Here is a 565,848-nt window from a genome sequence, read left to right as displayed (position 1 = left end):
TACTCCGACGCTTTCTCTTAGGGGGGTGGGGGCATCCGTTTTCCCAGCCACAGAATCTTCCAGTCGAATCGGACCTCAAAAACCCTCTGGTCCAGACTCCCATACCACGCCTGAATCCCAATGATGACTGAAAGTACCGGCTTTGGAGTTTGTCAGAAAGGGTTGGAACCCCAGTTCCACAACTTGCCAACTGTGTCACTTTGGGCGATACATCTAACTTCATCATACCTAGTTCCCTCATCTTCAATATAGGGGTGGATAACAACAGTACCTACCTCATGGGGTGGTGACAGGATGAAATAAGATAACAGAGGTAAGATCCTCGGCACAGTCCTGGCACATGGCACTCAAGAAATGTTCATTATTATATCAACTCCCACCCACCCACCACCAACTCGCATCTGAAAGAAGACTCCTCAGTGACAGAAGGCCACTATTTCCAGAGCAATGCATTCCTTAGTCTCGGCAGTTCTGACCAGCCAGAAGGTGTTTCTTAAGCGTCCACTCTCTGGCCCAAGTCCTATCCTTTGGAGCCTCAGAGAACAAACAGGTCTAATCTCTCTCCCACCTTCCACTTTTCATATACTTGAAGACTTCTGCCCAAGGTCTTCTCTTCCAGACCAGTATCTCCCATTCCTTCCATTGTTTCTCCTTTGTCCTCGTTTTGAGGGTCTTTGTCCTCATTCTTCTCACGCACCTACTCAGTTTGATTGTGGCTACTCTAGAGTATGTTGCCCAAGACTGAACCAAATGTTTGTGGTACCATCAGAGCAGAGCAGGACTGTAGCTTCCTCCTTATACTGCCTTGCATTCAAGCAATAAAGTTCTTGGTGCCTGCACTACTGACTCATTGAACTTATAGTCAGCTAAAACCTCCAAGACTTTTTAATAAGTGCTCTGCTGGAGCATTTCTACCCTCTCGTGTTTTTGAGCCAACTTCAGGTCGGCTGAGGACAGGGCTTGGGGCTCTAACCTACTAGATTTTTCAGGATATGTGGGGAGAAGAAATAGGAGTTGGAAGGTAGTCTGACACTACCTTTAAACCAAGGGCACATGGAAAAAGGCCAGAGTTTGTGTCTAAAGACCATGGCACTAAGCAAATAGAAAAAATATATATATGCAATGTGATCTCATCTGAGCAAAAAATGTGCATGCACACACACACACAAGAGTAGAAAGAAATATGTAAGTATGTTCATAGTGGTTTTCTTTCAGTGATAAGACTTGGGGTGGTTTCTTTTATTCTTTATACTTTTTCATAAATTTCCCAGATTTTCTACATTGTTTATATTACTTTTATAATCAAGAAATTTGTTTCCAAAAGGAAAAAACCAGAAAAAAAATTTTTTTAATCAGAGAGATGAAATAACTTGAAAAAAATGGGAAACAAAGTTAAGAGATAACAGGCTAGGAGAAAACATTTGTAATATATAAAACAAAGGATATGTATGTGGAACATATAAAGGACTCAACAAATCAATAGAGAAAAAATTCACTAGAAAAATGGGCAAATGTAAATAGGCAGTTCACAGAAAAAAAAATATAAATTGCCAATAAGAATACAAAAAGATGCCCAACCTCAGTAGTAACCAGGGAAATGGAAATTAAAACAGAAATTGGCAACAATTTTTAAGCTTCATGATATCAAAAGAATGTAAATTGTCACAGCCATTTAAAGGGCAATTGGACAACATCTATTAAATCCGCGTCTCAGCAATGCCACTTCTAGTTATCTACCATAACTCCATGTTATGGAGGTATGTACAAGGATAATTACTATGATACTGCTAATAAAGAAAATTAGGAATCAGCCATAATGCCCAGCAATAGGGGAATGGCTAAATAAAATGTAGAGTACTCATATAATGGAATTCTGTAGAGAATTTTAAATAAATGACCTTGATCTATATATGTTAATATAGATCTATCTCAAAAGCATATTGTTGAATGAAAACAGCAAATTGCAGCATGAGATTGATTGACTGATTTGATATTTTTTAAAAACTCTCCCCAAAATGCATAACTTTAGTTTAATCATGAAAAATCATCAGACAAGCCCAAATTGAGGGATATTCTACAAAATACCTGACCTGGACTCTTCAAAAGTGTTAAGGTCATGAAAGCCAAGAAAAGACTGAGTATTATTACAGATTGAAGGAGACTAAGGAGACAAGACAACTAAACACAATGTGGGATCCCGGATTGGATCTTGGAAAAGAAAAGGAACATTAGTGGGAAAACTGGTGAAGTTCTAATAAAGTCTATAGTTTAGTTAATAGTATTGTTCCAATGTTAACTTCTTCGTTTTGATGACTGGAGTTATGTAAGCTGGTAGCACTAGGACAGGCTGAGTGAAAGGTACACTGAAACTTTCTGTACTATCTTTGTAACTCTTCTGTAAATCTTAAATTATTTCAAAATAAAAAGTTAATATAAAACACAGAAATACCATTATTTCTTATCCTCCCTGCTATAGACAATATTTGTGTCCCCTCTAATTTCATATGCTGAAACCTCATCCCCAGTGTGATGGTATCTGAAGGTGGGCCTTTGGGAGGTAATTAGGTCGTGAGGGCAGGGCTCTCATAAACGGAATTAGTGTCCTTATAAAAGAGATCCCAGAGAGCTGCCCACTCCCTTCTGCCCTGTGAGGACACAGCAAGAAGACAGCTGTCTCTGAACCAGGAAGTGGGCTTTCACCAAACACCGAATCTGCTAATACCTTGCTTTTGGGCTTCCCAGACTCTAGAACTGTGAGAAATAAATTTCTATTATTTATAGACCACCCAGTCTCTGGTATCCTGTTATAGCAGCCTGAACTAAGACAATTACATATTAAGTTTGTAAAAGATTTTCAAAACAGATTGTAAGGCTACCTGCCAAACTCTTTTATCAGAGGTTACCTTTAAGACAAGGATAAAGGACCAAGATTGTGGATAATGTTCAAAGGGGGTATTAGCTTTAGTTTTAATGTTTTAGAAGATAAATGTACTCATGCATTCCATTTTTTTAAAAAAATAAATTTATTTATTTATTTTGGTGGCATTGGGTCTTTGTTGCTGCACGCGGGCTTTCTCTAGTTGCGGCAGGCAGGGGCTACTCTTCGTTGAGGTACGCGGGCTTCTCATTGCGGTGGCTTCTCTTGTTGCGAAGCACGGGCTCTAGGCGCACGGGCTTCAGTAGTTGTGGCGTGCGGGCTCAGTGGTTGTAGCGCACAGGCTTAGTTGCTCCACGGCATGTGGGATCTTCCCGGACCAGGGCTCAAACCCGTGTACCCTGCACTGGCAGGCAGATTCTTAACCACTGCACCACCAGGGAAGTCCCATGCATTGTTTTTTTAATCAAAAATTAATTTTACAAAGGCAAAAGGACAAGATACCTGGTCTCATGACTTTCAGGAGTAAGACAAGCCATGCCAACTACGAAACAACCTTCTAACAGAGGGTTGGGGAGCCTGAGGAAGCAATGAAGAGCCTTAAGTGGCTTGCTTGGTGTCTCTGACTTGACATTGGCGGAAGGGCCCAGGCAGTACTTGGCAAGAAAGGCCATCCCACTGTGGCCTTGGATGGCTTCTCACCAAACTCCCTGCCCAAGCACCCACATGGCTACCCTACCCCTCTGATTAACACAATTTCCCCCTAGAATACCATAAACTCTGAGTCACCCAGAATGTGAGCTGCGTTTACAGGTCACTCATCAGTTTTCTGCTTCTTGGCAGAATCCCTCAGAGAAACGCAAGCATTGCTCGCATTGCTCAATACCCTGGCCTACGGCCTAGAAACAGCCTGCCCCCAGATCTTTCTCCCAGGAAGTATTCAGTCATAGATCTCCAATCAGCCACCTTGGAAGTCTCCTCTCTTTTTCATCCATCTTTCTCTAACAGCACAGGGTCAGCACTTACTGTGATAATGCATTATTCGAGGAGACAATCAGAAAACATTTAGTCCAGCTAGAAACATCTAGTCCAAGTTGAGAGACAGGACATCCATGTAAGACTTAGGAGCACCTACATGTCTTCAAAAATATGCACTAAACTCCTTCCATATGCCTAACACTGATCAATAAAGACATGAGTTTCTGCCCTCATGTAGGTTTCTGACTGCCTGGAAAGATGGACTTTAAACAAACAAAAAATTATTTTACTACAATTAGTAAGTGCTATGCAGGAAAAGTAAAAGATGCTTTGAGGGAGAACAAAATAGGGGCTCGGCTTTGGGGTAGGGAGAGGGTCAGGAACATCTCAGCTGAGCCCTGAAGGATGAATAGGACTTTTTTAAGTAAAAAAAGTGAGAGAGAGGCTTACTTGGAAGAGTAGAGAATCCCTGAAAAAGGGACCAGTTGGCACAAAGGCCCTGAAGTAGGGATGAGCCTTGTATTATCTGCAGAATGATCAGCAGCCTAGAGGGAAAGGGGGAAAGTGGCAAAAAATGGTCCGTAAGGAGGCAGAACCAGACCTCACAGGGCACTATAGACCATATAAATCATCTGCAGCCTTATCTTAAGTGCAATGGAGAGTACTTGACGGCATAAAGCAGAGGAGTGGCAGAGATCAGGTATGCAGTTCAAATGAATGGAATGTAACCAACCGATCAATTGCCTCATATACTCATGAAAATTAATTCATTTGAATCAAGCAAAGATCTCTGAGGTGCCTGTTGGAAACTTCCACTGGGTGTTTACAACATGAGAGAGATAAGATCTGCAACCTCTATCACAATTGTTCTATTTATCAAACATCTACCAGGTAGTAAATACTGGAAATCTAAATTGATCCCCCGGGACTTCCCTGGTGGCACAGTGGTTAAGAATCCGCCTGCCAATGCAGGGAACACGGGTTCGAGCCCTGGTCCGGGAAGATCCCACATGCCGCAGAGCAAATAAGCCTGTGCGCCACAACTACTGAGCCTGTGCTCTAGAGCCCGTGAGCCACAACTACTGAGCCCATGTGCCACAACTACTGAAGCCCGTGCACCTAGAGCCCGTGCTCTGCAGCAAGAGAAGCCACCACAATGAGAAGCCTGCGCACTGTAATGAAGAGTAGCCCCCGCTCGCCGCAACTACAGAAAGCCTGCGTGCAGCAACGAAGACCCAACGCAGCCAAAAATAAATAAATAAATTGATTCCCAACCCACACTTTACCCCAGAGTTGCTGAATATCTATTTAGGAAATTAGACACTTAGGTAAAAGATGAAGGCAGGTCATTATAAGCCCCATGCCAGATCAGTGGTCCCGAAAAACTTCAGAGTTTCAGGATAGATGGATTCCTGAGGAGACAGAAGAGTCAGAATCGAATACACAGAGATACTACTTCATACCTACATTAAGGAAAAAAAAAAAGGAGGTAAGTGTTGGCAAGGATGTAGAGAAACTGGAACCCTCCTGCACTGCTGGTAGGAAAGCAAAATGGTGCAGCCTCTGTGGTGGTTCCTCAAAAAGCTAAACATAGAATTACCATATGACCCAGCAATTCTACTTCTGGGTATATTCCCCAAAGAACTGAAAACAGGGATTCAAATGGACATTCATATGCCAATGTTCACAGTAGCATCATTCATAGTAGCCAAAAGGTGGAATCAACCCAAATGGCCATCAACACATGAATGGATAAACAAAGTATGGTACATCCATACAATGGACTATTACTCAGCCATACAAATAAATGAAGTTCTGGTACTGCTACAACATGGATAAACCTTGAAAACATTATGCCAAGTGAAATAAGCCAGACACAGAAGGACAAATATTATATGATACTACTTTTGTGAAGTATCTAAAATAGGCAAACTCATAGAGACAGAAAGTAGATTAGAGGTTACCAGAGACTGGGGCAGTGGGGAGGAATGGGAAGTTATTGCTTAATGGGTCCAGAATTTCTGTTTGTGATGATGAAAAAAGTGTTGAAACAGGCAGTGGTGATGGTTGCACAACACTGTGAATGTACTCATGCCACTAAGTTGTACACTTAAAAATGGCTAAAATGGCAAATTTTGTGTTATATATATTCTACCACAGTAAAAAAAATTCAAGGGAGGGTGGGCTGGAAGTCTGGGGTTAGCAGATGCAAACAATTACATATAGAATGGATAAACAACAAGGTCCTACTATATAGCACAGGGAACTATATTCAATATCCTAAGATAAACCATAATGGAAAAGAAAAAAAATAAGTGTTCATTACACAGATACAAATTTTTTTTAAATAAAATGGAAAAAAATTCAAAAACACTTAAAAAAAAGAAATCAAATACATAAATAGGACCATTTCCTCCATGTTCACTGAGCTCCTTCCAAATTGCCACTTTTCAGTTGCTGGTCCCCACGTCCCTCCATAAAAGCTCTTTTTACGTTTTGAACTCTATTCATCCTTTCGGCCTTAGCTCAAATGTAACTCAGAGAGGGCTTCCCAATCTCCCTACCCCAGTATTCTTTCATGTTGCCCGTACCTTCCCTTCCCTTCCCTTCCCATCCCACAATTGCAATTAAATAAATATTTGTGTGATTATGTCTTTAATATCTGCCCTTTTCATTAGGCTGTAAGCTCCAGAGGAGCAGAGACAGTCTTGTCCACTGTGTCTGTCTCATCCCGTGAGAGAGGATACAGCACCTAGCCCAGGGTTTGGCACATTGGGGATTCCATCCATATATATTTTTACATAAATTAATTAATAACTAAATGAATGTGTGGTAGGATTGTGAGTGGATTTTATTTTAATGCCTTTTACAATGCTTTGAGTTTGATTAAATTATTTTAAAACCAAAAAAAAGCACATCAGGGCTTATATCCCTGCATTCTACTTTGTGAAGTCGTCAGCAGTCTCTTGGAGCAGGAACGTGAGTGAGACCACAGTACAATTTGTTTCCAGGTAGATCTGCTACAACACCAACCATTCCAATCTTGGTCTCTAAGTGGTAAATTGTTGGGCTTAACGATGGAACCCCTCTTCACTGTGGGACCAGACCTGCCAGCCCCCTATAGAGCATTTCACGTGTTCAGGTTAAGCAGCATCTATATTAGGACCAAAAAGTAAGGCATACTAATGTCAGAATGAGAAAGAGCATTCACTCGTCTATTGGGAAAGCCACTTCTTTGATAAGCTTAGGTAAGTTTAGGCTTTATGCCATTACTCAATGAAGGCACTTCCTAACTGAATGTCCCCATCTTAGCACTCTGCATCAACCTCAGTAAACAATATTCTGTGCTAAAAGGAAGCTAGACACATATAATTAATTCTGAGACAAGAAATACAAAAAGAAACTGATTTAATGAATTTGTCTTCTGGATGTGGACACTTGTGGGAACTGAAAGGCGTGATAATACAGGAAGAAGCACACAACTCACAACAGCTTTTATATAAACAAATTTTGTCCCACCGATCATTATTCTCTCAGCCCACAATCTAATCTTCTTTCTTTTTTTTTACGTGTTACATATAAAATGCATAAACCAGAGAGTACAAAGCAAACGAGCAACTGTAGACATTAGGAGATTTTTTGACCATAAGTAACAGAAAACCCAGTTAAAACAGGCTTAAACAATAAGAAAATCCAGAGGTATTGTGGACTCCAGGGTACACGATTCAGTCACTGACATTGCCACAAGGAACAGGTTTCATTTCTCTGTCCTGCAACATTCAGGGTTGCCTTCATCCTAAAACATGTTCCCCTCATTGCTTGTAAGATGGCTACAAGTATCCTTGTTTGTGTCAACAAAAGATTCTAAGTCCTTCCCTTCAACCTCACTGGGATGAATTAGGACACATGCAGACCCCCAGGACCAATACTCATTGCCGAGGAAGGATCATACACTGGTTAATCAGATTTGTCCCTGGGTTTTGGGGATGGAGAGGATATCTGAGCAAAACTGGGATTTTTGACAGGGAGAAGGGGTGGGGAGTGGATGCTAGGTAGGCAGTCAAGAGTGTTCACTACAACTAGCAAATCAGAATTTGCCCACACCTTGAGTTACAAGTATTGCAGTAGTATTAGAGAAATATAAAACACTTTGAATTTCACACATCCACTAATCCACTTGTTCTTAACTCATGTAAGGGATAAGAACACATTCTCATCAGCAACAGTGGCTCATGACAGCAGTGATTCTTAGAAAAATCAGGAAGCCTGTGTGGTGTTCTTTATGTATACGCTATAGTCCCACCTTCCTAGAGGAAGAATGGTATCTCTCCATCATATCAGAGGCTCAGTCCTGCATCTTAGCCATCCTCTCCAGTCCTGGGTTCATATCGAAACCTGCTTGGGTCCCACCCTAGTCCTTCCCAGTGATATTGAACAGCATTTCACCCATTTGGGAAATTTATTTTGGGAGTCCCAAAGTATATTTTGACATGACTAGTTCTGTGAGATGTTACTAGATGTTCCTTGGGGAAAAAAAAAACTTCCATTCTTGCAGAAATCATGAAAGGACTATTTAAACTCTTAGCACTTGTAAAACTTGGGCATTTGTCATTATCAATTCCTGGGACAGCACATCTACTTTGTCTTTTGAGGACTGGGCCTTCGTAAGCAAGAAAGTGGCTCTGGTTTTCACAGCAAAGAGGTGAGGCCTCATCCAAGGATATACAACAAGGGTTTGTATACGGACTTGTAACAGGGATGCATTATTTTCTTCAATCAGTGGTTCTTAAACTACAATCAAGAATAAGGGCTGGGCTTCCCTGGTGGCACAGTGGTTAAGAATTCGCCTGCCAATGCAGGGGACACGGGTTCGAGCCCTGGTCTGGGAAGATCCCACATGCCGTGGAGCAACTAAGCCTGTGCGCCACAACTACTGAGCTTGTGCTCTAGAGCCCATGAGCCACAACTACTGAGACCGTACACCATAACTACTGAGACCACGCACCACATCTACTGAAGCCTGCACACCTAGAGCCCGTGCTCTGCAGCAAGAGAAGCCACCGCAATGAGAAGCCCGTGCACCGCAACGAAGAGTAGCCCCTACTCGACGCAACTAGAGAAAGCCCGTGCACAGCAACAAAGACCCCAACACAGCCAAAAATAAAATAAATAAAAACAAATAAATTGAAAGAAAAAAAAGAATAAGGGTTGCCTTTCAAAAAGGCAGATTCCAGATCTCATCCCAATCTCTGGCTGTGCAGCCTGGGAATTCATATTTAAACTAACTCTCCAGGTAATTCTGTTGCAGGTGGTCCATGTGTTCTCTGAAAATTGCTGTCTACCTACCACATGCCTGCCTGTGACAGTAATCAATGTTGCCATGGCAGCAGCCAGTCTGAGCCACCTCCTGCTGCCTGCTGCCTGGGCAACAACTGACTTTCTGGGTCTCTTCCTTCTTTGCTAGTCCAAGGAGCCACTGTGAACAGCAGTTTTTCAATACTGTGGAAACTATTCAATTGACCCAAACAAAGAAACTGACTCATAATTGTATGATCAGGGATTACAAACTATGTCACCTCACCTTCAGAGCACCAGTCTTTTAATCCCCTTTCTTGGCTCCACTTCAGATGTCAGATACTAGCCCTCAATGATTACATTTCATTGGCAGGAAGAGGGTGCAGTCCCTGAGACCCACACAGTTTTCCAAGCCTGCCACAAACTGGGGTCCTCCCTTACCTGGCATCTATAGCACTCTTGTAACAAGTGTCCTATTGGGTTAAAAGTAAATAAATCTCTCATTTGAGTGATGGATAGTTGAGTTCATTACTTTTACTTTCAGCAAACCCAAAACAATTATTTTCAACTAATTTTTTGGTCAGATGCTAACTATCTGAAAGAAAACCCATGGTAATAGAAGAGAGAATAGGTTAAGTACTAGGATCTGTATCTAATCCCTTAGCAGGTGTGGTAAACAGAATAATGGCCTAATCCCCAGAACCTGTGACTGTGTCGCAATTATAGAGCAAAGGAGAATTAAGGTAGCAGATGGAATTAAGTTTGCTAATCAGCTGACCTTAAACAGGGAGTACATGCCGCAGGGCAACTAAGCCCACGCACCACAACTACTGAGCTCGCGGGCCTCAACTAGAAAGCCCATGTGCCGCAAATTACAGAGCCCACATGCCACAAATACAGAGTCCACGCACCCTGGAGCCTGCGTGCCACAACTAGAGAAGAGAAAACCAGTATTCCACAACTAGAGAGAAGCCCACGCACCACAACGAAAGATCCAGCATCCCTCAACAAAGACCCCGCGTGTGCAACTAAGACCCGACGCAGCCAAAAATAAATAAGATAAATAAATAATAAATAAATCTTAAAAAAATAATAAATGTAGAAGAGGGAAGGACAAGAGTCAGCGTCAGTGATGTGATGTGAGAAAGAGTTAGCTGGCCATTGCTAGCTATGAAGACGGAAGCGGACCATGAGCCAAGGAATACCTGCAGCCTCTAAAAGCTGAAGAAGGCAAGGAGACTGATTTTCGCCAAGAGCCTCCAGAAGGAACGTAGGAACATAGCTGGATAAGACCTTGATTTTAATCCGCTGAAACCCGTTTCAGACTTCTGATCTCCAGAATTAAGATAATACTTTTGTGTTGCTTTAAGCCACGAAATTTGTGATAATTAGTTACATCAGCAATAGGAAACTAATACACAGGGAATTGGGAATGAAGACCAGAAACAGATACAGACTAGAGAGTCAAATAAATGTGGGCCTCCTTGCTCAGTGCATACTATAATACCTTTTCTCTAGTGGTGGTCCAGGGGAAACCCTTCATCCTATGAGTTTTCCAGGAGGCCTGCCTTTGAACCAGATAACCTGATTCAGAAAAACTGCAGTATTAAAAAATATATATATATATTTTTTTAATGAGCTAAATTCATGTACATTTCTTTTTGGGTCCCTTCTATGTTGGTATTCTGTTTGCTTTTCCCTTTTTTTCCTGAAGCATAACATAAACATATATATATGCAGAAAAATGCACAAATCATTTTCACGAAGTAAACACACTTATGTAACCACCACCCAAATCAAGATATAAAATATAACCAGAAGCTTCAAAACTCATCTCATGCCCCCTTCCATGCACTATGTCACCTCCCACCTCATAGAGTAGACATGCCTTTGTGTCTGGCTTCTTTCACTTATTAGTATAGTAGTAAGATGCATCCATATGTAGCAATTGTTCATCTATTTTCATTGCTCTATAGTATTGCACTGTGTAAATATAAAACGATTCACCCTTTTTTCAATTCATCCATTTTTTTAAGAGGAAAATTGTGGATTAAAAGTGGTTTCACCCCCTTCCAGACTTCTCAGACTCTTTACCCGCTAATAAGTAACTGTAAATCACAAAGCAAGGATGAAACAACCTGAGTTTCCCAAATGTATTTGACCACGAAACTTTTTTTTCCTACAAAGCATCTTACAAGACTAATATTTTGTAGGACATACTCCAGGAAACCATGGTCTGGAGCAATGGTTTTTAAACTGTGCTCCTCAAAGCTCTAAGTTCCCAGATAGTGACTCAATACTGCATAAGGGATCAGAGTAAGATCAACTGGATCCCCACTTCTGCTTCAACACACCCTCCACTTGTATCTGCTTTAAGAAGGGATTTCACATAGATGGGGTGTATGTGTGTATGTATTAACTGCCCATGTGTCTATGATTGAAAAAAGCGTTTGGTTGCTTTAAAAAATGTGCTTGAAAACCACATGTCTAAGCTCTAGGGGACCTCTCAGAAGGCCTTTGCACAGACCCAGGTTCCAAGCTACAAGGACTTGCTGACCTTATCCAAAGTTCACTGCTTTCACCGTTGCTTACTTGCCAGGCTCTGTCCAAGAGCCATCTGCCCACTGATTCTCCCAGTGGTGTTGTGAAAGGGCTCAAAAGAGATCACTGACAGCTGCTCAATACAGATCAGGCAGCTTAGTCCACAGGCAGCTTCTGTCTATGGAGTCAGAGGCTGAAAATAGATCATTACATGCCACAAAAGTCTGAAATTGCTTCTAACCAGGCAGCATGGTTTAGGGATTAAGAGCATGGACTCCAGAGCCAAACTCCCTGGCTTTGACTTCTGGCTCTGCTGCTAACTAGCTGTGACCTTGGGCAAGTTTCTCAATGCCCTCACATCTTAGTTTCCTCATCCTTAAAATGGAAGTGAAGATAATAATAGCATGTACCTCAAAGGCTTGATGAGGATGAAATGAGATCACGTCTGTGCAGCAGTTGAGACTGGGCTGGGCATTTAGGAAGCACGACATAAATGTCTGTTAAATAAAACCAAAGTGGTTCTGCGAACTTATAGGTGGCAAAGTCCAACTCCAGGCATTATAGTTATTTTACTGTTCAATTTTTACCACTGCCCTCGAGGTGAGGCTCTCTCTGTGGCCTCCCACGCCCCTGAAGAGTTGAGATCACATGGCCCTCCAAAATGGTGAGTGTTACCAACCTCAGGATTCCTTGGATCAATAACATTTCAAAAGCAATTTTAGGAATTCACATAGGGTGGCTATTTTAACTATGCCATTCAGGACATTAAAATAAACTGCCATCTACCATTACCACTATTTTATGAAAGGCAATTTTAAGACCAAAAAAAGTAGGAAAGACATAATCTCAGAATAAAAGACAGGGCTTTAAATTAAATTGAGCTTAGTTAAAAAAAAAAAAAATCACTACCCTGTTCTGGTTTTTCCATTTCATCTTGAGCCAGTGGCCAAGGGCCAACCCCTGTCTGTGACCCAGCATTTGCATTTGACTAACAGTGCTCTACAGGCCCTTGTGAGTGTCCCTGGACACATGGGCCATTACAACTAAACACCTCCCTGAGTGTCCAAGCCTCAAAGCTAGTACTGAACACCCCAAACTGCAGAACTGAAGGCATTTGCTAATGATCCCATTTAGCACTGCTATGCTCAGAGGCGAGGGATCACAGGGGAATTGGGCAGAGTTATTTCAGTTGTTCGCGGTAGCATTTGATGGGGCCTTTTAGAACCACAGCTCCAACTCCAAGGAGCCAAGAAAGACTGAGCTACCTGGGTGTTTTAGATAAAACCTCAGTCTTTCCACCCGTGTTTTTCATTGCTCTCACACCACTACCGCACTCACAACACTTCTGACACCAGAGGTGTGGGGTTTTCCCCCACGCCAACCAATTCTCTGTGACACAGCAGGGTGTTCTACAATTTAACTCAATCCTGACACCAGCTACTAGAGACAGCGTCAGATCCCACAGGTTAAGGGCTCAGTCCCACGAGACTGCCCCCATCCCCCCCCATCCCCACAACCAAGATTCAGATGCCAATCACAAGTAGTAGGCCACCAGGATACCCACATCTTCTGTCTGACTTGGCTACAAATTGGAGGTTCCCATGACGTCTTCCTCCTTGGATTCAATTATTTGCTAGGGTAGCTCACAGAACTCAGAGACACATTTACTTACATTTACCAATTTATTAAAGGATACAGATGAACAGCCAGATGAAGAGATATATAAGGTGAGGTCTGGGAGGGTCCGAGCACAGAAGCTTCTGTCCCAGTGAATGCAGGGTGTATCACCCTCCTAGTACTTGCATGTGTTCACCAACCTGGAAACTCCCTGAGCTCCATACCTTTGGGATTTTTATGGAGGCTTCATCACGTAGGCATAGCTGATCATTAACTCCACTACCAGCTTGGGGAGTCAGGACACAGGGGCTGTCATGCTGGTCCTGCTGCTAACCCAACCGTGTAATTTTTTGTGAAGTCCTCAACCATTCAGAGACTTGTTTTTCTCTTCTACAAAATGGGGGCAGTAATGCCTGCTTTGTATTTCTCAAGGTTGTTCTGGGAATCATATAAGTAATGGCTGTGAATATGGTGTTAAAGCACCCTAAAGGAATGCATATTTGTGACTCTCAGCCTCCATCCCCTTCTAGTCAGGGCCCCAAGTTTCCCCACTAAGTTTATACCAAGGACCTTTCCCTCCACCCTCTCCTGCAGCCTGACTAGGACTCCACAGTACAACACTCCAAGGTAGACTCCAGGGCCTTGGTTTAGAGCAGTGGGGTAAGGAGAAGCCAATTTTTTTCTTTCTCAGAGTTCTGGTCCCCCAGGTCACTCCAGGATGGAGGGAGCTGCTAAGTATAAACACTCAGGAATCCACAAATACTCTTGGAATTCCAGCTTAGTGAGCCTGTTCAATAATGCTTCCTGCTAAACTAACAAAGAGTGATAGCAGAAAAACGCTGATAGACATTCCATCCACCCCCCACCCCCACCTCCAAAGAATCCTGGCAGCTCAACTTGTTATATCAACGTGTTATATCTGGAAGAAACTTTAGATCAGTGGTTCTTAATTCTGGCTAAACATTAGAATCACCAGGGGAGCTTTTTAAAAATACCCTTGCCCGGCTGTACCTCACACCAATTAAATCAGAATATTTGGGAGAGGGACCTAGACATCAGTATTTTTAAAGCTCCCCAGATGATTGCAATGTGCAGCCTAGTTTGAGAACCACTGCTATAGAGGATCCAGGTCAAACACTTCACTTTACAGAAGAAAAAACTGAGGCCCTGAGAGTTTAAGAATTTTGTCCGAAGTCATACAACTGACTAGAGCTTGAGATATCAATTCAACAAGTTGATGATAATAACAGCTCATTTTTTTGTTGAGCTTTTACTCTGGCCCAGAGTAAGCACCAAGCACCTTCCAAATATAATCTCAATAAATCCTAACGATTTTATGAGAAAATTGAGACCCGGGGAGTTTAACTAGTTTTCTCAAGGTCAAAACAACTGAACAGTGGCAGAGATTCCAGTTCAATTGTTCAACTAAGTTTGAGCAGCATGCAGATGACAAGACAGGGATAGGGCCCTGCCCTTAAGGAATTTACAGTCTACCTGGAGGGACAGGACACAGGTGAGCCGACATTTAAAACACATTCTGATAAGTGTTACAGTAAAAGTCAACAATGGAAAGACAAGGAAGGCACCTAACTCTGGGAAAATTCAAAGAAGTCTTCTTAGAGGAGGAGGTATTGAAGAAGTCTTAAAAGGTGAATGAAAGGTAGTTTAGTGAAAAACGAAGAGAGAGAGAAAGTGGAACCAGCCAGTGTAAAGAATGGTGAATGCTCAGAGCTATGCAGTAATTCATAGTGACTTGATAAGTATATTTGGGTGGAGCTATCGCCAAGAGGTGAGACTGAAGAAGGACAGAGACTAGATCATTAAGGAGTTTAAAAGAGGGAACCATAGCAGGATTATAAACGGACAGTGGAAGGATATAAATGTATGTATTTAAAAGGTTATTGGAGGATATGATACCAAAAGCACAGGCAACAAAAGCAAAAACAGATAAAGTGGACTACATCAAAATTGAAAACTTCTGTGCATCAAAGTACACTCTTAACAGAGAAAAAGGGCAACTCATGCAATGGGACAACAAAAAACAATCTGATTCAAAAATGGGCAAAGGACTTGAATCAATCTCTCTCCAAAGAAGATATACAAATGGCCAATAGGCACATGAAAAGATGGTCAACATCACTAATCATTAGGGAAATTCAAACCAAAACCACAATAAGGTATCACCTCATAGCCAGTAGGATGGCTATAATCAAAAAAATAGAAAATAATAAGTGTTGGTGAGAACGTGGAAAAATTGGAACACTTGTGTATTGCTGGTGGGAGTGCAAAATGGTGCAGCTGCCATGGAAGACAGCAGGGCAGTTCCTCAAAAAAGTAAAAATAGAATTACCATATGGTCCAGCAATTCCACTTCTGGGTATGTACCCAAAGGAATTAAAAGCAGGGTCTCAGATATTTGTCTACTCATGTTTATAGCAACATTATTCATAATAGCTGAAAGGTAAAAGCAACCCAAGTGACGAATGAATAAATAATCAAAATGTGGTGTACATATATACAACGGAACGTTATTCAGCCTTAAAAAGGAAGAAAATTCTGTTACATGTTACAACGTGGAACCTTATCGTGCTAAGTGAAATAAACCACCCACAAAAGGACAAATACTGTATGAAGTACCTAGAGTAGTCAAATTTACAGAGACAGAAAGTAGAATGATGGTTACCAGGAAGGAGCCAGGGATATGGGTAATGGAGAATTACTGATTAATGGGTACAGAGTTTCAGTTTGGGAAGATGAAAAAGTTTTAGAGATGGATGGTGGTAGTGATTTCATAATAACGTGAATATACTTGATGCCACTTAACTGTATGGGTTAAAATGGTAAATTTTATGTTATGTGGATTTTACCACAAAAAAATTATGGCAATAGCATTAAAAGATTAGCGGGTGATAGCATAGGGAGATCAGCTCTGTGCTTTGTGACCACCTAGAGGGGTGCGATAGGGAGGGTGGGAGGGAGGGAGATGCAAGAGGGAAGAGATATGGGAACATATGTATATGTATAACTGATTCACTTTGTTATAAAGCAGAAACTAACACACCATTGTAAAGCAATTATACTCCAATAAAGATGTTAAAAAAAAAAAAAAGATTAGCGGGTGAAAACTCAATGAGGAGACCAGTTAAAAAGCTAATGCCCAGGGGCAAAGAACCCAATAAGAGCCTGATAATGTAAGACAGTGGCAGGGGAGACGTAGGGGACAGACACTAGAGATCTCTAGGAGGTGAGTGGCTAGATGGGGCGTCAGGAAGAATGAGGAGCCAAAAGGCTACTCCCAAAGTCCTGACCTGAGGGAGTGATGAACAGTGGTGTCCGTCACCAAGACAGGGCCCACAGAGTTGGTGGGGGAGGAACAGGTTTCTGAGAAGGTGGTGAGTTCAGCTTTGAACAAGCTGAGTTTGAAGTACCTGGAGAATATCCAGGTGGCAATATCTTAAAGGAATCAGATACACTACAAATTGATCTCAGAAGGTTGGATATTTTTTTAAGTATGATAATAGTATTATGGTTATTTTTTAAAGTTTGTATCTTTTGTAGAAAATATGGGTGAATGGGGCAGGGCTGGCCATGGGGCAATGGTTGTTAGGGCTGAGGCATGGTACACAGAGATCCTTTATGCAATTCTGTCTACTCTGGAGACCGGTCAAAAATCACCATAATAAAAAGTTTAAAAAACAATAATAGCCCTGCTCGCCATTCCTGTAATGGCTGCTTCCTTGAAGGTGCTGTCACGTGGAAGCTCTTAGCCTCAGCATCCTGAACTGATAGAATTAAACAAATACCGCTTTCTTTGAAACCTTCTGCCTTTAAGAACTGGTCACCTCAAGATCTCAACATCAAGATCTCAGTTTCAACACAATTGTTCCTAGTTCTCTTTTCATTGCTTTTGGTGCTGCCTGTTGTTGAAGCAGTAGAAGCCGGAGATGCAATCGCTCTCTTGCTCGGTGTGGTTCTCAGCATTACAGGCATTTGTGCTTGTTTGGGGGTGTATGCACGAAAGAGAAATGGACAGATGTGACTCTGAATCAAACCTTGCCCTGAAAACCTTTGTGCTATTGAGGTTCAGAACTGAGTTTTGGTGACTGAAAGTTCCCAAGAAACAGTAAATAGGGTAGTTCATAGTCTTGGTTATTTCCCTATAAATAGGAACAAATTGATATACTATGTTAAATGGAAAACAAAACGTTTTCTTCACCGCAAAGAACGCACTGAAAAATGCCGTCGGTAATTTGCGTTTGCTAGTTAGAAAGAAGGTCAAAGAAGTGAGATGGCTGAACTTTGCATAAGTAGTATTTCATAGTTTCAGAATTCTCAACAGGAAGAAGAAAACTCTTGCCCAGAATCCTGGGAAATTGCCACTGTTTAAGTTATAATCACTGCCTCCTGCATCATTGAGGAGTCTTTTCTCCATATTTTTAATGGAGTTTTGTTTTGTTATCTCCCAAGTTAATACTGTACCTAGATATTAAATACAGTTGGTCAAAAATTAAAACTTATCTCTTTGTTGGGGAAAACGTTTAGAAAATGTATTCGATGTATCTAACGTTGAAATGGAGAAAAGATTTAATGTAAAAAAAATACTTTATATTGACATTGAAATGGAGAAGAGATTTAATGTTTAACAAAAACAAAAAAAATCTTTAGGGTCTCCCTGGTGGCGCAGTGGTTAAGAATCCGCCTGCCAATGCAGGGGACACGGGTTCAAGCCCTGGTCCGGGAAGATCCCACATGCCGCGGAGCAACTAAGCCCATGCGCCACAACTCCTGAGACTGTGCTCTAGAGCCCACGAGCCACAACTACTGAGCCCGCATGCCACAACTACTGAAGCTCGTGTGCCTAGAGCCCGTGCTCCACAACGAGAGAAGCCACCGCAATGAGAAGCCCGCGCACCGCAACGAAGAGTAGCCCCCTCTCACCACAACTAGAAAAAGCCCGTGCGCAGCAACAGAGACCCAATACAGCCAAAAATATATAAATAAAATAAATAAATTTATTAAAAAAAATCTTTATATTAACTGGTAACATCTCCATGGTGAGAAGTACTATATCAAATATAAACCCATTAGGTAAGTTAAAAAAATAATAATAATAAAGAGAGATGTAAACCTATAGGGCAGAGATAAAGACATTATTTTATTATTAACAATAATAATACAAAGTACTACCATTTAGGGAGTCTCTACTCTGTGGCAGGCACTTTGCTGAGCCCTTTGCAAGCCTATGTTGTACTTTTCATGACAACCCTCATTTTACTAAAGTTCAGATGTCTTGCATACCAAGTGGCAAGCTTCAGATTATATGAGGTATATCAGAGGGAACGAATAAAACAAGAAGCTAGAAGGGCTAAACAAGGAAAGGTATGGACTGCTGACGTCTGAGAATAGGAAAAGGACCCCATAAAGATGGTGGTAGGTAGAGTGCTTTGCAAACCAAGGAAGAACAGAGATTCAAGAAGAAAGGAGTGGCTCCTCGTGTCAAATACCACACAAAGTGCAGGCAAAATAGCAACTAAAAACTGCTCAGTGAATTTTACAGTTAGGAGGCTGGGAGTACCTGGGGTCTTGGAAAGAACCACTGGAATGGTGGGGACAGAAACTGGGCTGGGAATGAGTGGGTAGCAAATTAGGCCTACTCTTGATAAGCTATGCTGTGAAGGGAACTTGAAAGATTGGTGTGATATTGTGATTTATAATAAGAAATATATATTTGGTCTTCATATGTTTCTGGCAGAGCGTCTAAAGCCCTTGGAAATTCCTAAGTGATGAAAGTGATAAAGATGTCTTCTGTTAATGAGGTCTCTTGGACCACACCTAAGGATGGGGCTGGCTGCCAGGAAAATCAACCATGTTTCTAGAGGGGTGGAACCTTTCCACGCCCCTGAGCTCTGGGGATGGGAGAGGGGCTGGAGGTTGAATCAATCACCAATGGCCAATGATTTAATCAATCATGCCTATACAATGAAGCCTCCATAAAAACCCAAAAGGATGGGGTTTAGAGCACTTCCAGGTTGGTGAACATCTCTTTCTATCTGGCTATCCATGAGTTATATCCTTTTAAAATAAACCGGGGATCTAATAAGTAAAATGTGTCTCTGAGTTCTGTGAGCCACTCTAGCAAATTAATCAAACCCAAGGAAGGAGGGGGTCGTGGGAACCTCTGACTTACAGCCAGTTGAACAGAAGCACAGGTCACAACCTGGGCTTTCAATTGGCATCTGAAGGTGGGTGGGCAGTCTCGTGGGACTGAGCCCTTAACCTGTGGGATCTGATGCTATCTCTGGGTAGATAGTGTCAGAACTGAGTTGAATTGTAGGACACCCAGCTGGTATCCAAGAATCGCTTGGTGGTGTGGGGAAACCTCCACACAATCAGAATTGGTCCCAGACCTTAACTGGCTAATAGCTAGAGGAAGGTAGCCAAAAAGGTGAGAGGAGCTTGACTGCGTTGATGTGTGGTAGGAAAACAGCAGGGGAGAGACTGAAGATGGAGGAAAGGGAGGTGACGACATGACGCAGTGCTGAGGGATCGGGAGGGATGGAGTCCAGCGCCCAGGCGAGGGATTGCCTGGGATGGGAGGAGGGGCACCTCCCTGTGGAAGGGGAAGAAGAAAGGAGGCTACTTGTGGGTTGGGGCTTAGGAAAGAGATCAGGGAGTCATGATGTCAGAGAGCAGGTGAACTGGGAGTGGAGGAAGTGAGTAAGCTGAAGGCCAGGAAGTTCTGGCCAGAGACTGGCATGTTGGCATTTCTGAGCTGAAGCAGTCATGACAAGGTCCAGGGTGTGCCTGGCTGAGGTGGCAGGTATGGCACTAGAGTTAAAAGGTCAAGAATTATGAGATGGATGATCCTGAGGAACAGATCTGAGGTGGAGAAAAAGTCTGGTGAGTTCTATCCTCAAAGCAATCAGGAGAGAGCAGTTCCTTGGCTTAAGACAGAATCACATTTTGAGATTTTAAAAAATAGTAATTCTAAGTCCTAACTCATGGCTAATCTAAATAGCTCTTGCCAAAACATAAATCTGTAGCTTCCTCAAGAGTAGACTAAATATTTAGACCAAGTAACAGACTGAAATTGTGAAGCAGGAAACCTGCACGATTAATCCTGACTCTTTTTGTCAGTTACAAAATGGGTTAAATCTACCTTTCTGACTTAGACTGGTCTCCATTCATTCACTCATTCATTCATTCAGCAAACATGCTTTCTGTCTGCCAGGTACTTTGCTAGGTCTCTGGAATTTAAAAACGAATTATCTATGGTCTTTATGGAGTTCACAAACAAGCAGAGGAACCAACCCTGACAATATGAAAATTCTAGGGCAGAGGTAGGTAGAAAGTGCAGTGGGGTTGTGTGAACACAAAGAAAGGAACCTAGATTTGGGGTGAAGGAGCACAAAAGAGCTAACATGAGATAAACCTTAAAGAAGGAGCAGAGTGCACCAGCCTGGGAAGGATAGGAAGGGTATTCTAGGAAGAGGAACAGCATGAGAAAGTGCACCGAGGGCCCAGATAGTCATGAAATAACAATCTGGTTTGGCAGAGCAGTAGTTTTTAAATGGCAGTCTGCACAAGAATCAGCCTCAGTATCATTAAAAAGCAGGTTCCCAGGCCCCGGGAGCAATGGATCTGGTAGGCCTAGGAATCTGCATTTTTAAAAACAAGTGTCCCCGATGCTTCTGAGGACAGTTCATGCTGCAAAACCCTGAGCTATAGTACAGGGTACCTGGTGGGAGGAAGGAGTGGGGGTTGTGATGAGGCAGAAATTTTGGTCAGGACCACATTGTGCTAAGGATGACAGCTCAATTTACAAGCAGTGAGGCATCTTTTGGGAGTGCCCTGATGACATCTGTTCTAGAAATCCCAGTCTGGAGATGGCACTGACAAGAGCCTGCAGAGAAGGAGGGCTGCTGTATCCAGACAAAACATGAAGGGCTTCTTCAAGGGAAAGTACATTATTTAGAGATGAAACCACAACGAGGACCCTGGTCCTACCACCCACTTTTTAGCTGGGGGGTGGCCAGGACATCCTCGGGCTCCTAGGAGACAAAACCTCCCCTCAGGAGACCTACAGTAACAGCCACGGTGGCCCACATAGTGCGCACAGGCCTACGCAGAATCCAGACTGCAGGACACTCCCTGTGGTTCTGAGGTCTGTGCTGAGTCACCTCTCACTGGAACAAGCTTCTCAGAGCCCCTGGGATCTTGCTTCACATGGTGCTGCTTGAATTCCCCTTAGTTTCCAGACCAAGGAAGGAGAAAGAATAAATATTAACCAAAGGTGTTGCTAGGGCTAGGTGCCCAGAGCCCCTCCCCTTGCCTCTCTCCCCTCACTCCCCACCCTAGAAGCTAGGATAAACAGCTGATTTCCCAGTTTCATGATCCTCTTGGCTGCTCCTGCAGAAAAAGGGCAGAGGTGAGCACCTCTCAGAACAAACCCAAGGCTGGAAGGGACTTGATGACAACCTGTTTTCTGGGAGAGGCCCCAGGCTGGCTAATGTGAAGCTCACATCACCACCCAGGCCTGGCTCCAGGGGCGGGGCTTTCACCACCCCAGACTCCTTCTCAGGGTAACTTCCTGGCTGACTGACACAAAGGGTGACCTCGCACAAAACTACTCCCTTTCCTGGGCTTTGGCTTCCTCTGTAAAATGATGGAGTTGGACTCAAAGAAGCTTATCCAGTCCTGTCATTCCTGGACTGATTGGGCTAAACTGATTGGGACTGAATATCCTCCCTCTAACGTGCCCAGGAGGGCCAGGAGCTATTTCAGGTACTCTCAAGACACATCGATCCATTTACTTATTATTTTCTGAACACTCTACTATGTGCAAATAATAAGAACGGCCATCGTTTTCAAGTGCTTACTATGTATCGGCATTATGCTAAGCATTTTACACTTATTTGCCCATTGGGTACTATTATTATCTTTATTGCATAAATGAAAAAATTGAAGCTCAGAGAGATTAAGTATCTTGCCCAAGAACATTCAGCTGGTAAAGCAGCAGAGCCCATATCTGCTCCAGGTCGGTCAGTTTCAAAGACCATGGTCTTTCCACTCCATCACACTTTAAAATGCTGGTCAAACAAGGATTAGTTAGATGCAGATCATAGCCTATACTGGAGTTGTTGTGGAGGAGGGAGGGAGGAAGGACAGACCAAGTGATTAAATTATTTTATTTTATTTTATTGTTTGGCCGCACCGCACAGCTTGTGGGATCCTAGTTCCCCCAACCAGGGATGGAACCCATGAAAGCGCAGAGTCCTAACCACTGGACCGTCAGGGAGTTCCCGAAATTCTTTGTTAAATGGGAATAAGAACAGTACCTACCTCAACTGGTGGTTGTGAAAATTAAATGATTAACACCTTCATAAGTGCTTTAAAAAGACAGCTACTAATATATAACATTAACTACTGTTATTAATGAATGTTTTAAAATTCTGGTAACATATACGTAACATAAAATTTACCATTTTAACCATTTTTAAGTGAACAGTTCAGTGGCATTAAGCACATACATACTGTTGTGCAACCATCACCACTATCCATCTCCAGAACTTCATCTTCTCCAACTGAAATTCTGCCATTGGTTTTTAATAATTATTAATACAACTCATTATTATGCTAAATACCTATATGCTCCTATCCCCTTGACAAAAGGCTGCAGGTTGTAGCGGAGGGCACGGGTTGGAGATCGTAGCCCTGGGTTCAAATTCAGATTCCCTCACAGTCGGTTTGAATTTAAACCCCTCAACATCAGTTCCTCCATGGGGATGAGACAAATACACGGAAAACACACAGGATTGTGATTAGTATTAGATGAGATCACCGAGGAAAAGGTACATTGCAACCTCCATGCAAAGAGCTCCACAAACGTTAGACCCTTAGATTGTTGGATAGATACTTTTAAGCTCCCAGCTCAGCTCCTGGCACAAAATAGGAACTCAGAAAAAGTTCTAAATGAACCGGAGAAGCTCTAACTTGTTGGGCCATACTGCCCCCTGGTGGTAGCCCAAAACTGTGCAGCGTCTCTGGCCTCCCCGGTGCTCTTTGGGGCTAATTGGGTAAGACCACGGGGCCGGCTGGGAACGCGAGGGAAACCAAAGGTTACTGCCTGGAGGGGCTTTTCCTGAAGACTCTCGTTATCCCAAGACATTCTCCAGGCTCAACTCTATGTTCCAAATGGGCTGGTCTCCTTTTTGTACTGCTGACTTTCTCTTACCGCTTTTGCTCATGTTGCACCATCTTCCACCGGTGGCTCTTTCAAACCCTAAATCTCCCTCAGACCCGCTCAAATCTCACCTCCTCCAGAAGGCGGCCCTGTAGCACTCCAGCCAGTCTCTCCTTCACTCCTTTTTTTAACCTCTGCAGAACTCACAGCCTGTACTTAATTATGTGCTGTGTGTATTTCTCTCCAAATTTTGGTTCCTTGATATAATTTCCTTGTTTTCTAATGTTTCCCAGGTCTACAGAGCAAGAACTGAAGTGATGGATAGAGCTCCTTAAAAGCTATATATTTTTTTGGAGATACAGTTGATTTACAATATTAGTTTCAGGTATGCAACATAGTGATTCAAAATTTTTATAGATTATACTCCATTTAAAGTTATTATAAAATATCAGCTATATTCCCTGTGCTGTACAATATATACCCTTGTAGCTTATTTATTTATACATGGTAGTTTGTACCTCTTAAGCCCTTGCCCCTATCTTGACCCCCGCCTTCCCTCTCCCCACTGGTAATCACTAGTTTGTTCTCTATATCTGTGAGTCTGTTTCTGTTTTGCTATATTCATTCACTTGTTTTATCTTTTTAGAGTCCACATAGAAGTGATAACATACACTTTTTCTCTGTCTGACTTATTTCATAATACCCTCCAGGTCCATCCATCCATGTTGTTGCAAATGGCAAAATTTCATTCTTTTTTTATGGCTGAGTAGTATTCCAGCGTGTGTGTGCGTGTGTGTGTGTGTGTGTGTATCACATCTTCTTCATCCATTCATCTGTTGATGGACACTCAGGTTGCTTCCATATCTTGGCTATTGTAAATGATGCTGCTATGAATATTGGGGTGCACATAGCTTTTCAAATCAGTGTTTTTGGTTTTTTTCAGATATATACCCAGGAGTGGAATTGCTGGATCACTGGGAGTTCTATTTTTAGTTTTTTGAGGAATCTCCACACTGTTTTCCATAGTGGCTGCACCAACTTACATTCCTACCAAGAGTGCATAAGGATTCCCTTTTCTCCACATCCTCACCAACATTTGTTATTTATTGTTTTTTTGATGATAGCCTTCCTGACAGATATGAGGTCATATCTCATTGTGGTTTTGATTTATCAATACATTTTTCTTATGATTAGCAATGTTGAGCATCAAAAGCTATACATTTTTGAGTTCAAAATACAGACCAGGTACAGCACTGGGTACTTGGTACTTTTACAAACATAACAATCCCATGATAATTCTAATGCAACTCTAGTGCAAATTACATAGTATTTCAATTTATAGATAACAAAACTGAGCCTCAGAAAAGTTAAGTGACTTGCCCAAAGTCATACAGCTAGTAAGTGGTAGAGTATGGGTTTGAACCCATGTGTGCCTGCTTACAAATCCACAGAATACGTTTTATCTCCCCTGTTGACTCCTCTCAGTTGTTGGCACATGCCTGGAACAGTGACTTGGGAAAGAATTCAAAACACCCAGGCTTGGAGGGTTACATGGTGGGTTTGATTAGCAATGTCTGCCATGAGTGACGAACGATGAGTGGTGATGTGTGCACCTTGTACTTGCCATCCGTTCATTACCCCATGCTGGATGGGTCTAAGTGAGGATACTCCACCTTATTCTGAACATGGTTTTAAGAAGGCATAATATGTTGAATAAACATGAGCTTTTTAAAGTAAGACTGACCTGTATTAAAATTAAGCCCCATCAGTTTCTGGAACTTTGAAACGTTAGTTGGTCCTTTCTTTATGCCTTAGATTCCATATGTGTGAAATGTTTATAATAACCCCTGAGTTGTTATGAGGGTTTAATGGGATTAATTCTGTAAACACCCTTGGCATGGTGTCTGGAATAGAGTAAGTGCTCAACTGGTGTTACTTCCCTCTCCCTTCCTATTAGAAATAGAGAGCCTTATTCCTCTTAGGCAGTAGTTTGGAGGGCACTGTCCTTCCTAGGAAATAATAATTGTATGTCAAAACTGTCACAGAATAAAAGTTTTAACATGATGAGACCATCTGATATCACTAGCCTCCAAATGTGATGCACTAGGAAGGACACAACATTGTCTAGGTAGTACTCCTGCCAAAAGTGTCTAACTTGAATCTAAACACAAGGAAAGAATCAGACAAAGACAAAACAACTGGCCTAGATGCTTCAACAAGATCAATGTAAGAAAAAAAAAAAACATTCTAGATTAAAGAAAATATAAGAGATATATCAACCAAATGCAATGTATGATCCAAAACCAAAACAAAACAAAACAAACCAGCTATAAAAGACAATCAGGGGAATTAGAATATGGATATATCTTAAATATAGCCTTGCATCAATGTTAAATTTCCCAAGGGTGATAATTATGTTGCAGCTATGTAGGAGAACGTCCATGTTCTTAGGAGATACTTGCTAAAGTATTTGGAGTGAAGTGTCATGATGCCTACAACTAACTCAGTGGTTTAGGGAAAGCTGTATGTATGTATATGTGTCTGTATAAAGAGTTAAAGCAAATATGGCAAAATGTTAACAATTTAATCTAAGGAAAGGGCATCCAGTGTTCATTGTATTACTCATAACTTTTCAGAAGATTTGAAATATTTCAAAATAAAGTCAAGAATAAAATATATATTCTAGTTAGCAAAGTTTTAAAATTATAATGCTTCATGTTGGTCAGGGTATGGTAAAATAAACACACTAATAAATTCCAGATGATACACTGGCACAACCATTATAGAAAACAATTTTGCAACAAATGTCTGCGCACTTTAACACAGTGATTCTGCTTCTGGGAGTCTGCCTTAAGTAAGTAATTGAAAAGAAAAAAAAAAATGGGGAGAAGTATTCACTGCAGTGTTTTTTACAATGGTAAAAACTGAAGAACAAAAAAACCTAAATGTCTAGCTATTGAGGAATGACTAAGTAAACTATACCAATCTGATGGGCTCTAATGCAGCTATTAAAAGTGAAAATTATGAATAATAATTCTTAAAATATTTGAAGACTGTACAGCAACATGAGAAATAGTAAGTACAAGTTAAATTTTTAAAAAGCAGAAGAGAGAATTAGAACAAAGAAATGGGAGGAAAAAATAAACTTTTGTTCTTTTCACAAGGCTGGGTGGAAGCTCAGTTTGAGACTTATTTCTCTAATTATCACAAGAGCCCTGGGAGTCCCCCGTGGTCTAATGGTTAGCATTCCGGGCTTTCACTGCCGTGGCCCCGGTTCAATCCCTGGTCAGGAAACTGAGATACCGCAAGCTGCACGGTGCAGCCAAAAGAGAAAAAAAAAAAAAAAATAGAGCCCTAATTCTGAGAGAATCTTTGAAGGAGTAGCTACAAGCTACTTATGACTTTGAACCTATTTTTATGAGAGAGAGAGAGGGAATACATTGTTTTAAATGAAGAAACAGAGGGGAAAAAAGCTTTTGAATTAGGGCCTGACACTGCCTGCATGTCCAGGACTTTAAATGCACCAAGTCATTAATCATGAGCTCCTAGAGCAGGAATAATCCATCCTAATTAATTTCTTAAAAAATGAATTTATTTGAGCAATAGAAATGATGGATCACTAAACATTCATTACAGACCACTAAGCATGTGTCCACCTATGGGGACTAAGAAGAAGCAATGAGGATGAAAAGGCTGGGAAGCAAACTGTCTCAAATGATGAGAAAATCACACATCCGTGGTGAGTGGGAAGGGGGCGCGGTCACATTTTACCGGATACTAAGATACATGGGGGCATTCCTCTCTGAAGGATAAGGGCCCTTCTATTCACTTTAGAAATCTGGTTTTCCACTATCCTAGCCCTGTTCTCCAAAGAAACAAGGAAAGAAATAATGACAAAAGATACGAAGCAATTGTGTCTCAGAAGCCCAGCTTGAATTTATGTAACCAGCATAACCTGAAACATCCAGAATCATCAGCCTGGAAGACACACAAGGTCACATGTTTTCTACTTTTCAAAAGAAAACCAGCTTGATCACCCACATGCCAGACAAACAGGAAGTCTAATATCCCTTTCTCCCCTTGAGTTGTCCTGCATCCCCGGTCCTACACAAACCAAAGAGGCCAGTGTTGCTAAGGACAGAGAATGGAAGGCACATTTCCATTCACCAGAGAGCCTGTTTGGGGGAGCAGCTGCCTCTGTCACTGCTACACGTGTGGCTGATGAAAACCCTCCATGCACAGCCTGACACATGCCTGCCTCTTCCTGCTGCAGGGAGCTTGCTGCTCCGGATCTCTGCGGTGTTCCGTGCCGGGCTCCCAAGGTCACCCTCACATACTGAAGTGTGCACCCCCTCCCCACAATTCATGTGTTGAAGTCCTAACCCCCAGTACTTCAGAATGTGCCTGTATTTGGAGATAGGATCTTTAAAGAGGTAATTAAGGTTAAATGACATCATTGTTGTGGGCCCTAATCCAATATGACCGGTCTCCTTATAAGAAGAGGAGATAATGAAACAGGGACGCATAGAGGGAAAATGGAGGGAGAAGATGGCCATCTACAAGCCAAGGAGAGAAGAAATCCACTCTGCCAACATCTTGATCTTAGACTTCTAGCCTCCAGAACTGTGAGAAAATACATTTCTGTTGTGTGAAGCCATCCAGCCTGTAGTATTTGTTATAGCAACCCTAGCAAACTAATACAGGTCAGCTTCGTTCTTTTGTATGCATCCATATAGTAGACCCAAAATCACTTGTTGAAAAGACTATTCTTTCCCCATTGAATGGTCTTGTCAAAATCAAGTGACCTGAGATGTATGCGATTATTTCTGGACACTTAATTCTAGTCCACTGATTTATAAGTCTATCTTATGCCAGTACCACACTGTTCTAGTTACTATAGTTTTGTAGTAAGTTTTGAAATCAGGAACCATGAGTCCTCCAACTTGGTTCTTCTTTTTCAGAATTGGTTTGGTTATTCAGGGTTCCTTGTAATTCCATATGAATTTTAGAATCAGTTTGTCCGTGTACAGCTGCAAAAAAGGCAGCTGACATTTTGATAAGGATTGCATTAAACCTGTAGATCAGTTCAGGGAGTATTGCCATAGTAACAATGTTAAGTCCTCCCATACATGAACATGGGATATCTTTTCATTTATTTAGATCTTTAATTTCCTCCCATGATGTTTTGTAGTTTTCAGTGTCCTGAATTTCGTTTGTTAAATTTATCTCTAGGTACAGTTGACCCTTGAACATGGGTTTGAGCTACATGGATCCACTTACATATGGATTTTTTTCAATAAGTACTACAGTACTATACAATCCACAGTTGATTGAATTCGTGGATGTGGAACCCCGCAGGGCCAACTATAAAATTATACATGGATTTCCAACTGCATGCTTGGGGCAGGGGTTGGCACCCCTAACCCCCATGTTGTTCAAGGGTAAACTGTATTTATTCTTTTTAATGCTATTATAAGTGAAATTTTTAAAATTTAATTTTTAGATTGTTCATTGCTAGTTTATAGAAGTACAAATGATTTTTGTACATTGATCTTATATCCTGCAACCTTGCCAAACTTGTTTAGTAACTCTAATAGGTATTTTGTAGATTCTTTCAGATTTTTCATATATGAGATTATGTCATCAGTGAATAGGAATAGCTTTACTTCTTCCTTTCTAATCTGAAGGCTTTTAAATTTCTTTTTTCTTGCCTAATTCCTTGGCTGGAACTTCCAGTACATGTTGGACAGACATGGCAAGAGTGGATATCCTTGTCTTGTACCTGATCTTTGGTGGAAAGCTTTCAGGCTTTCACCATTGTGATGTTAGCTATGAGTTTTTGTAGATGGTTTTAATAGGCTGAGAAAGTTCCTTTCTATTTCTAGTTTGTTGAGTGTTTTTATCATGAAACAGTGTTAGATTTTGACAAATACTTTTTCTGCATTTACTGAAATGATCACATGCAGTTTTTGTCCTTTATTCCATTAATGTGGTGTATTACGTTGACTGATTTTCATATGTTGAGCCACCACTGCATTGCTGGGATAAATCTCACTTGGTCTTGAGGAGTAATCTTAATGTACTGCTTGAATCAGTTTGCTAGTATTCTGTAGAGGGTTTTTGCATGCGTATTCATATGGGATATTGGTCTGTAGTTTTCTTTTTATGTGTTATCTCTGGCATGGTATCAGGACAATACTGGCCTCATATAATGAGTTAGGAAGTGTTCTCTCCTTTTCTATTTTTTGCAAGAGTTTGAGAAGAATTAGTGCTGATTCTTCCTTAGATATTTGATAGGACTCACCAGTGAAGCCATTTGGTCCTGGGATTTTGTTGTTGTTAAGAGTTTTTTGGATTACTGATTCAATCTCATTATTTATAGGTCTATTCAGATTTTCTATTTCTTCTAAACTTCCTTCAGCTATTGATTCTAGCTTAATTCCATTATGGTTGGAAAAGATACTTTATATGATTTCAATTTTTAAAAAATTTACTGAGATTTGTTTTCTGGCCTAACATTTGGTCTATCCTGGAGAATACTCCATGTGCACCTGTCTAGTTGTTCTATTGATTATTGAAAATGGGGATAATAAAGCATCCAACTATTATTATTGAACTATTTTTCCTTCCAATATGGTCAATATTTGCTTCATTTATTTTGAGGCTCTGTTGTTAAGTGCATATATTTTTATAAGTGTTATATCTTTATATCATTATATAATGTTCTTCTTTGTCTCTTGTAACAATTTTTATCTTAAAGTCTATTTTGTATGATGTTAGAATAGCCATTCCAGCTCTCTTTTAGTTACTATTTGCATGGAATATCTTTCCCATTCTTTTAGTTTCTACCTATTCCTGTCTTTGAATCTAAAGTGAGTCTCTTGTAGAAAGCATATAGTTGGATCACTTTTTAAAAATCCACTATAGCACTCTCTGCCCTTTCATTGGAGTTACATTTAATGTAATTGGTCATAAGGTAGGAATTTTATCTGTTATTTTTCTATTTGTTTTTTATATGTTGTATATCTTTTCTGTTTCTCTTATTTTTCCATTACTATCTTCTTTCTTGTTGATTAGCTATGTTCTAGTGTACCATTTTAATTCCCTTGTTTACTATATTTTTGAGTTAATTTCTTAGTCATTGTCATTGGACCATGGACAATGTATAATTGGACAGTTATAATTGGAATTACAATGAACATCTTAACTAATAACAATCTGGTTCTGATTAATGCCAACCAATTTCACTATTATACAAAAATTTTGCCCCCATATACCTCTGTTCCCTCTCCCCTTCTTTGTACTATTATTGTCATACAGACTACATCTCTTAATATGTTGTGTGCCCATCAATGCAAATTTATTATTATTGCTTTATGTAGTTATCTTTTAAATAAGATAGTAGAAAATAAAGAGTTACAAAAAATACATTTGTACTGTCTTGTATTTACCTATGGAGTTACCTTTAATGGCATTTAATTTTTCATGTGGTTTCAAAATAAGGTAAGTCCTTTGAGCCAATTCTTGAGGGAGCCACCAGATAGGTCAAAACAAACAACCACAATTTCTTGTGAATGAGATCCATTCTGTTCCTTCTGTTCCCAATACCTGTATGGGGAATGAAGCTATTTTCTTCAAGGCCACTTCGAACCCTGGATGGGACCAGGATAAGTTAAAACACCACAAAGGGGCTTCCCTGGTGGTGCAGTGGTTGAGAACCCGCCTGCCAATGCAGGGGACACGGGTTCGAGCCCTGGCCTGGGAAGACCCCACATGCCGCAGAGCAACTAAGCCCATGCACAACTACTGAGCCTGTGCTCTAGAGCCTGCGAGCCACAACTACTGAAGCCCGTGCGCCTAGAGCCCGAGATCCACAACAAGAGAAACCACCGCAATGAGAAGCCTGTGCACCACAGCAAAGAGTAGCCTCTGCTCGCCGCAAGTAAAGAAAGCCCAAGCGCAGCAATGAAGACCCAACGCAGCCATAAATAAATAAATAAATTTAAAAAGAAAAAAACCCCACAAAGCTTGCTATTCTTACTGAAATTCAGCTGGTTTTTCTTGAAAACGTTCCCGATTGTTGGAGGCTTTTAGTTAGTGTCCAGTGTTCTGAAAAAGTTGATCCTGACAGTTTTTGCTGCATTTTTTGTTACTATTATGAAAGGATCAACTTTTGGTGTTCTTCCTTTGCTGCTCTGCTGATACCACTTCAATATGACTTATTACTGGCAATGTTAACCTTGATTACTTGGTTAAGGTGGGGACTGCCAGGTTTCTCCACTGCAAAGTTACTATTTTTTCCTTTCCATGCACTATTCCAGAGGTCAGTAAACTATGGCTGGAAGGCCAAATCAAGCCCACTGACTGTTTTTGTAAATAAAGTTTTGTTAGTACACAGCTGCACTCAGTTTTTTAAAACATATTTTCTGTGGCTGCTTTCATGCTACAACACCAGAGGTGAGTTGCTGTGCAAAAGGCTGTATGGCTCACGGAGACTAATACAGTTCCTCTTTGGTTCTTCACTGGCTCTTGCTCTATTTGTTAGAAACATATCACTAAACCTAGCCCACATCCAAGGGGAGAGGAATTAAGCTTTACCTTATGGAGGGAGGAGTATCCAAGCATTTTTGGACATATGTTAAAATCAAGATAATTAAATATTTGGGAGTCTATACTTTGAGGCCATGCAAATATTATGTTTCTCCTTAAACTTTTGTTCACTAGTATTACCTTCATCAGTAGGTCTTGCCTACAGCAATTATTACTGTGGTGCTCTAATCATGATTTGCTGTTTCTCTCATTCCTTTTACATGTCTTAATTTGAATTCTTCTGTAAGGGAGATTTGTTCCTTCTTCCCCACTTATTTATTTACTCAATCTTTTAATTACATCAGTATGGGCTCACAGATACTTATTTTATTCTTTGGGTCATAACCATTACTATCATGATTTACTTCATGGCACAGGAGTTGAGGTACTTTCTCTTGTTGGAGGTTTTATGTTAGAAGCCTGAATGTGATTTTAGGCAAGTCCCTTGACCTCTCCTTCTTTTTATCACCATCAGAATAAAAATATTAATAGCCACCTCACAGCGTTCTTGTGAAAATGCTGTTTGAACTAGGAGGTAGGATATAAATGTTAGATTCTTTGGTAATGTACTTCCTTTACTCCCATTTCTTTCTTCACTTTCCTTCTCTCCCTCTTTCCTTCCCCTTTTCTCATTCCTCCTTTTTCCTCCTCAGCCTGTGTGTTGCACCCACCAGGGGTCCCCTGTGGCACTAGGGCTGAAGCCAGTGGAGTCTGAGTCACAGCACTTCTTTGAAGGAGGGCTGTACCAAGGTCAGCCCAAATAACCAGTTTCCCTTTGCTGTGTCCCCAGGAAGCCACTTCAAGGACTCCTTTGCTGTTCTAAGCAGACCTCTTCCTGCACACATGGCCCCTACACCCTTCATCTGCTGGAGGGCAGGGACCTTGCCTTACATCTTTCATAACTTCCTTACATCCCTTACTGCACAATGCCTTTCAGATAGTCTTTCATCAACCTTGAATGCAGATCTGAACACAGAGTCTGCATGTTTCCACCATGCAGAACATGGGCGTGCTAACTGCCGAGCATCATCACTGAAATTTACTGGGCGGTTTCTATCACTTTCTCAGGGCTTCATTCCTAGTTTGGAGATATTTGATGTTCTATGTTAATAGTCATTAACTGTGTGGGAGGCTATAAAGTGAGTCAGACATGCATGGTTCTGAAACTCAAGGAGCCCACAGTACAGTTGGGGGGAGAGAGCTCTGCACAAATAACCAACCACAGATTATCAAGGACTTCAAATGTCAGACATCACATGGATTTTGTTCAGTAGGCAGTGGGCAGCTAGTGAAAGCTTTTGAGGAAGAAGATGACATAATCGGGCTTCCCTGGTGGCGCAGTGGTTGAGAGTCTGCCTGCCAATGCAGGGGACGCGGGTTTGCGCCCTGGTCTGGGAGGATCCCATATGCCGCGGAGCAACTGGGCCCGTGAGCCACAACTACTGAGCCTGCGCGACTGGAGCCTGTGCTCCGCAACAAGAGAGGCCGCGATAGTGAGAGGCCCGCGCACCGCGATGAAGAGTGGCCCCGCTTGCCACAACTAGAGAAAGCCCTCGCACAGAAACGAAGACCCAACACAGCCAAAAATAAATAAATAAATAAAATGCTGGCTTAACTCCTAGAGAGTTTCATTATAAAAAATAAAGTAAAATTTAAAAAAATAATAAAAATAAAATATAGTTCTTAGAATTCTTAAAAAAAAAAAAAGATGACATAATCTATATTGAAAAACTAGGAAGGCTGAAAGGCATGAGCCTGGAGACATGGGTGGGGAGGGGGCAATTAGAAGGCTTTTGGAATGACCTGAGTGAGAAATAATATACCTCAATGGCAGTAAGAATGGAAAGAAATGGACAGAAACCTCTCCCAGGAAAAGTCAACAGGACATGGTCAGCTAGCAATCAGAGAATCTTAGAAGGTGACCTTTGAGACTATCCGGGGCAAGCTGAAGGTTTGTGGCAACCCTGCATCAAGCCAGCCTACCGGTGCCATTTTTCCAACAGCATTTGCTCACTTCATGTCTCTGTGTCACATATTGGTGATTCTCACAATATTTAAAACCTCCCATCAGCAAAAAGACTGTGATTCACTGAAGCCTCAGATGATGGTTAGCATTTTTTAGCAATATTTTTTTTAATACTTTATTTTTTTAAAATATTTATTCATTTATTTGGTTGCACCAGGTCTTAGTTGCAGCAGGAGGGCTCCTTAGTTGTGGCATGCAAACTCTTAGTTGCGGCACGCATGTGGAATCTAGTCCCCTGACCAGGGATCGAACCCGGACCCCCTGCATGAGGAGCACAGAGTCTTAGCCACTGCACCACCAGGGAAGTCCCTAGCAATATTTTTAATTAAGGTATGTACATTGTTTTTTTTAGACAAAATGCTATTGCACATTTAATAGACTACAGTATAGTGTAAATGTAACTTTTATATGCACAGGAAAACCAAAAAATTCGTGTGACTTGCTTTATTGTGATATTAGTTTTAGATAGTCACTCTATTACAGTGTTCTGGAACTGAACCCCCAATATCTCTGAGCTATGCCTGTATAATCTAAAAATATGTGTAGAAATATCTGCATAGTACACATTACCCCAGACATTTACACCTCTGCTCCATGACTTGAGAAGTCACAGAAGTAGATGCAGGCCATAGGGTTAAAGTACAACAGACAGCTCCACAGCAGAGTGTGGGAGAGCTGATGTAGAAGAATTAAGTCAATGATTCTCTGGGCGCCTGCCTGCATTGCTCTCAACCTCCTCCTGAGAGAGGCAGGGGTTTACCATTAAGAACCATATTTAATAGCACGTGACTTATCACAGTGGCCACAAGTGATCAGAGCAGGGGAAGATGCTTGACTCAAGGGCAGCTAATTTCTGGGCAGGCAGGTGGCTCATGAGATATGAGATGATTGGAGACTGACCAGGCCATCAGAAAAGAGAATCATATTTTTGGAGAAAGCTTGTCAGTTGACAGTGGGCACAGGAGATGAAGGGCACAGAGGGATAAAAGATAGCAAATCACTGAAGTGGTAGAAATCTGGAGTCAGCAAAAGCCTGAGCATTGCTTTTCAGAGAGTAAGAAGTTGGTGGTTGGTAGTGCCAGACCATACAGGAGCTGTGGAAGCAGATTGCTAAGATGGCAAAATGGCCAAGTATCAGAAAACAGCAAACTCCTGCCACTATCGGGGCAATGAGATATTTTGGTCCTTAGAGCTGTGCTGATCAGATTCTAAATTGTATTTAAGTCCGAAGTAAGCCCAGCCGTATGGCTGTTCCTGAACGTCTAGCCTTGCAGCTGAGATTTCTGTCTTCCTTAATTCTATAAGGTTGCTTACAATAACCTCTCATTACTTCTGGTGGCCTGCGTCAATCTGTCCTTTGCAACCACAAGACCCTATTAGGCCATAAAAAGAAATGGAACTCTGGTGCCTGCTACAACACTGATGAACCTTGAAAACGTTACGCTAAATAAAATAAGCCAGGTACGAAAGGACAATCCTTTATCATTCCACTTATATAAGGTACTTAGAATAGTCAAAATCAAAGAGACAAAACATAGAAGTTACCAGAGGCTGGAGTCTGGGAGGTGGCAGGGGGAGTTATTACTTAATGGTTACAGAGTTTCTGTTTAGAGTGATGAAAAAGTTTTAGAAATAGATAGTTGTGATAATTACACAACATTGTGAATGTAATTAATGCCACTGAATTGTACACTTTAAAATGGCTAAAACAGTAGAATTCATGTAAAACAGTAAAATTCATGTTATATATATTTTACCACATGCACACAAAGACCCTGTTAGAGATGCAGTGTGATGGAAAGAACACCAGCTTGGAGTCAGAGAAACTGAGTTCAAGACCCAGCTCTGCATTTTCCAGCTGTGTCACTTTGGGCAAGTTACCCAACCTCTCAGGGTCTCAGTTTATTCATTTGAAAAATGCAAATAATAAAACCCTTTCTAGGGTTTCCCTGGTGGCAGAGTAGATAAGAATCTGCCCGCCAATGCAGGGGACACAGGTTCGATCCCTAGTCCAGGAAGATCCCACATGCCGCGGAGCAACTAAGTCCGTGTGCCACAACTACTGAGCCTGTGCTCTTGAGGCCACGAGCCACAACTACTGAAGCCCGTGTGCCTAGAGCCCGTGCTCCGCAACAAGAGAAGCCACCGCAATATAAAGCCCACACACCACACCGAGGAGTAGCCCTGGTCGCCGCAACTAGGGAAAGCCCGCATGCAGCAACGAAGACCCAACACAGCCAAAAATAAATAAATACAAAATTTTAAAAACCCAAAACAAACCCTTTCTAAGTTTATTGTGAGGAACAATGAAGACAAAAATGCATTAAATCATTACATAAATATCTTTTGAAAAGGAGTCTGGTGACTTTTGCTATGTGTATTTGGAAGAGGAGACAACAGCTCTCTGTATTCTTCTTAAGAAAGGGTGAGGCTTCTCCTTGGACTGTGTGTTCAGGGTACACTTGGGGCCAACAGTGTGAAGCTCACCACATCTGCCCAGACTTCTCTGAATGCCCCTCTTCTTTACTTCCTCCTGCCATTTCCTCTCCAGCCCCTTTTGGGCTCCCAATGCTCTGTGCTCTCTCTTCCTTTAGTACCCTTCGAGACAAGCCCTCAGGAGGGATTATTTTCTCATTCAAACTGGAGTCCCTTTGTTCCCCTTCCCACAGCATATCTGTATTTAGGCCATACCTCTTTCCAGGGAGGAAAAAGCTTGATCCACATAAGTTTGCTGAGTTGAACTGAAGGATTTTTTTAGGCATCAGCAGACATGTAGGTACAGGAAATGCCAGGGGTGTGGGAGCCCTCCAAGCCCTTTGTATCTCCCACAGCCAGGAAGTTAATAATCCTGAAACATTTGCTGAGTGGGATCCTTTCTCTAGCATCATCAAAAGGCGGGGGCGGGGGGGGTGGTGGACCAAATGGCTTCTCCAACTTGATTCCATCCTGACGTTCTGTGAGGTCTAAAAAAGTAGGCGCCCACACCAGGAAGGCTGAAGAGCTGTCCTAGGTCCTGAAGTGCAACTGAGCGGGCAAGCCTCCCTGTTTCTCCTAACCCTGGGGCTCTGGCAACTCTGGTTCAGCCTGAACTCGGATTTAGAAGAGGTAAACAAAGAGCTAATTCTGGGAAGGGGGAAAGGAAGAGAGAGAGAAGTACTCAAACACACAGAGCCTTCTGGATCAGCTTAAGCATGGAGAGACTGCTAAGGCCAAAACATAGAAACTTTTGTTTTTATTTTATTTTTAAATTAGAATGGTCACCAAGAAACCTCTAAGAAAAAATCTGGAACAAGTGCAAGGGGACAAAAGGCTGTGCATCAAACAACGCAAAGCAAAACTGTGTAAACACCAATTTGTAAGCAAAACTACAACCACATAGATTGATATGTCACCATCAACTGAGCCATACTAAAGAACTCAGAGCTCTTTTGCCTTTTCTTGTAGATAGAAACAGTTTAATTTTTATGGACAGAGGACAAATAAGTGTATGACTTAGTTTGATGTCATTCATGCTCTTTCACGTGTCTTTGTTAAAAAAAATTTCCCGCTTCTCCAGAAAGTTTGGGGCATAATCCTCCCCACCTGCCTTAATGACATGCTCACGCAAGCATCTTTTCATGGGGCTGAAGAAACTCGGCTGAACAAATATTACTAGTATAAAACCAGACACAGAAAAGGGGTGGGCTTCCCTCTAAGTACTTAACACACATGGTCTGCAGTCAAATACGTCCTCCCTTATTGTAGTCCGTAAGTTAGGACCTCAAATTAGCCACAACTCTTCAACTTCACTCCTTAGAGGTAGTGACCACATCGCATGTCTTCTCCTACACAAACAGACACAAGCAGCAAAAACATTTAACTGGACACACAGTAGGTTTTCAATAAATGTTGGTTGGTTGACTGTTTAAGGCAAAGGAGACACGGAGGCTGGATTTCACTCAGGTAATATATTTTCTTTTTCTTTCAGGTCATGTATTTTTCTTTCTTTTAAAAAAATTATGGTGTTTTTAATAGTGGAAAAATTAAAAACAATATTAGGAGTCCAACACGAGATTGATTAAACAACTTATGGCACATCCATATAACTGCACACCACACTGAATTGTAAAATGAAGTAAATAGATCTACATAACTGATGTGGGTAAATGGCTACAATTTATGAAGTAAGAAATGAAAGTTGTAGAACATATATAAAATGTGTATGATTCTATATTTACTAAAAAAAATTAATCTGAGAAAAGGACACTTTTTATCACTTCTAGCTATATTCATTGCTATAATTCCAGCAGCTGGCACATAGCTAGGGTTCAGTAAATATTTGTTAATTGGCTATGGTAACACCAAGGATTCAGTATAGCACTTAAAATACTCCCAAAGGTCAGTGTAAATTCTGACCTTTTTGTTGTTGTTGTTACTCCAGAACAAGCAGGATTTTCCTATTGTTGGGCAGGAGGGGATTGGGGAGAGCACTCTGTAATTAGACAAAGCTGGTACAGCATTAGATTGAAGGTTCTGGATAATACATTCTTTTTTGCTTACTTTATCTTTCTACCTATCTACCTATATATTAATCAATTTTCATAACTTTTTATTTTGAAATTTCCAAACCTATAGAAAAGTTGCAAGACTAATACAATAAACATCTGCATTCACCAACTGTTAACTTTTTGCCACTTCTGCTTTATCTCCCCTGCATCTGTGTGTGTGTACTATTTTTGCCAAACCATCTGAGAGTATGTTATATAAATCATGACATTGCAAACCTAAATACTTCAGCATATACCTCCAAAGAACATTTGCCTATTTTTGATATGTATATAATTTTCAAAGAACTATTTCTTACTTTGAAATAGTTTAAGACCTACAAGAAGTTGCAAAAATAGTACAGAAAGTTCCCAGGTACCATGCATCCAGCTCACGCTTCATGATAATATCTTACATAACCTTAGTACATTATCAAAACCAAGAAAATGACACTGACACAACAAATTAATTCAACTACAGACTTTATTTGGATTTCACTAGGTTCCTCCCTCTCTCTCTCCTCTTTCATTCTATGAATTTTTATCACGTGTATAAACTTGAGTAACAGAACTCAAAGTTACAGAATAAAACAACCTTCACGTTACCCCTTTATAGTCGTATCTTCCCCGCAACCCTAATCCATCAACCATTGATCTGTTTTCAATCACTACAGTTTTTCCATTTCAAGAATGTTACATAAATGGAGTCACATAATATGGAGCACTTTTTCACTCAGCATAATGCCCTTGTGATTCATCCAAGTTGTTGAGAATTATTCATCAATAGTTGCTTCTTTTTAATACAGATTAGCATTCCTTTGGACGGACGTATCACAGTTTGTTTATCCATTCACCTGTTGAAGGACACTTAGGTTGTTTTCTGTTTTTGTCTATTATAAAGAAAGCTAATGTGAACATTAGTATACAAATTTTTCTGTGAACATAGGTTTTCATTTTTCTAGGCTAAATACTCAGGATTGAGATTGCTGAGTCATACAGTAAATGTATTTTTAACTTTATAAGAAACTGCCGAAGTGTTTTCCAGAGTGGCTGTACTATTTTACAGTCCCACCAGCAGTGGATAAGAGATCCAGATGCTCTGAATCCTTGTAGGCACTCGACAGTGTCAGTATTTTGTCTCTGCCACTCTAATAAGTATATATCATTGTGGTTTTAATTTGCATTTCCCCAAAGGCTAGTGATGTTGAACATATTTTTCATATGCTTATTTGCCATCTGTATATTCCCTTTGGTAAAATGTCTGCTCAAGTCATTTGTCCATTTTCTTTTTTTTTTTTTTTTTTTTCACACACACACACACTGTATTTTATTTTTACAAGAGATAAATCGACTGACACCAAGCATTGTACATGGATGACCACAACAAAAGCAACAATGATTGCAATTACCAAACATGAAACACACTCATACTATGTCATAGTATTGACATTCAGTCCAGTAATCCTCCACTGTAACAGCTCCTTTACTTTGCAGTGAAAATTGATTTGTATATTCTTTGCCTCTGAGTCCTTGTGGAATTTTTTTTTTTTTTTTAAATTCAGACAGAAAGTCACAAAAATTATACTCATCCTCATCAGTTCACTCAGTCCCATGTAATTAATTTTTTTTTTTCATCTTGATCTTTTGTTAGCACTTTTATGAGTTCATCAGTTTTTCATTAGAGTTCTGAACATTTGTCCATTTTCTAATTGGAATGTTCATTTTCTTACTGCTATGTTTAGAGTTCTTTATATACTATGGATACACATCCTTTGTTGGATATGTGATTTGCAAATACTTCCTTCCAGTCTGTGGTTTGTCTTTTCATCTTCTTAAATGGGTCTTTTACAGAGCAAAAGATTTTTTAATTTTTATGAAGTCGAGTTTCTTGATTTCTTTTATGGATCGCACCCTTGTCACGCCAAAGAGTTTTCCCAAGTGGTTGTACAGGAAAAAATTCAACCATCTTTTTCTCCTCACATGTGTTTAATACTGTGACAGATGCTGAGAGAGATACATAGATGTAGAAGTTGTGCTCAAGGAGCTTCCAGTTCAGTTTAGACAAACACACAAATAATTACAGCAGAAGATGGGAGGCAATTATGTCATGTGAGTACTACAAAGGCTGTGGGGAGGAGGAGGAGAGTTCATGAGAGGGAAGGATCACTTTACATTGGAAATATCAGGGAAGGCTTCATGGAGGAGGCAGCATTTGAGCCTTAAGGATTTCAATAGCTGAAGTGGGGGCACAGGAAAAAATTCCAAGGAATTTTAAAGGAATTTCTTGAGCATGCACATGGCAGGCACTGTGATACCCACTTTGTATACATAATCTCATTTAAACCTCACAGTAGTCTCATGAGAGAGAGGTCAAGGGTTCTCAAACCTAAATTCAATGGGTCTGGGGTAATGCCTGGGAATCTGAATTTAAGTTCCCAGGTACTTCTAATGAGCAGTCAGGTTTGGAGACCCCTCAGGTGGATGGTTTTATTGAAATTTTACAGATGAAGAGACTAAGATTCAGCAAATAATAGCAACTTGTTCAAAGTCCCATGGCTAGGAAGAACCGTGATGCAAAACTAGAGCTCTTATGGAGAGAACTTTATCACAAGGCTCCCTGCCTCTGGGAGGCATCATACCTAAAAAAGAATTTATGAGGGAAGAGCAGAGGCCAAAGACTAAGTCCTTGAAACCCAGGAGAGTAGTGAGCACTGCCAAATGCAGAGGCCACAGAGGATGTGGCATGAGGGAGAACCTGGGGATAACTGAACAGTGTGTCTGCCTGAGTCTGACATTACAGGAAGATGAATACACACCCCTTGCATAGGGCAGGGCACTCCCTCAGGAGACCCGGCCAGCTGGAAGGAGTTGTGGTTTGAGATTCAGCCAAGATCACTCCTTGGTAGTACAGCTTTGTGCTAAAATGATTAAAGCCAAACATCTGGGCCTACGGAGTGGTATGCCAAGAAAGGGGAGGCAGGGAGACACAAGTCTCACTGGGGAATCTCAGTATGCAATCTCAGGTAAGCTATTCAGAAATTGCAAAATGAGCCCACTTTAGATTTTCCAGGGCCACCCCCCCTTTGATGGATTATTCAGGCCTTTTGCCTCACCTTCTGCTCTATGTGTGTTTTGCCTTTGGATTACTGCTTCTATTGGAGGATGGAAAGAAAAAGAAAGGTGAAACTCCAACTAGGACATTTTGCTGATTTTTGGTAGTCCTGATAATATGGTTAAAATGAGATCGGAACAACAGCCCAGATGTAAGATCTTCTAATTATTTGTGGTTGTTTCCACTTAGCCACACTCACATCGGTCCCTGGTAGCACAGTCAAGTGGGCTGTATTCTCACTACCAAGGGGAAGCCTGGAGGCCTGTGCAAGGATACTGTGGACAATTCCATCACAAAACCCAACTCATTTGCTGTTGATGGTAGATGCAAAGCAATGTCTGCTATTTGAAAGAGGACAATGATGACAATAACCCCTTATACCTGCACAAAGCACCTTCACATGCATCAACTCAGTTTTTTATGACCTTGGCGAGGTAGGCGTTGTTATCCCCTCATGCTTAGGAAGTGGCAGGAGCCACAATTCAAACCCATCACCTCTGATTCTTTGAATTACAAACCAGCCTGCTACTTTGTTATTGGCCAAAACTTTTCTGAAGCCTACTTAGCCTTACTCTGGCTGCATGGAAATTAATAAGACTTCAAGAGTCTCACTTTTCTAAGAAGTAGAACTATGCAGTGAGGAAAGAATGTATGTTTGCTTGCTAGTGACCTTATGCAGAGTGCTGCAGCTAAGCCTTGGTTTCTTATCTGTAAGATGGGGGTAAGGGCTACCTTGAAAAGTGGCCAGAAGGAGGTAAACCTGTACAAAATTCCTGGCACAAAGGCTGGCAGAGAACATTCATTCTGTGATGTTAGCACTCTTCCATCCTTCACATCACCAGGAATTTCTGAGCCCACTGAACTCAGCATTGAGTCCCTCCAGCTCAGGTCTTGGTCTCTGATGAGGAACCACAGAGACAGGCTGTGGCAGGGCCTGACCATCTTACGTGACATAAAGCACAAAGCCAAGAATATGCTCCGAAGTCCCATAGGCCTCTATTCTCCCCTTCCTTTAGTGGCCTGTCTCAGGTAATATTTCCTCCATGAAAGTAAAACTTATTCTAGAACTACATCCTTGAGATTCCAAGATCAAGAAAGGCCTTCAGTTTGGAAATCTGGAATCTACTAAAAAGTTCTTCATCCTCCCTCTTCAAAGCCATAGCCACATCCTGAGAGATTATAAGTTTGAAGACCCCACCCGACCTCCTCCCAGCCTTCATCTTTACAGATCCCATTCTTGGAAATCCACCACTGTGTACTGAAGGAGGCCAGCTCAGTCATCAGCACTCTTCCCCACTTTTGGAGTTTAATCTGTTTGCAGGGACCTCTTTTGTCCAAAGACAGATCTCCACAAGAAGGGGTCCTCCCTAAACCAGATGAACATTTACACAGACTGAAATCTCAAATGCCTACAGGGCCAGACAGGTAAAGTAGATGAATTAAGAAGGTGGACGTTATTCAACGGAGAGTGGTGGGGGACTGTGGTGAACAGGAGAGCACGTTTAAACAATTGGCAGGCGCACCTCAGCTCTGTCGATCGTGGCCATCCCAGCTCTTTCCTCCGCTTCTCTCCACTCTCTGCAACTCAGGCCCACTCTCTTTACCTTCCTCCCCTCTCTTCCTGGGCGTCGCAGGCTTTCAGCACAGCCACCCAACCCCGGGTGCTCCGGAGAGCTGCAGAGGAACAGCTGATGAGATGCTCTCTGACGTAGACCCACTTCTCCCCTGGGAACCCCAAGCGGGCACTGGGAGGGGCCAAAGCCGCGCCCTGAGGGTCCACACTCTGTCTGGAAAAACAGGGCCTCACGCTCGGGAGCTCCAGGGTGGCGATGAGCGTACAGCATACCTCCCAGAAAACACTAACCTCCCAGTGGATTAAAGGGGGCAAGGAGGACAGGGGCAAGGGACGCGATGGAGCCGTGTGGTTTCCGGATGGGAAACCCCCATCGTTTAGGCACCCTTCCGCACAAGTCACTTCCAAACCAGGCAACTCTCGGGGACGGACGCCTCAGAAAGGCGGTGGCTCCTACGCAAATGGCTCTGTCCCCGCGCCCTCGGTCCATGGCGCGCGCAGCTGCGGTAGTCACTGCGCTTCCCCGCCCCCGCTCCTGGATGCCCCCCTTCCCTCTCTCCACCAGACCCGGAGCAGGAGCTCCGCCCCCAACGCGCCGCCCCAGGCCTCCACCCTCCACCCCACGCCTTAAAATACGCTGCACACCGCTCCACCGCATCCCGTCCGGCTCACCTCTCTTCTCCTCGTCAGCTCCAGTCGCAGCCGCTCTCCCGGTCCTGGTCCCGGCACCATGAGCTTCGGCTCGGAGCACTACCTGGGCGCCGCCTCCTACCGCAAGGTGTTCGGAGACGGCGCGCGCCTGTCCTCGCGCCTCTCCGGGGCCGGCGGCGCGGGTAGCTTCCGCTCGCAGTCGCTGTCCCGCTGCAATGTGGCCTCCTCGGCTGCCTGCTCCTCGGCTTCGTCGCTCGGCCTGGGCCTGGCCTACCGCCGGTCTCCGGCGTCCGACGGGCTGGACCTGAGTCAGGCGGCGGCGCGCACCAACGAGTACAAGATCATCCGCACTAACGAGAAGGAGCAGCTTCAGGGCCTCAACGACCGCTTTGCCATGTTCATCGAGAAGGTGCACCAGCTGGAGACGCAGAACCGCGCGCTCGAGGCCGAGCTGGCCGCGCTGCGGCAGCGCCACGCCGAGCCGTCGCGCCTCGGCGAGCTCTTCCAGCGCGAGCTGCGCGAGCTGCGCGCGCAGCTGGAGGAGGCGAGCTCGGCGCGCTCGCAGGCCCTGCTGGAGCGCGACGGGCTGGCTGAGGAGGTGCAGCGGCTACGGGCGCGCTGCGAGGAGGAGAGCCGGGGCCGCGAAGGGGCCGAGCGCGCCCTGAAGGCGCAGCAGCGCGACGTGGACGGCGCCACGCTGGCCCGCCTGGATCTGGAGAAGAAGGTGGAGTCGCTGCTGGATGAGCTGGCCTTCGTGCGCCAGGTGCACGACGAGGAGGTGGCCGAGCTACTGGCCACGCTGCAGGCGTCGTCGCAGGCCGCGGCCGAGGTGGACGTGGCTGTGGCTAAACCAGACCTGAGTTCGGCGCTGAGGGAAATCCGCGCCCAGTATGAGTCCCTGGCCGCCAAGAACCTGCAGTCAGCTGAGGAGTGGTACAAGTCCAAGTTTGCCAACCTGAATGAGCAGGCGGCGCGCAGCACCGAGGCCATTCGGGCCAGCCGCGAGGAGATTCACGAGTACCGGCGCCAGCTGCAGGCACGCACCATCGAGATCGAGGGGCTGCGCGGGGCCAACGAGTCCTTGGAGAGGCAGATCCTGGAGCTGGAGGAGCGGCACAGTGCCGAGGTGGCCAGCTACCAGGTAAAGGTTGGAACGCTGCGTAGGGAGGGAAGTCCTGTTCTCTCCCGCGCATACTTCCCGCACAGTTGGGGCCCTAGAAACCAAGGGGAGGATAAGGGTGGGGACAGAAAGAGCCCCGCCTGGAGGCATTAGCAAACAAAAAGCCCTGGAGCCTCTCTCGCTAATTTTAGGGGCCTGGACGCCGTCTTTCCCTGCCCCTCACTTAACGTCCCTGCCCAAGCCCTTCTAACAAAGAAGCCCTCAAGCTTCTGTTCTTCGGAGTCTTAATATCTACCTCATGCCTCCCTGTCAGCAAGTGGGCATAAACACGCTGGCGACCTGAAGAACAGCACCCACCCAAAGTAGGAGTGAGCCCAGCGGGGGTGGGTCACAGCCTCTCCATGGCTGGTGGTGCTGTTTCCGCTGTCTGGCTTGTTTGATTGACTTTGAAAGGCTTTCTGTGCGCCCTGGAAATAGTTCTGCCCTTGGGTTGGGGGAAAAATGAGGTACTAAACTGGGAAGGGTTCTATCCCATTGTCTTGACTTTTGCCCTCAAAGGAGTAGAGATTGGGAGCCAACAAGATGAGTGATTGGGCTGGTAATAACCGCTCTGCTCTGTCCTCCCCCAACACACATACACGGTTCCCTCCTCGACCGAGTAATGTTACTTCTTCCTAAAGAAAGCTTTGCAGCCGTTAGCAAATGAGAGCGGTCGGTCGCTGTCCTCGGTGCTGATCTCTAGTTCTTTCCATCTCAGAATTTCCCTCCTGTCTCATGTCCCAGTTATGAGTCTCTAGGCAATTAACTGCTTTGATTTTTTTTTTTCTCTTCTGCAACACCAACACATCAGTCTTGGCTACCTGCAATCAAAAAGGTCACCTCGTGGACAGCATCAATTTTCACTTTCATGGATGGCTTAGCACTTAACAAAAACCACTTAATCTGCTCAGAAACAGTGAAGTCCCACTCGAAAATGCCCATTTCCTTAACATTTTTCCATCCTAAGTGCATGTGATAAATCACAGAGATGGGTTCATCTTTGTTATAGATCACTTATTTTTTTTCCGTCTTTGCCTGTCCTCTAAGCCCCTGTGAAGGTATCGATTGGCTCTTTCCTCCTTTTCTCTCCAAACAAAGGCCACTGCATCTTCAGTTTTACCACATAGAACATTCTGGGCTTATGACCACAAAGGACACAGAGGCAGGAGAAAAGTGTAGAAAAGAATCTAAATAGTGTGGTTCAGTTTCAAGGTGCAATAAAAATTCCATGGGATAGAATGCTAATAATTTGGAAACTTGCAATAATTCATTCTAGCCAAGATCAAAGTTTACATTTGATAAAATTAATGGGGTTTGGGGACATTAATAAAATACAATCAAAAAAGGGGTGAAACCTCAAAATGCTAGTTGAGTCTGGAGCTATTGATGTGCAGTATTTGCTGTTCATTATAAATTACTCCCTTTGATAAAGGAAGGAAGCTTGCTTAGACCATTTGTTTTGGTGTTTGGAATTACAGTAATATTCAAATACTTCTGTTCCACTTCAATATCTGTAACTTGAACTTTTCACTATATGGCGTAGGTCCCAGATGGCCTGAACTAATCACATTTAGTTAATTGAGACTTCATGTTTTCTTCTAGAAGCTTCAAAGGATGAGTTAGGTGGTCTGGAGGGCTAGCCCAGTATTTCTCTAAAAAGGATAACTTACGCACAACCGCCATCTGAATTGGGCTTTGCCATGTCCTCTGTTTGCTCATTATAGCCCCTGTATTCTGAGAGGTAGTGACAGTATTGTCTGGCTTGTTTTGTTTGCTTTAAAAGGCTTTCAGTGTTAGACAATAGTAGGGTCATGGAGATGTAGTCTGCAGAAAACAAAAAACAACAGAAACTGCAGCTTCTGCAGCTCTGCAGTGCTGCCTCCATCAGCTTTAGCCTCAGAGCCTCAGTGGACCTGCTTTGAATGGAAGAGAAGATCAGACAACATATATACATATATATATGTATATATGTATATATATGTGTGTATATATATATGTGTATATATATGTGTGTGTGTGTGTATATATATATCCTACCTACCTTTTAGGACCTAAGGCTGAGGTGGGACTCACATCTTCACCTGGGGATCCTGAAGTCCTGAAGCCACAAGGGAGTCCTCGGGCTATTCTCTGTAACAGTCTTAGCAGTGCTGACTGAGATGAAAAGCCTCCTCCACAGTGAGATTCAGCCATTGTTTCCTTGCCCTCTAACCCCATCCCCCTCCCCTTTCACTGCAGTAATGGAGGCTGTTCTTTCTTCTGCTTCAGAGATTAGTGCTAGGCTCATCTTCCTTTGCAAGTTTGCCACCCTCTTAGTGGCAGAGGAGGGCCCCATTAAAGTCACGTTTTCCCTGCTCCTGAGAGCTAACAGCCTATTTGAGGAAAGAAAGCTTATCACACTTTTGAAAGGGTGACGAATGATTCAAGGTGACATCGTAAGTATACAGTGGTGTATGAGAGAGCCTGAATCAGGTAACAGGAAAAATTATGAGGAGTTGGGGCTGTTGTCCTCAGAAGCCAAACAGAGCCACCCTCTTTAGCTGAAGGCTTTCCATTTCTGACACAGGGTGATTCTGGTTCCTGCATAGCTGCTTCACCACCATTAGAGTCCTTGCTCTGCCAAAGATGTCTAAGGACATTTTTGCAGGGTACTGGGGGCCCTGGCCCTATACTATGGTCAGTCTTGGAAAGCTGAAGCTTTCCTTGAAAGACCTTGCTGAACAATCAAGATCACACCATTAGTTAATGCTCTCCAGGGAGATGAGCCAAGTCTGCCCTCCTCTCTCCAGTATGAGATTGGAATGCAGCCTAATTAAATAGGAGGAAGGGGCTGGCCCCTTGGAGATTAGGGGTGGCAGTGGCTGAGTAAAAATCTATAGCTTGATAGATCCATTTCTGAAATTAGAATTCAAGAAAAAAGCTTCATTTGGTCCCTCTCTTTTTTTTTTTTTCAACTCTTCCATGTGCTTTTTGCTTTCTTTTGTTCTGTTTTTGCCCCCTCTACCTCACTGTATTATTGTCACCTGGGCCATCCTTATAGAGCCTTTACAGAAAAAAAACCTAGTGTTTCCTAAACCCATTGACCCACCAAGGTTACTTGGGCGCTTAACAGAAAGATTCTCAGGCCCACTCCCAAAGATATGGATTCATCAGTTTGCAGGTGGGGCCCAGGAATATGCAATTTCAATTAAAGCACCGTCATTCCTCAGACTGATTTGGGTGTGCATTGACTTAAACCACATTTCCCAGTGTAAACCAGCCTACAGAAATACATATAATGCAACATTTTAAAGTATGGTAGGAAAAAAAAAATATGGGATGAAGCAAAGACAGGAGTGAGAAAAGGCAGCACAGTGACCTGTGAGTGTACCATATATAGAAATCCTCTCTCCCCACCTTCATTTATCAGGCAGAGCAGTAATTCTGAACAGCCTCTTTCAATCAGTGAGTGCCGCACTCACTACTGCTCACCTGGCTGAGGGCCCCTCAAAGTGATGAAACCCACGGCACTGTCTGTTGTTCCTGTGCTCCACTGCAGATGCTAGCGTGGCCAGTTCTCTCTCTTACTCCCAGCCGGCATCCTTCCTTCCGGCCCTGAGGAAGATGCTCAGCACTTGGTTTAGCCATTCCAGGAGAGACCCCCGCAGGAGCTGGGAGTGCCTCTCTCCCACTCCCTCAGGCTAATCCAGCAGTAGCTGCGTGGTTGGGGGAGGGAGCAGACTGCAGCGCTCTGCTCACATTTCCAGCCGGAGGCCATCTTTGGCAGGGCTTTTGAAGGGCAATGCAAGACAGCCTGGTGTGGAGAAGAGAGCGCAAACAAGGAGACTGGACATGGAGGAGCAGTGGTCAGCAGTCAGCACAGTTCCTTCTAACAGGAGCAGAGTCGTGCTTTTTGTCTACACTGGTCCATAAAATAGACATGTGAAATGTGTAACAGAAAAGTTTAAGGAAATTTCATCTATCTGGAACTCAGGTCCCCAACAACCTCTTATTCAGAAAACACAGCTGTGAAACAAAAATAATTTTTTTAAAAGGACCTAATTAACCTGCTGATGTGACAAAACGTCTATCTCTAAATCACATATTGGGAAGTTGGCCCTTCTGCTGCCCCCAGCCTGTTTATTGTAAACTTTACATGATTCTAAAGTACTTTGCTATTTTGGATTTCAAGCCTGCAGCAAGATACAGAAGAAGAACCACTGGAGTCAGGCATTGCCAAGAATGAGTAGAAACAGATCAGTTAAACTTTCAGGACAAAGAAAACCAATATGTAGCAAACACTAACTCAAACACTGCTCTATGAATTGGGAGATTGGGATTGACATATATACACTAATATGTATAAAATAGATAACTAATAAGAACCTGCTATATAAAAAATAATAAAATTTTTAAAAATTTTTTAAAAATTAAAAATTAAAAAAAAATACTGCTCTAAGGGGCCATTTAGGGTAGAAATAAACAGTCTGATGTATCTTAGTTGACCTAAAAGATAAATCACATCACAGAATTATAGAAAAATAATTGATCATTATCTTAATCCTTAGTTGCTGAGAAAGGTTGCATTATGTTTAGTGTCCTAGGTAAGAGTGCTACAAACCACTTTAGAAAGGTTTTTATTTAAAATTGTGATTTTTAAAAAATCTGTTACAGAGATGTACATCTTCGTGAAAAACAAACAAAAAATAATAATCTGGTGCTTTAAGGGGTTTGCCTCCAACTCTCCAATATTAAAATTTTATTTTACGTTGCCTTCCTTAGTTATCTAAAGGGTTGTAGGGAGGGCTCGTGATTAATTTGTCCATATCGTTAAAAAGGTAGAGAGTCACATGGTATGATATTAACAATAATAAAAATCACTAACATTTATTGTGCATTCCTAGGTGCCGAATGCTGTTCTAATGCCTGTTATCTAATTTAACAGATAATGGATTCATCACATAATAATGTGAGGTGCATTAAATTGGCATCCTAACTTGAGGATCTCAGAACACCTCAGAAAATAATAAACACTGTAATTTCCCATATACAGACATGGAAGTTTCAAAGAAACTAAAATATAGAAAACTGACTGAGGTATGTTAGATGTTTGTGGCAGGGCAAGAAATGCAACCCAAAGATACTGATGAAATCCTCTTTTTTTCCTCATATAACATTTCTCTTGCTCCTTTGCATAATGAGTATGCTCCCTCCCCTTTCTCCTTTTTCCTTCACCCTAGACTCTTTTCCCCCTTACCACAATAATATTGATTTTCTTACCTCTAATGAGTCACTAGCAGACTTGCTTGTAGGCTAGTTTAACCTCAAATATAGCAACCATCCAGTAAAATTTCTTGGTAAAACTCCTTTTAAACTCTCATGATCTCTTAACACACTTTGGAATATTTTCATCACTGTCCAGTGTATTATGTGTTTTCCCCACTGCTTATCATCCCTTGCTCTGTACCCATCAGTTAATTGAGTTTCTTCTTTGTGGTATTCCTGTCACTATTTATAGAACAGGTAGGTGGTATGAATTTTTGTTCTTTCTGCAGATTCTCTTGATTTGGAAGTTTGCACCCCCAGTGTATCAGCCCTGCCTTTCACCATCGCTTCAACATCCCCACAAGGGAAGTTCAAAGGGTTCCTCAGCACTTACTTTCCTGAGGTTTCTGATATGTTTATCTGCAACACTATTTCATAAAAATAACTCTCAGTCACTGTGCTCTTCATGTTGACAGAGTTGCAACTGAATTATATAAATTATTTGCTCAGAATAAGAAAACAAATGCTTATGTAGCATCATTCATTCATTCAACAGTCATTCACTGAGCATCTACAGTGTGCATTGTGCTAGGCTGTGGGCTTCCAGGGGTGAACTAGACAGAAGGGGTCCAGGTTTCCATGTAAATTACATCCTGGTGTAATAGTTCTCTAATAGTGACTCACCCTCCAGGGAACGTTTAGCAGTGTCTGGAGACATTGTTGGTTATCACAACTGGGAGGGAGAGCACATGCTACTGGCATCTAGTGGATAGAGGTCAGGGATGCTGCTAAAAATCCTACGTTCATAGGACAGCTCCCCACAACAAGGAATTACGTAGATAATGATAAGAGCTAAAAAGCAGAGTGGGGACTTCCCTGGTGGCGCAGTGGTTAAGAATCCGCCTGCCAATGCAGGGGACACGGGTTAGATCCCTGGTCCGGGAAGATCCCACATGCCGCGGAACAACTAAGCCCGTGCGCCAGAACTACTGAGCCTGCGCTCTAGAGCCCGCGAGCCACAACTACTGAGCCCGCGTGGTGCAACTACTGAAGCCCACGCGCCTAGAGCCGGCGCTCCACAACAAGAGAAGCCACCGCAATGAGAAGCCCGCGCACCGCAACGAAGAGCAGCCCCCGCTTGCCACAACTAGAGAAAGCCCGTGCACAGCAATGAAGACCCAATGCAGCCAAAAATAAATAAATAAATCTATTTTTTAAATATAATAAATAAATAAATAAAAAGCAGAGTGGCCAGTTTCAAGTGGGGGCTTTTTTCTAATTTGTCTTCCCACTGGAGGTGCCTTTTTCTAATTTACACAAAGTTCCTTCATGGGCTAGCAGCTGCCCTGGTTTAAGGTAAAATCACGTGCTAGATCAGTGTGGAAAGGGTACTTAAACTGGATGCTGAGGAAGACCTGTCTTAGTAAAGGGCATTTGAACTGAATCTAGTATGACATGAAGTCAGTCATGTGAAGACCCACCACAGAGCATTCCACACAGAGGAAATAGCTAGCCTAAAGGGCCTGGGATAGCAATGAACTTGGTAAGTTTAAGGAGCAAAAGAGAAGGCCAAGGTAGCTGAAACACATTGAGCAAGGGGAAAAGTATAGGCCATGCTGAGGAGTTTGGACTTAATTCCAAAGCTGTTGGAGGGTTTTAAGAAGATGAGCAATAGGATCTACTGTGTTTTTAAAAGATCCTCTGGTTTCTCAAGAATCACAGATTTAAAGCTATTTTTCTTCTGTGCCTGGGTTTGCACCTGGAGGAACTTAAAGCAAAAGTATTATATGAACTTAGTTTCTTTTTTAAAAAATATTATAGGGACTTCCCTGGTGGCACAGTGGTTAAGAATCCGCCTGCTAATGCAGGGAACACGGGTTCGAGCCCTGGTCCAGGAAGATCTCACATGCTGCGGAGCAACTAAGCCCATGTGCTACAACTACAGAGCCTGCGCTCTAGAGCCCGCAAGCCACAACTACTGAGCCATGTGCCACAACTACTGAGCCCACAAGCCTAGAGTCTGTGCACCACAATGAAGTGTAGCCCCCACTCACTGCAACTAGAGAAAGCTCGTGCGCAGCAACGAAGACCCAATGCAGCCAAAAATAAATAAATACATAAATTTTAAAAAAAATTATAATTTCCATCTGCCATTTGGATTAAAAAAAAAATCCCTTGGAGTGTTTATGCTTCCTCCCTATCTGTCATGTAAAATGCTTTCAGTAAAGTGATTGAGTAGCAGACTTTCAGGAAACCATCAAAACAAATGGAGGCAGAGAAGACTTGCCATCCCCTCTGTGCTCTCCACAGTTGGAATTTTCTGAATCTAAGCTCCTAACCTGAGCCTTTGGTTTTGGAAAGTACATGTAACTGAGTGATTCAGCAGTAATACAACAAGCAAGGGAGGGACGGTAAGTAAGTAAAAAATAAATATTTCCCCGGTATTCAGTTTAGAACCGTGTGCTCCGTGGTAGAAATGTATCCAAATCTCTTGGGGACCTTTATGAAAAAATGCAGATGTTGGGACCCCACCCTAGAACAAATGAATCAGAATCTGGGCTGGGGGACAGGTCTGGATTCTTAATGTGTAGGCAGGGTTGAGAATCCTTGCTTTCTCAATCTCAGTCTCAGTCTCCATGAATGTCAGCTGGTTTGGCCTAAATATGTTGGACATGCGTTGCTTTTCAGGATAATATTGGGCAGCTGGAGAATGATCTGAGGAACACCAAGAGTGAGATGGCCCGCCACCTTCGGGAATACCAGGACTTGCTCAATGTCAAAATGGCTCTTGACATTGAGATAGCAGCTTACAGGTATGTCACAGGGCATGCTCACCCAAGCAGATCCCATCACCTGGGGCATCTCTACCCAAATAAGTGGTTTTAGTCTCTCTGATTTCTGATAGGTGAGGGGGGGTTAAGGAAAGGCATCACAGGCTCCTTCCAGGTGAGCTGACCCTTATGTCCCTCGACTTGGTTATATCCCAGCTCCACCTTACTAGGCCTGGAGTAGTCTACCTACCTCTGCAAGGATTTAAGGGGATAAAGTGAGTGCACAGAGGTTGAAATAAAATCTATCAGACTCTAACTTTAAAAATGGGGTTCATATAACATAGAAAGTCCCAATAGGTGAGGTATCCCCCTGGATTCCTACTCAAGCAATATGTAAGTGAACATTTACCTCTAAAAAAAATAAATACGGGGTGGGGGTGGTGGTGGTGTGATGAACTGGGAGATTGGGATTGACATGTATACACTAATATGTATAAAATAGATAACTAATAAGAACCTGCTGTATAAAAAAATAAATAAAATAAAATTCAAAATAAATAAATAAATAACAGCAGCTACTATTTTTTGAATGACTGCTGTGTGCCAGGTACTATATTAGATACTGCATATAAATTATCTAGGTATCAAGTCATATTATTCCCATTGTGCAGATGAGAAAACTTGAACCACAGACTGTGCAACATGCTCAAAGTCACAGTGCTGGTAATGGAAGAGCTCAAACTCAACCCCAGATCTGTCTGAGAACTTTTTCTATTTTTCCTTATGCTATGTATACTACTTCAAAACAAAGCTCCAAGAGGAGTTGATAGTGTTTTGAGTTTGATTTTTAAAAAAATGATAAAAATTATTAGAGTTATGAGAAAAAAGGTATTGGGGCCATGCTTTTATGATGCTGTTTAAGCCAGGCTGGGAAAAAGCTTGGTATCTGAAACAGTTTAATTCACTGGTTTCTGTTATTGCTGATTCCATTTCCTTTGTACCCCTACACGTTGAAAAAATACAAATCTCAAGTTCAGGCTGAATTAGGCAATTCCTTTGTGGACTTCTTACCTTCTTATCCCTGTTGCACTTAAGGTGTTAATTAGTAAAATTCTCCTTAGAGCTTTGTAGACTCTAAGTGCCAAAAATGGGTGTGATGAGACCAAGGGGAGTTGTAGGCTTTTTTTAAATGTATTTGCGAATAGGATAGGTTTCCCCTTGACAGTGCTTTAAACGCAGCTTGTGCTAAAGATTTGTGAGTGTGTGTCTGTGTGTGTGTGAGTGTGTGTTTGAGTGTGTGTGTGCACGTGCCGGATAAAGTCCGGGTCTTTGAGCCTTGAAATTCACTATTTATTGGCCTCAATCTCATGAAGAAACTGCGAAATCTTTCTAATCTTTCTAAAATGAATAGAGGCTGGAGGGTTAAATTCTTTAAAAAAAAAAAAGTTTCAAGTTGACTTCCTGAGAGTTTTTCTCTGTTGGATTTACAGGAAACTGCTGGAAGGCGAAGAGACACGTTTTAGCACCAGTGGATTAAGCATTTCAGGCCTGAATCCACTTCCCAATCCAAGTTATCTGCTCCCTCCTAGAATCCTCAGTTCTACCACCTCCAAAGTCTCATCCACTGGGCTGTCTCTTAAGAAAGAGGAGGAGGAAGAGGAGGCTTCTAAGGTAGCCGTGAAGAAAACCTCCCAGTTAGGGGAAAGTTTTGAAGAAATATTGGAGGAGACAGTGATATCTGCTAAGAAAACCGAGAAATCAAATATAGAAGAAAACACCATTTCAAGCCAAAAAATATAATTCTGTTGCTTAAAAAAAGTTAATGCTTAAGAGGGGATAATATGCATTTGACTTGTTAAACAGCCTATTCCTGATCCAAAACACCTGTCGCCACTATACAATGTCTTCAAGGCTTCAGTCTCATATTTAGCATTGAATACTTACTTTCTCTAATAAGAAAACCACACCTTAGATTGGAGCAAACAGCAGTCCTAGAGCAATCACAGAGGAGTTATCTAAGAATGCAGCTTTCTCACCTAAACCTTAGGCTTCACAGCAATAGATGATTCAGGTACAGAGGAAGTACAAACTAAGGTACTAAATCTGTGATCATCATTGCTGTGAATTGAAATTAAAACCTATATTCACTCACCATACCCAGCCATTACCCAGCTATTTAATCTCACTCTAGATACCTGAAACATAAGGTCACTGCCAAAGATAAACCCACGGTCCACACCTGACACCACTCTGATAGAACTGTTTCACAAATGATAGGTGTTTGTTTAATGGACTCTTTCCCTCCCATCCCCCCTCAATTCCATATATCCTTTTCTTCCATTCAGAAAAAAAAAGGCTAGTGTAGTATTTATCCCTTTGAAATACATTTCGGTTCTTCTCCAAAGAACTTACCCCCTTTAGCTCTCTCTGCTCAATAGGTAGAATTAGATGCATGCTGACCATTTCTGTGATTTGTGTAGTGACTTCTTCCTGTCCATTTCATGTCCTTCTATTGCTATAGTTTAAAAGAAATGGCAGTGATAAGTTTTATGGGTTGCCCCCAACAAATAAAATATTGAAAAAAGTCTCTAGATTTTGGCTTTTAGCTTATTCAAATCCATTTAATTAGGAAAAAGGAATACTTTATTGAGTGTAGCTTTTCACCTTAACTTTAGAAGCACAGTCCTAGTTAATCCCAAACTGTGATTAAGCTGACCTTAGATTTAGTAGTATAAGCTAGAAGAGGTGAGTATTTGTATGAAGGGGAAAAGCCAAGGTCTCATTTATCCGTGGCAGTTCATTTGTGGTGATAGAGAATTAGCTGTTTCATGCCTTTACCCTTAGACAGAATCCACATATTCCCCTTCCCACTAGTCTAGGTCCTAAGGAGGCCTTGTTTTCACTCTTATGCCTTTTAAGAGCGCTAAGTATAGATTATGTTATCACCAGGACACAATGCTCCTGCCCAAAAGTAAAAGAAGTCACTTCTGGTCAATCAACACCACCAGCAAATATAAAAAAGAAATATTTCTCTTTTCTGAAAGAATCTTGCCCAAACAGTTTTCCCACTGCTGCATGGTTAGTGGGGTCTCCCTTCCCTGCTGGAGACAAAGATACTCAGGCCAGAGAAGGGGCACACATGCTCCTACTCACATGCTAGGAAGTAGATTCTGGGGAGGCCAGTTTTCATCTGCCCAGCTGTGTAGCAGCTGCATTGCCCAGTCTTCCATGTGTGCCAAGTTTGATGCAGAATTAATTCTCTGTTGGAGTCACTTCCACCAGATCTAAAGATTTGCTATATCTCTGTCACACATCTCCATTAGGAACTCTGTGGTGAAAAGGACATGATGCTTTTACTGAACTTTCTTATCCTAGCACATGCTTCAGTCATTCAAGGAACTTGAAAGAATACTTTTCTCTTCTTCCTTTCCCTTACTCCACCCCATCTTTACTCCCCACACTTACTGTAAAATGTTAGTAAAATGAGAATTAAAAGTCACATGAATCCCACCAACATGACTTGTGTTTCGTGGTTTCTGCTGCTTTAACTGAGAGAAGCACTGTTTTGTTTCAGTGAGACAGGTGTACCCCCAAGTCATTCAGAAATCATATGTTGTCTGTTTCCTGCATCCACGTTTAGTTTCGTTTAATGTTCTTTTGTTCGTTTTTTGTTTTTTCCCTGCCAAGGCCTTGGGGCAGTCTGCAGACTGTCTGGTCTGAAACACATAATGCACTAAGTGGACAGTTCCTGGCAGGAAGTGGGGAAATCAATCAAATGATGAAAGACAGTGTATTCTGTACCTGGATAATAATTTTTTTTGAATTTTATATTTTTTTAAACAGCAGGTTCTTATTAGTTATCTGTTTTATACATATTAGTGTATATATGTCAATCCCAATCTCCCAGTTCATCCCACCACCACCACCACCACCCCCCGCTTTCCCCCCTTGGTGTCCATACATTTGTTCTCTACATCTCTGTCTCTATTTCTGCCTTGCAAACTGGTTCATCTGTAGCATTTTTCTAGATTCCTCATATATGCGTTAATATACAATATTTGTTTTTCTCTTTCTGACTTACTTCACTCTGTATGACAGTCTTTAAGTCCACCCACATCTCTACAAATGACCTAATTTCATTCCTTTTTATGGCTGAGTAATATTCCACTGTATATATGTACCACATCTTCTTTATACATTTGTCTGTTGATGGGCATTTAGGTTGCTTCCATGACCTGACTATTGTAAATAGTGCTGCAATGAACATTGGGGTGCATGTGTCTTTTTGAATTATGGTTTTCTCTGGGTATATGCCCAGTAGTGGGATTGCTGGGTCATATGGTAATTCTATTTTTAGTTTTTTAAGCAACTTCCATACTGTTCTCCATAGTGGCTGTATCAATTTACATTCCCACCAACAGTGCAAGAGGGTTCCCTTTTCTCCACACCCTCTCCAGCATTTGTTGTTTGTAGATTTGCTGATGATGCCATTCTAACTGGTGTGAGGTGATACCTCATTGTAGTTTTCATTTGCGTTTCTACAATAATTAGTGATGTTGAGCAGCTTTTCATGTGCTTCTTTGCCATCTGTATGTCTTCTTTGGAGAAATGTCTATTTACGTTTTCTGCCCATTTTCTGACTGGGTTGTTTGTTTTTTTAATATTGAGCTGCATGACCTGTTTATGTATTTTGGAGATTAATCCTTTGTCTGTTGATTCATTTGCAAATATTTTCTCCCATTCTGAGGGTTGTCTTTTCAGCTTGTTTATAGTTTCCTTTGCTGTGCAAAAGCTTTTAAGTTTCATTAGGTCCCATTTATTTATTTTTGTTTTTATTTCCATTACTCTAGGAGGTGTGTCCAAAAAATATCTTGCTGTGATTTATGTCAAAGAGTGTTCTTCCTATGTTTTCCTCTAAGAGTTTTATAGTGTCTGGTCTTACATTTAGGTTTCTAATCCATTTTGAGTTTATTTTTGTGTATGGTGTTAGGGAGTGTTCTAATTTCATTCTTTTACATGTAGCTGTCCAGTTTTCCCAGCACCACTTATTGAAGAGACTGTCTTCTCCATTGTACATCCTTGCCTCCTTTGTCATAGATTAGTTGACCATAGGTGCGTGGATTTATCTCTGGGCTTTCTATCCTGTTCCACTGATCTATATTTCTGTTTTTGTGCCAGTACCATATTGTCTTGATTACTGTGGCTTTGTAGTATAGTCTGAAGTCAGGAAGTCTGATTCCTCCAGCTCTGTTTTTTCCCCTCAAGATTGCTTTAGCTATTTGGGGTCTTTTGTGTCTCCATACAAATTTTAAGATTTTTTGTTCTAGTTTTGTAAAAAATGCCATTGGTAATTTGATAGGGATTGCATTGAATTGGTAGATTGCTTTGGGTAGTATAGTCATTTTCACAATATTGATTCTTCCAATCCAAGAACATGGTATATCTCTCCATCTGTTTCTGTCATTTTGATTTCTTTCATCAGTGTCTTGTAGTTTTCTGAGTACAGGTCTTTGACCTCCTTAGGTAGGTTTCTTCCTAGGTATTTTATTCTTTTTGTTGCAATGGTGAATGGGGTTGTTTCCCTAATTTCTCTTTCTGATCTTTCGTTGTTAGTGTATAGGAATGCAAGAGATTTCTGTGCATTAATTTTGTATCCTGCAACTTTACCAAATTCATTGATTAGCTCTACTAGTTTTCTGGTTGCATCTTAAGGATTATCTATGTATAGTATCATATCATCTGCAAACAGTGACAGTTTTACTTCTTCTTTTCCAGTTTGTATTTCTTTTATTTCTTTTTCTTCTCTGATTGCCATGGCTAGGACTTCCAAAACTATGTTGAATAAGAGTGGCGAGAGTGGACATCCTTGTCTTGTTCCTGATCTTAGAGGAAATGCTTTCAGTTTTTCACCATTGAGAAGGATGTTTGCTGTGGGTTTGTTGTATATGGCCTTTATTATGTTGAGGTAGGTTCCCTCTATGCCCACTTTCTGGAGAGTTTTTAATCACAGATGGGTGTTGAATTTTGTCAAAAGCTTTTTCTGCATCTATTGAGATGATCATAGGGTTTTTATTCTTCAGTTTGTTAATATGGTGTATCACGTTGATTGATTTGCATGTATTGAAGAATCCTTGCATCCCTGGGATAAATCCCACTTGATCATGGTATATGATCCTTTTAATGTGTTGTTGGATTTTGTTTGCTAGTATTTTGTTGAGGATTTTTGCATCTATATTCATCAGTGGTATTGGTGTGTAATTTTCTTTTTTTTTGTAGTATCTTTGTCTCGTTTTGGTATCAGGGTGATGGTGGCCTCGTAGAATGAGTTTGGGAGTGTTCCTTCCTCTGCAATTTTTTGGAAGAGTTTGAGAAGGATGGGTGTTAGCTCTTCTCTAAATGTTTGACAGAATTCACCTGTAAAGCTATCTGGACCTGGACTCTTGTTTGTTGGAAGATTTTTAATCACAGTTTCAATTTCATTACTTGTGATTGGTCTGTTCATATTTTCTATTTCTTCCTGGTTCAGTCTTGGAACGTTATACCTTTCTAAGAATTTGTCCATTTCTTCCAGGTTGTCCATTTTATTGGCATAGACTTGCTTGTAGTAATCTCTTATAATGCTTTGTATTTCTGCAGTGTCCACTGTAAGTTCTTCTTTTTCTTTTCTAATTTTATTGATTTGAGTCTTCTCTCTCTTTTTCTTGATAAGTCTGGCTAAACGTTTATCAATTTTGTTTATCTTCTCAAAGAACCAGCTTTTAGTTTTATTGATCTTTGCTATTGTTTTCTTTGTTTCTATTTCATTTATTTCTGCTCTGACCGTTATGATTTCTTTCCTTCTACTAACTTTGGGTTTTGTTTGTTCTTCTTTCTCTAGTTCCTTTAGGTGTAAGGTTAGATTGTTTATCTGAGAGTTTTCTTGTTTCTTGAGGTAGGATTGTATTGCTATAAACTTCCCTCTTAGAACTGCTTTTGCTGCATCCCATAGGTTTTGGATCGTCGTGTTTTCATTGTCATTTGTCTCTAGGTATTTTTTTATTTCCTCTTTGATTTCTTCAGTGATCTCATGGTTATTTAGTAACGTATTGTTTAGCCTCCATGTGTTTGTGTTTTTTAAGGGTTTTTTCCCCGTAATTTATTTCTAATCTCATAGCGTTATGGTCAGAAAAGATGCTTGATATGATTTCCATTTTCTTAAATTTACCGAGGCTTGATTTGTGACCCAAGATGTGATCTATCTGGGAGAATGTTCCATGTGCACTTGAGAAGAAAGTGTAATCTGCTGTTTTTGGATGTAATGTCCTATAAATATCAATTAAATCTATCTGGTCTATTGTGTCATTTAAAGATTGTGTTTCCTTACTAATTTTCTGTCTGGATGATCTGTCCATTAAGTGAGGTGATAAAGTCCCCCAGTATTATTTTGTTACTGTCGGTTTCCTCTTTTATAATTGTTATATCTTCTTCTTGGATTGATCCCTTGATCATTATGTAGTGACCTTCCTTGTCTCTTGTAACAGTCTTTATTTTAAAGTCTATTTTATCTGATATGAGTATTGCTACTCCAGCTTTCTTTTGATTTCCATTTGCATGGAATATCTTTTTCCATCCCCTCACTTTCAGTCTGTATGTGTCCCTAGGTCTGAAGTGGGTCTCTTGTAGACAGCATATATATGGGTCTTGTTTTTGTATCCATTCAGCAAGCCTCTGTCTTTTGGTTGGAGCATTTAATCCATTCACATTTAAGGTAATTATCAATATGCCTGTTCCTATTACCATTTTCTTAATTGTTTTGGGTTTGTTTTTGTAGGTCCTTTTCTTCTCTTGTGTTTTGCACTTAGAGAAGTTCCTTTAGCATTTGTTGTAGAGCTGGTTTGGTGGTGCTGAATTCTCTTAGCTTTTTCTTGTCTGTAAAGCTTTTGATTTCTCCATCGAATCTGAATGAGTTTTTTGCTGGGTAGAGTCATCTTGGTTGTAGGTTCTTCCCTTTCATCACTTGAAATATATCATGCCACTCCCTTCTGGCTTGTAGAGTTTCTGCTGAGAAATCAGCTGTTAACCTTATGGGAGTTCCCTTGTATGTTATTTGTGGGTTTTCCCTTGTTGCTTTTAATACTTTTTCTTTGTCTTTGATTTTTGTCAATTTGATTTCTGTGTGTCTCGGTGTATTTCTCCTTGGGTTTATCCTGCCTGGGACTCTGTGCTTCCTGGACTTGGGTGGCTATTTCCTTTCCCATGTTAGGGAAGTTTTCAACTATAATCTCTTCAAATATTTTCTCCGGTCCTTTCTCTCTCTCTTCTCCTTCTGGGACCCCTATAATGTGAATGTTGTTGCATTTAATGTTGTCCCAGAGGTCTCTTAGGCTGTCTTCATTTCTTTTCATTCTTTTTTCTTTATTCTGTTCCGCAGCAGTGAATTCCACCATTCTGTCTTCCAGGTCACTTATCCATTCTTCTGCCTCAATTATTCTGCTATAGATTCCTTCTAGTGTATTTTTCATTTCAGTTATTGTATTGTTCATCTCTGTTTGTTCTTTAATTCTTCTAGGTCTTTGTTAAACATTTCTTGCATCTTCTCGATCTTTGCCTCCATTCTTTTTCCAAGGTCCTGGATCACCTTCACTATCATTATTCTGAATTCTTTTTCTGGAAGATTGCCTATCTCCACTTCATTTAATTGTTTTTTTGGGGTTTTATCTTGTTCCTTCATCTGGTACATCATCCTCTGCCTTTTCATTTTGTCTATCTTTCTGTGAATGTGGTTTTCATTCCACAGGCTGCAGGATTGTAGTTCTTCTTGCTTCTGCTGTTTGCCCTCTGGTGGATGCAGCTATCTAAGAGGCTTGTGCAAGCTTCCTGATGGGAGGGACTGGTGCTGGGTAGAGCTGGGTGTTGCTCTGGTGGGCAGAGCTCAGTAAAACTTTAATCCACTTGTCTGCTGATGGGTGGGGCTGAGTTCCCTCCCTGTTGGTTGTTTGGCCTGAGGTGACCCAGCACTGGAGGCTACAGGTGCTTTGGTGGGGCTAATGGCGGACTCTGGTAGGGCTCATGCCAAGGGGCACCTCCCAGAACTTCTGCCACCAGTGTCCCTCTCCCCACAGTGAGCCACAGCTGCACCCTGCCTCTGCAGGAAACCCTGCAACACTAGCAGGTAGGTCTGGCTCCATCTCCTATGGGGTCACAGCTCCTCCCTGGCTCCTCATGCACACACCACTCTGTGCTTGCCCTCCAAGAGTGGAGTCTCTGTTTCCCCCAGTCCCGTTGAAGTCCTGCAATCAAACCCTGCCAGCCTTCAAAGTCTGATTCTCTGAGAATTCCTCCTCCTGTTGCTGGATCCCCAGGTTGGGAAGCCTGACGTGGGGCTCAGAACCTTCACTCCAGTGGGTGGACTTCTGTGGTATAAGTGTTCTGCAGTTTGTGAGTCACCCACCCAGCAGTCATGGGATTTGATTTTATTGTGATTGCGCCCCTCCTACCGTCTCATTGCAGCCTCTCCTTTGTCTTTCGATGTGGGGTATCTTTCTTGGTGAGTTCCAGTGTCTTCCTGTCGATGATTGCCCAGCAGTTAGTTGTGATTCCGTTGCTCTCACAAGAGGAAGTGAGCACATGTCCTTCTACTCTGCCACCTTGAACAAATCGCGTTCTGGATAATAATTTAACTAGCTTAACTTGGTGAAGATTTCTGAGAATGAACTGGCAGAAGGCACATGATAAAAAGTTCTTCAAAATAATAAGAATGTTTTCCTTCCTTGAAAATGAGGCTATACTTTTGCAGAACCCAGATGTCTAGGTAGAACATGGGCAGCAGTAATAGAATTTTCCTCTACTGTAATGATTCTTAACCTTTTTGGGATTAAACACCCCTTGGAGAAAGCTATGGATCATCTTCCCAAAAAAGAATACACACACAAAACTGTAAAGATCAAGGGGCTTGTGACTCCTTTAGGACTATCTACTTGGGGTATCCAGGAGTCCATGGATGCCAAGTTGAGATTCCCTAATGCCATGCCAGGTTCCAGGATGGAGACTGCAAATGAGGGGATATATGGATGCAATTCACAGCTGGTGCTAGTGGTTGAAGCTGGAGCTTGCTGAATCCTGAACAATACTGTCATTCTTAGTCCATCTGGCTAAGGGCAGTTTCATGCCACTTGAAGATACATTAGTGGTACTGCTAGTGAAAAAAGATGTTAGTTGCACACTAACAATGAGAGTTTTGTAGTAATCAAAACATCTTTCAGGGCCTATTAAGGAACAACAGTCTCAACAATACACGGGTTTGTAATGTAGATGTTGGTTGCCACTTCTAAGAATAGTACTAGATGGTTAATGGATCCTTCTCTATGCAAGACCAGAGTCCTTTCATTAACTTATATAATTTCTGGCTCTGACTCATTTGTATCTCCTGTTTTCAATGAGTCGCCACTAATTGCCATGAGCTCGTTTATAAAAGAAAGACATTAAAAGAATATTATAGGGGACTTCCCTGGTGGCGCAGTGGTTAAGAATCCACCTGCCAACGTAGGGGACATAGGTTCAAGCCCTGGTCCAGCAAGATCCCACATGCCGCAGAGCAACTAAGCCTGTGTGCCACAACTACTGAGCCTGCACTCTAGAGGCCACGAGCCACAACTACTGAGCCCTCGTGCCACAACTACTGAAGCCCGCGCACCTAGAGCCTGTGCCCCGCAACAAGGGAAGCCACCACAATGAGAAGCCCACGCACCGCAACAAAGAGTAGCCCCTGCTCGCCGCAACTAGAGAAAGCCCGCCCATAGCAACAAAGACCCAACGCATCCAAAAAAAAAGTGTATTTGTAAAAAAAGAAAGAATGGCAGAAGTAACACTGTGATTTAAAAAAAAAACAAAGCATATTATGGAGTTGATAAATTATTAAATCAGAACAATTATAGTAACAGGGAAACATGGTGTTCAGACTCATAAGTCAGGGAGGAGAAGGAAAGGGAAGCAGCAACATCAACTATTATGATGGAACAGGTCAACAAAGTGAGTCTGTGAGATTGTGGAGAAGTCTGTCCACAAAGCACATTAATGATATCCAGTATGACTTTCAGAGTCACTAGGCAATGTGATCCTCTGCATCCTGAGATGTATTAATAACAGCTATTATTTATTCAGTACCTACTTACTATGTGCCAGCCACGGTACTAGGCAGTAAACATAGAATGATCTCATTTAAGCCTCACAACCCTCGTTAGGTGTAGTATTTGTATACCCATTTGACAAATGAAGGAATAGATCCTTGGAACGACAAGGTTAAAACCCTTGTCTGATGCCACATAGTGAGTAACAGAGCTGGGAGTTGAACCCTGGTCTTCTGACTCTACAATGCTTGCTTTTCTTTCCTTCGTTGCCTTTCTATGTAAAAGAAAGTCCACTCACTTGAGGGAATAAAAATCTTTCTTTTTATCTTCTTTTTCACTCCTTCCTCACCAGGTTTCACTTAAGGTTTCTCTGCCCCAGAAATCCTTGGCAACACCAAGTCCCAAAGGCAAACTGCTACACTTTGCAGACTTCCTGAGCCTACTGCGTTCCTGTATTGCAGTAAGGTGGTGGCAGACCAAAACTGGGCTCTGGGTCCATCCAATCATGAGTCTCCTCTTGCTCCTGCTAAAAGTTATATAGAATTGGGGGCTATTTACCTATTTTTTAAAAAGGAGTTTTAAAAGATAATTTAAAGGACTTCTGTAGCTCAGTATCAAAGAGTCTGGAAATAAGGGAATATTAACAGAAGGCACCACTCCTCAAGAGGTAATAAATCCAGGATACTTATAATTCATTTTACTGGACTGGCTAAAGAGGGGGGCAAGATTTGAACAATAGTCTGGAAGCTAGAGTCCAAATTTTACCTCCAGAGATAATGCAAATTAGACAAAGTCCTGGGGATGAACTTCTAGAACTTACCTGTGAACATAAGCAGGGAGCCCAGAACCACCATTCATGGATCTAAAGGCAAACATGAGACAGTTTTTGAAATGTATTTAAAATCCATCAGAACTGGAAGCACATTGGTAGTTGCTAGGGCTGGAAAAAGGGGGTATAGGGATGGGGTTTTACTGTGGAATGATGGAAATGTTTTGGAACTAGATAGAGGTGGTAGCTACACAACATTGCGAATGTACTAAATGCCACTGAATTATTCACTTTAAAATGATTAATTTTATGTCATGTAAATTCACCTCAATTTTAAAAATCCATTGATAGACGATTTATGAAACTATCAGAAAAATATAATTATGAAGTCTGCCATACCTTCTGCTCCAGCTGAGACCATTATGTACAGCCACCTGGGTCAACCCAGTTAGAAGCAATTCCATTAGGACAACATAAGCCAGATCTAATAAGAGTAGTATTGATTTCAAAACAGAGCCTGGAGAAAAAGCCAGAAATCTCCCTGGATGTAAACGAAAGAAGCTAGAAATGTTGCTTGCTTATGAGTGGTGATCACTGATTTCCAACTAGTTTTATTTTTATTATTATATCGTCAGAAATCTCTAAGTTGCTTTTAAGCAACATCTAAATCATGAGAATACATTTTGTTTCTTAGAACCAAATAAATTGGTATACCTGAAAGCACAGTACTAATTTAAAATGGAAATAACTGAGGGGAGCTTTGCAGGATTTTAAAACAGAGCTCCTATGTGAAATTTTATTTTTCTTTATAGACAACACATTACTGGCTTTGCTGCATATTCAGATTTAATGTACAGGTTAGATTGATGTCACCCATGCCTTTTGCTATTTTCAAATATCTCACATGGCTATGCCATTTGCAAATGGGGTGAGTGCTCCTGAATCCAGCCAAACAAAGGACTGTTTTTATTACATTTCCAACCCCTGCCACATACACTTAAAGGGAGAAAGGAATGGTTACTATGTAGATCAAAAGGCTTCTCTACTCCTCTGTCCATCTCCTAGAAGATGACTTGGTTGCCCTCATGTTTTATGCTATTTCACAAGCTTACTAGGTGGGGGTGGGGACGAGCTAAAATTCATAAATTCTTTGTTTCAATCCCTTGAAATATACACACACATCCACACACACCAGGATTGTCATAAAACAGTGAGTCACACCACAGATATTTGAAGAATTATGTTTCTACAGTGCTTCAGTGATTCTGAATAAAACAAAATAGAGAAAGCTCAGGCTACAAAGAAAAATGAAGATTGATCTTGGAAGGGTCTCCAGGCTCCCTTCCTCATTGATTAATTACTGTAGATCACCACATGGCTACTCTCTCCCCTGATGAGACAAGTGGTCTCTGTTCCGAGACATTTCATTCCAGTTTTATCACGTTCTCCTAGGGGTTAGAGAATGCTCAGCAGAGTGTAACCAAAATCATTAATATGAGGGCTGGAATTTTGGAATACAATCAGTAGCAGGTCTAGTTAATTGCTGATTATTACGCAGGGCAAAAAAAGCATTTTTCCTTAGAAGGGCTTATGAAAACAAATTTAACTCAGATTTATCTGCTATGCCGTAAGTATGAATAAATGAAAGGGGTAACTTCCATCTCCCATGATTTCCTGGCATAAGGATTCATACATGACATACAGAATTCTTGATGTCCTTTAGGGCTAGACAATCTTTTATCTTTATCTTAAGCCAGATGTAAGCTCAGCAAAAGGAACTCCTTTCTGGCAACTGAAATTGTCCATGGACTGACCTAGTCTGTGAAGTAGAAATAGCAGAGGTAAGATTAGAATTAAGGTGAAAGCAGAATTCAAGTCCAACTTCAGAGCCTGTATCCCCACCCCTCGTCCAGTAATTAATAGAAGGAAGTGAATAGAGAAAATATGTAAGAAAGAAAAAAGGGGGAAAAAGATGGTTTAACATCAATCTTTTAATAATAATGGACCTACTTATTCATTAGAAGCTAACTCAGCAAAGTAATCTAAGAAGTGACTATATAGGGACCATATTTGAATTTGAAAATAGACTATATGCCAGCCACTGTTCTGAGTGCCTTAATTCTCATAAGTCTTTGAGTTAGGTACCATGTCCCAGGTTACAGATATGGAAAACTAAAGCTCAGAGAAGTTATATAACATGTTCAAGATCACACAGCTTGAAAATAGCAAAGCTGGAAGTCAAAGCTGTGAGTCTGGCTTCACAATTCATGTCCTTAACCAGTGTGCAATACTGCCTCTGTGTCTTTTGGGGGGTAAAATCTGTTCCTGGCAAACACTGTCTTCTTCATCTTCTGATTTAAAATGTTTCAACCAGCTTTTCTTTTGGGAGAACACTTTCTTAGAAACAGAGGAAAAAAACTTTTCTCTCTTAAATGAAAATAGTATCACAATTATAACCTCTGTAAAACCATAGACACCAACAAACTGAAATCAAAATTCAGTAAAGATCAAACCATAATATCCATTCTATGTAAGTAAATACTTGGCAAGCTTTCAGAAGATCAATATGGCATTTCATTTATGCATGGACTATTAATGTCAATAGATAATAAAATTTAGATTTCATCAGTCCAGTTTTGAAGAGAGGCCAAAAATAAAACTCATGTACACAGCAACATATTGAAAAAGGTTAAAAATGAGGACCTACCCTTTGGTCATGATCTGCTGAAGACAGCAAAAATAAACATTCAGAACCAGCATCTGCTTGAATCTTCTCTACTGCTAGGGCTTTCCAAGATAACAAAATACACCACAGAGGTTGCATCTATTAGAACTTGAAAGGGAAAAAAAATTTTAATTAGTCACACATATATCTAATAAGCAATTATGACCTGGTCATCCTACAAGAATATTCATCTAGGATTGAATCACTGAGATTATACTTTGGGTAGACTGAATAGGACAAGTAAACTGGTCAATGGCATTACTTTCAAGAATTCAAAGCCAAAGTTGCTGTAGGAGAGTCACTATGTGAGTGTGTGCAAGGTCTGTGTCAACTTTGAGTCCAGAGGGGAGACTGTCAGAAACTAGATAAGAATGTATTTCACTCAATCAGGAAGGAAGGGCAATGCAGTGGAAACAGAGGGGAAGCTCAGTGAAGCCCAAGGTCAGAGGAAATGACGATACCAGAGAGAAAAGATTGGGATGGCATTTAGGGAGGAACTGAGAAACCTGCCAAGCGCACATTCTGCCGAACTACTATTACCACAGCCCAGCCCTCTGGGCATCTTTGCTCAGAGAGGGCTTAAACAAAAACAGAGGGACCTGCAAGATGTACCAACCAAACAAATCTTTCTCTAGCCATTGAAGTTAGGCTCTGGAGTCTGCACTTCATATAGTCTCATTTGTGCAGATTTGCGTATTTAGTTCTGTTTCTGCTTATGTTCCTAGCAAAAATCCCTCTTGAAAAAAATTTGATCTTATCTCAACTAAAGTAAATGCATGCTGCTGGTGACGGCAGTAAGGCTAACTCAAGGCAACAAGACAGGGCATTTGTCTGTTCTTGCTTGTGCTTTTTCCCTCATCTAAGTCTTTGACTCTCTGGTTATTTGAAGACAGCTATCATGTATTGCCTCTCACAGCTAAGTTTTTTGCTCTCCAACATAGAAGCAATTGCTCAATGCTTGCTCTTTTTTTGTTTCTGAGTTTCTCCCTCTGACTGTTCCCTATCCCACTGCCTTCCCATCTGTCAGTATCCTTGAGGTATGCTACCCAGAACTGGATACAAGGTGCATTGGAGATTAAAAGTATCAACTCCCTTGATCTGAAACTGTATTTCTGTTGATGTAGCCAAGGTCACATTGGCTTTGGAAGTACAGATTTTCAAACCAGTCAATCAGCATTCTTACTTAGTTTACTGTCTGGTAGTAACAAGTCAAATAAAAATAACCAGATATAAATTCATTCTTTGGGATTCTTGGAGGTCAAGTCCAGGAGGGAGGAAAAAAAGAAAGTGTGGAGCTTCGTGACTCTTACAGTATTTACCAGTATCTGCCCTTTAAAATTCTGAGATGTGTATAACCCACAGGCTGCAAGTTCCTTGAAGGTAGACCACCTCCCTTTAGTGTTGTCCATACAAGTGATATTCTTTTGACTTCTTTATTGCAGAAATGTTTATCAAATAATTACATTTAGTATTCTACTTTAAAAAAATGTTTCCCCATGTTACTATAAATCCTAACTTCTGAGCCCTCAGAATATCCTATCTTTGTATGCCTGAGACCGTGGGCTGCACCAGATAGTTTATGCTGACAATGTGATTTATGGTGAATGCCTATTTTTGTACACCTGGGGCTCTGGGACATGCCATATCAGTTTGACTACTGGGAGGGTGCTGGGGTATCAATGCTGCATGCCTATGTGACTGACTCCAATAAAAACTCTGGACTCTAGGGCTCAGGTGAGCTTCCCTGGTTGGCAACACTTCACACATGTCACACATCATTGTTGGGAGAATTAAACACTCTCCCTGCATCTCTACCGGGAGAGGACAAATAGCAGCTTGTGCCTGGTTTCTCCTGGACTCTACCCTATACATCTTTTCCCATTGCTGATTTTAATCTGTATTCTTTCACAGTAATAAACTATAACCAAGAGTATAATGGCTTTCTGGGTCCCATGAGTCCTTCTTGTGCACCATTAAACCTGAGAGTGGTGCTGGGGATCCCCAACACAGATGTTAACATGGGACAAGAATAAAAATAGTAAGCAATTTGTGCAAGAAACATTTAAGAGGCAATGAGTTCCACAGTTGCTATTCTGTCCATTGTCAAATACAGGCATCTAGTATAACCAGTGAAGGTAAAGATGTTTATAAAATATCTATTTGATAGCACAGTTTAACTTTGATTTGGCTATGTCATCTCTTAAAGAGTTTTGGTTATTTTTTTAAATTCCACAATAAACACAAACATTTCAAAATAGGTTAAAATAAATTTTTATTAAAAAAATTGTATTAAATGTTAGAAGAGATTTATACACAATTCACAAATTCTTTATAAAACATTGCCAATCTTTCTCCAATTGTAATTGTTTTTATGCAGACTTGGAAATTTTGCAGTGAAATAAGGTCTACAAAATATTTCTTTTAGAAAGCATCACAATGATAATTTTAGGCAAAATAGTCTTTAAAACTGAAATCTTTGCATGTAAGTGAGTGAGCTCTCAAACACCCGTATTCTTTATCCCAGTGACAAAGTAATGAGAAAATGAACATTAAACTGACTTACTGAGGAAACAATGAACAAGTTTCTGTAAACTTCTCAAATTCACTCAAATTTTTAAATTACTTTCAAAAGCAGTGCCATTACAAGGTATTGACAATCACATTACGTACTCAAAATGAATGTTAATCAAACTAACATTCAAAAAATAAAAATACTGTTGCAAAGAGGCGCCCCTTGTTGTAAGGTATGTTAAAGGAGTCTTTATTACACTGAAGGCTTATGGTACGGGCCGTAAACCCTACAGGAGACAGTCTCTTCACACAGAAAAATTATAATCCATCCCTTTTAGAAGTGAATAATATCTCTTTAGTAGTGTTGCTGGTTGAAAAAAAAACAGCTACAAGTTCGAAATAAGATGGCAACATACAAAAGTGGCCCATAGTTTTGGTCTTTGTATAAGAGGTACATTCTGTAACTTAACAAAGACTGGCTTTAAATCTTCAGTTCAAAAGCACACTTCTTTTCCAAAAGGATGACTGCCCAACTGATGCCATTTCAGAGAGCAGAATCCTAACCACCAACTTGAAAGGGGTATGGCTCAGTGAAGACAAAAACAAAAACAGTAACTGATTTACCTCAAAGATTAGGAAACAAAATCAATGTCAAAGTATTTGAAATCATAAAAATTCACTGCTTTAAAAATTTCCCCCTGAGCTGTGGATGCTTTTTATATATAGTCTCTAGTAAAACAGATGCATTCTATAATACCAAGTTGTAATTATAAATCCTATGATTCTTGGTGCTGAAAATAGATAAGTTATGTCTCGAACAGCACAAAGTGATAGCAATTACACATTTCGTGGAAATCTTTGGTGAGATGCAATCCTGCAGAAGTCTCCTTATTTTGTTTCCCTCCTCATAATACCCTTAGAATCTTCAAGTAATTTTCAAAGGAGAAACCACAAGTCCATAATGAAGGACCAGCAGGCCATCCTGAAAAGAAAAAAAGTGTTCTGCAGTTATTTAAAAATCAGTTACGTAAATGATCAAATCAAAGATAGTTTATTTTTCATAACCCAACACTAATGTGAAATTCTTTGATTTAAAGAGAATAAAGGGTCCAAGATATATAAACTTGCTTGTTCACTCACCTCATTACCAAACACTCCCTGTTAATGTGCCTTTTTAATGACTCTCAGAAGAAAATTCTGAAACTACCAGGTATCCACAGTTAGTCAAGGTTGTTTATGACAAAACAGTTCTTCAAAAAGAACTAAAAGATACACATTTCATTCTGCACGGATTACTTAATATATCACCCAAGCACTGGACTTCTCTAAAAAAGACTCAATTATCATAAAGTATCATGGATCTGCTAAGAAAATAAAACATTTATTTCCCACATAAATGCAGCTTACAACTAAAACAAGTGAGAAAATTTTGGAACTCTTACCCATGTAATGTATCATACATTTTACTTCCTCCTTGAAGTCTGTTCAATACAATTTACCCTTTCTTTGATATCCAGAGTCATCCTTATGAACAGTAAATACACTGTGCTGTAACACAGTGATGTCCTCTGGGGTCATGGGAAACATAACCTGACAGTAAATGACTCCAGATACTTTGTTTCTGAGTCTTTTTGTGTCTCCTCTCTTGATATCAGGTCTTAATTCCTTGTGCTCTCACCAAGGCTGCTTAAAAGTGTGCTTTTTAAGGTGTTATTTCTAATCTACTATGAACTGGAAAACTAGCTTAAAAGGAAGCCTCACTGGGGAAGTATGCCATGGGCAATGGACCTACTTTGAGCAACATATAGAGGGAGTGGTGGCATGCACGCCTTGCATTTCCAACCCTTTGCTAGCTATCGCTCGCTCTTTCTTCTTTATTAAGCTTTTTCATGGCTCCACTTCCTCATTTCTCATTCACTATTCAACTCATTGCAATCTGGCTTCTGTTACTGGCAACTTCAGTGAAAACTCACCAAAATTCTAGAAAGGGGTTCACCAATTCAAATGCCCACAAAGGCCAGAAAAGTAACATAAATGAATATGTGAGTCAGGTATGTAGTCAAATAGGGTATGTTGAGACCAGTGGTAAACCAGAGAGCAGACGCTTAGCTAAAGGAATTTAAACTCAAAAATATTTAAAACATAGAATAAGCCAAATAAAGTATAGTCCCATACCATGTTTGGCCCACGGACCATCAGACCTGTTCTAGACTAACTAGTCTAATCAAAGTAAATGAATTTGTATTCTAACACACACAGAAGGATCCTATTAACATTTTTACATGAATACAAATTACATTTTACATAATGTCAATTTTTTTGCATATAGTTATGTTTCACAATTACAAGCTGTTTCAAAATCTCAAAACTTCAATACATGTATAAAATCGCATTTTATGAAATGAGATAATTCCTTATAATTCAAATTTAAATCTATGTCTATTATGTTTATATTCCATATAAATATATAGGAATATATAAATATTATTTATATTTTATCTTTAGATGTCTCCATTCATGGTCTTCTTAAACTATCCAACCAGAGTGAATCTTCTAAAAGGTAAGTTCAGATTATGTCTCTTCTGTCCGTGGCTCAAATCTCTCCAATCAGTAGTCTCCCACTTCACTCAATTAAAATCCAAAGTTCATACTACGGCCTATAAAGTCCTGCATGGTTTTATTCCAACTGCTCAGATCTCAGCTCCTACCATTCTCTCCCTCACTTGCTACCTCCTAGCTTTCCCACTGCAGAGATATGTTATTCATTTAGCTAAGAGGTCCTGAGATTACATGACACATTGTTATCAATGAGGACTTTAATTTAAAATATTTCAGGTTATTTAAGTTCTGGGACTTGCTCATCTCTGAATCTCCCCATGTCTAGAATAGTGCTCCGTAAATATTTTTTGAATTGAAGTCATATTTTCTACCCACTCCACTGACTTTGCGATTTTACTCCTAGATTCTTACATTTCTAATCAAGCTTAACTCTTAAAAAGACAATCGGGACTTCCCTGGTGGCGCAGTGGTTAAGAATCCGCCTGCCAATGCAGGGGATGCGGGTTTGAGCCCTGGTCCGGGAAGATCCCACATGCTGCGGAGCAACTGAGCCCGTGCACCACAACTACTGAGCCTGTGCTCTAGAGCCCATAAGCCACAACTACTGAGCCCACGTGCCACAACTACTGAAGCCTGAGCGCCTAGAGCCCATGCTCCGCAACAAGAGAAGCCCGCGCACAGTAACGAAGAGTAGCCCCCGCTCGCTGCAACTAGAGAAAGCCCGTGTGCAGTTACAAAGACCCAACGCAGCCAAAAAAAAAAAAAAAAAAAAAAGACAGTCATTTTCTAAGATTTCTGAAGTTTGACCTTATAAAAATTTTAAGAAATGTTTTGTTTATATCTTTAAGTATGCTTTACTTAGCCAAGAAACAATTTTGCTTTTGTATTTTATGAAGAATCTTTTGAATTATTTGTTGCCAAAATGTAGACAATTGGTATGGTGCTATATTTCTAAAAACATGTAAGAATAATCAAATAATCACCCAAATAAGTATTCAGCTACTCTTTTGTTAAGATTCTAAGCTTTAAGTTCAACGTTTTTAAGAGGTGAACCTTGATTCTACCACTAACTAGCCAAGTGACCTTGGGCAAGTTACTTAATCTCTCTACACCAGTTTCCTCATCTATATGATCCACCAACGGATTTTAGAATTAGAGGGTAAAATTCCAGGAGAAACTTTCTCTTCATTAAAATTGTAAGTCTTATCTTGCTTTTCATGTATCCAGACCAGATTTCATATTATATTCCCACTCACATTATAGGCTAATTAAAACATCGTAACAGTTACCATGGCTTCTTACCAATTGAGCAAGGAATGGTATGTGAATCTCTATAGCCTAATGAGTATCTACAAATTTTTCTTAAAGAAATGTCCTTGCAGATACGTTTGCCCAGTAGTCTTCAAAGCTCTACTGCAATACCGGACAGAGAAAAAAAAAAGGCCTCTAGAATCAAACTGCCTGGGGTTTGAGTCCTGGCTCACTCACTCACTCACTGTGGGTAAGTTACATGTCCTCTCTGTACCTTGGTTTCCTTATCTTTAAAATTGGGAATAAAAGAATACCTACCTCATAAAACTATAAGGCATAAGACAGCTAATCGATACAAATCATTTAGAAGAATGCCTGACACACAATAAGCATTCAATAAACATTAGCTTTATTATTTACAGTCCAGATAATTTTAAGAAAATTATAGAATATTTATTAAAACTTTATTGATAACATGGAACATTTTTCTTTCATTAAATAACTTGTCCATTAGGCATAAATATGGTAAAGTCAAAGACCTACCTGCATTGCTGCATCACCTATTGCACGTCGAATTTCCCTTAGAGTTTGATACCGCTCTAACAAGTGATCACCACAGATGATATCTACCTACAGGCAAATAAGAATGTAAGTTTGCTTTCCTGCTTCAAAAAACCATATGACAAAATGAGGAAGATCAACATAATTATTTTTAGACTAGACTTTGCTATTTTAGACTGATTAAACACTCTCAAGAAAGATTTTAGAAACTTTTTACAAATAAAGTAAAATGGAAGGAGCATTAGAGGACATAGCAGGACAAAGAACACTACAACAGACATTCAAAATGATTTCCTTGAATCTCTGAGAACAAGTTAAATCATATTTGATATGTTCAGCACAAGGCACAGAAAAGTCTATTATTTAAAAAAGTTTCATGACACAATGATTAAAAGGGCTTATAATGCTTAAAAAGGCAATCTTTAGTTATTTGAATAATTTTCTTAACGAGGAATATCTCATTTTCCAACAGTGGAAAGTCTACTACTGACATAAAGTACACAATAAGGGAACTGTTTTACAGATGGAACAATCTTAACAAGGTCTTTTCAGCCCTTTTAGTAATGTCAAAGCTCTAAGATAAATCTACTTTTATATAGAATGCTCTAGAAAGAACGATATGGTTGTACAGTTATATACTATATTGTAATATGATTCCAGTATACTCACTTGCTAGAAACAGAAATGCAAATCCTTATATTCTCTTTCACTGAGTACTCCTTTCCCATTGCCTTAAAATGGGAACAGGTCCTCAACATCTTAATACATATCACTTAACAGGCTCCCTCTCCTAATGTCCCTATTTAGCTTATGGCATGAAATTTCTCCTTGCTCCAAACCAAAATATCAGCTCTAACTCCTATTTCTCCTTTTCCTTGTCACATGCAGTTACCAAGTCCTGTTGCTTCCTTCTTCACCATACCTTTTCAGTTCATATCATTCTTTCAACTGCTGCTCTTAGGCTTAAACCACTGAAACCGTCTCCTAACCAGATTTCCAACCTTCAAATTCCGTTTACTCTAAAAATCCTATGCACTGCCAACATGTTAGTCTCCCTAAAACCTTCAGCATGGTTGGGTAAGAATAGTAAAAGCAGTTGCATTTAACTGAGCAGCCTCTATGCACAGCATTTGTTACACTATATATTTGACATATGTTATCTCATCTCATTTTCACATTCCTGTGAGCTAGGTATTATAATTCCCATTTTACAGATAGGACGCTAAGAAGTAAAGACATTAAACTTTCCTAAGGTCACAAAGCTAGTTAAGTAGCAAAGTTCAGATCGGAACCCAGGTCTGTCCCCAGGTCTATCTTTCTCCAAAGATAAGTGCATGTCAGGGGTTGGCAAACTTTCTACAAAGAGCTAGATAATAAACATTTTAGGCTTGTGGGAATCAGGATCACTGTCACATGTGCTCAATTCTGTCACTGTAGCATGAAAGCAGCCATAGTATGGCTGTTCCAATAAAACATAATTCATAAAAAAGATGGCAGGTTAGATTTGGCCCATAGGTCAGTTAGTCAAGCCCTGTGGTATCTCACAATGAATAAACTCCGATTAGTAACAACTTTTGTTTTACGCTTACCAGTTTTAAAGTCAGCAAAGCAATACTTGTTTGCAAAAGGACTTGAAAGCAATAATAGCAGATCTTGTGCACAGAACTTAGGTCCATGAAAAATTAAAGAACTTGGAAACTAACATTATATTTTTATTAAGTATCCAGCAATCCAGAGACCACCACTCTTAGTGGGCTTCACCACATGGTATACATTTATGAGTTGGTTACTACAATTTTCTTTTCAACTTAATCTTAACCCCCAGAGGTTAGCCATTTACTAACAGTTTGATGCATATGGTCCTAGATGCAATGTGTGCATGTGGGGATTTTGGTTTTGTTTTTCTAGAAATGGGATCATGTCACATATTTTGTTCTACATATTCTTTTTTTTTTTTTTTTTGTTCTACATATTCTTAAAACACACACAGACACACACATACACACAAACAACAAAAACTTAATATACTATGGAATCTTTTGGAATGCATAGTTAGCTCTCTGTGTTTAATAGCTGCATAGTGTTCCATTTTATGAATATATCATAAACTATATATCCATCCTCCTGATAAACATTTAAACTGCTTCTCATTTTACATGATGATTTTTAAGTTACTTGACTGTAAATACTTCATAAATTAGTTCATTCAAACAGAATCACATCTCTGAGGGTGCCACAAACATGACCCACATATTTGATAATTTGCTAGAAGGACTCACAGGACTCAGCATGATTACAGCTATGAGTAATTACAGCAACACAGCAAGGATACACAGTCAGATCATCAGTAAGGCAAAAAGATGTAGGTAGAGTCTGGAGAAATCCATGCACAGGCTTCCTATGCTCTTCCCTCCCAGTCCAAGAGGAGATAACACCCACACACTCTTTTCTCTAGCAGTGGAAATACAGCCAATTTGTGCAGTGTTTCTGCCCAGGGAAGCCCATTTGAGGCTCAGAGTTTAGGGTTTTTATTGAGGGATGGTCATGTTGGCATTCTCTGCCTAGCAACTACCAAATTCCAGACACCCAGAAGCAAAGCAGGTATTCATCATAGATCCATTGTTTGTACAGTCTAGGTACAGGGAAACACCCTCAATAGTTAGGTAACTTTTCATATTAGTACAGGGAACTTTTTACAAGCCAACTTCCTATATGCTAGGCAAGGGCCAACCTTGGAAGCCAGCCCTTCTAAAGGCAGCAGCCTCAGGTCTGCTTTGTTAACTCTTTTCTGCATAATCTTTCTACCCTTTGGAGTATTAAGTCTTAGTTAGGAAGAATAACTACGATATTTCTGAATCTCAGAGCAGAAATCGTAATGTGAAGATAGTCTTAAGGGAAGAAAAACCCTTATCTTTTTAAAAGCAAGATCACACTAAAGCTTTCAAGACAGGATTTTTCACTGATTGAGCCAGTGCCACACTCATTCCTCTTTGTTCATACATACTTTTCTTTGATAGAAAGTTCTTTTTTTCTTTGTCTGTCTGGCAAAAAAAAAAAAAAAAAAATCCATTCTTCAAATCCTTTCTTTGACCCCTCCAGAGTTAAATCATTCACTCTGTGCTCTTGTGGCACTCATCATATCCTATTGTCATTCAGTTGTTTACTTTTATATCTTTCCCACACAACTCGGAGTCGCCTGGTGGCATTTTCTGTCTCATCTTTGTACTGGAGGCCAAGCACATAGATGCTCAATTTAGTACCAATAGATAGTAAATGAATGGTAGGGATACACCATATGACATGTTAGAGTCTCTGAAAAATGATTTGGAAACAATTCAATGATAGGGTTAAGGTCATATACTAAATAAATAATAATAAAAAGGAACCTGGGCTTCCCTGGTGGCGCAGCAGTTAAGAATCCGCCTGCCAATGCAGGGGACACGGGTTCAAGCCTTGCTCTGGGAAGATCCCACAAGCCGCGGAGCAACCAAGCTCGTGCGCCACAACTACTGAGCCTGTGCCCTAGAGCCCGTGAGCCTCAACTACTGAGGCCAGCACGCCTAGAGCCTGTGCTCCGCAACAAGAGAAGCCACCGCAATGAGAAAGCCAGCGCACAGCAACAAAGAGCAGCCCCTGCTCGTCTCAACTAGAGAAAGCCCGCGCAGCAACGAAGACCCAACTCAGCCAAATAAATAAATAAATTTATTAAAAAAAAAAAAAAAAAAGGAACCTATCTTTTAAGATGGAATTAATTATGGTAGGATTAACAACAAAATCTACTACCACATCTTTTATATAGAGAATATTTAGTGATCAATGTGGTAATCATTTCAAAAAAGCAAAATAAGGTCGGAAGATCAAATAATGTACAAAGGAACACAAGAGTTATTAAAAAACAAGATACAATAAGACAGCAATAAATTCAAAACACCACTAAATCAACCATGGTGATCCAGAGGCACTGGGCTCTCTTATGTGAAAGAAATCTACTCAGATAATTACTGATTTCTGATTTGAATTAACTTAAATCTCTTAAGAACACATGTCTACATTTTTTTTATCTTTCAGAACTGTCTTCCTTTTTTATTTTTATCTGCCACAAATAAATAATACTTTTAAAGGTATTTTATCATTTAACAGTCCCCTAGTAATCATTCATTCCTGCTAGTAAATAACCATTTATGAAGGTCACATATCTGTAAACAAAGAATACATTTTCTATTTGGGACTAAATGGTTTTAAGGAAGGTCAGCACAGAAGGCTCAAGTGACTGGGTTGACCAAGAATTTTATTTTGTTTAATGGTTAACTAGCTCAATGTTTTCTTCATATTAGAAGTAACTCTTGTTTATGTTCTCTTGGATATAGAAGGCTTAAACAATTTTAGTCACAAATGGGTCTGCATATTTGATAATTCTCTGTTCCACTATTTTAACATTTTAGTGAAACAGTAATTTATGAATGTTACCAGCTATATAGTACCTGAATTAGAAAAAAATATTTACCTAAAGAGCGAAGAGCTGAGAGACAAACTTAAAGACTGAAACAAGTTTTACATCATTTTGTTTCAAAATGTTAAAAGCCTTGAATTTTGGGATATGAGGAAAAAATAAACCCACATTTTTACACAATAAAACCAATTTAGAGCTTTGGCAACCAAATTTCTTAAAACACCAGTGTGAAACTTATAAATGGCTCTGATCAATATCTAGCCACAGAGGAAGTAATCTATATCCTAAAGAAAGCCCTCTTGGGTGCCACTTCTTATTCTATATAATCAGGTGCAAGTCTTCTGATTTCTGCTTTTAGAAATAATAGACTATTATGAGATTACTCACAATTCTTCGTTCAGGAGTCCCTAAACAGCTGTCTATTTCTAACCAAAAGGCTAAGAATAACCTCAAGTATGCTTTGGCTACAAGGTGATAGATAGGTCATTTCCAATTTTCAGTTGCCATGAGATACAGCTAGCATTATGTCAAAGTCAGTAAGAGAAATAACATTTAATTGAATTTAATATATATTTAGTACCGGCAGATATTGATACTAAAAACATTAGCAAAATTTCAGATCTACAGCAAATAGACATTTTAGATAAAAATTATTCTATAAAATTTTACACATGATGGAGAATAACAAAAATTCCTTTTAAATTTGACTAATGAAAAAGCAGAGCTATATAAACGTGCATTTTCACTGGCCCACATTATTAAACTACGAGTTTATTTAAACTTTATATACAACGATACATGAGGTTTGAGATTTCCATCTTACAACAAGAAAGTTATTATATAGCTAGAATGAGATATCTTTTTCAATCCTTAGGAAACTAACAGAGTCTATATTAGACAGCTGTTTCACTTTTCTAGGTGTCTTGAGCTAAACATGGATAAATCCAAGGATGTCCTCTGAAGAGAAGTGAATGGATGGAAAAGTAAACTTTTGCTCTACTATCAAAAAGAAAAGAGCTGGAGCTGAAGCTCCAGAAGCTCTTTAATCGTTCTCACACCCTCAGCTTTTCTCTGCCACCCATAGATGGTGATCAATGGCAGCAAGTCAAATGTGATTAAATTTGGGGGTGGGGATCACTGTGTACCAATATTCAATTAACATTTACAATATCTACAATGTCATAAAACAAAAGCCACTGCATGAAATCCTAGAGACGGTTCTTTCTTCAATATGTTAAAGGTAATCTCACAACTTCCTGTCTTTTTACACACATATACTCTACCTGACAAGCTGGATCAAGACCCATTTTTCTTCTGAGGAATTTTTCTACATGTCCAATAGTTGCTTCTCCTGAAACTCGGACAAACTTCTTTTCCAATGGCTAAAAAAGTAAACAAACAAACCAATTTCAGATTAAATATACATAAAATGTATAAACCTTAAAGCACATTTTATAGCAAAGATAATTCAATAGATTTATGAAAGAAAAATTACTATGAAATTTGAGTTAATTTATCTATCAAACAAGAAAAAAAAGAATTTCTGCTTAGCTTCACCTCTCTAAAAAGTATGTCAACAATTTTTTTTAATAGAAAGGCTTACTGATTTGTTTTACTACCTCATCAAGAATAAAACTTAGAGTAAAATTTATTGACAGCAAATACCCAAGATTCAATGTCTAAAACAACCTGGTTTCTTCAACGAAAAAACTTCAGGGAAAAAAAAAAAAAAAACCAACCAAGGCTGAGGAGGAACCGCTAGACTAAAAAAGATACAAGGCCTATAAATAAGAGATATATCAACCAAATACAATATATGGATCTTATTCGGATCCTGATTTTTAAAAATCTTTAAAACAATTTTCATAAGACAATCTAGGAAATTTAAATAGCATGTGGATATTTAAGGAATTACTGTAAATTTTAAAAATGATAGTATCGGGACTACCCTGGTGGTCCAGTGGGTAAGACTCTGCACTCCCAATGCAGGGGGCCTGGGTTCGATCCCTGGTCGGGGAACTAGATCCCACATGCATTCCACTACTAAGAGTTTACATGATGCAACTAAAGATCCCATGTGGGACCTCCCTGGTGGCACAGTGGATAAGACTCCATGTTCTCAATGCAGGGGGCCCAGGTTCAGTCCCTGGTCAGGGAACTAGATCCCATATGCATGCTGCAACTAAGAGTTCTCATGCCACAACTAAGGAGCCCACGTGCTGCAACTAAGACCCGGTGCAACCAAATAAATAAATAAATATTAAAAAAAAAAAAAAAAAGATCCCGCATGCCACAACGAAGATCCCACATGCTGCAACTAAGACCCAGCGCAGCCAAAATAAATAATAAATAAATAAATAAATATTTGAAAAGCTGCTTTACACATTCAGATACAAGTTTTAAAAATAAATAAATAGGGCTTCCCTGATGGCGCAGTGGTTGAGAATCTGCCTGCCAATGCAGGGGACACGGGTTCGAGCCCTGGTCAGGGAAGATCCCACATGCCACGGAGCAACTGGGCCAACTGGGCCCGTGAGCCACAACTACTGAGCCTGCGTGTCTGGAGCCTGTGCTCCACAACAAGAGAGGCCGCGACAGTGAGAGGCCCGCACACCGCGATGAAGAGTGACCCCCGTTCGCCACAACTAGAAAAAGCCCTCGGGAGATTAACCAAGATGGCGGAGTAGAAGGACGTGCTGTCACTCCCTCTTGCGAGAGCACCAGAATCACAACTGACTGCTGGACCATCATTGACAGGAAGACCCTGGACTTCACCAAGGAGGATACCCCACGTCCAAGGACAGAGGAGAAGCCACAGTGAGACGGTAGGAGGGGCGCAAGCAGAGTAAAATCAAACCCCGTAACTGCTGGGTGGGTGACTCACAGACTGGCGAACACTTATACCACAGAAGTCCACCCACTGGAGTAAAGGTTCTGAGCCCCACGTCAGGCTTCCCAACCTGGGGGTCAGGCAACGGGAGGAGGAATTCCTAGAGAATCAGACTTTGAAGCCTAGTGGGAATTGGATTGCAGGACTTTGACGGGACTGGGGGAAACAGAGACCCCACTCTTGGAGGGCACACACAAAGTAATGTGTGCATCAGGACCCAGGGGAAGGAGCAGTGAGCCTGGGGGAGACTGAACCAGACCTACCTGCTGGTGTTGGGGGGTCTCCTGCAGAGGCGAGTGGTGGCTCTGTTTCACCGTGGGGATAAGGACACTGGCAGCAGAGGTTCTGGGAAGTTCTCCTTGGCGTGAGCCCTCCCAGAGTCTGCCATTAACCCCACCAAAGAGCACGAGTAGGCTCCAGTGTTGGGTTGCCTCAGGCAAAACAGCCAACAGGGAGGGAACCCAGCCCCACCCATCAACAGTCAAGTGGATTAAGGTTTTACTGAGCTCTGACCGCCACAGCAACAGGGAGGGAACCCAGCCCCACCCATCAACAGTCAAGTGGATTAAGGTTTTACTGAGCTCTGACCGCCACAGCAACAGTCAGCTCTACCCACCACCAGAGCCTCCCATCAAGCCTCTTAGATAGCCTCAACCACCAGAGGGCAGACAACAGAAGCAAGAAAAACTATAATCCTGCAGCCTGTGGACCAAAAACCACAGTTACAGAAAGATAGAGAAGATGAAAAGGCAGAGGGCTATGTACCAGATGAAGGAACAAGAAAAAACCCCAGAAAAACAACTAAATGAAGTGGAGATAGGCAACCTTCCAGAAAAAGAATTCAGAATAATGATAGTGAAGATGATCCAGGACCTTGGAATAAGAATGGAGGCAAAGATTGAGAAGATGCAAGAAATGATTAACAAAGACCTAGAAGAATTAAAGAACAAACAAACAGAGATGACCAATACAATAACTGAAATGAAAACTACACTAGAAGGAATCAATAGCAGAATAACTGAGGCAGAAGAACGGATAAGTGACCTGGAAGACAGAATGATGGAATTCACTGCTGCGGAACAGACTAAAGAAAAAAGAATGAAAAGAAATGAAGACAGCCTAAGAGACCTCTGGGATAACATTAAACGCAACAACATTCGCATTATAGGGGTCCCAGAAGGAGAAGAGAGAGAGAAAGGACCAGAGAAAATATTTGAAGAGATTATAGTCGAAAACTTCCCTAACATGGGAAAGGAAATAGCCACCCAAGTCCAGGAAGCGCAGAGAGTCCCATACAGGATAAACCCAAGGAGAAACACGCCGAGACACATAGTAATCAAAGTGGCAAAAATTAAAGACAAACAAAAATTATTGAAAGCAGCAAGGGAAAAACGACAAATAACATACAAGGGAACTCCCATAAGGTTAACAGCTGATTTCTCAGCAGAAACTCTGCAAGCCAGAAGGGAGTGGCATGATATACTTAAAGTGATGAAAGGGAAGAACCTACAACCAAGATTACTCTACCCGGCAAGGATCTCATTTAGATTTGATGGAGAAATCAAAAGCTTTACAGACAAGCAAAAGCTAAGAGAATTCAGCACCACCAAACCAGCTCTACAACAAATGCTAAAGGAACTTCTCTAAGTGGGAAACACAAGAGAAGAAAAGGACCTACAAAAACAAACACAAAACAATTAAGAAAATGGTCATAGGAACATACATATCGATAATTACCTTAAACGTGAATGGATTAAATGCCCCAACCAAAAGACATAGACTGGCTGAATGGATACAAAAACAAGACCCATATATATGCTGTCTACAAGAGACCCACTTTAGACCTAGGGACACATACAGACTGAAAGTGATGGGATGGAAAAAGATATTCCATGCAAATGGAAATCAAAAGAAAGCTGGAGTAGCTATACTCATATCAGATAAAATAGACTTTAAATTAAAGAATGTTACAAGAGACAAGGAAGGACACTACATAATGATCCAGGGATCAATCCAAGAAGAAGATATAACAATTATAAATATATATGCACCCAACATAGGAGCACCTCAATACATAAGGCAACTGCTAACAGCTATAAAAGAGGAAATCGACAGTAACACAATAATAGTGGGGGACTTTAACACCTCACTTACACCAATGGACAGATCATCCAAAATGAAAATAAATAAGGAAACAGAAGCTTTAAATGACACAATAGACCAGATAGATTTAATTGATATTTATAGGACATTCCATCCAAAAACAGCAGATTACACGTTCTTCTCAAGTGCGCACGGAACATTCTCCAAGATAGATCACATCTTGGGTCACAAATCAAGCCTCAGTAAATTTAAGAAAATTGAAATCATATCAAGCATCTTTTCTGACCACAACGCTATGAGATTAGAAATGAATTACAGGGAAAAAAACGTAAAAAGGACAAACACATGGAGGCTAAACAATACGTTACTAAATAACCAAGAGATCACTGAAGAAATCAAAGAGGAAATCAAAAAATACCTAGAGACAAATGACAATGAAAACACGACGACCCAAAACCTATGGGATGCAGCAAAAGCAGTTCTAAGAGGGAAGTTTATAGCTATACAAGCCTACCTAAAGAAACAAGAAAAAGCTCAAGTAAACAATCTAACCTTACACTTAAAGAAACTAGAGAAAGAAGAACAAACAAAACCCAAAGTTAGCAGAAGGAAAGAAATCATAAAGATCAGAGCAGAAATAAATGAAATAGAAACAAAGAAAACAATAGCAAAGATCAATAAAACTAAAAGTTGGTTCTTTGAGAAGATAAACAAAATTGATAAACCATTAGCCAGACTCATCAAGAAAAAGAGGGAGAGGACTCAAATCAATAAAATCAGAAATGAAAAAGGAGAAGTTACAACAGACACTGCAGAAATACAAAGCATCCTAAGAGACTACTACAAGCAACTTTATGCCAATAAAATGGACAACCTGGAAGAAATGGACAAATTCTTAGAAAGGTATAACCTTCCAAGACTGAACCAGGAAGAAATAGAAAATATGAACAGACCAATCACAAGTAATGAAATTGAAACTGTGATTAAAAATCTTCCAACAAACAAAAGTCCAGGACCAGATGGCTTCACAGGTGAATTCTATCAAACATTTAGAGAAGAGCTAACACCCATCCTTCTCAAACTCTTCCAAAAAATTGCAGAGGAAGGAACACTCCCAAACTCATTCTATGAGGCCACCATCACCCTGATACCAAAACCAGACAAAGACACTACAAAAAAAGAAAATTACAGACCAATATCACTGATGAATATAGATGCAAAAATCCTCAACAAAATACTAGCAAACAGAATCCAACAACACATTAAAAGGATCATACACCACGATCAAGTGGGATTTATCCCAGGGATGCAAGGATTCTTCAATATACGCAAATCAATCAATGTGATACACCATATTAACAAATTGAAGAATAAAAACCATATGATCATCTCAATAGATGCAGAAAAAGCTTTTGACAAAATTCAACACCCATTTCTGATAAAAACTCTCCAGAAAGTGGGCATAGAGGGAACCTACCTCAACATAATAAAGGCCATATATGACAAACCCACAGCAAACATCATTCTCAATGGTGAAAAACTGAAAGCATTTCCTCTAAGATCAGGAACGAGACAAGGATGTCCACTCTCACCACTATTATTCAACATAGTTTTGGAAGTCCTAGCCACGGCAATCAGAGAAGAAAAAGAAATAAAAGGAATACAAATTGGAAAAGAAGAAGTAAAACTGTCACTGTTTGCGGATGACATGATACTATACATAGAGAATCCTAAAACTGCCACCAGAAAACTGCTAGAGCTAATTAATGAATATGGTAAAGTTGCAGGATACAAAATTAATGCACAGAAATCTCTTGCATTCTTATACACTAATGATGAAAAATCTGAAAGAGAAATTATGGAAACACTCCCATTTACCATTGCAACAAAAAGAATAAAATACCTAGGAATAAACCTACCTAGGGAGACAAAAGACCTGTATGCAGAAAACTATAAGACACTGATGAAAGAAATTAAAGATGATACCAACAGATGGAGAGATATACCATGTTCTTGGATTGGAAGAATCAACATTGTGAAAATGAGTATACTACCCAAAGCAATCTACAGATTCAATGCAATCCCTATCAAATTACCAATGGCATTTTTTACGGAGCTAGAACAAATCATCTTAAAATTTGTATGGTGACACAAAAGACCCCGAATAGGCAAAGCAGTCTTGAGGCAAAAAAATGGAGCTGGAGGAATCAGACTCCCTGACTTCAGACTATACTACAAAGCTACAGTAATCAAGACAATATGGTACTGGCACAAAAACAGAAACATAGATCAATGGAACAAGATAGAAAGCCCAGAGATTAACCCACGCACCTATGGTCAACTAATCTATGACAAAGGAGGCAAAGATATACAATGGAGAAAAGACAGTCTCTTCAATAAGTGGTGCTGGGAAAACTGGACAGCTACATGTAAAAGAATGAAATTAGAATACTCCCTAACACCATACACAAAAATAAACTCAAAATGGATTAGAGACCTAAATATAAGACTGGACACTATAAAACTCTTAGAGGAAAACATAGGAAGAACACTCTTTGACATAAATCACAGCAAGATCTTTTTTGATCCACCTCCTAGAGTAATGGAAATAAAAACAAAAATAAACAAATGGGACCTAATGAAACTTCAAAGCTTTTGCACAGCAAAGGAAACCATAAACAAGACGAAAAGACAACCCTCAGAATGGGAGAAAATATTTGCAAATGAATCAACGGACAAAGGATTAATCTCCAAAATATATAAACAGCTCATTCAGCTCAATATCAAAGAAACAAACACCCCAATCCAAAAATGGGCAGAAGACCTAAATAGACATTTCTCCAAAGAAGACATACAGATGGCCACGAAGCACATGAAAAGATGCTCAACATCACTAATTATTAGAGAAATGCAAATCAAAACTGCAATGAGGTATCACCTCACTCCTGTTAGAATGGGCATCATCAGAAAATCTACAAACAACAAATGCTGGAGAGGGTGTGGTGAAAAGGGAACCCTCTTGCACTGTTGGTGGGAATGTAAATTGATACAGCCACTATGGAGAACAATATGGAGGTTCCTTAAAAAACTAAAAATAGAATTACCATATGACCCAGCAATCCCACTACTGGGCATATACCCAGAGAAAACCGTAATTCAAAAAGACACATGCACCCGAATGTTCATTGCAGCACTATTTACAATAGCCAGGTCATGGAAGCAACCTAAATGCCCATCAACAGACGAATGGATAAAGAAGATGTGGTACATATATACAATGGAATATTACTCAGCCATAAAAAGGAACGAAATTGAGTCATTTGTTGAGACGTGGATGGATCTAGAGACTGTCATACAGAGTGAAGTAAGTCAGAAAGAGAAAAACAAATATCGTATATTAATGCATGTATGCGGAACCTAGAAAAATGGTACAGATGAGCCAGTTTGCAGGGCAGAAGTTGAGACACAGATGTAGAGAATGGACATATGGACACCAAAGGGGGAAAACTGCGGTGGGGTGGGGATGGTGGTGTGCTGAATTGGGCGATTGGGATTGACATGTATACACTGATGTGTATAAAACTGATGCCTAATAAGAACCTGCAGTATAAAAAAACAAACAAAACAACTAATACTAAACTTTCATTGGGTTATTTGTATGGAAACATGTTAATATAAATGTTTCAGACATTACATGAAATTTCTAAAAATCTTATATTTGTATTTGTATGGAAATATGTATGGAAATATGTTGATATAAATGTTTCAGACATTACATGAAATTTCTAAAAATCATATTTGTATTTGTATGGAAATATGTATGGAAATATGTTAATATAAATGTTTCAGACATTACATGAAATTTCTAAAAATCTTATATTTGTACTTGTATGGAAATATGTATGGAAATATGTTAATATAAATGTTTCAGACATTAAAAAAAAAAAAAAAAAAAAGAAAAAGAAAAAGCCCTCGCACAGAAACGAAGACCCAACACAGCCAAAATATTAATTAATTAATTAATTTAAAAATAAAATAAAATAAAATAAAAAAATAAAAGTAGAAAATAAAAAGATTAACATCTAGACGTATATGGCTGGAATCTGATCCAACGGTCTAAGGTGATAGGTACAGAGACCATAGGGTTTCAAAGTAGAAACTAATGCTTACCTAGCCACTCTCTCTCTGAGGCAATTTTAAGGATACTACTATTAATAAAAATGAAAAGCTGGGGTAATAAGAACTAAAAGGGTACCTTTTAGGAAAACGTGAACAATGTTTTTCTAGCACTAGCAGAGAGGGAGCCCCGAATTGCTACCAAGAGGACCCAGGCAGGTTAGGCACACATTTCTTCCATGTAACAGCACTCAGCTCTCTTATCTGTAATTTGGTTTCTTAAGAACTTTCCTAACAATAGATCTATCCCTTATTACCACAGTGCAGCAGATAGCATGTTAAGTGCAGATATTCCAGAGACAGACTGCCTGGGTTTAAACCCTGGTTCTGCCATTTTCTAGCTGCAAGTCTTTGGACAAGTTGCTAAACGCTTCTGTGTCTCCATTTCCCCATTTGTATTGTTAAAATAGAGATACTAATAGCACCTACCTCATAGAATTATCATAAGGAAAGTGTGTTCATATATGTAAATAACTATTAATAATTCCTGGCACATAGTAAGTACTTAGTTATTACTAGTGTATTGATTTATTCTGTTCTTTATGTAAAGGAATCTAATTAGAGGACCTAGTTGTCATCATGGATACTGATATAATCTAGACAAAAATGGCAAAGGTTCGTGTTCTTTTAACGCAGGTTTAAGAATCATCTTGAAAATCTAAGGCAGTCTTTCTCACTAAGGAGTAGATACAGCAGTGCTCCTCCAGGTGAAGTCTTGATGAAGGTACCGCATTGTAGGTGGCACTGCCTGATTACCATGAGAATCCCATCACGTGCCTTGAGAAGCTGCTATTCTGGGTAATCTAGCTAGATGCCTGGGTAATCTAGCTAGATGCTAAATGCCTGGCAACCAGTGCATTTCTGAAGGTCAATTTCTGGGGCTTACCATCTCAATAGTAGGCTTCAGGTATACCAACAGAGGACAATTCAATATTCATCATTTCTAGTTCTTGGTGAGCACTTCACCCCAAGTGTTTATTAAGATTAATCCAACTTAGCTAAAGTTATCAATACTGTACTTTTTAGACCACCCAGAACAGAATTATGAGATCTGCCAGTATCTGAAAGAAAAACATTGGTCTTGGCTTTCAAAGTTGGGTTCTCACGTGGTTAACCTTAGTCTTCATACCCCAGGCTCACAAGTTAACAGAATTTTTTTCTGATATAATTCAGATCCAGCTTTTTTAACAATTTGTTTTTTTTGTTTTTTGCCTTTTTTTTTTTTTCTTAAGGCTACAAAGCAGGTTCTCACCTAAATGGTCAACTCATTTTTTTTTTCCTGCTGCATCTAATAGCCTCCTACCATCTGCATATAAACAGGAAAGAAAAATTCCACAGAAGAATTTTACTTCTTTGAAATTAAGCACAGCAATCTTCCCCACCATCTATAACACAAAAGGTCAATTTGAGAAGAAAGTTGAAACAATAAGGTAGAATCTATAGGGAGATTTAAGAGACATTGTTATTTTCTGACTATAGAAAATGCATACCACTAAAAATATTGGGTCAGCCAAGAAGTTTGGTCGTGTTTTTCCAAGTGAACTTTTTGGCCAACCCAATATCTTTTAAAAAGATGGTATCAACTCATTTTACCTTGAAAAAATTCCTACCTCTGTCAACTGAAAATAGTTACCAACCCAGTCGCAAGGTAAATCCCTAGCAACCAGATGGTGAATTTGAAATACCACCAAAAGACACCTTGGAGAAATAACAGATTCTGTGTCTGGGGCAAGAGATGTACGAGTTGAGCATGGAACATCTTGTCATATCAGATAGCAAGGAAGCTATTATAGACCATGATTATCTATGATAAGACAATTTGAACATCAATAAAGATAATAATTAAAATGGGTTTAAACCACAAATATATTTAAATGCATGAGTTCATATTAAAGTAAAAACAAAAACAAAAATACCTAATTGATTATGACCGGAGCATGTTAATGAACCAACTCATTATTTTGAACCTTGTAAGTCAAGGGAAAGAATCAGCATTTACTCTTTCTTTCCTATATGAATGGTACCACTGGCTAATCAAATAGAAGTTTCTCATTATTGAAGTATTTTAATAAAAGTCGGAATGACAGCATCATTTTCCAAACCCTATTAAGTTAATGGGCTTAGACATCGAGTACCAATTGTTGCTAATAATACAAAGACACAAACAACCAGACATTAATGTGCCTCCAGATGGACAAAAACACCACCACCTATGAAGTATTCTTGGTCCCCTCAAATCAAACCTGTCTGATTAACACTCAGACTTAACTACTAGTTTATGGGAAAGACAGAGGACAGAAGAACATGTTAAATCATAGCACAGAGATGCAACATCAAAACCCAATCTGTAGGAAACTATAGTACAAATGACCCAGCTTTGTCAACAATGAATTGCAAGAAAAAAGAAACAGAAAACTTACAGACTTAAAAACCTATCAACCAATCACAATGTATGAACATTATCTGGCTCCTGATTTACGATGTTAAAAAAACAAAACACCCACTACGATTGAGATAAAAACTTGTACACTGACTAGATATTTGGTAAGAAACTTATTTTCTTTTTATTCGCCACCTTCAACCTTTTGAAAAATCACAAACTTACAAAGAAGTTACAAGACTAGTAAATGAAGATCCAGATAGCCTTCACCTACTTTACAAATGATTAACATATTGCTATATTTGCTTCATCTCTTCCAATGTAATATGTGTGTATATACGTGTACATTTATTATTTAAGTTACTTGCAGACATTGAGATATTTAACCCCTAAATATACCAGCAGTTATCATCTCAGAATAAAGGGACTCTCCTCTATAACTACAATATAATTATCAGGAAATTTATAACATTAATACAATGCAATTATCTAAATGGGCCCAAATTCAAATTTCTCCAGTTGTCCTAATAACGTCCTTTACAAGTTGTTCTTATTTCAATCCAGAATCTAATGAAGGATTACACACTGCATTTTGTTGTCATGTTTCTGTAATCTCCTTTAATGTAGAATAGGTCTGTCACTTTATTTTTATCTTTCTCAACACTGACATTTTGTAACTTTTTTTGGTATGCTACGTGGTCATTAAAAAAAGAGACTCATCTTTTAAGAGTACTGAAACACTTTACAGATGAAATGGCAAAATGCCAGGGATTTCTTTCAGAATAATATTAGAAAGAAGGGACTTCCCTGGTGGCACAGTGGTTAAGAATCCGCCTGCCAATGCAGGGGACACGGGTTCGAGCCCTGGCCCGGGAAGATCCCACATGCCGCAGAGCAACTAAGCCTGTGCGCCACAACTACTGAGCCTGCGCTCTAGAGCTCGCGTGTCACAACTGCTGAGCCTGTGAGCCACAGCTACTGAAGCCCGCGCCCCTAGAGCCCATGCTCCGCAACAAGAGAAGACACTGCAATGAGAAGCCCGCGCAACGCAACAAAGAGTAGCCTCTGCTCGCCACAACCAGAGAAAGCCCACGCACAGCAACAAAGATCCAACGCAGCCAAAAATAAAAATAAAAAATAAATAAATTAAAAAAAAAAAAAAAAGAATCCGCCTGCCAATGCAGGGGACACGGGTTCGACCCCTGGTCCGGGAAGATCCCACACGCCAGGAAGCAAATAAGCCCATGCACCACAACTACTGAGCCTGCACTCTAGAGCCCGTGACCCACAACTACTGAAGCCCATGCACCTAGAGCCCATGCTCTGCAACAAGAGAAGCAACTGCAATGAGAAGCACGTGCACCGCAACGAAGAGTAGCCCCCACTCGCCACAACTAGAGAAAGCCCACATGCAGCAAAGAAGACCCACCACAGCCAAAAATAAATAAAAATAAATTTAAAAAAAAGAAAGAAAGAAAGAAAGAAAGAAAGAAAGGAAGTGTGGGAATTCCCTGGTGGCCTAGTAGTTAGGATTTGGCGCTTTCACTGCTGTGGCCCGGGTTCAATCGCTGGCGGGGAAGTGAGATCCCATAAGCCGTGTGGCAAGGCCAAAAAAAAAAGAAAGAAGGGAAGTGGATGGAGGTATAAAAGAAATTAAATTGGTCATTAGTTAATTGGCAAAGCTGTGTGATGGATGCATGGAGGTTCTGTTCTGTCTACTCTTCAGTACGTTTAAACACTTTCATAATTAAAAGTTAAAGAAAAAATTTTCTCAACTACATTACTGCTTAGTGAAACACTTTTAAATTAAATGTAGCAAACAGACTTTATGATTTTCATGCCATAAGTGTACATGGTGAATAGTTTAACTAGGCATCATCCTAGTCAGACATATTTATTTGAACAATAAATAAAAGACAAGGTATAAAAACAGCTTTTTAAGTAGTAGAGAATACTGAGCTATAATATCAAAAGCTATAACTAGAACTCCCTTATAAATACAGAATTAAAAGAAAAATGTTAAGATTGCCAATGTGTTAGCTAAGAAAATATTAAAAAAAGACTGTTTTAGCAAAGTAAAAATAGTCAAAATATGCAGAAAGAGGATCATTTGTTTCTAAAACAATATATTCATTACCTCTTATAGACATAAGCCTGCAAAGTAACATCAGTATCATTAGTTAACACTGAAAACTTAATGCCTCAAAACTATAAGAACAGTATAATACACTTCTATAAACCTAGCTTTATCAACTCAAAGCCAATCTTGTTTTAAATATACCCCACCCATTTCCTACCCCAAATGCTTCCTGGCCCCCATTCCCCAGTTTTGTTTTGAAGCAAACCCCAGACACATCATTTCATTTGTAAATACTTCAGTATGTATCTCTAAAAAATAAGAACTCTTTTTAAAAACATAATACCACTATCATACTTTAAAATTCCTTGATATCAGAAAATAGACAGTAAATGTACAAATTTCACCATCTCAATTTTCTTACCTAGTAGAAAATGATTTTATTATTTTTAGGGTTGTCATTACAGAGAGAATAAAAATAAAACAAAGATTTCACACACAAAATATAATAACCAGTGATGGACTCAAGCTAAAATTCTAATTTATGCATATATTATTTTTATCAGATATATTTTTGTATTCTCAAATGTATACACTAAATATACTACAAACAATGCTTCTATTTGAAATTTCTATTGGATTTTGGCTTGTTTTTTAAAATTTAACAGCTTTATTGAGATATAATTCACATATCATTAAATTCACCATTTTAAAGTATACAATTCAATGGTTTTTAGTACATCTATAAAGTTGTGCAACTATCACCATTATCTAATTTCAGAACATTTTCATCACCCAAAAAGAAATCCATACCAATTAGTAATCACTCCCAATTTCCCCTCTCCCCCAAGCCTCTGGCAACCACTAATCTACTTCCTTTCTCTATGCTTTTGCCTATATTGGACATTTCATATAAATGACATCATATAACATGGTCTTTGGGTGTCTGGATTCTTTCACTTAACATGTCTTCAAGGTTCATCCAGGTTGTAGCATGTATCAATATTTCATTCCTTTTTAATGCCAAATACTATTCCATTGTATGGATATATCATATTTGGTGTACCCATTCATCAGTTGATGGATATTTGGGTTACTTACAGTTTGGGGCTATCACCTCATAAATTTTTTAGTTTATTTTCAAATCCAATCCAAATAAACGCCATACACTGATGTCCCTTGAGTCTCTTTTAATCAGTATGTTCTATCTACATGTTCCCTCTTTACGTCTTTCCCTCTTATTTGCTGAAGAAACAGAACTGTTTGTCCTGCAGTTTTCCACTGTCTAGATTTGGCTTATTATATATTCTTTTTTTTTTTTTTTTAAATATTTTATTTATTTATTTATTTTTGGTTGCGTTGGTTCATCGTTGCTGCGCGCGGACTTTCTCTAGTTGCTGCGAGAGGGGGCTACTCTTCAGTGCAGTGCACGGGCTTCTCATGGCGGTGGCTTCTCTTGTTGCAGAGCACAGGCTCTAGGTGCGCGGGCTTCAGTAGTTGTGGCATACGGGTTCAGTAGTTGTGGCTCGCGGGCTCTATAGCACAGGCTCAACAGTTGTGGCACACGGGCTTAGCTGCTCCGCGGCATGTGGGATCTTCCCGGACCAGGGCTCGAACCCATGTCCTCTGCATTGGCAGGCGGATTCTTAACCACTGTGCCACCAGGGAAGTCCTATTATATATTCTTACAGAGAAATTTAATAAGTTCCTGTGTCCACTGGATTTCCTGTAAATTAGTAATCTAGGGGTATGATCAGCTTCACATTTCTTTTGGCAAGAACACTTCATAGGTGGTAGTGTCATATTTTTTTGATGTATGAGGATCAGAACTACATAAATATTCTAAGCGCATATGTGCTTTCGCGGAAGCAACAGGCTAATATTTTAATTTAATTTTTAGTTCTTTCTTCACGAGATTTTTATACTCTGTTGGCTCGTCTGGCTACTACAGGTCACTGGACAGGTGTCTTCAGTGAACTCTAGGAGCATATGACTCTATACTTGTCCCATATAGAAACTTATATGCTACTTTCCCACCCAGCACGCTATGAAAGGACTTCCTAAAGTTAATCACCATAAGTTTGGTATTTTACAACTTAGAAGAGGTAAAAAGTTACCAAACCTAACACTGCATTCCCTCCATCACAATGATCTCTGGGAAAAACCTATAATATACTTCATCCAGAAAAGTACTCATTTATTCCTATGCTTCAACTCATGTTCCCTAAGCCATTATAGTCACAAAACAAAACACTATGCCCAACCAGGTATAATTCACCCATATTTTAGTATAGACTTTGACAGTCACTGAAAATCTAAGCAGATGATCAAAGTCAGCTATTTCCTTATATATTTATAATCCCAAGTAACTATAGGCCTGATTTACCCCTTTTAAAAAAGTCGCCTTTTCCTGAACGACTCATACTATAGGAGCAACACTGTGTAAAATGGCACCTGTGATACTGAAGCCTTTAAGACAACTCTGAACTTATGTTACAAAAGAGTTCATTCTTACCTTTAAAGTTTCAGTAAATGATTGAAGTAACAAGTTGGGGCAGGCTAACTTCAACCAAAGATGTTACATGCAAATGAAATTTTAAGCTCATATTTAACTCTAAATGCCAAATATGCAAAAAATGCTTTGAAACATTTTTTTAATCACCTAATTAACACAGCATTTGGTTTCAGTTCTAAAAATTACTCACTTATTTTTCCTTAGACCACTGTTCTGAATAACAAATCCCTACTTAATAACTCTTTTCTCATAAACCTATTATAAGAGAGCATTACTGAATGTACTTCATATTTCAACAAGTTTTATTTATAGAACAAATTTTATAGACTGTAATCGAAGACAGTCTCCATATGACTGCTAATGTTAAATCTGTGTGCTACAGGGTCCTCTTGTAAAGTAAATGAAAAATAAAAGTAAAATACCTTAAAATGTCCTGTGCCTTCATTAGCACTGAAAAACGAAAGCAAAATTAATCAATTTTTGAACTATATGTTTAATTATATAACACAGAAAAATAATATAAATACACATATTTGAGGAACATCAATTTTAAAACACGGTCACCTAACCCTTTATGAAATAAACAAATGTAGTTAATTGTCATATCTGCCACCTAGTGGTAAGGCAAAGGCAGTTTTATACAGTATTTTACATTGCTTTGTACATTTACTTCCAGGAGTTAAAAGTATACTATTAATATTTATATTTCCCCCACATGTAGCATCCTAACATTTTCTAGCTTAAAGTAAAACTTCTTTTTTTTCTGTCATAATTAATGTGTTTTTTTCTTGATAGCAACGTTTACAAGACAGAGTCCTTACAAGAAAGCTGCTACATTTCCTGTTGTTTTACTTGTAACATAATCACCTGGGCATGATTTACTCAGTTTGCTTTTCCCCTAAAAGTACAAAGAGATTTCTTGGTTAAATCAATTACTTTTATATCATGAGGAGACAAGGAACAAACTTTTTTTGACCATCTACTATGCACCAGGCATTATATTAGGTCTTCATATATTATGCATGTTTTTCATTCAGTTCTCACAGTAGCCCTTTAAGTCAGGCATTAGAATCACCATTCTACAGATAAGGAAAATTAAGCTCAGAGAGGCTGAATAACTTGCTTAAGGTCACACAGCTAGTAAGTAATAAAGCTGGGTTTCAAACACGGGTATACATATCAAAGTCCATTCTTTGTTTTTTTCGGCGATGCTGCACTGGATCTTAGTTCCCCTGACCAGAGATTGAACCTGGGCCAGGGCAGTGAAAGCGTCGAGTCCTAACCACTGGACCGCCAGGGAATTCCCAAAGCTCACATTCTTTCTTCCCTATCATGTTGTGAAGAACAGGTAAGATCACGATTGCATCATCTAGAGTATTCTTATAATACAAATATAGAGAAATATATTAATATACAATATAGATAGTATACATATCTATTTATAGAATATGTTATATTGACAAGCATAAAACATAATTTATGTATACACATTATATATAGATGTAAATCTAGGATTATAATATCTTAAGAGTTACAAAATAAAATATCCTCGTGAATTCCCTGGTGGTTCAGTGGTTAGGACTCCGTGCTTTCACTGCCAAGGACGCAAGTCGATCCCTGGTTGGGGAACTAAGATCCTGCAAGCTGCGCAGCCAAAATAAATAAATAAATAAAATATCTTTTTCATTATAAGAATTATCTCTATAGAATCCATGATATATGGGTATCTGGCTTCTGCTTGAATATCTAAAGAGATAGCTTCTTAACTTACAAGTCGGTTCATTCCATTTGTGGGAAACGTTGTTAGATATTGCTTGCTTGCACTGAATCAAATATGTTTCTCCCTGTAACTTACACCTATTGGTCCTAGTTTTGCCTTTTGGTACTCTTGTGAATTAGATTCAATCTTTCTGCTACTACACATGACATGGTTTTCACACCTTTTACTATTCTGATTACACCTCAATTTACTAACATCTCTCTTAAAATGTAGTGCCTAGAGCTGAACATCAGACCCCAGTTGGATAACATAGCATACAGTGGGATAGCACCTCCCTGGTTTACTAAACACCACTGAGTTTAAGATTGCATTAAGTTTTTGCCATATCTTCTCTCATACACTTATTTCATGTGAGTCCATTTTCTTTACTAGGCAGATGTTGTACACATTACAGCACCACAGACTACTTTAACCTTTATTTCTGAATGACCCTGCACTATTTCAATATTCATATACTGATAATAGTTTAGACATGTTAGGAATACCATATGTTGATTCTTGTAACAATCCTGTGAGTTGGTATTATAATCCCCAATTTAGAAATATGGAATTTGATGATCAGAGAAGTTAAGCTACATCCTAGGGGTTACATACCTTGAGTTACACTCTTCAAAGTCTATGCTCTTTCTATATACACTATACTGCCTAAAGTTATTTCTTTTTATAATCTTCTACTTTACACGTAGAAACTGAAGAGCAAAAAGGAGAAGTACTATACAGGACTATCTTAAGATCACAAAACATGCATACCAAATTTAGGGGGGCGGGGAATCTCATATTCATTCCAGTGGTTGAAAAATCACTTCCACAGTCTGAACCTACCTCAGGATTTTTGCTAATCCAATTCAAGCAGGGTCACCAGCTGGACCAAATTTGCCCTTGTACTTGCATCAGGTTAAAACTCACCTGCCATTTGTCCTGCCATGAAAGAGCTTCCTATGGGTTACCCTCAGTAGCCTGACTTCAGTGGTAACACCAAGCTTTTCAATGTAGTAAACATGTGGGAATTTAACTCTGAGAACTGGCGACTTCTTCAAAAGGACTCTTTGCCACAGTGGAAGCTTTCTTCCCCATAACCATTTGAAAACAGATAAAAGACTATTTTATGACGTAGACAGACTACTCATCATAATCATCAACATATAAGGTTCAATTCTCTTGTTTTACAGATAGGGAAGCTGAAGCTCTGAGATGTTAAAAATACAAGTTCCATGAGGGCAAGGGCCATGGCTGACTTATTCCAATTACATTCCCAGCAGCTAGCAGAGGGCTGTGCTGGTACACAGCAGGATCTTAATAAACATCTTATGAATAAACAGAAAGCGATTAGCTCAATTTTACAAAGCTATATAACAAAGGAGCTAGGACTTAAATAGAGATGTTCTTATTCCAAGTGAGGGCTCTTTTTTTCTACAGCAGGGAATGTGTTAACAATGTAACAACTCCAGTAAGTGGTAATGACTGCTTTGACCACAGTACTCAAGTCTCACTCATTAGGAAAGCCTGCCATGATTAAGTATTGATTTCTCCTTTGGACAGACAGAGGTAATGTAGCACACTTGTCACATATTTGCCATCTTTGCATTACTGCCACTTTTCAAAAAAGGTATAAAAAAAACTGTCAGTTCCAACTGTGCGTTAGTGGAAAAGGTTACATTTCCCGAAAATATTTTTTTTAGAAATATAAATTCCTTTCAATTTTCAAATTTTAATTAACTAGACTTACTAAAAATCAAGTTACATGGTAAAAAGTCAAATACAATGAAAAGTAAGACTTTTTCCAATCCTATACTCATACACTCCAGTGCCCTTTTCTAGAAGCAACTGCTATCAACATTTTCTTATATGTCCTTTCAGGAATGGTCTGTGCCTGTGGGGAAAAAAAATATATATATGTATATATGCCCACCACCCACTTTTAAAAAAAAACATAAAGAGCACATGCTATATACTCTCTTCCGCATCTTGCTTTTTTCACTTGAGAAAGTGAATTTTGGCAATTGTTCCATATTAGCACATATGTTCATGTTCTAGCACATGTTCATTGCTATATACCATTATTTTACCAGTTCCCTTTTGGACATTTAGGTTGGAACACATTCTTTAATAACAGAAATTGCTGGTTTAAAGTCTGGTATTACATGATTTCTTCTCATTGTTCTAAAGAGATCTTTATTTCATTATCATCAACCACTACTACGTAGGCTCTGTGGAGGTATAAGAAAGGTTTCTCGCCTCTCAGGGATCCTTAATATCAGTTGAGAACACAGGATGAATACATAAAGAGATAAATACAACATAGTACAAGCTAGATACTAAATAAATAATACAGGCAAGCTAGAGTTATAAGGAGGAAGTGATTGAGAAGTCAAATAGTCATCAGTGACATAAAATGGAAGATCTAGATCTTCCAAGAAAGGCATTTTAGTTTATCCTGCAAACTATGGAATTATTTTGAAAACTACAGTTTGATACAGGCCAACTCTATGATGACAGTCGGCCTAACAATGTTGCAGGATAATGGAGTACACCATATGCTACAGTGTTTGAAAGAAGCAATTTTTATTAATTAGGGAGATATCCAACTGCTTTGGAAAATAATTTGGCAAAACCAAGTAAAGCTGAAGACGAACATATCCCAAGACACAGCAAATCTACACTCTTAGAGAAATATCTCATATATACATAAGGAGATACGTAAAAAATGCTTAAAGCAACAGTGTTTATAATAGCAAAAAAAACTGGAAACAAAGTGTTCCACAGTACAAGAAAAGATAAATTATGGTATATTTATTTTAAGGGAATACCAGGCAATGGTGAAAATGAGTGAACTAGTTATACATTTTAGCATGGATGAATCACACAATGCTGAGTGAGAAAAGCAAGTTAGAAAACATGGTATGACACCATTTAAAGTTTTTAAGTGGCCAAAACCAATTCTACTATTGTTTAGAAATAGATACACATGTGGCAAACACATAAAAAAATGCATGGGAATGACAATCATTACTTTTAGGAGAGTAGTTATTAACCTCTAAGGGAAGGGGGGAATGGACAGGAAGAGGCAGCCAAGTGCCTTCTGCCATATTAGCATGATTTATTTCAAAAGCCAGATGATGGAGATACAAGTGGTTATTTTACTACTCTTTAGTACCTTTTTCTAAGTCTTAAATATTTCAGAATTATTTTTTAAAAGGATATCAGAAAAACTCGATATGACCTTAGTTCAGGATGATATTGTAACTGTTGGGACTTAAAAAATTCTCTATTTTAAAGTTTAGAGGTAGAGGTTTAGGGTACTCACCCAATAAACTCTAGTAATAAAGACATGTCAAGTTCAGGTGGAATACGAAACACTGATTCTAAGACTTTCTTAGATCTTCCTTTGCTCGAAGGGACTGGCTGTGGAACAGCTATTTAATAGCCAAACAAAAAAGTTGAGTTAGAATATAAATATCATAAACTGAGATCTTTGGAAAATAATTACAGAAATTTAACTATGTTGACTATTTAAAATATCACAAAGCACTCACTCTCCCTTTTTTAAATAATATCAGTTAATCTGTCAAAGCCAGGGAAATTAGTGACAAGCCTGGGGAGCACTCCACAGTGGAAGGCAGACATGTATGGCTGGTTTATCAGGGCCACAGAGAGAGCTCAGCATAACAGCAACAATAGCTGTAGGTAGCCCTTAATAAGCACTACTATGTGCCAGGGCTCAGGGCTCATGCTTAGCACTTTACATGCACCATCTCATTTAGCCCTTATTAAAATTGCATGACATAGGTACTAATGCTTTTTTTTTTTTAATTTTATTGGAGTATAGTTGATTTACAATTTTGTGTACTTTAACTGTAAAGAAAATGAGATTACAGTTTAATGAGACTAGGCAATTTGCCTAAAGTCACCCACATAGTAAGTGGAAGAATGAAGATTTAAACCCAAATCTAACTTCCATACTGTGACATTACCATCATCATAAAAACTAATGAGCAGTTACTATGTTCCAGGCACTGTTTTAAGTGCTTTGTATTACTCAATGTATCCTTACAACAATTTTATAAAGTGTTATGATTATCCCTGCTTTATAGAAGAGGAAACTGAGACATTGAAGTAATTTGCCAAAGTCATACACCTAGTAAGGTGGCAGATCTAGGATCACACTCAATATAGCTCCAGAGCCTGTACTCTTTAATCCTTATAAATAATTAAATTGGATTACAGTAAATCATTATCTTCAAAATCTTTCTCTCTCTTTGATCATAAAATAACCAGCTATCACCAAAAAGAACCTCAAAGGGAGTAAATTTTATTAAGTTAGTATTCTTTAATCTATAAATACATTATGGTATACACCCAAACTTACCAGGTTTAGGTACTTCTAGACCTCTTTCTTTATAGAAATCATGCATTTGCTTTTTTTCTCCTAAAAAATGATAAAACACAGACTAAATTACACTTAAAATGTAACTAGCAGAGTCAGAAGAGATTCTGGGATTCACAACTATGTAATAAAATAAACTTACTTTCCTCTAGATTGATCACTAATTTGTACACTATGTCTTGTAACTGTCGGTCCAACCTAATAAAAGGAAAGGATGGAGAACACCTCAGAATTCAGAAAAATGCATTTGGTACAGAGTGAACGATGCTCTTTGTAAGTAACTGTTTTCTCTTAGGGGTGACTATCTCCTTTCTCAGAGCTGAGTTACTTTTAGGAAGCACTCATGGTTCTCATCTGAGAGAACCTCAAGTAATTGTATGCGGTCATAATTACAAGTAATTATAGACTCCTGAACTATTTGCTAAATTGTTCCATGTGAACTGGTCTTATTCCCTTAATAAGAATGTGAGCTTGAGGGCAGAGACTGTATTTTGAAATTCTGTGTATCATCTGCAAAACACTCTTCTATGAAGGTAGTAAAAACATAATAGTGTTTGCTAAACAAATGAAAGCAGGTCACCTTTACTGTTTTTCTTTCCTTAGGAAACTGAGCATGAACTGAAAATTTAATAAGCCACAATGACCTATGACAGACAGGCTTTTCTAAAGAGGCCAGTTATTTCAGGTATTAGTTTTAAAAATAGAATTCTAGATACACAGAAAAGGATAAGCCTAAACTAGCCTCATCAACTTGACTGATGAAATTAAAATCTTCAAGAAAAGACATCTGTGCCTTTTTTTTTTTTAAAGTTCCCAGCGGATATCACAGTGCCTGGTACACAGTAAGTGCTCTATATGTATTTCTATGTATTTCTTTAAAGAATATGTATTTCTCTTTCTCGTCATTTTGAGATAGGCCAAGAATTTATTACCAACTACACAATTTCAAGCTTTCAGGAAAAGTATACCTAAAATATAAATTTTACTTATATATTCTTCTTACCTTATGTTGTAAAGAGGTTGTGTCTGATGTACTACTATGTTGCATTTTGGACACCTGTTGCTATAGTAAAAGTGTCTTACAATGCAGCTTTTACAAACTGTTGAAAAAAAATGTTTAAATTAGGATACTTTCAAGACATTTCAAAAATTGAACATATTATTTGGAAATATGATGAACTATATGCTTACATGTATGAAGACATTCTGTAATGGTAGTTGCATCTATTAAGTAACCTTTGCAAATGGAACACAAGATGTATGGGGTCAGCTCAGAGAGATTTATCAGGCGCTGCAAATGCAATGGAAATAGTTTTAAAATACAAGTCCTTGCCTTTTCAAATTCTTAAGCGATAATCCCCAAATTTTATTATCAACAACGTGTAGCTTACTTTGCAACATGGAAACATGTCACAGTACCTCCAACCCTTCAAACACTCTCATCAAAGTTACAATAACACAATATAAACCAATGTTCCGAAAAGATCTCATTCTTTTGGAGATACTGTATATTGCCAGATAAGGGGCATCTTACTACATGAATTATCACGAAATGGACAAACTTTCCAGATACTGGTGTTTAATATTAATTCTGACTGGCTAGGTATATTGTCTAACTTTATGAAGTATGCGCTGCCCCATTAAAAAAAAAAAAAAAAATCTCCCAATTAGAGACTGACTAGGTGAGGAAGGGTTTCCCATCCTCTCAACACCCTGTAGAAATGTACTGTTTCCCCGGCCCACTGTAAGCTCCTGGAGGGCAGCAGGCCGGTACCCTTGGCGCCTACATCCCTGGCACGCAGTAGCTTCGATAATCAGTGAGTCGGACCCAGAGAGCTTAAGGGAGTGCAGTAACGTTACAGTATGAGTCGGCAGGGAACCGGGCCGGGACAGAAGGCCGGTCCGCGCCACAAGCAGGCAGCGCAAGGAGAGGTGAGGGTCCGTACAAGTGCCAAAGGCTTCAGCGGCGAGCGGGGAACCCGGCCCTAACTGAGAAGGCCCGGCGTGGTCAAACAGGGACTATCAATACCTCCTCCTCGTCCTCGGAGTCCGGCCGGCCCCCCTCCAGCCTCAGCGAGAAGTGGCTCATCTCTTCCTCCTCTTCCTCCTCTTCTTCCTCCTCCAGGTCCTCATCCTCTTCCAACTCCTCGTCCTCGTCCTCGAAGCGGCCCCTCAAGCGGCCCAGGCTGCGCTCCGGCTCCAGCTCAGGGGGCCGGGAGCCCGAGCAGCCGGGAGCCCCCGCCTCGGGCAGTGGCGGCTGGCCCTCCTCACCCGCTGCGGGCGCCGGGGTAAGAGCAGGCGGGGAGACGGGAGGCGGGGGCGGCATGGCTGCGGCTCCCTCGGCCTTAGCAGCGCCCGCGGTGCCTGCCGTTATCACAGGGACCCCCTCCATGCCGGGGGTAAAGACCAGGCGAGGCGAGACCGAGACCAGGTGGCTGGATAGCGCGGGAGTTCCGCCCGCCTGCCTGAGTTGACAGTGCGCAGGCGTGGAAGGCCTGCAAGGCTCGCTGGGAAATGTGGTTCACCACCCCGCACCTAAGCCGGGGCGTAGGCGGAGCCGGTCAGGTATATGGGGTGGGGCTTGCAGGCCGCATCTTAGAGGAACCTCACCCATTTTTTTACTTTGAAAGGCTGTCGCTCTCTGCACTGCCTTCTGAAAACGACGGAATTGGTACCTTTCAGACAACAATATTCTGTTTGCACTAACTGATGCACAGAGCACTGAAATAGGTGCTATAACTATGTTGCATTACGAATAACAATGATTTCAATTTAAGTACCAATTATGCGTTTCTTCCATGCAAGATTATTTCCGTTAGGAAGTATGAAGTTTCTATTTTGAAATATGCAAGTTTATTTATTTGGAGGAATTAACGCTTGTATTGCCACAGGGTGGAAATTTAATCACAATTTGAAGGCCATCTATAATTCCCCATCACATAAAGGAAAGTCAATTATATTTAATTCAACAAACACTTATTAAGAGTCTGCTGTAGGGACTTCCCTGGTGGCACAGTGGTTAAGAATCCGCCTGCCAATGCAGGGGACACGGGTTCCAGCCCTGGTCCGGGAAGATCCCATATGCCGCAGAGCAACTAAGCCCATGCACCACAACTACTGAGCCTGCGCTCTAGAGCTCGAGAGCCACAACTCCTGAGCCCACGTGCCACAACTACTGAAGCTCGCGCGCCTAGAGCCCGTGCTCTGCAACAAGAGAAGCCACTGCAATGCGAAGCCCCTGCACCGCCTCGAAGACTAGCCCCCGCTCGCCGCAACTAAAGCCCACGAGCAGCAATGAAGACCCAATGCAGTCAAAAATAAAATAAATTAAAAAAAAAAAGAGTCTGCTGTAGCAGGAACTGAGACCTACACATGGACCCCAAACCCCCAATTTTATTAAGAGAGAGATTTGGAGTTGATATACTGTATTCTTGGTAAGATAGTGCCAACTAATGTCGTGAAGTTTGGAAGCCAGATTCAGGGAGGAGACAAATGCTACTTAATTAAATAATGCTGGGGGGAAATCATGTTTGTGAGAGAATGTGTTGTCACTGAGTAAAATTAATGATAATTTGGGAATGGTGTACATACCTCTTAGGAAACTGGATATCAAGATATCAAGTCACTATGCTCATTTGGGGAAAACTGAACCAGATTTGGTGCTGAAACCATACAACTCAGATTGGGACTCGAACCTATGGACTGGGTCTCTAACCCAGACAAAACCCAGGTTGGGACTTGAACTCACAGTCTTTTAATTGAGATCACACACCTGGTCTCAGGGCTTAATGAAGCTCAGGTTCTTTATGTCTCATCGCAGAAAGAATTCAGTGAGAGACAAAGTGATAGGTAAGAAGTAGATTTATTTAGAGAGAAACACACTCTGCAGAGTGTGGGCCATCTCAGAAGGCAAAAGGCCTCAAAATATGGGGTGGTTAGTTTTTATGGGCTGGGTAATTTCATAGGCTGAGTGGGAGGATTATTCCAACTATTTTGGAGAAGGGGTGGAGATTTCCAGGAATTGGGCCACTGCCCACTTTTTGGCCTTTTATGGTCAGCCTCAGAACTGTCATGGCACCTGTGGGTGTGTCATTTAGCATGCTAATGTATTACAATGAGCATATAATGAGACTCAAGGCCTACTGGAAGTCTAATGGACGTAGTTGGTTCTAACCAGTTTTTGTCACATCTTCAAGGGCTATGTCATTCTTTTAGAGGTTGTGCCCTGCCCCCTTCCCTCCTGTTTCAGTACCCACCCATTGCTCCTGGACTAGGCCTCACCTCTCTGAAGTCCCCAAAGTCTGGTCAAGCCTGAGATACTGAAGTTTGCAAAATCCAAGAAGAAATGGAAGGAAGGAAGGAAATGTCTCCTTCTATATGGAGGAGTGTAGATCCTCAAGGGAGGGGGATGGAAACTGGGCGAGGATATTGAAAGAGGATGATTGAAGACACTAAAAGAGACAGACCTAGACACCTGAGATGCTCTCCTTCAAAGGCCTAAAACTGCAAGAGGCGCCACATAATTACATTAAAGTCATAGCTTTAACCTTGATCAATATTGTAAGAGCTATCTGACAAAAGAATTGCTTGTATTGTGCATTTCAATGATATAATTTTGAATTAGTATGATATGAAAATGTTAACAACATTAATAAAGTTTTATTTTATGTAAAGAATATGAAATATTGAAACCCTAAAATTTTTAAAAATGCAATCAAGAATTGCAGTATTTTCAAAGCTAGTAAGCTTAGTGAATTATGAACTTGCATTACTACCACAGGGGGGTGTCAGTTTAGTTGGTAAACTGAAATATCTGCAGCCTTTGTCAGTCCTATGGTGTGATGACTAGTTTTATGTGTCAACTTGGCTAGGCTATAGTATAGTTATTCAATCAAACACTTATCTAGGTGTTGCTATGAAGGTATTTTGTACATGTGATTAACATTACAATCAGTTCACTTTAAGTAAAAGATACTATCCTTTATAATTTGAATAGACCTCATCCAATCAGTTAAAGAGCCTTAGAAGCAAAACCGAGGTTCCCCTGAGGAAGAAATGCTTCCTCTTTACTGCAGCATCAGCTCCTGCACAGGAGTTTCCATTCTGTTGGCCTGTCCCACAAATTTCAGACCTGCTTAGCAAGGCCTCACAGTCGTGTAAGGAAATTCCTGATAATAAATCTCTTAATAAACATTGGGTGGGCCAAAAAGTGCCTTCAATTTTTAAGTAAAAATAAAAGACATTTTTCATTTTCACCAAGAACTTTATTGAACTACGTAGTCACCCTTTTTTCCACTACCTTCTGCCATTTTTCAGGCAACTTCATTATTCCATCTTCCCAAAACTTCTTACCTTTTTGAGCAAAGAACTGTGCCAGGTGCCTTTTACAGTCTTCCAGGGAATTGAAATTTTTCCCATTAAGAGAATTTTGTAACGACCGAAATAAACGGAAATCTGAAGGTCTGGTGAATACAGCAGATGAATCAGAACTTCCCAGCCAAGTTTTTGTTTTTATTTTTTTTCAAATTTATTTTATTTATTTATTTTTGGCTGCGTTGGGTCTTTGTTGCTGTGCGCTGACTGGGCTTTCTCTAGTTGCGGCGAGCGGGGGCTACTCTTCGTGCGGTGCGCGGGCTTCTCATTGTGGTGGCTTCTCTTGTTGCAGAGCACGGGATCTAGGCGCACAGGCTTCAGTAGTTGTGGCACACAGGCTCAGTAGTTCTGGCTCGCAGACTCTAGAGTGCAGGCTCAGTAGTTGTGGTGCACGGGCGGGCTTAGTTGCTCTGCGACATGTGGGATCTTCCTGGACCAGGGCTCGAATCCATGTCCTCTGCATTGGCAGGCGGATTCTCAACCACTGCACCACCAGGGAAGCCCCAAACCACTTTTGACACGTTCAGTCAGTCACAGCACCTTCTCCACATACTGCACAATTCTTTTTTTGTGTTTCAGTTGTGTTTTTACCTTTCTTGAAATAATAATGCTTAATATGCTGAAAATTTTGCTGTTTTTCTTCCATCTTCGATATTAAAATGGCTACACAGGGACTTCCCTGGTTGCGCAGTGGTTAAGAATACGCCTGCCGCAGTGGTTGAGAATCTGCCTGCCAATGCAGGGGACACGGGTTCGAGCCCTGGTCTGGGAAGATCCCACATGCCGCAGAGCAGCTGGGCCCGTGAGCCACAACTACTGAGCCTGCGCGTCTGGAGCCTGTGCTCCACAACAAGAGAGGCCGCGATAGTGAGAGGCCCGCACACCGCAATGAAGAGTGGCCCCGCTTGCCACAGCTAGAGAAAGCCCTTGCACAGAAACGAAGACCCAACACAGCCATAAAAATAAATAAATAAATAAAAAAAAAAAGAAAAAAGAATACGCCTGCCAATGCAGAGGACATAGATTCGAGCCCTGGTCAGGGAAGATCCCACATGTTGCGGAGCAACTAAGCCCGTGTACCACAACTACTGAAGCCTGTGTGCCTAGAGCCCGTGCTCCGCAACAAGAGAAGCCACGGCAATGAGAAGCACGTGCGCTGCAATGAAAAGTAGCCCCCGCTCGCCACAACTAGAGAAAGCTCGCGTGCAGCAACGAAGACCCAACGTAGCCAAAAAGAAAAAAAAAGCTACACAAAAATTCACCAAAGTCTGTTTTTTAAATACATGCTGATATGACAGCTGTCACATACAATCTAACAAAATTGTTTTGAATGAAGTTAAAGACAACTAAGTGCTACTAGAACCATCTTATGGAAAAAAACGAACGCAAATTTTGGCCCACCCAATATATATATCCTACTGATTATGTATTTCTGGTAGAACTCTGAATGATACATATGGCAAGTGGCTTAATTATGTGATATTTATAATATGCAGGCCTTCCAGAATGTATCTCTTTTGTCAAATGAGAATTTCTTTTTAAAAATATTAATTAATTAATTAATTTGTTTGCGCCGGGTCTTAGTTGCAGCAGGCGGGCTCCTTAGTTGTGGCTTGCATGTGGGACCTAGTTTCCTGAGCCGGGATGGGACCCAGGCCCCCTGCATTGGGAGCATGGAGTCTTAACCACTGTGCCACCAGGGAAGTCCCTCAAATGAGAATTTCTTGTATCTCCATTGTGATCATGTGTGTTACCACATCCAAGTTATATTTTGGGTGCTTATCTGGGATCTTTATGTTTTGACAAGGCACCAGAACTGAGTCATGCCCTAGATTGAGCCAGAACTTCACTCTCACCCTGGATGCTAACTTGTTAGAATGGTGTAAATGTAAAATAGCAAAAGTGGATCTAGCACAACCAGTAATTGTACTCCATATATCATGATTAGTCTGAGAGAGATGTTGTAGAAAAGGTAAAATATCAGTATTAGAAGGTCGTTTTTGTTTGTTTGTTTGTTTTGTGGGGGGAGAGGGGTTTGCTTTGATATTTCAAACTGAAAGGCGTATCTAAAAATTGTTGGGAATTTCCCGGTAGTCAGGTGGTTAGGACTCCAGGCTTTCACTACTGAGGGCCCAGGTTCAATCCCTGGGTCGGGGAACTAAGATCCCGCAATCCATGAGGCGCGGCCAAAAAATAAAAATAAAAATTGTTATGTGAGGTTCATACACTAATTCTCTATCTCCTTTAAGAGACAGCAGAGGCTGGTTGACTGTAAAGAACAGTGGGTCTCTGGAAACCAATTTTTTTCTTCTTGTGAATTTGTTTTTATGGGGATATAGGGGATGGGTTGGGAAATATCTCCGTGGGTTATGCCCCATCAGGGACATGTCCATTCTAATCTTCCTGGTATAGCTTTTGGAACTCTCTTTTTCTTGGAGCTGCTGTTCTTGCTGCCAGCACCCTCTTCAGGTCCACTCCTTCTGAGTACCAAAATTTTAAAGCAGATCCATGACCAGCATGGTAGGCTGGGTGGGGAGTCAAGAAATCCATAAATGCTCCTTGGGACTTGGAGTGATTTCCCAGTACTCTTTGTTTGTAAATAAATAATTCACCAAAGACTTTAATCAGTCTGACAGTTCTCAAAAGGTTAAACTAAGAGTTATCGGGCTTCCCTGGTGGCTCAGTGGTTAAGCATCCGCCTGCCAATGCAGGGGACACGGGTTCGATCCCTGGTCCGGGAAGATCCCACGTGCCACGGAGCAACAAAGCCCATGCGCCACAACTACTGAGCCTGCGCTCTAGAGCCCGCGAGCCACAAGTACTGAGCCCACGTGCCACAACTACTGAAGCCTGCGCGCCTAGAGCCCGTGCTCTGCAACAAGAGAAGCCACCACAATGAGAAGCCTGCGCACCACAATGAAGGGTAACCCTGGCTTGCCGCAACTAGAGAAAGCCCGCGCACAGCAACGAAGACCCAACACAGCCAAAACTAAATTAAAAAAAATAATAAATTAATTAAAAAACAAAAAAAACTAAGAATTACCTTATAGGGAATTCCCTGGCCGTTCAGTGGTTAGGATTCCACGCTTCCACTGCAGGGGGCACAGGTTCAATCCCTGGTTGGGGAACTAAGATCCCGCATGCATGCCAAAAAATAAAGTTACCGTATAACCTAGCAATTCCACTCTTAGATATATACTCAAGAGAAATGAAAATATATGTCCCCACAACACCTCTTACATGAATGTTCATAGCAGCATAATTTACAGTAGCAAAAAACATTCCTATATCCATCAAGATAATGGATAAATAAAATGTTGCATATCCGTTCAGTGGGATATTATTTAGCCACAAAATGAAATAAAGTACTGATACATGCTTCAGCACGGATGAACTTTTAAAACGTTATGCTAAGTGAAAGGAGTCAGTCATAAAGGACCACATATTGTATGGCGTTGTTTATATGAAATGTCCAGAAGAGGCAAATCTATAGAGACAGAAAATAGAGTAGTGATTGCCTATGGCTGACGTGATGGGGGTAAATGGGGTGTGTATGTTTAATGAGTACAGGGTTTCTTCTGGGGGTGATGAAAAGCATGAAAATTTAATGTGATGATGGCTCCAAAAAAACATTGGATTGTACACTATAAATGTGTGAATTGTATGGTATGTGAATTATACTCAATAAAGATAGTTAAAAGTGAGAGTAAAATGGCAAATATGAAAATAGTACATTATGATTACATTAAACTTTTTCTTCAAAATTATGTTCAAAGACTTTGAAGACAAAAAAGAAGTCATAAAAATTGTGTAATAGAAATAATTCCCGAATTTAAAAAAAGTCTTCACATAAGATGACACTGGACCAAAGAAACAGAGACTAAATAAGACTAAGCACGGTTTTTCTAACATGCTTTCGTGAACCCACAGATATATGTCTGGTACACATCATCATGTGTTCAGGAATGTTAGATAGCCCCTTCCTGTTCTTAAAAAATAAATAAAATAGTTAAAGGGGGTTTTGTGTGTGTGTGTGCTAATGAAATGTCTCCAACTGATAGTTCTGAGATCCAAATATTTTAAAGTGTATAAGGAAGAGTCTCGTCATTTGGGGTGGGTGTGTGGATACATTGGTAGACACAATGTTGGTTTAGCTTAATTTAGATGCTCTGCAAGATACTTAAATACTCCGCAAGATAAAGCAACCCATGGCTTCTTGGTTGAGACTACTATCAGAAGGGCCCACTGAGGAAAGAAAAGGAGCCAGTTTGTGGCAAACCACTGCAAGATAGTTAAGTAAAGCAACAATCTCCTTAAGATCACTTTGGGTCCACATAGGTAGAGAACACTTTAACCAACAGCTGAAAGTGAATACTTTTGCATATCCTGCATAAGTCATCCAAGGAGCAGTTTCTCAGGTTTGGGAGTTTGTTTTCACTTCATTTTCCCCTTGTAAGAACATATGCTGTTGTTCCACTGGAAAATATTGGAATTCTGAAGAAAAACCTCTACCAGGTGGGAGTCAGAAAAGACTTGAAGAGCTGATAGCCTCCTTTCAGACATGGCTTTGGCCAAATCCTATAAATGCTTGTAAATGGCAGAAGAGCTTGCACTTTGGAGCATAGTGGTCCATGCCCTGCAGGATATTCAGGCAGGAGGGGACAAAGCATCAGTCAGCCACACACCCCAGTAAGGACGGGCTCCCACAGAAGAGCCAGGTCAGGGCTCCAGCGTTGTAGGAGAAGTGGGTCACGCTTATCTCGCTCCATGAAGAACAGTGTATCTGGACAGAGAGAGAGACAGTTTGATGCAAGTACCGAGTCTGCAGGGCAGCAACATTGGCTTTGGATATAGGCACCTGCTGGGCATAGTAAACAGGGCATGCTCTTTCATAAGTCAGGGCCTGTCACAGACCCAGGCACAGGAGCTGGAGAAGTGGGGAAATGGTCACTCCTTTATAAGATAAAAAAGTGCTAGTCATTTAAATTCCCTCATGATGGGCGAGATCACCCCTTGTCTTTATTATGAAGGGCTGTGTTGGCATGGATGAAGATCACTGGCTGCCTGATGTCTGCTGCCTGTTCCACAAGTCACACCATGTCCTATTAATAGACCAAGCAACACAATCTACAATAAACACAAGTTATCGAAAACTTAAGAGTATTTACTAGAGGAGGCAGCAATAGCACCTGGAAAGACGCTGAGGAAACCAAATAGTGGACCTGAGAGCACTAAATAGGAAACCAATACCCTAGAACAGAGATGGGCAAATTTTTTTTCTGGAAAGGTCCATATGTAGTAAATATGTTTGGCTTTGTGGGCCATACAGTCTCTGTTGCAACCCCTCGACTCTGCTACTGTAGCACAGAAGCAGCCATAGATAATACATAAACAAAGAATTCAGTGTGCCAATAAAACTTGATTTATAAAAACAGGCAGGTTTGGGAATTCCCTGGTAGTCCACTGGTTAGGACTCCATGCCCTCACCCCGGGGGGTGTGGGTTCAATCCCTGATCAGGGAACTAAGGTCCCACAAGCCGCGTGGCACGGCCAAAAAAAAAAAAAGGCACGTTTGCTGACTCCTGCTGTAGAACAACTAACATCCTAGAATTAGGTGTGGACTCCCACACCAGCTGATAGGCTAACCTACGGAGAGAGAAGATATAATAGGAGTAAACCGTATGAAAATGGAGGTTGGGGGAAGTGCTGCCTAGGTAAAGTGGGTAGCAGATGAATGGGAGATGAGATTGGAGAGAGAGGCTTCAGATTAGGCAGGAGCCTGGGTACTAAGGGAAAGAATTTGTATATTATTATAACTGGGGTGAGAAGGCACTGAAGGGTTATAGGCATGTAAAATTTTAAATAAAATTACATTTCAAAAAATCACTCTAGCTACTGGGTGAAAAAGAGGGGATGTGGTAGGCTGAAACAAGGCCCCCAGGAGGATATCCACATTGAATCCCTGGAACCTGTGAATGTTACCTTATTTGGAAAAAGGATCTTTGCAGATGTAATTAAAATCTTGAGATGAGGGCTTCCCTGGTGGCGCAGTGGTTGAGAATCTGCCTGCCAATGCAGGGGACACGGGTTCGAGCCCTAGTCTGGGAGAATCCCACGTGCCGTGGAGCAACTAGGCCCGTGAGCCACAATTACTGAGCCTGCGCATCTGGAGCCTGTGCTCCGCAACAAGAGAGGCCACGATAGTGAGAGGCCCGCGCACCGCGATGAAGAGTGGCCCCGCTTGCCACAACTAGAGAAAGCCCTCGCACAGAAACGAAGACCCAGCACAGCCATAAATAAATAAATAAAAATAAATAAATAATTAAAAAAAAAATCTTGAGATGAGGATCTAACCCTGGGTTATCCAGGTGGGCCCTAAATACAATGACATGTGTTCTCATAAGGAAAGGCAGAGGGAGATTTGAGACAGACAGAAGAGGAAAAGAAACAGACACACAGAGAAGGTGATGTGAAGACAGAGGTAGAGATTGGAGTAGTGTGGTCACACGTCAAGGAACACCAAGGAATGCTAGCAAATACCAGAAGCTAGACAAATCAGGTTTCAATTCACACCCCCACCCCCACACAGAACTTCCAGAGGGAACGCGGCCTTGAAAACACCTTGATTTCAGATTTCTGGCATCCAGAACCGTGAGAGAATAAATTTCTGTTGCTTAAAGCCACCAAGTTTGAGATAATTTGGGTTTTACTGGCCATGCCGCACAGCTTGTGGGATCTTAGTTCTCTGACCAGGGATCAAACATGGGGCCACGGCAGTGAGAGAGCCAGGTCCTAACCACTGGACCACCAGGGAATTCCCCTGTGATAATTTGTTATAGCAGCCTCAGGATACTAATACAGAGAGTAAGAAAAGAAGTAAAGAGATCCTTTAGGAGCCTCCTGCAATAACCTAGATGACAGTTGCTAATTAATGGTCTGGTCTAGGATGATGGCAGTGAAGAGGGAAATATGTTGCCAAAATAGAGATCTATTTCAAACTAGGACTTGGAGAAGATTGGATATGGGTTAATGAGTACTGGCTTGAGAAACCTGGATGATGGCAATGCCGATTACTGAGACAGGAAGGGAGCAAGTGTGGAGTTCAGTTTTGGATACACTGGGTTTAAAATGCTGGATAATCATCAAGAGGAAATATAGAACAAAGTATTAGAGATACAGGAGAGAGGTATGGGCTAGAGATAAAAATTGGATAGTCCTTGGTACTTAAATCCCATGGAAATCAGTGAGATAACGTAAGGGGAAAAACACACAGAGTGAACAGGGTCCTGGATCTAGCCCTGAAGAACATCAATGTTTAAAAGCCAGCTAGATCCAGCAATTACACTTGGGGGTATATACCCAAAATAACTGAAAGTAGGATCTCGAAGAGACTTTTGTACACCCATATTCGTAGCAGCGTTATTCACCAAAACCAAAAGGTGGGAGCAACCTAAGTGTCCTTTGATGGATGATGGATAAAGAAAATGTAGTATATATATATATATATATATATATATATATATATATATATATATATATATATACAATGGAGCATTATGCAGCCTCAAAAAGGAAGGAATGCTTTTTAAACATTGCTTCAATATGCTTCATGCTACAACACGGATAAACCCTGAGAACATTATGCTAAGTGAAATAGCTAGATGCAAAAGGACAAATATTATATGATTCCACTAATATGAGGTATCTAGAGTAGTCAAATTCCTAGACACAGGAAGTAGAAGGGTGGCTTCCAGGGGCTGGGGAGGAGGGACTAATGGGGAACTATCATTTAATTGTTACGGAGTTTCATTTTGGGAAGATGAAAAAAGTCATGGAGATGGTTGCGCAACAATGTGAATGAACTAAATGCCACTGTACTGTACACTTAAAAATAGTTAAAATGGTAGATTTCATGTTATGCATATTACCACAATTTTTAAAAAAGTAATACATTCTCAATACTGTGAAGAATTAAAATAACACAGAAGTGTATAAAGTAAAATACAGAAGTCTTTCCTCATGATCATCCTCTACATGGACTTTAACACACTTATGTTTATAGGGTACCTGGTATCACACTGTCATATTCTTCAGTGGACATCCTTGTATGTGCATATCAGATAATTATTTCCCTAATTCTAGAGGTGGAATTGGTGGGTCAGAAGGTCGAAACATTTACATTTTGGTCACACATTGAAATGGACAAGTTTTTATTTTATTTTAAGCCAGGGTATACAATGAAAGGTAAGAATGTAGTGAAAATAGGCCCTTTTATTGCTGGTGGCAGTTTAATTAGTACAACCTTAAAGAAAGCAATTTATTAACATTTATCAGGAGACTTGAAAATGCTCACACCTTTTACCTTATAGCAATTCCACTCGGGCGTCTCTACCCCAAGGAAATAAATAAATGAATACGTAATATTTAGCATTGTTTATAATAGCCAAAATTTGGGCATAACAAATATTCTTCACAAGGGAATGATTAAATATGTCATGAAAAAAATTATGACTATCTCCTTGTTCAAATACTCCTCAGTCATTAAAAATGATGTTTATGAAGACTCTAATAACATGATTAAAATATGTATAATTACAGTTGGGTAAGAAGAAATAGTAACAAAATGATATCAATGGTTATGTTAGAGTATTGGGATTAATGTGGTTTTTCTTTGTAATTCTTGCTGTCATTCTTGCTTTCTATTCTTGTAGAAAAAAATGATATTTGTTTAAAGATTAGAAAATAGATAGAAATTATCAAAGGAAAAGAAGCCCTAGGTAGAAACAAGTTTCTTCATGGAAATAGATATGTTGATGCTAAACTTCAAATGGAAAAACAAACATGCAAGAATAACCAGAAAAACACTAGGAATGGACAATCTCTACAAATATTAAACACATTATAAAACCTTTCTAATGAAAACATTGTGGGGAATTCCCTGGTGGTCCATTGGTTAGGACTCTTTGCTTTCACTGCTAAGGGTTCGGGTTCAATCCCTGATCTGGGAACTAAGATCCTACATGCAGCATGGTATGGCCAAAAAAAAAAAAAAAAAAAAGTCATAGGATACCAGGTCAGCATGCCAAAATCACTATTATTCCTATATACTAGCAATGAACATATAGCTATATGTTAGTAATTTGGTATTTTGTTATGCCACCCCTGGGAAACCAATACACAAGGGTAAAAAAGATAAACTGTGGTACATCCATACAATGGAATGTTATTTAACAATAAAAAGAGATGAAACATTGAAACATGAAATAACATGCATGAATCTCAAAGGCAAAGTGAAAGAAGCTGGTATCAAGAAGCTACAGGGACTTCCCTGGTGGTCCAGTGGATAAAACTCCACGCTCCCAATGCAGGGGGCCCGGTTCGATCCCTGGTCGGGGAACTAAGATCCCATATACCACAACTAAGCCCACGCACCGGAACTAGAGAAGCCCTCATGCCACAACGAAGACCCAGAGCAGCCAAAATAAATAATGAAAAAAAAGAAAAAGAAGCTACATACTGCATGATTCCACTTATATGATATTCTGGAAAGGGTAAAACTATAGGGACAGAGAAGAGATCAGTGGTTGTCTGGGGTTAGAGGTGGGGGAAGGATTTGACTCCAAACAGCCAGCATGAGAGAGTTTTTTAGAGTGATGGAATTGTTCTTTATCCTGAGTGTGGTGGTAGTTACACAAATCTAGAAGATGTGTGGAAATTCACAGAACTGCATGCCAAAAAAACAGTTCAATTTCAGTCTTCTAGGAATTTATTCTGAATATATAATCCAACAATATAAAAATACATATACAAAAGGTTATCCACTGTAGCTTTGTTTGTAATTACACAATATTGGAAACCAGCTAATGCCCCATACAAAAGAGTTGCTGAATAAGCAATTGAACACCCTTGAGGTGGAGTACTATACAGCTCTTAAAAAAAAAAAGAATGAGGAAGTTCTCTAAAAACTGTTGTGGAGTGATTTCCAGGAAACACTGTTAAATGAAAAAAGCAAAATACCAAAGAGTATGTATAGCATACCACCTTTTGTTCAAGAAAAGAGAGAGAAGGAAATACACATCTATCTGCATATTTGAGCAACAATTAACATAAGAAAGATAAGCCAGTTACGATTTAAGATTTGCGTAACTGAGACTTCCCTGGTGGTCTAGTGGTATAGAATCCTCCTTCCAATGCAGGAGACGTGGGTTTGATCCCTGGTTGTGGGAACTAAGATCCCACATGCCTCGGGGCAACTAAGCCCGTGAGCCTCAACTAGAGAAGAGAAAACCTGTAAGCCACAACTAGAGAGAAGCCCAGTGCCTCAATGAAAGATCCCACATGCTGCAACAAAGACCCAACACAGCCAAATAAATAAATAAATATTAAAAAAAAAAGATTTGCAAAACCACCCTCACACTCAGGCTATGGTTGGAACCTCTGGGTTTGGTAAGAGTCGGGTGGAAAAGATAGAGGGAGTGGACATAACACTTCTCTCTATATACCTTTTCACATAGTCCTGCCTTTCACATCAAAAAAGGAAAGGAAAGGAAAGGAAAGGAAAGGAAAAAGAAAGAAAGAAAGAAAGAAAGAAAGAAAGGAAGGAAGGAAGGAAGGAAGGAAGGAAGGAAGGAAGAAAGAAAGAAAGGAAGGAAGGAAGGAAGGAAGGAAGGAAGGAAGGAAGGAAGAAAGAAAGAAAGAAAGAAAGAAAGAAAGAAAGAAAGAAAGAAAGAAAGAAAGGGCTTCCTTGGTGGCGCAGTGGTTGAGAATCTGCCTGCCAATGCAGGGGACACTGGTTCGAGCCCTGGTCTGGGAAGATCCCACATGCCGCGGAGCAACTAGGCCCGTGAGCCACAATTACTGAGCCTGCGCATCTGGAGCCTGCGCATCTGGAGCCTGTGCTCCGCAACAAGAGAGGCCGCGATAGTGACAGGCCCGCGCACCGCGATGAAGAGTGGCCCCCGCTTGCCGCAACTGGAGAAAGTCCTCGCACAGAAACGAAGACCCAACACAGCCATAAATAAATAAATAAAATTAAAAAAAAAAAAAGAAAGAAATCAACAAGGATGGGGGAAACTTTTAAAACTGAATACAAAGAGAAATAAATGAACCAAAGCATATTTCAAATGAAAAAGATAACCACTGTGAATGGTTATCAAATTACTTTTGAGTACAGGATTTGGACTATATGCCTTCAGGCTAAAGACAAAAAAGCACAGAAAGTCCTCACATTTGCTCCGTTCTGATATCCATGAATTTCAATTACCATATTTTAGTCAAATAACACCAGTACCCCAATAACAAGGTTCAAATTTCAAGTTATCATAGTATAAGAACCATGAGTAATTGTATAAGCTTTGCTATACAATCCTTCAGTCCACAAATTTCTAAGTAAACAACAGAGGCACACTGTGATCAGTGACCATCACCTCACTACTTTTAAAGTCGGCTGGTCGGTCATTGGTCACTGCACTTTTGTTATCAGCTGTAGGTGTCTTGTCTCCTTGTCTGCCAGTGATAAACTAACTTGACAGTTTACAAAACTGGATAATTGAAAGAAGGAATTGGCCAACAAAGATGAAAGTACAGCAAAAAAGGAAAAGTGATAAAGCTAGAAGGGAAACTCCCATAAATGGAGTTAGTGAATGCAAACTTATAGACAGAAATGAGGAATATAGTTGCGATGAAAAGGGTGATATCCCAGAGGAAGTGACACCAGGATAAAATTTTACACTAAAGGAACTCTCAGAGATATTTCACATCGAAAGATAAAATGTTGGAAGCTGACCTGTGAGTCTTTCAAGCCCAACTTAGGCCGCCAGCTTCTTGCGGTCGGGCTTGCTGATGTACTTCTGCTTCTGGAACATCTTCTCCAGCACCTTGCGCTGCACGTCGGAGAACACGGCTAGACGCAGCAGGCCCTGACGAGGCTTGCCGCGGGCAGCCAGTGGCCAGGAGAAGGTCCCCGGGATGGGCACGACGCTGGAGGACACTGCGGAGGCCAGGGGTGCGAGGACTGCTCTTGCTAGGATCTACCTTTGGCAGATCTTTTGTGTGTTTTGACCAACCATCCATCCATGTCAGGTTCCTCGCTCTCTATCACCCGGCATCCTCCTAGCCTCAGGGTACCTATGGTCCCAAGCAGACACCGCAGCCCCAGGTCTGCCTCAAGACCTTTCTGCTCAGCTCTAGCAGCTACTGTCTTGTTCTTGTTCTGAAAAGAAGAATCTGGATTGGCACAGCTCAGTTTTGCTAACAAGTTTTTTAAGCACAAGTCACAGCTTACCAGACAGGATGCTCTCCAAGGCCACCTCAGTTCACCTCAGCTGAGGCATAGAGCAGTGTGAGAAACACGTGGTGCAGAACACAGCTCTTTAGAGCAGTGAGGACTGTAGCTCTTGCTGGGCTCGTCTACACTCGGTTCTAACCTAGGTTATGTCTAGGACTGCTCCACGTTCATTGTCTTCTTAGCCAACAAGAATAAATGCTAGGGGACTTCCCTGGTGGCGCAGTGGTTAAGAATCTGTCTGCCAATGCAGGGGATATGGGTTTGAGCCCTCGTCCAGGAAGATCCCACATGCCGCGGAGCAACTAAGCCCGTGTGCCACAACTACTGAGCCTGTGCTCTAGAGCCCGTGAGCCACAACTACTGAGCCCATACGCTGCAACTACGGAAGCCCGCGCGCCTAGAGCCCATGCTCCGCAACAAGAGAAGCCATGACAATGAGAAGCCCGCGCACCACAACGAAGAGTAGCCCCCACTCTCTGCAACTAGAGAAAGCCTGCACGCAGCAACGAAGACCCAACGCAACCAAATAAATAAATTGATTAATAATTAATTTAAAAAAAAAGAATAAATGCTAGCCTCCTTAGCCACACATTCAAGGCTGCACCCTCTTAAATGTGCCCACTTTGCTGATCATGCCTCCCACTCTCACCCTCTTTGCCAGACTCACTGTTTACTGCAAAACCCACCATAGATATTTCCGCCTCCAGGCCTTGGTCATGCTGTGCCTACCTTCCCTCCCCGACCTCTGCCATCCTTCAAAGGCCAGCTGAAGTTATTCTTCCTTTATACCGATAACCGCTACCCTGTTGAACATCTGCCATGAACCAGGTATTCTCCCAGATACTTTACATACATAACGTCATTTAATCCTTTCTATTTACCTTTCAAAGTAGGTATCATTATTCCCATTCTACAGGTAGGCAAAAGGAGGCTTGGAGAAGTTAAAGTACTTAGCCAAATTCATGCAGGGAGTAAATGTCAAAGTTGGAATTCTGGCCCCAGAGTCTGATGCAGAGTCTATACTTTTTCTTAAACCATGCTTAGTCGTGAAGGATTTCCTGATGAGTTGAAACCCCTTTTTTGAATAGTACTTGATGTCTATTCTGCATGAATGATTTGACATTTAATAAATGACTACTTATGATAAAAAAAAAAAGTTGGAAGCTGATCCAAACTTCGAAAGGAGAATGACAATTTGCCAAGGCATAGAAAAGATACCCTGTATTGTAAGTAATATGAGAGAAGGCAAACACTATTCAAACTAAAGTTTTTTTTAAGAATATTTATTTATTTATTTATTTATTTATTTTTTGCCGTGGCTTGAGGGATGATAGTTCCCAGACCAGGGATTGAACCTGTGCCCTCGGCAGTGAAAGCATGAAGTCCTAACCACTGGATTGCCAGGGAATTTCCTCATACTAAAGTTTATTTGTTTTGTTTTGTTTTTAAACAAAGAAATAAAGCACTTTAATTTTCAATATTTCTAAAGTTTTAAGTGACAGTGTACCAAATAACTAATAGTTTTATCTGGTTTTCCATTTCTCCATACACTTATAGCCAACAGTAAGAGTGTTTAATATTTCAATGAAATTTTTAAGGGTAATGGAACAATTGTAATGTTTCCCATGGATTATTAAGATCAATTTGCATGGTTTCAACATGCATACTTATTTTTGTGTTCCCACACTACTGTGCAAAGCGGGAATTGCCAGTATTCTAAAAATTATTGAACTTTAATTAGTAGACTTCTTTTTGGTAGAGCCATGGGTTAGCAGTTCTGAAGCTGCTTTCTAAATATTCTAGGACTGAGCAAATAAGCAAATATATTGTGAAGGCTGAAAGCCAGATTTCTCACTATTGGAAAAGAGTGTTAAAAATAAGGAAAAGTGAACATAAATAGAATAAACCTTACTTTGTTGTATTGGAATTGGAGATATTCCAGGTGAACTCAGGGATATATAGATATAAATGAATATAGATATGTGTATAGGTATATGTACATGCATACGTGTATTTCTCAGCTTTGTCAACTGAGAGGGCCTAGAAGCAGTGACATACCTAGCACCCTGTTCGTGGTTTCTAATACCACTAAAAGGAACCAAGTTTCCTTGGAGAAATGGCTGATTCCAGCTCTGGAGCAGGGAAAATACAAAGGGAACCTAGAACCTCTTATTGTGCTCAAGAGTAAGATGGGCTATGTCAAAAGAACAAAGGAGCCAGTTTGAAGGAGTTTTTAATGGTTAAATCTTGAATAAATTGAACACCAAAACAAAAATGATGATAGTAATAGATGATAATGTATTGAATATACTAAGAATCTATCAGTCCACATTGATATAACTAACTAAATAAATGGGAGAAGGGAAAGCTCTTTCTTATATTAGAAAGCCAACTGATAAATGTAAAAGGAGGGATTTCCCTGGCAGTCCAGTGGTTAAGACTCCGAGCTTCCAATGCAGGGGGTGTGGGTTCCATCCCTGGTCAGAGAACTAAGATCCCATATGCCGAGTAGCACAGCGCCGCCAAAAAAAAAAAAAAAAAGTAAAAGGAATGATGGAACTAGAAAATCACCATTTGGTAACATCATATTAATAATTTATGTAGGCGAGAATCATCAATGGATGCTGAAACTAGTGAGTGAAACTTTGAGAGATAACAGGATATTTACATAGTTTCAAAATATCTCTCTATAACATGCTCACAGTGGAGAAACCTGGCAGTCACCACTTTAACCAAATTATTAAAGTTAACATTGACAGTAATGGCAGTAATCCACAGCACGTGCTTCCTGATGTGATGCACTAGAACTCAGCATGACTTCTGTAATATTCCTGCCAAAGATGCATAACCTGAATCTATCCATAAGGAAACATAAGACAAACTCTAACTGAAGATCAATCTACAAATTAACTGGCCCATAGTCTTAAAAAATGTCAAACTTTTGAAATATAACCAAAGATTCAAATTAAAGGAGGCTATAGAGATATGACAACTGCATGTAACCAATTATCTTGGATTTTCTTTTGTTATAAAGGATGTTATTTGGACAACTGGAAAAATCAAAATAAGGTGTGTAGACAATTATTGAGACAGTAGTGTTGCATCATGTTTATTTATTAACTTTGGTAATTGTCCTGTGGTCATGTAAGAGAATGCCTTGTTTTGAGCAAATACACACTGAAGTATTGATATTTAAAGGGCAAAGGGACATCATGTCTACAACTTTTTGTGTATATATATATATATTTTTTTTTTCTGAACTATGAAGAGTAAGTTGAACCGAACCGAACCACTGAGAGTAAGTCTGAACTCTATATCTATATAGAGAGAGACCTATCCATCTGTCTATCTTATCTATCAAAGGATAAAGTATATGTAGGAAATGTTAACATTTGGGGAATGTGGGTGAAGGGTAATTGGGAATTCTTTGTACTACTTTTGCAACTTTCCTATAAATCTGAAATTGTTAATTTTAAAAGTTTTAAAAATAAATTAAATCTGGAAAAAAAATTAAAGTGAGGTAGAAGAGAAGGCAGTGGCAAGGGAAAAGTCAAGGAGTGGTCAGAAGAAGGAGGAAAACATGGAAAGGTTTGGGTTCCAAAATCCAAGACAAAAGATAGTTTCAAGAATGTGTGAGTGAGTGGTCCCTGGATTTGTCTTTAAGTATGGATGTTCCTCAGAATTCTATTCTAGATCTTCATTTCTTGCCCTATACACTATCTGGGATAATCTTATTCACTCATATGACTTCAATTACCACCTATATGCTAATTTCCAAAGCTCTCTCTCTTGTCCAGACGTTTTTTCCTTACCCCTAAACCATATGTGTTTCTGTCTACTGGCTAGCTCCCTTGTACACTTCCAGGGGTCTCAAACTCAACAAGTCAAAAATTGAATTTATAATCTTCCTCCCCATCTGGGTTCAATTCTCAGGGAATTATATTTCCATCCTCTCAGACACCCAAGCCAGATGCCTGGATGTCTGCCAAATCCAAACTTTGCCCTCATCTCCCAAATCCAGCTATGAAGTCCTGTGTTTCCAAAACCGATATATTTTATGAATTTATTCACATCTCCTCCAATATTAATACTGCTAATAATAATTAGTCTAGTCTGGGGTTTTCAAACTGCAGATCAATTTAAAATTAATTAAACTAAAATAAATTTAATGAGTCATACTGAACATTTTATTTAAAGAATATCAAATATCAGAGTGTATTTCATGTAATAATTATACATATTATTGTTACAACTTCTGCCTCACTTATAATAAATATCCACATACATATGTGAGTCCTGGGTTCTGATGTTAAATATATTTCTTACTGTGAATCATGGCCAAAAATGCTTGAAAGCTACTGGTCTAGATCAGTGCTGTCCAACAGAAATATAAGGTGAGCCACATATGTAAAGAAAAATTTCCATAAGTCACATGAAAAAAGCAAAAAGAAATAGGAAATTAATTTTAATAAAATATTTAACTCATATCAAAAATAATATCCTTTTAACATGTTATCAATATAAAAATTATTGAGCCATTTTACATTCTTTTTATACTAAGTCTTTGAAATCCAGGACGTATTTCACACTTACAGAACATCTCAGCTCAGACTAGCCACATTCAGTGGCAGTGGTCAAGAGCCACACTGGTGGCTCCTGTAGTAGGTAGTGCAGGTCAGGTTTTGCAACTACCTACCTTAGGCGGCAAACTCTAAATCCACTCTTAGCAGTGTGAATTTAAACTTAGGAACTAAACAAGATTGTAAACTCACACCAGTGGCTGGATCCCCCATCACATCCAACCCTAGAGATGGCACAGAAATTGATAGATCTGTAAAAACTGTGAAAACCCTCAGGATATGTGTGTGTGCACATGTGTGCATGTATGTTGACAAACAGGAAGTGATGGGGCCAATGACATCACAGGTTTTCTTGTTTTTGGTTCATCCTTCACCTTTTCCCAATGCTGGGCTTCAGCCTCTCCCTATGGGTATACATATCAGTCAAGGTAGCTGATACCTTCTGGGAAATACAACTTCATGTAGAAAAGTAATGAGATGTAGAAGGAGGTGCACCTCTTAGGAAAGCAAGAAACTGAACAACCTAGAATAGATGAAACAGATTAAATGCGTCATATGGCAAGATAATTTAAATAACATAGTAAATATCCTCAAAGTGAAAAGAGTTCATATTGGTTACATCAGGGTTTCTCAACCTTGGCACCCTTGACATTTTGGGCTAGATAATTCTTTGTTGTGGTGGGGTGGGGCTGTCCTGTACATTATGGGATGTTTAGTAGCAGCTCTGGCTTCTACCCACTAGATGCCAGTAGCACTACCCCAAGTTGTGACAACCAAAAGTGTCCAGACATGGCTGAATGTTCCGGCGGTGGGGGGAACAAAGTCACCCAACTGGATTACATGAAGCAGGAACAATAAATCATGAAGAACCAATTCAAAATACTGTGAAAAATATAATGGTTGAAGTAAATAACTCAACAAATGGGTTATGTAGCAATATGGATCTAGGCCAAGAATGAATTATCGCATTGAAAAATCAAGTATAGGAAGTCTTCTAGAAGGTATCAGGAAGGGGTAAACATGAAAATATGAAAGTTAACAAACCTGGAGGATAGAAGTATCAATATCTACATCATAAAGAGTATAAGAAGGGGAAAAATAGAGGGGAGGAAATATTTGTAGATACAATGTTTGCTAAATTCCCAGAACTAAAAAAAAAAATCCTCAGATTGAATGGGTACATAAAGGGCCAATCAGGAGAGACAGGAAAAATCTAATCCTAGATACATTAGAGTGAAATGAAAGAACATCAAAGAGAAAGAGCAACATCCAGAGAGAAAGAGCAGCTTTCCTATGAAGGAACAAGATAGAGATTGACACTAGACTTCTTAAAGCATTCTAAGGAGAGTAGGAGAAAGGAAGTAGGGATCAGGAAGGAAGGGGAAAAGAGAAACAAAAATTAAAAGTGGGCTTCGCAATCATTCAATAAACTTATCTCTATTGCGGTGTAACAGAAAAACCACTCCGCTTGCTGTAAGAAACCTCGGCTGAAGTCCCAACCCAGACTCTTTGGCACTTAAGACACAAAGCCAAGTAAAAAGTTAGATTCCACGGAAGGAAACGGGGTGGCTGTACTTTTGTAGTCCCAGTATTTGGGCTTCAGCTGTACAGATGGATCCAGTTCCTAGGACCTGATTCACGAGACTGATGTATGCATCAAGATGTTAATTTACTATTCATAATGGGTAAAACATCTTTCCAGGGAATTATAAATACACCTGGGCTTGTTATTCATGGCATTTCTCATCTAAGTTCTCAATTAATTACTAATTAATTACATATCAATTAGTGAATGCCGAATCAGAGAAATTAGTTGAATGATCGTGAGGAAAAGGATTAATTTCCCCATCTCTTTAGTGTTACCATCCGATTTCAGTTTTTCTCTTGTCCACTGATGATTAAATGCTAACCAATTCTTGCTCATCTCCCCGCCACTCTCCACGCCCTGCCCCTCCCCATGTTTCATAATCTTACATTATGTCAAATTAGATTAGTTTTATATTTCAGTCTTGAGATAACCATGAACATCATGATTGGACTTTCTTATCAAACATTTGTAGGACACCTCTTTAGGTTAAGTAAAAATAACCAATAGTTATTATGTGTTAGGTATCATATATACATTATCTCATTTAATCCTCACACAACTCTATGAGGTAGGTACTATTATTGTCCCTATTTTAGAAGTTGGGCAACTGGGGTAGTGTAAGTTAAGTAACGTGCTCCAGGTCATTCAGCTAGTAAGCAGGGTCAAAGGAAGCCAGTAAGACCTCAAAACCAACAATCTGAATAACTGCTAGATTTTCCCCGTGCCCTAGGCTCACTTTTCTTGTCTGCACCTAACTCACAGCGTTGTGAGATTCAAACGAGATAAAATATGCAGCAGGTTTTTAAATCTATGAAGCATATTGCAAAATGGCACATACTATTTTAAAATATATAATTAAAATGCAGTCTATTTGTAATAATGGGTAACATAGCACGAATACAGAACATACACATTTCACAATTACAAAATTCAGGTCCTTAAAAACTTTTTATTGAAATATAACATATATGCTGTGAAGTTCACAAAACGTAAGCGTGCAGCTCAATTAATTTTTACAAAGCATAAATTGAAAAAAAACAAGTAACCGCCACCCAGATCAAAACATAAAACTTTACCAGTATTTCAGAAGCCTCCCTCTGGTAAATAGTATATGCTTTTAAGTTAAAGACCTGGATTCGAATCTTGATCTGACATTTTTGAATTGTCTTTAGGTCTTGGTTGAGTCATCTGTAACGTGAAGATAACAGTACCTTAAAAAACTGTTGAATTAAAGGTCACATAATGTAAAATGTCTATCGCAGTGCCTGAATATATCTGGTCTGTAATAAACGTAATTATTATCGGGCAAAAGCACGAGGCGGTCCCCAACTCCCACTTCCTGTCTTTTTGTCACTCACTTTTGAAAGTTGCTCTTGCTCCTATTCCTTTTTCTCCTCCTTTCTCGCCCCTCCTACTGCCGTAAATTGCCCTCCAGAGCTGTCGTAAAATGCTCCTCCCCGCCCTCCATGTGGCGAAAACGCAATCACGCTTGACGGCGCAAGGTGGCTCAGCCGCAAGATGGCGGCGCTGGCGGAGGAGCAGACGGAGGTGGCGGTCAAGTTAGAGCCTGAGGGACCGCCGACGCTGCTATCTCCGCAGGCGGGGGACGGCACTGGCGAGGGTGGCGGCGGCACAACCAACAACGGCCCCAACGGCGGCGGTGGGAACGTTGCGGCGGCGTCGTCGGCCGGCGGGGATGGTGGGACCCCCAAACCCTCGGTGGCTGTCTCCGCCGTTGCCCCGGCGGGGGCGGCCCCGGTGCCCGCCGCTGCTCCAGAGGCCGGCGCTCCCCACGACCGACAGACTCTGCTGGCCGTGCTGCAGTTTCTACGGCAGAACAACCTCCGCGAGGCCGAAGAGGCGCTGCGCCGTGAGGCCCGGCTGCTGGAGGAGGCAGTGGCGGGCTCCGGAGCCCCGGGAGAGGCGGACGGCGCCGGCGCTGAGACGGCTAGCGCGCTTCTTAGTCGGGTCACCGCCTCGGCCCCCGGCCCTGCGGCCCCCGACCCTCCGGTCAGCGGTGCTTCGGGGTCCGCCGCCGTCTCGGGCTTAGCGACAGGTCCTGCGGCTCCGGGGAAAGGTGAGCCGCGGGGTCCCGGGGAGGCAGGGCTGGCACGAAGGGGAGCGAGCCGGGAAGGCAGAGGCTGGCAGGCCTGCACCTCTGCGGGCTTGTTTTGAATTTCCTGGGCCCGCCTCTAGGGCCACATGCCCGCCCCTTTCCCTGGTGCGCCGGCTGCGCAGTCAAACCCTCTTCCAGCTGTCAGTTCCAGCGAGAGGCTGTGGAGAGCTGTTGAGCTGAGGGATGTATGGGGACGGTGGGCGCGGAGAGGCGGGGACTTTCAGGCTTTTGGTCCCTTTCCTCTCATTTGGGCTCTTGAGCCTTGGGCAGGGATACATTAACACTAGCAATATTTGTACAGTTTTGTACTAGCGTACTTTTACTATAAATACTTTGTTATGTATCTTAATTTTCTCAGTTCCACTGTGAGGTAGACAGTACCGCTATTTTAGAGATGAGAAAACAGACTGAGAAAGGCCAAGGGACTTGCTTTGAACCACACAGCCAGGGAATGATGAATATAGAGTAGCCAGTCTTTCTCAAAATATAGGCTAACATTGGTGTTAAATCTTTTAGAGGAATGCAGATTCTTGGGCGTCACTTCAGACTTAGTGAATCAGACCCTGTGCAGGTGGAGTCTGGGAATCTGCATTTTAAAACAAATGCTTCCAAGGGGCACTGATGTAGGGCAAAGTTTGAGAATCATTCACTTAGGAACAGGCGTTGGGCAGACCTGAGTTCAGTTTCTGTCTCTGTTGCTTTTACTTGTGTGATGCTGATTGTTATTCTTCCTAAGCTTGAGAGTTTTTTTTCCCCCCCTCTATTAAATGGGTTATTGTGAGATTTAGATATAATATATGTAAAATGTCTGGCACTGATAAGTTTATGCCTAGGTATCCATCCCTGACACCTGAGGCTTCCCCCCCCTTTTGTATTTATGAGACCTAATCTCTGCAGCATTGCCAGAAGTGAAGTATGAATATGTAGCATTGTAACCCATAAGTAGAAATGTATGCAAATGTGATGGAGAGGAATCTTTTTTGAATGCTGAATTTTGTGAATGAACTATAAGATGGATGAATTATGTTGTTGGTTATTTTGCTGTATTCTCTCATCTCTTCAGAAACTTGACCTATTTTTTAGATTGTAACTCAGAAACCAGTAGGGATGAAAAGAGGCCATCAGAGTAAACTTCTAGAGAACTTCTAAAATTTGTGCAGTAAAGAGCATAACAGTACTATAATTGCAACTTAAAAATTTCCAACAAACTCTGATTCGATTGACAGATGTATCATTGTTTGGTATTGAAATATTACAAATAAATGCGTATGCTTTTTGCCTTGAAATGCTGGTTATGGAAATTGTTTTAAGCATATAAAATAGATTTGTCTTTTGGAAATATAAATAAGGCAAGTCCTTCCCACTGTTAACATGCTTATATTTTATAGGGAGTGATAGATGTGCATATATGAAGGTAACAGGATAGGATGTGTTGCTGGACAGTTACAAAATATTTAGGTAGCTCAGAGAGCTGGAAATGTTACTCCAGGGCATAGCTTGGTGGTGGTGGGTGCCATTTGCACTGAGCCTTGAGAGAAGATTAAGATAGTTGGTTGATTTGCACATACCATGCTTTATAAAATTTGTCTTTAAAATAAGTTACCTCTAGGAAAAATATTGAATCTTTTTGTTATTGATTTGAAAATTTTATTTTAAGATATGGACAAACCGAAGGAATTTTGGATGGGTGACTGAAACAAAGTGAATCCCATTAAAAGATTATGTGATTGAGTTGGGGAAGAGCGTTTGAGAGGAGAAGGACAAACATCTGAGAAACAATTCACCTCTGGACCTTAGCAAAACAGCCTTAGTCTCTTTGTGCATGTCAGGTCACTTTCCTGAAAGTTATTTTTCGTTTTTTAAACAGTTGGAAGTGTAGCTGTGGAAGACCAGCCGGATGTCAGTGCCGTGCTATCAGCCTACAACCAACAAGGAGACCCCACAATGTATGAAGAATACTATAGTGGACTGAAACACTTCATTGAATGTTCCTTGGACTGCCATCGGGCAGAGTTATCCCAACTCTTTTATCCCCTATTTGTACACATGTATTTGGAACTAGTCTACAATCAACATGAGAATGAAGCAAAATCATTCTTTGAGAAGTATGTGAATTTATGTATATATATAATATGTATATATAGCTATATATATATAATGAATACACGCATCTGTAACTACACAAATATAAGATTGCAACTCAAAAAGTACTTTATGAAGGAGAGGTACCTGGTGCTATGAGAACCTAAAATGAGGGATTTGATCTAGTTGGAGAAGTCAGGGAAGGCTCCCAGAGGAAGTGATGCTTGAGGTAGGATCTGAAGATTGAACAGGAGTTAACCAGGGGAAGAGAAGAGGGAGAAGCATGTGTGACAGCTCTGTGGCAGGAAGGATCACGGTAGGTACAGAGATGAAAGGCAAGTGTGGCTGGAGCAGAGTGTGAGGGTGGGGTGTGGTACAACAGGAAGCTGGCTGGTTGATTAGGGGCTGGAGCAGGCAGTTCTTGGGCCATACTGAGGGTCTTTGTTTATCCTCAGAGCAGTAGGAGGTTGTATTGGATGGGATTAGATTTGGCTGAGATTCACCGAAAAGTCAAAACAATAGTGGCATAAATAAAAGTTTATTTTTACTTTTATCCTAAGAGCAATATGAAGCTGTGTTAGGATTAGATTAGACTGAGAGTGACTGGACCCCAAAGAGTAGAGGCTTGAATACGATAAAAGTTTATTTCTCTCTCTCATGAATGTAGGCAGTCTAGGACTGGTATGGAATCCTTGATTATCAAGGACCCAGGCTCTGTTGATTTTATAGCTCTGACATCCTTGTCATGCATTTTCCACCTGTGATACAAGGTGATTCTCTGGCTCTAAGAAATCATATCAGTGTTACAGTCAGCAGGGAGGGCACACATCCTTCCTGGAAGTGACATATATTTCTCCCTTTTTTATGTCATTAGTCAATGGCCAAGGGAGGTAGGAAATATGGTCTTTACCTAGGTGTCTATGTGACAGCTAGTATTCAGGTGTTTTATTATGGAGGAAGAAAGAAAAAAATGGATATTTGGGGACAGTGAGACATCTTTGCCAGAGAAGTCATTGAAGGACCATGTTATTATTAGATTTACATTTTGAAAGGACCTTTATGCAGTGGGGAAAACAGATGGTGGGGGACAGAGTGATTATAGATGGACCATTTTGGAGGTTATTGTATTGGTTCTCAACTGAAGGTAATATTATGCCTCCTTCCTCTGGGCTATTTGAAACTGGAGGTGTTTTTGGTTGTCATAATGACTAGGCTGGAGGATCAGGTGTCTTAGGGATTCCAAAAGTTCCAATACGTGCAGGTAGTCCCACTTAGCAATGAATTGTTTTGCCCCAAATACTAGTTGCAACCCTGTTGAGAAACACTGGACTAGGGTGTGATAGTGTTGGTGAAGGGAAGTAGACATATTCATGAGGCACTTGGTGAGTGATTGGATATGGAGGTGTAAGGGAGATGAAAGTATAATTGATAATCCCTAGGTTTCTGGCTCCCCTAGCTGGATAGGGGTGCTCTTCACTGAGGTAGAAAACCCTAGAAGAGGACCGGTTTTGTCAGGTTGTAGAATAATCTTGAGTTCAGATTTGTTTATGCCTTTGACTTATTTAAGAGATGTCAAGTTGATAGATGGAGGATATATAAGGCTCTGAGCTTAGAGGAGAGGTAGGGACTGGAGCCATAAATTGGAGTGTGTGCAATATTGATGGATAGGGATGAGACTGTCTAGGAAGGAGTATGAAATAAGTCAATGGGAGGGCTAGGCCTGGGCCTCAAGGAACTCCAACATTTGGAGTAGAAGAGAAATAAAAGGAGTAGAAGAGATGACCAAGTAGAAGAGATATAAAAGGAGACGCCAGAGAAGCAGGAAGAAAACCAGGAGAGTGTTGAGTTATAGAAGCCAAAGAAAAGGAGTGTTTAAGAAGGAGGCAGTGCTTAACAGTTTAAATGAGAGCTCTTTAGTACAAGCAATAGACCCAGAAGCTAGAACTTGTCAGGTAACACAGGTAGTGGTAATAGAGGAACAGTAGAACTCAGGACTCCTGGCTTCTGTGTCATTATGTTCATTCATTATTCTGCAGTACCTAATAGAAGGTATATAAGGCAAATGTTCTGTAGCTCAGTGTTTCTGAAAGAAAAGATTAAGGCTGATGGTGACAGAATTTCTAAGCTAATTTTTCTTACAGTACTGTCATCAAAAAACCTCCTCTTCCAGTCTCATGGTGTAGCCATCTCCTCACATAGGAAGCTGGACTATCGTAGGGGACTGACTTTCTGTGTCCTTGTCATGGACAGTCTCAGCCCTTGCCAGGACCCCATGCTCAGATGAGCTTATCGGCGGCGACTAATACAACACCAAGAGGCTGAGATTTCTAATTTCATTCAAATCTTAGGCGGAAACTCTTAATTCATGTCTTGATGAGTCATAATAGGGTAGCACAGGTAACAGTTTAGGAATCTATTGGCTATGTGTCAGAGCTAGGGTCCTAATATCTTATGTTTAACCATTTGTTTTCTAAATGTTTTTGCATTGTTTGCTGCTCTTTGTGAGTGTCAATATATGATCTTTACATTTTATTTTATTAGGATAATTAAGATTTGTAGAAACAAAAGTACATTTAAATTTAGTAATTGTCACCAAGGCTGAAAGCTTTATTTAATTGCCTTTGGTAATGGTGAGTAAATGGGAGTGCTCACTGTTTGATATCAACACGTTTGTTCTTTAGTCATGTTATTAAAGTATGGATGTTTAATCTTTATATCTGGTATTAAGAATATGCGAAATCACTAAAAATGATGGGTTTTGTGAGAATGTCATGTGTTGATTATTGTTGAGAGGCTGGGTGATAGGTACACTGAATTCATTATAATAGTTTCTACTTTTGTATGTGTTTGAAATTTCCCATAATAAAAAGTTTTAAAAAGTGAGTTTTGAGAGAACATAAAATTTAGTAGAGCTAAGTTTCTAACATTTTCAGATGTCTACCAATGGTGGCATTCAAATGAGACTGTCTGCCAATGGTGGATAGCTTATCTTTCATTCATTTATGGTATTTATTTCAAATTCTCTTAAAATGTTTATGATGCATTTATTTCATTAGAGAATTAAATTGGTCATTTTTAGGATGAATTCAGAACTGAATTGTAATCATTTTGAAATGCGTTACTTCTTATCCTACAGCTTAGTCCACGGTTATTCAGACTACTACGTTGAAAATATTCTGGGATGTTTATAAATATATGGGGGAGAGGCAGATCCCTTAACGATTACATTGAAAAATGACTTTTTAAAATCACTGAAACAGGTTCCATGGAGATCAGGAATGTTATTACCAGGATGACCTACGAGTATTATCTAGTCTTACCAAAAAGGAACACATGAAAGGGAATGAGACCATGTTGGATTTTCGAACAAGTAAATTTGTTCTGCGTATTTCCCGAGACTCGTACCAACTCTTGAAGAGGCATCTTCAGGAGAAACAGAACAATCAGATATGGAACATAGTTCAGGAGCACCTCTACATTGACATCTTTGATGGGATGCCGCGTAGTAAGCAACAGATAGATGCGATGGTGGGAAGTTTGGCAGGAGAGGCTAAACGAGAGGCAAACAAATCAAAGGTATGGGAATAAACCTAAGAACTATATAATGCAGATTATGAAAAATTGTAGCATTTCCATCTACATAATTTACACATTTTTCTTATAGCTAGTTTGGGAATAATTTTACACTGTATACTAAGTTTCATGTTCTAAGGATGATGTATATATTAGTGAGAATTTGGGAATGGATGCATTTAACAGAACCCTGACTACATTGGCAGAAACAAGTAAGGGGTTTTTCTCACATAAAATGAATTAAAGCAGAAGGCCCTCCTAGGTTGGTGTGAGGGCTCCACAATGCCATCAAGGACCCTGGCTCCTTCTACTTTCTGCTCTGCCATCTTCAGAATGTGGCTTTCTTCATTGTGCTCACAGGTGGCTATTGCAGCACCAGCTTTGCATCTGTATTCCAGGAAGGCAGAAGGGGGAGGATGAAAGACATACCTGCTGAATCTCTCCGTTTTTATCAGGAAAACTACTTTTTTCTAAAACACTACCCAGTATATTTGTGTGTATATCTATTGGCCAGAATGATATTATATGGCCATTGTATGGCTTCAAGGGAGCCCGGGAACAGAAATGATTTTAACTGAGCATACTGCTGCTCCAACAAAATCAGGGTTCTGTTAGTAAGGAAGAAGGGGAGATTGGCTATTGGGTAGACAAGTACAGAATCTGCTTCAGGATATCCATGACCCTATTGTAATTGTGATTCCTCCTATCAAGATATGAAAAGGATGTATTAATGAACAAAAAAGTAATTTAAAAAATTGGCTCCTTTGACTTGTAGGTATTTTTTGGTTTATTAAAAGAGCCAGAAATTGAGGTGCCTTTGGATGATGAGGATGAAGAAGGAGAAAATGAAGAAGGAAAACCTAAGAAGAAGAAGCCTAAAAAAGATAGTATCGGATCCAAAAGCAAAAAACAAGATCCCAATGCTCCACCTCAAAACAGGTGAGGAAAAAAACCTCAGGAACATGTGTGGAAGTTTAAGACAATGTTATAGATGGTTCAAGTTATTTAATATTCAGAGTAATTTCCAGTCTGTTTTTCTTTCACAGAATCCCTCTTCCTGAGTTGAAAGATTCAGATAAATTGGATAAGATAATGAATATGAAAGAAACCACCAAACGAGTACGCCTTGGGCCAGATTGTTTACCCTCAATTTGTTTCTATACATTCCTCAATGCTTACCAGGTTGGTAAAATGATTTGGCAATTTCTGGGAGAAAATTAGGAGTCATGAAAAACAGTGATTACCATTAAAAGTAACTTAGATGTCTTAACTAAAATGAAGTTTTCTTCTTTAAACTCTTGATATAAATATGGCTTAAAGACAGCAGTTAGGAAAGGAGAATTGGACATTGCTCAGAATAGATAGAAGGCAATGTTTAAAAGACCTTTAGCGACTTGTAGGTACCAGAATCTTGCTTGTATGTGTCCTTCATTTCACTGATCAGAATTCTGCTAGCCTTTGAAAAAGGAGGAAGCTATGTGGTTCATCTCTCTTGAACTTAAGTACTTACGTAAACTTAATATTTTTTATTAAGAATTCTTCATATCTTTATGTCTGTTAAGCCTCTATAGACAATAAGGCTTTATAATAGGCTGCTGAGGATATATTTAGTAAAGTACAAAAATGATTAACATTTGCTTTATATGATGCACTCCAAATTTAGAGGGCAAAAAAGGGGTAAATGACATGTTCTCAAAGTAAGTGCTTTTGAACAGTTGATTTCAAAGGAGAATGAAATCTCAAAGATATTTTATATGAGAAAAATAGCTATCATTATATATTCTCTAAGATGTGACTATAATTTTTTCCCTAAAACAGTATTGTTTAGTGTGTGTGTGTGTGTGTGTGTGTGTGTGTGTATTTATATATATATATATTTTTTTTAATTGGCAGGGCCTCACTGCAGTGGATGTCACTGATGATTCTAGTTTGATTGCTGGAGGTTTTGCAGATTCAACTGTCAGAGTGTGGTCTGTGACACCCAAAAAGCTTCGTAGTGTCAAACAAGCAGCAGGTAACTGAGATGACCTGTGAGGATATAAACTCATCATTAGTTTACACCAATCTTGATTCCAAGAAATATACAGAAGACATTGTGATCTTAGCAGAATTTCACTTGATTTTACTTTAAGTCAAAATGGCTAATAACATTGCCAACAGTGAAAAGTGCATTGGAGTGGCAATCAGGAGACTGGGGTGCTAGCCTGGTTTAATTTCACTGGTCCTCAGTTTTCTCATCAGTAGAATGAGGGCATTAGGCTAGAAAACTCCCTAAGGTTAAAAATCTAACATTTTATGATTGTTTGCTTGTGAATTAAAAAAAAAAAACCTTTAAATAGTGGGAGAGTACTTTCTGTTTTAGCCATAAAAATGGCTAAAATGAACTAAGACCAGGGTTACATTTTAAAGAAAGTTTCTTGCTAACTGTATTGTTTAAACAAGATAATACATTTTCAATAATTTATTTTAATATTTCTATAGTTTCCTTTTGTGAAACATGGTGATATAATGGATAAATTTGAGTTTCAGCCCTAGTTTCAACACTAAGTAGCTGTGTGCACTCTGGCATATTATTAACTGTTCTGAACCTCATTTTCTTCTCTTATACACTGGGATGATAGCACCTAATTTAGAGGCATTAGCACAGTGGTTGGTATATAGGAGGAACAGTTCAAATGTTCTTCTCCTGAACTGTGATGTAATTGCCTTAAAATGTTTTAATGAATGTACTTTAAAAAATTAACATTTCTCGACCATTTTAGATCTTAGCCTCATAGATAAAGAATCTGATGATGTCTTAGAAAGAATCATGGATGAGAAAACAGCAAGTGAGTTGAAGATTTTGTATGGTCACAGTGGGCCCGTCTATGGAGCCAGCTTCAGTCCAGATAGGTAAAATACAAACAAAAAAATTAAATACTGCTGTATTACATTGAGATTATATGAAAGTTAACTACTGGGAACATTATGAAAATGTTGGGGAAAATTCCTTTAGAAAAATCTCGTGGTTGCCTATCATTCATTATCTTTTATTATTACTATTTTTTTGTAGAGAATTATTTTATTATCCTTTAAAAATTTTTTTTAATTCATTTTTATTGGAGTATAGTTGCTTTACATTGTTGTGTTAGTTTCTGCTGTACAGCAAAGTGAATCAGCTATATGTATACATGTATCCCCTCTTTTTTGGATTTCCTTCCTATTTAGGTCACCACAGAGCACTGAGTAGAGTTCCCTGTGCTATACAGTAGGTTTTCATTAGTTATCTATTTTATACATAGTAGTGCGTTATCTTTTAGAATCTTGCCCTCTGCTGATTTATCTTGGGGTACTGGTGTATAATACCCAAATTTACAGAACCAGGATACATAGCTTCAGGGTTTGCTGGTTATAAAAATCAGCTTTAGTTTTGTGTAACTCCAGTAGGGGTTGAATTGCTTCTTTGGGTTCTTGCTTTGGGTTTTGTGGCTACTGCTGTCTTCTGTCATCTCCAAATTCACAACAAATTACTGATATTAAAGGCATATTACCTATCAATTGAAGATTTATCTTTGTATAATCAAAAGAACTAAGAGAATACTGAAATGGGAATTTGAAACCCACAAATATGGGTTTGCCTATTTTTCATGATCTCTAACATTCTGTAGAAATGCAGGGAGGGTATTTTGTTATCATAACACCATCTGTATCTTATTTGATAGATAATAGCTTTCAATCCATCAAGATTTTCATCCTTATGAAACTTTGAGAATGAGGATTTTTGTTATTTTATAGGATTTAGCCAGATGGTGTATTTTTACTTGAGGGAAACTTCTGATTTCATTGAAAACCATAGTACTTTCTGAGTAGTTCAGCTTTTCTGTTCATTCCTGAAGAAGGTAGAGTATTATTCTCGCATCTATAGTGTTTTTTGTTTTGGCATTTTTTTTTTTTTTTGGTCCAAAAGATGTTTACTTTTAAATTCTTACACAACTTTTACAGGATATGAAAATAGCATCTCCATTTTAAAGTAAAAGATTAAGTTTTAAGTGACATATCACATTTCTTAGAAGCCTTTCTCAGGTGACCTTATTTGATCATACTTTTTGTCATTACCTCTTGGTATTTTTTTTTTCGAAGAACTGTGATTTTCCTCTTAATAGATAATGTTTTTAAAATAATCTAACCTCATTCAGTAGGTGCTCGGTAGATGTAGAGTGTCACAGCTAACATTAGTTAGTACTTTCAACTCTTGTTATCCACTGTGAATTTCATGTATAAATTAAAAGTGAGATGTAGCATGTCAGTTAGCTATGTTTAATATATACAAATGTACAGAGAAACTGGACAGATAACTAAGTTATTCTAGGAATCGAATGTACTACCTTCTCTTCTCTCAGGAACTACCTGCTTTCCTCTTCAGAAGATGGAACTGTTAGATTGTGGAGTCTTCAAACATTTACCTGCTTGGTGGGATATAAAGGACACAACTATCCAGTGTGGGACGCACAGTTTTCTCCATATGGATATTATTTTGTGTCAGGGGGCCACGACCGAGTAGCTCGGTAAGAACATTATGAGCTTAGGACTGGGCCTATTCAAGGAACAGAATGGTTTCTTGTTGGGAATTAGAAACTCCAGCCAAACTCATTTTTGCTTCTATTATTCAGGATCAACATTTTGAGAACGTCAGCATTTATAGGTCCTTATTTGAAAATGAATTTGGGACAGGAATATTACTATGTCTGCAATTATGTCTATACCAAGAGTCCATGCCCTTCCCTTCCCCAACCGGATGCTAAACCTTGTCTTTTACAACCACTGTGAGCACGTTTATTTCCCTGTCATCTCCTTAGAAGTTCAGGATGAGGTGTCTTGGGTTAGAAACTAATTATGTGGTGGCCAAAACTAGGGAAAAATACTCTTCTATAAGTTAGACTAGGAGTTGGAGTGGGAGGTGTACATACAGAGAACTAAAGGATTATAGAATTAAAAAATTTTTGTACTGTATCAATTAGTTTTTCTTAAGAATGTTTAGGGAATTCCCTGGCGGTCCAGTGGTTGGGACTCTGCGCTTTCACTGCCGAGGGCACGAGTTCAGTCCCTGGTCAGGGAAGTAAGATCCCGCAAGCTGCACTGCGGCCAGAAAAAAAAGTGTTTAGTCTCAGTCATTCCATCTTCTTTCCCTCAGGTAACTAGTGAGTGGGACCCATTTGGAGCTAACATTTCACATGGTTGTTTCTATATTTATTTTGGATAGAATTTTGGCATTTCACAGTTAACTAATTACCTTCTTTTATTTTCAATAATTTTTTTTAAAAGGCTCTGGGCTACAGATCACTATCAGCCTTTAAGGATTTTTGCTGGCCATCTTGCTGATGTGAATTGTACCAGATTCCATCCCAATTCTAATTATGTTGCTACGGGCTCTGCAGACAGAACTGTGCGGCTCTGGGATGTCCTGAATGGGAACTGTGTAAGGATCTTCACTGGACACAAGGTATTTTATACCTTCATTATTCCAGCACACAAGGTTCTTTTGAGATAAAAATAGTTTAAAAATTAACCAGATGACACACCACTGTAAAGCAATTATACTCCAATAAAGATGTTAAAAAAAAAAAAAATTAACCAGATGGATGGACCTAGAGTCTGTCTTACAGAGTGAAGGAAGTCCGAAAGAGAAAAACAAATACCATATGCTAACACATATATATGGAATCTAAAAAAAAATGGTTCTGATGAACCTAGGGGCAGGACAGGAATAAAGATGCAGACGTAGGGAATGGACTTGAGGACATGGGGAGGGGGAAGGGTAAGCTGGGACGGAGTGAGAGAGTAGCATTGACATATATACACTACCAAATGTAAAACAGGTAGTGGGAAGCAGCTGCATAGCACAGGGAGATCAGCTCAGTGCTTTGTGACCACCTAGAGTGGTGGGAGGGAGGCACAAGAGGGAGGGGATATGGGGATATATGTATACATATAGCTGATTCACTGTGTTATACAGCAGAAACTAACACAACATTGTAAAGCAATTATACTCCAATAAAGATGTTAAAAAAAAATTAACCAGTGACACATTTTAAAGATACTATTCGCACCACTAAACTTTATAATTCTAACTTGTGTCTTATTTTCTTAGGTATTTTTAACCCTATTTTTGATTCTTTCCATGGACTTCTTTTCTAGGGACCAATTCATTCCTTGACATTTTCTCCCAATGGGAGATTCCTGGCTACAGGAGCAACAGATGGCAGAGTACTCCTTTGGGATATTGGACATGGTTTGATGGTTGGAGAATTAAAAGGCCACAGTGATACAGTCTGTTCACTTAGATTTAGTAGAGATGGTGAAATTTTGGCATCAGGTAAATGACTAGAAATGGCTTTGTGGTAAAGGGTCAATGGTATATTTAAAGGAAGCACTGAATGTTGACCATTGCAAAATTAAGTCCTGCTGTTTTTTAAGTTTTGCTTCTCCTTAGCCATGATTCCAGATTGTTACCCTATATGTATGTTGACTTCTCAGGTTAAAACTACTGCTTGAAGTGCTGCTTTAGAGGGAATAGAGTTGTTAATCAAGTTCAGATTTTTTTCACCAGAAATAAAAAGTAAATGCATAAAGCATACTTGACAGAATCTCAGAATCTAAATAAGGCAGATGCTACTAAATGGTTTCCTTTGATTTCCTCTTAGGTTCAATGGATAATACAGTACGGTTATGGGATGCTATCAAAGCATTTGAAGATTTAGAGACTGATGACTTTACTACAGCCACTGGGCATATAAATTTACCTGAGAATTCACAGGAGTTATTGTTGGGAACATATATGACCAAATCAACACCAGTTGTACACCTCCATTTTACTAGAAGAAACTTGGTTCTAGCTGCAGGAGCTTATAGTCCGCAATAAACCATCGGTATTAAAGACCTTTGGAAGCTACTGTTTGAAAAAGGGAGACTAAAAGCAAATACCTCAGTGATTAATATTTAAGCTACAAAGAATGTTTTGTCTATATGGATCTGGAAGTATGCTGCTTGGAAAATCTGAACAGGATAGTTCCACATTTCTATAGCAACCACATTTAACTAATTTCCGTTAGTTGAATAAGAGGTATTATGTTCATGGAGGGGACATTTATGGTGCTTTGGATTTTGTGGAAACTATGCATTGCCTGTTCAAATGCTATTTTAATTTATTTTGTTTAGAAAAAAATCAGTTGATTTCAGTAATTCATCCTGCTTCAAGATTCAAATTGAGTAATATAATACCATCCTGAATTTTAGCTGAAGAATTCTATGAGCATGTATGTTCCTGCTGTAAAAATGTAGTTACTGTATGGCACTCAAGTACTATGTTAAATGATCCACTAGCATTTTTGCTTGGCTCATGATTAGTGGAATGTACGTTAACTGGGTAGGGTGAACTACAATTCCTTTTTGAGAAATAGATGAAGTACAACCATCCATCGATATCTGAATTTATACCAGTTGGATTGAGTGCACGCAAACACTCTATAAACCAGGTGAAGAAATTAACTTCCATGTTCTACTTCAGCTAAAATGGCCACATAGAACCTAGCACACTTGAAGTCAGACATTTCAATTGCTTACCTCCAGTACTGAGCCTTGCTTTGGGAAACTAAAAGATTTATTAGACCAAGTCACTGCCAGTTTTTTGCCTTTGTTGCATTTTGTACAGTTTTTATATTTTTGATATCTTGTAAATAAAGACAACCAGCTTTTCCAGGTTCATAATTTATTGTACAAATCGAGTATCACATGATGAGTTGACATTAGCTTCTTTAGGCATGGGAACTTAACAGATGAGGTACAATTGAGAATCCTATAAACAAAACAAAAATTGCTTAGACACCAATGTGTTCAACTCTACTTTTAAGACATTCAGTAATTACTAGTACAAGACTATCCATGAACCCCCCTGAAATTGAATGCAAATTCATTAGATTCTCAAAGGAGTCAGTAACCCCCCAAAATTTAGGTGTCTCTCTGCTTAATACAATTTAACACTCCCCCTTTAACAAAAGAGCTGCCAATAATTCAGTATGATGCTAAATGTATACCATTAGAAAAGCCTAGTACATAAAATAACATCTTTTTTCATAAAGTAGTATTTTAAACAGTAGAAAACAGGGAGGGTGGTATTATCCCCATTATAAAAACAAAGGAGGAACCTAACATGAAAAATTGGGCAAAAAACTACCTGTTTGTCAGGAACAAGCCATGGACCACTGCATTCTGGGATATGCAGTCAGTCCCTTAAGGTCAATAGTTTTGGGATCGGAAAAGTTTTTAAGAGGAGAGAAAAAAATTTTCTGTCTTGGAGGGCTACATTAGATAAAGATCTGGGTTTTGGGTTTTCTGCACCTCATCTACCACCAACACAACAAATATTTACTCAAGCAAGGGCAAATGGGGGTTGGGTGGCACTATAAGAAGAAAATGAAGTCTCGGGGGATTTAAGGAAAAGACAGAATGGCTGACATAAAAATGGAAACTAGCAAAAACCAAGATATATTTGCAACTGATTTAAAAGGCTGGTTAATAACTATTAAGAGAGCTTATACAAGAGAGAGAAGGTCTTCACAAAGAGAAAGTCCCAAATGTTAAATGAGAAGAACACAAAGAGAATGTTAAGAAAAATACAAGTGGTAAACAAATGGAAAAAATATACAACTTTATCAAAAAGAAATTATTTTTACTCCTCAAATTAACAAAAATCAGAAACTGATGTTATTCAACACTGCCTGGGGAAGAAAGCTAGGCGCCCACAACCCTCTGAGAAAGCACTTCACCTTAAGAAAACAATCACAGATACAAACACTTCATGCTCAAAGGCATTCATTGTAATATTATTTATATTAAAAAAAAATTCTAGTAGGAGACATTTCCTCTGTGAAATAAATCATATACCCATGAGCACTCATGCATTCAAATTACAGAGAACATGCATAAGACAAAATTACAGATACGGATCACAGCCACTGGAAACCAAACAAATACATTAAAAAAGAGCTAAACTGAAATGTTAATGAAAATTGTCAGGGTAATAGGGACATGGACAATATTTTTCTATTTTTTTTTTCTTGAATGTAATAAATTTTGAACAATATACTTGTATAGTGGGGGGAAAAACCCCCTAAGATCAAAATGGCAAAGTTATATAAAGTTTTAAATGTCAATTTCTTACCGTTTATGTTGCTTTCACAGCTGGAGTTTTTTTAGACCTTAACTTAAAGTATAAAACTATCAAAGCAATACCTCCGTATGTGGCCAGTACACACTGAAAAAGAAAGGAAAAAGTAAACAAGAGTTGTTGTCACATCTATTTTATTCTAAAACAACTGCTTAAAGGTATCATTAATACTTACATTCATTCTCCCTGTGAGAGTGTAAGAGTTGAAATATTTTTTGATACCAGTGAATTGGTACTGGGCATCAGTTTCTGGACCTGCCATGATTTCAATCTTTTAAAAAAAGAAAGAAAGCAACAAATTGGTTTGGATGCAATTTAAAAGAAAAATTTTTTTAAACTAAAAAAATTCAAAAAAATTCATTGCATATAAATGTTGTAAATTTTATGTATGCCTCACCCAACAAAGCAGCAGCAAAATGGTGGAAAAAACCTTGCTGATAAGAGAAAACGTTTGGAAGGAGGACTTTATCTTGGTTGTTATCACACAACACTCCAGAATATATATCAAATCACTCAGCACAGGAAGAGAACACAGTAGTCTTTAAGTCCATCCTCTGACTCAATATTGGCTGATGTTTTCATTCCTGGCTCTATCTATACCACAGTACACTGTACCTGGAATTAATCAGTTTTAAGACTAGCTGAAAGCTGGAGCTTGTGATACTTTTCAAAGTTCCTCAGAGGGGTAGCCACCAACTAAACAGCTCACCTTGCAATCCCTCTTTTTACAGTTTTTCCTATAAATTTAGGATCTCCATGGGAAGGGGGAGAAGGGATCATTTACTAAATGGAGTTGATACATACGAACTATTGGTGGGGGGTGGGGGGGAGCTGAAATCCTTACTCCTTACACCAAAACAGATCAAAAGCTTTAAATGTAAAAGTGAAGCCAAAATATCCTGAAGAAAACGTGGGCAAATATTTTAATCACCTTAGGGAAGGGAAAATATAAAGGTGGCCAAACGCAAAAAGGTGAAACAGATAACCTAATGATCAAAGAAATGTAAAATGAGACCAATATTTAGCCATCAGACTACAAAGATAAATTTATGATAATTAGCAGTAGTAGTGGGAATGTGGGAAAATAAGGATTCTCTCTTGCCTGGAGGGAGTGTAAACAGGTACAACCTTCCTAATATGCAATTCTTCTGCAATAGCTATGAAATTAAAAAATTAGCATACCCTTTTACCTAGCTGGTTCATTTGTTTGCCAGGAATTTATCCTTATAGAAATATTACAAAGTAGAAACGTATAGTATGGTTCAAGGATGGTAAATGAAATACAGTTTATGAAAATAAAGAAGAACTATAAGTCCGTCTACAGGAGACTGATAAGTGATGGTTTCCATTGAAGGAAACGGAATGCATGGAGATCTTTATATATAGACATGGAATGATGTCCCCATGCTCGCAGATCTTTATGTACTTACATGGAAACATGTCCCAATGTCATGTTAAATATTAAAAAAATCCTATTTCTGGACATTATAGAGCACATCAATGGTTCTCAAAGTCTGGTCCCCACACTGTCACTATTCATGGAAACTTGTTAGAAATGCACATTCTCAGGCCTATTGAATCAGAAACCCTGAGTCCCAACAATCTGTTTTAATATGCCCTCTAGGTGATTCTGATGTATGTTAAAAGTTTGAAAAACACTCCAGGAACAGAAACAGAAAACGAGATGCTTATTAGTAATTATATTGGGAAAAAACCCTGGAAGAATATATAGCAAACTTTAAAACGGGGTTACAGCTATAAAACCTATGTATTTCACAAAGGCATGTATTTCTTTTATAATAAAAAATAGTAAAGGCACAATCAAAGGTCACCAGAACAACACTCGAAAATTCGTCTGTATGACCGCCTATCTACCACGACCGACGCCACGCCGAGTCGATTGGCAATATAAACGAGCCGGTCGAGGTCCGGTCGAGATTGGTAGGCAGTGGCAGTGACTCAGTTGGCTCTTGATGAAATGGAAGCGGGAGAGACCTGCGAGGAAGTTGTTGCTATGGAAACTGGCACTCTCCAGTGTACCATTCAAAGGCCTTCAGAGGCATTCACGTGCATAGAATTGGCAATGAAACTTTGGACAAATGACCTTAATTTTGAAAACTGTTTCAAGAAAGTTCTTGGAGCAATGAAGGATTCCCAACTTCCTTGGGCCACTTTAGGGGCCTTGGCCAGTTCAGGCCAAGTAGGAAAATCTCCATTAAAAGAAATCTTTATGATATAGCTTTCATATTAATTGTTTTATTTTAGTAAACTTATTAAACACATGCTTTCCCATTCATCTTCAGGACAGATTTTTGGATTCTCGGAGAAACCCTACAGAAAACAAGGGCTTAATTTTGTCCAATTATTAACTGATAATTCCCACTACCTTGTGTTTAACAGACATTTTCAGAAGATGAAATGGTGTCCAATTGAAACAATATTAAGGTGCTTTAAACTTCTCTCCACACAATATAGAAGGAAGGCTGATGTTTGCAATATTACACAGAGGACTAATTCTGACTGCAGGGAAAGGCACAGTACAGGAACTGCAATTTAGTCTAGGTTGTAAAGAAAGACTCTTAAAAAACGCTGAGATGGGAGGGGAAACTGAGATGTTGCCGATAAACAACTGGAGCAAAGCCTGCAAGCACTTGGGTCTGCATCCTCAGTAAACTGCAGGTTACTTTTGGGCAAACATCAGGAATCCTTGTGTTAGACGGTACTTTGTGGAATAATTGAACTGAAACTTGCTTTCCTTCTGAGTCATACTTCAGTTTAGAAAGACATTAATGAAAAATACCTAGACTAAACCGTACTAATTGCTAAACTGTAGCCTATGGCAAAGTCTAAGCGATGGGGTCTTCGCTTGTTTCTAATTAAGCGGCGAACTGCTATTAAATATAATTAATCTTTCCATGCCTCTCTTTACCTGTAAAATGGGCACTTCAGAAACTACCCTCGCTACTTTCTGTTTCTCGGTACTGCTGTTGTGTCGGACCGGACACCTACCTGGATTGGTGAGATGACGCGGTAAAGGAGGCAAAGACGAGGGAGAGCCGCTCCAGAAGCAGCCTCTTGCACTTCAAGGAGTTTACAGCTCTCTGTTCTGGCTACCTCCTAGGAAAGGCCTTCCCCACTGATCGAACACAGATTGAAATCTAACCCGCTTATCGCGTGCCCGGCGAAGCGCAGAGGGCGGGCTACACTCGCTCCCGCTTGACAAAGGCTGCAGCGCAGCTAAAGGAGGCCTGGCTGGACAGCTTCCTAAGCACAGCTCAGTGCAAACAAACTGCTCTGGGCATACAGTGGGAAAGAGGTTAACATGACCAGAGGGGGTCAGAAGCCCGAGTTCTCATCCAATATTACGTCACTGGGTGACCTTGGGACACTCCCTTCTCTGCGGGCCTCATTTTTCTCCACTGGAAAATGCATTCTAAGGGCCTTTATGAGCTGGGGGAAGGGGGTCTTTACCTCGCACCAAGGCTTCCCAGCCACTGTCCAAACCCTCACGCCCGGCCCTCATTTTCTCTAATTTCTTTTCCATTCACCATCACTCTCCCACCCCCCCACGCCCCCCACCCAAAGCGAAGACCTCGCGGTGTGCCCGGACCAGGAAACGGTCGGATTCTAGACCAGTCCCACAAAGCGGAGCCGCGAGGTCCGAGCCCGGGTTCCCCTACACACCCACCTTCCAACACACACAGACCTCGTTGCAGGTGTCCTTCAACTGACGAAGCTGCTCCTCTGCCTAGCCGGAAGAAGCCGCCTCCCCCGCAAACATTCAACGAGCCTTACGGATTCGGCCCTCTGCGCCGACTGGCTACGGCTCTAAGTCCCGCCCTTCCGCTTCCTGTCTCTAAATTTCTCTCCCCTCCCCCCCCCACCCCCGCCCTGTAGGACCCGGTACAGCATACTAGCGGAAGTAGGCTTTGAGCCCGCCCACGCTTCCGGAAGACCAGCGTTGGGCTGCCGGTGTTCTAGACTCCGCGTGTGTGATTACAGTGGCGCGGCCTCCGAAGTAGAAGTGCTGGCGTCCCGGGGCTGGTGAGTGGGGGAAAAGGCGACAAGGGTGGAAACTTCGTGGCTTCCAGGTCTGTCCCGGGACTAGGTACTCTGGATCCCTGCCATGCACTCGCAGTGCCGTGTGAGTGGTTGGTCTCCGAAGCCGGCTCTGCTGGAGTGGTCCCTGTAACGTCAGAATATGTCCCCAGGAAGTAGCTCAAGGCCCTTCTTTGTCGCGGGATCGCTTTACTCTTTGAAGCTTCAGTTTCCCCTTGTTTGAAATGAGATTAAGGGTCAAATTCCTAGCAAACTGGACCGCATTGCTTGTTCTGTTTCTACCAAACACATCCATTCCTGATTCCAACTCCTAGGCTCCCTCTAGGTCTTCACCTCTTTCACAGTCTCAAGCCTTTTTAGATTCCTATTCCCAAGTGTCTCTCAGAACCAACCCCTCCTATCTTCTATTCTCACTTATACCTATTCAGTAGTTCTGGTTCTCATGATTTCTCTGTTGTACTGCAGTTGAATCCTTGTACCCGGTGTACCTTCCTTCAGTCCTATCTCCCTGTCCAATCTATAGCCTGCAGTATATATATTTTTTGGTTACTGTTCTATCTTTCCCTCTTCTTAAGGCTCTGACTTGCCAAAGTGAACGTTAATCTATTCACACCTGATGAAAGATCTGACACAAAAAGCCCAACGTGTCTTTTAAAATTTAACTCCAATTATTATGCTTTATTCACCTTGTAATCCAGTTGAACAATTCTTCAAAGAAAGGCAAGAGCAAACTTTTGAGCAGCTTGACGGACATATTGCTGGTGCTTATCGAAATAATTGGTTTTTTCCTATTTCCATGCTTTTTCTCATATTCCTTCTGTTTTTCCCTTTCCACCTGTCAAAATCTTATTCATCTTTTAACATTAAGCTCAAAAGCATCTTTTTCAGGAAGCTTTCCTCCTTTGCTGAAGCCTCATTATTTCCTACCTCGTTGATAGTTTATAATCTGATTTGTATTTTAGATCGTTTGTGTAATTGTTTTATCTTCTTAAAAGTGTGCATATTCTTTGAAGGTAGGGGTTATGTATTCATCTGTGTATCTGTGACTTAACTGAAGCTGCTTAATGATATTTACTACATTGAAACTAACTTCTGGAGAAAAATGTGTGGACTTGTGGTTTTGAAGCAAAGACCTTTGGAAAGATGACTTATGGATTATCTGTTGCCTGGCATCAAACCATCCATTTCTTAGTCCTGAATGCTGTCCAGCACATTGGTGCTAGAAGGCTCTATCTCTTGCCCATTGATCACAACCTTGACACTAAGGATACAACTCACCAATTCTTTGCTTTGTTTTTAGGACACCCAAACACGGCAACCATGGAAGAAAGCTTCCCCCGAGGGGGTACAAGAAAGACCCACAAATCAGAGAAAGAAAAAGCTTTCCAGCAGTCCTTTGAACAAGACAACTTATTTGATGTAAGTGGTGTGCTTTTTTGATAAGATGCACTGAACACTTTCTCTCTAGTGTCCTTATGGAGAATGAGCCTTGTTTGAGAATGTGTGGTTTTCCAGATTGGATTCTTGTTGAAGTCTACTTTTATAAATTAAACTTGTTAGAGAGTCCATGCCACCACAAGGCTATATCTTTTGAAGCATGGCATTTAGTATTTGAGTTTGCAGTGCCATCGTTTCTTTCTTTCTTTCCTTTCTTTGGCCACGTCACCCGGCTTGTGGGATCTTAATTCCCTGACTAGGGATCCAACCCGTGCCCTTGGCAGTGAAAGCACGGAGTCCTAACCACTGGACCGCCAGGGAATTCCCTGTTTCTTATTCTTAGAAACTTACCATGTTGATTAAGGATGGAGAGAAAACAGTTTGATCACTGCATTTTTGAATGAGGTCCTTGCTGTATAAAGTGATCATAATTTGCAGTAGAATTTGAAATCTTCACCTAGAGTAGGTTGTGCTCCAAATGCTAGAGGGACGGTAACTAACATTTGATTGTATGGTCTCATCTATTTTATGTAATCTTTCCAACTGTACTGTGTAGTAGAGATCATCATTCCATGGTGAGGAACTGAGGCCCAGAGAGGTTATATAATTTAGCTGAAATCACACAGCTTATAATGGTGGAGATAGGAATTTAACTCGTGTTTTCGTGACTCCACCTTTTATTTTCTTGCACTGTTCCAAATTGCTTCTCCCAGCGGGGAACCCCAGTGCTCATCCCAGTCAAGGGAGCAGGAACACAGGAGAGAAGGGGCTTTGAGAACAGAGCTCAGATTTTGGTCAAAGGGAGAATTGGTGTCAGAACAGGAGATTGGCGTTGAGGCGGGAATTAAAGGAACAATTGGGAGTGGCGTGGAGTAGAAGGGTAACAAAGCAAGGTGACAGAAGACCCAAAGTTGGAGGGAAAGGCCAGGATTACTGGTTTTTATTCTTTTGGATCTTTTGCCCCCTTTAGATTTCTACTGAAGAGGAATCCACCAAAAGGAAAAAGATCCAGAAAGAGCCAGCAAAAACAAAAAAGTTGAAAGTTGAAAAGAGAGAAAGCAGCAAGTTTGTAAGAGAGAAGTTTGAAATCCTTAGTGTGGAGGTTTGTCAAAGTTTTTTGTTTATTTTTAACATCTTTATTGGAGTATAATTGCTTTACAATGGTGTGTTAGTTTCTGCTTTATAACTGGTTTTGTTTTAAACAAACTCTCTGAGTTGCTTAAGTCTGTATATGTTCTTCTTCCTTTCCTGTTTCCTTTTTTCCTTCATTCTTTTCATATAAATATGTGTGTGTAGCTTATGTCTCTAGAACTTCTTCCAGTTTTGTTCAAAATTGAGCATTATTTCCTTCAATTATTAATTGGTGCCTGTGATCATGTGTTGTTTTTTTAGTTTTTCTTTTTAGCTGCTGAGTCCCTCATCCCGCCGATGCCCTCATGCAACTTGTGTTTTAGTAGAGTCATAGGTTAGAACTGGCAATAACTTTAGCAATCACTCTAATTCTACCCTTTCATTTCGTAGATGTGGAAATTATCTCAGAGAAGTGAAGCAGTCTTATTATGTTTCTTAAATTTTAAAAGAAAAAAAAAAAGTCAAATGATAGTGAAGGGAAAGATATAGATTCAGCCTGCAGAATTATTTTCTTTGTCCTGTGTGCTACTTAAAAAAATTATTGTTTAACTTCGTGCCAACATTAGAAAACTAAAAAAATTTCCACAAAAATGTGATTTCCGGCTTTTTTGTAAAAATTTGAAAGTGCTGACAGTACAAGCTCGCACTCCCTCATGTGTGTAGGCACACAGAGCTGAATGGTGGTTGCGCCCTTTAGACCTGGCATGCACCCTCCAGACTGCCACTGTCTCCACTGACTTGTGTCCTGCATTGTGTTGCCTGCTAGGCCTTTGAGTTTGGGCTGCTTGGAATAAAGGAAAAGGCGAGAGTGCCCTCCAGCACCCTGCTGGAAACACTGTTGTATAATGTCGATCTTTCATGGTGCTCAATCAGATGTGTGATGCGTGTACTGACATGTACACATATGTGTCTTGTAGCTTTTATATGTCAGAGTTGGGACTAGAAGCCAGAACCGCCCCCCCCGCAACCTCCCCAATCATTGTTCTTTTCTCTGTTGTATACATTTCACTTTTTCTCTCCTAGTCCCTGTGTGAGGGGATGCGGATTTTGGGTTGCGTGAAAGAGGTAAATGAACTGGAACTGGTGATTAGTCTCCCCAACGGCCTCCAGGGGTGTGTGCAAGTGACTGAAATCTGTGATGCCTACACTGAAAAGCTGAATGAGCAGGTGGCACAAGAAGAACCCCTGCAGGTAAGGGAAACCCGGATGAAATCTGTAACTGGAAATAAGTAGTACACCAACAGATGTAAAATGACAACTTTGCTAAGTGTTAAGAAGGAAGGGTACAAGGCACCAAGAGAGTTTATAATAGGGAAATTTTTTTTCTTTTCTTCTTTTTTTTTTTTTTAAATAAGGGGATTTTGACTTAGCCCAGAGAACCTGGAAGACTTGCCTGAGGAAGAGATGCCTGAGCTGAGGTAGGAAGGATGAGGGTATGCTAGAGAAGGAAGGAAGGGAGTTCAGGCAGAAGGAGCACGATATGCAGCAGAAGAAGGCTAGTGTGGCTAGAGCAGAGAGAGCCGGGGAGAGTGGAGTAGGATGGGGCTGGAGGGCTGGGTGGAGGCCAGACCACGTTTAGGATTGTTTTTCTAGAATCAGTGGGAAGCCCTTGAAATGTTCTCACTGGGGTGGGTGCCATGTAGACAGCACAGAGAATGAATTGAAGAGGCATGCGTAGCTGCTTATAGACCAGTTAGGAGGCTGTTGCCGTTGTCTAGGCTCTGAGATTGATGGATTTACTGAGGGCTGAGGAGGTAAAGTCAGCGCTTAGTGACGAATTCCATATGGGTGGCAAGGCCGAGAGACGTGTCAGAGGTGAGTCCTAGGTTTCTGTTGAGCACGGCTTGACAGTTGGCCATACCATCCTGAGACAGGAAACCCTGAAAGGGGACCTGGATTAGGAGAGATGATCATGATTTGATTTTCTGTTACGTTGAGTTTGAGGTACAGTTGAGACAACCAGTAGATAGGTGATGCTGGAGCTCAGGGACGTTTGGGTTAGAAACATGAATGTGTGAGACTTCTTTGTATAGGTGGTAATTGAAGCTATGGAGGGGGAAGAAGTTGCTTAGAGGGAGCACATAGAGGGAGAAGAGACTGAAAGACGGAGCCTGGGGCAAATACTATATTTTAGTTGCTGAATAAAAGGAGAGTTGCTGTCAGAAGAAGGTGGGACCAGAGACACAGAGAAGAAAAAAGGTGAACGAAGGGTTGGAAGCAGCACCAGAGTTCAATGCTTTGTAAAGGTCATGTGAGAGAAGGACTGTAAAGTGGACTGTTGGGTTTAGCAACATGGAAGTCATTGGAGATTTTGTTGGGAGATCAAGTATGGAGTGATGGGGGTGGAACTCAGATTGCAGTGAGCTGAAGAGTGAGGAGAAGATGAGGAAGTAGAGACAGTAATTGTAGACGATTCTTTTAACACGTCATTTTACATCTGCCCATTGCGTGGAGATGTTTGGAGACCTTAAGCTGTAATCCAAGACTGTGACGTGGCCACAGGCCGCTTCCTTTGTGGGTGAGCAGTTACTCTCTTCATCTTTGGGCTTTTGGGCTCTTTGGGATCTGAGGATGAGAAACCGCTGAGCCAGGACCAAGCAATGAATTCTCAGTGCAGGGGAAGGGTACGTATCAGGTTTTTCTCATTCGTATTCTGCAGGACCTGGTCAGCTTGCCTGAGCTCTTCTCACCTGGGATGCTGGTGAGATGTGTGGTGAGCAGTCTGGACATCACAAAGAGGGGCAAAAAGAATGTCAAGCTGTCTCTGAACCCCAGAAATGTCAACAAAGTGCTGAGTGCTGAGGCCCTGAAACCTGGCATGGTATGTCTGTCGGGCCAGGGCAGAGGAGCAGGCAACATGCCTTCTCCCTGTCCTGCCTCCTGGGGTGTGTCTAGACTACCTTTCACTTTCAGCTTAACTGTTACACATGGGGATGCGTCTTTTCCTGGGGGGAAGGTCGCCAGGGTACTTTGGGTACTTAATGGAAATTGAAGACTTGAACCTAATCACATTACCCTGGAGGGGAGAAAGGGAAAGCAAGTCCAAGATTTGCTGGTAGGGGAAAAAAAATGCTTCCAAGGAATCTTAGCAAGGGTAAGAAGTAGTTCCTTGAAGTGCCTTCTTTACCGAGACTTCTTCACAGATTAAGTCTTTTTCAGAGGCCACTGGTGTTTGTGGGGAGAGCTTGCGGGCTGCTCTCTGAGAGCGAGAGACAGGGTAGACAGGGCAATTAGACTGTCAGCCGTACTAATGGCTGATCCACTACTGAATCTCCCAGGCCTATGCAGGTTCGGGAGGAATGAATCCCCACTCAGTGCCTCCAAGTCAAGTAGGTACAAAACACACTCATGTAAACTATACTCACTTAAGAGGAAGGAGATCAGTATGATCTTGGAACGTTTGGTTAGAAGCAGTGGAGTTTGGACCAGGCCCTGAACGTTGGGTCGAGTGGGGAATAACAGTAAGCCAAGTTGTAGGAAATTGACAGGTATTGAGAGGCCGCTGTTGGACAGGTGCTGTTTTAGACACTTTCTCTGAAGAAATTTTCATAACAACCCTGTGAGGCTGATAGGTATCCCTCTTGTACATTTGAGAAAACAGACTGAAAAAGGTTTAAGTGACTTAAGTGGCCAAACACCAAATAGCTAGTAAGTGTCAGAGCCAGACTTGAATGCCACAGTGCTTCTTGTGAAAGGTAAAGGAGGTTGGCAGGATTTTGGGGGGAGACATCTTGGAGGTGCTTAGAAAAGACATGATGACAGCTAGAAGGGTAGTTCTGGATTCTCATTAGTCATGGTGCTGAGAGCGCTGGCACTGCAAGGCCATCTGGTTTATCTCTTTGCATAACATGAAAGTCTTTCCTATCTTTTGAAAATCCTCCAGGGGAGAAACCCCTCTCTGTCATTCCATTATTCAACACCTCACTGTCTGCAAACCATAAGATCCTTCAAACCCTGGGAGAATTAAAGTTGATGTCTTTACCTCTTCTATCCTGTAGTAGGACTGAGGTTTTTTTTCTTTTCTTTAAAAACAAATTTTTTTTTAAGTATAATTAATGTACAATATTATACAAGTTACAGGTGTACATTATAGTGATTCACAATTTTTAAAGGTTATACTCCATTTATAGTTATAATAAAATATTGGCTATATTCCCTGTGTCGTAGGGATTGAGGTTTAAAGTTAAAAGTGAGAGGATGTGTGGGATTATGGGATGGCGGGAACAGTCATGTTTGGTAGTGGATGTTTGTTATGTGTCCCATGACCTTTGACTTTTGAACTTCTGGGAATGCTTTGCCTTCCTCCAGCTGCTCACGGGCACTGTGTCCAGCCTGGAAGACCATGGCTATCTAGTGGACATTGGTGTTAGTGGGGCCAGAGCTTTTCTGCCACTGCAGAAAGCCCAGGAGTACATCCAACAGAAGAACAAAGGTGAGAGGAAGAAGAGGGACCAGTCCATGGTAGTGAGGTGGTATATGGGGGGATTATATTTAAATGCCACTTTGTTGAGTAAAATGCAGAATGCTGACCCTGAAGCATGTTTGGCTTTGCTAAAATCAACTGTTAATCTTAGGTGATAGAAAAGGGGAGATGTGGGAAGGGTCAGGGAGTGGCAGTCTCATTAAGATCTGATGGACCAGTTTCACTTTTTCTCACTTAGAAGATTCCAGTGAAATTTGGGCCCCCAGAGCCTCTGAACCAGTACTCTCCTGCCTTGTTGAGGTTTTCATATTTTTGTGTGGTAGTTGATTCCAGATCAGTTAGGGTCATTTCACGCCCTTCTTGTAGTTGGTCCCTGAGAAATTGGGAATGTGGGGAGTATTGCATAGTAACTGGGCAAGTAGGCCATGGATCTTTCAGGTATCACTTGAGCCCAAGTTAAAAGTCCTTCTCATAATAGGTATTTTTCCTTTTGGGGGCTGGACTTGCAGGTGCTAAATTGAAGGTAGGTCAGTACCTGAACTGCCTTATTGAAGAGGTGAAAGGCAGTGGAGGAGTTGTTAGTCTGTCTGTTGGTTACTCAGAAGTTTCTGCTGCCATTGCTACTGAGGAGCAAAACTGGACCCTCAACAGCTTGCTACCAGGACTGGTAGTCAAAGCCCAGGTACAGAAGGTAAGCCGTTCATTGTTACTACTATTTTCTAAAATAAAAATAATTTTTGTTAAAGTAGTACGTGCACACAATCTAAAATAGTGCTGTCCAGTAGGGTAGCCCCTGGTCCCATGTGACCATTAAGTACTGGAAATGTAGCCAGTACCACGTGTTGAAATGATAATATTTTGCCTATATTGGGTTAAATAAACTATTAAAATAAATTTCAGCTGTTTCTTTGTAGTTTTTACAATGTGACTGCTAGGAAACTTAAAATTACATATGTGGCTTATATTTCTCTTGGATAGTGCTGATCTAAAAGATCAAATGGTATTAAAAGGCTTATGATGAAGAACTCTCATCCCATCTAACTCCCATCTTTAACTCTTAGGTTATCTTTTGAAATTTACCTCTGTGTTTCGAAGTATAATAATAAGCTTCTGCTGCATCTTATCACTTTGAGGCACTGATTTTTAACTGCTTATCAAGGTAGATGAAGTTTTGGCTCTCTTATCCTTCCCTTCTCCCAACCTTTCAACAAAGGTATATTAAAATTTTGGCTAAATCAGTATTCAGTGTTTAAATTATATGACTACATAAATATTATTTATTTGCTGGGCTAGATAATATAATTTGTTTCTTGAACAGCTTTTTTTCCTGGAGTTGCTAATCAGCTTTGTTTTTGTCATTTGCTGAATTCTCTTCCTACCTTTCACTATTTCTTCATACATCCTGTAGTTATTTTTCTCTCACTATTTTCTGTGTTTTCAAACCCTTTAAATAATCTTTGCTACTTTTTTCCCCTACCCAGAGCCCCTTTTACTGTCATCCGGCTCCAGTCTGGACTGGTTGCTCTCTAGGGCTCCCTTCCCTGTCATCCCGGATCCTTCCCCACTCTTCTGTATTGGATAGAACCTTCTTTGATTCCATGTATTCCTCTTTTTTGGTTTACTCACTCATTTTAATGTGTCACATTCGCCAGAAGCATCCTCAGAAAAGCACATGGGAGGTTAATTTCTTTCCCTCATTTGTCTTGAAATTCCCAAGACCACTCCCAGGTTCGATGATTCACTAGGAAGACTCACCATCAGCATATAGTGGTCCTCACGGCTGTGATTTATTGCAGTGAAAGGAGGCAAAGCAAAATCAGCAAAGGGAAAAGGCCCATGGAGTGAAGTCTGAAAGAAACCAGGCACAAGCCTCCAAGAATCCTCTTCCAGTGGAGTCACAAAAGGTGTATTTAATTCCTCCAGCAGCAAGTTATGACAACATGGGTGAATGTTGTCTACCAGCAAAGCTCATTGAGGGTTTTTATTTGCGGCTGGTCACATAGGCACCCGCTGCCTGGCATGTACCAAAATTCCTGACTCTCCTAAGGAATTCGAGTGTTTAGCATAAACCATATTGTTTGCACAAATAGTTTAGGTACAGTGAACCACTCAGTTCTGAGAGTGGTGGGAACCCTCTTGAAGTCTAAGTTCCCAGACACCAGGCCAGGGCCAACCCCACAAGCATGCTTTTCCAAGGATCGCAGTCTCAGGCCTGCTATGTTAACTCTTTTCTGCACACCTAGTATATCTGAAAATATCTTTATTCTGCTCTAACGTGTGATTGGTAGTTAATCTGGGGTTAGAATTCTAGGTAAAAAATACCTCAGAATTTTGAAGTTCTTGTTCCCATTGTCACCTGGCCTCTACTGCTGTTGAAAAGTCTGATGTTATTTTGATTTCCTTTTCTTTGTATGTTCAAGGATCTTGTCTTTATCCCTTTCATTTTAAAATTTCACGATGATGTGCTTTTGTATGACTCTCTTTCCATTTATTTGTGCTGACCTCCTGTAATCCAGAAATGTAGATCCTTAAGTTCTGGGAAAGTTTTCTGTATCACTGGTTTTTTTTTTTTTTCCAATTTTTAAGTTGAGATATAATTCACATATAGTAAGATTCACCCTTTTAAAGTGTACAGCTTAGTGGTTTTTCAGTGTATTCACAAGGGTGTACAGCTGTCATCACTATTTAATTCCAGAACATTTTCATCACCCCAGTAAGAAACCCTGTACCCATTGGTTGTCACTCTCCATTCATTCCCTCCCTCAAGCCCCTGGCAACCACGAATCTACTTTTTATCTCTAGATTTGCCTGTTGTGGATATTTCATATAAATTGAACCATACAGTATGTAGCCTTTTATGTCTGGTTTCTTGCACTTAGCATGTTTTCAAAGTTCATCCATGTTGTAGCATTTATCAGTGATTCATTCCTTTTTATGGCTGAATAATACTCCATCATATGGAGTTGGTAGACATTTGGGTTGTTTCCACTTTTGGCTTGTTATGGGTAATGCTGCTATGAAATTTGTGTATAAGTTTTTGTAGGGACATATGTTTTCATTTCTCTTGAGTATATATCTAGGAATGGACTTGCTGGGTCATATGGTAACTCTGTGTTTTAACTTCTGAGGAACAGCCAAAGTGGCTGCAACATTTTACATCCCCACTAGCAATATAAGGGTTCCAATTTCGCCACATTCTCACAAACACTTATAATTATTCTTTTTGTTATAGCCACTCTAGTGGGTGTGGGTGTGAAGTGGTATCTTGTGAGTTTGATTTACATTTCTTTGATGATTAGTGATGTTGAGCATCTTTTCATGTGCTTATTGGCCTTTTATAAATCTTCCTTGGAGAAATACCGACTCAGAAGTCTTTATCCATTTACAAGTTAGATAATCTTTTTATTGTTACGGTGTAAGGGTTCTTTGTATCTTCTGGGTACTAGCCCCTTATCAGATCTTTTAAAATTTTTAATATAATTTTCTTTTCTTTTTCTAGAACTCCTGTTAGTATGATGTTGGACTTAATGGATCAGTTCTCATTTTCTTATTTTTTCCTCTCTTCTTTGGTTTGGTACATGCATGTATTTGTCTATATCCTACCTCTGGGAAAGTCTCTCAACTTAAACTTCCCGTTCTCTATTGAGTTTTTGCTTTGACTGCCATGTTATGAGAGAGGCACTGAAAAACTGCTGGGAAGTCTGTGTGCCTGGGTGGGACTTGCTGACTGGCTGACTTCCCTGTCAGCGTCAGGAACTAGTGGCAACCTCCAGATGTCACTGTTAGAAGTCTTCTCTGGCATGTTAGATTTCTCTGGAAAGGATCTACTAACACCCGATTCAGGAGCATATAAGCCTGGCTGCCTAAGAGCTAGATGGCAGAAAGGGGCTGGCGGTCTCCATATCTATATATGATATTCAGAATTTTTCTTAATTCACATTTTCGTGGTTTGCACTGTTCCTGTGTCTTGAGTCTGGTACAGTTTCCCAGAGAATACCTCTCCCATTTTCTGTGGAGATGGGAGAAGGGTGGACCCTATAGTTTGAGGAGAGGACCTGGAGATCTGACTTAGTTTCCCTTATTTCAGTCACCTGCCTCCCTGCTCTCTTTTGAGAGGCTTGTCACCTCTACTTTCTTAGCTTTGCGGGGCTCTGTAGGGTGAATTGCTCATGGTCAGTATCTCCCTCTGGCAAGCATGTGGGTTTTTACCTTTTTAGTCTGAGCACATTGCCAAGTTAGCAACAATTTGTCCAAGTTGTCAGGCTGGCAGTTCCCCGAGGATCCTTGTGTAAAGCGCCTTCCATCCCTTTGGGAAATCCCGAGGGTGGAGGACTGATGTCCTCTCAGGCCCTGGGGCGATGAGCTTACTGAATTAAGAAACAGCCAGTGCCAGGAGATGTGCTGCCATTTCATTTTATGGGAAGAATGATGATAAGGGTTGGCTGGGGGAGGAGAGACACGCAGTTATCATTATCATGGATAATGTGGCTTTATGAACAGTCTCATTCCTGATTCCTTCAGAGAGATGGTTTTCATAACTGATTCTGTTTATTTCTAGGTGACTCCATTTGGCCTTACGCTAAAATTCCTCTCGTTCTTCACTGGCCTGGTTGACTTCATGCACCTGGACCCTAAGAAAGCGAGAACGTATTTCTCAAATCAGCCAGTAAGAAATGTTGCACTTATCTTTTCTGGATTTCAGTTGTGTCCCAACCAGCCATCCAGTGTCACAGCTGCTACAGGCAGGTCCTAGGCCTGCATGTGTACAGGTGTCAGAGGGGTGGTGAGGGGAATGAAAAGTGTCTTGGAAGGACCACAAGAAACTGCCAGTGGTTATTTCTGGGGATTGAGATTAGAGAAGGAGCCTGTGGAGAAGAAGGCAACTTGTAGTTTTTATTTCACACTCTTTGATTTTTTTTTCTTGGTAGTAAATCTTTGGCTTTTATAATTTAAAGTGTTCTAGTAGAGTGTTTAACATAGAACAAGATATATGTTTAAATAGACAAATGTAGTTTACAAAGTGCTATAATATAGATTCTATTTTGGGGAAAAAAAATGTCTTAAAAAGTACATCTGGTCAAAATGCTGGCTGATTATGCAATCAGGTGTTAGTGATTAAATCTGGGTGATTTTTCTACCCTTGTCTAAATATTCAAATTTTCTGCAATGAACATGGATATTTGGGAAGAAAATCCCAATATATGGTAATCATTGTTTTTTATTAAAAATCCTAAAATGATTTATTTTTTGTTTTTAACAGTAACACATACTAATGGAAGCTATAGAGACTTTGTTGGTTTTTTTCTGTTGTTGTTTGTTTTATTTTTTTAAGTAAAAGTAGGTTTTCCCACCACCTAGTAATAATATTGTTAATTTTTTGGTGAACCTCTTTCTAGTAATATTTTTCTTCTTGTAGCCATATTTATCTGCAGAGTTGAGACATTTTATATGCTATGGTCTTGTGATCAGAGCAGGCTGTTTCTGGTGTGTTTCAGATGAGCTTCTGATATAGTGATGCCAGTACATGGCTCCTTTTGCATATGTGTTTTTAGCCTCATGGTGTTGAGGGGACCCTGGTATATGTTTTCCTGGCCTTGTGTTAGCGTTGATTCAGTCGGACATAGTTCCTCTGGGACATTCTGTTTGATTGCACAAGCTGATTTTAGTACTTACATCTGTAGCTTGGTCAACACATGGAGAGTCTTGACGCCTGAAAGTCTGCTCCAGGGTGCCTTGTCTCTGGTGTGCCTTGCCTTGCTCATTATGCCCTTTCCCTTGTTTAGGTACGGGCCTGTGTCCTCTGCGTCCATCCTCGGACCAGAGCTGTGAGGCTGAGCCTGCGCGCTGTCTTCCTGCAGCCCGGGCGTCCACTCACCCGGCTCTCTTGCCATCAGCTGGGAGCTGTACTGGATGATGTTCCTGTCCAGGGCTTTTTCGGCAGTGCCGGGGCCACCTTCAGGCTGACGGATGGGGCTCTGGCCTATGCCCGGGTAAGGAGGCTCTTTGTTTCATCACGATCTTATCACCAGAAGGACTTTGGGGACACAAGTTCTTTTCTGCTTCCTTCATCCCTGGGTATTAGTTTCCTATTTTTGAATTTCCCCAAACGTGGCAGACAGTTCATAAGGACTAGAACAAGGTCTGTTTGTTATATTAGAGTGCCTTAAAATTGACTTGCCTTAATTGATACCTGGTTGATGGTAGGTACAAGAATGAGTTAGGATCTACACCAGGGCTTGGGAAAGTTATTTTAAAGGTCCAGATAGTAAATATTTTAGGCTTATGGATCATACAGACTCTGTCCTAACTACTCAGTTTTGTTGTTATAGCCTGAAAGCAGCAAGGACAGTATGTAAATGAAAGGGCACGGCTGTGGTCCAGTCAAACTTTTACTTAGAAATATAGGCACTTAATCGTGAGCTGTAATTTTTCGACCCATGATCTAGACTCTTCTCTGACTTTATAGAGATTCTGTGATAGTACAAAGCAGTTCTTTAGTTAGAGCAATTATTTTAACAGGTAATCAGTGCTGTTTTTATGGTAGGTGACAAATGTACTGAGTCATCTCCATGTCTGATTTAATGTCTGATTGCCTCAGATCTGTTGCTTCTGGCTGGTCCTTAATCACTTGGTACTTTGTAGCTCAGACATCTCTCCAATTCTAAGAAAGTCTTCAAACCTGAGACCTTCAAGCCAGGGAACACTCACAAGTGTAGAATCATCGACTACAGCCAAATGGATGAACTGGCTTTGCTCTCTCTGCGGACGTAAGTCTGTCACTAACTTGTGCGGGGTGTAGAGGTGTGCTCCTGTGCAGTGCACGCCCACAGTGTCTCCTGGCCTTGCTTGGTGAGGGTTTCCTTTCTTGCCTACATGATTTTGGTAGCCCTGAATTTTAGGCAGCCTCTGTCCTAATTTATTTAATCTTGTATTTGTCTTTTGTTCTAGGTCTGTTATTGAAGCTCAGTTCCTTAGTTATCATGACATCAAACCTGGGGCCTTGGTAAAGGTAAGACCTCAAGCATATAATTAGATACTCCAACACCTTCAGATAGTCTTTAGTTCACAGGTTAACTGTTAGCTCATTAGTCCCCATGTGAACACGTTTAAAGTCATATTCCTTCTCTTTGCCTGCTAACTGGGATTTCTTTTTCTTCCCTTGGGTAACTAGTAGTTAATTTCAAGGTAAGGTCTTGCTAGTACCACCCCGCTACACAGAGGCAGTAGGTCATCAGTCCTGGGATTTGATGGTGTTGATTAGACCAGGTCAAAAGTTAGTTCTTTGATAATTGAGCCAGCTGGGATATTAGTAAGAAGCCAGTTGCTGCTCCTGTCCAACCACTTAGCCCCAGTTGAGCAGCTCCCCTTTATATGTAGAGTTCATTCCTTAGGAGACATAGTCCTCTCCGTTGGATAATGAATTTGTAAGGCAGATAGAAAGAAGATCCTCACACAAAAAGATGTTAAGGTTCTCATAAATAAACCCTACTGCATCCAGATCACTGTGGGGTATGTGCTTTGTCCCTATGAGATCTGGAATAACAGGCACAGTTACCTCAGGAAGCTGAGCTTTGAAAGAGAGGTGTGAGATGCTTTGTTGTAAGAAGTATAGGAAAGATATTCTTGAGGCATCATGGCATCTTTTCCTAGGGCAAAGTGATGACCATAAAACCATACGGGATGCTGGTGAAGGTGGGCAAGCAAATCAGGGGCCTGGTACCTCCCATGCACCTGGCCGACATCCTTATGAAGAATCCGGAGAAGAAGTACCACGTTGGGGATGAGGTCAAGTGCCGGGTGAGCCTCCTGAAGGGTCGCTGGTGGGGGTTTTGGCCATATGGGAAGAGAATGATGCTTCTCAGCTGAAGTTTCTGCCTTTTTCCACAAAGTGACCACATAATATCTGCAGTCCTGCACTTGGCATTGGGAAGAGAAAACTGGGTCCCTGCCCTTGATAATTGTATGGTATAATTGGTAGTTAAAATATCCATACATGAAGAGAGCAGGCCAGGTGGTTTGGTGCAGGCTGTATGCTGTGGTCATATCTCAGAACGGGGAGGTGAGGGTAGGCTGGGGCAGCAAGAATCATTGATAATCAATGATGATCAATATGATCAATAGCAACTACCATGTAACATGTATTCTGTGCCAATTGCTGTGCTAGGCACATCATAACACGCCTTGCTTCATTTCATCCTTAAAATGGCCCTATGAAGGAAGTACTGTTATCCTCATTTTGCACATGGGGAAATGAAAGCTTAGGAAAGAGAGTATCTTGCCCAAAGTCACACAGCTAATAAATGGCAGAACCAGTTTTCGAATTGAGCTCTATTTGACAATAATGTCTTCTAGATTTCTGGCAGAGGTGGGGCTTGAACTGGAAAGGATGGGTAGGATTTGGAAGGTTGAGGAGGAGCAGGGGTTGTGTCACGCACAGAAATAGCCCAACCAAAGCTGCCAAAACTTGAGTGTTTTATAAGAAAGGCTTGGATCCTGAGAGACGCTTCACAGAGTTGTGAAGATTAAACATGATAATACACAGTGCTTAGGGCCTGGTGTGTGCAGACACTTAGAATGTTGGATTTTCTTATTTTTATTTTATTTCATTATGGACTCAACAAAGTTATTGATTACCCATTGGTACAAAGTTTTACAGTGGTGGGGTCAGGAAGTTAGAAATAGAGGAATTTCTCTGCCCTCGAGGAGGTGACTTTTTGAGGAATGAGAGGTGGTTGGCGCACTCAGTCTTAGTTTATAGCTAGTCCACAACACTGTTGAGGGGGTAAACTTGTTCAGTCATTCATTCTGTTAGACGAGATGCGGTGGTCCAGGAGGGAGAGGGAGTGGAGGCAGAGTAGGAGTAACCGACACAGGACTCCCTGGAGGTGCACTGGCCTGGTGAGTGTTGCTCTAGGCCCAGGAGGGGACTTTTGGGAGGTAGTACATTTGAAATAGAGATGAACGCTCCTGAGGTCATCATCCAGCAGGAAGCAGGGACGGTCTGCAGCTATTATTCTCAGAGGGAAAGAGACAGCAGGTTTTTAGGGACTGACCCTGGCTCTCAGGGGGTTGCAGAGACCAGCTCAGTGGCTCTCTTGGTAATGGATGACTTGGTCATGGCCAGTATCCTTTCCCTAGGTTTTGCTTTGTGACCCTGAAGCCAGGAAGCTGATGATGACCCTGAAGAAAACCCTGGTTGAGTCCAAACTTCCTGCCATTACCTGCTACGCTGATGCTAAGCCTGGTCTGCAGACACACGGCTTTATCCTCAGGGTCAAGGACTACGGCTGCATTGTGAAGTTCTACAATGACGTGCAGGGGCTGGTGCCCAGGCACGAGCTCAGTGCCGAGTATATCCCTGACCCAGAGAGTGTCTTTTACACTGGCCAGGTAACCCTTCCCCTGGATAGGCTTCTGCCGTTGGTGACCCCATGAACACAGATTTGAAGGAGTAGGAAGACTACTTTTTAAGGGTTACAGAAGAGAGCATGTGGGGTAGTGGGCCTGAGCCAGCTAAGTGGAGGAGATGGAACAGAACAGAGAGAAACCCTCAAGGGGGCTCAATGGATGCTAGCAAACTAACGGACCTTAGGCCCTCAACCTAGAAGAAATTAATCTTCACCTGTAATACACTAGTGTCCCTCACATCAGAAATTGTTCTGAGGCCACTGTCACCACAAGGGGGCACTGCCCTAAATCTGATGAGTCTGGGTCTGTCTAGGAAAAAATGATTTTTTAAAACTTGGGATTATACTCCAAAATTCATTCATGTCTTTTGTCACCCGGAAGGCTGACTTGTGGGGATTCTGTGTAGCTCTCAGTACGTTTCTCTTCACTGCCTTCTGATCCGATCCACGGTCTTGGTGAATCACCCAAGGCCTCTGTGGTGCTGGTGGGGGGCACCTCTCTCCAGGACCAAGCAGGTGTGGTTTCTCACCAGGTGGTGAAGGTTGCAGTGCTGAACTGTGAGCCATCCAAAGAGAGGATGCTCTTGTCCTTCAAGCTGTCAAGTGATCCGAAGAAAGAATGTGCGGGACACAGTCAGAAGAAAAAAAAAGCCATTAACGCTGGGCAGGTACCTGGACTTCTCCAGACAAATTATTTTAGTGACAGTGGTAGAGAGCAGGGCGCCACTGACACCTGGGGTGCTGGAAACCGTGCAGGGGGAAGATCAAGGCAGCTAGATAAGATTCTGGGGCTGTGTGTCAGAGCAGATGGACTGTCTAGGAAGGAAAGTGCTGTTACGGTGTGGCTTGTCAGCAGTGTGCTGCTGCCCTCTTTCCTCTCTGGTCCCTGGGACCAGCCTGCAAAACTGTCTTTCCTTTGGGACCCAGTGGAGGGACCTGGGAGAGGAGTGATGTGAGCACCAGATGGGTCCTGCTGTGTGTGTGGGTGTGTGTGCCTGTTGGGTCTTTGGGAGCGTGGGGTGGCGAGTGGGAGAAAGCTGCTTCTCTGATCTCGACCTCCCAGTCATCCCTGGTGCTGGATATTCGATGCCTCTGATCTCTGCCTGACCCACACGAGTTGCTCTCTGCTCAAGACAAGCGCTCTTTTTTGTCTTCCTTTTCCCTGGGTAGTTGGTGGATGTGAAGGTTCTGGAGAAGACCAAAGATGGGCTGCAGGTTGCTGTCCTGCCTCACAACGTCCCCGGCTTCCTTCCCACGCCTCACCTGTCAGACCACGTCCCCCACGGCCCACTGTTGCATTGCTGGCTCCAGGCGGGCGACACCCTGCACAGAGTCCTGTGTCTGAGCGAGGGTGAGGAGCGTATTGTATCCTTTACTGGTCTCAGGGAGCCGCGGAGCTGGAGGTGTGGGAGCTGTGGGCCCTCGGCGGGAGGGGGCGCTGGGGAACTCCAGGCCAGCCTCTGCTCTTAGTTGGAAACTCCATGGGAAAGAAGTCGGCCCTCTGACTGCAGAGATACCTCCACAGACCAAACCAGTGGGCAAGCCTACACTTTGCCTCTGTTCCCCTGATGGGCGTTAGAGCGGGATCGAGGTGCTGCTGGCAGATGCTGGTGGTCAGGGCAGAGGGGGAGCCCAGGGTGTTGGGGAGAGGGCCACGTGGCACTCCAGGCCCAGCAGGACACTCCCAGTGGCACATCCAGCCTTCTTGGGGGCACTCAGTGCTCACCCCTGAGTTGGAACAGTTAATAAGTACCTGCTGTCCTCTTTTCTCTCCTCTGCCTCTCCCTGCTGGGATATAGGTCTCAGAATATAGCTTTCGGTCTTCGTGTGGGCGCTTAGAAGGAAGACACTGCCTCCTTTCTTGCAGGATGTAAAATCGATTCTCCTTAGAGTGGAGATAGGCAGAGGAGGGGAAATAGGGTTGGTTAGTGTGAAGATAGGCAGGAGGATGGTGTCACGGCCGATCCAGCCGCCAAACCACAGGGATGAGCCTTCCCCTTAGGTCCCCTCCGGTAATCTGGAGGTGTGTTGATAAGGGCAGGAACAAAACAGTGATTCCCAAACTTCAGCGTGAATCAGAATCCCCTGGAGGGCTTGGTCCAACACAGCCTGCTCCCTGCGCCCCCCAGGTGTCTGATTCAGGAGGTCTGGTCTGGTGCTTAAGAATTGGCCTCTCTAACTAGTTCCCGGTGGTGCTAATGCTGCTGGTCTGCACACTTAGAGAATCACTGTGGTAGGGAGGGTGTAGAGTGGAGAACGGAGATGGGAGAGATGGACAGTTCATCTGCCCTTTCTGGAACATTTCTTGACGAAGTGCCACTAGCTCCTTTGCAGGAAGCCAGCTTTGGTGTCCGCAGTAGAGGGCGGCAAGGATCCCAAGAGCTTCTCAGAGATCCATCCTGGAATGCTGCTCACTGGTTTTGTGAAGAACATCAAGGACTATGGTGTGTTCGTCCAGTTCCCGTCAGGCCTTAGTGGACTGGCTCCCAAAGCTGTAAGTTCACCTCCCTGCACGAGGGCCTTTGAGGGGAGACAACAGGGACATGGAGCCTGAGGGTTGGTGGGAAAGAATCTATTCTCTTGAAAGATTTTCAGGGGCATGACACAGAGGCACCTGGCTGAGGGGCAGTGGAGCTGAGACTCAGTCTGCAGTCCTCTTGCCCAGCCTGTGTCCTGGCTCAGGGCTGTGTCCTGGAGGAAGGGGCACCTTTTCTACTTCATGCTACAGCATTGGGTAGGTCATTGGATAGCAGACTTTTCAGACTGGAAAAGATCCTAGCGATCCCGTCGTTGAACCCCCTCTCAGGCCTGCTGCGTAAACTGACACCCAGAGCGAGGAGGAGTCTTACCAAAGCCCGTGTAAGACGGTGGTGAGCAAAGGGCTCATCGCTCATTCCTGCCACAGACAATTCATAAGTGTTTCTTCCTTTCCGTAGGTGTGTTCCCCTGATGTTTTGCCTGGGCAGAACATTTTGCATCCCCTGCCAGAACAATTTTAAAAATGGGAGAGGGGGGAGGGCCCCAGAAACATGCACAGTGAGGGGCAGAGAGTTGCTCTGGGGCCTTCTCGGCTGGGTTGGCAGCCAGGGCGCCTCCTGTGTTTTTACGACAGGGGAGGTGAGCTGTGCTCAGAGGGCTGGGGGGACCTTCCTGGGGTCCACCTCCTGCCTCACACACTTCTTTCTGGGTGTTTCAAGTGGGTTGTCTTAATAGAGACTTCCTTTCCTTTCTTCATTTTGCACCCGCTCTTCCCTTTTAGATCATGAGTGACAAGTTTGTGACCTCCACAAGTGACCACTTTGTCGAGGGGCAGACGGTGGTTGCTAAGGTGACCAACGTGGACGAGGAGAAGCAGCGGATGCTGCTGTCGCTGCGGCTGTCGGACTGCACCCTGGGGGACCTGGCCACCACCAGCCTCCTCCTCCTGAGCCAGTGCCTGGAGGAGCGGCAGGGCGTCCGTAGCCTCATGAGCAACCGAGGTGGGGGCAGGAGGGCAGAGGATGAGAGCCAGGGTGGGGCGTGTGCGTCTTCAGTCTGTTCCGATGAGTTGTGGGTCTTCCCCGATGTTAAAAAAAAATGGGTAAACTTTTGTTAATGGGAGTAGGATCTCCATAAAGTGCACAAATCTTTTAGAGTACAGCTCAGTAAACATTTATAAAGTGAACATCCCTGTTTAACTGTCATCCAGATTCAGATAAAAGATCATTACTTGGTATCCCAGAAGTTCCCCTTGGGCTCCCTCCCAGTCCAGAATCAAAATTTCCCTGAGTTCTGTGGCCTCAGGTTTGCATTTGTTGTGAATCCACTCACTTCTTCACTTTTTGTTCCTTTATTCATCAGATGTGTAGTGGATGATAAAATGGAACAGGGACCTGCTGGAAGACTTTGTGGGGGGTTATTAGTCTGACCCTACTAAGCTTTGAACCATTGTGTAGATTTGTTGGAACCCTGATGGGATTTGGGAATAAGAACCTTGAGAGGGTAGATTCCAAACAGAAAGAATGAAAATTCCGAAATCAAAGGAAAGCATGTGTTTCTGGTATTCATTGGCTATTCCATGAATTATGGCCATGTGGGATTAGCAAGGGGCATAGGTCTCTGCCTGTACTGGGAATTTTCATGGATATCAGACATTTTTACCAAGAGTGATTTTGCCTTCATAGTGGTTCCAACGCTCCATGTTGGAAATATCCTCCATGTGTCAGCATATTTCCAAAGGAAAAGAATGGTGAGTGTCACTTCATCTTGTTAATCCCTATTTCCTTTGGGTCTCTGGCAGACTCTGTGTTGATGCAGACGCTGGCTGAGATGACCCCAGGCATGGTCCTTGACCTAGAGGTGCAGGAGGTGTTGGGAGACGGCTCTGTACTGTTCAGTGAGGGCCCAGTGCCCGGCCTGGTCCTAAGAGCCAGCAAGTATCATCGGGCAGGTGAGTGCATCTCTCTTGCCCATCATGGTTTGTAGGGGAAACCCCTTGCCCGTTGCTTCCTCTTTTGGGTACAGAATTTCCAAATACATAGATGAGCTGATCCAGCAGAAATTTTTGGCATGCTTATCTTGTGTAAATGCAAATCAAGACAGCAGCGTACTAAAGAAGGTTTAGGTATGAATCCCTTTATTGTTGTATTTGGGTAAATCCAGATTTTTATATACCAGGTTGCATAAATTGACACAACCTGAATGTGAATTATGGGAGCTAGACCCTTGGCTTCCCTAGCACATATAAACCTAGGACATAGGTCCACTTCTTCTTTTTGTGCCTATGGGCTGCAGGGCTGTTGGAGAGATGCTGTCTCCCTTCGCCCCTGCTCCAGGAGGGTGATCACATTGTGTTTGGTTCTGCACTGCAGGGCAGGAGGTGGAATCTGGGCAGAAAAAGAAGGTTGTAATCTTAAATGTTGATATGTTGAAGTTGGAAGTACATGTTTCCCTCTGCCACGATTTGGTGAATAGAAAAGCTAAAAAGGTAAGCTTGCTGCTTGAGGACTTCCATTCCCATGGTTTCAAAGGTGTTACACACCCCTTCAACCCCACATGGTTCGCAGATACCTGTAGACAGGGTGGCCGTGTGCCTGGATTTGTCTGGGTCATTCCCAGGTGTACCTCTCATCCTGGTGTGCTTTTTTTTTTTTTTTTTTTTTTTTTTTTTGGCCGAGCCATGCGGCTTGCAGGGTCTTAGTTCCCCGACCAAGGATTGAACCCGGGCCCTGGCAGTGACAGCACCGAGTCCTAACCACTGGGCCGCCAGGGAATTCCCCGGGTGTGCTTGTTAGTTGCAGTGACCTTCACTCTGGTTCAGGCTGTAAATCACGTGGTCACCCTGATTGGGGCCAAGCAGGTGCTTGGATGAGTGAAGCGGGCCAGGTGTGTTAGGGGGTGGTGACAGTAGGACTCGACAGTAGGACTCTGACAGACTGCGGAGTGCACGCACTGCCACAGAGGAGCAGAGACTACTCGGTTCCATCTCACTGCTGCCACATGAGAACATCTGGGTCTAGTGTTGGGAAGTCTTTGAATTCTAAGAGAAGGCAGAATTTGGATTTTTTATTTGAAATAAATGTAGGAAATGTTGGAAACTTCTTCTTTTTAAACATCACGTGAACCAAACAAAACATGTCTGTGGGTAGTTCTGACCTCCAGGCTGCTCGTCTAACACCCTCTTCTGTCCACTTTTGTGTGGGCAAAGAATGGGCTCAAGGGAAATCTTAAAATGAGTGGTATTTTTCTCTGGATGACGTGTATATTTCGTCATTGTCTAAAGTACTTATTAATCCCCTAATTGCATAGGGTGTGTTACAGAGAATTATATAGATGTAATCCTTAACCTCTAGTTGCTTATAATTTTAAGACTTTGAGAGACAAAGAGAAATAGAAAACAGTATTAACCCCTCACTAAGCTTTCTAGCAGGTCCCTGTCCCATTTTGTCATCCGAGTGAAGCTAGTGCACGTAAGGGCATGAGCACAGGTTGGATGTTGGGGAAAGACAGGCTACATGCCTTGCACACAATAAGCTCTCAGTAATGACTGTCTTTGTTGAGTGAGTGAATAAATTGGGTGGAGAGCTGCAGGACTAAGAGAGGAGGAACCACAGTGTCTTAAAGCTGGAGAACCATTAGAGGTCACTTGGCTGTGCATCAGAGTCACCTTTAAAGTTCTGCTTTCACTAGTTCCAGGATAAGTTCTCGGAATCTGAATTCAAAACAGAGGCTAACTCCAGGTGATCCTGATGTGGCGCCTTGAGTGTGGTCACATCGCCTCAGTGTACAGGAGGGGAAAGCTGGGTCCAGGGAGTGGAGGCTAGTTTGTTACAGCTCAGATTAGCCTTGAGCCCCCTGGACTCAGAGGACTTCCCCAGACCTCCCCTGCCCAGTGGGTGAGGAACAAGTCCTTGTGCTCTGTAAGAAGCAGGGATGGTGGGTTTTCTGTTTTCCAGCTGAAGAAAGGCAGTGAGCACCAGGCGATTGTGCAGCACTTGGAGGAGTCCTTTGCCCTGGCCTCCTTGGTAGAGACTGGCCAGCTAGCAGCTTTCTCCCTGACCTCTCACCTCAATGACACCTTCCGCTTTGATTCAGAGAAGTTGCAGGTGGGACAGGGTGTCTCCCTAACCCTCCAGACCACAGAACCAGGAGTGACGGGTCTTCTTTTGGCCGTTGAGGGGCCAGCTGCTAAGAGGACCATGAGGCAGACCCGGAAGGACTCTGAGACGGTCGACGAGGATGAGGAAGTAGATCCAGCTCTGGTTTTAGGGACTGTAAGGAAGCACACCCTGTCCATTGGGGACGTGGTCACAGGGACCGTCAAGTCCATTAAGCCCACCCATGTGGTTGTGACCCTGGAAGATGGCATCATTGGCTGCATCCATGCCTCCCACATTCTAGATGATGTTCCAGTGGGCACATCTCCTACTGCCAAGCTGAAAGTTGGGAAGAAGGTCACTGCCCGAGTGATTGGCGGGAGAGACATGAAGACATTCAAGTATGGAGGCTTTGGGGGAGGGACTGGCTTTGAGGGGAGATGGTGGTAATCGTGAGAGAAGGCATGGGAACTGAGGCAGTTTCCAAAAAGTTGTGCATACGTTAGATTTTCTTTTAGTTAACCAAAATATTCAGCAAGTAATCCTTTTGTGTGTCTTTATTTTTTAATGGTGTATAATGTAGTGGTTAAGAGCGTTGATTTAGAGTCAGATCTGGGGCGAATTCCAGATTTGCCACTTAAAATTATGCGACCAGGAGTTAAGTAGTTACTCAGCCTTCTGAGTTTTATTTTCCTAATTTGTAAAGTGAGAGTAATGGTAGTGACCACCTTGCAGGGCCATTGCAAAGATTGGAAGAGAGAACATCTAGCACGGAGTGTGCCTGGTGGGTTGTCTGACACATAGTTATTGCTCCGTATATGTCAGCAGTTACTATAATCCATCCTCCACAGCATACCTTAATTATACTCGTTTACTTTCAATCTAGTTACAGTATGTTATTGCAGCAGAAGTCCTTGCTATAAGAAAACCAAAAAGAGAATTCGAAGTCTAGCCAATGATTTGCATATTAATTTCAGTAACTGTGGGATCTTCAGTAAGTCATTTGTTCTCTCTAGACCTCAATTTCCTTATTTTTAGAATGAAAGAGTTGGAGTATATCGTCCATAAGGAAAATTCTTTTCAGGGTTTAATATGACAACCGTAAAAGATCAGATGAGCCAGTTCCTTAACATTTACTCAAACGATGAGAATGGAAGCCCTCAGGCCTGGTATTACCAGTGGGCGGTGTGGCAGCGGAGTGGGCGGTTTTTTAAGCTCGGTTTGGTGGGCAGTTAGAAATTCTGGTCTCCCGATTATGGTGTTACAGAGAATAAGAGAACTGATTTGACATTATTTGTTTCTACAGGTTTCTCCCAATAAGTCATCCCAGATTTATTCGAACCATCCCGGAGCTGAGTGTTCGGCCAAGGTGAGGGCAACTCCGGTGGTCTCATGGAAAGAGCGCTGGGCTGGAGTCAGGAGCCTGAATTCTGGTCTTGATTCAGCCAGGGTTGTGACTTATTTTGCCTCTCTCTGTCCAGGTTGTCTTTTTTTCTCCAGGAGGGATATTTGTCTGGTTCTCATACAGCTGGTTAGAGGGATTATATGAGAATTAATGTGAAAGCTGTATTCAGCGTTTAAGTATCCATTTAAAGGCTGATTGCAGTTCTGTTTGTTGGTATGTAGCAAAAAGAAACATTTTTGCTCTCAACCTAATTTTCTAGAACTCAGGAATTCCCTAAATAAACACCACGTAGCCAAGGATGCCTGTTCTTTGATAATAGACTACTGCTTGGTGACTGAAATTTTAGGTCATGTTCTGGTGGATTCTGCAGAGGGATGTTCCACGAGGGATTCTAGGCAGACTGGTAGAGCTAGTAGTTCCAGGAAGTGGTGGATCCAGTTTGTCTGGGGTCGTTCTTGCAGAGCATCTTAAGCAGGGGATCCATGTTGATCCATGGGCCTATCTGCTTCTGCTTCCCCCATTAAAAAAAACCCAGCCTCTAGGAACTGATAGGCCATCAGCGAATGAAGTTAGATACACGTGACTGTGCCAGTGCCTCTGCAGGGTCAGGCCCAGATCCATCCAGTTTGTAAGTCTTACGTGCCTAGGATGTCATGGAAAGACCTCTTAAGCAGCTTTCCGAAGATGAGGTTTGGTCAGCATCCTGAAGGGATCAGAATAGAAGTGGAATAGTTCTGAGAAGGCTTGTGTCTGAGGTAGGGAAATATTCCTGGAACCTTGAAGTACCAGACGCTAACAACGCTTACTTTGAAGGATGTGAGAGTAAGCCCTTTAGTTCCAGAATGATGAGATTTGGCGGATGCACACGTTCCTAGTTCCTATTTGCTTAATCGGTGGTTTCCTTAGTTTTGTAGATTTGATTGTGTCCCTTTGTCGTGAAAACAGAGACCTCCTCATATTCGTTGTTTTAGTCTGTGGTGTCTTCACCTGTGAGGCTGGATGTCTTGTTTAATTAAGGGTTAAGGTCAAGTAGTTTATCCAGGCTAAGGGTAGGTATGTTAAATTAATGAATACTGCAAGGGGCGAGTCAGTGAGCATTGTGGGAAGACTTACTAACATCCTGAATGGTTCTTGACCCTCAGAGTCTGGAGCCTCTCATGAACTATCACTGCTGTGCTGGTCCACCCTCCTGTCTATGGAGACTGGTGTGAGCCATAGCGGTGGTCCTTGGTAGTGGCAGTGTGGGCCAAGCCAGGAAATGAGTTCATTCCATAGAGGAGATGGAGGATGGAGAGTTATAACGACAGATAGACAGATGGACAGATAAAAAACTCTAGCACATCTTCCACCTCCTCCGTGTACCTATGTTGTATTGTTAATTATTTTATTTTAATCAAGGCCCCTGAGAAACTTAGTATAAACATAATGCTATTGTTGCTATATTTCTCAAATGCTTTATGCTTTAAAATACATATTTCGAAGTCAGGAGGAAAAACATTTATTTAATTGACGGTGTTGACTTACTTACGAAATGCCATCATATTTTCATTCCCACTTGTATATGGCGCTCTTGTGCACAAAGAGAATGTCGTGTGTCTTCGAGTTGAGTTCAGGGTTGGTGAGGGACACTCAAACTAGATAAAACGGTACCTGCTCATTTACCCGTTTGTGGGGCCGGGGGGAGTTAAGAGAGCAGAGCAGTTCAGAAGTCATTACATGTATCTCTGGAATTCCTGCTAGTCACTGAGTTTTCTCTTGCCATTAATGTAGTTATGCCCACCTTTTTTTTAAGAGAGGTAGTTTAAAATCATTTTGGAAAAAGAAAAAAGATAACACATACTTATTATGTGTGTTTGTGTTTTATTTTTTTTTTAACTTAAACGGACATCTATTTTCTCACAATTCTGGAGGCTTTCAGTCTGAGATGAAGGTATCAGCAGGGTTTGTTCTTCTGAGGCCTGTCTCCATAGCTTGCAGGTGGCTATCTTCTCCAGTGTCTTCATATGGTCTTCTCTTTGTATTTATCTATGTCCTAATCTCCTCTTTTTTCAAATTTTTTTATTGTGGTAAAAACATAACATAAATAACATAAATTTGCCCTCTTAACACTTTTTAGGTATACATTATGGTATTGTTAACTATATGCATATTGTTATATAACAGATCTCTAAACTTTTTCATTTTGCATGACTGAAACTCTATAGCCATTCATTTCCCCCTGACCCCCCCAGCCTCTCGCAACCATCATTCTACTTTCTGTTTCTTTGAGTTTGATTACTTGAGATACCTCATATAAGTGGAGTCCTGCACAGTCCTTCTGTGACTGGCTTATTTCACTCAGCACAACATCCTCAAGGTTCATCCGTGTGGTAACATACAGCAAGATTTCCTTCTCTTTTAAGCTGAGTAATAGTCCATTGTGTGTATATATGTTGTCTTTATCCATTCATCCATCAATGGACATTTAGGTTGTTTCCACACCTTGGCTATTATGAATAGTGCTGCAATGAACATGGATATACAGATATCTCTTTGAGATCTTGTTTTTAATTCTTTTAGATACATACCCAGAAGTAGGAGTGCTGGATCATATGGTAGTTTTTTGAGGAACTTCCATACTGTTCTCCATAGTGGCTGCACCATTTTATAGTCCTACCAACAGTGTGCAGGGAAGGATCCCCTTTTCCCACATCCTTGCCAATGCTTGTTATTTTCTGTTTGATAATGGCCATCCTTACAGATGTGAGGTTAATATCTCACTGTGGTTTTGATTTATATTTCCCTGACTATGAGTGATGTTGAGCACCTTTTCCTATGCTTCTTGGACATTTGTATTATCTTCTTTGGAGAAATGTCTGTTCCAGTTCTGTTTTTCAGTCAGGTTGTTTTTTTATTATTGAGTTGTAGCTTAATTTCTTATAAGGACACCAGTCATGTTGGATTAAGGCCCACCCTAACGACCTCATTTTAACTTAATTGCCTCTTTAAATTCCCTATCTCCAAACACAGTCACAGTCTGAGGTATTGGAAGTTGGTGCTTCAACATACGAATTTGGGGGGCTGAGCGAGACAATTCAGCTCATAACAGAGGCATTCCTGTATCAGCTATTGAGTGAATAAATTTTTTTATCCTAACTATACATATATATATATAATATATATATGTATAAAGGCATTATAGATAATGAATGTAAATTATCTGTTAGTTATCTGTTAGAGTGCCAGGCACATGGATGTTCTGTGTGTGTTTTAAGAAATAACATTTTACAGATGTTCCCTTCCCAGGCTTCTCCCTTCACCCCCAGAGGATAAATTCTCTATTATTTGACATATATCCAGCTCTTGCTTTTATACTTTCGTTATATATACATATATATATATCTACAAAAAATTATTTTGTATGGTTTTCAAATTTTACATAAATAGTATGCTGTGCTTAATATTCTGCAGCTTGTTTTCTTCACTCAAAATTTTGTTTTTTTGCGATCTCTCCATTTCGGGGTCTAGAGTTAAAACAGTAACCCATCCTGTGCCTGTGCCAAACTGTATATATTTTCAAGCTGATGGAGGACGTTTACGGTTGTTTCCACAATGCCACAGTGCACATCCTTGAACTCGTTCCATTGTGCGCCTGTGCAGGGATTTCTCTAGGGTGGAATTGCTGGGTGTGTTTCAGTTTTACTAGTATCTGAGTTTTCTGTGTTCCTATATTCACCAGTACTTGCTATTATACGTTACAGTTTTACCAGTATTACTTGTACCATTTTACTGATGAGTTCTGTTTTGTTTTAGAAATTTGAATTGGTAAGCTGGGCTGGTTGGAATGGTGGGAATTCTGTGCTTCCTTTGAAGTGATTTGTGGACTGATAACTTTCAGACCGCATCTCCTTGTTGCTTTTCTGAGAAGAAAAAGAGAATCAAGAAAATGATAATGCCAAGGTAGCATAGGGGACAGAGCACTGGATTTTTGCATCAGGAACTCTGACTTCAACTCCTGGGTCTGTAGCATAAAATGAGTTTAATAATATCTGTCCTACTTGATTCACACATGAGAGTGTTGTCACATTCAGTGAGAGATTATTTGTGAAAGCAGTTCTGCAAACTGTAAAGCAGTAGCTAAAGCATTGAAAGAAGTAAAATAGTTTTGTTTCCTATACTTACAAAGATTATTGTTGGCTACCTACTTTACAGCTTGTTCACACCTAGGTGAGTGAATTGGAAAGGATTAATTTTCACGCAGGTATTGTGAACATTCATTCCCCTTTAAGGAGAGAAATGGCGGGGCGGGGGGTGGTGCATGGTGGGTTTGTATGAGTTAGCGGAGTCCTGTAAAATCAATCCATGGCCGCTCGGGGGAGATGGTTTCAAGCTAGAAGCTTATCCAGAGGTTGGTTTACTCTTTCCATTGCCTTTCTGCAACCAGAGAGCTGGAGAAGGATGGCCACACTGCTCTCAACACTCATTCTGTTAGCCCCTTGGAGAAGATTAAACAGTACCAGGCTGGTCAGACTGTGACTTGCTTCTTGAAGAAGGTGAGTAGTGCACGCCCTGCAATGCGACGCTGTCCCTCTTACAGAAGCAAACGGGGAGAAACTGACAGTGACCATTTGCACTAGGCTTTGCTTCTGTGTTTGCTGCCATGCTGGTTTGTAGAAGACAGTAGAAGGCCTCTGCTCCTAGAAAACCTCTGGTCTAATCAAGGAGCTAAATTTATGGCTTACAAAACAGCTAGCAAGCAACCCACAGTTCCACGTATTTATAGATTAATTGTACAAAATGGAAAGAAAAATATATCATAGAGCAAGGTTTTAAATCCAGTTCTTTATTTTATTTTAAATAATGTAAAATTCAAATTTCAGTGTCCACAAATAAAGTTTTATCAGAAGACACACACACACACACAAATATTTTAAATAAAAATAAAAATGTTTTATTTAAAATAAAATGTTGGATTTTAGATTCTTGCCTTTTATAAAGTTCGGGAACAGTGCAAAACAGTATGTAATTGGGTGCCAGATTATGTGTTCTAACCCCACGTGGAACAGGAGATGAGTAAAGGGAAGAGATCAGTGAGAACTATACTAGTTGGAATACATCAGAGAGAAGGTTGGTCTGGGCTTGACCCTGAGGGATAATTCCTCTTCATTGCTGCCAGATTCTTCCTCCATGAGCATGTATCTGAGTATGTCTGTGGTGCTCGATCCTTTTAGTTACCTACTGTCTGTAGACATTCATAAACCCAAGATGCCTTAGAGTGGTGTTTAAGCTCTTCATAATCTGACCTTATGAATCTGGTACACCAGTCATGCTGAAAACCTCCTCTATCTTTTTCCCTTCTTGTCTTTATTTCTACACTGGGGGTACTGTCTATTCTTATTGCCTACAACCCTTCAAGGTCCAGCACAGATAACCCTCCCTTCTTACTAGTTCTCCTACAGGGTCCCTTAACATATTGTGCTCTTACTTGTTTCTTGCTCCTGCATACTCATTTGACTTACTCTTTGCAGACTGTAATCTCTTTGAAGGCAGGGCCTGGCTTTTACTTATCACTCTCATGCCGTATACATAGTGGCTGCTTGATAAATGTTTTGTTGAGTTGACCTGAAAATTGGGGTGTGTATTTAGGGCAGAGCACTGTGTCAAGAGCAAAATCTAAATAGATTTAGAGATAAGATGTTAGCCCCTGAAGATGGTTAACGGTCACTGGGCACAGCTGAGTTTGGGGGAGGCGACAGAGGTCAGTGGGATTGGTCCTACTGCTTGAGGATATCTCTGAGGCCTTTTTTGCCTCCTCATCAGCTGAGGCACCAGGAGAGATGCATGTTCTGCTGGGCTGGTGAAGGCTCTGAGCTAGACTCTGAGTGAAGCCTGCGAGAAGTGGAGGTTGGACAGGGGCATTGGGACGTAGGGGTGCGTTCCTGTTCCTTGGGAAAATGTAGGCTTTGGGCCCTTTGAGCCCTGTGATTTTAGGAGAGCCTGTTTTAGTGAAGGGAAGAGAAGAGACACTTGTATCTGCCCGTTCCATTTCTCCTCCTGTTTTTTTTTCTCCCCCCAGTACAACGTGGTTAAGAAATGGCTTGAGGTGGACATCGCTCCAGACATCCGGGGGAGAATTCCCTTACTGCTCACTTCTCTTAGCTTCAAGGTCAGTGTGCCTGAGGTCCCTGCAGAGGAAACCCCAGCTCCCTGAGCTCAACTTAGTGTCTGGTGTGTGCTCACAGTGGGTACAGGGAACCGTACCGTGGGAGATGCTTACTGTGCAGACTTAAATGCTGTGGTTTTGGATAAATGACAGGCCTTTCTTCAAACATCAGAAGAATTTTCTTGCCCTTCCAGGTTCTGAAACATCCAGATAAGAAGTTCCGGATTGGCCAGGCCCTGAAGGCCACCGTGGTTGGCCCAGATTCCTCCAAGGCCTTCTTGTGTCTTTCACTCATAGGTGTGGTGATGAAATGGGACCTGGTCAGGGAAGGGAGGGGGTGGAAGGGAGCGGGAAGAGGTCTTCAGTCATTGCCCAGGTTGAAGGATGCCGTGGGCTTTGGAGTCCTCAGAAAGCCTAGTGTGGTGGCTATGTCCTTGGAACAGTTTTTCTCTCGGGGCTTTGCTCTGTGGCTTGTGTCTGAGTCACCTTTACCTACACAGTTGTTTTTCTTAGGTCTCTCAGAAAGGCTTGTTCACCACATGGCCCTGGCATTCTTGACCACATGGCATGGTGATCTGGGTCTGTGTGATCGTTCAGGTCCACTCAGCCTAGACAGCCCGAGTCTGGACGCCTCCACCTCCCCCGGACTCTGGTTGGCCAGTGTCTCGGCTTCTTTCTTGGCTCATTTCCTCTTCCCTGAATCTGGTTCATTCTCCTGCCAGGTCCTCACAAGCTCGAGAAAGGGGAAGTGGCCATGGGCCGCGTGGTGAAGGTGCTTCCCAAGGAGGGACTGACCGTCTCCTTCCCCTTCGGGAAGATCGGAAGAGTCAGTATTTTTCACCTGAGTGACTCCTACTCAGAGACGCCCCTGGAAAACTTCACCCCACAGAAGATTGTCAGGTAGGCTGAGTTCTCTTCCTCTTTTCAGCTCTCTGTGGGATTGGTGGGGTTTTTTTTGTTTTTGTTTTTCTTTTAATTATAGATGTGTGATTTTGTACCAGAAAAAAATAGTATATTAAATGGAAAATGAAAATTGCTGTTGCTCCTCTCTTTCTCCACCACTTTTTGCCATTAGATACTTTGATCTCTATCTTTCAAGACTCTAACATATATAGGTATAATTTGCTCGTACGTAATAGTAGAATTGCATTTTATGTGCTATTCTACAACTTGCTTTTTTCTCACGGCAGTTTATCATACACTTTTTCTTTTCCTATGCTAGTATATTGAACAACAACAGCCTTGTTCTTTTACCTTATTTTTAACATTTTTTTTAGTATTGCATTATGTGTTTTTTAAAAAAATCACAGTTTATTTAAACAGTTCTGTTGATGGACAGTAATGTTGAAGTGAATATCTTTGCACATATGTTTGGATACTAGTGAAAGTATAACTGTGAAATAAATTCCTAGGAGTAAAATTGATGGGTCAAACAATGTTATACATTTTGCCAAAGTGTCTTCCAAAAGGACTTTGCTAATTTTTATCTCAATTAACAATAAATATGACTGTTCATTCCTCACACCCCTGTCAGCACTGGATATTCTTAATTTTTAATCTTTGCCATTGAATAGGCTGAAATTGATCTCGCATTTTAATTTGAATTTCTCTTACTGGTCATTTTTCATGTTTATTGGCTGTTTACATTTGTTCTGTGCTTTGCTTGGCCAAGTTGCTTCCTCATTTTACTATTGAACCCATTCATCTTTTTAATTAAAAAAAAATTGATCTGTATGTGTTGTCTGCAAGAGGACGGCAGTAACCTTTTGCAGTTGGGGGGTGCTTTATGAACTATTTTGGGTGCACAAAAATGAACCTACCTCAGAGTTTTAAAACCATTTTATAGCCTGAATAAAACTAGCATGGAGAGGCATATTTCAGCCTTGTACAATACAGACTTGTCTGACAACCACAGTTATCCAACAGTGGAGCAGACACCTTCAGGAGGCAGAGACCGGAAAGTAGTAATTGTCCTCCCCTAGCCACCAGCACCTGCGTAAATTCTCAACCACTTGTCAGGGCTAAACAGCACAAAAATGCCCAGGGCCGAGGAGAAGAAAAAGAATGAGTCAGAGGGAAATCCAAGATCATCTCTGCTTTGCTTATTTAGGCTTACAAAATACAGGTGTGATTTTTTTTAGCAAAATATTTTTTAAAAATAACATTATTGTAGTTAAATGTATGAGTAGCATTCAGTTGTAATTCCTTCATCTGTCAATGTGAATAATAAGTTAAATGCCTAAAGATAGATGATCCCTTCAGGTCCTTTCCTGCTTTAAGAGCTGTGATTCCCTGGTAGAAAAGGCACACGCCTGTCATGGGAGAATTTGGACTATATTGTTGCTGAGATCCTTTCTACTGATAAGATTCTATACCTTGCGTGGTGGTATAAATGACACCACCATTGCATGGTGGGTTTGGAAACCACCCCGGAGAGTAAACCCTGTTTCCCTCCCAGAAGCCTCCCCTGCTCAGGCCTCCCTCATGGGCTCCTCTGACCTGCTGCTCTGAGTCGGCAGTGGTATCAGGCCGTCCCCTGTCATGGTTTCCTGTCCTGAGTCTGTCTCTCCACGAGACCAGACCCTCCCAGCCCCTGATGCAGGGCTGGTCTCACCTCCTAAGTACTCACCGCGCGGCTCTGTGCGCCTTCCAGAGGGCTTGCATGTATCCTCTTATTTCCTCCTCCCAGCACCGTTCTTGGGTGAGGAGAGAAAGTAGCGGTATTTTTACTTGACGAACTAGGAAACTGAGGCCCAGAGAGGGGACCTGTCCCGAGTCCCTCAGCAGGTTGTCAGCAGGATGGACAGAGCCCTCGCTCTCGCCTGTTGCTCAGCCTCGTGGAGAGGAAGCCGAGGCCCTCTCCCGTCTCCTGAGGTGCTGGCTGGCGTCAGCGTTTCCTTCTCTTTTGCTCTCATTCCAGGTGTTATGTCCTGTCCACTACAGGCCCTGTATTGACTTTGTCACTACGATCGTCCAGGTGAGTGTCTGTGTTGTTGGGGGAAGAATTGGGGGAGAACTACCCCCCGGCCCCAGAGGACTGAGGAGAGGCTGCGTGGATCTGACACAGAGCTTTGGGCCTCCCAGCTTGCTTCTCTGCTCACCCCCTTTATGCCCGGCCCCGTTTTTCATCCAGAAAAGCTGAGGACATTCAGATTGTAGAAGAACCTGTCTGCTCAGGCTGTTGTTTCCCAAAGAATGGTTCAAACATCCATAGTGGTGTTCAAAGTTGCCAGATGGCGGTCCTAGTGAGGGGAGGTGATGGAGCCCCGAGGGCTGCATAGTAGGGACAAGTGTGCCGTGAAGTGGATTGGCCTGAAGTCACGGTTTGAAATGGATATATGAGGTTTAACCTCCCTCTGGCTTGCTCAGCCTCTCCCTGTTACTATTAAAGCTGTCCCCAGCTGACAGGAGTTCAGGAGAGGGTAGGGCTGGGCTCTGACGGTGATGTCCTACTGACAGGTCCAGAGTCGTATTCTTACAAAGTGTGATTATCACAGGAGATTTGGGGGTAAGGGTCGGGAAATGGGGTCAGAGGTACATGTGTAGTAAGCCTTTTATTCCTTTAGGACGAACCCGGAGACGAAAAGCAAAATAATAGATCCTGAGATTAACTCCATCCAGGACATTGAGGAAGGGCAGCTCCTGAGGGGCTACGTGAAGTCTGTCCAGCCGTCCGGTGTGCTCTTAGGGTGAGTGAGGTGGAGCCCGGGGACGTGGACCAGCCCCGAGTGTTCTCCCGGGGCCTGTCTTGATTGGCCCGCTGCTCTCCCTGGTCACCATCTCTGGAGGGGACATGAAGGAAGGAGAGTCTGTGTTCCCACCAGTGTTTTAAATTCCAAGTCTTTTTATACTTTCAAAAAAGTTTTGAATTACTCTTGTTTGGGTTTTTTGACAAAGAATATGGCATGTCCATGCATGATTTGTAAATGTTCCATGGACCCCCAGATGTTACAGCCTTCCCTGCTGTAATTATGTTTCCTCATTTTCTTGTGGTCTTTCTAGCAGTTTGTGAGTGCATTGTGATGCTCTGATATGGGGTAAAGAATATCTTTCAATTATGTCTTCATTACGCTTGATGATTTTTCCAGTTTACAAAGCCCTCTTTATTTTGTTGAGTGCCAGGAACCTTATGTCTGTCCTAAATCCTCGTCACAAGTTGAGTCTCTGGGAGAGTGGAGGCATTAGGCTTGGCTGGGGACTCTGTTGCCGTGTTTCTGACCACAGGACCCTTGTCTCTCTCTCCTGTCAGCCTCGGCCCCTCAGTTACAGGTTTGGCCCAATACCCACATGTCTCCCAGTACAGCCTGTCCAAGAATGCCCCTTATGACAGGTATCTCCCCGAAGGCAAGCTGCTCACAGCCAAGGTCCTAAGGTAGGTGCTTTTCTCTCTTTCTCACCTCTTTCTCCGGGAACGCTGGGTGGAGATGGAGAGGTGAACTATAAGCATAATGGCTTAGGCAATGGTAAGTAACGATGAATGAGCTCCCTTTGTGTGGAGCCTTCTACCTCATCCCCTAAAGGCAATTGTGGAGACTTTCCTCTACACAGGCACCCGTCTTTGGGGACGGAGGAAGGGATAGCACAGCTGCCCTCTGTATTTTTCTACCAAGCAATTGTGCAGATCATTCCTGAGATTACTGCACGGATTCCAAGGCAGGTGGGGGCAGGGCCCGAAAACTGCGGGCTGCTCGCTGTGACCATTGTGCTCCTTATGCTGTCCTCATGGTCCGCTTGCCTGGTCTCCCTGTCGTAGCCTGAACCGCCAGGAGAACCTGGTAGAGCTGTCAATCCCCGCCGACGACACTGGAAAGCCGGACGTGTTTTCTGCCTCCCTGGGACTGCCACTTCCGAAGCAAGAGGGGAGGGAAACAGAGGCAGAGGAGAGAGACCACAAAGGAGAAGAAGAGAAGGAGGAGAGGAAAAATCAGAAACAGAAAGAGAAGAGGATTGGGAAGGGGCAGGAGGGGGCACAGCTGCCCAGCAAGGGGAAGAAAGAGCTCCGGAAGCCCCAGGCGAAGAAGCTGGGCAAGCGGCCGCGCCTGGAGTGTGGCAGTGAGCAGGTAGGGCCCTCGGGGAGGATGGCCTCCTTCACAGGAAAAGGAGAGCCTTCCAGAATCCGCCCGGCAGCCACCTCGCCTCAGCCTCGTGGACCGAGAGAGGCTGAGTTTGGGTGGGGAGAGGGTACCGCCCGGGGCCGCGGAGGGCGCTCGGGGGGGGGAGAAGCCAGGCTCAGCATCGTCCCCGCCTGTCATCCCAGGAAAGCGGGAACAAGAGGCAGAGGAGAGCTGCCCCATCCGAGGAGGATGACAGCGGTGTGGAAGTGTACTACAGGGAAGGAGAAGAGGAGGTGGAGGAGACAGGTGTGCGGCCCCAGGTGAGCGGTGGCCGGATGCGGGGGAAGAGCCGTCCCAGGAGGGAGGCCCTGCTCCCCGGCCAGGGGGCTGGGCTGTCCTCAGCACCACCCTCCTGTCTTCACTTTCTGTAAAATGTGAGGAGGTGGGGCGTCTAGTTTCCTCAGTTGGTCATCAGCTCCTGAGAACAGGGCCGCTGCTTCACCTGTTGAATGGGCTGTGAAAGTCAATTCTAGTCATTTATTAGCTGGAGCGGAATTGAATTAGTGGGGGTGGGGGAACGGGCAAAGGAAAGGAGGCTTGTCCGTCTGAGCCTGTGTCCTGCTCTGAGAAATGAGGACAGCGCTCCTGGGACTGAGGGCAGATGTGGAAGAGCTTCCCAGACTTCAGGTGTCGCATCCCTGCCACCCTCAGAACATCTGTCACACCTCTGTCCTAGCTCTACTGCTGTTTTATGCCTGCACGTTTATATGTGTTTGCCTATGTAGCTTTTTAAAAATATTACTTAAATCTACTTATTTACAAAGGAAGCTTTCATGTCACTCCTAAAAGTGTCCCCAGTGGACCGGGGCCTAGCCTGGCCGTGGGAGGAGAGAAAAGGTCTCTGGGCACCGTGGGAGTCCCTGCTCCTCCGGGTGGAAAGGGACTACGGAACAGGGGCAGCCTGGGCTCAGTGCTTTTTTCACATGCGCCTGTGATCTTCCAGGAGAAGCAGACCAGGCCGGCAGAAGCACCCCGGCTGCAGCTGTCTTCCGGCTTCGTTTGGGATGTGGAGCTGGACACTCTGACCCCGGCCTTGCCACCTCACAGAGAGAGCTCCGACAGCGAGGAGGACGAGAAGCCAGAGCAAGCCACGGTGCCGTATTTTCCAGGGCTTCGTCCTTTCTGCAGGGACCCTTGGCGCCGGTCTTCCGTGCTCTGTCCTACCCTGGGTGTCTTCCGAGGAGTGGGGCCGTTTCAGGCTGGGAGTATTTGCGGAGCTCGGGGGCTGCCCTGCCAGCTCCTGACTTCCACCGCAGACTTCCCCGGGGCTGAGGAGCAGATTACTCACTTGTTCTGCCTTCCACAGCAGAAGAAGAAAAGCAAGAAGGAAAGGGAGCTGGAGAAGCAGAAGGCAGAGAAAGAGCTGTCCCGCATTGAGGAGGCGCTGATGGATCCCGGGCGGCAGCCGGAGTCGGCAGATGACTTTGACCGACTCGTGCTGAGCTCCCCCAACAGCTCCATCCTGTGGCTGCAGTACATGGCCTTCCACCTGCAGGCAACGGAGATCGAGAAGGCCCGGGCCGTGGCTGAGAGGGCGCTCAAGACCATCTCCTTCAGGTCTCGCTATGCCCTCCTGCCTTGGGGCCCTGTCTTTCTCCAGGGGGGGCTGTGTCTCCTCGGCAGGCTGGCGGCAGTTTGGGCAGCTGCCACCGGGCGCCTGTGGGTTCACAGGCTTTCTCTCAGAGATGTGCCGTCTGTGAAATAGATCTGCTCATTTATATTTTATAGTCCTCTTCACCGAGCTAGCTAAGGGTAACATTTACACGAGGCATGGGCCCTCAGTCAGGTGCCCCACTTGGAGCAGAAGTACAAGAGGGAAAACACCTCTCCACACACCTGGGCGTAAACGCTGTCGGGGACCATTTTCCAGGCGGAGGGTAGAGCGGGTTTCCCAAAGGCTAGTAAAGAGGGATGGCACTCCTTTGCATCATTCTCCTAGTTTGGGGGGAGAGTCAGACCACAGATTCCTTCCAGTCCAGACCTCAGGCCGGTTTGAGATTTGGTAGGTTTCCTTCCCAAGAGTGGAGGCAGAAACCAGGGGAGCCCCAGACCCCACAGCCATGGGGTCGGGGTCCCTGCTTCTGTGTGAGCTGCAGTGGGGACAGGGCCTCTCGGGGCCTGCACTTGGGGGTGGGAACTGAGGACGTGGGTGGGGCCTGGGGAGGAGGATGTAGTTCCAGTCCCCCGATGGCAGTGGGGGGCTCGTTGGACCAAGATGATGGAGCTCATGTGCTGACTGCTCTCCCTCCAGAGAGGAGCAGGAGAAGCTGAACGTGTGGGTGGCCCTGCTGAACCTAGAAAACATGTACGGCTCCCAGGGGTCACTGACCAAGGTCTTCGAGCGGGCCGTGCAGTACAACGAGCCTCTCAAGGTCTTTCTCCATCTGGCTGACATCTACACCAAGTCAGAGAAATTCCAGGTAGGAGTCTGGGCCAGGTGGCCGGTTGCCAGGGGGACCTCAGCCACTTAGAAACGAGCTCCTGGGAGTCCCAGAGGCAGCCGGGAAGTCTCGGGGGAGAACAGCCGCATCTGGACCCAGTCCTGCCCCAGGCTTGCTCACCTTCCGGGTGGGAGAAATCGTTTCCCCCACCTCCGCTTTGGGAATGTGGGGCCCGGATGAGGGAAGGGAAGGGACAGCAGACCCCGGGGTCTATCCCTTGGGATGCCGACGGGTGTCACCGACCGGAGGCGACATACCCCAGTAGCCCTTTTTCATCTCTCCTCCTCACCCTCGTCATGCTCACGTTCTCTCTTCTAGTCTTAGGACCTCCTCACGGCACAGGCTTAGGAGGGAGACTCCCCATCATGCGCTCTCCTCATCCTGTGCACCTGCCCTCTCCCCACCCACCCCCCCGCCGCCCTGCATACCTGACATTGGGCCTGGATACTGATGGAGTCTGTGAGCCCAGGTCTAGCTTCCCACGAGTGTAGCTGCCTGTCTCTGCCGTTGCCCCCTCCGTCTTAATCACTCTCCTCAGCTTATGTCGTCTTTCCCACAGGAAGCTGGTGAACTTTACAACCGGATGCTGAAACGTTTCAGGCAGGAGAAAGCTGTGTGGATCAAATACGGCTCCTTTCTTCTGCGGAGGGGCCAGGCTGGGGCCAGTCACCGCATGATGCAGCGAGCCCTTGAGTGCCTACCTAAGAAAGAGCGTGAGTGCTTGTTCCCACCCACCGGCCCAATTCCAGGGCGCAGTGGGCTGTCTCCCATCTGGGCAGAGGGCTGGGGGTCTCCTCATCCAAGGGCTGGTGTTAGGAAAGCCTTGTGGAGCATACGTGGCTATCTCTCTCTTGATTGTATGCTCATGAACATAGCTCGTGTTGCATTTTAAATTCTAAACTCCGAAGATAGAGGAACAGAAAGGAATTAGCACTAATTCTTTTGCCTCTGCCTGCCCCACGGCCCACCTCTCATCCCCTGATTCCCCCTTCTTGGTCCAGAGAGGAGGATGCCTGCTTTTGGGAGTCATAGATCAGTGCCCATCTGTGTATTTGGCCCTAAACCCGCCCCACTGTCCCTCTTGTCATCACCTACGTCTTAGGACCCAAGAGCAGGGAATCAGGCATCAGACTCTGTCCCTGTAGTGTAGTGTGTTGTGATGAGGGAATCTGTCTGCTTTCTGTGTCTGAGTTGTCCTCTCCCTGAAGACGTGGATGTGATTGCCAAGTTTGCCCAGCTTGAGTTCCAGCTGGGGGATGTAGAGCGCGCCAAAGCCATTTTCGAGAACACGCTGAGCACCTACCCTAAGCGCACGGATGTCTGGTCGGTCTACATCGACATGATCATCAAGCGTGGCAGCCAGAAGGAAGTCCGGTGAGAGGGGAGGACAGGCTGAGGCCTAATTGCCTGTTGGGGGGTTGGGAACATTGGCCACTTGGAGGAGTTTTAGCCCTCCAGCAGCTCCCGGAACCCCAGTTCTCTTACTCTGTCTGGAAAAACGGCTTTGACGTGACATGTCCTATGACATTCACGTTTCCAGTTTCTTTTCTGCCTCAGCAGCTAGCCTCTGGTCTGGCTGGAACCTTGGGTGGGAGGTAGGCTAGCCCCAGGCCTGGGAATCAGGAGACTTGGGTTTTCCTCATAATTAATGCTGAGCCTGGCTCTCATTGTAGAGAATGTTCATAGGCATGATCTCACTGATAACTGCCAGCATCCCCCCAGGGCAGGGAGGATTAGAGACCGGTGGACTTCGGTCCAGAAAGAACTGATGCCTCACCCAAGCCCATCAGTGAGTTTTAAGCAGAGCTTTCCTCACAGAGCCACACCTCATTGCCTGTCCCCATCCCATCAGCTTTGTCCTGATTCACTGTGTGACTTCAGGCCAGTAAGTCCTTTAACATCTCTGTTCCTCTGGAAAGTGAAGGTGGTGTTCTCCCTCTCCACAGACATGATGGGAGTTTATAAAGGGAATAAAAATAAAGGTAGAAATGGTAGTGCTGGATAACAGAGGGCCCGGCTCCAGAGCCGTAGAGCAAGTGGGTGAAGGCTAGCTAGGAATCGTGTGGCCGGGGACCAAGAGGCAGACACTGGCTGCTCTCCCTCCCAGGGACATCTTCGAGCGGGTCATTCACCTGAGCCTGGCCCCCAAGCGAATGAAATTCTTCTTCAAGCGCTACCTGGACTACGAGAAGCAACACGGCACCGAGAAGGACGTGCAGGCGGTAAAGGCGAAGGCCCTGGAATACGTGGAGGCTAAGAGCTCCATGTGGGAGGACTAGTGGCCAGCTGGCTCCGAGGGCACTGGTGGCAGTGGGCCAGCCAGGCCGACCCTCAGGCGCCTGGGCAGTTGAGAAACTGTGTTGCCTGAGGACTCTGTTTAAGTGTTGCTTTTTCTGCAGCATGCGTGGGGTAATCCTGTCAAGGTAAAAAAGGATTTAAGATTTCTCATAATTCCTTTTTGCTTGTTTTAAGAACCAATTTATTTCATCTTTCTCCTTTTCTGGGGCTGCTCAGTGGTTGCAGGCAGTAGGCTCCTGGGCTCCCAGAAAAGCTGAGAGTCTCTCCTTCATGGGAGGTCCCCGGGGAGCAGGAATGGAGGGCCGCCTCCCAGGGACTCTGTGGTCAGGATCCCACTTTGGCCCTGCCAGGCTCTTGGTCCAGCTAGTGGGGGTCAGCAGGGTCCGGAAAGCGGGTCACTCTCCTAGATCGCAGAGTCTCTGGGCATTCCCTCAGCCTCAGCTCAGCTAGTACCTCGTGCCCCTTTGTGGAGGCTGTGAGGCTGAGACGTAGATCCACATGCTGTGTGGCTTTGGGAGAGCTGCACAGTTTCTCTGGCTCCCTGTAGCTCCCCTGAGGAGACCTTGCTGGGCGGAGGGCCTTGATTGACTTGCTGGTTGTTCCTTGAGTCCTGAGGGAGAGGGGACATGACGGGCCCGCTATACCCCCACCTCCCTGTAAAGTTCCCAGAAAGACTGTCTCTCCTCCTCCTTGGTAAGTAATAATCCTGTATGTTCTGGAGTTCCTCGAGGCCAGCACAGACCCAGCTAGTTGTTGAAGCCAGTTCATTTTTGGCTTGGTCTTAAGGGAATTAAAGTTTTCTTGGGCAGAGCTTTAAATGTCCTGAGAGCTGGAGAGCTTTTCCGTGAGAAGTGACTGAGTCATATGCCAGAAAGCAGGACAGGGACAAGGGAGAGAACATCAGAGATTTTAGGGGTGGTGGAGGGGCTCAGGCAGGGGCGGGCATGGGAGGGAGGCGGAGCAGGGCTTGGCCTGGTTCTTGGTCACTAGCTCTAGGTTACGAGAGCTAGACTGCCCTAGTGAGTGCAAGGGCAGGATCTGCTGACTCGTGAAATTTTAGCCGAGCTCCCCTCTGAGAAAGGCCAGGTTCCATCTGTTTCCCAGATCAAATCAGAAAACTGAACCCAGTTAAGACATCATCAATGCCAGGGCCTTCCTGCGTGTGGGAACACCTGGCTCTCCCTGTGCCCCAGGCTTCCCTTCCATCCATTTCAGTCTTGCCCAGAGTCTCTGTCCTCTTCCCTCCCCAGGAATGGGATTTGGGCCTGTCCCCATGACCTCCAGCCGGCTGTGGCATGGCCCATCCAATCGTGCAGACACCAAGCTAGTCCTTTATACTAAGAAAAGCTTTATCAAAAATTTATAGAAAATAAAGCTAGAGGCGTACATTGGGGGCTGCTTCCCAGCTGAGCAGCACCGGGCCAGGTGTCCATATGCAGTTACACACAATGTTCCGCACAAGGAGCCTGCTGGTGAGTTTCATTGTCACCTGGCTCTGCTGTCCGGGGCTTCCCAGACCGGTGGGACTGGGTCCTACCAGTCGAAGGTCATCCACATCATGGTTAATTAAGGACCAGTTCTGGGAAAGGGTCTTTTCTCCAAAGCTGTTGACCATGTGGCTGGTGGCAACTGGAGAAGGAATTTCTTCAGGTCTGAGAGCCTTCCTGCCAGAGCTGACCATGTTGTCTACTAGCTCTCACATCTGTTCCCCAGTTTTACTTTGTGTTCCTTTTTCCTGGCCTGTTTCCCCCAAAAGCTATGGTTAAAAAAAAAAAAAAAAATCCCCTCTGGGGAATTCCCTAGCAGTCAGGTAGTTGGGACTCCACACTTTCACTGCTGAGGGTGCAGGTTTAGTCCCTGGTTGGGGAACTAAGATCCCACAAAGCGCCCCACCCCACCCCCTAAAAAAAAAATTCCCCTCTGATGCTGATGTGAACAGACCATGGGGTTTTGTTTGGGACCAGGTAGTGTCATTGGCAAAGAGTGTGGGAACAGGACCCTTAGGAGGCGAGCAGGGCCATCTCTATGTTGTCTTGGGCCGTGCCGTTGCCCGCCAGACCCTGGGCCCACTTGTGCAGGCGGCTGTAGAGTGGAAGGCCCTGGTTCTCACGGTACAAATAGACGCCGGTGATGGCGTTCCACTGTGGCCGTGGCTGTGTGCCTTCCACCGGGAACTTGGCAACCAGCTTCTCGTCATCCTCGTTGAGTGCCACGAAGCCGAAGAAGCGGTGCACGTTGTTGGCAGCCAGCACCCGTGAGTGCATCTCGGCCGTGCGCTGGAAGAGCTGGTTCTCGTTGGCCCGGTACTGCGCCCAGTAGGCCTCCTGGAGGTAGCTGAGTGGTGAGCAGTAGTGCTTGAGGCACTTGGTCAGGAACACCAGGACGGCCACCACACCGATGAGCAGCCACCCGAAGAGCTGGCCAGAGAAGGGGCAGGGTTGAGGGCAGGCAAGGAGCCGTCTGGACCGCCAGCGCCCCAGTAAGAAGTAGCGGGAGCTGGTCAGAGCATGTGGGCTGGGCTGAACCTGACGTCACAACCCCCTGAGAGCTGTCACTTCCCTAGCCACATTTTCTGCTCCTCTGAGGGCGGCAGGCCCTTCTGACTGTAATTCCTCCTCTCTGCCCTCACTCCCTTGAGCTCACGCCGTCTCTGTACTTAGACTTAGCCTCCTGCGATTTCAGCTGCCATTCCTGCAGCCCCAAGGGCCCCCTCCACATCATCTGAGCCCACCAAAATCCAGCTCAATCTACCAGGCTCAGCCCACGTACCACTTCCAGGAAGCCTTCAAAAATCCCTTCTGGGAGCAATTTTGCCTTCCCTGAGTCCTCATGGCCTGGTTCCTCTTATATCATCATTCTCTGCCTTGTTTTGAAATTACCCATGTGCTTGTCTCTCTTGGCTATGAGCCTGTTGAGGGCTAAGACAGTCAAGGTCATCTTTGTTTCCCCATTTAAGCCTGTACAGAGAGCTGTGAGCGTTTGAGCATCATCAGATACATTTTCTTTCTCTCTGTCTACCACCTTCCATCTCCTTTGGTGCTGTCTCCAGCCCTGCTTCTACTTGTGTTTCTTCTGTACCCAAGAGGAGCCCTTTAGAAAATCTCTGCTCTTTCCCATCTCTCCCTCATGCCCTGCTTCTCTTAAGTGAATACTTCCTTCAAATATTCAAATATGGAGGTGCTATTCAAATATGGAGGTGCCTGGACAGGACTTTTGAACTCATTGACGTAAGGAGGCCTGTTTTTCTGCTTCTGCCCAGGTCTCTGCCCTTGCCCTCTCTCCCTGACCAATTCCACTCCTTCAGAACTAAGCCAAGGCTGAGACTAGGATCAGGGCGGCAGCTGCTGCCTCCCGACTGGACACCCTTTCCTGTCTCAAGGGACTCGCCTCCTGTCAGCAGGGCCTGCGGCTGACTCAGTGCTGGGCAGGGGCCTTTCCTGGGATAGGAGCATATGCTCATCCCTCGAGCCAGCCACACTCCACCATCAGCTCACGGTCGACAGCAAACGTTTCATAAGACGGCAGGGGTTCGTGCTCAATCTGGCTGGAGCGAAGGGCTTAATCTGTGACTGGGATCAAGGCTTGGTCTGAGCAAGAAGAACATTCCTTCAATGTTTAAATCTCTCTTATTGGGGATGGCATTCACCCTTGCCTCACCAAGCGCTGACGCATAGTTACCCAACTCTGATGCCTGACGCTGATAATCTAGTGACTTCCTGGAGAGCTCAGCCCCTGAGGACTGACTCCAGCGTTAATACTGGGTCATCCCGGCACCTCCCCACCAGCCACCATGTAGGAGAGAAAGAAGAGGAGCTTCCCTTGGCACAGGCTTACCTGGGACTCGTACTTGAGCCTGCGGCTGACCTCTTCCCGGGAATCTGACAGGTGGGCAGGGCCCTCCCCACACGGGAACCTGGCCAGGATTTCTGTGGCCTGGCCCGGTGGGAAACTGTCTTCCCCAGCTGTGAGCGAAGAGGGGTCCACGAATTCGCTGAGAGCACAGACATAGGCCTCACCGCGCAGCAGAGAGATGACAGACCAGGTGATGGGGGCCACGGCTGCGCGGCCCACAATGGAGCTTAGAAGGAGGAAGTTGGGGGCGGCCGAGCAGTTTTTGGTTCTCCGGTACTGGCAGTCGGCAACCAGGTTCCAGGTGTGGTTGTTGAGGATGACGCCGATGAGGAAGAGCACCAGGGCGGGCACACCGATGGCTGTCAGCCCATACAGGTAGTTTCGGGCTGGTGAGCAAGGGCAGTGGAAAGCCACCACACTGAACAGCTCCTGGCTGCCCACCGTGCCCAGTGCCACCAGCCCGTTGAAAATCATCACATCCTTGCTCTTGAAGAAGAGTGATAGGAAGCGGAAGTTCTCTGCGATCAGGGCTGCCATGGTGACGGGTCAGCTGGGGGACCGATGGCAAGGGTGGAGGCAGGAGGACACTGGGACAGTGGCTCCTGGTGGGACTAGGAAAGCTCACAGGCTACGGGCCCCTGAAGGCAGGGCACAGTCTTGCCATTTGATCCCCTGCAGTGGCTGGCCTGGTGCTTCCTGTGGGACCGTAGATGACTGATCAGTATTTGCCTCTAAAAACAGGGACCGAGGGGATCTTGTGTGGTCAGGCTGGTGAGAAAGGAAGGAGACTCGGGGAGCCCCAGGGCCTGGGTGGAGTGAGAATAGCCACTGTTCACTGAGCTCTTACTATGTCGGGCGCTTTACGTCCCTCATTGCCCATCGTCAAGATCCTGTACTGAGCTCTGATATCCCAGTGCACGTAGGGAAGGTGGAGGCTTCCTTGGGGTGAGTGCTTACCAGGCTCACATGAATGGCAGAGCTGAGATTCAAGCTCAGCTCTATCTGCCTCAGACACTTAGGTTCTTGTCATCACCACAAGCTTCCCTTGAGGTGGGGACTAGGACTGGCCCTGTGGCATTGGGGACTGTGGGCTGTTGACTGGCTTTCCCTTTGGGATTCCAGGTACTGCTAGTGTGCTGGGGGACCTAGGACTATTTGGAGGGTGTGTCCTCAAGGTGTCTAGCCCATGGGTATAAAAGCCGGAGTAGGTGTCCTGGTGGATAAGGGACTTGGACTTGACCCTGTGATATGGGGGGGTGGGGGGGTGGAGGAAGGGGCCTCCAGTCAGTGGTGAGCCTGGTGCAGCAGCCCTGGAGTTCATAAGAACCTATTCATGTTGGAGACCTCAGGCTCTGGACTGGTTTAGGAGATGCTGGCTCTCAGCACACTTAATGACCTTTCTCTGGACCTCAGTGTCCTCATCTGTGGAAAGAGGATAAGTCATCTGGTCCTTGCTCTCCTCTTAGGAATGCTGGAGGAAAACGAAAGGGAAGAAACAGTGCCTGATAGTTGCCCTATATGTGAAACCCTCCATCTCACCCTGTCCAGTCCTGAGGGTGCCTCCCAGAGGCGAGGCAGATGGGGGATGATTGTCCTTCTGGCAAAGATCAGGAGGCTAAGGCCTTAAGAGGATAAAGTGCTCTGCTCAAAGCTATTCAAATATGGCGGTGCCTGGACAGGACTTTTGAACATGACGTAAGGAGGCCTGGGAAGTGGACAAGGGTGGGTCAAGCTAAGTGAGCCCTCTATTTTCCTGGTTTCCTACTGACATTGCTCTGCGCCCATCCGCAAGAGCCCTGGCAAACCTCCCCTTCCCCACCCGTTACCCTTTCCTTATCCAGCAGCTCTGTTCCACCGAGGTCCCTAGGCCTGGGGACCGCCCAGCCGGCCAGCAACAGGAAGCCTTGATGAAGGCTAAGGCTTGGCCATACCCACCACCCTCTCTCGAGCCTGCTTTGCCTTGGTCTGGGCAGCAGATGCGCTGGCAGCCTGCCAGGAAGTGGCCATGGCCTCGGGCTCCAGCCATGTTCTGCCCCAACTCCCTTCCCAGGCTCCACCCACACAGGCCAGGGTGTGGCCCCATGTTCTTCTCTCCATCCCGGGAATGAAAAAAGTCCTCAGGCCAGAGGCAGCTGGGGAGTGGAGGGATGAAGCAAACAAAGGTGGGGAGACCTGCCCATATTTCCTTCTACGCCTCCTCTCTAGACCACCACCCCTCCTAATCACTGCCAAGGCGGCCAGATGGGCTGGTGCAGAGCTGGGTGGCCACGAGGAGGCCAGATGGGCTGGTTTCCAGGAGGAGGAGGAGACCTGACTTCCCTAACTCACTGCCTGGGGACCCAGGGGCTCCAGCCTAACTCCTCGGGAAAGAGAGTTTGTGATATTGCTGGGGATGAACGGGTTAAAGCCAACCCCCTCTCCCTCTTCCTTCTCCCCTCTTGGCTTCAGGGCTCCTAATATGCTCCCCTGGGTTCAGAAACCACCCAAAGCGGGGTACAAGATGCCTGAACACTGGTGGGTGGTGAGCAGAGGAGGGAACAGGCTATCTTCTGAGACTACTGCCCCTGGCCCCCAGGCCCGGGATGGGACCTCCACCAGCAACAGTCAGGACAGGAAACAGGTGGCTGGGGACTGGGGGCCTCAGCAAGGGGCCTGGCTCCCCCGGACAATCCCTCTGGGCAGCCTCAGAGGGGCCCTGCCATGTGCCCCTTCCATACCTGGGGTCAGCTGCGGGCACCGGTGGCCTTGGCCTCCACGGAGCTGGGCTCTCCAAGTGACCTGAGGACATTGGAGCTCCCGGGCATGGGCCAGCCCGGCCCTCAGCGGGCTCCCTCCCGCTTTGCTTCTGCTCTGGAGAGACCAGCAGGGCCTGGGGCTGGTGGTGTCTTCAGAAAAGTTTAACTCCAGAAAAGAGGCAGAACCCGTGAGATGGATGGTTCACGCCAGCCAGTGGAAAAACCACCTCCGGGCGGGCGCCAGGCAGTGGGGGGTGGGGGGGGTGGGGTGGGGGGAGGCGCGAGGGCGGCGCGGGGGGAGGAGAGGAAGTGGAGGGGCCTGCGGCGGCTCGCCTACCTTCTGAGGCTCCACGCCAGTGGGACCAGTTCCGGGCCAGGCAGGGGGCCTCAGCCAGATCCGGCCCGGGCCTGCCCTCTAGGCCGGTTTCTGGAGCATCCCCTGCTTGACCCCCACTGACAGAAGCTGCCGGAACTGGGTCCCAAGCAGGGTTAGGGGAGAGGTGCCACCAGACTGACGCTGCCTCCTAGCGGGGTGCGCAAAGCCAGGGGTGCCCCTCCCCTGTTCTGGCCCTTCTCCCTCAGAGCCGTCCTGCCCCTCTCTGAGCAAACCCTCCCCCTGCTGGCTCTTCTGTCTGTACTTCAGCTAGCTCCCCAGGTGCTGCTTCAAATCTCAGGAGCACTGATGAGAAAATTCTGGGCTCTGGGGATTTTCTAAGGCTCTGTGGGTAGAGCTCTGACTGGTAGGTGGAAATTATGAGGAGGCAGGTTTCTCAAGGAAGCCCTTTGTAACAATCAGAGCTGCCCAGCCTGTCCTAGAAAATGATAATGAGCTCCCCGTCTGGGGAGTATGCAAGCTGAGGCTGAAAAGCCATGGGTCAGGAATTCTGAAAGGGAGAGCCCTGTCCAAGGACAGTCTAGATGACCCCCAGGATCAAGGGAGAGACGCCCCCCTCCCCCAGACCCCTGTCTGCTCTGCACTGCTTGTGGTTCTGGGAGCATGGAACTGCTGAGTGACATGCTGGCCTCCCTGAGCTGGGCTTGTTCACATGCAGGAATGAAGAGAAAAGGACCAGTGTTTATTTTTTCACGTCCTACCATGTGCCAAACAAAGTTCCCAATTCTTCCTCAAAAGTCATCCTTTAACCTCACTATAACCCTAAAAAGCAGGTCTTTGTAACATCCGTCTTATAGACAGACAACTGGGGGTCAGAGGGATTGGGTAACTACAGGTCCTACAGCCCTAGTATTTGAACCCAGGTCTGTCCGACGCAAAACTTTACTCTTTTCTTCATATTTTGTACCTCCCAATACCTCTGGGCTGGCTTTTCCCACTGGAGCCCACCACCCCGCAGCTGCCAACACACCCCTGCTCTTTACTCATCTGACTCTTCGCCTAGAGCAAGTCCCACCTCCTGGAGGAGCCCTCCAGCCCACATTGGCTTCCAGGTCTCGCCCTCTTCCCAAATAATTAAAGGGAGGGAGACTGGGTCTCAGAAGTGGGACTAGAGGGAAGGATGCCTAAGGAAGAATGGAAATTATTAACACAATGTTATAGGGATCAAGATCAAAATGAATTCTTAGATGAGTGGGACTTAGTCTCAAAGATGTCTGGGGGGTGGGGGGCGGCAAGAAGCTCATCTTCTCGGCCCTTAGCTTCCCCCTCGACAAAGGTAGCTCCAGTTCCTTACGTCCCGTCCCCCTACGTCCAGGAGGAGGAGGAGGAGGAGGAGGAGGATAAGGCCTCAGGTTTGGAAATTGATACATTATCCGCCAGAAACTGAGTGCCTACCACATGCCATGCACTTTACACACCTCACCTATTTAATGCTCACACAAGCCCATGAAGTAGGTGCCTCATCCCCACTGTACAGATGAGGAAACTGAGGCACAGAAAAATGAAGCAACTGACCCAAGGGACACAGTTTGTAAGTGGTGGATCCAGCATTTGACCCAGTTCTCTCTCACTCTGGCGTCTGAGCTGTTTCCACCCTAGGCAGCTCCCCTCCCACCCCTCTACCCTCATCCCCACCTCAGGGCAGAGCCTCTCAGCACTTTAGACCCCCCTCCCCCAGGGCGGGGGGCTAGTCTCTGAGAAAATGGGAAGGCATCAGCTTCTTTTTCTAAATGCTCAAGCTCTGGGGATGGTCTGATTCCTGACGTGAGGGATGTGTCAGGGCAGTCTCCAAGGACATCTCCATGGGACGTGCTATGGTCTGAATGTGTCCCCCCAAATTCATATGTTGAGTCTTGACCCCCAAAGGTGATGGTGTTAGGGAGTGGGGACTTTGAGGTGCTTAAGGCATGGGATTGATGCCTTATAAAAGAGGCTCCAGAGAGCCCCCAGCCCCTTCCGCCACGTGAGGACACAGTGAGGAGGTACTGGCTACCAACCAGTGAGGGCCTCCATCAGAACACGACCATGGCAGCGTCATGATCTTGGACTTCCAGTCTCCAGAATTGTGAGAGAGGTCTCTGTTGTTTATAAGCTACCCAGCCTGCCGTATTTGTTATAGCAATTCAAACAGACGAAGACAGGGGGCCTTTCGTGCCCAGTGCTAAGTAAATGTGCAGTCCACCTTGATGATGTTGCGAGAACTCCACGGTGAGACACACCCTGGCTTCTCCTGAGTGTACGTAGCTTCTGGCATCTTGTCTTATCACCTGTGACCACATGAGGCTGTGTCATGTCATTACGGCCCACCTTGGCCTGTTCAGCCTCACTCAGGAGATTGGCCAAAATCAGAGGATTCCTGCTTCATGAGATGGCTGGACACCCTCCCACTCCCTGAGCCTTGAGCATAAGGGAACACAGATCCTAAAAAACTACAGATGAGTGGATGCTGGGGCAAGGATGCTCGTAGGACCTGAAAGGAGATAGTGAACCAGGGGTGGAGTGGCCTGGGAGGGGCTGGGCAGGTAGGAGCTTGTCCCCCCCAAGCCAGTTCTGAACCCTTCTGACTAATACTGCTCATGGCCCTATTACTCCAGGGCCACCCAGGGTAGTGTTGCAGTTGGAGGAGTGAGGTCCCCTTCCAGCTCCAAATTTCCTGCCCCAAATGGGCAGGTGAGTGCCTGGGCACGAGGTGAGTGCTCTGGGGCCTACTGCCAGCACTTGCAGCCTTCATTTCTCCATCTGGTTTGGGGGTCTGAGGAGCTGTGGCCTCAGACCTGCATTCCTGCCTCTTCACCTGGCTGCGGCTCACACTTTGCTGAAGTAGGTGGCCACCTCCTTGCGTGAAGGCCGGGACCCGCCCCCAGCCCAGCCATTGCCCACCAGTGGCTCCTCCGGGCTCAGCCTCAGGGGCGGCTTGCACTCGTACCAGCGCGTGAGCAGCCCGTTCATGGTGCCTTGATCGGTGATGCCGCGCAGCTTCCCCCTCTTCTCGTTGGCACCGTCTGTGGCAGTGGGGGCAGCCGAGCCAGCGGGGACTGCAGCCAACGCCCCATGGCTGTGACCCAGCTCCAGGTCATGGATCATGGCCTTGAAGAACTGCTGGATACAGACCTTGGCAAAGGCCTTGGCGTGCTCCGTGCATGTCTCATCGAAGAGCTTGTGCTCAATGTCGATGTAGTGGGACCAGTACTTGCTTTTGAGGAAGGTGGCCTGAGTGAAGCAGGGCCGCACAGAGCGCACGACGAATGCCAGCAGTGTGGTCAGCAGCACGAAGGACCAGCCCAGTGCCTGCAGGGGAGAGAAGAGAGAGTCAGCCGGGCACTGCCCTCTAGCCTCCCAAACCTGTCCAACCCCCCAAAGCACACTCCGTGTCAGGGCCTTTAGGGAAAAGAGCACTGACAACAAAGAGCACCTCTTGGCCTCCACTTCCTGTTCTGTAAAATGGTCATATACGTACCCATCTCATGGAAATGAGACCACGTGAGTAAAATGCCCTGTATGTAGGCCTGGCACTCAGTACACAGGAGTTAGCTGGGCAGACCCTGGAAATAAACTGCATGGGTTTGCCTGTCTCCACTACAGGCGTATCCCAGAGATATGGTGGGTTCTGCTCCAGGCCATTACAATAAGGCAAGTATTGCAATAAAGTGAGTCAAACGAAGTTTTTGGTTGCCCAATGCATATAAAAGTTATGTCTACACTATACTGTAGTCTATTAAGTGTGCAATAGCATTATGTATAAAAAACAATATACATACCTGAATTAAAAAATATTGCTACAAAATGCTAACCATCATTTGAGCCTTCAGTGAGTTATAGTAGTAACATCAAAGATCATTGATCACAGATCACCATAACAAATATAATAATGAAAAATTTGAAATATTATGAGAATTAACAAAATGCGACACAAGAGACACGAAGTGAGCAAAAGCTGTTGGAAAAATGGCGCCAATAGACTTGCTCGATGCAGGGTTGCCATGAAACTTCAACTTGTGAAAAATTCAATGTCTACAAAGCCTAATAAAGTGAAGTGCAATAAAATAAAGTATGCCTGTCCTTAACGGTTGACTAGGAGCAAAGTATCTCCCACCTGCAAAATGGGGCTGTTGATAGTACCTATCCCACTGGGTTGTTCTGAGGACTAAATGTGATAATAAACTTAGCATAGTGCCTGGTACCTAGTTAGTGTTCAGTAACTGTTAGCCACTCTTATTAGGCCAACCAGCCCTCAGTAACCATGCCTCTTCCTTCAGGAAGCCTTCTTTGACCTCCCATAGCGACGTTTCCTCCTCTGAGTCCTGTATCTCTCCTCCGGCTCCTGCTACTGTCTGCCTTTCAGGCAGCAGCACTCAGTCAGCGCCTCCTCTGTGTGGGCTCTGAGCTGGGCTCAGGGGTCACAGAGACAAACTGGACACTTGCTCAAACTCCATGCTGAAGAGCCCCGGATGCTTGGGTGCTAGTTCTGTTCTTCCAGTAACTCACTGTGGGGAAGGCTGCTCCCCCAGTTTGAGCTTCAGGGTCAACCCCAGTTGCACAGAGAAGCATTCGGCCAGATCAGGATGGGGAAGCAGGGCAAACCAAATGCCTGTAGTGGGGTCAGTGGGTTATGGCAGAGTAGGCCTCAGGTGGGGAGCTGCAGAGCATGTGCTGGATGAGGAAATGTGGGCCCTGCTCGGCTGAATCTCCTGAAGTTTCAAGTAAAGCTGGAAAATCTCATTTTCATGTGAAAATTTCTGGGTTTTAGATGATGCCAACTAATTCTAAAATTGAATTTTGAATTCAGCCCCTGAAGGCCAAATGAAACATGTCTATAGGCCAGGCAGCCTGCCCTCTGGGGGCCCTTTTAGTTTATGAGTTGATGGTTTAAAGGTCAGGTGGAGGGACAGCTGCCCCAGGCCCCGAGGCCCGGGATGATGGACAAGTACCCACAGGAGAGGAGGTGCAGGCTCGGAGGGAAGCAGAGTTCAGATTGTACGCTTGGAGCGTGAGGTTCACATGGGTGCCTGGTGGCGATGCAAGCCCACAGGGGAGAGTCCAGGCTGGAGGGGGAGCGGGGGTGTCTGGATTCGCGGGAGCAGAGTGTGCATGTTTCTCCAGGCTTGCAGGGCAGGCCCAGGCCCCTGTCCCCTCCCTGACAGCCTGGGTCCCTGCCTGGGTCTTCCTCCCCACGCACAATAACTGCAGAGGAGGTCTGAGGGGCTCAGACGGGTGAGGGTCCAGAGGGGCAGAGCGCGTGGGAGCGAGGCTGAGGGACCTGAGCTCTAGATTTCCCCATCAGTGGGTCCTCCATCCCTTCCTTTGGGGCACATCCCAACAGTGTGTCCCCCTCACTCAGGCCTCCCTCCCAGGGGCACTGGCCCCTCAGCTCCCACTCCCTGAGCAGGGAGCGCCAGCTGGGGACATTTGCCAGGGAAATGTACCCAAATGGCCCGGCCACACACTGGCCTCACCACTGCCCCGGCCTGGAAGAGGAAATGGATGCAAATTCCCCCAAATTTCCAAACTGGAGCTCAGGGTGGAGGATGAGGGGCTGGCTGAGCAGTTGGGTCGCCTCTGGGGACCTCAGCACAGGGCACGGTGCTCCTTCCGCAGGTGGCACTGACCTGAGGGAAGACACGTGGTTCTGCCTTCGGAGGCCCTGGCCTCCTTTGGGGAAATATGCCCCTGCCCCATGGAGCTCCGTCTGAGGAGGGAGACCCAGCCCTGGCTGGGGGCCCACATCTATTTGGGGAAACATGACCACGTCCTGAGGAAGCCCCATTTCGAGATGGGGGATGGGGTCCTTTCCGAGGGACCCGGTCTGTGAGGGGAGACCCAGCCCAAGGCCATCTGGCCCCTTACCTGCGAGATGCGGTGCAGGTAGGGCACGGCCACCTCGAGGGCCAGCAGCCAGTCGCCGTCATAGACCTCGGGGCAGGGCACCCGGGCCAGCAGGCGGGCGAGCTCGGGCGGGGGCAGGCCGGGGGCCAGGCTGCCGTTGCCCAGCATGGTCACGGGCACGGCAGTGCAGAAGGCACAGAGGAAGCACTTGCCGTCCAGCAGTGTGACGGCCACCCAGACGACGGGTGCGACGAGGGCGCGCTGAGCCATGGAGCAGAACGTGCAGCGCAGCACGGCGGGGTCCTTGGCCCGGCGGCCCGGTGGCCGCTTCCACTCTTCAGCCAGCATGGACACGTTGTTGTTCATGACCAGACCGAGTGGAAAGGGCACCAGAGGTGGCGCCAGCAGAACGCCGGCACTGTAGGCCACGTCGTAGCCCGGCAGGCAGGGGCAGTTGAAGTGGAAGGCGGAGTACATCTGGGCGCTGGCCAGGGCCATGATGCTGCAGATGCCGTTCATGAAGGGCTCCTGGTTGGACTGCAGGAACCGGAAGATCATCCGGAACTTGTCCATGGCGCCCCCCACGGGGCCTGCTGGCCTCCTCCCAGCTTACCGCTGCCTCAGGATGGCCCCTGAGGCCCACTCTGCCCACTGGGTGCCTGCCTCATGGCTGAGATGGGCAGAGCTGAGGGCGGAGGCTGAGGCCACTGTCTCGTTGAGGAACCTTCTAAGTCAGGTGCTGGCCGAGAGGGCACAGGTTGGCCAATCCCGTGGGTGCAGCCAGGGTGCCGCCCCTCCCTGCCCCGTCCCTGCTGGGTTTCTCTCTCTCCGTGGCTGGCTCTGGCACTGGGAAACCATGAGGACCATGCCTGATGGGGACCAGTTCTCTGTGGGTTGGGAGGAGGGCAGGGAAGGAGGCTCAGACTCGGCCGGGAAGACACTGTCTCCAGCAGGGTTGACGTTTGGGAGAAACTAGGGCTGCTGTAGAGGCCTGAGCTTCTGGACCTTGTCCCCTGGGCTCCTAGGAAGCATGTCGCCCTCCTTCTGCCCTTCTCATTGGGTCTTTCCTCCATGCTGTGTCAGGATCCAAGAGGGCTCCTCCGTCTGTTCAGACAAGGATGGTATGATGATGTAGTGATGGCAGTGGTGGTGGTGGCTGTAATAGGGTGATAATGGTGGTGGTGGGGATGGTGCTAATGGTGGTGATGGTGGTGGTGATGGCAGGTATGATGGTGATAGTGGTGACGGCAATGCTGTTGTTGCTGGTGGTGGTGGTGATCGCAGTCATAATCGTGATGATGGTGGTGATAGTGGTCACAGTGGGGATGGGGATGGTGGTGGAGATAGTGCTAAATGAATAAAGTAAAAAGCCCCGAATTTAGAGTCAGTGGATTTGGATCTGAGAGGGTGCTGGGTCCCCTCCCTGCCAGGCAGAGATCTGTGGCCTATAAGCATAATACAGGTGCTTTTATGTCCTGTCTGCTTGTGTCTCGGTGGGTGTGTCTGTGTCTTTGTGGATTACAGATGAAAAATCCTTTCCTGGCTCTACCTCCTACCTCTACTCCGCCAGATCAAAAAATAAAGGAGGGGGCGGTAGGGTTTCATGCCCGGGGCTGGGGACTCCAGAGTGTCTGCAGGAACCAAGGCTGGGACCTCTCCACCAGCATAGCAAGGGGGAAAGGGGCTTAAAGGGCTCCCTTTGATGTCGCCAGCTCTCTCAGAAGAGTGGGTCAGACCCAGCTCCAGCCAGATGGCTTCTGTCTGGGGCGAGAGGGTGAGGTTGGGGCTGAGGCTGAGCAAGAGCCTGGACAGGGCAGCTGCCTGGGACCCTCAGATCTGTGTGCCTCTGTGTGTGTTTGTGTGTGAACTTGCTGTGGCTTTGGGCTTCAGTGTTTGTGGCTCTGCGGTGTGAGTGTAACTGTAACCAAGCAGGGTCCTGCGGGGCCTTCCTGGGACAGACCTCCCCCTCCCCCCGCCCCGCCCCAACCCATGTCCTCCACCTGCCTCTTGTTTGTAGCAAAGCTTTAGTCTCCCAGGCCTCCCCTGAGACTCAGAAGGCTGGCTCAAGAGTTAATGGTTAGGAAACATGAAGATGTAAAAACAAAGACTAGCTGTTGTGCTGGGAAACTGGTAACAGTTTAGATGACAGACCAGCCACAGAGCAGAGGCACCGAACTCCCAGTTCCCTGAAGACACAGATAAAGGCCTGACACAGGTTCCTAAGTTCTTTTTACAGGAAGCCGACCCCCGCCAGATGAAGACTGTTGAATCAAGCAGATGTTCCTTTCCCACCAACACTTGTCCCCCTAGTATTGGCCTTTTGAGTGGCGAGCAGCGGAACTTGAGTTCAGTACTGGCCTCATCCTCTTACGTAACCATGTGAGTAGTCTTTGTGTCTGTGTGTCTCTGTGTGACTGACAAGAACTGGCACTGACCGGGGCTTCCCCTGGGTCAGGCCCTATGCCAGCACTCCACACACATCACCTCATGGGATCCTCATACAACGCCATGGGGTAGGTGTTATTGTCCCCATTTCACAGAGGTTGAGACTGAGGCTCAGGGAGGTTAAGTTACAAGTGTAGGGTTCAGAACAGACCTTCCCAAGATGTGCTACTTTGGCATGTGGGTTATTTTGAGCTAAAGGCAATAGAGACCCTGTGGGTTTGAGAGGAACTACTGCTCCTCCCTTAACTAACTACAAGAATTTAAATTGGGGATTTTTCCCAGAGAAAGAGTTATTCCCAGAGGTAAATTTTATCTAAGCGGCACCATCTATATGGCAGGGCAAACACCTAATTACCAAACATCTGCTCATCTTCTTGTGAAACCGTACCCCATAGAGTTAATGAAAGCTGATGGCTAGCTCAGAGGAATTCTTGAGCTTGTCTTTCAGAGCAACAGACAGGGGAACAGCTTGTAAAAACCCCTGTGCTTGTAAGCTGCCTTCACTGACTAAGCTTGCTTTAGTTATTTTTTCTGTCTTTCCCTTTTTTCCTCTTTAATTGCATACCTTCCCAGCTTCACGTAACCCGACTGTCTTACAGGAACTTGGAGCCAGTTCTTGTCCAGTGCAAGCCAGCTAAGGCTGGTTGGGACCAGCAACCCTAAAACTGGGCCTGCAGAGGTGTATGATGAATGGCCTTTTGACGTCAGAGGACTGGAAAACTTTACCCTCAGATCATGCTAAGTGCCTGTATTTTTGAATATGCAGAAGCATGTAACCCAGATACACCTGTGCAAAACACCAGTTACCTCACGTTTTTCCTGCCTCCAATCACCTTTCCCCCTGCCAAGCCCACCTGCTTGTTCCATAGCTATCCCAACCCCCTCGCCCTGGGGGAGGCGGATCTGAGGCTTGTTCTCCCATCTCAATTGCCTTCCTGTGAACAAACTCTTCCTCTGCCACAAATCTTGGCATCTCGGAGTTTGGTTTGCTGTGTGTTGGGTAAACAGACCTGATTTGGTAACACTTATCGTCCTGTGAATGAGCCTCCTGTCCTTGGAAGCCCCAGGCCCCTATCCCATTCCTTAGCTCAGGATGGCGTAAGTACCTCATTTTAACTTTCTGTCTCTGACACTCTCATGTATGTGAGACTCCCATACGTACAAAATTAAATTTGATTTCCTCCTGTTCATCTGCCTTGTTTCAATTTAATTCTTAAACAAGCCAGAAGAACCTAGAAGGGTAGAGGAATGTTTGCTTCCTCCCCAGCACCAGCTAAAGGTTACACTTGTAACCTTGTAGGTGAAAGAGTGGGATTTGAACCCAGACCAGGTGGGAGTGGGGGGTAGGGGGGTGGGTGGAGGGGGAGGCAGGGAAGTGTTTTTTGTTTTTTGGTTTTTTGCCTTTCTCCTCCAGCTGAATGAGGTTCTCCTGCTCTACGAGTCTGGGTAGAAATGCTAGCGCGTCACAAGTAGGATACAGGTGGGGAAGGATATTGCTCCCCTTAGCCCTCAACCTGGGCCTTGGGTAACTGGAGCACACAGGCTGGTGGCCCCTGGAGGACCCTGTTGGGGGCTCCCAAGGGGCACAGCCACAGGTGGAGAGCAGGATGAGAGAGACCCAGCAAATGAGGCCAGGAGTCCAGGAGGAGTGTGGCTCCAAAAGGCTGTCTGGACTCTCTCTCTTCCATCTATAGTGGACACGGCTCCCTGTTTGTAGCTGATGTGCCGTTTTCGTGGTGCCCAAATTGGCTTCAGGTGTCTGCTCTAACCACATATACACTCTCTGCAAATTCTAAATTCAGTGTTATTTTAAAATACGTGGAATAAAACAGCTTGATTGGATTCTAAACCCATTATTCTCATTATCACTAGAATTTTGATTACAGTTATTTTTTAATTAATTAATTAATTTTTGGCTGCATTGGGTCTGTTGCTGTGTGCCGGCTTTCTTTTTAGTTGCGGCGAGCGGGGGCTACTCTTCATTGTGGTGCGTAGGCCTCTCATTAAGGTGGCTTCTCTTGTTGCGGAGCACAGGATCTAGGCGCCTGGGCTTCAGTAGCTGTGGCATGAGGACTCAGTAGTTGTGGCTCGTGGGCTCTAGAGCGCAGGCTCAGTAGATGTGGCATAAGGGCTTAGTTGCTCTGTGGCATGTGGGATCTTCCTGGACCAGGGATCGAACCCATGTCCCCTGCATTGGCAGGTGGATTTTTAACCACCAGGGAAGTCCCATAAATTTTTGAATGGCTGTAAAAATTAGTTTTAAGTTTATCACCTCCTTGGATCAAGATTTTTGTGGGTGGTGTTTATCAAACATTTGAAGAGATCACCGCTAAAGAGCCTTGAGGGGTACGGGGTGAGTGAAATGGGTGAAGGGGGTCAAAAGGTTCAAACTTTCAGTTATAAAATAAATAAGTCCTAGGGAGGTAATGTACAGCCTGGTGATTATAGTTAATAAGACTGTATTGCATGTTTGAAAGTTGCTGCTAGAGTAAATCTTAAAAGTTCTCATCACAAGAAAAAATTGTAACTATGCATGGTGATGGATATTAACTAGACTTACTGTGGGGAGCATTTAACAATATATACAAATAGCTAATCATTATGTTGTGCACCTGAAACTAATATAATTATTTTAACATCTTTATTGGTGTATAATTGCTTTACATTGTTTTGTTAGTTGCTGCTATATAACAAAGTGAACCAGCTACATGTACACATATATCTCCATATCTCCTCCCTCTTGCGTCTCCCTCCCACCCTCCCTATCCCACCCCTCTAGGTGGTCACAAAGCACGAGCTGATCTCCCTGTGCTATGTGGCTGCTTCCCACTAGCTATCTATTTTACATTTGGTAGTGTATGTATGTCCATGCCACTCTCTCACTTCGTCCCTGCTTACCCTTCCGCCTCCCCATGTCCTCAAGTCTATTCTCTACGTCTGCGTCTTTATTCCTGTCTCGCCCCTAGCTTCTTCAGAACCATTTTTTTGAAACTAATATAATTTTATCTGTCAATAAAAAAAGATCTTTGAATAAGAATTGCCTGTGGTCATTTCATGCAAAAAAGTCTGATGTTAAAAAGCTGTGCTCACCAAAGCAAGCTCAAGTTTCTCATTTTAAGAAGTCTGGGAGATTCCATTTGGATGTTTTATACCAATTCAGTATTTAATGTCTTTCCTAATACTTTGTATTGCATCTTCCCTCTTAGTCTCATAATTATATAAGATCAAGAAGATGTAATTGCTTTTTTTCCCAACAGACTCTCTATAGGTGTCTACAAATCCCCTAGGTTTGCCCCAGTGTCATGTACCAAGGTTACCAATGTCACGATGCACCAGGATGTGAAGAAGGTTAGGAAGCTCCCACCTGGCTAATCCAGGATAGTCTCCCCATCTCAAGCTTTTTAACAGAATCACATCTGCAAAGTCCCTTTTGCAGGTACCACATTCACAGCTTCCAGAAATTGGGGGCCCTTGGTGGACCCTGGGGGCCCATTATTCTGCCTACTGTGGTAGGGGTGTTTGGTAGTGTACTTAGCAGTGCTTTGTGTCTTCTTCACCTCTCCCCGTAAATCCTAGAGCACGACTGCGTGTAAATGGAAAGCAGGATGTCACAACGCTGCTCAGGCTTTTCAATGCATTGGTGGCAAACCCAACCGCAGCCACTGCTGTGGGGTGTGCACCACCCCCTTCACCTCCTGCCCTCAGGAGTGTTGTCTGGGCACCAACCCCACTGGTGAGTCCTCTCCTCCTTGGAAGAGTTAAGTGTCATGAAAAGCAGCATGCAAAGGGGGCCTCTGGAGAGCGGACGCCGTACCCTTAGGAAAACGCCTGATTTGCGTAGGACGGCATGAGTGTGTGGTACTCAAGTGGGCACTGCCGTCTTCCAGCAACTGTGGGAGCACCCAGAGAACAGGGTGGGGCAGGAGGCAGGAGCCATCAGCCAGATGGGGCTGCCGGGACAGCTCAAGTACTGTCAGGCTGTGTTATCCGAGGTATGAGGGCTTTGACTAAGAAGGATACAATGCTATTCTCTTCTGCATCAGCCAACCTATATTGGAGGTTGCATATTGTGGCCGAAAAATGGTAGTGTTCCCCAAATATTCCATGTGCTTCCTTACAATTCCCAGCCCCTGTTCCATGTAGGTTGCGGCCATGAGTTTGAGTTCTGGCATAGGCCCCTCACCTCTGACTATTGTCCCCGCTCTTTTTCATTCCTGTCTCTCGGACCCTGGACACCAGTGTAACAGGTGCCTCTGAACCCCACCCATTCTGTTTGTTTTAGAAGTATAATTGACCTACAACACTATGTTAGTTCCTGTACACAGCATAGTGATTCGATATTTCTATACATTTCAAAACAATCACCAGAAGTTGTTACCATATGTCACCATAAAAAGATATTACACAATTACTGACTATATTTCCCATACTGTACGTATCATACCTGTGACTCATTTATTTTGTAATTGAAAGTTTGTACCTCTTAATCTCCCTCACCTATTTCTCTCCTCCCCCAAGCCCTCTCCCCTCTGGCATCCACCTATTTGTTTCCTATATCAATGACTCTGTTTCTGTTTGTTACATTTGTTCATTTGTTTTGTTTTTTAGATTCCGCATATAAGTGAAATCATACTGTATTTGCCTTTCTCTATCTGACTTATATACTCTCTAGGTCCATCCATGTTGTCACAAATGGCAAGATTTCATACTTTTTTAATGGCTATTATTCCATTATATATATATATATATATATATATATATATATATATATACATACATATGTATATCTCTCACATCTTCTTTATCCATTCATCTGTTGATGGGCACTTAGGTTGCTTCCATATCTTGGCTATTGTAAATAATGTTGCAATGAATATAGGGAAGCATATATATTTTCAAATTAGTGTTTTTGTTTTTTTCAGATAGATATCCAGGAGTGGAATTGCTGGATCATATGGTAGTTCTATTTTTAATTTTTTGAGCAATCTCCCTACTGTTTTCCATAGTGGCTGCACCAATTTATATTATCACCAACAGTGCACAAGTGTTCCCTTTTCTCTATATCCTCACCAACACTTGTTATTGTCTTTTTGATAATAGCCATTCTGACAGGAGTGAGGTGACAACTCACTGTGGGTTTGATTTGCCTTTCCCTTGATGATTAGTAATGTTGAGCACCTTTTCATGTGCCTGTTGGCCATCTGTATGTATTCTTTGGAAAAATGTCTATTCAGGTCCTCTGCCCATTTTTTAATCAGGTTGTTTGTTTTTTTGACATTGAGTTGTATGAGTTCTTTGTATATTTTGGATATTAACCCCTTATCAGATATATCATTTGCAAATATCTTCTATTAAGTAGGTTGCGTTTTCATTTTGTTGATAGTTTCCTTCTCTGTGCAAAAGAGTTTTAGTTTGATGCAGTCCCTTTGTTTATTTGCACCTACCTATTTTGTCAGCACTCACCTCTACTTTTGAAGGCTGCTCATGGCACACCTGAGACATTTGACCCAAAGCAAGCTGGAGGTGCCGCAGTTAGGGTCCCCAGCAATGACAATAAACCCTCCACCTTCCTCCCCCCTGGGTCAGGATGACTGTGGGGCATGGGCTCCCAGAGTTTCCCACAGCGGTGACTGACCAGCTCCACACCCCTTGCAGGCTTTCTTCCCTTTCCTGTATCACTTTCCCTGTTCCTTCCTGGTGTTTCTTGGGAGCAACTTCCACATAAACGGCTTCCACTCACTTCCTTGTCTCAAGATCTGGGGAATGCCATGTGTCTGGATGGCGGCATCCCAAGATGGGGGAGCTTCCATCAGCTGGGTCCCCAGGTGAGCAGGGGAGTCTCTCTCCTCCCCACCTCCCTCCCCTGTTTACCTGCCTCAGACTTTGCCTGAGTGAGAAATATGTCTTTGTTGTGTTAATGCACTGACATTTTGGTTTTGACTGCATTTTATTTTTACATCTTGGTTTAATCTGACAAATACAGGGTGGTCTGCTCTAAGCGTTTATTTTAAGCAGGACACCGACAAACAAGAGCACCCAGAGTCCATCCCACCTCCCAAATATCTCTAATCTGTCATTTCTCTCCTACCCTCACCCAGGCTCCGTCAGCTCTTCCTGCCTTCTACAGTGCATACCAGGCCCCTATCAAACTGTTCCCAGACTGTGGACAGTGTGATCTTTTTACACATCTGATTAAATTAGTGCATACTTAATTCCCTTCAACGGTTGAAGTCCAACAGTCCTTAACAGGGCCTATATGGCCGTGTGAGAGCTGGCCCCAGGACCACTCTCCTCCCAATGTCTACTCTCCAGCTCACATGCCTGATTTCAGTTCCTCAAACAGGATCAACCCCTTCCGTCTCAGGACTTTTGCACATGCTTTGCACACTCCTAGAATGCTTCTCCGTCTACTCTTCATCTGAGAAATTCCTGTTCATCCTTACCATCTCAGCTTAATGGCTCTTCTTGAGAGAAGTTCCTGAATACTCAGCTTAGTTGAGTCCTGCTGATACAGGTTTTGCTTTCTGGGTTTTTTTTTGCCGCACTGCGTGGCTTGTGGGATCCTAGTTTCCTAGTTCCCTGACCAGGGATTGAACCCGGGCCCCTTGTGGTGGAAGCGCAGAGTCCCAACCACTGGACCGCCAGGGAATTCCCTGATACAGGCTTTCATGCCCCCCACCCCAGTCATGTACTTCCTCTTCACAGCACTGATTTCAGTTAATTACTTGTTTTGGAGGGTGTGTTTAATATCTGGGGCTCCCATTGGACCATAAAGGCTGAAGGCCAACATCTGTTTTGTTTTACTGTTATGTTCCTAGGGCTCAGCACAGTGTGCCTGGTTTGGTAGGTGCTCAGTTAGTAAGTGTGGAATGAATGAATGCATGAGTAAGAGAATAAAGGAGAAAAGTGTGCCTTGGACCAAGATAAACTTGGGAGGAAGCAGGAATTCAGACACAAATAGGATATTACAGCCCTCGCCACTCTGGCTCTGGGCTTGCCTTCAGGGTTGGCTTCTGTGAGCATAGTGGGGAGGGCTGAAGAGCAGTTCCTCCTTTATGTGCAGGGGGCGGTGGGCAGGAAGGGCTGGTGCACATTCAAAGCTCACTGCCATGGCAACAGCCACCTCCACTCTGCTACCATTGGCCATCCTAGGCCATCTCCCACTGCTCTTCTCTGGACCCTCAGGGCCACTCTCCCTTTCCCGTAGCCCCTCTGCCCTCCCCGTGTGAGAGTTGATCAAGGCCCAAGGAGAGGTCATTTCATTTAGTCTCAAAGAGTTGGGCAGAGGTGGCCTCTTGGCAGAGAAGTGTGGATTCCTCTACTCCCATCATAGTCTTTGGGTCCTGGTGCCATCCTCCATATCAATATCCTAAGTTGGGGCAGGCTCCAAACCTCCCACTCTTCCTTTATTTATTTATTTATTTATTTTTCATACGCTTTTTTTTTTTAAAAGGAATTCCTTTTATTATTTTTTATTTATTTATTTTTGGCTGTGTTGGGTCTTCGTTTCTGTGCAAGGGCTTTCTCTAGTTGCGGCAAGCGGCGGCCACTCTTCATCGTGGTGTGCGGGCCTCTCACTATCGCGGCCTCTCTTGTTGCGGAGCACAGGCTCCAGACGCGCAGGCTCAGTAGTTGTGGCTCACGGGCCTAGTTGCTCTGTGGCATGTGGGATCTTCCCCGACCAGGGCTCAAACCCGTGTCCCCTGCATTGGTAGGCAGATTCTCAACCACTGCGCCACCAGGGAAGCCCCCACTCTTCCTTTATAATGCTGGGTGGGGTAGGTATCCAAGGATTTATCTGACTCCCACCCATCTGCTTTGCCGGGACCACCTCCCTGGATGATCAGTCTCCTGCCCTGGACAGTTACCAAGAACCTATGATTTTCTCCCGGTCCCCTACCTCCTGGGTTCCTCTGAAGCTCTGGATTTACTGCTCATCCTTCACCCATCTTGAAATTCACTCCTCCCTGGCATTATTCTGGACACTTTGCCTCTGTGATTGCTTCCCTTTCTTCCATTTGCTGCCTCCTCTTTCTCCTCCAAAACTCTAAATGTCTCGGTCCTTCCTCTTCTCACTCAGCCTCTCTCTCTCTTGCTGGCCCTACCATTCCAGCAGCTTCAGGCATCACTGCCATGTGGATGAATCCCGAGTATCATCCCTCCTCCTGACTGCCCACAAGTACTAGCCTGTAGGATAAACTCAAAGTCCTGAGCAAAACCCTCAAGGCTGCCACCGTCTTCCCCTTCTCATGCAGAGCTGCAGCTGCCCAGGCTGTATGAGACAGGGGACTTACGCAGCCAAAGCCACTCTTCCAGTACATTTCTGCCTTGCCCAGCTGCCCACTGTGTCTCCCAGAAGAGAGGCCCTGTGTATAGTGTGTGGTCAGGAGGACTCTCTCCCAGAGTTGGATGAGGCTAGGGGAATGAGCTTGGGCACCCACGAGGGCTGCTCTCCTGGGAGGGGAGCTGGTGGCATCCTCCCACCTGTGTCCCTCACCCCCGGGCGGGGTGGCATGAACTGTACCAGGCATCTCTCTCTCACAGGATATGAATAAATGGTGGTGTGAAGGGATGATGGCAAAGAGGTTTGGGGTTTGAAACCATGTCATTTGGGGACTAAAGAGGGTAAGGACGAATTTGAGGACTGTCGAAGGCTAAGGATCCAAGAATGTCACTGGATGCAAGGCTCAGGGAGCATCTCTTGGTGGGACTCTTCTGGAGCAGGCTCCTCAGCCCTCTGGCCAAGGTCCTTCACTTTCGCCAGGCTGGACCACATGCCCTGCATTTGGTTGTTTGTTCACCAGGTCATGTCTTATCTTCCCTTCAGACTGGAAGCTCCACTAAGATTGGACGATGTCTGTCCTGCTTTCTGGCACTCTAGGCATTCCATCAATGTTTGTTGAGTGAACCAATGAATCATACACTGCCCCTTTCCCGACTCTTTGCCTTTGTTCTTTCTGTTTCCTCCTTGTAGGTGCTCTGCTCCCCCCTCCCCCCATCTCTCACTCCACTTGTCAAAACCCTCCCCATCCTTTAAGGCCCATTCCAATGAAGCCTTCCTGGATCCCCCAGCTTGGAGCCATTATTCTCCATGCTGAATCTCTGTGGCACCTGGCTAACCTCTATCATATCACACCTTTTGCTTTGGATTATAATGATTTTTTAAAAGTAAATTTATTTATTTATTTTTGGCTGCATTGGGTCTTCATTGTTGCGCGCGGGCTTTCTCTAGTTGTGGCAAGCGGGGACTACTCTTCATTGTGGTGTGCGGGGGTTTCTCACTGCAGTGGCTTCTCTTGTTGCAGAGCATGGGCTCTAGGCATGCAGGTGTCAGTAGCTGTGGCACGTGGGCTCAGTAGTTGTGGCTCACGGGCTTAGTTGCTCCGTGACATGTGGGATCTTCCTAGACCAGGGCTCGAACCCATGTCCCCTGCATTGGCAGGCAGATTCTTGACCACGGTGCCACCAAGGAAGTCCCTATAATGATGTCTATACCCATCTCTGTCCCTCTAGTAGACAGTGAGCTCCTTGACGGCAGGGCATATCATCTGTGTATCCTCTCTTCCCTACTCCCTGGCATAGTGCTTTCTATGCAGTAGGCACCTATAAGTGCTCAGTATAAGAAGGCAAGAGTATAGATTGCAGTCAGTGGCTTTTTACTGGTCCAGATGCTGCTTCCTTGAAGCCCAAGGTAGGGGCCCTGAGCCTCCTTTCCCTGGGCTGGAGTTCACCCCTGCTGACTGGGCCATGTCCAAGGTCTCCCTCCTCCCTTCCCCCCCTTCCCCCAATCCCTGCTAACACTTTGTCTAAATCTGTCCCCACCCCAGTACTATTTCAGACATTTGCATGGCCTGACCACAGCAGGGTGGGAGGGGAAACGCTGAGCTGCAGGGATTGTCCATCCTACAAGGTCCCTTGGCAAGCACCCAGGAGAACAGTGATTGCCCGATATGGAGGGGGCTGGGCTCCAGGAGGGCATCCAGGGGCCCCTGTGCTGCCCCCATGCCCTGAGGACCAGCAAAGCATGGGGTAAACCCAAGTCTATGCGTGTCTGTGGCCACCAAGCACTACTCTGCTGATGGTGGCAATAACAGGATGCATGTGTGTGTGTGTGTGTGTGTGTGTGTGTGTGTGTGTGTGTGGTGAGTGAGTCATCAGGGAGGGGCAGAGACCCAGAGGAGCTCACAGGCTAGATCTCCCCCAGCCCTTCCGGTTTGGGCTGCTAGAGCTTGAGTGGCAGTTCTTCCAGCAAGATTTAACCCTGGTGTTTCAAGGGTCTTCACCCACACTTGGCCCAGAGGTTCTTAAACATTGGAATCTGCAGAGCCACCTGGGGTTCCTGTTCAGTGTGGAGATGTCTAGGGCTGCCTAGACACCTAATCTGCACCCTGATTTGCAGATCTGGTCCATACACCGTATCCCTGGGGAAATCCTTACCAGGATGCCAGCTTCTTGCTGAGGGCAGTGGGTAGATACCCCTGGAATGCCTGGTGAACGAGGCAGCCTTAGAAAGAGAGGCTAAGCTCAGGGGTCAGGCTGCAGGTGGCGGGGAGGGTGGCGAGTAGAGGGGTGAGGTAGGAAACATCTGCTAGCTGGAGGTGAGCCGAAGGCTGGGCTGGCAATGCAACTGCATCTTGAAGGGCTGCCCAGCCTTGGTGGGTTAGGAGTAGAATTGCTGGGACTTGGGAAGATGGGAGCTGGAAGGGTCAGCCCCCTTGCCATTCAAAAACCGAAAAATCCCCTTGCCAGGAAGATATAAAACGATTCATCTGCAGTAGTCAGCAAGAGGCACTAATTAGTACTTTTAAGAGGAACTCAACAAGCGGGGCTTGCTGAGCTCGCTCAGAAAACCTTGCTGGAGGCTGCAGGAAACCCAACCAGAGCACTGAAAACAAACACACACACCAACAGTCTAGAGGGGAGACTAATGTAGTAGCTCAGAGCAGACTCTAGAGCCGATGTCCTGGGATAAAATTCCAGCTCTTACACGGATTACCTCAGGCAGCTTAACCTTTTATGCCTCAGTTTTCTCCTCGAAAAATTGGGACTAATAATCATCCTACTTCATTAGATTATCATAAAGATTAAATGAATTATATATGGAAAGAATTTAGAATAATGCCTGGCACATAATAAGCACCATACAAGCATGTGCTATTGTCGTTATTATTATTTTAAATGTAGAATCTGGACATCTAGGACCCAGAACGCATAGCAGATCTATTTACACTCTTGCTACTCAAAATTTGGTCCACTGACCAGAAGCATCAGTGTCACCTGGGAGCTTGGTAGAAATGCAGTCTTAGCCCCAGTCCTGGATGGACTGAATCAGAATCTGCATTTAACAAGAGCCCAGGTGAACGGTGAGCACACTGTAGTTTGCGAAGCACAGCTTTAGAGCACACAGGGGGCCACACCCAGAAACTCGGCCAGAGATTGGGCTATTTTGGGGAAGGAGGCCAACAGGGGTTAGGTTGCCCCGCCTTGGGCTCCCCATAGCCTGGAAAGCCCTCAGACCCTTGTCAGAGCGGGCATTTTACGTGGGGACACGGCCAGGGTCCTTACAGTTCTCTGAGGCTGGAGACCCCACCTGGCCAGCTCCTCGCCCTCCCCTCTGCCCAGCCAAAGGTATTGAGACATCGCTTAAGACCCGAGCAACTGTGTGGACCTGGAGCAGAGATATCACTCCTCTAAACCACAGACATATTTGAATCCTTATCATTTGCAGATGTGATTAACAAAGCTCTCTCATTTGGCCTCTTACAAGGTCCTCCCCAACCCCCACTCCAAATTTAAAATACTTGTGTGAGTATTTTACCTGGAGGAGCATTTAGTGTGACTGATCATTTACAGCTGAGTCAGGACTTAAACCCTGGTCTGACTGAGAATTCTACACTCTTTCCAGGGAACTAGTGAGAGCCTACAGTGTTTACATCCGTAGGAGACATCAAGGTGAGGAGACCAAACCTCCATTTACTTTGCAGGAGAAACTGAGGCCCAGAGGGGAAGGAACATGGCCAAGGTCACAGTCTGAAGCATCCTGAGCACTGGTCCTCTCTCTGCCACTCCACGGGCCTGCATCTGCCACAAGCCTGTCCTGGCACCCCAAAGTGCTGGGTTGTAGCTCCAGTGATGCTCTGCAGGTGGTGGGTTCATGTAAACACTTTTTGGGGAACACAGCCCAGGCTGGGCTCTGGGAGTGGTGGAGGTGGAATCTGGACCCTGGGCTGGGGCTGGGGCTGGGGTTTGTCTCCAGGATAATGGATTCTGTGCCCTGTGGGGAGCCGGACATTTGGGGAGCCGGCATTGTAGGGAGGTGGATGAGGGGGTTTGGAGGAATGGCACTTCAGATCCCTGCCTGGCCCATTACAAACTGTGACTTTGGCCTTGTGAACTAAACTCTCAGAGCCTCAGTTTCCTCATCTGCAAAATGGGATGATCATGATTGCATCCACCTCATAGGACTGTTTTTTTTTTTTTTTAAACATCTTTATTGAAGTATAATTGCCTTACAATGGTGTGTTAGCTTCTGCTTTATAACAAAGTGAATCAGTTATACAATATGTTCCCATTTCTCTTCCCTCTTGCCATAGGACTGTTTTGAGAATTAAATGAAGTAATGCATATGAAATGCTTAACAGTGCCTGACACATATGTGCTTAATAAATGGTAATTAGTATCATATTTCTGAGGAGTGGGCAGAATGTGTGTATGGGGTGGTGGCAGGGTAGAGCAGTCTATCTCCAGTGTTTTCCTGCCATCCAACTTGGGGATGAGCCTAGTGGACTCCCGGAGGGTATGAGCACCTGGCATCCACCCTGGGGTGAGTCAGTGCTGATGGCAGAGTCCCCACGTCCTAAGGCCCAACACTGTCTTGTGTATGGGTCACACTCCTGATCTCCCCAGGGACCACATGCTCCATGGTTGTGCCTACAGCACTGGGAGGGGCTTCAGGAAACCATTTGTACCTCCTCACCCCAGGCCCCTCGGAACCGATGCAGGACATTTCCCAGGGCTGGGAGAGGACCACCCGAATTACCTGTGACAGGCACCGCAGGTAGCGAGACACTGCCTTCCGAGCGGGGCTGTCCCTGACCAGCTCATCTTCCTTGCAGGGCACTTGGGCAGAAAGAGCTGCACCTGGCTGGGGGTCATGTTGGCAAAGTCTAGAAACTTATCGGGGTCCACGGAGCTGCTGAAGGCACACACGAAGCACTTCCCATTGAGGAGAGCCAGCAGGATCCAGACAAGGGGGGCGGCCAGTGCTCTCTGCAGCACAGAGGAGAACATATACCTGGGAGCAGAGGAAGGAAGGGGGCACAAAGGGCAGCCAGAATTCAGCTGCAGCAGGAAGGCTACAGGGGAGATGCAAGGACGGACTTCCCAGGAGGGGGGATATCCCAGGTGTGATTACACCAAAGGAAGGGCTACAGGTCCGAGCAGCAGAGGGCAGGGAAGAAGCAGGGCTGAGGGTCCCGGGAGTCTCAGGATTGGAACACTGGGGAGCTGGTATTCTTCCTGCTCTAGCTTTCTGGCAGACTCTATTGGTGCCCTGCCCCGGCCAGAAGCATCTAGAGCTTTGGTGGGTAGTTCCTATTCATATGGAGGGCCTGAGAGCTTCTGACCTCAACCACCTGCATGGCTCTGCCTGGGGCTTTGGAGGAGTTTCTGCTCCCAGAGGCGCAGGCTGGAAGCGCTGGAGGGTTCATGTCCCCAAATCAACCTTCAATCCAAGAGGGCAGGGCCTGGTGGATAAGAACCCCAGCCCAGTGGAGCTGTACCCACTAGACCCCAGAGGAAAAGGTAAAGGGCACACTTAGTGAATGTGACCCTCCCTGCGTGGCTGAATCACAGGGAGCATGGAACCCCTGGGGAATGTGAAACAGAGGCCGCTTGTGCACAGAATGCAGATGTTTTTAACTTGGGTTGTATACAAAAAATAAGATGATGTGTGCTGGCTAGGTGTGTGTGTGCAAGGCCAACGAATTATAAATACGTTGTAGGCAGGGGCGGATCCAGCATTTTCTATGGGGGCAATGTGGTTAGAAGGTGGAACCCAGGACTTGTTATGAAGTTACATTACATACCCTTGAGAACACCTCAGTTGTCCATATCAAAGAATAGGGGAGAGGAGGAGATGGTGAGTGAGCTAAAACCCACCAAGCCCCTCCTGCCACTGCCCATGGATCTAGAGCACTTATTTTGTCTAAAACAGTCAGGGCAGCAGTTCTGGCTTAGGCTGTGTTTGAATCTGAGCCTCTTCTTCGCTGTGGGAGCTCAGCCTAGTGAATCATCCTCTCTGTGCCTCAGGTCCCCCATCCTTAAAAATGGGTCCAAGACGGGAGCCGACCCAGGGCCGAGGTGAGAATTCAGAGGTGCTGCACACACAGCACTTGGCACAGAGCTTGGCTCCCTGTGGGCCAGGGAGCATTATGAATCGCTAAACTCAATCAGCTGATCAGGGCACCGACCAGGCGCGAGGCTCTGAGGACACTGTGATACAGCAGATGAAGTCCTTGCCCTTGGGGAGCTTGCAGGAGGGGGTACGCAGCCTTCAAGCCAACGATGCCTCTCGTACGGCAACACGGCTATGCACGTCATGGGATGGTCCTTCACGCATGTGGGGAGTTATAATCCATGGCCAGCATGACAGATGTGACCTGGATAATTCTTGGGAATCCTGTATCATTCATGCGTCTCCAGCACTGGGCATGGAAAGGTGACAGATGGCAGGATCAGAAATATCGGTTTCCAGAGTGGAAACTGGCAGATCGGTCTCTGTGAACTGATGATGCCTTGGTATCATTTCCTAGGGGAAATTAGGGTGCCTATGGGGGTGGGTGGGGGAGTTCTGACAATACCCACGGGGGTCACTGGGATTTTGGCACCTGGCAGTGCCTGTGTGGTTGGGAGAGCCCCTGACAATGCCCGCGGGGAGCTGGGTGGGGTGGGACCGCACCTGATGATGCCTGGGTCCTTCCTTCGGTGCCCCGCAGGCCGGCGCCACTCCTCCACCATCACCACGGACTGCCGGTTGGCCAGGAGGCCGCAGAGGAAAAGGGCAACTGGGGGCTTGAGCAGCAGGCCCAGGCCATAGAGGGCATTGTAGCGCGCCAGGCAGGGGCAGTTGAAGTCGACGGAGGAGTACAGCTTGACTGTGACCGCGGCCAGCAGCAGGCAGATCCCGTTCATCACCGACTCGGAGCTGGGCTGGAAGTGCTGGAAGAGCGTGCGGAATTGATCCGTGGCCGGGCCTGGGTAGAGGGCAGCTGCGAGTGGCGAGTGGCGGGCGGGCAGGGAGGTTTCAGCTGCCTTCCTGGTCAATGCCAGCCGCGCTGGGGGTGAGCCCGGGCCTGCGGGAGGTTCTTCCTTGTCTTCCAAGGGCCTGAGGGGACAAGGAGGAGGCAGTGTCTAGCCAAGGAATGTAGGGCAGAGCAGGCTCTCTCCACGAAGGCCCCCTGGCCAGCCCGACTGCCCCCCACTGCCACTCCCCTCCTCTCTGGAGGGGATGAGTCACTGCTCTGGGACCAGCCAGCCCAAAGCACCTCTAGGCAGATGGTCTCCACCCTGTTCCTCCATCCCTCCCCTCTTCAGGATTTGGATACTGATGGCTGACAGCTGGTGGGGCTTCCCATGGGGGGACAGGCAAATTCTGGGTGTGGTAAGGCCACGGCACTGATGGAGCCAATTACATTTTCTTGTCTTGGTTAAAAACATGACCTGACTCAGCTGAGCCCAGGGAGATTTCACGTTGGCTTTCATGCTGGGAGGAACCACGAGGGGCGCCTTACCCTACCCGAAGCTTTCCTGGAAGAGAAGTCTCTTGAGGAGAGTTTAAACCATGTTTCAGTGTTTGCCAGGGCTGTGGAATGGAAGGGCTTCCAGACAGAGGGTACTGTCTGGGCAAGGGCATGGAGGTGAGAAGCAGCCAGGTGTGGGTAGGCAGTTTGGGGTTGCTTGAATGTAGTGCCAGACAGGGGGTGTCGGGAGAGGGCACAGGGGGTGCTCAGTGGGTGCCTGCAACACTTTCCTCCACTTTATTCTGCTGCCCTTCAGCTCTGGCCACCGACTGGCCCAGGTCTCCCTAAAGCACAGCTCCCACTACATCACTCCTCTGCTCAAGCGTGACCAGGGCCCCTTCAGCTTCCTTAGCCTGGCGTTCAAGGCCCTCCTAGCCATACCCAGACATGTCCTCCCACCTCCATGCCTCTGCTGATGCCTCCTCCCCCTGGAGAATCCGTGCTACTTCCTCCCACCTGCTCTTCAAGAGGCAGCTCAGATGCAGCTCTTTCACCAAGATGCCCCTGGTGACCTCAGCTCCGTGGGAACCTCTCCTCCCATTTGGCCCTTGGAAAGGCCGCCCCAGCCTGCTGCTCCTCTCTCCCAGGTGTGGAGGTGGATCTCCCAGCTAAGACGGGACCTGCACCCACACCTGCCCGTCCCTGAAGCCTCCAGCAGGGTGCCAAGCAGACTGCAAGGGTGGCAGATGTTTGTTCTCTGTGACGTTGACACTCAGACCCCCTTTTTTCATCTCTAGCTCTGTCCTCTCTGCCCACTCCTTGACCTGTACCTGCCTCCCTGTCTGCCCCTAGGAGGTGAATGGACTGTAGGTCCTGCTCTTATCTCTGTCTCTCTCTTATTCTGTCCCTCTTTCCATCTCTAACTCTACCTTTCTCTGTGTGTGTGACTCTCTGTGTCCCTCATTGTGTGTTTCTGAGTCTTTCTGTGTGTCCCTCTGTCTCTGTCCCTCTCTCTGTGCTGTGGCCTCTTCCTATCTATCTTTCCCTCCTCTCACCTGCAGCCCGCCCCGTAGCACTCTTGTCTTATTGGCCCCCGGTCCTGACACTGGCAGCCTGACTTGGTGAGCAGAGTGGAAGCGGCCACAGGAGCCCAGGGCTCTGTTCCTGGGTCACAGATCCATGGGCTTGGCCTGGAGCCTGGGCTGGGGGTGGGTGAGGCTCGGGCTCCTCCTCAATCTTCATCCCTCCGGCTCCCTCACTCCTAGCCCAGCGCTACCCTTGAACACAGGAAAACCTCAGGGACTGGGATGGCCTTGACCCTGCTGGCCCCTGCCCTGCTCCATCCGGCCTGGACCAGTGGGCACCTGGGACTCCCAGTGATGCCATCAGCAATTCCTCAGACCCCGGGTCCTCACAGTCATGAGTGCCACTCCCCACCCCCAGCCCTCTGGAGCATGTGAGGTAAGCGTCCTTCTGGATCCTTCCCGACCCAGAGGCCCAGCAACGCCCTCTGGTCTCCACGGAGCCCGCCTGGACTGCAGCAGCTGCACTGACCACCCTTCTTCCCGTATTCTCAAACAACTTGTAGAAAATGGAAATGTCGCCATCTTTTTTTTTCTGATTAAACACACCATTATGAAACATGAAAAAATATCTAATATAAAAGTATCCCCATGACTGCAACCCCCCAAGTCTCCCTGTCACTGCATCAGTGTGTGTCCTTCCAGACTTGTTGCTGCCCACACGGGCACGTGCTGGCTGGCCCGCCTGGGAATCCTCGGGAGACTGCCAGGGACGCTGCGAGCGAAGCACTGGGTGCGCTGCTCGCCCAGGAGCCCTGGGGTTGCTGAGGAGAGGCAGCTCAGGCTGCCTCTGGGACTCCCACCTGAGGCCAGTCTCTCTCTTCTCTTAACCTTCACGACACAGGACTCACTGTGTCTCCGTTCCTCTGAGAGATGACAGCCCAGCAGCTTGAGGGACCCGTGGGAGGTGCAAATGAATTTTGTGTAGATCACTTAGCCTGTATTCTAAGTCAGACCATCCCCAATATGTCCTGCAAACTTCCTAAGTATCTGTGCAGTCTCCACCTCCGACGAGGTAGCGACAGACGGAAACCCGGAATCCCGGGTCTTAGATCTTATCTGTATTGTACCCAGTCCGTGTGCTAGTCCAGGTCCTGTGAAACAGGATGATGTGTGTGCGGGAAAGCGGGGAGGGAGCGGGAGAGGGCGGGAGCGCCGTCAGAGGCAGCGAGTGTGACTCTGCGGGGAGGAGAGGTGGGGGGTGTACTGGAGAAGCCCTTCAGGCCGCTCCTTGTCCTGGGCTTCTAACTAGCAGAGAACCGCCAGCACCAGCACAGTCCTGGCGCGGGGCCTGGAGAGGCGGGGGTGTTTGTCCCAGGTCACACAGCCTGGTGGGGACAGGGCCAGGAAGGAAGCTGGGCTCCTCCTCTGTGCCTTCCAGCCCTAGTCACCCTCTGGGCTGCTGGCAGGAGAGGGAGCTGTCCCGCCCAAGACCCCTGCTTCTCAACCCTGAACCCCAGGGCTGGGCCCCGCACTGAGCACGGAGGGGGAGAGAAATGGGCTGGGTGGGTCTGAGCACCCCTCTCTCCCATTCTACTCTCAGGGAGAGGCGGGTGGCCAAAGGACCCCCAGCTGCTTCTAACCTAGGGATTTTTCCAGAAGAGAATGGACAGTGTTTCTGGGGGAACACTGCAGGAAACTGGGACAAGGTCTCTCCCAGGCCAGCCTGCTCACAGCTCCACCCTCTGGGAGGCGAGATGGCCCTGCCAGGTCAGCCTGCGTCGTGTGACTGCGCCGGCCCTTGCTGGGTATTTACTGGAAAACATTCAAGCAAAGAAAAAGGCAAGAAGGAAGCCCACCACGACTTAAAGGGCTATTACCTCTCGGGGTGAGCAGGTGGCTTTACATTAAGCAAAAATTCTGTATTTTCTAAATTGCCTATTTTATAATAATGATTTTTAAAATTTCCCAATAAAAATCATAATTATTTTTACTGGGAAAACTCACAGGAATTAAGGGACAAGGCAAAAGGAAGGAAGATCACCTTTTGTTGCCCAGAGGCTGGGCCTGATATACAAGGAGAGGCAGAAATCGAAGAAAAATAGGAGAAAGATTTATGTTACTCCTGTGTGTGGAAAGAATATTAACTTGTAGATCTGCTGCAGAATAATGCCTCAGATCAGATTTTCTCAACTCCCTACCCTACCTCGGGGCTCTGCAGCTGTGTTCTTCTGGATTTTTAATTCTGGGAAATTTTTTAAAAAGTCAGATTTTCATTTTAATGCAGACTTAAATCTATTTAGCAGTTTTAAACACGTGTTAACTTGCAACTGGAAGATCTTTATACAGCAAGTCTTTGGTTTCTTTTTTTCTCAACTTGGGGTCTTGGAGATATATTCTTGGGGGTCCTCCATATTTTTATTTCCTTCGAAAGGAATCTGGGTATTTGAGAGATACTGGCTTGACTGTTCTTGGAATCCCTGTGATGGAGAGAGCTCCTTAGGACAGGGTGCCCCCTACTGGAGGAGTCAGTGTGTCTGATGTGTGTGTGTGTGTGTGTGTGTGTGTGTGTGTGTGTGGTGTGTAGCGTGTGTGTCCTCAGAAATACAGGCGTGGCTGTGTTTCTTCTTTCTGTATAGAGAGCACACTCTCCCCTGGGGTTTCTTCAGAAGGAAGACACTGGGTGCGTGTCCCACTTCTCTCTCAGGACTGGGAGGCTATTGTTCCCTCGCATCTCTGAGCTGTGGTGCCCTCTCTGTCCCTGAGAGAACTTTCTCTCTTCTACCAAATGACAGAGGCCTCTGTGGGATCCAGGGGACAGGCCTCTCTGGTCTTCTCTGGCAGACCTGGCTGAAAGCAACATGGCACTTCTGTGGGCTCCACTCTGGTGACTGTGTAGAGCCACATGGCCTCTGAGCGGCTGAAAAGAGAATGAAAAAAAAAGGGGGGAACTCTGATACATGGCATTGGAACAACTGGCTAATCATTTGGGAAAATGTAGGTGAATTTCTTCACAATCAGAGGCTAGGGAAGGCCTTTGTGATCAGAGCACAGAATTCAGTAGCTGTGAAGGAGAAGATGGATGAAGCGGGCCTCATAACTTCTGTGGGCAAAATGCCAATCAGCAAAGTGAAAATAACAAAAAACTGAAAAAAGGCATTTTCCACACACAAGCCACACAAAGCCCTATTTCCTTAATTTGCAGAGGAATCATATAAATCAATAAAAAAAGAGGATCAATCCTATGAAAAAATGGGCAAAAGATGTGAACAGGCTATTCACAGAAAAGGAAAGACAAGTGGCCCCAAATCCTGTGAAGATTGTAGTCCTCATTCTTAATTAAATATGTATCTGAACAAGCAGGTGCCTTTTTAAACTAAGTTTTTAGAAACTAAAAGATAGATATTACCCAATGTTGATGAGGGCTTAGGGAAATAGTCACTTTCATACACTGATGGTTGGAGTACAAATTTGTACGAATTTTCCTAGAACAATTTGGCAATATATTTAAAGCAAATATTTAAATATATGTGCCCTTTGACCTAACAATTACATAGCTCTGTATTTGCCCTATGGATAGATTTGCAGAAATAGCCAAGATAAACAAGCAAGGATGTTCATGATAGCTTTGTTTTAATAGCAATAAAACTGGAAACAACCCGAATTTCATCAATAGGGGATGTTTAATAATTTGTTTAAATAAATTATGGCACAGCCATAAAGTGGGATCTATGCAGTCATTAAAAGAATGAAGCAAATCTATGTGTGTTCATATGAAAAGAAATCTAATAGATTCTAAGTTTTTTTTAAAAAAATGTAGTTTAGTACACTGTGCATAGCATAATCCCTTCTGAGTAAAAATGATATAAATATGTAAAAGTTTTGGTATTGTGCATACACTTTTTGCTGGAAGGATATATAAAAAATGTAGACAGTTAATACTATCGGGTGGTAGCACAGGGGAGACCTTTATTTTCTTTCCAGTTTATACCTTTCTGTGCTGTTTGACTTTTCAGACAATGTACATATGAACTTTATTTTAAAAAGATCAACAGAAGTATTCTGGGCAGGAGATTTATGGATTTTAAAATATGTTTCAATATGTAAATAGATAAACATTAAAAAAAATAGCATTGAAATATATGACTCACACAAAATAAAATAACCAAGTTCAAACCTTAACATTCTTCTACACTTTAATTTTTGGTTCTCACCCTACAGGTTACAGAATATGGAACAGTTGCATTGGTTCACAATACATTTTTAACTCCTTTCTCAGAAGAGGAAACAGATAAGCCTGGTTTTATAATATTTTCACCTTCTTCTTTTAAACATGACTAACAATCTATAAAAATGGATTTTCTGACCAAAGTGAAACGAAGTGGTTTCCAGACCCTGTGAGGGGGGCGGGTTTTCTGGTGTGGAGGTCCTGCCAGCGGTGGCATCAGACATGGATGTCGGGCCAAATGCAGAGACTTGGGGGCAAAAACAGGTGAGGTGCTCTTGGGGGAGGGGACACCCATCCAGCTGGAGTTTCTGAATTCTACTCTTATTCCATAAATACGAAAGTCAGAGTAACCCTGGGCACCCCCCTTTTCCCTGTTGCCTGCGCCCACAAGCTCATGAGACTTCTGAGACGTGTTTGGGAGAGCCCTGGGCCAGGAGTGGCAAGTCCCAGTTTTGAGGGTAATTGGGTGCATTGGCTGCACACCCTCAAGCTCTGGCCACATGACAACAGCTGTTCACTGGGCATCTGCAGAGCCCACAGCTAGGTGCTGTGCCGGTGCTGGGCACGCACAGGTACCTACCTCAGGTACCAGACGCAGGCAGTGGGGCATCACAGTGCGAGCTGGGGCTTTCTGAAGAGGACCTCCACTTGCCTGAAGTTTGGGGAGTTTCTCTCCGTCCTGGGAGAGAGTGTCTGTGATGGGGAGGGCTCTTCTGCTGGAGATCCAGTCTCAGGATGAAAGATGAGAAAGTGGCTTCAGTGAAGCAAACATGCCCAGAGGGTAGCATCTGGGTGGCTAAAGAGTAGGGCTAATTCTTCACTGATATATTTTCTTTATAATGAAGTGGTTAATGGAAGCTATAAAGATATATTTGCCCCCCCCAAATTCTCTTCCCGTTTTGAAACAGGAAAAGAGCAACCTGTAAATATTTTAAAGGTGTTTTGATTGACTTCGAGGACCCCCTACCAAAGTTTGCCAGAGACAAAGGGGAGTCTAATGGGGGTCTGGCGCCACCTAGTGGTGGCTAGAGAGAGAACTTGAGAGGGCCAGGAGGGAAGAGACAGTGGGACACACAAGCCCACTCACCTGGCTGAGAGAAAACTTTCCACAGGCTGCTCTCATTGGAAAGAGGTCCCCCTGAGGCGCCTTTGGGTGAAGGGTGAAGGTCGGAACAAGCGAGCGCATCTGGGGCGTCTCTTGAGAAAGGAGGATAGAAGTGGGAGGCTACCCTGGCAGCAGTAGTGGAGAAACGTCTGTTGCCTATTCTGGGTCTAGGGATGAAGGGCATTTGAACTGACTGAAGGCTGTTGACTTACTGGAGATGTGCCTCCTGGCTCCTATGTGTCTTTCAACTTTTACTATGAAGGAGTTTTAAATTTTTATGTGGTCCTATTTATCATACTTTTCTTTTATTATTCTCTGATCTTTGTAACGTTCTTAGAAAAGCTTTCCTACCAAGTAAAGGTCATTTAAAACATCTATGAGAGAAAGAGGATGCTGGGGTATTACACTCACTTTGAGCATTTTTTTTGGAGTTCAGTTTTGTTATTTTTAAATCTATTTCGTGTTCATTAGTGGCTATGTGCTTCCTGGCTAACTTCCAGAGAGCTGAGCCAAAGCCTCTGGGAGTCTTCAGGGTCTCTACGGTGGGAGGAGGCTGGCTCAGGAACTCAGGGAGGACACCTCCCCTGCAACAGGTGTCTTCCTCAGGCTGGCATCTAAAGGAATCCCATCCTGGGGCAGGCATAGCATCGCAGGGATTCGGACTCAGACCGCCCTAGGGCTGAACCTCAGTGCTTCACTTATCAGCTCCTAGTCAAGTATCTTAACTTTCCTAAGCCTCAGGATTTTCATTTGTAAAATGCGGATGCTGTTGCTGCTGCTGCTGCTGCTAATAATAATAATAATAGTAGCTACTTCATAGGGTTATTACCAGGCTTAAATGAATTAATACAGATGAATTGCTTAGACCGAGGCCTGGGATGTATGTCTATGTGCTCCATAAATATCACCTGTCAGTATTACCTAAGCCAGTGGCCCTGAGATAGGTCAAGGGATGCTGTTTGAAATTACTAAACAAGTTCCCCAAACAGGGGTACATGTGGCCCTCTTTCTGGTGTTGCACATTTTTCTTTCAGCTTCTTGCAGGGATCTCCATCTGTCCTTTTAGATGCAATCTTAAGAATTGCCTGGTCTCAGGCCTGGATTTTATCCATAGGCACTATAGGCCCAGGACTTAGGCCTAGGTGCTTTCTAAGGATCTGCTTAAGACTGGAAAAATATATTACTGGCTCCAAATTATGAAAGGAAAACTTCAAAATCAAAATTAAGAAATGTTTACCTAAATGTCTATAAAACAATGTTGTATCAACTTCATTAACTGTTAAATGAGTACGCATAAATATTTCATTATATTTGAAGACAATCGTAGGTTTTTCTCACTTGGCAAGAACTCCAACACATGCAAGATTGTTTAGAAATAAAACCAATTGTAAATTCAGTGAGTTCCTTTTAGTCCAGTGATTTCAAAAGCCAAATTTACAAAAATCCTTTCAAAATGTTTAAGACAGGACAATTATGTTTAACGTGGGGTGTAGTATATTTTACTCTGTTTGACCTTATACAGTTAGGCACCAAAGATAAGAGTTTGGGGGTCTGTGAAGATCTTACGATTAGTCCCGGACCTAGGGGCTGCCTCCCAGGAGGCAAGTCTGTCTGTGGAGCAGAGGAGGGAGCAGGTGTTCCCCCTCCCTGTACAGCCACCTCCTGCCCTACCTTCCAACGTGACTAGCCCTGCCTGGGTGGCAGCCTGCGCTGGTCTGGCCCCATATGGTGTTCAACTTTCCCCAGGAAAGCCTGCAGGCATTCTTTAAACATTATCCTCTCACCTAGAACACATGTCCATGTTCACAGTTTCCCAAAGGGTGATCAGTTAATGATCTGCATGAGATTCTACTGAACCAGAATCTCTTGGGGCAAGGCCCTTGAATCTGCATTTTTTTAGACGTTCTTCCCCTGTCCCTCCCCCTGTAGATGATTCTGATGCATGCTGAGTTTGAGACTCATCAGTCTACAGTGTGTGTGCACTACAGGAGGGGGGCAAAATGATCCAGTTACAAAAAACGGATTTTATTTTTTAGAGCAGTTTTAGATTCACAGCAAAGTTGAGTGGAAGGTACAGAGATTTCCCATATACCCTCTGCCCCAACACATGTGTAGTCCCCCCCATTATCAACATCCTCCACCAGAGTGGTACATTTGTTACAATTGATGAACCTACATTGACACATCATTATACCCCAGAGTCCAGAGTTTTCATGAGGGTTCATTCTTGGTGATGTACATTCCATGGGTTTAGACAAACGTATAATGTCATGTATCCACATTATGGCATCACACAGAGTATTTTCACAGCCCTAAGAATCCTTTGTGTTCCACCCATTCATCCTTCCCTCCCCCCAACCCTTGGCAACCACTGATCTTTTTCCTGCCATAGTTATGCTTTTCATACAGTATGTAGTCTTTTCAGATTGACTTATTCCACTTCGTAGTGTGCATTTAAAGTTCCTCCATGTCTTTTCATGGCTTGATAGCTCATTTCTTTTTAGCGCTGAATAATATTCTACAGTCTGGATGTACCACAGTTTATTTATCCATTCACCTACAGAAGGACATCTTGGCTGACTCCAACTTTTGGCAATTATGAATAAAGTGGCTATAAACATCCACGTGCAGGTTTTTGTGTGGACATAAGTTTTCAGCTCCTTTGGGTAAGTACCAACGAGTGCAATTGGTGGATCATATGGTAAGAGAATGTTTCGTTTTGTAATAAACCACCAAAATGTCTTCCAAAGCGGCTCTACTGTTTTTATTCCTGTCAGCAGTGAATGAGAGTTCCCGTTGCTCTGCATCCTCACCAGCACTTGGTGTTGTCAGTGTTCTGGATTTTGGCCATTCTAATAGTTGTGCTGTGGCATCATTGCTGTTTTTTAAAAAAATTATTTATTTATTTATTTATTTTTGGCTGCGTTGGGTCTTCGTTGCTGCGCCTGGGCTTTTCTCTAGTTGCGGCAAGCGGGGGCTACTCTTTGTTGCGGTGCGCAGGCTTCTCATTGCGGTGGCTTCTCTTGTTGCAGAGCACGGGCTCTAGGCGCGCAGGCTTCAGTAGTTGTGGAGCACGGGCTTAGTTGCTCCAAGGAATGTGGGATCTTCCCGAACCAGGGCTCAAACCCGTGTCCCCTGCATTGGCAGGCGGATTTTTAACCACTGCGCCACCAGCGGAGTCCTGGCATCATTGTTTTGATTTACATTTTCATGATGACATAAGATACGGAACATCTTTTCAAATGCTTATTTGCCATGTGTATGTTTTCTTTGGTGAGGTGTCTGTTAAGGTCTTTTGGCTCATTTAAAAAATTGAGTTGTCTTCTTATTGTTGGATTTTAAGTGTTCTTTGTATATTTTGGAGAATAGGCCTGTTTTAGATGTCTTTTGCAAATATTTTCTGCCAGTCTGTGGTTTGTCTTTTTATTCTCTTGACAGTGTCTTTTTTTTTTTTTTTTTTTTTTTTCTTTTTTTTTTTTTTTTTTTTTTCACACACACACACACTGTATTTTATTTTTACAAGAGATAAATCGACTGACACCAAGCATTGTACATGGATGACCACAACAAAAGCAACAATGATTGCAATTACCAAACATGAAACACACTCATACTATGTCATAGTATTGACATTCAGTCCAGTAATCCTCCACTGTAACAGCTCCTTTACTTTTGACAGTGTCTTTTGCAGAGCAGAAAATTTAATTTTAATGAAGTTCAGCTTATCAGTGATTTCTTTCATAGTTCATGCCTTTGGTGTTGTATCTAAAGAGTCATCACCAAACCTAAGGCCATCTAGATTTTCTCCTATGTTATCTTCTAGGAGTTTTATAGTTTTGCATTTTACATTTAGTGCTGTGATCCATTTGGGGTTAATTTTTGTGAGTGGGGGTGTAAGGTCTGTGTCTAGATTCACTTTTTTGCATGTGGATGTCTAGTTGTTCATGTACCATTTGTTGAAAAGACTACCTGTGCTCCATTATATTCCTTTGCTCCTTCATCAAAGATCAGTTGGCTATGTTCATTTCCAGGCTCTTTATTCTGTTGCATTGATCTATTTGTCTATTCTCTCACCAATACCACACTGTCTCAATTACTGTGGCTTTATAGTAAACTTTGAAGTTGGGTAGTGTCAGTCCTCCAACTTTGTTCTTCTCCTTCAATATCGTGTTGGTTATTCTGGGTCTTTTACCTCTCCCTATACACTTTAGAATCAGTTTGTTGATATCCACAAAATAACCTGCTGGGATTTTGCTTGGGATGCATTGAATCTATAGATCAAGTTGGGAAGAACTGACATCTTGACAGTATTGAGACCTACTAGTGGGTTCAGCCCTAAACTTAGTCCTGGGAGGTAGGAAACTGGACTGGAGTTCACAAGAGCACAGGACAGGCTCGCCCATGGTGTTGGCAATGAAACTGCACCTCGCACAGTTCTAGGCATACAGGCAGTGCTCAATATGGTCACTGGAGCAACGAATGAAGCTGAATCCCAAAGCGCCTGGGAACAGGGCAGTAAGGTGGCCATTCCATGCTATGATGGTTAGCAAAGACTCCCATCCTTCAGAGGAAAGGCCTGGCCTCAGGGAAAACTTTGTGGCAAAGGTACTGTTGAGAAGGACACTGGCCAGAAAGACTGCTCTGGACAAGGCTCTTGGGCTTACTGGGTGGCTGTATTGATAGGTTAATTCACTGACTTATTGATTCATTGATTTGTTGAATAAATATTTGTTAAGAATAAATATTTGTTAAGAATCTACTATGCACTCAGGGATCTCCCCATCTAAGACGTCCAGCTGCCCCCTGCAGTTCAAGCAGGACAACTTCTGTACATGTTTTCTGATGGCCTGATAACTACAGGCTGGGCCTCAGAGGATGGTAGAGGGGCCTTGTATCCCAGCCAGGGGTGGCTGTGGCTGTTTCCTGTTTTAAGGCTAGTTTCTCAACAGGGAGAGAAGTGTCATGCTGTTGACGAGGGTGGTCTCAAGTTTAGGGGAGCCTGGCTTGGCCTAGATGAACTCCACTCTTGCCTGCCTGGTGGGGGACCATCCCTGTGGCTCATTCTGGGCTCAGTCTCCAGGGGCTCGGGGAAGGAAGAAAGGAGGTTCTCAGTCAAATATTTTATTATTTTATCAACATGGAGACGCTTCAAGACTTGAACTGATCTGGGAGCTGTGGAGAGTGAGAAAGAAGGGGAAGGGAGAGGTGAGCCAGCAGTAGGAGACCAAGCAAGGAGCAACAAGGGCAGAGAGACAGCAGGAGAGAAAGTGACGGGGATGGAGAGAAGCAGGGAAGGGCAGAGAGAAGGGGAGAAAGACAAAAGGAGGGAGGGATAGGGGGAGGGGGGAGGAAGAGGGAGAGAGAGAAAGGAGCCAGCCAGAAGGGACAGAAACGAGGGAGAGAGAAGGGGGGACTGGGGGCCAGAGCTGCTGCTGAAAGAGCCCCGGTTCCACACTGAGTCCCTGCCTGGGGTCCTTCCTCTCCTGTGCGTTGGTGTGAGCGCTCACAGCACCCACACGGACACATGTGTACACACAGCCAAACACATACGCACTGACACCCACCCCCTTGGGCAGCGCCTTCGGAACCTACACTGCTGGGGAGGCGGGGTTGCCACGGTGACAGGTGCTGGAGCACCACCTTATGGGTGTTAATAGCTTCCATTGAAGCCACCAAAACAGTGACTTCATCCAGCCGTTTCCCTGGCTGGTTCCTTCTCCCTCCTCCCTTCTTGACTGGGGCTGGGAAGGGCCCTCGGGCCATACAGGCCGCTTCCCTGCCTCCTGGCAGCCGCCTTGGTGAAGGGTGGCTTGAAGGCCTCAGGGATTCCATCCAAGGTCCAGGGGGAAGGGTGTGCTGCGGTTCTTTGCTCCTCTGAGCTGGGTCTAAGCACCGCCCCTGCCAGGAAAGGGCTTCTGAGGCCCAGGACCTGTCAGAGGGGTCGCCCTCAGCTGCTCTGGGTCCCATGCAGCCACACCCACCTCCTCTAGGTCCCTGCCTGGCCAGAGACTTCCAGCCAGTTGCCACTTGACAGTGGTGTCCCCTCCCACAGCACAGAACTCCTTGGAAAAACGAGGGCCAGTCTAGGGAGGTGACATGGGGTACAAGATTTCAGAGGCATCACGCTTAAGCTCGAGCAAGTGCAGGGCTGGTGTTGCATGATGCTGAGAGCGAGTGCTTCCATACATTTCACACCAGGGAGGCCTCCCTTGTCTCATCCTAATCCCAGCCCCGATGATACGCTCATTATCTCCTCAATCCTCTGGGATCAGGGGACATTTCTGTCCTGCCCTCAGTTCCCTGCCTTGGTCCCTAATGTCTCTCACCTTCCTGTGCGGCTCCCCAGGATCAGCCTGTCCTGAGCTGCAGAGCCTCTGGACTCTTCAGGCAGGCACCGGTGTCTGGTCCCCTCATTTCCCCTTCCCTTTGGCCTTCTCCATCTCTCCCCTGCTTGGCCCACAGCCCCAAGTTTAGACCACATGGGGCCTGTGACCTCCCTGCCACCCTCTACCTTCGGGGCCTCACCCCACCCCCATCCCTGGCCTATGCCCCAGCCCCTCCTCCTGAGGAAGGGAAGGAGGCGATGAGCCTCCCCGCCAGCCACTGTGGGCAAATCCTACCAAGGGCTTGCACTTGGCCCACACTCCGGGGGAATTAGTCTCATCTACACAGAGTTTTCAGATTTATTCCGATGCCAGCAGTAGCCCACAGTGACCTCATTCCAGCAGACTTCAGGGGTATATGAGTGCAAGAGAGTGTGTGCGCGCTTGTGTAGAAGCGAGTGAGAGAGTGTAGAGGTGTGTGTGCAAATGTGTGAGTGTGCTGCCATTCAGAGCCCATGGATTTCTGATGCATGAGTCATAGGCTGGAGTGAGCCTCGGGGAGATACGCCCATAAAAAGACAGCACCCCTGACCTGCCACGTCCATTCTGCAGCTGGCTGGGCACATGATCCTGGGCATCTAAGAGGCTGGGGGCGGGGGTGGGGGTTGTCTTTCCCTCCAGACCCCAGAGAGCAGCTGTCAAGGATATTTCTAGCTCGCCTGGAGTCCCAGGCATTTAAGGATGTGATGCCTGCAATGGGGTGAGGGTGGAGGACGGGGGAGGGAGAAAATGGTGGTTCAGAGGCTTTCCTCCCAGTGCTCTCGGTGGAGTTCTGCTGGCAGGCAGGGCGGTTCACCCATTCCACAAGCATTTTTGGACAGTCTGTCATATGCTAGGCATAATCCTGGGGACTGGTGACATCATGGTGAATGGAGTTGGCCTGTTCTCTCCCCTCACAGAGCTTATGTTCTACTTGGGGAGGCACAACAGAAACCAGGGGGAGAGGCTACTTTCAAACTAATTCCAGAAGATAACATAGAGTAATGCTATGGAACATGACTGAGAGTGGTGGGGGTTCTCTAGCTGGGGCGGGCAGTCAGGGAAGGTCAGGAGGTGACACAAGAACTGTGCCTGAATATTGAGGAGCTGTCCTATGGAGACTTGAGGAAAGAACCTTCCAGAAGAGGATAGACGAGATGCCTGATGCCAGCCAACGTCCTCGCTGGATTCTGGATCAGAGTTGCTGTAGCCAGTCAGGGAGCTAGAGGTGATCTAGAGGAACAGGAAGGCAGATTCTCTCTCCTGGGGGGAACTTGGCTCACCTTCGAGCCCTGATAAGACAGGCAGAAGGAGATGCCCCCATGTCTAGGTAGGAGGAGAATGACTCCCTTTCCCTTCCTGCAGGTCCTGGTAGCAGTGCTGAGCTCCAGGATGGATGAGTCATGTGAACAGGTGACATGCTGAAGGCCCCTTCCTCCAGGAAGCCTTCTTTGACTGCTGCAGGCCACAGAGGCCCTCACCTCTTAGAGCTGACAGAGCCACTTGGTTCAGATTTGGTGGTTCTCTGATGGTTTGTCCCTGAGATTTGTTCCCGCACCTTGGCCCTCCATCCCATCTCCTAGGTCAAGTCATCTAAAGGCCCCCCAACGCTATGTGTCCAGTAACTGAACAGCCTGGTGTTCTTGTTCTGAGCCTTTGTCCCAGCGCCCCTTGGATCTGACTGAGAGCAAAGGGTCAAGCGCTGGGATTCCTCATCTCACTTCATTTATTCAGTCATCCATCACTCTATAAAAGAAATTGTTTTCTGGAGTTTTACTATGTGCCGGTTGCTGAACCTGGTGCTAGAGAAATTGGAACTTAGGGCTACCTCGTCCCGGGCCTGGCACCCAGGGAGCTCACCGTTCTTGCTGTACGGTTTCTCTTGTTTTCAGGACCAAGTTCCACTGTCTGTGAGAGGAATAAACCCAACCCCTGGAGCCTCAATCTCTGCCGGATATTTGACCCCAACTCGGGCCCAGGGTCCGCCCCCCCCTCTCCTCGGGCCGCGGAGGACTAGTGGCAGCCGGGAACACGGCGCATCGGGGGCCACATCTGGCTGAGAGGGCGCGCGCGTGTCACTAAGACGCTCATTCACCGGCACAGCTGTCACCATAACAACCGGAGCGAGGGAACCCTGGCGACTGCTGGGGGCGGGGGCGGCGGTTGCGCGAGGGACCCCGCGGGGGCTGGAGCTTGGCGGCCCTGGGAGACCCACCACCGCGGCAGCGCCCAGCACACTCCGCGCTCCTCGGAGCCCCGCTCCATGCCGAGCCGCCGGCGGGAGGGCGCCACTCACGTCGCAGCCTCGGCCGTCCCCGCGGGCGGGGACCCAGCCGGCGCCGAGCCGCCGAGACTCCGAGCAGGCCGAGCCGCTGAGCCCCCGCGCCGGGAGCCCTGACTCTATGGCCCTGGGGGAGCGCGCCGGAGCCACAGCGCCGCCCGCCACCAGCCAGAACCCGAGCGCCAGCGGGAGGAAGAGGGGAGCCCCGGGCGCCGCCGGCCCCGGCCCAGGGGCGCGCCCGCCGCGGAAAATGGCAGGCAGGTAGAGGGCCCCCGCGGCGGGCAGGCCCCGCCGAAGACCGAGGAGCCCAGAGACAGGGAAGAAAGGAGCGGCCTGCCCGCCCCCTGCCGCAGCCCCACCAGGGCCCTCCCCCGGCGGCGCGCGCGCCCGCGCGCGCACACACTGGCACACCGTACCTCCTCTCCTGCTCAGCCTCGCCTGCCCCCCGCGAGCGCCGAACCCCCTGGGGCCGGATGCCATGGGTAACAACTTCTCCAGTATCCCCTCTCTGCCCCGAGGAAACCCGAGCCGGGCGCCGCGGGGCCACCCCCAAAACCTCAAAGGTAAGGCTCCGCCGGGGCCGGGCGCAGCTGGAGGACTGGGGCGCAGGCGGAGGGGCAGGGAGAGGTGGAGAGGTGTGGCTGGCGAGGCCGGGCAGGTGCCACCTGTTGTGCGTATTTGGAGATGGGAGATGCACCTCGGCCATGGAGGTGTGCTGGAGGTGGCGGACTGCTGGTGATGACGGTGAAAATCAGGGAGGATGGTGTTGCGTGGGGTCTACGCAGTTCTCCCAGCCAGCACCAGAAACGTCACTGGAGTCCCCTCAGGCCATGATGCTAGGCGAGCGTGCAGGGGTGAGGAAGGGCATTTGCCAGGTGGGTAGGGGAGTGTGGCAGGATGCTCAGGCCGGCCAGCTGTGCTTCCCAAGGGAAGCACCATTGTCTCCTTTTTCATCTGCCCATGGCTGGAGAGGTGATGCTGGAAGCACTAGTTGCATTTCCGATTGGAGGGTCTTAAAAATCCAGGACAGATTAACAACAGCCTGGAAAAAGGGGCCAGAGCCGGTGGCCTCTGGAGTCCTCTGCAGCTACTGACTTTTTGTATCCACTGAATCAGGTTGGTTTCTGGTTCCCCAAAGGCTAGATGTCCAGTTGGAACTCTAGAAAGGAGGGGCTGGGAGCCTTGAGACAGCATAACATTTACCGAGAAGGTCTTTGCCCTCCAAGTCCCTCCACCCACCCAGCACCCTCAGGGAGGCCCCAAGCCCTGTTCTTGGCTTTAACTCTTCAGTACTGTCTCTGACCTTTGGGAGACACACCTGGGTCCTCCCCGGCCCTCAGAGCCCACAGATTCCCTTCGGGGAACCTCCTTTTCTATCACCCTCAAAACCAGCCAGCACTGGCTGGGCATTCTGATGGCTAAGAGACAGGAAGGGAAGCCCTTGGGCTTTCACAAAGAACAACCCACTTCTTGACACCCACCCCCACTGACCCCCAGGTTATGAGAAGGATACCAGTAATGCCCTTTGACAAAGCATTGAAGTTTACAAAGAACTTTCACAAATACCTTTTCAAGTGGGCAAGGAAACTGCTCTGGGGTGTCCTCAGAGCTAATCATGCCCATGTTACAGTTGAGGAGAACCAATGCTTGTTTCACGTTCCCAAAGGCAGAGAGGCAGAACTAGGCTGCAGACCTGTATCTTCTGACTTGGAATTCTGTCCTCTCTTTTGCTGGACGGTTAACCTTCAGGAGTGGGGGAGAGGAGGAGAGACGGGACCACCGTCCTGCATTCTAACTCCAACCCTTTCAGAACTTCAGCTCTCACTTGGCTCAGGAAAATCAATGGGTTTGTTGTGTCCTTCTGGAAATTAATATGGCGGTACCTGTCAAGACCTTTTAAAATATCATTTTCATTGGCCTTGTGATTCCACCTGAAGAAATGATCCTAAGAAAATGGAAATGCAGGCAAATACTTATGTGCTAGGCTAGGATGCTCATGGTAGTGTTGCTTATACTAGGAAAACAACCTAAATGCCCTGAAATCGTGGTGGATCCTCTTGGTGGAGTATTATGCAATCTTTAAAATAGTATTTTTGAAGAATATTTGATCACTTGGGAAAATGCTCACAGCAGCATAATGACAGTTGTAAAAAGCAGCATACAAAGTTGTGTAGACTATGTAAGAGCCCAATTTTGTTAAAATGTTATGAATGCAAAAAAAAAAAAAAATCAAACAGCCCTTGAAAGAAAGTTTCTGGAAGATTAACAGTGATTTCCTCTGGGTAATGAGATCACATAAGATTTTTTCTTTTCTTTTTTATATTCTGCTCTTTTCTAAAATTTCTACAATAAACAAGTATTATTTTTTATAATCAGAAATCAGCTGTAAGTATTAGATGTATGAAGACTGTTTCTGAGCGTTGAAAACAGATTTCTAATGATGGAGGAAACTGTGGTTGTCATCCAGTTCAATGTCCTCCCTTACAAGGGAAAAGAATGAGGGAAAGGGAGAGTGATTTTACCAGTTACTCAGTGGGTCAGTCAAGAGAAGGTGGCAAAGCCAGACTAAGTCCTTCAAGGGCAGGGGTTAGCTGGGGACCAGTGAGTTGACTTGGTGCTTGAATGCTCACCAGCTGCCCCAAGAAGGCTGTGCTCCATTCATGACCCTAGGGAAGCCCAGAGAAGGCCTCCATAATTGCACCCCTTTTAACCTAAAGTTTGGGATTGTGGGGATGTGAGGTGTCTGTGGCTGGGGTCTTTGGCAAGGGAGGGTGAGCAGGAGAGGGTCTGAGGCCCTCCCATGTCCCTGCTCCCACCCTAGCCTCCTCCTCTGCCTGAATCCCCACCTATCTGGCCTGGGAAAGCCCCTTTTTGCTGCCTCCCTGGTTTACAGAGATCAGTTCTTATTCAGTGGGAGTAAATGGTGGAGAAATTCTCCCTGCCAGGAGTCTCCCTCCCACTGCCCATCTCCCTTCAGGCTCAACTTACCAGAATCTACTCTCCTCTGTCCGTAACCACACACCTAGGTGGCCATGAGAATTTTGGTTCTGCTCCTTCCAAGCCTGAGATGAAGGATCAGAGCATGCCGTGAAGGCTGCCTATGAGTTCCTTCATCCAGGGTCCTATGGTCCGTCATCCAGGGTCCCCGATCCTGCTTCTCAGCCTGACTTTTCCCCATCCTAACAGAGCCATCAATTTTATTCTGTGATTGTTTTAATGTTCACTCCAAGTTCCTTTCTAACTGTATCAGCATTGACCTAGGAGTCTTCTCTGATACATCAGTGGTCATCCAGAGTTCCATCCCCATTTTATTGGTATGACCTTGATACTGGCTGTGATTCTAAGACTGTCCACCCTGAGTTCTGCTGGGACAGCTTTGTACTCACCCAGAATTCAGCTCTGATTCTTATCAGTGTCCATCCAGAAATTTGCTGGTGGGAGGCAGGGAACTCTCGATTTTTTTTCTCCTTCCATAATTGCAGTCTATTGATTTCTCACCATTTTAATTAAAACAACTGCAAAGGACCTGGCATAACAGGGACCCTGAGACTCATTAGAGATCTAAGATTGGTCTGGCTGTCAGGCTGACATGAAATGAGGCTCGTCCATCACCTGTCAGGTGGTAGACTTTGGTCTTCTCCCTGAAGACACACTGACCTCACTCCACTGCTGGTGATTCCCACTGGGGTCTGAAGAGTGTTGGTCTAGGAGTGTCCACGGGAGAGGTCCAAGGTATAGCTCGGGGATTAGGACCAACAGACAGTTATGAGGAGCTGCCATGTGCCTGGGTCAGAGGTGAGGGCTCATGACATCCCTGTAGATTCACAGACTGAAGATCTACTTGATAAGGTAGGGCTGAGGGAAGGAATGGAATCAGATGCTTCGTTGGATTGTTGAAATCCCAGATATGTGTGAGCAGAGGTCAGAAATGGGGGGTCAGGGAAGAATTTGAGCTGGACATGGAAGGAACTGTAGAAGTTGGATCGATGGCAAGGGGTGCAGCGGGAGTCCGAGGGTGTGGAGAGGAGGGTAGGGCAAGGGACGTGCAGCAAAGGCTTGGAGGTGGGAGGAGTGAGTGTGTGTATATATTCTCAGTGATGGGCACAGGGTGACTGGGGCAGGGGATTCATGCGTCATGGAGACAAATACAGAGAATGAAGATCTTCCTCCTTCCCCATCTCTTTCTGAGTGCCTGCCTGCTTGGTGCTAAGTGTGGAAAGGTAACTAGGAAAGCCTATGGGGAGGACAGCTCAGTCCCAGTGGTCACCCATAGATGGGGGTTGGATAGGCCACCTCCTATCATTTTTTTTTTTATTGTGGTAAAATTCACATAACATAAAATTCACAATTTTAACGTTTTAAAGTGTACAATTAACTGGCATTTAGTACATTCACAATGTTGTGCAACCACCACCTCTGTCCGGTTCCGGAACATTTTCATCACCCCAAAAGGGAAGCCTGTACCCATTAAGCAGTCACTCCTTATTACTCCCTCCTCTGAATCCCTGGCAACCACTAATCTACTTTCTGCCTCTAGGCATTTGCCTATACTGGACATTTCATATAGATGGAATCATACTGTATTTGTTCTTTTGAGTCTGATTTCTTTCACTTAGCCTAATGTTTTCAAGGTTCATCCGTGTTGTAACATGTATCTTCTTTCCTTTCTGTGGCTGAATAATGTTCCATTATATAGATATGCCACATTTTGTTGATCCACTTGCCAGTTGATGGATATTTTTGATGGATATTTGGATTGTTCCACCTGTTGGTTATTGGGAATTTTGTGCTGTGAAGATATGTGTATAAGTTTTTGTTTGAACACCTGTTTTCAGTGTTTCGGGGTATATAGCAAGGAGTAAACCTTCCATCTTTTCAAAGCTGGTGCTTTTGAATTGGACATTTCACAGAGCCACTGGTTGTGACAGATGTAGGGAGGTTGTCTCCGTCCAGCTTTGGTTGGGTGTGACGCCAGCCTGTTGTCTTCAGAGTCTCTTTTCCATGGTGGCTGAGGCTCCCGGCAGGCAGAGGGAGGAGCTTCTAAGGTTGGCCAAGGAGCTTTGATTCTTTGAGGTGGACCGGAGTGAGCTACTGGAACTTTCTGCAGACCCTGAACCTCCTCACTGCTCTCTGAGGCCGGGGGTGGGGGATGCATTCTCCTAGGACAAGGTCTTGGCCATTTTCCAGCCTTCACAACCTTGCTGCTACTTTCCTGACCTGGGTCCTCCTCCCAGGTCTTGCAGTAGCTGGCCTCTTTGCCTCCCATTCCTCCTTTGACGCCAGAGGGGTCCTCCTAAAGTATGCCTTTCATCTCGCCCGTCCCCTATCAACAGTCTTCAGTGTCATGACCCAGCCTGCCATAATCGGAAATTCAAGGCCTCCATTCTTTGGCCAGCCCACAGATATTCCCACAGCCCTTGTCTGGGCTCCTCCCTTGGTGTCATGACACTTGCAGGTTAGGTGAGCTCATCCATCTCTCTGCTCCCAGCAATGCAGCAGACAGACCTGGCACGGTGAAGGGGTGGGGGCTGGTGGGCTTCCCTGCCCCCCCAAGACTTCAGAGAAACTGGGCTGAGACAGCCCCCATATTGAACCTGGAGCATCTGTCCTGCACACCCTGTTGGGTTTTCATTCAGTCTGACCTTTGAACCCTATATTGTTAATCATAAAAAATAATATTTATAACAGCCACCATGTGTTGGGTGGTTACTGTGTGCCAAGTACTTCCATGTAGATTATTTCTATTAATATCCTACTGACAACCTGCTGAGGGGGAGGTATCATTGTCACCATCCTATATATGGGGAAAGAAAGGCTCAGAGAGGTTAAGTAACTAATCCCAGACCACACAGTTAGTAACTGATGGAGCTGGGATGCAAACCCAGGTCTCTCTGACTTTAGAGTTCACTCTTGTGACCACTATATATCTTGCCCTTATAGAATTCACTCTTGGTGGGCTCTGTCTTCCATTGTCGGAAAGGAACTGGGGAGCAATCTCCTGGCCTCTGGACAGGGCCCCAAAGGAGGGAAAGGGAGTACCATGGGGTTCTTGATGCTCCTTCCCAACCCCTGCCCCTTCCACCTCCTCTGTAGGGTTTTTAGCCATGTAGACCCATCAGCCAGTCATCAGACACTTTCAAGGGAACTTTCTGTTCCTTTGGGCCAGTGTTTCTCACAGTGAGGTTTTTCTACTGCCTGCATCAGCATTAGCATCAGCTTGAAAGCACATCTAAAATGCAGGTTCCCAGCCCCCAGGCCAGACCTACTGTCTCAGAATACCTTGGGGATGGGGCTCCCAAACCTGCATGTTTAACAAGAGCCCCAGCTCATTCTGATATACGTCAAAGTCTGAGAATTATCAAGGCTGTGGGGCCTCAGAACAGACCCACTCTGGCACTCTTGGAGTTGGTGAGATCAGGCTTCTCAGGGGAGGAGAGCCTGAAGTTGGATGGAGATTTGGAATGGACCTTTTCAAGGGCATCTTGGTGAGGGCATGGCAGCAAAGGCACGGAGGCAGGAAAATGCAAGGTGTTGGCAGAGACAGTGAGCGGTCCCTCCCACCTGGGATGTGAGACCCCCCAGTGGGGAGATGAACGGATCAATCTTTGAAGATAGACTGATGCCAGATCTTGCAGGGCCTTGGATTCCAGATGAGTTTAGATTGATCCTGTGGGCAGTGGGAGCTATGGGTGGCTTTTGAGCAGAGGAGTGTAGTGATTTCCTTTAAACAGCCACATCAGCAGAGGAGGGGGGAGGAGGGAATGAAGCATCTTGAGCTGCTGGGAGGTTAATGGAGCTACAGGGCTTCTGTCCTAGGCCAAGCTGAAAGGGCTGGGTGGGACAGCCAAGTTGATGACCTCATCTAGGCTTTCCTGTGGGTGAATCTGGAAGCATTTCTGACCAATGGCTATGGTCAGCAGGGCTATTGCACATCAGGAAAAAAAAAAGGATTTTTAAGAAGTACAAGTCCTGATGCTGGGCACTATGCTAGGTTCATTCACATAGATTAATTCATTTAACCTCTCAATAAATGTGAAGTAGGTATTATTATTCCCATTTTGTAGGTGCAAAAACTGAGACTCATGTATATTAAGAATGCTGTCCAGAAACAATAAACTAGGAAATGGCAGAGCTGAGTTTTCTATCTAGGACACCAAAGCCCGTGAGGGAGAGAATTGGCCTTGGGGGGAATTTCTGCATATTGGGGCTTTCTTTTCCCTGATGCTCTGAGATGGCATGTGCCCACTTCCGAGATGGCATGTGCCCACTTCCAAGATGTGCACATTGAGGCCCAGGCATTGGCTCTAAATCACAGAGCGCAAGATGGTGACAGTACGGGCAAGGGCAGTAACAAAAGGAGGAAAAGGCAGGAGGAAGGAGGACAGGAGTGGGGCACTGCCCAGGGGATGCCAGGGATGCCTTCATCTGGGTATGCCAGCTGCCTGGGCCTATTTCCTTTTCATTTGTGACGCTCTCACTCCTGGTCCTGCACACCCAGGAGCTGGAGGCTGAGGGGCTGCTTCTCCCTGATCTGGTTGCTTTGGCAACCCTGGGCAGGATGTGAGTGGTCTCCTTGGTAACGCCTGGGAAAACTGCCTGCAGGGCTGGAGGGAAGTGGACTGGCCAGCGGTCAGGCTGGGTGGCACAGGCAGAGCCAGGCCAGACCAGGCCACTGAGACTGCAGGCCTGTGGTGAAGGTCAGGCTTATGGAATAGCCCAGGCAGCCTGTTGGCCATTCCCCAGCAAGCCAGAGTCCAGAGGCCCTGGGGGCCTGGGGGCCTGCCTGGTGAGACCAGAGGCACTAATGGGCCAGCCCAGGAAGTGGGAGGAGATGGGGGTGAGGGTGGGAAGGGGGGAGAATATAGCTTCTGGATGACAGATCCAGCTACAGGGTTTATTAAAAGATGTTTATCAGAGGTCATTACCCAGATCCTGCTGCTTTGGGAAATGAGCAGGTGCTGATGCCTGTGGGGGGCAGGACAAAGAGAAAAGCAGGGCTAGAAGAAGAGGAAGAGTCACAGGCAGGCAGGTGGGAGTCTTTGGCTTTCTCTCTGCTCTAGCTGCAGCTCTGGAGTAGGCTGGGCTCTGCGCTGGGCTCCAGAACTGAAGTTCTCCCAGGGTGAGAGTTGGGGTTCCAGGGATTCTCTGATGCGGAGGCTCATTCTGTTGTTTAACAAACATGCTAAGCATCAACGATGAGCCAGCCGTTCTCCTAGGCGTGAGGATACGATAGAACACAAAAAGATGAGGGCTCGCTGCCATGGAGCTTTCCCTCCATGGAGCTGGTAACAAAAATGGCAAATGAACAAATGAATCGGAGTACGATAATAATTACTAACATGTTATGCGCTAGAGACTGTGCTAAGCTCTTTTCACCTATTATCTCATTTAACCTTTAGAACAACCATGTGAAGTAAGTATGATTATTAGCCCCATTTATAAACTGAGGCTTAGCGAGGTTAAGTAACTTGCCCAAGGTCACGTGGCTGGTATGAGTCAGAGCTGGGATTCTAGCCAAGATCCCTCTGACTTTGGCGCTACCACTAAAAAACCCCAAAAAACCCAAAAAAACCCCTTTTCATTTAGAACAGTTTTAGATTTACAGAATTATTGCAAAATAGCAGAGAGTTTCCACATAGCCCATGCCCAGTTTCCTCCATTATTAACATCTTACATGTGTATGGAACATTTGTGACATTAACGTACCAATACTGATACGTGGTTATTAACTAATGTCTATACTTTACTCCGATTTCCTCAGTTTTCCTTCATGTTCTTTTTCTGTACTAGGATCCCATCCAGGATACCATAGTATATTTTTAGCTACCACATTTTATATATATATATAGTTGTGTTTTCTTATGCTCCTCTTGGTTGTGACAATTTCTCACACGTTCCTTGTTTTTGATGACCTTGACAGTTTTGAGGAGTGTTGGTTAGGTATTTTGTAGACTGTCCTTTCACTGGGATTTTTCTGCTATTCTCATGATTAGACTGTGGTTATAGGTTCTGGAGAGAAAGACCATAGAGGTGAAGTGCCATATTAGTTGCATCATATCAATGGTGTGTGTTCTCAACATGATTTATCACTGTGGATGCTGACCTTGATCACAGGCTGAGGTAGTGCTTGTCAGGTTTCTCCACTGTAAAGTTAAAGGTGCACTTTTCTCCCCATATTGCGCTCTTTGAAAGGAAGTCCTGTGTGCAGCCCACACTAAGGGGCAGAGCGTTATGCTCTACCTCCTTGAGGCGGGGGCACTACTTTAACTGTGCTGTCAACTCTTTCTTTAGTTCCTTACCCAAGCAGTTACATTTGAATAAGGGCTGTGAAACAGAAGACCAGGGAACTTGGGGGAACTTGACCTGGTCTTGGTTGTCTGGGAAGTGAAATGACCAGGGAAGTGATCTGAAAATGAGTAGGGGTTGGCTTCATGTTCCTGGGGGTGCTCCTGCCATGTTGGGTGTGGAACTATTCATTTAGCATCCCTGACTTTTTAAAAAATTATTTTTATTTTTTAAAATTCTTTTTAAAAAATTTTTTATTGGAGTATAGTTGATTTACAATGCGTGTTAGTTTCAGGAATACAGCAAAGTGAATCAGTTATACATATACATATATCCACTCTTTTTTTTGTTTTAACTTCTTTATTGGAGTATAATTGCTTTACAATGGTGTGTTAGTTTCTGCTGTATAACAAAATGAATCAGCTATACATAAACATATATCCCCATATCTCTTCCCCCTTGCGCCTCCCTCCCACCCTCCCTATCCCACCCCTGTAGGTGGTCACAAAGCACCGAGCTGATCTCCCTGTAGCATCCCTGACTATTAAATGTCACTGACCAGCTTAAATGTCACTATCATTAAAAAAATAAATAACTCTTCCCATATTTTTAAAAGCACCCCAGAGGGGGCAGTACCACTCTTAGTTGAGAGCACTGAACTGGGTGTGGAGGGTGCAGTGAAGGTTGTTCCTGGAAGGGGCCTGGCACAATCCCCTGTTGAGGACGGAGCTGGGTGTTGGCTCACCGCTGCTGCTGACTCAGGGGCTGAGTCCCGGCTGTGTCATCCCAGCCTTCCAGGCCACGGAACTTTCAGCAGAAAATCATTAAGTGGCCGCTCCCTTGACTCTCTGTCCATGGCGGCAAGTTGCTGGTCCCAAAGGCTGTCTGTGTCGGGGGGAGGCAGGAGGAGGAAAGAGGACCCTCTTGGGATGATGGGAGAGGGGAGGGAAGTATGTCTACTGGCTTTTCTGGATGGCCTTCTTGGCCTCTCTCGCCCCAGAATGCCATGCTGGCTGCTCCAGAGGTTGGGGTGGGGACAGGAAAGGGAGAACATTGCCAGGGGAAGGTGCTGTCTTATGATTAGGGTCGTGGCACTTCCACACGCTCCTGACTTTCACCTTCATCTTTCCCCTTGGCTTGCCCCAGCCTCTGCCTGGCATCTACTGAAAGGCTGATCTTCTCCATGGAATGGGACGGTGTGTGTGTCCAGGTGGGGGTGTCCAGGTGCCCCTGAGAGTGAGGAGAGGAGGCACTTTGCCCTGATCAGAGTTGAGTGAAACTGAGAGGATGCTCCAGCTGATTCACTTCATGTGTCAGTGCCCTCTGTGCTGGGCCTGGTGCTGGGCATGGAGGTGAGTACTGGGCATCGTCTCTGCCCTTGAGGTGCTCATGGCCCATGAATCGCTCATCCAATTCAGACATCAGTCCGTAGCGGCAGAAGGGTCCTGGAGCCTTTCTTCTCTGTGTCTGCTTTCCTTTCCTTTTTTTAACCCTGATCTTCCCAGCAAATGCTCCGTTTGAATACATTCTCCGTGAAGGAAGAGGACTGACAGGTGGTCAGGTGTGTGCGTGGGGCTGGTGGAAGGGGTGGTGGCCACTGACTTCCAACATCAGACCGAAATCAGAGATCATTTTGTCCTACCTCCTTTCTCAGCCCAGATCTGGAGCGCTCAGCCCTGGAGAGGGGAAGTGACTTGTCCAAGGTCATACAGCTGGATTGGACCAGGTGCTAATGAGGTCTCAAGGCTCTGACCTTGCTGGATGATGCTCTCAGGATTTGGCAGAAGTTAATTCCAGAGGGACACCCGAGGGGGACGAATGATCGTGCCAACTGTGATGTGTGCTGTCCCGAGGGGAACTACTGAAGGGCTTTAAACAGAAGAGTGACAAGATCTTTTAGATGCCTTAGAAAGCTCTGGGGCAAGAGAGGGGCAGGGGAGGGGCAGGCAGGAGGCTGCTGCAGTCTTCCAGTGGAGGAGAGGTGTGGCTTCTACCAGGGCAGGGCAGTGAGCAGCCAGGCGAGCAGATTGATTTGGGAGATCCTTTAGAAGGTCGACTTGAAGATTTGGAGGTGGAGAGGGAGATGCAGAGGGACTACTTGTGTTGACATGTGACATTCTGACTTCTGGGGCAGTGGTCAGTGAGGCACCCAGGTGGCTTGGCTTGGAAGAGCTTGGCCACACACTGGGAGGGTGGGCCTCTTGGGAGGTCGGGGGTGAGCATGCTGCTGTGTGAGTGTTCCCTTGAGAGCTGTGTCCCACCCAACACCTTGAGGTCTTAGAGCCAGGAGGAGGGACAGGTGAGCAGGGCAGGGCTGGCCCTGAGTTCTTGAATCCACCCTACCCCCTGGGGCATCATCGATAATTAATGTCCCCTCTGCCTGTCACAGGTGGCTCCCAGGTGGACAGAGGTGGGGTCCTGGCACCTGTGTTGTGATGTGCATCTGGCTTCTGCAGGCCTCCGAGCCAGGGCCTTCAGTCCCAACCTAGCCAAGCTTTCTCAGGTGGCTCCTCGCTCCCCGTGGGTGCCAGTTCCCCCAGCATACACACACAAACCATAACAGGTGGCCATAAATCAGCCCAGACAGGCCAAGGCTGCTCTGGTTTTCCCACAGTTGAGATCAAAGCCCCAGACCCTCACCCTGGGGCTCAGTACTTATTAAATTATTAAACTGTCAAGGGAAGGGAAAGCAGGAAGGACTGGATAGATGGCCATAGAGTAAAAGAGAATGAGGAAAAATGGCTGAGAAATGAGGCAGCGGGTGGGAAAGGGGAAGAGAGGAGAGAAAAAAAAGCTCTTTGTCTTTGCCCTGAGCTTTGAGACTTCACAGAACTGTGAACCTTGCATTTGAATATCTGCAAACAGTTCCGTCCTGCTTCCTCCTCTGGGATCTCATTGGGGTCCCATGATCAGGATTCATAGCCCCACTTTACAGAGGAGAAACTGAGGCCCAGATTGTCACAGGATTATGAAAGTCTGTACTTCTGAGTCCTGTTCCAGCCTCTTTCTGGGCCTCTTCATGGGCCCAGAATCAACATTAGGTTAATACCCATTCTTGACCCTGGCTCTCAGGCTAGACTGGAGTGCGTGAAGAACCCCATCCTGATCCCAGTAGGACCAGCCAGGGCCTCTTCCTGCCTGGAGCCCACTGGACTCTCCTTTAGCTTCCAGGCATGAAGGCAGAGCTTGGACCCAATAGATTGCCCATCCCTGCCTGAGGCAACAGGTTCTATCCCTGGCCCCCCACTCCAGTTGTTTGCAGGAAACAGCCTCTTTTTTCCCACCATCTTTATTGTGGTATAATTGACAAATAAAATTGTAATGCACTTAAAGTGTACTTCGTGATGATTAGGTATATATATATATATATATATATATATATATATATATATATAGTGAAATGATTCCTGCAACCAAGTTAATTAACACATTCATCACCTCACATAGTTACTTTTTTTTTTTTGGTGAGAATGCCTAAGATCTGCTCTTAACAAATTTCAGGTATACAAGTATTATGAACCATAGTCACCATGCTGTACATTGTATACTCAGAACTTATTTATCTTATAACTGAAAGTTTGTATCTTTTAACCAACATTTCCCCATTTCCCCCACCCCTAGTCCTTGTCAACCACCATTCTACTCTCTATTTCTTTTAATTCAGCACCCCCCCATTTTTTTGGATTCCATGTGTAAGTGATACTGTATGGTATTTATCTTTCTATGTCTTTTCTCTGGCTTACTTCACTTAGTATAAGGCCCTCCACATTCATTCATGTTGCCCCAAATAGCAAGATTTCCTTCTTTTTATGGCTGAATAATATTCCATTGTATATATATACATATATACCATATTTTCTTTATCCATTCATCCATCAACAGACACTTAGGTTGTTACCATATCTTGGCTGTTGTGAATAATGTGGCAATGAACATGGATGTATAAATAACTCCTCAAGATAGTGATTTCATTTCCTTTGGGTATATACTGCTGGATCATATGGTAGTTCTATTTTTAATTTCTTGAGGAATCTCCATACTATTTTCCAAAATGCCTGTATCAATTTACATTCCCACCAAGAGTGACAAGGGTTCCCTTTTCTCCACATCCTCATCAATATTTGTTATCTCTTGTCTTTTTGATTATAAATGTCCTAACAAGTGTTAGGTGATATCTCATTGTGGTTTTGATTTGCATTTCCCTCATGATTAGTGATGTTGAGCATCTTTTCATGTACCTGCTGACCATTTGTATTTCTTCTTTGGAAAAGTGACTATTCAGGTCCCTTGCCCATTTTTCAATTGAGTTATTTATTTATTTATTTATTGCTATTGAGTTGTAAGAGTTTATTATTTTTTTGGAAATTAGCCCCTTATCAGATATATGGCTTGCAAATATTTTCTCCCATTCCATAGGGTGCCTTTTCATTTTGTTGATTTTTTTCCCTTGCTGTGCAAAACCTTTTTAGTTTGATGTAGTCTCACTTGTTTATTTTTTCTTTTGTTGCTTCTGCTTTGAGTGTCAAACCCCAAAAATCATTGCTAAGATCAACAGCAAGGAGCTTTCCGCTTATATTTTCTTCTAAGAATTTTATGGTTTCAGGTCTTACATTTAGATCTTTAATTCATTTTGAGTTGATATTTGTACATGGTGTGTGATAAGGGTCCATTTAATTATTTTGCATGTGGATATCCAGTTTTTCCAGCACCTTTTATTGAAGAAACTATCCTTTACCCATTGTATATTCTTGGCACCTTTGTTGAAAATTAGGTGACCATATATCTGTGGGTTTATTTCTGTGCTGTCTATTCTACTCCATTGATCTATATGTCTGTTTTTTATGCTAATAGCATACTGTTTTGATTATTATAGCTTTGTAGTATAGTCTGAAATCAGGAAATGTGATGCCTCCAGCTTTGTTCTTCTTGCTCAAGATTACTTTAGCCATTCAGGGTCTTTTGTGGTTTCATACAAATTTTGAGATTTTTTTTTATATTTGTGAAAAATGCCATTGGAATTTTTATAGGGATTGCATTGAATCTATAGATTGCTTTGGGTGGTATAGACATTTTAACAATATTAATTCTTTCAATCCATGGACATGGGATATCTTTGCATTTATTTTTATCTTCTTCAATTTCTTTCATCAATAGTTTATCGTTTTCTTTGTACAGATGTAAAGATTTGGCTAAATTTACCCCTAAGTATTTTATTCTTTTTGATGCTCTTGTAAATGGGTTTGGTTTCTTAATTTCTTTTTCAGATAGTTTGTTGTTAGTATATAGAAACACAACTGACTTTTGTATGTTGACTTTGTATCCTGCAACTTTACTGAGTTCATTTATCAATTCTAACAGTTTTTTGATGGAGTCTTTATTAGAGTTTTTTGTATACAAGATTGTGTCATCTGCAAACAGAGACAATTTTGCTTTGTCCTTTCTGATTTGGATGCCTTTTATTTCTTTTTCTTGCCTAATTGCTCTGGCTAGGACTTCCAGTACTATGTTGAATATGTTGAAGTAGCAATAGAGGGCATCATTCTCTTGCTTCTGATCACTATTAGTATGATGTTAGCTGTGGGCTTGTTATATTTGACCTTTATTATGTTGAGGTACATTCCATCTATACCTAATTTGTTGAGAGTGTTTATCATGAAAGGATGTTGAATTTTATCAAATGCTCTTTATGCATCTGTGATTGATGATCATATGATTTTAGCCTTTATTTTGTTAATATGTTATATCACATTTATTAATTTACATATGTTGAACCATCCTTGCATCCTAGGGATAAATCTCACTTGATCATGGTGTATGATACTTTTAATGTGTTGTTGAATTTGGTTTGCTAATATTTTGTTGAGGATTTTTACATCTATCTTCACCAGGGATATTGGCCTGTAATTTTCTTTTCTTGTAGTATCCTTGTATGGCCTTGGTAACAGGGTAATGCTGACCTTATAAAATGAATTTGGAGCTGTTCCCTCCTCTTCATTTTTTGGGAGGAGTTTGAGAAGTTTTGGTATTAATTCTTTAATAAGAATTAATTCTTTAAATGTTTGGTAGAATTCACCAGTGAAGCCATCTGGTCCCGGACTTTTATTTTTAGGAGATATAAGAATACTTTACCCAGAAAAGCTGTCCTTCAGAGTTGAAGGTGAGATACAGACATTCCCAGACAAACAAAAGCTGAAGGAGTTCATAACTACTAAACCTACCTCACAAGAAATGCTAAAGGAGTTCTTTAAGCTGAAAAGAAAGGATACTAACTAGTAACATGAAAACATATGAAAGTGTAAAACTTCCTGGTAAATGTAAATATATGGTCTAATCCAAGATGCTCTAATATTGTAATGGTGGTGTGTAAATCACTTATAACTCTAATATAAAGGTTAAAAGACAAAAGAATTAAAAATAGCTATAACTACAATAATTGGTTAGTGGATATATAATATAAAAAGGTGTAAACTGTGACATCAAAAACATAAAATGTTGGGAGAGGGAGTAAAAGTGTTGAGCTTTTGTATGTTAACAAAATTAAGTTGTTATCAGCTTAAAATAGATGGTTGTAACTATGTTTTATGTAAACCTCATTGTAACTACAAAGCAAAAACCAATAGTAGATACACAAAAGATAATGAGAAAGGGATCAAAACATACCATTTTGGCATCCAGTCACAAAGGAAGACAGTAATAGAAGAAGAAAAGAACAAAGGATGTACAAAATATCCAGAAAACAATTAATAAAATGGCAATAAGTCCTTATCTATCAATAATTACTTTAAACATAGTCTAAATTGTCCAATCAAAAGACATAGAGTAACTGAATGGACCAAAAAAAAAAAAAAAACCAAGGCCCAACAAATTACCCAACTCTAAGAGATTCACTTCAGCTCTAGGGGAACATAAGCTGTAAGTGAAGAGATGGAAAAAGATATTTCAGGCAAATGGAAACCAAAAGAGTGCAGGGGTAGTTGTACTTATATCAGATAATATAAAGGGATCAATTCATCAAGAGGAAATAACTATAGTAAATATATATATACCCAACATCAGAGCACATAAATATGTAAAGCAAATACTCTGAAGGAGATCTGAAGGGAGAAATAGATAGCAATACTATAATAATAGGGGACTTCATTTCTCCACTTCCTTTTTTTTTTTTGGTCTTGCCACGTAGCATGTGGGATCTTAGTTCCCCGACCAGGGATCGAACCCACGCCCTCTGTATTGGAAGCGTGGAGTCTTAACCAGTGGACCACCAGGGAAGTCCTCTCCACTTTCAACAATCGGTAGATCATGCAGACAGAAAATCAATGTGGACATATTGGGCTTGAACTACACTTTAGACCAAATGGACCTAACAGACATACAGAATATTCCATCAAAAGTAGCAAACTACACATTCTTCTTCTTATGTGCACACAGAAAATTCTCTAAGATAGATCATATGTTAGCCACAAAACAAGTCTTAACATATTGAAGAAGATGAAATTATATCAATTATCTTTTCTGACCACAATGGTATGAAACTAGAAATCAGTTACAGGAGGAAATTGGGAAAATTCACAAATATGTAGAGGTTGAACAGCGTGCTCCTGAACAATCAAAAGGGAAATTTAAAAAATCCTGAGACAAATGAAAATGGAAACACAACATACCAATGGAATGTTATGGGATGCAGCACAAGCAGTTCTAAGAGGGAAGTTTATAGTGATAAATGTTCACATTAAGAAAAAAGAATGATCTCAAATAAACAACCTAATTTTATACCTCAAGGAACTAGAGAAAGAAGAAACTAAGCCCAAAGTTAGTAGAAGGAAGAAAATAAATGAAAGATTGGAAAGACAATAGAAAAGATCAACAAAACTAAGTGCTGTTTTTTAAAAAAGATAAACAAAATTGACAAACCTTTAGCTAGACTAAGAAAAAAAAGAGAGAAGTCTCAAATAAATCGAACCAGTTATGAAAGAGGAGACATTGCAACTGATACCACATAAATACAAAGAATCATAAGAGAACACTGTGAACAATGATATGCCAACAAGTTGGATAACCTAGAAGAAATGGATTAATTCCTAGAAACATACAACCTACCAAGATTGAATCATGAAGAACAAAAATCTGAACAGACCAATAATGAATAAGGAAAACTCCTCTTTTCAGGGCAGAGAGAACCTAGCCAGTGCCTGAGAGATGCATAGGGGGGTTCCGCTTTCCCGGGCCGGGCCCGGCAGATCCTCTGGAGCTGAGGAGGACAGCCAGACACGCAGACCCTGGTTTGGAGCCAAGAGGATGGAGGAAGTGGTGGGACGAGGCTGTGAGTGACCAGGATGCCACTTACATGGAAGTTTCTGCATCAGAGGGCAGCCCTCCTGAAAATGGGGGCTCCCGTTGCATGAGAGTCCTCAGGTTCTTCTACTGCAAAATGTGAAGGAAACCGTTTTAGGGAGTTTGGGTTTCCTTGTCTGGTCTCAAGTTGAGGTTGTGTTAAAGAAACGAAATATAAGAGGAGTCTGGATTGGCTTTGAGAACAGAATTTCCTAAGATTCAGGGCCTGTTCTGAAAGTGGGGATTTACTGTCTGGTGCTAAGGGTTAGTTCCCAGGATAAAAGGTTCTATTTTAGGGGTGAAGCTGCCATTTCTGCAGACAAGATTTTGGCTTGGTATTGATGCATCTGTTTTGGGGGTCTGAGTTCCATGCTGGGGTGAGAATCTTATTCCTAGGAGGAGTTTTCACTTCAGGGTCCAGGATTCTTGATTGCAGTTGAGCATTGAGTTTTGGGGCCAAGAGTTCATTTGGGGGCTCCATATTCTACGATTGGGTTGAGGTTCCCTTCTTGGGCTTGGGGTTTTATTTACTAACAGATGGGAAGTCTTTTGCCCTTGGGAGGAAAGGAAGAACTCGAACCCACTTTTGTTTCCAGGGAACACTTTCTGGGACCACCAGCAGAGGAATGGACCAATACACTGATGATCAGGAGGCTGGATTCCAGCCCTTGCCTGGATGTGAGACAGAGAATAAATCACTTGTAAGCTCGAGGTCTCTAGCTGAAAGCTTGGCCAGGCAGTGGTGTTGACTCACAAAGCGCCATCCAAGCTTGCTTGATCCTCCCAAAATGACACTAATGGTGGCCTCAGAGGCACCGACAGCCATCGCTCTGTGAGTCAAATCCATGATGACAACACTCAAGGCACCCTGGGCACTGCCAGCTTGGCCCAGTTAGTGCCAATCGGATCTTAACTTGTGCTGAGGAGCCGCTGGGGAGAGGGAGCACACATGGAGTGGGATATGTTAAATCTGGGTCCCGGGGGCTTGGTGTGTAGCTCTGGCAGGCAGGAGCGAGGCTGGGCTGGGCCAGCGGCTTCCCTCCCTAGCGGGCCAGCTGTCACGCATCCTGGCCGGTGCGGGGAGACATGATGTAACTGTGATCTGAAGGGGCCTTGCTCTCTCGCTTGTGCTCTGCAAGATGGCTGGGATGCAGAGGGGTTGTTGCTGGTGACCTCCTAGCCCCCATCTGCCCCGTTGCAGGTGGGCTTTCTGGTCTTAGAGGCCCTCCTCTTTTCTGTCCAAGGGGGGCCAGCGGTGAATGGTGCAGAGCTGTCAGGGTAAGGCCAGCAGGGAGTTTCCAGCTTAGGGGCAAATTCTCTAGTGTTCCAGAACAAATTCTCCTTTGGGAAGGAGCCCTTTTCCTGTGCCCAGGAAACTCAGAAAACCTGAGAAGATGGAGTTTTCTCTACCACCAAGTATGGCCCGGGGATGTAGGGGTGGCTCTATCTGGGTCTGCAGGGACCCTCAAGCCCCACTCTCTGGGCCTGGCCAAGGTACGTGGAAAGCTTAGAGGCCTGGGGGTCCCACTGGGCTGTGGAATCCCAACCCAGACATTGAACTCTGGTGCCATCCAGCAGGCCTCTGGAGTTCCCTCAGGGCATCTGGGGGGACCTGGGCCAGTCGGTCATACCTCAGATGTGAGGAGGGAGGGGAGGCAGGCAGGTTGGTTGAGGCTCGGGCTCTGGGGTCAGACTTTGCTTCCTGAGCCACCTGGAGCCAGATGCTTCAGTTCTCCACACCCCAGTTCTTTATTGGAGGTAAAGCTTGACTAGTAATAAATGCACAATAAATATTAGTTATTGTTGCCATCATTAGGCTCAGTCATCAGTTCCCAGCTTAGACATCACTTCCACCAGGAAGCCTTCCCTGAACACTCTGACTAGATTAGATAGCCTCTGTATCCTCTCCTACTGCTGGCCTGTGTTCCCCTCATGGCACTGATCACACTGGCTGTCAGGGCCTGTTTCCTTGTTAGCATCTATTACTGCCTGGCTTACTCACCATTGTATCACTGCCACCAGTGCCTGGCTCACACAGTGGGCACTTGACAAATACTTTGAAATGAGTGCAAGAATGGGCTTATTCTCGGGAATTCAGACTTTTCTTCTACGGGCTCTTCATGGCTGCTACAGCCCCACTTTCTTTTCTTGGTCGAAATGACATTTCCCACAAACCAGGCTCTCGGGCAAAGGCAAGAGAAGGTGAGAGCACTATGGAACCGTTGGTTCATTCATTCGTTCCCTGACGGCACAGATGTTCTTTGGGTGCCTCCCAGGTACCAGGCCTCGTGCCAGCCTCTGGGGACAGACACGGTCCCTGCCCTCCTTGTGCTTGTGGTGCTGTTCACGGGGGCTGAGGTAGGTCACAGGAGAGGAGGGTGGTCAGTTAGGCTGAGTGGAGTCAGGGAGGGCTTCCAGAAGGAGGGATTTGCTTTGAAGAATGGCGGGGAAGTGTGGATAGAGACGGGCTAGCTCTTGGGGGGTGGGCAGGGGTCAGATAGAGCAGACAGAGCTGCCTGTGTACGGGCAATAAAGCAAGGCTAGCCAGTGACAGTGTGGCCCGTGCGTGCGGAGGCCTTGACTGTCGGGCTGAAGATGGATTCAGAAGCTGTGGCTACCGTTGACCCTAGCTCTGCCATCCACAGACGAAAGACCTTGAGCAGGACACGTCACTCCCCGAGTGCTAGTTCTAAGATGGGAACTGTTATGCCGGCCACCCGGGGTTGTCAGACCGCAGTGGCAAGGCACTTTGTAAAAGGAGCTGGCCCCAGTAATGGAGGGATGGAGGGGCAGGCCCTGCCGAGTTAGACTAAAAGGCATGTGTGTCTGGAGGGAGCCTGTGGGAAAACAGGAAGGCAGTCCTGCTTCAGGCTTCTCTGTTTGGTAAATAATTAAATTCTTATCTCAGGTTTGTGGTGTCCACACTGCAGGACGCAGGTGGAGCCTCTGGGATCAGGTGCTGCGTTATCCAGAAAGTGGTGGAGTTCCCCCCCCCCCCCACCACCCCCATCCCGCCCTGGTCTCCTGGTCATGGCAGGGGACGTGGGGGTAAGGAGGAGTCTTCCAGGGTCTTCTTGTCGCTGACCGCATCACTCCTTCTCCTCATTTCTCTCTCTCTCTCCCCTTCTCCACGTTCTCATTGTCTGGTTCCCCTCTACAGTCCCACCTCTGCAGAAACGCAGGGCCTCGCGCCCCCTCTACCCCAGGCCCCTCGGCGCCGTCCCCCTGCGCCTGCTGCACGTTGCTGCCTGTTGAAACCCTTGTCCTCCCCAGGGCCTCTCCTCAAACACCCACACCTCCAGGAGGCCGGCACCCCCAAGTCTGCCAAGCCTCTCGGGGGCCTTAGGGGAGCACCGACCTCTCCCTCACCCCATGGTACAGAGACAAACAGTCGTTTTTTCATTTTTAGTGCTTAATACTGAGACTGTGAAGGTCTGTTTAGTCTTGTCCAGCTAACATAAACCAGCCGGAACTGGGCCGTGGCAGGGAACTTTGCTCTAAGTTCCCTTATTTGGAATGAAATTCATTGTTTTTCACTGGGAGGCAGTGGGGTTTTGGGGAGGCCCCGCTGTACCCCCTCCCCAGGGTGTGGCCTGAGTGGCCCCTCCAAAAGTCACCAAGGTGTCTGTGGCACAGAGGTTGGCCCTAGGACACCAGCCACACCCAGTGCCTCAGGGATGGAGATGGTTTGGAGTCGTATTGTTCAATCCTGCCCTTTTACGGGAAGGAACTGAGGCTCGGATAGGAGAGGGCACCTGCCCAGAGCCACAGGGCGGATCGAAGCAGCTGGAGGTGTAGCATGCAGGCTCCTGGCTCCCCGGCTCTCAGATCGCTCTGCTGTGCCGGGGCGCCTTGGGCCTAGGAGCTGGTGGAGGTGGGGCTGCGAGCTGGGGTGAGGGCTGATGAATGTGGCTGGAGGTGGCCTACGGTCTGGGGATCTCCCAAGGCTTCTGGGGAAGCAGCTAACTGCAGAGGCCGGGGCAGTGAGCCGAGGGGAGGGGGCGTGGAGAGGCGGCAGGGGAAGAAAAGGAGGGGTGGTGAGAGGAAAGGGAGCGGTGGCTGAGGGGTCTCGGAGAGCTGGGCTCTGGTCGCGACTCTGCTGCCGTCACTGTGACTTTGGGCTCCCACCTGTCCTGGAGACTCAGCCTTGCTGTGTGCATCTCCCAGGGTGTGCCTTGGATGGACAGAGGTCAGGGGGCGTTCCTTACCTGTGATGGGCCGTGGGAGCCAGCTCATCGGGCGGGTTACTGTCCCTCCCTATGTCCGGGGGCCCCTCCGTGTAAGAGGGGTGCGGCCTCTTTATGATTTCTCTGCAAGAGCATGAGCTTTAGAGCCAGAACTTGGGTTCTATTCTTGACTCTGATGCTTACTGGCTGGGCTACTAATTATGGACAGAGATTTCAAAACCCAGGGCTCTAGAGGGAGCAGTGAGGGTCTTTGCAAGGATGACATGAACTCATGTATCTCATATGTCTATACCGAGTGCCCAATAACCAGAGTGGGGGCGAGCCATTGACCTCCGAGCTGCACAGTGCACCCGGGCCAGCCTTGGGACTCTGTGGCCCTGCTTCCTTTGCTCAATCCCAGGTCCCTACTCAAAACCAGCAAGTGCATGTTTAGATATTCTTTCTACAGGAAACTCCCCCCAACCCCATTTGACATCCTTGAAAAAGAATTTCTCATTTATTCACTGATTCTTTTCACAGAGAACACACAGCTGGGACATAGGGAGCTGTGACTGACCAGTGTAGGAATTCCCGAGACTGGAGGAGGAAAGAGAGATGTTAGAAAGTGCAGGCCTGAGAAATCCTAACCACAAGCCCCTGGTGCTGGGGAACAAAGGGTGAGAGACCTTGTATTGTTTACTATGAGCATTCCGTTCACTGCTCTCTTAGCAGTGACGCTAGTGCTAGTATCCAAGGCTGTTTATAAAGGTACGTTGAACATCTGCTTCTGCGTGGTTAGTGAGGCACTCATTTACAAAAGATCATCTCGTTGCCAAGAGCAAACCGTCACCGAGTGAAACATTAACTCAGCATTAAAAGTAAAAGGAGATGATGTATGGACCAATGTCCGCACAGGCCTGGGGCGTCTCTGGGCAGTGGGAGCCAGTGAAGGTTTTAGATTCACTTTCTAGATAGCTCAGTCTAGTTGCCCTGTGGAGGGTGGATTTAAGAGGGACACAATGGGAGCAGGGAGACCAGTTATGATGGGAGTGTAGCTGTTATGGGGGAAGGATGCCAAAACCTGAACTGCAGTTTTGGTGAAAGAGAGGAAGGGACACGTTTGAGACACATTTAGGAGGTGTGCTTGGCATCACTGGTATATGAATGGGGGCGGGGTGGGGGGGTAAGGAAGAGGGAAGAATCCAAGACGGGGGCTTCCCTGGTGGCACAGTGGTTGAGAATCTGCCTGCCAATGCAGGGGACACGGGTTCGAGCCCTGGTCAGGGAAGATCCCACATGCCGCGGAGCAACTAGGCCCGTGAGCCACAACTACTGAGCCTGCGCGTCTGGAGCCTGTGCTCCTCAACAAGAGAGGCCGCGATAGTGAGAGGCCCGCGCACCGCGATGAAGAGTGGCCCCCGCTCGCCGCAACTAGAGAAAGCCCTCGCACAGAAACGAAGACCCAACAGAGCCAAAAATAAATAAATTAATTAATTAAAAAAAAAAAAGTAACAAATGTTCAAGTACAATTGGTGTCTTTAAAAAAAAAAAAAAAAAAGAATCCATGACGGTGCCCAGGTTTTCAGGTAGCTGGGAGGATGGTGATTCCACAGTACACCGGGCAGGAGAGGAGGATTGGAGGGGAAGATGGTGGGGATGTGTCAGAGTTTGGGGATGTGTCAGAGGAGCCCTGAGGCATTCTGGGGGAGTCGTTGGGTCGGCAGCTCCACGTGTGAGCTTGAAGCTCAGGGGAGAGTTTGTGGCTGCAGTGGGAGGAGAGCCAAGAAAGGGCAGAGGGCCAGAGAGGCTGAGGGAGGTCGTGGCAGTGGGGGTTTAGACGTTGTGATATGGCATAGCGCCGTGGTTCTCAGACCTTAATCGGCCTAGGGATTGCCTGGAAGCTTGAAAAACTACAGGTTCCTGGGCCCCCCCTCAAGTTAATCCGGTTTAGTAAATCTGGCGGAGAGGGGAGCGTTCCTGGGATCTACTGCTGCTTTTTTTTTTTTTTTTAATAAATTTATTTACTTTATTTATTTATTTTTGGCTTCATTGGGTCTTTGTTGCTGCGCGCGGCCTTTCTCTAGTTGTGGCGAGCGGGGGCTACTCTTCGTTGCGGTGCACAGGCTTCTCATTGAGGTGGCTTCTCTTGTTGCAGAGCACGGGCTCTAGGCGCACGGGCTTCAGTAGTTGTGGCACGTGGGCGCAGTAGTTGTAGCTCACAGGCTCTAGAGTGCCCAAGCTTAGTAGTTGTCGTGCACGGGCTTAGTTGCTCTGTGGCATGTGGGGTCTCCCTGGACCAGTGATCGAACCTCACGTGTGCCTTGCATTGGCAGGTGGATTCTTAACCACTGTGCCACTAGGGAAGTCCATGGGATCTGCTTCTTAAAACAAGAAAATCAGGCAATACTAGTGTGAAGGATCCATGGCTCATCCGTTGTGAAACACTTGTCTGGCAGTCAGTCAGATCTGGGTTCAAATGTTGACTCTTGGGTCTTGACTTTGGACAAATCTCTTGATCTTCCAAACCTGGATTTCTTTGTCAGTTAGTAGGCATACTAGTTCCCACCTCGCAGGGCTATCGTGTGAATTAAATGAAGTCATAGCTGTAGGTTATGTGGCTAAGGACCTGGTGCCTAGTAAGAGCTCAGTAAGGAGTAGGCATTTCTTGTTTATTACTAGAAGTTTGAAGTTGGTGAGCAATTGGGCAGGGCAGGCTGCTGACCACACAGATGGGTCAGTCCCAGGGGAGTACTCCCCTGCCCAGAGTCTGCCTCTTGGTTGAGCTGACCCCAATTTCCATCTCCATTGTGTCTTGCCTGAGTTGATAGGACTGGGGGCTCCTGGCTCATCTCATCAAGTTCACAAAAACTCATGAATCAAATCAGATGTCAATTTACTACTTCCCAGTGATAAATGGACTGTCAGATGGACTGGACAGTGTGTCGACTATTGGCACCTTTTCCCCTTGCAGGAAGCTACTCTAGTGCTGGGTGAACCTGCCATCCGACAGAGAGCTGGGGACACAATCTGAGGATTGAATGCCCTTGGGCTCTGAACCCTGCCCAGGCCACTTCACCAACAGAGAAATGCCTGCCAGGTGGACCCAACACTTGGACCAGCTTGGCAGGACATCATCTCCCTGGCTGTGCTCCATGGCCCCCATCACGGTTTGCCTCGGTGACACCCCCTTTCTCCTGACTCCTCGGCAGCCAATGAATATGTCTTTGCTTTGGGTTTATTAATACCTCCGGTCAAGTCTCCTGTAAGTCCCACCAGGTCTGGGGCTGTTTTGTCTCTTGAGGGTAACTTTGCGTGCTCTGATCCATGACCAGTCAATTTCTTAGACTAAAACTCCGCGAAGGGGCTTCCCTGGTGGCGCAGTGGTTGAGAATCTGCCTGCCAGTACAGGGGACACGGGTTTGAGCCCTGGACTGAGAGGATCCCACGTGCCGCGGAGCGGCTGGACCCGTGGGCCACAACTGCTGAGCCTGTGCATCTGGAGCCTGTGCTCCGCAGCGGGAGGGGACGCGGCGGTGAGGGGCCCGCGCACTGCAATGGGGAGTGGCCCCCGCTTGCCGCAGCTGGAGAGGGCCCTCGCGCAGAGATGAAGACCCAACACACCCAAAAATAAATAAATAAATAAATAAATAAATTTTAAAAAACCAAAAAAAACTTGGGGAAAGCTTATTGCCAAGTGCCATGGGGGCCACCTCATTGTGGCCTCCTCTCCACTTACTGCCCATACAGCGTTTCAAGAAGGAGGGAGTGAGTTGAGTCAATGATGGCGCCTCTCATACCTCTGGGGGCTGTTTGGGTCTGGTTACCCTCCATAGAAATTAAGGAACCCCTCAAGGACTTCTCTAGAAGACCCCCAATCCTCCTCCTGAACCTGTGTGTGGGTTTGGACCCCCCTGTCGCGGACATCACACTGCATCCTCCTCATCATTTTTGTCACCGTTTTAAACTCTACCACTATCACCAGCAACAGATGCTTTAAAAACAGTTTATTGCTTAAGTTATAAGAGTAATACTCTTTGGGGCTTCTCTGGTGGTGCAGTGGTTAAGAATCTGCCTGCCAATGCACGGGACACGGGTTCGAGCCCTGGTCCGGGAAGATCCCACATGCCACGGAGCAACTAAGCCCGTGTGCCACAACTACTGAGCCTGCTCTCTGGAGCCCATGAGCCACAACTACTGAGCTCACGTGCCACATCTTCTGAGGCCCGCACGCCTAGAGCCTGTGCTCTGCAACAAGACAAGCCCCGGCAATGAGAAGCCCGCGCACCGCAATGAAGAGTGGCCCCTGCTCGCCACAACTAGAGAAAGTCCGTGCGCAGCAACGAAGAGCCAATGCAGCCAAAAATAAATAAATAAAATAAATAAATTAAAAAAAAAAAAAAGTAATACTGTTTGACTAACATCTCCTTGGTTCTCCCACCCCTCAGTCTCTGGCAACCACCATTCTACTCTCTGCTTTTATGAGTTTGACTTTTTTAGGTTTCACATATAAGTGAGATCACGCAGGACTTGTCTTTGTCTGGCTTATTTTATTTAGCATAATGTCCTCTAGATTCTTGTATGTTGTCCCAAATGGCAGGACAATATTCTTAAAAAAGGAGTATAATATAATGGAGTAATATTCCATTGTGTATATGTACCACATTTTCTTTATTGATTCATCTGTAGATGGACATTTAGGTTGTTTCCATATCTTGGCTATTGTGAATACTGCTGCAATGAACATGGGGGTGCAGATAACTCTTTGATATAGTGACTTTATTTCCTTTGGATATGTACGCGAAGTGGGATTACTGGATCATATCGTGGTTCTATTTTTTATTTTTTGAGGAACCTCCTTGCTGTTTTCTGTAGAGGTTGTATCAATTTACATTCCCACCAACAGTGTACAAAGGTTCCCTTTTCTCCACATCTTCATCAATATTTGCTGTTTCTTGTCTTTTTTGGGGGGGGCTGCGGCGCACTGCGTGACCTGAGGGATCCTAGTTCCCTGACCAGGGAGCGACCCCAGGTCCCCACAGTGAGAGCGCCAAGTCCTAACCACTGGACCTCCAGGGAATTCCTGCTGTTTCTTGTCTTTTGATGACAGCCATTCTAACAGGTGTGGGGTGATATCTTATGGTTTTGATTTGCATGTCCCTGATGATTAGTGATGTTGAGCACCTTTTTGTGTACCTGCTGGCCATTAGTATGTCTTCTTTGGAAAAGTGTCTATTCAGGTCCTTTGCCCATTTTTTAAAAATCGGGTTGTTTTTTGTTACTGAGTTATTTGAGTTCCCTATATATTTTAGATATTAACCTCTTATCCGATGTGTGGCTTGCAAGTATTTTCTCCCATCCTGTAGGTTGTCTCTGCACTCTGTTGATTCCTTCCTTTGCTGTGCAGAAGCTTTTTAGTTTGATACAATCCCACTTATTTATTTTTGCTTTTGTTGCCTGTGCTTTTGGATCATACCCAAAAAAACATTGTCAAGACCAATGTCAAGCTTTTCCCGTGTGTTTTCTTACAGTTTCAGATCTTATGTTTAAGTCTTTAATCCATTTTGAGTTGATTTTTGTATATGGTGTGTGATAGGGGTCCAATTTCATAATTCTGCACATGGATATCCGGTTTTCCCAATACTATTTATTTAGAGACTATCCTTTCTCCATCTTGTGTTCTTGTCACCCTTGTTGAAGATCAGTTGGCTGTAAGTGCTTGGATTTATTTGTTGGCTCTCTATTCCGTTCTGTTGGTCTGTATGTCTGTTTTTATGCCAGTATCGTACAGTTTTGATTACTTTAGCTTTGTTATGGTTTGAAATCAGGAAGTGTGATGCCTCTAGCTTTGCTCTTCTTGCTCAAGACTGCTTTAGCTCTTCGGGGTCTTTTGTGGTTCCACGTGAATTTTAGGACTGTTTTTCTATTTTTGTGAAAAATTCCATTGGAATTTTAAATTTATTTATTTATTTTTATTTATTTATTTTTGGCTGCATTGGGTCTTTGTTGCTGCGTGCGGGCTTTCTCTAGTTGCGGCAAGCAGGGGCTACTCTTCGTTGCAGTGTGCGGGCTTCTCATTGCAGTGGCTTCTCTTGTTGCAGAGCACGGGCTCTAGGCGCACGGGCTTCAGTAGTTGTGGCATGCGGGCTCAGCAGTTGTGGCACACAGGCTTAGTTGCTCTGCGGCATGTGGGATCTCCCCGGACCAGGGCTCGAACCCGTGTCGCCTACACTGGCAGGCGGATTCTTAACCACTGCACCACCAGGGAAGTCCCTCCATTGGAATTTTGATAAGGATTGCTTTGGGAGGTATGGACGTTTTAACAATATTAATTCTTCCAATTCATGAGCACTAGATATCTTTCCATTTTTTTGTGTCTTATTTAATTTCTTTCATCATTGTTTTACAGTTTTCAATGTACAGATTTTTCACCTCCTTGGTTAAATATATCCCTGAGTATTTTGTTCTTTTTGATGCCTATGTAAATGGGATTACTTTCTTAATTTCTTTTTCAGGTAGTATTTCACAGTTGTCTTGCCTATATATAATTTTAAAGCATTTTTTGTGTGTGCAGGGTCCAGCATTTAGAGAACCCTTTCAAAGCATTCAACCTATTTGTTTTTTGTTTATATTTTTTAAATAATTGTAGTAAAACACACATAAGGTAAAATTTGCCATCTTAACCATTTTTAGGTGTACAGTTCAGTGGCATTAAGTACATTCACATTGTTTTGCAACTATTACCACCAGTCGTCTCCAGAACTTTTTCATCTTCCCCAACTGAAACTCTATACTCATTAAACAATAATTCCTCATTCCCTCTTGCCCCCAGGCCCTGGCAATCACCATTCTACTTTCTGTCTCTATGGATTTGACTACTCCAGGTGCCTCATATAATTGGAATCATACAGTATTTGTCCTTTTGTGACTGGTTCATTTCACTTAGCATAATGTCTGCAAAGTTCATCCGTGTTGTAGCATTATGTCAGAATTTTCTTCCTTTTGAAAGCTGAATAATATTTCAATTATTATTTTGTTCATTCATTCATCTGTTGCATTGTTTCTATCTTTTAGCTATTGTGAAAAATGCTGCTGTGAACATAGGTGTACAAGTATCCATTTGAGACCTCACTTTTAATTCTTTTGCGTATGAACCCAGAAGTGGAATTGTTGGATCATATGGTAATTCTGTATTTCATTTTTTGAGGAACTGATTCAACTTATTTTTAACAGAAACAACAATTTTCTTTCCCCTCCCCTCCTCTCACTTCCATATTTAATGGATTGTAAAAAGCAGCTTTATCGAAACATAATTGACTACAATATGCATACTGCACATGTTTATAATGTACAATTTGATGTGTTTTGACATACATATATATTCATTAGCACCATCAAGTTAATGAACATCTCCATCACCCTCATAAGTTTCCTGTGCCTTTAGTAATCCCTCTCTTCTACTCCTCCCTGCCCCTTGCCCCCATACTCAAGTAACCATGATCTGCTTTCTGTCATTAAAGATTAGTTTGCATTTTTTGAGAGTTCAGTGTAAATGGAATGATATAGAACGTACCTGCTTTTCCTCTGGCTTCTTCCACTCAGTATACTTATTTTGAGATTCATCCATGTTGTGATGTGTATTCATAGTTCATTCCTTTTTATAGCTTAGTGGTATTCCATGGTATGGACGTACAATTTGTTTATCTGTATACCCGTTGATGGGCATTTGGCCTCTTTTCAATTTTATGCCATTACAAATAATGTTGCTAAGAACATTTGTGTACAGATCTATGTATGGACATATATTTCCTGATCCTTTGGGTAAACACCTAGAAGTGGAATGGGTTGATCATATGATACGTGTATGTTTAACTTAAAAGAAACTGTCAAACTGTTCTCTAAAATGGTTGTACCATTTATATTTTCACCAGCAGATTTTGAGAGCTCTAATTTCTCCACCTTCTCACCAACACTTGGTATGCTCAGTCATTTTAGTTTGGGCCATTCTAATAGGTGTGTAGTGGTACCTCACCAGGGTTTTAATTTGCATTTCCCTAGTGACTGATAATATTGAACATTTTTTTTCATATGCTTATTTACCATCTGTATATCTACTTTGGTGAAGTGTCTATTGAAATTTTTGTCCACTATTTTTTCCAGCTTTTGAAATATAATTGACACATAATATTGTGTAGTTTAAGGTATTCAACGTGTTGATTTGATACATTTATATACTGAAAATTGATTGCCTCCATAGCATTAGCTGTGACCTCCATCCCAACATATAGTTACCATTTTGTTTTTGTGGTGGTCACACAGGTGCCATTTCTTTTCTGTGGTGAGAACATTTAAGATCTACCCTCTTAGCAACATTCAAGTATATCATGCAGTATTTTTAGCTATAATCACCATGCTGTTTATTAGATCCCCAAACTTGTTAATCTCATAACGGAAGTTTGTACCCTGTGACTGACATCTCCCCATTTCCCCCACCCCCAACGCCTGGTAACCACCACTCTCTTCTCTGTTTCTCTGAGTTTGACTATTTTAGATTCCACATTTAAGTGGGATCATACAGTATTTGTCTTTCTCTCTCTGACTTCTTTCACTTAGGATAATGTCTTCAAGGTTCATCCAACTTGTCACAAACAGCAGGATTTCCTTCTTTCTCATTGGCCTATTATTTTTTATTGGATTGTCTTCTTATTTTTGAGTTTTGAGAGTTCTTTATATATTCTAGATTCTACATTAGATATGTACTTTGTAGTAATTTTTTCCCTGTGGCTTTTCTTTTCATTCATTCTTTTCATTCTCTTAAAAGAGACTTTTGATACGTTTTATGTAATATTTAAATAAATTACATAGTTTTCTGGCATCTCAACCTGTCATAAGCAAGTTCATAAACAACTTCCTGTATTGAGCATACAGTTCAGCTGGAGGGAGCAGCAGGTGCACAGCGACACCAGGGAAGACCTCACCAGTTTTGAAGTCTATGTGCTGTGGCATCAGTCATGTGTTCCAGAGGGAATGGAGCTCACCATTACAGCTGAGGTCCCAGTTTTTATTTGGGGTGGCAATGTGTCCAGTGAAAAGACTAAATGTTCCACCTTCCCTTACAGCTTGGTTTAGCCATGTGACTACATTCTGGTTAATGAAATGTAAATTAGAATTGTTGGGTGGACTTTGAGTAAGGCTCCTTTAAAGAGGGACAGATAGCTGGTGTAGGTCCTTTGATTTTGGTTTTCTGTGTTACTCCTGCTTCCTACCTGGAATATGGACAAGGTGGCTGGAGCTTCAGCAGCTAACTTGGACCATGAGGCAACCTTGAAGTGTCATGTGGAATGGTGGGGTAGAAAGATAGAAGAAGCCTCGTCCCTGATGACTGCAGAGCTGCCACACTAGCCTTGGGCTGCATGCGTGCAGACTCTTATGTGAGAGGAAACACCTTATGTGTTTAAAAGTCTATGTTGGGCTTCCCTGGTGGTGCAGTGGTTGAGAATCTGCCTGCCAATGCAGGGGACACGGGTTCGAGCCCTGGTCTGGGAAGATCCCATATGCCGCGGAGCAACTAGGCCCGTGAGCCACAACTACTGAGCCTGCGCGTCTGGAGCCTGTGCTCCGCAACAAGAGAGGCCGCGATAGTGAGAGGCCGCGATAGTGAGAGGCCCACGCACCGCGATGAAGAGTGGCCCCTGCTTGCCACAACTGGAGAAAGCCCTCGCACAGAAATGAAAGACCCAACACAGCCATAAATAAATAAATAAAATAAATAAAAAATTAAAAAAAAAAAGTCTACGTTATCTCTGTTTTTTGTTACTAGCAAATCCAGTTTCTAAAGGAATTTGGTTAATATGGCAAGGGGTCAAGGGGAAGTCAGTTCTACTGCATATATATTTATATCATCGAGATCATATTGTTAGAATACTTTTTATCCCTGCTTTTCATACATTATCATTACTACTGTTTTCTTCATCACCACAACCATCTTCAACTTTATCATCCTCCTCTTCATATTGTTATTATTTTGAATAATAGTCATTTTCATTATTGTAACAGTCTTTGAGAGGATTTGCTTCTTGTTGATGGAGGACTGTGTGTAAAATGTGTTTCTCTTGTTAAATATCCCATGGGTGGGGGGGGCGGTAAAGAAATGGGAGGGAGTCTGAGGGAGACTTTGCCATTGAGAACATCTGTGGAAATAGGTAGAATTGGTACTCAGATCTTGGGCAGCTTCGGTGTTCATTGGGAATGGGCTGTGTCAATCATTTCTGCCCTGCAAATGGCCAGCATTGCTCCCACATGGGGAAGCCCTCCAGGTGTGTAAATGAAACAACAGGATTGTCTGGTGGGGCAGGTCTGAGTCAGCAGTTACCTATAAAGAAAGGCAGAGGATATTAAACTTGATGGTGTAAGAAATGAGAAATGATTGAAGGTTTTCTTTTTTCTTGGCTGCGCTGCATGGCTTGCGGGATCTCAGTTCCCTGACCAGGGATTGAACCCGGACCATGGCAGTGAAAGTGCAGAATCCTAACCACTAGACTCCCACCAGGGAACTCCCAAATGATTGAAGTTTTTTGAGTAGGGGAGTAGCATGGTTTGTGTAGGAAGGATTGGGGATGGGCTGGAGGGGACTCAAAGGTGGGTTGGCCACTTAGGAGGCTCTCACAGTGGTCCAGGCATGAAGTGGTGAAGGTCCATTGTTACGTGGATCAGGTATTATTAAGTGGACATCAAGAGAGGAGTAAACATGCAAAAATAATTTTTAAAATAGAGGAAATGCCTGTGTGAGGAAAAGTAGGGAGGAAATGAGGAGAGGCTGGATGAGCCATTAGACCTCAGTGCAAGTAAGCCTGCGTGAAGGAGAGAGGTAATGAAGAAAGTTTGGTGGAAACATTTTAGGTGACAGTGCAAGTCTAAGGAAAGTTCTTCAAGGCCCGTGGGGAGTCCTCAAGCCCGAGCCATAGTCACTGGTCAGAGGAATCCCATGTTCCCCAGGAATGGGCCTGCCTTACTTTCCCTGCCCCACTCAGTCACTGGCTGGGAGCCGCGGTGGGAAGCAAGGCCTTGGAGCAAACTCTGGGATGGATTTCAGAGCTCCAGAGCTGGGGCCCTTAGTCAGTTATGCTTCCTGTGGTGGATGGTCTGAGAGGGGATGACGGCGATGGGGGGTACGGGGAAGGTGACTGCTGCTGTCTCAGGGCCGTGGTTGCTAGTAACAAATGTGGACCTGGACTGGCTTAAACAATGAGGAGCTGTACTATCTCAGATCACAGGAGGCTCAGAGGTGGGTGGGTGTCAGGGTTGGTGGAGCCTGGGCTCTAAGATGAGGTCACGGATGATGGACTTTCCATCTCTCTGCTCTGCCGTCTGGTAGCAGCATGGCCATAGCAGTCCCAGGAATCACAAGCAGACACAATATCTAGAGGAGGAAGAACGACCCCTCTTGTGTGTCTTTCTGAGGAGCAAGCAAACCCTTCTCGGAGGGGTTTTGCAGATTTCCCAGTATGCTTCATGGGCCAGAAGTGGGTCACCTGGCCATACTTGACCCAATCACTGGCAAGGGGGATGGAACCATTGTGATTGGTTTATACCAGCGGATTTCAGCTCTGGCTTCACATTAGAACCACCTGGAGAGCTTTTAGAAACACGCATGCCTGGGTCCCACCCTCAGAGTTTCTGTATTGATTGGTCTGGAATCAGGAGTTGGGCATCAGTAGTTTTATAACCTCTTTAGGTGATGCTAATGTATAGCCAGGGTGGAGAACCCCTGTCATCTTGGAGTAGAATAGATGCTGGGGAATCAGCCACAATGTCCATTCCAGTCACTTAGTAGTTTTGTGTGGCTTGGGCAAGTCAACCTCTCTGAACCTTAGTTTCCTCATCTGTAAAGTGGGGCCTGGCAAGAACTGCCTCCTGCAGTTACTGAGAAGACTGAATGAGCTCATGGATGCTCGTAACTGCAAACTGTAAGTCACTGACAGCTGAGGGATGTTTGCTCATCGCCTTCCTTCAATTTGAAAGGAAAATTCAGCTCCTCTGCTGCCAGGAGCAGCCAGGGTAAGATTGCTCCAGAGCACAGCTTCCTGCCATTAAAGTAGAAAACAAAAGAGAAGGGAAAACGACAGAATGGGGAGCCACGGGCAATTGCAGTGGGCTTTTTTCCTTCTTGGATGGCGTGGGTTTTGAATGCGCTGCTATAAATGGTTTATGCAAACGAGCTGGAGGGGCTCATCCCCATGCTGCCTTAATCCGGGAGAGGCTGGGAAGGAGTCAGGTGCGTGGATTTCAGCGTCTTCTCCGTGCAGTCCTGCAGTGGGCGGTTAGGGGCTGGTGGATACTCTCCCCCTGCCTCCAGGGAAGATGGTCAGATAAGGCTCTGGTTCCTCAGTGTTCCAGGACACACTTGGCTGCTTGGCTTCTTGGTTGTTTCTACCGAAGTGAACACCGGCTCGTGCTGCCAGTAGAACTCAGGGAACAAAGAGGGCCACCCGGGGGGCTGTGAGGTCATGGGGCAGGTAGTTTGTTGCCTTCTGGTACCACTGGGTCCACCTAGGGCATTGTGGCTGGGAGGGTGGCCTCAGGCCTGGAGCCTGGAGAAGGGTCAGATGGGGCCAAGTAGAACCACTCACCATTAGCCCTGGCCTCTCTTCCTTCCCTATTCCAATTCCTCTCCTTTTCTTGCTTCCTTCATAAAATATAGTTTGAGCATACCCAGTGCCCACCATGTTAGGTGCTGGGGATCCAGAGCTAAAAAGACACCTGTCTGCTCTCAGGTTGCTTCCAGTATGGGAAGGGGACCCTTGGCATCACTGCAGGGCCCGGGCTGCACAAACGCACGGGTATGCCTTGGAGGTGGAAGGCCTAGTCTGCCCCGGGGCGTCGGATGACCTCAGAGGAAGGAGCCCTCCCAGCTGAGACATGAAGGCAGGGTAGGAGTTTTTGAGTGATCGGTGTGGTGTGGGGCGTTCCAGGTAGAGGAACTATGTTCAAAGAGCCATGGACCTGTGTGATGCAGCTACGTTCTGGGACACACATGGTTCGAGTGCACAGAGTGTGGGTCCTTGAGGCTGGGGGACGTCACAGCCTGAGGTGAGGCCAGGTGCATGGGCTGGGGTTGGTTCACAGAGGACGTTGAATGCTCCCCAAAGGAGGGTTGAACTTATCCACTGTGGGCTCTGAGCTGGGCAGTGACTCAGCTGATCAGTCAGGCAGAAAGGTCAGCCTGGCAGCCCTGAGGAGGGGAAAGGCTATTGGAAGAATTGTCCAGATCAGGATGATGCTGGTGGCCTGAACTGTGGGAATAGCCAGGGCATGGATTATAGAAGGACACCGTGACTTCCCCGATGGGGGAATTGAGGCTGACACCAGACTTGTGGTCTGGCTAGTAGAACTCAAGGGGTAAACCAGGCCACGGAACCTTGGGGAGGTACCTGTGTTGGGTGGGGTCAGGAAGGGGACTGAGAAGCAGTAAGTTAGAGCATGCTGGCCCATCCTTGGTTTTCCACCAGACCCTGGTGGAAAGCAGGGGTGAGGGGTGAGGGAGGGGAATTCTTGATTGCCTTTCCCCAAATGATTCCCCTCCCACATCCCTGCTTCAGGAAACTCCTGGTTTAGAGTTAAAGATACATAAGTCTAATGCATCCATTTTACAGATGTGAAAACTGTGGCCCATAGAGGAGATTGGTTTGTTCCAGGTCACACAGCAACTATGGAGGTGGTGTTATGACTAGTAAAAACAGACCTCCAAACAAAAGCTAATGCAGCCCACCTCCCTTAATTGGTGCTGAGAACACCTGTTCTCTGGGCAGAAGTGGGTTCAGCTAAGCAGGGTTGAGGCTGTGATGGGTGGGGCATTGTTTTAGAGAGGGAAGGGGGCTTTCTAGGGAGAGATTCTTGCTCCTATTCGCCTAGTAGTGGGACCCAACTCAGGAGCAGCATTAACCCACCTCCTGGAGCCCTCACCCCCAGCAGGAGGAAGGAACCTGTGCAGACATTAAAAGAGGCTGCCCTCCCTGAGTCTCCTCAAACCCACGCAGGCTTCTGCAGACCTTCCTAAGCCTTGGTCAAGTTTTAGCATGGGCCACAGGAGTCCTGGAACCCAGGAGTCCCGGCTCCCAGGGAAAGCTTTGTCCTCTAAACTTGGATGCTGGAGAGTCCGCCCTGTGCATTGCTGGGGTCGCTGGTGGATTGTCTGACCTGGGGCTCCAGCAGCTGGAAGGAGGGAGGGAGGGTGTGGCATCTTGGAGGAGGAGCCTGAAGATGTTACCGGAGACAGAGGAAAGGAAGGTGGAGCAATGGATGAAGGTACAAACTGGGAGATGGGGCAGCTGCAGGAGACAGCTGCAGGGAGGAAAATGGGTTTTCTGTCATTGCGTGCACCCTGCGGTGGCCACCCTTTTTGGGCAGTCCTTTAGGCAGGAAGACCACAGTCCCGACAGTCGCCTTCCATCAGCAATACCTGAGCTCTGGTTCCAGAGGGGGAACAGCCAGCACTGAGCCAGCCGCATGCTCGTGGTCTCCCCAGGCCTTTAGGGACAAGAGCCCCTGTTTGTGGGGCTGACCGATGATGTGATGTGAGATTGTCTGGGTTTGGAGTGAGGGTGTAGGGCTGGAGGTGTAGTGGCAGGAAATTGAGTCCCTTTGTGGGCTCAGTGGGCGTGAAAGCCACAGGCCTCTCTTGACAGGCCTTGAATAGACCCAAGTACTCACAGGTGCCTCTGTGCCTGGGCGTCCTGCCCTCGGCTCTGCAGCCAGCGTGGCCAAGGTCCAGTGTGTTCCAGTCACGGCCCCTGAGTGGTGGGTGCAGAGCTGGCATAATTCAGTGGCTGGACCACAGGTCAGCCACTCACTTTGGCTCTGTGTGCACAGAAGCCCCTGTTTCAGAGCCAGTCTGAGCCCCCTGTTCCCAAAAAGGACCTGCCACCCCCTTTCTCTTTTGAGAGCATTTTCAGGTTTGTGTCTCAGGCCTGTGAGGGCAGGTGCCCCTCTGCATTAATCCCCACTTCCCCTTTGCACATGGGCATGGTGTAAAGATCTGATCCCCAGAACTCAGAGCCCCTGTTCACCCCCCAGCATGGGAGTGGGCCCAGAGCTCGGCTGGGGCGAGGTCTGTGGGTGGTGCAGGGACCCAGGCAGGGCAGGACAATGACTGTGGGTACAACACAGCCGAAGTCCAGAGCCAGCTAATATGGGGATCGGCAAGTTTTACATTTGCACCTGCGGCAACCCTGGGCCCCTCTGACTGATGCTGTGTTTATTTCGTTGAAAGTGGCTTTTCTCAGGGCAGCATTGTGTAGTAGACAAAGCCCAGGACCCTGGACTCCTGAGTCTGAGATCTGGGTTCTGGACCTGCTCCGGCACTATATAGCTTTTGCAATTCATTTCTATCTCCCTGAGCTTCTGTTTCTCTCATCCGTTGAAAGGGATGAACACCTGCCCTGTGGTATACCTAACAGGGGCTTCTGCAAATCCAATAAGGTTTTTGTGAAAGTGTTCTGTAGCTTTTAAGAGCTGGGTTGTTATTCCAAGAGGCCACACAGCAGAGAGGCCGGCGCTTGTGCTCTCTGATATCTGGTAGGTGTGTGTCCAAATCCCAGCTTAGCTGCGTGTGACCTGGATGCAGTATTCCACTTCCCGAGCCTCCATTTCCTCATCTAGGTGCTGAGTTCCCAGTGCTACCGTTTCTTTCTGTGGACCCAGAGCAGGTGTTTCAAGGTGCCGGCAGCAAATGTAATTTTCTTGATTGGTCTGGCTACTTATCTGTTTTAGTCTCTGCCTAGTTTTTGCAGGAGGAGGAGGAGGTGCTGGGACTCCCGCTGATGGGTGATGGGGAACCAGGTCAGAGGCCATGGTGACGAGGGAGAGGCAGCCAGGCCCAGTGGGACTAAGGGCTTCTGAGAGGCAGAAGCCCTCAGGCGGCTGGCAGAGCAGCTCTGGGCAGAGGCCTCTTCCTTGGACTGGGAATTCCGGGACTTCAGGGCCCACCTGCCCTCCGACAGCCCCTGGGACTCACAGCTCAGCCTCTCTGCTTTGCTGAGGCTTCCTGAGTACCAGCCCCTCCCCTGAACCCTGATCTGGCCTGGGCCCTGTATGGTCACTGGTCCTCACCAAGGCCGTACCCGTGATCATTCGCTTGGCCAGTATCCACCGCCTGCCCTCCTGGGAGGGGCACCATGCACTGCCTGAGTGCAGGCTCTGGAGGCCAACTGACCTGAGGTCAGATCCCAACTCTCCCCTTTCCATGTCCCAGTTTCTTATCCATAAGGTGGGGCAATGGTAGTGCCTTTGTATCGACTTCAGGTGTGTAAGTGTCTCATCAGTAGCACTCCCACGGCCATGGTACTTCCTGTGCATCCCCTCTGTTCCGAGCACACCACACATGGGAACTCGGTTCATACCCCAGTAGCCCTATGAGGTAGGCACTATTATTGTCAACCCAATTTTCAATTGAGAAAACAGGCACCAAGTAGGTGTTAGATCTGGGATTTGAACCCAGGTCGTCTGACTCCGGAGCCTGCTCTTCACCATCGCCTGTGAAGCACCTGGTGTAGACACATGTAAGTGGCGGCAATGAATAGTATCTGGTGTTGTCAGATCCTAGGGGTCTGGCTGCCAGTGGCCTTTCTGGCAGCGCCCCAGACCCTGGCCCCTGTGGGGTCCTGCACCATCACTCTCTCATGCCCACTAGTGCCTGATGGCTAAGCCCGAGTGCTGGAGGGAGAGGCCCTGGCAGTGGGCAGGAGGCAGGGTCAAGGCACAGGAGTAGAGCTGGGGGCCAAGTCGGCTGGTCCTGGACTCTGCCATCCCTCAGTAGACCGGATCTGGGAGGGGGAGGAAGCAGGAGAGAGCCTGAGGAAGTAGACTCTCAGAGGCAGGAGCGTGGGCCGAAGGAGGCCGGGGGAGGGGGGGCCTCCCTGCCTTGGGGTGGCTTCAGCTGTCCGGGTGCTGAGACCAGAAAGGGTGGGCACCCGGAGACCTGGCTGAACCATGAGCCCTGGAGGTGTGTGTGTGAGTGTGTGTGGCAGGGGAAGGGGGTGGGGAGGGAGGTGGCTGGGGTGGGGGAGGGTGGTCTCTGACTGCGGAGGAGGGATTTAACCTCCTGCTATTAGCTGCCAGCTTTGCTCATAATCCAGCAGGCGCAGCAGATCAGTCGAGTGTGTTTACGCGTCTCCGGCGGACGAGGCTCTTGTCTTGCTCCGGCGCGTGTGTCCCGTCTCCTGCGTCACCTTGGGTCTCCCCATCTCTCTGCCTCACCTCCCCCTTCAATGTCTCATTGTCTGCCCTTCCCACCTTCCTCAGCAAGGTTATAATTTAGGGAGCAAATCTTATGAGTTCAGACCCTGCTAATTTATCACTTGTGATCACTGGGATGGCTTCAAATTTGAAATTTATTCCACCCGAACAAAAATAGAGCGCTAACCGCGTGACAAAGGACAATGTTTATTCTGCTTACTTAGAAGAACCCACTCTTACCTAGCACTCTGATGACATTTGCATGAAAGGCATGCGTGCAATAACATGCAAAGCTTAGAACGGTGACTGGGGCAAGGGGAGTAGTGCTAAGTAAATGGTATATGACGGCGATGATGAAGGTCATTACCTATGGAGGCAGGTCCTCCCTTTCTTCTCCTTGGTGTAACATATATACTCAGTGCTGTATTCACATTCTGTATCCTAGGTCACTCCTCTCTGAGGTTGGGGTGAAGATCTTAGCTCCTCCAGGTTCTACTTGGATTCCTGAGTTCTCTGGGTCTCTGAACAACACATCAACAGCCATAGTTACTATTATTTGTTGAGCCAAGCACCAAGCCTCAGAAAAGCTCTGTAGCTTGCCCAGTCACATGGCAGTGGAGCTTGCCTGACTGACCTCCAGACCAGAGCTCCCAGCCTCCACACAGGTGGGTGGCACATCACCTACCCTATCTGGCCGGGGACATAGATCTTATCACAGGCAAATGTTTGTTTCCAGCTGGGGTTTCTGTGGGTGTGGGCTCCATCTGGCACACCCTGTCCTGGGAATCGAAACCTTGTTCTTCCTTGTTCTGTCCTTTCTGCCTGGCATGGACGGTGACCCCTCTGTCTAGTCCAGGCTGGCCTAAGACCTGGGGCCCAAGACGAGTCTCGGAGGATCTGAGAAAGGGCTGCTTGGCGCTGGGCCTGGGGCCTGGGAGGGGCGCCCAGCTCCAGGCTGTTTGCTCATATTCCCTTTCAGTCCCCAGCCCCCGCCTCTGCACCTGTTGTGTTCCCATCATCCTGGGCAGCTGGCAGCTGTCACTGCTGGGGCACCTGACCCAGCCCCCGAGGATGCCCCGTGAGCGCCCTGGCTCCGGTTTCCCTGCAGCCACAGCTCCCGCTCTGCTGTCTGTCCCTGTGCGGCTTTGTCCTCGTCTCCGTGCGCGCTCTCGCTCTCCCGGGCTCTAGGCAGCGGTCTCCACTCTCATCCTGGTTCTGGGCGTGGCAGGAAGCTTGTGTGTGTGTGGGTTCCCTGCTCCCCATTCTCCAGCACCAAGCCCAGTCTAATCAGGCAGGGACAATGGCCTTAAGCCCCATATGCCAGGTGACTCATCAGCTCAATCAAATTATCCCTTGTTCTTGATTAAAAAAAAAAAAAAAAGACACTATAGCAACCAGGGGGGCCTCCCAGCTCCTCCCAGCAGGGGTGCCTCCCCTCCCTGACCTCTCTTTCTATCAGGCCCCTCTGCCCCCCTCATAAAGAGAAGTTATCCCCTCTCCTTGTCCAGTCTTCCGTGCCTTCCGATGCCCTGACCCGTATGTCACGTTAAACACCAGAAGACATTAAACCTGAGTTCAGTCCTCCTACCCTCCACCCGCTGTGCGACCACGGGAAAATCCACAACTTCCTAGGCCTCCTTTGCTGCACCCGAAGGCAGTGGCTGGACCCAGCACTCTCAAGGCTCCTCCCCACCAGAGAGCTTGGAGTCTGCGATTTGGATGGTTTCTATTGTCCAGGGAACTTGTTCCAGGTTTTATTGTGTTTGTATGTTTGTTTATGTATTTATTTATGGTCGCGTTGCGAGGCTTGTGGGATCTTAGTTCCCCGACTAGGGATGGAACCCGGGCCTCTGGCTGTGAAAACGTGGAGTTTCCACTGGACCTCCAGGGAATTCCCCCAGGTTTTATTCTGCAGTTGCTGGGTCTGTACTAGATTTTACGTTCTGAGAGGTGCTGGACCTTGGGAGATGTCGCTGAGAAAGGATGTGGTGAGGGGAGGGTTGAGGTGGGGAGCTCGCCACGGAGGCCATGATGGGACCCGGGAGGGAAGAGGAGCAGGCAGAAAGGGCTCAGGAGACAGGAGATGGCAGGGAGGGGAGGGGGGTCCTAAGGACGGTAGGGTCTCAGGAGCTGCATGGGCCCAGAGAGCCAAGGGGGTGAGGGTTCCCTGGATGGGGCCAGAGGGCAGAGGCAGCGGGGGCTAGCCAGAGAGGGAGGGGTTCTCTCCGAAGCCTGGGCAGGGTTTCTGTCAGACCAGGTTGCTCCCCAAGGGCACACCGAGGCCTGCCTTCGGCCTGTGCACTTTGAGGGACTACAGCCGCCCAGGTCACAGACGGGTCTACTTTCTCCAAGGTTTCCAGGCTGGGTTCTCCTGTTAGCAGGTGGGAAGTCCAGTCTTGTGCGAGTCCACAGTCTCCCTTGCCTTCATTTAAGCTCCATTCCTGGGAGGTCACCCTCTGTCTACTGGAAAATTCCTAGGTTCTGCCTCCACCTAGAACCCTTCTGATTCCTCAAGGAGGTCATTGTCCCCTTGTCTTCTCTTCCCTAAGCAAGAAGAGCCCCTGCCCTTTGACCTGTTCTGGATAAAGCATGAATTTTGAGGTCAGGCAGATCTGGGTTTAAACTCTGCCTTGAGTGTTACCCAGCTGAACTCCACTTCAAGTAGACTTCGAACTCCATGTCAGTGTAACCTCTCTGTCTCAGTTTTGTAGCCTGCAAGATGGGGATGATTATAATCCTGCGGGGATGTGGTGGGGGGTAGGTGTGATTATGTGTGTGAAATACTTAGCACAGTGCTTGGCACACAGTAACTGTTCAATAAATGGTGGCATTTGTAGTCACTTCCATAGATTTGCTTGTAGATTTCCCTTTCACATCCCCTTTTAACATCCTTTCTGGCTACAGAACAAAGCACTGCAAACATTCAGCCAGAGCCAAAGGAACCTCATTCCTTGATCCCAGCGTGGCTCCTGCTTGGCTTCTGAAGGGCAGAAGTTGGGTCTCGCTCACTAGCGGGTCCATAGTTGGCACTCAGTGAATGCGAGATGAATGAATGAATGATATAGGTCAGTGGTTCTCTCGCCCCTTTTTTTTGTAATAAATTTATTTATTTTACTTTTGGCTGCGTTGGGTCTTTGTTGCTGTGCATGGGCTTTTCTCTAGTTGCGGTGAGCGGGGGCTACTCTTCATTGCGGAGCACGGGCTCTAGGCATGCGGGCTCAGTAGTTGTGTCTCGCGGGCTCTAGAGCGCAGGCTCAGTAGTTGTGGTGCACGGGATTAGTTGCTCCGTGGCATGTGGGATCTTCCCGGACCAGGGATCGAACCTGTGTCCCCTGCACTGGCAGGTGGATTCTTAACCACTGTGCCACCAGGGAAGTCCTCTCGCCCCTTTTAGTAACAGAATGCTTTGGCCAAACGAAAATTTGTGATGTACCAATGAATAAAACAGAGAAGAGGTGCAGTGCTGGCTGCCACGTCATCTGTAAAGGCCTGGACACTGCCCTGGGGAGACAGCAAGGGGAAACCCTCAGACACAGGACATTGCCACTTCCCACTTAAATTGCGGAAGTGGATTTGTAGGAAACAGGACCCAGGGAAATCTGCTAGAAAACCCCTCGAACAATGGTGCCGTGAAGGCTCAGGGGCCGCCCAGGCCGTGTCTCAATTCTCTTCTCCATTCTCACTCATGTGACCAGAGTGAGGACCACCGCTCACCTGAAGGACTCACCCTGCCCCCATCCATCCCTGCTGGGTTACTTCCCCCTTCTCCTGTCTCCAGAGCATTACGCAGATTCAGTTCCATGGGTGAGGTATTTTCTGAGAGGCAGCGCTGTACAGGCATGACGCTAGGCCCGAGGAGCCAGGGTGAGTCAGGGACAGGCCTGACCCTGTGACTGCTGCTGTTTTCTCGCCTGGTGCCTTCTGCCCCCTCCCGTGCATTCTGCACGCTGGATGGCAGAGTGACCTTTCAGCAATGTAGGCCTGGTCTTGTTGCCCCCCTGATGAAACCTGTCAGGGGTTCCCTATTGCCCTCAGAAAAAAGGCCAGATTCTTCACCCTGCTCTTTGAGGCCCTCCTGGTTTGTCCCTTGCCCCCTTGGCTTGCCCCCAGAAAATTTCCTCAGGCTCCTGCTGCTGTCTCTGCTCCAGACATATGAACCTTGCTTCTTGAATGGGCTGGGCTCCCTCCAGCCACAGGGCCTTTGCACATGTTATGTTCACTCCCCGGAGCACCCTCTCCCCTAACCTACCTCCGCAACACAGGGACGTGCCTACTTACCCTTCACTATTGCTTTTCAGGAAAGCCTGCCCCGAGCCCCGCTTTCTTTCAGAGCACTTTTCTAGAATTGTGATTGTATCTTCCTCACTACTACTTGATAAATGTCTGTTTCTTTCTGGGCTGTAAGTCCACGAGAGCCAGGGCCTGTCTACTGTCGATCACCATGGTGTCCCTAGTGCATAGCTTAGTGTCTGGCACACAGTAGGTGCTCAATAAATGTTGGTCATGTTGAATTGCTGAGATGTATCCAAAAAGCCAGGGCAAGCAAATAAGCCCACAGCTAGGCTATGGCTGTCCCTGTGTAAGGTAGAGTAAGACAGGGGGTTGGGAGAGGCATAGCCTGGGCTCAGAGGAGAGACAGGCTCCAAGAAGGGGGACTCAGTCTGCACCGGGGGCCCTAGCGGGGCTTCCCAGAAGAGGGGTTCCCAGTGCTGGGTGTAGGTGGGATGACTAGGCTGGCCAAGTGGGAGGGGTTGGTGAGGAAGGGCCTAGCTGGTGCATTTAAAAGCAGACAGGTTGGGCTTCCCTGGTGGCGCAGTGGTTGGGAGTCTGCCTGCCAATGCGGGGGACGCGGGTTCGAGCCCTGGTCTGGGAGGATCCCACATGCTGCGGAGCGGCTGGGCCCGTGAGCCGCAGTTGCTGGGCCTGTGCGTCTGGAGCCTGTGCTCCGCAACAAGAGAGGCCGCGATAGTGAGAGGCCCGCGCACCGCGATGAAGAGTGGCCCCCGCTTGCCGCAGCTGGGGAGGGCCCTCGCACAGAGGCGAAGACCCAACACAGCCATAAATAAAAAAAAAAAAAAAAAAAAAAAAAAAAAAAAAAAGCAGACAGGTTGAGGGGGGTTGACTCTGCTGCTGTAGGAACAGCCTCCAGAGCAGCCTCTTTGCCTCAGTTTCCTCATCCGTAAAATGGGCATAAGAATGCAATTGATCTCTTAGGGTTGTTGTGGGGATTGAACAAGTTAATATGTGTAACATGCTTAGAACTGTCTGGCACACGATAAGGCCTTGTGTTTGCCATTTCTGTGATTATTTACCCCAGAAAAAGCGTTTGGGTTATTTCCTCTCGGTCAGGTTTTGACTTAGCCTCCCTCTCCCGGAGGAACTGGGTACGTGTGCCACTGAGTGTGTACGTGTGTGTACATGTGGCCGCACACAGCCATGAGTAAGCATGTACCTGTAGAAAGGAACCGCCCTGTGTGGAATCGGGTGTCGAAGCTTCTCCCAGAGAGGAGTCTCAGGCAGGCCTCTGGTCTGAGGGGGTGTGGCAGTGTGGGCTTGGGGACTCTCCCACCCCAGACCTGCCCAGCCCTCTGGCTGGTGACCCTAGGTCAGTCCCGAATGCCCCTCCCCCCTCTCTGCCCCTCCCCCAGACCCACTCAGGATGACAGCAGCAGCAGGGTCCTGAGCTGAGGGTGTGGGGCCCAGCACAACCCTTCACAGTGTGCAGGTCTCTGAGTTCCATCTGGTACAGGACAGCCCCTGCCTTTCCCACGGCTCCTTCCCCAGCCCCACCCCTTTGCCCACTAGCCTTCCCTCCACAGATATCCCTATTTCACTCTTAAACCCTCCCACAACCTATTTTCTACGAAAGGAGTAAGACTGATTTTTTTTAAAAAAACATCTATCATATCACTCTCCTCTTTTCTCATTAGTTACTTCTATTGCACTTAGACAAAATCTAAGCTTCCTACCATGACCTACAAGATTCTTATTATCTGGTTCTTGCCCATCTCTCCAAATTCATCTTGTCCCACCCAGATCTTTCCTTGGGAAACTAGATCCCTGGCCCTGGGGACAGGAGCTGGGGCTGAGCCAGGGCCTGGGAGGAGGGAGCTGTCCTGTTCTCCTGGGAGAGACTCTGATGGGTGATGTCTGGGAGATTGTCTGCTTGAGTCCTGGCTCTGCCTCTGACCTGCTGGGTAACCTGAGCATCTCAGAACCTCCACTTTCTTGTCTGTAAAATGGACATAACAGAAGCCCCTGCCACCTGGAATAAAAATCAGACAGTGCACGCAGCGCGTGCTGCACGCTGAGCGCTCAACACGTGGCGGCCGCTCTCTTGGTGATGCCTTGGGATCCCAGCATGCTTGCCTAGGGCTAGAGGGGCCTGCCCTCCCACCGCCCTCTGCCCTCTCTGCACCTCTCCCTCTCCGCCGAGTGTGAGGTGCCGGGTTCTGCACCTCAGGATTTCTCCAGAGGCTTTGTGAGTCTGTGGGGGTGAGCATGTGCTGTGGGTGTACATTGTGAGGTGTGTATGTGTAGGTATGTGTGCTGGTGGGCAATAGGTGGCTGTGTGCACAGTGGTGAATGCTTTCAAGTGCTCATGAGCCTGTGTTTGTGCATATACCTGTGATGTAGTATAGACGGGTAGTGTGGTCTGTGTATATTGGTGTGTGTTTTGTATGTCTGTGATTAAAGGAATGGTTTAGTGTGGAGGTAGAAGTGTAGATTCCAGTACCAGACTGCCTGGGTTTGCAGCCCGGCCCTGCCACCTTCTAGGTAGGTAACCTCTTTGTCTCAGTTTTCTCATCTCATTTCTCAGATAGTAATAATAATGGTACCTATTGATAATAACCATATGCTGACCTCATCGTTCAGCCTGTGAGGACCAAAGGGGTTAATACTCGTAAAGCACTTGCAGTAGAGCCTGGAAGAAGATAGGAGTGATGTCAGCTCTTTGTTATTAAGCTGCACTAGCCAGATTGTAAGCCCCTTGAGGGCAGAGACAAGGTCTGTCTTGCTTACCATGGCATCCTGTCGTCTCCCCCAGCGTCTGCATGTAGTAGGTACATAATGGCATGTGAATGACTGTAGCCTGGGTGAATGGTGAGGTTGTGTGCGTGTGTGTGTGTGTGTGATGAGGTGTGTGATAGGGAATGTGAATGTGTGTGTCCGTGTGTGTGTGTCCGTGTGTGTGTCTGCCTGCTCTGGCTGGGGCATCTCCAGTGCTTTCTGGAGCTCGGCTATTTCAGGAAGCCTCCAGTCTCCTCCTCCTTATGTAAATAAACATGACAGATCCCATCGCCTGTACCAGCGCAGGGAGGTGGAGGAGGCTCCGGGAGTGGGTGGGAGCTGGGAGGCAGCCGTGAGCGGGGCCAGAGGGGCGTGTGTGCGTGTGTGGCCGGCCTTGCGGGCGGCGGGCTGCGTGCGGGCGGGGCGGGCTCGGCCCTGCCATGCCGGCTGCTGCTGGCCACGGAGGAGGGTGGGGGGCAGGAGGAGGGGAGCTGGCTGCCAGGGCGGCTCGGTGACGAGGCCAGCCAGCCAAACGGAGGTGGCCGTGCTACCCGCTGCCCACGATGGGGGGACAGTTCACCCGGAGCACCTTCCACGGTAAGACCCTAGCTGATGCCTGAGGGTCTGCCCATCCACAGCCTGGGGACCACCTGGGGAGGCTGGGCCCGAAGGGCACTGGGGCTGAGGGCATGGCCATTCCGCCTGCCTCTTCACTCCTTGGTGGGCTCCCGGGCTGTGGGAGGGGGTGCCTTTGGGTGACAGGTACTGGGGTCGGGGGGAAGGCAAGGGGGGCCGGGACGAGCAGGAAGAGAGGTCCTTCCCTGGCAGACAGCAGGAGGTCAGACAGCTGAGTCTCCCCACAAAGTCTCCTTGTCCTCCTGCCTCCCCAGGGTGCTGATCAGCCTCCAGGTGGGATGTGAGGTCCCAGTGTCCATACTCCCCTCTCCTTGAACTGAGGCAAACCACAGTTAGGCAGCTGGGGGGACCTGTTTGTGGGTTCTGGGATGCGGGCCGTGGAGGTCAGTGCTGTGCTCCATGACGGAGCCATGGAGAGATGTGTGGGTACACGCGTATATGCAAGAGTGTGTGTGTGTGTGTGTTTATGAGTGTGCATTGGCGGTGTCTGTGGGTGGGTACCTGTGCTGGCTTGTGCCTAAGCACACACGGGTGCAAACCACATTGCCTGACCTCAGTTCTCAAAGCGTGTGCTCTGCCGAGGAGGTCAATGAACTTCTGACTCCTGGGGTTCACATCTGTGCTCAGACAGACCGACAGGCAGGCAGGTGAAGCGGTGAAAGGAAGGAGCGCTGGGTGGCCCCTGCTTGCGCCTGCTCCTGTGCCCTCATCGGCCTGGCCCCAGTACTGTGGTCTTGGGAGTAACATGGCCGATGTGGCACCAGACCCAGAAGGGAAGGCCTTCCCAGGGACTTGTTTTGTCATCGCTGGGCCCCGTAGTTGGGGTTCCTGTGCAAACTGGCTGGCGCCAGGACAGTGTGGGCTGACCCTGGGGGGTCCCTGCCACACTCCCCTGTGTGCCCTCCTCCCCTCCTCAGGCAGGGCATTAGGAGGTGGGGCAGTCTCCGTCTGCTGGGTTCAGTGGGCACCGAGGAACCGGGAAAGGGCCGGGAAGGAAGAAGGGTGGTGGCAGGAGTGAATGGGAAGCTGTGGCCAGGACTGGTGACCAGGTGACTTCCCCTTTCCAGGCCCTGGACTTTGAAAGAGTAATTTCTAATTAAAAAAGAAAAAGGCAGGGAAGGAGACATGGGAAAAGCAAATCATTGTCTCTCTTAAAAGGCAATGAATTTCATCCTGGGCCCAGAGGGCCAAGTGACAGATGGAAGGCCCTGGAAGACACATAATCCGGAGCTGGCCAGAGGCAGTGCCAGTGGCCTGGGCCTTGGCCTGAGACTCGGACTGGGCTGACCTGGGCCTGGCCCTGCCCGTCTGTGGGGTGGGGGCACCTCTTTGGGCTCATTGGCTCCAGTGGAGCCTGTTGGCAGAGGGTCTGGAGCCGACTGGCATTTTCCACTGGAGTCAGACTTGGGCAGGCCAGTGGCCTGGGAAGGACAGAGAGGCCCTCAGAACAGGCTCAGGACGCAGCACACTATCCTCCAGCTGCCTTAGAATGCAGGATTCAGAGGGGATTGAGGACCCCAGGACCCGAGATGGCCTATGGCCGTCAAGAGCTCATGCTCTGGAGTAGATACACATGGGTGGTAGCAAGGGCAAGTGTCTCCCTGAGCCTTGGTTTTCTCGTCTGTCAATGGGGCTAATGATAGTAGCGTCCTCATAGGAGTATTGTGAGGACTACAGGAGACCATGTGAATAAGGACTTAACACAGGGGAAAGCCAAAGCGGAGAGGCATTCTGAGGCCAGGGTCCTATTCCTTCCTCTCCCAATGGGGACAGGAGGATAGCCTGGGGTGCACTGAGAACTCCAGGAGTTGGGCCATTGGGTGAGTGCTAATCAAATGCCCCATCTGCCTTGGCCTCCACCCGCTTACCTGGACCACCTTCCTCAGCCTGGGTCCCCTGTAAGCTGGCCCTGGCCCCGGCCTCAGCCTGCCATCAACACGAATAGGCGATGGGAGTTGTGAGTTGTGGCGAGGGGGTGTTTGCCTGTGCCCACATGGCCCCTTAGCCAGGACCCTGCATGCGTGTCCACACATGTCCTCACCCATGTCCGTACCTACGTGTCCCCACACCTGTTCACTGGCTGCCCCGGTGGCTTTGGTTTCACCCCCTTCTGGGAGGTGAGTTGGGGGAAGTGGGAAATGCCGGGGGTTCACTCTTTAGGGGTGCTCTCAGCAGCCTGACTTCTGAGGACATAGTTACATGGCTCCTGATGGTATTTTCACGTGAGCCTTGGGGGTTTGATTTGGTTCGAGCTGAAGATTTTGGGTTGCTGGGTTACAGTGAGAGGTGAGGGGTTGTGTGGGCATATCTAGTGGTGTGTTTGTGGGCGTGTCCTGGCTGTTTATGTTTCTGGTGACTGCAGATCGTGTGCATCTGTGTTTTAGGTCTTTTTCTGTGTATACCCGCGTAATGTGTAACTATCTGTGCCGTATTTAAGACACTGAATATTTTGTGTCTGCGTTTCATGCGTGAGCAGCCACACAGTTTCACATTTGTGAAACTCTGTTATTCTGTAGAGGTCAGTGTTTCTGCGCGAGTCGTGTGTGTGTGTGCGTGCGTGTGTGTGTGTGCGCGCCGTGCATGCGCTGGTGGTGAGGAGTCCGGCTCCTCTGGGACCAGCCTGGCAGGGGACCCTTGGGAGAGATTAATTCTCATTTGGAAAATGGTTTCAGCAGTTACATGCTTGATCTTTTTCATCAGGCAGATTTCCAGAGCTGCTCCCCGTCTTTAGGGCGGGATGGGGGTGGGGAGAGCACAGAGGGAGGCAGCCCTGATCCTGGGAAGCCCCCCTCCCCTCTCCTTCCACCCCTGCCCTCCTCTTCCCTCCCCTCCTCTTCCCTCCCCTCCTCCTTTACTTTCTTTAATGCTCCTACCCCCGCCTCCGGGCAAGGGATGGGCCCTTTGCAGAGGGGCTGATATGCGGATGACACACACACATGCGCCCAGACATACATGTCACCCCCAGGTCTCTGGACCAACAAATCCTGGACGCTGGGGTATAGGGACCTGAGAGATTGGTTCCCGCTGTCCTTTTACAGAAGGGGATGCCGTGGCTCAGAAAGGGAAATGGCTGACTGAGGTCGTGTAGTTAGCGGCTCAGAGGGAATCCAGACCTCATCCCTTCCGCAGCTAACTCCCTGCTTCCCCTCCTTGGGTTCCTAATTCTCACTCAGGCAGCAGGGGACAGGACATCACGTGGACTTAGGAGATCTGGGATTAGCACAGAAGGAGCCTCCTCTCTCCCGGCAGCAGCTCTGGAGTTTTAGGCCAAGGTGAGCTCCCCAGAGCCTGGCAGGTGTGTCTTGAACATATGTGACACCCACACCCCACTTGTGCCTGTAGGATCCAGGGGCGGTGGGGGGGGGAGGAATCAGGTTGATCCATCTCTGTGTTCTCTTCACCCAGCCCAGTGTCTGGCACCCAGTGGCACCCAGCAGATGCTTGGTCACTGAGTAAGAGGGAAGAGTGTGGGGTACGGGCCCCGGGCTGCTGGACCACATCGCAGTTGGAGCTGCAGGTGGCCTGGGCGGGGGGCAGATGGGGTGGAAGATGTGAGCCCTGAGCTGGGTGACAGGCCAGGTGGGGCTGGAGAGAGAGTGGGATGCGTGTTCTTGGTGAGAGTTTGAATCCTGTTCTGCTCTTACTGGCTGTGTGACTTTGGGTCAGTGCCTTTATTTGTCTGAGTCTCAGTGTCCACTTTCATAAATTGGGGGTGGGAAGGTTTACCTGGAAGGGCTGTAGAAAGAGTAAGTGAGCTAACTGGCATAAAGGGCAGCCTTCCGGGTACACAGCAAGCACTCTGTAAACGGATGTGAAGGTTTCCCCGAAGGTTCCTCCAGGCCCGTGTGTGCTCTAAGTGTGTACACACAAGCGCCTGTCTGCCTTTAAGGACCAAGACTGCATCGCTGTCTCCTCCAGCCCTGTCAGGCCCCCGGGACAGAGCGTTCCCTGGGTGCTGTGTCCACATTAGGCACACACCCACTGTGTGTATATGCACACATGTGCACGCGAGTGAGTGTGGATTTGTGTCAGGGGAACTGAGGGTGATGGTCTGCGTGGTGTGTGGATTTATGTGACTGAGCCATGCTCCCCCTCATTCTCTCAGGACTGGCTTGGGGGCTTTGGGTGGGGGTGGCGCTGGGAAGACAGGGACCAGGAGCTGAACTCAGAATGGTTATCATCTGGAATCCCCTTCTGGAATCTTGGGATGGGATAGGGGAGGGGGAGGAGGAGGGCTGGTTCCCTCCGTGAAGTGAGGATGTTGGGAGACCCATCTCTATGCACATCTGGTTGCTGGAAACGTCAGAGACTGGGATGCCGTGGAGTGAATGAGGGCAGGAGGCTCCATGTGGAGATTAACTCGGCCGTGAGGGTGCCCATCCTGCCCACTCCCTGCCGCTCTCCTTTGCCCACCTCGCCACTGTGGATTCATTCGGTCTTCCAGGAAGCAGCAGGACCTGCTGTATGCGTAGCCGAGCTCGCTGGGACAGATGACCGGGTGCTGACGTGGCCCCTAACCCTAAATGACAAAGGCGTGTTCGTGGGGGCGGCAGAGGTCATGGAGAAACTGACCAGGGTGGAGTGGAGCGTTCGTGTAGGGCAGAGGGGACCGAGCATGCTGGCCAGCTAGCTGTGGCCCAGTGAGGATGGCTGCACAGCCAGACAGATCTGAGCTCAGAGCCCAGCTCCACCACTTACTAACTGTGTGACCCTGGGCAAGTTATTACCTCTCAGAGCCTCTGTGTCCTTATCTATAAAATGGAACTAAGTGATCTGTACTGCTGCATAACAAATTACCCCAAAAGTTAGTGGCTTAAAACAGCAAACAGACAAACATTTAATTATCTCACATTTTCTGTGGGTCAGGAATCTTGACACGGTTTAGTTAGGTGCTTCCAGCTTAATGTCCCTTGTGAAGTTACGGTCAAGTTATTGGCTGGGGCTGCAGGCTCACCTGAAGGCTTGCCTGGAGGCGGAGCCACATCTAGGCTTACTCACATGGTGACTGGTGGTCCCTGGTCCCTCCCACGTGGGCCTCTCCACAGGGCTACCTTACATGGCTGGCTTCCCCAGAGGGAGCGACCCGAGAGAGGTAAGAGAAAGTAACCAAGAGAGAGGCCAAAGGATTTTTTTTTTGGGTTAATTAATTAATTTAACTTATTTATTTTTGTCTGTGTTGGGTCTTCATTGCTGTGCACGGGCTTTCTCTAGTTGCGGTGAGCAGGGGCTACTCTTCGTCGCGGTGTGTGGGCTTCTCATTGTCGTGGCTTCTCTTGTTGCGAAGCACGGGCTCTCGGCGCGCGGGCTTCAGTAGTTGTGGCTCGCGGGCTCTAGAGCTCAGGCTCAGTAGTTGTGGCGCACGGGGTTAGTTGCTCCGCGGCATGTGGGATCTTCCTGGACCAGGGATAGAACCCGTGTCCCCTGCATTGGTAGGTGGATTCTTAACCACTGCGCCACCAGGGAAGCCCAGGCCAAAGGTTTTTTATAACCCAGTCTTGGGAGTCCCGTCCCATTACTTCAGCTGTTAGAAGCTAGTTGCTAGGTCCACTCCACACCCAAGGGGAGAGGATTACAGATGGGCTTACAGGATTACAAGGGGACTGCCAGGAGGTGGAGGTGGGGATCACTGGGGCCATCTTCGAGGCTGCTTCCCGCAGATCCCTAACTTTCAGGGCTTGGGAGAATGAGACAAGGTTGTACAAGAAAGGAATCTGGTGCCTGATACAGAAAAAAAAAAAACAACCCTCGCGATTTTTCTCCTTCTTCCTGCAGGCAAGTGGGGAGTGCTGGAAGGTTCTGGAGCAGGCAGGGCTGTAGTCAGACATGGAGTGTGGGATCTTGGTGCTGGGCAGTGAAGGAAGCTGTCCCTTTGGTCCCCTCTTTCTCTAATTTCTCCACGGGACACCAGAAAGGGCAAGGCACCAAGTAGGTGCTCCTTGGACACTTGCCAGTTATCAGTGGATTGAAGAACTGAACAGTAGCAGTTCAGTCAGTGGCTTTTATTGAGCACCTGCTGTGTGCTCTGAGCTAGGCCCTGGGGAAACAGCAGTAAAAAAAAAAGACAATGGTCTCTGCCCTCGGGAGGCTCACAGCCCATCAGGGAGACAAGCAAATAACCCTGAAGCCTTTCCTAGCCAGAGAGCTGCACCACAGAACACAGAAAATGGTCTGAGTGACTCGACCTCTACCAAGGATGGCACATGCCCAGAACCATTCTGGGTGTGAAGAAGACAAGTCAGTGCATTACATACAGTGTGTGCTTCAAGGCATTTGGGCTTAATTCTGTGGAGGATCCAGAGTTGAGAAAGGCTGCTTGGGTGATGGATGCTCTCTTAGGGGCATATGGGATCCTTGGACCTGGTCTGGGGATCAGAGAGACTTCTGCGAGAAAGTGGGCTTTAAAATCAAGGTCTGAAGGAAGAATGAGAGAAAGGCAGGTTTATAGGCAGGAAGGAGGAAGGAATGGTTCCCAGCAGAGAAAGGGGCTTGGGCCAGCCCTTGAGGCTACAGGCAGGTGAGGGAGGTGGGCCCCTTGAGGGAACCCAGAGAAATTCACATCTGTGTAGTTTTACATTCATCTCTCTCACTCAGGGCCCTCCCCCACCTGCTCTCCCGCATCTCCCAAGTTTTTCCCCCAGAGGGAGCCCTGTTCAGTGACTGTGTGTAAACTAGCCTCAAGTCAGGACCACCCTGGCAATCCGGGATTAGGGTGTTTGGGATAAATTAAAATAGAAGTGTCTGGCCTCCCACTGGGCGTAAATGAACAGATCATTTCCTGTGGTGGTGGTCGTTGCTTTTATAAGAAATAATAAGACCTTATGTTGGAATCAGGTGTTAAAGTCTGAAACATTCTTTCACATCTGTGAACTCACTGGGTTCTCACAGTGGCCTGGAGAGGTGGGCAGGGCAGCTATGATGACCCTGTTTTACAGAGAAGGAAATTAAGGTCCAGAGAGGTGAAGCACCTTGCCCAGAGTCACACAGCAAGTCTGTGGCATGGCCAGGTTTTGAAACCACGGTCTCCTGCCTCCAGGGCTCGTGCTCTTTGCCCTGTCCTGTACTGTCCAGAAAGTGAGGTAAGCCTCCCTCATTGGAGATGCAAATGATCATGTCAGCACTGGTATTCAGGTCCACAGGCTTAGAACATAGTGGGATCCAGCTGGGCCTTGAAAGATGGGTGGGATTTGGAGAGGTGTGGGTGGGGCAGGGAGAGAAGATATGCGGGGCAGGGGAAATAGCTTGAGCAAAGGTGTAGGAGAGCACAGATTGCTGTCAATTGCAACAATAATAATATAATTATTCGCAACTATTATTAATAATTATTAATAGAATTATTAATAACTATTATTATAGCTGCTACTTACTAGATTAGTTTTAAATACAGCATCTCTTTAATCCTTGCAAGAATACCAGGAAGGTCTGCCATGGTCCCTATTTTACAGATGAGAAAAATGGGGTCTCAGAGTTGGGTTTGGAGGCAGCAGGCCTGGGTTCACATCTGGGCTCTTTACTCCGGCTGGGTGACCTTGGTGAGTAACTTCACTTCTGAGGACCTGTGTCATTGGGGGTATAATGAAGACACTGCCTGTTAAGCCACATAGAGGTTGGTTATTGTCAACTGCCATTGCTCCCTCCCTCTCTCCTTGGCAGCCCAGCTCAACGCAGCCTGGGCACCCGGGGCTCTGCCAGGATGGTTCTGGGGCAGAGTGTGGGCCGGGGCAGTAGGAAGGTCACTCCGGAGGCTACATTGTATCTTGGTATCTCTGCCTGGGACCCCACCGAGAGGCAGGAATGTGGTCGGGAGCTGGCTGAGGGTCACCCGGAGGGCTGACCAGGCTTGTGTGTGGCAGCTCATAAATGCCCAGGAGGAATGGGCTGCCGGGGTGGGGTGGGGAGCTTCCATTGTGTCAGCAGCAGCCTCGCCTGACGGGGTGCTCCCGCTGTGGCTCCCGAAACGCTTGTAAAGCTGTCACTAAGGGGAGCCTCCCTGGGAGCTCTGCTGGGAGCAGATGGCGAGACTGGGGCTCTGCCCAGGACCGCTGGCCACTGGGAGAGCAGTTGTGCAGCTCACAGGCCCAGCATCTTCAGGCCCTTTGCTGTGGCTGCTTCCCTGGCTGGGAGTGGCCAGCACCTCCTCCACACAGGCTTTCCCCACTGTGCCTGCCATCTTGGGCTCCTGGGGAAAATGAGCTCTAGTGTTAGCTGCTGAGTAGGGCAAAGGACCCTGGATGTGGCGGCTTTGGAAGATCAGGGTTCAGGTCCCAGCTCTGCCACTTAATTGCTGTGTGACCTCAGGCAAGTTGGTTAGTCAGTCTGAATTGCAACTCATTCATCCATAGAATGGGGATTTTAAGGGGTCATAGTGTATGTTAAAGTATAGGGAGGGAGCCCTGCCCCCAGCTGTCCCTCTGGCCCTTGGCATCAGAGCTGTGCTCAGGATTAATTCTCATTTTGCTTTCTCTCCTTCCTCACCCAGGATCATAATACCAGCTGAGATGGAGGAGGGAGGTAGCAGAAGCAGGGACAGCAGGGGTTGGGGAGGGGGTGATCACCCTGGTCAGGGCTGCCACGTTGGATACCTGTGAGGGTTGTATTTCTTATTGTAGCCCACGAGGATGGCGCCCCCTGGAGGCATGCAGGGCAGAGCCTACGTGGCTGTACGTGGCGGCCCTGGCCCCTGTTCAGAGAGGAGTGATGAGGGCTGGGCTAGGGCCACGGCGGTGGGGAGGAGAGGAGGGGGCGGGGCCCAGGGATGTTTATTTCTGAGGTGGGATTGGCAGGTTGGATGTGGGGTGCTTGGACTCCACTGGGGCCTGGGAACATGGTGGGGCTGGCGGGTTAGGGTCAGGAATTCAACGGGGGCCTGCTGAGCAGCAAGTGACCATGGTCCATGGGCAGGAGATGCCCAGCAAGTCAGAAAGGGTTTTCACGTCGCTCCCACAGAGGTGGCTCAGTGGGCAGAGACCACACTGTGGGCAGGAAGAGGCCGGCACAGGACTTAGCAGGCCCAGGAATCGGTGAAGGTGCTTTGCAGCTGCCAAAGTGCTCTCTTCAGACCCACAGGGGACAGGGAACAGCACCGCCACTTCACAGTAGTGGAAGGAACTTAAGGCTGAGAAGTGGCAGGCCCGACCAGGCTTTGGGGTCTCCTGTCAGATGGTCCAATCCTAGGATCTGCCTGTGGTGGGATGCTGGGGGCTGTGGGTCAGAGATTCCAGCCTCCCTTTCCTCCCATCTTCATAAAGACCTGGTTTGTTAGTCATTGTTGCTGCTTTTGAGGTATAATTTATGGACACTAACATTCACCCTTTTCAAGTGTATATTTTGGTGAGTTTTGATAAATGTATAATTTGTATAACCACTACCACGATGACGGTATAGAACATTTCTGTCGCCATAAAAACATCTTTGTGTTGCTTTCCTCTTCCCCAAACTCCGATACCCACTGATCTTTCTACGTCTGCACTTCTGCCTTTTCCAGACTGTCATACAAATGGAATCAGACTGTATGTAGCCTTTTGAGTCTGGCTTCCTTCACTTAACATGCTTTTGAGGTTCCTTCTTGTTGTATCATAGTTCTGTTTATTTTTACTGCAGAGTAGTATTGATTGTGTGGATGTACCATGTTTTATTTATCCATTCATCAGTTGGAGGGCATTTGAGTTGTTTCCAGTTTTGGGTTATTATGAATAAAGTTGCTGTCCATTTGCATACAGGTCATCGTACAGATGTCTTCATTTCTCTTGGGTAAGTGCCCACGAGTGTGATTGCTGGGTCATATGGTAGGTGTTTAACTTATAAGAAACTGCCAAGCCATCTTCCACATTGGCTGCACCATTCTGCATCCTATCAGTGATGGGTGAGGGCTGTGTATGAAAACACGGTTTGCATTTCCTTGTCTGGCGGCATACACACATGTATTGTGGAGGCAACATAATAGAATGCCAGGTATCCCCCTGTGTGCTACATGAGATGATTTTAGGTGGGACACAGATGAATATTTTTTTCATATTTTATCAGTTATGACCATATTTAAAAGTGCATTTAAAAAAATGTATCCAAACCCATGCTTTGTTGGCTATTAATGCTGAATAGCTAAGACCCTGGCCCTGCAGTCAGATTGCCTGGGTTTGGCTCTGAAAGCCCCATCCTGCTGGCTGTGTGACCTTGGGCAAGCCACTCAATCTCTCTGAGGCTGATTCATCATCAGGTAAATGGGCTTATACTGTCCCTCCTACCTCATCAGTTTGCTGTGAGGGTGAAACCAGTAAGTATATGTAAAACTCTCAGTTCAGAGCCTGGCACGTGTTAGCACTTGGTGAGTGGCTGCCATTATTATTAGATGTATGGCCCATATGTAGTAGATGTGTGTTCTGTGTGGACTGCCTTGTGCATCCATGTGTATATGACTACATGTGTGTGCGTGCACTACATGTGTAAATGTGTGATTCCTGGTCTAACGGGTAAGGGCAGGAATAAGTCTCTTTCCCTCCTCTGTCTCCTAGGTTCTGGGTTACCCTCGCGTGCTCACAGGTGTATGTGTGTACCCGTGAGCGTGCCTTTTTTTGAGGTCACATGTCTGGGTGCACACTGTACCCCCAGGGACCAAGGTTCCCCCATTCCCATTCTCCATCTGTTGGGCTGTCAGCCAGGGAGGCTGGGCCTGTGCTGCCCTCGCCCAAGCAGTACCCTCCCTGTGGGTGGGAGGCCCTGGGGAATGGCCCTTCCAGGGTCTCTGGTCCCTGGGTGTCTTCACCATATTTGCCCTGAACCAGTGTTTCCTGGATCTTTATCCAGGGCCCCGGGATCCCAACTGGGATAGGCAGGAAGGAGAGGAAGTGTTCTGAAGGAAGTTGAGGCCCTGCAGTTCGTCCATGGCTTCTGAGTGGAGGCTGCAGCGGGGGCCCCATAGGAGAGGCTCTCATCAGCTGCCAGGCTCAGCAGGTTTAAAAACTGCTTTATTGAAATATAATTGACACACACTAAACCACAGGTGTTTAAGGTGTATGACTGGACAGGTTTTGACATATGCACATACCCATGAAGCCATCACCACAATAAAGATGGTGAACACATATGTCACCTCTCACCCCAAGTATTCCCTCCTGTCCCCACCATCCCCAGGTGCCCACCAGTCTGCTTATTATCACTCTAGCTTAGTTTCTGTTTCATAGAATTGGTACCAGTGGGACAGGGTGGAAGGAGAGGAAGGGTTTTAAAAGGGGTGGAGGCCCTGCAGTTGCTCCGTGGACTGTGTCTGCATTTTTTAAAAAAACTGGCTTCGCTCAGTGTGATGATTTTGTAATTCATCTGTGTTGCTGCTACTGTCAGTAGTTCATTCCTTTTTCACTGCTGAGTAGTATTCTGTTGTATAGACGTACCACATTTGTTATCCATTCACCCAGCAGGTATTTCTTCTTTTATGCTTTCATTTCTGCGTATGTACACAGCCCTAAACAGTGTGTGATGTTACCTTTCACCAGTGGTATTTTTTGAAAGCAAGAGGCAAGCTCTTTCTGAGGCTGGCCTGAGCCCAGTGGGTACCTCTTCTAGGTGGGGCACCTATATCCAGTGCCACACTTTGCTCTCACCTCAACTGTCCCCTTCCGTGGAATGACCTCCCCTGCTCTGTGCTATTCAGGGGTCACTCAGCTTCTTCGGGTGGTCTTCCCAGACTGTCTGGGTCTCCTCTGAGCAATTCCAGCCTTCACTGCTTGGTGGCTTTCAGAGCCCTTGAGCACCACTCTTGGTTCCTTAGTGAGAGCAAGGTGAGCCCTGCCTTGTGCTGCCCTCAACTCGTGGGCCTGGCATGCAGGAAGCAACTCCAGAGAGGCCAGGTGGCTGATGCTCAGGGTATCTGGCTGGCTCTGGACTGTGGATGCTGGTGTCTGGGGCCCTTTGGGAAGGAGGAAGTAAAGATGCAAAGTGATGCAAACCAGTGCAAATACTGGACCAAAGTCTGGCCTTCCTGCCTCCTGGGATTCTCCCCTCCTTCTCTCCTCTCTGCCTGTCTTCCATCCCCTTCCTGGAAACCCCTCCCCTCCCTTTAGGGAGGGGAAGGCCTCTGGGCTAACCAAGCTTTCTGTATTATTAAATTCTTGCCTTGGAGGGACCAAAATTTGAAACATCCCAGATGGCCTCAGTCACATTCTGTGGTTTTCTACTTCCCCACCCCATCTTCCCCATCCTCTGTGTCTCTTCTCAAGATGACCGGATGGGCAGGAGCTGCCCTTCCTGATGGATGAGACACAGATCTTGGGGAAGAAATGAACCCCCCACTCCGAGCCCCCAGCTGCCAAGGCTGTGCGTTAATGCTACCAATGCCGCTGATGCATGGCTTAGAGTCACGGAGTGGAGGCCACTCATTGTGCCAGAGACGGGAAGTGACTTCCCCAAGGTCACATGTCCAGTTAGTGACAGACACAAGCCACCTGGCACCACATCCCATGTTCTTTCCTCTCTCTGCCCTGTCTCCTGGATGCCAACCTCGCATGTTTGTAAAGTGCCTTATGAACCAAGCCCTGTTTATGGAAGAAAGCACAGTGCCTCCCTGGCTAGGGGTTCTTGAAGCAGATCCGAGTTCCTAGGAAGCCTGGGCGAAGAGGCCTGCCTGTGTCCAAGATGTTGTGGGCAAGGGCAGTGTAAAGCAGGAAGGCAGCCTGGGGAGGAGGGAGGAGGGAGGAGGGAGGTGGCCCCGGAGGAGGGAAGAGATGGGCATGCTCCTGGGGCTGACGCTGCAGAGGCGGCCTCACCCACCTTCCTGGTCTCCAATGGCAGCCCCGTGGTCATGTGTTCACTGCAGCCCAGACTTGTCAGTCCAGCTCCAAAGCCTTCTCCTCCTCCTCCCCTCCTCCAGGAGGCCTTCCTGGGACGTGACCTACCTTTCGGTGCTTATCACTGTCTGCCATTTGTATTGCAGTTTCTGTCCCTGTCTTATCTCCCTTCCTGGACTGTTGGCTGCTTGAGGACAGGATCCATGTATGTTTCACGCCTTATCTTCAGTGCCTAGGACAGGGCTTGGTATTCAGCAGATACATAATGAATATTTGTTGAGTAAGATAAATGGTGGTGGTAGTGAGTGACAGTGAATGGTGGTGGATGTTGGTTGTAAATGGTGGCTTATCACAATGCTGGAGGGCAGAAAGTGAATGGTGGTAAATACTGGTGAGGAGCAGTAGATGGTAGTTGGTGGTGGTGGTGGTCTGTGACAGATGGGGTAGATGGTGGTGGTGGAAGGTGATGGGTGAAGGGTGGGGCAGACGGTGGTGGGAGGTGATGAGTGAAGGGTAGGGGCAGATGGTAGGAGGTGACGGGTGAAGGGTGGGAGTAGATGATGGTGGGACGTGGGGAGGTGACGGGTGAAGGGTGGGAGTCGATGGTGGTGGGAGGTGATGGGTGAAAGGTGGGGGCAGATGGTGGGAGGTGACGGGTGAAGGGTGGGAGTAGATGGTGGTGGGAGGTGACGGCTGAAGGGTGAGAGTAGATGGTGGTGGATAGTAAATGGTGGTAGGTGGTGAAGTGGGAAATAGCAGTAGATGGTAGCAGGAGAAGGAAGGTGGTAAAAAGTGGCAGTGGTGCTAAGGGGCAATGATGGTGGAAATCCTGGGCAGTGGTGACTTCTGCTTATGCCCCAGCCCTCTGCCCTTCCCTAGGGGACCCTGGTCCAGCTCTTGGACTGTCAAATTCTCTGACGCTGTGGCTTGTTCCTTTGCAGACTCCATCGGGGGCCCCTTCCCTGTCACCTCTCACCGATGCCACCACAAGCAGAAGTACTGCCCGCCGGTGCTGCCCGGCGGGGGGCTCCCAGCCACGCCACTGCTCTTCCACCCACATACCAAGGGCTCCCAGATCCTCATGGACCTCAGCCACAAGGCCGTCAAGAGGCAGGCCAGCTTCTGCAATGCCATCACCTTCAGTAACCGCCCGGTCCTCATCTATGAGCAAGTCAGGCTTAAGGTGGGACCTCCCTCCCTGTTCCCGTCACTGCGTCCCCCTGGGGCCTCTGGACTTTCCTGCCAGGCACTGCCTTCTGCTAACGTCCATCACTACCCCCTGCCCCTTCTCCTTCCTCTCTACCGCGCTTCTACTCTTCCTCATTCCTCCTTTCTCTCTCCTCCTCCTTACTCCTTTCTCAACCTTCCCTGCGTGACAGAGAAGGAACGGGAGAGGGGAGTGGCCATGGTGAGGTGATGGGAGATGATGGTGGGAGGTGAGAACTAGCTCTCACTCGACTGGTGGGGGCTCCTGGGGGAGGGAGAGGAGCCCAAATAGCGGGTGAGCTGGGCGGTGTGACTCCCCATAGGAGTCTGTCTGGGGGTGGTCTGCAGAGAAGGGCACAGCCCCTTCCCCTTGGGCTCACTGACGGTGGGGGAGAGGCTGGGCTGGGGGCTGTCTGAGGCCAACCCCCTGCCGCCCAGATCACCAAGAAGCAGTGTTGCTGGAGCGGGGCGCTGCGGCTAGGCTTCACGAGCAAGGACCCGTCCCGTATCCACCCTGACTCACTGCCCAAGTACGCCTGCCCCGACCTGGTGTCCCAGAGCGGCTTCTGGGCCAAGGCGCTGCCTGAGGAGTTTGCCAACGAGGGCAACATCATCGCCTTCTGGGTGGACAAGAAGGGCCGTGTTTTCTACCGCATCAACGACTCGGCCGCCATGCTCTTCTTCAATGGGGTCCGCACAGCCGACCCGCTCTGGGCCCTGGTGGACGTCTACGGCCTCACGCGGGGCGTCCAGCTACTCGGTGAGTGCCCACTCCCTCTGGCCCCTTAGGTGCAGGGCACACTTCTGGTGCTGTGGTCTGACTTGGCTTGGTTCTATCAGGCATGGGGCTCCCTCCCCCACTGGTAGCAGCCCTGGGGCCGAGTGGGCACTGGGACAGCGCTGGGAGCCTTGATGGGAACTGCAGAGCATCCCTTCTTCCAGGCCCACAGCTGTGGCAAGTGGAGCCTGGCGAGATTGCTGCCCTCTGTGGTCCCTCAGGTTGTGCCTTTGAGCAGTGTGCGACCTTCATGATCATGTATGGCAGCCTCAAAGACCCCCTCACCCCCAGGAAGTAATTAATATTAATCATTGTAACTATAGTTTACAGAGCACTTACTGCGTGCCAGGCACGTTGTTATTGCCGTTCTCGTAGCAACCCTGGGAGGCACACTCCCTCACTGGGCCCGTGGAGGTGAGCCTCAAGCTCAGGGAAGTTGTCATTGGCCCTAGGAGGTGCTGCAAGGCTCAGCCCCAGGTGAGCCCTGGCCCCTGGGCTCTGCAGCCTTCCAGGAGGTCCAACCCCACCTTAGTCCTTTTTGCAGGGATATGGGTGAAAGGGGTAGGAGGGGACAGCAGAAGGCACTAGGGGGGCTAAGACTCTTCTGGCTGCTTCTGGGCCCCCAGTGTGAGTAAGGCTACTTCAGGGGAGTGAGAGGGCAGACATCCTGTGGGAGGTGAGGAGGAGGGGCATTAGAAAGTATTCTAGGGCTGCTAAAGTACCAGGCTTCCTGGCAAGGGCACACACAGACCCTAAAATGCCAGGGCTGGAAGGGGCCTCAGAGTCTCAGACTTCCTTGGGTCTCACAGTGAGTTGGTGGCTGAGGTGGGGCTGGAATCCAGGTCACCTGACTCCCAGTCCAGGAATCCCACTTTGCTGCACTTGAGCATGTGTAGGCAAGTGTGTGTGCATGTGCATGTGCACTCGTAGACTGGGTACAGGTCAACCCATTGGCAAATTGGCTGTGTCTCCAGGAGGATCCTGGATGAACCTCAGCTTTTCCATCTGTAAAATGGGTTGGTAGGAAAATTAAATCCAACTAAAGAGGCTATGAGTAAAGTACCCAGCATAGTCCTGGGTACCAAGTCGATGCTCAAGCCAATGCTTGCTCTTCCCATCTCCCATCCCTGCCTCCCATCCCTGCAGAGAAAACTGCCATGGAGGTGGTGGAAAAACGTTTTTTCTTTTTGTCCTTTCTGACTTCAGAGCGTAGGAACAGTGAAGCTCTTTTTTTTCAAAACACTTTTATTTGAGTAAAAAAGATAGATAAAACGAAAAAAAGACAGTGAAAGTAAAAACAGAGAAATGAGTAATCGTTAGAAGTCTTTCTGTGTGAAGGAGGGATCCATGTCTTACCCAGCTAGTTTCCTCTCCAGGGTGGAATCTTGTGCCTGGTGTGTACAGGACCCTGAGGAATATTTGCAGGGTGGGTAGGGGAGAGTGGTGGGATGGATGGATGACTTGTTAGATGAAGGAAAGGGTTGGGGGCGTGGCTGAGGTAGACCCAACCCTGCTCACAGACAGCCACAGGCTCACTGGGAGACAAAGCAAACACTCCAGAACAATCGGGGCATAGCCCAAGAGACAACAGTAAATCGCTGAACACTGTGGTCATAGGATCTCATCCATTTGCCAAGATGGTTTCCATCGTTATCTCATTTAACCTTTAACCTCTCAGCAGCTGGCCCTGGAGGGAGTGATTATTATCCCCATTTGTCAGGGAGAAAATTGAGGCCCATGGAAGCCCTGTCCTGTCCGTGTATGGGTGTGGCAGAGCTGGGACTTGAACTGGCTGTTCTGATGCCAAAAGTAGTACCTTTCGCATTACCTGCCCCCTCCCTATCCGCACCCACCCCCCGCAGCCGCTGCGGTGGGTTTAAGCAGGAAGTCAGAGGAGGCTGAAGTCGGTGTGGGAGGATGGAGTCTAGGAAGGCTTCTTGGTGGGGGAGGCTTAGGCTGGGCCTACAAGATCCAGGAGGGTTGGGATGGGGGTGAGGATGAAGGGGACATACTGGGTGAGATGGGGCTTCCAAATCTCAGGGGCCGAGGGAGGGGCTTGGAGAGTAATCTTGAAGGGCCCCACCCTGGGGCAGAGCCCAGGCACTGACCTGGCCCAGCCTCTTTGACTATAAATGGGTTTTCACGCAGTATTTTCAGTTGCATTTGGATTTCCTGTCAGCCTCCTCTCTGTATACCCAATAAGGCCAAGGCCCCAGCTGATTCCCGTCACAGCTGTAAATCACTATAATCCCTGGGCATTTTAAAACACTGATTATGGCCCCTAAAATGAATTAGCAGATTAAAATAGCTCCTCGATTTGTTCTTCCTAAATTGATTTTTTTTGTGAAGGAAGGAGAGACCCACCCAAGTTATCTTCGGAGGTGGGCCTACTGCTCTATGCCCTCATTCCGTGCCCCTGCCCCCGGGACACACCTGCTGCCCTGTATAGTCTCAGGGTCTATTTCCCTCCCTCTCTTCCCCACTTCTCATCTCCCCCTCTCTCCTCACCTGCCACGTCACTGCACCTGTGTCTTTCTGGGCCTCTCTCTCCCTCTACCCAGATCCCACCGGCTCCTCTGCTTTCCCTCGTCTTCCTCCTCAGCTGAGTTTCTCCTCTGAAGAGGTCACTCTCTGTCTTGGGGGCTCTGAGGGTAGGCCTGTCATTCCTGGGGTGATTGTCCCCCAAAACCATGGCTCATCTTTAGAGATTACCTGCCAGGCCTGCCCCCTCCCCTCTTGCCTCCACCTGGAACCTGTGGCCAAAGCCCTCCAAGCTCCTCAGCCCAGAGACATCCTGGGCTCCCTGGCACATAGTAAGTCCACAAGTCAGGCCATGGACAGATTGGCCGTCTTCCCACCACAGAGTGGAGGCAAGGGCTGGTGTCTCTCCCTGATTGACACCTCCAGGTGGGGTCCCCATCCCCACCCCCCACTGCCCTAACCATCACCTAGGCCCCCTGATGCCCGTGCCATGGCCCCAGTAGACCTGCTTCAGGACTTCCAGGCTCCCTGTTACGCTGGAGTTCACAGCAGATCACCCTCTTCCCTCTGGGCACCCTGGCCCAAGCCCAGGCTGGTATCTCCAAGAATAACAGCTTCCTACCTCCAGGAAGAAGGACCTGCCAGCAACTAAATAAATACAAGTTTTATGGGGTGATTAATACTTGGAGAGATAAGTTCCTATCCCAGTTTTCAAGGTCTCCCTCCTCCTCTCAGAAGTGTTGGTTCAGGAAGAGCAGCTGTGGATCCTGGCAGAAAGCTGGTGAGCCAGGAATCCATTTGTAGGGTGTTCCTGCGCACCTCGCTGTGCCCACCACAGCCTAGGTGCTGTGCAGGGGTTGGAGGAGACACTAGAATTGGAAACCCAGCCCCTCTCCTTAAAGAGTGTTTATACTGGGGGACATGCCATATGACTGCTCTGAGGTGACCTAAATCCAATACTGCAAAAAAGTGTGGCTGAAGAATAAAACTGGGCGGGGTGGGGGAGGGGTGCAGCTGGGGAGCAATCCAGAAGGACTTCCTGTAGGAGATGAGTTTCAAGTCAGGAACCAGGGGAGGTGAAAAGAATGGACTGGTTGAGGAGGAACAATTTAGGCCAGACAGGAGGGGTGTGCATTGGCACAGAGGTGGGGAATTGGCGGTCAGTTGGGGAGCAGATCCTTCAGGGGATGGGATGAAGTGGGAAGATAGTGGATGACTTGCGGAGAGCAGGTGTGTACGGGTATGGGTATGCTCATGCATCACAGAGGAGAGAGCCAAGAGAGTAGAGAGTTTCCAGCAGCTTCTTGCTGTCAAGTTTTTCAGTAAGAGGAAATGTGGCCCAGAGATGGGGAGCGGCCTACCCAAATTATCCCAACTAGTCAGAAGCCAGGCTGGGCCTGGAATTCAGACCTCCCAGCTGATGTGGGCACAAGGTCAGTGTGAGAAGACTTATTGCCACATCAAGATGTCTGTGGCTGAGCCCAGGAGGGTGTTAGGAGGCCATTAGGGGGGCTCCCAAGGACTCATGGTGTCATCCTAGGTCTTGGTAAAAGACCCCACCTGCCTACTGAGGAGAAAGATGTACAGAGACTCTCAGGGTAGCTTTCTGGGGGCCAGGCTGCTGCTGCACCAGTTTCTGGGGTGGTGGGCCAGCGTGGCGGCTCAGCATTGAGAGGCCTGGGCCTCTCCGTAGATAAGGCCTGGGGTCAGGTCTCTGTCCCGGGTGTGCCTCAGCTTGTGGTACAGAGCGTGAGGCATCCTGGCCGGCTGAGGACCACACTGCCATGTGGGGCTTCCGCTTCCCAGGCTAAATCAATATTTACCTTCAGCTGTGGCTGCCAGGGGCCGAGAGGCAAATATTGGCTTAAGGAGCCCGAGCCAAGCTCTTGGGATGGAGAAAGAGCTGAGGATGCTGATAGTGATTTCTTCCTTTTTGATGGTTTTCATTTCTTTTTTTTTTTTTTTTTTAATTTTATTTATTTATTTATTTTTGGCTGCGTTGGGTCTTCATTGCTGCGCGCGGGCTTTTCTCTAGTTGCGGCAAGCGGGGGCTACTCTTTGTTGTGGTGCGTGGGCTTCTCATTGCGGTGGCTTCTCTTGTTGCGGAGCACGGGCTCTAGGCATGCAGGCTTCAGTAGTTGTGGTTCGCGGGCTCTGGAGCGCAGGCTCAGGAGTTGTGGCTCACAGGCTTAGTTGCTCTGCAGCATGTGGGATCTTCCCGGACCAGGGCTCGAACCCGTGTTCCCTGCATTGGCAGGCGGATTCTTAACCACTGCGCCACCAGGGAAGCCCTTCATTTCTTCTTAGTTAAAAAAAAAAAAAAATCTTGCTGTTCTTTCTGCTTCGGAGACTCTTCCAGGTGCTTCTTTTTTGCTCACCTCAAATTCTGCCAGTTATATCAAGGCCCAGTACCAAACCCTTCCCTCCACCAGGGAGCCTTCCCTGACCTCCCGTGTTCTTCGTGACCCTTCCTCTTCCTGAAGCGAGTGGAGGTCTAAGCAGTGTCAGCAGTTCTACATCATATATTGTCCTCTTTAAGAATACAGTAGAAATCCTCTTTGTCTATATTATAAAGAAAGTTATTACTGTACCTATTTTGCAGATAAGGAAACAGAGGCTCAGAGAGGTCTGATAACTTGTCCATGGTCACACAGCTTGGTGAAGCTGGGACTTGAGCCCAGAAGTGTGGGCTACATTAATTCCCAGCTTCTCTAAATATGAGTCTCTCTGGTCTCCCTATAATGTCTAGATACCCCCTCAAGGGTGGGGATTTTGGCCCCCTTATGTCTTCCAGAATAGAGCTTGTGAGAGCTTCAGGCATCAGGGATCAGCCATATGTGTTGGGCACAGATAGGCCACCAGGGCCCCAGCAGAGTCGAAGAGGGGCAGTGGGTGCCCAGCATCCTGTTTCAGTGGTGAGGGTAGGTCTGCCTGCCTTGTAGTTCCCTGAAGGCTCTTGAGAGTTTTGTTTGATTCTGTTGTTCACAGTGTGCTCTAGTTTTCTACCAGAATGAATATATATAAAATGCAACCATATATAATTGCCAATATTTGACTGTTTGTAATGTCCAGAAATGGCAATTTTATGTGTTTCCATCTAGTATCTCTTTGGCCCAAGATATAGTTCTGGGGACCTTGGAGAGACCTGGTGGCCCAGAGTGGGGTGTGTTTAGGGGAGGAGCTGGGGCCTTGTAGTACTGGGGACAAAGCTGTCATTTCAGAAGCAGGAGACCTGACTGAATCGACTCCACTTGGCCATTCACTAGCTTTGGGCAAGTCTCTCAGCGTCTCTATGCCTCAACCGCCTTGTCTGTTCTTTGGACATAATTATACATGCACCATGTACCTCACAGATATTCTGTGAGGCTCACATATGTAAAAGTGTTTATACAAATGGGAAGGGCTGTCTTTTTAGGTTAAAAAGGAATATCTAAAAACACCACCAAAATAGACAATCCCCTGCCAGTCCTCTCATTGGAAGAGGGAGCCTTAAAACCAAGTCCCTGTGTCTGGATGAAAGTCAAACCATGCTATCTAAACTGTTTCTTGGAACGAGATCTATGGTTCTCCAACTGGGTTCCTTGGAGCACTGGGATTCCACAGAGGCACCTCTGAGGCAGCTGAGTGGCAGGGCTCTGTGGCCACCTCTTAGACTTTAAGCAGAGTTTTCCGTTCCATTGGATGAGTGATTCCACTGCTTGAAAAAAAAGTTTGAGAACCACCAGACCAGATGATTCTGAGAATCTATACATCTAAGATCCTGTGGCTTGAAGATTCTATAACTCTAAGAGTCTGTGACTCTGAGTGATTCTGGGACATTCTGCCCTTCCCTCCGTGAGCCTCAGAAAGTGTGTTTGTTTCTCCTAGCTTTCTCGTGGTCGGGTTTACATGGAGAGGGTGGGGGTGGTGTGGGCTCAGGGCACTGCCCAGAAGGGTGGAGAAACCCCTTGCCCATCCAAGCCATGTACCTGTCCTCCTGGCTCCTTCTCCTGCTCTGTGCCAGCTGCAGACCGGCAGGAAGATGTTTATGGACACAGTAAATGGGTTGGCGCGCCTTCCAAACAGGGGCCGGCAGAGATCTGCCAGCCAGCTGGGCGGCTGCAGGCTGACCCGTGGTTAAAGATTATCCAGCGCTGCGGATGTGCGAATCTAAACAAACAAGTCTTGGGCTGATGGCAGGCCCTGCTTCAAAGGAGCCTCTGCTCCAGTTCCCAGGCCCTGCCTTGGTTACCCCGCACTGGCCGGCAGCGTCGGGGGCTGAGTGGGTCTCTGGGCGGGAGCTGGCCCTGGTGCCCTCCGCCTGGCGCCTCTTCCTCCACTCCTTTCCTTTCTCCTCACTGGTTTTGCTCAGACTGTTCTCCCCAGGCATTTGCTAATGCAGTTTTCCCACCCGAGTGGCTCTCACTTCTGTCAATCCAGACCCTCTTGTCCTTCAGGGCCTGGGTCAAATCTTGTTTTTCCTGAGATGCCGTCTCTGAACAACTGTGACTGTTAGAAAAACTTTCCTTGCATGGATCCAAGTGTCCTGTACCCACTCCTTGGGGCCCCCTCTGAGCCTTCTCTTCTTTAGGATAAATCTCCCTTTGAGGATAATGCTGTCCAACTGAGGCTAAGAACTTCTGTTTCAGAGCGAGTCAAAGTAGAGGATAGATGGCCTTGAGAAGTGGTGAGCTTCTTGTCCCCAGGGGCATTCTAGCCAAGGCTGGGTGAGAACTTGACAGAGATAAACAGATTTCCTCATTCTCCTCTGAGGTCCTGTCTTACCTGAGACACTGAGAATTTTGTAACAAAATTGTACTCAAATATTTTCATGCCTCCAAGCTTCAAGTCTCCCAAGGGCTACTGGCTCTCCAGGGCCCAGGTCCTGGCTCTCCCTCTCCTTAACCCCTGCCCAGGGCTGGGCACACAGGGGGTCAATGAGTGGGTGCCCTGAGTGCCACCCTGAGGGGAGGAAACCCTGGCCCAGGCCTCCCTGCCCTTTGCAGGGTCTGGCTCTTTCTGCCCGGGCCCAGGGGATCTGCAAAACCAGCGCCAGGCACCAGATTAGGCAGGAGCTGAAGACTGGCAAGTTCTCTCCTGAAAGATGGGACACGAGAGGGGAGCCAGCTTTGCAGCTCCTCCCATGGCCCTGTGCCACCCCTCCCCTATCATAAACACCTCCAAGTGGGCAGCTGTGTGTCCCAGGCACGGATTAAATAACTTGTTGCTTCAAACATGGGGCCACCCCACTGCTTGGGGGTCACAGGCTGGCCCTCTGGGTTTTCCAAGCTGTACCCCAGGGCGCAGTCCTGGGCTGAGGTTCGGCCCTTGGTTGTTCTCCCCTGGCTTCGGGGGCCCGGACCCTTCCTTGACCTCCAGCTTGATGTGGACTCGCATCAAGGTGATGTGACCTTTGCCGTCCCCTCTGTGGAGGGTGCTCTGACCAGTTCTTCCATCTCAGGTTTCATCTATTTCAGGGCCCCACGCAGCCGGGCACACTGATGGGATGGTTATTTTGGAGCTTGCTGGTGGCCTGCAGCTGCTCCTGACCCCGAGGGGTGGAGGGGATGGGAGAGAAGACATACTTGGGCTGGGCACTGGCCCCAGAGATTCCATTTTTAGCTGTTTCCCAGCATCTCCTGTACCTCCTCTCCTAACTCCTGTGATATTTCAACAAAAGCCAAAGGGATCTCTTTCCTACCCCTTCCCCTCTCTCTCTCTTTGCCCACTGTTTCTCCTTCTTTCTCTTCTTTCATCTCTAATCACCATTTGTAGCTTCTCCTTCCTGGTCTTTAGTCAGTAATGTCATTCCATGATTTTGTCCTGGGTGCTTACCATGACTGATGGAAAGTCCTAGGTTCAAAAAGTTAGTTGTCTGAGTGCAGGTGGACCTGACTTTGGTTGATAAACTCAACCTGAGCAAATGGTAATAACTGAAGTTATCAAGTATCCAGGTGCCAGGGGCTTCTCAATCTACCTCTGATCCCCGTGACAACATCGCAAAGCAGGTATTAGTACCCCTGTTCTCATGGTGAGTGATCGGGGGCTAGAGGACAGTTGCTTACCCACAGGCCACCAGCCAAGTGCTGGATCAGACATTTAAACCCAAAGCCCATGCATATTCTTCTGAACCATGTAGCAGGAAAACAATAACAATGGCTCATATTAACCTTGCGATTATTATGTGCCAGGTACTCTACTAGGTGCCCTAGGTACTGTATTCCACCTCGTCTTCTCAGCATCCCTTCCGAGGGGAGTATTAAGAGTCCATATTTTATACCAGTAAGTAAATGCTGATTTCACTGCTGAAGAAGAGAGTCCCAGAGGGGTTAAGCTATTTGTCCAAGGTCATACAGCCAGGAAATGGCAGAGCTAGGATTTGAACCCAAGCTGATGACTTCAGAGTCCTTGCACTTAACTATGCTCCTGTCTTGCCTACCAGTATATGGATTTTGTTAACCAAAAAACCTAAAATACTTTTAGGTTGCATTATTAGAAGTATAGTGTACTTAGGGGAGGTGTGATGGCCACATTGTGCCTTGAGCTGGTCAGGGCACATCTGGAATACTGAGTCTGGTTGTGTTCATTGTCTAAGAGGTGGGAAGGTGTGTGGGGAGTCTGAGTATTCCCTGAGGAAAGCTGTCCTCAGTGTGGGGCTGAGAGGCAGCCCCAGAGGTAGTAGGTATAAATACAGGGAGGTTATGAGCGAGCCCGAGAAAGTAAACTGTATAAAGAGCAACACATGATAGGTGTGTGTTTATATGTACAGATTTGTGTGGAGTGATCGTTTTATTTAGGTTGATACGCAGGCTGCTCATTTTCATTATCTAGCAATTTTGTATAAAAATAGCAAGTAATTTGTAAACACTGCCAGAATACTTTCTAGCTGGTTTGTAATTTTTTAAGAGTTACTTTGTGTTTGTTGTAGTGGTGGCGGTTCTTGTGTTGATTTTTATTGTAAGTGTAGATCTGTAAATTCAATTGCAGTATTTAAAGCTTCAGCATGACACCTTGTGTGTATGAGAGGAGGGATTTCAAGGAAGATGGCTTGAAGAGTGAGTTGGGTGGCAGTTGTCAGTTGTGGGAATTTCTTTTCCTATGGGGTATGTGATTTTGTCAAAAGGAAGTATTTCTCCCAAAATAGGGAGTAGGCAAACTACCAATCAGTTAAGCTTTGTGTGTATGCTAGTTTAAAAAAGATAATATGTAATATAATGTAAAAAAAAAAAAAAAAAGCTTTTATGGTGGATTTTGTAAATTTGTTACAGGGTAACCTGTTTTCTAGCTGTGATCTTACCACTTCAAATGGGTGTAATTTGAATAAATTTTGTATGGTAAAGGATCAATAAAATGAAGAGTTCAGAAAAAAAAAATACAGGGAGGTAGATTTCAGTTTAAGAGTAGGAAACATTTTCCTAAAGACAGAGTAGCTCAGCCGTGTCACTACTGGGAGGTAGTGGGTATATTCAAGCAGAAGAGGACTCCTGAAGGGGCAGAGAGCAGGAGAGCTCACATTCCAGCCCCATTCAGGAATCTGTTCTGAGGGTCTGCCCAGCTCCATGGGCTCTGGCCTGATTGTCCTGAGTGTGTGGGGTGGGCTGGAGAGAGGAGTGTTGGGGGGTGTGTGTGTGTGGGCCCCCATGACAACCTTGTTCCCATAGGCCCGGCTGGGCATCTCTGAGCCACTTGTTTCCTCCTCACCCTGTTTCCCCATCCCTTCTCCTCTCTGTCCCCAACCCTCTGGACTCCTCAAGGGCCGCTGCCCGGAATCCCTAAGGGGTAGGGGAGCAGGGGCTGTTCCCTGGGGTCCAGGTCAGCCCACAGCCCTCCTCAGCCCCCCACTATTGTCTCCCGTGTCTTGCCCTCCTCGCCTCTGCCTCTCCGCAGCCCCCCAGCCTCTCTGCACCATTACTGTCACAGAGTCAATTCCCTGGAATAATCACATTTTCCGGTCGGCTCCCTCCTCCTTGCCAAACACGATGCTGGGAATCCTGACTAGCCAGGCCCCAAGAGGCTTCTCCAGAGAAGCAGGAGCCTTGGGGGGAGGGCCGGCCCAGCACCCTCTCCTTGCTGGGGTCCAAACAACACTGTTCCTGGAAGGGGCAGGGGAGCTGGGGGAGAACAAAGATAGAGAGGCTTTAGAGAGCGTCTCTAGATTCAGCTGGAGCTGAATTCTGGCCTCTGCGGCCCCTACCAGTCCAGTCCCCCAAGCTTTGCTCTCACACCAAGCACTCCAGCAGCCCTTACTCAGTTCCTGGAGAGAAAGCACAGATTCTCCCTGGGGGAGGCTCAGAGAAAAGCCTCCTGAGAAGGAATTGGCCGATGATGTGAGCTGCGGTGGTACTAGCCAAATTTAGGGACTCCCACAGAAAGGGTTCAGTAAACGAGGAGGGCCCGAAAGTGGAGAATGTGGCGTTGGGAGTTGGACAGATCTTGCTTTAATCCTGGATCTGCCACTTCGTGGCTGTCACATAACATCTCTGAACTTATCTGTACAATGGGAACAACTTCATGGGATGCTTTAAGGATGAAATGCAGGGGTAATTCATCGCACCTGATGACTTTTATTACAAATTATAGGACTCCATAAAGCAGAGATAACCAGCCATTAAAAAAGTATGGTATCAAAAACATGGTTATTAGTGTAGAAAGGTATTCAGGACACAGTAAATGGAAAAGCTAGTTTTTTGGGTTTTTTTTAAGATGTTTTCTGACTTTATTTATTTTTGGCTGTGTTGGGTCTTCGTTTCTGTGCGAGGGCTTTCTCTAGTTGTGGCAAGCGGGGGCCACTCTTCATCGCGGTGCGCGGGCCTCTCACTATCGCGGCTTCTCTTGTTGCCGAGCACAGGCTCCAGACGCGCAGGCTCAGTAGTTGTGGCTCACGGGCCTAGTTGCTCCGTGGCCTGTGGGATCTTTCCAGACCAGGGCTCGAACCCGTGTCCCCCGCATTGGCAGGCAGATTCTCAACCACTGCGCCACCAGGGAAGCCCGAAAAGCTAGTTTTGAAAAGAAAATTTGTATAGCAGAGTTCTTTGCCTGGAGTCGATGCCCCGAAATTATCCACGGAATTTAGGGAGAACGTGCATTTTTCTGAGAAGACAGATAAAAGTTGCCACATTTTCAAAAAGATTTGTTACTCGTTAGTTTAAAACTACTGGCATTTATATAGCGTGATTCAATTTTTGTTTTAAAAAAAGAAATAACTAAAATATATTGAAAAAAGGCTGGAAACTCATACATCCAAATATTAATAGTATTTTCCTCTGGATGGTGGGCTGACAGGAGATTACTTTTTCTTTTTGCTGAACTGTCTTTTCTACAAAATACAGTCTGTATTACTTGTATGATTAAAAAGAGAAAGGGTTTGATTTCCAGTTGTCAGTTTTGAAAGGATAACTTGGATAAATTCACCTAACTTCTCAGCCTCAATGTCCTTCCGTGGCAATAACTTCACAAGGTAATTGTTGGGGTAAGAACATCTCTCTGCAATTTGTGCAGAGAGGCGTTCTGGGGGGGGGGGGGTTCCCTCTGGCCTCCCAGATGGGTAGGATGTCAGCATGCATTCAACAAATATTATTTACTGCTGCCTTCTAAGTGCTGGGTGCTCTTCTGCCTGCTGGGATAAAAAGGGAGGGCCCCAGGAGTTAGAAAAAAAAAATCCAATTTTAATAAGCATACTATTTAGAAGTAATCATGTTTTTAGTTTTGGTGTGTCCTTCCTGCCGGCCTTGATCCTTTGCTTAAACAAATACGTAGTTAGAAGTCCTGCACAACGTTATGTCCTAGCATTTTCTGTGCCATTAGAAACCCGGTGCGTCTTACTGGTGCGCGCTTTAAAGACCAGTGGGAGGAGGTGCGCAGGCGATGGGGACTGGGCGCTGTGGCCCGCGTGATGGTCGCCCTGTCTCCCTCCCCGCCGCAGACAGCGAGCTGGTGCTCCCGGACTGCCTGCGGCCGCGCTCCTTCACCGCCCTGCGGCGGCCGTCGCTGCGACGTGAGGCTGAGGAAGCGCGCCTCTCCGTGAGCCTGTGCGACCTCAACGTGCCGGGCGCCGACGGCGACGAGACCGCGCCGGCCGCCGGCTGCCCCATCCCGCAGAACTCGCTCAACTCCCAGCACAGCCGCGCTCTGCCAGCGCAGCTCGACGGCGACCTGCGCTTCCACGCGCTGCGCGCCGGCGCACACGTCCGCATCCTGGACGAGCAGACGGTGGCGCGCCTGGAGCACGGGCGCGACGAGCGCGCGCTCGTCTTCACCAGCCGGCCCGTGCGCGTGGCCGAGACCATCTTCGTCAAGGTCACGCGCTCGGGCGGCGCGCGGCCTGGCGCGCTCTCCTTCGGAGTCACCACGTGCGACCCTGGCACGCTGCGGCCAGCAGACCTGCCTTTCAGCCCCGAGGCACTGGTGGACCGTAAGGAGTTCTGGGCCGTGTGCCGCGTGCCCGGGCCCCTGCACAGCGGTGACATCCTGGGCTTGGTGGTCAACCCCGACGGTGAGCTGCACCTCAGCCACAATGGCGCCGCGGTGGGCATGCAGCTGTGCGTGGACGCCTCGCAGCCGCTCTGGATGCTCTTCGGCCTGCACGGGGCCATCACGCAGATCCGCATCCTCGGTGAGTGCCCCCGGCCACGTGCCCGCCTACCCCCAGGTGCACCTGGAGGCTGGCGCCTCCAGACCCAGCCTTCCCTGGAGGAGGGGCGTGTCTGGGTAGGGGGAAAGAGCGCCCACCCCGCCCTTCATGGGGTCTAGTCAAAGAGTCACAGACCCCAAAGATGAATTCTGGGTGGGACTCAATTATCTAGTCCATAGTTATCAGCTCTCACCAGATAAACCCTGGAGAGGGGGAGAAAAGCGGGGAACATTGAGTTTCACGCTCAGAATCTGATTCACCCACATTCCCACAGATACGTAAACGGTTCTCTTACACATTGCCCAGTGGCTATTTAAAAATGGGAAAAAAGAAAATTGTTTCCACCAGCAGCGAACTTTTTGAGGCTCAGTTTCCATTTCTCCTAAAATGGGAATAAAGGTCTCTGCCTCTAAGGGTGATTTTGTGTCTAAATAAGAAAAAGAGGTTGGTATGTCAGTAGCCAGGTATCTCTGCAGGGTGGTGCCTAGATTGGGGGTCTGTGGGGAATCTCCGAGCAGAGGGCCTTGGAGGAAATGGGGTTGCAGATGTCTGGGCCTTCCTGGGTTTGAATGGACAGAGTTTGAAAGGACTGGGTGATGCGGACTTGTGTAAGCCATGTTTCCCAGAGTGTTCTGCAGGATAGGTGTCCGTTGAAAACGGGTCCTTGGGTCCAGAATGTTTGGGAAATACTGAGTTTTTAAAAAGCAGGCGATTCTTTACTGTAGAACTTCTCAGAGCCTTTAATATACAATGTGAACCTTTAGGAGAGGGTGGTGGTGGTTATGGTGTCCAGCTTTTCCAAGCTCGTTTGACCAGAAATCTTTTTTTTTTTTTTTTTTTTAACGTGTATCTTCTGGAACCTCTGTTACCCCAGAGTGAGCAGGTGTTCATGCTTTCCAAGTGCTGGTCTGCTCTGCAGCAGCATTCGACTCACTCGGAGAACCTACTACAGTGCAGATTCTTGAATCCCACCTCCAGAGATTTTGATTCTGTAGATCTCGGATTAGGTCCTGGGCATCTGATTTTTTTTTTTTTTTCCCTCAGCAAGTTTGCTTAGACACATTTGGAGACCCCTGGGTCTCACAGCCCCTGACCTAGACCTCACCCCAAGAGGCTTCATAGACAAGATAATGTGTGTATGTGAGTGAGCATGAGTTTACGCTATAAGATTGGCATACTGTGTCTAGGCACATGTGAGTAACTAAATGTGTGCGTATTTGTGTATGTAATGCTGTTGGTGATTGTGAGAGTGTGTGAGAGTTTTGTGAAATCAGATAAAATCAGTGGAGACTTTCTCCTCTGGAGAGAGACCAAATGAAGATGGAGTGTAAAATGAATTTAAAAAGGAATGAAAAGAAATGGGGCTGGGGTGCTAAGAAGTTAGGATTGGGGGAAAATAAGTCAGGAAGGAGGTGAAAAGAAATCAGGCTAGATGAAAAGCCATCAATCAGTAAGGAAAGAAATTGGGGTGAAAATTCAGGATGGAATAAAAACAAACCGGACTGGGGTGCAGAAAAAAAAATCAGGTTGAGGTACGAAGATATTTGGCTACATTCACCAGAAGACACTGTTCCTCAGATGAAGGAAATAACATAACGACAGGGTACCCTCTTGCCTCAGCACCATCCAATAATAGATAAGTAGCTTTCCAGTGAAGCTTCTGTTGCCCAAAGAGGCTTACTAGACTGGAGCCAAGGAGAAGCTTAAAAACAAACAAGCAAAAACAACCCAGGACTTAAATGTCCCCAAAGGGAAGTAGGTCAAGGTGGGTGTTGAAGAATAATCATTCAGAATTTAATATAGGCTAAACAGAGTGCTCCTGAGCTGTTTGGAGAATTGGGCATCTCAACTAACAAACTGGTGTTAGGGGATCCTGACTGACTCTAAAGGAAAAACCAGTAACAATGTGTGAAGGATAATTATTTACCTTATAGAGGAATGCTTTGCTTTGTCGAAGGCCTAAGTGAACTAAGAGTGGAAAGATATTTCCTTCACTCCAAAACTACAGTCAATTTCATGCTTAATGGTGAAACATTAGAAATATTCTTATTAAAGTCTGGAATATGATAGAGATGCCTTATAGTATTGTTCTGAAAATGCTAACCAGTGCAATAAAGCAAGAAAAGCAAATAGGAGGTATGAATTTCTGAAAGGAGATGATAATTAACTTGAAACCTGGTTAACACTAATAAGAGAAATCCTATGGACAGCTAATGAATATTCTTAGAAACAGTGACTAGTAAATGAATTAGAATGAATAACTAGTAATAAAAAAATATCTCACTGAGCACTTATTTATGTGTAGGGCATTATGTTAGGGCCTGTGGGAGACTTACAGGTGAATCAGACTTCCTGCTTTCAGGAAGCGCAAGGTTTAAGTAGGGAAACAAAGTTACGTTCCTGGGCAAAGAACAAATAATTTCCTATCCTCTGTGGTTTTTTTATTTCCGTGCATGGCGTGTGTGGCTGGTCAGTGCTAGATAGAGATATGTGGTTGTCGGGGGGTGGGGTCAAGGCTGTCCAGACGAGGGGGTTGAGGATAGCCCCAAGAGACTCCCTGGACAGTTAGCTCCTTGAAGGTAAAGGCTCTGTCTGTCTCATTCCCAGTTTTATATATACACAGTGTCTGGTACCTGGTAGGCTCTCAGCAAGTACTTGTTGAAGGGAGGAGGGAGGGAGGGAGGGATGGAAGGGAAGAGGAAAGCGAGGGAAGAAAGGAAAGAAGGTTGGGCAGAACAAGTGTGGGAGATGGTGTGGAGTATTTTGAAGGTGCCAATGCAGAGGAGAAGTGGGGTGATGGCACGGGGCTCTGACTAGGATGGTGAGGCCAGGGCTTGAAGGGCCATGCTGGGTGGGAGGAAGGCGACTTTGTTCTCTGGCATGGGAAACCTTGAAGGTGAAGGAAGCATGGGGAAGGGTGGAGGTGGCATTCTAGGCAGGGGGCTTGTTTGGAGATGGCAGATGCAGTAACACCAGAGCATGATGCGTGTGGCCCTCCAATTTGTAGGCGGGAACAGAGAGCTGGGGCAGGGTGCGAGCCAGTCGGTGGAGTCCCACCCTGAGCCTTACGGCTGGGCCGTGTGGTCAGGCTGTACCACCCATTTCTCTCCTGGGAACCTAATAGAGGGGTGGAGATTCGAGCTTTCTCCCAGTGGGCCTCTGAGTGGCTAGTGTGTCCCTCCCTCCTTCCCACCCTTTCTGCAGGCTCCACCATCCTGGCAGAGCGGGGCATCCCATCACTCCCCTGCTCCCCTGCCTCCACACCAACCTCGCCCAGCGCCCTGGGCATCCGCCTCTCTGACCCCTTGCTCAGCACATGCAGCTCTGGACCTCTGGGGAACTCTGCTGGCGGTAAGTAGGCTGGCCCCTCCAGTTCCATGGTGACCATGCCAGACCTCCCACCCTGAGGACCCCATCCCCACCCTCACCCTGGCTGAGGCAGGCATGCAGCCTCTGTATCAGGACTGGGCCCTGGAGGAGCTGGAGATGGGCCCAGTGAACCCTGGTTGAGTGGTGATTTCCGGGGTGTATCCCATCCTGTCCCCCAGCTGGGCAGCTTTCTCCAAAGGACTTCTTTAGCACAAAGAACACCAAAGGGTAAGGAGGGGTCCTCCTCAAATGGTTTTGGGCCCCCTTCCTTCCTCCATCCCTCCCTCCTCCTCTCAATGCCTCATGGACACCCTGGCCCCTGGTCTGGGCACTGAGGGGCCAGAAGTGGGGCTGTCCAGAGTGTATCCTCTCCTCTCTTGCGCCCAGGAAGTTGGGTGGTAGGTTAGACAGGCCGATCCTGATAAATGGAGCAGGAGAGGCCAGAGGGCTCTCTTCATGAACCTGGGACCAGGCTGGGCCATGTCTCCTCCTGACTGGTGTCCCCTTGCCCCCAGGGACGGCCCCCAACTCACCGGTGAGCCTGCCAGAGTCGCCAGTGACTCCAGGCGGGGGCCCGTGGAGCGATGAGTGCACCATTTGCTATGAGCACGCGGTGGACACGGTCATCTACACGTGCGGCCACATGTGCCTCTGCTATGCCTGTGGCCTGCGCCTCAAGAAGGCTCTACACGCCTGCTGCCCCATCTGCCGCCGCCCCATCAAGGACATCATCAAGACCTACCGCAGCTCCTAGCCCGTCGTGGTGCCCTACCCCTCACGCCGACCTCCTCAGACTCCGGCCCAGCTCCACCTGAGGGGCAAGTCAACAGGGGCCCTTCTCTTCTTCCTCATTTTGGAAATTCTTTTCCCTTCTCATTAAACATGGGAAACAGCCCCTAAAGGTTTGGGGAGGAAGGGGTATCAGGCAGGGAGGTGGGGGCAGAAGCAAATCGCCTGCTCTTCCCTGCATGCTGAGGGGCTAAACTGGGGTCTCAGCTTCTCCTGATCCTTCCCCATCCGGGGTAGATTCCCAGGAGGTCCTTCTAGCCCGTGTGGCACCTTTGTGAGAATTAGAAAGTGTGTCCCTTCCTCTGGGCGGATGTGGCCCTGAGCCCAGACATGTGGCTTGGCTAGTGGAGTGTGGACTTGGACTTCAGCCTCCATTTTCTCCCTCAGCCAACTGCCCTTGAGCAGTGCACAACCTGCGCAACAGCAGCCCTAGGCAGGCAGCTCCTGAGCTGCTGCCTTACTCTCTGACCTACACCTACCTTCTCCATCCTTTCTTCCCTGCCCCTTGGGCCTGGAAGCCAGGGGTAAGAAGGCCAGTGGATACCTCTCATCCTGGGCAGGCTGCAGCCTCCATGCCATGTCCGTCTCCCACTCACCCTGGATGGGTGGACAGACAGGTTACAGAAGCCTCCAGGTTCTGGGTCCCTAGACCCCTGGCCTGGTTGAGATGTGGAGGACCCCTTTCTGGTCATAGCCTGTCTGCCCCAGTCATCTTGCTGGATGCTGCTGCCCAGGGGCAGCCCCTCGGTGTGGGCTGGAGAGCAGGGTCTGTCTTCTGTCAGGCTCTCTGAAGAACAGGTTTGCAGCTACCCTCTGTGACCTCTCCTCCCCCATTTCAGTGCTATTCTGGGCCGGGCTGATACTCATAGAGGCTGTAGCGTCCCCAGGAGAGGGCAGGGCCCTGGGTTGGGAGTAGGGGGTTCCCTGGAGTAAGAAAAGGCTTTTTCCGTATTTTAATTTATTTATTTATTGGGTTTGTAGGAGTTATTTGGTGGGGGGGGGGGGAACTGAATTCCCATCCCCCAGACCCCTAGAAATGCTGTCCTGGTGGGCGGGGTGCCTGGTTAGAGGGGTCAGCAGAGGTAGTCATCACTCAAAATCTTCCCCAGACTGCAGCCCAAAAGTCCATAGCCAGCTCTGCTTACCATGAAGTAGAACTCCAAAGGGGCTGAAGTGGGAGGCCTTCTGACAAATTGTATCCATTTTATAGAGAGGGCAGCAGAGCCTCTGCAGCTCCCTGGGACTAGGGGATCACCCCAGAGCCACAAAATGCCCTTCGTCTTGGGCTGGAGCAGGGTTATCATAATTGGCTCATTATACATCATGAGGCCCAGCAGTTCCCTCCTCCATAAGGACATAAAAAGTTCTGGGCAGGCTGAGGGAGGGAAGGCCAGCTGGCCTCATCATTGTAGGGGTAGGGAGCCTGTTCTTAGGCTCTCCGGTCCCAGGAAAGAGGAGAAGGGAAGGGGATGGGTCCCAGCCCCTCTAGGTTCTTAGTCCTGATTCTGGGGTGAGGGAGTGCCCCCGCAGCTGCTCTTAGGTTATAGTCATCTCAGCCCTGCACACCCTGTCCTGATAGGCCATGGCTGGGGCCAGCTCTGAGTCCTGGCCTAGTCTCCCCCGAGCCTCCCAGCCCTCGGCCCCCTCAGATAGTTTTTTACGCCTGTCGGAGACTGCTTTGCCATATGGCTGGCAGAGCGTGGGATTCTGGACCTGGCCACTGACCAGTTGTGTGGCCCTGACCAGGTCGAAGCCTCTCTGAGCCTCAGCTGCCACCTCTGTAAAGTGATTGTTGGGGTCGGGGGGGACTTTCCTTGTGACTCTCGGGGGTTCTCTGGTGGGGGCTGCTATGGGGTGGTGTGGTGGGACAGCACAGGATGCCAGGCGGGCCCTGTCTGTACCTGCCTTGCTGGGAAGCCACAGTTCTACCGTGGGTCTCCCCTCCCCACTGACCCCGTAGACCCCTTCTGTGGGAGTGGGGTGAGGTGGGGCTGGTGGGGCCCCATCCAGTCAGGGGTCCCCTCTCAGGCAAGGAGAGTTCTTACATGCAGGGGCTGTGCAGCCTGAGCGTCAGGGAGAGGAAGCCACCGTCCTGTTGTCTCTGCTAGCCTGGAGGTAGCTGCTGCCTCCTCTGTGAACTTGGGTCACCGTGATTGATTGATTGATTGATTGTGAATAAAGGTGATTTCGTACCAGCCTGAGGGCTGTGCTGTGCAGTCTGGAGGGCTGGGGACGGAGGGCAGGCGGGCTGGTGGGTGTGCAGGAGGGAAGGGGAGGAGGGGAGTCGACAATCAATCAGGAAAGACTCCCTGGAGAGAGCAGGGGAGGGGGAGGTGGCTGGAGCGTGACCTGGGGCTTGGATGGCAGGGGCCAGAATGCCAGGTGAGCCTCACCGTACGCTGAAAGGGAGAAGCTACTGCCCCTCGCTGGCCTCAGGTCCCTGGATCTGTGAGGAGCAGCAGGAGTCCATGACGCTCCTAAGGCCGAGCCGGTCTAAATCTGGTGTGCAACCTTTGTGGAGGGGCAGCGCCACCTAGGGGCTAAAGGATGGCAGGCGCTGTGCTGAGCTCCCCAGAACAGGGCCTGCCTGTCTCTCACCCGAAGCCCAGACCTGGAAGCTCAGCTGCCGCTCCCACTGGCCAGTGCGGAGGCCTATGCCAAATGAGTGGCACAGCTAGGCAGAAAAGGGAGGCCTCGGTCAGGGACCTTCGGAAAAACTTTCTAGATGGGCTGAGTACCTCTGGGTGGCTGTAGAAGCTGGAGTGCTGGATGGGGTCCGGGCACAATGTGGGAGTTGCACTCATTTGGCAGGCTGGGCCTCAGAGGGACATGGGATGCTTGTCTTCCTCTCTCCTGGGAGGATGCTCCAGCTGCCCAGCCTCTGCTTGGCCTTGACCAGCCACGGGCTACTCCCCACACCAGGACTGCCCAGCCCTGCTTACTGGCGTCCAGCAAAAGTAGGGGAGGGTCAGGGACTCTAAGCTGAGGGGCCATGTAGGCCCACTGAATGTGGCTCTTTGGCCCCAAGATCTGTATCTCTATCTCTGAAAGCCTTGGCCACTGCCCAGAAAGCCTCCCAAAGGCGGGGGAGGGGTGAGGGGGCTTGAGCACGCTTCTCACCAGCAACAGTGGGAACAGTGGGAACTTACCCCACCCCTCCAGTGTCCTCAGAGGGCCCGGACCCTGCAGTTCATGTTTCATTTGGGGTGATGTGGCCTTTGCCACTCAGCTGGGTATGTTTTCTTGTGGCAGGGAGAATCAGGAGGTGATTCTGTTCAGTTAAAAAGGCAAAAACTTTATTTAGTTTTCAGGGAAATACAAGATGCATGTAAACATAAACAAAATACAAAACAACCCAAATCTTACAGTCTAGAAGCATGCCAAGACAGAGTATTTTCTGCAGACCAAAGAATCCCGTTAAAATGATAAAGGACACCTGGAAAGTGGCAGGTCAAGGGGCTGGGTCCCTTCCCCAAGGACGCTGCATTTTTGTGATGAGAACAGTTCAAAAAAAAACACCCACTATTAAAAATATTAGAAACATGGAGAGAGTTTAGCACCACCATTGATCCTGGAAATTTTTTAGCACTCAAATTGACAGCACTGGATTCACTGTCCTTTTCTTAAATTTCTCTGCTGAGGGGGAAGAGGGAACAACCTCCTTCAGACCCCACAGATCCCACTAGGAGCTGGGAGGGGTTGAGTGGACACCGTGAGGAGTGCCCCAGAGACATCCAGCAGTTCACATGCAACATGCAGTCCACAAACCCACGCTTCACGAACCTGCCACTAACAGCTGCCTTGTTCAGAAGTCACCTTCATGCAGACCTCCTGTAAACTGGCCCTGAAACCCTTTTGCCATCCTGTGTCCTGAATTTAAAGAAAACCTGTTGCAGAGAACAAGCTGTAGATTCAAGAATGGTGGCTCTGTTTACCGTTTTTTCTCTGAAATGCTTAAGAGCAGTATGCCTTGGTCACAGGCCACTAAACATGATGAGTGCATTGCACTCCCTCTTCTAAGTCACACCACTGAGGCAGGCTCAGCAAACTGAACCGCCACAGGCATCATTAGAGATACTCAAGAATAATTGGTGTCAACAGAAGAGCAAACGAAGTTGTCTTCCTCCCAGATATGCTTGATGGTGTGTGGACCCCAAGGTTCCAGTTTGGGGGTGGTGGGTCCCTACTACATGACCCATTATGGTCACTGGTCTCTGATTCAGGCAATTTGAGAGGCTAGCTCTGGACTGGACAAAGGGAGGTGGGCAAACCCAGCCTGGAACCTGAGAGATGGATGAATGTTCTGGAGCCAGGGCCTCAAACTCAAAGACTGGTTTGTTGCTGGCAACTTCCGCTTTCCACTAAGTAAATCAATGACCATTAAGAACCCGCGGGGGACCCAGCTTGTGGCCCAGCAAGTAGCTGTTTCCTGAGGCCAGCTGCTTCTACAGCCAAATCTTGGGGCTTTCCCAACCTGTTCTGGCTGGACCCTTGGGTGTTGAATCACTAAATTCCCTCCCTACCTGCTCTCTTCTTCCTGAAACACTCAGAATAGACTTCCTCCTCCTTTCTAATAAAGACAAAACTCCAGACTCCAAACCCTCTCTCAACCTTCTCATACTCTTCCCTTTCTGCCTAGCAGACCTCCTCTTCCGGAAGCCTCCTTCTTGGGGAAGGGGCGGTAAGCCCCAGCCACCCCAAACACGCACACTCATCTTGCCGACGTGCCTCTCACTCACCTCCAACGTGCTCGATCCATACTTTTGCTTTAAAACGATAATTCTTCCTTTCTCTCTTGCCTCCTGAGGTCCAGCCCATTAGCTAGGATGGAAATGGGAGCAAAGGAGGGACCTTCATCGTAGGGACCCATTCTCTAAGGCCACTAAGTTCTGGGATGGGAGAGGGGGCTGATTGTCAAGGTCAAGTGCAAACTCAATATTAAAAAGATAGGCTCCGGCAAGGGGGATGGCATGGTAAAACCAACATTATAGGCAGCTTGGGACCAAGGCCCAGGAAGACAGAGTCCTCTACCCAGTCTATATGCACCAGTGTGCCCAACTTCTGGCCTGAAGACCCAGGTGCACAGGACAAAACAGGAGGGATGCTAATATCAGTGGGGCTGTTCTTCCTCAAGTGCAGCTATAGGTCACTGACCCTGTTCTGTCACTGGCTCTGATCACAGAGCTTGAGAACCAGGGCCTGCCCCAACCAGAGATCATGATTTAGACAAAAAGCTCAGTAATGTCAAGGGGGAGCCCTCCACATGATTCCCATGAAGCGTTCAGTCAGGCCTGCAGTCTAGACCAGGGGTGCTGATGTACACGCACCGGTAGGTCCACTGAGCTCGCTGTGAGCAATTTTTCGCCCCGACCAGCCTGATCCACCCTCAGCAACATAAGAACTGAGGGCCAGCTGCTCTCATGACATGGGGATTCCCACAGTGGCGACATGCATGGCAAAGGCTGGGAGTCAGCCTACTAGAGACACTGTGCAGGTGGCAGCCCCAGCTGACCGCCTCGGCACTTCCACACCCAGTGGCGGCACCTTTCCACATCTTCATTTTGGAGCCCGGGACGATGGCCTAGGTTGCTTCTGCTAGATCTGTTAATGCCAGTGTGAAGTTTCCAACTAAATACTTAATAAAATAATTACCAAAAAAAAAAAAAAAAAAAAAAAGACACATTGCACTCTCCAGCCAGAATTACACGTGTGAATAACACATACACTTGCTGCCAGAAGCTGCGAGTCCTTTGGGGCCTGCCCAATGCCAAGGACTTGTTCAATGGAGACAGCTTGCCCAGTATTTTTTTTCCTCTAACCCCATGTTCTTTAGTTCAAGTGGGAAATGACCAACACTCTCACATACGCACTCAAATGCACACACACACACACTTCCTCAACAACACACAGCCCTCAAAAAAAGTGAGGGAATCTTACTTCTTTAGCACTGTGGATGGTTCTCTTTCCAGAGAGCTCTGCATCGGGATTCTTGAAGATTGGACCTATAGACGTATACACTCCAAGGAGAGCCACCCCCACACGGGGGCACGGTCCCACTCTGGGCGCCAGGTTCCTATTTGTACAGAAATTCACCGAACGGGATGGAGCAGCAAGCGTACAGTACTGGAGGTGGAGGGGATGAGCCCGCAAGGATGTCCCTGTCTCCCTGAGGGGCAGAGCTCCCAGGGCTTGGACCCAGAGACTTCCCGTCCTGTCCCCTCTCTACTGGCACCCAGGTAGGAGGCGGCGGCTTGGTACCTGTTGTGGGAAGTTCTGTCTGCAGGGACCTCAGCAGGCTCCTCCGACGCTTCTCCAAGACCTTCTGGGGACTGTCGGGGTGTTGAGCAGAGGCAGGGCTCACGCCTCGCTCGGGCTGAAGTCATTGAGATGAATGGGTGGCCCTGGCTCAGCACCAGGCCCAGCTGCAGGCTTGTGGGAATCGGTGCATCACTGGGGGATGCTGGGCTCAAGGCACCCACATCCCTCCAACAGGGTTTGATTACATCGAGGGTTCCTGCCCATAAACTGAACTTGAGGTTACGTAGTTTTAGAAAGACTCAAACATACATCAAAAGGATCATGGCCCAAACATCAAGAGATTGGGGTGAGACGGCTGCTGAGGGTTATTTGTGGGACAGGTCTTTCTGAGCAGCTGGCTGAAAAACAACGGAAATGAAAACAAGGAGCGGTTCCTGGAGGTCCTTGCTCTGTGCCTAGGGCTGGGGCGCCCCGGGGAGGCCAAGTGCCCCATGCCACTTCCCTGAATCCCTCTCTTCTGGGTGGGCAACACCCAGCAGAAGGGGATGCCCTCTGGGGACCCTGCCATCTTGCCAGGGAAGGGGGAAGGGGAGGAGGGGTAACAAGAAATCAATACCCAGGTCATCTATAGGCTCCACAGCTACGACTCCTACCAGGAGCCCCACCTCCCCTAGTGAGAGACGGGGTTGCTGGCTCTCCCGCCACTGCCCCAACAAGCCCTGGCATCCCTCTTGATAATATTGCACTTTTCCTGTCTCTCAGATTGTTTTCATTTTCGATTGAGAATGCAAAGTATTTGGAGCGGGTAGGGGAAGTGAGTAACCTTAAAGAAATAATATATTAGTTAAATACAAAAACAGGAAAAGTAGGGGTTACTTTTATCTTTTTTTTCCATAAAAACAAAACAAACTACCAAACCAAGGTCTAAACTTAAATAGTTCTACACCTATTCTGCAAATACTAGTAATATGAAAATAATGCTTGACCGAAATTCCCTTGTCTTTTTTCCTTAGATGATAATAGTAACATGCCTTGCTGAGGAAAGCAGTGGATATAAATGCCAGTAAAATATGCTGCTCTAACATCTGAAAGTGATTAAAACGATTCTATATAATGCCTTCGTCAAGATGGAGAATGGAGGAGGAAGAAAGAGGACCCTGTGGGGCTAGGCTGGGGGTGAACGGGGCTGAGGGCTGGCCAGAGGGCCCAGCCACAGCTGGGGCAGATGGCACACCTGCTGTTCAGGCTGCCCCCTCCAGCTCCCTCTTGCCATCCTCGGGGTCCCTTGGCCTAGTGGGAACAGCATGTTGGGGCCAGGGAGCCCAGCCAGGCCCCTGTTACAAAGTGGGAGAGAGATGAAGACATCTTTTTCCCTTGTAATAAAAAAAAAAAGTCTTTAAACTGAAAGAAAAAGCACCAAATGATGCATCTTCGGGCATTATATAAACCTCAATAATGACCTCAGAAGGGCTCATTTTGATTAAAGTTGCAGTATACAGCAATACAACGTCATTTCACATTTTCAATCGCAACTAATGGAAAACTAGGTTTGGACACTGCTGAGATTTTTTTTTTTTTTTTTTAATCTTTTAAAGTCTGATCTGGTTTTCCTCCAGATGGGTCAGAGCCACAGACCCCTCCCTCCTCTACCTGCTGCCAGAAGTACCCTCCAACATCACAAAGCAGCTCAGTAGCTCTAGGGAAAAGCCCTCTTGCCCTGGGCAGGGCTAGGAGTCCAGGGGCACAAGGCCTGGCATCCCCTGGCCATGTCTGAGAGGGACTGGCATGCACCCTTCTTGCTTCAAGTATTAATATTCTCTTTGGGTTTGCAGGGTTTGTGCTGTGCTGTGAGTAAGGGGGTGAATGGTGAGGGGCAAGGGGCGAAGACGGGGCATGGCAATCCCTGTTCACTGCCCAAAGCTACATGCTGTCACCAGGTGGCAGCATTCTCTACTTTTCCTGGATGCCTGAGCAACCCCCAGCCATCCTTAGGGCTGGATGTCACAATGTAAACATGATGACCACACTATAAACTCTAGCGGGGGTGGGGAGGAGTGCAGGGGTGGATGCAATGGGGAGGTCTGCTGTTAACTAGCTATGTGATTTGGGGAAAGCTAATTCCTGTCTTTGGGCTGCAGTAACAGGAGGGTATGGGATGGAGTGACCCTGAAGGTCACTTATAATGACTCTATCACTTAAGAGCACTGGGGATTAAGGAGAGAGGGTCCTTGGGGGGCTGGGAGAACATCTGCCTTGTGGGTGGTGGAGAGTCCCACAAGGCAGTGCAGTGAGGAAGGGCAGGGAAAGGCAGGCTCTGGGGAGCACTGTGGTCCAGTCCGACTGAGATGCTCTGTGCTTGGCAGATGCGTCCTGCACTCCTTCCTGGCCTGGCTGGCGTGTTACTGATTGAACTGGCTCAGTGCAGACATTGAGGAGTGAGGCCGCTGGGGCCTTCCCCCTGGAAGATAGCTACGTGGAAGGTCCTTTAACCCGACAATCACTCTACTTTTAAATTTTATTTTAAATAATCATAAATTACTTTTTTTTTCTTTTAATAAATATGTGCTGCTTAAAAATGAGAAAAGTATATACTGCATCTTTAAGTAATGCACTTTGCTCTCTGGGTTTCTTTCCATTCCACCGTATTAAAGTGCATTAATTAGAAAATAATGAACCACTTCTTTATCATTATTGTTCAAATAAGTCCAAATAATATTAATATGAAGACACTACAACACTACCATTAGTACTGCCATCTAGCAGATAACTCAACATCCTGCTCTATTTAATACTGTCCAGCAGAAGAAAATAATAACTAATTTTAATTTTAAACAAACAAAACAAAAGGAAGCAAAATCTCACCACGGCCCTTGCAACATAGAACGGGAGCAGTTTGCTAGAGCTGCCAGGCATCAGTGTACGGCGAAGGAGGAGGGTGGGGCGGCTGGGGGCTGAGGGCACGAGGCACGGGTCCCCTGCTGTTCTTCAGGCATCATACACTGCCTGGGTGGGGAGTGTGGGCGGAGGGAGGGCCTTTCCTCCTTAGTCCAGGATCTGGCAGCTGAATCGGGGGCTGTGAAGCCTGATCTGTCCACAATCAAAGGCACGTGTGGAAATCCACTCCCAGTGAAGAGTGAGTCCTTGGGGAAGCCAGTTTGGCCTCTGAAGTGTCGACTGAAAGACACCACCCAGAGTTGACGGGGACGTCATTCTCTCCCTTCACTCTTTGCAGGGGCACCGCCCCTCGGAAAGACCAGGCTGGCTCCTGGCCCAGGAATCTTTGTCTCCTCGGGCACCTGCGGCATTGCTTGTAGGCCAGGGGGTGGCTGGTGGTGTCCGCCCAGCAGGTTCCCCTTGGCCCAGGGTGAGGGCGACGGTTGCTTCTCCACAGCCTTCACATAAGGCTTCGGGCCCTGCCCAGGCAGGAGAACGTACGCTGCCCCTCTCCTGAACACCACCCTCCTCCCTGCTGAGGGTTCTGCCCTGCTGAGGTTGCGCAAGAAGCAGGAGAACAGCGTCTCCGCTTTGCCATGGCTGGGACCAGGGCTCCTCCAGCCTGAGATCCCTCTGGCAAACACCGGTACTGTCCACACAGTGGAAACCAAATGAAGCGACTTCGGCTTGTGGAGGGAAGAATGCAAAACACAAACCAAACAACCTCCCCACAAGAGTATGATAGAAAGGCCATCCACTACCCATCCCGTCCCGTGAGGCTGACCGCCCCTGGGTCCCCAAACAACTCCTAAAATAAGACCAAAACCCAAGGCCTGACATAGAAGGCCCAAAGCAATACACCTCTCCCAAAACTTGCAAAGAACTGCCCACCCAGAAATATCCAAAATAAAGTCTGTGCAGACTGTGAAAAGACCGACGGCTCTGCCTGCCCTCTCTGTAAACACTGGGGCTGGTGGTCCTCCACGGGGGTGCCCCAGGCAGGGCAGGCTCTCTTCTCAAGGCCAGCAGCAGTGACGGCTAAGAATGGCAGTCCTTGCTGGCAGCTGGGGAACTGCTTTTTCTTCAACTAACAAGACACAGTGGCCTGGCCCAGGGACAGCCTGAGCTCACAGCAGATGCCTCCAAGCCCCAGAGCCAGTGGTATCTCCTGCCACATTCACCCACGGCAGGCGGCAGCGATTCCTGGGAAACCAGCATAACTCACAAACCTAGATTAGGATTATACAAGGGCTACTTCTGGGGTACAAGATGCCAGCAACGGAAACCAGGCTAGGCAGGGGCAGGGCACAGGAGGCCCGCACAACCACACCTTTTCCAGATTTGCAGCCAAGGCACAAATTGGGGTTTCCTACATGGCCTGTCCCAAATGGTGCCGAGTCCATCAGCAAAGTCCCCAAGGTGCACATGTGAGGCTCAGCTTTCTTGCCTCCGGTCCCAGGCCCAGGACACCCCCACCCCTTCCACTCCCTGCTCAATGTGGGCCCCCACCAGACCCTACCTTCCAGCTGGGGGACAGCCTGGAGGGGAGTATCTTCGAGGTCACACATTCTGCAGGTTTAACGTTGTCCTCCCCACCCCCTCCCATTTTCCCTTTCCCCTTTGTCTTATCTCACAGCTCACCCATACTGAGGCTGGAAGGACTGATGCCCCCCACTACCCCTCATTAGTTCTTTTTCTCCAGGTAGTTGGAGGGCACCCAGCCTTTGAAGGGCTTCACCCCGTCCAGAATCTGGCAGTACCACCAGCCATTGGGGTTCCTCTCCAGGACCTCCATGGACACGCCCTCCTGGAAGCCCGCCGTCTCCTCGTCCCCCTCGTAGTCCGCGATCGAGACGTACACATCTTTGAGGTTGTTGTGGATGAACTGGGACTTCTCAATGGGCTTGGGGCGCACAGGGGACACCGGAATGCCATTGCGCTGAGTGGGCAGCAGAGGAGGGTCCGAGCCCTGGCTGGCGGCCCGTTCAACCAGGCGGCCCTTGGCTTCTGCGGCTGCCGAGCGGGTGGTGCTGAAGGAGGAGTTCCGGCGGACGCCTCGGAGGCCGTCGGTGGCCGTCAGCGACTCATTCCTCCTCAGGGCACAGGACAGGTTGCTGTCCTTGGGCGGTGGGGACACGAACACCGACTGGGGCCTCACGGCCACCTGCCGCACGCCATTCCTCATCTTCACCGCCCCGGCACCCGAGGTCTTGATGAAGCCCCCGGGAGGCTTGGAGGGGATGGGCGGCGTGGCCCTCTTGCTCTGGTTGACAGTGTTGAGCGCTTGGACCCGCTTCTCGATCTTTTCCAGGCTGTCTGACTTGCCCTCGTTCTGCTTGCTCTTGGTGGCCGCTGTGTCCAGCTCTTTGCCAGGGGGGTCGAATTGCTCGTTCTCACCGAGCACCAAATAGTGGGAGGGGGCCCAGCCCTCCAGCTCCCCAAACCTCACGTACCACCAGCCACTTTCCAGCTTCTCAAGCACCTGCACCTCCACGCCTGCCGGGAAGCTGATCTCCGAGTCCTGGACCTTTTGGTAGGCACTACATGTCGTGTAGGAGGTGGCCTGCCCTTCCCACCCCTTCTTGGTGGGACACGGGGGCGTGGCAGCAGGGAGGGTGATGAGGTCGGCCGAGCCTCTCCTGGACCCCTCACTGGGACCCTCGAAGGCCATCTGGGGGGGCAGCTCCGAATCCTCGCTCTTGGAGCCCTTGAGGCCACCCCGGAGCTGGCCAGTGGGCCTCAGCTGGCGCCGTAAAGTGCTGATGTCCATCTTCTCTTGGCTCTGGGACTCTGTGCGGTTCAGGAATGGCTTGGGCCGGACTGATGGCTTGGCCCGGGCACAGGAGGTCAGCCCAGTCTTCAGGTCGGCATCCTTCCTCGCTCCGACCTTGGGAGTGCCGCGGATGCCTGCGTCCGAGGCAGAACGGGGCTTCAGGTCCCCACTGTTCTTGGACAAGGATGAGGAGGAAGAGGAGGAAGAGGAAGAGCAGGTGGTGTTGATGGTGATGGACGAGGAAAAGGAGGCCGAGGAGTGGTTCTTCCCCAATTCCGCCTGGGCGTTCTTCTCTGCCTTGAGCTTCAGGAGCGACGACGATTTGGGGGAGCCCGATTTGGGGGAGTTTTTCCTGGCAAGGGACAGCGGGGAGCCGCCTGGGGAGTCACTGTCCCGGGAGGAGCGCCTGGCCGACAGGGCGTCCTCTGCACACGCCCGGAAGCCCTCGTTCTCATAGATGGTCTCCTCCTCCAGGGCCACGTCCTCTGCAGATCCGCCCACCTTGAAGCGGGCGCGCTGCAGCGAGAAGGCGGGCGAGGGCCTGCGGGGCTGGCCGGGCCGCCTGTCCCCCGAGCCGCCGTCCTCTGCGGGCTCCTCACTCAGCTCTGGCTCTGAGTCGAAGCCAAAGGCAGGGATGTCATACTCGGGCTCCTCGTACTTGAGCCTCAGCGGGGAGTCCTGGCTCTCACCAGCGCCCGCCAGACCCTCCTCGGCCTCCTTGGGCTTGCTGGGTGGTGCCGGTGGGGGCACCTTGGGCCGCGTCAGAGTGCTCGTGCGGCGGCTCAGGTTGGGCTTCTTGCGCTTATCGATGTACGACGCGGGGGCCCAGCCCTCCTTCTCACCGATCTGCACATACCACCAGCCACCCGAGTTCTTGTCGATGACCTGGGGTAAGGGGCAGACAGGCCAGTGAGCTGGGAGGATCGCTGGGGCCCTACCATGTGCCAGGGCGGGAGCTTCACACTTTGGCTCTAGGAGACATTATCTCCATTTCCCAGATGAGTGAACTGAGCCACTGAGTAAGTGGCCCAGGACCCAGCGTAGGAAGTGATGGGCTGGCATTCAAACCCAGGTCTCTATCATCTCCTGGATGGGGGGGGGGCTCCCACTCTCCAAGGCCCCCTCTCCTGCTCTTCCAAGTCTCCTCCAACACCCTGGTCGAGCTGGCCTCCTCTCCAGACCCTCACTTCTCCTCCCACTGAGCTACTACACTTGGAAGATGCACTGTTCCCAGTCCCTACAAAACCCCACTCACCACGGACCCATACGTACAAAAGACTGCCATTCCACCACTTCCATCCTCTCACCCCCATACTGCTAGGCCCTCCCTTGGTGACCCTGGAAAGGGTCTCTCAGGGCAGAAGAGAATAGGAGGGTGCAGGTGAGTGGAACCTGGAGGTAAGGCTGAGGCCGGACCTCCCTGGTTTCCCCATTGCTCATGGTCATTTCACTACATGTGGAATCCCACTGAAATCCTACCAGCTGAGGAGATTTCTTTGAGTTGAATGGCTTCCTGGGGGAAGGCTAGGGCCTCTCAGTCATTTCCCTGTTAGTATAAACTCGTTCAAGGAGCTTCTTTCTTAACTGCTATTTGAGACTGGAGAGAGCCCAGGAGTGTGGTTGCTGGCTGTACTGAGGTCCGTTTGGATCGGGGAGTACAAATGGAAGAGGCAGTTGTCCTTCCATGTGCGCAGGTTCTGCATCCCTGGATATGGAGGGCCAACTGCACTACGATTTTATATAAGGGCCTTGAGCATCCCAGGATTTGGGTGTCCATTGGGGGTCATGGAACCAATCCCCCACGGATCCCGAGGAACAACTGTAATTTTGAATTGTGGAACACTGCTGGAGGAAGAGGTCCCAGGGAGGGGAAGGGAAGCTTGAAAGCACCGGCACTGGTGGAAGAGGGGCAAGGAAGGAAGGGAGGATAGAGACCACCAAAGGCAAGGTCTGCCTGAGGCCAGCCCTCTGCAGCCCCCGCCCTGCCTTGGGTGCTATATTCCATCCTTCACTCTGCCCACTCCATACTCAAAATGCATGTGTGGGTAGATCCTAAGTATGTCAGTTCTCTTACATTATGAGCTTCATAGGCTCTTCTGGAAGCATAATCACCACTGAGAGAATGATTTCTCTTAGAAATTTAGTTCTAAGTTCCAGGCATGTGGTTTAAAATGTTCACATTGGGGATATCACCTCTTCAATGGGCAGAGACTGCCCAATTACTCTTCTGATGGTTTTACAGGTATTAATTGGACTTAACTCCATTACTACACAGAGCCACTCAAGAGAAAGATCTGAGTCACAGATCTTCTCTGGCCCTGGAATGCCATGTTCAGCGCTGGCCACAAAGTGGGGTTTCATAAATGCTAGAAGACCGGCTGGGAGGGAGCAGGAGAGGGTCTACTACCCATTTGCAGAGAGAAATCATCAAAACCTGGGGGAGAAGTGACTGCATCAAATGTCAGAGGTGCCTGTGGTGTGGACATGGCCAGAATTGGGGTCCTCAGTGCCTTACTCCGGCTGCCTGGACCACATTCTCCCAACAGCAGCACTTCCTAATATGGGTCTTGTGGAACCCTGGCCCCCAGGAGCTCCTGGGAGAGGAATCTAGGTGATACTGCCTATTCCAGTCCCCTCTTAGAGCCACACAGTGACACCCCCATATCTAGGCTCTGAGAAGTTCTGCAATTAAAACAACAAAGCTGGTTGGGTTTTGTTTAACTCACTGTCCTCCAAACTCATTCAACCCCAGAGGCCCCTTGCTTCAAAGTGCCCCCATCACAAGCTCCTATAATATGCTTTGGGAAACGCTGCTGTGACGGGAGCTGGGTGGAGACATGAGCTGTGGGTTCTAGTCCTGGCTGTGGCACCTACTGGCTTTAGGCAAATTCTAATCCCTGTGGGTCCTGTTTCTGCACCTTTCCTGCCCGCCCCTCAGGAATGTCGCCAGCAAGACATAAATGGGAAACACGGGAGGTATCTGACCATCACGAATTATAACCCTTAGCCCCATGGCCCAAGGCTCACCTCTGCCTTCTGTCCGCCTCGAAAACTGATCCCATCAGAAATGCACGACTGGAATTCGGCAATGGTGTAGTACTCCACCTCAACAGAAGGGGGCTCTGGCGGCTTAGGCAGCTGGAACCCCTGAGGCAGAGAAGGACTCAGTCAGCAAGACCCACCTGATCAGAACCATAACTGAGGTGAGTGTGGCAGTTACACCAGGTGGAGAGCAGCTGACTTGAGGATGTATCAATCACCTGAGTCTCAGGGTGTCTCACCAAGAGACCACTCTCCTGACCAGGCTCTCTAAGAATACCCAGGATTCGCTTGAGACTTGTCTGAGCTATGAAAATGATCATCTAAGTAAATTTCCACCCTTACATATTTGGAATCCAGTTTTCAGAAGCCTCAACAGCTAGGTCCCAAAATGAAAGTCAAAAAGCAGAGAAATTGTTGTAACAAAGCCCGTGCACACTGCCCCCCGGGAGAGGAGAGCCATGTCCTTGAGTCTCAGGTGAAGGGCCACCGGGGTGACACCTGACTGCAGAGGTGGGGTGGGTGTAAGGGGTGTGGGGTTGGTCAGAAAACCCCTTGGTCGGTCATCATGATGATGCCAAATGGTTAGGCAAGCACGGAATAAACTCAGGATCCTTTGCTCTGGGGTTGGGTAGAACACGCTGGGCAGCAAATGCTTCCTAGATGCTGGCACGTCGATAACTAAGGCTGACATGCAAGGAAATTTAGAATATGGCCACAGCCCATGAGTTGTGAGCCTCATTCATTCACTTGGCAAATGTTTGTTGTGTGTCTACTGGGTGCCAGACTCTGGTCCAAGGCACCAGGCATCCAAGAGTGAACCAAAGGGACAAGACAACCCCCTTGCCCTCGTGGAGAGGACATTCCAGCTTCAGCCAGTCTCTACTCCAGCCAACATGGCCTTGGTGCCTCCCCATCACTCCCAGTATGGCCTGGTATCAAACAAAGGAGTTAAAATAAAACAATCTTATAAAAAAGGTACATGTGTTTGGGAGGCTAGAGGGGGGAAGCAGCTACAGTGTAGCAGGAAGACCTCAAAAGATCTCTGCCTGCAGGTGGACGCATGTGGGCTCCAATCCCAGCTCAGCAATTCACCAGTTGTGTGGCCCTGGGCAAGGCCCTTGCCCTCTCTGAGCCTCAGTTCCCTCATCTGTAAAATGGAACTAATAACAGGGTCATGAGATAATGAACATAGCTTCTGGTCCAGCCAACGGCACAGGAAAAGCTCTATAAACATAAGCTGAAGCCGAACGCTCTTCCTGAAACGCCATCCTATTCCTCTTAACCTGCCTCGTCCTTCAAGGCTCAGCATGTTCGAATCCTGCCACTCACAGCTGAGCTGCCTCAGGTCAGAGTGAGTGAAGGGTGGGGGGAGGCTGGTTTTGAGGGACCAGGTCAACTTTCCCTGCCCTGGTGGCTGGCTCTGCAGCAGTGCATGCGCACAGATGTGGCCCAGGTCCCAGCCCTGCCTGGACCCCTGCGGCCAGGTGGGAGTCGGACGGACCTAGCTGGAAGGAGCAGCTCTGTCCTAGCAAGCCCTGCTTTTGGCAGGTGTGGAAAGAATTACCCCATTCTTGCCAAAATCAAGTCTGCCTGAAAATAATCAGCTGGGGCTGAGAGAGATGGGAGGGAGGGGAGAACTCGTTCAGTTGTGTAAAATGGGAGGGGAAACAAGATAGAAACTCCACTGGGGCTGATGGCCAGGGCCAGGACGGTCCCATCTCCAGGGGCCAAATCTTCAAAAATCCTGTTTACGGAAGGCCAACTCTTCCAGTGACTGCTGCTGTCCGCCCCCCTGGGGCGGATGTCACTGACCACAGTAAATCTCGCTGCTAAGCCCAGATGTGACTTCAGAATCCTTGTCCACACACAGTGCACAAAGAGCTGACAGAGGAGGTGGAAAGTCGACGGCCAGCCCTCCGCGTACACCATCTCATCCCATACTTACAACAGCCCTAGGAGATGGCTGGCACTGTCCCCCTCTTATAAATAAGGAAACTGAGGCCTGTGGAGGGTAAGCAACCTGGCCAGGGGCTCGCTGTTTCTCAGTGTCAGAAATGGAGTATGCATCCATGCTTGGCAGGCCTGAAGCCCCATTCTTTCCACTGCATCCCACTGCCCCAGATGACAGTTCTTGGTTCTAGGGCTCTCCGTCTGCCACCTCTCACCCAAAGCCCCAGCACCCTGAGTGCACATCCACCTCCGTGGCGGTCTGGATGCCAGGAAACCCCACCTACAGGCGCCACAGACCCCAGCAGCATTGAGCCTCTTTGAGCTTCAGCATAAACCAGTCCCTGCCATTTACCACCCTCCTCCCCAGAGAGGATGCTCACTGGTCTGCCCTGTGCCCGCCCAGGTTCTGGCATCCACTGGGCACTCCCGGGCAAGGAAGGCAAAGCTGAAAGTCTTCCAGGCTCACCTGGACAGCAGCCCTATTTCCCGCCCCTGGCAATGCCCGGCTGGACACTCTCGCCAGCCAGTCTAAATGTTTATGTCTGCCAGTGCCGTGGCTGGGATGGATTTATTTAGCTTTGGAGTGCAGTGTGTTTTCGATTAAAAACTGTCCAGCTAGGCCCCAGGAAGGCTGGGTTCCCCAGGCTTCCCTCCCTGCCTCCAGCCCCACAAAGCTGGAAGCTCCAGCATGGCCCTGGGGAAGCTCTGGACCAACAGACTCTGCACTGAGACAGCCAATTACTGGGAGCTGCTACAGTGCACCCAGGAAAGGGAATGAGAGAGAGAAAAAACTGAGCACACATACCAAGCTGGACTCTCTGCGAGGTGGAGGCCTTGTCCTGAGGTTCGGGGAGCCTAGAAGAAGAAACAGGGCTTCAGAAATCGCAGCCAGACACAGTGCCTTCCCTGCCTTCCCTGGGTGTGACCTCCTGATGCTGGGAAGTTCCTGCTCTTCTCCCGCATTTATGACGAACCCATGCTCTCGGTCACCACAGGCACGATAGCTGGGCTTCTTCAGTGGAAGTGAGAGATCTTTAAGCTTCCTTAGCTGTGTTTCAAGGGGATCCGTGAACCCCCTAAAATGATGTGCACATTTCAAAATGTACAGACATAGGGGCTTTTTTCAGGGGAAAGGGTAGATAGCTTTATCAGATTTCCAAAGTTAGGAGAAGAGACCATGTCTATTTTTTGCTCACTACCAAATCCTTGGAAGCTGGCACAGTGCTAGGCAAGAGGAAGTACCCCCAGAACAGCTCCCGACTGACTGCTCAGAAGGCTTCAGGCATAAAGCTAATGTAACCAAGCTCAGAACTAAACTAAAAAACAGCTTTCCTCCAGATTTTAAGAATGGCTGGACACAAACAGAAGCTGGTCTCATAATACAGAACAGTTTAACCCTCAACCACAGGCATCCTTGCCCCAGAGATGCTAGAGATTTGGAGGGGCCAGCAGCTGGGTTTCTCCTGTACGAAAGGAGGAGATTCCGGAAGAATGCTGCTTAAAAGTGCTTGTGGAGGGAGGTACAATCACCCTTCCAAGTGTCTTAGACTTCCGGTAACTGGAAGAAGAAGGGGTAAGGCTCAGCAAGATGATCTTCTATCGGCTGTCACTCATAGAGCAGCCTTGCATCGAGGGACGCATTTCACAGCCCAGGTGACTCATCTGCAGAGTGACCATTCATGGTTCCCCACTAGAGGAGGAGGGGACGCTACCAGCTTATATATGCATGCAGTTTATCTTCGGTGGAGGAGTTGGAAGGAATTGCCTTGTCCATGCTTGTGATTAGCATTAAGACAAGCTGGCAAAGCGAGCCTGGGGTCAGGGGTCAGCCTACATCTCAGGAAGAGAATAATACGGGGATCATGCACACCCCCACCCCCACCCCAGGCTTTCCTTTCACCTCACGCCCCTTCTCTAAAGAGCTGTGTGGCAAGGACCCGGGGATCAGCGAGGCTCTTACTGATCTGGGCCCTCTGAGGGGCAATCCTGGCCACGGCTGGGGAGCCCTGGGCCAGCTTGGAGACGGTCCTCTCGGGGACACCCAGGGCGCTGCCGTTGGAAGCGTTGCAGAGGATGGGCAGGCTGATCTCCTTCTTGGTGATGGGGGCCTCTGGGCCCTCGCCTTCAGCTGGGGTGGTCTCCTTGTCCCCGGACGCCTTTTTGTTCAGCAGGTTGCTGATCTCCATGATGTTCCCGATGATCTCCACCGGGCCTGCCAGATTCTTCTTCCGTGCTGGCAGGTCATCCTTGGCTTTCTTCAGGTAGGATGCTGGTGCCCAGCCCTCTTTGCCCAGGTATCTGCAGGGAGGAGTGGGACATGGCATCATGAGAGCACCCTGTCCAGGCCCCAGGCTCCATCAGGCCTTGCCCAGGTGAGCTTTCTCTGCTGCACTCTGTAAGACACTTGGCAAAGCCACTACTCTGGAGAGAACTGGAACGAGGGCCAGTGGAAAGACATCGGGAACACCACTTCTTCCTCTCTGTCTCCCAGCTCTTTGCCTGATCCCTCTTGTTGTGGGCCCTCATTGTTTGCAACATCAGGCAAACATGGGACATTGAGATGAGAAGATTCCTCAGATGTGGGGTTGCCTAAAAGGTAGACTTTGCAATGGCCTACTACCTCACCACAGCAGAGGGCAATTCTAGAGATAAGAAATGAGAAGGTGTATAGAGTTAAATGCCCAGTCAGAAAGGGAAGTATGATCAGAGAGGTGAAGAGGCAGCATAGGTGAGAGTTAGGAAACCCGAGTTCTGGTCCATGGTACTTCGGACAAGTCCCTACCCTGGAGCTCAATTTTTTCTCTTCTGCAAAATGCTGGGATAGAGTAGCTGCAAACATTTATCCAGAAGGATAGACATATTGAGAGCGACTAGGAAGACGTGTATAAAGAGTGAGTGACCAAGTGGGAAAAGTACTGGCACCACTGCAGGAGGAGCAGACAGATCAAGTTCACAGAACAAGTCCACAGACAGACCAACGCTAAAGGTGGCGTTTCAACGTAGTGGGGTAAGGATGGATTGATTATTCAATGAGTGATTGGGGGATGACTGATGATCCAGTTAGGAAAAACAAGTGAGACTCTGGCCTTACAACCGTATAGCAAACTTAAAAGTGCAAGTCGTGAATATTTGCTTAATCTTGGGGGCTGAGAAAATCTTTCTAAGTGGAACTCTGAAAGCAGAAACCATAAATGAAAAGATTAAATAAAGCACGTGACTGGATAAAATTAAAGGCTTTGGTATGGCAAAACAAAAACAAAATGAAACAAAACAAAACGAAACAAAACCAAAAACCCATAAACAGAGCAAAAGGCAATTGACAGGGCCGACTTAATTTTAGGGGATTTGCTGACTTCTGAAAACAAGTTTTTCCCTTTTTCCCTCATGGTGTTGAGCTTCTACCCAAACCCACTGAGAACTTACTTCCTGGTCCAGCAATTCCTGGCCAATGCCCTGCAGTCTGGGGTGCAATGTCCCCGCCTGCTCCCTGGCACACATCTGGCTCTCTGGAATGGCTCCTCCATGCCAGATGTCTGATAATCCCCGGCCCCCCTGCCTCCCTGATCTGACCTTGTTCTTGGGGACTCATTAGGTAGGAGGAAAGGAAATGTGAAAGTTCAAGTTTCTAACGTGTTTGAGCTTTGCTGGAAAGTTCAGGTAGGAGGCGGCTTCTTATGTTCACGTCACATGAATGAGCAGGCAGGCTGACCCAAGCTCACCCGTCTATCCCTGTTTTGGGGCTTGGAAGGCAGACATCAGTGAACAAATGGATGGCAGTCAGGGAGCTGGCAGACAGAGCACAGAATTTCAGGGGTGGATGGAAGCAACTAGTAAAGATACCTAATCTTACATATATCAACAACCAAGGCTCAGAAAAGCAAAGCAAGTAGCAGAGGGTCACACAGCTAGCTTTTGGCAGCATCTGGCCCAGAACTTGGTGCCCTTCATCTTGGAAGAAAGATGATGAACCTGTCAGCCACTGGGAGCACCTGTGCGGAGACGGGGAGCGAGGTCTCCTGGGAGTGATGGTCAGGAATGCTCATTGTCCTGAGGGCTCCCATTCTAGACCTTGATGTGCTCCTTCGGTGTTACATGGATAAAATTAGATTCCAGACAGGGAGATGCAAGTGAATCAGGAGAGGCTGTGTGTGTTTGGGTCCAACTCTGCTCACATCTGCTTTCCAGCTCTGGAGCACGGAATGACTCCAGAGGGAAGCAAACTGGAAAAGGAGGATGGGGAGAGAGGAAGGGCGTGTATGTGTGTGTGTGTGTGTGTGTGTGTATGTGTGTGTGTGTGTGTGTGTGTGTGTGTGTGTGTGTGTGTGTTTGGTGGGGGTGGTGGTTGGAGAAGAAAGACGGGAAGTAAGGATCAACACAGAGCCTGGGATGCTGGGAAATGGCATATTTAAGGGGGTGTCTGGCAGCCTTCTTAAGGTGGAACCTTTTCAGCAGGGTTTTCTCGGTTGCAGCTCCCACTGGCTGAATGGCCAGGCCATGGGGACAAGAGCTGACTAGATGAACCACCTCAGAGTGATTTTATTGGTCATTTTAGAAAACTAAAACACCCAGCAGCCTTGTAGAAAACCTCTGGGTGAGTGGTTTAGGTTAGCAGCCTGCCAGAATGTTCACTGGCCTTCCCACGCAGACTCGTGGTGGCTGGATTGTGGGCTTGGCTCTAGTTTCCATTGTTTAGAGAACGTCAAAGTCTAGGGGCAGAGGATTTGGGCAAACATGTCCAGGCACACAGTCCTGTCCCACCTATCGGGACAGAAAGGGACACCTCAGCCCGCTGACTGGTGCGCACAGGGCCGGGGGCAGGGGCGACTATGTTCTGGCAGGTCACACTAAGGTTCAATCCCATGTGGCCAACGACCTTCATCCTACCCGTCAGCACAGACCAATCTGAACACCACGCGGCGTGCTGTGTTCTGAGCAACTGTCTTGTGAGTGCCCCTGCCGCCTCGGCCATCTGTGCCCTCTGTGGGGGACAGCTCAGAACACGCATCCTATCCACAGTGGGTCTGGGGTTCCCAGGTGTGGTGGGCTGGAGAGGCGGTCCCCAGAGCCCATGACAGGGACTCTCTCTGTCATCCGGGTTACAGGCAGAGAAGAGAAACTGGGTAAAATCATCACAGCGGAGCTACTTCTAAAGGACCCAGGAACATTTCCTGGGAACAAGCCCCTCCTTGCGGGGGGTGCTAGCTGGCCTGGGAGCCCCAGGGCAGAGGGGCCTGGGGGGCAGGACTTGGTAGGGGAGAGGTGAGTGAAACCCACAGGGTTTAGTTCGCTTCCAGGAGCGTCAGGAAGCTCCCCACTCCCCTACTCACACCCCCGAATGGGTTTCTCAGCTGGGAAGTGTGATCAGGCCCAAGGAGAGGGAAGGGCAGAGCAAGAGGCCTCTGAACTAGGCCTGGGCTCAGGCCTCACTTCCGCCCCAGCTCTCTCGACCACGGGAGCCAGCCCTGCGGAGAGGAACAGCCCGGCCCGAGCCTGCATCTGTGGGCAGCAGGGGCTGCCTGCTGGGACCCCGGCAAGGCCCGTGGACGCCAGCACTGCAGGCGGCCTGAGCTGCACAGCACGCCAAGCAGCCCAAGCCGGACACAGAAAACCAAACTCAGACGCGCCGGACCCTCTTGGCGGATGCATGGGAAGGGGCTGCACCACTGCCTGTGCCCCGCTGGCTGTGGCTCAGGCCCTGCTTTATGTGTCCCGGGAGGGTTTGTGCAAGATGAGCACTCTCTGTTACGGCCATTCAGCCTCGTGGTGCTAAAGCAGTCAAGCCAGGCCGTGGGTGCAAAGCTGCCGTCAGGATTTACCTGCCAGCTGGTGCCCTCAGCCACTCTGCTGCCCAGGGCCAGCCTGGGGGCCAGGGTGGCAGAGAGGCACCTTGCTCCTCCGCTGGGGCTCTTACCTGATGTACCACCAGCCCTCCAGATTCTTCCGGATCACCTCCACGGTGACGCCCTTCTCAAAGCCAATCTCGTCCTTGCTTTGGCTGGTGTAAGGCTGCACAGTGACATACTTCTCCTCTGTGGGTGGTGGGTGAAGCAAGAAAGCACAACGATTTGAGGACAGAGTACAGGTCCTCTGTCCTGCCTCCTTCTCCCCCTGGCCTGGCCTCACTTAGTTGGTGGCCAAGGTGTACTGCATCAGCCTCTGGCTTTTCCAGGAAAGGGAAGAGAAGGGATCAGGCCTCACAGCTGTGCCCTGCATGTGCCAAAGCTGGCCAGGGCCCCAGGTGGCCTTGCAAGCCCCAGGCAGCATAGAGCTGGCTCTCCCAGCCTCCCAGTCCCATAACTGCAGCCAGGCTGCTGGGGCCTGGAGTCCTCAGGGTCCCAGAAACTCCCTGGGCTGAGGGCAGGGCCACGAGGAACCTGGCCCTCCTGGGGCCTGAGTCAGGGAGTCTGAGAACAAACCCAGGTGTCCCCTCAATGTCTGGAGGCCTCAAGACAAGCCCTCTCCTTCCTGAACATGCCATGCGTCCATCTATGCCCCAGACCTGCTCTCCCAGCCTGTCTCCCACCTCAAACCCTTAAACTTCTCCTCTGTCCAACCTTCTGACAGCTCCAGGGACACCTCAGCCTCCACTGACCATTCATCTGATCACCTGATCACATAATTTCCCCGAGAGGATGCTATGGGCAGGGTTATGTGCCCTGTTAAGGGTCCAGGGGCCAAACGAGTGCGGCACAGTCAGGCAGGAGCCCTGAGGGGGCTGAGTTGACCACACAGCTCGGTGAAGCCCCTCTGGGAGCTGCCTACTCTGGTCTCATGGTAGGACTGCACACCCTATTCTGTGCTCCCCAGGCACCGTGGGGAGCTGAGCAGGAGCGTGGGGGCAAGTGTTGGGGGGGGGGTGCTGGGCAGTTTGTGTCTTCCTGGATCCCTTGGGCCTCTCTCCTGGCAGGGACCCTGTACCTCCACAGGAGTCCCTGCTCAGGCCTCCTGTCTGCTGGGGACCGGCAGACGCACAGCTGGCCAGCCACAGACACCCTGCCTCCTGGGGGGAGAGTCTCCCCAGAGGAACGGCTTGGGAAGGAACACCCAACCCCACCCATCCCCTCAGAGGAGGACGAGCGGCAGAGATTGGCACACACTCTGGGAGGGTCACCCCGAAACTGTGCTGTCCTCTCCGACCTGGATTCTCCCTGGGGGCTGAGACAGTGCCTGGCACACAGTAGGCGCTGCAAAGGGACTATGGAGTACATCGATGAGGACAAAGGTGTGTTGAGCCGGGGCACCGAGTGGGAGACTCTCTGAGCTCAAAATAGCAGGATGCTGGCACAGAACAGCTGGCTCTGAGACAGGCGCTCCCCACCCCCTCAGCTGGACCCTGCCAGGCAGCCTGCCTGAGCCCCTGGCAGTAGTGGGGGAGAGGGCAGCTGCCACCCTAACCCCCTGCTCAGGAGGGCCATCTGTTCATTCTTCCCTAGATTATCAGGGCCCTGTCTGCGGCCCTGTGCCGGGCGGAGATAGCAGCTCCCTGTGGGATGGAGGCAGCTGCCCTGCCAGGCCGCAAGGACAGAGCTGGCAGGCCGCTGGCCGAATCTGAAAGGCTGCCAAAGGGCAAAAGGTAGGTGATGCCCCACGGGAGCCTCCACAGTTCAGCACGCTCTTCTCAAATGCAAGCCTTTCTCAGCGTCAACTCGCTCCTGGAAGCTTTCAGATTCCAATCCAGCCATGCTGGGGAGAGCCGCCAAGACCGCCTGAGAACCTGGCCCTGCCAGATTCTGACTCGGGCCTTTGAGAAGGTCCGCGTTTTATAGTCCAGCCCCCTGCGCTCCCGCCTGTTCCTGGGCTCGCTCCATTTTCCAGCGGGACACCGTAAATCCTGGCCCGGGCAGTGGCCGGAGCGGCAGCACCAGGCCCCAGGGACCCAGGGTCCTGAGGCTCGGGTGAGCCGAGGTCTGGGCTCCACATTTTGCCTTTGCTCAGTTGGGCTATTTTTAAAAGCCTGTGGTTCGTGCAGGAAGCCATCATTAAAGTTTCCCTAGGCAAAGTTACTTTTGCAGAGAAAAATTACAGCCTTTCCCTTGGGCAGATCAGAGGAGCCCTTCTCTGCCTCACGGCAGAGGCCAGGGCCTAGACTGCATCATGGGGGCCAGGCCCCAGAACCAGCCTCCCCAGTCCCCAGTGTGCGTGCTGAGGACAGAGCCCCGAGGGCCATGTAAGCGTCCTGCTTTCTCCTGCCCCTCCTGGTGGGCAGAACCAGAGACGTCCGTTTTACTCAGGAAAGCTGAGTTGCTCCTGCACAAAGCCCTCTTCATGGTGGCCCTGGGACTGATGTGAACACAGATGTCTGGGAGTTTACGCTCCCAGGAAGAGACCTGGCTGGCTTGGAGGCTCGTCCTACCCTGGCACTGTAGGTTCCAGGAGGTGAGAATTCAGAGCCCTGGTCCCAGGCAGGGCAACTCTTCCAATTGGTCTGTTTGGGGGCTCGGTTTTCTGCCACGTTTGGCTTGGATGATGAAGGTGTGGGTTACCTCTGTGTGGCCGCGTGCCCTGTGGGTCTCAGCTCCCTCCTCACAGGTTTCCCTGGGGGAAAGCAGAGGCAGTCCCTCCACTGAAGAGGGGCCACAAACCCCACCTTAGGGGGCCAGACAGGAGGATGGCGAGACTGATGGAAATGACCTTGGTGGGGGGGAGGGGGCTGAGTCATTTGCGTTGCTTGGGGTCTCTAGAAGAGATGCCGCTTAGGAATCAAGTTGAGGGAAGGGGCCTGGGAGCTCTGGGGGGCACCTCTGGGCTTCTGGGAGGTGCTGACACCATGGTCACTCCGATATGCCCTCGAAGGATGGTTGCCACCTCACCCCAGGGAGGGCTGGCCAGGCTGCCCACGGGGTGGGTAGGTGGCTGGGGGGAGGTGGACGGGCCTGTTCTGGTTTTGGAAGCAGGGGCTGGAGAGCCCTGCAGTTTCCAAACCACAGACGCCTCCTCTTTCCAAACACTTTCCTCTCCGTCAGCAGTCTCCCTGGCTCCCCTCCCAGTCCCTACAACTTACCCAACCCCGATGCAAGAGGCCTTTTGATTCCAAAGGCCTGGTTGGCTCTGGGACTGGGGGAGTGGAGGCCCCGGGGAAGCACTGCTTTTCTCTTGTCTAGTTATATAGGACCCACTGCCTGTTCCCCCCTCGTCAGCTCGGCTGTTTGCAGCGAAGTTTCTCCCAGCCAACTTCCTGCAAGTTTTTCTTGGCTGCCTGATTTAACTTAGCCCTAATTTAACTTAGAGCTAAGACTGGGAAATGATGTTGTTTAGGTCTCTTATTCAAAAGAGAGAAGTCATGGGCCTGCATTTGCTTACATATTTGCATATGTGTGGCTGGCCATAGAATTATGCATTTAGTTGGGTATCTGTGTCTACTTACATCGTGTTATAATTGTAAATACTGTTGCCGATATACACGTGGTATAGGAGTTATGTATACGAGACTGCATATGAAGCTATACGTGTACTTGGGGGGTAGCTGCAGAGGTGTACCTATGATGTGGTTGTGTGGATAATGCATCTGTGACTGTGTAAATAATGCAAACGTGGAATGGTCTACGTGAGGTTGCATAAGTGTGTACTGTGAGTGGCTGTGTGCACGGGACCGCAGATGTGCAGCTGTGTAGGGCCTGGATGGGACAGTGTACTGTGGCCACGCCCGTGGCTCTCGGGGTTGTGTGCCGGTGGTCATGCTTCACCGACTGAAGTGTCCGAGAGTCCATGTGGTTGTGGAGACAGAGGTGTGTTTGGGGTTCAGTGTGTGATGGTGTTTGGAGCAGCTGTGGGAGGGGATGGGGACGGGCCAAACCTTCCACCCTGCTCTTTTTCCAGGCCAGTGTCCCACTCTCCTTTGCTGCCAAGGCTCAGGGCTGCTTCCCCGCCTGGCCCCCCAGCTATGCTGCCCCACCCATCCTACCTCTAGGGTGCCTTTGCTTCACATTCAGCCTGTTCTCTCTGCTTCCACGACTTGGCCCCCTGTCCTGCGCCAGCACCCAGGGTCCAACCCACACTCCACCCTCAGGACAAGCCGGGCTCCTCGCAGCCAGTGCTCTGAGCCTGATGCTGAGCCAGCCACGGGTGGTGGCCACCCCTGAGTCCAGGCTTGCTGCTGCCTGGGGCTTGGGGCAGATACCAAAACAGGGTCTCACAGTCGTTCAGGAACAAGCTTTGGGGGTAGGGTGCGAGTCATGGGGCATCCCTGCTAATTCTGGAAAAGCCAATGCTTATTACACACCCTTCCGGCTGTGCTGTCACCGTCCGGAACACATACCCTCCGCTCTCCTTGAGGCAGGAGAAATGGGCCACCCACTGGCCTCGGGGCTCTGGAGGTGTTTAGAGGTTTGTTCAGAGGCCTGCCCCTAATTTGGATGTTGGAAAGGCCCTGGACTGGCAAACGTCTTGGTTCCTAATCAGCCTGTATGGCAGGCCAGGGGCTTCCCTGGAATAGTCTTGATCAGGCTCAAGCCCAACAGCTAGTGCTGGGGCTGCTGGAGCCCCCAGCTGGACCTGACCCCACCATCAGAACTTGTTGAGGCTGTGCCCTGGGGCCAGGCTGTGTCTGGATTTTGCTCCTCCTCTAGTTTCCCTGGAGCTGGCTGAATGAGGAGATTGTGAGCGGCTCCTTCTTCCTACTCTGTCCCTAAGTAATTGCTAGAATAGCTCTGGCCAAGGGAACCCTTTCTCAGAGGAAGGAGGCAATGAACGGCAGGGGTGAGGGGCACGGCCCAGGCAGAGACCCATACACGCTCAGTTCTCTCAATCTGAAGCTTCAGGGTAAATGTGGCCTTTCTTAGAGTCCAGCTGCCCAAATAATCCTGTCCTAAGTCCCATGACCCCTGCCCCCAGGATGCTGGCCAAAGACAGAGCCGCCCCCATTGTCACCCCAATTCCCAAGCGGCCCCTGCGCCCCCCTCCCGCCTCCCCCCCGCCAGCTAGAGTAGGTGAGAGGAAAGTCTGGCTGGTGAATCTGGGTAAGGAGGCCACAGGGCAGAGAGCAGCAGAGCCCAGGAAGGAGGAGAAGTGTTAGTGAAAGAGAGAACAGCAGCTGTGGGTGAGGAGAAGCTGGCTCCCATTGTCACCTCGGCTGTGCTGCCTGTTGACCATCCCGCCCAGGGTCCACCGGCGATCCAGGCGCCGCAGATGGGCCTTGCGTCTCTTGGACACTGGTGTGGGAGATGGCGATGGAACACGCGGCCGACGGGAACCGGCGGAGAGAATGGACATGAGGATGAGATGGGATGGGTGGGGAAGGGATGGAGGGAGGGAAGGTTCGCACCCCCAGGGCTTCACCGCCTGGACTGAGTCCCGGTGGCACATGCCTGCTGGAGGGGCGCGGATCTGACCAGTGGCGGCGCTGGAAGGTGAGGAATAACTCAACCAAAGCCAAATTGCATGGGTTATGCCCCCGAGCCTGGGAGGGGCTAGGAATTTAGAATCCCAGCACCTGAGAGGGCAAGAGGAGCCTTGGCTCCAGCCCAGTGCCAGGACGACCCTTGGTTGCGGCCCTAGGTGGAGGACACAGCTCCCACCATTGCTGGGCAGGGATGGTTCCCAGGAGGCTGTGCCCCACTCTCCACCAGGGCCCACATCCACCTGTTCCCCTGCCCCCACTCACTCAGCAAGTCCTGCTTGTGAACCTGCCACCACGAGCCAGGCACTGCGGGTGGAAGAACAAATGTGCCCAGCAGAGACTTGGGGTCTCTTCCTTGGGGGGCTTATAACTCTCACCATCCTGGGTTGGTTTATGTCTTTGCTTTTTCAGTCACCCCCAATGGATCAAGTCTGTTGAGGGCTAAGACTCTGCATCTCTGCGTCCCCAGGGCCTGGCACGGGGCTGATCCCTCAGAAATGTTGCCGAGTGAAGCACACACAGTAGGATGCCACAGGCCTTGGTCTGTTCCTTCCCCACATGCAACCCACTGGATTTCTGACAACGGAGGACCTGCCTCCCAGCTTTTCACTGCTCCACACTCCTTTCATCTGCACAGGTCCTCTGGCTGCTATGGACCAGCTCCACATGCCCCCCGCCTTCCTATGGGACGCCCAGGTGGATCAGGGGCCCCCACCTCCTGGCACTGCAGAAGGAGGGTGCCAGGCTGCCCAGGTCTGGGGGAGGGAGGCCAGCACTTTAGAGTCAAACTGTCCAGACACACCCGAGCCACACCCCACCAGGGCCTCCTGGGAAGTACTTATTTTTCCAGAGGGAGAAGAGTAGCCTGTTTGACCTGCTTCTTGTAAGCAGGAGGCCTGGACAAAAGGTTAGGGATATGGATTCAGTCCAGGCTGCACTGCCAGGTTACTGTGTCACCCTGGCAGGCTGCCATCCCTCCCTAAACCTGTTTCCTCATCTGTCTTTGGGGTTGACACCACCTGCCCCGGCGTGAAATAAGACAGGGACGGGACGGGCTCTGTGGAATGGAGATGAGGTCCTGTGTGAGGTCAGACCGGGAAGAACCTGGACAGCTGACCTCCTGGGGGTGTGTCCCCCTGGTTTCTCTGTGGGCAGAGGAGCTTCACTTCAGCTGATGCCCAGCCTGGGGCCACCTTAGCAGTAAGTGACAATTACCCGGTTTAAACCAGGTACCAAGACCATCTCACTGGAGCCTCACAAAAGCCCCATGTAGCTGGCACTCTCCCCATTCTAGAAATGGGAGGCCAGAGGCACAGGGATGTTCAGGAACCCTCTGAGTCACACACCTGAGCGTCAAGGCGGCACGCAAGTCCACGCAGTCTGGCTCTGGAGCCTGGACTCTAGACCCTGCGCCCTTTAGGCACCAACAGTGGAGAAGGCCTGGACCCTGGGGCCAGTGCCAGCCCAGGGAGAAAGGCAGGTCATTGCCGGTGGCTGCAGGGCACAGGCAGAGACCCAGGTTCGGGTCCTGGCTCTGCCACTAACTGATCTGGGGACTCTGTGGAGGTGACACCCCTCACTGAAGCACCCTGCCAACGTCGGGCCTGGACCCTCCTGATCAGCAGTGGACGAGAGGGTCTCAGCCTCCACCTCGGCCCTCCTGCCCCCTACTGAAACATTTCTGCATTCTCCACAGCACACCTGGCTTCAGGAGAAACATGAACATATGCCAGAATATCTGATAATAGAAATAAACCAAAACAGCCAATGGTCTCTTTTCTTTCTGAAGCAATGGAACATGAGCTGTTAGGGAAGCTCTGATGGGATGAAGGCTTCCAATTTCTGCCTATAGAGCTCAGGGGACCTACAATGCGATGGCAACGGGGCTGGGGTAGAGATGGCCAGAGAGGGGACCAGGGTGGGCTGATCTCTTAGCCACATTGCTGCCAGTGCAGAGACTGGCGGACACACCACAGCTGTTGGGCCTTGGGCTGGGGTACTGAGTCCTGAGCCCTTCCGTACAGCTGCGGGGAGATGCCCACGATGTGATGATGGAACTCACAGCTGCCCAAATGTTGCCAGGGGTGCAGGCACACAGGTCCTATCAAAGTGTGCAGAGGAACCTATTATCAGGAGGTTCGCCCTGAGCGTACACGCGCACGCGCACATACACACCCGCCCCCGCCCCTGCTTGAATGCAGAACCTCCACTGGCCGCCTGGTTCTTACTCCATCGAGGTCAAAATTCTCTATAACCTGTTACTGCTTGTTCTGTGCAAAGCACCCAATCTCTCTTCAAACCAGCCTGGTGGCATCAGTGCCCACGCACCTCTCAGGCTCTTTCCTGCCCACTTGGTGTCCTGGTCCTCCAGCATCTACCTGACGTCTCCACTCTGACTCTCTTGGCGTCACCTTTTCAGGTGGGGCTCCAATCCCCCACACACAGACACACATACACCCTCCTAGAATTGCTCACAAGAAAATGCTTCACGGAGGGGCATGCGGCATGGTGGGAAGACCACTGGCTGAGGAGGCCGACCAGGGCTCAAGCCTTATGAGGACAAATACATATCTAAATATTTGCAGCCTCAGTTCCTGCATCTGGAAGATGGAGATGGTGACAGAGCCCTCCCAGGGCGGTGAGGGCATTTCAAGGACCAGGGCAGACACCTAGGAGTGAGTGAGACCTCAGTACACTCTAGGGATTGTTATTTCTGAAAAGCCCTGGGATACCCCCCGGAATGTGGAACTGGATAGGAGGTGAGGCCTGGTGACTGCAGGCAAAACAGACCGGCCCCAGCTCAGGGGCTACGACCCTGCACCGCTGCAGAGGTGCGAGGGAACCAGAGACGAGATGGGGGACAGGCTCAGCCCCTGGGCTCGGGGAGCAGCCGGGAAAGACCGAGTACCTGGCCTGAACATGCCAGCCCTTCTCAATGGGGCCTGGTCTCTGGAAACCTGTCACAAGGCAGACATGCACTGCAGGGGCTGCAGTACTGGTCAAGGGACTGAAATACAGCATTTACATGGGAGGAAGGGCGGGGCTCCAACTGCCTGCCGAGTAACCGACATTTGGGGGAAGGATGAATACGGAGCTGGGGCTTGGCAGGCTGCTTATTTTGGCCTGGGCAGTGTGGAATGGGGCGTGGGGCAGGGGCAGGCCTGGAGGTGGCCTGAGCCCTGGGTGGCAGGCATGCATCCCCCTGGCTCTCAGATGTGCCCATTTGGACGGTCCCCACTGACCGTTAGGGCAAGCGTTCCTGCTGCCAGAATAAGGGAGGTTTGGAAGTCACTAGGAGTGGGCAGCCGGGAACGGGGTGGCTCAGACTCGCTGGGCTCTGGCAGCCTGCTCTGGGGAATACCCAAGTCCACGGATAGGCTGACCAGGCCAGTGCTGGCTGGGGTTGGGAGGAGGGGCAGGCTCCTTGAAATGCATTGGAGAAAACCCCAGAAAAACCTCACCAGGTCAGAGCTAATGAGAGAGGCTGACGGTGCAGGGGCTGGAGGCATCCCTGGGTTCCTGCAACACTGAGAAATGATTCACAGACCTGCCTTCCATGTCTGCACCCCTGACCGGGATAACAGGCACCTGGAAGAGAGGCCTCTGAACAGACTGTGCACGGCAGGAAGTTGTGTGCACACAGTCCCTTTGGGGTCGTCCCTGTCACAGAGAGCACAGTGTGGGGTGAGGAGGGCAAAGGTAGATCTCTGTGGGGACCCCCAGAGGAACCCAGGCCTGCTGGTGGGGAGAGAGACCAGCCCTAAGACCGTTCTCCCCAATCTCTGCCCCAAAGTTGCCAAAGCCTGAGATCCACACCCCAAGGGAATCTCCCCTCTAATTTTAGCCCCATGTGGGACCAGTAAGGACAGACCTGGCATTGGAGGTGAGCTTGTGGGTTGGCCTCAGTGACATGGGATCCTGGGAGAAGCAGGGGGGAAACATGATGCATATCATTTTAGAGTTTCTGATGGTTTTAGGGAGAAGGGTGGGAAAGCTGCGTCATCTCCCCGACCCCTTGAACCCGCAGGCGCTTACCTTCCCCAGTCTTGGAGGTGTTGATATCTGAGTCGTCCCGAGTACCATTCTGGGCCTCCAGGTAGGTGGCAGGGACCCAGCCCTGTTCCTCAGAGGTGCTCACGAACCACCAGCCTGCAGTGGGGACGAGAGAGCAGCCATGAGAGCCCGGCAGATGGCAGAGGTGGATGGGGCCAGGACGAGGAGGGAAGGAGCAGCGTGGAGGGGAGGGCACAGAGCCACACAGCCTGGGTGCCTGGCAAACGTCTTGCCCACGTCCAGCCTCCTGGAGCCCAGGCTCCTCGTTGAGAAAGAAGAAACCAACACGCTCCCTGAGAAGAGGGCCTGATGGACCGCAATCCACTCACACAGACATCTGATAACAAAAAAAAAATGGAAAATGAAATTGACACAATGACATGCCCAACACGTGAAAGTTACCTTGCAGGAAAGGTCAAGGGAGCTCCGACCAAACACAGAGATGGTGTAGGGTCTTTCAAGCCCACTAGGACCACCGTGTGACCTGGAGTGGGGACCACTTTCTCTGCTTTTAAAGGCACCTGGGGGTAAAGGCCTCACAGATACGTTCTGATGGTCACTGCTCCTGCTTCCCACCTCGGGTCAGTGGTATTTTCACATTGGTGCTACTCACAGCTGCCCTTCAGTATGTTGACAACTCAATCACAGTAAGTGGGCACTGCACCCTTGAGTGACCCTTGAGGGTTGTGGCCAAGTGATAACGGCTCATTCATTTTCTTTCCCCTTTGTTGGCTCGTTCATTCATCATTCAAACAAACACTGAGCAAAGTACTCCAAACTTGGGAGCCTTGGGACTCCACTACTTGCCTCCAAAGCCATTTTGGCACCAGTTCTCTTTTCTGTCCGTGACAGAGCTCAGCATTTCCAAACCTGGACTGTAGCCTGTCAGGAGACCCCAGGGTTCCTCCCTGGCCAGCACTGAGGCCCCATCACCACGTGGCCACAGCAGTGAGTGGCTGCCCGAGGAGGGGGCACAAGGGGACCTCCAGGCGCTCCCAGCTGGGCTTAGCCCTGGGAGGTGGAGGAGGTTGCCTGGGGGCTGCTGTGACAGCAGTGGAGAGGGACGGAGGACAGAAGCCCCACCACTGCACAGGACCGCAGCACCCAGGGTCAGCACCTAGGTCTTCAACTTCCGATGCTCCATGTCACAGGCCTGGGAGAGCAAACAGCCGGTGGTCTAGTCTTGAATGCCCACTGCACCCCACCCTTTCCAGGAAGTTCCACAACACTCTGCGTGCAGCTCTGCAAAACCTATGAAACACCATGACAGCTGTATGATACCATAATGTTGGATACATGTTCTTATACATTTGTCCACACCCACAGAACGTCTAGCACCAAGAGTGAAACCTAATGTAAACTAGGGACTCTGGGTGACTAGGATGTGTCAGTGCAGGTTCATCAGTTGTAACAAATGCACCACTCTGGTGCGGGAGGTTGAGGATGGGGCAGGCTGTGCGTGCGCGGGGGCAGGTGTATATGAGACACCTCGGTACCTTCCACTCAATTTTCCTGGGAACTTAAACTGCTCTAAAAAAAACCAAAGTCTTTAAAAAAAAAAAAAAAAGTTAAAGTCTCAGACAACCGTCTGGACTTCTGCGGTCCAGCCCTTAGCTGGGTCACTGCCCCTCCGGAACCTGGGATAGATGCCTTCTTTCCCTCCCTCTGCCAGATTCAGGTCAATTCCCTTGTCCTTCCCCCAAGTGGGATGGGTGTGGGCCACCTTCATAACACCCACGGCCACGTGCACCCTCTGGGCCTACCTGCCTGGGGCAGCACCGCCATCCTCCCTGACGCCCAGGCCACAGCACCGCAGCTGCTCAGGAGGCTGTGGCTGAGAGACCCCAAAGAAGCCAGAGGGGTCTCTGCCTGGGATGTCCCCTCCCCTTCTCGCAGGCTCTGGGGGAACACTCTCAGGAACCCCAACAGTCTCTGCCAAGAGGCCCCGGGCCCAGTGTTCTTCCACAGAGCCCGACTGGAGGTCACGGGACAGAGCTCCCGACCGGAGGTCACGGGACAGAGCTCCCGACCGGAGGTCACGGGACAGAGCTCCCGACCGGAGGTCACGGGACAGAGCTCCCGACAGGAGGTCACGGGACAGAGCTCCCGACCGGAGGTCACGGGACAGAGCTCCCGACAGGAGGTCACGGGACAGAGCTCCCGACCGGAGGTCACGGGACAGAGCTCCCGACAGGAGGTCACGGGACAGAGCTCCCGACAGGAGGTCACGGGACAGAGCTCCCGACCGGAGGTCACGGGCCAGAGCTCCCGACCGGAGGTCACGGGACAGAGCTCCCGACCGGAGGTCACGGGACAGAGCTCCCGACCGGAGGTCACGGGACAGAGCTCCCGACCGGAGGTCACGGGACAGAGCTCCCGACCGGAGGTCACGGGACAGAGCTCCCGACCGGAGGTCACGGGACAGAGCTCCCGACCGGAGGTCACGGGACAGAGCTCCCGACCTCATAGAGGCTCCTGCCCTGCGGCCCTGCCTCCTAGGCCACAGACGTCATTCTGACTGGTCTGCCACTTCCCCGGACACTGTAATGGTTCAGGGGCTTTTCCAGGAACTGACATGGGTGCTCTGGCGACCTGAACCCTAAATCCCACGTTAACCAAGAATCGCAGAGGTGTGTGGGAAGAGATGTCCTGAGAGTTAAGTCAATAAAACAAAGTCAGGAGATGGAGGAAGTCAGTCCTGATGACCACCACTTGACCCTGGGGTGCAGGTGCGCTAAAGCTAGACCGCCCTGTTGGACTTGCTAATTACAGTGAGCCAGTGACCTTCCTGGGCTGTTCAACTGAGCCAGAGTGGGTTTCACTCACTCACTAATGCCATCCCTACCCAGCAATCAGCAAGGTTCCTAATCAAAGGTCCACCATCATGAGTCAAGTCTGGAGAACAAAACCCAAGCCCACTGGGCACCTGCCACCACAGATTTTGGCATGTAAGGATGAAGCCCTCTGAGCCACTCTGGGTAAGCGGTCCCTCCCCGACCTCCCGCTCACAGGATAAGCTCCAAGAGCTCCAAAGAGCAGGCACCACAATTCCCAACTTGGAGTCACTTTTGGGAGGGTCTGGAAGGCTGAGGCTCTCACATGCCTGCCCAGGTCCAGGTCCCAATGCCAAAAGCTCAAAGGTTTTGGTTACCACACCCTCCAGACCCTCACCGAACTGTGTCCGGGGAGACGAAAGACCAGTTCCAGCCTCCAAAGCCAAGCCAAGTTCCAGTAGGCCAAGGAAGTGCTCTGAAGGCCTAGTCTCAAAGGGAAGCTCTTCTTCCCAGCAGAGGGTTTCCCCAGGATGGGCCCGGGCTGGGGCCAGGGACCTTATTGTCATCAGACAGAACAGGGATGTGCCTGGAGAAACAGCGGAGCTTGGATGCATGTGTCTCGTGGAGGATTTGCCAAGATCTCTCCCACGCCCAGCCCCTCTCGGCCTCTCTTTCTACACCAAGGTGTGTCCACTGCCAACTCCATCCTCTGAAACAACCTACTTGCTGTCTCAGTGGGAGCATCGTCTATCCTTTCCTTGTGTGACCCCATGGCTTCCCAGGAAAGAAGGCGACTTGGTGATCTCCTGGATGGCTGGGCTGACTGTCTCCTAAGCCCTCTCTCTACTTCTGGAATCTGGGCTCCAAAGTCATGCTCAGCAGAGGTGAACGAGGCAAGCCCCTCCATGGGTACCAGGAGGGCTTGCAGGGGATTTCTCCATCAGTCCCATCCAAGCTTGTCTGTGTCCTCACATGTGTGAAGCAAGCCCACTAGCCTGCTGACCTCTTGCTGTCCCCTCTCCTGACCTCTTCCCATGGCCATCTCCAGACCAGGGCCCTGCATGGACCTTTCTCCTTGGCTCCAAGGGCCTCATAATCCCAGGATTTAGGGCTCTTTTCTGCTGGTGGCATCGCTTCCCCTCCCTCCTAACTTCACCCTTTGGGAACCTTCCATGTACTTTCTGCTCCCTCCCTCCCCCCCAGGAGCCAGAGATCGGTGATGGAGGGATGGATCTGGACTTGTCTGTGCAGAGAATCTCCCAGGGGCAGGGGAGGGCTGGCCCTCCTCCTACCTCTGCTGCATAGGCCTGGCACTCAGGGTGAGCTGGGCAGGGACTTGCCGAGGGGCCGAGAGTGTGGCCGAGATGCCCAATGGGCAGGGCGGCACAATGGTCTGCGCCTCACACCACCTGGGTGCCCCTTGGAGGTGCCCCTTGGAGGTGCCAGGGCTGTCTCTGAGTCCTTCCCACCTCAAAATCTCTGTTGCACCACGAGTTTCTATGGAGCGTGGGTCACATTACTGGCTGACTGTGATCATCGCACCTCAGAGCAGCAACTTAGGATCCTATTCTCCTGCTGCACTCCCAAGACTTGGGGCTGAGACTCTCACCATCCTCACGGCTTTGTGGACCTGCCGACCTTGCCTGAGAACACTGGCCTGGACTTCCACTCCAGCCCTGACACACGCAGAGCTGGGCTGTGTGGCTTCAAGTCTCAGGTCCCTCCTGCACCAGACCCTGCAGAGAAGAGCTTGCCACTGGCTGGGCTGTAGGCACCTCCGCGAAGCAAAGGTAGACAGGCTCAGTCACCGCCCAGGCAGGCGTGGCTGAACAGGGGCAGAGGTGCCTACCCAGCTACACGCAGACCTCCTGGGAGCCCTGGCACGAGTCACACAGTTGGGCCTCTGGGGGAGGCTCCCGGGGCCTGCACCCACCCACAGCTGCTGACAGGCCTCTCCCAGATGCCAGCAGCTCAGACGTCAAATGCTGCAACTGGGGCTCCTGACCAAGGCCACTGCCGCTCCACCAAGGAGCAATTAGAGCCTGAACCACCGTGGGGGCAGCCCAGCTGGCCAAGAGGACTCAGGCGTCAGCCAGAACTCGGGGCTCCCAGGCTCCCCTCCAGCACACACCGTGTCCTCGTTCTTGCAGAGGCACATAGTGGGAGGTAGGTTATGTCCACACACACACGCGTGGATGGCTGCCTGTGCACCTGGAACAGAGGTGTGTCTGTACATGCATCACATGATGATGATTACGGTCAGACGCTGAGAAGGGCACTCTGTCAGGAGCTAACGTTACACACATTACTTGATTTAATCTTCAAGAACCTTATGTTTTACTATCGTCATCATCCCCACTTGACAGATGTGGAAACTGAGGCAGAATAGATCACAATTAGGAAGACGCAGAGCTGGACTCAAAACCAAGCAGTCCAGGGCTTCCCTGGTGGCGCAGTGGTTGAGAGTCTGCCTGCCGATGCAGGGGACACGGGTTCGAGCCCTGGTCTGGGAAGATCCCACATGCCGCGGAGCAACTGGGCCCATGAGCCACAACTACTGAGCCTGCACGTCTGGAGCCGTTCTCTGCAACGAAAGGCTGCGAGAGTGAGAGTCCCGCGCACCGCGATGAAGAGTGGCCCCAGCTCGCCGCAACTGGAGAAAGCCCTCGCACAGAAACGAAGACCCAACACAGCCAAAAATAAATAAATAAATAAATAAATAAATAAATAAATAAATAAATAAATAAAACAAAAACAAAAACAAAAACAAGCAGTCCAGCTTCACGACCCATATTCTTAACCACCACAGAAGTGGATTAGGTGCACATCTGTGGTATGCAAGTGCACAGGGGTGACTCCCTGAGAACGAGTGTCCCTGAATACTGGTGCTTTATATATGTGCCACCTGTGAGTGGGTATGTCCACGTCGCTGAGTGTTTGCTTTCTGTGCGTACACCATGAGTCGAGTCGCAGGTTTGAGAGTCTATGTCTACAGGTGAGGATCCTCTGGGGGTAGAGGGTAGTAATTAGGAATCTAGGGTCAGAAAGACTCAAATTCAGGTCCTGGCATGCAACTTCCTAGCTGTGTGATTTGGGGAAAATTACTAAACTTTTGTGAGCCTCAGTCTCCCCTCTCTGATATGGGAGTAGTAAGTTGAGCCCACCTCCCACGGTTGTTGAAATGAACAGATGAGACATAAGTAGCTTAGCTTGGGGCCTAGCACAGAGTAGGAGCTGAAAACCCTGAGCTCTGATCAGGGTGGTGGTGGGTATTTTGGTATTCTAGACTAACAGATTCAGCACCCATGGGTGGCCAGGTGGTGTGTGTGCCCAAGGAGTGTGTCAGGAGGTACTCAATACAGCTTGGTTAACTGATGTGTGTGTGTGTTTACTGCTATCTATGGAATTTGGGGGCTGTCTTCAGGGGTTTCAGAAGAATGGAAGGCGCTATCTTTTGCAATATGGCTTGCTCTTTTCTCAGCTGATGCAATGCATGATAGCAAGCATGGTGAGAAATGGGGCCGGGGGGAGATGTCCCTGGGGTTTTCCTCCTTGCCCTACATGTCTCAGGGCCCCCTCGGCCTGGCTCCTGTCCTTCAGCTCACACAGCTCCCCAGCACAGAGGTCCTGCAGCCTCCTTTCTCCTTTAGGAAGCCCTCCCTGACTGACCCCCAAGTCCCAATAGCATCCAAAGCATCACCCCCACAATTCACAGCAGCCTGTGCACTCTGAGAATAAGTCTTGTTGGGACTCTGTCGTGTCTATTTTGTCTCTAGGGCAGAGCTGAGCTTGCAGCAAGCACCACAGCAGATGAGGAAACTGAGGCACAGAGCCTAAGTGCTGGAGCCAAAGATCTGACTCTGAATCCCATCTTTGCCACTTCCATGCTCTGTGGCCTCAAGAAAGTGACTTAACCTTTCTGAGCCTTGGTTTCTTCATCTGTAAAATGGTAAGACTACCACACAGGCTAGCGTGAGGATGAGATAAAGAACATCGCGTGGGGCCTGGCACACCAGCAGGCGCCCATTAAATGGAAGCCATGAGCTTTACTCAACGAAGGGCTAAAGCCATACGACGTGGGAGGTAAGGTAGCCAGCACTCGTGGATGCCCAGGGACCGGCCTGAGCCACAATGTCTCACAATGTCTCATGTCCTTGGAAGATGGATCCAAACTCCAAGCTGGCCTGTGCTAGCCTTCCTCTTCTATCGTCCTAGCCTCCGTTCTTGGGAAAGGAAATTCAGCAAGGTTTTACTAAAGTACTGAGCTTTGGACTGATGAAGTGGCCATACCTGTGCCCAGTTGGGGGCAGTTGTTCCCCGACAGGCTGTCAGACTTGGCCTTTCCCCAAGAAGTCAACCCTGGTTCCCAGGCAAGACGGGAGCAGGCTCTTTTTTGTTGTGGGGGCAGAGGACTTAGTGGAACAGGAGTTGGTGGGGAGCCCCCAAGGGGCCTGGGCTAGCTGGGAGGCCCCTTACACACCCCGGCACCCCAGCCTGGCAGCCATGCTCTACCAGCGCCAGCCAGGCCACTGCTCAGGTAGGTCTTCCCAGCTGGAGTGCCTTATGCTGAGATGCCCCCCAGATGGGGCACGAGAGGGCTACCATGTCCATTCTTTTGAATGGGGAACTGCAAGCTGATGTCCAGGAGCACTAAGATGCTGGACGTACAGGAGAAGGCTTCCTTCTGGCGGCTCCAGGCTAAGCCCCCAGGCTGGGGATGTCGTCTGGGAGCTGAACTGGCCAAGCGTCCGAGAGCTGCCTCACCCTGGCCCCTCCTTCTGTGAGGACCGCGTGTCCACAGTGCCAGGGAAGAACAGAATTCAGCGAGGCTGGCCTATAGGCCAGGGCCCAGCCCTCTCCAGGAGGCAAAGGCCCAGAAAGAACAGCAAGGTCACCTGTCATAGCATCTGACCCGCTCAGTGGGACTCACTAAAACCCACTTCATGATGGCTCACGCGCCGAGGGTGGGAGAAGGCAGCACCGGGTGGCCTGGCCAGCACCTCCAGCTCAGGGCAGCGCTGGAGGACTACCCATGCCAGGTGGGGCAGGGAGCCCCTCAGCCACAACAGGCAAAAGCTCGGGCCCAGAAGGCAGGGTCTCCCTCTGTCCAGGCTGAGCACAGTCTTTAGCTGTTTGGCCAATTTCAAAGCCCTTTCAAACTGACTCTAAGTGGGGCTTCCCAGCGCTGACACTGGGGTGGAAAGGGTGGAGCTAGAAACAGAGTGAGGCAAGGACACACACACACACACGCACGCACGCACGCGCACGGAGGGAGTCAGAGATGGAGACAGAGGGAGGGGATGGGAGGACTTGGGAGAGGGACTGGGGGCCTTAGCCTCTCTAGAAGGGGGTTGAGCCTGGCCAAGGGTGGCAGGAAGCGAGGGGCACTCCCAGGCCACTGCTGTCCCCAGGGTGACCAGGCCACAATGGCCTCCTTAATGAGAGTGGATAATGAGCTCATTAGGGCCAGAGGAGGCCAGCTGCATGCAATCAGCATGTTAATAAAGTCTTCTGAGGTCACGGCTCAGACTAGAACACGACAGCTGGTGGGGGAGGGGGACCCTGCTCCTCCCTCTCCCTCTGAAACTCCCCCTGTCCTTCGAGGCGCTGTCCTCCCTGAGGTCTCCCCACCCTGCTCACCCCAGGGCTCAGCCCGCAGGCACCTCTTAGCCCCTCTTCCAAGATAGACCTCAGTTTGGATCCTGGCTTCACCACGTGCTCACTGGTGACCAGGAACAGGTCTGACCTCCCTAGCACAATAGCATAAGCTGGGGGCTTCCCTGGTGGCGCAGTGGTTGAGAATCCGCCTGCCAATGCAGGGGACACGGGTTCGAGCCCTGGTCTGGGAAGATCCCACATGCCGCGGAGCAACTAGGCCCGTGAGCCACAACTACTGAGCCTGCGCGTCTGGAGCCCGTGCTCCGCAACAAGAGAGGCCGCGGCAGTGAGAGGCCCGCGCACCGCGATGAAGAGTGGCCCCCGCTCGCCGCAACTAGAGAAAGCCCTCGCACAGAAACGAAGACCCAACACAGCCAAAAAGAAAAAAATTAATTAATTAATTAATTAAAAAATAGTATGAGCTGCCCATAGGGTTGCCTGGCATCCTGTGGTGCACTTGGGCTGGTGCATTGAAGACACACGGTGTACTCAACAACCAGCCTTTACTGAGCACCTGGCATGTGCCAAGCCCTGTTCTAGGCATCGGGATGCTGCAGAGAACAACCCCCAGTCAGGACGCAGGCTCTCCTCCTCTATCTCCCCCTGCACGGCACCCAAGATGGGCGCAGACACAACCTGTGCACTGGCGCTGGGGCCAGCGAGAAGGCGGGGCTGCCTCCCACTAGCCCTGGGCGCCCACCCAGAGGATATCGGGCAGGAGTTTGGAACACAGCAGCCTTGAGGTAACCTCCGAGCCTGCCTTTTCTTCCCCGCCTGGTCCTTCACATGGTCTGACCCAGGGTATCTGTGTGTGCAGTGCTACTGTATGCCCAGGCCTATGTGAGGGCTTCCGTGTGCGGGCGGGCAAGGGGGGATGGAGCCAGGAGCAGAGGCACAGTCCCAGGCCTCGAATACCTGCCCCCATTCTCCGTGTACGCTTGGCTCAGGCTTTGGCCCCTTCCTGAGAGTGAAATGTCCAGGCATTCTCGTGTCCTTTCCTTGGAGTGGTTTGGAGAAGGGGATGAAGAATCTGGGGGCACCGAATGGTGGACGGAGGGGAGATGCTGAGGACGAAGGGGGCTGAAGGGGGCCTGGCCAGGCACATGTCACCAGCCCTGCCCACCTGGCCACACTACACCTGGCACAAGGCTGTGCCTTAAGGGACCGCTTCTGCCCTGATCCCCTTCCCATAACCTTGGGGCAGATCTGAGGCTTCTACCTGAGAGCGGCCAGAGATGTGGGAAATGCAGGCCGTCCACGGCATGCTGTGCCTTTAAGAACAATGAAAGGAGGCCACCCTGGGCCAGGCCTCCCCTGGTCAGAAGGCTCTGTCACTGCGGCCTCTTGCCAAGACACACTCCAGCTCACAGCACGTGGCCTCTACAGTCCAAAGCAAACAGGAGCGGGTGACAGTCCCTCCTAGTCTCCCGCCTCCTCGGAGAGGCTCCCCTAGCCCCTCTCAAAGTACCTCCACAGCCCCTGCCTTCCTGCCTGACCCATTCCTCTGGTCCCACCTGTGGCCCCTACCCTCCTCTCTGTTGCCCACAGCCTCCCCTTCCCCCAGATGGGGCTCTCAGGCCACCAGGGCCCCAGAACCTTCCCTGGGCGCCTGAGGCCTGAATTCCAAGACCATTAGCACAGGCTGTTACGTCACAGTTTGGAAGGCTCTGTAGATCCGTGGCAAGAAGACAGCAAGAACTGGGCCGCTGCCACTCCTCCCCCAACCCTGCTCCAGCCTGCCCACCGCACCGGACGAGCCCAGAAGTCCAGCGCTGGGTCTGGGCAGGCCAAGGTCATGAGCGAGGCACCCAGCAGAAGGCAGAGAGGGGGCACATGCGAAAACGATGGGTAGAGGAGAATCATGTCTGTAAGCAAGGGCTCTAGAGTGAGGTTGCCTGGGTTTAAATCCCAGCTCTGCTGCTTACTAGAGCTGCATGATTTTGAGCAATCGCCTCAATTTCCTCGACTGTAAAACGGACCTATAGTATGCCTACATCTCACTGTATTGGTGGATGAGTAAATCTATGAAAAGGGTTCGGAATAGTGCCTGGTTCCTAGCAAGGCGCACCAAAGAGCTATCACTAAAGTTTAAGTGCAAACCACAGCGAATTTTAAAGAAGGAACCAAGACCTCAATGCCTCTCAATGACTGGTGTCAGGGTTGGGCAGGGAGGCAGGTGGTCTTAGGTGTCTGGAGTTTCTTGGAGAGAAAGCCTCTTGGTGTCACTGTTACTTGGCCTTGACCTTAGAAGGTCTCTACTGAAGATCTGGTTCTGTGCTTGGCACAGGTTGGGGGCGGGGACAGGGCGACCCAGGCAGCCTCATGCCTTAGACACAGTGATTGTTGATGCAACATTTGAGGAAACTGCAGACATCAGAGATGAAACTGAGTAGTCAGGGAAGAACTCCTAGAAGAGAGGAGACCTGAACTGAACCTCAGATTAAATCTGGAGGGAAGGAAGGAGGGGAGACGGCAATCTGGCAGGAGGAACAGGATGGGCAGGTAATGGGAGTACATGCAGCCCCAACCAGTAATGCTCACCATGCTTCACGGTGGGGATTCTTCCAGATGACAGTGAGAGGGGCAATCACCTTCAATGTCACTGTCCTCCAACTACCCTGAACAGAAGGTGGCTCAGGAGGGTAGGATTGCAAAAAGGTATTTTCTGCCATGATTGTAAAGGATGCAAACGGTGGGCGAGACGTGGCTCTGCAGGGTGAGTGAGGCATTCAGACGGAGGGAGGGGCGGCAGCGAGAAAAACAGAGAAGGGAGGTGTGGACCTCTCAGAATCACAGGAAGGTTAAAGTCTCACATGTGGATCCCTGAAAAAATGTTCAGGGCAACAAAAGGGTGTTTCCCCTGGTGTTCCAGGCAAGAGGGAGAGTAAGAAAGAGGGAAGTTGGAAGAGACTGAGTGCGGGCGCAGACTGTGTGGCTCTATGGGGAAGGGGGCCTGCGGGGCACCTGTCCGAAGCTCGGCGTTTCCCCTCTGGAGTCAGGGGCTCACACTGGAGGGCACTGACCGAGAAGGTGGCGGGCAAATGGCCGCAAGGCGGAGATGGAGGTGGCACGGACAGCTGCCCTCCGCGAGCTCTCACTAGCTGGCGTGAGAAAAGGCCAGAGAGCACTTGACCGAGAGCCTGCCAGGCCACCGTGAGCAGCCCTGAAAGACGCGGAGGTGGGAGCGAGGCCAGAGGATGCAGAATGGGCCACAGTCCCAACTTTCGAAGCAGAAGGTAGATTCCAGAGTAGAGGTGACCTCAATATGGGTCCTGATGAAGGGAAACCTGGGTTCCCTGAGGGGTGGCTGGAGAGCCTGGAAAGCGGTTCTGAGCATGACCAAGGCAGCCCTGAGTAGAGGCAACAGGAAGGAAGGGGGCCAGACCATGTGGGATTCTGGTAAGACAGGAACTGCTGGCCCGGCGGGTCTGGGATGTGTCACAGCTGAGCCACCTGGACCTTGGGGCTCTCATGATCCTTCTGGGGGCTGCAGGGCCACAGCGATAGATTCGCAGCTGATGGCCGACCACAGAGGTCACATCCAAAGAGGGCGTGACAACTCACTGGTTACACCCACTGGGAACCTGTGCCGTTGGATGTTTTAATCAGACATAGTACAAGGACGGAAGCTGTGTTGGCCGCACCATCTCATTTAGTAAAAGCTGTGCCAGGATCAGGAGCCAAAAAAAAAAAAAAAAGATCTGAACAGATGGTAATGACAGGTCAAATCTGACAAGAGAAAAGGAGTAAACACAGAGACAAAAGGACATGGCTCAGGACAGCGGTGTTATACTTCACTGTCTAAACTTTTTGGAGTCTATGGGGGCGTTATTCATATTTATGCCAAAATACTAGGTGCCAGCTGGGAGTGTCTCAGGCATTTGGGTTGCATGTGTCACCCTACTTGGCAGCAAGGATGAGAAAGTTCCTGGAGTTTGGGGGGGTGGACCATAAGCCGGCGAAATCTTAGGCTGCGTTAGGAAGCACCCGGACTGGGTGACTTACCCAGGTGCTGGCTAAAACGGAGCAGGGCTGGGACGGGCACCCGCGTCTGGCTCCCAGTACAGCAGCCACGCGGCTCCGCTTAAAAACGACTCCAGCTGTTGCTACCTTCGCAGAAAGACACCAGCACCGCCTGCTCTCTCTGTTAGGTTCCCTGAATTTCCATCTGACCAGTGAGCCGGGGAACCAGTCCCTCACCTGCTTCTCCTCCACTCGGCCAGTGTCCACAAAGCAGACCCAGTTCTCAGGAGAGTCGTGGGCATGGCCTTTCCCCCTCTTGCCATGCTCCCCCAGGAAGGGGCTAACGGATGATTTCTGCCCCCGTCTCTAGGTAGCCTCTCCCTCACCCTCTCCGAGCCCACATAGCAGGGCAAGGCAGGGGCACCCTGGCTGACAGAGTTTTCTGGCACGAGATCTCACCCGAGGGCTCTGCCGGGAGAGAGTGACTTTGGATCAGCATTTCTGAAACCTCAGATACTTCCACACCATGGATGACTTTTGCCATATCCTTGAACTACATATACTGTGGTTCACATAGTAAATACATGTTTAAAGCAATCTCCCTTTGTTTTTTAACTTCAAGAAAATAATCTGTTTAGGAAACTTCGGATCGCCATCGTGAATAAACAATTAGGACCACCAGCCCCAACCATAAAATTACACAGAACAAAGCAACAGAGTAAATTCGAGCTGTGCTGTGACCGAAGAGGCTACGTCTGTAGCCTGCTTCCTTTTTGTTACAGAGGGAGATTTATTAGAGAGCGGTCAGAGAGAGTCGACCATCAGGCGGAGATAAATCAGGCTTGGAAGAGAACTGAAACAGGACAGGACAAAGTTTTTTTTCACCGTGTGTTGCGGAAATGTTTAATACTGCCTCTCTGTACCATCTAAAAGCACCCTGTGTACCACAGTGTTGCGCGGGTGACCTTTTCAGGAAACCGATTTTGAGCTAGAACAATACTTGGTCATCCAAAATGGCTGACAAAAGAGGATGAAGTATCCTCCCTAGTGAGATGAGGATATTAAGTAGCATGTACTTACCAGGGTTGTGCTGAGAAATCAAAAAGAAAAGAATGGGGAGCTTCCCTGGTGGCGCAGTGGTTGAGAGTCTGCCTGCCAATGCAGGGGACACGGGTTCGAGCCCTGGTCTGGGAAGATCCCACATGCCACGGAGCAACTGGGCCCGTGAGCCACAACTACTGAGCCTGCGTGTCTGGAGCCTGTGCTCCACAACAAGAGAGGCCGCGATGGTGAGAGGCCCGCGCACCACGATGAAGAGTGGCCCCCGCTCGCCACAACTAGAGAAAGCCCTCGCACAGAAACGAAGACCCAACACAGCCATAAATAAATAAATAATTAAATAAATTGAAAAAAAGAAAAGAAAACAATGGGGGCCCCCTAGCAACGTTTCTGGTGTCTTATATGAGTATATCCAGTCTGGAGAAAAGAGCTGAGGGAACCCTCTGTAGCTGTTACCAGTCATTTGAAATATAAGGGGTTATCCTTATCTTTTTAACTAGCTTACTCCAGTGCCTAAGAAGTACACATGGATGAGTTTGTATACTTTTCCCCTTTTCTCTCTTTGCTAAAAACGGAGGCTTCTTGGTCCCAGAATTGAGGTGGTTTCAACTAAAAGCCTTAGACTGACAACCGTCCCCTCCCTTCTAGCTGAGTTCAGCCCCTCTTCAATTGGCACAAAAATAAACAGGGGCAATTGTAACTTTAAAGACCATGTCCATAAACAAGACAAACCCACTCCGCAATTTGTCTAGGGCATTCCTCCCTCCAAACCCTCCTCCTTTAATTTCTGGGGAATTTTAAATAGAGGTCTTGCAAAAACCTGCACCGCCCGACGTCAACAGCTCTCTGACAACGTGGATTCCTCCCCGTGGCGTGGGGAGCAGCCACCATGAATGCTGATGCTTTTCCAGGCTTCCTTCCCAGTTGGGATTTGGGAGCCATTGGTGTCACCCTAGGAGACTGTGGGAGAAGAATGGTACCCGGGAGTGTCCCACCTGGGGTCCTGTAACTGTGATTCCCAAACCTCAGGCATTATAAAGCAGCAGGCATGCAATTAAACAGTCTGAGTAGCACCTGTACTAGTGTTTTCTTTAAAAAACAAACAAACAAACACGCCCTCTATCTTGCTTTTTTGTGCACACCCAGCAGAGCTCAGAAGCCCCAAATATGTTGGTCTTTCTGATCCATCACTGTGCCCGGGCCTCATCTTTCAAAACCATTACCTTTGCGAAGTTCCAGTGTCTCCCCATGAACTGCCCTTCTGCTCTCGTGCCCTTATGTTCCCCTGACACCCTGACCTTAGGTTTGGGTTGGCTGTCACCCCAGCTAGACCAAGAGCTCTTTGAGGACAAAGGCCAAGTCTTGCTCATCTTGGCGTCCTGTTGAGCTCCTGCCTGGCTCAGTGTTTGACAAAGAAGACTCAGTGAGCAGTTGTTGAACACGAAATGCAATGACAGATGGGCACAAGGCTTCCTCCACCTTGCCTGGCTTCTCCATCCACACCACAGTCCCTCCTGCTTCCCTTGGCCTCAGTTATCTCTGATTCCAGCCCCTGGGGTCAGCGCTGGGCATCTGCTCTACAGCTCCCATTCCTCTGGCCCCGGGGCCTTCTGCTGGGCTAGAGTCCAGCACAGCTCTTCAGCCCCTGGGCAGTGTTCCCTCCTCCGGTCCCCTAAATTGGGGAGGTACCTCTGATTCACAGCACCCTCAGCTCACCTGGAGGGATTTGCCCACAGGAACCTGAGACCGGGAGATTTCTGTTGCTTGTTGCCTAACTTGCCCAAGATCACCCAGTAAGCTAATGCTGCCACCCGTGAGCTCTCACAGTCTGCTCACACCTGACTGGGCCATTTTCATTTGGGCCTCTCCCCTCACAGGAATGGAAAAGCAAAGCTCAGGGAGGTCCCACAGGCCAAGCGCCAGGGACAAGCCCATGCCCTGGGTGAGGCTTCTGGAAGAATGCAGAGGGATTCTATGCACTAGCGGCCCCTCCCCAAGCCCACTCAAAGCAGCCTCATGGGCCGGCTGCAGACCTCCACTGGGACTCTTGGAGCCACGGTGTCTCATACGGGGAACACGAAGCCCTCCTCCATGGTGCGTGCAACTCATGGAGGGACCTCCGGAAAGAGCAGCCCCAGAGCCCTGCTGTCTCCAAGCCCCAGAGGGTGGGTGGGGAAAAAGCTACACAGAAGAAACAGCTTCTCCCACCATGGTGCTTCTGTCCTAGGGAACCAAAGAGGATTCACCAAGAGGCAGCAGAGTGTGCGGGGAAGACGCTGGCAAACTACCTTAACTCTCTGGGCCCCAACTTCCCACCTGTAAAATGGAAGTCATGCTACCTGTGCTTTACAGGGCGGGGGCGGTGATCACAGCACAGAGGTGTCTGGCTCACCGTGTGATATATAGGAGGGGCTTCAGCAATCCCTTTCTTGCCTTTCCCAGAGTTTCTGCTATCAGTGGTATCCAGAAAGCAGCAAATGGGTTAAGTTGAGGCTGGAATACCCTGGGCCTGGGATGACCATCCTGGAGCCCAGCTGGGTTTGTATGATTTAGGAAGGTTCTCTCCCTGAGCTTCTCCTGCCTCTGGGCAATATCTTGTCTTCTTAGTTCCTAAGATGTGGTCTAATACAGCTCCTACCCCAATCCAAGGAGAAAAGGTCACACCCCTGGTCCAGCTGCCCCAGAGACTGCCTGTGGCCAGGTGTCTCATTCTAGTCGCACCACAGTTACAATGATTGGTCAGGCAGGAGTGACTGACACCCATGGACACCAATCAAGGAGCTCCTTCCACCTTTGCCCTGTCAATCTCTGGTGACCCTGCCCCCAACACTCAAAGGGGAAGGGTCTGCAGAGTCATCACCCTGCCTTCTGGCACACCAGCAATCGCAGTCCCCTCCTTCCCCATGAGACTGAAGGCTCCATGACATGGGGATCAAGCCGTCCTTGCTCATCCCTGTGCCTCGATGTCTGGCGCATAGCAGGAGATAAAAGTTGGGGAATGAATGAGTGCCTCATTTCTAGCCCCTGACTACACACTCACTTAATCGCATGGTTTGGTTTTCTCCACTCTGAATGAGAGCCAGCCTGTGATCAACACCACACCAGGGTCAGCAGGAAGATCCTGGTACCGGATGGCAGAGAGAGAGGGTAGGAAGCTGGGAAGTCACTGACCTAGCCTGCCCTCCAGAACCCCATCTCCTGGCCTCCATGGGGTCATCCCACCACCACAGGGCCCTTGGAGGAGAGACTCTGTTCTAGAAGTGGTTCTAAGGTGGGGAGGCCTGGGTGGAATAAGATAACAGATGTCTGGGGATCGAGGTGGGCCTAGAAGAGTTCCCCCCTTTAAATATGCCTTTGCAGTGACAGGCCCAACACACCGCAGCTGAGTCCCAGCCCTCAGCGATGGCAGGCTCTAACTTCACTTCCCAGGAAGTGAGCAATATGGTCATCAGCTCCTGTTCCCCGGCCCTGGCCTGCCCCTTAGCCTAGGATGTGGGTGTCTCCATCCCCTCTCTCTGTCCTGGTCTCTGGATCAGAGTTCCTACCAAACCTGGCTCTGACACCATCTAGGCCCCTGAGGTGGGGGGACAGCCCCAAAGGGGCTAAGAGATCAGGGCATGGAGGGCAGGCTAGAATCCTCCCAGCTGCCACATCAGCACCAACAAGACGCTCTGGCCCCACCAAAAGTGGAGGCTTTTTAAGTCCAAGGAGGCGAGTTTGTGTCAGCTGTGCAGTGAGGACTGGGACACAGGGCTGGCGTGGAAGCAGAAGAACGGGGTGAAGCACTCATCAGCGAGGCACTGCGGCAGCAGCCCTGGATGCTCCATCCCCCTGTGCAAAGCCCCGATGAAGAGGTCAGCTTCCTCTCCGTCCTCCAAAGAACAGTCAGTTACAATCTGGCTCTGTTGGGCAAGGAGGTCCAGGCATTCACCACCTCTGGTTTTGCTCCCATTACCAAGGCTAGGGGGAAGCATGCCCCTCACAGTGTCAATACTCCAGGAGCAGTATTATGTACACCCAAGTGTGAAGGAGTTGATCTGATGCTTGCTGAGGAGGTGCTGGTCGAGGCAAGGGGAAGGGGATAAGAAGCAGGCCTCCTAGGGCTGGGTTGGGGCTAGGAGGGGTGAGAGTCCCATTATTTTGTTATCTTTACAGGCTGGTCAGGGTCTGCTCCAATATGCTAAGCCATTTTCATTATATCCCCACCCCACTGTGCTAAGTACATGGCAGACATGCAGAAAATGCCAGCTTAAATATGCAGAGGGGTCAAGATGCTTGGTTGGCGGGCAAGACGGAGGTGAGGATGCCCCAGGTAGACGAAAAAGACTCAGGGAAAATGGGCTTCTCCAGTTCACTTCAAGGAGGAACAGCAAACGGGCCGGGCAAACCCCTGCCCCCAAATGAGTGGATGTTGGTGGAACTCTCCTATGCTGGGCCTTCGGGACCCTGCGCTGGCTTGAATTTTGGCCTTTTTTTTAAGTCCCAGAGTGATTGCTTTCACAGACCTTGTTTAACTTGAGAAGGACGGGGGAGGAGGGGCAAGGAAAACTGCATTCTTCCCCATCAAAGCCAAGAGTCCAAAGTAAAACTTCTGGTTGTAACTGATCCTGGCCTGTTTGTGATTACGGCCCCTTGCTCGCTTTCTGGCAGAACAGCCCTGGAACCCCACAGCACGGCTGACGGGGAGAGACACCCCTCGCTCACTTGGATAATCTTGTCCTCGTCTGACATGACCAAAAAACATCTGTCAGCCTCTCTGCTTTCAGCAGTTCTCCAGGGCAACTCTTCAAAACACCACTTTATTTTAAAGGGAGGGAAAAAAAAAGCCACCCCCAATCCCTACCATAAAATTCCACAACACTAATCATATTCCTTCTGTTACCAGCACCATCCTGGAAAACACAGCAGCACCAGCTGTCCCATTTGCTGATGCAAATTGAAGGAGAGAGGAAGGCTCAGGATTGGACAATCGCCCACTTTTGCCTATCCCCTCCCTTTTATTAGTGGAGAACACACACACACACACACACACACACACACACACACACACACACACACACACACACACACACACACACCCCTTTTGCTGTCATAGCACAGAAGTGGCTTAGCAAAGCTCAAGACTATTTCTCAGCTGTTCCCTCCCTGGAAATTTAATCTGTGGAGCATCTGGCCTCACAAAGCCCATTCCAAAGGTGTCCAGGAGCCCACAGGCCCTGTGATCATTACAAACCTAGGGATGTTTGTAGCCAGTGACCCATTTGGCTGCTTGGAGAGCTGGCTGAAAGTTGTCAGCATGGTCAGATTCCCCTTGTCTGCTCCCTCTAAGCTGAAACTGGCTTTTTCTTGGAGCCCCAGGGGTTAGAGGGGATCTTAGGAGTTCTGGAACTATGGAGATGAAAGGCCTGCTTCTTGCCTGGCTTGACAAAAGCATGATGGTCAGGGGAATGGCAGAGCTTGGTATCTGGAAAGCAGCCGTGGCCACTGTCTTCACTCCGAATCACACCTCCCTTCTACAGGTGAGGAAAGTTGAAGCTCAGGAGGTAAAGAGACTTGCCTGAGATCAAGCCACCACTGGTTAGTGGGTGGCTGAGGTTGGAACCTAGATTGACTGAGATCCTCTCATGCAAAGCTTGTCATTCCTCCCACGAGGGCACACGGCCACTCTGCCCATTCAGATGACACCCCGAGCACGCTGCCAAGTGGCAACCCATTGACCCAATGCCTTGAGCAAGAAGTAGGTGGCTGGAACTGGCAGAAAGGGCACAAGGAGGTCACTTGGCCAGGCTACAGAGAAGCCTATAGCCAACACTGCAGGCACTGGGGCAGGGCCAAGATCCCAGGCCTTGCTGCGGGTGCATCCTGATGGCAGCAGCACAGAATTCTGCCTCAGTCAGAAGACGGTGAGCACGCTGAGCGGAGAGGAGGCCAGGGCTTTGCGAGGGCACCAGTTAGAAGTACAGAAAACAAACAAGAGAAGACAGAGTGTCCAGAAACACCAGGCCTGGAGGCCTGGCCAACCTCCACAGCGACCCCACCGCCTTCCTCGGGGGGAGGGAGGAACGTAAGAGGTGGAGAAGGCAGTGCTTTGGACTGGTGGGGGGACAGCTAGCCAGTGGGATAGCCCCACTTAAACCCCGAGAAGTGGCGTTGCTGAAAGGGGGAGTCTGCGTTCAAGTTGGGGTGTCTGAAGATGACCTCACTGTGGGGGAAGGCACCTTGTCTGAAAATCGAGCCTGTTTGAGCGCAGGGGACGGGGGAGGACACACAGGGAGCGGCTCTCTCTTGGGTCTACCTCTGCTCTCTGTGTCCAGGCTCCAGCTGTAGCAGCAGGCTGAGGGGCCCAAGGTGGGGAGCTGAAGAGCCAGCTCACCTCCACCCCTCACCTGGGGGACAGGCTGGGCCTCAGTCAGTCAGGGGAGATGGGGTGCACCCAGCCCTGGGCGGGCAGTGCGGCCTCAGAGGAGATACCAGCATGCCTCGGAGACGGCACCTCTGCACCAATGGTCCCCAGCCATGTGGCAGCCCTGCCACAAACTCTGTGGGACACTGGGCAAGTGACTTCAGGCCCCCATTCCTCCTCTATCAAAGGGGGGTTCGGGCAGATGGTCAGAAATGTCTCCTGCAGCTTGTCTCCTGCCCCTGACATTTGAGGCGCTCAAGGCGCCCCTCCGGCCTGTTTATCGCTAGGGGAACGTCTCCTCTCGGGCAGCCCCGGCACCTGGCTGGATCCCCCTCATCTGTGCCATGCCACACCTTTGCACATGTCATTCACTTAGCTTGGAGCACTTTCCTCCTTCAGATCCTTGTTCAAGGCCTACTTTCTCCAGAAGACTTCTCTGACCACCCAACCCAGCCACTACCCCATCTCTGGACCTGACAGTATTCATGAAAGCCCAAGGCACCGGGAGCAGACTGTGTCTTCTGGTCCTGCCCTCCCGCCCCCTCAGTAATACCATCTGGCCCCAGCAGCACTGTGCTTTCTGCCTTGCGCATGGTAGGTGTGCTGTGAATGGGATGGACTCACTGCATCTGGGCCTTTACCCTGCAGGTAAGAGAGAGCCCTAGAATATCGTCACCTCCAGCAATGGGAAGATAGGGGCGATTACTTCAATGGAGTTCTTCATTGGGTCCTGTGGGGTTTGGGGCGGGGCCAGGACAGGCCTTATTTATTTGGACAAAGGGGAAGGCGTCCTGACCGGCATGACCCAGGCATAGCCCAGGCTCTGCTCTCACACCCTCAGTCCTGGTGAGCGGATCTCTGGTGAGATCCCAAGTGCCCTTGACCCATCCACCCATCCAGTGCAGCCCTGCCCCGTGGACCTGGCTGAGCCAAACACTGGAACACTCACAACTCTTCTGCAGGAAACTGAGCTAGCGAACTCCTCTTCCCTTTCATATTCCCTCTGCCCTACCCCTTGGCCTTGCTTCTACCCCAGCTGGGGCTTCAGCGGGACTGACCTCTGCTCTCCTGCTCTCTGTGGCCTGGAGAATTCACACAGCAGAGCGCTCTGGGGTTTGGCTTTTCAAAGAAGTAAAATCCACAAGGAAGAGAAATGCAAACACTGATTGCATTACAGATTTCCAAACACTGTACAAACAGCACTGGATAAATAGTGTGGAAGCCCATGCCCCACCTCCCAGCTGTGCAACCTCTGGGCAGGTCACTTAACCACTCTGGGTTTCAATTTCTGCCTGGAAAGGAGAGAATGCCAACATCTGCCGTTCCTCTTACCAAGATGTTGTAGAAACCACATGGTTTTATATCTTGTAAAACAAACTATTCTGATTCAGAAACAGGTCACCTTGAAAAATGTGCCAAATCCCCTACTAGCTGGCATAAGCAGGCACTTGCTCCCCCGGTGGCTTTGACCTCCCCAATAATCCCCCTAGCACGAGTCTTCAGAGAATAGACATGCAGGCTTCAGGCCACTGGGCTTAGAACATCCCTTAAAACACAAGGTTCTGGGACACAGTGATCCAAGGGTGGCCAGTGGCAATGCCAATGGGCCAGATACAACAGGAGAGAGGGCCCCGCTATCACAGCACACCAGGCTCAGAAACCCACTCATGGTTCACTCACTTTGTGGCCAGTCCCTGGCTGATTCCTTCTCTGAGTCTGGCTTTCTATCACCTCCCATGGTGCCTGGGCCACTTCCCCACAATCCAGTCCAATAAAAGCTTACACAGGCAGATGCATTTTAGCATGAGGCTGAGAGGTCCCTGACTTAGAAGGGAATGTAGAGCTGGGGCTGAGACAATTAAATGAAATAACAACCCTTCCCCCCCTAATAATTCCATACAGCATATTCCAAACATAGATAGAAATGAAGTTTGGGGTTACATGAGCCAGAAGCTTCCCTCCACTTCCGGGGATTCGACAGCTCAGCTCCCAGGATGGAGACCCCAGTGAACACCAGGCTTCACGACTGAGTCACGCTGGCTGTTCCCCCACAATGAGGCCAGGGATTCCAGGTCAGCCCCAGGAACCCAGAGGATGAGGTTACGGAATCTGAAAAGATGCTGATAGAGATGAGGGCGGTCACCCGGGGCAAACCCCATATCCACCAGAGCGATTACTGAAAACCCAACTGCTGAGGGGTGTAATATCACACAGCTGCGGGATGATCTGGGGAAAGAACAAGGGGTAGCAATTTTTCAACCCAAATTCCCCGAGGTCCTGACAAATTATATCCCAGAAAGTGCTACAGTCCCAGGGTGAAATCTGTTATGTAAGAATGCAGGAAATGTGCGGAGAGATCTTTTCCCTGCACTTCAGCAGGTCTGTCACTTTTCCTGGGGGCAAAGCGTGTGTGTGTGTGTGTGTGCGTGCGTGCGTGCGTGCGTGCGTGTGTGTGTTGGGGGCAGGTGGAGGGGTCTCTGGTGTTGCCCATTCCCGGGGCACCTGGGCCAGGATACGTCTGGGGAGGGGAGTGGGGTCACCAGTTCGCTACACTATAAGACTCCCACCTGGTGTGCGGTGGTCATTACCCCTAGAACAGCACGCCCTGGCCTGGCACTACGTGGCCTCTCCTACTTCTCTGTCCTCACCACCTCTCCCCCAGAGCAACTAGCCTCTGGTTCTTGCTCTATTCACCAAGCTCCAAGCATTCTCAGCTTCACTGGCACCTCTCCAGAGAGGCCTTTCCCGGCCACACTCTATCACCTCCTTCCTCTGCTTAATCTCTATCATAGTGCCCGTTTATTTCCTGCATTGCACTTTTCAAAATCTAGACTTATCTTCCTTGTTTACATACGGCTGTTTCTCTACCACATGTGAGCCCCATAAGTGTAGGACTTTGTTGGCTTCTGTCACCTCTGGGCATCAGCCTGGCACTTAGTCAAGTAATATGGACTTAGTGACAACTGATCACCTGAAGATTGGCCTTGCTGGGGTCTGGGCAGTGTGTGGTTCAACTGGTCCCCTGGCATTCAAACCCAGAAAAGCAGCATTTGAGATGCTTGTGAAAGGACTCAGTGCAATCTTGCTTGCCCTCCTCCCCAAAAACAGGGGAGGCAGCCACGTTTGCTCCAGGGCTGAGGCTGGGATGAGCTGGTGTCACTCTGGCACTTCAGCTGGATGGATTTCCAAGGTCACCATGGAACCACATCTTTTGTTCAGAAATGTCTATTCAAGGAAAGGCCGTGGGACACGATAGGTCCATACAGCCAATGTGAGGTCAGTGTGACAGGCCACTCCACTCGCCCCACCTGAACAGGTGGAGGTGAGACAGAGGGAGCGCCTGGGGGCCCACTGCCCCACCTGGCCACCTGGCAGCTGGCTCCAGGCAGGTGGCTGGCGGCACTCAGTGCTGACAAGCCCTTGGATGTCTTCCTGACAACTGTCCGTGCAGATCTAGCTCGAGGGAAGAGCTATTGCCAGTCCCAGACACACCTTCCCCTGACATCTTCCTCCCCACAGCCAGGATCACTTGCTTCAAATACTACTATTCTCAGATCCCTCTCCTGCTCACCTATTTTCCACGGCCCCATTCTTCCTCTCCATCCACTGCTGCCCAACTTCCGCTTTCTTCACCAGGACACACCTCCTGAGGCAACCTACCACACACCTGCCTTCCTGTCTCAGCCTCAGTGGGCCCAGCCTTCCACCTGGCACTCCACTCACATGGAACTGGAATTCCTTCCCCTCTCTCCTATCTACCCCCCTCTCTCCAAGGCCAAGCTCAATGTCTCCAACTCCTCCAGGCAGCCTTTCCCAACTATGCTAGTCCCCTTGCCCCCAGCACTTCAGTTTTGTGCCATGCAACAGAGCCACTGAGTGACAGCCAGCATGAGGGTATCACAGGTGGGCCTCTCCTCTTCCCGGCCTTGCATGAAGCTCCTGATCCCACGAGGTCTACTCCTGGGTCACCAAGGGGAATCTGACTCCAACTCTCCTTTCTGTCACAGGCTGGGCCAAGGATAGCTGCCAAGCAAAGGCTCCAGGGGGGCGACTCTGGTCCCCAGCATGGTCTCCTGCTGTCACTACCCTGGAGTAAGCTCCCTCCATGCCCTACCCACCTCACAAACCATCAGGGCTGAGAGGATCTTCAGACACCATGAAGTGCAATCCATTTTCCAGCCAGATGGGGAAACTGAGGACACAAGAGGGCATCTAACCAGAGCTGAGTTCCAAAGTCAGTTTGTGGTACAGATGCCCCAGTCCAGCGGTCTTACTAGCAACTATCACATACTGAGCATTGAATTCCTGTTGAACCAGCATATATTGATACTAACCCTACAGCTGTGGGTACAGTTATCTCCTTTTTGCAGGTAAGGAAACTGATGCTTAGAGGATTCAAGTAACTTCCCAGGGTCACCACTAGTAAGTGCCAAATCAATATTAAAACCAGGCTTATCTAAGTTGAACCCATATTTTTAATTGCTAGGCTATCGTGCAATCTCATTCTCAAAACCATCTCCAGCCCAGGTGACTAAAGCTGGGCTGAGGGGCCCAAGGCTGGATTTGGATGCTCACTTCTGTTCCTAGATTTATACTCGATGGCCCCTTCCCTTCCAGGCAGCTTCATGAAGTGGGCAACAACTGCACACCAGAGACAGTCTTGGACCAGAATGGACTTTGGAATTGCTGATTAGCCTGACACTGCAGGACCATACATGTGCTGTACTTAGAGAGAGAAGGGTGTCAGATCAAGGCTTTCTATCAGTTGGGACAGGACCTCACAGGGACCAGTCACCACATCTAAATGGGGCTGGCTCACTGGAACCAAACACTTAAAAAGCTGTTACAGAGTTAAGAGTGTTAGTTCACTTATCTGTAATGCAGACGGCAACAAACCTGCTCTTCTAGAAAGAGCCTATCCTATCTTTATTGGGACATGTTTTTTCAAGAGCAGATTGGCAATCTGAATTACCAATCAGCAGGTTCCTTAGTAAGCAGAGAATCTAAGTAAAAGATACAGAAGATATACAGGAGAAGTCCATTTAAGACAGCAGAGGGGCTTCCCTGGTGGCGCAGTGGTTGAGAATCTGCCTGCCAGTGCAGGGGACACGGGTTCGAGCCCTGGTCTGGGAAGATCCCACATGCCGCGGAGCAACTAGGCCCGTGAGCCACAATTACTGAGCCTGCGCGTCTGGAGCCCGTGCTCCGCAACGAGAGGCCACGATAGTGAGAGGCCCGCGCACCGCGATGAAGAGTGGCCCCCGCTTGCCGCAACTAGAGAAAGCCCTCGCACAGAAAACGAAGACCCAACACAGCCAAAAATAAATACATAAATAAATAAATAAATTTAAAGTAATTATTGATAGGTATGTATTTATAGAAAAAAAAAAAAAAGACAGCAGAAAATCTGCAGAGCTATCCCAGTCTCACAATACAGTCCACCCATTAAGTACCCAGCATGCTCACATTAATTAGAGTTTAAACTCCATAAAGGCAGGAATCGTATGGGTATGCACCCAATCAGCATAGAGCCTGGGACAAAAGAGGTATTCAAGACTTGAGAAATAAATGAAAGAGTGAATAAACGATGAGTATATACAGTGTATTTCTCACTTACAAAAAGTCCGTGTAGAACCAGTTATAACAATGTTCATGAAGAAATACTTAAGTAACAGAATAGATACATCTTCAGTGTTAAGAAGATTCCAACTCACAAAATACATGGCTGAAGAATGCGTCATCTTTGACAACACAAAATAATCATTATGACACACAAGTCTGAGGGGAAAGCTTATTAGTTTGTCTTCTTGATAAAGATATTCGTCAAATAATAAATAGTTACATTTCATTGAAGGAAAAAAGAAAAGCCCATGTAGGATATATCACTATTCTCTTAAGACTCATGAGGAAATGGATTCCTGCTTACATCACACAGTTAGGTAGCATTAGATCTTAAACCTAATAGACTCCTGATTCTTTGTTCTCTTCACTACACACAGCTGCTAAATAAGTAAAACAGATGCAGCCAACATGTTTTGGGGTAGCTTACCCCCCATACCTCCTCTCTTTAAAACCTGTGCTCCAGCAGCCACTGCTGAAGAGGTTGACGAGGTAGCCATGTTTATACCCCATGACCCTTCTCCCGGACACAGCTGATTGGCCCAGGGTTGGACACCTGATCTAAGGTCTGCCCATCCATTGGCTGGCCAGAAACTAATCAGATTCAAACTTCAAATTTTGAACTCAGAGAACCAGAGACCATTGTCAGTTGGTGGCAGTTATCTCAACAAACCAACAGCAGGTGAACAGGCCACTGTTACAAGTGAACAGGAAGACAAGGAAGGTTGGTCTGCAGTTAGGAGAAGATGACAGCTGGACTTTCAATCCACATGGTACCCAAGAAGAGTAGCTGCTTTGTCTCCTGCCAGCTTTCTGGTTCCCAGTCCTTGTGCGGCTGATGTACTTCCCACCCTTGGGATTCTGGTGAGATTTTCCTGAATCCTTTCAGTAAACTCTTGAGCAAGTCTAAGTGGGTATCTGTCCTCTGCTCACAACTCAGTTGGGACTAAAGCATTGAATTTGGAGGGGACTTAAAGATTCTCAAACTCCCCAAGGCTTAGTTTTCTCACCTGTACAATTTCTCACCTGGATGGACCAGGAGCTCAAAACTTCTTGCCAACACAGTGCTTTTACCTTAGTCCGATAGCTATGTGCCTCCAAGGAAGTATAAGATCTCCCAGGGTTATCACACTAGTGCCAGGAAAGACGCAAAGACTCAGAGAAGGAAAGCTGGGGCAGGAAAAGAATGAGCATCTGCTGACTCATATCCCCACATCCTCCCCTGGCTCCTAACCCTGAGAGAAGGAAACCATCCTGGAAAGTTGGAAGCAGCTTTGCTTAACACAGAAATCAGAGCAACTGGGACCCTGCCATCACCATTCTGCCAGAAGTTAGACCAGATTTTGCCTCCTGGAAGGTAAAGCCAATGTGGTCTTTGAGGTGTAAGAATGTCCTACAAAGGTGGTATCTCAGGCATTGTTGTTTATGTCAGGGTGGAGGGGTTTTCAAGGACAAGACAAAAATGGTTGGCAAAGCTAACAAAGTTGCTAATCTTTCTGCTAGATTTGTCCCTGATCAATGAAGGAAAAGAGTTCTTTTCTGGCTGGGCCCCAGGCCCACTGTTTGATCAAAAATGCTTTCCCTGAAGCCACTCAGGTCCCGACACTGTGGGTGTCTTTGACGTCTATCCACTTACATTCCCTAGAATAGGCTTGTCCTTGGCGTTGGGTATACACCACCCTCAGGTAGCCCATGTCTGTCCCTGACCCACAGCATCACCAGCTCAGTGATGATCCCTCCCAGGATCAGCGCATTCTCACCCTCCCCACACTTCCTCTGTAGAAGGGAGAGATCTCAGCTGTTGGGACTTTAGGGAAATGACTTAACCTCTTAGCCTGTTACTTCAGCCACAAGATGATTAGAGTGCCTTCTACCACATGGGGTCGTTCCACGATGCCAGTAAGATGATGCATGTGAAGTGCATGGCCTGGACCTGGTGTTTACTGTTTACTGACTCTGAATTGCCTTTCATCAGACACATCTCTCTTTAGACCAATGAGATTACAGAGCATTGGCACAAGCACACTTCCAAATCCCTCAGGGGCTGTGGTCCCTGCCAGAGGGCTCTGATGAGCAAGCAGAGCCAGAGATGGCTGGGTCCCTCTTCGAACATTCTACTCGAGGGACTTTCAGCCAAGCGAGAAGGGGACACAGGCAGAGTCCTGGCTCCCAGCGGGCAAGGCAAGGCCCCAGGGGGCAGGGTGGTGCTAACTGGGACTACTGCCCCAACAATTTAAGTGGAAATGCCTCAACACGCCCACCAAGTCCTAAGGTCAAAGGCATCACAATTGGGTCTTTGTTCCAGAGTTCAAAAGCCTCACTCACCACTCCTTCCAAAGCCAGCTTGCAGGATGCCCAACACACTTCCCCTCCCCCGCCGTCAGCCATCCAGCTTCCTTGAACTGGGAAACCACCCTCCCAAGGATCTGCAGTTGGCCCTCTTCCTTGCTCCCCTCCACCCACTTAGTTTCTCTGGTTACGCGGGTTGTACACTCTAGGAGGCCTCCTTGTTTCTGACAGCAACAGACGGTGTGGGTTTGCACCGTGGACACAGCACTCCAAGGTCCCCGTGTACATATCTGCTGCTGAGCAGCTGTTTCCATCAAGGGGAGAGACACAAAGCCCAGAGAAGTGGGAAGGCCACATTCAGGGCTCTGTCTACCCAACACCCAGGGGCCCTAAGGAGTCTCCCAGCCACGGATCCCAGATCTGGGAGGGGGCTTGGGGAGGTCATCTACTCCAGGCCCTGTTTCCAAGCAGCCACGAGACTGTCTCCATTTTACAGAAAGGAGAGCTGAGGCCCAGAGGGAGCAAGGGACTTGAAGTCACCCAGCCGGTACATGGTAGTGGGCAGAATCCTGCTTCTAGAGACAGCAGCTCCCTCAGAGGATCAGTGTACCAGAGGGCTGCTCTGGGGATTCAGGCTACCTGAGCCCCCTCAAACAGCCATCGGGGACTCCTCAGGAGAAGGAGGTGCCTAATACTTTCCAGGCCTGCCACAAAAGCCCCACTTTGTCAAGGCTCTCCCTCCTCCACTCCTAGGCAGGGTCCTGGATGTGGGGTGGGAGGCAAAGGGAAGCAGGGAGTCTGATAACAGGCTGACTGCCTTTTGTGTGGGGTCTCCTCTTCAGCCATCCTGGCCAGTGGCTGGTACCCAGAGACATGGGGGCTCACTCCTCCTGCTGCTTTAGGGCTATATAGCTGTGCTGGTGACACAAGGCAGAGGGTCCCTAAGCCAGAAGTCTACTTCTGAGCAGCCCTGACCTTATATGGAAAAGCCGACACGCCTTCCTTTGGAGCAAGCCCCAAAACAAACATCTCTCTCTCTCCTCAGTGGGTGTCTCCAATCCCACCATTAGAGAGCCCTTCCTTTGGGTCTTGAGGTGCTTAGGGTTCCTAGGGCCAGGCCCCTTTGACAATGCAGCTTGGGTGGGGGCAGGGAGGTGGGGCTGGTACTGTGACAAAGGCTGAAAGCCAAGCGGTGCAGGAAGGAGACCAGTGTGGGCACCTGGGGTGAAGGGCCCAGGCCTTTATGCTAGCGACAGCCACTGCCAACCAGGCACAAGGGCAGAGCCTGACACCCCTGTGGGGAACAAGCTTTGAAGACTCCAGACCCAAGAGGACCATGAGTCAGGTCTATGTTGGCATCACAGCCCTGTTCTCAGAGAACACAGCTCCTGAGACTCCTGCAGCAGGAACCTAATCTCACCTCCCCCAGGAGGCCCACTGGGATTTCCTCAGTATCTCTACAGCTACTTGCTGCCCACAGGCATAGGAATCAGGGGCCCAAGAACTGTTCTGTCGTGTTGTTGACTTCAGGTGACTCACGTCCCCTCAATTTTTCTGTGCCTCAGTTATTCTATCTATAGAATAGGCACAGACAGCCTTTGATCTGTCTTCCTGTCAGAGCTTAAAATACTGGAGGGGAATAGAGTGGAACAGGAAAAGAAGAACAGGCCCCTCCCCTCTGGGAGTGTCCTCCAAACACAGCTCAGAGAGGCTCCAACGCACACGCACGGGGGCCTTCCCCCACAGCAAACCGAAACCAAAACAGAACACCCCAGGAACCAATTCAAGCGCCAGCAGGTCATGAGCAAACTGATGATGGATGTCCTGGGCCAGAGTTCATCCCTGGCTCTTCAGGGGTCACACACGCCTGCACCTCAGACTGACGGATTCGGGCCCTCCTCTCTCCACCTGAGAGACCCCTGCTGCCAAGGGCACTGAGGCCTACTCGGTGAGAACCTTGGAACTGGCAGTTCCCTGGACAGCCAAGACAAAGCCTCAGTTCCCAATGACAGGGTGGCTGCTGCAGGACCCTCCCTGGCCCCAGGACCTGACTTCATCCCCCTGTCTGGGCCCTCTTCCCAGGGCCTGGCGGCCTTCAGCTCAGCAGGGGGCAGTCAACTCACCGCCCAGACACTAGCCAACCTCCACAGGCCTGGCCTTTCCTCAGACAACCCGCCTGAGGACCCGGGACCCCACAGTGACGTCATGGCCTGCCTTCCCCACCAGCCAGCCGGGTCCTCCCACCCCTGCCTCGTCCCCAGCTTGGAATCTGGCCCCAAGGGGGAAGCCGCCGTAGGATGCCCCTGAGCTAGGAGCAACCTCCCCCGGGCCTCAGAGGGCACAGGGACCCTGAACGTGGGCTGGACAGTCGTGCCCATGCTGCCACCCTGGCCTTGCATTAACACAAGCCAGTTAATTACCCCGAGTGGTGGAGACATTCTTCCACCATCAGGCAAACTGCTGGCCTGCAGCCCAAACCAACAGGGGAAACTTCAGCCTCCTCGGCCCTCTCCCCGCCAGATGGAAATAACGTATAGCTGCAGAGGTGGGGGAGGAGGAGGGGAACAAAAACCAGCCGGGCTCCTCGCCCGAGCGGCCGGCCAGCCAGCTGGGCACTCACCGCTCTCGTTCTTCTCGATGACATCCACCACCTCCCCGGCCTGGAGGCTCAGCTCCGAGTTCTCCTGCTTCTTATAGTTGGACACCACCACGTACTGTTCCAGGATCATGGGCTCGGCGTGGGTGTCGGCACCTGGTGAGGGCAGAAAGCATGCGGTGAGCCAGCGGCCAGCCATGGCCCCGCGGCCGGGGCGCCCCCTGTCCATCGGCCTCGGGAGAGGCTGCTCGGTCGCCAGCGCCGCTCGGAGGGGCCGCCCGCAGCCAGGGCTCGCAGCTCGCCGGGCCCCAAGGACAGGCCATATAGCAGGGCCCCACACCGGCCCGCTGTGCCGCGGGGACCGGGGGACATGGGGAGCCGGGGGCCAGCGGTGGGGGGCGCGGAGGGAGAGACAGAGACGAGACAGAGGCCGAGGGGACTCAGAGGAAAAAGCCTGCGGCCGCGATGAATTAATCACAGCCCGGCACGAGGGAGAGGGAGTCGGAGGAGAGGCCTGGGGCGGACGTGGTCTCTCCGGACCCCTCGGCCGCAGGGGTGCGAGGGGAGGGCCGCAGGCGGGTGGGCGGGCGAGCGGCCCATGGGGGCTGAGGCCGGAGCAGAGCAGAGAGGAAAGGCCAGGCGAGGAGGAGGGCTCGGGCCTCTCCCCAACCCCTGTAAACCCAGAGAAAGAGAGTCAGCAGTCCTCCCCTTGGGCGGGAGAGGGAGAGAGCGGGAGAGGACGGCTCCACGGCAGGCTGGGCCCAGGCGAGAAGTCAAGAGGCTTTGAGGCCGCCAATCACTGGGGTTTACTCGCAGCCCTTAAATAGAAACACATGAGACCCATCGAATGAGGAGCCGGGGGTGGAGGCAGGGGAGGGGGAGGAGGGCCGAGACTGTTTACTTGAAACCCAAGAAGAAAGTCCCAGCGCCAGCGCTGGAGAGCCCAGCCCGCCCCCCGCCAACTTTTCCTCAAGTTCGGCTCCATTGCTGCCCCTTGGGCTCACCTAGGCGCGGCCACTGAGCCCATGGGCCTGGTCCCCCAGGGACCAGCCTCAGGCCCGTGCCCCCAGGCCCGCTTCCCGACGGGGCATCGTCCGGCCTGGCTGCCGCCCTCCGGCCACATGGAGACCGACTCAGCCTCCCTCTGCCTTTAAGCTCTGCTGGGGCTTGTGGTCAGGCTCCCGGAAGCCACCAGCTGCCCTCTCCTGGCAGTTTCAGGAGCTTGAGGGGTCAAAAGGTGGGGCTAAGCAGGAAGAGGGCAGGGAGCGAGCAGCCTCTCTGTCCTCTTTAGCCACTGGACCAGTGCAACATTTATTAAGCAAACGCCAGTCTGGAAGGTAGACAGATTGGGTGCCCATCTCGGCTTACTGGCTGTGCAGCATTGAATGTGCTGCTGAAAGCTCTCTGCGCCTCACTATTACCATCACTAGGGTGCAGTGGGGACAGAGCACCTAAGATAACACATGGCCGGCTAGGAGCTGAAAGGATCCATGAACCAGAGACCCACTGGTCACCTCCTACAGGAAGCCTTCCCAGACCCCCCTCTCCATCTCCCCGGCAAAAGGAATTCCTAGCATACTTCTTAAACTCTGTGTCTATCACCCTATACATCTACCAGTCTCCTGAAAGGCTGGGGGCTTCACACCACCAGCCTGGCTATAGAAATGGTTGAGAGGGTCCCCAGGCTCCACATGGCCCCCTTGGTGCTTCAGCCTGCAGCTACATTCCCCACATGCCTGAGTCTAACTTGGCAAATGTTCTATGCCAGGCTCATACACTCTCCCATTTTATCCCCACAACAACCTTGTTACCTTCCCACTTCACAAAAGACACCTCAGAGACCCAGAGAGGACAAGAGGCTTGCCCCAGCTCACACAGTTGCTATGGAGAGAACCAAATTCACTCAGTGTTTTAGGTTCAAGCCCATCTCTCTTTCCATTACAGAACTGCCTCTGACTTCTGTTTCCAGACATCCCATTCTCCTAGCACGATGATCCTCAACTTGGTCCCACAAGATATGGGGAGCGTCTAAAGTACACTGATGCCTGAGCCCCACACACAGAGATGCAGACTGAATTGGTCTCAGGTATTTTTTAGACACCCCCTCCTCTCCCATGGTTCTCATACACAGCCAGGGTGAGAAACGCTGCTTAGATCTTTGGGTCTTTCTGTGTGGGAGGCTCCATCCAACCTAGGGCGGGGGCGATGGAAGGGAAAGAAACCCACTGCCCCTGGCACTTTTCTCCCATGAGGTGTGGACCCTGCAGCCCCAGCTCAGTCCTTTGGAGACCGAGGAGGGACCCTGTCCCAGCTGAGGCCTGCCACATGGATGTGCACACGCACTGCCCCAGGCAGCCCATCCGAAGCCAAGATTGTATTTCAGGCCAAAATGCAACCAATACCTAGGCAGCAGGGCGGGCCTGGCTCTGCACTCAGATTGGGCCAGCTTCCGTGCCTACCCCTGCTAGCTGCACAGAGGCAGCGCTGGGCACGGAGCTGACAGAGGCTACCTCCCACTGTGTCCCTGGGGGGCTGGCAGTGAGTGCACCCAGCACAAAAAGGGCCAGCCCCTGCCCTTGTGGGACACAGGGGCTCCCTTTCCAGTTTGTGGGAAAGGAAAACTCAAGATACAAACAGAAGACAGGAGTTCTCCAGCTGGTTAGAGAGCTTCCAAATCCTGAGAGCCCAGATGATGCTGACAATTAATAGCAAGCTTTCATTAGTGCTCACTCGGGACAGCACTACCTAATGCAGACCATAGCTGATCCTCAGAACAACCCAGGTGTAGGCCCTTGTTATAGCACCATTTCACACACAGGCAGACTAAGTAAGGCTCATGAGGCAATTTTCCTAAGGTCACACAGCTGGGATTGAACCCATGTCCGCCTGACGCCGCTGCTTGTGTCCTGACTTGTGCCCTGTATGTGGCCTATAGAGAGCCACTGATCCCGAGGAGGGGCCCTGCCTCATCCTACCCACCCCACATCTGGCAAATAGTTGCTGCTTAATAAAGACTGGAGCGTGGGTTTCTTCTCGACTCTTGTAGCATCTGTTGACCAGACCACAGTGCCCACTGGGGGTGTGCACTCTGCAACTGTTGGTGAAATGAATGAATGAATGGACAGATAGATGAACAGTGATTTAACGGCTTGCTTTGAGCCAATACGGATACACCAGGCAGGGCCTCACCTCCAAAATCTGGGAAAACTAGACAACTAAATTCTGGAAGGGAGAAAGGGGAGATGGGGAAACAGAGGCAGGGAGAAACAAGGAGTGATGGGTTTGTGGCCAAAAGCTGCTCGAGAGGATAAGCGGGGTGCTGGGGAATGGAGAGACATCAGCTCATTTTAATCCAAGCCAAGGAAATCTGAGGCAAGATTTTAAAGGGGAAAAACCCACATACTGCTCCCACCTCCACGCCACCCCTTGGAAATTGGCCTGAGCTTTCTGAAGACTGACACTCTGGGACACAGGTAGAAAAGTTAAGAAAATGTTCTCCAGGCATTCCAGAGCACAGAAGACAGGCAGTAGCACACAGCCTAGGGGACGGACAGATGGACACACAGACAGACACTCTGTCTTTGTCACTGCCCTCCCCTCCCCCAGCACAAGCTCACGCTCTCTGGCATCTACCTCTTAGGATGTTGCCTGCCCAGGGCTGCTCGGATGGGTGTGAGCTGGGAGCAGGTATCCAGATGAGAAACCACTCGTCAGGCAGGCCGGTGGGTGATGTCATCCCACAGAGGCTGCTCTGGTTCCCCTCCCAGCCAAGGCCTGGAAAACTGGGGGCTGAAGGAGTCAGCCCGAGGGAGGGGGAGATGAAGTGGAGCGAGCCTCCTGTCTTCAGATAGGAAGCGTTTGGCAGTGGCATGGAGAAGGTGAGTACTCCTTATAGGGAGAAGAGTCTCTCCCAGATTGGAAGGGGACTTTTTGTCAGGGTCTCATCCATCTCATCTTTGTGCCTTTCTCAGAGCCCGTGGCTGGATCTGCTGGGGCTCTGGCAGTGCCCCAGAGCCCTGCCCCACGCTTGCCTCACACCTGCATTCCTCTAGCTACCAACTGGATGGACCCCTGGCTCCTGCCTGATCTGGCTGCCAACTTAGGCTTCTAAATGAGGCTTTTGCTAAGTCAATCCACTGCTCCAGCACCTTCACTGGGTCCCTGCTGCCTAAAGAAGAAAGGCCAAATTCAAGCTCAGTCTTTCTTGACAACCTGAGCTCCCCAAGTTCCCTGACACACAACTCTGATCCAGGCAACATTCATTTATCCAACACACATATATCAAGCACCCACTGTGTGCCAGTCACACTCTTCTATGCTGGTTCTTATGTCCAAGCCTCTGCTTTAGCTGTTCCCCCTGCTTGGAATGCCTTCCCCTTTACCAACCCCAATTCTACCCAACCATCTCTGCCCCTCCAGGAACCATCCAATCACTCAGCTATAGTGCTTGCTCCTGTCATGCACTGGATTTTCTTGTGGGGCACTGCTCCCCAACCAGATCATGTGCTTTAGACAAGAGTCTCCCTGATGAGGAAAGACAGACGCCTCAGGACTGGTGCCATAGGACATGGCACTGGACACAACAATTACCTGAGAGTCGTGATGCGAAAGCATCAAACTGGAGTCTGAGGGTCTGAAGTCCCGTCCTGCCTTGTCCTTATTAGCTCTGTGACCCTGCAGAGGACACTTAATCTCTCTGAGCTTTAGCTTCCTCATCCATAAACAGGAACAATTACAGTACCTACTTTGTGGGGTTGTTTTGAGCATGGTATAAGGTGATGGGGTTAATGCCCTATGTAAACTGTAGACTGTTTATAAAGCAAACAGGAAATGGGAGATTTGGGGAGGAGAGGAAGGGCTTAGGTTCCTCTGAAGCCTCAAAACCAGCATGCAGGGGCTTCCCTGGTGGCGCAGTGGTTAAGAATCTGCCTGCCAGTGCAGGGAACACGGGTTCAAGCCCTGGTCCGGGAATATCCCACATGCTGCGGAGCAACTAAGCCCCTGCGCCACAACTACTGAGCCTGCGCTCTAGAGCCCGCGAGAGGCTGAGGCTGCATGCTACGACTACGGAAGCTGTGCTACTGACGCTGCATGCTACAACTACGGAAGCCCGCGCGCCTAGAGCCCGTGCTCCATGACAAGAGAAGCCACCGCAGTGAGAAGCCCGCACACTGCAACGAAGAGTAGCCCCCACTTGCCGCAACTAGAGGAAGCCGGCGTGCAGCAACGAAGACCCAATGCAGCCAAAATAAATAAATAAATTTATAAAAACCAAACCAAAACAAAAAAACCAGCACGCAGGTCAGGGCAAGGGCCACAGTCACCAGGAGAAGCGGCCATGGCTCTGCTCCTTCTCATGCCTTTCTCAGACGCCACCTCCTGGCAGGCAGCGAGCATTTGCCAGCTGGAGAGCCATATGAGAACCCCCAGGGCCCACTTACGGATGGATGCCGGCCCAAGCAGCCTGAGGCCCCTTATCTACAAGGATCCCCAGCATCAGCCCCTTACCTCTGAGTTTCCAGTCTCACTGAACTTGCCAACATTCCAGATGGGGAAACCAAGGCCGGCCCAGAGAGACGTGGCGACTTGCCCAAGACTCCGGCCCTGGTCTGGCGGTTTCCCCCAGCCCACATGGCCTCCCCTCAGCCTCTCTCTCCAAACAGCTGGGCTCATCCTGAGAAGCCAAGCCCTACGGTGGCCCCCATCCCAGGCTCCCCATGCTCTCCATGACCCCCCAAACCCTGGGTGTCCCACCGAGGTCCCTTCAGTCTCTCACAACTGATTCCTCCCAGGCCAGCCTCAGCCTGCCGGCCTCTCCATAGGCCCTCGGGCAGCCAGGCTATACGTTTGGTGAATAAAATGTATTGTTGTGGGCCAAGTGGGCTCTGGCTCACTGTCTCGAGAGAGGGAAAAAAGGGACGGGAGCCCAGTGATTAGCTCAGGCCGAGGCCCTCGTCACAGGCAACACGAGAAGGATGACTGCGAGGGGCTTGGGACAGGCAAGAGGTCCTCTGCCTGCGGCCTTCTCCTCTGCCCGCCCGCCCAGGCTGTTCACCTCCCGTTCCCTGCCTACGGCTGTGAGGGGAGGGGCTGGTCCAACCCCCTCCCCTCAACCTCTGACCTTTCTGTTTTGTCCCCCAACCCCGACCCTCACCTCTGCTCTCAGGTTTGGGCTGGGGAAGGAGGGCCAGGTGGCACTCGCAAAAATGGAGGGGCTTCTAGAAGACCCTTCTGGAAATCCCTTCCCTCTACCTGACACCATCTCCATCTAACAGCTGAGAACACTGCTATCCAGATTTTTCTACCATTGTCCAGTAAAACCAAGGCTAAAGGTAAGCCTCTGACCTCTGTCCCAGCTCTGCCCAGACACAGAGCACAAGCCCAAGTCCCTGAGGGCTATGGGTGCCCAGGCAGCCCAAGGTCCAGAAGCCCCGAGACCAGAGGCAGGTCCAAGCTCTGGATCCCTGGGGCATGGGGGCTGTGACTTCATCGCAGTTACAAGACTCCCCACCCCCCTACCGGCCACTGCCTCAGCTGGGGTGTTGGAGACTTCAGCTCTCTGCCTCGGATTAGCAGCCTGAAGGGAGACTAATCATCTTCAGCTGGCCCATCTCACAGGGGTGGAAGGTGATGGGAGCCTCCGCACCACCTGAGCACTTTCTGTGCGCCAGGCTCCCGGTGAGATGCTACCACATCCGCTTAGGGAGGCTAGAGAGGTTACGTAACCCGAGACCAGGACGTGGCACAGCCGGGATTTAAACCCACACATTCCGGGTCCAGGGTGCATTTGCTGACACACTGTGCTATGTGGTCATCACCCATCAAAGGGCTCCAAGGCTGGATGTGGGACCTAAAAAGGGTTGAAAGGAAGGCAGAGGGGACGGCTGAGAAGATGCCAACATGCTGACAAAGAGCTGCTACACATCACAGGGCACCGGCTCCGTGGGCCTGCATGCCAGGGACACACATGTTCACACACATGCACTCACATGCACACCAGGCAGTACCTGTCACGTTCTTCTTAGGAGACTCAGCCCAGCTGGAGAGCCACACTTCCGAGTCCCCCGAGAGCAAGCAGCAGCAGGAGAGAAGAGAATCAGAGGAGAAGAGAGAACCGTTAGGCAGGCAGGAGATCCACAGGCCGAGTGGTTGCCGGCAGGGCTCTGAGTCCGGCCGCCGGGGCGGAAGGCGGGGGAGGGGAGGGGAGGGGAGGGGAGGGGAGGGGAAGGGAGGGGAGGCGAGGCGAGTGATTTCCTGGCCCTGGAAGTGCTGCTGGGCGTGGGCCTGAGTGATTACAGAGGAGCTGGGACACTGCTGGCCAGGACGGGGATAATGAGGTGTCTGCAAAACGCAGGAATCCTCTGGAGCACAGAGAATCCTACACGATCCGGGCCTGGAACAGGGCCCGTGGGTTATCGCTGCCCTGGAGAAGGCAGCCTGGACCTTCCTCTCTGGCCACGTGGGTGGCTGGCCCTGATCCTCACCAGGCCAGCACACTCAGCAGCCTGGGCCTGGAACCTTAAACGTCAGGTTGGAGAGCCCAAGGCCAGTCTCCAGCCACTGCACCACTGGGCCTCAATGTCTCGTCCAGCCCTTACCCCAGCCCTAAGCATTGAGGCAGACAGACAGGCCCTGGCAAAATGGAAGGAAGCCTCATTTTAAAAAGTCTCACACCCCAACTCCAACCCAGAAGAACGGGGACCTTTAGTGACCAGAAGAAACGAGGGCTCTCGTCCAGGCTCAGACAGCCATGTGTGATCTGGGCCTCAGGTTCCTCATCTGTGAAATGAGGGTGCCTTCCTGCCGAGAGGGAGGAACAACGTCAAAGCACCTAAAACAACTTAAGATCATGAGATGTGATATAGTAACATTATGAGGCAAAAAGCTCTTAGACTAATCAATGGTGTGGACATTTCTAGAATATCAGAGGGTCAACACGTAATGCTGACAGTTTACCTACAGTGAACAGTGGCTCATTTACACCCAGGTCCTTGAGCTGGGTACACACCTTTTGCCCCATTTTACAGGGGTGGAATCTGAGCTTAGACAGGGGAAGGAACTGGCCCAAGTTCCCAAGAGGCCAGAGTAGCAGAGCCAGAAATGGAACCAGGTCTGGGACACCCCAACTGGTGCTTCCTCTGCTGAACTGCTCACTGCCTCCAAAGGAGAACAGCGTTGGCTACAGTGGCTACAGCAAGAAGGAAACGTGGAGATGCAAGTCTGAGAGGCAAACCCTTGGGCTGCTTGCCTGGTGTTGGCCAGGAGAGCGGCCCGATAGATAGTAATGGTAATTATCACAGCAGCAACATTTATACAGCATCTACTGTACAGCAAGCATTGTACTGAGCACTTACATATAGTAACTCATCTGTTTTTCATAATAAACCTACAGCGATAAGGAACTCCCTCCATTTTGCAGGTGAAGCCTATGAACCAGAGGTTAAGTAACTTGGTCCAGGTCACGCAGCTAGTACAGTGTTCATCTCTTGTGGTGACACAGGCTTCAGGCCTCAGTCTGATGCCGCTCACCATTTAAAGCACCTAACTGTCCCTTGCTCAGCAAGCCACCTTCCAATTGCAGGCTGGCTCACTATGTAGACCTGGGAAGCCTGGCCCTTCCAGTGCTCACTGTAAACCAACAGAGTGGGGATCCGCTGGAGAGGTGTGGCGCGGCCTCTGGAGTCTGTCTGGATTCAAATCCAGGCTCTGCCCCTTTGATAAAGTTACTTAACCTCTCTGAACCTCTTCCCTGGGCATATCCCATGAGCTTGGTTCAATCAGCTCTGTGGGGCAGCAGGAAAATCAGGCTCCTGGAGTTGCAAGGACGAGAACCAGATGGCATTTCAATACTACATGCATCAGGAAAATGCTGGCACACAGAGATGCTTCCCACAGACACTGGGTCAGCTGGAATTGGGGGTAAAGGGACTCTGGGGGACTACACCCACAGACAATCATCCTGTGGCCAGAGTCTCTGACCAGGCCTAGCAGCCAGAAGCCTCCTAGGACAGCAGGAGCCATGCTGGCCCAGCTTTCATGCCCTGGCAGGGCCGAGACAAAGCAGACACACTCCGACGCTTTCAACTGCTGTGGTTGAGGGGGTCTCAGTTCAGAATGTGGGGCTTTATTGTCTGGTGCCAGATCTTGCTGGGGTTATGACTTCTTGATGCTGTGCCCCAAATGTGGCCAAGTGGCTGCCACCCAGCAAGGCCATCCTAACGCCCCTGGGCAGGCCTAATGCCAGATCCATCCCAACACCATCTGGCCCCACCCAGCCCTGGGCTGAGCCAACTTAAGAGGTCGCCCACACCTCTCTCCATCTCTGCTGGCTTCGTTACTTTGTACACTTTGCTTCGGGTTCTTCGGAAGGAAATGTTTTGGGAAGTGCTAATGTCCGTCAGTGAGCCAAGGGAATTCATTTGGCCTGGGCCTGGAGGACCCAGGAAGATGTGTTCTGCTAAAACAGGGGTCGACGGACTTTCTGTGAAGGGCCAGAGAGTCAATATTTTAGGCTTTGTGGGCCACGTGGTCTCTGTCAAGACTACTTACCTCTGCTGTTACAATCCGTAGAGGAATGAATGAGCTGTGTGCCAATAAAACTTTACTTACAAAACCACATGGTGGGGGGCTTCCCTGGTGGCGCAGTGGTTAAGAATCCGCCTGCCAATGCAGGGGACACGGGTTCGAGCCCTGGTCCGGGAAGATCCCACATGCCGTGGAGCAACTAAGCCCGTGCACCACAACTACTGAGCCTGCGTGCTACAACTACTGAAGCCCATGCACCCGTGCTCCTCAACAAGAGAAGCCACTGCAATGAGAAGCCCGCGCACCCCAACGAAGAGTAGCCGCCACTCGCCGCAACTAGAGAAAGCCCGCGTGCAGCAACGGAGACCCAACGCAGCCAAAATAAATTAATTAATTAAATAAATTTTTTAAAAAACCACATGGTGGGCTGGGCTTGGCCTGTGGGCAGTGGTCTGCCAGACCCAAGGCTGGGAGATGAGGTTCTCAGAGAAGGGGAGCTGCTCCAAATCCCCAGGGGAGAGAAGTGGAGGCTGTTGGCCCATGTGGACTAAATGCTCCCGAGGCCTTTGCTGCTTGGTTGGTTTTTTCAACAGTCATCTTGAAGGGTCCGATGCCCTTCTGGGCCTTTGGGGTGTGGGCATTTGGGCAGGCCAGGGAGGGCAGACAGGAAAAGATCCCTCAGCCTCTGGAAACCGAGCCCCGACTCCTAAATGTGGAACAACCTGAACTCATGCCCACCCCCTTCCCCCCCAATAAGCAGGCCTTCCCTCTTTCCAAAGGAAAATGGGAAGCGGACCAGAAACGAGCCTGTCTTTAAAAAAAAGCCTTTTTAAAACATGATTTATTTCCCAGTCCCCTGGATCCGCAGAATTAATCCAGTTCCATGGCTCCCACCCCAAATTTCCCCCCTTTGGAGTGCCTTCTCTCCAGCCCACCCGAGCAAGCCCTCTCCCAGGGCGGGAAGGACCCCCCTCCGCCTCATTGCAATGAACAGAGGAGTGGCCCCCTGGCTCACAAACCCTGGCCCCCCAGCCAGGAGGCAGACATGGCTGCTGGCTCAGGGCTGGGAAAATGGTGAGAAGGAGAGACGGGGCAAAGGAGCAAAAGGCAGGCTCAGCCAAATGAGCAGCTGTGAGTGACACAAACCAACTGCTTCCTGGCCTCCCTGCTGTCTCTACCCACCTCTCTCTGGTGACAGAACCAAGGGTCCTACAGAGCAGAGTCACGGGGCCTGGTGGAAAGCAAGGGGTGTGAGACTGGGAATCTGCACAACTGGTTTTGCTGAGAACTGGCTGTGTGACCTTGGGCAAATGGCTTGACTTCTCTGGGCCACATCTGTAAAATCAAGCATTTTGGGCCCACTGATCTCCAGGATACTTGTTTCATGTTCTAGACTCTTCCAGCAGTAACCTGCTAGTCTCCATAACGCAAGTACACCACAGCTGGAACAAATCTTTCCAGAGAAACAGACCACCTTTCCAGGGAAAACCACTTGAACACACACTCAATATAGGAAACTCAAGTGAAGAAGTCCAACAGTTCGGGAGGCACATAAGACAGAGAGGAACTGGAGCCAGAATTATTTTAAAATCTTGGTTCTTGCGCTTACTCTCTCACTTAGCTCACTGATTCTGGGGCATTTAGCAAATCTCTGAGCCCCTTTTCCTTCTGTGAAATGGGGATAAAAATATCTACCACGTCTTTTTTGTTGTAGGTCTGCTTTAAGAGTGAAATGGCCTAGTGCCTGTGAAAGGTTTTGGAGGGGTAGGAATTAGGCCCCTGGAACACAGAAGGGGAGCGGGTGACAGGGACAAAGCTGATGACTAAAGCAGTGTGTGCCTGGGAGACGGGAGGCATGGAGACAGGGTCCCTCCCATGGCCATCCCACAGGACTCATGTTCCCGCTACAGCCACTTCTCCTGGCTTGCTGGACCAGCAAGAATCCAGGCCCAGAGAAAACCAGGTGCCTGCAAGTCCTGATGACACTTAGGTGCTGAACCTGACTCTTGTCAGGTCCAGGTGATTATGAGAAATCAAAGAACAATATTACAGGGGCACCTGACTTTAAGGACGTTCCCCCCAAACACATATACACCCAAGGACTACGTAACAAACAACTGGATAGACTTAAGTTAGGAGAGGGACTCCTATTGCTCTGTAATGTTTCTTTTCATGTTGAGTAACTCCAGAGCAGTGAGAATTGGGTTCAGTTTACCCAAATCTAGTCTCAAACCATGCTTCCAGAAATTCTCCCCTGGTGTAAAGCAAGTTCCACCCATCCAAACTAATAAATCCAGAGTGGGCTGAAAGCCCAGGTGGGAGAGACAGGAGAACAGCCAACAGCATAAATTCCTCGGAGAATGAAAGCAAACCAAGGGCTCAGGGGGACCAGGGCAGGGTCACCCGCCTTATCGGCTTACACAGCCCCCGCGCTGGGCTCCTGGGAGGGGAGGAGGAGCAGGGCCCCTGCCAGGAATGAATACCCCCCTGTTGTCTCTGTGTCCTTCCATTCTTCAATATCTCAGCGTACTTGAACACTCAAGACCTCTCTCTCTTTGGGAATTCTATTGTTCTTACCTCGCTGCAGCCTTGAACTGGTTTCTAAATATCTGTTGTATTCTAGTCTTACATAGGGCTAGATTTCTTAAATTTCCTAGACTCCACATGTTTCTTTTCCTTTTTGACTAGGCCACCAGGGAACTCAGCCACTGCTTTCAGGTCATCAGCTAATTAGGGCTTGACAGCTGCTAGCCCTGTTATTTTATTTAACAGTAGAAGGAGAAGGAGCTACTTTTTCACGAGAGCACATCCCTTGTGGCAGGCACTGTACTGTCATAGGCATGAAGTAGCTCAAATCTTTACCAGAGCCCTCGAAGGCTAACAGTGCTTCACAAAGAAGGAGCAGCTTGACCTACATGATATGTAGGGCCTGAAATAGGTCATCATGCTCAGAGTGGCAGAAACAGTGGCACAACAGTGAAAGTGATACGAATGGCATCCGGAAAAAGCATGGCGTGAATCAAGATGGTCAAGACAGAGAACAAGCAATAACTCAAACACGACTTCCAGTCCACAGTCACACGGGTGGAAGTTGGGGAGCGTCCTGCTGTAAGGTGTGTGAGCTGCTACCTACCCACAGGGGCAGCTCTCTGCAGCCTGCTCCAGGGTGAGCAGCTGCCTCCAGCTCATCATCAATACCTACGGCATGAAAAAATCATGCCCTTGGACTGGGGAGGTGAGGGGTCAGTGCTGCTACACCAGCAGCCCAGACCCCTGGCCCTGCCTCCTACGCTCACAGCCTCCAAGGCAGGGTTGGCTTCAGGCGGTGTGATCTGCGCGGGCGCACAGGGACCCATACTGAGCAGGGCCCTGCTCTTGTTTTAATACCCTCTGTCCCCAATTTGAAATCTTTAATCATTTATGAACAAGAGGTCCCGTAAATCATGTAGCTGGTCCTGCCCAAGGCCTGAGGGTTCTGGGCCACAGGATTCTGAGCTAAATAAAGGCTGGAAGGAGCATGTGGGGACTTAGGACCAGAGAGGAGAAGTTTGCCTAAGATCACACAGCAAGTTAGTGGCAGGGCTGAGGCTAGAACAAGCATACCAGTTCCCACTTTCTTTTAATTAATTAATTAATTATTTTTGGCTGCGTTGGGTCTTCGTTGCTGCGCGGGCTTTCTCTAGTTGCGGCGAGCGGGGGCTACTCTTTGTTGTGGTGCGCGGGCTTCTCATTGTGGTGGCTTCTCTTGTTGTGGAGCACGGGCTCTAGGCGCAAGGGCTTCAGTAGTTGTGGCTCACGGGCTCTAGAGTGCAGGCTGAGCAGTTGTGGCGCACGGGCTTAGTTGCTCCACGGCATGTGGGATCTTCCCAGACCAGGGCTCGAACCCGAGTCCCCTGCATTGGCAGGCGGATTCCTAACCACTGCACCACCAGGGAAGTCCGGCAGGCGAATTCTTAACCACTGCGCCACCAGGGAAGCCCCCAGTTCCCACTTTCTTAACGTGCATGCTAGGTACTGGGTTAAACATTTGACTAAACGTTTAATCCTTATAACAATCTGTATTTTACAGAGGCAAAAAGTAAGGCTCAGGAAAGTTAAGCTTTTTCCCAAGGCCCCACAGCAAGGGAGTGATGGGTCAGACTTGAGCCCAGGCAAGCTGGTTGGGAATGGGGAACAAAGGGGCCTAAAACCAGGGGACTTCATTCTCTGGATCCTCCCAGCCATTGGCCAAGGGAGGCTCACTTATTTCTGTTGGGCTTGCCTTTGTAAATGCAGCCATACTCCTTTCATTTTACTCCCAGTAGGAAGGGGCCTGCCTCCTTCTCCAGGAGCTGCCTTTCCCAGAATCCAGAGTCCATTTCGGGGCAGCCCAACCCGGGGCAGGAATGCACCGCTGACCCTCTGACCGCTGAGACAATGCAGTCAGAGCACAGCCAGTCTCCCGGCTCAGGTGGGGAACGGGGCGGGTGAGGGCTGGAGACACTCCACAGCCCCTTAGGGACTAAGTCCAAGGACACCCACCTAGGCCAAGGCGGGCCAGCAGAGACAGCCCAGCCCAAGTGGGTGTGGGCAGAGAGGCCCAGGCTGCCCCCGGGAGCACCGCAGCTGCCCAGGGGGGCTGCCCTGGCAGGCGGGTCTACCTCCTTCTCCCACCCTGCTCAAAAACCCTCAGCTTCTGGTTAAACACAGGTGCAGTGGGCGGACAGAGGGGCGCTGTGTGGGGAGGCCAGCAGGGTTCTGAGCCTCTGCTCCTGCAGCTGCTGCCTGACCCCACAGTAGCCCCTTGGGTGGCGGCCTCCCCCCTCCGCTCTCGGGCTCTCACCTCTCCCCATGCCGGGGTGCTGGTGTGCACAGAAGAGACAAACTCAACGCTGTTCAGAGTTCCTGGATCCCAGCCACCCCCCTCCCTGGGGTGGCTGCCTTGGTGGTCCTCCCCCACTTACTGGGGTATCCCCCCTCCCATTCCCCCACCCACCAGCTCCCCCAGCCAAAGCCCGTGAGGATGAGGCAGCGGCAGCAGCAGAAACGGAGGCCAGTGGTGCAGGACGAAGTAAGCAGCCGCTGGGTCTCCAGCCCCCAGCCTGACAGTCTACCCCCACCCCCCCCCAGCTCAGTCTCCACAAGAGCCCTGAGAGATGGAGTCAACAGCAATGGACCCAGGACTGACAATCCCACCCCAGGGCCACAAAAAAAGCAATGTTTTATTTTCCCCGGACTGTACTTTCACTAACAGATTATCAATAATCAACCGCCAGTTATCTAATGAGCATCTACCACATGCACAGCTGGAGGCTCCTGGCTATGACCAACTGACTCTCTAGCCTCAGGGACGGGGCACAGATATTTACAATCAAAGACACGCTCCCAGGCACTCCTGACTGCTTCGGGGGTCGTGTAGGTTTGGGGGAGGCTGCGTGGCTCCCTCATCCACCTGCCTGGTGCCGTCAGGGCTGCCACTCAAGTGTGTCCTCATTGCCCCAGGCTGCCCAGACCCTACCGGAAAGCAGGCTGGAGCCAAACATAGCAGGCAGTGCCCCGGGCGCGGGCTCATGGGGGGAAGGGAGGATGCAGCAGGGCTGAGACCTGGAGGCCTTGCATCTGTAACTGGACCCCACCTTTGGAGCAGGGCTCACAATACTTCAGCTGACATCTGGCTGGACACTCCCAGAGGAGGATGGGGGTGGGGATGAGGGGGCAGGGGCCAGGGGCAGAGTTCACTTGTGAACTGAGGTTGAGGGTGACCCCCTTTTCAAGGTTTGCAGGCTGCCCTTATCTTGCCCTGGGCAGGGTCTCTGTATTGTTCAACTGGTCTCTGTGTCAACTGGCTCCAGAATGTCTGGATAGTGTTGTAGTCCTAGCAAGTGTCTGGCACATAGTAGGCGCTTAATCAAAATTTGTTATGAGTCTCTCCAATCAGATCTGAAGTTCCTTCAGGGTCTTAACCCTGTCAGCATCCTCACGGCACACCGAACACAGTAGGTGGTACCCAGAAAGTCCATGGTGGCTGACGGAAGGACACACACGCAATGCCCTCAGTCCCAAGGGTTTCACGGGAAAACTGAGGTCCAGCTGATACCACTGCTCCAGGGCCTTCTTGGCCCCCAGGGCCCTGCACTTCCTATAGTCTAGCTTTTGGCTGGGGTGGCCTGAGGTACATACGGGCATCCTCAGGCCAGGAAAGGCCCTGAGCCCAGCTGGTGCTGTGCAGAGTAACTCATAGGCAGGCCCCCAAGCCCGGCAGAACATCCCTGGAAGGCTGCGGGCTTCCAGCATCTGCGGTAAAGCCCTTCAAAGAGATTAAAAAAAATTTTATCCATAAGCAATATGGTCTATGGCAAGATGGATGCTGCAGGAAATGGGAGTCTGAGCAAAAACAACTGGCTTATCTATGACGTCTGGTGGGAGCAGGGCTCAGCAGGGCTCGGTGCAGCCTCCCAGAGTGTGTGGCTGGAGCCTGGGGCCTCTCATCACCCCCATCCCGCTCCTGCTCTGCGTGTGTTTGGACCAATCCCCTGAGCTCTCGGATGCCACGTAAACAGAGCAGTGTGAGTGTGTGTGTGTGTGTGCATGCACGCTCACACACACACACACACACACACACACACACACATATATCACTGCTTGGGAAATCCCCACATCTGGCTCTCACATGACAGAGCTATGCCCAGGAGGCCGCAGCTGGGAGGGGCTGGAGGACAGGGGAGGGTCAGGAGTGTGCGAGCTCTCTGGGGAGCATGAAGTTAACCCTTTGGCACCACAGCTCAGGGACTCTGGCTAATACTGAGCTTCCACCCTGGGGAGAAGCCAGGAAGGAGACCGGTGCTCAGAGGGCCCTGTCCTGGCTCGCTGCACAAGTGTGAGAAGCTGGGACCACTTTTCTGGGTCCCCCTGGTCTTTACCTGTACCTTGAAAGGGCTGCTCTCTCTCTGTCCTGTCAATCCCGGTCAATCATCAACCACGAGGGAGACCCACTGGATGAAGATTTCCCCAATGGAGACCCGTCTGTTGTCAGATACTTAATGAACACTTCCGAGTGCCAGGCACCTGGCTGGGCGGGCCACGGCCCTGCAGCTGTATGGAATCAGGATTCATGCCCTCCTGTCACAGGCAGGGCATGTGTCCCCTAGGAGACCAGTGGAAGCCAGAGTCCTCCTAACAACAAGGAACAGGTCAGAGGCGACCTTTGGGGCAAGTTCTCTCCAACCCAGGCACATGTATTAATTATATAATTAGACCTTTTTAAGCTTCAACAACTTTAGTGAACGAGTGACCATCTGCAGTGGTATCTCTCAAACAGCACTGCCCAGCAGGTACCTGGGGGATGCGAAGGACGTGCCCCAGCCCGGTTTAGAGGATGTGACACGCTTGCACAGCCAACGCTAAGACTGACCAGATGCCTCTGCGGGCTGCTCTCCCTCTTCTCTGGGCTGACTCATTTAAAACCTTAGGGAACCGGGGGTAGAAGGTCTCACTCGGCACCCCACCCACAGGCAGATCTATGCCTCCCCTGGGGAGGCTCCCTCACATCCCGCCCGCTGCGCCTCCGCCATGGTAGCACTTGGACATCACATCATAACTGCTGTTTACTTTCCCACCTCCCCGACCCAACTGAGAGTCCTGAGGACATGGACCTCACTGTATCCACCTTGGTATCCCTGGGCTTGGACCATAGGGCCTGGCACAGAGGAGGTACTCAGATGTTCACTGAACAAATCTACATGACAGCCATGGCCAGTGCCAGTGAGTCAGCTCTAGGTCTGGCAGGAATCACCTAATCCTAGCAGAGTCTGGTACCAGCATCCATTCGGAAACTTGCTTCTTATCAGTTTGGCCATACCCTCACCCCTGGGAGAGCTGCCACTAGTATCAACTGAGCCCCGGGCTTAGAGCAGATAGAGAAACCAAGGTCACTGAAGAAGGTGGGGAAAGGGCCCTCTTACTCAGAACCCTGTGACCAAATGCAAATGAGGAACTGACAGAGGGCTCTCAGAGCCACTAGGCTCCAGGGAGGGATGGTATATGGCCAAGAGGTGACAGACCAGGAGAAACTGCCCCACCCAGACAGATCTGGGACAAGAGATGTTAAAATCTGCCATGTTTGCAAGGTTTCCCTGGGGGGCTATTGCCAACAAAGATAGTCCTAATTTGGCCTCTTATCACTAGCCTGTCATCACAGCTTTGCAAGGACCTCACCTTCCTTCCCGGAACAGTTATGTACCCAGCTCTGACCCTGACCCAACACTCAGGGAGCCTAAGGTGGTCCAGGGCCCAGGGGGAGACCCTGGCTAACAGGAAAGGCAGCTCCCAGACACCTGTGGGGGCCCTTTTTCTACAACACGGCATCCACTGGCCAGATGCAACATTGGGAGGAAGCATCTCGAAGAGGTGGTGGCTCTTCCTTCTGAGCACAGGGAAGTGAAGGGACTTTCTAACACGGCCCAGTTTTCTTGGTACAAGAATCCAGTTCTAACATTAAGAAAATCCATCTTCATACCAGCTGCTTGGGTCACATGTGGCAATGACAAGATCCCGAGGGCAAAGCAGAAAGAGTTGGGGAAAAACACTTTTTTCCCCACAAACTTCTAAGTTTCATTGAAACTTTGGAAAATTTTTCTTTGCCGTCATATTTCAAAACTGACCAATCATAAAAACGTCACAAGCCAACTGAGTTACACACGCCACATTTCTATTTCTAAACAAAGTCATTTTAGATCAGAAAAAGGTGCTAAAACAATAAATAATGCACATTTCCCCCCAATCTTTGTTTTTCCATTGGCTTTGTTATTACTGGAAATGTTGCCTCTCTTGTCACATGTTTATAAACCAAAAAGCCCAAGTGGGGAACAAGTTATTTTCTGGCTGAGGGCCGTGGTGGGAAGCATTTCTTTGCTGGACCACAGTGTGGGTGTCTCCTCCTCTGAAGAAGAAAACCTTGTGGAAATAAAAGGCAGACGGGGGTCTCGTCACAGCCTCCCGATGAGGGCAGAAGGGAAGCTAGCGGCTGGGGAGGCCCAGTGGATAGCCGTTCTCCAAGGCCCCGAATGCCGGGCCAGTGTTCTCTGTCCTCTACCTTCCCATATTGGTTCTGCCCCCCACCCCCAACTTGGGACACAACTAAATGCACCCTCCAGGAGCAGCCCCGTCCTGCTGGGGGTCCGATCCTGCTGCCTCCTCACTGCCTGCCTACCCTGAACACTGCCATCAACCCACGTGGACGACCCATCCCACATTCAACCCCGCCTCTATCTCAGGATCCCTGGGGAGCCCATCAAAACTGCCTGGTGGGGCTTCCCTGGTGGCGCAGTGGTTGAGAATCTGCCTGCTAATGCAGGGGACACGGGTTCGAGCCCTGGTCTGGGAAGATCCCACATGCCACGGAGCAGCTGGGCCCGTGAGCCACAACTACTGAGCCTGCGCATCTGGAGCCTGTGCCCCGCAACGGGAGGGGCCGCGATAGTGAAAGGCCCGCGCACCGCGATGAAGAGCGGTCCCCGCACCGCGATGAAGAGTGGCCCCCGCTTGCCGCAACTAGAGAAAGCCCTCGCACGAACTGAAGACCCAACACAGCCAAAAATAAAAATAAATAAATAAAGTAGCTATAAAAAAAAAAAAAAAAAAAAAAAAAAAAAAAAAAAACTGCCTGGTGTTCCTGGCCGCCACCCCCAGAGATGCTCATTCAGTAGGTCTGGGCAGGGCCTGGGAATCTGCATTTCAACAAGCAGACTCAGGACTCTCAGCATACCTCCGGGCCTTTGCCCATGCTGTCCCCTTCCACACCATCTTCCCATTACCCCAGCAGGAGAGGTCGGGTGATAGGAATGAGGGAGCAGAAAGAAGCTAAGCAAGCAGGGCAGAGGCAATCAAGGCTACGTACCAGCTAGCTGCCTCCTTCCCGGGAGTGAGATATGTGATTCCAGGATTTGGGGAGCCCTCACCTCCCTCGCCCCCTGCTTTGTGTGTCCAGGCCAGTAGGTCAGTGCCAGGGGAGTCGTGGCACAGACACACACTTTCTCCATCACATTGCTGCCACATTGGCTGGCTGCGGAGCTGCCAAATCAATCAGCCTCCTTTCACTTCCAGTTAGTTGGCTTTGAACTCCAGGGGTGACATCAGGCTGAGGACCCAGAGCCATGTGAAAACAAAAATTATTTAAAAACACCAACCCGGGTGAGATGTGCCAGAAGACAATGCCTTCACAAGACACGTTCACTTTTGGAACAGGCCGTTGGAGGGTGCCAGTAATGTCTCGGCCGTGTTCTCTAAGCAGCCTGGGCCTTTCTCCCTGAGGATGGATGGCTCGGGCAGAAAAGAAAGCTCTGAAAAAGTCTTGCTGGGACTTCCCTGGTGGAGCAGTGGTTAAGAATCCGCCTGCCGATGCAGGGGACACGGGTTCGAGCCCTGGTCCGGGAAGATCCCACATGCCGCAGAGCAACTAAGCCCGTGCACCACAACTACTGAGCCTGAGCTCTAGAGCCCGTGAGCCACAACTACTGAGCCTGCAAGCCACAGCTACTGAGCCCGCGTGCCGCAACTACTAAAGACCGCGCACCTAGAGCCCGTGCTCCACAACAAGAGAAGCTACCGCAATGAGAAGCCCATGTACCACAACGAGGAGTAGCCCCCCAACTCGCCGCAACTAGAGAAAGCCCACGCAGCAACGAAGACCCAATGCAGCCAAAAATAAAATAAAATAAATTTATTAAAAAAAAAAAAGAAAAGTCTTGCTGATACACTCTCCCAGGTTTCCTTTCCAGACACATCTCCTGCCCTCCCCTTCCCTAGCCCTTCACTTCTGCCAGGCTAGACATCTCTTCTTCCCTCAAACTTCTCAATCACATCCCAGACTCCAAGTCCTTGCTCAGGCCCGGCCCTTCTACCAGGGGCGTCCGCCCACCCCTCTGCTCATCCCAACCCCTTCCATCCTCCAGGACGCATCTCCAGCCCCTCCCATCTTGGCTAGTACCCGCCCCCCCCCCCCCCACCCAGCCCCTTCTATTTGACTCCCGCTGCTTGTGGATCACAACCCATCCTGCCCTGCATTCATCAATGAATCACTGAGAGCATCCTGCTTTCTCAATTGAGCTGTGACCTCCGTGGGGCCGGAGACCGGAGACCAGCAATTGCTTAAGAGAAATGAAAGCCTCCTGCTTTCAGGCTGCTGCCGTCTGCTTTGTCTCTGCCCTTCTCCCTCTGTGGCTGGTGAGCGGGGCAGGCCGGGGGTCAAGAGACAGCCTGGCCCTGCTCTCTGCCCTACTGGGGCATTCACCCTGTGGGAAGACGAGGCACCAGAGGCTTTACAGACCTGCTCTCTCTGCTTCACCATGGCCCTCCTCACACCTCCGCCTCATTCCAGGGTTTGGTGGGAGTGTGATGAGCAGGAAGCCAGGTTCTGCCCACCCCCTCACCTTGGGCAGGTGGCAGGCCCTCTCAGTTACTTCCTCTATAAAACGAGGAGGGTACACTAACTTCTTATAGTAGCCAGAACCTATGGGCACGTTTTGCTTTAAAACAAATACACTTTATTAAAGACCAAATTCATACAAAGAGAAATTAAGGGGATATTAGTCACACCTTGTAAAGGGACCCTTTACCCAACTAAGAATCCCTCGTGACCAATGGGTTCCTTCTAGAAACCGCAGTGGGGGGCTCTCCTGGGGCAGTCCCTCTCTCAGTCTGTGGAACCTCCTGCTAGAGGTCTCCAGAGCCCAGTCCTGTTCACCTGTGGATCCCTTGGGTCTTAGCTTAGGAGGGAACAGACTTCAGTGGAAAGAGGTTTGGATCAGAAGGACCAGATTCGAATCCTGCATCTACCTGGCTAGGCGACCTCGGGCAGGTTCCTGAACCTACCTCTTCTGGTCTATAAAAGGGGGGGGGACAAGACCACCTGCCCAGGTTATTGGGAGGCTGAGTGGCAACTATGAGATGGTGCACACTCTGCCTTCCCCCTCTGGTTGAGAGGAGTCTCTCCTGCAGGAGGGCAAATGCCAAAGCCAGTGGTCCCTTCTGCTGGGGGACCCCCACGGTGGACCTCTGCTAGACATCCATGGTGCTGCCTCCTACTCATAATAGAAGAGGCTTAACCCTTAGTGTTTCCTGCACCAGACACCTCACACGTATTAACACATATTCAAGCCTCAAGCAACCTGGTGAAGTGCTATCATTATACCCATTTCACAGATGAGAAAACTGAGGCACAGGGAAGGTAAGGACTTGCCCAAGACCACACAGCTGGCAGAGCTGGGACACAAAACTAGGCATTCTGGCTCCAGAGCCTATGTTCTTAACTCTACAGAATATTCTGAGTCTAGGTTCTGTCTCCTCTGGGGCCAGGCCCTGGGCTCAAAGAATGAAAATAATGCTTCAAGCATGTCTTTTTACTCTCAAATCCAAGGTAGGACCAACTTCTCCCCTCCTTTCCGAACCTATCAATACTTAAAATAACAACAAGGGCAGCTGCTATCATTGGGAGTTGCTATGTGCTGGGCCCCCTGCTAATTCAATCCTTACCTTTAATAGAGGCAGGCACTATTTTTACCTTTGTTTTCCATATGGGGGCATGAAGGTCAGAGGTTAAGCAGCTGCCGGTCATAGAGCAAACACATGGCAGAGAAGGAGTTCAAACCCTGTCTGATGCCAAAACCTAAACTCTGAACTCCAAGCAGCATGCTTCTCCGCAGTGAAACTACAGTAATGCTGATCTCATTAACTCCATCCAATGATGCAGACTGTATGGTACTAAAATGGAAGCAGGCAGAACTCACCAAGTTTCCAAGGAAAAGTATAAAGTAAACAGGATTTCACGAGGAACATCAACACTGGCCCAAAAGAACAAACTTGCAACACTCTTGAGCAACTTCATTTGCATTTAAACGAGCTACAGCTCACCACAGGACTGCTGGGTGGGATGGGGCCTCAGACACAATCCCAGAGCCAGGATGACCTCACAGGATCCGTGGCCACCTGTGCCCCCTCGTGGTGCAAGTCAGAACTCCCCAGCCACCAGCGCAGGAGGCAGGCAGCTTCCCAGAACTCTGGGCACCCCAGCCCATCTTTTCAGGTTTGAAGAGAAGCCCCTGCTCTGGGGGGGCCTCCTACAGCCCACCTCTGAGCTCCCGCAGCAGTGCTCACCGGGGGGGCGGCCAATCACAGCTAACAGCAACAGGCTCTTGCTACTGTCAGGCCCGGCACAAAGCCCTCTAACTGCATCACATCCTTGAATCATCTGCACCTTCCTGCAGGTGGCTGCTACTCCATTTTCATGGGCGTGTCCATCACTTTTATGCGTCACCTTGGCTAGGCTACAATCCCCAGTTATTCAACCACACACTAATCCAGGCATTGCTGGGGAGGTATTCTGCAGGTGGGATCAGGTTCATAATTAGTTGACTTTCAATGAGATTATACTTGATACTCCGAGGGGGCCCTGGGTCCATCAGCTGAAACGCTTTAAGGGCAGAGCTGAGGCTTCCCTGCAGGAGAAATTTCACCTGTGGACCACAACCCCAGTCGGCTCCTGGGTTTCAGACTTGCCTCGCCTGCCCCCAATCACATCAGCCAGTTCCTTGCCAGAAATTTGATAGCTCCTGCTGGTTCTGTTTCTCTAGTTGAACCTGACTGATACAACAGAACAAGTGAGGTCGCGGAGCTCAGGTGATCTGCCCAAGGTCGTGCGGCTGAGAATGGGAGCCCAGGCAATCTGACATAAACTACCCCCTAAGGCCCACACCCGATCATGGAAATCCATCTCGTCCCTCCATTGCTGCCAGAGTCCGCACCCTCTCATCACCCGTCTCCTCCCCTTAACCATCTCCACTCACCGGTCAGAAAAATCCTTCTGGGATCTAAGTCAGATTATGTCCCCCTCTCCTCAGAACCCCGTAGGGGCTCTTCATCTCACTCACAGTGAAAGCCAAAACCCTTAAAATGGCTGGCAAGGCCCGAAACGGTCTTTGCTGCTGCCCCATCCCCACTACATAGCTGCTCTCCCCTCCTAACACCTTGACCTCCCCTACGTTCCACCCAGCCACAGACCTCCCACCCCTGGGCCCTTGTACTGGCTGTGTCCTTGGTCTGGACTGCTCTTCCTCAGGTAACCATGCCACTTCCTTGCTTCACTGTCCAACAGTACATTCTTGTCTGCACAGTTCATCACCCAGAGCGGACTGCAAGCCCCTCGAGGGCAGAAAGGCACATTCCTATAACCTCAACACTTTACACAGTACCGGCATACAGCTGGTGCTCAATAAGGTCAGCTGCAGTATCTGGTCTCCAAACAAGCTGCACTTTGTCCTGCTCCCCCACCTTTGCGCAAGTGCTGTCTCTTGATTAGCAAAGCCCCCGCTCTCCACCCCCAATCAGAAAAACTCCTCCTTTTCCCAGATAATGTTCCTGACTTGAGGCTGCAGCGACCTCTTTCCTGACCTGCAGCGTCATTCATGCACCCACGCCTTCTTCCATCCACCCTCCCATTCAACAAGCACCAGGGGACCCTGTTACTGGTGCGAGCCCTGCCGCAAGGTCTCTGCTTTCAAGGTGGTGGGGCACAGATAACAAACAAGAAAACCCACAAGGTAATTAGAGTGCGGTTAGTGATGTGCAAGAAGCAGGGAGACCTAAAGGGGCAGCTAGACGGTGGAGGTGGGGGAAGCTTCTCTGAGGTGACAAGCAGAAATCTTAAGGAGCTAGCCATGTGGAAGAATGGGGAACAGTATTCAGGCAGAGGGAACAGCAAATGCAAAGACTGTGTGGAGAGAACGAACCTCAAGTGTTTAAGGAATGGAAGGTAATGGGCACAGCTGAGCGGAGTGCTGGGGTGGGAATGGGGGACGGGGATGAGGGCAGAGCCTGGGGCAGGATGGCAGGCAGGGGCCAAAGCAGACACGGCTCTGCAAGCCCGGGATAAGGAGTTTTTCTGGGTGGGATGGGAAATCTTGGAATTTAGGCAGAAAGGCACATTATTTGATCCATGTGTGGAAGGGCTCACTCTAGCTGCGGTGTGGAGGGGCTGGGGTGGGAGCAGACAGGCTGAGGAGGAAGCTGGGGTCCTGAGAGACGAAGAGAGCTTCCAACAGGTGTGACGGTGGAGGTGGGAGAAGGGGATGGATCTGGAGGTCAGGTGGGCAAGTGAGAGGAAGGGAGGAGTCAAGGATGACCTCTCGATGCTGGGCTTGAGCAACGGGGTGGATGGAGCGAGAAGGAAGATGCGGGAAGGAGCAGGTTCTGTGGAGGGAAGGAGCGGAAGTAAATTTGAGGCTACACTGTCTTTGGGGTCTCAAGGTCGCCAGTCCTGCCTCCTCTGTGAGGCTGTCAGCCGCCTGAGAACTTTCTTCCTGTTGACTCCATCCTCCCCAGGCCTGCCTTGTAGTCTTGGCTCTGTGCTCAATAGGAGATCCTTCCAAGAGATCCTCCAAGGATGAGCTGGGGCTTCGGGGACTAAAATGTGACAAGAAATGACCAGGGAACAAGCATTCATGTTCTCCATGCAAGCATCCCTGACTGGAGCGACCTTGGGAAGCTTCAGGCGCTTCATCACAGAGCAGAGTGAAGCCCAAAACATGAACTCAAACCCTCACTTTGCCACAGACTCCGGGCAGCCACCCTCGGAGACACAGCTTGTCATTTGTGAAATGCGAATCCCACCAGCCACCATGCAACATGGCTCTGGGCAGCAAATGAAGAAATATATGTAAAGTTGCCAGCACATAGTAGATGCTCACTAAATAATAACAGTAGCTAGCACTTTGGGAGAACTGTCCAGGTTGTAGGCAGTGGTCTAAGCACACTTACATATAGAAGTTTATGTAATTTCATTATAATCATATGAGGTGTGTATTAGTCAAGGTTCTCCAGAGAAACAGAACACAATATTGAGAGAGAGAGAGAGAGAGAGAGGGAGGGAGGGAGAGAGAAAGAGAGAGGAACTGGCTCACGTGATTCTGGGGGCTTGGTGAGCCCACAATCTGACGGCGTAGGCTGACAGGCTGGAGACGCAAGGAAGAGTTGAAGTTCAAGTCCAAAGGTGCTGGCAGAATTCCTTCTTGCTTGGGGGAGGTCAGTCTTTCTCTTAAGGTCTTCAACTGATCGGTTGAGGCCAACCCACATTAGGGAGGGTAATCTGCTTTACTCAAAGTCCACTGATTTAAAAGTTAATCTCATTCAAAAAAAAAAACGCCTTCACAGAAACATCCAGAAAAATGCTTGACAAAATATCTGGGCACAGCCAAGTCGACACATAAAATTAACCTTACCAGATGGGTAAGAATATTATCCCCAATTTACAGAAGAGAGGACAGGCACAGAGAGGGTTGGAAGTCTGCCCAAGGTCTGAAAAGCCAGACTCTGAACTCCTGCAGTCTGGCTCCAGAGCTGGCACTTTTAACCATGACACTAAGTGGCCATTATCATAAGCACACCAGCGTAAATTAAATTTTTCCATCCATCCCTTTCCTGGCCGGAGAGTGGAAGTCAGAGAAACCAGGGAAGCTTTCCCTGGGTGGGGCCCTGTCTTGCTTAGGAAGCAGCACAGAACCTGAGCCTTAGAGATTGAGGGTGGGGCAGCTGGGAGGTTATGAGGCCCAGCCCTTGACTTTACAGTTGGAAACTGAGGCCTAGAGTAGAGAAGGGACTCACCCAGGGTCCCAGGGCTTCAGAAAGTAATGCTGATGATAATAAACTGACACTTCTAAAGCAGTTATTGGGTCCTAGGGACTTTTCCACATTAACTTATTGAATTTTCTACATGTGAGGTAGAGACCATCATTATCTGTGTTTTTTTAGGAAGAGAAAACCGAGGCAGAGAGGTTATGAAAATTGCCTGAGGTCACACAGAGCCAGAATCTGAGCCCAGGGCTTCCTTGGTGGTACAGTGGTTAAGAATCTGCCTGTCAATGCAGGGGACACGGGTTCGAGCCCTGGTCCGGGAAGATCCCATGTGCCGCGGAGCAACTAAGCCCATGCGCCACAACTACTGAGCCTGTGCTCTAGAGCCCGCGAGCCACAACTACTGAGACTGTGCGCCGCAACTACTGAAGCCGGCGCGCCTAGAGCCCGTGCTCCGCAACAAGAGAAGCCACTGCAATGAGAAGCCCGCGCACCGCAACGAAGAATAGCCCCCCTCGCTGCAACTAGAGAAAGCCTGAGCGCAGCAGTGAAGACCCAACGCAGCCAAAAATAAATAAATTTATAAAAAAAAGAATCTGAGCCCAGGCTCAACCAGCCACTACATCTCTGAGGCCCAGGGCAAGTTTCTTGGGGAGAGGGGTGTGACAGAACGCAATCCCATGTTTGCCCCTCCTTCCAGGTTTCCCCACCTATGGCTCTGGCTGCAAGTGACAGCTGAGGAGATGCTGCAATTCGTCAAGTTCATGAGGCAGCCTCACCCCCCTGTTCATGGAGGAAATGCTGTTCTGCACCAGGGGTGGGCATACCTGAAGCACCCCTCCCCAGGTGACAGGCATGTGTGCACATGCAGTCTCATCCCACAGCTAGACACAAACACACGCCAACCCACAACTGGATACATCCCAACACACTGGCACACACACCCAAACAAGTAAACATACCCTCAAGAGCACACAACTATGAAGCCCCACATGAACACACACAACCCCACGTACACACATACACCCCCATGTGTAAACCAGGACACATCTTTCCTCATCCCAGTGAATATATAAGCAAGCACTTATACACACAAAACATACGAACCCACACTCAGAAACGCACCATGCAATCACAACTATCCCAATTCACAGCCCATCCATCACACACTGGCACACATACCTCTTCTGATCCACAGTTCAAAGCACCTGGACACAAGTATCTCCCTACAACGTGAGCCATTAATGTAAGCCACGTGTTCATACGCACTTCCCACATCCCCAAGGCCAGAGCCCCAGATGGTTGCGCACCCCCATAACTCACCACCCCCATAAATACGGACAACACACAAGCCCACACAGATCGCTGCATTCCCTTGCCCGCCCCAACTCCCAGTACACACAGCCCTAAGTACAAGGGACCACCCTCTCCCAATTAACTGCACCCCCGCCCACGTGCTGGCATTTGCCTAGTCCCTCCTCCCCCACCCGGAGGGAATCCTTCTCTGACCCCAGCCGACTGCGCCCAGCACACAGCGTCCAGCGTCCAAGGACCTGCCCCGACGCTCCCTGTCTCCACCCCCTTCGCAAACTCGGAGTGAGCCCGGCACCTGCCGGGCCAATGCCAGGGTGGGTCGGTGCCCTACCATCGGGTGTCTCTGAGGACCACCACGCAGAGCCTCCAACCCGGCAGCGTGGAGAACGCGCTCAGAGTTGGGGAAGGAGGGGAAGGTCTGCGCTGCAGCCGTTAAAAACCCAGTCTCTCCAGCACAATTCCCCTCCCTTCCCCCCCCCCCCCCCCCGGCCCTTTTGGGTCCTGGATCTCACCTTCCCACGGCGAAAACCCAGCATCTCATCTCTATTAACCCTTCCATCGCTGCCGCACCGCGGGAAGGACCGAGGGAGAAACCACAGCGGTGCCCAGAAGTTGGCCCCGCAGACCCAGGAGGATCCGGCCGCACACGTCGCGGGGGCTTGGGCCCTTCTCAAGGCATCCCCACACTCCCCTGCACCCGCTCCCATCCCCGCCGGGAGAGCCCGAGGGACGCGGTGGGAGGAGGAGGCGCGAGTACCAGAGGTCTTAGGGGGCGTGAACTGAGGAGGGGGGCAACACAGGACCACAGGGCAGCCGGGCGAGGACAAGCCCCCAGAAAGTCCTCCGCAGGGCCGGAGCGGCGCGTGCACGAAGCGGGAGGGGAGGTTGGAGGGAAGAACGCCCGGAGGTCCCCTTACCTGATTTCCTCTTGGAACTGCCATAGTCCCTGAAAAAGAAGCAACAACAGACAGACATGGTTAGGGTCGTGCGGAGGCGCGCGGCCGCCGGGCTGCAGGGCTGCGGCTGCCGGGCACCCACGGGCCGGATGCTCATGTGATCCCGGCTGCCGGCGAGCCGCGCGCTCCGCAGCCGCACGCACTGCGCGCCGCGCCTGCCCGCGGGTCCCAGCCAGCCCGGCCTCCAGGCGCGGTCCGCCTGCCCCTCCACGCCCCTCCCCGCCGCCCGCAGCGAGCGCCCCTGCCCCGCCCCGCCCCGGCCCAACTGGACGGGCTCGGTGGGCCGCTCGTGCCCTTTCCCAGGCACCTTCCCCCGTCCGTCCTCCGATGGGGGAGGGTGAGGCACGTTCCCACCCACTTCGTTAATAGGGAAACTGAGGCCCCGGGGGTTGGTCGCTAGAACCCAGGCCCTGCCCCGCGCTGGGAGCCCGCTCCCCTCCCCTGCAGCGCTTCCCCTCCCAGTTCTTTACGTTGCCTGCTCTTGCCCACTCAGCCTTTAAAGTCACGACTGAAATGTCACCTCCTCAACCTGTCTTCCCTGCTGGCCTCTGCGTAATTACTGATTTGTGTGACCCTTTGATTAAAGTCTGCCCCCATCCTAGACCCAAGGCTGCCTGAGGTCACACTGTGGCTTGTTCCCTCCCACTGCGTCCCTTGGCCTGGCATAAGTGATGGATAAATAGGGGCTGTAGGTTGAATGTTGACCAGAAAGGCTCAGGCTGGGAACCTGGGATTCAGTAGGGGTGAGGCAGAGCATACTGCATGGCCAGGAACAATGGTTGAGCTTCTGAGTAAGTGAGCTGGATTCAAATCCTGTCACTGACAATAACTGTTTGGTGACCTGAGGCACTTGACAGCTTTACCTGCCCTGAACTGCCCCAGCCTGGAGCCTTCCCTGCCCTGCAGCAAGGATTTAACCCAGACTCAGCAGCAGGCTACTTCCCAAACCCTGCCCCCACTGCCCTCCTGCCCTTGCTCCTGCCTTTGGCCCCTCCCAGCACCCCTTCATCCACCAATCCTCAGGGAGCCTCTACGATGCTGGAGGTCTGTTAAGTGCTCAGGTGGGGCTGGCTGGTGATCAATGTGGAGACTAGAGGAAATGCCTTCCGTTTCCCCTGGGATCAAAGAAAATATGCCAACTGGCCAGCTAGGTCTGCCGGCTGGAAAGAGGGGGTCTCTTGGAGGAAAGGACAGCAGGTTCACAGGGAAGGGAGTCACCCTCATGAACACTCACCGAGATTCCGATCCTATGAATCTGGGGGGTGGCCTGGGCTTTGGGGGCATTTGTTAAGCTCCAGGGTGATCTGCTTCCACAGCCAAGGATGAGGGGATCCCCCTCTCCGAGGCTTCTATGTTTCCCAAAGTTTGGACTCAGAAACCAGTGAGTCGGAATGCTGGTGCTGAGGCCCGGAACGTGCATTTCTGGTACCTTCCCCTTACCAGCCCTCCTGTTTGAGAACCTCCTTGGTATTGCAAGCCTCTTTCAATCCTCACATCCACACTATAGAGGTCCTATCATCCCTGTTTTACGGATGAGGAAACAGAGGTTCAGCCACTGCCCAAGGTCATCCAAGCTGGGCAAGGGCTGTGGTTTATAAGCCCACCTGCCCGAATGATACTGTAACAAGGATGGGGGGAAAGGGGAACCTGTTGAATCTGTTGCCTCCAAAAGGCAGGTGGGAGAGTTCCCATTTGCCCCCAACCTCGACCTGGCAGTCCAGGAAAGCCTGAGCCAGGGTCACCTCCCTGGGGCAGAAGGGAGACGGGGAGAGACCGTCCGGAGTGCCTGGCTGAGCCGGTTGAAGCTCTACGGTGGGGAGAATTCCCAGTGAGGAGGAGGAGAACATTATATGGAGGCTACGTCCTGCCTAGCAGACTTGCATCTCCCAAGGAGAGAATTTGTTTCTCAGGCTTTTTTGCAGAGTGGGGCCTGGGGAAGGGCAGAGAGTGGAGGGCAAGGGGGAACTGCCCTCCCCTGCCCCACCATTTTCCTTCTGGTCTTGCAGGAGAAGCCTCAGGGCCGGGGACCACAAAGCCTCACTGCCCAACCCCTGGCTGCCAGCAGTCAGACGGGGGGTGGCTTCCTCGCGGTGATGGCCATCTTCTCCCCGTTTGTGCAGCTGCAGCTGCCCAGGATTCTCTTTGAGCTTGTCAACAGCCCCAGAGGGGAGACAGGCAGGTCATTACCGTGTGACAGGGAAGCCCGCTGAGGCTCAGGAGTAGGAGAGGGACATAGTTCACAGGGGCCGAGGGCCCGCTCTGTGCCAGGCCCCGTCAGCGACCCTCAACCTGGTCATTCAACAGGATCACCTGGGGCGCCAGTTACAAATTCACACGTGGGGCCCCATCACGACCTGACCTAACACAGTGTCTGCATCTACCCGCTGGGGGTTCCGAGGCTGGGCCAGTGTTGGGTGAGAACCTGGGGCCCAGCAGAGTCTCTACCCAGTCACTACAACCCTGACAGGTAGGCAGGAGTTGTACCAAGGGGCACTGCAGTCACTGTACCATAATCTCCAGCAGGACCCCAGCCACGCCTAAGAAACATTTACGCTCAGTAAGCACAATGAGCTTGAGCTTCCAGACAAATCTCCTGGCCGGCCTCTTCTTCAACCAGGGCGCGAGCCCTTCCCACCAAGGACTTCTGGATCCTGTGTTCTCCTTGTTTTGCAGGTGAGGACAGCGAAGCTTAGAGAAGCTAGACAACCTGTTCAAGGTCACACAGTGAGTAGGTGAGGCTGTGATTGGGTGGCAGAGGACCCGGGCCTTGCTCTGGGGTTCAAGACCAAACCCCAAATGCTGCCACCAGTGGGTGCAGGGGAGGGAGGGCAACGCAAGGCCCTGGGGGCCTGAGAAGCACATGGGTTAATGGAGTGGAGGCTGAGGCCCTGGTAGGGGGGGTGCCAGGCTGGGACTGGATGGTCGGAATGGCAGGCATAGGAATCCTTCACACAGCATCTGGCCTCCAGCCCAAGCAGGCGCGGCCCTAATAGGAAACCTCTTGTAGGTTTCCATTGGACACCTTTTAGCAAAGCCATTGCGTATTTTTAGCCGCTGAATATGAGAAGCAGCTTAGGTATCCAGTGGCTGGGACTCCCCCATCCCTCACATACCAGGGCATGGTGAAGGGGAAAGGCAGGGCTCTCCCTCCTGGCATGCCCACCTCCCGCTGCCCTGCAATCAGTCCTGGCCTGGGCAGGACAGCAGGCCCTCTGTCAGAGTCCAGTTCCTGAACCACTCAAGACCCCCTTCCCACCTCCCCTCCTTGCTCAGTTCTTGCCTGGAGGTGGTGCTGACAGTCCCTATACTGCCGGTGATTCCAATCCTGGTAGGTCACAGTGTAGCCTGCTTCCGACTTGCTGCTGAATCACTATCTCCCAGGGAGTCACAGGAAGGAGAAAGGGAGGCAAGGGCTAGCGTCTCCCTCTAGCGCTACCAGAAGCTAATGTAATTGAAAAGGCCTCCCAGGCTGTCCTGACACAGCTCCATCAGGCCACTCAGCCTTCTCTGCAACTGGTCCGGGGGTGACCAAGACCACAGTGACCAACCATCCTGGGCAAACTGGGACATGGGACTTTCAGGGCTCAAACTGGCAAGGTCGCAGACAAACCAGGATAGTTGGTCACCAGATGGTCCACAGGTCAGGCCTGGCTGGGGGGAAGGGACGGGGTTCCTCCAACCCAGCATCACACCCTTCCCCCATTTAAACAGGGACTCCTGAGGCCTCCCCCTCCCCCACGTGATATAAACAGTTCATCTCTTGGCCCTTCCTCTTAGGATGATGCTGTCTGCGGGGTGAGGACAGGTGCTGGAAGCAGACAGCCTCCAGTTCAACTCTGCTACTTGCTAGCTGGGTGGTCATCTTGAGCTACTTCCTTTACCTCTCGAGCCTCTATTTCTCTGTCTGTAGAAAGAGGATAATAACTCTACCAACCCATTAGGATTTGGGGAAGATGAAACATACAGCACTCATAAAGGGGTTCACAGAGTGCCCAGCACGGAAAATGCTATAGAAATGATTATTCTTTCACACCTGGACCAGACCCCATCTCTGTTGTTACCCAAATGCCAAAGGCCCGTTTGAACTCGGACCCTGCAGAACCCTCTAAAACCAAAGGAAGGGGCTTCTTCTTAAGGATCCCACCATGATGCTGGCAGCAGAGTGCCACACAGGGGCGAGTCCAGCCCCCCTATGCAGAGTTTTGGGCTTTCAGACACCAAACCAGCATTGGCCTCTGTCTAGTGCCGTCCACCCAGGGAAAGCCTGTTTGTTCACACAATGTTAGGACAGGGCTCATCTGGAAACAATCATGTTTTCAGGGTGACACTGACCCACAGGAACTGGCAAGCTCTGGACTCATTTATTGGGATTCGTTTAACCTCCAAGGAGCGGCAAATGCTCAGAGCCCCGAACCAAGAGATGTTCATGCTAATGGCACCCAGAAGGGTCAGCTTCCCTTTTCTTTTCTTTTTTCTTTTTTTCCCTTTCTTTTCTCTCGGTGAGACATGCTGTGCTCCTTACCCGGACATTCCAGCGAAGGGGCTGGTGCTGGAGACAGAAAAGAGGGAGAGGCTGGAGGGAGGGGGCAGGAAAGGCATTTAACAGTTCCTGTGTCTGGACCACCTGTTTTTACACATGCTTCCCCTCCCTCTGCCCTTTCTTGAACAGACATTTGCCCTTCAGTGCTCTGAAGTAGGCAGAGGTGGTGTTAACCCATTTTATGGATGAGGAGACTGAGGTCCTGGGGGCTTAAGTGGCTTTTCCAGGCTTGTGAAGCTCCACTGACATCCTGACCCAGAGGGCTCCCCACGCCGAGGTCCACTTGGGAATGGGCTGCAAGGAGAGGACACACAGGCCAGAGAAGCAGGCTCTCACTGGGGAAAGGAGGTGGCCATCCTGCCGGTCACGGTTCCCGGAGTGAGAGGAAAGCCAGGAAGACCCCCCGAGGTAGGGGAGAGACCCCCTGAGGTAGGGGAGAGACCAGGAAAGGAAGCCCAGTCTGGCCGGGCTGCTCTGTGGAAGGAGGCTGAGTCCCCACCAGGTGGAATTCTGAGTGCTACAGGGCCATGCCCTCCACTGCCTGCCGTCCCTCTCCCCCTCCCACTGTCATTCCCATCAGTGAGTGTCCTGGCAGAAGAGGACAGGCACGCACTGCCAGCTTGATGTTCTCACCCTCTTGTCTGCTGGCTGACATTGGCTGCTTGGCCCGGGATGCCTGTCTGCAGGGCTGCGGCCGCTGGGAACCGCGGGTTGCCAGATGGCTGTGGGTGACCTTGAGAGCCAAGTGGTCTTGGGGACATGGGCGGTACCTAAAATATGGGGGCTGGGGGCGATGGTATGCAACCTTGGCCGAGAGAGTGATGTGGAGCCCTTCACATAGTGATGTAGTGATGGTTTTGACTGCTGTTATTAACCAATAAGCACTTCCTAGCTCTTGCTGGAGGCTGCCTCGTGAGGGCCTGTGCAGGCATGGGAGAAATATGTGACATGCAGAAGGCCTGCAAGTTTGGGGTTAAATTAGGGGAATGAAACTATATAGCACAGTGAGAAAGGTAACATTCTGAGATAATCTATGCTGAGAGTCACAGGAGAGGTTACACTCCAGGTGCAGAGAAAAGAGAGATCCCAGGGCTGTAGGACATGCAAGGTGACTTCCTAGAGGAGGAAGCCTTGAGCTGAGCCTTGAAGGATCAAAGGGGTTTGGGTCCATGGAGAGGGTAGAGAGGGGAAAGTTCTACAAGCAGGAACAAGTAGCTCCAAAGAGGAGGAGTTGAACTACTGGGGAGCGTTGGTGAGCACAGGGACAGGCAGGGAAAGGCCAGGCTGCGGGAGGGGAGGCGGGAAGGGGAGGGCTTTGATGTCCTGCTGTGAAATCTGGAAGTTTTCAGAATTAGGGAGTGATGGGGTCAGAGCCTGGCTGGAGAAAGGTTTTTTGTTAAGAGGTGAGATGGACAGCTAGGGGGGCAGGGCAGGAGAGAGGCTGTGACAACTCTGAGCCTGAAATGTCAACAGAGCCACCAGGGTTCTGGGCCTGGCTCTGCCCCTCAGCGGCCGGTGGACCTGCACAAGTCACTTCAAAGTAGTGCTTTCTGAATGCCAGGTTGTGACCCATTAGTGAGTTCTGAAATCAACTTGGTGGGTTCCGACAAGCATTTTTAACAGGTAGAAGGAACAAAATGATCGAGTCACCCATAGTTAAGTTTAAATACTGTTTTGCGAAACTTGGGTTTCTGATGTCTATCTACTTATCTACCTGTCTGTCTGTATTGGGTTGTGATGTGAAATTTCTCACCATGGCAGCAAAAGGTTTAGAAACACCAACAAATTCTCGAGCCCTCAGTTTCCCCATCCCTATAAGGGGGGCCCTCTGAGTGTCCTCATGGGCTGTTTACTCTCTGTGAAACCGAAACAGTGAGACAGCATGTCGCTCCAGAAGCTGAGCAGGGAGGCTCTGAGGGCAGGGGCTTCAGGTGGGCTGAGAGCGGGAGAATCTGGAGCAGTTTTCCACCTCCCTTAGCCCCTAGCTGGGTTTTTGTTCTGGCTTTTGAGAGCCTTTGCACGGAATGGTCTCAAGGAGCAGCAACCTCTAGGGAAGACAGACAGAGGGGGCATGAATCTGTTCTTTGCCCCCATTTGTGCCCTGATCTAAATTGTGGCACTGAGGGCCCTTGTGTCCAACAAGAATCCGTCCTTTCTCTGCAGGGGCTGTTTTCTCCAGGGTTCTGAGAATGGGCCCCATTGTGACCATGTGGACAGTCCAGAGAGGCCGAAATTCCTGCCCCGGGGCGAAAAAGCTGAATTCCTGGGGAGGAAAGAGTTTCCTCCCGCCTCCCGTGCACCCCCCAAGCTGTGTCCCAGAGAGGCCCAAGCCAGGGTGATCACAGACCCAGAAACCTCCCAGGCCTCGTGCTGGTCTCCTGAACATCCCAGAGGGTCTCTGCTGCTGCTCCGTCCACAGCAAAAGGACAAAGCTCCGTCTGTCTGTCTGTCTCCTCACCATGACTGGACTCACCACCATGGCAAAGGTCCTGAGCGTGTCTCCAGCCCGGGGACGGCTCCACCGTGTCCAGGCCTCCGGCAGAGGGTTAAGAGCGGGGCCGAGCCTGCTTCAGCCACTTACCACTTTGTGACAGAGGCAAGTTTCTTAACCTCTCTGTACCTTCATTTGTCAAAGGGATAAAATTAGTTCCTACCTTTGCCGTTGTTGTGGGGTTTACCTGGGATAACGCGCGAAGCTCTTAGAATGGCATCGGGCACGTGGAGAGAGGCTCCCTGGCCAACAGCCTGGGTTCCCAAGAGGGGCTAGGTTTGGAGCGTGGACGGCGGCCAGCGTGGGGGGAGTGTTGACTGGCCCCCCACCAGCATGGCTTCATAAATCCCTGGCTCTCTCGCCCGGGGTGCCAGCTCAGGCCTGGGTTCCCACCTGTGTGCCCCAAGGCATCCCACCCAGATGTGACTGACAGGCCGTCCATGGAGGAGAGGGAAGGTGGGGAACCGTGGACGGGGGAGTGACAAAGTGCTGTGATGGGGTTCCACCATGGAATCCCCGGAGAGAAGGGCAAGGAGGGTGTTGCAGGTTTGGAGGCCTTCCCTGTCTCTCTCCAAGTGCATTTGTCTGTCCGTCCGTCCATGCATCCATCCGTGTCTTAACTGAGGGTCTGCTGTAGAACCAGCCTTGTGTCTGGGCAGAAGTGGTGGGAAACACAGTTCTGCTCTCACACAGCACACTGTCTAGTTGGAGACACAAGACAAACACCCAGGAGAAGAAAACATACAAGTCACCTTGTGATCAGGTGCCCCAAAGCCTGGTCCAAAGGATATGCTGTAGAGGCATTCCCCAGAAGGGGTGGTCAGAGTGGTCGGGGACGGTTGGAGAGGGCTGCCTGGAAAGGGGGGGCAGCAGACCTACCCTTGAAAGATGGATATTTAGAAAGGGCAGAGGCAGGAAGGAGAGTTGGGATGGAAGGGATGATGTGAGCAAAGGTGCAGGGGCAGGAATGAAGCCGGGATGGGGTGTGTGTGTGTGTGTGCGTGCGTGCGTGCGTGCGTGTGTGTGTGATGCCTCCAGGAGGCTGTATGCCTGGTGGGGCAGGACATGCAGCTGGGGCTGGACTGCAAGCAAAGGAAAATGGCTCAGGTTTTAGAAGGAGAAACCCAGTGGCGATGTTTGTAACTACAGATTTTCCCCTGGAAAGTGGCAACACCACCTCTGTGACTGAGAATCAGGTTCCCATCTGGTTCTGGTTTTCCCTGTTCAGGGTGCAGGATGGGGACTTGTTTCAGGAGACAGAAGACTGCTTTGCTCCCCAAGCTACAGTGGCCCTGTCTGCAGAGGTGTGTCTCATCTCTGTGTGTGTGTGTGTGTGTGTGTGTGTGTTTGTGTGTGTGTGTATGACAGACACCAGGGTCCTACTGCTGAGTAGACCTCCGGCTTGCTTCTTGGCTGGGGGCCGGACACTCCCCAGCCCTGGCCTAATTTTGAGCTGGGGTTGGAAAGTTGGGAGCTTGGGCCAATGGCTTCCTGCTTCCCACGGAGGCCCAGGAGCCCGTCCAAGGCCCAGCTGTGCTTGTTCCTACCTCAGCCTCTGTGGGAAAGTGTGCTCAGAGCATGGCCCCAAGCTTCTCCCAGGCGCCTAGCCCACTTGCACTGCCTGGGAGGGCCTGGGCTCTTGGAGCTTGTGTGGTCGCCTGTGACAGAGAGAGAACTGTCTCCCAGATTTTCCCAAACTCTACATCACAAATGCCTAAACACTGAGCACCCAGAAATGCCAGGCCCCTTGACACCTGCTTTATGTTGTCTCTGACGCAGGTGACTTAGGCCCATTTTACAGATGAGGCTTAGACAGGTTAAGTAACTTGCCTGGTGCCACACAGCTAGCAATGAGAGAGCAAGGCTGCAAACTCAGGGTTATCTGTGCTTATGACCACCACATGCACCCTCCCGCCCTCTCTAGTGTCTCACAACATTCTAAGGCCTGAGGAGGGGCACCTTGTCCAGAAAGCCCACTGATTTTGACCTCCAATGGCACTGAGTGTCCCAGTTTGGCCCCCAGCACCTAGTAGTGCCCTACCTGGAGCTGCCCAATAGAATGCTCTGTGATCATCGGCGGAAATGGCCTCTATCTGCACTGTCCAGTGTGGTGGCCACCAGCCACTGTGGCTGTCAAGCACTTAAGTGATGGCTAGTGTGACCCAAGACCCCCACCAGGGATTGAACCCAGGCCCGGGCAGTGAGAGCCCGGAATCCTAACCACTAGGCCACCAGGGAACTCCCCAAGAGCTAAATTTTTAATCTTAATTAAAATTGTGATGTAAATCGCCACAGTGTACTCGGCAGCGCGGCCTAGACCAATGGCCTGAATCAGGCACTGGCAGGTAGGTTTATTTGGCTCACATGGGGATGTGTGTGTAGCTGCCTGGGTTAAAATCCCAGCTCTGCCAGACAGACTTAGGGTCTCTCTGTCTTCATTTCCACCCATCTAATTGGATTGCTGGAGGATAAAACAAGTTAACACATAGTAAGTACCTGGTGCACAGCGAGGCTTGATAAAGGTGAGCCTCTAGCTCACGCCTCCATCCCTCACTGCAGTCATGGGGCTCTGCACAGGCCCAGCAGTTAACCCTGGTGAGGGTTGGGGGGGCTTCTGGAGGAGCAGCTCGGGAAGGATGTGGGGAGACTGGCCTGGCTGGCCCCAGTGGGGAGGGCCAAGGCTTGGGATATCCGATTAGAGATGAAGAAACCCAGGCTCAGAGGTGTAAAGCCACTTCACCAAGACCATGTGCAGGGGTGGCAGAGCTGAGCGGTTCAAGCCCCATCTAAATGGCTGTATTCCCTTCATGTGCCCCAGGAATCCTCGTGGCTGCTAGGCTTCCCAGGGGCCTTGGCCCTTTTGATCCCAGGCGGAAGGAGTGACAGCCAAGCCTGGATCCCCCTCACTGCCGGACCAAGTGGCCAACAGAGTGAAGCTGCTCCATGAAGGGGCAAGTGGCTACTGCACTCCACGCAGCAGGAGGAAATACAGGGCAGAGGGGCTCTCTGACCAGGCCAGTGTACCCAGCGAACTTGGGGCGCTCCCAGGCCAGCCTGGGCCCAGGGGAGCTGGAGGCTTCCCAAGGGTCTGCCCGCTGTCTCCCTGAGCAGCACGTGAGAGACAGGGTCTAAGGGGGGTCCTCAAAGACCGAGCCACCCAGCGTGGGGCTCACGAGACCTGGGGGATGGCAGTCCTCTCTGTGCCTCAGTTTCCTTGACTGAAATAATCAGGGCATTAGACTGGGCCCCATGTGACTTCTGCAAAGAGGCTTCCAGCTCCAGGCCCCACGTAGGCCTGCGTCCTACCTGCTGCAGGAGGGCCAGCCTGGGAGCCCCGGGTAACAGCTTCCTGCCCCAGCCCTCCTCCAAGCAGCCTTCCTGTCAGCACTGGACCTGCTCTCTCTCTCCTCTGGGTCAGCCTGGCTCCAACTACAGCGAAGTCACTGTTTACCTGGACACCCATTACAGATCCCAGCGGGCCAGCCCTGGGCCACTGCCTTCAGCCTCCGCCACGTAATGACGTCACCAAGAAGTTCCCAGAGGCCCTGGAGCAGGCGTGAGCCCTTGGACCCCACAGCATGGTGGGAACTGGGGGCGGGGGGATGGAGGGAGTGGGCCAGGCCACCGCACTCTGACTGTGCCCTCCTTTTCCAAAGCTGGTGGGGGGGACTGAGGCATGCTACTATTATTGCTACTGCTCTTGTTATTATCACTAATATCATAACTGACAAGAATGGTGTATTTTTTCAAGCATTTACATTATGCTGGGGACCAAACTAAGCCCTTGACACGTATCAGCTCATTTTATCCTCATAACATTCCTATGTAGTAAGTTCTCTTATTTTCCCCATTTTACAGAAGAGCAATAGAGGATCAGAGAGGGCATGTCACTTGCCCAAAGTAACACAGCATGTGAGTCCAAACTGCCTTAGTCTAGCGCTCTATCATTTACCATCTTGTGGCTGATAAGGACACCTGTAAAGTTCAGACAGATAAGCTAAATTAGGAGTAGGTGGGGAAGAGGAAGATAAAACAAAGGCAAAGACTCAGGGCCAGAAATACCAAAAGGACACCGAGTTCTAGACACTTCCTTTTCACAGCATCAGCTCTGGTGTGAGCACAGCTGCGGGGAAGAGGAAGCCTGGCTGTGACACGTGGCAAGTGTCCACGACCACCTGTACTTAGAGGCACTGTGGCTTCTGGTTCTAATGGCCCCTCGTCCAGAGCGCTGAGGCCGACGCGTCTCCTGGCTGCTTCTCGGAGGCTCTGCAGCTGAAGTGACCCTTCATGGCTCTACAGCCCGAGGACGGCCCGGCTTTGTCCAGGGCAGGTTTACAGTCTCCAGAGAGGCTGTCTCTCCCAGGGGAGTTTTCATAAATTCTGGGGACAGTGACGCTGGGTTGATGCTGTCCTGGGCTCTGCCTCCCTCTGACTTTCTCTCCTTCCCTTCCTTCAGCTCCCGGCCCAGTGCTGACCCCCAACACCCCCAAACCGGGCCTGCCACAGCACCCTGTCTTTTCCTTCATAGCTCTTACTATTGCGTCTTTGCTGCTTCCTCCTCTCCACTGTGGGCTCCGTGAGGCCGGAACTGTGATGTCTCCCCAGGCCTCGCATAGGGCTGGGCACCACTGGTGTTTGCTGAGTGAGTGCACGAAAGCCCTGACTCCTGGCAACCAGGCTCAGGGCTGCCAGGTGGTTCCAAGGGGCTGGCCAGAGCAGCGGTATTATCCTGAGCTGTCCCCCAGGCAGCCCTCCCCTCCTTTCCCCCCAAGTAAAGCCCAGTGGAAATGCCACTTCCTCCAGGAGGTCTTCCCTGCTAATTATAGATGGGTCAGCAAGTGCGGGTGCTAATTTGTGTAAAATATGAGAAGGCTCGAGCAGTCTCGATGGGCAGAGTCCACCCTTGTGGCTCGGTGCATTCCCTGTCCATTTGTGAGGATGGCCTGGGTCTCCTGTGCTCCATCCTCTGTCTGGGACATCACCCTGGCAAGTGTGTCTCTCTGCTCCCCCAGCTGGACCACAGTGCCTTACTGCCTCCTTTGCCCGTGTCCCCTGTGGGCCCAAGTCTGAGAATAAGGGCACGTGTGTGCTCAGGAGGTGTTGACTATGTGCCGGGCACAGCGAGATGTGCTTCATATATATTACTGCAATTCTCTTGACCACTCCAAAAAGAAGGTGCTATCATTATCGCCATTTTTCAGATGGGGAAGTCGAGGCACAAAATGCTTAAGTTGCTAGCCCTGTGGCAGAGCTCAGATTTAAAGTGGGTGTCAGCTGACTCCTAAGCCTGTGCTGAGAACCATCACCATCTTTTCAGGCTCTTGGCCTTCTGGCCTGCTCATGCCCCACCCCCCAAAACCCCCACCCCTGCCCTGACGCCCCTGCTTGGAAGCCCCCGTCTGTCCAGGCCTCTCCCTCCCTATCTGTCTCTGAACCCTCCCTCAGCATTCAAGTCCAGGTGGAGGCCTGGCTCCCCCAGGCTGCCTTCCCTGCCCACCTCCGGCCCCCAGGGGTCTGGTTCCCTCTCCAAGGCCCCCCCTGCCCTCCTGGTCTGAGCATCTCCACCGGGCCTGCTTGACCATCTCATACTCAATGACTGACCCTGGTGCACTGGCCGGGCCCACCCTCCCAGGAAGAGGACAGCAGGGGACCGGCCCCTCCACGCAGGCCCTCCTCAGGGCTTTAGCCAGAGCGGCCCTCAGGCCTGGAGCAGACTCAACCACAGTTGTCTCCACTCTGCTTACAGAAACTCAGCGCTCAGTGACAAAAGGCCCGCAGTCCCGGAGCCCCCGGCCGCGGAGGGGTAGCGCTGGCCCACCTTCCCTGCAGCTGCCAGCTCTCTCCTCTGATCCCCTGCAGCACCACCAGGGGCTCCTCTGTCCTTAACAAGCACCTATTACGTGCCGGGCCCTGCGGTCACAGCACTGAGTAAGACAGGACCCACCCCTGCCCGGAGGAGGACAGCAAACAACCGGATAAAGCCAGTTGATAAACTGGGTTAAGAGCTGTGAAGAAAGGAATCAGGATGCTGAAGTGGAGAAGGGAAGGGAGGGCTCTCAGGAAGAGAGGATTAAGGGAGAGCCTGAGGGGCAGATGGACAGGCAGAGGCCAGGGCTGAGGCAGGGACCAGGCCTTCCCAGGCACAGGCCACAGGGAAGCCCCCGGAAGTCCTCCTAAGCACAGGGGAAAGCCATGTGGGTGTCAGCTCAGACAGGCTTTTTGGAGAGCTCCCTCCCCTGCTATTTGGAGGTGGGCAAAGGAAGAACAGGGTGGCGGGAGGAAAAGGAGGGTGGGGAGGTCCCAGCACCCCTGCCCTCAGGTGAGGCCGCCCCGTGGCTGAGAGCTCTTCGCAGGCTCCCCACAGGTTCCCTGGGAGATGGGGCCCTGGTCAGCCCCGGTCGCCCCCGGGGTAGCTGGTTGATAAGCAGGCACCACTTCTGGCTGCCTTGCCTCCCACACCTTCCCTCGCTCCCTCACTGGTATCTTCTCCCCAGTAGGCCGCCTGAGCTCAGTCCTCTCCCCCAGATCTGCTTCTGGAGGATTCCGAAACAAGACACCATCTCTCCCTGTCCCTGGTATGAAGTGCCCCCCACCTGCCCACCAAGATTGTCGTGGCCACAACCCTGCACAGCGAGGGCGCCACCCAGACATGCCGGGTGGCGGCCAACGTGGGATAACCACGTCCTCCGGCTCCCGAGGCGCCTGCCTGCGGCGTCGCAGGGCTCTGTGGGCCTCATGGGTGCCCCCTCCTGCTTGGGGTGGGAGCCAGGGCACTCCCGGCTATTAACCTTGAATTCTTCGGCTTGGCAGGCGCAGCCTTGTCTAATCAGGAGCCTGCCTCTGCCTAATTGAATCAGACATGACCCCAGCCCAGCTCCCACTTCCTCAGCCATTCACAGCAGCCAGCAGCCGGCCCCTCCTCCCTGCCCCTCAGCCAGGCCCTGATTCAAGTCTCCATAAGGGCCTCCAGGTGCCCTCCTCCGCACCAGCACTCAGGATGCTCTGGAAATCAGCTGGGAGAGCTTCCGTGCACTGGAAAGAGCACTGAGCTCTGAGTCAAAAAACCTGGTGCAAATCCAGTTTCTCGGGGTGACCTCGGGCAAATCACTTTCCTCCTCTGGGCTGCAGAACCTGACAATGCAATGTGGCGGATGGGCTGGAGGGTGTCTGGGGAATGCTGAGCTCTGAAGGCTGGGGCTGCGTGGATGCAGCCAGGATGGGAGAGGCTATTTGATGGCTGCAAACCCCTGCAGCTGCAAGCTGAGCCGTGCGTGTTGGGTGGGCCGTGGGTAGCCAGGCCTCTGGCTTCTTCTCCAGCACGTTAGCCCCTCAACAGTAGCGCTAGTGATAATAGGTCCCGTTTATTCTGAGCTCGTGCCATGCAGCGTCTAAACACTTGCGGGCTTTATTGAGGAGCAGGACAGGTAAGAGCCAGGCTCTCCCTCTGGACTGCCTGGGTTCTAGCCATCTCTGCCACTTAGCAGCTTTGCCAGTCATGTGACCCCTCTGTTTCTTAGTGGCACAATCTGTAAACTGGGGAAAATAACTGTACCCACCTCACGGATGGATGCAAAAAATTAAATGAGCTAAAACATGTTCGTTGCTTTCCGCTAAACCCCTGGGCTGCCTGGAACGTGCCCTGGTAGAAAGTTGGGCATCTTGTGGCTTGGCCCCTAGATCTGTCGCCTGCGCCCACTGGCCTTCCGAGTGGCGGAGCCCACTGTGTATGTACTTCCTGGGGGTGGGGATGGAGTTTAAGGTGGGCACCCAGTGGGCCACTAGAATCAATAGGCAGGGAAGGTGCCCACTGAAATGGGTACCCTTGCCCCTCTGCTCTGGGCCCCCACTCAGAGGCCAGTCCACCTCAGAGCTTCACCAAGAAGGCCAGGCGGGCCTCACCCCTGGGCTACTGAGCAGTTTGTGCAAGGGCCAAAGCAGCTGCAACTACGGGAAGGTCTAGAAATCAGAGCAGGACATGGGTAGGGGAAGAACTCAGTCCCCAGGAACACGCATTTCCTCTTCCCAGACAGGAGCAGAGGGAAGGGATGCTAGTGGGGTTCCTAAACCCTGGAGCCTGGGAAGGATTAAAGACCGGCCTCTGGGATCTTTTCAGGGTGATGGAAATTTTCTAAAATTGGATTGTGGTTTCGCAACTCTGTAAATTTACTAATAATCGCTGGATTAACTGTATACTTAAAATGAGTGAATTCCTTATTATGTAAATTATACCCCCATCAGCCTGTTTGAAAAACAAAATCTCCCTCCTGTCCTAAGCAATGGGGCAGGCCTCGCCCAAATAGCCTCAGGTAGCCAGAGCCTCAGGCTGTGTGTCCTGGGTTGGGGGGCGGGGGTTCACATTGATTTCGGATTGCCCATGTGACAGGTGGGCCACGTGTTAGAGAGGCTCGGTCTGGGGGTGGAGTCACAGCTGCGCCCAAGGCCAAAGTCAGGTCTCAGTTTGGTAGGGGGGAAGGGAGACCAGCTTTTTTGGGTGCTCTCTGAACCAGCCTCACTGTGTCCGTCCTGAAAGGCGAGCTGGGCAGCCCCCTTCTCGGAGGTCTGATCCCACAGCAGGAGGCCCTCAGTGAACACGGGCTGGACTGGCCCTGGTGCTCCTGAGCCTTGCACCTTCTCACCTGGTGAAAAGCCTGGAGTTCCCTTAAAGAGTCCCCAGATGTGGAAAGTGCCCTCAACTGTACCTTCAGCTGCTTCCTACTGTGTGACCAGGGCAACCATGGGGTGCTGATTCTATTCAGCCTTATGGTCAGATGAAAGGTCCCACCTTGCAATTTGAAGCAAGTTCCCCTGGCCGTGGCCCCTGTGCTGCTCTTCATTACACACCCCTGTGTCGTCAGGCGGGTGCATACCTGGAGTTGGGAAGGGTTTGGATCCAGCCTCTGACACTTACTAGCTGAGAGGTAACTCAACCAATCTGAGCCTGAGACTTCTCATCTGCAAAAAAGGAGGCATGAACCTCACAGGATTATATGGATGGTTAAACAAGATAGATCATACTCAAGTGTCCAGCACAGCTTCAGCCTAGTCTGCAACCGCCTGCCAGAATGCCGGCTGGTGTAATATCCAATGTTGCCACAAGGGGGAGCCAAACACACACAGATCCCATGAACTAAGGCGCCTGAACTGACTGGTGCCTATACTCCAATCTACATTAAGACCCAATTTACCAGGGCCTGTGAAGGGGGGAAGGGTCACGTGATCTTCAGAACGCTTGCCTCTTTCACATCCGACTTGCTGTGAATGTCCTCCCTGCTCACAGCCCTCGGCCCCCACTCCAGACCCTGGCTATTACATGCTTGGACCAAAGACCCCCAAATTCTGTCCCCTCACCTGATGCCAAAGTGTGGAAGGGGTTAACGACTGTCCCAAATCACCAGCGGGACACCGGATGCCCCAGGCCGATCTCCTCTGGCCCAGCTCAAGCCAACACTCTCACTCTCCAGGCAGGCAGACTTTCTTTCAATTCCTTGAAACTGCCCCAGTCCTGGCTGCTCCGCCGCTTCCCACAGCAGCGGGCCAGGCCCTGCCTGTGCCATCTCCCCCCGCAGACCATGAGCTCCCCAGGGGCAGGGCTGAGCCTCGCCCACGTCTGTGGCCCTGTGCCTCACACCAGGAAGATGATGAAAAATGCTTGCGTGGACCAGTGCTTCCCGCCTGATGCCACCAGAGGAAGACCCGGTCTACAGGGCTGAAGACCTGGGTCCGAGGTTCAGCTCTGCCACGGACTCCCTGTGGAGGGGCAGCTAGCCAGGGGACTGGTTACAACGCAGCGGCAGTAATTACAAGGCAGGGGAACGAAGACTCCCCCTCACACAGGACCTAATAGCAGAGCAGGCCTCAGGGGCTCTGTCGGGGGCGCACTCCCCCAGCTGGAGCCTCCAAAGGATGCCACTGCCCTGGGAACAAGGGAGTGGGCACGTGGGGCCTTGGGCACCTGCACACCAGGACCCTCCTCCAGGGGCTGAAGTTTCAGGGAGACACAGAAAGCACAAGCCTGAGAAAATAACTGGGACCCCACCCCACCTCTCCCAGTACCAGGATACCCTTCCCCACCCTGCCGCTTCCTTTCCCTCCCGGCTTTGAGAGCTGAAAGTCCTGTGCCAGGACTGAACACAGAGGAACCCTCCCAACCTGGATGTGGCCCACACATGCCCTTGCTCTGGGCCAGCTGCTTTAGAGCCGGCCTCCCGCCGGCTTGCCCACCCAGCACAACAGCTGGGCCCGCGGAAGTCCTCATTCCCTGGAGCTGACGCCCCTTTCAAGTGGGTTGGACACAGCTTCCTGTGGCCCCCTTCCTCCCACCTGCCCACCCAGGTTAAAGGGGGCCATGGCAGGGGCTGGGCAAGGGCTTCTGTGCTGTTCCAGCCCCCAGCCTCCAGTGGATCCATAGTCCCTAGGTCCAGCTGGCTCTCTCACCCATCAGCATAAAGAGGCTATTTGTGCAGCTGCCAGTGGCAGAGGGGCTGGAAGGACAGTACGGCCCATGTCCCTGGCCAGATGGGTGGTGGTAGGGCCTGCCGGGTGCGGAGAGCCGTCCCACTGACGAGGGTCGGACCAAGACTCAGCAAAGCAGGAAGCGGATGGGTGGGCTGCCCACTCCAATTCCCAAACCACCTGTCCCTTGCGGAGTGCCAAGAACAGGGATGCCTCAGAGGTCCTGATAGCCAGTGGGGCGCCTGGTGGTGGAGGGGGCAGCTTCACCCCCCAGTCGGCACCAACCCTGGCGAGCAATCCCGGAGCTGAGAGGGGCTCAGGAAAGGTCAGCCCAGCTCCTGTCTTCAGCTTGACCCGATTCCATTCCCCTAGTCTTTTCTGAGTGGCCACTGTGCACCCAGGAGGGGTGAAGAGGAAAGGGGGAGAAGAAGAGAAAGTTCCCATTTACTGAGCATCTGTGATGGCTAGGCACCCTCGAGGCATTTACAGGCACCAGTGTCCTCGAGCCTCACAACTATCCTGCCAAGAGGGTACTGTTGGCCTCTTTTACAGAGATTTCAGCGGTAAAGTGACTCATTCAAGGCCACAAGCAGAGCTGGGTGCTCTGACTGTTGTCTCTGGAGTGAGTTTAATTCAATTCAAAATTTCCACCTAGTAGTGGTAGCCTTGAGCCCTGAGTTTGTCAGCCTAGCCGGTCCCTGGCACATAGTAGATGCTCCATGAACACCTGCTGGGTGAAGGCCGAAGCAGAGATGCTCTCCAGGGCTCTTCGCAGGACCTTCTATTTGCTGCCCAGAGAAGCAGAAGGGAGGGAAGAAGAGAGTAACCTGCCTCAGCACCTACTAAGTGCTCCACACACAGCCCCTATTTCATTCTCCTCGGCGCCGGGCAGGTAGGTGTGACTTATGGAGAAGGTCACGCTGCTGTCAGCGGAAGCCTGGATCCTGAGGTCCAGAGTCAGGCTCCCGAGCAGGCCTGATCTGGAGTTTGGCCAAGATCGAGGCTGTGGGAGCTCCTGGAGGAGGCTCCCCAAATTCTCGGGGCTATCCTGGCTGCACGGCCGTGCCCACGCCCCGTCTTCCTGCTGGGTCCCGCGGCAGGGCTGGCAATGTCCCCTCCGTCCTCCTGGACTCTGCTTTCCCCCAGGGAGGGCAGCCCCAGCCTCCACTCCCTTCAGGAGCATCAGTGGGGAGGAAGGCTGGGAGACCTTGTAAAGAGCGCCTGTTCTGGGGGGTCTGACCTTATGCCACCCCAGCCCCAGAACAGCTGCCTGTCCTCTGCCCGGGGCCTCCGTCTCTGGAAGCCTCGCTCAGCACCCTCCACATCAGCCGCTGGGTCACCTTCACGAGGCCCAGGCCCAGATCCAAACCTGGCTCTCCGCCTGGATCAGGTAGGACAGCCTCCCTCTCTCGCTGGCCTGCCCGGGCATGGACACGGCGGTGGCAGGGGTGTGGACCCCGGGCCAGATGGAAGCTGGCCATTGGGACAGGCTGGGGCAGGGATGGATGGTCCCTCTGAACATTGGGCCATTGTTTCAGGCCACAACAGAGGGTGGCTCTGTGGCCCTGGGGCTGAGGAACAAAAACCTGTTTAGCAAGGCCCTGTTCCTCCTGTGCAATTTCGAGAATTTAACCAGGATCTGGCTGGCTTCAGCGGGAAGAAATGGGCCAAGGGGGCAGGACCAGGCCTAGAGCCGAGAGGGGCGGCAGGGAGTGGGAGACCCTCAGTCGCTACGTGAGCCCACTCTGCGCTGCAGGTGTGTGTGTGGGCCCTGCTGGCCGCGAGCTCCCAGGCTGGTGAGCCAGCGGCAGGTCCACGAGTGGGAGGTGATGGAGGGGGCACCCCCGCCAGCCCTGGCCTCTGTTTTTCCCCTCTTGAACATGGGGGCCAAATGCGTGTGTGCCCACCTGCCCACGGGCTCAGGCCGAGAGCAGAGGACCACCAATGTCGGGCGGCGAAAGGAGGCTGCAGTGCCCACAAGTGGCAGAGCTGTTGCGGCGTGGGGGGGTCTCTTGCCGCGGCTCCCCCTGCCCAGGACTGCCACGATGACGACAGCGAGCCTGGCCTCGGGCAGTGCTGACCGCGTGCCGGGTCTGTTCTGTGCCGTCCACGCACCATCCTCCCAACAGCCCTTGGCGGCAGGCGCTTTCGTTATTCACACTCTACAGATACGGAAATCGAGGCATAGAGGGGCCAGGGAGCCCAGACCACCTAACTCCAGAGGGGTCGAGGGTGCTGTTCACTCTGAAACCCTGACAGTGGGCAGTGCAATTTTTAATCTTGTTAAATGGCCCCAACCTGGGTTCAGTCAACGCTTATCAGGTGCCAGGCCCTGGGGGGACAGAGATGTGGGCCCCCGTGGTGGGGAGAGACCATAAACAGTGTGGTGTGGCTGGTGCCATGGCCAAGGTTACGGGCTTTGGAGAGGCTTGCTGGAAAGTCTGAGGGCTGAGTAGGACTCCGCCCGGGGTGGGTGGGGAGAGGGGACAGGAGCGCTCCAGGTGGAGGAAACGGCTGGGCCTGGGCGTGGAGGCTGGCGACAGCTGGCAACAGCCGGCTGCAGCCCTGTGCAGGCACCTAAGGATGAGGGTGGTGTCCGTGGGCCAGGAGGCTGGAGAGGTGAGAAGGCCGGTCTCAGGCCCTCGGGCCTCATGGGGCTGCACCTCCCCTAACCCTTCTCTGAGGAACCTGCATCATGCGGGGGCAGTGCTGAGGACAGGGCTCTTGGAGGGCCCTTTGAGAACCTTTAGGTTCACTGTTTCAATGATGCAAATTTAAACTGGAACTAAAAGAGGCATTTGCTGGGTCACGTGGTTGACTGGCGTCCTGCCCGGCAGCCTGAGCTCCCATTTCCATCACTCTCATCACGGGGGAATCAGAGCTGAGGGGCCGGCTGCTCGGGGGCTCCTTGTGGAAGCCAGGCCAGGGGACGCCTGCCTCCCCGGTCCAGTGGTCCAGGATGTGGGTCTCAAGCGCTGCTCATACACGGGTAAGCCAGGGAGAGCTGGGCCAGCAGGTGTGGCCCCAGGACCGGGTGGGTCATGTGCATAGCCCAGGGGGTCGCCTTGGGTGCCGCAGCGGTGCTGGGTGTGGCCTACACGAGGCCAGGCTCATCTGCTTGTCAGAGCTGACGCTCAGGACCGCCCCGCCCAGGACTCATCCTGCGCTGAATCCCATTGAGTTCCAGGGATGTGTCCTTATCCCCCTCCTTCCGGATCTGGTGATCAGGGCTCTCTCCACCCCAAGCCAGCCTCACGGCTGCCCCAGAATCCACACAGGAGAGGCTAGGATGCGTCATCCCCAGCTTCTCTTGCCCGCCCCTTGCCAGCTGGGTGACCTCCGGAGAGCCACTTCATCTCTCCGAAGGGTCACATCACAGCCTACCGCCTGTGGGGGACTAACAGAAAGCCTGAATGACGTTAGTCATCCATCCGGCAAATCTCCTGAGTGCCTGCTCTGGGCACTGGGATTACGGTGTGATCAGAACACGTACAAGTTCCTGCTCTCCCAGACCGACAATAACATGGGGAGGGAACAGGTCACATGGGAGGTGGTGATAAGTTCCGTGAAGGAAGATGAAGCCAGGACGGGGAGAGCCAGTGCTGGGGATTTTAAACAGGGAGGCCAGCCAGGCACAGGCAGCTATTTGAGTCAAGGCTGCCAGGAGGTGAGGGGCCAGGCTGGGGCTCTCCTGGGGAGGGGCGAAGTGTTCCAGGCGGAGGGAAGAGCCAGTGCGAAGCCCTCAAGGCAGAACGTGGCTGGAAGGTGTGAGAAGTGGCTGGAGCAGAGCCAGGAGGGAGAGGCAGGAGGTGCCACCAGGGGCGACGGGAGGGGCAGGCGGAAGGGCCTCGACTCTGAGCCACAAGGGAGGCACGGAGGATTTTGAGCAGAGGAGGGACATGATCTGACCTATATTTTTAAAAGATTATTCCTTCCCCTGTGTTGAAAAGGGACCATAGCGGGCGAGGGCAGAGGCAGGGAGACCAGTCAGGCCAGAGTCCAGGGGCGAGAGGAGGCTCGGCCCCCCTGGGGTAATAGCAGGGAGGTGGTGAGCTGTGGGCAGGGTCTGGGTATATGCCGAAGGCAGTGCACACAGGATGTGCTGACGAGCTGCATGGAGGGGTGTGAAGGAAAGAGGTGAATCTAGAACAATGCCAGGGTTTGGGGCCTGAGCCAGGGGCCCCAGGGGAGCTCAGCGCCGCTCCCACACAGCAGCAGTACCCGTCGGCCAGTAGTTCAAGGAGGGGAGGGCAGGGCCCTCGAGCAACCTTCCTGGGGCGGCCGCCTGAGGAGGAGAAACCACCAAGGCTGCAGTGCCAGGCTCACCAAACGTCTCTGTAAAGAACATCCTTTCTGTGCAGGGGCGGTGATCTAGCGCAGCCACTAGCAGCCCAGAGGTGGGCCCCGCTCTCCACCCACGGAAGCCAGCGAGCGGCCTGGGATCAAAGCCGAGGGGCCGGGCCTGTTGCAGGCCTTGTCTTCCCTGCAAGATGGAAAGGGCCACGGTCCCCCCACCGCAGCCTCCGTGAGCGCTCAGAGGTCCCGCAGCAGCACACTTGAAAGGGGCCAGGGTTATCTGCAAAATTCCAGTTAAATCCACAGGCTTTGATAATTTGATAAGCCACTCCACAGTCGCCCCAGAGTCAAAATAACGCTGTTCCTCGATCCTGTGTTTATGTTTCAGGATGGAGGGGGGCGGTGTTCGGTGGCCTGGGACAGAGCCCTGAGAGGGAGGGGCTGCGGGCACTTGGCTGACAGAGGGTCAGCCCGTCAGCCCAGGTCACCATGGGTCTGGGCTCTATGGCGAGCACTCTGCATGGAACACAGGTCTCTCGTGGCAGGTTCTGGAGGCTGAGAGGGGCCAGGGCGGAGGAGCCCTTTGGAACTGTGTGGCCACAGCTGACCCCACCTCCTGAGCCTCAGGCCCGTCTCATGCTGGAGGGGTTCCTATTCTCAGGCCTTCTCTTGCCAGATGAGATGTGAACTGGCCCAGGTGTGTGGTACCACCTCAAGAAAGAGGCAGATAACCCCCGCGGCCATGGTGACTCAGAGGCTAAATGCTTTATGACTCCTCCCTGCAAAAGCCAGGCTGTGATCTGCAGGGTTGGAGCATGCACGGGGCCACATTCCATTCCGTTCCACAACCTCCCACGAACAAAACTGCTGTGTGCTTCCAATGGGCCAATAGCACCAGCCGGGTTATCTCAGAGCACATGTCATCTCCGTAAGCCCTCTGGACCACTCCAGGAGTCCTGCATTCTCTCTTTTCAGGCGTGGGGACACAGAAAGGCAGAGAGGCTGGGCAAATGGTCAGAGATCACAGAGCCTTGAGTGGTGGGCCTGGACCCCAGAGCCAGTCCCGCAAAGCCATGCCTGCTGCCTCACCAACACACAACTGTCTCCCTGAGCCTGGTTTCCACCGTCCTCGAGGGCCTTCCAGGGACGGGCAAGAGGCTAACCTACTGCTACCGGCGCCCAGGTCAACAGGTGAAATAGGACCAACTTATTTAGCTGCCTGGCAGAGAGCGGGTTTAGAGGCACGAACCAAAGGCAGGGTCAGTTGATTTTGTGGCGATGCACCTGCTATTTCACCCACCAGCAGCAATTCTTCTCCCCTCCTCTGGGCACACGATCATGTGTGACTCCAACGACAACCCGCCTGGGGAGGGGCATCTCTTCTCTCCCCGTGGAAGGAAGGAGAACAAGAGGCTCTGAGAGGCCATCACAGCTGGGGAGTGGCAGGGCCAGGTGGACCCGGTACACTGCTGCTGGTCTCAAGAGCCTTCCTCTGCCTTGGGAGAGTGAGGAAGGCTGGGGCGGGAACACAGAGGAGGGGGGACAGAGAGGATGCACTGAGAGGTGTCAGGACCACAGTCCTGGTCCCCCGATTCCTCCCCAAACCAGGGAGGGTGGGCAGGAGATGTGGAAAGGGTACCGGCCTCTGGAACCAGAAAAATCTGGGTTCAAGTCCTGGCTCCAGCTGTGAACCTGTTTCCTCATCTGTGACATGGGGACAAGAACATGTAACTCCCGGTGCAAACCTCTCTCAAAAGCCTGACGCATAGTAGGTACAGTGAGAGCGATGTTTTTCCCGCTGGTGAGAACACACATTTGTATCTCATTTTGTTGTTTACAAAGCTCTTGCCCAGCCCACGTGTCATCTAAGTTTCCAAGACAATCCTAGCAAGATCACGGATTAATCACTCTTCCCTTTTTTACAGATGAGAAAGAGAAGGGGAAGGTACCTGAGTGTAGCCAGTCGTGTGCCTAGTAAGCAGCAGAGCTAGGGTGTGAGCTCAACACCACACCTCCCACTCCCTGTGGCTTTCAGTTGCTCCACACTGTGAACCACACTGTGATGAGTTTCTGATGGTTCACAGCATTTGCTTGTTTCTTAATCCTTTGGTAGCCAGTAAAGGAGATGGCTTTTGTTGGGCCAGGTGAGCCTCTGAGCTGAGTAATGCTTTCCTCCGCCAGAGGACCTAGGCCACTTCAGGCTCTTAGTCTTACAGCACGGGTGAAAAGAGAAGGGCTCGTTTAGGCAGGACTGCCATGCATGGGTATGCAGGTTGTGCACTCTACTACCTCTATGGGCACCGTTCACAGAGAGTGCACCGTTTACAACGGCGCCCCTGGAGCTGTGCAACACACCCTTGTCTGTAGGCTTTCTCCTCCCCATCACCAAATGGCCTCCTGCCTCTCCCCACCTGTCCCAGACAATTCCTCTGTACTATTCTTTCCCTTCCCTCTGTAGTACCCATCCCATCTGCCTCTCTCTTGTCCACTCTGGCACTTTAAGATTTCAGGGGAACTGATGTATGGAGTGAGGTAATCAATTTGCAACCCCTTCAGTCCTCTCCCCCAACCCTCTCCCCTACTCGACCCTCTTCCCTGGCTGCCTTCTTCTGCTCATCAGCCCCTGGATTTTCCTCTCCATTGAGAAGCTACTCTGGGGAGTGTGGGCGAGGGTAGTGTTCTGAGCAAGAGAAGGTAGCCATGAGGATGGAGTTTGGGCATGTGTGTGAGAGACCAGCAAGACCGGGTAGGTCGTCTTGACCAACAGGCCCAGAGTATCCTGCTTCCAGAGAGGGAAAAAGACATGCTTGGCTCCCCACTTCTCCCCAACGTGGAAAATCAGCCAGCCCTGGGTTCAGGTCTCATGGGTTCAAGATTTGGGTTCATTCAAGTCACATGCCTGTCACATACCCAACCAGCTGCATGACTTCGGGAAAATTCACCTAACTTCACGCCCCTCAATTTCCTCCTCTGTAAACCGGGCTACATTAGTCTATTGGATTGGGTTGGCCAAAAAGTTCATTTGGGTTTTTCTGTACGATGTTATGGAAAAACCCGAACGAACTTTTTTGGCCAACCCAGTAAAATGCTACAGGTAAAAGCCATTTAGTAAATGCTCTGTGCACACTCATAGTTGTTTTTGATGAGGATTATAAGATCTGTTGCAGCAGCCCAGGACCACTGGGTTATTCAGCAGGTGAGGTTCGCCTGGGCAGCACGTGCCCTCCTGGTTCTGCGTTTCAGCTGGGAGCTTGGTAGTGTCAACGATTAAGAGCAATGACTGCTAACCCTGGGCATCTTAACTGCATGACCATTATATTTTCTGTTATCTCATCTGCTCCTGATGATAACCTGTGAACTATAAAGAGTCTGCAGGAAAACCTGCTCCGCAGATGCAAAGATACCCTCCCTTGCCAGCTCTGGGGTCAAGAGAAATGAGGAACAAGCCTTGGCAACAGGAGTCTGGGGAAGATGGTCCGCCTTCCTTTGGTCCATCTTTGCTTAGCCTCGTTGGCCTTGCCAGCTCTCCCCACAAGCACACGGGAGAGGCTTGAGCTACCACTTACTCTTTCGGGGGGTTGACATCCTCCGGTCGGGCCTCAAAGAACCGAAAGACTTCATCACACTGTGAAATATGGGGTGGCAGCCGGACAAGTGCCTGTGGAAAGACAGGAAGAAAGGGCATTAGGCCTGATGAAACTGGGAACAGGAAAACCAAAAGCAGGGCCAGCTTGGGCCAACAGTGATGGGGGAGGCGTGAGGACTGTGCCGAGGAAGACACAATCAATCAGCTACCCACCCACCCAACCAGACAACTAATCAAGGAATTAACTAATCAGCTAACTAATGAAACAACTCTCCATCTGTCCATCCACCCATCCCTCCCATCAACTAACCAACCACCCAATTAATGAACTTACCAACCAGTCAACTAATAAAATAACTTATCAGTCAACCAATCAACTTTTCAACCATCCAGCCAACAATTCAACCAAGCAACTATCTAACTAGCCAGTTAACCAACTAAAGAACCAGCCAAACAAGTGAAAAAAAAGGGGGAGGCCATTAAACCCTAGGTCTCAGGGCCCTCAAGAACGAATTATTCTGCATGAACCCTGAAAGAATTATCTCTTGCCCACAGAATAAGTCCAAGATCCTTAGCCTGACAATCCAAGGTCTTTTCCTCCTGGCCTCGTCTCCCACTAGCCACACTCCAGCTGCACCAGATATTCACAGTCCCTAAATACTCACTGCACGATTATTTAATGACAAGCTGATAATTCTATCAAGGACAACAGGGTGCTATGGCAGAGTCTGATAGGACCTGGGAAGATTGGGAAGGGAGGTGGTTTTAGGAAAGTCTCTTTGAAGCTGAGTTCTGAGGGTGGGTAAGAATTAAACTGGTCAAGGTGAGGGCGGGGGGTGGACCAAGCATGGTGGTTCTAGGAGCTGAATGAGGTTGGCGTGGCCTGGTCTAGCAGGGCCTTGCTTAGGCCAAGCTGAGCTGAGCCTGGAGGAGCAGAATAAGCTTCAGGGTGTGGAAAGGCTTCTTAGGAGAGTGGGCAGGAGCTCGGCCAGAGGGGTGTGCAGGATTCTGACAGGCGGGAGGAGGTGAGCGTCCTGAGGGGGTAACTGTGCAGTCAGGGGTGAGGGCAGCTGTGAGCTTGCGTCCAGGAGGGGTGAGAGTGCGCCGCTGGAAAGTGAGGGATGAGGGTCAGAGGTGATCAGTTTCCCACTCTGCACCAGCACGGACTCCACACCTTGCAGCCTGGGCACCTGGACCGCTGTCTCGGCTCAGTGCAGCGTGGAGCGGTGGGGAGAGGGTTGATCCTTCAGTACAGATAGACAGGGGAGGTCACCGTCAAAGCAGGGCTGGGGAACGGGGCCAAGGGAACACTGGGCTAGAGCCAGGAGAAGGAAGAGGCAAACCCTGGGCTACGGAAGTGTGAGGAGGAACTGCTGATAAGGAGGCTCCGGGGCGGTGGCCAGACGGGGCGGTGGCCAGACGGGAGCCTGTCTCGAGCCTGTGCCTCTCCAGGCCCCCTGCACCAGGGCTGCTTCAGGTGCAGTGACCCGACCTGGCAGCTCCTCTGTGCCAACCGTGCTGGGCCTCTATGAGTGTGGCCACCGGGAGCCTCACGATGGTCCTTGTGAGGGCAGATCTCATTCTCGTGTTACTGAGGAGACAGAGGGGTCAGGGAGGCCACGTGGCCTGCACACAGGTGGGAAAGACCCTGCTAGAAGGTAAGCTCCATGCGGGCAGAGACTTTAGTCTGTTCTGTTGACTGCTATGTCCCCAGATCCTAGAAGAGTGCCTGGCACTCAGTAAGTATTTGTTAAAAATGAATGAATGAATAAGAGTTTGGTGTGCAGAACCACTGTCCAGTAGTGGTGGGACATGATAATGGGGCAGAAAAAGCACATGTGGTCTTGGGTTGCATTGACAGAAGTATAGTGTTGAGGAAGGGGGTAGTGATCACTTACTTCTTCTCTGAGCTGCTCAGGTAACAATTTAAGTGTGGCATTGAGCAAGACGGCCCTTCCTGAAGCCAAACCTACACCTGGGCAAGATGGGACAAGACCTGACCTTAGCAGGTAAGACACACTGTGTAACTCCCTGCTGTTCCTTCCAGAGCCTGTGGTTTTCCAAGGGTCTCCAACAGATCCCATCCACATGACCAGGAGAGAGATAAAAAAAGAAAGGAAATTAACATTCAATGAGCAAATACCACGTGTCAGGCACTATCTTCGGCTCCCGGACTCTCCAACCATCCAACAAGCATGGAGCTTTCAGTGTGTGCCCTGGTGGTACAGGGATGAGCCAGACACAGCCCCTGCCCTCACAAGTGCACATCTGATGATGTGCCGCCCAATTCTGTCCTGGAGGTGCCCATCATTGCTCCCATTTATGGTGGGGTCGCTGAGGCTCCTGGGGGGTGAAGCCGCAACTAAAGTGGCAGAATGAAGCCCTGTGCTCAGACGTAGGCTGGGTGGAACTTACCCCCAGAATGTTCAAGTTTTCATTTAACGCACATGGTACGTGCTGTTTTCTCCCCCAGGAGAGAAGGGCAGAAGGAAAGAAAAAGTGAGGAAGAAGAGAGAAAGAGAGAGACAGAGACAAAGAGATGGAGGGAGGGAGAGAAAGACAGAGAGAGACAGAGACACAGATGGAGGGAGAGAGAGGCAGAGACAGAGAGATAGAAGCAGAGAGAGAGAGAGACAAAGAGAGAAACAGACAGATATACAGAGAGATGGAGAGGGACAGGGAGACTGAGAGGGAGAGACATACAGAGAGAGTCAGAGAGAAGCGGAGCTCAGGCATGTGCAGAGAGCAAGGGCTGCTGGCAGGAAGCGGGAGGGTGGCAGGAGGGAGCACTAATGGGCCGCGATGGGCAGGAGGCAGGAGGGAAGTGTTACCAGGGGCCCAAGCTGTGTGCAGAGCCGCTGCCAGGGTGACCTCCCTGACCGGCAGGAGGAGGGGGTCGGTGGCGGGGGGAGCGAGGCAGGCGCCCTCCCACTCAGGCGCAGAGCTGCTGGCCAGCTCCCCCCGCAGCAGCGGTGAACACAGGGGCTCTTCATGCCGACAGAGACCGGCATTCCGGGGGCAGAGGACGCGTGGGCTGGAAGGGCCTCAGACAAAGAGGCCTTTTGGGCGAACCGCTGCGGCATCTTTATTTAACAGGGAGCCCCGAGGGGAGCCGCGTTGAGGGCTCGTCCTGATTTCAGGCTGACAAGAGGCTCTTGGCTCAGAGCAGCTTCCATCAGAGCTGCCGCCAAACCCAGCTCTGGCCAAAATCATTTGGCAGGAGAGCTGGGCGCTGAGCAGTCAGTCCCCACGGCCTGGGCTGGCAATGACAGCCAGAGCCGGGGAACCCCCAAACCTAGCTATTCTTGGAGGAGCAGGTAGCGACCAATACATGGGCATCTTCAGGGCCACCACCGCCGGCTCAGGCCTAAAACTCTGCCACTGGACATTCAGGATGTATGCCATGGGGTGGTTAAGTCAGGGCTAGGCAGATGGGAGTCTGAGCCCTAGGTCTACCGTTCACAGGCTGTGTGATGCTGAATGCCTTGCTTGCCCTCTCTGAGCTCAGTACGATAGATCTCATATGGCACCTATGTTTTAGGAGATTCAATGAGATCATGAATATGAGGAGCCTAGCACAGTGCCTGGCACTGAGTAAATAGTGAAATTTAGTTATACTATTGTCTTCATTATCATTATCCTTTAGGTGAAAGCAGTGAGGTATGCTAGAAAGAATGGGAGTCAGGAGACTTCAGTTCTACAGTAGGTCCAATTCTGCCGTTATATACTTGCTCCATGACCTTGGGCAGCCACCTCACCTCTCTGGTTGTTGTTTCTTCTAGGATAAAATAGACTAGCTTCAGAATCTCAAACCCTATCTCATAGAACACCTGTTTGGTGAGATAAAATGAGTTCTGTGGGCACATGTGAAATGGTGCCTTGTAGATCCCCATCTTGGTCTTGGTGGGTATCATGTTCATTAGCACAGCAAAGGCTCTGAGGAGTCCTGCAGGCAAGAAACCTACAGAGCTGTGTTCAGGCCAGTACTTATTAATAATAACAACATCCTGGGAATTTGACTCATTTAATCATCACATTAACTCTAAGAGATGAGTATGACTATGATTCTAGTTTAACAGAAGAAGAAACGAAAGCACAGAGAGGTTAAATCATTTCTCAAGACCATACAGCTAATAAGTGGCGAGATTTTGAATGAGGTGTCTGAGTCCAGAGCCTATGCTCTGTCTGATCTGCAACTCTGTACTTCCTCCAGCATTACCCACAAGTCTCTGACTGTGGAGCTGGTTTTCCAAACAATTCCTATTGACAGCCCATGGAACACAGCTAGGCAAATCCAGGCCAGAGACATTCTGAAGTTTCTTCCAGCTCTAACAGTCAATGGCTCCAGGACTGCAAACAGCACCATTATCAGTGAATTCAGTGTCCAATCTATCACCAGCCCGGTCTTTGCAAGCACAGCAGTGGCATGGGAGGGGGCCCCAGGCAGACTGCGCTCAGACCCTCTGCTTCGAAATGATCTCCCTCCACGAAGCCCACCATGCTGGGTTATGTCTATCCCAGGACAAAAAGCAAAGTTCTGCATTTGTCAAAGCAACAGGGGGTGTCCTGCTCTTTCCACAGGATCAAACATTGTCCTATTTTTAGCAGCATCATTTTGGTTTCTAATCAATGGGAATCTTAGAGTAAAAGCCCAGCGACTCTGGGTGGGGTAGGGGTATGTGGTGGGGGGGTGAATGGGCTGAGGGGGCTGAAGTCCTACCCATTTGGCCTCCACTCTCACCCCCCGGGGCTGCTTCTAATCTGCTCCGGACTATTCCTCCTAGATCAGCATCTAGGAAGCTGGGGGCTCACTGAACTTTTATAAATCAGAGTATTTCAAACACATGAGTTCTCTTTTTGAAGGATCTAAGCAGCAAATTCTTTTGTAATGGAAATAGAGCTTAATTCGCAACTGCAGTTTAAGCCATTTCACAAGGGAGCCTAGTAATTGGGGCCTTGGGGACATGTCACCCTCCTTGGAGGTTTCCTTTGCTTGTGTGTGATCTTTGCATTGTGTCATCAGATACTGCCTGGCCTCCCGCGTGGGACCAGGCTTCCTGCTTGTTAGTGAAGACACAAAGATAACAGATGGGGCCTTCACGGAGCTCTTGGTCTGGAGAAGATGGACACACAGAAATTACCCTCCTACGGAGGGTAAGTGTGCAGCATGGAGGCGTGCACGGAGTATTCTGGACAGCAGGGGTGGCCAGCTTCCTCCGGGGAGGTGGAAGGCTTCTGGGAGGGGCATCGTGGGAGCCGAATGCGTCCCCAGGAAAGGGATGAGCACAGGCCAAGGGGTGGAAGTCTAGGGGAGTCTGGCTGGCTGGGGGTGGCTGCACTTCTGCAGACTGGCCTGCAGGGCGGGAGCTGAGGCTGAAGCAGCCCATGGAACAACCCCACAGCCGGCCCGGCTCAGCCGGTCAGAGGTTCTTGTGGAGCCTCTGAAGGCCTTTAAAAGTAGAAAATGGACACAATCAGCTTTATCCTAGGCTGCAAATGCTTTCTTCCTGGGTCTGTCTGGACCAGAGGAGATGGAGAGATTCTGCCAACTGGGTTTCCTCCGAGCAGCAGACCACTCAGGAGGCATGAACACATCAGTCTTGGCTCTCTGCCTCAGTCTCCCCCATTAGCAACACATCTGGCCCAGGCCTGCCTTAGAATAAGGGGCACAAGAACAAAGTTACTCTCCCCGTATCTAGGACTGAGCATGCCAGAGAGCCCTGGTGCTTCTTAAAGGAGTCTGTTTTTGTTGCAACATGAACCTTTTTTCTTTATTAAGGTGAGAGACAATGATGGGCCATGGTGGAAAACTCCCACGGTGGGAGGGAGAACGGCTGGGGCTAAGAACCTCCACGAAGTAATAGCCAAAGTTTTCGAATATGGGAAGTGGGGCTAAAAATTAATGAGCCTGGGAGGTGCAGAGGGTGGGGAGGGGAGATCCTTACCCCTTCAGGGCTGACATCCTTGTTAGGCTTGGAGTCCCTCCCCCAGTCTAACTCCAGCCAACCCCTCATCCCACCTACAAAGAGAGCCTTTGATTCTGAAAGCAAGTCTATCGTGGACAGCAGAATAATAGAAGCGAGCTCGGCTTTCTGGGTAACAAAAAAATTCTAGTTGCACCCACCAGGAAATGGAGACTTGTATAAACGTTGTCACATGGCGGAGGGTAGGCTGATTATTCTCAAACACTCTTTCTCACTGCCCCCTTCCCCCGGATATTTATTTTATCCCATAGACAAACACTGCAAACATGTATTTCACATGCAGGAATGGGGTAGATGGAGTCATTTATGGGGTAGATTGTTTGTCCGAGCCCCTAAAGTATAGCTCACACTTGTTAGTGAGATGAAAGTCTTCAAATTGTTGAGACCACAGAACCATTAAATATTAACCGCAGGGCTTCCCTGGTGGCACAGTGGTTGAGAATCTGCCTGCCAATGCAGGGGACACGGGTTCGAGCCCTGGTCTGCGAAGATCCCACATGCCGCGGAGCAACTAGGCCCGTGAGCCACAACTACTGAGCCTGCGTGTCTGGAGCCTGTGCTCTGCAACAAGAGAGGCCGTGATAGTGAGAGGCCCGCGCACCGCGATGAAGAGTGGCCCCCGCTTGCCGCAACTAGAGAAAGCCCTTGCACAGAAACGAAGACCCAACACAGCCAAAAATTAAAAAAAAAAAAAATTAACCGCATAACCATGTTGCCCATTAAAGTAACTTATGGAGTTACAGAAAAGAGTTTGGAACCCTTCTTGATAGACACTGGCCCGCAAGAGCCACATAAAACAATCACCTGGCTGGCGCTTGGTAAACTTTCCGTGACACTCATCCAATCTGCTCCATATATGTTTAAAATTAACACTGAGATCTGGGCTGTGAAACTGCCATCAGGTGGCGGGACTGGCTGGCCGGCGAGGGCAGGGAGCCCGAAGTCTGGGAGGGTCCGCTGCACGGTCAGACTTTCTATATCTGAGTCCTGGCAGAGGAGCTGGCTACTCCGTGCACAAAGCCGGTTTCACAATTTTGGGTGCATTTGAATCCCCAGCAAATCCCAGACTCGGAGCCCATACTGTCCAGCAGGTCCAAGGAAGATTCTGGCCAGCCAAGCAGAGCTGCATGGGCAGGGTCCTGGAAATAAAACTCCAGAGGTTCCAAGCAGTGTGTCTGAGGACAGGTAGAGACAAGGGAGGGCTGGCCGTGGAGTGGACTGCACGTGGCCCTGACCATGAAGTTGGCTGTGGGGGGCAGTGATGCCGAGTGGAAGGTTGGATCCTGAGTCGCACAGACTGGACCAGTGGGTGGCAGGGCTGTGAAGTGCAATGCTGGGCGGCAGTGACCGTGGACTGCAGCTGAACTTATCCCTAATGACCATTCCAAGGTTATTCCAAGGTCTCAGACAATTAGACCACAGATCCCAGCTTTCTAGTTCAGCAGAATTAAAGGTCACTTCTGTACTGCCCTGCCCCCCCTGCCATTCTCAGAGTAAATTACGGCCTGCAAGCTGCCTGGCTGCTTGGTGAACCCATGACATTGCTCCTTGTTGCCTGGCTCTGAGTAGTTCTCATTTGCGCTAATCAGGTTAGGAGGCCCCTCCCCTTGCAGACCCCACTTAAACGGCTCCTCAGCCACCAGGAGCACCACTGGGGCTCCGGAGCCCTCATCCCGAATCAAGAGTCCTGTTCAAAGCCTGATCCCAGGAGATAAGATGTTATCAGTTTCCTGCTCCAGACGACCCAGAAGACGGCATTTCCACAGAGTCCAACTGCAGATGCCTTGGGCTCCACCAGCTCAGGGAGGCCAAGGCTGATGGGACCATAAATCCCAGCTGCAAGAGGCTCCCCTCTGCCCTTTGCCCCTCCTCCATTAGCTTTGCCAATTTGTTTAACTGCTTGGGAGAGGAATAAAGAGAAATAAAAGCTCAGGCTGCAGCCATCAATTTAACTAGAAACGGCAAATGCCCTTTAAAGAGAAAAATGAATATTGATCTGAAGAAGAGAAGCTTCTACCTTCAGGAATTTCCTCATCGGGGCATCCTTTTACATTAAGGCAGAAAACGTGACCAAGTATGATCTGCATAGCCACGAAATTCAAACTTGGGTTAACGAAGAGCATTTGAGAGTGCTTGTCTCCCCATAGTCTTGGGAACACCAGTTACGAAATTGAGCAACTTGGTTCTTATTTAAACAAGCATAATGATTCCAGATTATAAAATATTTGTTCAGAAAGGAACCTTATGGTAATAACTCCATGTAGGGACAGAACATTTCAGAAGTTACAAACGCTGTGACATATATTCTCCTGCTCAACCCCTTTCATTACCCCTGTGAGACAGTTATTTTTACCCTCGTTTTACAGATCAGGAAACTGGGGCTCAGAGAGGTAAAGCAACTTGCCAAGGTCACACAGCTAGTTGGTGGGGCGCTGGGATTTGACCCCAGCTCTTCTCAGTCTAATACCAGCACTCACAACAAAACATCCCCCACTTGCCTCTCCTCAAGATTCTTGAGTCAGACTCCACAGTAGTTTTCACTTAACTAGGAAATTCCGTCTCCATTAAAGCCAGTGGTGCCCAGTGGTAACATTAAATTGTTTATGCCTTGTAATAATAATAACAAAAAGCTAGCGACCACTGAATGTTTCCTCTGTGCAGACACTATGTGCTGCTGCCTTATGCCTGCCAGGTCACTGCATCCTCATGACCACCCTCTGAGGAGGTACTACTCTCCTTCTTGTTGTACGGATGTGGAAACTGAGGCTCTGGGAAGTTCAGTAATTTGCCCAAGTTCACAAAGCCAGCAGGGTTTCAAACCCAGGTGGTCTGGCCATCTGGAGGCCATGTGCCAAGGCCACTAAAGTGGGAGCCTCTCATCCTCACTGCAGGGGCTCCAGGGGGTCCCAGGCTCCAGACAAAGTGGAAAGACAAACAGGCTCTGCTTCATGACCCTGCAGTTGCTGCCAGTCTGCTCTTCGGCATTGACTGTTCTAATGCATGTACGTGCGCGTGCCTGCGTGTGTGTGTGTGTGTGTGGTGAGCATTTGCATCTATAAAGATGTATACATGAATATTTGTATCTATCAAGACTTCTGTGAATAAACAAATATGCATTTTGGATGCTACTAAACTCAGGACTGATTCCAAAAATGTCCCAAAGGGAATCCAAAGAAGAGTTCTCCTGTATCCAGCAAAATGCCACACACAGAATCCCTTCAGCAGAGGCCCCTTCACAGAGCTCCCAAGCTGGTGGAAGTGATTTAAAGGAGTGTTTTGTAAACACAGACCCATCATGAAAGGAATAGAGGCTTCAGCTGTGACCCTGGCGGTCCTCATGCCCCAGAGGCGGCCTAGTCACGGGGTGACCCCTCCCTGAGGGACACCCACACCCACCCTTCTGGCCAGGAGACGCCAGGCCCCAGGATGCATCTGCTAGACCACAGCAGAGGGTTTTGTACAGACAACCTTCCTTCACAGATGGACAGACTCTCCGGCAGATGGACCACCCCCTCCCCTGCCCCAGACACACTCTTACCCGGCAGTACTCATCGATGGGCTTCAGCCTCCTCACAGCTACGTCCCGGATGTGGCTTCTCCGGAAGAGGATTTTGCCTGGAAGAGAGATGCTCGTGAGCTGGGTGACTCTGGGTAAAGCTGCCATAGGGACCTGGGACACTATCCTCTCATTCCCTCTCCCTCGGCTTCTCAGCATCTTAGCTGGCCACCAAACACCACCACCTCTGCCTGTTGCCAAGGAAACAAGAGAGGAGTGGTCACCTCTCCCCGGGGGGCAGGAGGTGCCCCAGGCTGAGGGCCCAGGACTTCTGAGGCAGATGAGGAGCCCCGGAGGCTGCCATCTTGGGCAAATCACCTTGTCTGGGTCTAAAGACAGGATCCATGCCCTGATGTGGGTGCACCTCTCAAGTGACCTCGCAAATAAATATAAAGGATGGCCCAACCCACCCCTGTGTTTTGTTTTCAGGCCCATCCCTCCTTGAGAAATTGGCATTCATTCCTGCCAGCCTGATAGGAATTCCTATTCTTAGTTAAGTTGGGTGGCTATTTCCAGGGCAGGCTCAGGCCAATACAAGGGAGCATAGCTGTCCCAGCCTGACTGGCCTCCAGCCGTACGGGCCCCTGCAGCTGGGCTGGTGTACCCCTCTACAGGTATGGGCAAGGCTTACGGAAAATGCCAGCCCCCAAGCCTTCCCAGGAGGCTCTTCTGAACCAGCCAGGTTCAATTTTATAACAAATAGATCAAAGCATAGTCCTTTTACAATTGGTTAAATTTAGAATCTGAACTCCTTGGTCTGACATTCAATGCCTAACACAGCTGATGTTTCTGTGCCCAGTGGCCACCAATGTCTAGGCCAATGCCTCCTTTTTAGAAGCTTGATTGCCGAGCTGGGAGTAATCACCCTCTTTCCAGAACACCCACACATTTTGTCCATTCCTAAGACACTCAACACATTCTGATGTGTATTACAAACATTTGTGAGCCCCTTCCACCAGAAGAAGCCTGTCTGTCTCATCTTAGGGCCCACGGAGCACAGCACGTGGTGAGGTACTCACCTCACAGCTACAACAGGCATCTATTGTCCAAGACCACCCATTCCCCTCTGGAGAACCTCCCTCATCCATTCCCCTGTGGGGTCAAATGGGGCCGACCACACCCCCTGGCAACAATGGTATGCATGTGACCTGGCGTAGCCACCCAGAGTCACAGCGATGGGCTCAGAGATGGGCAGGGGACCCGATCTGGGCCAATGAGGGTCAGCCCTGAGACTTCTGCGGGTGTCCTCTTCCTCCCACAGTTTTCTCCTACAGTTGCTAAGCTGGCAGGATGAAAGCCTGGAGCTCCTAGTGACCATCTTTATTATTGCCTAAGAAGGAAACCAACCAAGAGAAAAGATTTGAACCTGGCACAGAGCAGGTGCTCAATAAATGTTTCTTCTCTCTTCTTCTTCCTTTTTTTTTGGCTGCCCCATTCAGCTTGTGGGAACTTAGTTCCCTGACCACAGACTGAACCCGCGCCCTTGGCAGTGAAAGCGCAGAGCCCTAACCACTGGACCACCAGGGAATTCCTTCAATAAATGTTTCTTGAATGATTGAAAAGCAGAGCTGAGAGATGGCGAAGGGCAGATTCCTTTGACATCATTGGAGCAGCTGGATGTAGTTGTTCCTGAACCCAGGGTCTACCTGGTACTTTTCACTTACATAAAATAATACAAATTTTTTTTATTGAAACTTGTTGGAGATGGATTTTCATCACTTGCATTAATGGAGTCCTAAATGAGATGATTCCCATTGCAAGTGAACAAATATGTAGACTGCATGTTAATCTACTTAAGCTTCTTCTATCAAGGTCCGAGTGAAGTACTAAGCATTGCCTGGTTTAGGTTGTTGAAGTGAGTGCAAGTTGTTTATTTGGGAAGTGATCTGGGAAGTACCAGTAGGGGAGTGGGGAAATAAGGCAGGGCAGGCGAGGAAGTGGCCTCCAGCCAGTTAATCATGGTGGGTGGCGGCAGCTCATTTGTGTTGAGGAACTCGGGGGATCATGTAGAACAGACTACAGAGGTATCCCAACCAAGGGCGAGGAGGCTGGGGTATTTATCACCAACTCCCTGCTTGTTGTTGAGCTTCTGAGAGCACTGCTTCTTGGGAGCTTCTGTCCGAGTACGCTCCCGTGGCTAGAACAAAGCCCCCAGTTTTCCTGTAAGCAGCCTTTGGCAGGTAGAGGAGAATGGAAAGGGGACTTGGGGGGCCGTGGAAGCAGCTGCTACAGCCATCCCTGACTTCCCTGTCACCACAGGTACTGGTCACCAGTCCTGTTCCAGCCAGACCATGGAGCATCTAACTCATCAAGTTGTGTGTGACTTGTTGCGCATTCGTGTCTCTCATCCCCCTGCACTCAGTGTGAACCAGAGGCCCCTCCTGCAGCTGCTTCTTCCCCTTGGCAACTCTCGCTGCACTCAGCACAAGGCTTTGCATACAGCAGACGCCCAATAGGCACTTGCTGGTCCGTGCATCTCCCTCCCTCTCCCAGATGCTCCGTCAAGCTCTCCTTCCTCCTTTTCTCACCCAAGCCTGGTAGAGGGGCTGTGTCCCCAGCAGAGGGATGACACTGCACAGACTGGACAGTGTCATCAAAGATAAATGGGCTCTTCCACATGTTCCTTTTGAAAGGAGATAAAACATGATTTATCAAGACATGGGAGGGACTCCCCTGGTGGCGCAGTGGTTAAGAATCCGCCTGCCAATGCAGGGGACACGGGTTTGAGCCCTGGTCCGGGAAGATCCCACATGCCGCAGAGCAGCTAAGCCCATGCGCCACAACTACTGAGCCTGCGCTCTAGAGCCTGCGAGCCACAACTACTGAGCCCACGTGCCACAACTACTGAAGCCCACGCGCCTAGAGCCTGTGCTTTGCAACAAGAGAAGCCCGCGCACCGCAACGCAGAGTAGTCCCCGCTTGCCGCTACTAGAGAAAGCCCATGTGCAGCAACGAAGACCCAATGCAGCCAAAAAAAAAAAAAAAAAGACATGGGAGACAGTGGCCTTTCCTTGGGGGAAGATGTCACAGATTTGGTATTCTTGGCCTCTTCGCCTCCTACCCTTTTTTGGTTGCCTGTTGCTCTGTTGCCTGCGGGCCACAGGAGCACGTGTGTGCAGCCAAGGGGACGGTGTGTGAAATAAACACGTGGTGAGAGGACACCCACTCTCTGGACTGACGAAATGACAGGCGGCCCTGGGGTGGGGTGCTGGGCCTTCTACCTGAGCCAGGTAGCCGTCAGGAGCTGGGGGCCGCCCAGGCCCAGTGACGCCAGCAGCTAAGCTGTATCTCACAAGAACCTGGAGGACTTGCTCGGAGGTAAAGAACCTAGGAGGGACCGGGATCGGGGGGTGGGGTGGTGGCCCCCAGACCTGGCTCTGCCCTGTGCTTCTTTCAAAGGAGGAAAATGTGACTTATCCACTCCCCAAAAATAGCATACCTGCCCTTTCTCATCCCGTCAGAGGACAAAAAAGAAAGCAGAGAGATGGGGAGACAAACTAGGTCGCCCCTCCCAGACCCACATCTCAAGGCTGGCCAAACCTCTTGATTGGGTTTGATATTTATGGGATATATAGATACAGATATAGATATAGATACAGATATAGACATAGATACAGATACAGATATAGATATTGACACAGATACAGATATAGATACAGATATAGATATACCAGATAGAACTTGATCCAGTTGCAGAGACAGAACTAGCAAAAAACAAAGAGTTAAGGAACGATTAAGGCCTCTAGAGGTGCAGAAGCTTTGAAGGGCAGGCTGGGGTGGTGGAGATGGGGAGAGAGGTGGGAGGGCTCCTCACCCAGTTGGCACGGGACCTCCGCCCTGCCCCTCAAGCCCAACCTCTGCAGGTGAGGTGGCCATGCCTCCAGGCTGGACACCTCCCATCTCCTCCACAAGGCTCGTGGGTCTGTTGCTCAGGTACAAAGTCAGAGGAGAATTTCTGTACGAGCCATTTGCCAGTTGAGTTTTTGGAATCCCAGCAGGGCTTCTCTCCTCCGCGCTGAAATCCTGGCAGGAGCCACGGTTTCTTTCCTTGGGTCCTTTTGGCACAGAGGCTGCTGGGAGTGGGGCAGGGGGAGGGGGAGGCAGGGAAGATCTGTAAGGGATTCTATGGTCCTGACTTCTCTCTTAGGGATCCCAACCGCACTCTGCAAGCCAAACCGGTGACCATATTAAAAGGGAGAGGGAGAAAAGGGAGGAGGAGGAACAACCCCATGAAGGAAGCCGGGACCACAGGGCATTAAAGGCCTCTTGTAAATGTAATTCAGCCCGTTCACGGCAAGGCCAGGCGAGACTCCTGCCAGAGCCTTCAAAGCCATGTAGATGCAGCTCCAGAAATATGATAAGCATCATAAGGAAGATTACACACGGGGCATGAGACAGACCTCAGGATTAACTCCTTCCTGAAAGCAGAGAAGAGAGCTGTTGAGCCTGACAGGGTCTGAGCATGTATGTGGAGGCTCCTCTTCCTGCCATTCTGGGCTGGGCTGAGAGGATGGGACCAGCAGGGTCCTTGGCTGGAGTCCTGGGTTCAAGTCCTGCCTTGGCCACAGGCTGGCTGTGTGAGCCTCCACGGGGCCTCTGCATTCTCATCTGGAGACTGAAGGGCCGGGCCTCCGTGGCTGCTCCCCCCGGGAGTCCTAAGATGCATTTGGGGGTGGGGTTATTGAGAGGGGCAGAGGAGGAGTGAGACAACGGGTAACAGTAGCTAAGTGTTTACTCCTGCCAGGCACAGGCTAAGAGCTTTCCATCGGGTTCTCTGGCTTTATCCTCACCACAACTTTAAAGCAAGTGCTTTTATTGTCCCCACTTTGCGCAGGAGGAGCTGCTGGCTCAGAGAGGTTGAAGGACTTGTCCAAAGTCACACAGCTATTAAGTGGCTGAGCTGGGATTTCAACCTGTGGTTTTGGAGCTCAGATAGTGAGAGGGAGAGAGTTCTTTGGGCTCAGATCACGTAAGGCCGTGAGAACCACTTAGGATTTTCTTGTGGGTGTGATGGGAGTATGATTAACATCTCCTCCACACCAGGTGCTGGGCTGAGGTCTGGGGAGCAACTGTCTCGGGGGCTGACTGAGAATGAAGCAAGCAATAATCGTGGAGGACGGGACATGCCAGGGTGAGTGAGGTGAACGCAGCCCCCCCAGGTCTCTGCCGACCAGATACAAGTGAATGAATGAGTGAGTGAATGGATGAGAGTGAACGGGGGAATGAGAGTGAAAGGACCAATGGACCAACAAAGCAGGGAAGGAGAGGTGACCCAGTGTCTAGTGGACTTGGGGAGAAAGAGCTCCCCGAAACAGCAAACCTCCCTGTCCTTTAAAGGGCCCTTCCTGCCCCACCCCCATCCCTGCCCTGGCTGAGCAGGTGCCAGCCCAGCGGGATCAGCAGGAAGCTCACCCTCAGAAGCGGGAGGGCATCACCTGGGGGAGGCCGGCTCTGCCCACACCCTAATCTGGACTAACCTTCTCACCATGAGTGTCCACTCTGGGCCAGGACACATAGGTGGGGCACTGACTCGGGAAGGTCCCCATGCTTGAGTGGCAGAGGCATTTCTCTCTCCTACGCAGGATACCAGGCATCTTAGTGGCACTTGAGGGGTCTTAGTAGTTGGCATTTGCTTCTAGAGAATGAATTATTTCAAGAAGGTGAGAGATGAGGACATGGCTCCTTCTCATTGGTAGGGAGAAGCGGTTAAAGAAAAGACAGAAACTTCTGAGAGCAGTTAACGCCCTAGGCCAGCCACGACCCCAGGTTCCTCCTTGTAAAATGTGGTACCCATGGGGGATTCCTTAAGCAGGAGTCAGGGGGCCAGGGGCACAGGAAGAGCCCACCTACCTAGGGAGCTCCCACCCTAGCCATGAAGAGCCTGTAGCAACCTCCAGGAGACAGGCACATGTTCTGACAAATGGGCAAGTACCTACTGTACAGGGGCAATAGAGGGCACTGGCTACAGGGGAAATAGGAGAGGGCTGACCTCTTTTGGTCTGTCCAGGCTGATCTATTCTTGGCAGACTCTCCTCTTCAAAATTCACAGCATATATGCATGTATACGTCCTCATATAACTCTCTCTTCCTTGCTTTTTTTGCCACCTGGAATGCCATCCATCCATCCATCCATCCATCACTGTCTTGATGGAGGGCCTGCTCCAGTGTTAAGAACACCGCAGTGGACAAGACAGATGAGGGGTCCTGCCCTCAACGTGTTTACTTTCTAACTGGGGAGGGGATGTGTATGGAAGGGATACAGTATATAATGTTCATATCTAGTAAATAGTGTGGTTACATACATATGTCTCCCCCAACCTCTATAAAGAGAATATAACAAGGTAATGGGAAGGGGTGTGCCTGGGGGGTGGGGGAATTCAGCTAGTGGTCAGGTAAGTCTCTGATTTCAGTGGAGTCTCGGAGGAGGAGAAAAGCCAGCCACGCAAAGCTCTGGCGCAAGAGGGCTCAGCCAGAGGCAACCACAGAGCAAAGCTGGAAGGTGGAAAAGAGGCCATGCAGCAGTCTTATAAGCCACAGAAAGGAGTTTGGTTTTTTTTCTAAGCACGCTTGGGCCTACTGACCCAAATCCCTCCCCATCTTAAGGCTCATTTTCCATATCCTCAGGCCTTCTCCATGAAGCCTTCCTTGAATGCCTGCCTTGCCCTCCTTTGCCAGCCTCCTGGACCGCTGGCAGTCACCCCACTCTCGCCCTCCCTCTCCTGCTGTCGTGGAGAATTTGTCAGGGGGCTACCATCCTCAGGGCCCCCTCTCACCTTCCCAGCGGGGTCCCCTGATGCACAGGCCAGCTCCCCCCAGCCACCCTGGCCTCCAAGGACACAGGTGCTCCCACCCCTCTCCCTTCAGTGCGGCCCAGAGAGCCTGGGGCATCACAGGGACTCGCCTAAGGTATAGGGAGACCACAGGAGGCCCCGAGGCCCACAGGCCGCATGGCGCAGAGGCCTTGTTCTCCACGAACAGACACTCCTGCCCATCTAATTGGATCTGAGGACAAAAAGGAAAGGGGAGTGTATCCGGCTCCCAGAGCTGCCATAGCAAATGACCACCAACTTGGTGGCTCAAAACAGCAGAAATTTATTCTCTCCCAGTTCTGAGGCCAGAAATCTGAAATCAAAGTGTCAGCAGGCCATGCCGCAGCTGAAGGCTCTAGGGAACAATACTTCCTTGACTCTTCCAGCTTCTGGCAGCTCTCGGCATTCCTAGGCTTGCAGCAGCATCACTCCAATCTCTGCCTCTGCCTTCACACGCCCCCCACCCCATCCCCCAGCCTGTGTCGCAAATCTCCCTCTGCCTTTCTTGTGTAAGGACATCTGTCTTTGGGTTGGGTGCCCACCCTAAATTCACGATGACCTCATGTCACAATCCTTAACTTAATTACATCTGCAAAAACGCTTTTTCCAAATAAGGTCATATTCACAGGTTGCAGGGGTTAGGATGTGGACATATCTTTTTGGGGCCACTCTTCAACCCACTACAGAGGTTATGGGAGAGTCCACAGGGCTGACCAGACACCTGAGAGAGTCTTGGATCCCTAACTGGATTGCAATCACCCTGAAGGGAAGGGATGACTTTCTACACTCCCTTCAGCCCTGGCAATACGTGGCATGGAGCTGGGTGTAATGAATGTGGGTGTTGACTGATTCCCTCGGGAGGGATGGGGCAGTGTCTGGAGAGAGTGGGTCAAGGGTCTCTGGAGTCCAAGATGAGAGAGACAAGCTGTGAGGATCTGAAAGCTGAGTGAATGGGGGAGAGGGGTCCTCTCTGGCTCTGCTGGCTGATGTGGCACCCAGGGGAGAAGAGACAAATTTCCCAAAGCAATGAAAGGAAAGAAGATGGGAGGGTTACTAGAGGGACCCCCCCCACCCTACCCAAACCGACATGTATGCTATGGGCTGAATGTTTGTGCCCCTCAAAATTCATGTTGAAACTCTAATGCCCACTGTGATGGTAATTAGGAGGTAGAGCCTTTGGGAGGTGATCAGGTCATGAGGGTGGGGCTCTCATGAATGGGATTAGTGCTCTTATAAAAGGGGCCCCACAGAGCTAGCCCCTCTGGCATGTGAGGATACAGTGAGAAGTTGGCAACCTGGAAGAGGGCCCTCACCTGACCACGCTGGCAAACATGATCTCAGACTTCCAGCCTCCAGAACTGTGAGAAATACATTTCTGTTGTTTATAAGCTACCCAGGCTGTGGTATTTTGTGACAGCAGCCTGAACGGACTAAGACAGGGTGACATGACACAGGCAATGCCTGTGGGGAGGAAAAAGGAATAATTAATCTTCTACTCCCCCAGCTCTCTGCAGGCTTACAACCTGGCGTGGGTCCTTGGGTGAAGTGGGTCAGGCCAGCAAACGAACCCTGTGTTCGACTGCCCGGATTGGGTGCCTCAGACTGTTGTGGTGCTGACAGATTGATGAAGACAGACGCTCTTACATGAAGAGCCTTGGGCATAGGAGGACCAAGAGAACCTAATGCATGAACCTGCTCATGGCTGTTCCTTCACCATGAAAAGCAAAAACAAACGTCCCTCCTTCATTTTCATCCCTTTAAATTCAGAGTGGCTGATAGCAAACCCCAACTCCAGGAGTAACCCCAGTAGGCAGGGACCCAAGTTGCTCCACTGAGAATCATCCTGGGACTTGATGGTTTAGAGCATGCAGCTACCTGAAGGGTACACTCTGGGCCCTCAGAATACCCCCCTCAAAAAACAACCACCCAACCTCACAGCCCACTTCTCTGATGCCTCAGGTTATAGAGTCAGAATTTAGTTTCTTTGATGTAAGATTTTGGTTAAGATGTAGAAACTTCTCCCTGGAGAATGACAGGGAGACTTGTTAATCACTCAGACCTGAGTATGAACAAGCATCAGCTTTTCACTGGACAGCAGGGTCTGGTTAGGGGACAGAGCACAGAGGCCTTGAGGGAAGGTAACATGACGGGCGGAAAGGAGAAGAATGGAGAAACAAAGTCAGCCTTTGCTGGCTTCCCAGTTTCCTGCAAGCTGGTCCTGCCCTCCATGTTCAGCTATCTCCTGACTGCGGCTTGGGGGCAGGCCCCTGCTTGTCTCTCCAGAGCTGCCCCTGAAGCCAGTATGCCACCTCTGCCCTAATGCAGCCTGGGGACAGCAGGCCACCGGCTCACCTGCTTTCAACCTCTGATGTGGCTGAGATGGCATCCCCACTATCTGTGGCCTTGTGCCTGGCTCAGACTGCACTCTGCCACCCAATCCTGCTTCTCACCTGCTACACCTGGCCTTGCTTGCGTTTGACCTGGACCAGTAGAGACAAGGGGCCATTTGGGCTGGGGGAAGGCTGGGGTGAAGCCCAGATGCTGAGGCTGGAAACAGTAGGCACATGCAGGTTCTGGAAGGACATGGTCCCGATGGGGAAGGTCCACAGCCCAGGGCGTCCTGACTCCATGCCCTGAGTTCTGGCTCCCACGAATCTCTCTCTTCCAAATACATGCCAAGGCCCCGCCTTGGCTTAGAGTCTAGCATGGTAAGCATTTGTGGGTTTTGCCGGTCAGCATTTGTATTACAGTATCCGAATTTTCTTTTGAGGAACAATCCCCCCTTCATTCTTAGTCTGTATGATTTTAGGAGGGCTCATCTTACCCCAGACTCCTGGAGTTACCAGTCAGTATAGTCCAGCCATGGGCATGTGACCCAAGTTGGTCCAGTGAGAATCAGTTTGGGACTTTTGGTGGAACCACCAGAAAGAGAAGTGGTCTTTCTACAGGGCCTGCTAACTCATAAACTGTGAGCCCCAACTTGCTAGGAAGCATCTTTGCACATTCCCATCACCATCTGGGGAAAGCCTATCTGAGAATGAAGTCACCAGAGAGGAAAGCAAAGCTGAGAGCTAGAGAGACATATGACTTGGTCACCTAGATCCAGCCATGCCTGAAACCATTATCCCTGAAGTTTTCAGTTATGTGAGTCAATAAATTTCCTCTTTTTTCTTAAACCAGATCGAGATGGGTCTAGTCTTTGTCACAAGAGGCTCCTGACTAGTAAGTATATCTAGTTCTGCCATTTACTATTGTGTGATATGAGACAAGCCACAACGTATTGAATCTCAGTTTCCTCAAATTGCAAAATGGGCACAGTATTACCTAACTCAAAGGATTATCATGAGGAGTCAATGAACAGGTGTGTAAAAGCATTTAACACAGAGCCCAGCCCATAATAAATGCTGAATAAATGGGATCTCTTATGAGCTGACAACTCTAGGTCAAGTAGGTGGGGTGGGATGGGGGCGGGGGCACAACCTGGCCCAGCCCACCTCCTCATGGGGCACATGGGGTCCAGGCACTGTGGTGCTCCTTGTATACCCTTCCACCTGGCTTCCCCATCCAAGGCCAGATACTAACTCCCTTCAGCCTGCAGAACCTTTCCCGATTCAAACCCTGCCCCCTAAACACACGTCTCTCACACAGCTCCCATTTCTCCTCTTCCTCCATCTGCCCAATTCAAAGAGGAGAGGGACACAATGGAGTCAGGATTACTCACTCCATCCGCCCACCTTGGGGCACTCTGGGATGACTCACACAGGTGCGGCTCCCCCTCGGCACTCTCCGCCCCCTGCCCCACACACTCCGGGAAACAGACTTACAAAAATCCACTGGGGTTTCGCCATCAGTTGAAACCTTAACCCTCTTGCAGCCACAGCATGCTTACAGTAAGAACTGGCACACCTAGAAGGAAAAAGTCATCTCCCAAGTTCTGGTTTGGAGCTTCCCATACCCAGTGCAGGCCAGGCTTAAGGGAACAAAATCTTTCATTCCCCCATCCTTAGTGGGACCAGGGGGGATTTATGGGTGTCTGCCAGGACTCCCCTGGTGGCGCAGTGGTTAAGAATCCGCCTGCCAATGCAGGGGACACGGGTTCGAGCCCTGGTCCAGGAAGACCCCACATGCCACGAAGTAACTAAGCTTGTGTACCACAACTACTGAGCCTGCGCTCTAGAGCCCAAGAGCCACAACTCCTGAGCCCACGCACTGCAACTACTGAAGCCCGCGTGTCTAGAGCCTATGCTCCACAACAAGAGAAGCCACTGCAATGAGAAGCCTGCGCACCGCAATGAAGAGTAGCCCCCACTCGCCACAACTAGAGAAAGCCTGCACGCAGCAACGAAGACCCAACGCAGCCAAATAAATAAATAAATAAATAAATAAATAAATAAATAAATAAATAAATAAATAAATGTGGGTGTCTGCCAGAAATAAAGCACCAAGCCCTGGCATATCAGAGGTTTTAATACATCTTTACTGAACCAGATGGAATTGAAGGCTTTTTGAATGGCCTTACAGAGCTATGGGACCAGAACAATTTTTTCTTTATTTTCTAAAAAAACACTTTGGTGGGGGGGAATATAATATACATACAGAAAGTGCACATGCATATGTAAAACTCAATGAATTTCACAAACTGAACTCACCTATGTTACCAGCACCCAGGCCAAGAAACGGAGCATTGCCTACACCACAGAAGACCTTCGCTGCACAGATTTTAAGTGGGGGTGGTTCTCTGAAGCTCCATAACTATCTTATTCTCATGACATTTTGTGCTGGTATGGATGTGAAATCTCTAGACTGACTGGGTGATATCTATTGCAGAGAGGGGACACTAACACATTTATTGATTTTAGTGATATTTACTTTTATTTAAAAATACGTGCTTAGTGAATGTAGATCCCTGGAATGAGGACCCTTTTTTTGTGAAATGTGAACACACGTTCAAGTTTTAACTGTCATTAATTAGACAAGGAACAAATGGTTACCTACAAGGTTAGCTGTGGGAAGAACAGTGGAAACAGAAACAAACCCCCTGAATTTGCTGACTTGTTCTCCCTTGTGCTGGAGAATGCCCAGGGTTGGTCTCATCCCTGACATAGACTGGAGATATTTCATTAGCTATAAGATCTTACTTTAGGGCAGTCCAGGTCTTATGAATTGCCTGTAAGGTAGCCAGCATCTAGGGATTTCCAATGATATCAAATCCGAGAAGGATGTTGGCCATGATGGCACTGTGGGTTGGCGGGCAATGAAAGCTGTCCCAGCCTGACTCTGGGAGGTAGAGAGAACACCACAGTTGACCTCCAAGGTGGTCCTTAGCCTCAGGGAAGGAAGAGGCTTTGTATTAAATATAACAGTACTTAAAGTGGCCACGCTGAGGACAAATGTCACTTGGGTACCACTGGGGCTCCTTAGGGCACGGGCTGTGGCCTCATTCAGAGCTGAGCTTTGACAGGGCTGAGCACACCCTTGAAGGTGCTTGGGAAACCCATGTAATACCTACTCTAATGGTGGGACAGGTGGCAAAGGCCGAGGGCACTGGCCTTCCCAACCGCCATCACGTTAGTCAGGTTTTACCTTTCAGCTGTGTTTTTCTTTTCTTGGTCTGGCAGGAAGGTTAAAAAAAAAATCAAATCTAGGACTGTTGAGCTGCCAGAAGCAGGATCAGAGTATGGGTTGTAGAGCTGAGAGGCCCCAGGTCTTTAAAACCTCTGTGTCCTGGGCACCTTAAACTGCCTGAACATCAGGCTTCTCATATGGCAAATGGGATCATAGGGCTGGGATGTGGATTAGAAACAGCACCTGAGACAAACACAGCACACAGTGCTGGGCACACGGGAGATGAGTGACACAAGATGCCTGCTGTTACAGAGAAGGATGAGGACAAATCACTTGATGTTTGGCCATTGTCCATAAATTTGTATGGTGACCTTGAATTTGTCTGATTTCCAATCCTTCCCCCACCCCCGCTCCTAGTCCATTTTCCACCCAGCAGCCCAAATATTTTTAAAATGAAGGCTTTCCTGGGACTTCCCTGGCGGTCCAATGGTTAGGACTCTGTGCTTTCACTGCCAGCGGCATGGGTTTGATCCCTGGTTGGGGAACTAAGTAATATCCCACAAGTGGTGAGGTGTGGCCTAAAAAAAAAAGGAAAGAAAGAAAGAAAGAAACCTTTCCTTAAACCCTTCAGTGACTTCCCAGCACTGAGAAGAAAACCTAAACTCCTTACCGTGACCCAGCAGGATCTGACTCATGCCTCCCTCTCCATCTCATCTCATCTCATCAGGCCAGCACCAGGCATGCTGGGCTTCAGTTAGCACCTTCCCACCTTGGGGCCTGCGTGCATGCCTCCCTCTCTACTGGGACACTGTTCCCGATGCCCTTTTCATGGCTAATGCCTTCCATCCTTCGGGTCACCTCATCGGGGAGGCCTTGGCGGACCACTATGTCTCCCTCTCCCAGGCCTTGATTGTTTCCCTCCTAGATTTCACTGTGATTTGTAATGACCTCTTTATATGAGATCTTATATCTTATATGATGTCTCCTTCACTACGATATCTTTAGGGCCCAGCATAAGGACGGGCAGGCCATGGCCCCTGGTTGACATCTGCTGAATGGATAAGTGTGAGTGTGTGTGTTGACACACCCTTGCTCCAGACTGTCTTATTTTTACACATGCGTATCCCTGAGGGAACTACACAAACGTGGCTCACCACGCAAACGCTGGAGCCTGCTGCACCAGACCAGGGCTGCAGCGGGGATGGACTCACCCTCCAGGACCCAGACAGAGCGGGGCCAGAGAGTGTGGTTAACTCAGAGCCCAGCATCAGGGCCAGGCTGTCCCCACTCCGTGTGGGTGTGGCGGGCATGGTGAGCAGTGGCTCAGCCCCATCCCTGTGGGAGCCTGGGAATAAAGGGCCCTATTCAGCCCTTGCAGCCTCAGCTCCATCCCCGCCAGGGGAGGCTGCCCTCAGGAAAGGGGACGGTGGGACGCAGGGCAGTGCTTCCCGCCAGGCTCTCCCTGGGGCGTGACCCACAGCAGGGACGGATGATTTGTGGGGGAGGGGCAGCCAAGGGTACAGGGCCTCCGGGGCTCGAAGAGACACAACAGGAAGGCCCAGCCAGATGAGGAGGCTCTGGGGCAGGCAGGGGCAGTCCTGGTTCAGGGGGTGAGGCTGAAAGGCCCAGTTCACTGTCGATGCTCTGAAGCAGAGGAAAATCCCCAGGATGCAGAAGCCCATTGGAAAACTGCCCCATAATCACAGGCCTGGCCACGCCAGCCAGAGGGGCGCTTGCCTGGCTCTCTCAGGGTAGACACTGTTCCCCAAAGCCTGCGTTTCTTGAGCTTTGGCTCTGTTGGTAGAACTGAGCCCAGACAATCAACTCTCTTCAGCAACTTCCTACCAGTATTTTCCATGATTCCACCCACTCCTGCAAGGGAGGTGAGAATGATATAAATAATAGATCACATTCATTGAGTACTTGGTGTGTGCAAGCACTGTGCTATGTATTGATACTTTATATTTATTCTGTTATTTGATCTTCACAACAACCTATGATATGGGTACCTGGGTACTACTGTTACTCCCATTTTACAGATAGGTAAACTGAAGGTCAGAAAAGATGAGCAACCTGCCCAAGGTCACACAGCCAGTAAGTGGTAGAGCTGAGATTGGATGTGCCATGTTCTCTGTCTTTGGCAGTCTGAAAGTGCCTGGCCTCTTAATTCTTTTGCTATGTTCCTTTCTTTGTGTGTACCTTTCCCCAGGCGGTACATCTCAACCCTCCCCTCACCCCATAAACAAGGTCAGCATGCATCCTTCACTCACTCGCTAATCATTCAGCTCTCCCCAGTGCCTGTGCTGAACTGGGGGCTGAAATGTGATGGTGAACAGTACAGACATGGCCCCTGCCCTCAAGAGGACACGGTCTGGGTTGGCACTGTGCCGCGGTGTGATCGGTTACGATGGGGACACACAGGAGGGAGACAGGCCTGAAAAGTGGTAGGAATGAGCCAGGCTAAGGGAAGGGTGAAGAATGTTCCAGGAGGAGGGAAGAGCCTGAGTGAAGGTCCAGAGATAAAAGAAGCCAGCTAGAGTAAGGTCAGTGTGGCTGGAGGGGTGTGTGTGTGTGTGTGTGTGTATAAGTGTGTTGGGAAGTTATGAGGCGCTCGAACAGACAGTGGGTAACAGGGGTTCAATCACATGGACCACACAGCATAACAGAGCCATTAACATTATACATTTCAGAAACACATGTTCCTGAACCTTAAACGCCAAGGACCACAGTTTTTACCTGGGGAGACACAGGCACCTTCAGACCCTTCTGAAGTCCTTCTCTCTCAAGTTTGAACCCCAAGCGGGGCACACTTGGGCCTGGTCACTGGTCAGGAATGCACAGCACAAGCTCAAAACTGTGTTCTCACCAGTGTCTACACCTACCACAATCCAAATGGATCCTGGGGGTAAAACCAGGAGACCCTGGAGGTCATTGTGTCCAGCCCCCTCACTTTCTGAGGTCGAGGCTGAGCTCAGAGAGGACCATGTTTTGCTCAACTTTGCACAGCAAGTTAGCAGCCAGGATGGGACTCAGCAGGACTTGGGCTGGCAGCCTAGTTCTGAGGTGGACTTTGCAGCTTCTGCACTTACGAGTTACATTCCCCAGGGTCCCCAACTCAGCTGTTTTTCTTACTTCCAATTTCTACCCCAATCCTAACCCAACAAGAGCTGCCACCACTGACACCGTCTCACAGAACTGAGGACTCAAAGGAGCCTGTGGTAGTCTGCCTCCAAGGTGGTCCCTGGTGACTCTGGCCTCCTGCTCCTCACGCTTTACATAGTTCCCTCCCATACCGGATAGGGCTGACCTGGGGAGCCAGTAGGATATTTTGGAAATGATGGTGTGACTTCCAAGACTAGGTTAGAAAAGATATCGCAGCTTCCTTCTTGATCTTCCTCTGGGGTCACTCACACTGTGGAAAGCCAGCTGCTGAGTTGTAAGGACACTTAAGCAACCCTATGGAGAGGCCCACTTAGGAAGGAACTGAGGCCTCCTGCCAACAGCCAGCACAAATCTGCAAGCCACGTAAGTGAGCCATCTTGCCAGTGGATCCTCCAGCCCCAGTCAAGTCTTTAGATGACATTGACTACAATGTCACAAGAGATCCCAGCTCAAAACCATGCACCTAAGCCATTCCTGAATTCCTGGCCCAAAGAAACTGTGTGAGATAATGAACATTTACTGTTGTTTTAAGCTGCTAAATTGGGGGGGGCCAGCAATAGGTGACTGATACAGGGCCCAGCAGAGCTCTTGAGAGAACGAGGGCCCCTGGGTTACCTGAATCAGAGATATGTGGGGTATTGACTACAAATGCAGATTCCTGGGATTTACCCAGACCCCCTGAATTAGACAGAAGGGTGAGAGTCTGCATATTTAATAAAGTTCCCCCAAGTGAATCTCATGTACCTTTTAGGCTTAGAAGTACTGAGCGAATCTAACTTACTTTACAGATCTAAAGAAGCTCAGAGAGCTGGTGGTTCGAGCCTTATCACACATCCAAGCTGAGGCAGGCCGGGGCCTAGAATTAGTACCGGATTCCTGGTTCATTGCTCTTTCTACTTATTTCCTCCTTTGACCATTTCAGTTTGCTTTTTTGAGAAGTGTAGGCTTTGTTTTCTGTTTTTTCATTTATGTTAAAAACATGCACAAAGAAAAATGCTATACAATCAATCGTTTGTCTGCTGAAGAGCTTGCTTTGCCTGGGAAGAACTTTTCCCAAAAAGTGGGCCTAACGCTAAAAGGAGTAGGGGTACTAGGTCATGCAGAGGGGCTGGTGCTGCTATAGAACACTGTGCCAGAAAAGGCACCTTTGGGACTTCCCTGGTGGTGCAGTGGTTAAGAATCCGCCTGCCACTGCAGGGTACACGGGTTCCATCCCTGGTCCGGGAAGATCCCACATGCCGCGGAGCAACTAAGCCCATGCACCACAACTACTGAGCCTGCGCTCTAGAACCCGCGGGCCACAGCTACTGAGCCCGCGCCTAAAGCCCATGCTCTGCAACAAGAGAAGCCACAGCAATGAGAAGCACGCACACTACAACGAAGAGTAGCCCCGGCTCGCTGCAACTAGAGAAAGCCTGCGTGCAGCAACAAAGACCCAATACAGCCATAAATAAATAAATAAATAAAATAAATTTATAAAAAAAGAAAAGGCACCTATTCTATTTACCTAGATGCCTCAGCTCCAGGCTTTTTTCCCAAACAAAACTCAGCGTGTACAAGGCAGAGACAATGAACAAAGACATGATGGAAGTCTACCTTAACCCCTGCCAAACTGTCACCCCAGTGGGTGAGAATGATAATCCCACTTTCATTTGCATAGCACTTTGGTGCTTAGAAAGAACTCGTGCACAATCTTATTGAATTACCTTTGCAGATGGCAAGATAGGTAGCACTGAGACCCATTCAGTCATTCACTTGGCACATTTGTTGAACAGCTACTATGTGCCAGGTAACACACTAGGCACAGGGGGTATATGGATTTGTTTCTTTACTTAATAAACACTTATATATGTTTACTATGAGCCAGGCACTGGTTTAAGCACTTTACAAATCTTAACTCACTTAATCCTCACAACCGCCCAACAAAGCAGATATCATCCTTCTTCCCATTCAACAAGGGCACTGAAGCACCAGAGAGTTTAAGTAACTTTCCCAAGACCAAACAGCTAGTATGGGGCAATATGGGGATTGGAACTGAGGCAATCTGGCCCTAGACTCCACCCTCTTAACCAAGATAAAATAAGACATGGTTCCCGTTCTTCAAAAACTCCAGTTTTCAAAATCTCCATGACCACAGAGGAAGAAACTGAAGCTCAGAGCTATCTTCTGACTCTCCCCAAGTCACACACTCCTGGGACTAAAGGCAGTGTTACTTTGCTTCATTGAATGTGTCTGTTCGCAAAAAAAAATTTAGCAGAAGATGGGTGCCAGGGCAGCGAATGTGGGCATTTCTAGAGCCCAGAAAGAGAGAGGAGGCCCCAGCAGTAAGTCTAAAGTATCCCGAGACACCCAAGCAGACAAACAAGGCTCGTTCACTGCCCAGGCCATTGTGATTTGTGACGGTCTACTGCCAGGCAGTATTCATGCCTCCAGATATTTGGGGGCAGTGTTATTTATAGACCACATTTCTATTTATATTTTCATTGAATTCCTGCTCACCCTAGCTAGATTTCCCTCCCTCCCAGAACCTAGAGAGGAGAGGATAAGAACTCTTTTTCACCAAGTGTGTCAGGGCAAAGGTGAAGGTCAAAGCCTTGGCTGTGTGTGCAGCCTTTCAGCAGGAGCCCTTCGCGGGGAAGCGTTCAAGACAAGGGGGCTTTCTACACTTTCCAAAGGAAATGGGGGTTGGGGGAGGACACAAAGCTGGCCTTATACAGAGGCAGCCACATTCTGCCAACACGGTGGGATTTGAGGTGGGCCTAGAAGACCTCTTTTCCCCTAAAATGTTTTCCCTTTTGCATATTTCATCATTAGGCATTTATTCCTTTGGTCTTAATAGTATTATATGACAAAATGTTGGGACTGTGTGTGAGAAAACCTAGACAGTATCAAGTCCAGTCCTTGTGTTTCACAGGTGGGGAAACTCAGGCTCACTGAGGGGCTAGGACCTGTCCTCATGGGGGGATCTGAATGAATAAGACATGGTTCCTGCTCTTCAAAAACTCCAGTTTTCAAAGTCCCCATGATCAGGGAGGAAGAAACTGAAGCTCAGAGGTATTTTCTGACTTTCCCCAAGTCACACACTGCTGGGACTAAAGCCAGGTCTGATTCCTTTCTGAATAAATGGAAATCTATTACCATACACAGGAGACCATCCCAATGTTGGTAGACCTGTCGGGCACAGCAAAAGAAACTGGGGACAGTAAAACAGGCTCAGAATTCCTCTCTCACCTGGTCTTAGGAACGAACAAGTAAAACCACATGACGTTTCCTAAGGTTCTGTTTGGTGCCCCAAATGAAAACTTCCTGGTTTTAGGGTCACACAGAGAAATAAAGGTAAAGTGGGACTTCTGTCTTATTTTTAGTCCCTTGTTGAACTGTGGTTTAGGAAACAGTATCTGTGATGATTGTCACTGCATGGTTAGTTTATAAATTTGTGTTTACAAAGCCAGCTGGCAAAAGTCATTCCTTTTGGGCACTATGCCTGCAATTCCAGCATCTATCATGAGGTGGCAGGTTAAAGTTGAGTAGGTTAAGTGAAAGGCAACTGAGAAAATACTGTCATCTAGATAAGACCTTTACTGCCAGAACATGACACTTTAGTAAAAGGACAACATTGACCAACCTCTAACTGACATAGTAAAAAAACCATAACATGAAACTTGAAACAAAGTTTAAAGAAATGCAAACACTCTGGTGCGGGTGGCATACCCCTGCTAGCCTGAGTCTTCATCTATAAAGTGTGGTTGCTGTCATTAAAAGAGATTACTATAAGCACATGAAACCCTTTGCACAATATCTGGCTAAAGTATGTACTTAATAAATATAGCTATAATCCCTAAGTAGAAATCTTCTTTCATTTATAACTGTTTAATCTGTTAAAAGTTCCAAGCCTCACACACAGTTCCTCAGGAAGCTGTTTGCAACTTTTCCCCTGTAGCCAATTTAACAATAAGGTACCTCTGGACCACTCAGCTCACGTGTGAACTCTTTTTCTAAAGCAAGTCTTTCTATTGAAAGAGAAGGGCTCTGACAACACAGGTCTTACTTAAGGCATCTTCACCAATTACCAGCTATTAAAGTTGGTAACAATCTGTTAAAGTTACCAGATCAGAAAAAAGAAGCTGAGAAGTAAAAAATCTTGCCAATCAGAGAAGGCACCAAATTACCAGTCACTGGCTTGTCTCAACTCTCTTCCTTTGGCTTGTTTTGAAACTTAGGTCTGCAATAATTGTTTTATACAGAAGAGCAAAAGATACTACTTTAAAATCTCAGTTTATTTGTCTTTACCTTTTTGCCGGAGGCTCCTTAAAAGACACCCAAGGCTTTTCCCCTCCTAGCACTACAACACAACTGGACACACAGACTTTAGACACACTCATGCCATGTTAACTTCAAAACCAGCAGTGGTTCCTAGGCCAATTTCTCTCATCTCCAGACTTTTGAAACAACAAGCTTAGCAATCACCTTGGCCCCAAACTTCATTCTGTCTTGGAAGGGAGGGGAGAGTGTTCTGACTTACAGCTGCCGATGGAGTGTGGCTGGGGCCTGAGCAACCTCCTGGTTAGGCTGGTGACGGGGGATAGAGGGCTGTCCTGTGACTCCCCGCCGCCCCCCCCGACTGCCAACCCAAAACAGGCAGGCAACTCAGGTGTGTGTAGGGATGTGAGACCAACGAACCGGCCCTCACACGTTACCTGTGGGAAGCCTCGTCTCCCACGCATCTCTGCTTTAGGTTAGAAACTGACTTACCGAAGCAGGTTCAGTGGTTTATATTATGTGAACGGCCTGAACGTAATCAAACACTCAGGAAGTGCTGAACGCAATCAGCCAGCCTACCGAAGGGCTTCACTGGACCTTAAAACGGTGCTTCTCAAGCTTTCCTGCACATACAAATCACCTGTGCATGTCATTAAAATGCAGACTGTAACTTAGTGGGTCTGAGGTGGGGGCCAAGACTCTATTTCTAACAAGCTCTCAGACGATGCTTGTGCTGATGATCTGTGAGCTACATTTTGAGCAGCAGACCTTGAAATGCACAAGACTGCCTGCAAGACCTCACTCTTGGAAAGGAGCCCAGAGGGACAGCTCCCCCTTTTGTGTCGAGCCCTGCACTAAGACTCACCAGATCACCATCAAGTACTGAGTGCTTGCTGTGTGCTTCACAGATAACATTTCATTTGATGCTCTCAACAGCCCTGGGGGTATTGCACAGATGAGGGTCACGATGGACGTGCAGAGATGCTGAGTAAGGGTGGCCTTGGGTCACACGGCTAGGCTACTGAGAGGCTGAGGTGGGATCAAACTCTAAGGCCTCCAGTGTTGAAATGCAACACTTAACTGCCTTCTCATGGAAAAAGCAGAGTTTCGGACAATTAGCACCCAGGTGTGAACCCAGAGGTGTTTGAGCCCAAAGCCCCTGTTTGGAACCACCATGCTCTGGGGCTGGTAGAGCTGAGTCACAGAGCTTCCTTCGGCAGTGCAGCTTTAGAAATTCTCCCTGAGATCTGCCCCGTTCGTTCTCACTAAGGGGAAATCCGGCCCTTGGGCTCTGGCCTGCGGGGAAACAGGAGCATAGCCCTTTCCCCTGACTCCCTGCCCCTGAAGGGTAGAGAGGGCCTGTGCTGCCAGCTCTGCCTTCGGAAGGTGCATTCAGGTGAGCAGACTCTACCTTCAGGCCGTGCCAGTCCCTCAGGCCCACTGTGGTCTGGAGGCCGGTGGCCTGGCGTCCTGAGGCCTCCTCGGTGGATGTCAGTTCTTGGAGCTGTGGAGGTGAACGGGGAGGGGTGTTTTCAGGGCTCACAGCAACTGTACTGCTCGAAGCCAGGCGGCCTCTGGATGAATGGTGCATCAGTTCATATGGGCCTGGGGCATCTCCAAGAGTCAGCTCAGTTCCCGCCAGGGAAGAGCTCTGGCTTGGGTCTCTGCCCTTGGGCTGGGTCCAGTTGGGGTGACCTTGGAGAGCAGTGGAGCGGTCAGGCCAGGGACACTGTAGAGATTTGCCACCAGCGCCCCTTACCTCCTAAGAAGGGGGGCCCCGAGCTCCCTCTCAATGGACCTCAGTGTTCTTCCTGCGCCACCACTACCCCTGCCACCCCTCCTACCCGTCTGGACCCAGAAGCCAGAGCGCCTAGTGCCCGCAGGCTCCTGGGGAGGGTGGCTGGTGGCGGGACTCCCCACCACAAAGCATCTTTCATATGTGCCAAAGGCTTCAGCTACCTCAGGGAGGAGGGAGGAAGTTTCCTTTCACCCCCAGGGTGAAGTCCAAGGCTGGAGTTGGGGGAGAGGTCCTGGGAAAACTGGGTCTGCATCTCGAGCCGGGCTGCCCCCAACAGAACCTGGGCATTGTCATTCTCAACCCCTCCCTCACCCCCAGCTCCAATCCATCAGTGAGGCCTCCTGGCTGTTCCTCTGAAATACATCTCAGATCTAGTTCCCTCCACACCATTGCCCAGCCCGGGTCAAGCCACCCTCCTCCCTTGTCATGCCCTGTCCAGCCTCCATGGGTCTCCCTGCCCCACGCTTGCTCCCTTTCCCTTCCAGTCTATCCCACAAGCTCAGCTGAGGGATCCTTTAGAAACAGAAATCCAATCACGGGGCCTCAGCCTAAAACCTTCAGAAACCTCTCACCACATCTAGGACAAGTCCTCACCCCTCAGCTTGGCCCATGACAATGGCACAGCCTGGTCCTGTGTGGCAGCCATGCTGAAAGCTCACACAGCCTCATCGACCAGGCTTCTCAAGGTGCCCCCAGAGGCCCAGTCCCTGCTTCCTTCTCCCAGCTGCCCTCTTGCTGTCTCACCTCTATCACACCTGAGCTCAGGTAACTGACCTGACAGTCATCTACACCTGAGTGTGAATTTACTGACAGTGCCACTCCCGGGGCACACCTGAGTGCCCGCTAAGCAGGAGTGAAAGGATTTGACCCTTGAAAAAGGATGTTTGGGCATCAGGTAAGCAAACAATTTATTTCCAGGGGAGAGAGGGTAGGGGAGATCAGGAATGTCACAGCGACTTGAAATCACTGGCCTCTGGTGAGTTTGCCAACATGCAAGAAGATCCCTGGTTGCTCTATCGAACTTCTAGTTTAACGTATGCAATGCTGTGCCACAGTGACTAGCAAGAGTTATGCTAGAATCCAGCATTCTGGCTCCCCATCCAGGGCACATTTTTCTGCACATTAAATTAGGCAGACTGACTGAGACCATGAAAAGAACACATTTCTGCTTAGATCAGAGGCTTCTTGTGGAAGATACCCCAGGATACACTTCATTTGGGGCTGAGGGTTTGGGGTGGGCGTGCAGGAGGCTGATTCCCTTCTAGAATTATCTCTGGACAATGAAGACACATAGCATGTGGTAACGAAGTGACCTGACTCTTTCCCTGGTCTTGAACTCTGGGGATGACACGGGGGAAGGACTAGGGGGCCTGATCCACACTGACTTTCAAAAGTAAAAGGGGCCCTTGAGTGTCTGCCTCCAGCAAAGCTCCTTATTCCCAGCGAGACCTGGCAGCTCTGGAGCCGAGAGCTGCAAAGCTCGTGACCCTGCTCTGTTACCACAGCGTCGGGTCCAGGGATGCTCAGCTTCCTCCCATCTTTCAGCCCCAATCAACCATCTGGATCATCAGCCCTTCAGACACAATCTCCTTGCAGCTTCGCAAGTTACCACAGGGAAGGAAGGAGCAGCAGGAAGTGCAGTCAGGGCTGAACCGTGGAGCAGCCTCAGCACAGAGAGGGCGGGCAGGCACAGGGCAGCGCAACGGAAACCCACGTGTCCTGCAGCCGAGCCACCAGGCTTGCAGCACTGGCTCCTCTCCCTTTGCAGTTCACACAGCGCGTTGCAGGCATAACACGCTTGGACCATCGTCCCAAACCATGATTAACCCATTGGGTAGACGAGGAAACCGACCCCGGACGCCTGTGACTGGGCTGAGTGGCACAGCTTACACATGCGTGTGGAGCCGTCTCTTCGCCACAGAAGACATGCTTTGCAGTTCCTTGGTTCCACAGCTCCTGTCTGCCCGGTTCGCTGTGGCCCCTCATCCCCTACACTCCCCACCTGCTTCACACACTTCTTGCTGTTCTTAAACATCCATGCTCGGTCACACTTAGCTTGCTGGCTCCTCAGCCTGGCACCCCGAGCGCTGATCTGCCCACGCCTGGCTCAGTTCAGGTGTCACCTCTGTAAAGCGGCCTTTTGGGACCACCTAATCTCAGATGCCCCAGCCACATGACCTGGCTATTTTTCCTTCTGGCACTTAGCACTATTGGAAATTGCTTACTTGTTCGTTTGCTTCCTGACTCCCCCCACTGGAAGGTGAACTTCCTGAGAAGAGTGGCCCAGTTTACCTTGTTCTCAGCTACATCACCAGTGCCTACAGCTGGGCCTGGCGTGTAGTAGGTGCTCAGTTAATACCTGCGGCAGGCACGAACACATGCAGCTCTTCCATGTAGCGTTCGGATGCCAAGAACAGGCCCTGGGAACCACCCGCCCCAGATTACAGAGTGAGAGAATGATTTGGGGAGGGGTGGGCAGTAATTACAGCAAGAGAAGACCCAGCACTTCCAGAGGAGGTTACAGGCAAGTTGCTTTTAAAACAGCACACGGTACCTCTCAGGCCTATAATCTTGTTGATCTTTTGAAAACCCTGGCGTTACCAACAGACCCTATTTTTTCTCTTTCATCACGTAGGTTTGCCTTTTCTTGCCATCCCAGGTCATCAGTGGGGCTCAGAAACCTCTCGGGTCCTCTCCCTTGGGGACTGTAGCACTTGTCAGCATCTCTGAGCCACTGATTCCCTTACAGCCTCCCAGGCACTTTGGGGAGGGCTTTCTCAGGCTGACGCCTGGTGGGGACAAGCAGAACTGCCTACAGCCCAGGGAGACGGCCAGCTCTCCCCGGTGCCATGGACCAGCTCTAGCTAAAGACATCCCTCCCCCACTGCTTCCTTCTGTGCTGGAACAAACACCGGATCTGCCGCACAGGGCTCTGGGGGGCAGAGAAAGGAAGGACCTGGAGACCGTGCTTGCAATTCACCCAGCACCCTCCTGCGCTGGGGCTCCAGACTGCCTCTTCACTAAGGGGCCGGTATGTAAACCGGTGAGCTGGTACCAAAGAACGAAGCATGCTTGCTTTCTAAAAATACACCCCTCTAAGCTTGTGAGGTCACGAGGCTGCCTGCACGCTGGCAGCACCTCTTTGATTAAGGTGATAGGTTCTCTTTTCTTCCTAAGCAATCTAGCTTCTCCATGCCTCACCAACCCAGGAGTATGTATACCTGTGGGTGGGACTGACTGCTATTAGGCTGAAGGGGCTTTCTGGAAGCTCAGAGGCCAAGTACCAGTCAGCAGAGAGACACAGATGGCTTGTGAGTGGTGGGAGACCTCGCGCAGCCTTTGCCAAGTGAGTTCACCTCTTTCTGCTCCGCTGCCTGGCTTCTGAAGCCCTTTGGTCCCTGGTCGCAGTGGTTTGCTTTTTACATCAGCAGCTACACACTCTTCTTCACTCTGTAATGACCATTTCCTCCCAGGGAGCCTCCTTGGGCTGGCAAAGTCAAGATATACAGGAAATCTACTCCAATCCCAGGATGGGCAACAGGAGATGGATTTTCCACAACAGTCTTCTAAAACAAGGCAGAAAGTTCCATGTAAACAGTAGGCTGCCTTGAGAGGCTGCTGACCCCATCATGCTTGGCCCAGTGTCCTAAAGACTTCACTTCTGTCCACCTCTCCCCAAAGCAGGAGACCCCAAAAAGCACCAGATACACTTGTTGTAAGACAAGTCTCTCTGGCTCTCTTGCATTTCTGCATGTCTTGTCAACAAAGCACTAACCGCATTTTGTTCTGGATTATCTTTTCAAAGGTGTTTGTATAGCAAACAGCTTTAGAAGACAGAGGCAGGGAGCTTCTTGCTCTGGAGCAAACAGCAGGTTTGCATAGAGCCTTGGGAGACTGGGATAGTCTCTCTCCAGAGCAAATTGGGTAGGTTTGCTTACCGCCCATTATAAAAGATGTGGGCTCCTTAAGATCTGGTTCCTCTCCTATATTACAACCCATTGCAGGTTGCAGGCATTGCTCTGGGCCCATGGGGTCATGCCCTATGGGACTTGGAGGCAATACTCATGCTGCTTGCTGTGCCATCATGAAGTCTTTTGTCTTTGACCCAGGAGTCTCGCGTTTTCAGCTGGCATCCACGAAACTGGAGTAAGCTAACTTAACTGGCTTACAAATAGGGTAAAATCTCAGATCTTTCCCAGTTGGTGGACTAGTTGTGCTCCCACTGGGGTCAACACCACTGCCCAATCTCTGAGCTCCAAGTCTGCCCTGTTTCCAGCAAACTCAGAAGAAGCCCCAAATTATGGAAATATACATAAACCAAAAAAAGAATTACTTAAAAAAAAAAAGAATGCTCTACTTTGCAAAAGGACTTCTCATGTACCTCTTTAAAAAAGAATAGCATTTAGGACACCTAAAAGATGATGTGATTTGTCCCAAAGAGCAAAATTTCACGGAAGTTTTCAGGAATAAGCCTTAATGTAAAACAAGGTTCACCCCTGCTTTTCTGTTGGAGGTGGGAATGCCAAGAGGTCAGGCCTGGGAGTGGAACTTCTCAGGGACTATTGTCAAACCACCGTCTCCTTCCTAAAGACCAGCTGGCATGCTTGCTTACTGGCCCTCTCTACCTCCTTACAATGAAATTCAATTACTTGGGTCTGTAATTGTAGTTAACTGAGTTGTGCCAACATCAATTTCCTGGGTTTGATAATGTATGGTTGCTACATAAGGTATCACCACCGGGGGAAGCTGGGCAATGGGTACACAGCTCAGTGGCTACATGATGGTGGAAAGTGATTTGACCTGTCTTTAAATTGGGAATAATGCCACCTACCCCGTACTTTGGTAGTGGAATTGGAGGGGAGGAATATAGAGTTTTGCTGCCTAGGAGTTTTGCAGCATCCTATGAATCTATAATTATTTCAAAGTAAAGTTTAAAAAAATACTGTGACTTAAATAACCAATCTTTTTAGATTCATAATTAAATGAAGACAGTCAGGACTCTGTCAGATGAGCAAGCGCGTAACCATGTGAGCCTCAGATTCCCTCTCTTCTCTCAATTCCTCTGCTTTCTCTGTCATTTCCACCAGCTAAACGTCCATGAGCTCCCAACCAGGAGCCTGCAGCCAGGTGAGCCAAAGCAAAGCAGCTGGTCTAATGCTCCAAAGACACCCCCAGACCCCATGCCCGGGCAGCAGAAATGCACATCATGTCCCGTCACCTCCAAAGCTAAAAACTGAGGTCCCTCTGGAGACAACAGGCGCTCTCCGCTTCCTCCCCTTCGGTTTCCCTTGCTCGGCAATTCCAGGCCAGGCAAAGGGCTGGCAGAGCTGTTCCTGAGGCTGGCTGCTAACCTCCCCGGGTTGCAGGAGCAAAGGCTGCTGGATTACCTCAGTGCCTTTGAGCTCTCTAAGGTTCTGCCAAAGTCATTGCTGCCAGGGCGTAGCCTGGGGGAATCAGCAGGTGCCTGCAGACAGCCTCTCCAAAGGCAGGGAGGTGGAAACAGAGACTCAAGCTGGTGTTAGGTAATACAGTATACCTGTAGGTGCCCTGTCTGGAGCCCCTTACCATTGATGCTCCCACCCCGTGCTCTGTGGGTGTTGGCTACTAAGGGCTCACAGCTGCCCTTTCTCCAGGGACACGCCCTCAGCCCTCAGGAGCACCTGCCCGTATTTCACACTTCTGGGAGAGGGGGCTGCTCACAGATCATACTGATATGGGGAGTATAAAAGCTGTCCCCTAAGACGGGACAACTCTGTGGTGCCGTCCGCCCTCCAGAGCTCCTCATGGGGTCAGGCTGAGGCCAGACTTAGCTGAACCCACATCTCGGTCCAGTGTCTTCCCCTTCCCTGTGCTGCGTCCCTCACTGCCCTAGGATGTTCACTGGAGAGCAGCCCTCAAAAGTCAACTTGCCTAAGAATCCTCGTCTCAGGCTCTGCTTTTCGGAACCTGACCTAAGACAGGTAACATTCGTCACTGCCCTTCTCTGAAACCCTCCCCTCCTGGGGGAGCCCCTTCGATTCAGGGTTGTGGGGTGGCTTGGGAATCCTCATGCCCACTCAGCCCTTGCTTGCTTGGCTCTGCTTATATTGGGTTGTTTTTCTTCAATATTTTTCCTTCTTGTCCAAGCTAAGGACTAAAGTATGAAAGGGTTTGGTATTTCCTAGTGGGTGAGGGGAAAGCCAGGAACAGGGCCTGGGAGTCTCAGGGTAGGATTCCAAATGGCCAGCAATGTCCATTCTGAAGTCTTGGAGAGCAAGTGAGCAAAAGGGAAGCTTTGGAGAGAGCGCCCCACTGAAGGAAGGGGAGAAACACAGAAAAGCAGGGGAAAAGGAAACCTCCTTTAGGATGGGACTGGAGGGGGGCCAGTCCTCTAGACAATATCACCCACTATGCACAGGTCACATCTCTATGTGGGCAGGGTCCTGTGCCTTTTCCCAGGAGCTAGGGATGGCAGGGTGGGGCGGCACTTTCTTTATTAACACCTGCTACTTATTGAGCTTTTACTATGGGACAGGCACTGTGCAAAACACTTTACATGAACTCTTTTAATCTCCACCACAATGCTAGAAGAGGAAACTGAAGTTCAGAGAGGTCTCAGTCCTGCCTCATGAAGCAGATATGTTTTCATCCTTATTTTCCAGATGAGAAAACTGAGGCACACAGAAGGCAATACAATTGGTAACCAACAGAGTCAGAGTTTCCGGGGTGAAGCCATACAGTCTGACTCTTGTGACTTTGGACTGTGGTAGCAGCAAGACATGAGCCTTGCACTTCACCCCACCCAACCCCACCCATCTTTCAAGGTCAGCTCCAGGTCCCCTTCATTCAGGAGGCTTTTGCTACCTTGGGCTCACAATGAGCTCCTTCTCCATCAAAATTGGAATTTCACAGTGGTAGAGAGGGTCACATCTTGCCTTAAGAGCTTCTCTGATTAGGCAGTAGGTCTTGTCTCTCTCACTAGCCCGAGGGTTCCTTTAGATGAAGGAAACAAATCTAGATCTCCCTGGACTCTCCAGGCCACCACAGTCCCTGGCCCCGGGCACTTATTCCTGGGCCTGGCACAGGCTGAGCCCCTCATATACACCCGCTGAGTGAATGATAGTGAGGCAGTCTCTCCCTGGAGCGCTGGCCACGAACGGGGGAAAAGCTGGTTCTTTGAGAGCAACAGGCAGCCTTCACACCCCGAGGCCAAGTCCACCCGGCACCAGGGCCGGGCACTGGCGTCCTTGGCTCTCGGACACTTGTGTCCACAGCATCCTAGCTGGGCTCCCGGGTCCTTGGTGGAGGACCATCTGGACTGTACTGGAGCAACATCTAAGGTCATTACAAACCTGGGTGTTGGTCGTTCCAAATTCCCTTGAGACTCAGCAGAAAGCCAGGCAGGGGTGCAAAAGTCCCCCACGTTAACTCCTAGGCCAGGAACAGAGAGGCAGTCCTCTGCCTCCATGGAAGGGGTCCAGGGCCGAGATTCCCTACACCCTCACTGACTCATTCTGGTCTTATCTAAACTGGAGGATTTAGAAGTTCTTTGTAGCTAAATTGATTCTCTCCAACTTTAGCATAAGACTCGGAGGGCAGGCGGCAATGCCTTCTCTTGTCTTTCACTGTTTTTGAGGATGGGGGTGCACGAGGAGTACCTTTTGGAGAAGAACCACTCTCTGGGGGGGCTGCCCGTAGGTAGGTTTGCAAGTCAACAAGCAGGTACTAACCATGCGCTGGCTGCATGCCAGGGATTAATGAGATGCAGACCTGCTTCTTGCGATGGTCCCACTGATAGCTGACATCCGGGGAGGTCCAGGCCCAGCAGGAATGGAGGGTGAAGACCACCGTGAGGGAAGGTCCCCTGGGAACCAGCCCAACTCACTAGCCTGGGGAAAGGTAGGGGATGCGGAGACCCAGGAAGCAGCACCACCCACGTGGCTCAGGGCAAAGAGCCCAGTTTGGAGCAGGAGACCAAGTTCACACCTCGGCTCTGCCACTTTTATGGGCAGTTACTTAACATCTCTGAACCTCAACATCTTTATCCCTCAAGCAGAAATCATAATGCATGCCTCAGTGTGGAGATTTGTATACGATTACAAATTAAAAAGCACTTTGTAAGCTATAAATTCCAACACCGATTGAAGACGTCACAGTAATAGCAGGTTATGACACACCTGAGAAGATTCCCTCTAGATTACACAACATAATCAATTGCCTTAAACATGTTCCAAAATGGTGTGATGGTTAATGGCCTTTATGACCAGACAGACCCGGGTTCAAATCCTAACTCTGCCAACTCACAGGCCGCGTTACCTAAACTGTCAGAGCCTCAGCTGGATAATGGTGCCAGGAGGACTCGAGCAGGTTGAGGGGGAAGTGTGCTTGATTTAAGGTTACCTGTGATTACAACGGTAGCCAGTGGAAGGAGTTCAGCCTGCAGTTTTTCATCCTTTCATAGGAGAACTTGATCTCTCCATGCTTTTTGTAAAAAGGAAACCAAAGTCCCAGAGCCTGAGAAACTCCTCCTAAGTTACACGGCCCGGGGTGAGCAGAGGTGACCCTGGAGTGGTGGGAGAGGCCCCTGTGAAGACAATGGCCTTCAAAATCAGGGGCTTCCGATCCGCTGGGAGTTGTTAACATGCAGATTGCTAGGCCCACCCGGCCCAGAATTTCTGGTGTAGTAGTCAGCCTTTTCTTGGCCTACAGAATGTCCCTCTTCAGGGTGTCCTCCATCCCATTAGTGAGGCCATGAAAAGCTTACCTGGGAGGAAGGGGATGATTCTCTGCTTGGGGTCCTTCTGGCCACCTTCGATGGGAAACTTATCCAAAAGCTGCATCTGAGGAGCCAGACAGAGGAACAGGATTCAGAAGACTGGAGCGGCCCTCAGTGTCCCTTCCCCACTCCGCTCCACTGCTCCAGGGCCCCACTGTCCTCACACGGATGAGCGACGCCTCAAATCCCTCATTTCACAGACAATTAACAGACCACATGGGGCATGAGTGGGAGGATGCCAGAGCTCTCTACGCATCAAAGGGGGAGTCTGAACAATCTCAAGGAGGCCTGAGGGTGTAGAGGGAGGTGTCCAGAGATGACCCGGAGTGAGGCCAGGGTAGGGACCGGCAAGATTTCAGGCCAGGCTGCAGGTGGGGTTTCCAGAGACTTCTCCGGACCCAGTTGTTTTCATACGTCATATGCTGGGTGAGCCCTTCAGTCACCCGCCATCCTAATCCCTCCCGGGGCCAGGATGGGGAAGGCCCCCCCTGATGCTTCAGACAGACCACCCACCTTCCAGAACCGCTCTGCGGAAACAGACCCAGATGTTATTTTAATTGCAAAACCAAATCCAGCCCATTGCCCCCACTGCTGGAAGACCCCCTCCTCCGTTTCCTACCTTCCCACCCTGAGATTGCTGCTGTTTTTCCAGGGACAGACCCATTGGAAGAGTTTCCAGGGTTCTGGAAGAACAGCTGTTTTTTTCTTCTGCTATTCTGGGCTGAAATTCTGTATAAACTGGAAAAACACACAGGAGACAGGATGGACGAAGCCACAGCCCCTGTGCGTGTGTGGGGTTAGTCTGCCTTCCAAGGAGTGGGCGGGCAGGAGGTGGAGCGGAATGGAGAGTGGGATCTAGCCCCGCGGACCCAGCTGTGTGACCCTGGGCCGGGCTGCAAGCTTTCTCAGTTGGGCTTCAGGCGCCTCATCAGTAAAATGAGGAAGATCCGTCACATGACATCTGCAGTCCATTCCTTCTTCTGAATATTACTTAATACTAATTGAGCGTCTACATAGAGCACTAAGAAAATAGCAGTACAGAGAAGAGACGAAGTCCCTGCCCTCAGGGAGTTTACATTCTAGTTGCGGGGAGACACACAGTAAACAAATATGTACTGTGTTGGGGGGATACATGCTATGAAGAAAAATGAAGTAGGATAAGGTGGTGGGGCAGAACAGGAAGGAACAGTTATTTTATATAGAGTGGTGTGGAAGGCCTCACAAATCAATGGCAATTCGGCAGAGACCGGCAGGAGGTGAGGAAGCGAGCCACAGTGGAGGGGGAGAATGTTCCAGGCAGGGGAAGGGCCAGTGGAGTGGAGGCTGGAGTCGAGTGAGCAGGGGCTGGGGTATAGGCAATGAGATCCAGGTGGGGCCTGAGTCATGGAGAGGATGGCTCGAGCTACAGTGAAGTGACTGGGCCACAGCGAGGAAGCAGGGAGACCAGTCAGGGGCCTATTTATTGGCTTGGACCAAAGTGCTGCCTTGGAGGTGGTGAAATGTGGTCCTACGCTAGATTTGACACGTGTAGTGTATGTACGTGTCCACACGTGTGCATATTCCCATCTACCCACCCACTCACCCAGCTCTACAGCATGATTTTAGGATCCTCTCTTGCACAATCAAGATCCAACATACACAAGCTATTTACAGCCCACACGTGAAGGGCGGGTCATTGTCAGATTCCATTCAAAACAAGACAGTGACTGCACTGTTATTAACTTTCACTTCCCTGAACACAGTCTAAGATTTAACAAAAGCTGGCTCATGAGTTTTCAAACCCCAATGTTATAAGTCCACCTCTCCAACCTTTAATAATTGCCTGCTACGTGTAAATATGGACAATGGGCCATAACACTATAAACCTGTACTTAGGATTTTTTTTAATCAATAGATTTTCAAATAAATTCTACATGGAGTAGAACTGTTATTTTCTCCTCTCCCCATTTTCCTCACCCATATTCTATTTTGTAAATTTTATTTCTATATTACATAAGTAATTCATGTTCACTGAGGGGAAAAACTAGAAATTACAGAAGCAGTATGTGGTCAAAAAGAGAGCAAGAATCACTCATAATCCTTCCCCCTGAAAAAGAAGCATTAATATTTGGGATATATATCCTTTCCAGATGTTCTTACATGCATGTAGATAAAATAAGCTCATCAAGTACTCTCATTACAGTGTGTAATGACATTGTCCCATGTCAGTGACTACTTCCATATTGGCACTGTTTTTTTGTTTGTTTTTTTTAACGAGAGTTTTGCTCATTCATTCAAACAGTAGGCATTAGGGCAGGCTGTGGTAGAGGATGCAAAAATGGATCACACTGTTCTTGTCCTGGAAGATTTTTCAATCCAGGAACAGAGATGAGGTATCCAAACAAAGACAATACAAGGTAGAAAGCGATAGGTGCCACAAGAGGGGTCTGTTCATTAATTCATTATCCATTCATTCAAGGAACATTTGCTTCCTGTCCCACATCTTATCCCAAAGGGAATGAAAGATGAATTAGGCAGAGCCATTGCCCCTGGGGTAGTCACAAACTGAGGCAGGAGGCAGAGTCATGAACAAGTAATACTAATGACCTATGATAGATGCCAAACTAGCAGGAAGTTCTAGGCAACGTGAATGTCCAACTCTGCCTGAGAATATCTGGGCAGACTTCACAGAGGAGGTGACACTTGAAGTCGATCTTAAGGAATGGATATGAATTCACCAGGAGACTGGATGAAGAAAGCATTTGAAGTTCAAGAACAGCTCATATAAAATCACAAATATGTGAGATGTTTTCCTGCTTAGGAAACATAAGAGCTTCAGTGTGGAGAGTTGGGGGGACTTGTGGAAGACCGAGCTACAAAGGTGGGTTGGGATGAATTGTGGGGAGCCTTGTATGTCATCCCCCAAAGATTTAGTTCCTTCTGTGGTCAGTGAACAGCCACTGATCCATATCAGCATTCTTAACTGTGAGGCAGAATGTTTCAAGGTTTGAATGGGTCATGGTTGATTTACCTACTCTCTACTGTTGGATATTCGCTACTACACGTAATATCAGAGTGAACACCCTTTCCATGTACCTATGAACCTTTCTTAACATTTTTTCTATTTTTTGTTTCATCTCACTGAAACCTATGCAAATTTATAGGTGCCTTAAATCTTTTCTGGAAGAAGACTGAAGACAAATACATGGATATAACTAACACGTTGAAGGCCAGGCCTGAGGCCTTGGAGCAGCAGCTTCATAGGATTTCTGAGGAAGAACACAGAGACGATGAGGAGAAAGGCAGGCCCAGCTCATGCCCCGTGTAGAGCGATCTGCCCTCATCAGACCCCTTTTCTCCTGAAAGAAAGTGGCTTGCTGTGCCCGGCAAGCTGAGGGACTTACCCAAATTGCCCTATCTCTTTGGGGCTGGCAGGAGTTAGGCCTACAGAAACTTTAAGTTTCTGGGGCTTTCCTGGTGGTCCAGTGGTAAAGAATCCGCCTTCCAATGCAGGGGACGCAGGTTTGATCCCTGGTCGGGGAACTAAGATCCCACATGCTGCGGGGCAAATAAGCCCGCGCGCCACAACTACTGAACTCACCTGCCTCAATGACAGAGCCCACGTGCTGCAAACTACAGAGCCCACGCACCGTGGAGCTCGTGCGCCACAGCTAGAGAGAAGCCCGCGTGCCGCAATGAAGAGCCCGTGTGCTGCAATGACAGATCCCGCATACCTCAACGAAGACCCCGCGTGCCGCAACTAAGACCCGACTCAGCCAAAATACATATATATAATATATATATAAATAAATAAATGGTAAGCCTTTTAAAAAAAAGTTATATAAAAAAAGAAACTTTAAGTTTCTTATCAGCTCTGACATGCATTTGTTCTCTGACTCCTGAATTCCTTTTCTGACATAAGATTCTGAGATTCTCACTAACAGTGCATAGGGATGGTGGTGCCCAGAGAAGTGGACAGGGGCACGTAAGATTCATGCATTCCTTCCTTTCCTCCCAAAACATTTGCTATGTGCCTTCTAGATGTCAGCCCTCTGTTAGGGGCTAGAAATAATTTAAACTGCTGGTCTATGGACCACAGTAGCAAAGCCCTAGAGCTGTCTCATATGGCAGTCACTACCCACATGTGGCTATTAAGCACTTGAAATGTGGCCCGTCCAAACAGAGATGTGCTGTAAGTTTAAAATATGCACCAGGTGTTGAAGACTTAGTACAAACCAAAAAAAGTGAAATATCTCATTAACAATTTTTGTATTGATTGCATGTTGGAATGATAATATTTTGGATATATCAGGTTAAGTAAAAATACTTTAAAAATAATTTCACCTGTTTTATGTTTTTATGTAGCTACTAGAAGAATTTAAATTATATATATGGTTCATATTATATTTCTATTGGACAGGCTGCTCTAGAGCAAGATGGTTCTCAAAATGTAGTTTTAACTCTGCCCATACTTGACACCTTGGAGGAGGGGAGGTGTTTGTTAAAAATGCAGTTTCCTGGGCCCTACCCAGGAGTCTGTGAAGCTTTGTTTTGGTGCTAGAGACTGACAAGCAAGTTTTGGAGTGACGGGGAATGGTGAGGCTGCATGAAAAGGATTCTGTGGGACCTGAAGGGAGAGGTCAGGGAAGACTTCCTGTAGGAGGTGAAGCTAGCTCTGTCTTGGCAGAGGGACTGTCACGTTCCCTGTACCTTCCCTGCCAAGAGCAGTCTGAACCCCCTCCGTGGGTTCACGTGCCTCCTGGATGGCAAGGGTCGTCTGATAGCCCTGCGGATTTGAGTTTTTCCTCAAAAGGCCTTTTGAGGATGCTTTGCAGCTGGGCTCTCTCCCACCTCCTCCTTCTGTAACAGATATTCCTCTTCCCCCACCTCTGCCTTAGTCTGGGCCCCCTGAGGCCACGACAAGCCCATCTGCTAAAAGTACTGGGTCAACGGGCTCTCTCCAGAGCCGTGAGCGCCCAGCTGACCTGCCACCCTCCCCCCTGGGCCTTCAGGTGCTGATCTCAGCACACCTGTCACCTGATCCCCCCCGCTACCGCCGAGCCTCGGCATCTGTCCTCCCTGTTATCTCCAGGGCCCACTGGCCACAGGAAGACGATGCACTGCTAACCAGATGTTGGTGACATTTTCTCTGCCCACAGGTGACATTTCAAAAAAAGCCAATCCCCTGGCTCAGACTCCAGAGCAAACCAAATACAGGCGGCCAGCTGAGTTTACTCAGCCGGGGGGCTCGCAAAGCTGCCCCATTCAGCGAAGTGGCCCGTGCGCAGTATGGCAGAGTGGTGGGCGGTGGGATAAACATATGCGGCCATGTGTGATACACAGTCCAAATGTCACCCCACCTGGGGCGCCAGGCAGGCCGTGAAGTGGGTTCTGTAACCTGGTGGGCGCCTAATTTGCAGGACTGGGTCTGATAGAGAAAAGTCACATGAAAGGCTCAGGGAGGCTGTCTGATGAAGAGGCTGCCCAGACCTTCCCTGAGGAGGAAGCCTGGGTGTGTGGGCAGTGAGGAAGGAAGCTCCGCCCCGCCGAGAATTCTGCTGCAGCCACATTTCTGGGCAGGAAGTGCATTCTCCTGTCACTCCAGCAAGGGCCTGAGTCAGGCTGGAGGAAAAGCAGGGCCCGTTGCCAGGGCCCTTCTTAGAGTGAGAGGCATTTGGCTAAGGGAGCCCTCGGCAAGCACATGAGAACTCTGCAGCATGAGCAGGACGCCAGGCTGTTTATCTAAGGGGTGGATAGTGCGAGAGATACAGGACAGCTCGGCTTCAAGAGCTGGCCCCAGCCAGAGAAAGCTGGTTCGGCAGCTCTTCGTGGGCAGGGCTGAGCAGCAATAAACACTGGGGAGAGAGAAGGGTGGACCCCGGGCCCAGCTGGGGCACATCTGTAACCCAAGAGGCCAACTCCTCGCCCTTCTGAGAGGGTGGAGTTCCCAGCAACTCCAGTTTTGGGGCCCCAATGCTTGTGACCATTTCCAGCTCAGGAACAAAGGGAACGTTAGTTACTACAAGAGGCTGGTGGGTTCCCTGATCTAGAGATTCCCCTTACAAAGAGGCAAGGTCACTCCATCTCCCTGAGAACTCTGAGAGATCATGGGAAACCTCAGAACTGGTTTGTCCATCCTACTGACTTAGGGCTCACCAGGCCCTGTGTTAGACGCGGGGACACAGCAGGGAGAATCACGGAAACAGAGAGAGACAATAACGATACATGTGACTTTTCTTAAAGTTCTCATCCTTTGTGGTCTGAAATGTACTTCCCCCCATTCCCTTCCTTCTTTGATGGCCTTATCAGGCGACACCTACTCTGGGAAGCCTTTGACTGTCCCAGCCTAAGGTCACACCACCTCTCTTTGAATTCCAACAGCACTCCTGGTTGGTATCCCTATTTCAGTATTTCACATAGTCTTTTGAAAATTTTTTGTACATGTTCATCTCATTGCCCGCAAGAGGAGGCATCCTTCCCTTTGAATGGTCTTGGTGCCCTTGCAGAAAACCAGTTCAGGATAAATGTATGGGTTTATTCCTGGACTCTCAATTCTATTCCTTTGATCTATATGTCTATCCTAGGTCTGTAGGATGCCACCTTGATTACTGTAGCTTTGTATAAGTTGTTTTCTTTTCTTTAATAGACTTTTTAAAGAGAAGTTTTAGGTTCACAGCAAAACTGAGCAGAGAGTACAGAGACTTCTCATATACTCCCTGACCCCACACATTCCTGGTCTCCCCCGATCAGAATCCCAAACCAGAGCAGCACATTTATTGCAACTGATGAAGCTACATTGACAGATAACTATCACCCAAAGTCCATAGTTTACATTAAGGTTCATGTTTGGTATTGTACATTCTAGGGGTTTGGACAAATGTATCACATGTGTCCACCATGACAGTATCACACAAAATAGTTTCACTGCCCTAAAAAACCTCTGTGTTCCACCTATTTGTCCTCTTCCCACTAACCTGAGTAACCACTGATACTTTACTAGTTTTGCCTTTACTAGAATATCATATAGTTGGAATCATACAGTATATAACCTTTTCAAAATAGACTCTTTAATTTTTAAAATGCACAATATGCATTTAAGGTTCCTCCATGTCTTTTCATGGCTTGATAGCTCACTTCTTTTTAGCACTGAATAATATTCCATTATGTAGATGTGCTACAGCTTATTTATCTATTCACCTACTGAAGGACATCTTGGTTGCATCCAAGTTTTGGCAATTATGAGTAATGCTGCTGTAAACATCCATGTGCAGGTTTTTGTGTGGACATAGTTTTCAACTCATTTGGTTAAACACCAAGGAGGATGATTGCTGAATTGTATGGTTAGAGTATGTTTACTCTAAATGAACTGTACAGTTAAAAAAGGTTAAAACAGTAAATTTTATGTTACGTGCATTTTACCACAATACAAAATGGTAAGTTTGATGTTACGCATTTTTTAGCACAATAAAAAAAGAGAGAAGAAGATACTAGGGCTCTACAGTATGGAGAACCCGCGGAGCAGGGACATGGATTAGAGAGGAGTCACTGCAATTCTCTCCTTGTCACCCCGGGAGCAGCTATTCAAAGAGCACTGAGCAGAGCACTCGAGTCTGGAGCCTGGGCTCCAGGCTGCACTGGCTGACCAGTGACCCTTTGCAAGGCACTTATTCTCGTCTGCGTAATGTGGGAAGATGATGCAACTCACAGGGAAGATAGGAGGACCCAGAGAAGATGCTGCGGTGGATGTGTTCTGTACGCGGAACGGGGCAGCGCAGCCATGAGGCAGCAGGGCAGCTGCTCAGAGAGTTCCCAGGATGAGGCGAGGTTGAGGGTGGCTGGACAGGAGGGATACAGGCTCTCTTGCCAAAACCACTAGAAGCTTCAGGGAACAGACTCGACACCCCAAGTGTCCCTGAAGCAGCAGCTGAGGAGAGAGACAGAGGGTAGAGAGGACCCGTCCATCCTGGCAAGGAGCTTCCTGCCTTGGATGCATTTGGTGGCTGGGGCATGGGCGCACGCCATACTGAAGCTGACTCACGGTGCTGGTATATATTCTAGCTTTGTGAGGGAGCCCATCCCGGGTTCCTAAGTCCTTAACAAGCCAAAGAAGTCTTGCTTGACCATTTTCTGGAAAACATGCAAGTTTTCACTACTTCCAATCCCTTCCCAGTCAAGCCATTGCTATGATGTTCCATGCACTGAATGAGTGGGATTCAGGGAGAGTGTAAGTCATGGTCCATGACGTGACTGGGAGCTGGGAGAGCCAATGGGCACAAGGGGTTTACCTAGTAGTGTTAGATTGAGTGTCAGTCTGCTGAGAGGCATAAAAAGCATGTGATGGGGGTTCAGGAAAGGACAATGTTGGTGTGGCTGGCGTAAGCAAAGCAGACTTCTCAGAGGAGGTCACGTTACACGTGGGCCTTGCATAAAAGAGAGCTGGAGAGAGGGGAAGAGGGCATTCCAGAGGGTGGAATGGTGAATACAAAGGCTTGGCAGCGGGAGTGTTAGGCCTGCTAGATGAAACAGATTGGAGTGAATTGACTTGCTTATGAATTCCATGAAACGCTGCCATGTGTTGGAGAAAGTGGTGGGATCCAGGGTGGAGGCCCCTGATCATTTATTCCAGGGATTTGGGGATGACCACGCAGTTGGCACCAGAGCAGGAGAAGGGCAGAGGCCTGATGTGCCGCTCCACAGGGGGAGTTAGGGCATCCTAAAGCATCACCGGAAATGTGACGACATGGAGAAAGAGTCAATTCCAGAGCTCATCTCAAGGATGGCACTGCGTGTGGATGGAGTCTCTGGGGTGGGGGATGGCAGGTGAGATGCCCCAGATGGCTGCTCGAGTAATAACCCTTACTCTCTAAACTGCTGTCTAAGTGCTGGGTCCGGTGATGGGTGGGTGCTTTGCTTTGCTGAGGGTCTGAGATGAACAACTCAGGGCAACAGAGGAGGCTTTGGGTACCACCAGGGTCCTTCTCCACTCTCCCCCGACACCCTGCCACAGATGCTGAAGACATTCTGAACACATATTTAAAGACCACTGGTTTGAAGGGAACGTCAAACAAATTATTATCCTCCCCAGGGAGCCCATGCACCTCAGTTTGGCCTTGCTTATCCCAAGGGCACCTCTCCAGGAAGCACCAGCCTGGCATCTTGTGCACAAATGCAATCAGGGCACATACGCTCGAGCAAGGGTTCCTTGACTCTGAGTCTGACTCTGCAACCCCTGTGCTAGGAGCGTTCCTGCCCTCTCAGAGCCGAGATCTCATGACTAAGGATACCCGAGGGTGGGATGGGTCACACGCTCACAAGTGACCCGGCCTCTGCACCCACCATGACCAACCACGCAGGGACAAGTGACTAGCAGGAGCTGGGCACTCAAAAAAGATCAGTGAATTGATCCTCCCCTGCCTGCCTCTCAGGGCTATTAAGAGAATCAAAGAGGATTAGAATATTGAGCAATGATTGAGGCAAAAACTGAGCAATTACTATGTGCTGCCCACAAGGTAGGTGTGATTCGCCCTGTGTTTTATAGATGAGGAGGCAGGTACCCAGAGAAGTTAGGTAACCTGCTCAACAACACAGAGCAAGGGAGTGACAGGCAAGAGTGAAGCTCAGGTCATACAGGGCTTCCCAAAATGATGCAATTCCCCCTTGAAGGCAGGGCAGTACAGACAGGGTCCCCCAAATATATGTACAAGCCCCCTTACCTACATGGTATCAATATCACTACTATGATTTATCTATTACTTTTCTTTCAGTCCCCTTCTGGAAAAACTTAAATACTTATTTTTGTTGATTATTAGTTTCCTATTACTGCTATAACAAATTACTACAGCTCAGTGCCTTAAAACAACACAAATTAATATTCTTAGCATGCTGGAGGTCAGAAGTCCAAAACAAGTCCTAAGGGACTAAAATTCCAGGTGTCAGCAGAGCCATTTCCTTCCTGAAGTTCTGGGGGAGACTTGGTTTCCTTGCCATTTTCAGCTTCCAGAGGCCACCCATACTCCTTGGCTCATGGCCTCCTCCTCCATCTTCAAAGCACATTAATCTCTGCCTCCATTGACTCTTTCATTGCTTCTCTGACTCTCCTGCCTCCTTCTTATAAGGGATCCTAGTGATCACATTAGGCTCACCTGGATAATCCAGGATAATCTCCCCTTTTTAAGATCCTTAATCAAATCTAAAAAGCCCCTTTCACCACATAAAGTAACAATCTCAGGTTCCAGGAATTAGATTGTGGCTATCTCTGTGGCGGAGCATTATTCAGCCTATCAAACGCCACATCCAAAGCAGTAATATCTATGAAATCATAAGTGTATTGGTGTGTGTGTATACACACATTATATATACACATATTCTAACTGTGTTAATTTGCTAGGGTTGCCATAACAAAAGACCACAAACTGAATGGCTTACACAATGGAAATATACTGTCTCCCAGTTCTGGAGTCCAGAAGTCTGAGAACAAGGTGTTGGCAGGGTTGGTTCCTTCTGAGGTCTGTGAGGAAGAATCTGTTCCATGCCTCTCTCCTAGTTTCTGTGATTTGCTGGCAATCTTCAGTGTTCCTTGGCTTGTGGAAGCATCACCCCATCCCTGGCTTCATCTTCACATGGTGTTCTCCCTGTGTGCATGTCTGTGTCCAGATTTCTCCTTTTTATAAGGATATCAGTCACTGGATTAGGGGCCCACCAGTATGACCTCATCTTAACTAATTACATCTACAACAACCCTATTTCCAAATAAGGTCACATTCTGAGGTACTGGGGATTAGAGCTTCAACATATGCATTTGGGGGAAACATAAGACTTCAACCCCTAACACCGACACACACTGAAACAATACATCACTATTAAAAGATAAAGTATTTGCCCATATACCACCCAAAAGCCTCTTCCTGAACTCACAGAGGTGCCTGCACAACATTTTGGATAATAGCTACTCAGATCTGGATTCAACAGTGTCCTCGTCTGCAAAATGAGGACAGTGATAGAACCTGCCTGATAGGATGGGTGAGAGGATTCAGTGAGATAACGGGTATAAAGTGCTTGGCACAGACTAAGTGCCCCACATGTGAGCTATTATTGTCACTGCTGTCATCAGCATCACTCTTGCTATGGCACTAGCCTGCACCCCCAGGGCCAGGGAAAGTGCTTGGGAACCCACAGCCCTGAGACCAGAAAGGCAGGGAGACCATGAGGGACAGACGGGTCTGGGAGGTGCCTTGGCCAGGCCCCGCCCTGCTGTGAGTGTCTAGGGGCCCCGGGGGAGCTGCCCAGCTTGTGTTCGTGGGCTGGGCTTGGGGAGGAGGCCTCTGGCTTTCCCAGCAGCTCATCAGGTGTGTGGGAGCTGGCTGGGACATGTGTGACATTAACGTGGTGGAGCCTGCAACACCTGCAGTGAGATGTAGAGGGAAGAAAGCAGGGATGTGCAGGATGGCCTTATCCCAGGGGACCTCCTCAAGCCTAGAAGGTGTCCAAACCAGTGGCTACCCTGCCTCCCCCTGAAACTCCCTAGGGGGCTCATTCCATACACCCCCCCCCCCACCATGCAGACCCACAGCCTTTGGAGAAAGCGCACTGGGTGGGAGTCAAGAGCGGAGGGTTCCAGTTCCAGCCTGCCAAGGCTTGCTAGGCAACTGGGGCAGGAGACTTGGCCTCTCTGAATGGCAGTGGCCTCATCTGCGAAATACTGCTCCTGCCTCTGTGGGTGTCGAAGACCCAAGGAGAAGACGCGTGAGAAAGTGCTACCAACTGCGAGATGCAATGATTCCTGTGTAATTTCTCTGAGCCTCAGTCTGCTCATCTGTGAAATGGTGTCAAGCCCGTTTTTCTCCTCTCTGAGGGCTAACGCAAAGTTGAAAAGAGAAAACGTACACGTAAAGCGCTTTAAAGCATGCCAGGCGTGGAGGGAGCCATCAGAAGCAGTCACCTCTCTTAGCACTGTTTTACCATTATTTTAGAACTCTGGTTAGTGATGGAATGCCTGGGCTCTGAAGTCAGAATTCCAGTTTATTCCCTCCTGGCTATGTGACCTTAGCCAAGTCACTTAACCTCTCTGGGATCCAGTTTTCTCATCCGTAAGGCGGCAGTGAGTGAGAAGAGCCTCCTCCCCATGGTGGTGTATGGATTGAATGAGATTACACAGGTGAGCGCGGTGCTTGGCTTACCTAAGTGCTTGATAAATGGGGTCACCTTTTTCAAGGTGAAGAGGCTCCGGTGGTATATATCTTCCTGTCTCCTGTGTCTTGCCTCTCCCCTGCTTGGGAGCTGCTGGAAGTTGCTAGTGAGACCTGACTGTCAGGTGAAACTGGCAAAAGCCACACAGGCCCAGGGAGTTCCCACCGGGAGCGCTGCTGCAGCAGGTGACTTGGGTAGGTCACCTGCCCACCCTCCCACATCGTCCCCTGTCAGACACTCCACAGCACAAGAGACCAAAACACACTTGAAACCTCTTTGAAGGTTCTGGTGAGGAGAGCACTAAGTACGTACCATCTCTGACGCTGCTGCAACCTGCCCCCATCTGATGGTTTCATTTCGGTTTCGAGCCCTTTGTTGGCTCTCTGCCTCCCATGGGACACAAGCCCATTCATGACCTCTGCCCTGACTGACCTCTGCAGTCGCATGTCCTGCCGCTACTGCATGTCCCCACGTACTGCACAGCCTGCCTGCATCCTCCCTAGACATCACATGCTGTTCCACAGCTCTGTGCCTTTGCACATTCTGTTCCTTTTACTTGGAATGCCCCACCCCATGCGATCTCTTGCTGCCACCACCTATGAGGACTTTGCACAGGTTTAGCCCTCATTGACTCCCTTCTCTAGATTGCTTCTGTGGTTTGGTCACGCTTCTAGAACCGCACTTACTACTATATCATAATTATTTGTTTATACACCTGCCTCCTTTCAAAAGCCTGTGAGCCTCTTGTAAGCAACTGTGTCTCAGTATGCCCAACGTCCATCACAGTGTCTGACATGTAGCTGGGCACACAGCTAGACTACATTTCCTAGCCTCCTTTGCTGGGAGGTGCAGTCATGTGACTGAATTCTGACCAATGGAATATGAGCAGGGGTGATGTGTGCCTCCTCCAGGCAACCCATAAACTCTCCCTGCAACCTTTCACGTTCTCTCTTCCCTCCCTTGCTGGGTGGAAACAGAGATTCATGGGGAATGGAGTCACCAGATGGGAGAGTCTGTGTTCCCTGAATGACTACCTGGAGTAGAGCTCTCTAGTAACTTGTTTTGGTCTATGACATGAGCAGGAATTAAACCTCTATTGTATTGAGTCCCTGAGAGTTTGTTACACAGCAATTAACCTGTCCTGACTAACACAAAGGAGCTCTTAGTCAAGGTCTGTTGAACCAAATTGAAAGAGGGAAGACAATCTAAAAGGCAGAACCAAAAAAAACAAAAACAAAAACAAAAACAAAAAAAAATAAAAATAAAAGGCAGAACCCTCCATCCCGAGATCCAATCAAGTCAGGCATCACATTCCTACATGATTGAACTATTTCTAAAGCCAAGCCATCACCCCTCCTCCCCCTCCCTGTCCTATCCACCAAGTCACACATACAGTATTTAGAATACCAAGTGTTCCCCTGGAAGGACTGAGAAGGGTGGGGATTGAGGATTTGCCAGATGACCCATAAAAGTCAGCACAGGTGAATGAGCCCCAACCTGAGATCCTGGTTCCACAAGTTTGTAGAAGGCACACAGAGGCACAAGGTGGAATTGTAGGGAGGCGCCTCCTCCTCCCCACACAGGGATCAACACCCCTGACACGTGACCATTCAAGCTCACAGGAACACCTCCAACGACAGAGCATACCATCCCTCTGAGGCAGCCTGCACTACCCTTGGCAGGTTCTGGGAAGTGCTGGAACAGCGTTCCTCACCAGAGTCACCAGGCCAAATTCCCACCTGGTCACAAAGGGCCATGGCCAAAGGGGAGAAAGATCACATTTGGACAGCAGGAAGAAAAAGAAAGGAATGGAGAAGGGCTTCAAATGTATCTTTCCGGTACTCTATGCCCTCACTACTCAAGGTGTGATCCTGAGACTAACCATATCATCACCTGAGAGTGTGGTGGAAAGGCAAAATCTCAAGCCCCAGGCAGACCTGCTGAATCAGAATCTGCAATTTAACTAGATGCTAAGTAGTTCGTGTGCACAGTAAAATTCTTTACTTCTATGCATAGACTTTTTTTTCATTAAAAAATAGTATATTTCTCCCAAGATAAAAATCTTCTTCTATAGCAATAATTATAAATATTTTACAGCAATATACAAAAACATTTTGTGTAAGTAACATACATACATGGTAACAAAATTTCAAACAATATAGGAGAGTTCAAAATGGAAAATAAAATTTTCCCCTGGAAAATATGACATGTATTCTTATGTCACTAAATTTGTGCTATGCCAAAGAAAATGTTACTGAAAACAAGAAGGGAAAGAGAGAAAGAGGTACTTCAAACCTCATTCTCATCCTCTCTTTATTAGAGCATAATTTTATCTCTTTTACAAAGATAATTAGCTATTTAATCATCTATTTCTTACAAATAAGAATATTTTCAAGGGGAAGATATTCTCGTTGGAGCCTGTGACTCAGGATAAGCACAGGATTAAGAATAGAGGAAACTTTTTTTTTTTTTTCTGATCTTCATAATAGGATATTTTTTATTTTTTAAAGACAGACAAATATATTTAAAACAAAGCTTTATCTAGGAATAAATACTTTCCTAAATACTGGCTTGCATACATTGAATATATTGACCTACAGACCTGGTGAGCTATATCATAGAGTTCAACATAGAGGGGTCCAGAGCAAAACAGAAACCTGCCCCTCAGAGTCTTGAGGGATTTCAATGATAAGGAAGACAGCAGATAAGTGAGGCTGCCAGTAGAATTTATGTCTTGATCTCCTCTCTCTAGACAGACGCCCAGAGGTAGGAGGTGAATTTGATTGAAGCGGCTTGAAATGGCAGTGAGGGACTTGTTCCACAATCATATTTGGGAATCTAAATGGAGACTGTTTAACAGGATGGTTTCACACTCATTAGGAGACGCATGTTGGGAAACTATGCACCCATTATGGTTAGGCATAAGGACTTAAGTGCACCTAAGCTTCTCTTGGCTTCTATGAGGTATGAAGGGAATCACATATCTGACTATCCCAGAGGAAAGAGGTTACAGAACACACTGAGTTGAGAGTGAACCAACAGAGCTACCATGGATGCCACCACCATGATCGTGGTGGGAGGTGACAATACAACAAATACTACAGGGGAGACAACCTAGTCCAGTGGCCAAGACTCTAGGGGTTTTTTCACTGCCCGTGAGTGACTAGTTGCTTCTTAGTTGGCCAGAGTTAGATCACCAATTACCTACATTGTAATCTTTCTGTTGAAACAATGTGGTTTCTGTTTTTCTTATTAATCTGGCCCAAATGGATAACAATCATATTGTTTTGTTTTGTCTTGTTTTTAACATCCTTATTGGAGTGTAATTGCCGCAATAGCTCAGTTGGGAGACCTTTAGACTGAGGAAACTCTTTTTAATGAAAGAAGTAATAGTCTTATCGCAAAAGTCACGTGGTACAGGAGATGGTTGTGGCCATCTTTGGAAATAATCAACCTGAAGCATTTATAAGAATTTTCAATCCAAAGACATGTTCTTTTCATTATTAGAAAATTTGCTTTCACTAATTTCTCTCCCTCTCTGTTATATTCTGTTATATTTTCTGTTCTCTCATGTAGGAGCTCCTGTTCAACAGATATTGAACCCTCTGGGTTGATCTTCTTTGTCTTAACTTTTCTTTCAAGTTCTGTTTTTTAATCTTTTAGAAGATTTCTTTATTTTTCCCCCAGACCCTCTATTGAATTTCTTATTTTGCAATGGCATTTTTAATTTCTCATAACTTTTAGTGTTCTTTGCATATTTTTCTCAGCATTGTATTCTTGTTTTCCAGATGCACCTCGTTCTCTAATATTTTTTTTTAATTAATTAATTAATTTATTTATTTATGGCTGTGTTGGGTCTTCGTTTCTGTGCGAGGGCTTTCTCCAGTTGCGGCAAGTGGGGGCCACTCTTCATCGCGGTGCGCGGGCCTCTCACTATCGCGGCCTCTCTTGTTGCGGAGCACAGGCTCCAGACGCACAGGCTCAGTAATTGTGGCTCACGGGCCTAGTTGCTCCGCGGCATGTGGGATCTTCCCAGACCAGGGCTCGAACCCGTGTTCCCTGCATTAGCAGGCAGACTCTCAACCACTGCGCCACCAGGGAAGCCCTCTAATATTTTTAAAGTTGAAAGTTACTTTCTATTCCAGCTAATCCTTACAAGTGTCCCTAATGGCACGTCCAGCCTATAAGCAAAGATGGGCATCCAGGAGGAGGAACAGGAGCTACGCAGCAGACCTTGTCTTTGGCGTGGAGAAGGAGGCTGCGGGCCTCTCTCTTCCCATTTCCTACACTCAGTGCCAGCTCGCCATGCACCCTTCCATTCATTCGACAACAATTTCCTGAGCACCTGCTCTGTCAGGCACTGTTCTAGGCACTGGGAAAACAGAAGTTAATGAACAAGCAAGATTTTGCTCTCTTAAAGCTCACATTCCAGCAGGGATCAGACATAACCAATAGACAAAGAGTTAAATAAGATAATGATAGATTGTTGAGGACAACAGAATGTGACAATGTGACAGGGCTGGGGGGCTCTCTGAGGAAGTGATCAAGGAAGGCCTTTCTGGGAGGTGTCACGTGAGGCCCGAGTGCCCAGAAGGAGTCAGCTGCTTGAAGACCTGGCGGAATGGAGTTCCAGGCAGAGGGGACAGCAATGGCAAAGGCACTGAGAGAGTACTGCACTTGGTGCCCCAGGATCAAGGGGGTGAGCTGAGAGACAGGAAAGGAGGATGGCAGGGGACAGGTCTAGAAGGGCAGGTGGGGACCCACCACACAGGGCCTGGGGGTGGGCTAAGGAACTGGGGGTTCATTCCCCAAAGAAAGGAAGGCTTTCAGAAAGGTTATAAAAGGGGGGTGTGATACGACCTGATTTATTTTTAGAAGGATCACTGGTTGGTGGGAAGACAAGAATGTGAGGGGAGGTCCCCCAGGAGGCCTGCTCAGCTGCCCAGGTGGGAGGTGATGGGGCTGGACCAGGGTGGGGGCAGAGCAGACGGAGAGGAAGAGGGCAGAGCTTGGCTGCATTCAAAGGGTTCGAATCCCTTTGGCACCTCAGGCGTTCCTAACAGCTGACCTGGGCAGCCCAAGTGGCCCGATCTGGCCTGATGACATCAAGGGCTGACGCTGCATCCCTGCCTTGATGGCTCCCTTCCTGGTCACTGAGGTCGGTCATTTGGCCCACAGGAGGCTTTTCTTGTAATTTCTCCTTTCTGGAAGCCCTTTAGGCCAAGGGTGTCCCAGTGTCTGTTCACAGTTCATGGAAGGGGAAGGCAAGGTGGAGCCCAGAAGAAAAAGAGAAAAATCCCTGAAGCAAAAACTAAAACTCAGGCAGAGTTGCCAGGGGAGCCTAGTCAAGCAGCCCACGCAGTGAGGCTGGCCACCCTCCCCCTCCCCAGGCTCTGCGGCCAGGCCAGCTGGTTTCACGAGGCTTTCCTGGAGGGGAGAACCTGACTCCTGCCAGGGAAGCAGGGAACACAAGCGGAAAAGCTCCCCGCGGAGCCCACCCTGGCGCCCAGCTGCAGGGTGCCTGTCCAGGTGACAGCACTGATGCAGACCCAGGTGATGGCTTCCCCTCGCGACCTCATAAACACGGCAGCTACCCACCTAGGACGAGGTGCGGGAGGCGGAGGAAGGGCAAGGCGGGAAAGGGCTTGGCCGCTGGAGGGCCGCCGGCACCTGTGCTCCTCCCTGCGGGGCTCCGTCCTCCACAGAAGCAGGGATCCCCTGACCTTGGCCGTGCCACGCAGCCCTGCCTCCACACCTTCACACATGCAGTCTCCCTGCCTGGGCGCCTTCTCAGTCCACCAAACCCAGCCCTTCCCCTAGGCCCACCTCCAGTTCCACCTTCTCGGTAAAACCTGAGGCAGGAGGAAGGGAATCTAGCATTTATCAGACACCTCCTCTATCGGCTTCAATTTATTTCTTAAAAAAAAAGTCTCTGATGTCAATTATACCTCACTTTAAAATAAGCATGTGAATAAAATGTAGCAAAATGTGAACATTTGTTAAATCAGTAGGTCTACAGATGCATTATATTATTTTCTGTAGGATTAAAAATATTCATAATTAAAAATAAGCACTAGAAGAGGAAAGCTGACTGGCTGCAATGCACAGAAGCAGCTGGAAGGGGCCGGACTGGAGCATTGGGAGGCCTGGTAACAAGGCAGTAGATGCAAGGGAGGAATCAGGAGGGCTTGGCCAAGGGGCCTGGGGCAGAGAGGAGGGATCTGCAGGGGTAAGAGATGGTGCAGTGACTGAGAGAGGGAAGGAGGGAGGAGGTGAAGGGGGAGGGAGGGTCTAGATAGGGCCCGGGTTTGGAACACACTGAGGTGCAGGCATACGTGTGACTTTTAAGTGGAGATGCCTTGAAGGGTCAGCCTGCGGTCAGTTCATGGTGCATCTGCCTCCACCGCTCAGCCCCACCCTGGAGCCAGTGACTCGCCCATAGCAGGTGTTCAACAAACATGGTCAGGTGCTCACCCCCACCCGCCTTCTAGTTGACGACAGAGTCTGGGCCCAGAGAACTAGCCCCCATTGAGAAGATGCCCAAGGAGAACAGAACCCCACCCCAAACCTATTCCTGGTGCCCTACCTGACCCAGATCCCTGACAGCTGGTGGCATATTTTGGGGGTTAGCCTACCCTGCAAGGGCCACTCCCTCGTCTGGCCGAATGCCTACTGCTCAGCTATTTCTAGTGGGGACAGCAGCGGGGCAGGCGTGGCCCTGGAGGAACAGCTAGCACGGGGCAGGAAGGGATTAGGTGATGGAACAGACAGACGAGACCCTCTGTCTAGCTAGAGAAGGGGAAGAGCCAGCCTGCGGTCCCCACCTTACCCACAGGAGCCCCGAGCCGACTCTCTGGGGCAGCCTGGGTGAGGGCTGAGAGCACTGCCAGGCCCGGGGCAGGGGGACTGCAGTCACGTCTCTTCTGGGAGGGGGAAGAGCCAACGGCTGGCCATCATGGGTGCCCTCTGGAGGCAGGGCAGGCTCCCCACCAGGGTGCCAAGACCGTCACTGGATTCCAAAAGGAATGTCTACACATAAGCCATTGTCAGGAAAAAGGTTAATTTCCCCTGAGAAGGGGAAGCAGCCCCACTCCCCGTCGGGGCTTTTGCCTTTGAGGGTGCAGACTTGCCAAGCCCCTCGCTCATCACAGTCAGCGACCCTCCGTACAGGTCACAGTCAGGCCCTCACCTGCCCTTCTCCCAGACTCCTGCTTGGGACATGGCAGCATCCCGGGGGAAGACATACAGACAAAAGAGACCCAGAGGCTGACAAAGACATAGCAGAGCCAGAGAAAACGCCTCCAGAAAGGAGGCTGGGGAAAGGCCACAGGGATGAACAGAGCTATGCCCAGAGACAGGCCCAGACCCAGAGACCCTTGGGAGATAGAGATAACGAGAAACTGGGGAAAGAGAGAGACACAGAGAGAACACCATAGGGAAAATCCAAGACTCAAGGGCAGAGAAAAGGAAATGAACATACAGAAACTGACAATTTCTCTCTCTATCAGCCCAGCCCAAACCCTCCCCAGCCTGGGCAGTGGGTCAGGGCAGTACCCGCCTCCAGCGGCCAGCCCAGCCCCACCTGCTCTGCAGCTGACGCCTTCCTGGCAAGGGAGGGAAAGGACCCCCCTCCTCTCTGAGGTGCTGGGATCTCCCAGGCTGGCTCTGCAGTGCTCTGGCCCATGCAGGGGCCACATCAAAGTTACAGGTGAGAGTGGACGGAAGGGTTTAGCCTGTGGATTCCAGAGCCAGACGGCCAGTCTGGATCCTGGCCCCCCACCTGCAGAAAGGGTGCTTCTGCAGCTCTACCCTCCCTCACCTCGTTTCTCAACTACACAGCCAAGAAACCTAGGTATTCCAAACTGGCCCAAAGTGTCCCCCCAAGTACATAACACGATGGATAAAATCTCAGTTTTGAGCCCTCCTACATGTGGTCGATTTCTCAGCCCATCCCTCCCCTCCACCCCCCGTGCCATCCGGGTCCCCACCCCACTGCACTGTAGGATGCAGGGAGCAGCAGGCGGGGCCCAGCACCCCGGCGGGGGCACACAGAGAGGGGTTCCTTTCCGCCCTCCCACTGGGGGATCCTCCTCACAAGCTTCCAAGGTGAGGGGTGGAGCCCTGGGAATCTCAGGATAGAAACAAGCTCGTTTCCTTGGGGAGCCAGCCAGGCCGGCCTTCACCAGAGATGCCCCGAGGAGACCAGGTCGGCACTGCCTCAGTGGGAAGAATGGCTGCTTGTTGTGCACCAGAGCCACCCTCTCTGCCAGCATCGCAGCTCCAGCCTGTACACCAGCCTCATGCTTCCTGTTTGGGTGGGTTTTTTTTAAAGCCATTCCTGAATGTGGTCCATTTAGCCCCAGGGATGCCCCCATGCCCGCCCCATTCCGAGCCTCCTCCCCAGCCCCCAGCCAGCACTGAGCTCAGCCTTCCAGCATGGCTGAACTGGCCACTTTGTTCTGCTGGGCACCAGATAAATGCTCCCTAATTAGCAGACGGAGCCAAACCCTGGCTGGCATTTGGGGCTGTCTCCTGGCCAGCCCTGGAGCATTCATTTACTGCAGCTTGGGGGTGCCTAAGACCCTTTCGTGGCTGGGAATGTTTCCCTAGTTCAGGCTGGACAGACACCGTGTCCACAGGGCAGTGATCGCCATCCTAATGACTCTCCATAGCTGCTTCAGTCTCAGTGGGACAGCTTTCCTGTGCCTTGTCTCCTAGAAATCTCACAAGGACTCTATGAAGCAGCTTCTGCAATTAGAGTCATTTAGCAGACGATAAGGCTGAGTCCCTTGGAGGTTAGGTAATGGCCCAGGGTCACACAGCTGATAAGAGGTGGTAGGGAGGAGGTCACATTCATGTAAGTCTGTCTGACAACAAAGCCTGAGCTTCCCATCACCGAGAGCAAACTACTCCACTCGGAAAGTTGGGAAGTTGGTACCAGGAATCCCACAAGCTCTTTTGGAGAGCCTGCTGTCACCCAACTGTGGAGGTCTCTGAGGAATCTAAAATCCTTTTTCCTTGGCTCTAGCTAAATTTTGGATATAAAGGAAAGAACTACAATTCTCCAATAACTCCTACAATGGCCTGGCCTGAGGAAATGTCCCGGAGATGCAGTAATTGCAGCCCCCAAAATCACATGGGAGCTGATGCCCAGGGGTGGCAGGGTGCCAGTGAGGGAAATCACTGCATCTCTGGGTCACCTGGCTTGTGGCTGTCTTCCTTCCAACAAGCCCACAACTCAGGCTCCCACAGTTCACCCTGGCTGTCTCAGGTCCACAAGAGTCAAAAGCAAAACCAACTGTTGCTGCTGTGGGGGAGGGGATGCAAGGACGCCAAAACCTCAACAAGCAGGCTGGGATGCCCAAGCAGCAGGGCTGATGGCAGTGGTCTACGCCCTGATTGCTCACCCATTCTATGCCTTCTGCCCCTACCCTGATTCCCCCACCAGTTGGTGGCTCTGGCTCAGGCCAAGGCTGTCAGCCTGGCTTTTCCGCCCAGGATGACCCTGACTTCTCCCCTCCGGGTCCCCATTACCAAGCCTAGTGCCAGGCATGTAGCTGGCACTCCTCCAAGATGCCAGGATTGACTTGAAATTCCTTCCCGTGGGAAGGGAGTGACTTGGTCACAGTTGAAGGCTTCACGGAGCACGCGCGCACACACACACACACGCACACACCACTCACCTGGCCACCACCATAGATCTTCCTTCCCTTCATTCTCCAGTTTGGAGGGGACACTGTGCCTCCATGCACTTTGCAGCCAACTTCCCATTTGTTATCCCAAGAGGGGTAGATGGGGGCCCGGTGGGGGCAGAGCTGAGTTTGCTAGGTCGGACCTTGGGGCCTGAGACCAGAGGAAGAGGGAGGTGACGGCAGCAGGGCCTCGCTGATGTAACACCCAAACACACCCTGACGTGACACCCTCATGCCGGGAAAACAAGGTGTGCAGCTCGGAGCAGTCAGGCAGGTGGTGTGGCCTGACTCAGATGCCACCTCTGGCAAAGCTGAGATTTATTATCCAGTGAGAGAAGTGGGCAGTGGTAGGCAGGACACTTGGGCGGAGCTGCAGGCAGCAGCTGGGCAGACCTTTCTGGGAGCCGGAGAGAAGTCTTCTGCTCTGCACAGGCCCCTTCTCTCCAGGAAGGGTGAATGATTGCCCCCTCCCCCCAGGAGCTCTCTTGGTGATGCAACAGGGGCTTCCTGCCCTCCTCAGCCAAAAACAGAAAGAAGACTTCTGGAGGGGAGGCTAGAATTCCAGATTGGAATAAACTAAAGCTAGAGCGCCTGAGTTCTAGTCCTGCTGTCACTTGCTGGCCCTGTAACGTAGACGAGTCACTTCCCCTCTTAGGGCCTCGTTTCCTCATCTGTCAAATAAAGGAAATGGACTACATCAGAGGGTGGCCAATAAGTTTTATCTCAAGGTACCATTGCCAGTTGATAGGTAGTGTCTTCCTGAAGATATGTGGGTTTGTATTTTCAGAAAGACTCTGAGACCATGTCTGGGCTCAGGACCCATGGAACAGTGTCAGCCACGGGCACGGGATGGGAATGTGCTGTGATCAATTAGTGATGCCTGTTGTGGACACAAGACCAGAAAGTGGCAGCATGAGTGCCAGATATGTTATCGTCCTGATAGATGATTTCTAAGGGCCTTCTGGTCGCGAAACTCACAATTCCACCCCAATTCTCCAGCAGATCTGGTTAATGCTGGTCGGCAAGCATGTACCTCCCATATTGAGATATTTGCACACAGCTGATTTCTCTCCCTGAAAGATGTGTTCTCGTCCGCCCTGCAGGACAGTTACTGGGGGAGCAGGCAGCCCCCTAAGTCCCCAGTGCTCACACCCACCAGACTTCACCCAGAAGCTTAGAGCCAATGAATAGTGCCAAGGTTTACTACCCAGAGGACATTCCAGCTTTTCTTACAATTTTCCCCAATGTCTACAAAGGGGCTTCCCCCACTGTGTGACAATCCCACCTTGCCCCTGAGGGAGGATGAGCTAGCAGAAAAAGGCAGAGGTGGCTCCTGACGTCCTGGTGGTCACAAGTGAGGGTCTCGTCAGACACGGCTTGGTCCCTGAGGAACTCCTTGGGAGATGTGTGCCAGGATCACCTACAGACCATTTGCCAGGAAGACCACATGCACCAAATGCACGCAGGTACCAAAACAGGTGCTCACAGACCAGGTACTCATCTGTATAGGAAAAAGATTAATTTCCCAAGTGCACCTGCAGCATGACAAGGATCCCACAGCTCTGGCTGCTTCAGACCGTCGGACAAGCTCCTCTCCTCTCTTTGCATCCTTAAGCTCTGCCCGGGGCAGACGGTGGGGATGGCTGACAGCAGACTCTGCCACAGTATGCATCTGGCACGGACGTGTGGAGACCCTGCCCCGTGTGCGATGCCCATGGTCACCTCTCTCCATCTATTCTGGACCTGCAAGACCCCTCATGTACAAGGTCATTCCTAAACCCATGGGGCTGGGGAAACTGCACAAGAAGGAGTCACTGTACAAACTGCAAACTTCATCTGCTTGGAGCGGAAAAAAAATAAACCCACCTTCAAGTGCACGCTAGCCGGGCACCAAGCAACCCAGGATTCCAACTCAGTGAACAGCTTTCCAACCTGAGCCGGCCTGGAGGTACCATTTCCCCAGGCCTTCCCCACCCAACACTCCCTGGAGAACAGATGCCCCACGGCCCTCTCCCCTCCTCACCCCAGTGCTAGGCAGAACCTGCCAGAGGGGAAATCAGTAGACAGAGAGGAAACTGGAGTTCACCCTCAGGCCATGGGGCCAGATGAAAGGGAGCGGCTGAGGCAGAGCCAGCTCCTGGGGGAGGGGAATCCAGCCACAGAATTCCCAGGAGCTACTGGAATCCCCACAGGGCTCCCCTGGAATCCCCCTGTGTTCCATCAGGAATCTGAAAGATGCCTCTTTCCAAGAGCAAGGAAAAACTGTCGACAAATAGCAACTTTCTAAACAGCAGTGTTTTCCTAACAGAGGATGGTGGATTGGTAATTACACTTTGGAGGTGAAACAGTTTATCTGGGAAGACCTAACCACCACCACCTGCCTCTCCCACCTGGAGGCAGATGGAGCTATGTGGTGAAAGTGAAGTCTGTATAAATGGGGCACAGGAAGAAACCTCGGCCTCCAGCTGGAGTAGGGATGTCCAGCTATTTTCTCTTGAAGTTAAGTTTCTGAGGACCTAACTGGTGAGTTCTCAGCTTCCCCATCTAGGGACTCCACGCCAGTCACTATTCTCAGGGCTTTCTTTACATGGATTGTCTCATTTCATTCTTACTATCACCCCATGAGGCAGGTATTTTTATTATCCCCATTACACAGATGAGAAAACCGAGGTACAGAGAGGTTAAAGAACTCACCAAAGGTTATATACAGCTAGTAAGTGCCGGAGCTGGTCTTGGAATCCAACCATCCTGACCCTGGAGTACCTGCCCTTAACCACTGCACTCCACAGCCAAGAAGCTCTCACCGTGGTTCATCATGACACAAGAACCACCACCCAAGTGCTTCTTGGCCCAATACACAGTTCATGTGTTGTAGGCAATATTGGAATACAAGATTCCAGTTTGACAAGATAATTTGGGGTTTGCTGTAATGGATTCTAACCAGTTACATTCCGTAGGAATGATCTAGAATGGTGATTCAGGAAATATGAGGTAATGTGATTTTAATAATCATTTTCATTTTCTTTCTCTTGTTAGATATGTTATTAATGTCTATTTTTTTAACCTGTGTGTTTTCTGTCCCATTATGCTGTAATGACCAGGAGGAGCACAGTTTATTTTAGACCTCCCACTTTTCCCACCTCCTCCCACAGGTATCTTTTAATTATTATATATAAATGTTGTAAATAATACATGAATACATTCTCCTTTTTAAAAAAAGTAAGGCATTACAAATAAGGCTAAGGTTCCCCTTTGACCAAGCCCTCCCTCCCATCCATGTCCCCAACCCTCTTCCAGAGATAACTCTTTTACCAATTTGGAGTGTATCCTTCCAGACCTTTTAAAAATAATTATGTACTTATGCTGTGCATGTACTTATAAAAGATGTATCTTGTTGTTTTTGCATAATTGCTATCACACAATTTTTTGAAACTTGCATTGGCCATTCATTAACATTTCTTAGTGCTCCATCCATGGGACAGATCAGTCTCTATGGTTCTGACTGTTGTACAAAGTGGTATGAGACAACAGCTTACTTAGCCATCCTCTATGTTTCCCATTTTTGCCACGGCAAACAATAGGAGGCTTCCTGGGACTGGGGACTGACCTCAGTTAAGGCCAATGTTCTTGTCTATCCGGGGCATGTGAGCAAGCACAATGACCCTCAGCTTATCGCACTGCTGGCACTAGAACTGCCACACCATGTGCTGGGACTCTCTAGAATCCTTGGTACAAAATCGTTCTTTGAATTTGGCAAGTTACCTCCCCCAGGCTTTAGTGTAGGGTCAATGATCTCAAACAACACAGAGCTTGCCTTGATGATTAAAAGACAGAACCTGCAGTAAAGACACCTCCCCCAGACCCCTCTTCTACTCTCAGGTTGATCCCTGCACACACCAGGATCACCCCAGTTTGACCTGAGCCGAGGCCTGCTCTGGACATCAAACCAAACTAAAGCTCATATAAATTTAAGGAATGGAAAAATGAACACAGATGTTTACCTGCAATGAGGGACTGGGAGTAGAACTCTTCTAATTATAAAAATGCTGTGATCCTGTAACTCTCCATATATTACATCAGAACACGCCCACATACACATACACATCCCTCCTAAGGTTGGTTATTAACAATTCGCAGATTATAGTTTTGTTCACCCATCATAAGCCTGGCTATTTGAGAGCTGAAAAGTGAGTGTGACTCTGGGTGGGTAAGTGGGTGGAGATGCTGGAGAGATGAATAAGGAAGAGGGATAAAAGCTCTTCAAAATAGGTTAAACCCTTTAAAACAAATGAGCAAACCTGAACAGCCTTCTTAACTCTATCTTCCAAGCAGCATGGGGGAGGCTAAAGGGCCTCTCCCAGCTCTGATCAAATATTGACCCTGTGCACTCACTGGCCAGAGTTCAGACTAAAGGGCCAGCAGCACTATGGAGCCAATGTTTGCAGAGCAATTACTGCATCCCAGCGCCTTGTAGGTCAGATTGTGAAACAACCTTTGATGGAGCCGGAGCTTCAGAGAGCCTTCCGGTCCTTCCTTGGTGGGGCCAGGCCTTGGGGGAGACACTTAACAGTGAAGGAGCTGTGCAAGGAAATTTACAGAGGCTGGAAATGTGGTCCAGCGCCAAAGAGAAGGCAACTTAAGAGCATCTGCGGTCCTTTTCCCTGCTCCTTCTCCCCTCAACTCCACCTCCAAGTAATCCAAGCTCTTTATAACTAAACAGGCCTCAATATCAGGCCTTGTCCCTGCCAGCTCCCTCTGGGACAGGTCCCTTTCTTGGTCAGATAGGGCTGAGTGGTGGATTATTTTTAGAAGAAACCAATTTCCACTTGGAGACCTAGAGCCTCTCCTTTCCCTGTTCCCAGCTTGACATCTGAAATGCCCTTAGGAGCCCTTTCTAGTAACTGACCTGGTTTCCAGAAGAGGTGTTTGGAAGAGCTGTTGAATTTGAATTGTTCTATGGATGCGGCAAATCATGGTGGAATACAGTCCCCCTCCTGCCGCAGGGGCCCTGGAAGATGTTAGAGGACACCTGGGGAGGGCCTGGGAGGTGGCAGAGCACACTGGGGTGGGCATAAAGCCAGATCGAGCCTGCTGTGTGTCCCCGATGGTCAGAGGCAGCACAGTCCAATAGAACTTCCTGTGATGGTAGAAATGTTCTGTATCTGCTCAGTATGTAGCCATTAGCCACTGTGGCTCTTGGGCACTTGCAATGCAGCAAGTATGACCAAGAAACTAAATTTCATTTCATTTCAAAAAAATTAATTGAACTTAATTGAATTTTTAAAATTTAATCTTTAAGTTTTTTAATTAACTGAAATTTAAATGTAACTAGCCGCATGTGGCTGGTGGCTTACTGCACTGGACAGCACAAGTCTAAAGGTTCCATACCTGGTGCTTCCCAGTGGGTGGGAAGAGGGGCTGGGTTCACAGCCCCTTGAATGAGAAGGTGGCAGAACCACTGGGTCTGAAGGCTCAAGGAAGAAACATGGGGAGAGAAGAAGGTTTTGGGCGGAGTAGAGGGTCTTATCCTAGTGCCCTTGGAAGGATTTCAGGAGGGTGTGAATGACCAAGTGGGTTATTAGAATTGTATATGTACATTCATGCTTGTCTGGAAAGATGCACAAAAGAAACCCTGAGCCCCCAAAATAAAATAAAATAACTCATTGGTCTGTCAGATAAACTTACTTCTTCAGGGAAGTCTGCTCTGATACCAGAGTATAAGGTTTCCCTATAATATGTCTACGGTGCTTCTCTCTGTAGCATTTGGAATCATATAAAATAATATGTGTATACATTTTTAAACTAAAATCTGTCTTTCCTCATTAAGCTGTAAGTCCCATAAAAGCAGTAACCAGATCTGCTTTTGCTCACCAATAAATCCCCACCCAGAGCCTGGCATCCTTCCTGGGACACAGAAGGCAGGCACTTAAGACTGGATAGATTGGGATAGATGGATGGATGGATAGATGGGCAGATGGACAGATGGATGGACAGATGGAGAGGAGGCAGACAAGCACGCATAAATGAACGAACAAACTAAGAAATAAGTTAGGGACATACTTTACCTCGATAACTATAAATCTCAAAAAGCAACCAAATCCCCTCAAACTGGAGTGGGGGTGGTGGCTATATCATTCTAGGCTGCTGTCACCAATCAAAACCATATGGGCAGGGCTTCCCTGGTGGCGCAGTGGTTAAGAATACACCTGCCAAGGCCAGGGACACAGGTTCGAGCCCTGGTCCAGAAAGATCCCACAAGCCGCGGAGCAACTAAGCCCGTGCCTCACAACTACTGAGCCTGTGCGCAAGAGCCTGCGAGCCACAGCTACTGAGCCCGCATGCCACAACTACTGAAGCCCGTGTGCCTAGAGCCCATGCTCCGCAGCAAGAGAAACCACCGCAATGAGAAGCCCGCGCTCTGCAATGAAGAGGAGCCCCCACTCGCCGCAACTAGAGAAAGCCCGTGCGCAGTAACAAAGATCCAGTGCAGCCAAAAATAAATAAATAAATAAATTAAAAAATAACATATGGGCATCTTCTTAGTTGCCCCCTCCCAAGAAGGATGCTCTTTCCTTCCTCTTCATCCCCTGGCATGTTACTTGTACATCAATCTAGTATTTATTTCATCTACAGTGGACTAAACTGCTTAAAAGTCTATTTTCCCCACTAGATACAGACTCCTAGGAGGAAGGGACCTTGTCCTTCTCAAATGAGTGTCCCTCAGCCTGTGCCACTTCTGCCCTGCAAAAGTGCAAATGTGGTGGAGGCCTTGGCAAAGGCCAATTCACTCTTACTGCGAGCCAGCCTGGCTTCCTCATCTTTATACTTCCACCCTTGCCATGCACAGCCAGGCTACGGCTGCCAGATTTAGCAAGTGAAAAATACAGGACGAAGGATAAAACAGGAATTTCAAATAAACAATGAATAACTTAAAAAAATTTGTTTTTGTCTGCACCATGTGGCATACAGGATCTTAGTTCCCCTGACCAGGGATCAAACCCGTGCTCCCTGCAGTGGAAGCACTGATTCTTAACCACTGGACCGCCAAGGAAGTCCCAATGAATAACTTTTTAGTATATCTCCTGCAATATATGGGATATACTTATATTAAAAAAAAGTATACAGTCCCCAGAAAGCCCAGGACCATGAGTTAGTAAAGCCAGTTAGGCAGCTTTCCCCAGGCTGGCTTAGTCGGCACAGTACTTCCAGGGTTCCAAAGTGGGCCTCAGCCCAAAAGGGGAGGAGCAAAAGGATTCTGAGAATAGTGCTCTACGGGTCACACCCCTACTCCCAACCCACTCCGTCCTGTCCCAGTGGCAAGCTCCAGAGAGAGCCTGTGGGACTCTGAACACTCTGACACAGGCCTGGGCACTGAGCAGCAACTCAGCAGAGTGAAGCCAAGGGATGAAAACAAGAAAGCAACACCATGACAGGAGGTACGAAGCCCCCAGACCCTTCAGCCAGGCAGCCCAGCATCCTTGTCACCTGTTAACACCAAGTAACTCACTAGACAACCATGTGTCGGGGAAAACATGGATTTGCTCATTTCATCCTCACAACAACCCTGCTGGGTGGGTACCATTTGAACCTTCATTCTACAGATGAGAAAATGGAGAAGCTAAGGAAGGAACCTCTCTGGAGTTACAGAGTGACAGAGCCAGTAACTGGTCCCAGGCAATGTGTCTCCAGTGCCTAAGCTCCAAGCTGAGTTCTGAGGGCCACCAGTGACCAGAGACGGAATTAGCAATGCCACTTGTTCTTCCTCTATAGGAATGCCATATTAAAATCAGAGATCCTGATAAATAAGAAAGGCTTTCTAAAATGAAGGCCACTACAAGTCATCATGTCAAGTTCTGAAAAATGGGTTCCCAAAAATGCTTGGTTGAAAGGTTAAATTCCAAAGAACCATCCCAACCCCTTTCCAAACTGCCTCTACAGGGTAACAATGACCCACATGGACAGGCCTGGCCATGCTCATGACTAGGGCCAGTGCATCGTACAAGCTGCTTCATGCCGTGTGTCCCCTCTCAACACACAGGAAATGAGCCCTCCAGGCAAGGGAGAAGTTGGGGGAGCAGCATTCCTTTCCTGTGAGATTCTGTAACTAGGGAGGGGGTAGGGGAATAGAACAGAAAAGAGGGGGAAGAAAAGTTCTGATTTGAGAGTTTCCCTCTGGCTCATCAATGAGTCCTTTCAGGGTTCCCTCTCCCCAACTAAGTGATCATTTCCTGTCCAGCACACTACACCCATTGATGGGGTATCAGCAAATCCCAACAGTTTACGCCGGAAGGACACGAGGAGACTGGACAGGAGTTGATGGGGGAAGAGGAAGAAGGCAGGAGGGTAAGGTGTGGCTTTCAATTCCACATTGTTAGATTAAGAGAGGATCTGTAATGCAGGGAGCTGGCTCACCTTTGGCTCATCTCATAGATAGAGCCATAAGGACAGTGGGATAAAGTCAGGTACTTGGAGGCAAACATGCTAGCCTGGCCTCTCCAAGATGACTCACCACTAGAGGCCTGCAAAGGAAGGAGTGGACCTTGGTTGTGAGGGCCAGCAGTGGATGTCTCTTCTTTGTGTTTTTATAGGCCTAAATCAGGCTCATAGCCCTAAGGAAGAATCTGGAACCTTTCAGCTTTCCCTTCCTGGTATAGGAAGGGTTGCTGCCCAACTCTCAATGATTCTGCCTTGTCTGGTGCCTGCCTCTGATAAACAGGGGTGGGCCCCCTAGTGGCCATGTCTGTGTTCATGTCTGTCTACCCTAGACTGTAGTGATTAGTGCAGAGAGGGCACCTGACCCAAGTCAGGCCAATCAGAGTCTTGCCTGGGATTTTTCGATTTGGAACTGGCAGAGAGTCAGTCTCTCTGCTGTTGGGAACCACAATATATGAAATTTGGGAGCTACTGACAGCTGAACTACTGATGACAGTGCCCAGAGAGAAGCCAAGACAAGACAGAGGGAGAGCAGCCCTGGTTTCAGGTGTTCCTGAAGCCACTGCCTCTCTCCCTTTTCCACCATCTGGTTGACTGCATAAGCTTCCCTGGTATATCCTTCCAACCAAGTCTCCTCTTTGTCTAAGCCAGTATGAGTGTAAAACTATTACTTGTAACCTAAAGAGGCCTAATCAAATTAGTTGGCATCAAGGGAGGTGTCTACAATGGAGTTGTGGATCCATGCTACCATCCCCCTGTGTGACATGCCTGGGTATGTTAGAGAGACACACATATCATACACTTGTACAAACAGGGAGATAAGAGCCTTATTTGGTTAGACAGACACAGTGGTATGCCCCATTTGTGTCTGTAGTTCAAGAAACTGCTTATTTTCTGTTTCAGTCTTTTCTGTGTGTTTGCTTTTCTTTGTCTGCAATGATGTGGTGGCTTGTGTCTCACCCTGGATGTTTATAGACACATGTCTGCTCAAGTACACAGCACCCACGGCCAACCTCCAGTCTTTCCGCCCTGGTTTCCCACCCTCCAGACGAAGGAGGGTGACAAAGCATGACTGTTAAGACCATCTGAGGAAGCCAACAAAGCCCCAAGTATCTGCCTGCATCATCCAAGACTGAGCCCAACCCAGCTTGACCACTGAGGTTCCCTCCTCTGTCCCTCTGCTCTGCCTAGACTCTGACCCTGAGAGCTTGGGAAGGGGATTCTCTGGATGAGTGCGGACATGAGAGAGGACAACCCACCAGACACTCAGGCCACTTCATGTGGAACCAGGCACCATCTGAGCTCAGACCCACTCACCTGCAGGTCAAAGAACTTGCTGTACCTCCGGTAGATGGTCTGGGACGTGGAGTCGGACCAGGTCACGTTAATGATGTATACCTGTGGGGAAAAGGTAAGAGCAGGTGAGTGGGTGACTAAAGCAGGGCCTAAAGCTGTGCCAGGCATCATTTAACATGACTGTGGGTGTTCCATGCCAGGACCATTCTTTTTCTCATCTTTGTCCCCAGGGCTTTAGCACAGTGTCAGGTACACATGGATGATACACATGTGTCTAAATACACACACACACACACATCTAGAAGGGTATTCAATAAAATGCTAAGGATGATTATCTTACGAGGGTAGGGTTACAAGTGGTTTTAATTTTCTTCTTCTTGTTTATGTGTATTTTATACAATGAACATAAATTTGGGGTTGTTTAAAAATGTAAGTAGCTTTTTTTCCACTGGTTCTCAAACTTTACGGTGAATGAGATTCTGCAAAGAGCCTTCCAAAACTGCAGATGTCAGGACCCCACCCTCTGAAATTCTGCATAAGTAGACCTGGGTTTTGGAGGATCAGGCATCTACATTTTATTTTTTTAAACAATTTTTATAGAGCAGTTTTAGGTTCACAGAAAAACTGAGCAGAAGGTACAGAGGGTTCCCATATATCCCTGCCCCCACACATGCACAGCCTCTCCCATTACTAAGATCCCTCACCAGAGTGGTACATTTGTTGAAATTGGGCATCTATGTTTTAAACAAACCACTCCAGGTTATTCTGCCACAGTTGATCCTCAGAACACACTCTGAACCCACTTCAGGAGACTGTAAGCATTTCAGAGATGTGTGGTTCATCCCAGTATCCCTAAGTCTTAGCTCTGCGTCTGGCACTGAGTGGGTGCTCAGAAACCATTCTGTTCCATTGAACAACCAAACTGACCTTCTGGATGAGAGGTAGACTTACAGGAGAGAAATTAGCATATGGAAGATTTGTAAACTTTTCTGAAATGAAGGCATTTCAGGACCTCATTCCCAATGTCACCCCAGTTCCCAGTGCTCAATCAGGCTCTGGACTACTGCCTCAGGCCACTCTGGAAGGCTCACTTAGCCCAGGAGGTGGGTGGGACTCCAAACTGGAGAAGGAGAGAAAGTCCCAGGCCCACACAATCTGTCCTATTTTTCCCACCATTTCTGTCCCTCTTATCTGAACCCACACCAAAGACATGCCTTCCTGGGAGAGGCTTCTGTTAGAGGGAGGGTCCCCTCACACAACCTCAGGGCTACTCCGCTGAACTTCCCCACGGTGCCTGTTGTGATGTCTCCAAGCACAGCGTTAAGGGAGGGCAACCCAGGGTTAAGACGTGGGCGAGACCTCCACCTGCTTCCTCCCTCAGAGGAGAATGAGCTGCTGTAGGTCACAGCACTGGTTCCCCAGCCAGGATGCCCTGTCCACCAGAATTACCTGCGGACCTCCCTAAAAACCCATATTCCCGGGACTCTGCCTAGCAATTCTGATTCAGGAGGTCTGAGGGGACTCCATCAGAGACGAGAACAAAGTGGCCAGAGAGGTCAGGGTCGCAGCCACTGTGAGAAGGAGGGAATATTATTAGCAAAGAGAAGGAGCATTTGGACACCTTGGCATCAGAGTGGCTGACTTCACCACATGCCTGGAGCAGGGCTCTCCTGGTCTGCTCAGACTGCTAAAACATAATTCCATAGATGGGTGACTTAGACAACAACATTTATTTCCCACAGTCATGGAAGCTGGAAGTCCCAGATCAAGGTTCCTGGTGGAACCTTCCTCCTGGCTTGCAGATGGCCACCTTCTGTTGTGTCTTCACATGCTGAAGACAGAGTGAGCTCTAGTCCCTTCCTCTTCTTATAAGGGCACTAATCCCATCATTGGGGCTCCATCCTTGTGACCTCACCTGAACCTAATTACTTCCCAAAGGCCCCACCTCAGACACCATCATACTGGGGATCTGGGCTTCAACATGTGGATTTGGGGGGAGGGGAGGGGGAAGGCACAAACATTTACTTCATAGCAAGGGTTCTGCACACAGGAGTATGAGGCTTTATGTTTGGCTGCTCAGTTAACAGCCAAAGAAATGAGCTCTGAATCTAGTCCCTTCTCCCTTCCGATCTCTAAGTCACAGAGTCAGCCTCGTGCCGTGTGGAGTGTTTGTTCTGAAACACACCCAAGGAGAGTGCCATAAAGCAAAGCAAATACAGGTGAATGTTGCCACCCTGAAATGGGGTATTTATGATATGACACGTTTTATGTGATCCCAATTAAGAAAGACCATAAAGTGAAAAGGCCATCCCTATCCTCACAAGCCCAAAATAAACTGACATAAATAAATATATAGGGATAGAGGATTCTCCCCTAGAGCCTTCGGGGAGAGCACGGCCCTGCCAGCACCTTGATTTGGGACTTGCAGCCTCCAGAACAGTGAGATGATAAATTTCTGTTGCTTTAAGCCACCCAGTTTGCAGTACTTTGTTATGGCAGCTCCAGAAACTGATACACTAGCCTGAGCCCACACTTCTGTCTTCTCAACTGTACTAAGACTTCTAACTTCTCTTGCTGTCGCCCTCCAGTGAACATCAGAGGAATCTTTTAAATCACACGTCAGACCACATCACTCCTCTGCTCTGGACCGACCAACGGCTTCCATCCCACTTCCTGGCCCACTGCCCGCTGCTCAGAGACCAGCGCCCTCCACGTCCCCTGCTCACTCTCCTCAGACACGCTGGCCTTCCTGCCATTCCTCCAACCTGCCAGGTCAGCTCCTTCCTTAGGACCCCCCTCCCCCAGGTGCCTTCGTGGCCCTCACCTTCATGTCACTCAGGCCCCGAGAGGCACCAGCTCCCCAGAGAGGCAGTCAGGATATCAGTCCCACCCCCTCTCTCTTTCATCACATCTATCCCCATAAGAACAGAAGCCCCACGAAGGCAGGGCCTTGTCCTACCGCCGCACAGGCTCTCACAGGTGTGGGGCACAGAGAGGCCTGGGCAGTGAGACCAGCAACTGGCTACACCAGCAGCGTGGGCGTCTCTGACTGGGGGTGCTCGCCTCCCTTCTGGTGTTAATGGAAGATGCTCTTCAGGCAAACCAAGCATGACAATCACATGGATACAAACAGGTCTTAGCATCTCTAATTTCCAAATACTAATACTCTTTGACTTAAGTTGTGGAAAGGGAAAACAAATAGTTCTAAATAAAATAGCATCATTACACTCAATAAAAAAAAAAAAAAAATATAGGGATATGCTTTGCTTTATATCATATATAAACATATATCCCACACAATAAATTGTAGAAACCATTTAGGTAATGGTTACTATGTGCCAGCACAGTGTAAAGCACTCATATGCATTAGCTCATTTAATCTTCAGCCCAAGAGGTAGCTACCATTGTGATCCCCATTTTGCACAAGAGGAAGTTGAGGTTCAGAGAAGCCAAATAACATGCCCAAGGTCACACAGCTAGGAAAATACAGAGCAAAGGATTGAACCTAGGTCCAGCTGAGTCTAATCCCTATGCTCTTAACCACACTGGACTGTCTCCCTATATGTAAATTCAGGAGTGGGGATATTTAATCAAACTACTTGATGAGGACTGAATGGCAATTTTTTAAATAAAGTTTTGGGTAATCTGAAAAGTCTGTACAACCCTTGAGGAACATGGGGGAGGAAGGCTAATTCTGAGAGCCTGAGACCAAGAAGAGACAGAACTTGGCCCAGACAGAGGTCAACGGTTAAGAATGCTACAAAACCAGACAGACACAGAGGAAACTCTCATACACAACTGGCTTCACCGACAGTGGCAGGATGCTCTGGGGTTTCTCACCGGGGTTATAGCCCACCCCATCCCCCCTGCTGACCCCCAGCTCCTGCCAGCTACATCTCCCCTCCCACCTGCATCTCCCCTTCCCACAGATGCTGTGCACGACAGGTGCTGCCTTCCTGACCTCTGCCCAGGCAGATGCACCGTAGGGAGGCCCCAAGTGACCGGGCCCTCTCGGGAGAGAGCCTGCACTCGCTCACAGGCCATTAGACAGCAGTCTTTCTCCCTGGCCAACCAAGTGGGACCCAGAGGAAGGGCTTAACTGGGGCTTAACATGACCCATGCTCCATCCTCTCTAGTAATTAGGGGCTTCCCTTCACCTCCCGGGAGAATTAATCACAGGCTCACTGCCTCTGGCAGCTGGGAGGCCTCTCCTTTTGCAGGGGACCGAGGATGGCAATTTGCCAAGGAAAAGGCACAGAGCCTGGAGTCAGCCACTCCCGGGTTTCACTCTTAGGACCTTCCTTATCATCGGCTGTGAGACCTCAGCCCAGCCTCTCAGACCCTCAGGCTCTTCCTCTATTCTACGGGCACAGCCTTCAGGGCTACCGGGCCTGATCCACTATGTTGGTTTCATTGCAGGTGTGCTCACCCCGTTAGTGGTGGAGCTGAGACAGGAACCCAGACCTCCTAATTCCTTGTCTAGGACTAATCAGCACATGACCAGCATACACCTGCCCTAGAAAAGTCCTTCTTCCTTTACTATTCAAAACAGTTGAAGAGTCACAACAGGGCATTGTCGCTATCTAACACTTGACCTGAACCCACAAGGAAGACAGGCCTCTGGTGACTTACATGTGGGGGTGGGGAAATGAGCCTCCACCCCCTGGTTCTCCCAAACCTCTGCGACTTGCCAGAGCCTCCCACCCCCAGCGCCCCCCCGCCCCCACCCCAGCCTACCCTCCTGGAAAAACAGTGTAAAGCCTGAGCTGAGGAAATGGTCAGAGACTTCCCCGGAGGTAAGCCCAGAGGATCTGTGGACAACCTCCAGGCCCCTTTCCCTCATCTGGGCTGTACGCTTGTCTGCTTTCTTCCAAACCTTGACCATCCTAGATGATCACTCCAGATGAGCAATGGATACACAAAATTCCAGCCCGACTCACACTCCCCCATCCCCACATCAGAGTTTCTCAAGCCTCCTTGAGCTGGCTGTGCTGGAGCCCCTAGCGATAAACCGCAGAGAAAGAGCAGGTGGAGGGCAAGGGGGACAGGGCAGAGGTCACTGGAGAAAGCCAGCTCTGTTTACCGGGCTACGTCAGGGGCCCAGATAAACTCTCCTCTGGCTGCAGGAGCGACCAAGATAACGTTACCCAGCAGCTGGTTCCAAGAAAGGTTTGCAATTAAACATCCTGCTTCCACACACGTTACTTGGAGTTATGTTTCCCGGGTGGAGTTTCCCTTCCTTCTGGATTTTAAAAACTCATGGATTCTATTACCCCATCTCTGGTCATTTCAGGCAGATGGCAAGCATCTAGAAATTGCATCCAGCCTCCCCCGGAGAGGAAGCCCCAGAGTCTCAAGTTCACCTGCCACGCTCACCCTCTTCCGAGGAGGATCTCCACCACAGACACAACTACAGAAACTCCACAACGCCTCGGTCCCGCCAGCCCACCCACCCCAAGGCCATCTTGGGCTGCCTTCCATCTGCTCAGCTCATTAGGCCCAGAAATGTCTGAGGCTTCTGAGACTTCCAAGTCCTGCTCCTTTCAACAAGGAAATGGCCTTGATGCAAATCAGACCCACAGCTCAACGCCAGAGCACTGAGAATGAAGCCCAGCCCAGTTTCCATGGAGGGAGGTCCATGATCAGACCCGGGCTGTGACCAATTAACGACCCAAAATTACTGCCTAATCATTCCTAGAAGGCCTGGGACCTGCCCCTGTTTAATTAGAAAGTGCCAGTAAGTACCCATTGCTCCCTGTACTGATGAAAAGTACAGTTAGAGACAAGGAGTTAGGAACCGTGGGGGAAATCCTCTATCTTTGTGGCACTGTGGCTCAGTTTACTAAGGAGGCCTTTTTCCCCTGGACCCCTGCCAGGTGCCCCTGGCCCCAGGCCAAATGGAAACTCAATGACAATCTTCCTTCACCGGCTCACAGCAACACAGGGTGGGACCAGTTGGCTAGGACTAGGGCCATCGCGTACAGTTATATAAGTTGCTCACTGTCCAAAGACTGCCCGGGACAAGTAGGGGTCGAAATCTAGCCTATCCTCTGCATCCCAAACTGTGCACCCTGGCTCCAGGCTGCAGGCACACAGATAAAGGAGCACCTCCTTCTAATGCATACAGAATGTTTCTAGCCAGGACACAGCACCTTGTCCCCTGGGTAGGTTGTCAGTGCTTTCCAGGGCCCTTGAGGTTACGGTATCTTCTCAGGACCCAGCTCCTCAACTTCCCCAAATCTTCTAGATGGAGGGATGCTTAATGTTTGAGATGGACTGTTCAGAAGTCTGAATGAACACATTCCAACAGCCAGTAAAGGGGAGTTTACATTTAGGGACATGATCGCTGCTCTGGCTTCCTACTGGAGAAGTTCATCACGTTCTTCCCCAAGAAGATGATGGCAGCCCTAAGGTACCAATAGGCTCTAACCTTCTATTCAAAGGGCCCCATGTACTAAGTCCTATCACGGGCAGGGGAGTCCCAAATTAGGCTGGGCTGATCCTCAAGATGCAGACCACCCATCAGGGCAGAGGACCCCAGGGCTGCTGCTCCCAGAGCAAGTGGCTCCACCAAATGCTAGGCTGATGCCCCTTCTCCTCCCTGCTGGGGCCCACTGACCCCCCCCCCCCCCACTGATAAGCAGCAGGGGCCCCGGTAACAAAGACCCATCTTGACAACACTTGGCTGCACCCAAATTGAAAGCTCCCCAGACTTCATCATCTGACCTGGGCCCACCAGCCTAGCAAGTCTGGGGCCATCTCTTGTGGTGCTCATAGTCTGTTTTTCACAACTAGCCAGTTATTAGATCTGCCTTTGTTTACTAATTGTTGGCTCAGAATGACCCAGCACTGGACACATGCTGTGTCCCTGTCTATTTCACGTGGGTGACTATGTCCTCCCAGGTCTCCCCATGGGCAGCAACTGTGTTCCCCGACCCCCTGAGGTGCCCTGGGCCTGCCCGTCCGCTGGGCACACTGAAATACAACTGGCTGGCTAATGAGTGAAAATCCATTGGGTTTGAAGAACCAAAGAGGTCGCTAGCAGCAACACTTGGGGACTGCGCCCCACTCCAGAAGCAAATCCCCAGTGGCCAAGGGGCAGAATATAAAATACATCCGGTTCAGTGCAAAGGTCTTTGCCAACCCAAAACCCTGCCAGCAAAATTAAGTTCAATGGCCTGTGGCCACCTGAATAAAGTTTCTGAGCACCCTCGGGGTGTGGTCCTTTAAAATTCTGACACTTCCTCTAGGGTGGGTGATTGTTCTTGGGGTGGGTAGGGTAGTGACACTGCAAATTTGGGGAACAAGCAGCACTTAGAAGTCTGGACTTGGGGGGTGACCTCCACCCCAGCACACACACACACAGATTCACTACAGGGTTAATGACCAGGTGGTAGAGCCTTTCAGACCTCAGAGCACCCCATTCAGGCTCCCTCTGGACCTCATGTTTATGAGCAGTCACAGCAAACGCAGCAGAAGCAAACCTCAGAAAGGCCCTGCCAGAGACAGGGTGTGCGGCCGGAAAAGAGCTTTTTTCCTTCCAGTTTCATTGAGATATAATGGACATACAACACGGTATAAATTTAAGGTGTACGGCCTAATGATTTGACTTAGATACATCATGAAATGACTGCCACAGGAAGTGTAGTGAACATCCATCATGTAATATGGATATAACATCAAAGAAATAGAAAATGCTTTTCCTTGTGATGAGAACTCTTAGGATTTACTCTTAACAACCTTCATATAAAACGTACAGCTGTGTTAATTACATTGATCATGTTGCGCATTATATCATTAGTAGTTATTTATCTTATAACTGGGAATTTGTACCTTTCATCCAATTCCCCCTCCACCTACCCTTCTCTGGTAACCAGAAATCTGATCTCTTTTTCTATGAGTTTGTTTGTTTATGAAGTATAATTGACCTACAACACTATTTTACTTCCTGGTACACAATACAGTGATTCGATATTTCTACACATTTCAAAATTATCACCACGATAAGTCTAGTTACCATCTGTCAGCATACAAAGGTATTACACAATTATTGACTATATTTACTATGCTGTAATTTCATACCTGTGACTCATTTATTTTGTAGCTGAAAGTTTATACTTCTTAATCTCTCTCACCTATTTTTCTCCTCCCCCCATCCCCTCCCCTCTGGCAACCACCTGTTTGTTTTCTGTATCTATGACTCTGTTTCTGTTGTTTGTTCATTGTTTTGTTTGTGTTTTTGGATTCCACATACAAGTGAAATCATACAGTATTTGTCTTTCTCCATCTTATTTCACTTAGCATAATACCCACTAGGTCCATCCATGTTGTCACGAATGGTAAGATTTCATTTTCATCCTCTTTATGGCTGAGTAAATACTGGGTTGGCCAAAGGGTTCGTTTGGGTTTTTCCATAACATCATATGGAAATCCAATATATATTACATTAATTTACATTATATATTTATTTATATTATATATTATATTTATATATTATATATTTTTTCATTCTCTTTATGGCTGAGTAACATTCCATTTTATACGTATGTGTGTGTGTGTGTGTGTGTGTGTGTATTTATATATAAAACATATTCTTTATCTAGTCATCTGTTGATAGGCACTTAGGTTGCTTCCCTATCTTGGCTATTGTAAATAATGCTGCAATGAACATAAGGGTGCATGTATCTTTTCTAATTACTGTTTTCGTTTTCTTCAGATAAATACCCAGAAGTGGAATTGCTGGATCATATGGTAGCTCTATTTTTAATTTTTTGAGGAACCTCCACACTGCTTTCCAAAGTGTCTGCACCAATTTACATCCCCACCAACGATGCATGAGGTGTTCCCTTTTCTCCACATCCTCGCCAACACTTATTTGTTGTCTTTTTGATAATAGCCATTCTGACAGGTGTGAAGTGATACCTCATTGTGGTTCTGATTTGCATTTGGAAAAAGGGCTTTTAAGGGGATTTGGAGGAGGGGATACTCAGCAGGCTCTTAAACTGTATCAAACACCTTCAAGAGTGTTTAGTCTCATCACACTCAGTGCCTGCAATCATTTGCATGAATCATGGGCCTCGATTGTTTATTTAATTTGGAGGGCAATGCGTAGGCAAGAGGGTTTGGAGGAAGCTTCCATATTGCTGGTGTCTCCATTTATTCCTCTGCAAGATGGGGATAATAGTGGTTACTTCACTTTGGGGCTGTTGTGAGGATTTGTGATCTAACCCTGTATCTCCCCATTAGAACACAAGCTCCCTGAAGGCAGATTATGGCATCCTAACGCCCAGCAAGACACTTTACACCTAAGACGCACTCATTTAATGTCCCCTAAGTAAGTGAAGGAACGAAGTAACCAGCTAATGTCGAGTGAGTGCTTGCCTGGTGCCTGGTTTTGTGCCACTCTAAAGATGAGGCAAAGTCCTTGACCTACAGGCCCTTACAGCTCAGCTGCGGCAGCCAGACTCACACTGACAAACCAAGTAGGGAAACAGTATAAGATGGAGTGATGGGATGCCAAAAAGTGAGGCTCAGAAAGGACCAAAGGCAGCACTGGCATCGTGGAGGAGGAAGACAGCTTTGAAAGCATTTGATGGATTTAAATTTTAGCTTCAACATTTCTCTGCTGTGTGGGCTTGGGCATGTGTCTTAGCCTTTCTGAGTCAGGGTCTCCTTAGCTACAAAGTGTGGTTTATAAAGGGATCTTCCCGTTAAATGTGATGAAGCACATGGGGGTGCCCAGCACAGGGCCTGGCACATGGAAAGCGCCCAGTGAACCTTTGCTATTTAGATACTCAGGAAGAGGGAGGGGGTGAACTGACTTCTTTCCATTTGCCCTGAGACTTGGATCATGACACCAGGAATAGGAGTAGGAGGGGAGCAGGATGTGAGAAACAGGGACACAGACGGGCAGGGTAACACACACACACACACACATCCCACTACTAATAACAAGCCTGGCCTGGGAAAGTAGAAGAGCAAAAATAACTGTGCTGCCCAGGGCTGGGAAAACAATGGCCATCCTCAGGAGCACCCCGCTGAAAGGATGGACGGGCTGTAGCAAGCCCCTCGGGGTCGGAGGCTTTTTTTCTTCTTCTTTTTTTTTTCATGTTTCCTGGACAGGAAATGAGTGTGCAAAGTAGGAGCTCCCAGGATTTACAAACCCTATGTGGACCTTAAAAAAGATTCAGCTGTCGAAGCTCTGTCCTTATAGTCACCAGAACTAGGACAGAAACAGCAGGAAGAGCCAGTTTTTTACAAACCTTTTTCTTAAATGCAGGAACTAGTGGTTTCATTAGGAACAAAAATAATAGCCACATCCCTTTATTGATCACTTATTGCATTCCAGGCCTTGCTAAGCACTTTATCCAGATGATCTCACTTAATCTTTACATTGATTCTGTGAGGAAAGTGTTGTTATTGTCTCCAGTTGACAAATGAAGAGACCTCAAGAAATAACTGATCTACCTGAGGTCCCATGGCAGGTGATGGAGCTCAGGTCCAAATGCAGTGTTGACTGCCGTAGCCTGACCACTTCGTCCTCTTTGATAACTACACCAGACTGCCTGGAGCCAGGCAGAGCCCCTGCCACAAGGATTTGCTCTGTCAGTTGGCTGCTCCACGTGTAGGTGACCCATCAGTCAGTACTGAGGCCACCCTGAGGCAGGGGGGTAAGGAGCCCTCTAAGGGGACCAGCACTCTATTTTGCACAGTTTAGAATCAATCTGATTGGCTAGGGACTTCCTTGGCGGTCCAGTGGTTAAGACTCCGCCCTTCCACTGCAGGGGGCATGGGTTCGATTCCTGGTGGGGGAACTAAGATCCCGCATGCCTCATGGTGTGGCAAAAAAAAAAAAAAAATCTGATTGACTACATGAAAAGCTGTTACTCTCTCTGAGCCTCCACTCCCCATCTATCAAATGGGGGTGGTAACACCTGCTTCACTGTGAAGATTAATGAGAACATAAGCAAAGCACAACCACAGTGCCTGGGACACTGTAGCTGCTCAATAAACGTCACCTCTCTTCCCCACCATCCCCTTCAAAGTGCCTAGCACAGTCTTCTGTGCTCTTGGAGTTTTAGCCTCTTCCCTAGAAGTTTCTGGAGACACCAATGAGCCCAGAGTCAAGAAAGGAAGGCATTGTGGTTTCTAGGGCTCTGGGTGTGGTCCCCACTGCTCGCTCTCTAGAGTACCTGAGGGCATGTGGTTGAACCTCTGTACCTCCCTCCCTCCAGCCCTGCCACCTCCCTCTGTTCCTGAGCCAGCTTATCAGAGAAAATGTGTCTGACCACCTTGAATCAGCAGGTGCTCCAATGGAGAGGCCCAGCAATCGGTGGGCATTGATGTCTTGGGTAATGCCCGGGAGCCCAGAGAGGGTGGCGGGGTGTCCAGGCTAGAGGAAGGAGGCTCTCCCTACTGTGGACACTGAGAAAAACTCTAGATGCATATTGACATTCAGGAGCTAGAGTCCTGGAAACCTTAAACAAACATGCTCTCCCGAACCACAGAAAGGATCACGCTCCTGGGCTTCCAAGGGGGCATGGACACAGCCCAGCGGATCTAGGAAAGGGTTGGAAAGAAGGATTCTAGCCCCACACACTCCCAAATCAATGACTGACCCAGGCCTGCTGACCTGGACACACACATCCTGTGACCATGCCCCGTTCCCCCGTCACACCCTGGGGAGCAAGGCAAAGGTTAACACACACAGCTTGGTTTCCTCTTCCTGGGAAACACAGCAGGCAGGCAAGGCCAGAGGCCAGCGGCCTCCTTCACACACAGCCTGCAGGGGAAGTGACCCCACCTTTTCCTCCCCGCCATCTGACACACTCACACCTTCCTCTCTGCTGTGCTCAGCAAAGCTCGACTTTTGACACAAGGAGAATTGCTGTCACTAGGAATTTTGTTGCATGGGGTAGACTGGAACAATCTTTTTGGAGAGCATTTTGGCAATATCTGCCCCAAACCAGCATTCCCTTTGACTCAGCAATTTTACCTCTAAGAATTTATCCACACAAGTGTGTGGATGTGTGTGTGTGTATGTGTGTGTCTATGTGTGTGTGTGTGTGTTTATATACATAAAGATGTTCATGCAGTGCTGTTTGGAACAGCAAAAAATAAGGAACGTTGACTGTCTATCGATTTAAAAAATGGTCAAATAAATTATGATTCATACACCTGTTAAAGATAAGGGGGCTCTTTCTGTGTCATTAAGGGAAAATATTCACAGTATATCGAGAAAAGAAAAAAATAGATTACAAAACAGTATGTATACAATACAATTAGATTTCGGGGGAGGCGTGTATGGGGGTTTGTGCATGAGCACGTACGTGTACATTTTACATATCTGGAAAAATGTAACAAACTGATAATTGTGGTTACTTGGGTTAAGGAGAAACCGAATAGTTTCACTTTATACATTTCTCTATTATTTTATTTCTTTTGACTACGTCTGGCTTTCAGAATTTATTTTTTTTAAACATTTTTTATTTCTTTAATGTTGTATCTATTTTATTTATTTAATTTTGGCTGCGTTGGGTCTTCGTTGCTGCGTGCGGGCTTTCTCTAGTTGCAGCGAGTGGGGGCTACTCTTCGTTGGGGTGCGCGAGCTGCTCATTGTGGTGGCTTCTCTTGCTGTGGAGAACGGGCTCTAGGCATGCGGGCTTCAGTAGTTGTGGCACACGGGCTCAGTAGTTGTGGCTCGCGGGCTCTAGAGCACAGGCTCAGTAGTTGTGGCGCATGGGCTTAGTTGCTCCACGGCATGTAGGATCTTCCCAGACCAGGGCTTGAACCTGTGTCCCCTGCATTGGCTTAACCACTGAGCCACCAGGGGAGCCCTGGCTTTCAAAATTTAAAATAAGATTTCCATCTTACAAAACAATTGTGTTCTCTTAGCCTGTCCTCTGGCTAGTGCCAGCTCCTAGATATTCTGCCAACATCCAATATGTGCTCATTCTTGGGTAGCTGTAGGGGATTTCAAGTTCAATGTTGAGCTCTTGAAGCCAAAGTCTGCAACTCTGTCTACATATACCATCACCTGGAGTGCTTTAAAAATACTGCCAGCTGGGACTTCCTTGGTGGTGCAGTGGTTAAGAATCTGCCTGTCAATGCAAGGGACAGAGGTTCAAGCCCTGGTCCGAGAAGATCCCACATGCCGCGAAGCAACTAAGCCCGCGTGCCGCAACTACTGAGTCTGCGCTCTAGAGCCCGCGAGCCACAACTACTGAAGCCCGTGGACCTAGAGCCCGCGCACCGCAATGAAGAGTAGCCCCTGCTCACAGAACTAGAGAGAAAGCCTGCAAGCAGCAACGAAGACCAAATGCAGCCAAAAATAGATAAATAAATTTATATATATAAAAAATACTGCCTGCCAACCCTACTGTATACCATTTAAATTAGAATCCAGGAAGTTGGGGTGGACATTGGTAGTTTTCAGAGCTCCCAGGTAAGTCTACAGGTTGTTACAGGTTGAGAACAACTCAAGGTGGACCAATACCAAAAAGACCACTGGACTAGCTGAAAAAAATACTCTTTAAGTAGAAAGCAGTATTATACTGTAATTTGTGCTAGTAAGAGTCAGCTCTGCCTTCAAAAGGTCCGGTTAGGGAGTTTGTATTCAGTGCTTTTTCTCAAAATTCTGCCTCCAGTTTTGGAATTCACCAGCTCAAATGGGGAAAAGAAAACAAGGAGACGGGGGTTCATTTGTCGTGAGCTGTGGCTGTGCCTTCACTTTCTTCGGCAGCCTGTGGCTGTCCCCACCTCCATGGGGCCTATATCAGTGACTCAGGGGTCAGAGTCCAGCCCTTTTTACCTCCAGGAGGAAGAGCGGAAAGAATTAGAGGTGCCGAACCCAGAGAAGGCATTTAAGGGACACACAACAGCTGGTTTCAAATATTTAAAGGACTATCAGTACAGGAGGGTCAGCTCCAGTTGTACCCAAAGGAAGGTGGGGGACAGTGAGTGTAAATGATGGAAAAGCAGGTCTTGCCCAAAGTCAGGAAGAACTTGTCAACCAGAGCTGCCCAAGGATGGAAGGGGCTGTCTTGTGAAGTAATGGGACCATCAGGGCAGGAGATGAGTTACCACCTGTCTGCTGTGATATTGCTGGGAAACCCCTTTCCACTCAGTCCTCTAACTTCCAACTCCAGGAGGCCAGAAACACTTAGAAAGTTAGCAAAATCCACTGGGAATACAGCTCCTTTACCAAAAAGTCTTCCACTCACAAAAAATCGTCCTGAGCACCAGCTGAGTGTCAGGCTCTGCACTAGGTGCTGGACACACCAGCAGTGAGCCAGACAGTCTGTCTTCATGGAGCATCAGACACACACATGATTGTTTCTGATGGTCCAATAAAATGGAATGCAGTGACCAAAACTAACTGCAGGGGAGGTGGCTAATTCAGACAGATGGTCAGGGAAGGCTTTTCTCCGGAGAAAATGTTTGAGCTGAGATCTAAATACAAAGAGCAAAGTACTACTCACCAGCTGGGGAGGTGGGTGGGATCTCAGTTTGACTCAGTCCAAAATTGGAAAGGAGCCCTACCTCACATCATATACAAAAATTAACCCAAAATGGATCAAATACCTCAATGGGAGTGATAAAACTATAAAAGCCTTAGAAGAAAACAAAGTTGCAAATCTTTATGACCTTGGACTAGTCAACGGTTTCTAAGATATGACACTAAAATTATAGCAATCAAAAAAAAAGAAATAGATAAATTGGACTTCATCAAGATTAAATACTTTTGTGCTTCAAAAGACACCAGCAAGAAAGTGAAAAGACAGTCTACAGAATGGGAGAAAATATTTGCAATCCATGTATATGATAAGGGACTTGTATCTAGAATATATAAAGAACTCTTTTAACTCTAAAAGACAAATAACACAACTTAAAAATGGGCAAAGGATCCAAGTAGACTTTTCTCCAAAGAAGATATACAAATGGCCAATAAGCACAAGAAGAGATGCTCAACAGCATTAGCCATCAGGGAAATGCAAATCAAAACTATAACAAAGTACCATTTCACATCCATTAGGATGGCTATAATCAAACAGACAGATAATAGTAAGTGTTGGCAAGGATGTAGAGAAATTAAAACCTCCATACATTGCTGGTGGGAATGTAAAATAGTGCAGCTGCTTTGGAAAACAGTCTGGCAGTTCCTCAAATGGTTAAACATAGAGTTACCATATGACCCAGCAATTGCATTCCAAAGTATCTACCCAAGAGAAATGAAAACTCACGTCCACACCAAAACTTCTATGTGAATGTTCATAGCAGCATTGTATTACAAAATATTATATATATATTACATAATAACCCAAAAGTCGAAACAACCCAAATGTTCTGCAACTAATGAATGGATAAACAAAATGATGTATCACAGCCATATGATGAAATATTATTCAATAATAAAAAGGAATAAAGTACCAATATATGCTACAACATGGATGAACCTTGAAAACATCACGCTAAGTGAAAGAAGCCAGACACAAAAGACCACATTTTATATGATTCCATTTATACGAAATTCCCAGAACAGACAAATCTATAGAGACAGAACTAGATTAGTGGTTGCTGAGGGCTGGGGGTGGCAACACTGGGGGAAATGGGGAGCAACTGCTAATGGGGTTACTTTTGGGGATGGTGAAAATGTTCTGAAGTTGACTGTGGTGATGGTTACCCATTATCTGGGAATATACTAAAAACCACTGAATTGTATGCTTTAAATGGGTAAATTGTATAGTATGCGAATTATATCTCAATAAAGCAGTTTTTAAAATATTAGAAGGGAAAAGATGTCACTCTCAGTTAAGAAGATCTTGCCAGAAAAGGCTCCATCTCTCTAAGCTTCCAGCCTGTCTAATTTCTCCAAGGTTCAATCAAGACCCACCATCTCCTAGAAGCCTCCCTGGACTGCCTCAGCCCTGGTGCCCCCTCTGCCCCTTCATCTGGTACACAGGAGGCTTGTGTAGGTAGGGGTCATGTCACATCCATTAGTCTTGGAGGAAACGAATCCTGGGCCTCTGTGACCCCCATGCTGCAGATCACCAACACTGGCACATAGTAGGTGTACCTGGCTGATTAAGGAGAAAGCCTAGCTTAAAATGCACCTGGTTTCCCAGGCTCAGCAAGAAGAGACCGAGTTCTCTTCCAATGACGACTAGAAAGACCCAAAGCCGGAAACATCCTCCTCTCTTTGCCTGGAGAGTTCGCTGGCCCCAGCAGAGCCTGGCGTGCAGTAAAACTTTCCCAGTCAAGCAGCAAAACTGGGAACGCCATCAGCTCCCGTTTGGCTTCCAGAATAAGGAAACTGCGCTTAAAACTGCACTTAAACTCCGACGTTGGAAGCGCCCACAGAGAGTTATCGCAGAACTAGGTGAATCTGCTCACCTTCTCTAGAAACATGTTTCTCCGTTTGCTCACGGTCCTGACCCGGGAGTTTGGCCCAGCCTCCTTTCATCTGATCCCGCCCAGCCCTCGCCCCCCTCCAGGCCTCATAGCCTCTCTGCCCACAGTCTTCTCCCCCTTTTCCAAAACTCTTAAGGGCACCCCGTAGATACAGCGTCCACTTCAGCACCAGAGACCCAGATTGCCAATTTCATATGTGGCCATTCCCCGAACCTGTTCCCAGATCTGCCCTCAACTGGGTCACAAACTCCTTGAAAGCAAGTGTTTTATCCTGACTTCTCTTGTTTTCCCTATAATACCTGAGGATATTGGGCATGTGGTAGATCCTCAATAAAGACGTCATTTCTGTCTGATAAAATTCTGTTCAGTCCTGTAAGGAAGTATCAAGTGCTTACTGTGTGCTAAGCTCCTCACTAGACACTGGCAACCCAAAGTCAAATAAAATATCGTCCTGACCCCAGAAAGCTCCCGGACTGTGAGAAAGAGCGGCACTAATGGCTAATTTGCTATGTAGGCTAGACTGAGAAATGTACATGACCCTGGGGGAACGCAGAGGAGAAGCAACAAGCCAAGACAGCTTCCTGGAGGAGGTGATCCTGAAGGTGGGGTGAAGGGTGAAAGATGAAGAAGGTAAGCTGAGCAAAGAGGTGAGGGCAAGGGCGGTGGTCACGGAAGGGAATCCTAAGCAGAAGAAAGGGCACAGACAAAAGCTGGGAGGGGTGGTGTACCATGGCCTGAGCTGGGTAGAGAACCAGGAGCAGCGGGGGTGGCTGCAGCCTGAAGTCCAAGGCAGTGATGGCAGGAGATGAGTGAAGAGTCCCCGGCTCTGAGGCTGGAGGGAAAGATGGGGGCGGGAGAGCATTGTAAGGGAGGAAGGCAGAGAAACAGAGGGCAAGCTGAAGTGTTTTTTGGGTGAGAAACTTGGAATGGTTTGGGGATTGGAGAAGGACGGAAGGACAGCTGTGGGGAGATCTAAGGAGCGAGGGAGGAAGAGATGAGGATGGAGGAGCCCAGGAGAACAGAGGGGTCCCTGAGCCAGGGGCAGGCACCAGCAGGCTGGTGATGAGAACCAGGGCAGGGAAATGGGGTCTGGGAAGGGACACTTGGAGACTGAGAAATCCCGCCCCAAAGCTTCTAGGATCCCAGATGGCCCACAGTCAGGATGACATGGAATGACTGGGACAGAGCTCAGAGTTGGGAGCGGGTAGACCCAGGCCCTGGCAGGGCATGGGGTGCTTTGCTGCTCACTGGGGACAGTGCAAAGTATGACTGACACCTAGAGACTGTCAATGCAGAGAAAGCATAAGCAGCTTTGCAAAAGGAGAGGGACCAAGCAGTCGAAGTCAGAGGCTTTGTTTTATGTTCTCTTAGCTCCCAGGCTCCAGATCTGACAGCAAACCTTATAAACCTCCCCTCCCTCCCCAAAACTTGGCTCAGAAGACAGAGCCATTTGGGATGAGGGAAGGGGGTACCAGGTCACGTCTTTTGGGCCCCTGACCCGCTTCTCCCTGCCTCTGCAAGCTGCGTGGCCAGAGGAGACCCCTGCTCTGCCACAGCCGACTGCAGGACGTCATTTGCTGGCTGGGCCCCTTGGGGAGGAGGTGGAGAGGCCTGCCAAGCCGGCTGGAGAAGAGCCGCGCACGCGGCCAGGGGAGACTGCCAGAGGCTGCATCTGGCTCGGCTTCCCGCACCGATTCCCATCTGGCCGAGGCATGGAGGTGAGACGAGAAACACACAGCCGGCCTCCTCCCCCAGCGCCCCCAAAGTCACGTCATCCAGGCATTCCCTCCGGGAGGGCTGCCCCCTCCCTGTGACCTCAGCCTGTTTCACTTGGCCAGAGCCCACCCCCGGAGAGCAGGCACCCCCCCACACCCTAGCTCACACCCAGGCCCATGCAGGGAAAGGCGTGAGCTATAGATTCCAGCCCTCCCAGGCTGCACACCAAAGCCCCAAATAAGGGCCCACCCCTCCCAGCCCTGTCTTCTGAGATGCCAGCTGGGCTGCAGAGGGGGGCCGGGGGTGCTGGGACGCTCGGCCAGAACACTGCGGGCTTGTCCTCTTCCAGCCTCTACGTGGAATCTCCCTCCAGCTTTAACCAAGGGGCGGGGGGTCAGGCTGGCAAGAAAAGACAGGCAAGTCCAATGGGTGGTGTCTAACAGCTTCCAGTACTAAATCCTAGCTTTGCCTCTTGTGTGGTGTAAGAAAATTTGGTGGACAAATTATCTCATTTCTCTGAGCCTCCATTTCCTTGCCTGTAAACTGAGGGTAATAAGAGGACAGGCCTTGGACAGTTTGAGTGATGACTAAAATGTATGCAAAGTGCTTAGCACGTGCCTGGCCCTCAGCAAACACCCAGCGTATGGTCACTCTTTTATTTCCTGGCTTCCTCCAGTGGCAGTGCCAGAGAAGGCTCAGTCCCACCTGCACAACTGCCAGTGGCCAGCTCCAAATACAAGTGGTAAATCTGTTATTGTTATATTATTATTATTATTTTTTTAAATAAATAAATTTATTTATTTATTTTTGGCTGCATTGGGTCTTCGTTGCTGTGCGCAGGCTTTCTCTAGTTGTGGCGAGCGGGGGCTACTCTTTGTTGCGGTGCGCGGGTTTCTCACTGTGGTGGCTTCTCTTGTTGCGGAGCACGGGCTCTAGGGCACGCGGGCTTCAGTAGTGGTGGCACTCAGGCTCAGTAGCTGTGGCTCGCGGGCTCTAGTGCACAGTCTCAGTAGTTGTGGCGCACGGGCTTAGTTGCTCCACAGCATGTGGGATCTTCCCGGACCAGGGCTCGAACCCGTGTGCCCTGCATTGACAGGCGGATTCTTAACCACTGCGCCACCAGGGAAGTCCAAAATTATTGGACTTCCAATAATTGTTATATTATTACTGACTTCATCTTTCTTATTTATTTTGATAGCTACTTATCCTGGGAAATAGAAAACTGACCTTTTCTGGGTGTTTTACATACTGTGCACAAAAGCAACTTTAGTAAATTTGTTATTTGGAATACACTCTCTAATAGGATGCTTCCTACACAGATATAACCCCTAGCAGCCCAAGCCCCCACAGAAATCCTGGGGCTCTCTCACAGCTGCACGCAGGCACACACACACACACTCTCACAGCTGCGCACACACACGCACACACACGTAGGTTCTTCCTTGGCATCCCGCCTTGCCCTCTACTCCCCTAATCCCAGAAGCTGTGTGTCCAACATCAAGCCCCGCCCCCCCACAGCTGCCCAATCACAAGTTCTGCCCTGATGTACTGCCTGGCATTGGGATGAAGAGGGGAACAGCACTTTCATGCCTGTTAACAGTGAGAACCCCAGGAAGCTCAGAGCAAGCCCAGAGCAGCCCCTTGGGTGTAGGCAGCAAAGAAGCTCACTTCCAACTCACAGCCCCAGAGGAAAGTGATCTAAACACCACCAAGCCCCCTTGGAGACTCCCCACCCACCTGCCTGGAGAACAACCCTCTAAATCCAAACTAATGAGTTGAACCACCCAACAGAAAAATGTTTAATGGGCCAAGAATGTAAAAAGGCATTTACCAAAAAAGAAATACAAGTGACCAATCCATCCATGGGAAGACACTCAAACTCATGCATAATTAAGAAAGAAATCAGAGCTCTTTTTCTTTAGCTGACTGGCAAAACATTCAAGTTTGGTAGGTCCCAGTGCTGATGAAGGTATGAGGAAACAGACATGTCTCACACACTGTAGGAGGGATGTGAGTTCTTTTAGGAGGGCCATTTGCCAGTATATATCAAAATGAGAAATGCAAATTCTTTGACCCACCAATTCCCCTGCTAGAAATTTATCCTGGGGATAAACTCACAGAAGTGTGTCAAGTTTTATGTTCAAGGATGTTTTGGGCAATATCCGTCAAATTGTTTCAGGACATCCTCAGAATTAAATAGTTTGCAACTATCCCAAGAGCAAGGTCTTCTAGTTTTGCCCACAGGGAGGTTATGCCATGAAGGAAGTAAGAGAAAGCTATGGAAGAATCAATCCTTTTGCATAAATACTCTTTAAGGCAGTGCTGGCTTTGTCTAAGAAGGTGTCATTCCTTACTCTGCCTTTATTGGTCTGGCTTTAACCACTTCCCTTCCAGTGAACTGAAAGCCTGGTCCCGGTCAGCCAAGTCACAGAGCACTGCAACTTTCATGGCACCCAAGGAAGGGACAGGAGCCACACTAGCAAGTTCCAAGCAGGCTCTATGCTGGAGGCAGTCATACATACACAAGCTCAGGGGACCCATACACCAACCCTGGGGATGGGCACGAGTAGTGTCCCCATCTTACAAAAGAAGATGCTAAGGTTCCGAGAGGGTAAGTGACTTGTCCAAGGTCACACAGCCAGCATGTACTATGCCTGGATTCCAACCCCTGTGTTCTTTCCCACCTTGTGACAGCCTCAGGCCTTACACTACACCTCACGGACTCTTAGAAAGTTGATGGAGTTTGGGGATGCGAGGCAGGGAAGAACCTGCAGAAGCAGCTGAGCTGAGGGAAGGAGGGCCAGCTGGCAGGGGTCGGGCTTGGGCTGGGACAGCCAAGTCAGGCCAGTCAGCTTGCCAAGGCCTTGCTCCTTGCTGATGAGAAAAGGCATCTCAGTACCACACCACCACCCTCTACATGGGACTGCTACCCCAGGCTGTCCCCTGCCAGCTGGTGGCCACTCCCTGGCCCCTAGGAGGAAGCTCACAGGCCTGCCAGGCTATTTTGAAAGCCTGAAGCCTTGTGGAATGTGCCTACTATGGCCCTCTCCCATTGACCCTCAAGGACCAGACACCCGCTTCCTTCTGTGGTACCCTGCAGAGACAGAGGAGACATCCAGTGGGTGCCGAGGGCAAAGAGGGCAGGGGTGGAGTCTGGTTCTGTCAGTGGCTTTGGCCAACTCATTTCACCCCCCGTGGGCCTCAGTTTCCTTGTGTTTGAAATGGGAAGACAAGAAAAAGGGCAGAGTTGGGATATGACTGCTGGTGTCCCCCGCCCAGCTTCTAACATTCTCTGTTCTCTGGGCTTTTCCATGGCTGGAGGAGGCTGCCAGTGCATACATAGGCTGGGTCAAGTGCGAGGGGAAGGGGACCTGGAGTCGGAGGCTAGGGTTAGCGTCCGGCTTGGTCACCATGGGCTCTGTGACCTTGGGTCCAGAAGTGCTCAGGTTCTGGAGGAGGTTCTGGGTCTCAAGCGAACATTCAGCGAGGCTGAGAACAGGCTGCTAGTGTGGGGGACGACCACCCACCCTGTCTGCAGCCCCTGGCCCTGAGGCCCTGACACCATCACTTTCACGGACACAAATGGGAGTCTCAACAGAGGAACCGAGGGAGCAAGAGCCATGTTCCCTGAGTTCTGACCACACCTGGAAAGGGCCAGGGTCAACCAATCAGAGAATCGGACTCTCAGGACCAGAAGGGGACCTGAAAGGTCACTGAGCCCTGCCCTGTGCTTGCATAGGTCCAGCGGCGACGGGGCAGCTGCACGCAAGGCAGTCCGTGCAATCTCTGGGCATCTGACCATCAGAACGTTCTTCCTTATACTGAGCTGAATCTCCTTCCTGCTAACTGCTATCCATACCCACTAGTTCCGCCCTTGAGGCCACAGAGCACAGACCAAACTCCTCTCCTGAAGCAGGGCATTTCGCACGACCCCTCTCCAGGCGTCTCCTCTGCTGCGGGCTAACCTCCCCACTTCCTCTTGTCGCTGCCATGACCAGTCTTGCATGTTCCTCCACCACGCTGTCCTCCGAGTACTCTGCCCTCAAACAGCGCGCACTGGGCCTCCCAGGTGCAGACAGACTCACAGGGCAGAACAGAAGCAGATTCTTACCACCTCCCTCCTCTAAACCTTCTAAACCCTGACTTTCTGAGCACAGTCTAAGAACTGTGAATTCTGTGAACGCATACCCAGGGTTGGAGAGTCATACTGCTGACGTCTGCTGACCTCCCAAGAGACCCAAACCCTGACACCTCACACTCCCGCTTCCACGAAAACCACACCTGCTGCTGCCAACACTTGGGCCACTGGTCTCTTGAATAAAAACACATTACATTTATGCCTAGGCAATCCCAATCTTCTTCAAGGCATTTTTGGAAGCTGGCTTGTTGCCTAACACACTCTTTCTCCTTCCTCCCTGTGTCACCTGTGAATGTGAGCAGGATGACCTCAAAATCCCATTGAAGTCATCGACAAACATTTTTGGTCAGAGACAGAGAACAGAGCCCTGTGGCACATCCCTAGAGACCCTCCTTCAGGTCAACGCTTAGCTCAGTTCTGCATGAAGCTGAGAACAGGGGGGCTCCCGGATAAATCACAGTTGTATATAACAAATTCTTTTATTTTTCAAACCATAAGAGGAACTCCCTATACAAAAGATTCGTCAGCAAGTTTGTACATAAAACAAGAAGTCCTCTTGTAAATTAAATAAATCACAAACTGACCTCTCGTGCACATCCAGCATTTCATGAACTCCAGCTGATAAAGACACCTGCACGTGCACAATGCTCACCACGTGCCGGACTCCCGGCTGAGCACTTCAGGCACGAAGGCCTGTCAGTGGCATCGTCACTCCCAGTTTGCAAGCAAGGGCTCTAAGAGGTCACATGACTCACCTAAGGCCACATAGATGGAAACCCAGATGCCCGGCCATGTCTGTTGAACTCTAAAACTTCTCCTCTTTCCACTGTGTGATGCTGTCTCTCAGGTTTCCCTAAAGAAGGCTCCACTTGGTTCTGTCCTTCCCCTGGACTGAGCCCAGAACCCCCCATCCCAGGCCCTCAGTGTGCTCTCCAACTCCTTCCTGTGATCAGAGAGCTTCAGACCTACTGGGAACATGGCCGGCCTTGGGAAACAGGAGCCCATGATTTGGGTGGAACTGTCTCCCAATGCTGGGATTTTCTTCTTAGTGAGCCCAATTCCTTCTGGTGCCCCAGGCACAATTTAGAACCTGGCAGCAACCCAGGTCCAGCCTTAGGTTAGGAGAAAATGGCATTCCTGGGCCTCACCTAACTACCTATAAAATGGGTATCACAACGGTAACAGGGAACTGCCTTCACAGGGTTGTCGTGAGGATCCTGAAACACCTCCCTCCCTCCCACCACTGAGCCTTCACCCTCCGCTCGGAACACCCTTCTCCTTCCTTCCAGATTTACAGAGAGGCGTCCTGTTCCTGCTTCAGAGTGTCCTGTTCCTTCCCTGATCTCAGTCCGTAGCTGCACATCCACGCACAAGACTGGTGAAAGTTGGTCATCCCAGCCAGTCGGTAAGCTCCCTCCTCTTCTGACTTGTAATCATTTTGATTCAACCAGGAATCTGCAGCATCTGACATGGTGCCTGGCACACAGCTGGCATCTAATAAATGCTTGTTGATGAATGAAAGGTCAGATGAGAAAATAGACACAGGCCTGCTTTCCTCTAGGCCAGCATGGCTGAACCAGTGCAAGGGCTCTGCATGGCCCGCCTTAGGGAACTAGAAGATGCTGCCTGGAGGGGGCTGGGAGCCAAGGAAAGGTGTGTTTCCATTTGGGCAGGATGGGAGGAGAAGCAGAGAGCACGGACGTGATCAAGGGATGAATTCATTTCCTTCCAAACAAGGATGTCCCTCAGGTAATCTGTTATTCTGACAGGTCCACACCCATTGTGGTGACCACACTAATGAATCACCCTGGGAGCTCGAGGTGGAGGAGGGATGGGTAGGGGACATCGCCTCCATGGAACCAAGGAAACTTGGCCCTCAGCGGTCACTACATGTCATTAGCTGTGACCCGGGGGCCATGGCTTTGGGGCAGTGATGAAGACTGGGACGCTGGCTCACTCTCAGGAGGGGCTGGTGGAATTCCTGCTGTTCCCGGGCCCTCCTTCTCTTCTGCTTCCGCAGCCTGGAGTGCTCACCCCCTCCCATCTCCCTCCCCACCTCCCCCTTCCCTCCCAGGCCCTCCCTCCCTGACAACCCTACTAAAACTGAGTCTCTACCACGGTATCAGGCAAAGAGAATGTGCTTTGGAGTTCAACATGTGAGGGTTTTTTAATTGAAGTATAGTTGCTGTACAGTATTCTATAAGTTACAGGTGTACAATGGTGATTCATAATTTTTTACGGTTATACTCTGTTTATAGTTATTATAAAATATTAACATGTGAGTTTGAGCCCAGATCCACTACCCGAGCTGTGTGTTGTTGGGCAAGTAACAAAACTTCTCTGAGCCTTGGTCCTGTGTTTGTAAAGTGAACCTCACTGGGTTGCTGTGAAAATTAAAGAGGTCATGGACACAAGGCCCATAGCACAAAGCCTGGCACGCTGTATGCACCTTGAATTCCTTGCAGCCTCTCCCTAGAACTCCCCTGGAGTTTTTGGTAGCTAATTATCTTTCCACAGAAGGAAGTGTTCTCTTTCCACCTAAACCATAAGGTTTTTTGAGGGCAAGGCTGTGTCCCGGCCACCTCTGCACAGTCCTCAGAGAGAGAGGGCAGTGTTGAAAAGCATGGGCCTTGGTGTAAATTTCAGCCTTGCCACATACTGTCCGCGTGACCACGGGCAAATAGTCCTATGCCTGCTGGAGCCTCTGTTTCCTCATCTGTAAAATGGGGGTAACAAGAGTGGATGGTAATAGTTCTGCCTTTTGTAGAGGGCTGGTGTGAGGCTTATAGGAGGGCCTATGTGTACTGAGTTTTACACAGTCCTTGGCATAGAATTCAACAAGGGCCGGAGATAGTGATCATCAGCCGGGCAGGGCCCAGCATGGTGGCACAGGGCACTGGCATCTTTGGGGAGGGAGGGAGGGAGGGAAGTCTTTGTAACAAGATGTTGTTATGGTTCTCCGTTTCGAGCAAGGGAGGGGCCCGCTGAGCTGATGTATCGTCATCTAGGCAGACAGGTTCATCTAGGTGGCCACACCTGGCCGGGGAGGGGAGGCTTGTGCTCAGGAGAGGGAGCCAGGAAGCTAGTGAGAGTGCCAGGTCCCAAATCAGCCTAAGGAACAAGAGTCCATTCTCCACACCTGGGAGTTCTTCCTGATGATTCAGGGACGACATTCTCAGGTTTAAGAACAACATTCTCATGTCGCAAGTCCGGTGAGCGACTTTATTGCCACTCCTCAAATGAGCTTCCCCCAGCTCATTAAAGTAGGCAGGCCAGCAGCTCAGAACTTGGTCAGCTTTGAAGGATCGCCCACCCTGGGGGCGGCCCTGAGATAACCCAGCCTAACTTTTTAATAAAAGCAAGATGATTCCTGGTCTCTTTCCAATTAAAGTCAGGCCGCCTGGCCTTACGGCGTTCCCCCAGCTCCACAAGCGCAAGCTGGCGAAGGGAGGTGGGCTGGAGAAGCTAGCAGGAATCTCATCACTCAGATATTCCACTTCAGGGTCGGGGGCCCTCCCTGGCTGAGAGCCCCAGGGCAGGGCCTCTGCTAGAGCCATCAGCACTATCTTCGAGTGTCCATCTTCATTTCAGACCCAAGATGAGGAGTCTCTTCCTGCAAATCTGCCTTTTGGGTCTTGTGAGAACAAAGACTGTTTCTGTTCTGCACTTCTGCCCCCCTCCTCCTAACCTCACCCCCAGGCCGAGTCACAGCTGGCCCACTGCTTGGGTGAGCCGTGATACAGACACTGGTGCATTCGTTAATTTATTTCCCAGGTGAAAGGCACTGTCGCAACTTCTGCCACTGCATATGGAAACACACACACACACACCCTAGCACGCTTTCTTTTCTCAACGGGGCAGTCGCCCGTTGCCGTTCATGCTGTCTTGACAGTTCTTCCTTTTGAAGTCTCCACATCTTTTGCCCACTGACTGGGACGTTCCACTCTGCCGGGTTCTTATTTTCTTAACACAGTGGAAATATTTGGCCTTTTCCATAATAGTTAGCTCTCCTGATGCAATACATAGACAGCACTTTTTTTTACGTTGTGTTTTCAAGGGACTGTTTATTTAATGGCGATGTGTAGGGTACCACACACTGCTCTGGGAGGTAAGCCCTGTAGGCGGGGGGGAGGGGCGGGGGGGGTGTGAGCAGAGGAACCATCTAGAATGTTGTGCTCCCATCCCACTTCTGGGACACAAGCAGCTATCCAAGCTTCTCTAAAGAGTGTAATTTATTATGTCTCTTTTAAGTTTAAGAGGCTCTCAGAGTCGCTTCTCCAAGACCCCCCACTCCAAAGAGCAATAAATGAGACTAAAATGAACATGTGTGAGGGTAAGAAGGTAATGCCACTTTTTAAAGGAAGGATTCTGTTTGTTTTTTTAAATAGGTCTGGTTCTAGACTTTGAAAATGATGGATTAGGGAGTTCCCTGGTGGCGCAGTGGTTAAGAATTCGCCTGCCAATGCAGGGGACACGGGTTTGAGCCCTGGTCCGGGAAGATCCCACAAGCCGCGGAGCAACGAAGCCCGTGAGCCACAACTACTGAGCCCGCATGCCATGACTACTGAAGCCCACGGGCCTAGAGCCCGTGCTCCGCAACAAGAGAAGCCACCACAGTGAGAAGCCCGTGCACCGCAACGAAGAGCAGCCCCGGCTCGCTGCAACTAGAGAAAGCCTGCACGCAGCAACGAAGACCCAATGCAGCCAAAAATAAATAAATAAATAAATACATAAATAAATAAAAAGACTCTTCAAAAACAAAAAAGATGGATTAACATGTAATCCTGTGTCAACCACCCAACAAGTATTTACTGAGCACCTGCTAAGTGCAAAGCGGGGAAAAATGCAGAGGTGGGGAGGGGCAGTGGGGGGCAGGCTCTAGGTAGAAGGGTAAGGAAGACCCTAATCACTACCCTCACAGTGTACTTGGAGAAATCAGGCAAGCATATAACGCGTATCTAACATAGGACCTAAAGCCACAATTATGCTCTGCTGGAACCAGGCAAGGTTTAAGACTTCAGTAATAGCCCACCCCAGCGACCTAAGATGTCACAGAACAGGGAATTCCCCGGCAGTCCAGTGGTTAAGACTCAGCACTCTCACTGCTGAGGGCCCGGGTTCCATCCCAGGTCGGGGAACTAAGATCTCACAAGCCGCGCAGCGTGGCCAAAAAAAAAAAAAAAAAGATAAGATGTCAAAGAACAGTTATGATTAATTATCCATTGAAACGTTCAGGCCAAGAAGTTGTATAGTATTAGGTAGGAGTCTTTTCCCTATAATTATCCCCAGCAAATAAGCCCAACTCATTTCCGTTTGCAAACAAGGCTGCAGGCATTTAAACAGAGTTAAATCCCAAACCTGGCTTCTGTGAAGAGAGCAACATCCGGGGAGGGTCTGCAGCCCACCTCCAACCATGGGCACACACAGGTGAAGCAGTACCTTTCAGAGGACATTTCTGGGGCATTCACAAGAATGGCCGGTGAGGCTCGGAGGCACTGAGCAAAGGGGGGAAAACAAGATAAGAAGGGCTTATTTCAGATTAACTTGAAAAACAAAGGAGGTTTAGCTTTGAAAAGCTGGCTGAGTTTTTAAGATAATGGAGAAAGGTTTTAGGTTTCTGGTCCCATTAGTGAGAACTGGGTGGGGAATTACAAAAAGAACTTTCATTACAGGCAAGGGAGCCGGGCCAGGAAGGAATGATATGAAGACATTAAAACTCACTACGTCTTCCAATCTTGGTTGGATTGGTCCATGGGGAGAAATGCCAACAGCCTAGAAGGCCCTCTCTGGAAAGGAGAGAGGAAAATGACCTACTCTTCTGGATAACACCAAGTGTTGGTGACGGTGTAGGGAGATGAGAACCGTGGTTCACTGCTCGTAGGCTTATAAATTGTACAGCTCTTCTGAAAAGCAATAGGGTAGTATTTACTTAAACTCAGTCTGTATAAGCCCTGTGCCCTAGTGATCCCACCCCTGGGTGTACGTACTGGGGAAATCGCTGCAGACTGTAAGGGCTGCAGCCTACAGGGACGTTTTTCTGCAACAGTGTTTGCAGGAGAAAGTGTTGGAGGCAACCTCAGGGCCCATTAACAGTGGGCAGCAAATAAGTAAACTGTGGTGGCTGCGAGCATGGAACACGATGCAGCAGTCAGAAGCAATAAAGTGGCTGCATACGACAATGTAAATAGATCTTATAAACACAGTATTGAGTAAAAAGGGAAATCACCAAACCAAACCTATAGCACAATACCATTTATGTAGATTACGAACCACGCTCACGAACAGCACAACCTATTTTCTGAGGATACATGGGTTTATGTTAAACAGGTTAGAGGGGATGCATAAGGGGAAAAGGGATAGGGGTGAAGATTAGGACTGAAGGGGAAAAATAAAAATAAAGCAGGAGGAGGCCTTTGCAGTGTGATAATGTACAATGAACTGAAAAAATATGATTAACTTGCTGCACCTGAGGGTAGAAAAACCAGCATGTGACCTACTCTTTTGGGAGGGAAATGCACGATACAGAGCAGCATCAACAAATATTGACGGAGTGCACGCTCGAGGTCCACCAGAGCCCTGGTCCTAAGGAGTTTAGCATCTGGTAAGGAGCCTGGAGCTTAAGGATGAGCCCCTATCTGTCCCTCCTCATCCTAAGTGTCTGGGTCAGTGCTTCACATATGCTTGTTCAATTAATCCTGCAGAGGAAAGAAATATGTAAACCAGTAATTATTACAAGCTAGGAGTGGAGGAAACCCATCTGTCTCAGGTGGACCTGGAAGGCCCTTTAGAAGACACATCTGAGATGAGCCTTAAAGGATTTCAGCAGGGGAGGGGGCAAGTTCCAGGCAATGAACATGGCTTTGGGGCAAGGGTGCAGAGAGAGATGCTGGGTGACCACAAGGTGACCGCTCTGGTCTAGGCTGGCTGCAGTGACCTGCAGAAGCCCATCTAAGCTGCCATGTGGCCTAGAATTAGGGTGATAGAGAGAGGAGTGCAAGATGGAAGTGAAAGGCTAATGAATCGATGAGACAGGGCAGAAGCAGACCCAGGGCAGTAGTACCAGCACGTGGCTCGTCATCAGATGCTCCTGTGGAGCTTTGAAAAAGACATGAACTTTGGGTCCTGCCCTTGTGCCAGGCTACCTGAATACCGAATCAGCCTCCGGGCTTGTAGCGGGTGATCCCGAAGGAAGAAATTCTTCACCAGCTTCCCAGGCAGATCTGGGAACCACTCATCAGCAGATCACAGAATCCAGATGGATGTCAGGGGAGGAGAAGTCAAATGTCACTCCCAGATTTTGACTCTGGGGACTGGAAAAACGGTGGTGCCATTAATTTAAATACTGGGCAGTCAGGGAGTAGGATAAGGTGGGTGGCGGAGGACGGGTGAGTAGGTGCTGGCTGGCTGGGGACAGGAGAAGGTCCTCCTGTGGACACAGATCTGCCCAGAGGTCACAGATTAAGTGGAAAAGAAGGTCCAGAACCAAAGAGTATGGAGAGAAGAAAATGGAAGCACAAGGCTTAGTAACTGGACAGAATCTAGGGAAACACCTTTGTTTAGGAAGTGGAAAGGGATTATCCCAGGAGATAAGAGGAATGGTGAAAAGTAAGGAAAACCAGGACAGAGAAAGACCACGAAGCCAGCAGCAGCAGTGGAATCACAGCCCTCTGGTGCTACCTTCACTCTCTGGGTCCATCTTCCTGACTACAAATCCCCTAAAGAGGCTGTAGGTTATAGACGCTTAATCTTAAAGCAGAATGGAGTCAGCCTTGCGGACAGCCTGCAACCACCTCCCACCGCCCTTATGTTACAGGTGACTGGTCTGGACACCCAACGAGGGCTATTGATTTGCCTTTTGTTTCTTTTACTCTAGTTCAGTGGTTCTGACGCTGCACAAAATTGCGTACAAAGTGCCCTCGACACTGAATTGGATGGGCAATTTAACGGATGTTCAAAGGTGATTTTGACCCTCCTTGTTGGCTTGAGAGCCTGACCCGCACATCGGATGAGGCTACACCACACTGCCGTCCCCTCCCAACTGGTCTTCCAGCTCCTCCGGTCTCTGGAGTCCAATCAATCCTTCACACCACGTGCGCAGTTACATCTTTAAACACACACTGGGTCGTGTCAAGCAACACCTCCAGGGGCTTCTCCTGCTTGCAGGGAAGTCTGAACTCCCAAGCGTGATGTTCCAACCCCAGACCCCAGTTTCTCTTCACACCCCAAGTTCCCACTTCTGGTCTACTCATGGCTCCCCATCATCTGTCGGCTGCTCTACCGCTGCCTCTCCCGGGGAGGACCTGTCTTTCTCTCGTTCCCCCTCTAGTGACCTAAAATTAAGAGCACAAGCTACAGAGGCCAGGGCGCCTGACTCTGATTCCCAGTGCACCAATCACTGGCTCTGCCACCCTGGCTAAGTCTCTTTCCTCTTTGGTAAGATGGGGATGAGTTAACGCACCTACCTCACAGGGTTGTGAGGATTAAATGAGATAACACTCAGAAAGCCCTCAACAGTGCGGGGCACAGAGTAAACAGTCCATTAGACATATACATGTGCTCATGGGTACACACACATGCACAGGCACTCATGTGCACATCTGCTATTGTATCTCCGTAAAGCATTCATTTCATGATCGATGCTCTGCTCTTCCTAATACATGATAAACCCCACCCAAGGCACTGAACAGATAAGCTCTACTCCCAGGTGGGGCTCACCCAGTGTAGTGGGCTCTGGGCTAATTTGCATCTAATTGTTACTTTTGCTCTTTCAAGAGTCAGTCAAATTCTGTGCTGGAATCAAACCTATGTTAAGATGCCCCTGTCTTTCTTGCCTCTTTAAATTCAGATTTAGACCCAACTTCTGTACCAATGAACCAAGGCACCTCATCCTGAGCCTCCTTTTTATATATCTCAATAAATATAAAAAGAATTTTTATTGATATGAATGATTGCTTTACTCTAAATTTGCAAAATCATTAAATAAACATATAAAGAAGGAATGCAAACATTTAAACATTAAAATTTTTAAAATTTTTACTAACTTACTTTTTAATTTGGGAATTGTATCATCATTTTTTACTTTGAAATTTTGTTTTAAGATTTTTTTTTTAATGTGGACCATTTTTAAAGTCTTTATTGAATTTGTTACAATATTGCTTCTGTTTTATGTTTTGGTTTTCTGGCAGAGAGGCATGTGGGATCTCAGCTCCCCAACCAGGGATCAAACTCGCATCCCCTTCATTGGAAGGTGAAGTCTTAACCACTGGACCACCAGGGAAGTTCTGTTTTTTTTATCAATACATTTCACCAGAATATAAACTCCCCAGGACAAGGATTTTTGTCCATTTTTGTGTACTAATATAGTCTCAAACCTAGAACAATGCCTGGCATGTAGTAGGCATTTAACAAATCTTTGCTGAATGAATGAATGAACAAATGAAGACTACATGTAACATAGAACAAATCCTTCCACACACCATTCAAAATAAATAAATACTAAAATTCTATCATTTTTTAAATAAGAGAAACAGAAACATTATGGATAAAGTTTAAATCCCTTATTCTCCTCCCAGGCCCATTTCTCTCTCCCCATCCAGAAGCAGACAGTGTCATGAATTTTTTTGTGTGTATCCTTCTGGTCTGTGTTTTTATACTTTTTCCACAAACATATGTAAATATATATAATACACTTTTTGTGAATAATTTTTAATTTGTAGAAACAGTATGAAATTTAGATAAATAATATTTACATAAATGGTATAATAGGTAATATTCTATTGCTTGCCTTTTTCACTCAATGTTGTTTTGGGGATCATTCCAGGTTGAAACTTATAAATCTTATTCACATTAACTGTACAGAATTCCATCATATGAATATACCGTATTTATTTATCCATCTTCTTCTCCTGGGCATTTGTATTATTCCAAGTGGTAGCCATAGTTCACAGAATATTCCAGTTCTCTTCCTTCTCAGGCACATGGTAGGACTGTGCTTCCATCAGCAGCATATGAGGTTCCCCACTTCCTCATAGTCTAACCAACACTTGGCATTGTTAAGACATTTCACCCTGTGCGTTCCAACGGGGAATCACATAATCTCTTGAACAAAACTGCTAAGTAGTATACTCAAGGGTCTAGAATATGTGAAATACTCTTGTTGACCAAAAAGTCCTTTACGTTGTGTCTTTTGCTTTTAAACATTACTTTAGCCTGATGCCCAGCCATAGATTGGGAAGGAGGGGGATGCAAGATAATACAGTGTTCCTAAATTGATTCCACAAACATCAGGGATCCACAAGGGTCTTCATTGGAAGTATCAGTTCTCATTGTATGGATTTAGACACAGACGGAATAGGAAAATGGATTAAATGTGGACTGACCTACCTAACATAAACCCCAGACACTCTTACCTATCAGTGTCGCTTTGATAATTTATCCTACAAAAATAGTAGCTCATATATATATATAGATAGATAGATATAGATATATATAGGGCAGCACTGTTTATAATGGCAAAAATAAAAAAGTTGAAAACAATCTAAATGTTCATTAATAGGATAGTTTTTTTAATTATAATTTTTTTCTATCTACTTCTACTTTCTATCTACATCTTACTTCAAAGTAAGATGATAAATTTCCGTATGGTTTAAGATAGTTTTAGATGGGATTTTGTTACTTGCCTCCTAACGGATTCCCAGTTTTGCACTGGACCAGCTCTAGCTAGAGGAGAAACAAATGCAGTCTGACTCCACACACAGAGAACTCCAAAACACTTGGTGACTTCCCCATCAGCTGCCCCCAAGAGAGAAGTCCCATGACCCTGTGTCTCGAGGGAAGAGAGCCTGACCAGGAGCCCAGCAACTTTCACCAGAACTTGGTAAGGGGGCTGGGAAGTTAGTCAACACTAAAAACAAATAAAGAGGCTTTGTTGTCTCTCTCCCCATCCCCTCCCGGAAGGAGAGTCCCCGGGGAACAGATGAGTAAAGACTTTGCACAGTTTCCACCCTGCCCCCAAGTTGCTGACCAGGCCAGAGGAAGTAATGGGAATAAACTGCAGGCGCATTCAACATTTCCTACAAGATCCAGCCTCGACCAGTTTCAAAACAGTAGAGTAGGAGAGAAAAATCCACATGCTCCAAAGGGCAGAGAGAGGAAATGCTCCAGTGGAACCTGCACTCAGGACCGCAGGCCAGCCCTGCCAAAGTCACGGTGAGGGTTTGTGCCCAGGGCTCCTGGGCCAGCACAGGGAATGAATCAAGCTCACGCTATAAGCCATCAAAAGGGCTGATGGTGGATGAACTTTGAAAACATTATATTAGTGAAAGAAAGCCAGTCACAAAAGACCATGTAGTTGATAGTTCCATTTATATAAAATGTTCAGAATAGGCAAATCCATAAGGATAGAAAGAAAATTAGTGGTTTCTAAGGGCTTGGGACCAGTGGGGGTGTGGGTAGGGAGGTTGGAAGTGATGGCTAAAGCATACTTGCTTCTTGGGGTAATAAAAATGTTCTAAAATTGACTGTGGTAGTGGTTGCACAATTCTATGAATATACTAAAAGGTATACTTTAAATGGGTTGGTTGTATGGTATGAGAATTATATCTCAATAAAGCCGTTCCCAAAAAGGGAGGGGGGCTAAGAGCATCAATGTGGGCTCTCTACTGCCTTAACGCGGGGAGCTACACGAGGATGCCCAGCTCCCGCTGGTTCCTATATTTTTATCATTCATAATGCTTCGATGCCAGCCACCAGCTCTATGAGTTTGTGGTACTTTTATTATCCCTATTTTACAGATAAGGAAACTGAGGCTCGGGGAGATTAAATAATTTGCCCAAAGTCACGTGGCTTGTGAGGGACTCGGCCTCGCCTGTAACCGCTGCACTCTATCCCATCCTAATCCACGTCAGCAGAGAGCCAAACAAGTCCACAGGGTTAACACTGTATTGGTTAACGCCTAATATTAATAGCATTGGGGCTGGGAACTTATTAGAGGATGGCTTTTGAAAATTTGGGCTGCTCAGGCTTCCTTGCGTGAATGCACCTGCTTCCCTGGGTTCATCCTGGCTGATGTTCGGGGGATGTGGGTGGGGCAGAGGTGGTCCTTTAAGGTTCTCAGGGACAGTGGCAGGAACTGTCTGCTCCTGAGGAGTTGTTTGGAGTCACTGAGCTGGCTGGGTACCAGGGGGCCCTCTCCCAGCAGCTCTGGGAACCCAAGGGTATCTGAACCCCATGAATAAGTCCCAAATGCCCCACCCAGACTCACATCTGGGACCGAAGCTTCCATGGGATTCCCTACTGTCTGATGTGAGCTCCTGTGGGCGGGAGCAGCCAGGCAAGCCCAGGGGCCCCACTGCCTCTGTCTGCCAAGAACACACACTGACGAAATGGCCACCCTCTCTTCCTTCCAGGAATCCAGGTAGGGAAGGCCTGTTTCTCTGTGCGTCCCCTTATTAGGGGTTAGGTCACATAACAGATAACACGGACAGGTCCGCATTGCCCCAGCCCCACACACCTGGACACGTAACCGGCTCACAGTAAAACAGGAGATGGACGTTTGCTCTTGGAGGATAAAACCAGGCATAAGATTCCTTACCCAGCAAAAATGTGTACATACCCTCTCCTTGAGGCCCTGGGGAGGAACTCAAGGCCTCTTCTAGCTTCCCTTCTCAATTCCCCCGTTGCTTCTAGAGTCTCTCCTCCATCTCCCCCCTGCTCTGGGTCACAACTCTTTCCTGGGATCAGGTCCTCTGGCACGTCTACACCAGCCTAGTTCACACAGCCCTGCCTCACAGCCTTCCTGCTCCCGCAAATCTTCTTCCGGGGCCTCCTCTGAAGCTAGAAGTCATGTTTCTAGAGCAAGTGCCCTGGATGGAGAAGAGGGCCCTTTCTGCACATGCAAAGTCACGGCAGAATCCCACCCACCAGCTCACCCCACATGGGTGGAGGGGGCAGGGGGGTGGAAGTTCAGAGGTCGGTCAGATCCCAGTTCTGCTACTTACTAGCTGTGTCACCTTGAGTGAGTGACTTAACCTTCCCAATTCCCAGTTTCCTTGCCTATAACAATGGGAGTAATACCATCTTTCTTTTGTGAGAGTGAAATGAGGTCTGTGTAAACCTGCCTGACTCAGAAGAGGCACTAGAGAAAAGGAGAAAAGGTAGTTAGGGTAAGTATATGTGAGGGTCTATGATTCCATTTTATACTAAAATCTAAGTATTTTGGGACCCTCTAGCCTGACCACAAGGAGTTCTCAAGGATAAAAGATGGCCCCAGGAATATGCCTGATGGACAATGACCCAACAGCTTGTACTACACACACACACACACACACACACACACAAACATACCACACACAAAATGCACACACACTCCCAGACATATACTAATATACCACCCAGACATAATCCCAAACACCCTGCAACACACACACAAGATATCCCCAAATACACCCCCATAACACACCACACCCAAACACACACACAGACATTACACACCTCCAAATACACATGCATTCCACACTCAAACACACACACACACACACACTCTCTCTCTCCTCCTTTTTTCTATTTTCTTAAAGATGCTTTCACCCTCTATAAGGACACCCAGTCTCACCACAATTTCAAACACTATCACAAGAAGCTTTAATGTTCGTAATGCCTAACTCCCCGCCAACTAGCCAGATTACAGCAGATACAAATGACAGAGTGTCTTGCTCACATTATGTCACCTTGTACCTGGGCACAGAGGCCAGCAGCCCCCGACCTCATTTCCTCAGACACTTGCACTGCTCCTCCCAGCCTGACCTATGATGGATAAAGATACTAGATTTCTATTTATCCAAAAGTCCCTTGTTTGTTTATTTCTTTCCTGAGGCAAGTTTATACAAGGTCAGATTCCCACGTGTCCAAGGCCCAGCTTCTCTCGGTCATGTTTGCATTGACTGGTCTCCTTCTCTGATGAGGCCCCCAGAAGCTGCTGTATTGATCAAGTATTCTTCAGCCCTGTCCACAATGACTCACTGCCTCTTATTAGCTTAAAAAAACCTGTATCAAACAAGGATCCTGACTCCTCTATAACAAGAACCCCAGGAACCTCCAGAAAGACAGCACGGCCTGGGGAACTGAGTCACGGACAGAGGTTCTCAGTCTTCGCTCCACCAGTTGCTAGAAGGAGGAGTTTGCTATCATAGTTTGGGTTCATTCCAAAGCAGACCCTGAGACAAGGCCTTGGGTACAGGCTGTTTATTAGGCAGATGATTCCCGGAATCCCAAGTGAGTAAGTATGGAGAGCGAGACCAGGAAAGGATAAAGGCCGATAAAGGGTACTTTATGGCCAATTTACTGCTGTGGGCATTGGGGCTCAGTCCTGCTGGGGATCCTCTGAGGTTCTGGCTGGAAATCGCCTCCGAATTGTCCCAGTGGAGAGCAGGCAGCTGAGATATCAACTCCCTGGGATGATATGATGACGGAATGACAACTCGCCTCCGCCCCCTCCCCTGGCCTTCCTCAGCTGCACCTGCTTGGGTAGAGCAAGCTCCCGTGGTGCCCTTGCTGGAGGGAGCCCTCGCCCAGAGAAGTGAGGTGGGGAGAGGCGACAGTGGGGAAAGCTCGAGGAGGGGAGCTGCCAGCACGCTGGAAACCGCTGCAGGTGAACTCAGGTGAGCCCAGGGCGTATGGGGCGGGGCATCAACAGTGTCCTCCACAATCACAGGAGTCATGTGCCTCTCTGAGCCTTTCCTATCTGTGAAACAGGAGACCTACAGCCCTTCCTAGCAGGTCCCTCAGAGGCAGCAAGACTGTTTGTGAGGAGCTTGACAACCTGGGATACTGATGGTACCGGCAGGAGGCACCGTCACCTTCTGCATGGGCAGCCCTGCTGCAATAAACACCCAGAGGCTGCTCATGAGGCGAGAGGTGTGGAAAGAGTGCAATTCAAGGCTCCCAGCCAGAAAGGTCAGGCTGGAGCCCACTGACCATCCCCTTGGTCCCCTTGCAAAACCACAAGGCTGTTTAAATGGCCACCATTTAAAGGAAAGGAGAGTGCCTACTAGATGCTTTACCCTGTCTTGGGTTCTTACAATGACCCTACGAGGAAGGCGTGGGCACAGTCAGCTGAGGAAACTGAGCTGAGAGGGGTGAGCAACTCGCTGGCGGCACTCAGCTAGGAAATGGTGGAGTCAGCTTTGGAACACTTGTCTGAATCTTTACACCCCCTTCCTCTAGAACATGCCATAAGCTCCATCCCAGATGCCTCTGTCACAAACCCCAGGCATCTTCTCAAGGCTTCTATATATATATCCGTCAGGCCTGGGCTGATAGGAAGCAGACTGCACCTGCCCTGCCAGCTCAGATAACAACAGTAACCCTTAGGAGCACTAACTCTGCCCCAGGCACTGTTATAAGTGCTTTTATCATCATTATCTCATTTAATCCTCCCAACAATCCTATGAGGAAGGTACTATTATTATCTCCATTTTACAGAACAGGAAACTGAAGCACAGAGAGGTTACGTGACTTGCCCAAGGTCACACAGAAATAAATGGGAGAGGAGAAACTTGGATTTAGGCAATCTGGTTCCAGAGCCCCTGCTCTAAACTACTTTGCCACATTCCTCTCGAAAGTGCAGACTCATTCTCCTCACCAGTCTATCAGAAAGGGTCATCCCTGAATGTTGGGAATGGAATTGCCATTGACCTCTCTCCTGGGACGAGAACTGGCAAGAGCAGCATGGAGGAGACAAGACAGCCGGCCCAGCCACCTCTTTAAGGACCAGGCTCCTGGGGAGACAGTGCAAATGCTCCCTGCTGAGTGAGGGTCTCTTTACTGGGGGGTTGGTGTGCCCACAGCGGCACGTAGCACTGAAGCGCAACACAATTGGGGTCAAGTGCCTTTTTTTTCTTTTTGAGAATGATGACTTTTGGGTCTGGATGCTCTAATGGGGGTTCCCAGTACAAGCTTTCCACAAGGGACGGTAATTGCAAGGAACAGCCAAAGAACACAAGAGTTTCCCAGAGTACGGAGCCAAGGCAGGCTGGCCCACGGGGAGGTTGTGGAGATCACATGAAAGAACATCTTGGGGCTCACACGTCAGCAGAGAAAACTGGTCAACACCACGGGGCATCTGCCCAGCAGCTGAAGGCAGTCCATGGTCTCGGACCCGGTCTTCTTCCCATTTCTTATGTTACATCAGCAGAACCACTGCCAAGTAGAACAGAAATCCCAGCTCTCCTTTCTCATGCCTCCGTCCTGCTTTTATAATCAGTTCTACCGCACCGCCCCCCAACCCCCAGCCCCTCAAGTGGAAGTTCTGAACGCAGGGTAGAAACAAAGCCAACAAATTGGCACAGCCACGCAGATACAACGGTTAGGGGAGGAGTAATCCTGTTAGCGCTCGGATGTGCGCCTGTGGACAACTCTTTTAGGGGATGCTGCCTCATCTGTCAAAGGGAGCACATGTTATTCCATTCATTGAGCTCCTACTCTGTGCTTGGCACAGCTCATTTAATCCTCACCACCAGCCTGGAAGATGCTTTTATTATCCACGTTGTACAGATGAGAAAACCTAGGTGAGGAGAACTCCAGCACCTGCCCCGAGGGCACAAAGCTCCTGAGTGCCAAAGCGAGGACTCAGATCAGCCAGTCTGGCTTCAACGGCAGAAGCCAGACAGCACTGCCTTGATAGCACTGGTCTCAATCCTCACAGGATACCAGGATCTAGAACCCATGACCGGATTTTACAGAGAAGGAAACAGGCTCAGAGTGAGGCTACCTGCCCAAGGTCACCAGCTAAATGGCAGAGCCAGGAGCAGAACCGATGTCAGACTCTGGAGCCTGAGTTTGTGACCACCATGAGGACCTGCCTCCCCGCAGGGCACGAGGGGACAATGCCAGTGTGCGGCCAACAGGCCAGCACTGCCTGGGAGAGGGCATGCCAGGGCACACCAGCTGGCCAGCAAGGCAGGCTCTGTAGGGTCCCCAGTGCCCCATGGCATTAAACCCAAAGAGGGGAGCAAACGAGAGCTAGGGGCTGTTGACAGACTGGCAGCTGACAGAGACGATGCAGCCAACAGCTGCTGTTTATTTTGGGGCCCAGGGAGAGAGGAAGGACTGCTTAAGGCCCAGCTCATTCTAACAATAAACTGAACAGGGCAGAATGGGGAGGGTGCCCCCTCCCAGCTAAAGCAACATCCCTGGTCACCTGCTGAGCTTGGCTGAGCTGAATGGCCTAGGTGTCAGAAACATCTTGCCAGACGCTCTAATCTGGCCTCTCCACCAACAGATACAGTGCTCCCCACCCCAGCCCCAAGTGCTGGACTTGTAAATGGCCCAGGAAGAGGACCATGCCCAGCAAACCCACCCCCTGCAGTGTCAGGCTCCAGGAACAAATGGCTTTTCCTGTCTCAGGAACAAAGAGGGGCCGCTCCTGCCTGCCACCAGTGGCTTCGGTTCCCAACTCTGACACTTGTTAACTAAGGTCTGTGGATGGCCAGGCTAGGCTGTGGCAGCCTCGCTGGCGGGACTCCCCGGAAGGCCAGGACATAAGAGGTTTCCCGAAGGACTTCGGAGCCCCATTGCCTGGCTCTGAGCCCCAGCCCTGCCTCCTCCTCGCTTACGACCATTGGTAAATTAACCTCTCTGTGTCTCTGTTCTCTCATCAATAAAGTAAGGACCATAAGAGTGCTCTTCTCATCAGGCTGCTGTAAAGAGTAAAGCACTTAGAAGAATGGCTGTCACATAATTCGTGCTCCTAATGTTATTACTATCATCATCATCATTACCATCATCAGTTAGCCTGGAAGTTTCCTTCTCACTATGGACACTGGAGGACAGTTCCCCTGGCTACTACACATGGAATTTAAGTTCCCAGGCTGGCCCGTGATATAGGTGAACTAGAGACATCTGGTTCTTGGTGCTATGATTCCATCTACTCCATGGATGAGTAAGGTTTTGGTGGAATGGCCTGAGAATCTTACCACCATTTACAGTATTATATCGATAGGAATACACATTCTACATTTCAAATGACCGATTGCCACAATTGTAAGTTAAAAGCTGTGGTTCTTTAAAAAATAGGAGTGGGGTAGGAGGAAGGGGGTTTAATAGGATAAAGCCTTCGTCTACAGATTTATTTCACTGCTCAAGGACCTGCTGTGATCCAGACCGTCAGCTAGCATGAGGGAGGGAGTTTAGAGATGAAAGGATGTGGAGGCCGCTGCCTTTGCAGGAGCTCCCCAGCCTCTAGCTCCCAGCTGCAGGGACTGCTTTCAGCATGGTGCCTTGCACACAGTAGGTACAAAACTAATGTTCAGTTAGTGAAACTCCCTAAGACGTGCACTACCTTCGGGGTTCTGAGTTGCTATCCAAGACATTGCTGATGGAGGTTGTATTTCCCCACAGAATCCCTCTTGGGGGGGTCAGGGTCAAACCCCAAACAGTCCCCAGAGCGACCTCTCCAGCCGTGTTTTGACCAGTTTCTGGCTTCAGCAAGTCAAGAGGATGCCTCATTGCCGAGCAGAGCCCCCGGCTTCGTGCTGGGAGGGATACAGGCACAACTTGGGCTCTTCAGCTGTCTGACCTCACTGCCCACTGCTCTCCCTCTTGCTCATGCCACTGGGCCACACCAGCCTCTTGCTCTTCTCTGAAAAGGCTAGGCATAGTCCTACCTCAGGGCCTTAGCACTTGCTGTTCCCTCTCTCTCAACCATTTTTGCTCCAAATATCCACAGGCCTCACTCCCTCTCCTCCTTCAGATCTTACTTAAAAGTCACTATACAGGGGAGCTGTCCCTGGCCACACTCTATAAAATAGCACAGCAACTCCCATCACCACTGCCATTCCCTGTCTCCCTCACCTCGCTTAGTTTTCTCTACAGCATTTATCCCCCATCTAGCACACTACATATTTCACCAGTTTTGTTTATTATTTCCCTCCCCCTATCAGAATGTGAGCTCCAAAAGGGCAGGGATTTTTATCAGTCCTGCTGTGTTCCCAGTGCCTGGCACATAGTAAACATTCAAATGTTGATTGATTGATTGAATGAATGAATGAATGAATGAATACAAATAAGCATCAGATTAAGGTCCACCCCACAATGGGTTTTTCCATCAATCAGGCACAGGAGACATACATAGGCTTGCCCCAAACTGAGCAACCCAAGGCCATTCTTGGTAAGAGTTACAGGAGAGGTTAAAACAATAAACTTTGCAAAAATTCACGGACAGAAAACATTGTAAGATGAGAAGTCTTGGAAGCTTCTGGGAGGCGGCAGAAACTAAGCAAAACCATGAAGGATGACCAAGATAATAATAACAACAGCTGCCATCTATTGAACAACAGTCATGTCCCCAGCACTATGCAGAGTAACAACCAAATGGGCTAAGTGTTGTTATTATTACTACTATTATTCTCATTTTACAGATTAGAAAGTTGAGGCCCATGGCAGGGAAGAAACTTGAACAAGTGAAACAAGGTAGTAAAAGGGCTTCAGAGCCTGAGCCCATGTATCAGGGGAGTCGGTGCTCTGCCCCCATCCTCTTGCCCTCAGCTTCCAACTGCTGCCACCTGAGGCCCTCTCTGGGGCTAGCTCCAGTTGCCAGAGCCCAGTTTAGCCTGAGCAAGCAGCAGGCTGAAAGTGCCTGGGAAATAAACTGCTCCCTGCTCCCAACCATGGCTAGTGCCATGCTAGCCGCCATCCTTGAGGACGGGATGTAGAACCCCCAGCAGCTGGAGCTTCTGAAGGGCCAGGCTTTTAAAAGCGCCTCTGGACACGAGTTCAAGGGGAATAAAAATTTGAATCCCAAAATAGAGGCCAGACCTTGCTAGGGGTCCATTCTAGGTAGCAAGAGGTTTGTTATCTGATCCCAAATACCAGCTCCAACCACATCACATGTTAATGGAGGGGCTCTGGGGGAAGGTCAGAGTGGGCAGATGACCAGGGTTTAATCCAAACCCTTGAAGTTTTATCAGGGACCCACGTGACGTGCTTCCTAGTCTCCCAGCCTCTCGGGAAGCTCTCGGGAGACAAAGCCACTATAAAGCTGCAGGGCTCCAGCCTTCCAAGGGAAGGCCCACTGTGCATATGCCCTTTGGGCTGACTTCCTTTCTTAAGCCCAGGGCAGTGCTCTCAGCGTTCCATACCCTAGCACAGCCACAGATCAGGGACGAGACTCCCATGGGCACAGTGCAGCAGAGGGAGAAATACAGCCGCGGAGACCAGAGTCTGAGGGAGGGCAGAGGGTGTAGAGAAAAACCCAGCGCAGCTAGTTTTGATATGTGTGGATGCCTCCAGCTGAGGGCAGGGAAGAAAGAGAAGTACTCCTACCTAGCAACCTAACCTTTGTGGGGTGGGTAAGCCATCAAATCTGCAGGGACCACAGTGGAACCATCACGGGCTTTCATCACTGCAGAGATCTGGGTTCAAACCCTGGCTTTCACCGTTCATGGCCATGTGACGCGGGGCAAGACGCTGCACCTCCCTGAGCCCCTGCTTCTTTGGCTGTGCAACAGGGGTGATGCTCAGGGTGGCAGAGGGGATTAAAGAAGACGGTGGATGAGAAGCCCTAGCCCCGTGCCTGCACCTAGAAGGGCTCCGCTCACACATTCTCTGACTCACCTTCCCCACTATCCCTGCCCAGGAGCTGCCACATCCAGCAATCATGGGGAAAATGAGGCTGCTTTTCTCCAGTTGCTAATGAGCGATGACTAAAGTAAATAATTAACCCCGGCTGGAAACCAAAGTCCAGACATTGTCCTATTACAGGCCTTAACTCTGCGAGAGAAGGATCAGTTTGCCAAGCCACCGGGGCTTAGACCAGCAGAAATCCCTGGGCAGCCACCTCTGGAAGCCCTACCCTCACTGACAAGTGACCGTGTCCCTTCTGGGTGCCAGGCCCTGTGCTGAGAGCCCGATGAATTCTGCCCAGGAGGCAGAATTCAGGAAAGAGTTTCGCTCTCTCGGAGCCCCACTGCCAGCACCATGCCAGGCCAGCCAGGCCTCCCTCTCTGTTGCTACAAAGAGAAATTCTCCCACACAGGCAAGGCCCTTAAAATAGCCCTTTGGGTCTGGGCCATCAGGAAACGGAATAAAGCTGGGTCAGAATGGGGCCTACCATGAAAGAGTTTACAAAGCAGCCGCTTCAAACAGCAGAGACAATCCCTTCACGCTCAGAACCCTTAGGTGGGCAAAGCCAGCAAGGCAGGCTCTCTCCACAAAGAACACTATTCCCCAGGAGGACGATGCGCTGGGCCGGCAGAAGCTCCCCAACCCCCAACCTGGGGCAGCCCAGGAGATGGACCAATGTGCAAGTCACAGTGACAGTGTGAAACAGGCACCGCCTGGGGGTAGAGGCCCAAACACACCTGGCTTTGTGCTTGACTAACAATGCAACCTCAACTTTCTGAACCTCAGTCTCCATATGCGTAAAATGGGGTTAAAAATGCACACCTTCAGGGCTGTGTCAGGACCAGAGATTATAAGCAAGAGGCCTGGCAGTGCCTGGCACAAAATAGGCATTCAATACGTGGTAGCTGTTATGATGATGGTGCCCATGTAATAGAGGTCAAGGTCTCCTTTGTTACTGAGTGAGAATAGTCCTGGAAAAAGGAAAACAGCCAGGGCTCTCTACTGGGGACCACGCAGTGATAGGCAGAAATACAGACTGGCCCACACCCACGCCATCCCTGACCCTGCAAGTTCACTATCAGCATTGGGCAGCACCCCACTCCCACTCCCTGAGTGATCAATTTCTGTCAGGTCTGGTTCACACTCCAGGGAGTCCAGAGACAGACCGGAGGGCCCAAAACGTCCCACTGCATAATTTATGCTGCACTGACACACACAGAGGAAGGAATCCTGCCCCAACCCTACCGCCCCAGGCCTAGGGAGGGTGGCTTCCTCACAGGCAAAGGGAAATGACAGCAAAGGGCCCGAGAAAGCAGCCGAGGGAGGGGCAGAAAGCACAGCTGTTTCCCCTTTGCTAGCTCAGCCCCCTGGATGTCACTTCCTCCCCTCAGGTAACAGCCGGGAGAGATGGGACTGGAAATAGCTCTGTCTCTTCCATTCACAAAAGTGATCGGCTTGGAATGAAGCAAAGCGTAGTTCCCAGAGGTGGTTTTCTAGAAAACATCTTCACTGGGGGCCTAAAGTTGTCCTGAGTCAACCCTGGCTATAGGCTTCTCAGGGGAGGTAGTATGGCAAGGAAACCTTGTCTAAAAATTCCCTGGCATCAGGAAAAGCTTCTTTTTGTAAAGCATCCCCTTCACAAACGATTAAGAAACCAGATTGAGGGATCTAGGACCCCTTCACATAGCTATTTTCTCTGGGCTCAGCGTTTTCCAAAGCAGCTTTCCTATCCACCCTCCCCTCTACAAGGCAGAAAGGAAGCAGTCAGCCCATTTACTAGATGGGCAAATGGAGATCAAGTGGGGAAGGTGACATGTGGAAGGTCTCACATCTTGAGAAGCCAACCAGCCAGGCCTCAGGTGGAATCTCCTTGGGGCCCAGTCTCCCCAGGTGTGGCATGTGATGGAGGGCTGGCTGTGAGGCTTCTATGGGGACAAGGCCAGCTTTGGAGTCAGCAGGCCTGGGTCATTGCAGGCGCCTCTCCACACACAGCTTCTTAGCTGTGTGGTGTCTGGCAACTCCCTTAAGCTCTCTGGGCCTCAGCGTCCTCACGTGCACGACATGGATGCCAGCAGTAACTACAGGCTTCGGCGGGCTGCTTTGAGAGTTTCCGTGTAAAACTCAGCACGTAGAAAGCATTCAGAACTGTTAGCTGTTATTTTTATTATTACATTTCCCCTAAAGAATCAGGCTTACTGGAATATCTGGCAGCGGGGTGAGGGTTAAATAAATGAAGAGGTAGTTTGAAGCACTGTCTTTATAACTAAAACAGGTTCAGAGAGATGCTGGAATAGAAGACAACGTTGGCCTGAAAGTTTCAGGTAACACTGAGACTTCATCCGGGGCTCCCAGCAAGCTGTTTAGTATTAGCCTCCAGACCCTCCAAGGACGGGGTCTCCTCTCTCTTGCCACTGGGGTGCTTCAGCGGCAGCGCTGTAGTTGGGGGTGGAAATGACTGCACCGTGACCTCAGGCCCTGCCGGCGGGGCCCTCCACGGATGCGGCCCAAAGCAGCTGACGCCTCACTCCTTGCCATTCCCCTCCCCCTCCTCCACCCTCCCTCCCCAAGACCTCTGGGGTGCAATCAACTTTTATGAGGTAGCCTGACCCCTCGGAGTAAGAGCTATAAACAGAGAGGGGCTGGGCTCGGCCTGCAGCTAAAGAGTACCCAATGCAAATGGGCTTTGTGACCACCTAGAGGGGTGGGATAGGGAGGGTGGGAGGGAGGGAGACGCAAGAGGGAAGAGATATGGGAACATATGTATATGTATAACTGACTCACTTTGTTATAAAGCAGAAACTAACACACCATTGTAAAGCAATTATACTCCAATAAAGATGTTAAAAAAAAAAAAAAAGAGTCCCCAACGCAGAGCTACAGAAACGGTTCCATGTAGCTCTGTTCCCATCACGGCTGCAACAACAATCCTAGAGCCAGCTCTGGGGCCCACCAGAAGGGACCCACAGTGACAAGCAGCCCCCTTTCCCCTGCAATCCTTGGCAGGAGCAGAAAGTGTGGAGGTGTAACAATAAACTCTGAATTCCCTCGGCTGGCACGTGAGACCCTCAGAAGCCGGCCCACCCTTCCTCCCCATCCTTCTGCCCCACCTGGATTTTGTCCGCGTTTTCTTTGCACGTCCCGCCTCCGGCACCTTTGCTTTTCCCTTTCTTGGAATGCCCTTCTCCTCTTTTTCCCACCTAAATCCTACTCTTTCCCATCCAAATCCTAATTACTCCTCAAGGCTTAGCATGAAGCCTGCCTTCGCCAGCCAGTCTTCCCTGAAAACTCCAGTTCACAGAGAGCCCCCCCTTCTGAAGCTTTAGGACTTAATCAGTATTAGAACGAATCCCTATGTTGCACCTAATATGTGCCAGGTACTGTTCTAAGGTCTTGACATTTATTAACTCATTTACCCTTCGGCACAACCCTTTGAGCTAGGTCCTATTTTCCCCTCATTTTGTTTTGTTTGTTTTTAACAGACGAGGAAACTGAGGCACAGAGAGAGAAGTAACTTGCACCGGGTCCCACGTAGTAAGTGGTAGAGACAGGATTCTGGCCCAGGGATACCAGAGCCCAGGGTCTCTCCAACAACACAGCCTTCCAGATACACATCATCCTCTCAGGAGGTGCTGCCCGGGCTCCTCAGTTATCTTCATGCCCCTCTCTCACTGACCCAGCTCTAATGGGGAAGGAAGTGACAAGCTCACAGGCTTGGGTGTCAGAGGCCAGGGTAAGAATCCCAGCCTTGCCACTGAATTACTCTGAGTGAGAGTCACATAAACTCTCTGGGCCTCAATTTCCACACCTGTAAAGTGGGGATAAAAACACCTACCTACTTCATGGGATTGCTATGATGCTTAAGTAAAATCCCCTCTGAAGGGTCTCTTCTGCACTGCCTGGCACACAGTAGGTACTCACAGATGGGTTCTTCCCCTTCTCCCTGCACCTCGACATCCTCGCTGGACTCTGCTCAGCACCTGCTGCTGATTGGGACCTGCCTGGAGGTTACTCAGGGGCATGAGAGGGGCTTTCTTGTGGCTCACCGTCCCCCCTCCCCATCCCCCCTCCCCATCCCCCAGTCCCCCCTCCCCACCCTGACTCCACTACAGGTAGCAGCAGCCCAGCCCGGGCAAGAAGTCACTCACAGCTCTGGGAATCGCTGCTTCAAACGCTCATCACTCTCCTGGACTCTTCCATTATTTTTGGCAACAGCCATGGCAGAGAGCACCTCTGGCCCTGGCTCAGAACCTCTTTCCAAAGCCAGTATCTCCACCTCGTTTCCCACACACACCCCTTGTCCTTCCTTCTCCCTGGCTCCCTGTCCTAACCCATGATCCCTTTCCTGGATTCTCAGAACTCAAAAGAAGTGTGACTACCGTATGTATAACTCTATTATTTGTTTTATTTTATTTAATAAAGAGGCAAAAGAGAACAGAGTTGCCTGTTAAGACTTTTTCTGGCCAAGAAATGGTCTGGTCAGTGACTCAGGCTGAGGAAATCAGAAGGCAATTTCCAGGGACCGCTGTGCAAACCCCCAAGTCAGAAGTCCTAACAACACTGCTCTAATTCACTGTCTCCACTGGCGATTAACTCATGCTGGCCTCGGAATATCTCCTTGGAAAATGCAGCAGCTGGCGCTTATATTTCTGGAGCTGGAACCGGTCTCCTATGACATCAAATAGGTTTATTTTTCCCTTCCCTTCGCCTCCCCTCTGCCTGCCACCACACATGGTGATTCCAATCCTGATTTGTCCCCCCAAACCCTCACTCGGCTCTAAAGAGGGCCATGATAAATGGCTGGCTGTGCTTCCTCTTCCAACAGCCTTGAAGGATGTGGTCGGTTGTTCAATAAGCAGGAATCCTTGTCAGACCCGTGAATCACCCCTAGATCACTTCCCTCCTTGGAGAAGAAGAAACTGTTCTTGCGTGTGAGAGGCAGACAGAGACAGAGAGAAAGAAAGCAGGCAAGAGTGCTAACCCATGTGTGGCACTGACCTTGGGGCTAGGATACTATTTGACCTTGCCCTTACCTGCAGCACCTCTCTACTCCTCTCTCCCAACACATGTTCCTTCCCTTCTCCTTCCCAGCCTACCAGGAAGCCATCACTAGGGCAGTTCCAGGAAGCTCTCCAGGTCTGAACAGCTGCTCCTTGTTTATGTGTTTCTCTCGTATGTTGGGTGTTTTCCACGAGGCATGTAGCCCACTTTCCCATCAGACTATGAACAGCTGGGCCTTCCTTTTTTGCCTTAGTCTTTCCTTCTCTCACAGCTTCACCTATTAGATCCTAAACGTACTCAAGTGTTTTGGTGATAAGGAGCACCACATGGAAGCTAGTATATGTTGAGTACCCATGATGGAGGCCAGGTACTAAGTAGAAGCTTTGCCCAAAATTATCTCAGATCAATTTCCCCAAATCCCTGCGAGGTTACAGGTGAGGAAACTGAGACCCACAGTGACTGGCTGCAGGTTGCACGCCTAGGAAGAGTCAGAGGTGGGATTCAAACCCTGATCTGCCCACCACCACTCATTCCACAGTGGGACTGGCCTGAGAAGATCCTTTCCGTACTGCAGCTGCACACCCTTCCTCTCATGGGGCTGGATCCACAGTCTAAGGGCTTAAGAAAAAATGAAGGGCAGAGAAAAGAATGGGTCTGGGGCCAATTCCTAAAAATGTAGCTCCCAGGACCAAGACCAAAATCTGCAATGCTCTAAACACACAGGAGAATGTGTTATTTCTACAGGGTGGCTCCTTCGTCTATCACCTCAAGGATCACTGGGGAGCAGATATCATCTTGGATTTGTTCCACTCCTCCTGCCTCACAGTGACCTCCTCCATCACCCGTCACACACGCACCTCCAGGACACAAGGTGAACATCCCACACAGTGAGCCAGTCCTCAAATACCACGTGGCATTGCTCTCTCATCATGTAAACCTGAGCCTGGTCTCCCCAACCAGACTCCAGTGGAGGAGAAGGGCCTCACTGTAGGTTCATAGCTTCCTCTGGAGGTAAAGTGACCTGAGTTGACCCAGATCTGCCTTGTACTAACTGGGAGACCTTGAGTAACCTCTAACCTCTCAGTTCACCCATCTGTATAAAGGAATCAAAGACATTCGATGAACTGTAGGAATTACATGAAATCATGCACGTTAAGCATTTGGCACCATCGATGGTAACTGCTAACACTGGCTATTATTTGCATTCCCTGAAGAGTCCTGTAGAGGATCAGAATATTCATGACTGGTATTTGTCTGAAATAAACAATCAGGAAAGGAAAAGACTGTGAAAGCACAACGCCTCCCAAATCCAAACAAGTAATTTCTTGTTTGTTTTAGATGCACGAGCTCCTCTCCAACACCAAATGACTTGACATACACCTACACATGCTTGTGGGTACAAAGGATTATGTGAACTGGAACTCACATCCTTATGGAAAGTTTTCAAAGGTATCTGCAGTTTGCAACCAGCATCATCAGGATCATTTGAAAGACAAGTGGTCTGAGGCCAAAGACAGTTTACCTAAAGGTCTCCCCAGGGGCAGCTCATAAAAGCTAAGAGAGGAGCCCAACTCCATGCAGGGAGCCTGGCCTAAGCAGCAGCCGCCCATCTTCCCCAAACCCACCCCAAGCAGGGGCTTGACAGAGGGGAAGGAAGCCAAGGGCTGACAGCACCACTCAAATGAGGGAGGTCACTTGCCTGCCTCTCATAAACAGACCAAAACACAAGACCCTCAGTGTCCAGGCAGCTCCCCCTCATCACGGGGACAAGCATGCCTTTGGCTGGATGTCCTGAGAAGACCTTTGCAGTATGTTCCCAGCATTCTGGGGCCAGCAGGGCCCCTCCTGCTTGGGCCCCAGGCCTCTCATCAGCTAGCTCCAGCTAACGTGCACGTCCCATAAAGCTGCTCTGCTCTGCAATTTGCCAAACCGCAGACTCAGAATTCACCATCAGTGGAGGAGAGGCGGGAAGAAGGCATGCTTCTTCAGCGTAGAGGGCTTCCAGAACATACGTGACTTGGGCGCAGTGTGTCCTGCCAGCTACCCACACCAGCGCACCTTGCCCAGAACACCTGACCTTCTGGTGCGTGGTGTCCGCCACGTAAAGGCCAAGAGAGGAGGCGATCCTAAACTTCAGAGGCACAGCCTCCCCAGCATGCTCCTCCTGCCCTGTTGGCCCTGCCGACACTTTCTATTATTGGCTCCCTCTCCTTATGTTATGCACTGATGCCCCAAACGTGCAGGAACCTCTTGCTATCACCAGATATTTGGGCTCGTCAACCCCAACCAGCCTTTTACGGTATTTCGATGAACCCAACCCACGACATGGGCAGAAGGCCAGTTAGACCCAGGTGCTGTGACTAGCTGTGTCACTAGTGACTTTACCCCATCTGGTTCTCAGTTTCCTCATCTGTAAAAATGAGGGGGTGGAGCCTCATGAGTCCTCAGGTCCCTGCCAGCTCCACAATTCCATAACACACAATACTCTCTCCTTTAACTGTTTTCCACAACCTGGGTTCAGGGCTCTGTATGGCCCCATCTGCTCAGTGACATCACTCCCGGCCCCAAACATAATGTCATTGATTCTTACACGGGAAGTGGAGACGTCCCAGAAAATACTGTCCATAAAAAGGGAGGAAATGATCATTTCGAGGGAATTGGACAGGACTTCTTTTGTATTTTTCACACAGAACAAATTATTATCAATCTTAAAACCCCAAACCTTTCTTCCTTCTTGCCAGACCATTAATAGCTGCTTTTCAAAAGTGCTTTCTTAGTCAGAATCACGCCAATCTACCATTTAATGAGTGCTTGTTTTGTGCCAGGAACTGCGCTAAGTGCTTTGCAAGTATGATCTCATTTAATTCTCCAGACAACCCTATGAAGTAGATACTATTATTATACTCACTTTAAAAATGAGGAAACTGAGGCCCACGGAGGTTAAATAATTTGCCCAAAGTTGCATAGCTAAGCAGTATCTGAGCCAGGCTTTGAACAAGAGCTTGTAACTCAGAGCCTCAGCACTAACCACCTCTCAACACTGTCTGCAGCGGGCCCCCCGGTCGCTTTAGCAGCGCTCCTGACCAGGAGTGCATCCTACATCTGTAATCTTGGACATCGTTGGTCAAAGCTAAGACTTGATGTTTCACCTAAAATCCAGAGCCGGCACCTGCCTGGGTCTCAGAACAGAGTGCCATCTGTTGAAAGCAGTGCCTACCTTAACTGAGGACTAGAAAAGAACCCCTAAAACTTAGCCTGCAACATTTGAGAAAAGAACTTAGGAAGGTTGTCTTCGTAATAAGTGCTGGGATATGCAAATGGACATCTGTCCCCAGGGGAGGGTGACCACATGGTGACCCAAGTCCTCCAAAAAGAGCTTTCTTGAAATGGCAGGGCAAGATGCTTGCTGAGCCAGTAACACAAAAGGAACATCTCTCCCACCAGCACCCATGTCTCTGTCCCGTCAGGAACCAGACTCCTTGGTTTACCTCCTCCCCAACCTGAGCCCAGGCCCATTTATTCTACTATAAAGAAACCCAAAGATCAGAGCTATTGGGGATAAAGACAGAAAGAGTAGCCTGAGGCTGACATTTGCACAAATCCCAGTCCCCTTCCAACAAGGAAATAAAAGGAATTTCAGAGATCAATGTGCTGTCCAGGGCAGCAACCAACAGCCTGTTTTAATTGTTAAAATGAATGCTTTGAGCATTCTAAATGCTCCTTTAAATGACTAATTTGCAAATAAGATGCAGTCCTCCGGCTTTGGATGCCCTGCTGTCTGTCTCTCCTATCTCAAGAACAGGAGCAAAGCCGCTAGGACTGGCATTCTCAGGTGTCAAGGACACAGTTTACTTCCTAAGGTGGGAAGGATGGGAAGACAGGAGGGGCTGAGATGAAAGGGGGACGCGTCCCACAGGCCAGGAGCTCGGCTCAATCAACCTTAGCCCCTTCTCATTAAGTCTGGAGAAGGAAGGGGGAGGGGCAGCCGGCTGTTCCTCGGAGACCACAGCAAACATTTGCCTCCTCGTGTCTGGAGATGGAGCATCTCTTAAGAGGAAATGAACCCAGTTAAGGGTCATGTCCAGAGGAGGGATAAAAGGATAAGCCACAATTCTCCTCACACCGACGGACACAAGGACTTTAAGAAGGAAATCAAAGCTCAGGGCTGAAGGTGGAGGTGGGGCAGGGGTGCGGCGTCATCCCTCTGCCCCCAGACCCAGGCCTAGGGAGGCAGAGAACGGAGCAAAAGTGGGAGGCTCGCGTGAGGCTTCCTTCCCCAGGTCAAGCCTCTGAAAGCATCTCGGTCTGTGTGAGCGTGAGCGATCAGAGTCCCCAGGGAGGGACGGGAAGATGCTCTTTCCCAACGGAGCTTCCCAGCGAGGGTTTGACGAACGCTCCCCCCACCATCCTTCAAAGCTCAGGCGGACAGATGACTTCACCGTTGTAACAGACAAGGGCAGCCACTTGCCAATTCCAATGCCAAAAAAAGAAAACGGGCGTGGGGGGAGTGGAGGAAGGTCAGAAAAGGCTTCCCTGGAGATCACAGCCCTGCGAAGAAACTCCACCGCCGAGGGCTGCCCTGTGGGCACTTAGCCCCGGGACCCAACAGCGCGGGTAGGGCAAGGGGCCACCCCGGGCCCTCGGGGGTTCCTGGCCAGCCCCCCCGCGGGGGTCTTAGGGGCGATACTCACATAGTGCTTGGAGGGGTTCCTCCGTTTCTCCACGTCCACCACGGTGGCATCTTGCACGCAGTAGGCGAGCATCTTCCCCCACAAAGCGAGTGGCGCCCCCCGGCGGCGTCACCTTCTCATCCTGGTCGAGCTCCGGCTCCTTCACCCGCTTCCCAGGTCCCGGCCCCCCCGCCACCCCGGTCCGGCGCGTCGCTGCCCGGGCTCCCGGCGCCCTCAGGTACGGCCGCGGAGCGGGGACGGTCCGGAGGGGACGCGGACTCCGTGCGCCCGGGCGGCTCCCCGTGGGCCTGCCGCGCGCCCCTTCCCTCCAGCGCCGCCTCCGCCGCTCTCCGGCTCGCCCGCCAGCTCTCTCCGCCGCCCGGTGGGTCCGGCGGGAACTGGCGGAGCAGAGGAGGGGCGGGGGTGTGTCCCGCCGGCGAGGGGACGGGGCGGGGGCCCCGGAGCCTGCTGTCAGCGCGCTGGGGAGGGGCCGGCGGCGCCCCTTCGCCGCGCTGCGGCTCCGAGGGGCTCGGCGCTGGCGGAGGCTGTGGGCGCAGGAGGCGGAGGCAGGGCCGGGAAGGGAAGGGAAGGGAAAGAGGGGAAGCGGGCTGGGAGGGGCTCCAGGCCCGGGGCGACGGGGAGGGGGCTGCAGCCCGGCCGGAGCGCCAAGAGCTCGGCCAGCGGCCTGGCGCGGCGCTGGGCCACTTCCCCGGGCACGGAAACTCAGGGTGGCTTCGGAAGGGGGAGGGGCGGGGGGAAGTGAACCCAGCGCGCCCTCACCCTGGCTTTCCGTCTTGGAGCGGATTTGTGCCTTCTGTCCCCACCTTTACGGCCCCCTCCCACTCCTATCCCCCAGATCTCTTTAATGGAAAGTAGTTTATTACCCCGCTGTTACGGCCCAGACCCTCCGAGCAGGAGACAGGAATGGGGAAAGAGCCGGCATTAAATCCTTCAAGCCAGAGCCTTATCTTTTGATAAACCACCTGCCCCCCTGCGGGTTACAAAGGGTAAATCCTCCCCGGAAATGTGATCGATCCGCTGCCTGAGTCGTTTATCGATCTGGGTCTGGGTAACCAACCTGTGATATCATTTACCAGTGAGGTTTCAAGACTGTAACACCACTGCCTTAAGCCTAGGGCTTCCCTGGGACCCTCCCCTGGCAGGCTAGGAGGGAAGGGAGCACACAATGGTGAGAAAATCCACCACTGGGTTGGGGACTGTCTCATCACTGGCCCCAGGCTCTGGCTTTCTCACCACCTGTCCCTCTGATACGGAAAACCGACTTTCCAAGCCACTTGTCTGTGCCTGGACTTGGAACACAATTACTATTTAATTCAATTTACACCCCCTCATCTATTTCAACATATTTTCCATTCTAATTTCAAATATTTAAAGAAGTACTGTTTTCACAATTAATCCTATTGTTTCACAGTCACAATAAGCTTTGTGACTGTGGACCAACGTGAAGCATGTGAAATGGAGGCCAAGAGTTTTACAATCTAATTGTGTTAATACTTTTTTTCTCTGCACTGTCAGAACCCATGTAGCTATCTAAGGCTGTTCACACATTTGCCTGGTACAGAGTACCATACTAATCCCTCCAACTTTCTTGGAGAAGGATGCTAGAACACCAAATGATGCTGCTATCTAAATATTTGACCTGCCGCAAATCACTTAATACCATAGGCATTAGAGTCACCTTAAAGTTCTCTGTGAAATGTGGGTGCTGAACTAGATGGTCTTTTAAGATTCCTCCCTACAGGGGCTTCCCTGGTGGTGCAGTGGTTAAGAATACACCTGCCAAAGGAGGGGACACAGGTTCGAGCCCTGGTCCGGGAAGATCCCACATGCTGCGGAGCAACTAAGCCCATGCGCCACAATTACTGAGCCCTCGTGCCACGACTACTGAAGCCTGCGTGCCTAGAGCCCACGCTTTGCAACAAGAGAAGCCCCCGCTCACTGCAACTAGAGAAAGCCGGCCCATGGCAACAAAGACCCAACGCCGCCAAAAATAAATAAATAAAATAAATAAAAATTTATTTAAAAAAAAAAAAGATTCCTCCCTACATACATTCCAAACTCCTAACAGTAGTTACTCCTGTTGGAGACAATTTTGAGTTCTTTGTTTTTCATAATTAGCATGTATGGATATTGACATTTAAAAAATATTTTAAAAATTTTCTTCTCTAAAACTCTAGAATTTTAGGCTTGATTGAGCACCTAATCTATGCTCATTTACAAGGCTTTAAGGAACAGAAGAGAGAGAGAATTCAGTTGATGTCTGTGGACCTGAAAACTGAATCCAATTGACAAATGCTTGTCGCTTCCCTTCCAGAAGAGAGTACAGTTGAGAAACAGAGACACCATTAAGACTGTATCTAATAGAATAGGCATTAGGATTCCAGAAAAATGGAGGCCTGGAGTAATCCAGGAGAACTTCCTGGAGGAGGCTGTCCCTCTGCTAGGGACTGGAGGATGGGCTGAGTGGAGTACCTCAGAACGCTCTGCCTCCTCTGAACTCCTCCAAGCCAGGTGCATTTGCCCTGAGCTGCTTTGACTTGTGTGTATTTGTCCATAACACAGTTCCTCTCCCCTGAGAGCACCTGGTACACAAGGACTGGCTTAAGTTATCTTATACTTCTTTGCACTCCTCATATAGCAAATACCGTACCTTATCCACAGTAGTAGTCACTCACTGTATGAGAATCTGTTGAATGAATGATCGGGGGAAAAGAAAAGGTGGAGTGAGGACACTGAAGCCTGAACCTGCAGGTGACAGGCAGAGGGCCAGGAGGACAGTGTCCACCTGGGGAAGAGTCAGGCAAGGGGGTGAGACACAGGAAAAGGAAATAAGGAGAAGGATGGGTGTTGGGGGTCCAGACTGTGAGAGATCTTGACACTAGGCACAGGGCTTCTCTATCAGAGAAGATTACAGAAAACCATTGTCCTGGGAGAAGATGATCTGACAGTGATGCTCAGTGATGCGTAAAGGAGGAGACAGGGCATCACTGCCTTGAGCAAGGCCTGTTCCTTGTGGGAGTAGGAGGAAGACCTGGATAGACCCTCAGCACTGAGCTCCTCAGGGAAGGGCTGGGCTGTGGGAATCTGGGAGCACCTTTGGTGAAAAATCAAGACAGCCTGTGGGTTCATGGCAAGAAGATTCCTAATGGCACTTGCCCACTCTTCCTCTGTGGGCTGCAAGGTGTTCTGGAAGTGCTAATTAAGCCGGAGAAACCCCTGGTGAGGGGAGCCGGGGTTTAGCTCCTGGAGAGAAAGAAGAGGAAGGGGCTTGGTTTGCACTGGGTCACCTTATGAGTCAGAGCACTCGCCCAATAGGCACCGGTGGTTTCCCACTCACCCTCCTTCTTCGGATCAGGATCTGAACATGGACCTGAGGATAAGAGATCCGGAGGGGAGAGGGAGGGTGGTTGCCTACAAGCTGATGGCCTTCTTCTGGTCTAAGAAACCCCAGACAACCTGACATCTCCTAAATTCAGGGTCTTGAAGCACAACTCGAGGACCCCCAACTTCCCCTGCGCTCCCAAATTACCTCAGTTGGAGGGAGCAACCGAGCACCAGCCCCCACCCAACCCCATGGTGCCAAGGTGTCTGGGAATTAGTTGGGTAGAAGTTATTAATACCTATGGGAGAAAGTCTCCTTTCTCTCCTGGGGCCATGTAGCCAAGAGACTTTAAGTATAAAATGGTACAGGCTCTCCCTTCTTCCCTGGGTACATTTCAACCTCATGCAGATTTCCTTCCCAACAGTGCCTTAGGCATGCCTTTCTGCTCTACACACATTTACTGAGTGCCTCACATGTGCCTGGCACTTTCCCAGCAATGACTGAGACTGGCTGAAGGCTCCTTGGAGACAAGACTGTGTCTCATTTGTTCAGTACCCAGCATGCCTGGCACATAGTAGGTACATTGGGTGGTCTATATTGAAAACATCTGCTCAAGGAGCTAGTAGTGCTGGAGAGGATTAGGTAAACCCCTATTTTGCCACCTCCATCCATGAATTGCAGACGACTCTAATCCAAGGACACTGTGTTAGTTCGAATGACAAAATATAATTGCAATTTTTTTTAAGTTTAGTATAAATAAGGGAAAGAGGACCTAAAATAAAGATGCAAACTGACTGATACCTGGAAATCTGATTTTTCAAAAACAGAGAATTGTAGCATGCTTAGAACCATAGAATTTTCCAACTGGAAGGGACCAGAGAGATTATTACTTAATTTTACAGAGGATCAAACCGAGGCCAAGAGAAACTAAGCAAGCAGCCCAATGCCACACAGCTAGGGAGTCCTAGACTTGCCATCTTTGTCCTCCACTACTTGTATGAGCCTATTCCCACACGAGAAGAGTTCATTTAAAGAGCATTACAGATACCTGCAGATCCAGAATGTTGCTCTCCATTGACCCTCAGAGTCCCTTGTTCCAATTCTCCATTCACATAAGCATCACAGGCCGCCTACAAACAACCCCCCACCCCACCCAGGCAGGATGCTCCTCAAGGGCAGGGACAACGTGTGTCTCCACAGTCCCTCTGTGCACATGCAAATACTATCAGCTCCCATATGCAGAGCCCACCTCACCTCCTCTCCCATGTAGTCTTCATGACCACCTCAAAGACAACAGCATACAGGAAAGCAGTGAAAACAGATTACTAAACATTCATTTGGTTACTAATCATACATTGCCCTATGACAGTTCAGCCGCTACTGTATTGAACGCTTATTTACATCTGTATTGTTTTTTTAACTTTGCTGTGCTTAGGTTGTGCCTTCTAAACCAGTAAGAAGCTGGTGAAGGTCTTGAGGACCATGAACTTGGACTCTGGCACCACCCTTTCCCTCCCCACCCTGACCATAGCACCTCGGCCACCTGCCACACACACCCCACCCAGCACAGAGCTTTATACATGCCAGGCATTCAATAAATGATTGTCTTTTAAAATTAGATATTTGTTGATGCTGCTGATGAAAGTGATGCCTAAGAGTTGGAGAGAGTTACCCAACCTAGGTTCTAGTCCCGCTCAACCACAACCCAGCCTTGTGACCTTGAAGTCACTTCCCATCTCTGGGTCTCTGGTGATTTTCTGGTCCCATGCATGCTCTAAGATACTGGATAACTATTATATATAATGAAGTCTAATGGGTCTGTTACCCAGAGATGTACAAATTTGAATGAGATTTGGAGCCCCCTCCTGGCCAAAGTTGTTTTAGCACCTTTAACTCAAAGCAGCTGGCCCTGCTTTGTATCCCTTTCCATCCCTGGCTGACCTCTGGCAGGAAAAAGCAGGAGGGCCTGGTACCAATAACCTGCCAGTTTACAGACTATAAGCAGTCCAGGGTGTACATGCATCTCTCTTTCTTCTCCTTCTTTCTCTCTCTTTCAAATCAGCCCTAATAAACAAATGTTTGGGGAGTGTCTTGAGAATGGTCTTTCCTGAATTTGGAGTAGACAGTAAGATCAACTTCCGTTTTCTCCAGAGGGAAGTAAATTACTGGCCAGACTTCTCCTCTCCTTGATTGCTGGGGAATGGGACCAGGATGAGACACCAGAATTGCCCTGTCTGCTTAGCCCCATTGTTTGCTAATTGCAGCCATAATAACAGGCCCCTCTGCTTGCCAAACCACCAGGTGGTGGAAACCACCTTTCTCTGACTCCCAACACAGTAAGTTCATCAGCAAAATCTCAACGGGCTTCTATACAAGACGCCATTGAGAGTCTTAGCCTCCTGTCTTAGCCTTAACTCTGGTGAGGGTCCTTATGCAGCAGAACTTTTTGATAGAACCATGTCAAGTTCCAGCCTTAGCAAATGACCATGGCCCTGGAATACCAGAGGGAAATCTGCTAACTTGCATGGCCAAAGAAGCCAAGGACACAATTAGAGTCACAGAGCAAAAAAAATATTATTCCATAATTCCAGGCTGCATCCCTAACACTGACAGGACATCTGGTCCCCAAACTAGCACACTATGCTTTAAGAACTTCAAGGATGAGGGTGTGGATGGTTTCACACATCTATCTCAACTACTGAACATGCCTTCAAGTGTATTTCTGCCTGGTAGGGGCTTACCAGGATCATTTTGGTACAAAAGATCAGTGTGCATAATTCCATTTTAACCATAAGCCACCACAGATTTTCTTTTGCAAAATCCCCTGGATTTTCCAGGAGCCAGTAAACCCTGAGTTGTCCACTGGATGACAAAAAGAACAGGAAAAAAAAATCCCTTGGGGAATTCAAAGGCAGTTTCTTAAAATAGCCTGAAGCCACCAATAACCAAAATTATGAGTCTGGTTTTGGTTTGATCGCTTTTTTTTTTTTCTCTCTCAGTTCTCTATTCAGAAATGTTAGAAATTACTGTTCTTCATCCTGTTTGAATCCACATGTCTATTTCAGGTGAAAGAGTCAAGACTCTCAAAAGTCAAGTCTGGCTCCAGCTCACGTCCTGCTCTGTCTGTCTCAAGCAGAAGATATCCCCATAGTTGGTTCATTTCTTACCCAATAGGCTAGGGCAGGTAGAGGAAGATTTAGTAGGCTGGGTTTTCCCACCTAGGTGAATCTGACTGGGATTCTGACTGTCATCCATAAGGTGTGGCCCTAGGCAGATTACTATGATCACTTTGATTAATCTTACTGCCTAATATATAAATAGCACGTTTCAGTTGAGACTCTTTGGTTTACAAGTGCTAGAAATTGAGCTGAGCCAGCTGAAAAAAAAGAGAAGGAGCTCTATTTCCAATGTACTGTGGTGTCTCATTATCCATGGATACTTGGGCTTCTCAGAGCAGAACCAGGAAGTAGCAAATCTTTGCGAACATGATGCTTTTCTCCATCTCTTATCTCTGCTTAGCACTATGTTTCTGGTTTATTCTTCTCGATCTGCAGATGGTTTTTCTCTGCTTCTTCACCCACATAGCAGGAGTCCCCTTCTGCCCAAATGTCTACCAGTCCCTCAATTCCAGACACACCTGAGACTGGTTGCCTCTGCAGTCTAGATCCCAGTTCCCAGGAAAAACAATCTGATTGGCCCAGCTTGGGTCATGTGTCCACCCTGATCCAGTCAATTATCAGGGGGTGGAGTCATGTAGCACAAAGGTGACTATCAGAGCTAACTCACTGGGCTGGGGAATTAATTCTAAGAAAGAGGGCTGGTGTGAGTGGCTTACACACCCCAAAACACACCTACCAAATTATTGTTTACTTTTTCAAGGACATTATTCATTTATTTATCCACTCAATGACTATTTGTTAAGTTACCAACCTGTGTCACCCACTTTATTAGGACCTGGGGCTACACTTGGGGCAAACCAGACAAGGTCCTTGTCCTTAGGTAGTTTTATCACCTTTGGGGAAGATACACATTGTTTTACAAATCATCCAAATAAATGTAAAATTATAATTGTGACCAATATTGTCAAGGTGGAGCAAACATATACTAAAGTATGAATGGTGGTAATCTCTGGGGGTAGAGATATAAGTTTAAAAATTTTAAGATTAATTTATTTAAACCTTAAAAAATTCTATAGTACTGTATACATGTCCTTCTGTAATCATAAAAGGATTGTTTGGGGTTTTTTTAAATTTGTATTTTAAAAGGATCAGGATGGTCCCCTGGTGAAGGGGCCTGCCTGGAGGATGGGGGGGGGCATTTAGTAGATCTGCAGTAGGAAACTAGAGGTGACGACATTGATGTATACACACTACTATATATAAAATAGGTAACTAATAAGGACCTACTGTATAGCACAGGGAACTCTACTCAATACTCTGTAGTAACCTATATGGGAAAAGAATCTAAAAGAGAGTAGATATATGTATATGTATAACTGATTCACTTTGCTGTACAGCAGAAAGTAATACAACATTGTAAATCAACTATACTCCAATAAAAATTTTTTTAAATAATTAAAAAAATAAAATAAAGTGTTGACCTAATTTAAAAAAAAAAAAAAAGAGGTGATGATAGCTTAGACTAGGCTGATGGTCCTGGGTAGAGCGAAGGGAACTTTAGAAGGTGAAGTGGCTTCTGTTTGGTGATGTGTGTCAGGGATGAGGTAGATGGAGGTGCTAAGGACAATCATAGTTTCTTGGCCTGCATACCTGGAGGGATGATGGTGCCACTTAGTTTTCTAATTTTTTTTAGCCTGTAATATACGGGAGCTTTTCTAGTCAATATTAAAAGTTCCCTTTAGCTATAATAATGATCATCATCATAATAATAGTAACAATAACAATAGTAATATCAGCAATTGTTTATTAAGTCCTTATGTGTTGTACCAGGCATTGTGCAGAGTAAGCACTATGTTTGTGCATTTATTCCATAAATGGGAATTTAGTCACAAACAAGAATGCCCTCCCTTGTGGAGCTCACAGTCTAGGTGGAAGAAATGATGAATTAGATAAGAAAAAAAACCCAAAAAACCACAAGACTTTGGGCCCCTTCGACTCTTTAGTATTTTTAAAATATTTGTTCAGCATTTATTTAATGAGGGCTGGAAGAAATAAATTTTTTATTAAGTGTGCACTTCTTTCCCTACATTCAAAGTAAGGTATTTATTACATGGGCTGAAAGCAGTATTTTCTAAGCCGTCTTGTATTTCATGGTTTTTTCATACCTGGATAATGTCACTCACATGCTTGCTATGAGTAAAAGTAACTTACGTGGATACAGCTTTAAACTCTTAAGAGATGTTTTAAGAGTTTGTTTGTTTGTTTTCACTTTAATGGAGGTCAGATGTTTCCTATTTTTCTGGAGTTCTTGTTTTCCCTTTAATCTGGGGGGGTGGGGGGAAGAGGAGGAAGTTTCTGAATAGTTAACTTCTTGGGAAGCATATTAAAAGGTTTGAAGTTACTTAAAACAAATCATTCCTTCCAAGAAAACAGCACTAGGCCTGCACTACTGCACGTTGACCTTGACCTTGCAGCTGGGGGTGACTACTGCCGACACACTGGGCTGTCTGCTGGCTGGAGTCAGAGCTGGCCCAGCCCAGCCCACAAGGGCAAAGCAGCCTGCACCAGCACCCTGCAGGAATCCTCCACAGAGATGGAACGTGCTAGTGAGGAGGGATTTCGAATTTCCACTTGAGGATGCTGTTTACTGTGGTAGGAACTGGACCATTTGTGCCAGGAGAGCCTTGGAAAATCCCACTCTTTCAGGCCAGTTTGTCTACCCTGCCTAACACATGAGGGATCATCACTGCTCAGACCTTTAGAAACAAAACAGAAAAATCTCACCTATGGACAATTAAGAAACCATGTAGACAATGTCTGATTTCTTTTTTTTTTTTGCCACACTGCAAGGCATGTGGGATCTTAGTTCCCCGATTTAGGGATCGAACCTGTGCCCCCTGCAGTGGAAGTGCAGATTCTTAACCACTGGACCGCCAGGGAAGTCCCCATAATGTCTGAAAATTAATTCATGATATTACTGAAATATAAAAATGCCAGCTCTATAAGCACAGGGATGTTGGTATGTTTTCTCACCCTGACGCACCCCCAGAGCTGAGAACAATGGCTGACACATGATAAGTTTTCACTAAATATTTGTTAAACGAATAACAGTAAATATTTTCAACTTTGGGGGCCATATAATCTCTGTTGCAACTACTCCACTCTGTCTAGTATACCTATACTATGACCTGGCAATTTCCTTCCTAGATATAGATCCAAGAGAAATCAGTACATACGTCCACCAAAAAAAAAAGTGTGAAAGTATTTATAGCAGCACTATTCATAATAACTCAAAACTGAAAGCCACCCTAATGTCCACCAATGCTGAGTGGGTCAGTAGTGGTGTTACATTCATATGATAGAATACTATATATCAATGATAAAGAGCAAACAACAGCTTCCTGCAGCAAACTGGTTGAAGCTCGCAGACACAACGTTGAGCAAATAAAGGCAGACACAAAGGGTACATACTGTATGATTTCATTTACATAAAGTTCAAAACAGCCCAAATTAATTTATAGTGCTAGAGGCTATATTAGTGGTTGCCTCCGAGAAGTACAAACCGAGAGGGGGCACAGAGAACTGTGGGGTGCTGGCAGTGGTTTCTATCTTGATCTGAGTGGAAGTTTTAGCTGTGCACCAGAGTTGCGCACTTCAGTGTATGTATGTTACAGCTTGCTATGGACTGACTGTTTGTGTCCCCGCAAAGTTCATATGTTCATTTAAATAAAAGAAGGATTTAGCTAATAACAGCTTTTCTTGAATCAGATAGAGAGTAATTTCTTTTCTCAATTGAAACGGCCGTACCAGCATCTTGCTCTGCCCTGAAAAGTAAAAAGTAGATTCTGGATCTCACCATCCATTTTATTACAGTAACCCAGAAATGTCTGAAAAGTTTTCAGTGTGAAGACAGCACCTCAGCATCACTGAGATGCCACATGAAATGCATATTAAGATGCTGTATTCTTGATGATGGTTAACGCTTGATGTGTGCATCATATAATGATGGCTTAGCCCTGGTACAGGCACAACTTCATAGAAGCCACTGCTTCCTCACTTTTCCCCCATCATTGTTTTCTCCCCATCTGAATGTCACTACTACATTTTTGCCAACATTTCATGGCAGGTTTAAAAAAAAAAAAAAGATATTTCTCTTGATAGCTTGCTTTCTTTCTTTCTTTCTTTTAAATTTATTTATTTATTTTTGGCTGCGTTGGGTCTTTGTTGCTGCGTGCGGGCTTTCTCTAGTTGTGGCGAGCGGGGGCTACTCTTTGTTGCAGTGTGTGGTCTTCTCATTGCGGTGGCTTCTCTTGTTGAGGAGCACGGGCTCTAGGCGCGGGCTTCAGTAGTTGTGGCTCGCGGGCTCTAGAGCGCAGGCTCAGTAGTTGTGGCGCACGGGCTTGGTTGCTCCATGGCACGTGGGATCTTCCCAGACCAGGGCTCGAACCCATGTCTCCTGCACTGGCAGGCAGATTCTTAACCACTGCGCCACCAGGGAAGCCCTTGATAGCTTTTCTGAATTGCATATATGGCAGAGAAGTGAGGTGAGGAGAAAGTGTGAGTCTAGGTTTGGATTCTTGCTCTACTGTTATTTTTTGTGCAACTTTGAAAGCTGTTTCACCTTTCTAAGCTTCTGTTTCTTGTCTATAAAGTGGAGATAATAATGCTTACCTTATGGAGTCATTGTCAGGTGAACATGAGGTCAGTCACATAGAATGGTCAGCACACTGTGGGCACATGGTAAATCCTCGGTAACTGTTAGTCATTATCATTACTATTATTATCATCATTTACTAAAAGAAGCACCATTTGTTCTCTGGTCCTGCTGGTCTGTACAGATCGTACATAACTTTAATCTTCAAACATCAAGCAAGTTGGATTCGTTCATTCATTCAACACTGAGTACAGTCGGGGTTCCGCATCCACAGGGACAGAGGGCCGACTCTAGTGCGCCATTTTACATACAGCACTTGAGCATCTGTGGATTTTGGTATCATCTGGGTGTCCTGAAACCAATTCCTCACGGATAACGAGGGACCATAGTATTTACTCTGTGAATAAGATAGACCAGAGCCCTGCCCTCAGGGAACTTGCATTTCTAGTGCAATTTGTGCATTTGCAAATTTCTCTCTGGGCAGAATGATCTGGCAGCAGTTATCACTCTTTCCCAGCAGTCTGCTCTTTCCATGTTCTTGTTGCCTGATTACTAATAGGTCTTATTAACAAGAGCTGGAGATTTCCTAAGCTTTTCCTTAACGGTTATGTTCTTCTCCTTCATGTGCAATGTGTTGTTTATGTGTGGCACTGTGCGTGCATTTTCATCGCCAGACTTTGCGTATGTTTTTACAAAAACATTAAGCTGTTCATTTTCCGTGGAATGAAACGGAAACCTTTGTTTTTATGCTCCACTGTGTTTAGTCTCAAAATGGCATTGCTGCTTGGCAGGGTCTATAAAACTAATGTGCAAAATTTACTACACAAAACATATTTAGGACTTGGGTAATTTTTACTGCCATAAAAGGTGACTTTCCCAAACAACTAAATATTAACATTCTCTCTTGTCTTCGAGTGGCTTTTTTTTTTTTTCCGCATGAGCATTTTCAGCATGTTGCTTTCATCAGCTATTGTCAGTGAGGCTGATGCTTTGAAGAATTGGTCTAAGGTGGGATATTTGGTATCTTGGTCCTGACTGAACTCATCACAACCAAATTTTCTTCTTAAATGTCCTGTTTTTCACCTGTGAAGTCCATTTTCAGTTTTAAGGGTAGTTGTTTAAGTCTGCTTGAAGAAAATCTTACATTAATATACATTAGTTACTCAGGTACTCATATCTAATAGCTAGAGTAGGATAGTGCCTCCGTGAGAGGTGTAACATATAAACTAGTTATTGCAGGACTGACTATTGAACTATAATGAAGGCATTAGCCCTGTGGTCACCAGGATTCCCATGTGGAATTATAGCTCATTGGGATGTGGATATTGTTGTTTGAGTTTTAAACATAGTTAAAACATAGTTTTGAAGTTTCAATTTTTACAGAATCATGTGTAACAGAATCCTGTTTATGTAAAGGGATTTATAGATGTGTATCAGGCACTATCAGTGCCCTGCCCATTTCCCCTCAGCCACTGCAGAGATCTGCAGCTTCAGCGGACTTTCCTCATACAATTGCAGCCTCCGCCTTCAAGCACCTGTGTCTCTCTGTTTGAGAGCTTTCTCTGGCTGTATGCTCCAGAAGCTCTAGCCCCACAGGAGCAACTTACAACCATGAGGGCTGGGAGTGGTGGATAAATTCCCTAACTTCCTTGTCCCTTGGACAATTCTGCGGTGTGTTCTACACAGTCTCTCAAGGGGCATAGTGGAATTGAGACCACTTGCCCAAAATGCTAATCTGTTCATTAACACACCTTCATTGGCTTTCTCCCTTTCCTGTCTCACTTTCCCACTTCCTCACCATGCTCTTTGGATCATGTCCCTCCAAAATTGCTTGCATCCAGATCACTGACATGGGCTGCTTTGAGGGGAATCCACAGTGAGACACTATGTAATACGTATTAAATGATGTGGAGTCACACCTAACTGATAACGGTGTAGTCAGCACAGTTTGAAATGGCTGTCAGCAGCTCACAATAGTTGTTCCACTTACCACATATATGCTACCTCTTTCCTTTAGAAGAACTGTTCTCCTTCCAAAGGGAACTGTCTCCTTTGGCCATAGTTTTTGGTTGGGGTTGGGGATCTGACCGAAGCTATTAACAATACCCAATCCCTGGCAACTGTGATTGGTCTATGGAGAGAATGTAACCCACACTGGACAAATCAGAGACCTCTCCTGAGATTTTCTAACTGGTGCTATGGGAAGAGATCCCCCTTCTTCTCAGAGCTAGAAGCTATGAGCCCACAGCTCACTTCAGCCATCTCTCTCACCACATAGAGAAGTCTGCTCACAGTGAGAATGTATAGAGCTAATTCTCAGGCAGAGGCGAGGGATGAGTGACAAGAGCATCTTCATGGCATTTGAATCCCTAGGGCAGATGATCTGAAACCAGCTCCACTCTGCCCCTCACCACAGTTTGGCTATGTAGGCTGCCCTACACCTCATCACATGGGCATAAGCTAGCTAAAGTCTTTATCACTTACAAGCAAAGAACCCTGCTGTGGATGTTTAACTCTGGGGCAGAAAGTTGCATTGGGAATGAGGATGTTGAACAGGAGGATCATTTTTCAGATCCTGTGCTTTTCAGGTCTACAATTTCCATTTGACTCTTTTATACAGTTTCCAGATCTCTCTGGAATTTCTCATCTCTTCACCAAGTATATGCATCTTTTACTGTAGACTCTTTAACATATTAATCAAAATTATTATAAAGTCCTTGTCTGCTAATTCTGACATCTGGGTTGTGTGAGTCTGTTTCTATTGACTGATTTATCTCTTGGTTATGGGTCACATTTTTCTTTTTCTTCACATGTCTAATAATTTTTGTAGAGTGAACATTGTGAACATGTTCTAGAGACTGGATTCTGTTATCTTCCTCTGATGAGCATTTTCTTCCAGTGGTGGATCACATCACTTAAAACTTGCTTGTAGGTTTGGTTAGGATGGGTCTATTTTTGTTTTAACCTTAGTGCTAGGGTTAATGACTTA

The 565,848-nt window shown here is 48.3% G+C and overlaps 10 protein-coding genes across 26 annotated transcripts; 5 read left to right on the top strand and 5 right to left on the bottom strand.

Annotated features, from left to right (window-relative positions):
- Nucleotides 1-15,020: 15,020 nt before the first annotated feature.
- LOC132351067 (small integral membrane protein 30-like) lies at nt 15,021-17,345 on the top strand. Its single transcript, XM_059900778.1, has 2 exons — nt 15,021-15,095; nt 17,139-17,345. The coding sequence occupies exons 1-2, from the start codon at nt 15,021-15,023 to the stop codon at nt 17,343-17,345; spliced, it is 282 nt and encodes a 93-aa protein (XP_059756761.1).
- Nucleotides 17,346-44,042: 26,697 nt separating this feature from the next.
- Nucleotides 44,043-54,937, top strand: INA (internexin neuronal intermediate filament protein alpha). The gene is made up of 3 exons (XM_059899997.1): nt 44,043-45,104; nt 53,055-53,179; nt 54,628-54,937. The coding sequence occupies exons 1-3, from the start codon at nt 44,043-44,045 to the stop codon at nt 54,935-54,937; spliced, it is 1,497 nt and encodes a 498-aa protein (XP_059755980.1).
- A 15,146-nt stretch (nt 54,938-70,083) lies between these two features.
- On the bottom strand, nt 70,084-103,833 carry PCGF6 (polycomb group ring finger 6). The gene is made up of 10 exons (XM_059900361.1): nt 103,403-103,833; nt 102,565-102,664; nt 102,377-102,473; nt 101,516-101,571; nt 101,356-101,415; nt 100,294-100,402; nt 95,632-95,659; nt 80,352-80,450; nt 74,601-74,687; nt 70,084-71,229 (listed from the first exon to the last, which is right to left on the bottom strand). Exons 1-10 carry the CDS (start codon nt 103,763-103,765, stop codon nt 71,173-71,175), a joined length of 1,056 nt encoding a protein of 351 aa, XP_059756344.1. The 5' UTR covers nt 103,766-103,833; the 3' UTR covers nt 70,084-71,172.
- A 22,866-nt stretch (nt 103,834-126,699) lies between these two features.
- On the top strand, nt 126,700-140,703 carry TAF5 (TATA-box binding protein associated factor 5). Its single transcript, XM_059899890.1, has 11 exons — nt 126,700-127,277; nt 129,184-129,421; nt 132,659-132,974; nt 133,747-133,910; nt 134,018-134,153; nt 134,865-134,985; nt 135,734-135,863; nt 137,351-137,515; nt 138,273-138,450; nt 139,146-139,323; nt 139,652-140,703. The coding sequence occupies exons 1-11, from the start codon at nt 126,719-126,721 to the stop codon at nt 139,867-139,869; spliced, it is 2,403 nt and encodes an 800-aa protein (XP_059755873.1). The 5' UTR covers nt 126,700-126,718; the 3' UTR covers nt 139,870-140,703.
- On the bottom strand, nt 140,699-145,999 carry ATP5MK (ATP synthase membrane subunit k). 3 transcript variants are annotated; one of them, XM_059899892.1, is made up of 4 exons: nt 145,862-145,999; nt 142,349-142,444; nt 142,168-142,260; nt 140,699-140,802 (listed from the first exon to the last, which is right to left on the bottom strand). In XM_059899892.1, exons 2-3 carry the CDS (start codon nt 142,433-142,435, stop codon nt 142,171-142,173), a joined length of 177 nt encoding a protein of 58 aa, XP_059755875.1. In that variant the 5' UTR covers nt 142,436-142,444; nt 145,862-145,999; the 3' UTR covers nt 140,699-140,802; nt 142,168-142,170. The 3 variants fall into 3 exon arrangements, with proteins under 3 accessions (XP_059755875.1, XP_059755874.1, XP_059755876.1); XM_059899891.1 differs by having other exon boundaries at nt 145,880-145,997; XM_059899893.1 differs by lacking the exon at nt 145,862-145,999 and adding an exon at nt 145,183-145,667.
- Nucleotides 146,000-146,119: 120 nt separating this feature from the next.
- On the top strand, nt 146,120-186,758 carry PDCD11 (programmed cell death 11). Of its 2 annotated transcripts, none has more exons than XM_059900965.1 (36): nt 146,120-146,217; nt 147,533-147,651; nt 148,640-148,771; nt 149,824-149,991; nt 151,460-151,621; nt 153,109-153,232; nt 153,733-153,914; nt 157,782-157,889; nt 159,007-159,213; nt 159,866-159,990; nt 160,172-160,232; nt 160,874-161,020; nt 162,362-162,613; nt 163,164-163,298; nt 163,801-163,995; nt 164,954-165,124; nt 165,890-166,109; nt 166,910-167,059; nt 167,481-167,596; nt 169,065-169,606; nt 170,512-170,574; nt 175,034-175,142; nt 176,666-176,755; nt 176,947-177,049; nt 177,475-177,652; nt 179,673-179,729; nt 180,319-180,441; nt 181,002-181,124; nt 181,506-181,812; nt 182,010-182,126; nt 182,810-182,959; nt 183,176-183,423; nt 184,118-184,286; nt 184,867-185,020; nt 185,516-185,681; nt 186,415-186,758. In XM_059900965.1, the coding sequence occupies exons 2-36, from the start codon at nt 147,553-147,555 to the stop codon at nt 186,584-186,586; spliced, it is 5,625 nt and encodes a 1,874-aa protein (XP_059756948.1). In that variant the 5' UTR covers nt 146,120-146,217; nt 147,533-147,552; the 3' UTR covers nt 186,587-186,758. The 2 variants fall into 2 exon arrangements, with proteins under 2 accessions (XP_059756948.1, XP_059756947.1); XM_059900964.1 differs by having other exon boundaries at nt 183,173-183,423.
- A 1,178-nt stretch (nt 186,759-187,936) lies between these two features.
- CALHM2 (calcium homeostasis modulator family member 2) lies at nt 187,937-193,391 on the bottom strand. The gene is made up of 3 exons (XM_059900966.1): nt 193,175-193,391; nt 190,440-191,153; nt 187,937-189,022 (listed from the first exon to the last, which is right to left on the bottom strand). Exons 2-3 carry the CDS (start codon nt 190,992-190,994, stop codon nt 188,606-188,608), a joined length of 972 nt encoding a protein of 323 aa, XP_059756949.1. The 5' UTR covers nt 190,995-191,153; nt 193,175-193,391; the 3' UTR covers nt 187,937-188,605.
- Nucleotides 193,392-196,391: 3,000 nt separating this feature from the next.
- LOC132350665 (calcium homeostasis modulator protein 1-like) lies at nt 196,392-199,982 on the bottom strand. The gene is made up of 2 exons (XM_059900013.1): nt 199,431-199,982; nt 196,392-196,874 (listed from the first exon to the last, which is right to left on the bottom strand). The coding sequence occupies exons 1-2, from the start codon at nt 199,980-199,982 to the stop codon at nt 196,392-196,394; spliced, it is 1,035 nt and encodes a 344-aa protein (XP_059755996.1).
- A 2,860-nt stretch (nt 199,983-202,842) lies between these two features.
- Nucleotides 202,843-313,452, top strand: NEURL1 (neuralized E3 ubiquitin protein ligase 1). Of its 5 annotated transcripts, none has more exons than XM_059900011.1 (7): nt 279,054-279,211; nt 282,428-282,522; nt 292,965-293,206; nt 293,668-293,989; nt 306,390-307,079; nt 310,302-310,448; nt 310,982-313,452. In XM_059900011.1, the coding sequence occupies exons 3-7, from the start codon at nt 293,105-293,107 to the stop codon at nt 311,218-311,220; spliced, it is 1,500 nt and encodes a 499-aa protein (XP_059755994.1). In that variant the 5' UTR covers nt 279,054-279,211; nt 282,428-282,522; nt 292,965-293,104; the 3' UTR covers nt 311,221-313,452. The 5 variants fall into 5 exon arrangements, with proteins under 5 accessions (XP_059755995.1, XP_059755991.1, XP_059755994.1 ...); XM_059900010.1 differs by having other exon boundaries at nt 282,424-282,522; XM_059900012.1 differs by lacking the exons at nt 279,054-279,211; nt 282,428-282,522 and adding an exon at nt 202,843-202,952.
- On the bottom strand, nt 305,726-552,470 carry SH3PXD2A (SH3 and PX domains 2A). Of its 10 annotated transcripts, none has more exons than XR_009497980.1 (19): nt 551,765-552,470; nt 499,217-499,297; nt 467,598-467,673; nt 437,243-437,319; nt 427,701-427,792; nt 402,317-402,345; nt 380,969-381,013; nt 377,595-377,750; nt 373,986-374,117; nt 343,583-343,696; nt 339,276-339,359; nt 334,124-334,241; nt 330,173-330,510; nt 329,018-329,067; nt 326,248-326,367; nt 315,039-324,105; nt 314,405-314,526; nt 313,649-313,795; nt 305,726-307,300 (listed from the first exon to the last, which is right to left on the bottom strand). XR_009497980.1 is itself a non-coding variant. In XM_059900003.1 (16 exons), exons 1-16 carry the CDS (start codon nt 551,834-551,836, stop codon nt 322,132-322,134), a joined length of 3,558 nt encoding a protein of 1,185 aa, XP_059755986.1. In that variant the 5' UTR covers nt 551,837-552,470; the 3' UTR covers nt 314,542-322,131. The 10 variants fall into 10 exon arrangements, 4 of the variants coding, with proteins under 4 accessions (XP_059755986.1, XP_059755988.1, XP_059755989.1 ...); XR_009497979.1 differs by lacking the exon at nt 305,726-307,300 and adding an exon at nt 312,238-313,503; XR_009497978.1 differs by lacking the exon at nt 305,726-307,300 and having other exon boundaries at nt 312,238-313,795.
- Between the last annotated feature and the right edge of the window lie 13,378 nt (nt 552,471-565,848).

Source organism: Balaenoptera ricei, chromosome 16 (genome assembly GCF_028023285.1).
Source record: "Balaenoptera ricei isolate mBalRic1 chromosome 16, mBalRic1.hap2, whole genome shotgun sequence".
Lineage (NCBI taxonomy): Eukaryota > Metazoa > Chordata > Mammalia > Artiodactyla > Balaenopteridae > Balaenoptera > Balaenoptera ricei.
The sequence above is the reverse complement of the archived record's forward strand: the minus strand, read 5'-3'. Positions and strand labels throughout refer to the sequence as shown.

Coding starts and splice junctions, on each gene's coding strand:
- LOC132351067 (XM_059900778.1), top strand. CDS start 15,021: ATGGTGAATGCTCAGAGCTATGCAGTAATTCATAGTGACTTGATAAGT. Junction 15,096..17,138: donor GGTGGAGCTATCGCCAAGAG/GTGAGACTGAAG, acceptor TCTGCCTTTAAG/AACTGGTCACCTCAAGATCT.
- INA (XM_059899997.1), top strand. CDS start 44,043: ATGAGCTTCGGCTCGGAGCACTACCTGGGCGCCGCCTCCTACCGCAAG. Junction 45,105..53,054: donor CCGAGGTGGCCAGCTACCAG/GTAAAGGTTGGA, acceptor GTTGCTTTTCAG/GATAATATTGGGCAGCTGGA. Junction 53,180..54,627: donor ATTGAGATAGCAGCTTACAG/GTATGTCACAGG, acceptor TTGGATTTACAG/GAAACTGCTGGAAGGCGAAG.
- PCGF6 (XM_059900361.1), bottom strand. CDS start 103,765: ATGGAGGGGGTCCCTGTGATAACGGCAGGCACCGCGGGCGCTGCTAAG. Junction 101,572..102,376: donor CAACCTCTTTACAACATAAG/GTAAGAAGAATA, acceptor TCCTTTTATTAG/GTTGGACCGACAGTTACAAG. Junction 95,660..100,293: donor TTATTACTAGAGTTTATTGG/GTGAGTACCCTA, acceptor TTCGTTTTTCAG/TGCTAATGAAGGCACAGGAC.
- TAF5 (XM_059899890.1), top strand. CDS start 126,719: ATGGCGGCGCTGGCGGAGGAGCAGACGGAGGTGGCGGTCAAGTTAGAG. Junction 129,422..132,658: donor GCAAAATCATTCTTTGAGAA/GTATGTGAATTT, acceptor TCACTGAAACAG/GTTCCATGGAGATCAGGAAT. Junction 134,154..134,864: donor CATTCCTCAATGCTTACCAG/GTTGGTAAAATG, acceptor TTTAATTGGCAG/GGCCTCACTGCAGTGGATGT.
- ATP5MK (XM_059899892.1), bottom strand. CDS start 142,435: ATGGCAGGTCCAGAAACTGATGCCCAGTACCAATTCACTGGTATCAAA. Junction 142,261..142,348: donor CTCTCACAGGGAGAATGAAT/GTAAGTATTAAT, acceptor TTTCTTTTTCAG/TGTGTACTGGCCACATACGG.
- PDCD11 (XM_059900964.1), top strand. CDS start 147,553: ATGGAAGAAAGCTTCCCCCGAGGGGGTACAAGAAAGACCCACAAATCA. Junction 162,614..163,163: donor GTGTCTTTTACACTGGCCAG/GTAACCCTTCCC, acceptor GTTTCTCACCAG/GTGGTGAAGGTTGCAGTGCT. Junction 182,127..182,809: donor AGACAGGTGTGCGGCCCCAG/GTGAGCGGTGGC, acceptor GTGATCTTCCAG/GAGAAGCAGACCAGGCCGGC.
- CALHM2 (XM_059900966.1), bottom strand. CDS start 190,994: ATGGCAGCCCTGATCGCAGAGAACTTCCGCTTCCTATCACTCTTCTTC. Junction 189,023..190,439: donor GGCTCAAGTACGAGTCCCAG/GTAAGCCTGTGC, acceptor TTCTCTGGCCAG/CTCTTCGGGTGGCTGCTCAT.
- LOC132350665 (XM_059900013.1), bottom strand. CDS start 199,982: ATGGACAAGTTCCGGATGATCTTCCGGTTCCTGCAGTCCAACCAGGAG. Junction 196,875..199,430: donor ACCTGCACCGCATCTCGCAG/GTAAGGGGCCAG, acceptor TCTCCCCTGCAG/GCACTGGGCTGGTCCTTCGT.
- NEURL1 (XM_059900008.1), top strand. CDS start 233,071: ATGGGTAACAACTTCTCCAGTATCCCCTCTCTGCCCCGAGGAAACCCG. Junction 233,156..292,964: donor CCACCCCCAAAACCTCAAAG/GTAAGGCTCCGC, acceptor GTTCCTTTGCAG/ACTCCATCGGGGGCCCCTTC. Junction 310,449..310,981: donor TCTGGGGAACTCTGCTGGCG/GTAAGTAGGCTG, acceptor CCTTGCCCCCAG/GGACGGCCCCCAACTCACCG.
- SH3PXD2A (XM_059900003.1), bottom strand. CDS start 551,836: ATGCTCGCCTACTGCGTGCAAGATGCCACCGTGGTGGACGTGGAGAAA. Junction 467,674..499,216: donor GCAAGTTCTTTGACCTGCAG/GTGAGTGGGTCT, acceptor CTGGCTCCTCAG/ATGCAGCTTTTGGATAAGTT. Junction 377,751..380,968: donor TCCTAAGAAGAACGTGACAG/GTACTGCCTGGT, acceptor TGACTCCTTCAG/CCCCCAGTTTTCCAGGCCTT.